This window comes from Narcine bancroftii, chromosome 7 (assembly GCF_036971445.1).
Source record: "Narcine bancroftii isolate sNarBan1 chromosome 7, sNarBan1.hap1, whole genome shotgun sequence".
NCBI classification, from domain to species: domain Eukaryota; kingdom Metazoa; phylum Chordata; class Chondrichthyes; order Torpediniformes; family Narcinidae; genus Narcine; species Narcine bancroftii.
The window spans coordinates 75,984,462-76,442,368 of record NC_091475.1 but is presented as its reverse complement, the minus strand read 5'-3'; the positions used below and the strand labels follow the sequence as shown (position 1 = coordinate 76,442,368).

The 457,907-nt window shown below is 41.0% G+C and overlaps 3 protein-coding genes, 1 long non-coding RNA gene and 1 pseudogene across 20 annotated transcripts; 2 read left to right on the top strand and 3 right to left on the bottom strand.

The window, feature by feature from the left end:
- Window positions 1-21,946: 21,946 nt before the first annotated feature.
- Window positions 21,947-102,072, bottom strand: dnajc3a (DnaJ (Hsp40) homolog, subfamily C, member 3a). Of its 2 annotated transcripts, none has more exons than XM_069890371.1 (12): window positions 101,789-102,072; window positions 97,474-97,584; window positions 86,091-86,215; window positions 85,879-85,953; window positions 51,356-51,508; window positions 48,230-48,411; window positions 45,811-45,930; window positions 45,513-45,618; window positions 37,261-37,381; window positions 33,253-33,385; window positions 32,376-32,524; window positions 21,947-23,521 (listed from the first exon to the last, which is right to left on the bottom strand). In XM_069890371.1, the coding sequence occupies exons 1-12, from the start codon at window positions 101,868-101,870 to the stop codon at window positions 23,364-23,366; spliced, it is 1,515 nt and encodes a 504-aa protein (XP_069746472.1). In that variant the 5' UTR covers window positions 101,871-102,072; the 3' UTR covers window positions 21,947-23,363. The 2 variants fall into 2 exon arrangements, with proteins under 2 accessions (XP_069746472.1, XP_069746471.1); XM_069890370.1 differs by having other exon boundaries at window positions 101,781-101,801.
- Window positions 102,073-156,230: 54,158 nt separating this feature from the next.
- Window positions 156,231-361,609, top strand: LOC138739018 (cilium assembly protein DZIP1L-like). Of its 16 annotated transcripts, XM_069890361.1 has the most exons (13): window positions 156,231-156,423; window positions 170,484-170,567; window positions 201,222-201,374; window positions 210,170-210,249; window positions 217,862-217,989; window positions 261,570-261,712; window positions 282,520-282,688; window positions 291,399-291,522; window positions 327,371-327,540; window positions 340,362-340,462; window positions 342,657-342,815; window positions 348,942-349,003; window positions 356,549-357,962. In XM_069890361.1, the coding sequence occupies exons 5-12, from the start codon at window positions 217,911-217,913 to the stop codon at window positions 348,948-348,950; spliced, it is 954 nt and encodes a 317-aa protein (XP_069746462.1). In that variant the 5' UTR covers window positions 156,231-156,423; window positions 170,484-170,567; window positions 201,222-201,374; window positions 210,170-210,249; window positions 217,862-217,910; the 3' UTR covers window positions 348,951-349,003; window positions 356,549-357,962. The 16 variants fall into 16 exon arrangements, with proteins under 16 accessions (XP_069746462.1, XP_069746468.1, XP_069746459.1 ...); XM_069890363.1 differs by lacking the exons at window positions 156,231-156,423; window positions 170,484-170,567 and adding an exon at window positions 177,264-177,577 and having other exon boundaries at window positions 201,228-201,374; XM_069890356.1 differs by lacking the exons at window positions 156,231-156,423; window positions 170,484-170,567 and adding an exon at window positions 177,264-177,577.
- LOC138740014 (cilium assembly protein DZIP1-like) lies at window positions 159,262-159,891 on the top strand (annotated as a pseudogene).
- LOC138739020 (uncharacterized) lies at window positions 160,257-239,192 on the bottom strand. Its single transcript, XR_011341956.1, has 3 exons — window positions 238,858-239,192; window positions 237,939-238,020; window positions 160,257-161,064 (listed from the first exon to the last, which is right to left on the bottom strand). It is a non-coding gene; the product is annotated as an uncharacterized lncRNA (long non-coding RNA).
- On the bottom strand, window positions 356,496-436,450 carry cldn10a (claudin 10a). The gene is made up of 5 exons (XM_069892465.1): window positions 436,040-436,450; window positions 387,408-387,569; window positions 373,669-373,750; window positions 371,475-371,582; window positions 356,496-356,631 (listed from the first exon to the last, which is right to left on the bottom strand). Exons 1-5 carry the CDS (start codon window positions 436,257-436,259, stop codon window positions 356,496-356,498), a joined length of 708 nt encoding a protein of 235 aa, XP_069748566.1. The 5' UTR covers window positions 436,260-436,450.
- Window positions 436,451-457,907: the final 21,457 nt, after the last annotated feature.

Here is a 457,907-nt window from a genome sequence, read left to right as displayed (position 1 = left end):
CTTCACACTCATTCTCAAAAAAACCGAGATTGAAAGTCTCCACAAAACACCTTCAACACTGCTGGATAGCGAAAAGTAGACTTATAACCTTTACGCCACAAAACTTCTTTAACTGGATTAAATCGACGCCGACGCTGAATAACCTCTTGACTCAAATCAGGATAGAAAAAAACTCTACTATTCTGAATCATTAACAAAGCTTGTCGTTGTCTCGCGTTTTGCACTGCTAGACGAAGTATCGTTTCTCTGTCCAAATAATTCAAGCATCGGATTATCACGGGTCTTGGTGGTTGACCAGGCAGAGGTCTTCTTCTTAAGGCTCTATGAGCTCTTTCCAATACCAGACCTCCAGAGAAAAATTCCTGCCCCAGTATTTGTGGAATCCATTCGGTAAAAAAACGAAGAGGATCTTGTTCTTCCATACCTTCTGGCAAACCAACAATCTTCACATTATTCCTTCTACTTTGATTCTCCAAATAATCTACTTTCCTCTCTAACTCCCTCTCACGTTCTCGCAATTCTTTAACGGATTCTTCCACCTCCAACACTTTTTCTGTATTAGAAGCCACTTGTTGACATTTCAAAAAAGCAGCCTGAAATTGTTTAAAATCCTCACAAGATGCTTCCACACGTATTTAACTGTATCCAGTTCCAAACTGAGCCTCTGAGACATTTCATTCAGCATAGGCTGAATAAGGCTTAGCTGTTTACACTTTAATTCAGAAAAGCTCAGCCCTGCTTTTTCTTGCATAGTGTCAGAACCAGGTAACTGCAGCTCCTGCTGCATCTCAACAACAGGCAGTTTAACAGTTTTACTACGGGTCTGGACTCCCAGCGACGGCACCCCGACTTCCTCAGGGGGTCGATACTGGTCTCCCCCGCAACCCGTTGTTGTTACAAAAAGTCACGGAAGAGATCAAGATATTCAGATTGGAGTACTTCCTGAGACATTTCAAGCAATGGAGTCGTCTTCTTGCGTGCCCCCTCCGTTAAAGTCGGCAGGCTGCCAGAATCAGGATCCACATCGGGGGCACACACACCTTCCTCCTGAGAACGGGTAATTCCAGCGATGTCCTTCTCCTGGTGAGTAGTAGTCATTTTTTCAGCTCCCACAGGCAATCTCTGTGATTTAGGCTTGAAAGAAACCAAACCTGAAGTTGTAGCTGACTATTTAGGCCCTAATTCTTCAACACTGAAAATGTAGTTTCTTCTGTACTTGAGGTTTAATCTTTTTTACCATTAATAGCCATAACAATTCCTTGATATTTTAAACTAAGTTTTAAAAAATTTAAACCTGAAAACAAAGAGTTAAAAACAGGTTCTTAAAAGTCTGGCCAGAGAGGTCGAGATTACACATCTAGACTCTACGCCATCTTGCCACGCACCCTCTCCTTTTCCTTTTAGCAATTATTTCCCTCCCATGCAGAAATCTATATAACTGTGTCTTAAATATATTTAATGAGGCAGCTTCTACCACTTCCTAGGCCAGAGAATTCCAAGATTCACTATTCTCTGGCAGAAGCAATTACTCCTCATCTCTGTTCTAAATCTTCTCCAGCGAATCTTGAGGCTATTCCCGCTAGTTCAGTCCCTAATGATCTTCACTAGCCTATAATTTCTAGTTTGTCCCTGTTGCCCTTTGTAGAAGCATCTGGCCTACATCAATCACAACTAATTTGCTGGATATTCTAACTAAATTTAACAGACATATATAATTAGTAGCCAATGGACCTTCTTGTTACTGACACCTTTATTAATGTGATAAATATCAATAATCAGCCATTATTTTGTCAATAATTGCAATTGACAGTCAATCTTTTTCTAATATTTCTCTTTATTCTTCCCTCTGGGATATTCTTTACTTGCTCTCTTCCCTCTCTATTTTAAAACTGCTGACCACCCAAATTTACTTAGAATGATAGAAAAGTTACAATGATTTGGTTCATTCCAATCAATAACTGTCCAAACCATGGAGAGAGGAAGGAGAGAGAGAAAGAAAACAGCTTTTTAGCCTATTAAGTCGATGCCAACTATTTTCAAGGTTCCTTTGATTGTGATGTAATAATACAAAAAAGTAATATACATGATACACGTCAACTTTTGCCACTATCAATCACCCAGTTACACTGATCCCCAATCTCACTTTATTCTCCCCTCATTCTCAGAGTCAGAATGTTGGCTGGCACTTCAAATACCTTCCCAGATCAGCATTTCAGAAACTATACAATACTACTTGGATCATGAGCTCTGGAAACACCCACCCCCCAAAAAAATCTTTCCATTTCAAATACTTTCATTTAGACATTTAAAAAAAAATAATCGCAATCACCCAAACTTTTCATTACTACTCTTGAAATGTTGGTCTCACATCAAGATTTTCCAGATTATACTTAAGTGAAACACTTTACTATATTTTCCTGTATGAAACAGACTCTTTTTACCAAATATTTAGGTGCTATTCGCCTGAAGTGAGGGTCAATTTTTAAAATAAAGCTGAATCATTTTCTAAAACCTTGTGTTTAACTCAAGATGCCATCATGTTGAAGGAGTTCAAATCTGCTCTGAGAATAGCCATGCCTCAGAGATGAATGTCACTTACTACAAAAGACGGTGCGCTATTTGCACTACCATTTAGTGATAATTCTACTGCACCCATAGGAAAAAGGAATCCCAGGGTTTTATGTGATGTCATGTATGTACTTTGACAATAAATCTGTCCAGTAATTTCTCTACCACTAATGCCTGTAATTTCTTTGTTTGTTTGGAAGCGACAACATCAGAAAGAGAACCAGGCATCGAACATCTGGCCCATCGAGTCTCCTCTGCCTTGCAACATGATCCTGGCTGATCTGTACAGATCCCTGTGCCACCCCACTGGTCATCGCCTGCCACTTACTACATCAGATAGCAAGAAGTGGCTGATAACCTTTTAAATAACCCAAGTACTGTGCATGATGGCGCTGTTAAAATTTCACTTCACATGAATGAACTACAACATTTGATCATCAGAGGTTAACTGGTACAATTCATTAAGAAGTTTCCAAATGTGCATTATGCAGGGATTTATATAATTTGCTCCATCCATTGGACTGACATATGTGTCCACAGGAAATTTTGCTATTATATCTCATTATGAAAGCTTCTGTCATGAAAACCCTGACCACATGATAGAATTTCCCATTCAATATCTTAGGATGGTTCTGTCAAAGAAATGTTGGTGAATTATTGCAGTGTCTTCAGAGACTAGATGTTTAAAACTGCTTGGTTTATTTATCATGTTGATTGTTCTAACTTGGATGGCATCGAACCTGCTGAACTTTGAAGGTCCTACAAAAAAAATTTTGCAAATTTTTTCTTGTAAATGCACCAGGAATTCCAGGAAGATTTATGATGTATCCAGTTCCAGCAATTGACTACTTTGATGCACAGCTCCAAAACCAAAAATCCCATGATTCAATAATCATAATGTTAGGCCTCAGAGTTCAAAGAAACTAGAAACATAGAAGATAGGAGCAGGAGTAGGTCATTCGGCCCTTCGAGCCTGCTCTGCCATTCGATGAGATCATGGCTGATCTTAAAGTTCAGTACCCTGTCCCTGCCTTCTCTCCATAACCCCTAATTCCCTTATACTGAAGAAATATATCTAATTCCCTCTTAAATATATTCAATGAACCTGCCTCTACTGCTCTCTGTGGCAATGAATTCCACAGATTCACCACCCTCTGGGTAAAGAAATTCCTCCTCATCTCGGTTCTAAATGGTTTGCCTATTATCCTTGAACCATGACCCCGGGTTCTGGACTCCCCCACCATTGGAAACATCCCTTCCGCATCCATTCTGTCCAGTCCTGCCAGAATTTTATATGTCTTTATCAGATCCTCTCTCAATCTTCTAAACTCCAGCGAGTACAATCCCAAATTGCACAATCTTTCCTCAAAAGTTATTCCTGCCATTCCAGATATCAGCCTGGTGAATCGCCTTTGCACTCCCTCCATTGCAAGAACATCCTTCCTCAAATAAGGTGACCAAAACTGCACACAATACTCCAGATGTGGTCTCACCAAGGCTCTGTACAGCTGCAGTAAGGTATCCTTATTTCTATACTCAAAACCTCTTGATATGAAGGCCAACATACCATTTGCCTTTTTAACTGCCTGCTGTACCTGCATGCTCACCTTCAGTGACTGGTGCACAAGAACCCCTAGGTCTTTCTGCACTTCCCCATCTCCCAATCTACTGCCATTCAAATAGTAATCTGCCCTCCGGTTTGTATTACCAAAGTGGATAACCTCACATTTATCCACATTGTAGTGCATTTGCCATGTATCTGCCCAGTCCCCCAATTTATCCAAATCACACTGGATATTACATCCAATCCCCTCATCTAGATCATTAATGTAAATTGTGAATAGCTGGGGTCCCAGTACAGATCCCTGTGGCACCCCACTGGTCACCGCCTGCCACTCAGAAAATGAGCCATTTATCCCAACTCTCTGTCTTCTACCTGCCAGCCAGTTCTCAAACCACATCAATACCTTGCTGCCAATCCCATGAGCCTTGATTTTGTATGCCAGTCATTTATGTGGGACCTTATTGAAGGCCTTTTGGAAATCCAGGTACACCACATCCACTGGCTCTCCCCCATCTATTTTACTTGTCACCATCTCAAAGAATTCCAATAGATTTGTCAAGCACGATTTACCTTTTGTAAATCCATGCTGACTCTGTCCGATCCCTTCTCTGCTAGACATATGCTCCACTATTACATCCTTAATAATGGATTCCACCATTTTGCCCACTATTGATGTAAGGCTCACCGGCCTATAATTCCCCGCTTTTTCTCTACCCCCATTTTTAGATAGTGGGGTAACATTAGCTACCCTCCAATCCATGGGTACTGATCCTGAGTCTATCGAGTTCTGGAAAATAATTCTTAAAGCATCTGCTATCTGAATGTCCACTTCTTTAAGTACCCTAGGATTATCAGGCCCTTGGGATTTATCGGTCTTCAGTCCCTTCAATTTCCCCAAGACCATGTCCTTGGAGATACTGATTTCTTTCAGCTCCTCCCTTGCATTAGTCTCTATGTTTCCCAACATCCTTGGGAGGTTATTTGTATCCTCTCTTGTGGAAACAGAACTAAAGTAAGAATTTAATTGGTCTGCCATTTCCTTATTCCCCATTATATATTCCCCTGATTCTGACTGCAAGGGACCTACTCTGGATTTCACCAATCTTTTCCTCTTAACATGTCTATAAAAGCTTTTGCAGTTGGTTTTTATGTTTGCTGCAAGCTTACTTTCGTAATTTATTTTTGCCCTCTTGATTAATCCCTTTGTCCTCCTTTGCTGCATCTTGAACTGTTCCGAGTCTTCGGATTTGATACTTTTTTTGGCCAATTGATAAGCTCTCTCTTTGGACCTAATGCTGTCTCTAATTTCCCTTGTTATCCACGGTTGAGTCACCTTTTTTGGGTTATTTTTATGGCAATGATTTCTGCAATTCTTCCATTAGATCTTTGAATGCTTTCCATTGTCTATCCACCGTCATCCCCCCCCCATAAACACCACCAAATAAATCTTGCTCAACTCCCGTCTCATACCATCATAATTCCCTTTATTTAAATTCAGGACCTTAGTCTCGGTTTTAATTTCATCACTCTCCATGTCGAGTGAGAATTCGATCATATTGTGATCGCTCCTACCCAAAGGGCCTCGTACAACAAGATTGTTGATTAGCCCCTTATCATTGCATAATACCCAATCTAAAATGGCCTGCTCCCGAGTTGGTTCCTCGACATATTGGTCTAGATAACCATCTCGTAAACATTCAAGGAATTCCTCCTCCTCAGTATTTTTACTAATTTGGATAGTCCAATCTATATGTAAGTTAAAGTCTCCCATGATGACAGCTGTTCCCTTATTGCAAGCTTCTTTAATTTCTCTTTTTATGCCTTCCCTCACCTCTACATTACTATTTGGAGGCCAAAATACCACCCCCACTAACGTTTTCTGCCCCTTACTATTCCTCAGTTCTACCCATATAGATTCTGCATCTTCCGAGTTAATATCCTTCCTGTTAATCGTGTCGGTCTCTTCTCTCACCATCAATGCTACCCCACCCCCTTTTCTTTCTTGCCGATCCCTCCTAAATATTGTATACCCCAGGATGTTAAGTTCCCAGGCTTGCCCACCTTGCAGCCATGTTTCTGTAATCCTAATCAAATCATATTTGTTTGTCTCAATTTCCACAGCCAATTCATCTACCTTGTTCCGAATGCTTCTTGCATTAAGATATAAAGCCTTCAGATTTGCTTTTTTCACCCTCCTTGCTCTTTCTGATTTTTTACTTTTGCTGTCTAACCTAACTTTTCCTATTTTATCTTTCCTGTCCTTTGCCCTATCTTACAGGTTTCCATCCCCCTGCCAAATTAGTTTAAACCGCATCCGATGGCTGTACCGAACCTAGCTGTCAGTATATTGACCCCTTTTGGGTTTAGGTGTAACCTATCCTTCTTGTAAAGGTCATGCCTTCCCCAAAAGAGATCCCAATGATCCAAGAAGCCAAAACCCTGTCTTTTACACCAGCCCCTCAGCCACACATTCATTTGTCTTAACCTTCCATTTTTGTCCTCAGTTGCACATGGCACAGGTGGCGATCCATAGATCACCACCCTGGCAGTCCTGTTTCTTAGCTTCTGTCCTAGCTCGGTGTAATCCTTTTTCAGTACCTCCTCCCTCTTTTTATCTATGTCATTGGTACCCATATGTACCAAGACATCAGGCTGCTCGCCCTCTCCTTTCAGAATACTCTAGACCCGATTTGAGATATCCTGTACCCTTGCACCAAGGAGGCAGCACATCATGTGGGCATACCTAACAAACAAATATCCTGCCCCTAATATTCATGATCAAGTGACCTACATTCTGATTCTCCCAGAACTGCTACTTGTGGAAGCAAAAAAAAATTGATGGAGGAACTTACCAGCATTCAGGGATAGAAATGGTCAGTCAATATTTCTCATCGGGACCCACCAGCAGCTCTTTGTTTGCACAAGATTCCAGCATTTGCAAGTTTTCTGTTTCCCTTGAGGGTCTGACAAGAAAATCCCGAGTTTGAAGATCTGTATATACATTGCCCACACAATAATTTATAACTTTCCAGCTGATTTATGGAGAAGGTTTTTGATCATGACAGATTGGTGATGACAATTCATCCATGGATATAATATGCATGGAAAATAAAAGTGATTAAAGTGCTCAGAATCAGAACAAAAACAAACAAGAATGGAAAAATGCAGCGAAAACGCCATTTTGAATCCCACGCTGACTTTAAGGAGTTTGTATGTCTGCTTGGGTTTTCCCCGGAGGCTCCGATTCTTGGGCACGAACTCATGGGCTTAAGTGGCCTGTTACCGAGCTGTATATCTACATTTAAAAAAAAATATATAAGCTGATTTTTTTTAAAAGGGACAGTAAAAGTTTGATAATCCTGTAATGTGGGAAATGTGTGAAAGAAAGCAAAAATAATTTTAAAAAGGAGGAAGGTACATTTATTAAAAGTCATGCAACTAATAAACAAATGTCAAAAATAATTTAAAAACATACATAAAAGGATTTGAAAATTGCTCCAGGTGTGAGAGATTCAAGAGTAAATAGGAGAAAGTGAGACCGTTACAGATTTTGATTCCATAAAAATCATATTTGAAACAAAAACTGAATTAGATTGAAATAGGGGAACAGCAGCACAAAACTTTTTCCAGAAGAGTTGAAGAATAGGTCATATTTATAGAGATAAAATTCTTGTATACGTTGCAACAATGATGCTTGAACAAGTTACTTTCATATTGCTTCATCTTCCATTGTTTAACATTCTGACCATTGACATCAGCAAAAGTAACAGGAATTGAGCGGTGGGCAAAAGCAAGCAGATTAAGATAACGTGGCCTGATTAGCAAAGGTCACGGTCTGCTTTAATGATTCAATTATATATTACGCATGACCAGCTCTATTAAATAAAAGCACATTGCTTGATCATGACATAATGTCTTTGTTCAAAATCCTTTTACATTCACAGACCCACGTATGGCTGAGCCTGTTGCCTCTTACTATACCAACAACCCATATTTAAATGAAGATACAGCTCTGCAGCCCTTTGTAAAAATTGATCCAATTGTCAATCATGCAGTTTTGGACTTTGGGAAATCCCTAAAGCTACATTCAAAGATCAGGCTGAGAATAGTCACAAAGGAATTTGCATTTTTATAAAATATACAACAGAGAATAAAACGTGTGCAAACACGACTAAGATTTAAAAAAAATTAAAGAAAGGTCTTTTTCAACATTTGGAAAAATAAGGAGAGAATAGGAATTTGTTCTTTGACAATGCAAGGCTTAAATTTAAAATTAAAATGCAACCTGCTGAAAATATTTAGCTGTCAGGGAGCATCATTGGAGAGAGGAGTGCAGGTACAATGTCTGTGCAAACCGCGATGCCAATATAAAGCAAACCCATCTGCCTACACAAGTACCTCATCCTTATACATCCTGATGGTTCATGTATCTATCTAAATTTTTCTTAAATGTTGCTATGGGTGGGGGGTGTGGCAAGATGGCGTAGAGTCTAGATGTGTAATCTCGACCTCTCTGGTCAGACTTTTAAGTATCTGTTTTTTAACCCTTTGTTTTCAAGTTTAAACTTTTAAAATTTTAGTTTAAAGTATTAAGGAACTATTATGGCCATTAATGGTAAAAAGATTGAACCTCAAGTGCAGAAGAAGTTACATTTTCGAAGTGTTGAAGATTTGGGGCCTAGACGACTTGATACAGCCTCAGGCTTAATTTCTTCAGTGTCTAAACCTCAAAGATTGCCTGTGGGGGATGAAAAAAAAATGTCTATTACTCACCAAGTGAAGGATGGCACTGGAATTACCCGTTCTCTTGAAGAAGGTGCATGTTCCCAAGAAGTGGATCCCGATTTGGAAAGCCTTTCGATTTCAACGGAAGGAGCTCGCAGGAAGACGACTCCATTGTTGGAAATGCATCAGGAAGCATTTCAACCTGAAGATATTGCTTTCCTTCGTGATTTTGTGAAAAAACAACGAGATGCGGGGATAGACCAGTGGCGACCCCCTGAGGAAGTCGGGGTGCTGTCACTGGGAGTCCAGACCCACAGTAAAACTTTTAAAATGCCTTCTGTTGAGTTGCAGCAGGAGCTGCAGTTAGAGAGAGCAGGGCTGAGCTTTTCTGATCCACAGTGTATGCAACTAAATGCAGTTATTCAGCCTCTAATGAATGAGATGATTCAAATGATAAGTTCAGAATTGAATATAGTTAAATCACGTGTGGATGCATCTTATGAAGAATTAAAAAAATTTCAGACTGCTTTTTCGAACTGTAAACAACAAGTGGCTTCTAACACAGAAAAAGTGTTGAAGGTTGAAAAATCAGTCATAGAATTGGGAGAATGCGAGAAGGAGTTAGAGAGTAAAATAGACTACTTGGAGAATCAAAGCAGAAGGAATAATGTGAAAATCGTTGGTTTGCCAGAAGGTATAGAAGGACAAGATCCTCTTCGTTTCTTTAAAGACTGGAACCCACAAGTATTAGGCCAAGAATTTTTTTCTGGAGGATTGGTACTGGAAAGAGCCCATAGAGCTCTAAGAAGAACACCCTCAGCTGATCAACCACCGAGACCGGTAATAATTTGATGTTTGAATTATTTGGACAGAGAAGCAATACATCGACTAGCATGCAAAATGCGAGTCAACGACAAACTCTGTTATTGATTCAGAATAGCAGAGGTTTTTTTAAAATCCTGATTTGAGTCAAGAGGTCATTCAACGTCGATGTCGATTTAATCCAGTTAAAGAAGTTTTGTGGCGTAAAGGTTATAAGTCTACTTTTCGCTACCCGGCAGTGTTGAAGGTGTTTTATGGAGACTATCAATTTCGGTTTTTTGAGAATGATTGTGAAGCAATGATTTTTACTGATTCATAAGAGGACAAAGATGTAGTCCACCATTGTCTACTAAAGAAAAATCTGGTTGTTCTGGAAACAGAAGAAATGGCAGAAATGGGAAAAATGGGAATGGAAAGAATCCAACTTCTTCTGAAATGGGATCTTTGAGATTGGAATCTCTTGGATGAAAAGAATAATTTTCTTACTCTTTTTTGTTATTATGATATTTTGATGCTATTCATTGTTTGGCTGGGGAGGGAGAGATTTGCTCTAAGTTCTCTACTAGTCATCAGCCACTAGTGGGTGACCCACACCCAATTTTTGTTTAGGGATTACTACCTTTTGGTAGATTTTTTTGGGGGGGAGATTTTCTTTTTTTTCTTTGTTACTTTTTTATTTTCATTTTAGTTAGCTTTTAATTTATGATTTTTGTTTCCTATTGGAGGGCCTACATACGTTGATTTGAGTTTTCATATAAAGATATTATTGGTATTTAGTAATAATAATAGATACGTCGAAGTTGAGGTTTGCTACTTTTAATGTTTGAGGATTAAACAGTCTGATTAAGTGTAAGCGAGTCTTGGCGTATATTAAGAAAATGAAAATTGGTATTGCTTTTCTACAAGAAACACATTGAATGTGAAGGAAAGAATGAAATGAAAGAGGGACTGGGTTGGGCATGTATATTCTTCCTCATTTAATTCTAGGGCTAAAGGCATAGCAATCTTGATACATAAAAAAATTATCTTTTGAATTACAATCCATGGAGGAAAAGGCAGGATGTATTCTTAAATTGAATTGTAAGATTTTTAGTGAATTTTGGACTTTACTTAATATTTATGCCCCAAATGCAGATGATGAAATATTTATTTCAGATGAATTTTTATGTTTGGATCAGGCTAATGATAATATTCTAGTTGGTGGTGATTTTAATTGTGTTTTTGTACCTTTATTAGATAAATCTCCTAAGAAAGTTAAGAAATCTAAGATGGCAGTTCAGGTTCAAGCGTTGATGGAAGATCTTAATTTAGTAGATATTTGGAGATGTCTTAATCTGACAGAGAAAGATTTCTCCTTTTATTCATCTAGACATGAATCATTTTCAAGGATTGACTTCTTTTTAGTATCGGCACAGTTACAAGGGAAAATACAACAAGCGGAATATAAAAGTAGGGTGATTTCAGATCATTCTTTGTTATATTTTATATATGCAACTTCTGAGAAAATCCAAGTGGCCTATCATTGGAGATTTAATACAATGTTGTTAAGAAATATGGAATTTATTGATTTTTTAAAAAACATATTAATTTTTTTGAAAGAAAATTCAAATTCTGTACAAAGTAACTTTGTATTATGGGATACAAGCTTATTTGAAAGGACAAATAATTAGTTATACTTCTAAAATAAAAAAAGAATCAATTAAATCAGAGTCTTGAATTGGAGAAACAGATTGATGAGTTAGAAAAGGAATTTCAGAAAGATGCTACAGAAGATCAGAAAATAGAATTATCGAGATTGAAATTTGAATATAATACTTTGCAATCTTATCAATTTGAATGTGTGATTAATAGGACTAAACAACGGTATTATGAATGGGGAGAGAAAGCACATAAGGTGTTGGCATGGCAATTAAAGAAAGAACGGATTTCGAGGACTATTAATGCTGTTAGACGGAATTCTCTTATTACTTATAAACCTCGTAAGATTAATGATGAATTTTGTTCATTTTATAAAAAGTTATATACATCTGAAGGAAAACAAGAAACTGGATCGATTGATTTTTTAAAATCACAGTTGAATTTACCGATATTAGAGGATGGAGATATACAGGAGTTAGAAGAACCATTTACTGATTCAGAAATTAAAATGGCTAAGATAGAAATCACCTGGTGATGATTGATTTTCGGTTGAATTTTATAAAATCTTTTATGATGATTTATCTACAGTGTTTGGGGATGTATTACGTCAAGTTGGAGAACATTATGGATTACCTGAGTCTTGTTCTAGTGCTTTAATTACAGTAATCCCAAAAAAAAGAGATCCTTTGAAAGTATCTTCATATAGATCAATTTAGTTGTTAAATGTAGATTATAAAATAATAGCTAAAATATTAGCGAATAGATTGGCTAAATTTTTACCTAAGTTGATTTATATGGATCAAACAGATTTTATAAAGAATAGATATGCTTCAGATAATATTTTGTGCATGATTAGTTTGATTAATAGATTTTGACAATCTTCAGATCACCCGATGGTGATATCTTTAGATGCAGAAAAAGCATTTGATAGAGTTGAATGGAATTTTTTGTTTAAAGTTTTGGAGAAATTTAAGATTGGTCCTTTCTTTATTGGTTGGATTAGGGCTCTATATAGTAAACCGGTAGCTAGTGTATTGGCAAATGGTTTGATTTCGGAACCTTTTAAATTGACTCGATCAACTCGTCAAGGTTGTCCTTTATCACCAGCTTTGTTGGCATTAGCGATTGAACCTTTAGCACAACTGATAAGACAAAATACACAGATACAAGGTATGAAAGTTTTAGACGAGGAATATAAAATTAATTTATTTGCTGATGATGTATTGGTGCATTTAATAAACCCAGCTCAGTCACTTTTGCACTTGAAGGAATGGGTTTAATACAATATGGATGTCTTTCTGGATATAAAGTTAATTGGGAAAAAAGTGAAATATTACTGGTAAGTGAAAGAGATTATTCAATTTATAAGAATATTATTAATTTGAAATGGACTGATCGAATTAAATATTTGAGTATAATTTTGAATGTTAATTATCAATCTTTATATAAATTAAATTATGTTCCGTTAATAAAAAAAATTAAAACTGATTTGATTAAATGGAAAGATTTACCTATTAATTTATTGGGTAGGATAAATACAATGAAGATGAATATCTTTCCGCGTATAGAATATTTGTTTCAATCTATTCCGTATTTACTTGATAATGTTTTTTTTTGAGACCCGAATAAAATGGTTAGGGAGTTTTTATGGAGAGGTAAATTTTCAACAGTAGCTTTGAATAAATTAACTTGGAAATATGAGTTAGGGGAATTATGTTTACCACATTTTCAAAATCATCATGAAGCAGCCCAACTTAAATTTATTAGTTCATTGATGGATTTGGTACAGTTTGGGCCAAAATCGAGATGGCAAATATTTCTGAATTTGAAATACATCAATTTTTGTTTAGATGGAATATAAATTTGTTACAACAATATAATGTGCCTATACAAAAACATTTAATGAAGTTATGGATAAAGAAAAATAAAATGATAGGCTCTAGGGGTAAATTATCAGCTTTGACTCCATTGTATAATAATCAACTTATTTCTTCTTGAATACATAATCGAAGTTTATTGCATTGGAGATTTAAAGGTGTGAAAAATTTGGGAGATTGTTTTAAAGAGGGTAAATCTTTATCTTTTAATCAGATGAGGGACAGTTTTGGTATTGATAAGAACTCTTTGTTTCTCCTATGATCAAATTCGATCTTTGGTAAAACGTATGTTTGGTTGAGATATGATTTTACCTGAAATGACTAAATTTGAGACTTTTCTTATGAAGGTACCAGAGAAGGGTTATATTTCATCTATGTATCAAAAATTACAGCATGGTATGGATAAAAAGGGTTGGGATAGATCTAAAAGTAAATGGGAAGCGGATACTGGTTTTATTTTTTCTGAGGATGATTGGTTAAATATCTGTTATGATAGTGTAACTAGATTGATAAATGCACATTATGCAATGATTAACTATAATTTTTTACATCAATTATATTTAATACCTGAAAAATTTAAAAAGTATGGTTTTCATGAATCAGATTTGTGTTTTAGATGTGATAATACAGTTGGAACTTTTTTCATGCTGGTTGGTCATGTATACATATTCAAACTTTTTGGACGAAAATTCAATTGTTTTTAGAATACCTGTATAAGATTAAAATACTTTTAGATCTGACAGTATTTTTATTGGGTAGTTTGCAACCTCTGAAAGGCTTGGGATTAGATAAGTTTCAGCTTGCTTTTGTATATTTAGCTTTATCTGTAGTGAAAAAAATGTATTGCTAGTACATGGAAAGATACAAATATGATTGATATTAATAAATGGCATAATGAGATGAGATATTGTTTAATAATGAAAAAAAATGTATGTTTCACGTGATAATTAATTTTTTAAATTATTAAGTGGTTGTTATATTCAGAATATTTACATTTCAATTTACATTGATTAGATCTTAATATGTATATTTCTTTTTTCTTTCTTTATGGCTTTCCTAAGGAGAGTTGGCTGAAGGTGGGGGGGGGGGTTCTTTTCTTTTCTTTTTTTTTCTATAAAAGAAAACATTCATGTTTATGGTTAATTGTTGTATATGTCATATACTATTTGTTTTTTGAATGAATAAATTAAGTTTAAAAAAAAACATTGCCATCGTGTTTGCTTTTACCACTTCCCTGGCAAAGTGTTCAGGGTACCTACCACCCTCTCTGTAAGGAAATTTGTCTTATAAATCGCCTTTAAACTCTCCCCCCCCCCCTCACCTTAAATCCACACACTCTTATATGGACATTTCAATTCTGGGAAGAAGGATCTTCCTACAATCTGACCATAGCTGCAATACTCCAAATATAGCCTAATAATTTTTATACAGTTGCAATATGATTTGCAAATGTTTATACAATGCCTCAGGGAGCTCTGGTTTGCATCTCAAGATCCCTCTGTACATCCAAGGAACCAGTTTTTTTTAACCATATATTTTAATCCTGCATTTGAATCCTAAACTGCAGGATAAAAGTATATGATGAATGGTGGTTCCTCGGGAACACATCAAACTTATTCAAATGAAATCCCATTTCTCTGCCCAAATTTCTAACTTCTCCATATATCATTTATTGTCATTTGAATGTACAAGTACAACTCAACAAAACAGCGTTCTCCAATCCTCAGTGCAAAATATGCAGACATATAACCAGGCATAACCCACATATGCAGCAAAAGTATTTATTTTTACAAATAAAATAATTAATAAATAAATTAATATCTTTGCCCAAATAGGAGAGTCTCAGATGGTCACTGTGAGCAGTCCTTTGGCCGTTCAGTGTACTCACTGCCTGTGGGAAGTAGCTGTTCCTTAGCCTGGTGGTGCTGGGATACTGAAAGCAGTAGCTGAAAGATGCTGTGTGCAGAGTACAAGGGGTCCTCAGTGCTTTGCATTCTCTTCAGACAATGATCCTAGTGGATCAGATTAATGGGATGGTGGGGGGAAGAGGGAGATCCTCTCTACCTCTCTTATGGTCCTGTGGATTTACCTCCAATCCATTTCTCTACAGCAACCGTACCCGCACTGTGATGCAGCCGGCCAGGACGGTCTTGATAGAGCTCCTGTAGAAGGTTGACGTAATGGTGGTCGGTCGCCTTTCCGGCTTCAGTCTTCTCAGGAAGTGCAGTCGCTGTGGCACCTTCCTGACAGGTGATGAGATATTGAGTGCCCACAATAGGTGACCTGTTAAGTGAAGTCCAAGGAAATTGGTGCTCTCCACTCTTCCTACTAGAGTTGCTGATGTGTCCTGATCCTTTGATAACCTTCCTTATTATCTGCCTTTCATCAAAGCTTTTGTTGGCTCTAATTTACTGATTAGACCACCTATCTTTTTGTCCAAATCATATCTATAGATATATATCTATATCTATAGATAGATATATCTATATCTATAGATAGATATATCTATATCTATAGATATCTATATAGATATAGATATCTATATCTATAGATATAGATGTATATATATATCTATAGATATATATATAGATATATATATATATCTATATATATATTTATAACCAGAGGCTTCAGCACTTCTAGTGCCAATACAATTTTGAATTCAAGCTACCACATCAGTGTTACCTAATCTTTTGGTTTAGCCAACCATGATAGATCTTATTGAATTCTTTACTGAAGTCCACGCATCACAACATGCACTGATTTGGATGTTAATCTATGGGGATTGATTAATATAGTTGCTGAAAGTACAAAAATTAGAGCAGGAGCCAAAAAGAAAGGTTATGAAAGGATAGAGTCATGGAACTATACAGGGTAACTGGCCCATTGGCCAAACCAATCCATGCTGTCCAAGTTTCCCCTCTACCTTAATCCCACTCAGGCCTTGGCCCATTTCCCTCCACAACTGTAACCATCTCTATCTATTCCTCAGGCACCTCATTCCATACACACTTACTACTGCTGCTGCATGCTGAACTGTACAAAATAGTCCAACTTCAAATGTACACACTTTTCTTGATCAAAGCTTTGTGTGCATGCAAAGTAACTTCCCAGAACAATAATGCTCAGTGGTTCAGCCTTTCGAAAGCAAGCATGCCAAATTCCTTCTTCACTACCCAACCAATTTTTGTCACTATTTTCAGGAAGTCATGAATTTTACCTCAAGGTCCATCTCTATATAAACAGTCTTGAGGTCCCTAATGTTTACTGCATGTCTTCTGTTGGTATTTGATGAAGTGCCATACTTCACACTTGCAATGGATCTCCCCTACAGAATGGAGGGCTTCACTTTTAAGGTGAGATTGGTTAGGCTGGGTTTATTCTTACTGGTATGTTGGAGGCTGAGAGGTGACTTTATTGAAGAATATAAATTATGAGGGGTATAGAGACATTTTTCTAATGTGGCAGAGTCTAAAACTAGAAGGAATAAGGTTAAAGTGAGATTTAAATGAGATCTGAGTGGCAATTCTTTTTTACACAAATGACGGATGATATGTGGAACAATTTGCTAGAGGAAGTGTCAACAGCATAGACATTTGTGCCATTTAAAAGCATCACAGTTTGCATTACAGAATCAAGAAGGCAGCCAACATTATAAAGGACCCCCATCACCCTGGTCAAGGAGAAGGTCCAGAAGCCTGAAGTTCAGGTCCTTGCTTCCTGTAAACATGACCTCATCCCACTTCCATTGGACCATGGCCACTGGCTGGCTATCCCCAACCTTCCATACTTCCTGATCCTGGAAACTTGGAGTCTTGCTTTAAGACTGCAGGTCTGTGAGAGATAAATAATTTGAGAATATAAAGCAGCATGGCGGAAAGGTCTTTGGAGAAGATGGTAAAAAGCTATCACTAGCTGTCATAGAGTCACAGAGTTGTACATCAAAGAAAAACAAACACTGACTTATTAACTTTTGTCATTAACACTAATTCCATTGAAAATGAACAATGGGCATCACTAAAAGTGTACCATACAACCGCTGCAGCCATAGACAGAGAGCAAATATGTAAAAATAAGTAAGGAGGAAGTGATTACTGAAAGATGAGGGATAGATTTGTAAGGCAGTGAAAGAAGAGGTTCCATTCATGAATTAATTATGGTAAGTGTGAGGTTATCCACTTTGGCAAGAAAAAATAAAAGAGCTGAATATTATTTAAAGGGTGAAAAACTACATCATGCTGTTGAGCAGAGGGACTTGGGAGTGCTTGTGCATGAATCACAAAAAGTTAGGTTGCAGGTGCAGCAGGTTATTAAGAAGGCAAATGGAATGTTGGCCTTCATTGCTAGATGAATTGAATTCAGGAGTAGGGAGGTAATGTTGCAACTGTATAAGGTACTAGTGAGACCGCACCTGGAGTACTGTGTCCAGTTCTGGTCTCCATATTTGAGGAAGGATATACTAGCTTTGGAGACGGTCCAGAGGAGGTTTACTAGGTTGATCCCTGGGATGAAGGGGTTGACTTATGATGAAAGATTAAATCGTCTAGGATTGTATTCGCTCGGGTTCAGAAAAATTAGAGATCTTATAGAAACATATAGGATTATGAAAAGTATGGATAGGATAGATGTAGGAAGGTTTTTTTGAGCTGGCCGGGGAAATTAAAACGAGAGGACACAGTCTCAAGATTCGGGGGAGTAGATTTAGGACAGAGATGAGGAAAAATAGTTTGTCCCAGAGAGTAGTGCATGTTTGGAATTCTCTAACCAGGGAAGTGGTTGAGGCTGCTTCATTAAACATATTTAAAATTCGGTTAGATAAATTTTTACATGATAGAGGAATTAGGGGATATGGGGTGAAGGCAGGTAGGTGGAGTTAGGTCATAAATTAGATCAGCCATGATCTTATTGAATGGCGGAGCAGGCTCGATGGGCCATTTTTGGCCTACTCCTGTTTCTCCTTCATACGTAACTGCTAGAGTCTAGGAGATAAACATAATGACCTGAAGGCTCAAATGAAAAAAGAGAGGATCAGAGATAGTCTTGGGCGGGGGGGGGGGGGGGGTTGGCCACATCGCGTGATGACATTGGGTTAGGATACAAAAATCCTCTCTTCAAATTCAGTTAAAAAGGTGTTGAAAATGTAATGTACTAGTTAAACAAACTCCATTAAACAGCCTCTGAACTAATCTATATACTCATGAATATGGGGAAAAAGATTTAAACCACTGCTGATTTACCGTTTTTGCCCAAAGAATAACAAAACCTGACGGAAGGGCCTGCGACGACTCTGGAGCCAGGCACTGGCACTTTTCCTGTCCCCGAGATGAGTTGGCAGCCTTCACTGTGGCAGCAATGTGCACCGCACCCAGTCGAATGGGAATGTTGGTGCTGAAAGAGGAACTGGAAGTCACAGGGACAAGTCCAAGTTGGTGTCGGAGGCAGAGGTTTCATCTTCAGGCAGCAAACAGGGCAATGAAGATGATGCACAAAAGGTACTAGTCGAGCCACTAATTTCCCAATTTAAGTGAGTAATTAAATTAGAAGTATGAGAAACAATACGAAAGATGAAATGAAAATATAAATAACAGAAGCCATGAATAGGTTGAAGAAACATATGGATGAAATAAATCAAGAAGATAAAACAGTAAAAGAGGATGTGGAACAAGTTAGAGTATCTCAGATAGAAATCAATGAGACTGGTTTGACCATGATAAACCAAAAATTTTATCAAAAAGTGGATACCATGGAAAATTATAGCAGAAGAAATAATATTAAAATAGTGGGTCTGAAAGAGGTGGTGGAACAAGATATGCCTATTTTTTTTTACAAAAATGGATTCCAGAAGTATGGGACAGGAGAACTTTGTGGGAGATATTGAAAAGGCTCACAGAGCCCTCAGAAGAAAACGAGCCTCGGGACAGAACCCACATTCAGTTCTGATAAAATTCCTGCATTATCAGAATAGAGAAAAACCTTTGAGAATTGCTGTTCAAAAAAACTCGACAGAGACTTGGCCCACTTGAAGGTGAAGGAGGCAAAATTTTATTTTATCCTGACAGAAGTGAAGATTAAAAATAAATTAATCCTGTGAAAAATATCTCATGGGAGAAAGGATACTGGTAGTTTTTACAGCACCCTGCAACCTTGAAAATCTCCATGCCGAATGGTCAAAACAAATTCTTTGTGAGCTGTCTGGAACCAGAGGAATTTGATCGGGGCTTGCCAAGATTACAAAATTGATGAAGTCCTTGAAGTCTGATTATGGAATTTAACTTTCAGAATGGAATTTTTAAACTGGAATATGGAGTTAATTTGTTTCAGACATTTCTGATTTAAAATAAAATGTGATATCTTTGGATTGTCAGGAGGGTTGCAATGGAGCACGATGGATGATGAGTAGTGGAGGCAAGCAGAGGAGTTTCATAGGGGAAGGTGATGGAAGTAGTGACAAAATACATTAAGATGAGTAAAATGATATTTAAAATTTTTTAATATAAATGGATTAATGCAACAATAAAGCGAAAGAAAATTCTTGCATACATTAAAAGTGGGAGTAGATATAGCTTTATTTTTACAAGAAACACACTTAATAGAAAAACAACATTTGAAATTGAAGAGATTGGATAGGTCATGTTGTTTCCTCATTTAATTCAAAATCAAAGGAAGTAGCAATATGGATCAATAAAAATCCTCCAATATATTGAAACAGATCCAGCAGGTAGGTTCGTAATCATACTGTCAAATATTTTCTGAATTATGGACTCTTTTAAATGAATGTGCTTCAAATGCTCATAACCTTCCTTAATTTGTATCGGCAGGAAATCACCAATTTTAAGGGACAATGATGAGTCTGAATTTTGGCTCATTTTCAGGCTTTCTTGAAAGTTTGTATGAAACTGTGAAAGCCACCCATTGGTCTACTGAAACTAATTGGTGAGGGAATGCGGACAGGCACATTCCAGGCTGTAAATACATGCTGATGGATGCGCACAGGCTTGACACAGCCAGTGCAAAGGCCCTGCGGGGAAGGACCAGTCTCGAGTCCTTCCATTACTGGGGAGTGAAGGGCTGAGACAGAGGGGAAAATCTCTCATACTACAGGGGGAGGTGCCTTAGTGGTGGCAATGTAACAATGTAACATTGATACATGGTATCAATGTAGATGGTTGGCAAAGTCACACATATGATTGGAAAAATAAAAGTTTTATGAGGTTAAGATTCTAAGGAAGATGGCTGGAATTTGGTACAGTGTGTGGTGGAGGTAGGGATCTCAACATGCAAGGGATATGTAGAGAAGTGCTTGTGTAAACAAGGCATTAAAGGCTAATGACAAGTGGTAGTTAGTAGGATTAGTACATTATGTATCAATTGGCCTATTTCTGAATATAATTAGGAGTCAATCTTTCATCTCAAGCCATTCTAGTTTCTCTCCACCCCCCTGCCAAATGCCCTTGTGGAAGCAGCGTGTTCAGATAAGTTACATGGTTCCAGACCTTGAACAGACTTTGCAACTATTGAGACAATTAGACTGCAAAAAAAAAAATCAATGATTACCTTTTCCTTCTGAAAAGTAAAAAAAAACATGCAATTTTTAAAGTAGTATTGGGCACATACAAAATTGGCAGTAAAAAATTGTAAACACTATTTAAATTTTCAGTATGCAACCTCAGAATTATTCATACTGAGCATAGATTCAGAAAATGGCCTCAGCTTTCATCGTCCACAAAATGCAACCAATATTTCAACTATGCATTTCCAGCAATTGAAGTTTTGAACAAATTCACTTCAATTGATTTCTGTATAGAATTCTGACACCATGAATATTGTCCCCAAATTTCAGAGCACACTGCAACAAAATCACATTTCAATACAGAAGTGCAAAATCACATTTTATTTTTTACTGTGATTCTATTTTAAATTCCTCACCTATACACCAATATTATTTCCTGAACATTTTCTTTAATGCACCTTTGCAAAATCTTTTAAATTTATTTACATACGCAAGTCTGTCGAATATTGCTCAATTCCTTTTGGAAGTTGGTTGAAACCCATCTTAATTATCAAAAGGAAATAAAAATGTAGGCAACAATTTTATAATATGAATGAAAAACCATCAATACCATCTTGTTATGACACAAAATGTCAATTACTTAAATACATCTTGACATCAAATAAAGATACAGGTTACAACATAAATTTGCAGTGCAGATTTTATCATTTCCAAATCTGTTTCCTCCACTCCTTCATCCCTTCATGAAGCCAAACACAATCACCAGAGGTTCAGATTCCAGTATCTACAGTCTCCTGTGTGTCCTTTCAATATGAAACTGCTATTTGGTATTCAAGTTTATATCCCATGTGTGCCAATGTGGGTATTTAAAATTCAGCAATTTACATTAACAATTTTTGTTAAATAACCACATAGACACATCATGAAAAATTAAAATAATACATCAATTTTTAATCAAACTTTTCAATGAGGTTTTTTTTTTACATAACCATCGTATGCATTGGCAATGAGTAAAACTCAATCAACACCACCATAAACTAAGTCAATCCATCATAATTTTTAAAAATTATGACAGCATCCAAAGATGTCAAAATCCAGAATGAACTGGGAAGAGAAAATAATCACTTACAAAGTAAACTCTATAAGTAAAATTTATGTTTTTGTTCCAATAAGTTCCTTCTATGTGATCTTGAAATTTGTCTTGTATCTGATGCAAAGTGTCAAAATAAGCTGAAAAGGCAGTTTCAAACTAGATAGGAACCAAAAAAATGCCCACATTTATTTGTGCAGCATGTAAAGAATACATGGATTTTATTTTTCAGGCACTAGGAGTTGAAGATGTTATAAATGTTCAAGGTATCTCAGGAGACACTTTACAGACACAATGCATACAAGATTTTGATAGTATAGATTTCGTCCCAAATAATGCAAGGGATATCCTTCTTGCGTGTTTGGTTCAGAGTCTAGCATGAAATATATTCTCAGTACAAAAATGCATTGTAATATTTTCCAAATTCAAAATTGTAGTGTAATCAAAAGTACACATCTGTAATTTCAAAATTGAAGTTTTCTTAAAATGTGATGATAGAAAATCCACAATACACCATTCAGAAAGATTATTTACCATTAACTCACAGAACTAAAAAAAAATCAAACTTTCAAATTGAGTTCTTCTGTTCTGCATATGTTGAAAACATAGGTGATTGGTTTAAAGAGAAATCTAATTCCATCAAACAGGAAAAGGGAGCTTGTGTAAAGAATTCAACAGTCATAATTAAGGCACACAAATAACATACCAGCCTAGCTGGAACCTCAAACTTTTGTAGTTAGGATAGCATCCAAAACAAGTTCAGTTTGAATTTAAACATTATGTTGTTTTGATTAATTTGCAGATGACTATATTTAAACAACATTAGACAATTTTAAACCAATATACGTTTACATCACAAACACTTCAAATATTAAAATTGCCAGATGTCTACTAAAATTGTGAAGAGGATCTGACCAAACATTTACGCATGGTAAATAATCCTTATTTTTACCTCACAGGAGTGAAAATATCCCAATAACCCCACTTAAGTGGATCAATTAGATCAAATAATGAATGAAAAAAAAAACTTAAATGCATGCAAAACATCTTTAGCTCTTTAAATAGAATGAATGCTATTTTGATTTAAAAAGTGCAAGTTCTACTGTGAATTTTAAGGATTTCAACAGTATGAAAAGTAACAAGCTCAAACATGTAACAGTGCAAGTCACTAGCCATAATCATCCTATCAAAACAGACATTCTTCATCTAGTCCTTGGTCCAGTTGTAGAGATACAATGAAAGTACTACTGCTGTGTAATCATGGATGATTTATTCAAGAAACAGAGAATTTTCATATCACCTAAGAAAATATTCATGAGAATAAAATTATTTTCAATGGGATCAGATTTATAAGGCATAATCTTTATTAAATGTGTACACTGCTTTTCATTATTTTTCAGGAAAATATTTCAAAACTCTCTTGCACATAAGTAAAATACTATATATTGGACATTTTTGCTGAACAGAAAGATTACACGGTTTAAACTTGAAGAGTGAGTTTCTGGTATCACATTCAACATTTCTTTTCTTCTGAAGTCTTTCTAGAAATGAGCAGCCAATATTTAAGACTTAATTAAAATGGAATTTGAAATTAAAAGGTCCTCCTGAGCCAAAAGGATTGAATCCTTGCCACTGATTCCACGATCTATGAAAATGATGACCACCTCCACCCTGTTGATTTTCTGGATCCAGAGGATCCTCCCCAGAATCAAACTTCTTCCTCATCTCTGGAATGGAGAAACAAAAAAGATAACTGCTACCATTTATGAAGTCATGTATATCTATAAATAAATTTGACTTTATGTTTTGAATATATTCAGAATTCAAAATTACAAAAATATGCAAGGACCCTAATTTCATGCTTCTTCCTTCTTTTGATGTAACAGGTAGAATATTAAGCAACAAACTATGATCTATCTAATAGTAATTAAATTCTATCGAAGGTGATGTGATCATGTGCTGAATTTTTTGGAGAGCAGTTAAAACTATCAACTTTGGACTCCAATAACAAAAGTGAAACAAAACCAAGTCCCAACAAAATAGCTAAAATCCAATATAGCTAGTTCAGCAGTGTACAACTCTAAAAAATAAATGGAGGACAGGACAAATGAGAAAGCATAAAATATGCCAGGAAAACTCAAGTAGTTAAATTGCAAGGAGAGCTCTTTTTTAAAAAAAATCGAACATTTTATATCCATTTCTCAATTGTAAGACAGAAAAGAAATGCTTAAATCTGTAGAATCTTTAAAATGATACAAAGCAGAAATGTACAAGTTGTAAATTTGAAAGTTTACAATTTGCTGCTTGACGCATTGCACAATTCCTCAAAGCTTCCAGACATTTACAGGAAGAACTCAACAGGTGTGTTTTATGGAGAGAAATGCTTCAGGTTAATGACCTTTTGTTGGATAAAATTACAACTAAATATATTTTAAGATACCAAGAATGATGGGGGAAAAAAGGAAACAAACCACGGCATGGGTAGTGTAATGGTTAACACACTATGACAGTATTTGTGACCTGGGTTCAAATCCAGTGTTGTCTGTAAAGAGTTTGTATAGTCTCTCTATGCCTAGATGGGTTTCCTCCCATCCTCCAAAATAATGTACAGGGATTGTAGCTGAATTGGTGTATTAACTGGTGCATAAACACGGTCAATGACCATGTTGTATCTCTTTAAAAAGAAACAAGGATTGATGACAAAATGGAAGGAAGGTGAAATCAAATAGTCTTTAAAAAGTGATTTATATCAAGTGAAAGGTGGCATTGGGATAAGAAACCGGAGGGAGGGAATGACCATGTGGCTTCTTGAGCCAATTCCACCATTCATTATCATCTTGCTGTAGACTCCAGTTTCCAATAACTCTCAATTTCCCTACTTTTCAAAAAATGTATCTGCCTGAAATACATATAATGATGCAGCCTCCACCGTGTCAAAGGCGAGAATTTCACAGAATCAGTATGCAGTAGTAGTTCTTCCTTATCTTCTTAAAACTACTGCTCTAAATCTTGAGCTAGCCTGCTAGTCATCATTTCATTTGCCAGTGGACACATCCTCCTTACTTCTATCACTTCATAATTTTGTAGGTTTCTGTAAGATTTCTCCTCAAATTTTTAAACCCCAACAAGTAGACAAGAAACAAAAAAGGTAAATGTAGTGTAAGTATGAATGGACTAAACTAGAATCATTATTTAAAATTACCACAGTAAAATTCAGGAAATATTCAGTAAAACTGCAAGGAATTTAAAATTTGGAACTTCACATTGAACCTAATATTCAGAAGGTGAAGTGCAATTCTTCAAACTTCGAGATTAATTTGAAAACTGCAAGAGAGACCATGGACAGAAAGGTCAGAGTGTGAGTGGGAAAGAAAATGATAGGTTATTGGAAGCATGGAGTGATGGTTTGTGGACTAAATGGAGGTGTTGGACAAAGTGGATACCATTTGCATTTGGTCTCAGCAACAGACTCATATTCATGAAACAATATTTATTTATATCTACAAAACATGCCCTGCATATGTATCATTTGTATGTATGTTATGTCTTAGGTTGTGGATCTGCTTGTTTTGTACCGAGGACTGGAGAACGCTGTTTCATCAGGTTGTGCTTGTGCAATCACATGACAATAAGCTTGACTTGAACTCAGAGGCAGTTGTGAGCTCAGACTCACATAAAAAGGGTAAAAAGAGAAGGGTCAAGTAACATAAAGGATATTGGGCCAATGAAGGCAAGGGAAGCACCTTTAGGCATATCACAATAACATTTGGTCAACACGCATCATTCAACCAATAAATAAATCAAAGAATAATCAAACAATGCTGGAGATACTTAGCAAATCATGCAATTCCTGCAGAGAAAAAAAGTTAATATTTCAGTTCAATGACCTATTAATTTCATCAAGCCATGATGAATAGTGGGTCTTTGCTGTATCCAAACTGGCTGCTTATGTTCATGACATCTTCAATGTACTTCATTGGCTTATTTCAAGCACTTTATAACATACAAGGTATCCCAGGATAAGGTCTTCTATGCCAGATCAGAGATGATCTCCTTCAAACAACATGGCTTTTCCACTACCACCATCAACTCACCCCTCACCCGCATATCCTCTATTACTCACACATCTGCCCTTGCCCCTTCTGCCCCAGGTGAAACAAGGACAGGATTCCCATTGTCCTCACCTACCAGCCCACTAGCCACCAGATCCAACATACCATCTTCCGCCATTTCCACCACCTGCTACATGATTCCACACATATTCCGCTCTCCAACTTCCGCAGGGACCACTCCCTTTGTGACTTTCTTGTTCACGCTTCCCTCCCTACCAATTGTCCCCTTGGCACCTACCTTGTGATCACAGGAGATGCTCCACCTGCATCACACCTCCTCCCTCACCACCATTTATGGCTCGAAACAGTCCAAGTGAAGCAAAATTTCACTTGTGAATCTACTGCTCCCATTGTGGTCTCTCTGCATTGGAGACTGGAAGCAGACTGGGAGATCACTTTGTTGAGCACCTTGGTTCTATCCACCGTAATAGAATGGTTCTCCCAGTAACCACCCATTTCAATTCCCTGGCTGACATTTCTGCCCATGGTCTTGTGCACTGCCAAACTGAAACCATTCACAAATGGGAGAAACATCTTATCTTTTATCTGGACACCCTTCAACTGGATGACATTAACAAAGACTTCTCTAGATTTCTGTTAAACCCCACGCCCCTTCTTCCCCGTTGCCTTTCCTCTGAGTGTCTCTCTCTTCTCTTTCGTCTGTCTTTTTTCACAGAGCCAAACTGAATTCCCTCTTATGATATCCAATTAACATCTTTTGTTGGTTTGGATTCCTCCCTCTGGAGTCTATGCCTTTATTCTGACATCTTCCTGCTCTTGAAGGGCTTAGGTATGAAATATTGTAACATACCTTTACCTCTTATGGACCCTGCGAGACCAGATGAGTTCCTGCAGCATATTTGTGTGTTTTTACAATCACAGCATCTACAGACTATTGTGCTTCATTCTTCATGACAATAATACAAGCAAGCCATAATTAATGGAAAATGGAAGGGTAAAAGAACAAATTGAGAGCAAAAAGGAATGTACAGTGCCCTCCATAATGTTTGAGACAAAGACACACACCCCCCTTTTTTTTGGCCCTGTGCTCCAGTTTTAGATTTGTAATCAAACAATTCACATGCAATTAGAGTGCACATTGCAGATTTTATTCAAAGTTATTTATATACATTTTGGTTGGACCATGTAGAAATTACAGCACTTTTTATACATAGTCCCCTCATTCAAGGGCACATTTGAGACATTTGGTTTGGCAGGTGTTTGTGAGTGCAGTAAAATCCCCATCATCTGGCACCTTCGAGGATCACAGATGCCAGAAATGTGTATTTTCTAGTTGACCAAGACTTACTCTTAAAATGTCAAACAAATATACCTGTATTAAGAATACAACATTTAAAAGGCAAAATACAGTGCAAAATGTAAACTAATACGAAAAAAAAATCAGTATTGTAGTCTTTAATTATGTAAAGTTCATTTTAATCAAGTAACTTACAAGATTTAAATTCAAACCTCAGTCACTGGCGTCTAACAGTGTTGCACTAGCCACTACACTAACTGTGCCACCATCATAATTAACCGCACCTCCCCCAAGTTTACAGATAAAGCGTTACCAAAATACTTAATACTAGGCATGGATAGGACACACTTTGGGAGAGTCTTCCCAGGGTGCTCGCTTCATCCTGGTGTCCCGTTCAGGCCCTGGGCGCAACCCAACTCACCTCCACGCCAATGTCCTGGCCAGGCCCTGGACACAACCTGCCTGACGTCCATGCCAATGTCCTGGTCAGGCCCCCAGTGCACCTTCCTTTAAATTCCCCATTCGTAAGCGCTGTAGCCACGTTGTGCTCGCCACTAGGCTATCCATGCCGTGATCATAATTACCACCCTTTTTCTTAAGTTTACAGATATAGCCTTGCTAAAGTACTTAATTATATACTAATAAAGACTCTTACCAGGCAGGGATAGGGACACACTTTGGGAGTTGCCCCAGCGGCAAGACGTACCAACCAGCTCTTCATCTTGGCTGCCACCATTTTATTAAATACAACTTTATTGAAACTTTATTCAAACAGCTGATGCAGACAGGGCACTCCGCTGACTGAATGTTTGCTCCCAAGGGGTTGTATGTTGCTTCGGAGAACACTTACTTTTACAATTTTGAACTTTTATTTAAAACTTTATTCTTGTTTATCTTAAAGATTATCTATCTATCTATCTATTTATTTATTTATTTATTCCTTCTTTTCCTGGTTGAATTTCTGGTTGATTGAATACAGGATAATGGGAGTTTAACTGTACTTGGGTAATTGGTGCAGGTATAAGAGAGCTAGGCTTGCCTCTAATCTTTTGAACAGCTTTGAAGTCTAGTTGCTATTTTGCATCTCGAGGACCAGAGTTGTGGCAATGAAAGTCAAGAAACAATTATGAGGCTGAAAATCAAGAATAAAACAGTAAACGGCATCACCCAAAACTTTGGATTACCAAAACAGTTCGAACAGCATTAAAAAGAGTGGACAGTGAGCTCAGTAATTGCAGAGGGACTGGAATTCCAAGGAAGACCTCTACTGCTGGTTACAGAAGAATCCTCAGCATAATGAAGAAAAATCCCCTAGCATGTCCAACAGATCAGAGACACTCCTCAGGAGGAAGGGGTGGATATATCCATGACTACAAACATTTCATTGTAATCTAGGCATCCTTTCTGTGGCTAACTAGTGGCTTGCATATTGCAGTGTAGCCTTTGTATTTCCACACCAGCCTTCTGAAGAGTGTTTCTGATCTGTCTGATAGACATTTGGGAATTTTTCTTCATTACGATGAGAATTCTTCTGTCATCAGCAGTGGAGGTATTCTTGACCTACTAGCCCCATTGCAATTACGGAGTTCACCAGGACACTCCTTCATGATGTTCCAAACTGTTGATTTTGGTAACCTAAGCTTTGGACGATATCTCCTACCATTTTATTCTTGTTTATCAGCCTCAATGACTTCTTTGGCTTTCATTGGCACAACTCTGGTCCTCACGTTGAAAAATGGTAATTACAGATTCCAAAGTCATCAAAAGCTTAGAAGCAAGCCTAGCTCTCTCATACTGCATCAATGAAGCAATTAAACATACCTGGTTACTCTCAAACATTTGTGAAGCCAAATGTCTCAAACATTATGGTGCCCTGAAAAGTGGGGCCTATGGATTAAAAAGTATTGTAATTTCTACATTGTCAAACCAAAATGTATAAAAATAACCTTGCATAAAATCTGGAATGTACACTTTAATTACATGAAAATTGTTTGATTACAAATTTAAAACTGTGGAGCACAGGGGCAATTAAAGGAAAAAAAAGTGTCTTTGTCCCAAACATTACTGAAGGAACTGTAGGTCAGATTGTTGGCAATCTCATCTGGAATTGTGAGAGCAGAATTGTAATGAGAGGAGAGGCATTTAAAAAACAGCGGGAGAGGTAGGTGCTTGTTTAAATTTCTCCATTAGCCAACAAAAGGAAAGCAAAGTCAAGCAAAGCTGCTGTTGCTCTAGTGGTCCAATGTAGGAGTGGGACTTCAAGGCTTTGGTTCAAGAGGCTTCAGTGAGCAAAGGGTGAATTGGAGGTCCAAGAGTTAAGGCAAGATAAGGACAGGTTTTTTAACTCTTTGCACTTTAACAAGCAGTGCAAATGCCAACCACGAAGGGGCATGTTCCTCTTGCAGAATGTGATACTCCGGGAAGCCAACAGTATCCCTGATGACTTTATCTACGAGAAGAGGATCCAACTGCAGCTCTTCACAGGCTGTGTTAGATGAACTCCGGATCATTTGGGAGTCTTGGTGGGGGGGGGGGAAGGGGGGCCAGGTGATAGACAAGAGTTACAGTGATGCACCAAGGAGGCATGAGGGGTGGTGAAGACCAAAATGAAGAGGCAGAGGCAGTAGATGCACAAGGGACAGCTGCTAGGTAGTTTATGTGGAAAGACAGGCAGATAGGGCAAAATTGCAGCCAGTGTGATGAGTTTCCATGCAACAGGGACACACAGTCAAAACAAATAAATGACTAAAAGTTTTGTATTGAAATGCATGCAGCATAAGAAATAAAGTTAATGACCTTGTGGTACTGCTACACATTGGCAGGTATTATGTGGCCATTATGGAGTTGTTCTAAAGGATGGATGTCATTGGGAGTATCAAGTTGGAATAAAATTATCATATTCTATTTGGCTGCCTGTTGCTAGTGATTTTCCACAGGGGTCAATGTTGGAGCCACTTATTTTTGTGTTGTATATCAATGATTTGGATTATGGAATGAATGGCTGTGTGACTAGGTTTGCAGATGAGAAGATAGGTGGAGGAGCAGATAGAGTTGAGAAACAGGGAGGCTGCAGAAGGACTTAGATTAGGAGAATGGGCAGAGAAAGTGGCAAATGAAATACAATGTCAGAAAGTTTATGGTCATGCACTTTGGTAGAAAAAAATAAACAGGCAGACTATTTTTTTTAATGGAAAAATAAATTGAAAATACCCAGATGCAAAGGGACTTGGTAGTCTTTTTGCAGGTAAACATGCATGTTGAGTCAGTGGTGAAAAAGGCAAATGCAATGCTGACATTCATTTCACGATGAATAGAATACAAGAGGGAACTGATATTGTGCTGACATTAGAGAGAGTTCTGAGGAGGGTTACAAGGATGATTCCAGGAATGAAAGAGTTATCATATGATGAGTATTTGACAGCTCTTGGCCTATACTCATTGGAATTTAGAAGGATGGGGGGGGGGGGGAATGAGGAGAGGGGTGAATCTAATTGAAACATTTCAAGTGTTGAAAGGCATGGAGGTGGAAAGGTGATGTCGAAAGGTTGTTTCTCATAGTGGCACAACTTCAGGATTGAAGGACATCCACTTAGAACAGAAATGCAGGGGAACTTCAGCCAGAGGGTAGTGAATCTGTGGAATTTGCTGCCACATGCAGTTGTGGATGGCAAGTCATTCATTGGGTGTATTTAAGGCAGAGATTGGTAGGCTCTTGATTAGCCAGGGCATCAAAGGTTATGGGGAGCAGTGGGGCTGAGTGGGGAAAAAAGGATTAAATGGCAGGCAGAATTGATGGGCTGAACAGCCCATTTCTGTTTGTATGTATTATGTTCAGCATGTACAGGTCCTATTACAGGGCTAATTCTAAATACAAAAGACAATGATATAAATGTTGCCACCAAGGTAGAAGAAATATTGGAAACAATGAGCAGTGTTTGCATCTCTGAACCAGGTTTAAATGAAATATACCCTAAGTTCTTATAAACTCCACAAAAGAAAATAGTCCATCTTCTTTGAAAGGGTATATCATTAGGCCTTGATAAGTCAAATGATCATCCAGATGCTTCTTAAAGGTTCTGAGAAACCAACTTCCACCTTTTCAGGCAGCGCGTTCCAAAAAGCAGCCCTCTAGATGAAAAAAAGATCTTTCTTGCATTCCCTCTTCACCTTGTATGTATGCTCTCTGATCCTAGATACCTGTCATGGGGAAAAGTTTCTCACTATTCACCTTTTCTTACCCCCCCCCCCCAATAATTTTAATTTACCTCAAATCCCACTCAATCTCTTCTGCTCTAAATAAAACAAACAGAGTAACATCTCTCTCAGAATAGAAACGTTTTAATCTCTCCTCATAACTGAAACATTCCACTTCAGGCAAAATGCTGATGAATCTCCTTTGTAGAATCTCGAGTGCATCCATGCCCTTCCTTTAAAACTGCACACAATATTCAGCTGTGGCCTAAGCAACACTGTTTAAAGTGGTATCAAGATCTCCCTGCTCCAATATACTATGTCCCATCAAATGAATGCAAGCATCTTAAGAATGTCTTCTTCACCATATACCAAGATCCCTTGGAGCTCTTGAGGTTTATGTCCTACATTCTCTTGACCCTCAAACTGCAATATCACACACTATCACTATCAATTTCACCCACCACTGCCCAGCCCAATCCACCCACAGACCCATGTCACTGACATGGCAGTTAAGTGCCTGATAGGACAGGCCAGTGAGTAGTTTGTCAGCTGATGTGCTCCATTCACCTCATTTTGTAGGGCTTCTGTGGTCCCAATGTGTTGACTTAATTTCATAAACCCATCTCAAATGCTCCCTCTCCACTTTGAGTATCGAGTCAATGTACATGTTCAATGTGAAAGTCAAAAAACTGCAAATACTCAAAATTTGAAGTAAAAACAAAAAATGTTGGAAACACTCAGGTCAGGAAGCATCCTCGGAAAGAAACAGATCAGATTTCTATGTGTCTTATTTACCTTGTTCACCTTCAATCCCCAACTTCTCTACAATTTGTTTTCTCACTTTTCCAGATCCAATCTTAACTGCTTTTCACCTCAGATGTTTATTTATTTTCTACTTTTATTTTACATTCTCTATTGTCTTAAGCAGATTACATGTTCAGAACTTGATTCTTATTGTCAATAGACAAGGGAAAAACTTGAGAAAGGGGGATGGTTTAATAAAAAGCCATTCCATACCGGGATCAGTGAGTACTTCTTTAGCTGCAGCTATGTCTATAAATTTTTTTTCAGCTTGCTTCTTCTCGTTCTCTTCCTGGAAGTTATCTGGATGCCACTGCATTGCTAACTTTCTGTATGCTTTTATTATCTCCCGTTTTTTTGCATTTCTATGAAGTGAAAAATTCAAAGAAAAAACTGTGTACAACCATTACTCTGTTTAGTCAATTATATTGCACAAGTAGCACACACTTTCAGTGAAAACATTCACAAGATCTATTGCAACATCATACAGTCTTTTGTAAATAATTTAAAATAATAAGGGATAAAGGCATTAGATACTTGTTAATCTTTCAATTTCAAGTAAAAATATTACTTTGAATTATTTTGAGAAACCATAGTGATAGGTCATAAGCTCACTATAGCACAGAACAGTACAGCACTTGAACAGGCCTTTGTCTGTACTAAACAGGATGTCCAAATAAAATTAAAACTCTACTGGTTGCAAATGATATACAGTATATCCCTCTATCCTCTTCATTTTCACATCTATTTAGAAGTCTCTTAAATGCTATTATTTTATCTCCTTCCACCATTACTTTTGACAGCCTGTTTGTCACCCATCACTGTGTGCAAACAAAAACATTGCCACACACAGCTTCTTTAACTATTTATTCCCACCCATGTAAGACAAACGTCCTCTAGCCAACACTTTTACCCTAGGGAACTAGCCACATTATTATAGCCTCTCATGATTTTATAATTTATAAAATGTAAACTACATGTACTATAATTGCACAAAATCAACTAAATATTAAACTATATTTGTCAACACTTCAGTCCCTCATGATAGCCTAGTTCCTGGTTACTCTACTTAGATATTAACATTCAGATGTACCTTTTCACGCCAAGTATTTTATAGTAGTCTTTTCTTTGCGACTGCTTTAGAAGTTTCTGTGCCCTTTCCAATCCTTCTTTTATTCCTTGATCACTGTCACTGTGATCTCTTGCAACTTCATAGTCTTTGATTGCTGTAAAAAAAAAAGCACCAAAACATAACCACTTCTTTCTTCATAGTTAGACGTCTAACTATGATCATGTTCTAGCAATTAAGGATCCCAACTCATTTAGTCATTAACAAGGCATCAATGAACACACGTATATTGGTAATTCGCAGATAGCAAAGGCAGCTGTCTCAGGCTGCTGGATGATGCAGATCAGCTACAAAGTTTGGTTGAACAAAAGGAAATGGAATGTAATCCGACAGATGTGAGGTAATGCATTTTGGGGAAGCAAACATGAGTAGGACATACACACTAAATGGCAAGGTCATTAGGAGTGATGATGAAAGAGAAACCTTGGGTTCAAGTCCAGATTCTCAAAAGTGGATGGTTGTCTCCATAGGCCATGACATAGAATCTGGAACATCATGTTATAACTTTATGAAACGTTACTTAGACCACACTTGGAGCATTGTTTGTTTGCCACAACGCAAGGACTTGGGAAGGGAGAAGGAATGGAGATGTGGTCTTTCACAGAGTCTTACTCCAATCTATCCCCTTGTAGGCTCAAGTTGCCCTGTAGAACAGGGATGGCAGAGCTTTGTTTTTAAAACACCTAAAATTCAGAGTCTGGTCCCAACAGTCGCCACTTGCAGCAGTATAGACCTTGAGGGTTTTGGTCTTCATGGAAGTAACAGACCAGCTCAGGGCAGAGCATAAGAACCCACCCTGCCAGAAAGCCTAGGAGAGGACCATGTAGAATAGAAAACTCCAGCAGCAGACAAGTGCAGGGCTAAGCAAACAGCCTCACATCAGGCAGCAGGTTGCTGGAGTCCAGATAGTGGGAAGCAGGTATCATAACAGGGATCCATGATGATGCCGATGACAAGCAGGACTCCTGAAAGGAGTTAGGTCTTAACAGTTTCTTTATTGCTATTTTGTGTAGATGACAATAGTTTAAATTTATTTGTCACAAATAAATAATGCTAACAGGTTACTTCTAACATTAGACACCCACGTAAAGAGCACAATTTCTAAACATAGGATTCCAGTGAAAAGATAATTAGGACGGGGTCAGGCAGCATGATAACATTGTTGTGGGGTTCATTCAGGATCCTGATGATTACAAGGAAAAAATGTCTTTAAGCTTGTTGGTGCATGTTTTCTTACTCTTAACCTTTATCCCTGGTGGGAGATTGGAGAAGAGAGCATGTCTGGGTGTGATGTGTTCTTCTGTATGTTACATGCCTTTCCTATGCAGTGGGAGATGTAGATGGAGACCATGAAAAGGAGGGAAGATTTGATCATGTTCTGAGCTGCATTCATTGTTTCTGCTACTTCTAAATAGAATTTTGAGACATCTAAGAAAAGAGGACAAAGGTTTAAAGAGAGAGGTAGAAGAAATGGTCAACAATTTCAGCCAGAACCCTTGTCCAGTCTTGAAGTTTTCCATTCCAAGATATTGACCAGTCATTTTCTCCCATTGATGTTACTCAACCCTTTGCCCCTCCAGTAGACTGTTTTTTGTTCTAGATTTCAGCATTTGCAATCTCCTGCGTGTTCCCAATCTGTCAGAGGAACTGAGTGCATCAACCAGGATGGGAAAGAGCCGAAATAGCTCGGTTGGGAGAGCGTTAGACTGAACCAGGATTGGCGAGGGGAAAAATAGTCAACATTTCAAAACATCAACAATTATCTCCTTCACTGGTGTAGCTTGATCCACTGAATTCATTAAATTAAATTTAAATTTAGACATGCAGCACAGTAACAGGCCATTTCAGCCTAAAAGTTCATGCCACTCAATTTACACCCAATTAACCTACACTGCCAGTATGTTTTTAAAATGGTGGAAGGAAAGAGGAACCCCTGGAGAAAACCCATGCAGACATGGGGCGAATGTACAAACTCCTTACAGACAGTGCTGGACTCAAACCCTGGACTGGTTCCAATCACTAGCGCTGTAAAGGTGTTGCGCTAACCGCTACATATTGCTCCAGATTCTAGCATTGTGCAGTCTGTGTCTGCAGGTAAACTGGACTTGTGTACTTGTTTACAATGGGCTACATAGACATCATGGGCCAAAGGATCAGTTTCTGAGCTGTAAGGCTAATAGTGGTAGAATTAGACCACTTGGTTGCGAAGACCTGTCCAATCATTTGATGTGATTAAGGCTGATCTGCCCTAGGCCTCAGTTCCCTTTCTGTGCTTGTTTAGCTCTCAATTACATGATTTTTCTAAATACATATCAACTTTTTAAGATGAAATTTCTTTGATCAAGAAGATTGATGAAAACAGGGCAGTAGATGTCTGAATGTTTTGATAAAGGTAGACAGGGTTGTGAAGGCATTTGTAACATTTGCCTCCACTGGTAAGGGCACCAGGTACAGAAGTTGAGATGTCACGTTACATCCGCACAAGATGTTGGGATGGCCACATATGAAATACTTCATGCAGTTCTAGTTGCCTTGCTATGGGAAGGACCTTATAACAACAATGCAAGAGGGACTGAAGGGCCTGAGATACAAGAGGAGGGATTGGCTAGGACTTATTTCACTGTTACATAGAGTGTGAACAGTAACAATCTTCTCCCCATAGTAGCATCTAAAGGGCATAGGTTTAAACTGAAGGTGTAGAAGGATGGATTAGGGATAGGGAAGGATTGAGAAGGGGACGAGGCATTCTCCCACCACTCCCCACCATGCACACAAATTATGGATATAAGCAAAGAGCTGGAAGAGAAAGTGGTAGTTACAGTTCTGATTCTTACAGAAATTTGAAGCTGTACATAGGTTGGAAAGGTGGAGAGAGATATGGGACAAGCACAGTCAAAAAGGGACTATGTTACTGAGCAACTAAGTCAGCATGGACGAGTTGGGATGAATGGCTTGGTTCCATGTTGTACAAATCTAAATACCTCCAGCAATCTGACTTCCAAAATCTCCTGAGAATTCCAGAAATTTACCACCCTCTACGATGATAAATTTAGAAGAATCCTGCCTCCTAATCAATGTGCAGGAGCACTCAGGTAATCAATGTGCAATGTTTGATTCTCCCTTTCTACCCTTTTGGAGGTTGAGAGGGAGTTTCAAATGCTCCAAATAAAGGCATAGCTGACAAACAATGAATCACCTGGGGGGAGGGGTATTCTTGGAAAAAAAACCTTGTAGCTGATCATTTTAAAATGTACCACAAGATAGAGCTCATCATTGCATTCCTTCACCAACTCCCTCTCCCAGTCCACCACATGGTTGAACTGCATTATTGTTCCACACCTACTCCCCAACACCAGAGTCCTAGACCAAACCAGAGTCCCTTGATCCTTCCCAAAGTTTCAATCATACTGAGGCTTTTGCAACTAGGATCTACTGTACTGAAAAGTTCTGGCTAAGCCTCCTGCAATCATATTGACCTGGAGATTCAGCACCAGCCAGGTGGCAATAGCCCGAGCTGCCAGAAGAAAGTAGCCTCCAAGGTTAATGATGTTGATGGACTCAGCCCACCTTGCAAAGTTAAATGAACCACCTTGCATTGGTTTTTCACATAATTGGCAGTTCCAGGTTGGATGATCCATTCCATTATTAACCATTTCTACTTTAAGTTTTCATTGTTGCTGCCAACAACTCAATTAGCAAATGGAGTGAGTAGAAGCATTTATCTTGACCAGCCATTCTCAATTGAGGCATATGCTCCCCCTACCCCACTCCACCCGAGTGGGCCAATTAAAAAAAATATGTTTTTTACTTTGTTGGTAGGAGAGAAATATGGAAGAAACCAACTGAAGGTGACTGCTTCACAGGGAAGGGGGCCCAAAAACTTTGAGCAGAATCCTAAACAGGGCATAGCCAAAAAAAGTTGAGAATGGCGGATCTAGACATTCACAAGAGTATAACACTAGTAGACCATACCTTCTTCATACAATTCCTCTAAAATATAAGCTTCTGCCCTGTCTTTCAACGCATTGATATTGCTTGCATCTTGTTCCAATACTTGTGTGCAAGTTCTGATGGCTTCATTTGCTTGTTGGTTCTATCAAAGATATTGCAATAGGAAAAAAAAACTTGAATGAACACTTCATTCAAGAATTATTCACCAGTCTTCTGGAAAAAACACCCACTCTCTATCTCAACCATCAAAATGCTATGACCAGTTTTAACCATATCTCTCTGACCCAAAACATTAATTATTTATCTTTCTATATATGCTGTCTAACCAACATTTACTCCCAACCATTGGGCGAAAAAAGTACTGAGCAAAATTCTGATCACCCTATCCATCTGGCAGATTGATAAATAATCAAAGGTGCATCAGCAATCAGCAGTTGAATTTTTTGGAGAGGATGGAAAAAGAGGTAAATCAGTGGATCAGTGGACAGCACAGTTGGCGCAATACCTTTACAGTTCCAGTGATCAAGACTGGGGTTTGAATCCTGCCATGTCCATAAGGAGTTGTACGTTTTCCCAGAGAGCTCCAGTGGGTTTCCTTCCACTGTTCAAAACGTACCGGGTTGTAGGGAAATTTGGTGTAAATTGGACGGCATAGACTCATGGAGCAAAATGTGACAGAATATGTTATGTATTATATTGTATATACATATGTTTTGGGGAGATAAATTGGGGCAGGTTTTTTAGTGTAGGCACATACAAACATTTCAAAACAGATTTCATTTAAAATGCTGGAGCTCTTCTCAAGCCAGACAGTCAGGCTTCGAGAGGCTTTGCAAAATCTTTGAAGAGTGCCCAAGGGACTTCTCTAATAACCATATAACCATTTACGAAGCGGAAACAGGCCATGGATTGTTGTTTTGAAAAGCAACAGATTAAAGAACCCGGAGGATCAGGTTCAGAGCCGCAGTCTGTCTGAGTGATGGTTGCTGTTCTAAGGGGGTTATGTGGTCTTGCAAGCAGAGAGAGTCAAACAGGCTTTTCTCTGAGTGTGAAAGAGAGAGAGAGAGGTAGGGAGAGAATTCAGTTCAACAGCAGCAGCTGAGCTGGAAAAGGACAAGCTGGCAATCTTGTGGAAAAAAAAACATTTTGAAGACAGGTTGTGAGTGCTTAGTTCAGCCTGGTCAAAGCCCTTGTGATCCATACAAGAGGAGAGGACTGGATGCCTAATGTTTCACTTGAAATAAGGGAAACAAAAAGGAACTCTGTGGTGACCTACAAGAAAGAGGTTATCTGGAAAACCCTGCTGGGCCCAGTTTCTTCAGCAAGACAATGACGTGGCTGATTAAAAAGAATCAGTTTGTGTCCAGCGAACAACAAATCTCTTTCAGAAAACCAGCAAGAACCTTACTGAGTGGTAACCATTTACCCTTCAAACACCAAAGCCTGGTGAAATTCATAAATGTTAAATTCTCTGCATAGTATAAGAATTGCCTGCAATTAGTGAACATGGAGAAGTGAGATTGGACTGTGAATCGAAGAACTTTTCTAAACTTATACATACATGTACACTTAGAATTTGAAGGGGGTTACGTTAAGTTAAGAGTAATAAGAAAGTTTGATCCGGTTTGCATGTTTAAAGATAATTACAAGCAATTTTTGTTTAAGTAACCATTTGTCTTGGTGAATTTCTATTGCTGCTGGGTTTTGGGGTCCTCTGGGCTCGAAACAACTGTTACTGTGATTAAAAGGATAGAAAATACAAAAATGAATTATCTGAAAAGCATCAGATCTGATACTGTAGAAGTACTGCACTACCTTGCAATGGTAATACACCAGAAACCAACCAACATTTGCACAGGAATAAAATACTGTCATGCATCTCTCAAAATCAAATATCCATCTATGTTTGCTCAATTACAATTGATGAGAAAATGAAGATGATGAAGCGCAGGGTAATAGCAAATGGTATGCAAGTATATCAACGTAGTAATAGTGTACTTGATAGTTAATGAGCTCCTCTATAACTGTGGGAAGCATTTTTTTTTAAATGACAGTGGAAGCTCTTGAGGTTTAAGGAGTACAGATATTAAATAAGCAAAATTTATGAGCCAGTTTTACCCCAGATAAATAGGCCCTTTACCCAAACATGTCGACCCCAAGACAGCTTCATTTGCTACCATTCAGCACGTAATCAATCCTCCAAATGCTTCCTGTCCACGTTTCCACATCTGGGTAAGGAGAACTCAGCACAATAATTAGAGTATTGTCTCACCAAAGTCTGTATTGTTGTATCATACATCCCTGTTCCTGAATGAAGGCAAACAGCCAAACACATTCTTGACCATCTGCTTGTCATCTCCAGTGTCCCATACTTCCCTGGGGAAGTTCTACCACTTCTTTGTATACTTTCCTAATATTTCTGGATCCTATTGTAATCTATTAACTGCCCACTATACCATCTGCAAACTTACTTACCATACTAAATAAATGGTCATTCAAGTCATTAATATACATGACAAACAAAAGTGGACCCAACGCTAAACCTGTGATACACCATTAGACACAGGCGTCCAATTTGAGAAACAACCTTTTATAACCACCCAATCTCTCCTATCACCAAGTCAATTCTCTCAACTCAAAGATTCCATGTGATCTTGCAAACCAGACAACAATGCAGGACTTTGCAAAGGCCTTACTCAACATCTACCATCCTACCCTCAATCTTCTTCGTCACCTCTTCAAGAAACTCAATCAATTCTGTGAGACACGATTTCCCATGCAAAAAACCATTCCGACTATCCCAAATCAGTGTCTCTTAGAATTCCCTTCAATTTTTTTTTAAACCAAAATTGACAGTAAGCTCACCCAACTGCTTTTCTCTGGCTCGTCCTTACTGTCAGTTTCTTAAATAAAAGCAAAATCTTAGACATCCAGTCTTCTGACACTTCAGCTGTGCCTAATGATAATGCAAATATCTCTGTCAAAGATCTTGAAATTTATTTCCTAGCTCCCCACAATGTCCTTGGATTCACTGGATCAAGCCTCAGGATTTATCTTTCTTTATGCATTTTAAAGACCTCTAATAGATCTGCTTCTGCAACATTGACATTCTTCAGGACATTACCATTTACTTTCCCAAGTTCCCTAATATCCATACCTTTCTCGGTGGTAAATGCAAGTAAAAAATACTTAGGACTTCACCAATCTCCCATTGATCTTAAAGGGGCCCTAGTTACTCTTAATAAATTTGTAGAATCTCTCAGATTAATTTTATCTGCTGAAACATCTCATACTCCCTCTCTGCCATCCAGATGGACTCCTCCATTCTCTGCACTGCTCAAAGGATTCATCTGATCTTGCCTGTCCATAACTGACAATATGCTGCCTTTTCCTTGACCAGAGGCTCAGTATCTCCAGAGTTCCTCAATCTGCTCAGTCCTGTCCATCACTCCAACAGGAACATGCCCTTAAAGGTTAAAATGTATCTATCATCTCTGATTCATCGTTCTTTTTCTGATGTACACTGGGATCTCCTTCAACATCAATGTCAGAGATTAGTAATGTTCAAATGCAACAACTGATCAAAATGGTGCAACCTGATGGTTTTAAAATGATCTTCCATTCCAGACCATAATTTAAAAAAAATTTCTGCAGTTTATGACTTAAAAGATGGGAGAATTTGAAGTGAAGAAATAACACATGTTCAGATTGTTAATTTCTGCTTGGTGTATAAATCTAATGAGCCACGGGACAAATCAGAATTGTAGACCACATATTCTGTGCCACTTGAACATTTCAGGATATTGCCATGTTATGGACAACTGTGGATGCAAGGGCCTAACCTCTGGATTTTGGAACTAGGGGAACCACTGTCTTTGCTGTGTCCCCTGGGGGAGCCAGAATTTGATTTCCAGGTAGTTTTCCTATAAGTCCGATAAAAGTTGTGGGTTTATAAGTAACTTGGTGACATTACGCAGAGCCAATGCCAATCATCAAGGGTCCATTGTGTGGATAAGATTTGGTATTAGAGAGGGAAAGAGGAAACTGTCAATTCATAAAGAGGAGAAAATGTGAAAATAAAAGGCACGAAATGAGCAAGAAAATTTGGAAAGAGGAAATACTGAACCATTGTGGTCATTCTGGTTCCAATATTATTAAAGAGGATGTTCCAGGACTTGAACCCAGTGAAGATGAAGGAATGGTGAAAAATTTCCAAATTAGGATGCTACTCTATTTGGTAGAGAACCTATAGATTAGTGCTCCCATGATAGTAAAGGTCACAGATCTAAATGTAGCATTGAAGAAGCTGTTATGTTGCCTTTGTGCATTTGTACTGAAGGAAATGAATATTTCCACTGATGGTTTCCACTGATCAATTTCCAACACTTTTTTTCTTTAGATTTGATTTTTCTATTTTTTGGATGAAATGTGTAATTGGTCTGTTAAAAGAAGCATATGAGGAAATTCCAGAGGCTCTGGCCACAAATGTTCAATTACACAAAAAATAGGATGAGTAGACCAGATGGCTTATTGACCTGTTCCACTATTCAATAAGATCATGGCTGATCTGATTGTGGACTCAACATCACCTATCTCTCTGTTCCCCAAAACCTTTAGTCAATGTGTCTTAAATACATTAAATGCAACAACCCCTTCTGCTTTCTTGCACTGAGAATTCCATAGATTCACTACTCTATGGGAGAAGCAGTTTCTCCTTATTGGTCTTATAACTGCTGAGTATTGAGGATATACAGTGCCCTCCAGAATATATGGGACAAAACACATTTTTCCTTTATTTGCCCCTGTGCTCCAGTTTTACATTTGTAATCAAACAATTCACATGTGATTGAAGTACACATTCCATATTTTATTCAGCACTTTTTATACATTGGTCCTTCATTACAGAGAACCATAATATTTGAGTCCATAATATTGAGAAATGATATGTATTTTAAAGTAGTCATGTTTAGTTCTTTATTGCATATCCCTTGCAATGACTGCTTGAAGTCAGTGATTCACAGACATCACCAGGTGTTGAGTATCTTCTCTGGTGATACTCTGCCAGACCTCTGCTGTAGCCATCTTCAGCTCCTGCTTGTTTCGGGGGTTTGTAGCCTTCAGTTTTCCCTTCAGCATATGGAAGGCATACTTAATTGGATTTAGATCAGATGACTGAAGACTTGGCTATTCAAGACTTTTTTCAGTTTTTAGCTTTGAAAAACTCATTTCCTGCTTTAGTAGCATGTTTGGGATCATTGTCTTTCTGCAGGATGAAAAAAAGATAAAAAGTTGCTGTCCAATGAGTTTGAAGGCATTTGCTCGAACTTGGGATTAATTTTGCTACTACCATCAGCAGTAACATCATCAATGAGTGCATCAGTAGCTACAACAGCTACACAGACCCAGGCCATAATACCCCTTGCCACTATGTTTTTCAGAAGAGGTGATCTTGGGTAGTTCCTTTATGTCCACACATTTTGCTCCTACCATCACTCTGATACAGGTTCATCTTGCTCTCATCTGTCCACAAGACCATTTTCCAAAACTCTGAAGGCTGTTAAATATTTCTTGCATCTTCCAGTGCAGCCTCTGTATTTCTGTTCATGACATCTTCTGTGGACAGTAATTATCAACACATCCGTACCTGGCTCCTGAAGAGTGTTTCTGATCTGTCGGGTAGGCTTTTGGGGATTTTTCTTCATTTTAGAGAATTCTTCTGACATAAGCAGCAGATGTCTTCTTTGGCCTATCAGCCAGTTTGCAATTACTGAGCTCACCAGTATGCTCTTTCTTCTTAATGATGCTCCAAACAGTTGATTTTAGTAATCCTGTCTTTTACTGTTTTATTCTTGTTTTTAGCCTCATAATGGCTCATTTGACTTTCAAGAGCACAACTCAGGTGTGCATGTTGAAAAATGGCAACTAGACTCCAAATGTGATCAAAAGTTTAAAAGCATGCCTAGCTCTCTTATACCTACACCAATGAAGCAATTCAACATACTTGCGTAATCCAAACAAATGTCCCAAACATCATGGTGCCCTGAAATGGGAAACTATGTATAAAAAAGTGCTGTAATTTCTACATTGTCCAACCAAAATGTATACAAATAACTGTGACTACAAACTGTGAAGCACAGGAGCAAATAAAGGAAAAAAAAGTATCTTTGAGCCAAACATTATGGAGCGTACTGTATCCCCTAGTTCTACTATTATCTGCTAGTGGAAACAATCTCCCTGCTTCTATCTCATCATTCCTTTGATAATTTTTTAGAATTCTATAACATTCTTCACCCTCCCCCTTCATCTTTCTCTCAACTCCAGTGAGTATAGTCCCAAGGCTTCTCTATCTCTCTTCACAAGTCAACCCCCTAATTTCTGGAATCAATCTGGTGAACCATCACTGAACCACCTCTAAAGCCAGCATGCTCTCAAGCAAGTACTTCAATACATTTCCAACAGAACCTCCTTGCTCTAAAATTCAATCCCTCCAGTAATTAAGACCAACATCACATTTTCCTTTTTGATTACCTGCAACTTTTTGAAATTCCTTTACAAGTATTTCCAATTCTCTGACTAAAGGTGTAGTCCTAGAGAATTGGTTGACTATTTATATTGCTTAAATAAGGTGAAGAAAGAAATTAACTAATTACAGGCAAATTGTTAATTTCAGCAATGTACAAATTATTGGAAGCCTTCATTCTGTAAGAATCAGATTAATCAGGGATAGTTCACATGGATTTGTTACAAAGAGGCTGTGTCTGACTAATTTGCTTGAAAATTTCTGAGGAGGCAAAAAGGAGATTCTGATATAATCTACCTTGATATTAAAAATAAACTTTGACAGAGTCTAACAAGCCAAGATGGTCTAAAAATTAAAAGCATTGGGAATCCAAGAGTGACAAATTGAATCTATGATTAGCACAATGGTGGAAGGGTAAGAATAAAATAGATGACTAACTGCCATTTGTATTATAGAGTATAAAGATATGTTTTGGGGAGATAAATTGGGAAAGATTTGTTAGAGTAGGTCACATACAAACACTTTAAAACAGATGAGAGAGAGCGGAAGAGAGGGAGGGAGGGAAGGGGAGAGAGAGAGAGAGAGAGAGAGAGAGAGAGAGAGAGAGAGAGAGAGAAATGGTTCATGCAAGAGACGACGACTGGCTGTCTAATGTTTCACTTACAATAAGAGAAACAAAAAGGAACTCTGTGGTGACCTGAAAAAAAAAGCTTTTCATCTGGAGAACCCTGAAGGGGCAAGTTTCGTCAGCAAGACACTGGAGTGGCTGATGGAAGTACATCAGTTGTGGATGCCTTGGAACAACACATCTCTCTCTCAAAACCAACAAGAACCTTCCTGAGTGGTAACAATTTACCTTTCAAGCACCAAAGCCTGGTGAACTTTATAAATGTTAAATTCTGTGCACAGTATAAGAATTGCCTGCATCCAGAGAACTTGGAGGAATGAGAAGTGAGATTGGACTGTGAATCAAAGAACTTTTCTGAACTTACACACACATTACATACACGTGCGCTTAGAATTAGAAGTTAGGGTAAGTGAGTCAATAGAGATAAGTTAAAGTTTGATTCTATTTTCATGTTTAAAGATAATTAAAAGCAACTTTTGTTTAAGTACCATTTGTCTTGGTGAATATCTATTGCTGGTGGATTTTGGGGTCCTCTGGGCTTGTAACAACAGGAATACTTTCAGCACTAGAATTGCACAGTGAATACTTGTTCACCTGCTCTTTATTTTATTTAAAAGATTCCAGCATCTGTAGTTTTTAATGTTTCACATCAAGATGAATAATTAATTTTGGACTGCCATTTACCCTAAGGGTGATTGGCATCTTTTTGCATTGGAGATTTGATGATTCTTAGAGTGTTTCGGCAGTCCTAGGGCTACAAAAAAATTTGTTTAAATTACATCATAGATAACAATGTTAAAATTGTAAAAGTAAAGCCTTGCGTTTAATGCAAAACAGTTGTAATAAATAATAAAAATGGCTGTTGTTCAGGAATTCATGTTTTTTTAAATGCAAACTAGTTTCTGCCTTTCTGTTTTGCAGATTATCACTTCCACTTGAAACAAATCTTCTCTAGTCCCTCCCAGAGGGATCCCCCTTCATCCCCAAATCTTTCCACAAATTACACCAAATCCATGCTCCCTGGTTATTCAGCTCTGCAGTGATCCTAATCACCAACTTGATTTTTATATGAAAATATTGATATTAATCAAATATCAAACTGTAAACAACTCTTACTAAACTTACCTTTGACAAACAATGGCAAATTCTTTCCTTTGCATACAAAGTATATTGAAAAATATTTGGCTCAGTTTTCATGGCAGATTCATATTTATTAATAGCATCAGTGTATCTATAATCAGAAGAAAATAATTGCAACACATTGTAAGATGTATTTGTATAATAAACAGTGGCTCAATTTGTGGCATTAAACAGCATCACCACAAGGTTAAAGTGAGCAATGATTAAAATCTTAGGTATCCACTGAACATATTAGAATATCAAATGAATGATCAAAATTGCCATAATTTTAAGGTATACTTACTTTTCTTGTCTTATGAGATCTTCTCCTGTTGTCAACTGTTTGTTAAGTTTTTTCACTTGCTTGTAATGGGCAAAACAAAGTTTATGATCTGGGTCCAATTTGAGGCATTCCCGAATTTCACTGTGTGAAAATTATAGCAACATTTTACATACTGTTACAGATTATATTTTATATATTTTAAAAGGAGATAAATTGTGGCAGGTGTTTTAGTGGAGGGTGGAGGTCAAATACAAACACTTCAAAACAGATCTCATTTAAAATGCCAGAGCTCTGCTCAAGCCAGACGATCCAGGTTTTAGGTGCCTTTGCAGGAACTTTAAAGAATGCCTATGATAACTTCACAAGTAGGTGTAAATTGGACATGCTGTCGAGTAATGGATTATTGTCTTGGAAAGCAACAGATGAACAAACTCAGAAGCTTGGGTCCAGTGACGCAGTCTGAGTGCAGTTTGCTGTTCTTAGAGGGACATGTGGTTTTCTCTGTGAGTGTGAGAGAGAGAGAGAGAGAGAGCTACAGTTCAGCAGCAGCAGCTGGGATTGGAACATGGAAAGCTTGTGGAAAAACCCCATTTTGAAGATGGGTTGTATGCTCTCAGTTCAGCCTGGTCAAATCCCTTGTAGTCCATACAAGAGGAGAAAGCTGGCTATATAATGTTTCACTTGAAATAAAGGAAACATAAAAAACCTCTGTGGTGGCCTGAACGAAAGAGGTTATCATCTGGAAAACCTTGATGGGGCAAGTTTCTTTGGCAAGACACTGATGTGGCTGATTGGAAGGTATCAATTTGTGTCCAGCGAACAACAAATCTCTAAAAAACGACAAGAACATTCCTGAGCGGAAACCATTTACCTTTCAAGCACTAAAGCCTGAAAAAACTAATAAATGTTAAATTCTGGGCACAGTATTGAATTTCCTGCAACCAATGAACTTGGAGGAGTGAGAAGTGAGATTGGACTGTGAACCATTCTAAACTTACACACACATGCGCTTAGAATTAGAAGGGGGTTAAGTTTAGTTAATAGTAATAAGTTAATGTTTGATCCTATTTTCATGTTTAAAGATAATTAAAAGCAACTTTTGTTCAAGTAACCACTTGTCTTGGTAAATTTCTATTGCTGCTGGGTTTTAGGGTCCTCTGGGCTCATAACATTATAATGTCAAAATTCATGGGGGTTTTGTCCATGTTTCCGGTGTTTGCCAATGTAAATTGGTGTTTCTGCCGGTTCTGTTTAATAAACAAGAAAACTTTCAACTTTATGATCAAGATCTTTTGGAAGTTTCTTTGCAATTTTTGTTTTTTGTTGTAATACCAGATTTTTCCTATTTACGAAACTCAAAATCTTTACTGAGGACTGGATATGACTTTGCCCTCTGCAGTGCAAATGTTCTTATTTTATTTCTGGTGTATGTAGCAATCTACCTTTTTTTACAACGTGATTTTCCAACTCTGGCTAATGAGTGATTCCTTTTTTCAACGAACATTGCCTTTTTGGTATTTTTCTTAAAGTCTCTTCTTTCTTCCTCCAATCTCTTACGAATTTTCTCATATGCATCAAATTTTCTTGCAGCAGCCCAGTTGTTGGTTTTCATGACCATTTCTATCACTTTCAATTTAAAACTCACTTCATACTTTCATCGCTAGTTGTGTGGTTTCGATAGACCCTCCATCTCCAGCCAATGCACAGCAGATCAATCCACGTGATCTTTGGGAGTTGATATATATGCCGGTCAATGGCCCATCTCAGGTATCGCAATCTTTGGGGGTCAACTTATGAGCCGGTCAGCGGGCCAAATCAGGCATCCAGAAAATTGGGGTTGACTTGTACGCCGGATATACCATAAAACCCTTAAAATTAGGCTGAAAAATATTTCAGTGATTTGTACGCTGAAATATAGGGTACCCTCTGAGTGGACAAAGTTGCCTCTCAGGTCCCTCTTAAATCTCACCCCTCCTCTCACCTTAAATCCAAGTCCTTAGTTCTAGAATCATATAACTTGAATGTATACAATGAGAATTCACTTTATCCATGTCCCTCATGTTTTTGTAAATTTCAATAAGGTTTGTAATAAGATTTTGGCAAATATTCCCTGCACCCCTTCCAATTACTAGATATTCTTCCTGCATCTGGGTGAACAGAACTGAACACAGTACTCCAACTGTGGTCTCATCAACCCCTTAGAGTTTTATCATGAGGTCCCAACATTTACAGTATACTCAATACCCTTTCCTATGAAGGTCAGTGTGTCAAACACCTTCACCACCCCAGCCACTCAACAGAAACTAAAATTTTCATGGATATGAATTCATCCACAATCCTTTACTTCAATAAGCCTCTAGCAAAAATGAAATTGTTCACAAAATAGATCAAACTGAACAAATTATAACAAAAGTACAATTTGAAAAATGAGGATACTCACCCAAGAGACATTTCATGATCTCCAAGCTGATAATAAATTGTACTAATTTTGTAGAATGCTTCTGTATTGTCATATTTAAGTTTTGATGCTGCTTTCAAATCACTTATTGCTTTTCCACTTTCATCAATCTGTATGTAGCATTCTGCACGGAGTTCTCTTAATTCAGAATCCCAAACACATGTCTGACGCAGAAAACAAAATAAAATTTAAGAAACAAATAGAAAACTTATGACTTCTAAGTATCCCCAACTGTGTAATCTCGGAGAGATGATATACACAAGAAACAAGAATTGCAGGAACTGGAAGTTGGATATTGGAATAATGGATTGAAATAAACAGGAAAAGCTTTGAAAGGATATATTCTCAAGGATCAGAATTTGGAACTTTGGGAAAGTAAATGTTGGCAAGTTCATAGGGATTGGATTGTTAGATTAGAAGGGCTGAAAATGTTGCAAATGTATCTTGGTACTGACAGACACAAATATAGAGGTTAACTTGTACATTAAAGTGACCAAATTCAATACATAGGATATGAAGAGGAAAGTAAAAGAACATTGGAAGTCTTTTGAAGCAAGAATCCTGAGAGGCAAGGTGGATGAACTCATGGCATGGATTAGTCTATCGGATTTTGATATTATAGGCATAATTAGAAACATGGCTGAGTGAATGGCAGCTCAATGTTTGAGGGAATATACTACAGGAAAGAGAGAGGAGGAGGTTAGAGGGAAGATGGTCTTGTGTTTTGATGAGAGAAAAAACATGATAGTAAATACGATATTCTTTGGTGTTCACCCAGTGAGCCTACATGGGTGAAACTTAAGAAAGGAATGATCATTCTGATATTTTAGGCATGAGAGACAAATGTTATGGGAGTTCAATCAGCAATATAATTAATAGGGTATTAATAGTAGATGATTTCAACTCTCTTCTCTAAGTTTAGGTAACTTTCCATCCCCACCACAATCCAATTCCATCAATTCTGTCTGTCCTCTACCTGCTTCTGTTCTACTTTTCTCAAAACTAACCCTTCGTCAGCCATCTGTTCCTCTACTTGTCTCTCCACCTCTCCCACCTTCATTTCCACGCTATCTGATCATCTCTTGGCACCTCCCCATATATACTTGCCACCTACAATCCCCACTTTAGTCTTGGCAAAGGATCCCAATCTGAAATGTTGACTGACCATTTCTCTCTAAGCATGCTGCTCGTCTGAGTCCCTCCAGCCTCTCTTCACTCAAAATGACAGTATCTGCAACTTCCAACCTATTGAATGGAATGCTCAGAGCACAATGGGGAGAACATATCAAACATGTCTCAGAAAATTTTCTCAAACAATATGCAATATTGGATCTCCTCTTGGGAAACAAGGCAAGCCAAGTGCCTGAGGTGTCAATAGGAGAGCACCTGTACAAGTGTGTTCTAAATGGTGATTATACCTGCCTGCACTACCTCTTGTGGCAACTGACCATCATGGGATAGAAGTGAGGTAAGAAAGGTGGAGGGTACTGCATTTTTCTTAATTAGGGAGAATATCAGAGCAGTGCCACTCTACACAGAGGATACTCTTGGGGATCATCCAGCAAAGCAATATGGGTGGTCTTGGAAACAAGGGATCACATTGATGAGGCTGTATTACAAATCCCCCAATAGTCAGTAGGAATTAAAAGGAACAAATATGTTGTGGGATCACAGACAGCTGTAGGAATAACAGGGTTGTAACTTTCCTTATATTGACTGGGACTCTTACAGTGCAAAGGGCTTGGATGGGGCTGATTTTACGTCCAAGAGAATTTACTCAAACAATAGGTTGAGTAGAAAGGGTGCAACTCTGCACTCCTGCTTGAGAAACAAAGCAGGGCAAGTGACTGAAGTGTCTGTAGGACAGCACTTTCAAACCAGTCACCACAACTCCATGAGCTTTAAAATAGTTATGGAGAAATATAGGACTGATCTATAAATAATTAATTGGGCAAGGCTATTACGAACTAACAAATTTTGTTATGAATTAATAAAGTTCAAAATAATAGTTTTTTTATTAAATATCAACATATGTCTTACTTATCTCTAAACATAGCTCTTAACTTAATTCCCACTATGTGCAAGTGCAGATGTCAAAATCCAAACCATTAGTTTAACCTCGAGTCTAACAAGTCAATTTTAAACTTCACCATCAAACATCTTGTGTTGCTTGAACATTTTAAAATCCCATTTCAGAAGTAATTATTAAGCACTTTTAAACATCATATCTTCAGATCTCTTTAAGTTCATGAATCCTTTGATGAGTTGTCTTTCAGAGATATTCTTCATAAAAGTGTTTTCACAAGTTTCCCCCATCTTGTTAGGGTTACAGAACCGTGATCTTCACAATTATTTTTCTCTTAATCAGGAGCGAAGTGGTCTTACTTAATTTAAAGTCACTTACTTTGAGTAACTCCCATAAAAAGGATAATGCAATACTCTCTCTCTCTCTCCACAGACTAGGGAAGTAAGAGGCTTTTTAAAAATATAGAGAGTGCTCAGGGGAAGAATGTTCCTTTTGAGGTGAAGGGCAAAGTTGGCAAGATTAAGAAATGCTGGATAACCAGAAATATTGAGGAAATGGTCCAGAAATTAGGGGCATATATCAATTATACACAGTTGGAATGCAGCAAAACCCTTGAGCAATAGACGATGTAGGAATTCATGAGGAAAAAGGCAAGGTGGGGGAATGCGATAAGGTATGGAAAAATCCTTAGATTCTACATGAAAATTATAAACAAAACCAACAAGGGAAAGAACAAGACCCTTTAAAGATCAACAAGGTCAACTATGTTTGGAACCACAAGAAATGGAACATGTCCTTCATGAACATTTCTCATCTGTGCTATGTATGTACAAACAGATTAAGTGCAGTGTTGTACACTTAGAGTAAATGACAGTTTATTGGGGAAAATAGTTTTTGTCTAAATAAGCCTCAACTTTGAACTAAAAAAAACAAACAGCTTTTCTATCTCTAATCAATAACCAGCCACCAATCTTGAGAATATACATTCCTGCACATGCATTTAAAATAAGTTCAAAACAGTAAGAGATTTTTCACATTAAAATTGCCATGGTTCCCTGTGAAAAGTTACAGCTAAGACTTGCCTCAATAAGAATATCCAATAATTCAATTGCAGTTGTGTAATCCCTTTGTTCAAAAGCAGCTCGTGACTGTACAATTATCCTTTGCAATTCATCTGCTTTAGTCAATTGGGATTTGGCTTCATTTTCCTCCTTCTCGCTGGGGTTAGATTGTATCTGAAAAATAAATGGCAATTCATTAACTCTAAGGCAAGGATGACTTCTGAAACATAAGTTATTATGAACAAAGTTTTACAGAAATGTAGCAGGTTAAAAAAAAACATTTAATAAATCACAAGTCAAAACAGGATTATGAAGTATTAATTGAAAAACAAAATCTGCTGATGTTGAAAATTAAAAAAAACATCTAAAAAGTTCAGTTTTTCACACCACAGATGATGGCATTTCTGAATATTTCCAACATTTTAAGGATTTAGTAAGGAAATACTGAACAATTCAGTATTTAAAACACAATGAAAGTGATCAGCCCAGCTGGATGATCCTCATAATACCCAATTGTTCATTCCAGTAAAAACTGCACTGCTGAAAAGAGTTTTTGAAAGTATGGGCTACATCAACTATGGTCAAAAGAGCTGTGAAATTAAATCAAACTAATGCTGATATTAATACAGTATGTTTCTGATTATCCAAAGTGCTTGGGTCTGGATAAATGAAAAATGATCTAAGCAGTCCAGTAGCATCAGCAGAATATTTGTATCAGTTGTCACCGATCCCTGACTCTTCCCCACCACTGTCACTGAACTTGCCCGGGAGCCCAAGTTGCCCACTTGAATCCCCAACACCTCCCCACCGCTGTCATTGAAACTGCCTGGGAGCCCAAGGTGTCCATTCGGATCCCCAACACCTCCCCACCGCTGTCGCCTGAATTGCCCAGGAGCCCGAGGTCCTGACTTGGATCCCCGATACCTCCCCACTGCCATCGCCGAACCTGCCCAGGACCCAGAGGTCACTGATCCGATCCTCCCCCCACCCCTCAGGGTTCACCCTAATGCCCTGATTAGATCTGTCCTGACAGCAACTCTGGGCACAATGGAGAACCAAGTATAATGGAGGGTAAAGAAGAAATGAAAAGAGAGGGGGAAGGAGTGACCTGAAATTAGGACAATCTCCTCATTTGTTGCCTGACCCGCCGACTTCCTCCAGTCACTCACTGATGTTACCAAACTGGCACTAACAGTGCATCAGAGACCCACACGAGCACACCAAGTACAAACATTTTTTCAACTTGTGACGTCACGTTGCCGCTGAAATTTTGTTTCAGATAACTGAGAATTTTGGTTAAGTAGTTTTGGATAATCAGAAATGTACTATAAAAGCTGATCAATATGGACAGGCTAAGTAAGTGGGCAAGGAACTGGCAGATGGATTACAATGTTGGTAAATGAGACTTCATCTACTTTAGAAGAAAAAGTAGAAGATCAGGTTAGTATTTAAATGGTAAAAGATTGTAGCATGCTGTTATTTAGGGACTCTTGGGAGTGCACAAATTGCAAAAGATTAGTTTGCAGGTGAAAAGGGTAATCAAGATGGCAAACAGAACATTGGCCTCCAATGGTTCTCTAGGATGATTACAGAGATGAGATGGTTCGTCTTATGAGAGCAAGTCGCCTGAGACTATACTCATTAGAATGCAGAAGAATAAGAGAGGATGTTATAGAAACTTACAAAATTATAGAAAGGATAGACAAGTCAGAGGCAGGAAAATTATTTCCACTGGTAGGTGGGACATAGCCCCAAGATATGCATAAACAGATTTTTCAGCAGTAGAGTGGAGGAAGAAGTGCTTTTCTCAAAGAGTAGAGAATCTGAGGAATTCACTTCCAAGTAAGCAGTAGAAACTACATCTTTAAATATATTGAAGACAGATATATTTTTGCATAGTAGGGTGATTAAGGGCTATAGGGAAAAGACTGGTTGGCAGAGCGGAATCTACAGCCAGATCAGTCATGTGTGTAAAAACCCTTGGTATCTGGCACCTATAGATTGGGTAGATGCCAGAAAGCAAGATTTCCAGTTGCTCGACAATGTTGCATGAATAGAGAACAACCGGAATGGAGCACTAATTTTAAGTTTCTTTATTGTATACCCATTTATTTTCTGCAAATTATTTTTGCTAAAATTCAGGATTTTATGATAGAGCAAGGTTGAAAGATCAGATTGTAGTGGCCCACAGCCACCGCTACACCATTCGAATCGGGAGGGCTGCATGAGGTGTCAGCAGCCCATTCCCATAGCCCACTACAAAACGGGCTCTGCCAGCTAATCACTGGCGACAGATCGCAAAAAGGTCAATTGGAGCCCAGGGCGGCACAAACCACACCCGTCTACGATGCTGCAGCAAAACGGGCTGATCCCACCAGAACCTGAAAGGGCAAGGGTAATTCCAAACAGTCACATGGCAGCCAGGGTCTACCTGACCAGATAAAAGAGAGCAGCCAGTTCATTAAAATCAGTGTCAATTGCACTCCTTGTTGTGCATGTCTTATTTCTGAGCTAGAACCACGAGACACGCCACAGTGGTGACCCCAACTGATCCAAACGGTGTTTTTGGACCCAACACAGGATATCAAGATGGAGAACTGTTGTTTTTTTTTTAAAAAAAATCAACACTGGGGTTCAGGGGCCCGTCGAAACCAAAATTTAGCTGTCGTTGATGTCTGCCACAGCTGGGATACTGCAAAACCTGCTTCATATACGAGACTCCTTGTCGGGCTGCCAGTTCCTGGTCAATGCTGGGGCTGATGTCAGTGTCCTTCCCCCTCCAACGCCCGCAACCGAAGGATGGGCTGAGAACTGAGGGCTGCCAATAACTCAAACATACCTTTGGCACCCATACCATTCCTCTACGTTTAGGTAACTGCTATTTTACCTGGAAGTTCACTTTGGCATCCATTCGACAGCCACTCCTGGGGGCCGACTTCCTCCATGCCAACTCCCTACTGGTGGGCATTAAGGGGCGGAGGCTAGAACCCTCAAAGACTTTCCAGTCCCTTTCACTCAGTGGCATTAGGCTGATGACCCCACACCTACATTCTGTGACTACTGCTGACAATGCGTTTGCACGCATTATTATTGAGTTTCCTTCCATTACAACTCGTCATTTCATCTCTACAACATGATATCCCCAAGACTGCTATTATCACCCATGTAATGGAAGATTTAAACCATGTTTCTTACTTTTGCAGCCTTTGCTTTTGCAAGGCTGAGAACCTGCTTGTTGTTTTTAGAATCAGCAGACATAATCTAATTTACACCATGAGGCTGCTCAAACTACAGGGGAATCACGTTGCTCTCCATTGCAGGCAAAATCTTCGCTAGGATTCTACTAAATAGAATAATACCTAGTGTCGCCGAGAATATTCAACCAGAATCACAGTGCGGCTTTCGCGCAAACAGAGGAACTACTGACATGGTCTTTGCCCTCAGACAGCTCCAAGAAAAGTGCAGAGAACAAAACAAAGGACTCTACATCACCTTTGTTGACCTCACCAAAGCCTTCGACACCGTGAGCAGGAAAGGGCTTTGGCAAATACTAGAGCGCATCGGATGTCCCCCAAAGTTCCTCAACATGATTATCCAACTGCACGAAAACCAACAAGGTCGGGTCAGATACAGCAATGAGCTCTCTGAACCCTTCTCCATTAACAATGGCGTGAACCAAGGCTGTGTTCTCGCACCAACCCTCTTTTCAATCTTCTTCAGCATGATGCTGAACCAAGCCATGAAAGACCCCAACAATGAAGACGCTGTTTACATCCGGTACCGCACGGATGGCAGTCTCTTCAATCTGAGGCGCCTGCAAGCTCACACCAAGACACAAGAGAAACTTGTCCGTGAACTACTCTTTGCAGACGATGCCGCTTTAGTTGCCCATTCAGAGCCAGCTCTTCAGCGTTTGACGTCCTGCTTTGCGGAAACTGCCAAAATGTTTGGCCTGGAAGTCAGCCTGAAGAAAACTGAGGTCCTCCATCAGCCAGCTCCCCACCATGACTACCAGCCCCCCCACATCTCCATCGAGCACATAAAACTCAAAACGGTCAACCAGTTTACCTATCTCGGCTGCACCATTTCATCAGATGCAAGGATCGACAATGAGATAGACAACAGACTCGCCAAGGCAAATAGCGCCTTTGGAAGACTACACAAAAGAGTCTGGAAAAACAACCAACTGAAAAACCTCACAAAGATAAGCGTATACAGAGCCGTTGTCATACCCACACTCCTGTTCGGCTCCGAATCATGGGTCCTCTACCGGCATCACCTACGGCTTCTAGAACGCTTCCACCAGCGTTGTCTCCGCTCCATCCTCAACATCCATTGGAGCGCTTTCATCCCTAACGTCGAAGTACTCGAGATGGCAGAGGTCGACAGCATCGAGTCCACGCTGCTGAAGATCCAGCTGCGCTGGATGGGTCACGTCTCCAGAATGGAGGACCATCGCCTTCCCAAGATCGTGTTATATGGCGAGCTCTCCACTGGCCACCGTGACAGAGGTGCACCAAAGAAAAGGTACAAGGACTGCCTAAAGAAATCTCTTGGTGCCTGCCACATTGACCACCGCCAGTGGGCTGATATCGCCTCAAACCGTGCATCTTGGCGCCTCACAGTTTGGCGGGCAGCAACCTCCTTTGAAGAAGACAGCAGAGCCCACCTCACTGACAAAAGGCAAAGGAGGAAAAACCCAACACCCAACCCCAACCAACCAATTTTCCCCTGCAGCCGCTGCAACCGTGTCTGCCTGTCCCACATCGGACTTGTCAGCTACAAACGAGCCTGCAGCTGACGTGGACTTTTACCCCCTCCATAAATCTTCGTCCGCGAAGCCAAGCCAAAGAAAGAAGAATGGAAGATTTAAACCATGTTTCTTACTTTTGCAGCCTTTGCTTTTGCAAGGCTGAGAACCTGCTTGTTGTTTTTAGAATCAGCAGACATAATCTAATTTACACCATGAGGCCCAGGATGCATATTTAGTAGACAACCTAAATTCCACCCTGGGGCCCAAGGATGCAGTTCAGAAGACATTATCTAATTTACACTATGGGGCCCAGGGATATCGTCCTTTATATAAGGTTACCCAAAAGAAAACAGACTTTGTATGGGGTGACGATCAGGAAAGGGCGTTCCAGTCAGCCAAGCAGGGTATTCTTCAGGCCCTGCCCATTGCTCGCCGCATCCCAGATACCCCCTACGAACTACCGGTCTCTGTTACTGATGATGTGGCATCCTGGAGCCTCTGCCAGAAACAAGAGGGCCGCCGAGTCCCACTGGGATTCTGGTCACGTACCATGCCCGAGGCTGCCACTCATTATTCTGCTTTGAACAACAGTTACTAGCCTGTTACTGGGCCCTGCTGGAAACTGAAAGAATGACAGGCAATGCAGATGTTCAATTGCGACCTGCACTTCCAATAATGAACTGGGTCCTGGCTAATGACGCTAATCTAAAGATCGGGCGGGCTCAGCAGTGTTCTCTTATTAAATGGAAGTGGTATATTCAGAGTCATGCAACCAGAGGGCCTGAAGGGGTGGGCCGCATACACGAACAGGTGGCTGATCTTCCGTCTCGTCATGAGGACATTAAACTCGCCTTGCCCCCTCCCTTACCCCCTTCACCAGTTCAGTGGGGTAAACCATATGTTTCGCTCACTCCAGCAGAACAAGAGGATGCCTGGTTTACTGATGGTAGCAGCCGGTGGGTGCAAGGAGAGTAGAGGTGGAAGGCAGTGGCTTACCATCCCAGGTCAGGAACTCACTTATTGGAGGAGAGGGATGGTGGCTCCAGTCAGTATGCTGAGTTGAAGGCAGTCACTTTACCACTAGACCCCCATGATCACCCTCTTCGCCTGTTTACTGATTTTTGGGCTGTGGCTAATGGACTAGTGGTATGGATGCCTGATTGGCAAAAGAACGACTGGCTGATACATGACCGCCCAGTATGGGGCAAACAGTTGTGGCAGCTATTGTGGGATGCTTCCCATCATCGTGAGATAACCGTATATCACGTTGATGCCCATACCAATGCGACGACGAACATGGCACAATATAATGCAGTAGCAGATCAGCTTGCCACCATCAGCCATGCCGATACTGTCCCACTGGCTTGATGGGCACACGAACAGAGTGGCCATTTGGGGGAGAAAGGATCAGCTATGTGGGCTCGTACACATGCCTTACCCGTCCATCAGGACAATGTCCGCATGGTCGTGTGTACATGCCCAGCTTGCCAGCATGTGAAGTCCCGCACCGTTCCTCCTGGTCCGCATGGCCAAATAAGACGGGGAGCTCGCTCAGCTGCGGTCTGGCAAATTGATTACATAGGCCCCATGCCTGACTGTATGGGTAAACGTTACGTCCTAGTAATGGTTGACACCTTTTCGGGCCTGGTTTTTGCTTTTCCACCAAGACGGCTGACCAAGCTAGCACTATCCAAGGACTAAACCATTTAATTTCTTGTTATGATGTAGCAGAAGAAATTCAGTCTGATAATGGCTTGCACTTCTCTGGGAAGGCAATCTGTGATTGGACGACAGTATCTTATGGGTCCACCATATTCCTTATTACCCACAGGTTGCCGGGTTAGTTGAACGAATGAATGGCTTACTGAAGGAACAAATTTGTTTGTTAACACCACTGGGGACCCTGAAGGGATGGTGCCATGTGCTGCAGCAGGCAATCGACAATTTGAATCATCGCCTTTTGAAGGGAGGTACACCTTTCCACCATCTTCTTCACTACAGCCTATTCCAGAGGAAAAACAGTCATTGCCCCCCATTCCCGAGTCAGAGAACGCCGGACAAAAGGTATGGGTGGCACCAACAGGTAGTGGCCCTCCTGTAAAAGGGGAAATAGTGACACCTGCCCAGGGTAACACTCGGTGGGTAGCTATTGAGGGACAGGATGGTTTAGTTTGTTTACGGCATCGTGAGCGACATATGTCAGGCTTCTTTGTTCCAGGTCCTCCATCTTGTGCTCCTGCTGATCTGGCTTAACCGCTGCTTTGATGCCAGCAATTGGATTTGTAATGTCGAGGACATTCCGAGGGAGTTGCCCGTGGGGGACACGGCCCGATGTATCCATTAATATATCTGATATTGTCAAGCATGTTTCAAAATCTGTTTGTGAGCTTCAGTGTCTGGGTATTGTGGCCCACTAGGATAGTTTGAATCCTTTTTCATGGTTAAATGGTACATTTGGGGGATTGGACCACAATATTCTCCGTTGGTTGCTTGCATTATTGCTTATTTTTGTGCTTATTATAGTTTTAGTTTCTCTTTTTCGCTCCTTCTGTACTCTTATGCTTGTTAAGTCTCGTGTCTGACAGCCTGTGACCAAGGGATGGAATGTATTGGAAGATTTAAACCATGTTTCTTACTTTTGCAGCCTTTGCTTTTGCAAGGCTGAGGTTGTTTTTAGAATCAACAGACATAATCTAATTTACACTATGGGGCCCAGGGATACATATGAATCAGTAGACATTATCCAACTTCCACCATGAGGCCCAGAAATGCAGTTGTCTTTTGTTGGTTGCAGACTGTCAGGAGACCTTGAAGATAATTAAATCATTTGTTCAAAGAGATAAGATTTGAAGTAAACAATTTTGGGTAATATAAGCTATGGTCCCACTGCTGAAGTTTGAGACTCTCCAAGAGGTGGCAACATCTCTCAGCAAGAAGAAGAACTTCAAGAGTCCTGCTAACATCCCGGTTGAGGGAGGTGGAGAAGCTGCTACCGGCGCCCCAACAACAAGTGTGCAGTCGTTGCCTCGCTTTGGCATTTGGGACCAGTCCAGGCATTGATAAGTATAATTGGGAAGGGCTTGCATATTGTAGTGTGAATTCAGCTTTAGATTTAGTAATAAAGACTTGTATAAACTGAACTGCTCTCGGTGTGTGTGTGTCTATTTTCTTTCGGTAGCTCAAACACTGACCAATCTAAAACGAACAAAATGAGAGGTATAAGTTTACCCAAGACAACCAACCCACTTTGGATTTTTTGAGTTCCTCCAGATACCTTTCGGATTAAAAAAAATTCAGCTCAAACCTTCCCGAGGTTAATGGGATCTCAAATTTGTTTTCATCTATCTCAATGATATTTTGATAACTAGCCATGACCACACTAAGTACACTACTCAAGACTTTTGTGCACTCGCCAGAGTAATGGTTGACCATTACCCAACAGAATGCCAGTTCGGCCATGAGATTATTCACTTCTTGGGGCACCGGAAGTAGAGCCTGAGAAGGTAAACATCATTGTCATTTGCTACACCAAATACAGCCAAGGGCCTACAAGAATTTGCCGGTATGATTAATTTTTACCACCGATTCATAATGGCAGCGGTGCAAATCATGAGGCCATTATTCCACTTCATTTCCAGTCATAAGAAAGACATTATATGGATGAATGAGGTAGTTGAGGCTTTCCAATCTGCTATGGATGCTCTGGTCAACGCAACACTACTGATGCACCCTAGGCCTGATGCCCCGATGGCCCTCACAGTAGATGCCTCCAATACAGGACAATGGCAGCCACTAGCCTTTTTTAGCAAGCACCTCTGGCATTTGCATGCAAATACAAGGTGTTGTCTTCAAACTGTTGCCTATGTACCTGGCAGTAATGCATTTCCAATTATTTCCGAGAGGGCAGGAAATTCCAGATCTTCACTGACCATAAACCACTTATCTTTGTTTTTAGCAAAGCTTCAGATCCATGGTCAGCCAAGCAACAGTGACATCTTTCTTATATTTCAGAATTCTCCACCGATATTAGTTGCATCATGGGAAAATCCAATGTGGTGGCTGACGCATTGTCCCAACCCGGCATTTCTGCCAATACATGCCCCCACCCTAGGTACGTGGCCACTACGTGGCCCTGGCAAAAGCATAATAAGCGGATCCTGACATCCCCGCTTATCGGACTGCAGTAATCTGCCTGCGGTTGGAAGATGTCTCAATCGGTCCAGGTGAAATGACTCTTTTGCGTGACATAGCTACCGGTAAGCCACGCCCAATCATCCCAGCCAATTGGAAAAGACAAATTTTTGACATGGGCCACAATCTGGAACACCCCTCTATTAGGTCCACTGTCAGAATGGTAGCTGACTGATTCATCTGGCATGGCCTCCGAAAAGACTTGAACACAATGTCAGTCTGCTAAGATCCAGACACACATTTACCTCCCTCTCCAGACTTTTGAACCACTATGGTGAAGGTTCAGCCACATACATGTGGACATTGTTGGACCACTACTGGTGTCACAGGGTGCCCGATACCTGCTTGCTATTGTAGACCATTTGACCAGTTGGCCCGAAGCAGCCCCATTACCTGAGGTATCCACCAAGACATGAGCTAGGGCCCTGCTAAACAATTGGATGGCATGTTTTGTGGTCCCAGAACATCTCACTTCTGATAGGGGAGCCCAAATGACCCTCCAGTGTGGGGACAGGCTTGGCCAATGCCCTGGTAATCCAACTCCACCAGACAACAGGATATCATCCGTAAGCCAATGGATTGGTAGAGAGGTTCCATAGGCACCTCAAATCAGCCTTCGTGGCCACACTTTTAGGGCCCAACTGACAGATGAATTGCCATGGGTCCTCCTGGGCATCTGAACTGCACCCAAGGAGGATTTCAATACATCCGCAGCCAAGATGGTGTACGGTGCACCCTTAGTCATCCCAGGCGAATTGCGGAAGACTCACCAGACGCCACCCTAGCCAGACTACGTGAACGCTTGGGAATGCTTACCCCAACACTCCCAAAGCGCATGGCCATCCCTGATCCATAGTCCCCAAAGACCTCAAGTACAGTAAATATGTTTTCGTGAGGCAAGGAGCTCACCAGCCACCTTTCCGAAGACCATACGAGGGGCCATATCACATCCTCTGACACAATGGGTCCACCTTTGTTCTGGACATCGGTGGCAGGGAAGAGACTTTCACAATTGACTGACTCAAGCCAGCACATTTGGACAGCAGTCAACGAATTACACTCCCAATCCTTCACCGTAGGGACAAGCCTTCCAAAGATACAAATACCTCTCCGATTGCTGGTTCTGGTGGGGGGGGGGAAACACAGAAGATGCCATTTGAAAACGGCAATCAACTGGGCTGCATGAGCCATCAGCAACCCATTCCCATAAGCCGCTGCAAAATGGGTTCTGCCTGTCAATCATTGGCGACAGATTGCAAAAGGACCAATTGGTGCCCAGGGTGGCACAAACCACACCTGTCGACAATGCTGCAGCAAAACGGGCCAATCCCACCAGAGCCTGAAGGGGCACAGGTTATGCCCCTCACATGGCAACCTGGGTCTGCCTGACCATATAAAAGAGAGCAGCCAGTTCATTAAAATCAGCGTCAACTGCACTCCTTGCTGTGTGTGTCTTATTTCAAAGTTAGAACCTTGAGACACGTCATGAAAGGAACTCCTCCTGGTCTTGTTTCTTATGTTCTCATCTGTATTAATTTCTCTATTTTTCAATTACACCACAGATGTATAATGGAAATGAAGACCATCTAAGATTACAATAGGATTGAGATGAACTGATCAGAGCCCTTCAGCACAGAAACAAGCCCATCGTGTCCATGCCAAACAACACACCTTTCTGCTTTAGTTTCACTTGGAAGTTAGGAATGTAAAGGGTTTCAGACATTAAGCACTGATGACAGAAGGCACATTTTATAACTTGGATGTAAAGAAGTTGTGTCATCTGCAAACTTGGCAATGCAGTCATGGGTCAGTAGTGTGAACAGGAGCGGGCTGAGGTAGAGGTGTACATATCCAAGAAGATAGTACTTTTCTCCATATCCAAAATTCTATTAACCGAGCTTTTTTCCTTGACACAGACATGATGTCACAGTGCATTTTATATAGCCAAGATAAAGATGAAGGGCATAAACTCAAAATATTGATTATGCATCTTTATCTTGGCTATACAAAGTACACTGTTTGACCAGCTGAGTTTCTCCAGCTTTGTGTTTTTACTTTGGGGCACATCAACTTGCTTTAGCTTATTAACTACTGAAAACCCAGCTTGCACCATGCTGTGTTATTGGCAACTCCCAGATAATCCCAACTAGTCTGCTCTCAAGGGTTTTACCAACTGGTCTCCACCTATTTGGACTTAGTTCACCTTCTCCACTTGATAAGGAGTCCGGGCCGGTTCACTACTAGAGATGTGTGCCGCCACACAACACCCCCCAGAACTGGCTTGCATGTCTTGCCACTTGGGCGGTCAACCCCATTGTTTGGGTCGGACTGTCAGTACTGGCTGGCTAAGGTCCGAGTGTGCCACCTTGAGTCTATCAACCATGAATACCTCCTTTCTGCCCCCAATGTCCAAGATGAATGTCTTGCCTGAGTGTTTCAGAATTTTGTAGGGGCGCTACAGGGGTGTGGGGTGTGGGCCTCGCCGGACGAAAATGAAGTCTGTCGTGGGCAGTTCCTTGGGGGTGCACGACAGGCTGGCGTGGTGGGGACACGAGTGAGGCAAGCTTGTCCCCCAAATCTGCCAATAGGGACTGATTCTCGGTCGCGTAACCAGTGCTTGGGCAGAAGAACTCCCTGGGTAGCGACAACAGTTCACCGTAGACAAGCTCCACAGTCAATACTTGTAGGTCTTCCTTCAGGGACGTTCTGATGCAGAGCATCTAGGAGACCATTGGCCTCGGGATGGTATGCGGTGTATGATGGAGCTTGATACCCAAGAGGCTCACCAGCTGTGACCAGAAGGCGGATGTGAACTGGGCGCCCTTGTTGCTCGTCATGTGTGCCGGAACACCAAACCTAGCAATCCAGTGGGCGAGCAGAATTCTGACGCAGGACTCTGCAGAAGTGTCTTTCAGCGGGATGGCTTCCGGCCACTTCGTCATGCAGTTGACCAGTCAACAAGTAGCAGGCGTCCATGGTCACTGGTAGGGGGCCCACAACGTCGATCTGCTTGAACCTCTTAGTTGGGGGGTCAAGTTGTTGCACCAGAGCCTAACATGGCACTGGACTTTAGAGGCCTGGCACTGTGTGCAGTTTCTCACCATCTGGGCTACTTGTTTCTTGAGGCCGTGCTACACGAAACATTCCACTACTATGCGCACCGAGGCCTTGACCAAAGGGTGAGCCAAATTGTGGACCATGCTGAAAGCCTGCGGCCTCCATTGCAGTGGGACTACCGGGTGTGGTAAGTCAGTGGAGGCGTTGCAGAGGAGTGCGTCGGGGCTGCCTGGTAGTTTAAGGTCCTCGAGGTAGAGCCCTGTGATGGCGGTGTGGAAGGCTTGTGTTTCCTCGTCCCCCTTCTGTGCCTGCACTAGCTGGGCGTAGTCCAGGCCGGGGTGATCCAGAGCTGAGTGGAGAGCCAGTGATATTGCATCTGCTGTGGAACGATTGTGACAATAGGTGAATTGCAGTGGGTCCAGACCTTTGCTTAGGTACTTCTGGCCATGACCAACCTCTCAAAGCATTTAATATTAGATGTTAGAGGTAATGAGTGATATTCCTTTCACCACTACCCTCTATCTATGGCCAAGGTAATTCTGAATCCAAATCTGAATTCACCATAGTTCAATTGTATCAGACACTGTCAAAAGATTTACAAAATTCAATGTAGGCAACCTTTAGTGCCCTACCCTCATCAACCACCATCAGCTCCTTAAAAACCTCAATGCCTCCCTCAGAGCAGATAACACTCAATTTTTCTGTTATAAATGTCCTTATTGTATCTGCTTCCATGTTAACCCCAGCAATGCTTTTCATCCTCAACATCTCACCTAAACTTTCCTCCACTCATCTTAAATGGATGTACTCTGTTATTGACCATTGTCTTCCTGGGAAAAATGTGCCTCTCTATGCCTCTCAATCTAGTACATTAAATCACACCTCATTCTCCATCACCTCCAAAGACAAAATCCCTTGCTGACTCAACCTTTCCTCAGAAGACATGCTCTTTAATCCAGGCAACATTCTGGTAAATCTCTCTGAGGCTTCCTTTGAGGCAATCAGACCAAACTTAATTCTCCAAGTGTAGTCTACCAAGAGCTTTCTCGAGCTGCAACAATAACTCACAGCTCTTGAACTCAATCCCCCAGCCAGCTTTTACAACCTCCAAATCAACTTGCAGAGCAGTTTTAAGGGATCTGTGGACTAGAACCCCAAAATACTTGGTACTCTACACCAAGAATACTGCGATTAACATTGTACTGTCTTCAAGTTAAATCTTTCAAAGCCCATCTCTTCCCACTTCTGGATTGAACACCAGCTGCCAGTTCACCCCACTCTGCATCCTAGTTATATCTGATTGTAACTGTCAACATTCTTCTACATTTCATTCTGTCATCTGAAAACTTATTAACCAACCCTTCCACTTCTTCATCTAAGTCATTTATAAAAATAACAAAACAGCATAACCCACTCCCCCTCCCCCAGAACTGATCCCTGCAGATGTCACTAATCACTGGACTCTAGGCAGAATACACTTCATCCATTACCATCCTCTGCCTTCTGTGGGCAAACCAATTCCAAATCCACAAAGCCATGTTTCCATGGATACCATGCCATTCTCGATGGTCCCACTAATGGTGTCCCTGGATTATTTCCATTTACTTTTTTGGAAAACCTGTACATTGCCCACTTGTCCAGCCAAATAGAAAATACCCCATCAAACATACAGAGATCAGAGAATGCAGTGGGATACAGGAAAGGGACATTGAATGACAGATGCTGTGGCACCAACGTTGATTGCAACAGACCTGTTTGGAGAATAGTGCAATGGAGGGATGCAGGACAAGGAGGGATAAAAAAAGAAAACTTTGTTAGAAGTGCAAGACTGCTTTTAGTGAAAATAAAGTACTGCTGGAACAGTGAGCTGTAGTGAGGGTAAATGTTGCTAGGAATGTGAGATGCAAAACAATTGCTGGCATTGTGAAATTTAATGTTTCTCTGCAATTCGGATGAGGTGAAGCATCACAGTTCAATACAATAACTATAAAAATAGCTACATATCGTGTTCAAAAGATCACTTGGTAAGAACAGTTGCACAAATGCAAAAAAATTATGGACGCTGCTTCAGGTCTATAATAATTTTCTTAGGAAAAGTATGCTGCATCACCAGAGATATCTCTATTGATTTTGATTCAAATATTACCATTTGTAAACTATTTACAATGGACTCTTCGATACAGCCTTTTCAGTATGTGTAGCAGATGGCGCTAATACTTTGCAATTTCAGCCAGCCAAATTTGATCCAGACCTCTGGTCTTATCCATTTGACCTGTGGTTTCTTCTAGTCCTTTAGTTTCCTCTCAATTCTGAAGATCCACTGCTGATAGATTAATTGGGTTAAAAAACATATAATCTGACTACCTGGACCACAAGGCACCTACACTAGCTTGTCATTTATCGACAGCAACTGGGAGCTTATCATACGAGCAAATCCTTGATGAGAAAATCCCAATCAGAGCAGAGTGGCAATATTTCCTCCTCTCTTACCATCAACAGCGGGACACTTCAAGGCTGCAACAGCGTGGCCAAGATCACCTCCAGTGCAATCTATAAATCTGCTGACAACACCACTGTTGTTGACTGAATAACAAGTTGTAATAACTCAGAATAAAAGATGGATATTGAGAATCTGGTTGTGTTGTGCCACAACAATCTTGCTCTCGACATCAGCAAGACAAAGGATCTTACTGTGAACTTTATGAAGCAGTAGCTGAGGAAGCATGGACCTATCTTCAGTGGCAAGACAGCAGTGAAGAGGGTTACTACCTTCAAGTTCCTGGGAGTCCACATGTCAGAGGAAATCTGGCATATTGTCAAATACCATCAAACCTCTATAGGTGTTCATTCAGTGCTTTACCATTCAGCATGGGTGATCATGTCTCTCCATCCATCAGTCTCTGACCCTCTAAATTGTAGTTGTTGCCTCCCATTTCTAACCATGATGTTAATCCATCTATCATTTTCATTCTGTCTGCTTCTGGTTCTTTTTCCTTCCAGCTTTCCAATTGTAACTCAATGTTCTAATGTATCTCTTCACATGACGTATCCAAAGAATTTCGATTGCTGCTTTGATTTTTTTTTAAGTAATGTTCGTTTTGTTTTTGTTCTTTGTAGAACTTCATTGTTTGTTACCCTATCTGTATTCTTATGAGAAATGCCATCTCTTCTGCATTGATTCTTTTTCCCCATTGTATTTGTGATGGCCCAAGACTCACACCCATACAGCAATATAGGAATAATGCAGCAGCTGAGAATTCTAATGTCAATTGCTATTTCCTTGTTCGTTAGGATGTTTCTCATTTCTATAAGTGCTGTTCTGGCCATTGTTATTCTTGCTTTTATGTCTATTTCACATTTGCCATCCGATGTTACTCATGATCCAAGGTAGAAGGTGTGAACTTGTTTCAGGTTTTAATTTCCCAATATGATCCTACAATTTGGAATATCAGATTCCTTTGATATTACCATCACTTCAGGTTTTATTTTTGTTTAAATTTAGGCCAAGTATTTCACTCTCTGTGTTGATGGTAGATACCAATTTCTGTAAATTTACTTCACTGCTTGCTATCAGTACTGCGTAGCAGAGTTTCTTGATATTGTGTCCACCTATGCTTATTCCAGGTAGGTCTTGTATGGTTCTCATGATGTTTTCACTGTACAGGGAGAATTAGGTCTGTTGATAGAACACCACCCTGTCTGGCTCCTCGCTTTATTGGCTGATATTCACCAATCTTGTTATTTATCCATGTGGCTGAACTTTGTTGCCAGTTTAATTATCCTGATTATTCTTAGATCTTTTCCTTTGATATTAATATCTTTCAGCATTTTCATCATGACTTGGTGTTTCACTGTGTCAAAGGTGTATTGTGGAAAATATACTGACTGGCTGCATCACAACCTGACTTGGAAACTCGTGTGGCCAGGAAGCAAAATGCTATAAATCAGGTACATTGATTTACTGTTCATTGAAGACATCCATGTGATGTCCATTTGGCACCTCCAAAGTTTAAGACTTTCCTGTACTATCCTACCAGAAACTAATCAAAAGATCTGCACTACTGGAACTAATTTTGTTTTGCACTAAGAGCAACTGTTAATATTTATCTTGCAGCATGCATGCTCATCGAAGACTGGTTTATTGCACTGGCAGCTCTGCTTATATGGGCCCCTGCTGGTGTCATTAGGGTCCCGTGTCATCGGAGAACTGGCCTCGGGTTGGCCAATGTTCCCCGTCTTCCTGTCGTACGGAGGTCACCTGGGACGACAGCCGGTGTCACCCTCCCCCTAAGTCTGCGCAGTCACCGGCCATTTTGCAGGCCAGTTGTGTCTCCATGTGTGAGCTGCCACAATCTATCATTTTATCAATCGCTTTTCTGTTTCATGAATGAATTTATAGTTACTGTTGGTGCATCTTATACAACCATGTAATAGCTGCAAATCAGATTTTATGTGCATCTGCATGATATTTATATACATAACTCAAAAAATGTACATATACATACTGCAAATTACCTTAGTACACAAGGTGGCAGGAGAATTGGGTCGAGTTAATTAATGGGCACGCAAGAGAAAATAAGTTCAGAAAACAAGTGGTGGATACAGGAGTGTTGGGATTATTTGAAGATCTGTCCAGACATTGGATAAAATATGAAAATTCCAAGGAACAATAAGTCTCCAAGGCAACTTGGATGGAGGTATAGTCCTGATGGCAGAGAACAAGCAATTTGGTCCAACTCACCAATGACAACCAAGTGGGCATTCTGGCCTAGTCCTATTTGTCTGCATATGGTGATCATGTATCCTTTCAAGCCCATGCAATTTTTAAATATTGTACTTGTACCCTTTCAATACCTTTCTCTGGCAGCACATTCCAGATACTGACTACACTTAGTGAAAAATGATCTCTCACTTAAATCTTGCCACCATCACCTGATACATATGCTCTCTAGTTCTAGAATCATCTACACTGGGGAAAGACCAGATTCACACTATTGATCCCCCTATAAATATCATTCCTCAGCCTTAAGTTATAAAGATCTAGCCTATCCAATTACTCCCCACAACTCAAGCCCTCAGTACTCCAACATGGTCTCATCAATGCCTTGCACAGCTGTATCAAAAGGTCCCAACTTTTGTACAATACCTCACACAAGGAATGCCAAATGCCTTTATCACCAGTGTATTTCTACCCTCACCCCAAGAGTCACCACATCCATGGAAATGCAGCCCTGTCAATCCATTCAACCACACTTCCAGAGTCCTGCCATTTACTGTGCAAGTTCTACCGAAGTGTAACAATTCATACATCAGAGTTTCAGCTTCCTTCCTAACTGATCCAGGACATGTTATAAACTGAGATACCCTTCCTTGCTGCCCACACCACCACCAATTTTGGTGAAATCTGTGAATTTAATAATGTTTACAACATCTCCATCTCAATCATTAATACAGCTAACAAGCAAAGGTGGACCCACTACTGATCCATGTAGCAGACCTCCAGAGAGAAAAGCAACCCTCCAGCCTATCTGTTGACTCCCTCCTCCAAGCCACTTTTAGAATATACAAGGTAGAAGCAAAATTAGGCCATTCAACCTGTTAAGTCTTCTCTGCCATTCAAATCAATGTTGAAGTATTTTCCTCACATCCCTATTCTTCTGGTTAGGACCATATTACAGCACAGAAATAGGCCCCTTTAGCTCTTCTCATTTTTCTTGCCTAGTCCCAATGACCTGCACCCCAATCCATCACCCTACATACCTCTCCCATCTGTGTACCTGTCCAAATTCTTCTTCAATGTTAAAATTGAGCCTGCATTCTCCACTTCAGCTGGCAGTTCATTCCACACTCCCACCACTCTCTGTGTGAAGTTTCCCCCTCATGTTCCCCTTAAACCTTCCCCCTTTCACTCTTAACCCATGTGCTCTGGTTTGTATCCCACCTACCCTCAGCAGAAAAAGCCTGCTTACATTTACTCTCTATTCCCCTCTTAATTTTAAATACCTCTAGTAAATCTCCTTTCACTCTTAAAAGTTCCAGGGAATAAGGTACTAACCTGTTTAAACTTTTCCTGTAACTCAGCTGACTGATAGCATTCTGGACACAGCACGACAGCCAGAGGGCTTTATCTTTTACCACATAGACCAGGCACTAGTGTCAGGTAAAGTCAGAGGCAGCAGCGTTTATTTCATCATCATTTCATTGTGCGCTGAAACATGACAGATATGTTCTAGCCCTTTTCTAGCCCTGGAACATCTGGCAATTAAGTGTCAAAAATTCCATCTGCTGAGGGAGTTCTCTGCCATCATCCTGGTTGCTATGTACATTCTGCCCCAGGCAATATCAGGCAAGCACTGATAGGGGTTGAACATTGTAATCAGGAACCATGAGATAGCACACTCTGATGTCTTCCTGATCATTGTAGGGGACTTTAACCAGACTAACCTGAAGAAGTCTCAGACAAACTATCACCATCATTACCTGCACAACCAGAGGAGCTAACATACTGGACCACGACTACACCATGTGACAGAGTATTTAGAAGTGGTTTGGGATGAATTGTTAGAGCAGCTTGCACATATACATTTTAAAACACAGAATATTTGTAGGACTTTTACAGAATGCTTTTTGCAGGAGGCAACAAAGTATGGACAGCAGCTTGCCTGGGAGAAAATGTGATCTTTGCAGGCAGAGGAGAACAGTTTTGCTCTCAGAAAGGGAGGGTGTGACACAGAGAGAGAGAGGAGACAGAAATCAGTTCCAGAAGGACAAGCTGACAAACTTTGGAAGGCTGCCTGGTCAAAGGAGGAGATTGGCGGTCTGAAAGGTGACCTGAAAGAAAGAGGATAATTTAAAGAACGTTAAAGGTGGCAAGTTTCGTCAGCAAGACTGATTGAGAAGGAATCAGTTGCGGATGTCCTGGAAAAGGAATCTCTCTCTGAAAACCAGCAAGAACTCTCCTGAGTGGTGACCATTTGCCTGTTAAGGACCAAAGACTGGTGAACTTTGTTAATGCTAACTTCTGTGCACAGTACAAGAATTGCCTGTAACCAGTGAGATTGGACTGTGAACCAAATAACTTTTCTAATCTTAAATATACGTTACACACACCTGCGCTTAGTATTAGAGGGGGGGGGGGGGGGAATTAAATAGTTAGGTAGGTTAAGTAAGTAGGTTAAGTAATAAGTTAGAGTTTAATTGTTTTCTTGTTCAAATATAATTTAAAACTTTTGTTTAAGTAACCCTGTGTTGTGGTCTCCTGGACTCCATAACAACCACCATCAAGAATGTCTACAGAGTCATCTCACATCCTCACTTGGGTAAGTCTGATCATCTGGCTGTACTTCTACCCCTGGCGTTCAAGCATAGACTGAGGACTACAGCACCAGTGGTGAAGACAGTGAAATTATGGTCCAGGGAGGCAGAGGTGCACCTGCAAGACTGCTTTGAATCAGTGGACTGGACCATATTCGAGGATTCATCCTTAGACTTGAATGAATATGCCACAGCTGTCCCTAACTTCATCTGGACTTGCGTGGATAAGTGCAAGCCCACATGCACATACTATGAGTATTACAACCAAATGCAGTGGATTTGCAACCTGCTGAGGGCAAAGTTGATGGCTTTTACAACTGGTGATACAAATTTCTACAGGAAGTCCAGGTATGACCAACGGAAGGCCATCTTAACAGTAAAGAGCCAATACTGAGTGAAGCTAGAAACAGAATTAGATACTCACCAGCTATGGCAGGACTTCCAGGCAATTACATCCTACAAAATGATCTGAACACCGTTTATGTTTACTTTGATAAGGAGATGTCAAATGAGCTATGGATTGAGTGCAGGTCAGTGGGACTGTGCAGAAGCTAGTAACTCTGTGATATCAGTCTCTGAGATCTTTCAAGAGGGTGAATCCTTGCACGGCATCAGGCCCTTTTGGCGTTCCTGACAGCGTCCTGAAAATCCGTGCCAACCAACAAGCTGGAGTGTTCACAGACATCAATCTCTCACTGCTACAGTCAAATGTTCCCAGAAAAAGACATCATGCCAGTGCCCAAGAAGAGCAGTGTGATCTGCTTCAATAATCATCATCCAGTAGCACTCACATCCACTGGGATGAAATGCTTTGAGAGGTTGGTCCTGGCCAGAATCAACTTGGACCCAAGTAAAGATCTGTGGTGTCACCTACCACCACAATCACTCCACAGCTGATGCAATCTCCCTGGCTCTGGATTCAGCCCTGGATCACCTAGACAACAGCAACATATACATTAGGCTGCTATTAATAGATTACAGCTGAGCTTTCAATACTATCATCCCTCAGCACTAGGCAGCAAGCTTCAAAACCTAGTCCTCTGCATCTCCTTCTACAACTTCAGAAGACTACAATCAGTACGAATCAGTAACAACGTCTCCTCTTCACTATCAAAATAAGCGCAGCTCAAGGATGCGTGCTTAGCTGCCTGCTCTACTCTTGACAGTGTGGCTAGGCACAATTCAAATGCCATCTACAAATTAGATGATGACACCATGGTTGTCAGCAGAATCAAGATGAGGAAGTGTACAGGAATGAGATCAGCTAGTGGAGTGGTGAACAATATGTGAGAGTTCTGTTTTGTGTAATGGTCTATGTATTGTGTGGTTTTGTGTTGAAAAGTGACAGTTTGCCTTAGAGAGCCAAGGTGAAGGAGGACTGCTGAGAGAGTGGGAGACAGACTGAGCATGTGCAGAAAATGATCTAAAAATTTCTGGACTTGGACGATAAACCACTACTGGGTGGTGCTGTGGAGTGGAAGGATGCCCAGAGCAGGAATCATGGTCTGGAGGACAGTTTAGAATGTTGGGATTTCAAAAAGGATGAACATTCCAAAGTCAGCCAGAAGGATCCGGACCAAGCCAGTGGTTCCTCTCTTTGCAAGCAACACAAGACATCTTTGAATTTTGTGCTCTTTCTCTCTCAAAGATCTGTTGGCTTCAGTTTACCAAACAAACTGAATTTTGTTTATGATCTTTGCTTTGGTTGAAATCAAAGTTTTGTGAGTCTTGTGTGTTTTGTGTCTAAGTTTTTTCTGTGCACTGGTTGGAAGTGTAGCTTAGACTTTGATTTCATATGTTATATTTAGGCTGGGGAATTTATTAGTTTTACACTGTCATAGAAAATTGCATAGTAACCAGTGGGCATTATTATAAAAGGGGGGAATTTTGAATTAAAGTTTGAAGGTGAATTTTTGTTAATAAAGTAATTGTTCATCTTTACCCCAGTGGTTCTTTGTGGTTGCTGGTTTGATCTTGCAACATAATTTGGGGAAATCGTCCAGGATCAAACCAATTTGGAAGCTTTAGGGGCGATTGGCTTGTGCTAAGGTATCAGTCGTCTGAGTTTGACTCAACCTCCAGCTTGAAATTAAAAATAAACGGTGAGTGTATAAATCACCAGCAGAAAAACCAGCAACTATGAATATGGACCAGTTCATAGCGAACCCTTCAGTGGTTAATTTAAAAATAGCTAAAAAGTCAGAACTGATGGATATAGTTGGCAAGTTAAAACGTCTAACAGTAAGAACTGGGATTTTAAAAAAAAGAAATTGCCTGACAGATTGTAGGAAAGGGGGTATTTGAAGAAGCTGCATTAGAACAGTTTGCAAAGGAGAAAACTTCAGAGGAAGTAAAGTGGCTTTGAGAAAATTAGTTAGAGGAAAAAAGAGAGGCAGAAAGGAAACCTAATGGGAAGCAGTAAGGAAGACAGAAACGGAGAAGAGAGAGAAAGAACAGAAGCATGAGCTAGAACTAGCTAAATTGAGGCAGACCCTAACCCAAGGAGAGGGAGAAGCCCAAAACCCACGTGCTGGTCAGGAGGAGAGGTTTCTAGTCAGTAGGGAAGTGAGGTTAGTTCCTCCATTTGAGGAAGCTGAAATAGACCAGTATTTTCAGCATTTTGAGAAAGTAGCTGTAAATTTAAAATGGCCACCAGACCAGTGGTCACTCCTGCTACAAAGTGTTCTTAACTGTACAACAAGCAGCTGATTACAAATTTGTAAATCAGGCTATATTCCGATCTTATGAACTAGTCCCAGAGGCTTATAGACAAAGGTTCGGGAGATTAAAAAAAGCAGCAACCCAATTTTACGTGGATTTTGCTGATAGCAAGGTTTTGTGTTTTGATCGGTGGTGTGCCGCAATGAAAGTAGAAAATAACTTTGATTTACTGAGGGAAATCATTCTGATTGAGGAGATTAAAAATTGTGTGCCTGATGATATTCAAGTGTACTTGGCAGAGAAAAATATAAAAACTTGGCAAGATTTGGCTAAATTCACAGAGGAATATGTTTTAACCCACAAGCCTAAGTGGACACCAGGGAAAACCATTGAAAGGAATACTGCTGATAATTCGAGTAGAAAGAAAATCTAGAAGTGAGGTTAAAGGAAGAGGGGATGAGAAATGGGTGAAGGAAAATTTTTCGAGTGTTATTTACCACTATTGTAAGAAGCCAGGGCACATAATAGTAAATTGCCCTGTACTGACAAGAAAGAAAGAGAAAGGGGTGGTACCAACTGCCTGTGTTCAGAGTGATAAAGTTAGGGATATTTTTAAACCATTCATGACTGAAGGTTTCATTTCAGTTAAAGAAGGATCCAATCAAGTGCCAGTTAAAGTTCTGTGGGATACTGGAGCAGCCTAATCGCTTGTATTAAGCAATGTTTTGAATTTTGGTGAGGAGACTGATACTGGAGATGTGAATTTAAAAGCATTGGTGGTGAAGCAAAACCTATACCTTTGCATAGAATAGTGAAGAAATCAGACTTAGTTAATGGCTCGGTTATGATAGTAAGACAAGTCTGCCGGTGGATGGAGTTTCTCTTTTGTTAGGGAATGATTTAGCAGAGGGTAAAGTCATACCGGTGGTGAAACTCACAAGTAAGCCATTGGTTTATGAGTCCAAAAAGCATTTGGAAATCTACTCTGTGTGCCATTACTAGAGCCAAGTCTAGACAAAAGAGGTAGAGAACTTCTGTGATGATCCTGTAGTGGAGGCAAGCATTGAGGACAACAGCTTTGCTGTTGTCAAGAGAAGAATTAATAGCTAGACAAAAGCATGATCCTGATCTTGTTGGGACAAGAGATAAGATTCTGTCTAACCAGGAAATTGAAACTGTGCCAGTAGGTTACTTTGTTCAAAATGGAATATTGATGAGAAAGTGGAGACCACAAATGATACCTGCCAGTGAAAACTGGGCAGTAGTAAGGCAAATTGTAATTCCCAAAACTTAGAGAATTAAATATTAAAGTTGGCTCATAGTACACCTTTAGGAGGTCATCTTGGAGTGAAAAAATTAAGATGGTAGAAAAGATAAGTAAACAGTTTTATTGGCCAAAATTAAGAAAGGATGTTGTGAACTTTTGTATAAACTGTCACACTTGTCAACTGGTGGGCAAGCCTAATCAAGGACCACCAGTGGCACCTTTACTGCTTTTGGCGAGCCCTTCTCAAAAGTGATAGTGGATTGTGTTGGCCCATTGGCAAAAACCAAAGCGAGAAATGAATATTTGTTAACACTCATGTGCACAGCTTCAATAGGCTCTGGAGCCTATTCCCCTGAGAAACATTAAAGCAAAGACTTTAATGTCTATAAGGCTATGCTAAAATTTTTCACACTGTTTGCCCTACCAAGGAAATTCAATCAGACCAAGGGAGTAATTTTATGTCTGGAATATCTCAACAGGTGGTGCTTGAATTGGGAGCCCATCAAATTGTGTCGTCTGTCTCTCATCCTGGAAGTCAAGGGGCCTTGGAAAGGTTCCATTTAACTATGAAAAATATGATGAGGGCTTATTGCGTCAAAAATAATAAGGATTGGGATGGAATCCATTTGTTATTGTTTGCTGTTAGAGAGGCAACTCAGGAGACTCTTGGCTTTAGTCCATTTGAGTTGGTGTTTGGTCATGAAGTCAGGGGTCTATTACTATTGTTGAAGGAACAGTGGATACATAATGATATACAATCAAATCTGTTGGATTATGTTTTCAAATTTAAAAACAGATTATATCAGGCTTGCGAGATGGCAAAGAAAAATTTTAAAACTGCTCAGGGAAAAATGAAAATTTGGTATGATCACAAAGCAAAAATTAGGGACATTAAACCTGGCGACAAAGTATTGGTTTTGTTTCCAATGCAGTCAAACCCTTTGAGAGCTCAGTTTTCAGGACCATATAAGGTGAAATCAAAAATGAACCAGGTCACCTATGTCATTGAGACACCTGATCATCTAAGAGACACAGGTCCGTCACATGAACATACTTAAACCTTACTTTAAGAAAATGACTGAGGAGACTAGGATTCCAACCAAGGTGAAAGTTATAGAGGAAAGTAAGGAGGAGATAAGTTTTGTGGAAGGTCATGGAGCACAGAAAGTGATAAGCCGCAGGCTGGAAAATTCCATAGTTTTGCAAAACTTAGACACCAAGTTAATGCATTTGACTAAATCAGAAAGGGAAGAAATGAAGACATTACTTATGAAATTTAAGGATATATTCCCAGATGTTCCAAGAAGAACTACTGTGGCTTGTCATGATGTGGAGGTCAGTGATGCTAAGCCTATTAAGCACCATCCTTACCATCGAGTTAATCAGGAAAAGAGCAAATTGTTGGATCAAGAGGTGGATTATATGCTCAAAAATTACTTAATCTGAAAATTGTTCAAATTGGAGATAACCCTGTTTTGGTGCCTAAGCCAGATGGCTCAATTAGGTTTTGTACAGATTATTGAAAAGTAAACATGGTGACAAAGGCTGATGTGTTCCCTATTCCCATAATAGATGATTGTATAGATAAGATGGGGAAGGCTAAGTTTCTTACAAAGATTGATCTCTTAAAAGGATACTGGTGTGTTCCTTTGACAGAGAAAGACAGGGAAATTTCTGCATTTGCTACACCTTCGGGATTGTACGAGCATAATGTTATGTCTTTTGGGAAGAAAAATGCACCTGGCACATTTCAGAGAATGATTAATGCAGTAACTCAGTGTTTAGAGCACACAGGAGCCTATATCGATGATTTAGTAATTAGTACGGATACATGGGAAGAACACATGCTTGAATTAGAGCAGTTATTTCAGAGACCTGTGGAAGCACACCTCACAGTGAATTTTCACAAGAATGAGTTTGGAAATGCCACTGTAATTTATCTGGGTTATGTGGTAGGACAGGGACAGGTGGCACAGGTTGGAGTAAAAGTATTGGCTATCACTGTGTTCCCTATCCCCGGAAATAAGAAAACTCCGGAGATTCCTAGGTATGATTGGCTACTATTGTAGTTGTAAAAACTTTGCAGAAATTTCACTCCCATTAACAAAACTACTTGGAAAGAAAGAAAAATTTATCTGGTCAGATGTATGCCAGGAAGCATTTCTGAAGTTAAAAGTCATTTTATGCCATCAGCCTGTACTTTTGTCCCCTAACTTTGAAAAGCCATTGTTTTTAGCTCTGGACGCCAGTGACGAAGCAGTTGGTGCTGCACTGTTACAGAAGAGGATCGTGAGGGTGAACATCCTATTCTGTACTTCTCGAAAAAGTTTGACAACCATCAACAAAATTATTCGATCATTGAGAAAGAGTTATTAGCACTTGTTTTAGCATTGCAACATTTTGATGTGTATAGTTGTACTGCTCAAAAACAGTTAATAATATATACTGATCATAATCCATTAGTTTTTCTGTCTAAAATTAAAAATAAGAACAGACGGTTATTGAATTGGAGCTTACTATTACAAGAGTATGATTTAATTATTATACACAAAGGGGATGAATAATGTAATAGCTGATTGTCAAATGTTAATCTGGGTAGATATGAATCTAATCACATACTTATTGTAAAAAAAAATGGAGCGTTTATTTTATTTTATTTATGTAATACTTCAATTGTTAAAAATTTGTTCTTGTTGTCCAAATATTTTTTTTTAGCAGGGGACGTGTTAGAGTTCTGTGTTGTGTATTGGCCTATGCGTTGTGTGGCTTTATGTTTAAAAAGTGACAGTTTGCCTTTAAGTGCTAAGGTGAAGGTGGACTGCTGAGAGAGTGGGAGACGGACTGAGCATGAGCAGAAAATGATCTAAAAATTTCTGGACTTGGATGATAAACCACCACTGGGGGGGGGGGGGGGGTGCTGTGGAGAGGAAGAAGGCCCAGAGCATGAGTCATGATCTGGAGGACAGTTTAGAATGGTGGGATTTCAAAAAGGATGAACATTCCGGGGGCGTGGCAAGATGGCGTAGGGAACAGACATGCTTTCCAGACCTCTCCTGGCTCTGATTTATTGTTTTGTCTTTAAGTGCCCGTTAAAGTTCTTTTAAAAGTACATTTTTTGTGAAAAATCTCTGAAAGTCTTCCACTGTTCCACAACTAGCCATCATAGAGCCTATGTTCCCAATCTACGAAAGCCAAATCCTCCCTCATCCTGTTGTCGTCCCCCTTGTTTAGATATAATGCACTGGTTTTCGATTAAACTATTGCACCCTCCATTTTTAGGAGAAATTCAATCATATTGTGATCACTCTTTCAAAGAAGATCCCCAACTACAAGATAGTTAAGTATGTAGACAAAAGTGATTGATGAGGTTAGGCAAGTGGATGTTGTTAATATGGATTTTAGTAATGCATTTGATAAAGTCTTTCATCGGCTGATCCATAAAGTGAAGATGCATAGGATCCACAATGGATTAATAGCTTGGATACAGAATTGGCTAGCGATCAAAAATAAAAGGGTAGTGGTGGAAAGGTGTTACTCAGGTTAGGGGGCCCGTGACCAGATGTGTTCCACAGGAATCAATGTTTGTGATATACATGATGAATGAAAAAAATAGGTGGCCGGATTAGTAACTGCAGATAAAAAGATTGGAGAATTTGTGGAAAACACAGAGGCCGAACAAAGAATACAAAACACAGATCAGTTACAGATATTGGCAGAGAAATGTCAAATGGGAGTTTAATCTGGAAAAGTGCAAAGTCCTGCACTTCTGAAGGTCAAATACAAGGGGAATGACAGAACACTCAAAAACATTAATGTGCAGAGAGATCTGTGGATCCATGATAATAGCTCATTGAAAGCAAACATATGAGCAAATAGGGTGGGAAAGGAAGCACATGTTATGCTTACCTTCATTAGATAGGGCATGAAGGAAAACAAAAAGGAAGTTTGTTTTATAGTTGGTAGGGCCACACATGGAATATATATTATGTAATCCTGTTACAGGAAAGATGTGGAGGCTTTGGAAAGGGTAGAGAAGATGTTTACCAGGATGCTAGAGGGTAGGAGTTATACTGAAAGATTGGATAAGCTTGGATAGTTTTCTCTGCAACGTTGGAGGCTGAGGGATGACTTGATTGAAGTCCATACACTCTCTAGATGAATTGATTGAGTCCAGACAGAATCTTTCCCCAGGGTAAAATGGTCACACACAAAAGAACATGCAATTAAGGTGAGGGGTTGGGGTAGGGGTGGTGGAGAGCAAATTTAAGGGAGATCTGCAGCAAAATATTTTAGAGTGATGTGTCTGGAACAGTTTGGAGTGAAGCACGAAAGTCTGCAGATGTTGTGATTATTGTAAAAACACAGAAATACTGGAGGAACTTAGCAGTCTTGCAGCATCCATATGAAGTATTAGCCACAGTTTGAGCCTAGCCCTTCCTCAAGGTATGAGCAAAATACAGACAGGTGTCTGTATTAAAAGATTGGAGAAAAGGAAAGAATGGCAGGGGAAGGAGTACAGATCAATAGACAAAAGATGTTAATTGGATACAAGAGGAAAGACAAAAAGTGAGAAGTGATTGGAGGAGGGCTTTTGGCTGTGAAAGGAGGGAAAGGGTCTTCCCTCACAGAGCTAGAGGAAATGAGACAAAGATAAGGTGGGAGGCTAATGAAAACTGGCAAAGTCGATGTTCATGCCATCTAGTGGGAGGGTGTTGCTCCTCCAGTTTGCAGGCGATCTCAGTCTGGCCATGAATGAAACCATGAACAGATGTGTAAGCAAGGGAATGAGGCAGAGAATTGAAATAGATAGCCACTGGGAGATCACACTATTGCGGTAAATAACAAAGATATTACATCAGATTATATCATCACTTCAACAGCATCAAAGAAACTCATTCATGAAGTCCATATTCATGGACTCAGCACTCACCCCTTTTTAATTTTTTTTAATTGAATCCATCACTGCCAATCTGCAGGCTGCAGCGAAGATTGGTGCAGCACCTTCTTCACAATTACTGTTTACACCAGGGCCCTGCAAGGATGTGTACTCAAATCCTTTATTTATACTCCCTATGGCCAAACACTAACTACAGCTCACTCCCAAGTCTGCATCAAAAGTTAATCTTCTTGACGGTCTCCACCTCAGCATGTGTGGAATCACACACACCACTTCATTCAAGGGCAGTTTCTTACTGTCAGACTCCTGAATAATCTTCACAAAAGTAGTATTTTGTTGCCTTTGCTCCAGATAAAATGATCTGTCATTCTGAATTTCTGTAATTTTACTTGCTATAATGTCGGATATCCAACTGGACAGGTCAAAACAAACATTCTCTCTACACTTTGGTACGTGGCAATAAACTCTAACTTACATTCTATCTGCCAAAGGTCTGCTCAATTTGCCCAACTGATCTATATCCTATTGCAGATAGAAACACTTTGCCATCCATAGTACCATCAATTTCCATGTCATCCACATGCTAAATCATCCCTTCCACATTCACATCCAAGTTAATCCATCGCAGCAAGAGTCCAGCACTGATCCTTGCTGCGCACGACTAGCAGGCTTTCCAATCAGAAAAGCAAAAAGTAAATCGACTTCCTACTACCAAATCAATTTTGGATCCAATTAACCATCTGGCTTTCCAATCAGAAAAGCAAAAAGAAAATACACTTCCTACTATCAAATCAATTTTGGATCCAATTAACCATCTCACCTTGGAACCTGTATGTCTGAACCTTCTGGACCAGACCACCACTTGGTATCTTGTCAAATGAAGTGCACAGACATGGTCTTCTTTCCTGCCTTCATTGATCTGAATTACCTCCTTAAACAAAGTCAATCAAATTAGTGAGACAATTTCCCCAAACTTACGCTGACCATCCCTGATCTGCCATTCCTTCCCAAGTGTACACAAATCACACCTCTTCGAATTTTCTGCTGTAATTTCCCCTTCTACTAACACAATACCCACTGGTTTTTATTTACCTAGCTTAACTATGCTGCACTTGTTAAACAAAGCATCAATAATGGCTATCCTCTGGTACCTCACCAATGGTAAATGAAGAAGTAGCCTCAACAACCCTTTCCTTGTTTCCTGTAGCACCCTGGGATAGACATCATCAAGCCCAACGGATTTTTCTACACTTATTAATTTCAAGACATCCAACACAAATGTCTTTTTATTACCGACATTTTTTTGACTATCAACGTATCCATCTCTGAACACCATTTTTCAAACCCTCACGAGAAGTATTTATTTTAGACCTTTCCCACACCCTCTCGCTCCTTATATGATGGGTCCTTCAGGGGACCCACTTTTTCTCTAGCCATCCTTTTATGATATACACAGAATACCTTGGGATTCTCTTTAATCTTACTTGATAATGATATTTCACGGCCCCTTTGTGAACTCTGATGTCTTTCTTTTCTATTTTCAATAGATTCTTCAGGAGACTCCCATGATTGCATTGCATACATCCTTCATGCTTTTTTTTTTGCCCCATCAATCCTTTGTCATCCAAGAAGCGACATAGGATTTAAAAAGAGTGGCAGTCGAAGATAATGGCCAGTTAGGTTATAGCAGAAGAGTGAGTAAAAGGTAGGCAGGCTCCAGGTAGCGGCCTTTTCAGAGTGGCTGTTCTTGGAGTGGCTGTTCTTTGAGTGGCTGTGATTGAAACAAATTCTAAAGAGGAGGCTAAGTGCTGAGGATTGAGCTCAAGAAGCATCAGGAAGAAGGAAGAGCAGAGATGTGGTTGAAGATTGCAAGGTCTTTTTAATTGTTAACCTTTTGACAGGGTGAACAGAGTGGCAGTGAAGGTATACTCCTGTTACAGGAGGAGTATCAGGAGTCTTGCAATACACCCAGCTGCTGCTCTTGACTGTGTCAAGGATCACAGATAAGAAGATCATAGCCAAGATGCAGTCTGCAGGTAGCTGGGTCAGCACCAGAAAAAGTAAAGGGAGTATGCAGACAGGCCCTCTCTGGCCATTCTCAGTGATGGGTATACCTCCCCACAGTACTCAAAGGGGATGACCTTTCAGAGGACAGCAGCATTAGTGGCACCATGACAGACTCCAAGGCTCAGCAAGAGAGGGTGAAGTTAGGCAGAGCAAAGTGATAGGGGATTTCAGTCGAGGCACAGACACCATTTCCATGTCAGCAACTGAGATTTCAGCATGGTGCTGCCTCCCTTGTGCCAGGGTAAATGGTTTAATCAGCAGGCACAGGAGAGGTTGAACAGCAAGAGATGATGTCCTGCAAAATGACTGTGGGGAAATAGGTATTATGTTAAATAGCATGGCTATTAGATTTTGAAGCAAGCAAATCAAGCATATGGGACAGGCAGAAGCAAATTAGAACATGCAAGATCCAACAGATTTAACTGCATTTATTTTAATGCAGGGAGTCAGACAAGAAATATGAACTCAGGGCATGGATGGATACACCAGATGGATATTATAGCCTTTATTGAAAAGTGGCTATGAGGAGGCCAGGACTAGCAGTTCAAATATTTTAGGTAGAGATGGTACAGATGAGAAAGGTTGAGGACATGTTGCATTTTTTGATCAGGGAGAAGAACATCGCAGCAGCACTTAGGGAGGATATTAGTTGAGGATTATCTATTGAAGTCATATGGGTCGCACTTGAGAAATAAGGGGATGATCATTTTGATGATGCTGTATTATAACCCCTCCCCCTGCCCCCCAAAAGTCAGCAGGAATTAGAGGAACAAATGCAATTGGAAGCTGTACCGCCCCCAACCTGCAATGGCTGAAGCTAGAGTACTATATTACTTACCATAACCATATAACCGTTTATGGAGCGGAAACAGGCCATGTCAGCCCTTCAAGTCCACACCGGTTCAACAGAAGAACTCCACTAGCTCAACCCTCCTGTTCTCCGTCCATAACCCTCTAACCCCCTCACCTCCATGTACACATCCAACCTTCTCTTAAATGACAGAAGGGACTCTGCCGCAATTATCTCATTCGGAAGATCATTCCATTCTGCCACCACTCGCTGAGTAAAAAAGACACCTCTAATATTTCTACTAAAGTTTTTCCCCCTTACCCTTAACTCATGCCCTCTTGTTCCAACCTCCCGTACCCTCAGGGGAAAGAGTCTATTTATGTCTAGTTTATCTATTCCTTTCATAATTTTAAATACATCTATCAAGTCCCCTCTCAGTCGTCTATGTTCCAATGAATAAAGTCCCTGTAATCCAGATGCTGTAACCCAGGCAACATCCTTGTAAACCTTCTCTCCACCCTCTCCACCTTATCTATATCCTTTCTTAATTTGGAGACCAGAACTGAGCACAGTACTCCAAACCAGGCCTCACCAATGCCTTAAACAGCCACAGCATCACCTCCCAGCTCCTATACTCTATACTATGATCAAGTTGTGATGTCTGAACTCAGCATGCCAATGTATATTACTTGGTCCACAATGTGTCCCTTTTTAGACTGCAGTATTCCATAATGTGAAACTCCAAACTGGGATAGCTGGCTATGAAACAAAGGTGGACACATGGCCCAGAGGCAGCACTGGAAAAACAGATCACTTAAAAGAGTTCTCCGGCAGGGTGGGGATAGGGTGGAGTTGTCAACTCACTTAATGTGGTTAACATCTCTATCTCAACACTCTATAATTCTTCAAACTCCTGAACCAGCTTTGTGCTATTTAAACAGTTATCCACTTCTGGTGGAAAACTATCAGTCCCCAGGGGTAAAGCTGTATTCCAGGACAAAGGTTCATGGGTAATCTCTAACTATCCATGTAGTTCTTCTTGCAGACATTACAGCAGAGCTCAAACTGGCTCAGCTCAAGTCTGTAAAAGCAAGAATCTGCACCGGATGGTATTTCTATTTTCATGCTGCTCATTGCTGGATCTTACATTGACGTACACTTCCAAAGTAGAAGAGTTTCTTCATAAAAGTGGCATCACCTTAATTCTGGACTGGCAGCTTGACAACAAGCTGGCTGCTTCAGTGTGCATCTGCATCATCTTTCTCACAAACGTCTGCCTATTGCAGTTTTTAATGAATGTCATCTAAGGAAGCAGTGATGTGAACTACTCCTCTAGTGAACCAGAAATGACATCACAATTGAGGTTCACAAATAAGTTGTGTGCATGGCACATCTGTAAGAATGGACCAGTACACATGCAGACTTCAAAGTGGGATGAATTAAAGTGAGAGGACTTAAGAGCTTACCATGGAGATTTACTGCCTCCTTGGCTCTGGTCTTAGTTTGGGCATGAGGAGGACCTACTCCTCCAGTCTTGAGGCAGTGAGCATGAGGAACCTTTCTGACATCCTCTTGACTACTGCCCAATTATTTGTCACCCATGCCTGAAACACAGAGAGAAAACATTTTCTTCCCCAGGTTAGTGAAACCAAATTACAACTGCACAAGGGTTTCTGAATGTTTCTGACTTCAAGTTGGGATGTGCGAGTGTGTCAACCAGAGATAATATACTTGGAGTTTTAAGAGCAGTAGGTCTCACTTTATAGTATATTTACAAGTTTATAGTTCTCTTATCTACATTTTTGTTTGTTTGGGTGTCATTCCTGGAGGTCAGCATGTCTTTCAGAGAATAATACAGCACAGAAAACGCCCTCTGGCCCAACTTGTCTATGCCAACAAAGATGGCATTCTAGACTGGTATTTTTTGTCTGCATGTGGGACAGATCCTTCCCAATCCTCCCTATTCATATATCTGTCCAGATACCTTTGAACATGAAAATTGTGCCCACTTCCAATGTCCTTTGGCAGTTCGTTCCAGATGCAAACCACCTTCTTGATTTCACCCTTCTCACTTTAAACCTATCCCTTCCAGTTCTAGAATCACCCATCTTGAGAAAAAGATCAAGCATTTACTTTTTACATGTCCCTCACAATTTTATAAACATCCAAAATCACCCCTTAGCCTTCTACACCCAAGGGAAAAGTCCCAACCTATCTCTTTGTTAATCTCATTATTGTCTTCTTCAGGTCACTGTAAGAAAGGCCTCATTGATCTCACCTTCCCCATTGCCGTTTCTCCCTCTTCCCCGCAACCCCTCCACCTCCCTCCCCCCACCACCTTCATGGTACACCACTCTTAATGTTGATTTCATAAACTAAAATTTCTGAATTTTCATGAGAAACAGGAGACTTATTATTTTCCAACTCCCTCCACTCCAATTCCACCGTTATCTTGCTAAGGACCAAAGCCCTGCCGTTACTGCCATGAAGTTAATTACTGGAAATTCAACAAGCTAATAGAATAGTACATAAGGAGCTAAAGGCAACATGTGATACGCTTGCTTTCATTGGATAGGGCATCAAGTACAAAAGAAAGTAATCTTGCAGTGAAATAACACTTTGTCTAGGCTGCATGAAGCAATGTGTAGAACTTTGATCATTTCATCACAGAAGGATGTGAAGACTTTGGAAGAAATACAGAAAAAAATGACTGGGATGTTGCCTAGATAAGTGGGTGTGAGCTCTGGAAAGAGATTGGACAAACTTGGGCTGTTATCTCTGGAGCGGAGACAGAAGAGAGACCTGATAGACATTCATAAAATTACAAGAGGCAAAATAAACCCCCCCCCCGAATAAAAGTGCCAATACGAGTGGACATCCATTCAGCAGGAGATGGGAAAGAGAGAGAAAGGAATTTTAAAGATGTGGAGGACATATGGTTTTCATATAAATAAAGTGATGGGTGGCAGAAATGAGCTGCCAGGGACAGTGATGGGAGCAGATTCAAAAGTAGCAATTAAAAGGCTGTGGGAGATAGGGGGATGTGCATTATGTGCAAGTAGCAGAGTTTTAGTTTAATTTGGGCACTGTTTGGCACAGATATGTGGGCCAAAGGGCCATTCTTATCCCGTACTGTATTATGTTCAGACATTGTGACATTATTTGAAAGGAAAAAATGCATTAGTAAAATGCATGTACAATCATTTTGATCCAAGATTGTACACATTATTAATTAAGTCAGTTTATTACGAAGAAAGTGTTCACACATTTTCAATGCTTCAAACAAGCAATTGAGAAAAGCAATTGCTACACAGGCAAAATTAATCCTTAAGGTAGTGAAAAATAGTCTGATCTCAGGGGCATCTTCATTTTTCCATTTCTGATAGATTGACTATTACTTAAAATAGTCTGTAAAGTCAAATTCTTAGAATAGCTAAAATGATACATTTTGTACAAGAAGTTTTCAATCGAAAGAAACAGCCAAAATGAAACAAAAGCAATATAGATTCCATAATTATCAAAGCCATAATGTACCAAACTCATTTACCACTTTCTTAAAGTCTTCCTCTGCTTGATCCAACTTCCCTTGTTTAAGTAGCAAGTTTCCTCTCTGTAACCTAGCCTGAAAATAAATTTATAACCAATTACACATCAAAAATTGAAATAAAATTACATTCAGTCATTGACAAAATCCTGTGCAAGTCTTCCTTACAACTTAACCAAAAAAAAATACAAAAAAATAAAAACCATAATACTTACTGATGTAAAGTCTGGTTTCAGTTCAATGACCTTACTTAGATCTGGGAGAGCAGATTTTGATTTGCCCATAGCTAGATAGACTGTGGCACGTCTATAATACGCAATATAGTTATCAGAATCTCCATCTGTAAATGCAGGATATATTAGTCAATCTTTTAGAAATAGCAAAGATAAAAGGTAATGTTCAATCATAAGAAAATACATGATTTAAAATTATAATTTAATTTAATTTGACCATTACACTAGAGTATTCATCACCAGAGGTGCTAAATGATCTGGTTGACATCTACCTGGACCATCAAACGACATTTGACTGAAGGCTAAAGGATTAAATGAACAATTAAAAAAATGATTACAGAATTGACTAAGCAGCAGAGAACAATGGTGAGATTTTTTTCTAAATTGGAAGGTATAAAAGTTGTTCATTAATTGTTATTAAAATCCAACGTTGTGAATGTACAAAAAATGAACAGTCTGAACTTGGATATCCAAGAAATAATTTTGAAAGCAGCAAAACACTTAAAAACATGAAATAAATAGAAACTTCAGGAGGGCAGCCTAATAAATTGGTTGATAGTTTAATGCAGACAAATTAGCTTTTCATTTTAGTTAAAAAAAAGAATAACAAGAACTAAAATGTTTCATTCAGATGTAATGCACAAAAAGAAAACCAAGCTTTCAAGAAATGATCAAGATAGATTCAGCTAATTTATATAATCAGACATATCCTTTTTTTTCTACCAAATACTTCCTAAATATTCTACAAGAAACAATAAGCATAGGAACGAAGGCTGTGTCCCCAACTTCCTTGCCAATATCTTGGTCTGCAGGAAATATACACGCAACTTTAACTTTTTCTCTCATGAGATAGCAAAAGGAAAATATCAGGCCCTTATCTCCTGATTCAACTCCTCTGCACTTGCAAATTCTTGCACCGAATTAAACCAAACTCATTTGTAAAGAGCAGAGACAATGATAATGGGCAAAATGAAACTAATTTGTTAAACAGAACTGGAGCTGCAATGCCCATCGATCTCCTAAGATACAGGCTCTTCTCAAAGAACCGGCATCACCTCCTTGATCTAATTAGTATTCTCCAAATTGCTCTCAGCCTCCTCCACACCCTTCTCTTTAGTGAATATTGATGCAAATTATTAATTTAGTACCTTATCCACTTTCTCTGACTTCAAGTGGAAATGTACTCCTTAATGCATCATCCCTTGTTTTAAAAATGCAAGTAAAAAAAAAATGCTTTGGAATTGATTCCTTTTAATCCTGCTCACCCAGGACATTGCTCAGTCTCTTTTGTCTTCCTAATGCCTTCTTCGAGCTCTTTCCTGCATTCCATCAGGTCATTGTGTTACTGTAGCTTACTTAACCTCGTTTTCTTTCATTTTTGACCAAATTCATGACCTCTTTCATCATTCAATGTTCTCTTACCCTGCCATCCCTCTCCTTCCTCCTTACTAGACAATGCCAATTCTGGACTCTGATTAGTTGGTCTTTGAACAACTCTTGCGTCAGATGTGGAATTATCTAATAATTGGAGCAGTTGTTACTCCACCCAGCTACTGTCTAATAATAACACATTTGCCCTCCCCCAATTTATTATTTACCTGCAAGGTGTTTTTTATAAGTATCTTAAAATTTATGGAGCTGTGATCATTATTCTCAAAATGAAAAAACACACGAATGCTAGAGAAACTCAGCAAGTCAAACAGTCCCTTTATGTAGCAAAGGTGAAGATATATCACCAACGTTTCGGGCTTGAGCCCTTCAACTTGATGACATAAAGGTATTGTTTGACCTGCTGAGTTTCTCCAGCATTTGTGTGTTTTTTCACATCCACGGTGTCAAAAGAATCCTGTGCTTTACCCCCCATTATTCCCAAAATGCTCTTCCACTAAAATACTGATTACCTGGCTAGGCTCATTTCTCAGTACATAGTCCAATATTGTTCCCTTCATGGTTGGACTTTCTTCAACCTATTTCAAGAAACCTCCCTGAATGCACTTATAAATTCCACCACAAAAGTAGTCTCAGTCAAAATGAATGAAATAAAGGTCATTCACTATGACAATCCTATTGCTTTTAGACCTTTCCATATTCAAGATTTACATCCATTATAATCTCTCAGGATTATACTAATGGCCTCCCAATAGTCACCAGATTGACTGCACCTTTTATATTTAAACTCTGCTCTTATTGCCTCAGATATCAAGTCCTCAAGAACAGCTGTGATATTCTCACTAGAGTCCTTCACACCACAGGCGAGTGGTGACCCTACTTGGACCTAGTGAAATTCATGAGAATCCAGGAATTCCTGGGCCTTTCAGATCGCAATCCAAATTCCCATGAATCTGCCCTCCCTGGCCGATGACGTGTTACACACTGAAAGGAGTACCCCCCCCATCTGGTTGCTTGCCCACTCCCTCTCCCCACTGTCTGTTGTCTACCACCTCCGGTGCTTCAGGGCTGCTTTGGCACATTGCAACAGTAGAACAATGCAGGATGAATGGCCAATTTCATTTCCCATAATCCCTCACACATCTGGAAGTGCTCTGGGAAATACAAAGCGGTTCCATCTGTGAGGGAATATTGTTAATGTGGACAGCCATTCTTCCTGCATTGTGCTACTGTCGTGACGTGCCAAAGTGGCTAGCTGTTGCCAGGAGATAGAAATCTTTTAATTGCCTATGCGACACAGAATGCAAGTGCTGACATCACGAGACTTCCCCTGCTTGACCATTTGCCTTTTCACATCGTAGAGAGAGGGTAATCTGGGGAAAATACCCAGGTCCGAAGCCCTACCTTTCAAGTAGGACCGCGGTCCGGTTTAAATTTCCCAGGCTAACCTTTTCACATTGCAGGTTCATGGGAGGGTGCCCAGGAAAATTTCCTGGAAATTTTCATTTTACACTGCGGTGTGAAAAAGCCTACTGATTATAGTGCAACCCCTCCACTATAGCCCATTTCACACCATCTATGTTGGTTAACTGGCTAATTTAGCAGGTCAGTTCCCGGTAATCGCGCGATGTGAAACATCCCAAACTGGCAGGGTGAGTTAAATTCCTGTTAAATTCAATCTGGATCTGACACTTAGTGGGGGCAAGTGTCAGATTCTGGCCGAGTTAACTCACTAATCGCCTTCTGGCAGTGCTCTTGCATTGTTACTGCTGGAGGCAGCCCCCATCCCCCTCAAATACCAGGTTACCGATTAACCAGGTAAATCATTGTGCGGAAAGGCTCCCAAGGGCAGCATGCTCAGCAAGTTTTCCTGCCTCCATGGAGGGTTAGCAATAGACAATAGGAGCTGGAGTAGGCCCTTCGGCCCATCGAGCCAGCACCGCCATTTTACAGATCATGGCTGATCACTACTATCAGTACCCCTTTCCAGCCTTATCCCCATAACCCTCAACTCCTTTGCCCACTAGAGTCTTATCTAACTCTCTTTTGAACATAATCAGCGAATCTGCCTCTACCACCCTCTGTGGCAGAGCATTCCACAGATTCACACTTCTCTGGGTAAAAAAATGTTTTCTCTTCTCCGTCCTAAAGGGCCTACCCTGAATTCTTAAACTATGCCCTCTAGTCCTCGTCTCCCCCATCATTGGGAACAAGTAATCCGACTTCACCCTGTCTATCCCCCTGATAATTTTGTATACCTCAATCATGTCCCCCTTCATCCTTCTAAACTCCATCGGATACAAGTCCAGTTTTTCTAGCCTTTCAGCATATGTCAACCCTGCCATCCCTGGAACTAACCTTGTAAATCTGCGCTACACACCCTCTAAAGCTAGTATGTCCTTCCTCAAAATTGGAGACCAGAACTGGACGCAATACTCCAGGTGGGGTCTCACCAGGGCCCTGCAGGGTGAAATGGACTAGGGTCTCAAGCATCAAACTCCAGAAATGATGAACTGTCTGTACCAAGCAAAAAAAAAAATGATGGCCAAGGACCTCCCAGTAGCTAACCATTTTAATTCCACACACCATTTCCAGAGACATGTCTATCCATGGCCTCCTGCACTGCCAAACCAAAGCTAACCTTATCCCTAACCCTTATCAATTATCAGCTTTTTTCTCTTCTACCCTCCCACCTTTATATGACCTCTGATCTTCTAGTCTGTGCTCCTGCACTCCCTTTTCCTCCCTCCAATCCCCAGCTTTTATTCAGACACCTGCTGGTTTCTGCTTATTCCTGATGAAGGGCCCAGCCTAAAATATTGGTTACCCTTTACTTCCTATGCTGCATGATGAAAGAGGTGAAGTTGAACAATGTGCTGATAAAGCTCTGTCTCACTAGAATATCTGTTTGCAGTCCTGGATGGAGTTGAAAGGGGAATGTAAGGGCAAATTTTGCACTTGCTGCAATTCTAGCAGGAAGCGTGGACCATGGAGCTTGATCCCTGAGAAAAGCAAATGGGATGAGGAAGCAAGATGTTGCTGGTAGCAGAATTACGCTGTTGTTAGAAGTGTTAGAGTATAACACATCACATGTATGGTATGGTGGAAAGTGAAGACCAAAGAGACATTGTCATTGCTCTGCCTGGGGAAGGTAGGGCAAGGGCAGTAGTATGAGATATGGAGATGATACAGTGGTATGAGATATGGAAATGATGCAGTAAGGGCTTTACCAATGAGAGCTGAGGAAATCAGGGTTTACTATAAAGAAAATGACATGTTGGATATATTGGAATGGAAGCCCTCATCCAGAGAAAATATGTGGCAGAGGAATTGCAAGAAAGTGCAAGGTACTGTAAGTGGTTATAGTTATCTGTAGATTGTTGGTCTTCAGAGTTGGGGACAGGAGATAGGCATCAGAAACAGGTAAACCAGGTAAATTTAAAAGTAAGTTGGTCATGAAGTTAATTAAATTGAGTTCTGCATAGGTACAAGAGGAAGCAGTTATTGATGTAGTAAAGGAAACATTGGGGCAGAGTAGAACTGGAAAACAGACTGTTCAAAATACTTGGTCAGAAAGCTGATCACTGGCCTCTGAATGTATCCAGTAGGTGACGTCTGGCCTCTGCAATGAAGACATCAGTACACCACAAATACACCTCCCTTGTCTGTGTTGAATAGTAAAGTTGGGTTTGGTCCAGAATGAGTGAGAACAATTAATTGAGGGGGTGGGATGGAGAAGTGCAGGAGATTAATGTCTCATCTAATACACAAGCAAAAAACTTGCTGGAGGTGCATCAGAGGGGACAAGAAATGTTTGAAGACAGGTAAAAACATTACTGGCATGGAGGTTGGGGGAAAAGAATTAAACATGATTATGTTAGCTAATCTTGATGGGAATGTAGACATGGGTCACCCCTACCCCACACCCCTAATAATAAGTTTGAGAAGAGATGCAAGAGAACCACAGAACCATAGAACACTCACCTACTGCACAGAAACAGGCCCATTTGGCCCTTCCTGTCTGTGCCAAACCTATTTTTGCCTAATCTCACTGACCTGCACCCACACAGCAGCCCTCCATACCCCTCTCATTTATGTACCTGTCCAAATTCTTAATTGTTAAAATTAAGCCTGCATTCACCTCAGCTGGCAGCTCATTCCACACTCTCACCACACTCTGGGTGGAGAAGTTCCCCCACTAGTCACAGGCCTCCAGTCTGAGAAGCAATAATCCACCACTATACTCTGGCTTCTCTCGTCCAGCCATTGTTGAATCCCGTTCACTACTTCTCCATGAATACCTAGCATCTGAACCTTCCTGACTAAACTCCCATGTTGCACCTTCACAAAGGCCTTACTAAAGTCTTTGTAGACAACATCCACAGCCTTTCATGTGTCAACTTTCCTGGTAACCCCTTTGAAAAACTAAGATTGGTTAAACACGACTTACCATGCACAAAGTGTGTTGATTAACCCTCATCAGTTTCTGGCTATCCAAATAATTGTATATCTGATCTCTTACAACACTTTCCAATAATTTACCTACCTCTAACATCAGGCTCACTAGCCTATAATTTCCAGTATTACTTTTGGAGATTTTTTTTAAAAAACAACAAAACAATCTGAGCTGCCCTCCAATCCTTTGACACCACACTCATGGCTAAGGACATTTTAAATATTTCTTCCAAAGCCTCAATATTCAGTGGAGTTCTTGAAGTTTGGGTTTATACCTGCTGTACATGAGGAACGTGCACCATTTTGCCTATTATGCTAACAGACTTTGACAAATGAATCAATGAAAGCAGGTAATCTTGAAGTTCATTTGAGGGTAAAGCATCCTAACTATGTCAATTCGAAATTGGAAAATTTTTAAATCACTGAAAGAGAAGTAATAAAATAGGTAAAAAAAAAAAATCACTTCATTATTTGCTGCGCAAACTACAGCCCTTAATCATACCCTTGAAGCTGGGTATGAAATTTCTTTGCTGATAGCAAAACATGAGAAGAATCGTACAATTGGGGAGGAACTGATTAAACTTGGAAATATCATTGTTTCTCAAAAGAGTTGCAAAAGGATGACAAAGATGTCCGAGCAATGGCATTAAATAATAGTACTGTCTGCAACAGAAAAGATAACATGGGTCAAGATGTTGAAAAACTTTTAATTGAGAAGTTGAAATCACACAAGTTCTCAATACAAATGAATGAAACTACCATACGGGACAGGGAGACTCTGTTATTGGCATACGTGAGATATAGTGATCATGAAGAGTTTCAAGAAGAAGAGATGTTGCTTTGTGAATCCTTAGAAACAATCACTACTGCAGTTGATATCTACAGCAAACTCAAAAATTAATTGGATGAAAATGAAATACAAAAAATAAACATTGCATCTTGTGCTGCAGATGGTGCACCTGCGATAATGGGTAAAAAAACAGGATGTTTAAAATGAATGAAGGTTGAAAATTCATACATGTTGGTTGTGAATTGTGTTATCCACCAAGAAAACTTATTTGCCAAGAAAGTATCCTGTTCTACATGAGATACTGTATTCTGAGATTAAGTGTATCAATGCCAAAAAAGCTATTGCCAAATGTGAACGTTTGTTTAAATAGTTTTGTGTCAAATAAAAATGCAGAACCTGTGAGATTATTGCTTCACACCGAAGTAAGGTGGTTATCAAAAGGAAAATGCTTTAAAAGGTTTATGGAACTGTTTGATCTCCTCTGGGTTCTTGAAGGACAAACCTGAATTAAAGCTCTTGCTAACAACAGATGGCAACGCTTATGTGAGTGACTTGACGGACATTTTTGAGAAACTAAGAACATTGAACAAGCAACTCCAAGTAGCAAATATGATGCTCCTTGATACAAAAACAAAGATATTTGGATACATGACACTTCTTGAATTATGCCAAAGGAATATTTCTGCAAGAAATTTTAGTCAATTCTATTGGTTGAATAAGTGTGAGGTAACTAATGCTGCTACAAACGTCATTGATGACTAATTGAAAATGTTGATTACCGACTTCAATGATAAGATTTTGTGATTTAAAGGCAATGAATTTTCCCTCTTGGTTAACTCAGCCATTGCTGGTGGTCTTATCTGAAGTTCCAGTGCAATACCAAGAGGAGTTATCTGAGTTGAAACATGATGAATCTGTGAAAACTCTGTTAAAAGTGAAAGGAACCATGATGTGGCTGTCTAATGAGATCAAAAAGAAACACCCAAACTCAACTACTTTAGCAAGGGAACTATTGATACATTTTTCATCATCTTCTTTAGTAGCATGTGGCTTCAGTGCTGTTAGTGATTTGCTACAAGCTATGATAAATTTAAGGTTGAAACTAACAAAATAGTCCCTCAAATCAAAAAAATCTGGAGCTAGTGTTGGTGGCAAGGTTCCCACTGAAGTGACAACAATTGTTGAATGTGTTTGAGATGGTTGACATATTGAAGTAATAGTTGAATATGAAATATGTGTTCCAGTGTATTCCCGACCTTAATCGCATTGAAATACACCTGCAGTAAATGGTTTAATTAAAACTTCTTTTGAATATATAACTTTTCCATTAATGGTGGGGTGTATGTTTTTTTTTAAATTAAAGTGGGGCCTAGGGCAATAAAAGGTTGAGAACCACTGATCTACAGTTTCTCTCCCCATATCTGTAATTGAGCATTATACTGTCTCCCACTCCAATAATTTTTGTCATCTTATGAATTCAACATCTATTTTTTCCAAAGTGATTCATATATCATAAAAAGTGGTCCAATGGGCTGGACACAAACTCCAGCCCAAGCAAAACCTTTCCACCACTACCCTTTTGTTGACTGGTAATGAACATAGAAATCTACAGCACAGTATAGATCATTCAGTCCAGTGTTGTTCCGACCTAATAACCAACTCTACCAACTGACGATAATTTCCTTTCTGTTTAACCCTCAGTTTTCCTTAGTTCCATGTACCTATCTAATTGTCTCTCAAAAGATCCTATTGTCCCTGCACCACCGCTGCCAGCAGCGCATTCCATGCACCCACTACTCTGTGTGAAGAACTTCCCTTTTGCATGTCCCCTGTACTTACTCCCAAGAACCTTAAATCTTTTGTCAACCATTTCAGGCCTGGGGAAAAAAAGCCTCTGGCCATCCATATCTTGCCTTCAAATTTGACCAATCAAAATGAGTCACATTACACTTTTCTAGGTTAAACTCCATCTGCCATGCCAATTTCAAATCCACTGTTGATCCCATGCATCTGCACCTTCCAGATCAGCCTACCATGAGGGTTCTTGCCAAGTGTCTTGAAATTTATGTTCATAACACCTACTGCCCTACGCTCAACTACCTGTAACCTCCTCCAAAAACTCAATTGCAAGAAATGATTAATCCCACACAAAGCCATAATAACTATCCCTAATCCTTTCCAAATTATATAAATTGTATTTCCAAATATCCTTTCCATTTAATTCACCTGCAGAATTTCAATTCCACTTGCCATCCTTAGTTGAATACCTTTCAACTACTGCGGAAGAGGGCACCTCGTGGCTACATAGCCCTCTCCTGGCATACTTGTTTCAGACAGGTAGCCTGTAAAGGCGCAATCCCAGCTTCCTGATTTGTGACAATGTACCAGCTACAACCTGAATGAAATTGGTTTGGGTGCACTTTTAATAGGGCTCTCAATGAACTGCAGTTAAGGTTTTTCATTCAAAAAAGGAAAATTAATGCTTTAAGTGCAGATGGAGAAGAAAGTTTGGAAAGAAAATTCAGTAAGAGGCTGAAGAAAAAGCACCTGCTTCTTCAATTCAACCAACAGCTACATGTTGCTTGACTTGATCACACTTGGATGAAGTATTTGAAACAATCATTTGGTTCTCATCAATTTCTCACAACTTGCCTAAACAAATTAGATGTCCAGAAATAAAATCAGATAATGCTGAACATCTGTGGATATAGACCCTTCATCAGAAATGAATGAAAGCAAGTAAGCTCATGCAGCAGAGAAGGAAAGTTAAAGAACAAAGAAAATGTCTCTAATAGATTGAAATGCTGCAGCCATTGAATACAAATTTAATGCCCTCTGTGCAATGTGTTGCTTATGATACAAACTCTGGCCTATTAGCACATATTGAACAAGCCAGAATATACGCAAAAGAGGAAAAAGGAATGGCAGGCACAAATGGTCAGACCTGATAAGAGCAGAAAAAGCAATTTATGAGGTGAAGAATTCATGATTGAATCCTGCTGTTGTACCACACCCAGAAGAAAAAGGAGGTGGAATTGCCCCTCAGACCTCTTGTTAGAACTCCAGAAAGCCACAGAGAAGTCAGTCATCCCTTCCCATTAACCAACATCTTGGTACCTGCCCCGTGACCATAAGAAATGCTGCATTTGATCCCACACCTCCTCCCTTTTTGCCATTCGGACCCCAAACAATCCAAATGAAGCAACATTTCATTTGCAAATCTGCATGGGCCATCTACTGCATACAGTGCTCCTGTTGTGGTCTCCTCTATATCGGAGAGACTAGGCGTAGACTGGGAGATCGATTTGTTGAGCACCTCTGCTCTGCCACTGCAATAGTATGGATCTCCTAGTGGCCACTCACTTCAATTCCACATGTCATTCCCTAGCTGAAATGCCTGTCCATGGTCTCATGCATTGTTAGAATGAGACCACCCGCAAATTGGAAGATCAACACTTCATCTTCCATCTGGGCACTCTCCAACCGAATGGCATTGACATCAACCTCCATTTTCCACTAAGCATCACCCCCTCCCCACCATCACCTTTCCCCGAGCTCAGTTTCTCTCTCTTTCACCTGTCTCTTTCAAAGAGGCAAAAATCAATTCTCACATTCCCATTTATCTTAACAAATCTTTCGGCTTTACCTTTCGGAGGTACTCCTCCCCCCCCCATTCTTTCCCTCTCCAGTCTTTATCCAGAAGCATTTCTATTTATTTGCTTATTCCTTGAAGAAAGGCTCAAGGCTGAAACACTGGTAATATCTTTAGGCCATTTCATTTCAGGCCTCCGCCTTGAAACCGGCTACAGAGCAGATGGAAAAATGGGAACTTCCCTAAAAGGCTGCTCCAGCATCCCTAAAAGGCTGCTCAGGCACCTCGTAGTGCCCTCCGGATCCGATGGAGGCTGGGCGACTGGTTCCGTAGCATCACCCATCACAAAAACATGGCAGAGTAATGGCTGTCTTCCCTACCCATAATCTCCCAGGCAACTGGAACCACTCTGTACTTCCCAGAACACTTCCAGCTGTGTGGGGGATTATGGATAGGGAAGACGGCTATTGATCTGCTGCGTTTTGAACCACAGATAGCTCCGAAGTGGCCTGGTGTGACTGTCCCAGCCCCCACTGGCTCCCCCCTGATGGCTCCTGCTGCCCCCCCCACCCCCACTGACCACTCCTTCCACCCCTGATTTGGAGGGAGAGGGGTGAGTGGGGGGATGGGTCGCAGGCTGACGGCATAATCAGCTCTCCCCTAAACAGCCACTTAGAGCGGCTGTATATTCAGATCGATCGGTAGAGGGCTGCAAAGTGAAGATTATCCCTCACGGAAAGGGGTCAGAATATGCAGCTCGGAGAGTGCCTCCGCTCATTCAGAAAGGTAGGAGATTCTGCATTTTGGCTGAATTTTTCCGCCTTTCCATCCAGACTTTTGGGCTATCTGAAATGGCCTTTTACCTCCTCTCGATGCTGCAATACCAGCTGAGTTCCTCTAGCATTTCTGTATATTTTTTTTAAACTGTATTTTAAAAAAAACAAGTGTAAGGACAAGGACTGTCACCTTACTTCAGACAAATCCATTTGATCCTTGCTCAGTACACAAATCTTTTTTGAATTCTTCTTAAATAATACTATGGTAATAAAATGTTCGTAATTTGCTAAGTGCTAACCATTAAACATTGATTTGATCCTTAGCACTCAGGTACAGCTTTAAAAAGTTAACAACACACTTACCTACAGCAGCATGAAAATGAGACAATGCATCAGCTAACTGTCCTGCAGCCAAAAGTTTCTTCCCCATTTCAAGGTGTTTCTCAACTTCAGCATTTATGCCACCTTCTATTCCTGCAAAAGTGTCAAAACATTTAAAGAGTAAACTATAACATTATGCATTTACTATTATAGCTGTTCTACGTCAAAGTAGAGATGGGGTTGAAGAAATGAATTGCACAACTTAACAGACTTGCATTTTAAAAATCTCAAATGAAGGATAAAGATAGTCAGGGTCAACATATTGCATTCATCCTTCATGCTCAAGACAATGCAGAATCATTTCAGGTTTAAAAATTCATAGTAAATGTACATGGTGAAAAAGTGACAAGATTAATCTATGGTCAAACAGGTTTCTAGTATTTTAACATAACGGGCACATTAGATTCATTCTTAGTGGCTTCCTGTCACTCCAGGAGCCTCTTGGTCATCTGCAGGGGGGTAATCTTGCAAAAACTATTGTTCCATGCCATCAGTCATAGTCCAAGTTGGGCCTCCAAAGCCACAGTGACTGTCCTTGCTCCAGTACCACCAAAGTAGCTGTCATGATCTGCCTAGTCGTGCTCCTCCATTGCCATAAAAACTCATTTCATTAACCTAATAACTGCTGCTTCTTCAGCGGCGGAATGGCCAATTAACCCAAAAGCAAGTATTTTTTAAACAAGTGGGAGTCAACTGTGCCCTGGGGAAAGGAGGAATTTTGTTTGTGAAGTCAGGAATTTATCTCCACAAGAGCTATAAAACTGTCACATTAATACCCTCATATGTAAATTAATCCACAACAGATAGATTGGGGATAAACCTACATCTCATTTCCAATGTTAGTTCGCTTTGCTCACTGATCCTACGTGGCAGTTACATTCTTCACACCACAACCTGCCTGCATAGTAGCAGTGCTACCAAGCTACTCAATGGATACTGAAGTCCCCAGCCAGGGAACATTCTTTTTCAAATGTTGCTTGACATGCAGACCAAAATTCATCAGGTAAGGGACCATGGTAAATTACATCAGGAGGAAGCTTGACATTTCAAATAGGGGCCCTGATTAGAGCTGAACTGAGAAAAGACCAAATTTGGTGAGAAAATTGGCAAAGAAGTCAAAAGGAGAATAGTGGGATATTCACAGAACTTCCATTGAAGAGGTGAAAAACTTCAAAGTCATAATTCAAAGAGTGTTGTAGTAAAATGAAAAGTGACTGCAGCAGATGAAATCTGAAACAAAAAACTGCTGGAAGAACCCCAGTGGGTCAAGCAGTATCCGTGGATGCTTAGGAATGTTTGAAATTTCAGGTTAGTTCCTTGTTTCAGTCCTTCATGCTGGGTTCTGTCCCAAGGGGTTGACCTAATTTTTTTTTTTTAAATAGTGGTCTGAAATGGTCAAAAATACCAATGTTGTATTAAAAAGTGCTATGCCGAGTGAGAAAAAAAGTTAACTGGACACATATTGAACTAGGCACTATTTGCGTTAATCATTCTCCACACAATCATCTAAGGTGTGCAGTCCAAATTTGGAGAGTGCTCATAGAAATGTAGAAAGTTTACAACACTGTTGAACCCTTTCTATCTGCCACTGAGTCAATTTTGGACTATTTCCTAAATACTACAAGATCTCATGGATTTTCAGTTTTTTTCTAACCAATTTGCCATGTGGACTTTGTCAAATAGGTTTGTTAAAATATATGTTCACTACATCCAATGTATTGTCCTTATTGAACCTCTATCTTCTTTGGCTTGGCTTCGCGGACGAAGATTTATGGAGGGGGTAAAAGTCCACGTCAGCTGCTGGCTCGTTTGTGGCTGACAAGTCCGATGCGGGACAGGCAGACACGGTTGCAGCGGCTGCAGGGGAAAAATGGTTGGTTGGGGTTGGGTGTTGGGTTTTTCCTCCTTTGCCTTTTGTCAGTGAGGTGGGCTCTGTGGTCTTCTTCAAAGGAGGTTGCTGCCCGCCAAACTGTGAGGCGCCAAGATGCACAGTTTGAGGCGATATCAGCCCACTGGCGGTGGTCAATGTGGCAGGCACCAAGAGATTTCTTTAGGCAGTCCTTGTACCTTTTCTTTGGTGCACCTCTGTCATGGTGGCCAGTGGAGAGCTCGCCATATAGCACGATCTTGGGAAGGCGATGGTCCTCCATTCTGGAGACGTGACCCACCCAGCGCAGCTGGATATTCAGCAGCGTGGACTCGATGCTGTCGACCTCTGCCATCTCGAGTACTTCGACGTTAGGGATGAAAGCGCTCCAATGGATGTTGAGGATGGAGCGGAGACAACGCTGGTGGAAGCGTTCTAGGAGCCGTAGGTGATGCCGGTAGAGGACCCATGATTCGGAGCCGAACAGGAGTGTGGGTATGACAACGGCTCTGTATACGCTTATCTTTGTGAGGTTTTTCACCTTGAAGAATTTTTGTCAGACATTATCTTCTAATTTCAAATCCATGATGACTGGTCTTGATTAATCACTGCCTTGCTCAATGGGTTTATACCATTCCTTATAATGGATTCTAGTCATTTGCCCACAACCAAAACCCAACTAACTGACCTGCAATTAACCAACTTCCTTCTCTATTTTTAAGTAACTTTATAATGTTGGCATTCAAATCAATTATCTGGCACCTTCCTCGTCACCAGAGAAAATTAGCATGTACAGGTATAGCTGAAACAATTTCTCAATAAAGAATTCATTCGCCAGACCTGATATTTCATTCATTTTAAAAACTGATAAAAATAACACTGTACTTCCTCTCATTATGTTTATCTATCCAATATTTCACAGGTCCTTAATAATATCATCCTCAATCTCATTTTTTGCCTTCCTGATTTCTTGAGGTGTTTTCTTGCACTTTTTATACTTTTCAATTATCTCATTTGCTCTGTTGCCTATACCTGCTATACATTTCTCTTCTTCTGAATTAAATCCCCAATACCCCTCAAAAACCAAGGTTCCTTATGCCTGCTCATCTTGCCTTTCAATCCTGACAAGAACATATAAACTCAGTACTCTCAAAATTTCACCTTTGAAGGTCCTCCACTGACCTTGCACATCCTTGCCTGAAAACAATCACACATTCTTGATCCTTTCTCATTTCCTCAATGTTAATTTTTCTCCAATTTAGAATCTCAACCCAAGGCCCAGACCTATCATTCTCCATGATGAACTTAAAACTAATGGAATTATGATCACTGGACTCAAAATGTTACCAAACCTGTCCTGTCTCAAAGATCTAGTGTTGCATTCTCCCGAGTTGATACCTCTATATATTATTTAGAAAACTTTCTTGAACACTCTTGACAAACTCCAAGCCATCCATCCCTTGTACAGTATGTGGAAATTTTAAAATTCCTTACTATCACAACCTTATATTTCCTGCATCTGTCTACTATCTCTTAACAGATTTGCTCTTCCAATCCTTGTTGATGATTGGGTGGTCCTTAATACAACCCAGTGAGTGTGGTTATACCTTTTCCATTCCTTAGCTCCACCCATATAGCCTCAGTATAGGAGCCTTCTGGTCTGTCCTACCTGAGCACAGCTGTGATATTTTCCCTGACGAGCAATGCCATTCCTCCTTTCATTTTCATCCTGTTCTATCGTGTCTAAAGCAACAGAGGCCCAAAACATTGAGCTGCCCCTCTTGCAACCAAGTTTCACTAATGGCCACAATGTCATAATTTAATGTGCCAATCCCTCCTCTAAGTTGCCTGCCTTTCTTACAATACTCCGTACATTGAAATAGATGCACTTTAGAAAATTACCACCACGTACAACCCATTCACTTCCAACAGTGCTTGTAATTTTCACATCTTTTCCCTCCTCCACTCCTCTATCTGCTCTGGCACTCTGATTCCCACCCCACTACAAATCTAGTTTAAACCCATCGGAAACATAACACTAGCAAACCTTCCCACAAGTATATTTACCCTCCCCCAGTTCAGTTGCAAACTGTCCCATCAGAACAGGTTCCACCTTCCTTGGAATGATCCTAAAACCTGAAGCCCTCCTTCCTGCACCACACCTTTAGCTATGTCTTAAGCTACATTATTGTTCTATTTCTCACTTCACTTACATTGAAGACAAGTTTATTCGGGACATACTCGTCTCCACGATGAGACAAGAATACTGTACATTGGCGTTTGCACCCCCCCCCCCCCTTCCCCCTTCCCCCTTCCCCTTGCCGGACACCGTCCAGCACAGGGCCACAGGCCTTCAGCGTTCCCAGCATCAGTTCAGTCTGAAATAAATGCCCCCATAAGCGACACTTTCAAGCCCACCCACCTCTTTACCTTCGCACTGAAGATCGATGAGAACGAGCAGGAAGGGGAGGTAGGACAACACTCTGGCCAAACACGCTCGCGGTGCCACCATCCCGGCCGACGGTGACGGGCAGGGGCAACGGCCAACAGCGCGCTTGAGTCGCGCGAGCCCCGCTTCTCGCGGCGCCCCGGGTCTCCCCGCTTGCCGTCGTTGTCCGCGAGGAAGGTCCGGTGGCTCGCGGCGACCCGCTTCCCGGGAGGGAGGGAGGGAGGGAGAGGGAGGGCGGCAGAGCGGACGGCCGGAACTTCGACGCGGAATTCCGCTGTTCGATCGTGGTTGGCTGTGATTGGTCCACCGGCGAGCGCGCTCCACCCCCCCTCTCTGGTTTCATTGGACGGAGGATCCCAGCCGCACTTGACACCGTTCGGGACGTGGAGCGCTGGGAGTCGTGGGCCCATCCTCATCGTAGCCACTGCGTCTCCAAATGAGGGAGGTTCCGGGGTGGGGGGGGAGGAGGAGGAAACGGGTGCGCAGGACAGGCTCGAGGTATGTTCCGATCTCCGCTGCGTTTGGTGGCAGCAGACCTTTTTCATTCATTTGTACTTCATTCCTCCAGGGTTGAGTAAGATTAGATCCTCCCCCCCCCCCCCAACTTTATTAAACCCTAGACACAACAGTCCGATTAGAATTGTTAAATATTATGCACAAACTCTTTTCGTCACGTTGAAGGCCCAGAAAAGGAATATTAAAAAAAAGTCAAATGCAAGAAATACATCAAGGAACATCTTTGAGGGGATCTCGCAAATTTGCTCAGCGAGTCCTAAAAAAAAAACGTGACATACCCTGGCCTGTCATACTCAGCCCTGGCCCACGTCTCTGATTCCCACATCCTCCACCCCTGGACGCAATAGGATTCCCTACTTTGGCTGCTGGCCCCACCACGTTATGTCTCTGGAGTTCCTTGGGAGGCTTCTTAAATAACTTAGAGATGGAAGATTCAAATAACAAAAAGAGGCACTTTCAAGTGGCCAAAATACCTCGATGTAAAGCTGCATGTTCTACCCCTACGCAGCTGTCAGGAGGCCACTCTCCTGTAGGTATAATCTCCGGCTCCGAGAATCCCCCGTTGCACCTGAAAGCAGCATTGGGACTACAGCCACAGTCCACAGGAGCCGGTGTTCGCTCGGACGTGGCTCTCCTTCAGCTGGCATGTTCAGGTGACAGAAAGGCATCTTCTCCACAGCCACCTGAATGTCCCAGCTGCACTCCCCCAGCGCATTATCTGCGTCCGAGCACCTGAAAGCGGCTTTTACTGACTGATGCCTTCCACCATCTCAGGAAACTGTTCACATATACATATGCCCCACAGTGGTACAGTACAGTTACTTCAGTGAGAAGGGTGTATTCTTAAATGGTTACAAAATAGTTTACTAACTATATAACACCATCGGTCTCTGGATCCAACATATTATCTATGCTCTGCAATTTCCGCCACCTACAACTTGATCCCACACCCAAACACATCTTTGCCTTCTGCAGGAACCTCTCCCTCTATTACTCCCTTATTTACTCATCCCTTTGTACTAATTGACCCCTTGGTACCTACCCCTGTGACTGCAGGAAGTGCTCCAATTGTGCCCATACCTCCTTCTCAACACCATCCAGGGCCCCAATCAGTCCTTCCAAGTGAAGCAACACATGTGAATCTGTAGGAGTCCTGTACTTCCCATTATGGTGCTCCCATTATGGTTTTTCTACATCGGAGAGACTGGGCATGTGTTAATAAATCAAATATAAAGTGTATGACAACTAATGCAAGTACAACATAATTTTATTAGCTTTGCAAAGTGGGTACTGTTACATGAGAAGGCCTGTGTAGCTGACAACTGGGTCTTTCTGCAAGAAAATCCATACACAGATGGGAAGAAGCCTTATTATTATTTAGCTTACTATTCTACAGCCTGTTCATGACTATTTACATGACCTATAATCTGCAGACTTCACCAAAACATCTAGCATAAAATTTGAGAAAAACATAGCCTTGGTTCTCATGTCTTGCAGCTGATCTACTAAAAGAAAACACTTTCTTTAACAGACTCCACTATTTTCCCATTAAAATATTATTTTTATGCCTTTTCTTGTTGCTGAAATTTATAGAAAGGAAAGAAACAAATGAAACAAATCTATATAATCTATCACACGGACTGGTTCATCATTTTGTTGAGCACCTTTGCACTGTCTACTTCAATAGTGGGGACCTCCCAGTAGCCAACCAATTCAATTTCACACCCCATTCCCACACTGACATGTCTGTCCCTGGCCTCATGCACTCCCAAACCAAGCCCACCCTCAAATTGGAGGAACAACACCTAATATCCCATCTTGGCAATCTCCAATAAGATGACATTAATATCAACTTCTCCAGTTTCTGCTAGGCCCCTCCACTATTACTCCCTCTCTTTCCCTATCCTTGACTCCTCTCCAGCCCCCTTTCCTCCATTCAGAGAGCTACTCCCTCCCCATCATTTCCTAGTTTTTTTTTCTCTTCTGCCTTCCCATCTATATCCACCTTTATCCTCCTGCCTGTGGGCTTTTTTCCTCCTTTCCATTTTATTTGAGTGCCTCCCTGTTTTTTGCTCATACTTTGAAAAAGGGTTTTGGCCTAAAAAGTTGGTTCCGTATCTTTGCTACATAAGGAGACTGTGGACTTGCTGAGTTTCTCCAGCACTTTTGTGTATTGAATCCCAAATCTGCTCAACAGCCAGAAGATTAGTGGGGGATAACTTAACAATCTTTGGCTTGGCTTCGTGGACGAAGATTTATGGAGGGGTATGTCCACGTCTGCTGCAGGCTCGTTGGTGACCGACAAGTCCGATGCGGGACAGGCAGGCACAGTTGCAGCGGTTGCAAGGGAAAATTGGTTGCTTGGGGTTAACAATGATACTACATTAAAGACCTTCATGGAGTTCAACAAATGACGATTATGGTGGCCATTTAGTTTGTATTGTGTAAATCTGATGAACTACTGTGGCCCATTGTAAATGGCAGGGAACAAATAACCAAAACCCCTTTCCTTCCCTCTCTTAGAGAGCAACCCTCTCCCCCATTACTTCTCAACTTTTTTCTATTCTACCTTACAACCTTTATTCACCTATGACCTCTTACCTGTCTGCCTGTGCTCCTTCCTTTACCCTTTCTTTCCGCCTCTCCTCCACCCACCTTTTTATTCTGGCAACTGTCTTTTTTTTTGCCCATACATTGATGAAGGGCGCAGGTCAGAAATGTTGTTTACCCTTTTTACTTGTGTGTCCTGCAGAGGTCCTCCAGTACATTTGTATATTGCACTCGACCTTGACCCCAGCAACTGCACATGTTCTCTAATCAGATATGCGGGGGTGGGGTGGGGGGGTGGGGGGGGTGGGGGGGTGGGGGGGGTGGGGGGGTGGCCTCTCAGTGTAAGATTGCAAAGCACTGGAAAAGGCAATGCAGTTCAAGGACAGGCAACTTGAGATCTTAGTCATCTACCCTAATGATTAATGTAATAGCCTTTCATAATATCTGAAAATATAGACAAAAAATGACAGTTTATTGTCATACACATAAGCACAATGTAATCTGTACCGTGCGGTACCTGATGTAAACAGCGTCTTCATTGTTGAGGTCTTTCATGGCTTGTTTCAGCATCATGCTGAAGAAGATAGTAAAGAGGGTTGGTGCGAGGACGCAGCCTTGCTTCACGCCGTTGTCAATGGAGAAGGGTTCGGAGAGCTCATTGCTGTATCTGACCCGACCTTGTTGGTTTTCGTGCAGTTGGATAACCATGTTGAAGAACTTGGGGGGGGTGGGGGGCATCCGAGGCACTCTAGTATTTGCCAAAGCCCTTTCCTGCTCACGGTGTCGAAGGCTTTGGTGAGGTCAACAAAAGTGATGTAGAGTCCTTTGTTTTGTTCTCTGCACTTTTCTTGGAGCTGTCTGAGGGCAAAGACCATGTCAGTAGTTCCTCTGTTTGCGCGAAAGCCACACTGTGATTCTGGGAGGACATTTTCGGCGACACTAGGTATTAGTCTATTAAGGAGAATACTAGTGAAGATTTTGCCTGCAATGGAGAGCAGCGTGATTCCCCTGTAGTTTGAGCAGTCTAATTTATCGCCTTTGTTTTTGTACAGGGTGATGATGATTCCTTGGTCCCAGCAGAGCATGAAAAACTCATGCAGTTTGGTATGCAGAGTTTTGCCGCCAGCCTTCCAGACCTCTGGGAGGATTCCATCCATACCTGCTGCTTTGCCACTTTTCAGTTGTTCAATTGCCTTATATGTCTCTTCCCGGGTGAGGACCTCATCCAGCTCTAGCCTTAAGGGCTGTTGAGGAAGCTGGAGCAGGGCGGATTCTTGGACTGAGCGGTTGGCACTGAAAAGAGATTGAAAGTGTTCTGACCATCGATTGAGGATGGAGATCTTGTCACTGAGGAGGACTTCGCCGTCTGAGCTGCGCCAAGGGCTTTGGACTTGGGGTGAGGGGGCATACACAGCCTTTAGTGTCTTGTAAAAACCCCTGAAGTCGCCAATGTTGGCGCTAAGCTGGGTTCGTTTGGCGAGGCTAGTCCACCACTCATTTTGGATCTCCCGGAGTTTGCGCTGAAGATGGCTGCATGCAAGACGGAAGGCTCGTTTTTTCTCTGGCCAGGAAGGCTTTGCAAGGTGAGCCTGGTGGGCAGATCACTTCTTTGCCAACAGCTCCTGATTTCCTGGTTGTTTTCGTCAAACCAGTTTTTCCTGGAGGAGAAGCCCAGTACCTCTTCAGAGGATTGCAGTATGGCAGTCTTCAGCTGATCCCAGAGGGTTTCAGGGGGCGAGTCCGTGAGGCGGATTGCATCCTCGAGCTTTGCTTGGAGGTTTGCCTGGAAGTTTCCTCTCACTTCATCTGACTGCAAGTTTCCAACATTGAACCTCTTTCTGGATGCTCCACTGTTCTTGAACTTTGGCTTGAAGTGAAGGTTGAGCTTGCAGCGAACAAGCCGGTGGTTAGTGTGGCATTCTGCGCTGGGCATGACCCTGGTGTGGAGCATATCTCATTTGTCTCTTCCTCGCACCAGAACATAGTCTAGGAGGTGCCAGTGTTTGGATTGGGGATGCATCCAAGTAGTCTTCAGGCTGTGTCTCTGCTGGAAAAGGGTGTTAGTAATGACAAGCTGCTGTTCTGCGCAGAGCTCCAACAGGAGGCGCCCGTTGTCATTGCACTTGCCGACACCATGCTTGCCAAGGATTCCTGGCCAGGTTTCTGAGTCTTTGCCGACGCGAGCGTTGAAGTCGCCAAGGATGACTACCTTGTCGGCTGTAAGGGTGCGTTGGATGAGGTTGTGCAGATCACTGTAGAACTTGTCCTTTTCTGCTGGTTCCGCCTGAAGGGTTGGAGCATAGACACTGAAGAGAGTGATGCGTCGCTTGTTTTGAAGGGGGAGTCGCATGGATGTGATCCGGTCAGAGTGGCAGTCTCTTCAATCTGAGGCGCCTGCAAGCTCACACCAAGACACAAGAGCAACATGTTTGTGAACTACTAGATGATGCCGCTTTAGTTGTCCATTCAGAGTCAGTTCTCCAGCTGTTTTGCGGAAACTGCCAAAATGTTTGGCCTGGAAGTCAGCCTGAAGGAAACTGAGGTCCTCCATCAGCCAGCTCCCCACCATGACTACCAGCCCCCCCACATCTCCATCGGGCATACAGAACTCAAAACGGTCAACCAGTTTACCTACCTCAGCTGCACCATTTCATCTGATGCAAGGATCGACAACGAGATAGACAGCAGACTCGCCAAGGCAAATAGCGCCTTTGGAAGACTACACAAAAGAGTCTGGAAAAACAACCACCTGAAGAAACACACAAAGATCAGCATGTACAGAGCCGTTGTCATACCCATGTCCTGTTCGGCTCCAAATCATGGGTCCTCTACCGGCATCACCTTCGGCTCCTAGAATGGTTCCATCAGTGCTCTCTCCGCTCCATCCTCAACATTCATTGGAGTGACTTCATCACCAACATCGAAGTACTCAAGCTGGCAGATGCTGCAAGCATCGAATTCACGCTGCTGAAGACCCAACTGCGCTGGGTGGGTCACGTCTCCAGAATGGAGGACCATCGCCTTCCCAAGATCGTGCTATATGGCGAGCTTTCCACTGGCCACCGAGACAGAGGTGCACCAAAGAAGAGGTACAAGAACTGTTTAAAGAAATATCTTGGTGCCTGTCACATTGACCACCGCCAGTGGGCAGATATCGCCTCCAAGTGTGCATCTTGGTGCCTCACAGTTCGGCGGGCAGCAACCTCCTTTGAAGAAGACCACAGAGCCCACCTCACTGACAAAAGACAAAGGAGGAAAAACCCAACACCTAGCCCCAACCAACCAATTTTCCCTTGCAACCGCTGCAACCGTGTCTGCCTGTCCCGCATCGGACTTGTCAGTCACCAACAAGCCTGCAGCAGACGTGGACGTACCCCTCCATAAATCTTCGTCCGCGAAGCCAAGCCAAAGAAGAAGAATCTGTTCCAATATTCTTACTTGCTGCAGTCAAACAAGTACTTTTTAAAAATTACAATAGAAATAGTATGGAAAGATAACTATTCACAGATAGTGCAAGAAAAAAAAAAGTGGTGTTTCATTGATACACCACTTTGTGGTGTTTGTGTTGTTTTGTGGTGTTGGAGTAGTTTAGGTAGAAATGAGAGGTTGGATAGCCATTGATATCATCTGTACTTTCCTCCTGAAGGTAGCAGCGAGCAGAGGTTGTAATCAGGGTGGTGATAATGATCATGAGCTCAAAATTCTTTCTTGCTTCTGCTTAATAGGTACTTTGTAACAAAAATCTCAATTGTTTACACTAAATTTCCATACAAAATGATATACTCACAATTACAGAAGTCCAATTGAAAAAACCATTTCAATAATGTAACATGTTGTTTTGTGGTTTGGGTTAAGTTTACAATTAGAATACCAAGGGGAGGTTCAAGACCCTGTCAGTTGTTGGGGGAAAAAATGTTCTTGAATCTAATGGTACTGAACTTTAGCCCTCTATACCTCCTTCTCAAAGGTGGCAGTGACTACAGGTTGTGACCAGGGTGATGGGGACTTTTATGAATTTGCCTGCCATCTTGAGGCAACACCTCACATACATACTACTGTATGTATTATGAGAGGTCAGATTTAATTTGGCTATGTTTTGCAACATTGTGCAGCCTTCTGCATTCTTGGGCACTCGAAGGACCAAACCTGACTGTTTCACAATCAGTCAGTATTTTTCCCACAGCATACCTGTAAAAATTTGATATAGTGTATTTGACAACATGCCAAATCTCCTCAGACTTCTTAAAAAGAAGAGATGTTGTTGTAACTTCTCTGTTGCCTTGATGTGCTGGTTTCAGAACAGGTCTTCCATCATGTGGACTCCCAGGAACTTGAAGGTACTAACCCTTTCTATCACCATTCCATCAACACAACAGACAGGTTCGTGGTCTTTCGGCCTCCTCTTCCTAAATTCCACAATAAGTTCCTTGGTCTTTTCAACATTGAAAGCAATATATGCATTCCAGCACCACACAACCAGATTCTTGATCTCCGCCCTGTATTCTGACTCATCCACGAATTTATTGATTGTGATGGAACCAAACCTAGTCATGCAATTATCAGTGTAATGGGAATAGAGCAGAAAACTAAGCACAGATGCCCGGTTGATGGTCAGCGAGGAGTTGGTGACGTTACCAGTCTGCACTGATTGGGGTCTGCTGATGAGGAAGTTAAGTATCCACTTGCATAGAGATGAACAGAGACCCAGATCCCTTAGTTTGGCTTATTTTATATGTTCTGATTGACAGAAAACAATTGGATAGGCGAATTAAAGAACAGGAGGAAGGATGTGTGGGGAATTGTTAAAATGAATGATTGTGCAAGGTAAAGAGAGTCAATCTGGAGGAGATATAATTGTAGAATAATGATGTAAAATTTTCGAAGAAATGTTAAGTGAATTTGGTTGAAACCCAGAACTAAAACAGATGATCTGATGTTGTTGAATACAGAAGGCTATAGTGTGCTGGCCTGGACTGATTCTAAACTTTATTTGACAGTGAGACGAAACAGACATTTCAGCTACATTTATGCCATGTTGTAAATCCAAATATGTCACAAGCTCAGAAATCCTCGATGTGAACATCAACAGATGAACTCACTTTCTCAAGATAAGGGTTTCTTGGAGCTATGAGGTGCCTGAAATTTCCACTTGTGCAAAAAGTGCTCATCTCTGAAAAGGTTCAATATCTGATCCCAAAATCAAATTGATGGTAAAACATTGGAAGGTGTTATTTCTTTTAGATAAGCATGATGTTCTTTTTAAAAATGCGTGTTATAGAGACATATGCTGAGCGCCCCACAGGTTGGCAACGTCAGTCCACAGGCTGGAGGTAAATTGTGTGCTTCTGTCAGAGGTTATATGGCATGGCAGCCTAAACCTTGCTACCCAGGATGAGACGAGTGCCTTGGGCTGTACCAGATGAAATGGTCGACCACTGTGAACAGGTAGCGGAAACCCTGTGAGACTGGTAAGGGTCCCACTATGTCCATGTAAATGTGGTTAAACCTTTGTTTCGTTGGCTTGAAAGGCTGCGGGGAGTCTTTGGTGTGCTGTTTGGCACTGCATGCACATCTTGGCCCACCCACTGACTTGTTTTCACAACCCATGCCACGTGTACTTGCTGGCCACCCACCGGACTGTGGTCCTGATTGATGGATGTGCCAGCCCATGGATGGAGTCAAAAGCTCATCACCTCCATGCCGTTTGGATGATAGGTCAAACCTGTCCAGTGGCCACGCCACACAGGAAGGTAGTGTTACCTGTACCGACTGGGATGTCCTGATACTGCAGCCCTGTGACGACGGTCCTGTACTAAGGTACCTCGTTGTCCTGCTACTATGCCTCCACCAGTGCCACAAAATCCAGTCTCTTAGCCAGAGAGTGGATGCTCTATCATGACAAGGTGTCCAAGACCACGATGTCTTTTTCCGAGATGTGCCTTACATTGGTGGTGTACTCCGAAACATAAGACAAATGTCTCTGCTGGCGGGCTGACCAGGGCTCAGAGAACTTGGCAAGGGCGAACGATAGTGGATTGTGGTCAGTGAAAGCCCTTCCCTTTAGGAAGTACCGGAAGTGGCAGATGGCTAAGTACAGCATCAGTACCTCTCTGTCAAAAGCACTGTACTTTAGCTCAAGGGGCCGCAGATTTTTGCTGAAGAAAGCTAGCCCGGACGCCAACTTCCATCTATCTGCTGCTCCAGAACTTCACCAATCACCGTTCCTGAGGCATCGCCCTTGAGGGCTGTGGGTATGTCTGACCTGGGGTGGACCAGAAGTGCAGCATTAGCCAGGGCTTCCTTCACATCTGTTATGAGCACCGAGGACCTCAAAACCCAGCAGCAATAGATATTCACCAAGACAAATGGTTACTTAAACAAAAGTTGCTTTTAATTATCTTTAAACATGAAAACAGAATGACACTTTAACTTATTACTATTAATTTGCTTAACCTAACTTAACCCCCTTCTAATTCTTAGCACACATTTATGTAATGTGTAAGTAGGTTCAGAAAAGTTCTTTGATTCACGGCCCAATCTCACTAGAGGCTCCAAGTTCACTGGTTGCTGACAATTCTTATACTGTGCACAGAATTTAACCTTTATGAAGTTCACCAGACTTTGGTGCTTGAAAGGTAAATGGTTACCGCTCAGGAAGGTTCTTGTTGGTTTTCAGAGAGAGATTTGTTGTTCCAGGATACCCACAACTGATTTACTTCCATCAGCCACTTCAGTGTCTTGTCAAAGAAACTTGCACCCTCAGGGTCCTCCAGATGAAAAGCTCTTTCTTTCAGGTCACCAGAGTGCCTTTTTGTTTCTCTTTTTCCAAGTGAAATATTAGACAGCCAGTCCTCTCCTCTTGGATGAACCACAAGGGCTTTAACCAGGCTGAAGTAAGCACTCACAACCTGTCTTCCAAATGGGCTTTTCCACAAGCTTGCTAGCTTGTCCTGTTCCAGTCCCAGTTGCTGCTGCTGACTGTAAAACTGTAGAGCTGATATCTCTCTCTCTCTCTCTCTCAGAGAGAAAGCCTGTTTAACTCTCTCTGCTTGCAAAACCACATGACCCTCTTAGAACAGCAAGTTCCACTCCAGACAAAATGCGGCTCCAACAAGCTCTTTCATCTGTTGCCTTTTGTAAACAACAATCCATTAGTGAAGTCTCTTGTGTACTCTCCAAAGCTTCTGCAAAGACTGTTAATCCCGCAATGTCTAGCATGGGGCAGAACTCCAGTATTTTAAATAAGATCTGTTTTAAAGTGTTTGTATGTGAACTACACTAAAACCTTCCCCAACTTATCTCCCCAAAACATATCTAAATACTGTCACACTTCCACGAATGCTTGTGCAGATTCATCGCCCCAGGACGCTCTTCGCCAGGGTGAAGAGTTGATACATGGTTCGAGCCGCTGCAGGGATGAATCTGTGATAAAAGTTGGCCATCCTCACAAACTCTTGTAGTCCTTTGGTCGTACTAGGTCTCGGGAAGTTGCGGATAGCCTCCACCTTGCTGGGTAGTGGTGTGGCCCCATATTTGGTAATCCTGTGGCCCAGGAAGTCAATCATGCTCAGCCCGAATTAGCATTTAGCCAGGTTGATAGTAAGGCCAAACTCACGTAGGCAACTGTAAAGGCTTCAGAGGTGTTGTAGGTGTTCCTGCCGGGTTTTGCTTGGCACCAGGATATCATCAAAGCAGACAAAGGTGCCGTCCAGGTCTTGGCCCACCATGTCCATCAGTCACTGGAAGATCTTTGCCATGTTTTTGAGCCCAAATGGCATCCTCGGGAACTCGAATGGAGTGATGATGGCCATCTTGGGGATGTCATCAGGGTGCACCGCGATGTGGTGGTAACCTTGCACCAAGTCCACTTTAGAGAAGATTATCGCTCTATGCAGGTTTGCTGCAATGCTTTGAATATGTGGCACGGTGTAACGATCTGGAGTGGTGGCCTTGTTAGGCTGACGGTAGTCGCCGCAAGGTCTCCAACCCCTAGATGCTTTAGGTACCATGTACACGGGAGAAGCCCATGGACTATCCGACCACTGAACGATGCCTAACTCATCAAGCTTATGGAACTCCTCCTTGGCCAGTTGGAGGTTCTCCATGGGAAGTCGTCTTGCCCTTGCATGGAGACATGGACCCTTGATAAGGATGAGATGCCTGACGCCATGTCAGGGCACCTCCACCATGAACTGAGCGGAAAGGATTGCCGGGAATTTGGCCAGCACCTTGGAGAACTCATCGTCTGATCTGTGGACAGAGTTCAGGTGCAGTGCTGGGAGCCCAGCTCCCCTCAGTGCGAAAGTTTGGAACGTCTCAGCGTGCACAAATCTCTTGCCCTTGAGGTCTACTAGGAGGCTGTGGGCCCTCAAGAAGTCCGCTACAAGGAGTGGATGTTCCACTGCGGCCAGCGTGAACTCCCACGACAAGTGACTGCCTCCAAACTGCAGCTCAGCCATATGGGTTCCATAGGTCAGTATGCTGCTGCTATTGGCAGCCCTCAACATGGGGCCCACGTCTGCATCTAGTGTCCAAACCTGTTGGGGGTATCACACTGACCTCCACTCCTGTATCCACCAAGAATCGTCTACTGTAAAGGCAATCCCATGAGGCTCTCAATGGCCAGCCACTGTGGCCATCAGTTTCCCTGGAATTTGCAGGGTGACTGGCATTGGTGAGCCTCAGAGCCCCATCTTTGGTGGTAGAAGCACCATCTCTCCTTGGATTTGTCCCTGCTGTTCCTTTCCAGTGCCTGCCTAGGTCTGGTTGTGAGACTGTGATGAGCCCCACGGTAGCCGAGCACTTCTGTTTCTGCTTGCACAGAATATCTGCCTGTGCTGTGACTTTCTTGGGGTTGCTGAAATCCGTATCAGACAGGAGCAGTTGGATGTCCTCGGGCAGCTGCTCCAAGAACGCCTACTCGAACATGATGCAGGGCTTATGGTCTCCCAGGAGGGCCAGCATCTCATTTGTGAGTGGTGACGGGGATCAGTACCCTAGCCCATCCAGGTGGAGCAGCCGTGCCCCTCTCTCTCTCTTGCCACGAGAGCTCAAAGGTCTTGGTTACTAGCTCTTTGAAGGCAGTGTAAGTTCCTTCCGATGGTGAACTGTGGATGAAGTTGGCCACTCTGTCTGCAGTCTATGGATCTAGGGAGCTGACCACGTGGTAATACTGTATGGACTCAGATATGAAGCCCCGAATCTGAAACTGAGCCTCAGCCTTGTCAAACCACATACTGGGTCGAACTGGGAAGAAGGTTGGGAGCTTGAAGCTGACTGCACCGATTGTTGCTTTGCTATCCATCGCTGGATCCGTCAGTGTGGGAGGTTAAGCTCTGAGATTTATTGTGGCTAAAAAGCCTCATTTTATACAGTTGGAGTTCCCGCTGTTTGTTTGATTGGCTGACATCAGCCGTATGAATAACAGTAGCGGGCGGGAACATTCTTGCACGTGAATAGCCTTCTTTCACAGCTTGTTATTGATCTGTTAGCTGGGCACCTTGGCCAGTGCCATTTTAGGGCTGCTGGTCTTGTACTGATCCAACTTCCAACCGCACCAGTTCACTGTGTAAGGGACTGTTACAGTGTGTTATGCTGCTATTTACTACTGCGTGAAGTAGCGGGCCACTTCAAAACAATGATTCAACAAAAACAGTAGCACCTATGTTTATGATGTTGCCTTGCATCGTTTGGCAATTCAATGACACTGGACTTTGCGGGACTCCATGATTCTTTATAATGCCAAAAAATAAAGAAAAATCATGATGACCGGGCATGTCCCAATATCCATCCATTTCAGGTATTAAACCTCACTCAAATGTTATTAAGTATGGCATGAAGTCTGGGAGGACAAGTTCATTGTCAGTCTCTGATCCTGCTGCATTTTACAGAGTGTGAATGTGAGTGTAATTCTGATTGTGCTCTGTTGGACAGGAAGTCAAGAATCCAGTTGCAGATGAGGGCACTGTGGCCTCGATCCTGAAGCTTGAGTATGAGTTTGCCAGGGACTATGATATTGAAGGTGGAGATGTAATTGATAAATAGTAGTCTGACATAGGTATTCTCAGTGCCCAGATGCTTCAGGGCCAAATGGCCAGGGAGATGGCATTTGTCAAGTTTGGGCTGGCTGAGAGGCTAAAGTTGGTAAGTACAACCTCTGAGAACTTCATAATGGTGGGTCTCAGAGCCACCTCCTGGTTGTCATTAGGCCCTTTATTGTGCTTTTCTTCTCAAATGTTATGATTGTGGCTTTCTTGAAACAAGTGAAAGATGTGGCCTGCTGCAGTTCATCTACACCAGCTCTGAGGACTTGTCCCAGAGCTTCATCAGTTGCGTTCTGCAGGTTAACCCTCTGCAATGCCTTCTTAACTGAAGCAGCAGGGACCATGGGTCCAGGAGTGCACATGGTAGTTGATGTGAATGTTGATTCCTCACTGGCTCCTTACTAGAATCTTGCATAGAACACATTTAGCTCACTGGGGAGCATACTAGCACCAAAACAAAGAATAAAAATAGTGGTGCTGCTTCAATGGCAGTGCTGCTGCTGGTACAGATCCGTGGAGAGCGGGGAGGGGATACCAGTGCTCCACCGCAAGGTTCTACCTCTACCTCCAACTACCAAACGGCTCTGTACAAGCATTAAACAGGCTGTTAAAGGAGCCAACTGTGTTTAATTTTAAAATTCTCTGACCGCAGGGTCTGGGCCCAAAATGGCAGTTACTGTTTTCAGCAATGGCCTCGATGGGTTACAGATTCCAGGGAAGCAGGGATCTGGTGTAGAGACCATCACCTGTTTGAGAAGGAGAAGCAGAGGAGATTACTCTACGGGACAGTGGCAGACCAGTGCAGGACTTGGTGACTGAAGAACACACAGGTGTTGAGCTGTTAGTGACTTAAGGCAAGGATCCACTCAGGATGCTGGCAACTTGTGGTCAGAAGGACTCGTACTAGGCTGCAGACTGCTGGAGTCTGGTTCGAGACTGGTTGCAAGAGGATGCCGTGGGGCCTCAGGTGCTGAAGGCTTCCTGATCATGTCGGAGCTTTGGATCTGGACAAAACAGACACATTTGTTTCTGTTCAACATCTTCGACATCTCTGTTCTTGTTTGGATCCGCAGAGTAGGGAAGTGTGGTGCATCGTCTATGTCCCATCAGAAGCGCAGTGGGTGACATGCCATGTTCAAGTAGTGAAGCTCTGTAACTCAATAGAGCTAGATACGGATCTGAGCCACTGTCTAGTGCTTTCTTAAGCAACTTTTTTACTATGTGACCTCGTTTCTCTGCTTTACCATTTGACTATGGATGCAGAGGGCTTGAAACCAATGTCAAAAATCATACCCTTCTGCAAAGTTCTAGAATTCTTTAGTAGCATCGTCCATTGTCATTGTAGACAATTTGAAGAAAATAGGGAGATCTTGGGGGGGGGGGGGGGTTAATTTATGTAGTTTAATGATGTAGTATTCTAATTTTTATTATCTTATTTTTTATTATTTCTTTAAATGTAATTTTTATTTTATTCATGTCATAAAATTTTAAATAAAGTTTAAAAAAAAAGAAAATAGGGAGATCACCCCCCCCCCCCCCCATTTTAGAAGGAGAAGCAGAGGAGATGACACTATGGGATGGTGGCCATGGCGGCAGACCAGGGCGGGACTTGGTGACTGAAGAACACACAGGTGGTGAGCTGTTAGCGACAAGGCGAGGAACCCACGCAGGCTGCAGGATGCTGGCAACTTGCAGACAGAAGGACTCACACTAGGCCGCAGACTGCTCGAGACAGGATGCCAGAGGGAGCCCAGGGGCCTCGGGCGCTGAAGGCTTCCTGATCATTTTGGAGGTTTGGATTTGGATCTTGGGTTGCTGATAATTTGGATTAAAGTCTGTGTGGCTGCAGAGGCTACAGGAACACTGAATGTGAATCCACGGACAGTGGCTCTGAAGGGATTCTCTTTTGCTTCTCTTTCTCTGACTTTTAAGGGAGCTGGGTAATTTATGCTGATGGCAAATCTTTGTCCACCTTACAGCAGACTAAATGCAATTTTGTGTAATTTTACTTCTGTTTGTTATGTGAAAAATTTTGAGTCTAATTCATTTTGCTCTATCTTAACCCACCAACTTCCCCAAAAGATCTTATTAAATGCCTTCTTTAAAGGCAAATGTATCATGTCCATTGTTTCCCATCCACTGATGACACCCTCTTAGAACTTGAGTAGATTACCCAAATAGGATTTCATATTCAAAGAATAAAACATTAAAATTTGTGACTATTAATATAAATGGATTGAATGTTCATATCAAAAGAACAAGAGCTTTGGCATACCTCAAAAAATAGATAAAGCATTCGTACAGGAAACACATCTCACTAAGTATGAGCATACCAAACTAAAAAGTGATTGGGTGGGACAAATAATATCATCTTCGTATAATTCCAAGGCAAGGGGGGGTAGCCATTTTAATAAATAAAATGTTCTGGAAGTGGTGAAAGAGGTAATAGCGGATCCGACTGGACAATATACAATAGCACACTGTCAGATATAGTCAAAGGCTTGGTCACTTATGAACCTTTATGTACCAAGCACAGACAATGAACTATTTATACAAAGGGTCTTTCTTAAAATAATGTAGCTGGACGGAAAAACAATGTTTTAATTGGAGGAGATTAAAATTTTTGTTTAGATCCAATATTGGATAAATCCATATTGACAGTGACAAAAACTAAGACATATATGAAGGATCTAAACCTAATACATGCCTGGACGGTTACACCCCCAAGCTAGAGACTACTCCTTTTACTCAAAACCCCATGATTCTTTCACCAGAATTTACTATTTCCTCATGTTTGCATAGTTGGAATGCAGGATATTTGCATTGGAGTATTTAGCCAGATTATTATTGGACGACGTGGGTAAGATGGCCATTATCACCCTTTTCGGACTCTTTGAGTTCCTGTGTATGCCCTTCGGCCTAAAGAACATAGCTCAAACGTTCCAGCGCCTCATGGACACGGTAGGGAGGGATTTGGACTTTGTGTTCATTTACCTGGATGATATACTCATTGCCTGTCGCAGCCACGACAAACACAAGGCCCACCTCTGCACCCTCTTTGCTCGCCTGGCGGATTTCGGCCTCATGGTCAACACGGCCAAATGCTAGTTCAGCAAGGAGACCCTTCAGTTCTTGGGGCCGCACCAGCGCCGGAGAAGGTGGCAGCCATCCAATGTTTCCCCAAACCCCCCCCCCCACCCTAAAAGGCCTTCAGGAGTTCATGGGGATGGTGAATGTTTACCATTGTTTCATCCCCAGAGCTGCTTGCAACATGCGCCCATTGTTCGCCCTGATGACCACCAAAGAAAAGACTCTATCCTGGCCGGAAGAGGTGAATAAGGCTTTTGTTGCAAAGAAGGAGGCCCTAGCCAATGCAACACAACTAATGCATCCATGGCCATAGGCCAATCCACCTTCTCAAAGAACTTGATTCGACTCAGTTAGTTTTCGTGCGAAGAGGGCCCCAAGGCGCACCACTGCAGCGACCATACAAGGGGCCATACGAAGTCTTGCACCGGACCGGAGGAACCTTCACCCTAGACATTGGAGGGAGGGAGAAACATTTTTACGATGGACCGCCTGAATGCGGCCCATCTGGACTTATCACAACCGGTGTAGATGGCCACGCCCAAGCGCCGGGGCTGGCTGCCAAAGCGACAGGACGCGTATCCATTTCTGGGGGTGGGTTGTGTGGCGGTACACATCCTCATGGCAAACCGGCCCTGCTTGTATCGCCACGTGACAGGGCAGCCATGGGGAAATGGCGTCGTCAGAGGCTTCTCTCTGACTCCAGCATCCCGTCCAGCAGGCACTCTGGGCAGCGATTATCACGTCACAATGCACCAGGTGACTGAGCTCATGCTGCCCTTAAAGGGGCGCGCTGAATTTGAATAAAAACAGTCGTTAATGACCCTCAACGTGGTGGTTATGTCTCTCTCACTGCTCACACCGGCACAATACCACCCATGATGGGTGTGGTTAATCAAGCAGTAGAGGCAAAGGCTCTCCCGGACACCTTTTCAACAGCAATAATTATGATAATTACTGAAGAAGAATAAAGATCCATTAAAACCTGCGCCTTACAGACACATCTCGCTATTAAATACTGATTACAAGATAATAGCCAAAACACTGGCTGAGAGATTGAGCCAATATCTCCAAAAATTAATAAATCAGGACCAAGTAGGTTTTATAAAAAAGAGACATTCTGCTGACAATTTGGGAATATTATTAAATATAATTCATCTGGCACAATCAAGAGAAGATCCCAGTGTAGCAGTATCTCTGGATATAGAAAAGATCTTTGGTAGATTGGAATGGCCATATCTATTTAAAGAAATGGAAAAATTTGGGCTGGGACAAACATATATTGATTGGGTAAAAACATTATATTCTAAAACATAAGCAAAGTTCATAACAAGTGGCCAAATTTTGTCAACATTCCCGTTATGTAGGTCTAGCAGACAGGGTTGTTCACTGCCTCCAGGGCTGTTAGTATATTCTGCTAATAATTCAATAGCTAATACAATGAAGGACCCACACATAAAGGGTTTCAAGGTGCGCGAAGCCGAACATACAATAAACCAATTCGCAGACAATGTGCTATTATACTTGATGGAACCAGCTGAGTCATTTCCCAAATTGCATGCCACCCTGAAATTATAGCATAATCTCTGGATATGAGGTAAATTTGGAAAAAAGGGTTATGCCCCTAACTGATTTGCACTATGAAAGATATAAACGGGGGGGGGGGGGCATTTCAAATGGCAATCAGGTAGTTCTAAATACTTAGTGATAACAAATGATAGAGATTTGGGAAACTTATACAAACTCAACTATACCCCTATCTTTGAAAAAACCAGACAATTTAAACAGATGGAGAAACCTGTCCATGACTTTGATGAGCAGGGTAAACTGTATCAAAATGAAGGCATTGCCAAGATTACAATATTTCTTTCAATCCATTCCTATTTATCTACCACAAAAAATATTTAAAATATCAAATAGCAGTAGAAGAACTTTCCTGTGGAATGGTAAAATCCAGGATCTCCATGGAAAAATTGATGTGGGATTATAAATTGGTGGGGGGGAGGAGCTATGATTACCTGATTTTAGGAAATATTACTCGGCAACCAGCCCAGCATCTTTATTTGAAGAAGGTGAACCACCAAAATGCATTAACAAAGAACTACATAGTAAAAGATTTAATTTACAAAACAAATATCAAAGTAATAAAAAACGAATAGGCATAACCCCAACCTAAAACTTCTGGTAAAAGTCTGGAAGTAAATTAATGACTATCAGTAAAGAGATTGTAATATCACCAAAAGCACCTTTAAACTTATGCCTATGAATTTAGGTAACAAAGTTCTGGATATTTGGCACCAAAAGGGGATCCAAACTATTGAGGTCTGCTATAAGAATAAACAGTTCATGTCCTTCGAACAACTGAAGGATAAATATGATTTGCCTAATGGAACCTTTTACTACTTTGTACAGTTAAGATCCTTCCTGAGGGAAAGATGGGTCCCTACCATGACCCCACCCAAAAGGAACGAGGTGGAAAGTCTACTTTGCTTGGGAGGAGCTCCCAAATTTATATCCAAAATGTACTTTGTACTTCAAAATGAAAGCCCAAAACCGGGCATGCAAAGATTGAGGGAGAAGAGGAAGTAGGCCTTGGGAATAATTATCAATGAAGAGTGTTGGTCAGATTTATGTAGGGAAAGTGTAATATCGGTGATCAATGCCAGACTAAGATTGGTACAATATAATTTCTACACCAATTATATCTCACACCACAAAAATTACATGAAGGAAAATCGGAGATATCGGTAATGTGATTTAGATGAGGGTTAGAAATTGGTACCTTTATAGACGCCACATGGACCTGAGTGAAGGTGAGATCCTTTTGGTTGAAATTGTCCAATAATATTAATTAGGATTATGGGAACAGACTTCCCACTGAATCCGGAGCTGTGTTTATTGGGAAATCGAGAGGATGTTAACAGAACATTAACTCAATTCCAAATTAAATTTGTAGAAATTGCCCTGTCAGTAGCAAAAAAATGTATTCCGACCACCCGGAAGTCCAAACCCACCTGCTCATTACTCGATGGATAATAGAGAAGCACAACTGCGTGCCCATGGAGAAAATCATATATAATTTAAGAAATAAATATGATACTTTTGCCAAGATATGGCAACCTTATCTAGCACATTGGTGTGCAGCTATAACAGCCCACAGTTCTAAAAAGCTAACAAAATGCATAAAGTGAACAGCAATGAAGCACCTCAAAGAGTGGAAGTTGTTTAGAAAGACTGGCGGTACACTAAATTTTTCTTTTTACCATTTTTCTGTTTGTCATTTTAATTGCTTTATTGTTTAATTTTCAAAATTTTGGGGGAAGGAAGGAAATTGTAAGTAAGCTGACAGTGTTTGTATCTGAGAAGTGAATTACACTAAATACAATTTTTAAAAATTGTATTTTCAGATGTAATATGTTTTTTGGAAAATTTGAAAAATAAAATAAATCAACACTGCGATCTTCAATCAATCCTCTTCTATACTCACTCTACACCCATGACTGAACAACTAAATACCATTTTAACTCCAAATTTGCTGAGACACCACAGTTGTGCCTGTGTATCAAATAATGATGAAATGGAACACAGAAAGGAAATTAAAAATGTAGTGGTCTGGTGCTAAAATAACAACTTCTTTCTCAATACCAATAAGATGAAGGAGATTATCAAATACCTGGAGATTCGGTCGAGTCCAGACTCAACAGTAATGATGTAGAAGAGTAGATAGCAGGTGTACCATCAAAAGCTAACTTGCTGGATGTACCACAGTGTGAAATGGGAGGTGGTCTGCTGGAGATTGGAGGAAGCTCCAGAAGGTGCTGAGTGTAGCTCAGAACATCTTTCCTTCCCTCCATTAATTCCATCTACATCTCTTGCTATCTAGGAAAAGCAGCCATCATACAGAAGGACCCATCACAACCCAAGCACTCATTTTCCTTCTCCCATCTGGGGGAGAAGGCTGAAGAGTGTGAAAACATGGACAAACAGACTTAAAGATAGTTTCCTCCTCACAGCCATCAGGCCCCTGAATGTATCCCACAACAGTAATGATAATTTGTAGTGGCAGCCACACTGCTACTGAAAGAACACACAACCAGACGGTTGAGCTCAGTGAGCAGAAATGATTTATTGCAGACTGCTGGGCTGAACTTATACTCCCAGCCCAGACCTAGCTGAGAACTGCGGTGGGGGGCACTGACGTCACCCGGGTGTCACGTGGTCCCCCAGCGCGGGCTTCTGACCCCTGTGCTGAGAAGAAGGGGAAACCCCTGAAGGCGCCATTTTGGCCAGCTGCCCCGCCACGTGGGTTACAAGCGGGGCCGGTTCACCTGCCTAGTGGTGTACCACCACATAGCCTCCCCCTCACCCCCAAACGGTCGCCAATGTCCTTTTTAGCTGGGCGACCTCACTTCTTGGGCTGGGCCACAATCACTGGTTCAGTGGGATCGAGGTGCGCTGGCTTCAGCATGTCCACCTGCTGCTGATGTCCAGCTTGAACGTAGACCCTGAATGCTGGACAACCCTGTACGGCCCCTCGAAAGGTCTCTGCAGAGGTGCCGCGTGTGTGCCCCGCCGAATAAAAACGTACTCTGTGGAGTGCAGCTCGCAGGGGATGTGAGATGGCCATGTGCCATGTCTGGGTGGCGGTGGGGGTGCAAAGGATTCCAAGTGGGCCCAGAGGTGGGGAAGCAGCTCATGCGCGACCGCTGGGAGTTGTGAGGCGCATTGATGAACTCACCAGGAAGTGCCAGCAGTGTGCCGTAGACCCGCTCAGCTGATGACGCCTGTAGATCCTCTTTTGGAGTTGAGCGGATGCCCAGGAGCACCCAAAGCAGTTCATCCACCCAGTTGGGACCGGTGAGGCGAGCCATAAGTGCCGACTTATGGTGGAGGTGCAGACACTCGACCAGCCCATTGGCTGCGGGTGATAGGCTGTGGTGCGGTGTAGCTCGATCCCTAACCTGTTGGCGAGCTGTGCCCAGAGCACAGAGGTGAACTGGGTGACCCGATCGCTGGTGAGGTGATTCGGAATACCGAACCAGGTGACCCAACCGTGCAACAGCACTCGGGAGCAAGAGTCCATGGAGGTGTCTGGCATCGGGATCGCCTGGACCAATCAGTGGTGTGGTCCACTACCGTAAACAGGTAACGGTTGCCCCGGGAAACGGGTAAGGGCCCGACTATGTCCACGTAAAAGTGGCTGAACTGTTCCCAGACTTGCTTGAACTCTTGCATGGGAGCCCTGGTATGCCTATGTACCTTGGACATCTGGCAATGGGTGCATGTTCTGGCCCAGCCCATGATCTGCTTCCACAGCCCATTCAGACCGTGGACCTGATGGATGGGTGCGAAAGGTCGTGGATGTGATGGAAGTCTTGCCTGCACCACTGCTAGGGAATCACTGGCTGCAGGGTGCCCATGGAAACATCACACAGGACCGTGTTTCCGCCGCTCGGAGTCGGGAGGTCTTCTAACCGCAGGCCCGTGATGGCAGTCCTGAAGGCTGGCATCTCCTCGTCGGACTCTGGTCCGAGGCGAGCTTGTCGGAGTCGAGGCTGGGCGTCAGTGCACAGATGGCCAGTCGTGAGAGTGCATCGGTGACCACATTGTCCCTACCCACCTTGTGCCAAATGTCAGTGGTAAACTCTGACACAAAGGAGAGGTGACACTGCTGGCGGGCTGACCAGGGGTCCTTTGCCATCGCGAGTGCCTTGGTGAGGGGTTTGTGGTCAGTGAAGATGGTAAAAGTCCTCCCCTCCAAGACATAGCAGGAATGCTGCACTGCCAGGTACATGCCCAGTAATTCACGGTCAAAAGCGCTATACTTGCGCTTTGGTGGGCAGAGAAGCCGGCTGAAGAATGCCAGTGGCTTCCATTGTCCGTTCACCTGCTGCTCCAGGACGGCGCTGATGACTGTGGCAGAGGAATCAATGGAGTGCGCCATATGCAGGTCGGTATGTGGGTTGGTAAGCATGGTAGCCTTCGCGAGGGCGTCCTTGGAGGCCTCGAATGCATTGCAGGCCTCTGGGGTCCAGGTGAGCGTTTTGTGCTTGGCTGCGATGAGGGCTAATAGCGGCTGCATGATGCGTGCAGCTCCCAAGATGAATCGATTGTAGAAGTTGACCATACCCACGATCTCCTGCAGCCTCTTGAGATTCTCTGGACATGGGAACTCCTTGATAGCGCGACCTTCGTAGCGGCGGATGAGGCTCCCTCGGCCGTGATGGTATAGCCCAGGAACTGCATGGACTCTATCCCAAACTGGCACTTGGCTGGGTTGATGGTGAGCCCGAAGTTGGCTAGCCAGGAGAAAAGGGTGCGCAGATTGGTCTTGTGTTGCGCCTGATCCCTGCTGGCAACAAGGATGTCGTCCAAGTAAATGAAGACGAAATCCAGGTCCCTGCCCACTGAGTCCATGAGACGCTGGAAGGTCTGAGCAGCGTTCTTGAGCCCAGATGACATGCGAAGAAATTCGAACAAGCTGAAGGGGATGATGATCGTCTTGGGTATGTCCTCAGGGTGCACTGGGATTTGGTGATATTCGCACACCATGTCAACCTTGGAGAAAACCCTCGCACCATGCAGGTTGGCCATAAAGTCCTGGATGTGAGGGATGGGGTAACGGTCAGGACCTGTCGCCTCGTTGAGCAGGGGCACCAGCTGTGGAGGCTTTCGGGTCCAGGTGGAGCGGCGAGTCCCAAGGGCTGTCGGACCGTCGAATGATCCCCAGCTCCATCAGATGTGAAAACTCTTCTTTCGCCACCTGGAGTTTGTCAGATGGGAGCTGGCGTGCCTTGGCGTAAACCGCTGGGCTCTGGGTGGGGATGTGGTTGAACACTCCGTGGTACAGTGAGTTTCTGGGCATGCTGATCATGGCCATCTGCGGCTGCTCTGTGCAGGAAGCATCGAGGCGAACGGCCTGTAAAGTACGGGCATCCACCAGGCACCTACCCGAATGTCCACCAAAAGCCGGTAGGCGAGGAGGAAGTCAGCACCCAGGATGGCAGTCGGAAGGGATGAGGTGAACTTCCACGAGAACTTTCGTCGGCCGATCTGCAAGTGGACTGTCTTGTCTCCATACCTCCGGTCTCTATTGCATTGGCTGCACGGAGGGGAGGTCCTCGAGGTCAGTTTCTGGGCTCGATGACCATGGCTGGGTTGACGCTGATCTAGGTCCCAGTGTCAATGAGGAACCACTGGCCGCTGACTGAGTCCCGCAGGTAGAGGAGGCTGCGTCCTTGGCCAGCCACCGCAGCCATTAACAGCGAATGGCTTGCTCGTTTCCCTGGAACGAGCAGGGCTGACGACACTTCCGAGCCTTGGCTCCCCAGCACTGGTGGTAGAAGTGGAGACCTGGAGCAGATGCCGTGCCCCTGGTTATGCTCTTGGGGGCCCCTGCAGGGGTCAGATGCTCTACTGCAGCACTAGGGGCGGGCTTAGCGTGGTCATGCCCATTCCTCATGACCTGCTGGACTGCCGAGCCCTCCGGGAGTCACTCAAGCCATAGCTCTTGGGCCTTCTGAGCGACCTTCCTTGGGTCAGTAAAGCTCTCTTGGGCCAGTAACGGCTGGATGTCCTCGGGCAGATGGTCGAGGAAATTGCACTCAAAATGTGGGCAGTTGGTGTGATCACCCATGAGCGCGAGCATCTCGTCCATTAGGAACCTGTCCCCCAAGACGTCGAGGTGCAACATCCAAGTGGCACGCTGGCACCTGATAGTCCGAGGGATCCGATGAGCACTCGCTTGATGGTCTCATATTTGTCTTTGGCGGGTGGGTGCTGAACGAGGTACAGCACATGTTTGACGGTGGCCTGGTCCAGGGCGGCAACCACATGGTAGAATTTGGTCGTGTCGGATGAAATCTGGTGGAAGTGAAACTGAGCCTACGTGTGCCTGAACCAGGTCTCCGTCTCCTGAACCCAGAAGTCAGGCAGCTTGACGGCTATAACATTGATCCCAGGTTCTCTCATGATGGGTTCAAAGATGTTTGAACCAGTCAGGGTCACCAATTGTAGTGGCAGCTACACTGCTACTGAAAGAACACACAACCAGACGGGTTGAGCTCAGTGAGCAGAACTGATTTATTGCAGGCTTCTGGGCTGGATATAATCCCAGCCCGGACCTGGCTGAGAATTGCGCTGGGGGGCACTGACGTCACCCGGGCATCACGTGGTCCCCAGAGTGGGCTTCTGAGCCCTGTGCTGAGAAGAAGGGGAAACCCCCGACGGCGCCATTTTGGCCAGCTGCCCCACTGCAGATAGCCTGCCAAGTGGTGTGCCACCACAAATTGATCTATTTTTTCCATTACTCTTCATACAATGTAATTGTGCTCTTGCCATTCAACATTATGCAGAAATATGTATGCTCGAGTTGACCAGTTAGACTATTTGAGAAAGAAAGCTTCGCATTATATCAGGAGTAATGTAACAAATAAACTTACACTTAAATAAACATAAAATAGTTAAAAGACAGAAAATAGAAAGCTAGAATTAAAGATCTCAGGATGGCAGTTTGTGACTGATTGGTGTATTGACACCAACTATCATAATCTATGTCAAATATTTGGTCGTGGGTATCAATGTGACATTTCCAAAATGAAATTCTGGAAATAATCAGCAGTACTAGTGGCATCTGTGGAAAGAGAAATGTTGTTAATGTTTGGGTGGAAGAGGCTTCATCAAAACATTTTCAAGTTTGCTGATAACACAAAACTAAGTGGGAATGTGAGTTGTAGTGAACATGCAAAACAAGCTATGTGAACGGGCAGTAACATTGCACAGAATGTACAATATTGAAAACACCGAATGTGGTTATCCACTTTGGAAAAAAAACACAAATGCTTATTAGTGTAGATTGGGATGTGTTTACATATATATGATTTTATGGATTGGGTGTCAGTGAAAGCTAACATGCAGATCCAGCAGGTAATTAGGAAAGCAAATTATATATTGTCTTTTATTTCTAGAGAAGAATAACAATAATGTTTCACTACAATTATCTAGGAGCTTTATGAGATCACATTTGGAACATTATGAACAATTTTGGTTCCCTGGTCTAAAAATGAGTACAAAATTTTACCAGGCAGGTTGCTGGAATGGAAAATTGTTCATAGAGTCTGAGAGCATGGAACAGGACCTTTAGCCAAACATGCCTATTCTGGGTTAATTCTATTTCCATGCATCTGGTTCACATCCTCTAAACCCTTCCTGTCCATATATCTCTTCTGATTTTGTGATTGTACCTGTCGACTATCGACCAGTGGCACTCACATCAACAATGATGAAATGTTTCGAAAGACTGATGTTAAAGCATATTAGCACCTATCTGAACGGCACCATGGATCCATTCCTGGATCCAATTCACCTATCATAGCCACAGGTCTACAGTGGATACCATCTCACTGGCTCTACACAAAGCCCTGGAATACCTGGGAACACCTGGAACACTCTTTATTGACTACAGTTTGGTATTTAACACCATAGTTTCCTCAAAATTGATCAGCAAACTCCAAGACATGAAACTCAACACCACACTGTGAAATTGGATCCTGGATTTCCTCATCTCCAGATCACAATCAGTGAGGGTTGGTAAGAATATCCCCTCCACAATCTCCATCAGTTCTAGAGCACCACAGGGCTAAGTTATTAGCCCCCTGCTCTACTCACTTTACACCTGTGACGAGCCCAAAGGACCCCAAAACCCAGCAGCAATAGACATTCACCAAGACAAATGGTTACTTAAACAAAAGTTGCTTTTAAATAGAAACAAACTTTAACTTATCACTATTAACTTACTTTACCTAACTTAACCTCCTTCTAATTCTAAGCGCACTTGTGTGTAATGTATGTATAAGTTCAGAAAAGTTCTTTGGTTCACAGTCCAATCTCACTTCTCATTCCTCCAGGTTCACTGGTTGCAGGCAATTCTTATACCGTACACAGAATTTAACATTTATAAAGTTCACCAGGCTCTGATGCTCAAAAGGTAAATGGTTACCGCTCAGGAAGGTTCTTGTAGGTTGTCAGAAAGAGATGTGTCGTTCCAGGACATCCACAACTGAGGTACTTCCCTCAATCATTTCAGTGTCTTGCTGACAAAACTTGACCCATCATGGTGATAACCTCTTTGTTTCAGGTCACCACAGAGTTCCTTTCTGTTTCTCTTATTTCAAGTGAAACATTAGACAGCTAGTCCTCTCCCCTTCCATGAACCACAAGGGCTGAGTAGGCCATCTTCCACACTGGAGCATCTTGCCAGCCTTTCCTATTTCAGTTGGCTGACACCTCTATCTCTCTCTCTCTCACACACACACACACACACACACACACACACACACACACACACACACACACACACACACACACACACACACACACACACACACACACACCAAGACTGAGACAGTTTGACTCATTCTGCTTGCAAAACCACATGATCCTCTTACAATAGCAAGTCTTCTGTAGACAATAGGGCACCAGCCTGCTCTTTCATTTCTTGCTTTTGGGTAAACAAGAACCCATCAGTGACCTCTCTGAGGACTTTTCATAGCTCTTGCAAAAAGATGTGAGAAGCCACTATGTCTCCAGTATTTCAAATAAGATCTGTTTTAAAGTGTTTGCATGTGACCTACTCTAACAAACCTTTCCCAATTTATCTCCCAAAACCATTTCTATATACTCTGTCACAACACCTATGACTGTGTGGCTCAGGATGACAATAACACTATCTACAAATTCGCAGATGATACCACAGTAGTGGGTTGTATAAAAAGAGGCAACGAGTCAGCGTACAGGAGGGAGGTTGGAAATTTGGCTGAATGGTACACCAACAACAACCTCAAACTCAACGTCACCAAACCGAGGAGCTGATTGTTGAGTTCAGGAATGGAAAATCAGAGGTATTGGGGGATCAGAGCAAATTTAAGTTCTTGCGAGTCACTATCTTGGAGGATCTTTCCTAGACCCAACAAATCAATGGCATCGTGAAGAAAGCACGTCAGCACCTCTACTTTCTCAGGAGTTTGTGGAGGTTTGACATGACATTGGAAACACTGGCAAATTTCTACAAATCAGTGGTCGTAAGTATGCGGACCAGCTGCATCACGGTCTGGTATGGGGATAGCAATGCCTCTGAGTGTAAAGTCATGAAAAACGTAGTAGACACAGCCCAGGATATCTCAGGCAAATCTCTCCTTATCATCAAGAACATCCACAAGGGTACGCTGCCATCGGGAAAGTAGCAACAATTATCAAGGATCCCAGCACACACTTTGTTCATGCTGCTGCCATCAGGAAAGAGGTGTAGAAGCCATAAGACTTGCATCACCAGCTTCAGATACAGCTGCTACCCCTCCACCATAACAATCCTCAACAACAAACTCAATCAGGAACTTAATTAAGGACTCATGCATTTTATTGATCTTTTTTTCTTTCTCTCTGCATTGCAAAGTCAGTTTGTGTATATGGAGTCAGATTTTTTTTTGCACTACCAATAAGTGTCATTCTGACTCACCTGCAGGATAAAGAATCACAAGGTTATATGTGATCTCATGTATGTACTCTGACAATCAATCTGAATCTATATTTTTCTCTGGCAGCTTGATCCAGATACAAACTATTCTCTAAAGGAAAAGCTTGTCCCTCAGGTCCCTCTTAACACCATAGTTTCCTCAAAATTGATCAGCAAACTCCAAGTTCTGAGATTCAACATCCCACTGTGTAATTGGATCTTGGATTTCCTCATCTCCAGACCACAATGAGGATTGGTAAGAACATCTCTTCCACAATCTTCATCAGTACTGGAGCACCACAGGGCTCCAGCTCACCTTAAAGCTATGTCCTCCAGTTCTAGAAACATCTGTTCTGGAAAGCATTCACTTTCTGCATGACTCCCATGATTTTATAATAAATTCAGTATTGCACACACCAGGGAATTAAGACCCAGCCTCTCCAACCTTTCCCTGTAACTTAAGTCCTCCAGTCATAGCCTGGTGAATCACTTCTTCACCCCCTCCAAAGTACTGATATCCTTCTTATAGCTGGCTGACCGGAACTACATACTATACTCCTAGTGTGTACTGAATAACCCTTCTAAAGTTGATTCCATCCTTTGCACTCAATACCCCACTCCAAGAGAAACTGAGAAGACCAGGCCTCTAACCACTTTTGGAATAATACAATTGCACTGAAGATGTTGCAGAAAAGAATTCACAAAAATGTTGCCTGGAATTGAACATTTCATTTATTAGCAGTATTGGATTGGCTTGCATTACAGGAACAGGCCCTTCAGCCCATGATGTCTCTGCTCACCATGATGTCAAATTAAGCGAATCCTATGTGTCTGCACATGATCCACATCTTTCCAATCAGTGCATGTTCATTTTTTTTTATAGAGTTACAGCACAGTAACAGGCCCTACAGGCCAATGAGTCTGTGCCACCCAAATACCATCTATGAGAAAACCCACACAATCAAGGGGGGTATGTACAAATTCCTTACAGACAATGTTGGATGTGAACCCGGGTATAATAGGATTATAGCAATACACTAACCATGCCACTTCATGCGCCTTACTCCCTCTTAACTGACCATCATGTCTGCTTCCACCTCGAGTGGCATGTTTCATGCACCTACCACTCTCTGTGTAAAATCTTAGTTTGTCCATCTTCTTTAAACTCTCACCCTCTCACCTTAAAGCCATGTCCTTTAGGAGTTAACATCCCATTAAAAAGACTGATTTTTTAACCCATGAATGCCATATGATTTTATAAACATCTCACAAGTGTCCCCTCAGCCTCCAAAGCTCCAGAGAAAGCAGTTCAAATTTGTCTGACCTCTCCTCATAATGAATATCCTCTAATCCAGCAACCACCTATTGAACCACTTTTGCACCCTCTCCTAAGTCTCCACATCCTTCCTTTAATTTTGCAAAAAGAACTGCACACAATATTCCAGGTGTGGCTTAACCAAAGTTTACCACAGCAGCAACATGACTCATCAATGACTGACTAAAGAATGCATACTTGTTGTTGCCTTCTTCATTGTCCAATATACTTGAGTTGCCTCTTTCAGTGAGCTATGGACTTGTACATTAGATCGCTCTGTTCATCCGTTCTCTGAAGGGTCCTGCCAGTTAGTGCAACACCTCACACAACCAGATTAAATCCCATCTACCAATTCTCCACCCATATCTGGAACTGATCTATATCTTACGATATCCTTTGACAACTTTCTTTGCCGTTGATGACTCCAACAAATTTCTGTGTCACCTGAAAGCTTTGTAATTTGTTTTAGCTTGTTTTTAGTTTGTTTTCCTTGGAATGGAGGAGGTACCTGATAGAGGAATATTAGATTATGAGGTGCAAAGAGGAGGTGGACAGTTGGAATTTTTTTCCCTCCAAGGTGGAGATGTCTAAAGCAAGACAACACAGATAATGGGAAATAAGGTCTATGGAAATCTGAAGGGGAACTTTTTCAACCAGCAGTTAGTATGGAACTCATAACCTGAGAGGTTGGTAGAGGCAGAGAATCCGCAACATTTAAGTAATACCTTGGCCAGCAATTTGAATCATCGTGGCATATATTTTATGAACCAAGTGATGCCAGATGTTTTTATAATTCTATGACAATGAGTTTAGAAACATAAGAGGTGACAAGGCTCAGCAGGGATAGAACAAGTGGAATGATAGTAGTCAGTTTCAAAGTAAGGGGTAATCATTAAAAGCTAAAATGAGGGGAAAATTCTTATTTTGACATGTTAAATCTTTGAAATTTTCTACTGTTGTTCAGTCATTAAAACAGAAATCAAAATGGTCTATGGAATTGGGGCAATGGGACAGAGTAGGAAAATAGATTTTTTTTAAAAATTATTTAATTTCACATATGCAGGAGGGTTGTGACTAGCAGCTAAATATTCTGTGATTTCACTGTTTTTGGTGTAATAGAATTGGAGAGGTAAGGGGGTGGTGCAGCTTTGCTTGTCAGGGAAAACATTACAATGGTGCTGATGTGAGATAGATTGGAGGGCTCATTAAGGGAGACAGTATGGGTAGAATTACAAATTGGAAAAGGAGAGGTTACAATTATAGGAGTGTATTATAGACCACCTAGTGGGCAGCGAGAAATAGAGGAGCAAATGTGTAAGGAAATAGCTGAGATTTGTAATAAGCACAAGGTTGTGTTAGTGGGGGATTTTAATTTTCCTAATATAGATTGGGAAACACATTCTGTGAAGGGACTGGATGGATTAGAATTTGTAAAATGTGTGCCGGATAGTTTTTTGCAGCAATATATTGAGGTAGAGAAGGGGCAGTGGTGGATCTACTGTTGGGGAATGAGATAGGACAGGTGACTGAGGTGTGTGTTGGGGAGCACTTCAGATCCAGTGATCATAGTACCATTAGTTTCAATATAATTATGGAAAAGGATGGGTCTGGTCCCAAGATTAAGGTTTTTGAGTGGGGAAAAGTCAGATTTGAAGAGATGTGAAGGGATTTGCAGGGAATGGTTTGGGATGATTTGTTTTACGGGAAGGAGGTAGAGGAGATTTGGAGGGCATTTAAAGGTAAGATTTTGAGGGTGCAGAATCTTTATGTTCCTGTTAGGATAAAAGGCAGGGTCAAAAGTTTGAGAGAGCTGTGGTTTTCAAGGGAGATTAGAAATTTGGTTCAAATTAAAAGGGAGGCCTACATTAAATACAAAAAAAAAGGTATAAATGAGATGCTTGGAAAATACATGATTGTAAAAAGAAGCTTAAGAAAGAAATTAGGAAAGCGAAAAGAAGATACGAGGTGGCTATATCGAAAAGGGTGAAAGTAAATCCGAAGGGTTTTTACAAAATGTGAATAGCAAAAGGAGAGTGAAGGAAACAATTGGTCCCTTAGAGAATCAGAGCGGACAAATGTGTGCAGAGCCAAATGAAATGGGGGAGATATTAAATAAGTTCTTCTCATCAGTATTCAATAGGGAAAAGGATATGAAATTGTGTAGGATAAGAGAAGCAAAAGAGGTAATTATGGAAAATATAGGGATTAGGAAAGAGAGGGTGTGGGAACTTTTGAGGCATATAAAGGTGGATGTCTTCTGGGTCCCAAAGGGACTTTCCTCAGGAGTTTGAGGAAAGTCAAGGAGGAAATAGCGGAGGCTCTGACACTGATTTTTCAAAAGTCACTAGAGGGGGGTGTCTTGGGTAAACTTATACCTCTCATTTTGTTCGTTTTAGATTGGTCACATTGTTTGAGCTACCAAAAGAAAATAGACACACACACCGAGAGCATTTTAGTTTATACAAATGTTTATTACAAATTCAAAAACTAATTTCACACTACAATATGCAAGCCCTTACCAACTATACTTATCAACGCTTGGACTGGTCCCAACTGCCGAAGCGAGGCAACGACTGCACACTTGTAGTTGGTTGTCATGGCGCCGGCAGCAACTTCTCCACCTCCCCTGACCGGGATGTTGGCTGGACTCCAGAAGTTCTTCTTCTTGCTGAGAGATGTTGCCACCTCTCGGAGAGTCTCAAACTTCAGCAGCGGGACATGGCTTATATTACCCAAAAACTACTTACCCAAGCACCTATTCCTAGCGCAGCAAGAAAGATAAGCAAGCAAGCTAGCATGCTAGGCTTCTAATGAATAACATAATTTTCAGCTTATCACTTTGAATACAATGGTTTATTTTGCATCAAGGCTAGGCCTCTGACAGTCTGTGACCAAAACAAGCAGGAAGATTAAATGTTCTTAGTACACAGATGTCCTTTCGTCAGATAACAGCATCTCAGGCCCCTTGGTGGAATTTAGCTTATGTCTGCTGATTCTAAAACACAAGCAGGTTCTCAGCCTTGCAGAACCCAGAGCTGCAAGTTTAAAAAAAAACAGGTTAGAATCTTCCATTACAGGGGGGCATGGTGCCACAGGATTGGCATATCGCAAACATGGTTCCTCTGTTTAAAATGGGCTCCAGGTATAGACCTAGCAATTATAGGCCTGTAAGTTTGACATCCGTGGTCGGTAAACTAATAGAAAGTATTATGTATAAGTATCTAGAGAAGCAGGGACTGATCAGGAACACTCAACATGGGTTTGTGTGGGGAAAGTCACGTTTGACAAATCTTGTTGAATTTTTTGAGGAGGTGACTAGGAAGGTTGATGAGTGTAGAGCAGTAGATGTGGTCTATATGGATTTCAGTAAGGCCTTCAATAAGGTTCCACATGGAAGGTTGTTAAGGAAGGTTCAGGAGCATGGTATTAATGTTGAGATAGTCAAATGGGTTCAACAGTGGCTAGAAGGTAGATGCCAGAGAGTCATGGTGGATAACTATGTCAGGATGGAGGCCGATGACAAGTGGTGTGCCTCAGGGATCAGTGTTGGGTCCCTTCTTGTTTGTCATTTACACTAATGATTTGGATGATAGAGTGGTAAATTGGGTTAGTAAATATACAGATGATACAAAAATAGGGGGAATAGTGGATAGTGAAGATGGGTTTTGGAGACTGCAAAAGGATTTGGATTGCTTAGAAGATTGGGCTGAATGATGGCAGATGTAGTTTAAAGTGCTTCATTTTGGGAAGAAAATCAAAACGACATATGCAGTGAAGGAGAGGGCATTGAGGAATGCAGAGGAACAGAGAAATCTAGGACTAATGGCTCATCATTCTTTCAAAGTGGCTTTTGATATGTTGGTCTTTATATATCAAAGCATAGAATATAGGAGTTGGGAAGTGATGCTGCGACTATTTAAGGCATTGTTGAGGCCAAATTTGGAATGCTGTGTGCAGTTCTGGTCCCCAAATTATAGGAAGGATATCAATAAGGAAGAGAGGGTGCAGAGATTTTCTAAAATGTTGCCTGGGTTGCAGTATCTAGAATACAAAAAAAGATTGAGTAGACTGGGTCTTTATTCATTCGAGCATAGAAGGTTGAGGGGGGATTTAATAGAGGTGTTTAAAATTATGAGGGGGATAGATAAAGTAGATGTGAATAGGTTCTTCCCCTTGAGAGAAGGTGAGATTGAAACGAGAGGTCATGAGTTAAGGGTTAGGAGGAAAACGTTTAAAAGTAACATGAAAGGGAACTTTTTCACTCAGAGAGTTGTGACTGTGTGGAATTACCTTCCGGAAGAGGTGGTTGAAGTAAGGTCAATTTTGCCATTTAAGGAAAAGTTGGATAGGTGTATGGATGTGAGAGATTTGGAGGGTAATAGACAGAATGCAGGTAAGTGGGATTGGAGAAGATCACTTAAATCGATACGAACTAGAGGGGCCAAGATGTCCTGTTTCCATACTGTAATAGTTATATGGTTATATATGGTTATAAATTTCTCATTCAATAATTAATACATAGTGAATTTTTAATAAACTCCCTCCCATCCTCCCACAAGAACCCAATAGAAAAAGAAGAAAACATTTGGATAGTGTTTAAAAAAAATTACTAAAACTATCAAATAAAATCTATCATATCTTAATAATCTTTATTTTAGAAGTCGGAGGTTCAGGTTGGGCGATTACAACTTAATTCCTACAATTTGTAAATATGGTTCCCAAATTTTTTTCCAAAATTTCAAATTTGTTATGTAAATTATATGTAATCTTTTCAAGTGGTATACAACTACCTATTTCAGTCTGCCATTCCTAAATAAACATCTGATTTCCAAGTTACTGCCACACATTTCCTAGCTATCACTAGGGCTTTTTAAACAAATTCTTTTTGATGCTTAATTAATTCCAATTTCAATTCTATGTCAAAAATATTTCCAAGTAAAAAAAATTCGGATTTTGAGGAAACCTAACTTTTGTAACTTTTTCCAAAAAAAACCCCAATTCTGTCCATAACGGCCTTAATTTTGAACATTCCAATGTAGAGTGCAAAAAAAGTACCTATTTCTTTATTGCATCTAAAACATTTATCTGAAAAATTAGAACTTATCTATTTAATTTCTGCAGAGTAAGATATAGTTGATGTAAAAAAATTTATATTGTACCATTCTATACGGATATTAATTGTGTTAGTCATACTATCCTGACAAAGTTCTAACCAGGTTTCCTCTTGAAATTTATTTTTAAATATTTCTCCCATCTTCTCTTGACTTATGAACTCCTGGTTTATTCATTCCTTTTTGCAAAACTGTATGGATAATTGAAATAAACTTTTTCGTATTTATATCTATGAATAATTGTTCCAAATAAATTTGTTCAGATAATATCAAATCTAGACAGAAATTTTCTCTTAAATATGCCTTTAACTTATAACAAGTGAATATTGTATTGTTTTGTATTCCATACCTACTTTTCAACTGCTCAAATATCATTAAAGTTGAACCTTGAAAACAAACTTTTATTGTCTTAATTCCTTTGTTAAACCAAATATTAAAAAGTTTATTATTTATTGTAAATAAATAAGTGACTCAATGTCATTCCTGGTGTCTGAAAATGTATTTTTAAAAAAATCTTTATTTAAAACTTTTAAAAACAACATAATAGTAATAATTTCTTATTCCCATTTCTAAATGTATTTTATTCCATATTTTAGAGAGATGTTTTAACAAAGAAATATCTCGATTTCCAATAAAAAGCTTATCATTCCATTTATATATAAAATTCTCTGACTTCTATATTATTAATTTCTATATAAATCCATGCTGGCTTCTCAGGAAAATACTTTTGATCTGATGATTGGGAAGTAGGCTTAATGGGTTAAAATGCTTACTTCTCTTGCTATTGAGAGGAATACTTAATCTGTGACTGGCTATCACAATGAACAATTTTTAAAAATATTTATTTTTCAATTTGAAGTCATTTCTGGAAATGGCAGTATTTATTGTCCATTCCAAATTTCCACATAACAGATTATGATAAGCAATTTTTTGAACAGCTGTAGTCTCATTGTAAGGTTCCTTGGCTCAAAAGAGAGGTCCGGACTTAAAACAATAATTTGGAATGGCACTCAAATCAAGGTGGTGTATTACTCAGAGATGAACATGTTGGTCATGGTGCCATCTAGATAAGGGATGGAGATTGGAGGTTTAGGAGGTGTTGTTGGAGTGCTCTAGGGAAGTATCTGTAGTTCATTTTATAAATGACACACAATATTGCCATTGCAGAGGGAGGAGGAGGTGGAATCAGACCTGCCGTGGCCTACCCTGACCATCCCACCCCTCAGACCAAGTGGGGGGGGGCAGAGACGGTCACGGAGCTAAGCAGTCCAGTAACTGAGACAAGCAGCCAGGAGGGCAGCGAAGACAGATAGTCACCGCCGACTCAACTGCCGACCCGACTATCTACAGGTCCCGAACAAAGACCGGCACAGCAAACCACGCTGAGGCGGTCCAAAAGGGAAAGAAGACCACCGGAATGCTTTAAGGACTATGTGCCCTGATTATTATTAAATACTTTCCCTTTTACAATTATAATTACTCATGAGATGTATTCTAATTCTCACTTGTAGTCCTGGGCCTGATGTAATCTTATTAGTGCGAAGGTGCCCAGTCAGCATTTACTGCACGGGTGGTGGGGGAAGAGAGTTGGGTATAAGCCCACCCTCTGCTGGACATCATGACGTCCAAATCATGATGTCACCCTTCCATAAATATAACCCTGTGTGTCAGAAGCCAGGTCAGTCTAATAGAAGTAAAGCATGAGAAAGCATCTCGTCTCTAAATCTTAATTGTGTGAGTGCTGTTACAGAGTTCTGTGTTGTGTATTGACATATGTGTTGTGTGGTTTTATGTTAAAAAGTGACAGTTTGCCTTAGAGAGCCAAGGTGAAGGTGGACTGTTGAGAGAGTGGGAGACGGACTGGACACATGCAGAAAATGATCTAAAACTGGACTTGGAAGACAAATCACCATTGGGTGGTGCTGTGGAGAGGAAGAAGGCCCAGAGCAGGAGTCATGGTCTGAAGGACAGTTTAGAATGTTGGGCTTTCAAAAAGGATGAACATTCCGAAGGCAGCCAGAAGGATCCGGACCAAGCCAGTGGTTCCTCCTTCCACAAGCAACGCAAGAAGACAACTTCGAATTTTGTACTCTCTCTCTCTCTCTCTCTCTCTCTCTCTCTCTCTCTCTCTCTCTCTCTCTCTCTCTCTCTCTCTCTCTCTCTGAAGCCAAAAGATCTTTTGTTTACCAAACAAACTGAATTTTGTTTATGATCTTTGCTTTGGTTGAGATCAAAGTTTTGTGACTCTTGTGTGTTTTGTTTGTTTTTTTCTAAGTTTTTTCTGTGGGCTGGTTGGAAATATAACTTAGACTTTAATTGTGTCAGAAATAAAACTTCTCACACATGAGTCTCTTTAAAACTGATGACACGACAAGCTTTATTTACAAGTCTGCAGAGTTGGGCCCAACTGGCTTCTCACCAGTTAAGCCCCGATACATACAGTGCATTGATTTTTATACCCTTATTGTTTGCCCTTCCCCTTCTTATTAATACTGTTTTAATTGGTTAGTATTGCAAAAGCATTCTAAGTATAACTGCATTTTTAATTATCACGTTCGTTACGTACGCTGCGAACTCTACATACACTAAATTCTGTTTCTCACCCTTCTTATCAATCTTTTGTCTCCTGCATGTCTCTCACTATGACCATGAAAAGATATGTTTAAAAAAACATATCCAGCTGAACTTTTTGTCCTTGGCTGCTAGTAAGCTCCCTGTCCGTTCTGGCTTCCCTTTTTATGATTAATCATCACATTTTAACTTAAGTCATTTTAACCTAAATTCTCTATATAACAATCCACCCCTTTCTCTCTTTAAAATGTGTGTAATATATATATAGATATGAATGGGGATTTTAACCTGGGGAAGAGAAACGTTTCATGATACATTAATCTCGTGCTGAAGTAAAATTCTAACAGGGTCTCCCAGTCCCCCTGGTTGCATAGCCTGTTGGACCATGGAAATCACCAGGCTGCGTAGACAGGGAATAATACAGGGCAAAATAAGTAGGAGGAATAAAATACCTCCGATGACCCACAAGAAGGTACGCCACCAGGTTCCCCCAAACCACTTGTCCATCCAATTTAATTTTGCAAAAGGATGCCAGGTTTGAACCGGTACATGGGACAAAGTACGAATATTATCAGCGATTTTTCGAATGGCTTGGCCATTATCATCAATCTGTAAGCAGCAGTTAGTCAAATTAAGCTTTCCACATACACCTCCTTCCGTGGCTAGGAGATAGTCTAGGGCCAGACGGTTCTGATATATAGCAGAGCGCATTTGACCTTGCTGGGATACAAGTAATTGCAGGGCTAGAGCTGTTTGATTTGTAACAATTTCAAGGACTGCTTGTAAGCGAATAATGCGATTTAACATATAAATAGGAGTACGATAACCCCAGGATCTATCCTGAGCCCATGTAGCGGGACCATAATATTGAATTATGCGTTCTGGAGGCCAATCATCTCCCCATTGTCCCAAATGTACCGTGCTAGAGCGGGGCTGACGGTGTAATGTATCAAAAACCTTCACGCCTAATTTATGACCGTGATTGTGGGGTAGGAGGAAAAATTCTGGGCGGATTATTCCTAGGAAACAAGTTCCACTCCACTGTGAGGGAAGACGAGTATAAGCTTTATTACCACATACCCAGAATAATCCATTTGGGGATACTCCATACCCCCTTTCCCAAACTCTTTTAAGAACGGGGTTTGATTGGTATGGTCCTGTGATGGTGGAACTGGTACAATTCCAAAACTGAATACTGCTATTAGACAGGGGTAGGCAATTAGTTTTAAAAACAGTGGATAAGAACCAAGTCAGGGGTTTAGGAAACCAAGTGAAAATACCAGGCGAAATGCAAATCCATACAGCCTTGCAGGGACTTTTTCCTACTGGGTATTTGCCGGTTCATGAGAGACAATAAAAACCAGAGGGGACGTTAGAGAGAGACCAAGTTTCTCTTGATCTCGTTCGGTTAGCTGTCCAAATTCGGGAAACCATGGTCAATGAATTGAGGGGCTCCCCCCACCAAGGCCATTGCTCTGACATCCGTGGACCCCCGCAGACCCAACAATTGGTTACATTAAAAGTTCCTGCAATTTAGTTGCAAGATCTACAAAAAGGTTATCTCCCCCAACTGCATTACCGAAACTTTCATGGTTATTTGGATGGACTCGAACTAAGTCCGGCTGTCTTAAAGGGGCAGGCACTTTCGAGTGTGGAGTGGAACTTTTCATTGGAACAGTACGCTGGTGTATGCAAAACCAGAGTCCATCAGGGCATGGTGGGCCTGAGTCACCCTTCCAACCGTTAAGAGGGAAAGGAGTGGTATTAGGAATCTGTATATAATGACCCATATTATTTCCTTCTTTTTCCACACAAGGGGTATATGGATGTTGGGTGGTATTTTCTGCCCAGCATTTCTCAGGAACTGAGGTATGGGAAATGAAATTACCTTCCTTTCTTCCCCAAATGTGGTCCTGAAACAGGACCACTGTGTCTCTGCATTTCTTACATTTCACACCTGATAAAGACATAGGCAAACTAAGAAAAATCAAAGAACATAACAATAACATTGTGAATCAAGTCTTTCTGTGAAATCGTAAGGTAAGAGGTTTTTCTCCAGGAACACAAGTCCAATCTGAGTTCGTATCAGGGTCCTGAGGCGCCTCTACAGGTCCCTTAAATCTGGATGCGTGCGTCCACCCCTTCTCTCTTGTTCGTGCTGCAGCCTCTGTAGTTAAGAGAACTTGGTATGGACCTTCCCACTGGGGCTGGAGTTTTTCAGTTTTCCAGGTCTTGATGAGAATCCAGTCTCCTGGTTCCACTTTGTGTAAAGAAAAGTCTAAAGGCGGTGTTTGTGCCAATAGTCCTCTCTTTCGTAAATCTGCAAGAGAGCGTGACAGTGCCTGTAAATAGTTCCTAACAAATATATCCCCTTCCCCCAAGGTGGGACACCCCTCAACTGTACTCCAGAAGGGAAGCCCAAACATCATTTCATAAGGGGACAACCCTACATCTTTTCGTGGGGCTGTACGAATTCTCAATAAAGCCAGGGGCAGACACTTTATCCAAGGCATTTTAGTTTCCACCATTAATTTTGTCAATTGTATTTTTAGGGTTCCATTCATACGTTCAACCCTCCCTGAGCTTTGTGGATGCCAAGGGGTATGTAATTTCCAAGAGACCTGTAATGCATTACAAATCAATTGCTGGATTTTTGAAGAAAAATGTGGACCCCTGTCTGAGTCTATAGAATCCATTATACCATATCTGGGGATTATCTGCTCTAGGAGGAGGCGAGCTACTGTAGAGGCTGTAGTATTTACTGTTGGGAAGGCTTCCACCCATCTGGTAAAGTGATCTATTATCACCAACAGATATTTCCATCTTTGGACTTGAGGTAACTCTGTGAAGTCGATCTGGATACGTTGAAAAGGGCGTATGGCTAATGGTTGACCTCCCATGGTCCCTGTCCTCATTACCTTCTTATTAATTTTTGTGCATAGGTGACAATTCTGCACCTCCTGTTGGGCCAAGGTGTAGATTCCCTTACACACATATTCTCGAAGCACTGTGTCACTCACATAAGGCTTGGGTGCCCCAGTGCCTCTGATGATGCAGGTGTTTTAAAATATTGCGAGTTATTTCTTTATTTAGAACCATTCTTCCATCTGGTGTCTTCCATGTTCCATCAGGCAGCTGGCTTGCGCCCAGCTGAGCCATGTCCTTTTCTTCCTTAGCAGTGAAAATGGGAGCCTTCTTTATGCCTTGTCTTATTGGGATTAAGGTCAGCAAACGGACTTCTTGTTGCATGGCTGCCCTTTTGGCTTCTTCATCAGCCAGTCTGTTTCCAATTGCTGTCGGGGTATCTCCCCTCTGATGGCTTGGTATGTAGACCACTGCTATTTCCTGGGGTAATGTCAAGGCTTCTAAAGTTAGAGTAATCATCTGTTCGTGTGCCAATTCCTTTCCTCTTGATGTAATTAGACCACGCTCCTTCCAGATCTTACCAAAGGTATGCACTACCCCGTATGCGTATTTGGAATCAGTGTAAATCGTTCCAGTTTTCTCTGCCAGTATTCTGAGGGCTCTCTGCAAGGCATATAGTTCACAGGACTGTGCTGACCAGCTTCCGGGTAGTCTCGTGGATTCTACTACTTTACAAGTATTTCCTTCTATTTTAGCATACCCACTTCTTCTCATTCCGTCAACACATCTGGTGGAGCCGTCAATGTAGAATTCATATCCTTCTCCCAGAGGAGTATCGCAAAGGTCTTCTCGGGTCTTGGTCTGAAGATCCGTCAACTCGACACAGTCGTGCTCCACCTCTCTCTCTGTTTCACTGCCGTATAAAAACTGAGCTGGGTTGCAGCTATTAATCTTTGCAAACTGTAGGTCTTCTCCGACCATTAAAATGGTTTCATACTTTAATGTGCGAGAATCAGTCAGCCATCGATGGGCAGTTTGTGTTAATAAAACACTCACAGAATGGGAGGTGTACACAGTCATCTTTCCTCCAAAAGTAAGTTTACGTGCTTCCTCTACCAGCAGCCGCTACTCCCTGGATACACGTCGGCCATCCGCGAGACACTGGGTCCATCATTTTGGAAAGGAAAGCCACTGGGTGTCGCAGACCGCCTTTTTCCTGTGTTAAAACTCCCACAGCTGTTCCTTGGTTATGAGTGACAAATAGCTGGAAGGGCTGTTTTAAAGAGGACAGAGTGAGTACCGGGGCTCGTGTCAGGCAATGCTTCAAGTCCTCAAACCATCCCTCCTCCTCCTGGGTCCATTTCAATGGATATTCATTTTCATTTGTCAGCTTTTCATACATAAACTTCACCAACGCTGAGTAGTCCTCTATCCATAACCTACAGTAACCTAAGAGTCCCAGGAATTGTCTTATTTCCTTCTTATTACGGGGTAACGGCATTCTAGTGATTCCCGCAATCCGTTCAGGGGTAATCCGTTTCTGTCCTTTACTTATCTGGTGTCCCAGATATACCACAGTTCTCTCAACGAACTGTAACTTGTTCCTGGACACCCGTAGACCCTTTTTCCCCAGATAATTCAAGAGTCTAATTGTATCTCCCCTCATTTCTTGTTCCTTGGGTCCTGATAATAGTAAATCGTCCACATACTGCATTAGTTGGGAATCATCAGATTGTGGATAGTCCGCCAGGATTTGTTCTAGCATTTGTCCAAATAGGTTCGGAGATTCAGTGAACCCTTGGGGCAATACAGTCCACCGAAGCTGTCTCCGTCTACCTGTCCATGGATTTTCCCATTCAAACGCAAACATATCTCTACTTTCCTCTTCTAATGGACACGTCCAGAAGGCATCCTTCAAGTCGATAACACTAAACCACTCATGGTCTGGGGGAATCTGACTCATAATAGTATAGGGATTAGGCACCACTGGGTGGCGGGTCTGAACAATAGCATTCAAACTTCTTAGATCCTGAACTAGGCGATACGATCCATCTGACTTTTTCACTGGGAGTATAGGGGTGTTATAAGGTGACATGCATTCTTCTAATAGTCCGTCTCGTATTAGAGTTTCAATTACCGGCTGTAGCCCTTTTCTCCCTTCCAAAGAAATAGGATACTGACGTTTCCTTACCGGCTGATGACCTGGTATTAATGTGACATGTAAAGGTGGGATGTCCAGACCTCCTCGATTTCCCTCCTTATACCAGACTCTCTCGTCAATCTGCCATTCATCCTCTTCCTTTAAAGCACAGAGGTGGACTCGCACTTCTCCGTCCACAGGGAGAGCACCCAAACCTAGGAGAGCCTGTAAGTCCCTTCCTAGGAGGTTAAATCCAGCCGACGGTAACAACAAGAGGTCTTGTACCCCTTCTCTTTCTTCCAGTTTCACTGTTACTTGGGGAATTATTGATACCATTCTGGGAGCCCCTTCTATCCCAGAAATTGTCAAATTACTTTTTACAGGCTCAGTTCCGATTGGCACAGTTATTACACTACTTCGTTCCGCTCCTGTGTCCACCATAAACACTACCTCTTCTCCCTTGGGACCAATTTTTAGTTTTACCAGGGGTTCCCTCTTATACTTGGTCCCTAACATTTGGAACCCCTGACCCCCCTAATCTTCTTCCATAAGTTCGAGGGCACGCAACTCCCTCTTGTATCGGGGGCATTCCCTCTTAAAGTGTCCTTCCTCATTGCAGTAATAGCACTTAACGAACCTCCGGGGTCTTCCCTCTCTTGGATATCTTGGATTGTTTAGAGGAAGGTTTTGTTTTCTTTCCCCTCTGGATTCGGCATTCATCTGTCGGATAGTCTGTACCATAACCTTTGTCGCCCTCTTTTGATCTTCTTCTTCTCTCTGCACATATACTTTTTGCGCCTTTTTTAACAGGTCGCTTAGGGGTTTTTCGCTCCAGTCCTCCTCCTTTTCTAATTTCTTTCTAATGTCCTGCCATGATTTGGAAACAAATTCAATTCGAATAAGCTGTTCACCCATTGGTGTACTAGGGTCCACGCCAGCATACTGTTGGACATTCTTTCTCACCCTCTCCAAAAAATCAGTAGGGGACTCGTCTTTCCCTTGGTGGTTCCCAAATGCCTTGGTGAAATTGTGACCCTTTGGCACAGCCTCCCGTATCCCTTTAATTGTCCACTCTCTATATTGTCTCATACTTGCCAATCCCTCGGGTGTTCGTTTGTCCCACCTGGGTTCATTTAAGGGATAGCTTTGTTCATGGGGTCTGGGGTCCCCAGGTTGTTCATATTCCCACATGAGGAGGGCAGCCCGTCGAATCATCTGCCTCTCCTGGGGTGAGAATAATGTTCCCATTATTGCCTGCATCTCTTCCCACGTATATGTGTTTGGTCCCAGGAATTGGTCGAGCTGTTCAGCCAGTCCTATAGGATCTTCCAATAACTTTTTCATTTCTTTCTTAAATCCCCGCACCTCTGTACTAGTTAGGGGAACATTCACATATCCCGTTCCCCCTCCCGGTCCTCCCATAGGAACTTCCCTCAGGGGATTTAGGCTTATTGAAAACTTGATGGTCCTAGACCAGTCTGGGATCTTGTCCAGGGTCAGTTTACCGGTGGAAGTTTAGGGTCCGACTCCCTTAATTCATTCTTTTTTTCCCGGCCCCTTTCGGGGCAATCAGATTCATCACCTTTCCCCTCCGGTAATGAGCTTTCCTCGGGCGCAGTAGGCACCGGGGGAATGTAAGGAGGGGGAAGGTTGTCCAGAGGTTCCCACTTCTTTTCTCCCGCTACCCTCAATTTAAAACATTTTGTTAAGGATCCTGGCCAGGGAACCCAACAAAATGCAAACGCTGACTCTTCTTGATTCACCTTTGGTCTCGAGTTTACATATATGTTTAATGCTTGTCTAACCCAATCCTCATCAGATCCAAATTTCGGCCACCAGACCGAGGAACCTTTAATAGGTTGTTTCGACCAAAGGAGACAATATTGAACCATCTTTTTCTTGTTTTTGTCTCGATATCTTTTACTATCCCAATTTTCAAACATTCTCCCCAAAGGGCTGTCAAGGGGAACTCCCAGGAATTGTCCTGAATTTTCAGACGAGCCCTTAGATTTTGATCCTCCCATTTTCCCACCTAGATCTGTTTATCGTTGCTGAGGACCCTCTCGTTCTGGACCCTACTCCCTTCTTCTCAGACGCCTCGTCGGAGGTACTGTCCCTCCTTCGGTTACCGCTGAGGTTTCCCTGGGGTTGACCCCTCTCTTCTCGGCACTTCGTCGGAGGTGCTGTCCCTCCTTCGGTTACCGCCGAGGTTTCCCTGGGGTCTATCCTAGAGTCCCACGACAGGGTCCTCACGCCACGACAAAAGCTCTATACCTGATCTATTACGTTAGGTTTTTTTTTATCCAAACAGGTGTATCCCGTTACACCTGTTACCCAATCCCCACACCACAATCGTAAGTCGTCACTTACCGGTGTCTTCCCGGGGATTGAACCATCACCCTTCTCCTCTCCGTCTTGTCGTGTCACCTTGTCCGGATACCACTCGCTCAAGCCGCCCGAAGCGACGAGCAAGGGACTAGGAGCCGCTGAACTCAGCGGGGTGCACCACCTCCGATGTCCCTCTTCTCGCCTCCCCTCACGGCCGGAGTGTAGATCCCGGACGAGCCCCCATTTGTCAGAAATAAAACTTCTCACACATGAGTCTCTTTAAAACTGATGACACGACAAGCTTTATTTACAAGTCTGCAGAGTTGGGCCCAACTGGCTTCTCACCAGTTAAGCCCCGATACATACAGTGCATTGATTTTTATACCCTTATTGTTTGCCCTTCCCCTTCTTATTAATACTGTTTTAATTGGTTAGTATTGCAAAAGCATTCTAAGTATAACTGCATTTTTAATTATCACGTTCGTTACGTACGCTGCGAACTCTACATACACTAAATTCTGTTTCTCACCCTTCTTATCAATCTTTTGTCTCCTGCATGTCTCTCACTATGACCATGAAAAGATATGTTTAAAAAAACATATCCAGCTGAACTTTTTGTCCTTGGCTGCTAGTAAGCTCCCTGTCCGTTCTGGCTTCCCTTTTTATGATTAATCATCACATTTTAACTTAAGTCATTTTAACCTAAATTCTCTATATAACAAATTGCATATGTTATATTTAGGCTGGGGAATTTATTAGTTTTACACTGTTATAGAGATTTGCATAGTAACCAGTGGGCATTGTTATAAAAGGGGGAATTTTGAATTAAAGCTTTGTTAATAAAATTATTTTTATTCTTTACCCTGTGTGATATCCCTTCTTTGTGGTTGCTGGTTTGATCTTGTAACAGTGTATACACAACAAGGATAATGAATAGGTTGCCAGTCAAACAGGTTTCTTAGTTCTGGATGATGTTGAGTATTATTGAAACAACATTCAAGAGGTGAGTGTTCTAACACATACTCGACTTGCACCTTGGAATAGCTTTGTGTAGTCAGGAGGTGCAGACTCACTGCTTTTGTGGCCAGTCCGATGATTAATGGTAACCTCCAAGATGTTGTGAAGGATGATTCAATTACATTTTATATCAATGAGTATCAAGGTTATATGGTTAGATTTTCCCTGTTGGAAATAGTCATTTCCTGGAACTTTTATTTTGTTCTTCTAACTTTACAAGGTCTTTCTATAACCATTGCCATCCTCACACCTTTTCTATAGAGTGTGAGAGGATTGATATTTGCTTTTGCTTTCTAACATGTGGTACTTAAGCTGCTATCTAATATTGGCCATCATAGTGAGCTCCATGCCAGACACTGACAGATACACCCCTTAACAATGGAGACTTCAATTTCTTGGAATCCTTACTCTGGCTCTTCACATGACATATCTTCCATCAACCATGAACTCTATCCTGCAGTAAAAATCAAGTGAATATCTTCCTGTGACTCTTATAAGAGGTCTGACCAACCACTAGCAGAGTAAATCAGTCATATAAATTGGCTAAGTCTGAGTTTTCCTTGGATTCTTGAGCAATAACGTACTCAGGATGGTAACCTTAATCATTTTTACAATCTGCTGATATTTGGTGCAGAGTTGTAGATGGACAAAATTAAGGCATTTTTATTTTACTCGAACTAATTGATTTTGGGGTCAGACTAGCTGTCAGGTGCTAATGGTTAGGTACAATAATAAACCTTATCCACACAGATTCTTGTGTAACTTCTTAACTCAGAAAATAAAGGTACTGCTTCTTGTTTTCGTTGAGCGTTGTTCCACCAACTAGATCAAAAAGCACTATGTCGCTTCCTTGTAATCTACCACATAAGACATACTGGAGGTGTAGGTTAATTGGGCGGCATGGGCTCGTGGGCTGAAATGGCCTGTTACCACATTGTATGGCTAAATTTAAAAAAAAGAGATCACTGCTGCAAACCATTAAGATTTATTTCATATGCTACATTGTTTTTATATTTTTGATACATTATAGTGAGCTTTTTTCCTCACCTGAATGCTTTGTTGCCATCATATCTTAATAGCTCATTTTTGGGTTCAAATTCTAGAAACTGACCAATTTGAACTATTTTAGAGTAATTAGATCCTTCAGGCCTATAAGCCCCGAATGCCCAAATATACCCATGTAACCAATTAACCTACTATCCTTGTACATCTTTAAAACATGGAAAGAGAGGATTCCAATCCAGACACAAGAACATACTGCTAACCTCAACATTAAAAATGAACTGTAACCCAGTAGGTATGTGATACCAAAGAAGAGAGGAAAATAGTTGTCTCAAATATATAATCTGAGATCGCAAAAAAGGAAAATGTGACTGCCATTCCACTGAAACCTTATTTCAGCCTTTTTATTGCCAAAATATTTTTTTTTCCTGTAAGACCCACTGTGATTGCACTGTTCAACAGGCTTTATTTGGCTAAAAGTCTCTGCTACAGTCGTGGCTGTGATGGTGCTCCCGAGTGACTGGCTTGGGAGAGGCTGGCTTGGGACTATATCCCGGTTGGATGATTGACAGCTGGCTGGGTGGAGTTAGCCCCCTAGGGGTCAATTCAGGTCAGCTGAATGACAGCCGGCCGGGTGTACTCTGTCCTCCGGTGGTCTTCCTACAGGTACAGAGATCAACCCCTGCAGTAGGCTAGTGATGTATCACCACATTCACCCCCTTCTTTAAAATTGTCCTGGGGAGGGGGGGGTTTGAATAATAATCCCAGGTGGTGTTTACATATTACAGATTAGATGGTCTGGCGGCCGTCGGGGTCTCTGTGACCGTTACAGGGTAGGCTCCTGGTGAAAGGTCGGAGAGGATGTGCTGGGTGCCCGAGAGCCAGTCAGGGTGGTTGGGGCGGGCGCCGGAGTGGTTGGCATGGCATAGCGTGGAGGGGCTGGGTCGGCCTGGATTGGAAAGAGGGGAAGGCGCTGGAGGGGCAGGGGAGATAGGTCGACCCCCGAGTCGTGGACAGGCCACAGATATCCAAGATAGGAAGGATACATTGCGTCAGCGTGGTGGGTTGGAGGCTGTGCTGGTGTTGGTGCCCCTGCTGGATCCACCTGGCAACTAGGGTACCTGATGTAGGCGTAGTTCTGATTGGCATGGAGGAGGAATACCTGCTCGACCAGGGGGTCAGCCTTGTGGGCCTGTGCGTGTTTACGCAGGAGCACTGGTCCTGAAGATGTGAGCCATGCTGCGAGGGACATTCCAGTCGGTGATTTCCTGGGGAATGAAAATAGACATTTGTGAGGGGTCTTGTTTGTTGCCATGTACAGGAGCGACCTGATGGCATGGAGCGCCTTGGGGAGGGCGACTTGCCAGTAGTCCATGGACCAGCCTTTGAATCTGAGGACCAGGTGGACTGCCTTCCAGATCACCCCGTTTTCGTATTCCACCTGCCCATTGCCCCTTGGGTTACAACTAGTCATGTGACTAGTTGCAATGCCCCATGCTACCAGGTACTGGCGCAGCTCCTCACTCATGAAACTTGACCCCCGTCACTGGATGAACGTGGGATAGCTGAACAAAGTGAAGATCGGTGTCAGTGCCCTGATGATGGTGGCTGTGGAGGTGTCTGGGTAAGGGATGGCGAAGAGAAAATGGGAGTAATCGTCTATCACTGCGAGGAAGTAGACACTTCTGTTTGTTGAAGGCAGGGGGCCCTTAAAGTCAATGCTTTCAAAGGGTGTTCGAAGGGCCGGGTGGCCTTTTCGACATGGGCCTGGGGTGTGCGCAAGAAACGGGCTTGCATTCCGCGCAGACCTGGCATGCCTCAGTCATGGTCCAGACTTCCTCGATGGAATACGGGAAAGCCTGTTGTACAGTCTTTGAGTTTGTGTCTGCTTACTACTGCTGCAGTGCATCACAATTTATTTGGCTGAACATCTCTGCTACAGTAGGAGCTGTGATGGTGGCTCCCGAGTGACTGGCTCGGGAGAGGCTGGCTTAGGACTATATCCCAGTCGGGTGATTGACAGTCGGCCAGGTGTAGTCTGTCCTCTGGTGGTCTTCCTACAGATACAGAGATCGCCCCCTGCAGTGGGTTAATGCTGTATCACCACACCCACCATATAGTGTGAAACAAGAAAGTCTGCAGACACTCTGATTGTATCTGGATTGGGATGTGTGGGAAGGAGATAAATTATGGGGGCTGGAGAGGAAAGAACAGAAGAGAGAGTGAACATGTAACCAGAAATTGGAAAATTCAATATTTTTCCCTATTAGGCGTTCATACCATTCGGGCTGCAGTTTTGCTGCAAGTTGGGTGAATGGATTCCACCAGATGCAATTCATGGATTAGGCACAGTGAAAATATCATGAAACACGAAAATCTGCAGATGTGATTGCAGTAAAAAAAACAAAAGTGCTGGAGAAGGTCATGCAGTGGCCATAGGAGACTAAAAGATATAACTAACATTTTGGGCCTGAGCTTCTCATCAAGGTAATAGCCTCGCATCCTACTGGTCCTGAGAGGTTTCAAATTCAAGTGTAACCTTGTGGATGTGAATTGAATGAGTTCATATGAAATGCTGGTTTGTTTTATTGATGTCAGACCTGCCAACGTAAACAAAGCTGGGCTCATTCACTGTGGTGATATGTTTCCTCCATTGTAATATAGTCATTATTGACTACTGTATATATGAAGCTGGGCTGCCCACTGATGACTCATACCCAATGACTCCTCCCCTGTGGTCTTGGGCCATAAAGGTCAAGCCACCTCTCTCCTCCATTCCTATACCTGGATCTGGGCCAGCAAGGTTCTTCTGTATATTAAAGCCTCTCATTCCCTCAGTCTAGTCTCTGTGGTTACTGGTAGTGCCTATCAATTTAATATATAGAAATCATCTCTCTGGTAATGGAGAAGCTGCTGCGCCCCAATCAGTTAGAAGTGGACCCCCAATCCCCTGGAGCATCTGAACATTACGAGCAGTGGATCTGCCGCTTCAGCAACTTCCTCGAGGCCGCTGCCAACCTGGTGGATTCTGATGAAAAGAAACTCAAAGTTCTGCAAGCAAAAGTCGGCCAGAGAGCTTTCAAAGCAATCAGGAGATGTGCTTCTTATGCCGAGGCGATGGCTGAGCTTCGGGCCCTCTACAAACCGAAGATCAACAACGTGTACTTGCATTACCTCCTGGCTTCCTGAAAACAGCAGCCTGGTGAGTCGGCAGAAGAGTTCATTCGTACCCTGCTTGTGCTGGGGAGAGACTGTTGCCAGTCTCCTGTGCCGGTGGCCCAGTGTGTCGAAGACCTGGTCCAGGATGCCTGTGTGTTGGGGTTGAGGTCTGACTACATCAGACAGCGCCTGCTCGAAAAAGACCAGTTGCCACTGAAGCGGGCCATACTGCTGATAAGGACACTAGACTTGGCCCAGTGCCATGCAGAATCGATCGCGGGCAAAAGTGGGCCTGCCATGTGTGTGGCAAAAGTGCCACCATCTTGGGAGATGGCATCGGGGACAGGCAACCCGACCATAGCAGCTGTGGTGACCGAACATCCAAAGTGCTATTTCTGCGGGCAGATGAAGCACCCGTAACGACTCTGCCCCGCAAATGGCACTAGCTGCTCAGGCTGCAGAAAGTAAGGGACATTATCTGCAGGTATGTAAAGCCAGGATCTCCGCACGAAGCAGCATGGTGTGTACAACTGACAAGTGAGCCCTGCCTACACTTCTGGTGCCGACTGTGTGCGCGGTGAGAGGAGCGCCATCTTACCTGCTTCCCCCTCCATCCTCTGTGTGGACTGCACAGTTGCAGCCTGCTTCACTGATGCCAGTTCCACCTTCTTCCTCGACCTCGGCAACCATGACCGTGTTGTCAACATGGAGGCCGTCATCTTGTGCATCAGGCCTCTCCGCCACCAATGAAGATGACAATCCAATTCTGGCATTGATTACGTTGAACCAGGCCAGCCCTCATCCAATTGCCCACTCCGTGATGCAGATCGAGGTGAATGGACATAAGATGAACTGCCTCTTCAATAGTGTCAGTACAGAGAGCTTCATCCACTCTGACGTGGTCCGCAGGCTCTCGCTTCCAGTCTGGTCAATGAGCAGTTCCGTATCATTGGCAGCTAAAGACCATCGGACTGATATTAGTGGGCACTGTGTGGGGTCTCTGATGGTGGGGGATGAACATCATGATAACTTTTCCTTACTGGTCATGCCCCAGCTCCGTGCGCACCGATCCTCCTGGACCTCGACTTCCAGAGTCAGTTTAGGAGAGTGACGATGGTGTTCGGAGGCCTTCAACTGCCCCTCACAGTGAGCAACCCGCAATTCATGGACCCCTCTCCCTGCCCCCAGCACTGGCCTGCAGCCTCACCACCCTTCAGGTGTCCCCTCCGTCACTATTTGTGAACCTGGCCCCGGATTGCCGCCCCATAGCCACCAAGAGCAAGCGCTACAGTGCAAAGGATATGGCGTTTATCCATGCTAAGGTTCAAGTGCCTCCTGTCAGAGGAGATCATTGCCCCTAGCTCCAGTCCCTGGAGAGCCCAGGTCTTGGTGGTCAAGGGTGGGAGCAAGCCCTGGATGGTAATTGCCTATAGTCAAACCATCAACCACTTCACCCAGCTGGACACATACCCCCTTCCCCGGATAGCCAACATGGTTAATAAGGTTGCACAATACAGAGTATTCTCAACCATTGACCTCAAGTCGGCCTATCACTAGCTTCCCCTCCGCCCGAGTGACCGTATCTACGTTTTCACTTCCTTTGGGTCCCCTTTGGCATCACCAACGGCGTCTCCGCGTTCAAGTGGGTGAGGGATCGGATGGTGGAGGAGCATAACCTGGCAATGACGTTTCCCTTTTTAGATAATCACACCATCTGTGGCCATGATCAGCAGGACCAGGACACTAACTTTGCTAAATTTCTGCGGATGGCAAAGACCCTTAACCTCACATACAATAAAGACAAGTGTGTCTTTAATACCAATCGCCTGGCTCTTCTTGGATGTGTCGTGGCATATGGTGTCATTGCCCCAGACCCCAACCGCATGTGACCCCTGATGGAGTTCCCAGTCCCAAACACCCTGAAGGCACTGAAGAGGTGCCTGGGGCTGTTCTCCTACTATGCACAATGGGTGCTCAACTACACCGATAAGTCCTACCCCCTCATTAGGTCCACAACTTTCCCATTATTGGCAGAAGCCCAGGTTGCATTCCATCAAATCCGAGGAGACATCGCAAAGGCCACGATGCATGCCGTGGACGAGTCCATCCCCTTCCAGGTGGAGAGTGATGCCTCCGACTTCACGCTGGCTGCCACACTCAACCAGGCAAACAGGCCAGTAGCATTTTTTTCATGTAGCCTTCACGGTCCTGAGACACGGCATTCCTCAGTCAAGAAGGCGGCACAAGCAATTGTTGAGGCAGTGCACCATTGGCGCCACTATTTGGCTGGTAAAAGGTTTACCCTGCTGAAGGACCAGTGTGCTGTTGCCTTCATGTTTAACACGAAGCAGCGGGGTAAAATTAAAAATGACAAGATCCTCAGGTGGAGAATCGAGCTCTCCACCTACAACTATGATATCTTGTTCCGGCCAAGTAAATTCAATGATCTGCCTGATGCCCTATCCAGGGGATCGTGTCCCAGCATGCATTTTGACCGTCTCCAAGCCCTACACAATGCCCTTTACCGCCCTGGAGTTATGAGACTGTTCCACTTCATCAAGACCCGGAAACTCCCATACTCCATCAGGATGTCAGGTCCATGACCAGACACTGTCGGGTTTGCACTGCATGCAAGCCGCAGTTCTACAGACCCAACAAGGCACACCTCATAAAGGCCACTCGCCCGTTTGAATGACTAAGTGTCGATTTCAAGGGCCCCCTTCCCTTATCTAACAGGAACATTTATTTCCTGAACGTGATCGACGAGTACTCCAGGTTCCCCTTTGCCATTCCCTGTCTGGAAATGTCCTCAGCCACTGTGATTAAGGCACCATGCAGTATCTTCACTCTGTTCAGGTACCCCAATTACATCCACACCAATCGGGGGTCCTCACTCATGAGTGAGGAAATGCAGCAGTACTTTCTAGCCAGAGGCATAGCCACCAGTAGGACCACCAGTTATAACCCCAGTGTAATGGCCAGGTGGAAAGGGAGAATGCCACCATTTGGAAGGCTGTGCTCCTGGCCCTGAAGTCCAAAGACCTGCCAGTGTCTCGCTGGCAAGACGTCCTGCCAGAGGCATTACATGCCATCCGATCACTCCTGTGCACCGCTACAAACACCACGTTTGCCTTCCCCAGGAAGTCGGTGAATGGGTCCTCGATGCTCCCCTGGTTGGCGATGTCAGGCCCGGTCCTGCTCTGGAGACACGTGAGGGGCCATAAGACTGACCTGTTGGTCAAAGAGGTGTACCTCATTCATGCCAACCCTCAGTATGCCTGACGGCCATGAGAACACAGTACCCATCAGGGATCTGGTGCATGCCGGAGAGCCCGGAACCACCCCATACACCCCGTGTTTCACACCACCCCACAATGGGACTCACTATTAGGGGTAGACTCGCTTGGGACACCACCCCCCACAGACCTCACTTCAACAGGACTGGTCCTATCAGGGCACTGATCCCCCTTCCCTCCCATACCATTTCCGACACCACCCCGACACAGACAGCACCCTCTCCACATAGTCAGACAGTGACCCCCCCTCAAGACACTCGGCCAACGGAACAGCAGACCACCCCCATCCCTGCTCCCCGCAGGTCCCGTAGACAAAGAAGGTCACCGGTGCGACTGAATCTTTAGTCTTGGCAGTTTTTTTTGTTCAAAGACTGAGGGGAGTTCTGTTTTAAAAGGAGGGGTGAATGTGGTGATATGTTTCCTCCACTGTATATAATTATTGTTGGCTACAGTATATATGGAGCTGGCCTGCCCACTGATGACTCATACCCAATGATCCTGGGCCATAAGGTCGAGCCACCTCTCCCTTCCCTCCATTCCTACACCTGGATCTGGGCCAGCAAGGTTCTTCTGTATATTAAAGCCTATTTAGTCACTGTGGTTACTGGTTATGACTATCTCTCCTTCCCTCCTCAAACCAAATTTAGAGCTGGGCTCGGGGACTCCGCAGTCTATTTGGTTCCACATCTTCAAAGATTGTGAACACACGGCGACATTCAATGTGATCAATGACAGCATCATGGGACGAGTAAAGCGATATTCAGTTCATTGAATAATGTCTGCATAACAAATCCAGAGAATGCTGATGGTTGATTTGGATTGAAATATAAACCCTTTTTAAAAAAAAATGATGCATTTGTTGTGCTCATTTATCAATTAGTAAAAAAGAAAGTTCCATTGTTAAACAATGGAAAATCCATACATCCAGTGTTTTGTGAATGCTTCATCTGTACTAAGATGCGAGCTGTCTTCCCTACCTTCCCCTTCTTCCCCTTCCTCCTCTTCCTTCCCTCCCTCTTCTTCCCCATCCCCTCCCCTCCCCTCTCCTCCTCCTCTTCTTCCCCCCTTCCTCCTCTTCCCTCCCTCCCTCTTCTTCCCTGTCCCCCTCTCCTACTCCCCCTCTTCTTCCCCTTCCCCTCCCCTCCCTCCTCCCCTCTTCTTCACCTCCCCTCCCCTCCCTTTCCCCCTCCTTCCTCCCTCCCTTCTTCCCCCCTCTCCCCTCCTTACCCCTCCCTCCTTCCCCCCTCCCCTCCCCTCCTTCCCTTGCCTACTCCACCCTCTCCCCTCTCCTACTCCCCTCCTTCCCCCTCCCCCCTCTCCCTCCCCACCTCCCCCTCCCTCCCCTCCTCCTCCCCCCTCTCTCCCCCTCCCCCTCCTCCCCTCCCCTCCTCCCCTTCTCCCCTCCTTCCCCCTCCCCTCTCTCCTCCTCCACTCCCCCTTCTCCCCTCCCCTCTCCACCTCCCCACCCTCTCCCCTCCTTCCCCCTCCCCCTCCTCCTCCCCTCCCCACCCTCTCCCTAACCCTCCTCCCCTTCCCTCCTCCCCTCTCCTACTCCACCCTCTCCCCTCCTTCTTCCTCCCTCCCCTCTCCACCCTCTCCCCTCATTCCCCCCTCCTCCTCTACCCTCTCCCCTCCCTCCTCCTCCCTATCCCCTCGTCCCCCCTCCCCTCCCTCCTCCTCCCTATCCCCTCCTCCCCCCTCCCCTCCCTCCCCACTGCCCTCTCACCCCTGAAGTCTTTGTCCTGCCTTCTGCAGCCTCAAAAAAGTGAGCTGTCACACAATTATTGACCATTCGAGTTCCTCCAGTCGAGTGCATTTTATTATCTGGTTAAATCTTCGCCTTGCAGCCATTATGTTCAAAGTGTGAGTTTAATTACATTTGACTTCTGCCCGTTCAACTCTACTTCGTTTCAGGATACCGTTGGTGTCATTATTTGAGTGGAGCGAATCCCCTTCATGAACGCGAGAATCCCCTTAATAATCGACGCGAGAGCCGGAAATAATGAGTCGGCCGTGAATATGTGTTCTTAATTATATAAAAAACAAGTGCAGGACATCTCCCGGTGACCCATCCTGGCAGGAGTCGATTTTAAACAACTGCTTGCAGGTAAGAACGAGGCGCAGAAGGAACTGACGAGTTTAGTGCGAACATGTTCCCATCTGGGTGAGAGGTGGGGATTGTCAAGGCAAGGAATCCTGCACATGTTGAGATATGGAGTTCTGGATTTAAAAAGAACATTGGCAAGTCTGGTATTAAGTCTTGTTTAAGTTCAGAAAAAAATTACCGTAGAAGATTCGAATACTAATTTCCTAAAGACGTGGGGCCCTTTTATGGACCATTCGTACAATTTAACGCTTTAGGGTTGTTAAAAGCTTCGTCACTTGATACCCACGTTAGTTTTTTTCCCCCCAACCTTATATAGTGATCCGGGTTTTGAATTAATGGTTTGTAATGCACGTCGAAAGAACCAAAGACTTGTTGATCCAAACCAAAGCTTTTATTAACTAAAAGACTGGAGCATATCACAAGTAGGTCGACCAGTCCAGAATGACCTGGTCTGGCTAGAAGCAATCCTTTAAGACCTGCCAGTAGGTGTGGTGACACTCTCAGCCAATGACAGTCATCCTACATTACCATCTGTACATTACCATCACACATTGGTGAAAGAATCTGTACTATCACATCTCCCTTGTAATTTGTATTTCAATATATAATTGTTTTATTTTTTGTAATATTGCAAACTTCACTAAAAGTATCTCAAAGAAAAGCCGAGTATAGAGAACTAAATGAGGGAGGACAGAAAATACTGTGTTTTGGAATCATAGAAACTGTACTGGGGGGTGGGGGGAACTCTTGGGCGCATCAAATCTATACTGATCAATTGTTAATTTATACCAATTTACCATTAATCCCATTTTAACCCCCTCCCCCATTTTCTCTTCAATTTTCCAAGGTTCTGTGCTCAGCTATATACTAGAGACAATATATAGAGGCCATATAATCTACATGTTCACAAATCACTTCACATCCATTGAAGTGCAGATTAAACCTTAATTATTAAATTATTGTAAATTTTCCCTCTATGTCCTCAATGAACATTTGAGAGGGATGTTTTCTCTACTATCAATAATTTCTCTGACGGTTTTATAAAGAACCACATCAAAATTTGATAATTAAATATTTCTGTTTTCAACTGTGTTCTATCTGTATCATCTTCAATGGTCCATCTGTGGAATCTGATGGTTTACGTTTTCTTCACAATTAGGCTGACAGAGTTAGGGGTGCCAAATTACATAGGTGTGCTGCTATATTAACTAACTACATTTTTACATCTCCCCAGCCGAGCATAAGTAAATACTTCATAAATTGTACTTCTACACACATTACAGCAGGCTGCATTCAAGATTCCTCCTCACTTGATTTTAATTTCCAACAATAGCATCAGCAATTTTCCTCTAGATGTGATCTTTTGAAATTTTAGAAGAGCATTGAGGGGACAATATACTGACCATAATTTCTAGATACTGCATCCTTTTGGCTCCTGTTGTAGCCTCCTCTGTATCCAGAGACTAGATGCAGACTGAGAGATCGCTCTATCTGCTGCAATAGCGGGCAACCCATTTCAACTCCCTGCTCCATTCCAATGCTGACATATCTCATGCACTCATGGTCTTATGCACTGCCAGATTGAGACCACCCACAAATTGGTTGGATACTTCCTATTCCCTCCAACAAGATGGCATTAACATCGACTTGTTTGGTTTCTCTTAGCCCTATCCCCATCCCCCCCCCCCCGCCTTAACATCTCTGTTCTTCCAGCTGCCTTTCTCTCTTTCCCTCTGTTTCCTTCCTCCAGCTCTGCATTTGTAGAGCCTCCCCTGATCAATTCTCACCTTTCTTCCTGTCCTCTCATCCATGTCCACTTATGGCTGGTTGGCCTGTGCTCATGTGCCTGCCCTTTATTCCACCACCCCCCCCCCCCCACCTCCTTCAGCCTTTATATTCAGGCACCTGCCTGCTTTTTGCTCATATCTTGCCCGAAACATTGGTTCTATATCTTTACCTCCTCTGGATGTTGAATGACATGCTGAGTTTCTCCAGCATTTTTGTGTTTTTACTACAATCAGAGCATCTGCAGATTTTCATATTTAGCATAATATTTTCACTGGGTCTAATCCATGAATTGCATCTAATGGAATCCATTCACCTAACTTGCAGCAAAGCTCCAGTATGAATGCCTGGGCAGACTAAAGCTCATTGTGTATGAATGTTGAATTTTCCAATTTCTGGTTATGTTTACTCTCTCTTCTGTTCTTCCCTCCCTGCCACTCCCCCACCCCCATCCCCATAATTTATCTCCTTCATTCGCACCCCTATCTCATCATCTCTCTCACCCTTCTAAATCCATCCTCTTCATGCACATTTTACCTACAATATTTCCCCCTTACCTCATGAATCCATTTGGCATGACTTGTCCTTCCCTACTTCCCAGAGATCCTGCATTATATCACCATTATCACCTTTTCTACTTGTTAGTTTTCAGCCTTTGTGTCCATTTATCACCCTCATCACGCTGCCTCCTACCCTACCCTGTGCAGCTCATACTTCTCCACCTGACCCCATTTTTTCTTTCCCGTTGACTGTTTTTCCCTTCAGCAGATTATTTGCTCCAGATTCAGGATCTGCAATCTCATGTGTGTGTGCACGTGAGGCTTTGGAGAGGGTATAAACAAGGTTCACCAGGATTTTACTTGGATTGGAATGTATTTTAAGAAGTTGGACAAACTTGGACTTATACATCTCTTTCCAATCAGTTGAACCCACCCCCTACTATTAGTTCAAAGCCCTATTCGTACAATTAATACAAATTCAGTAACAAAATGGAAAAATTAGTTTCTAGCTTTGAGCTTTCATAACTCTAATCATTCTCTCTTTTCAGATTCTATGATGTGGTTGAATGGGATACTGGCGGTACATTATTTTCACAGTTTTCTCTCCAACAGTTCCACATGTCAGTCAGCTTCAACAGCAGATGCAGGCAGCGCTTACCTTCTTCTCTTTAAATTTAAAAGTTGTTATAAAGTCTGGATTGGAGGCAAATTAATGCCATTGATGTTGAAAGAGTAGCCAATGAACTGTATTTTATTACTTTGCAGGAAAATATAATGAATATTACCTTTTGCACCATGGATGCTGAAAAATGGCTTATTGTCAAAACCCATTGGATCCCTGCCCTGCTGAAAACCTTCAGATTGGCACAGCTCACCATTGAATATCTTCTGCATTCTCAAAACTATCTAGCATGTAAATTACAAGCATCAGAATTTAGATAAGAACATATTAAGCAGGAGCTTTGCAAGTTAACTGATAGATGAAATCTCGGAAACAGAAACGTAAACGCAGCTAATTCCTACCTCACAAATGATGTTACGGTCCGGTGCTAATAATTACCATCAGGTACAGAACTGTCTTCAGTTCATTAAAGGAGAGATTTTCATTGTGACGGTGTTGGGATATCGAACAGTACAGCAGAAGAACAGGCCCTTTAGCCCACCACATCTGTGTCCACTATGATAACAATCAAATTAATCCTATCGGCCTGTTTATAGTACATATGCCACTGGGCCATGCCTGTTCACTTATCCATCTAAAGGCCTCTTAAACATTGATGTTGTATCCACCTCCCTTACTAGTCCATACTTTTTTCTTCTTTGGCTTGGCTTCGCGGACGAAGATTTATGGAGGGGTATGTCCACGTCTGCTGCAGGCTCGTTGGTGACTGACAAGTCCGATGCGGGACAGGCAGGCACGGTTGCAGCGGTTGCAAGGGAAAATTAGTTGGTTGGGGTTGGGTGTTGGATTTTTCCTCCTTTGTCTTTTGTCAGTGAGGTGGGCTCTGTGGTCTTCTTCAAAGGAGGTTGCTGCCCGCCGAACTGTGAGGCACCAAGATGCACAGTTGGAGGCGATATCAGCCCACTGGTGGTGGTCAGGCAACAAGAGATTTCTTTAAACAGTCCTTGTACCTCTTCTTTGGTGTACCTCTGTCTCGGTGGCCAGTGGAGAGCACGCCATATAACACGATCTTGGGAAGGCGATGGTCCTCCATTCTGGAGACGTAACCCACCCAGCACAGTTGGGTCTTCAGCAGCGTGAATTAGATGCTTGCAGACTCTGCCAGCTCGAGTACTTCGATGTTGGTGATGAAGTCACTCCAATGAATGTTGAGGATGGAGCGGAGACAGCGCTGATGGAACCATTCTAGGAGCCGAAGTTGATGCCGGTAGAGGACCCATATATTTCAATGGTGAAATATTTCACAGTTCTAAGTGTTCATCATACTCAATGACTTTATCAAGAACTTTTTCAAAAGATGGGACAGAAAAAAAGAGAGGAGCTATTTTGTTGTTTTCCCCTTCCATTTCTTCTTCTTTGGCTTGGCTTCGCAGACGAAGATTTATGGAGGGGTAATGTCCACGTCAGCTGCAGGCTCGTTTGTGGCTGACAAGTCCGATGCGGGACAGGCAGACACGGTTGCAGCGGTTGCAAGGGAAAATTGGTTGGTTGGGGTTGGGTGTTGGGTTTTTCCTCCTTTGTCTTGAGGTGTCCATACTAATACATGATAAATTGCACAAAGACTGAAGTTGCCAAAACTGAAGGCTTTATTTGCAATAGATGGTCAGCATCCCTTGTGTTGGTATCTCACATTGATCTGGACTCAAACTGGGGGCAGGCTTGTGGCTTGACAACCTTTATGGGAAAGAAAGGGGAGGAGTCATGAGCCAGCCAGTGAGAGCAGGGTCAACCAGGAAAGGTCATGTAATTTACATATGAGAAATATGTACAATAGTGATTTCACACATAAACCAGGGACCTACCATTCTCTGAATATATAAAAAAATTGCCTTGTAAATCTCTTTTAAATGTTTCTCTCTCACTTTAAAATATTCCCCTCTAATATTTGACATTTCCACCCTGGGTAAAAGACCATCTACCCCATCTATAGCTCATAATTTTAAATACTTCTATCAAGCATTTCCCCTTCTTTCTCCCCCCCCCCCCCCACCCCCACATCTTGAGAATCTCTGGCACTCAGGAGTAAACCCTCCACATTTGAAGATCAATAGAGTTCTCTATAACTGAAACTGTTTGGACTAATTTGCACACTAAGTGCTAGTACCATTTGCTTGCATTTGGCCATGTCCCTCTAAATCAGTGGTTCTCAACCTTATACTCACTGCTCCAGACCCAATTGTTACTGAAATATTTTGCTGGAGTTATGATACCATGCATATAACGAGTCAATTAGGTATGATTAAAACAGTGATTTTCAAACTTTTTCTTTCCACTCTCTTACCATCTTAAGCAATCCCTTATTAATCACAGAGTACCTATGGCATAGGGAATACTTAAAGTGGTATGTGAGTGGAAACCACTACTCCAAATCTTTCCTTCCTGTGTACTTGTTTAAATGTCTTCTCAACAGTATAATTGCCCCTGCCTCTATTTCTACAGGCCATCTATTCCATATACCCACCATCCTCTCAGTGAAGAAAATGTCTTTGGGTCCTCTCTCACTCTTAATGTGTGTCCTTTAGTTTTAGAGTTCCCTTCTCTGAGAAAAAGATGGCAATAATTTATCTTATCTGTGACCATGATTTTATAAACCTCTTTAAGGTATTCCCCCCCCACTCCACCCCTCCCAATCTTAGCCGCCTACAGTCCAAGGAGAAAAGTTCTAGCTTCTCCTTGTTATTTGAAGCCTGCCAGTCCTGGTGACATTCTTGTGAGATTTTTCTGAGCCTTTCAAAATTAATATCTTCCCTGTAGCTGGGTGACCAGAACTATGTACAATACAAATGCAGTTTCACAGTTGTAATCGATCATCTCTGCTACTGTGCTCAAGAAGGTAAGTATGCCAAATGCTTTCCACCTTGTCTACCTGTGACACTTCATTCATCTAACTATGTACTTCCAAGTCTCTCTGTTTTACAACACTCTTCAGGATTCTACTATTCACCATGCAAGTCCTGCCCTACAACACTGCACACTTGACTGTTAAATTCTATGTTCTATCCCTTAGCCCACCTTCCCAATTCATCCCAGTACTGTTGTATATAACCTTAATCACTTTCCACTATGCTATCAATTTTGGTGCAATCCGCAAACTTACTAATCATGCTTGCGGTGCTGTCATCCAAGTTGGTATAAATGACCAACAGAGAGGGGGCGTGCCACGTGATGACGTGGGGTTAGTCTGATAAGCCCTGCTCTCCTCAAAAAAGCTGAGAAAAAGTGACAAAAAAGGCTATAAAAGTTACAGAAAATATAAGAAAGAGGATACATAGCAGACATCAACAATGCCAGCAAAGAAGGATAAAGGCCTTACTGCTGTACAAGAAACTGAGCAAGAAAAGAAAGAGAGGCCTACCTTAAGAAAGGAGAGAGGCCAGAAGCCGGGGAAACCTTGGACACTGCTGCACAAGGTCTCCCCGACAATGGCCACCGACATCGGGAGAAGAAGTGACTCTGCGCATGTGCGACTCCTCACACATGCGCAAAGCACAAAAAAGAAGGAAATTTAAGAAAAGATTTCAGACACTTTCAGCTCCAGTGATCAAGAAGAAGACTTAGAAAAATGAAGGAAAGAACAAAAATGACCTACAATCAAGAAAAAGGTGCAGAAGCTTTTTATCTCAGTGAATTAAAGCAAATGTTAGATCTTTTTCGACAATCCCTGAAAGTGTTAACTGATGAAGCAAGGAAGAATGGTGATGAGATGGAAAGATTAATACAACAGGTTGACACTAGATTTGAAATAGTGGATGGAAAAATTAAAAGAAATGAGTTCGAGATTCAAAATCTCAAAGATCAAATGAAGAAGGGACAAGCAGAAGCAGCTGCTAAGCATGATCAGTTAATGCAAAAAATAGATGATTTGGAAAATTTTAGTAGACAGAACAATATCAAGATTGTTGGACTTAAAGAAGGGGACGAGGGACAAGACTTGAAAAAATTTCTGCAATGATGGATACCGGAATCTTTGGGTCAAGCTGCATTTCAGGGTGACTTAGAGATGGAATGAGCCCAGAGAGAACTGAGACCTAAACCTCAGCCTGACCCAATGTCCTGACCAATACTTGTCAGATTTCTTTGATATGAAGTAAGAGAGAAGATTTTGGAGCTAGCAGCAAAACAAGCTAAAGAAAGACATTACCTTTCATTTATAATGGAAATAAGATTTTCTTTTATCAAGTTAGAAGTTTTGACGTGTTGAAAAAGAGAAAGGAGTTTAATCTGGTTAAAGATATATTGTGGAAAAAAGGCTATACCTTTGTTTTGAGATATCCAGCTGTTTTGAAAGTATTCATCCCGGGAAGGCGGAATAGATTTTTTACTGAGCCTAATGAAGCAAAGGTATATGCTGATTCATTGCCTGTTAAAGATCAACAGATGGTTGTAGACACTTGAATTCATTATATAACTGAGAGGTTTTGCTGTAACTGAAAATACATTGAGTTTCGAGAGAGTTGAAAGGGGGACGACGGTTTAACCTATATTATGTGTGATCTAATATACTGGATAAGATTAACAGATTAAAAGGTCTATTGATAAGCTGATGGTATGATGTTTCGAGTGAGTTAATGGGGAATGTGATGAAGACCACTACACTATCATGGCCATTAATGAGACTAGTTTTGCATCCTGTACAGATCAGGGTAATAGAGATGCTTTAACATCACGCGCCTCTGCTGTTTTTCCTTATAATTTTTCTTTTTTCTTCCTTATTTTTTTTGGTTCTTAGTCTGGACTGTTTATAGATGTAAGATATTTAGGAAGGGTTGGGTTGGATGGGAAGATGAAGGGGGACGCTGGATGGATATAGGTTTTAATTTTGATGTTTAATGGCAGAGAAATTGTTATTTATTAGTATTAATATTAATAGAATTCAGAATCTGATAAAAAGGATATTGAATTATATGAAAAAAATTAAAGTAGATGTGGCTTTTATACAAGAAACTCATTTAAGGGAAATAGAACATATAAAATTAAAGAGAGATTGGGTAGGAAGGATATTCTCTTTATTCTAAAGCTGGAGGAGTAGCGATATTAATAAAAGTTTACCAATTGAAATATTGGATGTAATGACTGTTAAAGTGGGGAGGTATGTGATGATAAATTTCAAAATATATTCTGAATGTTGGATCTTGATGAAGATATGCAGTGAATGTAGATGACGGAAAATTTATACAAGATGTTTTTATGAAGTTAGCTAATGCAAAAGGAAAAATAATTATGGGAGGAGACTTTAATTTTACCTTTGATTCCAAGTTGGATAGATCAGGAGGAATGATGGTTAAAAAATAAGGTAACAAAAGATGTGAAAAATGTTATGAATGAAATTAAACTTGTTGATAGTTAGAGGAAGATGCATCCTGATATTAGAGATTATTCATTTTATTCTTAAAGGCATAAGACATATTCCTGTATAGAAATATTTTTAATCGCCTCTCCACTCTAGACAAGAGCTCATCGAATTGAATAATGGGCAAGGATATTGTCTGATCATTCACCTTTAGTTATGTTGGTTTTAATGGAGGAGAAGCTAAATATAGGTTATAGATGGTTTAATGCAGCATTGCTGAAAAGGAAAGATTTTTGTGACTTTAAGGCAACAGATAAAACTTTTATGAACCTGAATGAACATTCTGTAACTAATATGTTTGTGGTATGGGGTTCTTTGAAGGCTTATTTAAGAGGACATGGTTAAAAAAGAATACACGTCCAAAGTTAATTCTTTGGAAAAGTAAATTATAAAGAGGAGAAAAAGAATTGTAAAATCAAGGGAATGATGAACAAAATGATAGAAAATTTAAAGAAATTGAAGCTTAATATGATACAAACAGAAAGAATAGAGAAGGATATAAGACGAACCTGTCAAAAGTATTACTAATTGGGAGATAGAGCTCATAAAGTTTTAGCAAGGCAATTTAATACTGAACAAGTGTCGAGAACAATTGTCACTGCAAAAGAAGATTCGGGTCATCTTACTTATGAAACACAAGGTATTAATGATGTCTTTATGAAATTTTATAGAAGTTATACAAATTAAAATCTTTGAAAGATGGGGATAAAATTGATCCATATTTATCCCAAATTACTTTATCACATTTAAGCACAGAAGAGAAGACAGAATTAACAAACCGATTTAGTGTCAGAATTATATGATATATTGATGTCTTTACCAAACAATAAGGCTCCAGGGGAGGATGGTTTCTCTCTGGAGTTTTATGGGGTTGTTGGATCAAATGGAAAAGCTTTTGGACTTACCTGAGTCATTTAAAACTGTGTTAAAACAGTTATTTTAAAAAAATGAAGGACCCTTGCTTCAGTTGTTACGAAGTCCAGAGGACCTCGAAAACCATCAGCAATAGATATGCACTATAACACAGGGTTACTTAAACAAAAGTAATTTTTAATTATAATTGAACAAGAAAACAGAATTAAACTTTAACTTATTACTTAACCGACCTAACCTACTTAATCCCCCTCTAATACTAAGTGCAGGTGTGTGTGTAATGTATATTTAAGATTAGAAAAGTTCTTTGGATCACAGTCTAATCTCACTGGTTGCAGACAATTCTTGTACTATGCACAGAAGTTAGCATTAACAAAGTTCACTGGTCTTTGGTGTTTAACAGACAAATGGTTACCACCCAGGAGGGTTCTTGCTGGTTTTCAGAGAGAGATTCCTTTTGTTCCAGGACATCCGTACCTGATTCCTTTCCAATCAATCTTGCTGACAAAACTTGCCTCCTTCAGGGTTCTCCAGATGATCCTCTTTGTTTCAGGTCACCTTTCAGATCACCAGTCTTCTCCTTTGATCAGACAGCCTTCCAAAATTTTGCCAGCTTTGTCCTTCTGGAACTGATTTCTGTGTCTCTCCTCTCTATTTCACTCCCTCCCTCTCTGAGAGCAAAACTGTTTTCTCCCTGCCTGCAAAAATCACATGCTCTCCCAGACAAGCTGTATTCTGCAATTTTGTTGATCTTTCTGCAAAAAGAATTCTGCAAAAGTCCTGCAAAAATTGTGTTTTGAAATGTGTGTGTGTGTGTAAGCTGTTCTAGCAATTCCTCCCAAGCCACCTCAAAATACTCTATCACATCATCTTCATATAGACCACTTTCACTATTGAATACTAATTATAAAATTTTGTCCAAACTAATAACTAATAGATCAGCTAAATGTTTACCTAAATTGATTAATTTGGACCAAACAGTTTTATTAAAAATAGATTAGAAGGTAACATTGTTAGATTTTTAAGTTCAATAGATATGGCTGAGAAAAGAAAAATACCATCAGTGGCTTAGCTATAGATGCAGAAAAGGCATTTGATAGATTACAATGGGATTATTTATTTAAAGTACTGAAGGTTTTTTGGAATTCTGACAAATTTTATAAATTGGATAAGAGCATTATATCTCCAAAGGCTAAAGGGATTACAAATAGGCAAATATCAAAATCTTTTTTGTTGGAAAGATCATCTAGATAAGGATGCCCACTATCTCCCTTTTTTTTTGCCTTAGCTATAGAACCTTTAGCCAAGGTGGTTAGGTGATAATGAGATTGAGGGCTTTAACATTAATGATAAAGAACATAAAATTAGACTTTTTGCAGATGATGTAATACTATATCTTACAAACACTGAAAACTCATTTAAAAAAAAGTAAATGAGTATGGGTTAGTATCAGGTTACAGAGTAAATATTGATAAAAGTGAAGTGATGCCAATGATAGTGACAGACTATGTTCAAGTCAAGAAAAGGACAAAATATCAATGGGAGATTGGTGCAATTAAATATTTAGGAATTAATGTTGATAAGAATTTAAATAATTTATTTAAATAAAAAATTAAATTAAAAAATACCTTTATTGAGGAAAATTAAAGAGGATTTAATATGATGGAAAGATTTGCCAATTTCTTTAATAAGACTGATTAATTGTGTGATGACAACTATCTTTCTGAGTATACAATACCTTTTATAATCTTTACCAACTTTTGCATCAATAATGTTTCTTCAGGATTTAAATAAAAGTGTAAGAAAATTTATTTGGAGGGATAAAATGCCTCAGACAGCATTGGAAAAATTATTATTGTTCAACTGAGATTTTTGTTGTCTTGTTATCAGACCAATGAAAAGATTGCATGGGTGCAAATTGAAATGAGTAAAATAGGAGAAAGTCATTCTGAAAATGTTTTATATAAATGGCATGAGGGATTATTAAAAGGAAAATCAGATCCACCAATTTTGAAGCATATACTTAAAGTATAGAATGGAGAACATGTAGAAAGAGGAGTGAAGAATTAACAGTTGGCTAAAATATTAAATCAAAATCCTTTAATTCATTTTACAGTTAATAAATCTTATTTTGATGTTTGGTATAATTGTGCAATAAAAAAGATAAGGTATTTTTGGGGATTTTAAAAAAACTTTTAACCAATTGAATGATAAGTATAACACAATTTTTTCTTATCAATTTAAATCATATTTAAAAAGAAAATTAGGGAGGAATTTCAATTTTCAGAACAGAGTCTATTTGAATATCTAATAACAGATATGTTTATTGAAAGATTTATTACTAATATGTTTATCAAATTACAAGAGACTATTCAGAGAAAGGATTTATTTAAATCTAAATCCAGATGGGAAAAAGTTTTAAATATACAGATTCAAGAAGTATGGTCAAAATTATGAAAGTGTAACTAATACAATTGATATTAGACATCAAATGGTACAATTTAATTTTCTACATCATTTATATTATACTCCATACAAATTACATGCATTTCATTTGAATTGTTCTGATCAATGATTTAGATGTAATAAAGAAGTAGGATCTTTCCTGCATACAGTCTGGCAATGTGAAGGATATAAGTGTTTTATTAGGACAAGTTTTGAAAAAGCAAATTTTGAAGTATCCCAGAGTATTTTTATTGGGAGATGTTTCCCAATTTAAGTTAGATATTTATCAAAAGAAGTTTAAACGTGTAGCAATCTATAGCTGTAACATGGAAATCTGGTGATATTGTGGGGTTGAATAGATGGCGAATAACATATAATTTATGAAATCAATCTGAAAAATTTGATTTGAAAACCTAAAATGGATTTTATTGCTATGACTTTACCTGCAGTGTCCACCACGCCCCCATCCAACTCATCTAATTGGTTATGGTTTAAGATTATTATGTAAACTGCAATTAATTAATTAAAATATATAATTTTATTAGATACACTTTTTTCTTTTTTCCTACTTTTTTGGGGAGGGAGGGGTGGATGGGGTGGGGGGAGAAATATATAAAAACTATTCTTTTTGTGTCGTAGTTTTTATTATTATATTATGGTTAAGTACTGTATATGTTTTGATGTAAATGAAAAATAAATTTTAAAAAATGACAAACATTGGGCCCAGGCCTTCAAGCAGTGAAGCAACCTTCTATTACCACTCCTTCCACAAAGCCAGTTTTGAATACAATGGTATCAATGTGATTTAACCTTCAGTATGTCTACTGCCCTGCTCTCATTAATATTCTTGGTCACTGCTTCATATTTTCCATGCACCAAGCCATTAACTATCCCCATTCAATCTTTGTCTTTTCAAATGCATGTCGATCCAATCCCCCAGACTCATCAATCTTCAAAAAAACTTTTAATCAAATTCCTGAAACATAGTTTGAAACACAATTCTCACTTTTAGTCCATTTCATTCTATGCCTATCTATGTAAATGTCTCTGAAACAGTGTTTGTATCTGACTTCACCACATTATAATGTTTCCTTCTAATCTCCTTTAAAAGTCCTTTCTCTCATCTTAAATCTATGAGTATTTTAATACCCCTGTAATGGGAAAAATATTCTGATAATCTACCCTATAAATGCCTTCATAATTTTATATACTTCTATCAGGCCACCCCTTAGCTGTCTCACTCTGGGAACAATCCAGCCTAACGAATCAGTATAGCTTTTTCCAGTGCATGGAACTTTTGTGTTTCTCATCCCGGTCAATCTCAACCCCAGTACAATTTCTTTCCGGTGGTTTACTGACCACAACTGCATGCAATTCCCCAAAAGTTGCCTCAGTAGTGTTTTGTAAAGTTCCAACAGAATGCCTGTCTTTGCCCTTAATTGTACTTCATGAATTGTTTTTGGATATTTTTTTTCTAAGTTAGATGCAGTCTACCAATGGCATTTATCATTTCCTTTGAAAATTCTCCTTTTAATAAATTACATTACAATAGAATGTATAATGAGAGGTAGGAAAATGTTGATTGCTTTCTCCAGAAAAGGCAACCTGAATGAAGTACAGTGCATGATATTAAGAGAACAGATAGGATGGGTAGGTTGTGTCATTTTTTCTGGGTGGGAAAATGCCAAATACAAGAAGGCAGGAATTTAAGGTGAAAGGGGGAAAAGTTTAAGGATATTTGAAGGGCACTATTGGAAGTGTTGCAAAAAGATACAGTAGCATTGTTTAACAGACAAGAACAGGTAGGGGAATGGAGGGATCTGGAGCAGATCTTAAATTGGCATCAGGAGAGGCATGGGAGGCTGAAGGATTTGTTTCTGTGGTGCACTTGGATAATTTACCTGCAATCTTCTTTGAGGGTTAAATTAACTGGTGTTCTGCAATCTGTTTGTGATTATTAGTGAACATCCTTTGAAGCCATAACAGTGTACATTATGCTATTATTTTCTTTTGGTGTCCAGTATTTTGGTGAATCTCATCACTTGAGTGCAACCATGTCTTTCCGATAGTGCAGTGGCTGGAACTGCACACAGTAGTCCAAGGGTGGTCTAACTGTTGTGTAAAATTATGGCAGATTGACCTTGTTCTTCCAGTTACTGTTTTGATTATCCTTTATTAAATGCTTTTCAATGTTTATTTACAAAGCATATACTGCCAAGATTATAGAACATGGAACAGCACACCACAGAAACAAACCTTCTGATCTACCTTGTCTGTTATCCATGATGTCAAATGATGTCAATGTTTTGTTTTCAACCAGCAATATGCTTAACTAAAGTTATTGCTCCTGGATGAGAAAGAAAATCTGTTTGATTTGTAATTTCTTTTTTTCCAGTGAAGTGTTTTGTTTTGTCTTTATTTACAGTGTCAATATTGTGAAAAAATTTGAATGAACTATTATTTTATACAAAGACGCTTTGACGTTGACATCTGGATCAAATTGATGTTGGTGAGTATTGATGATCATCTTGAATTTAGATGAGATTCTACCTTCAAAATTTATATACATATGTCCCTGCTACAATGGGAATGGTGGAAATTACTAGAATAAGATCCAGAGAGAAGAAATGGAACCAGATTAAGATCATTTAATTAAGTAAAGGGATTTGGAAAATAAAGCTGCTATTACTCATGGTGATAACTTTGCATCTTTTATATGCAAATCACAGGTGTATTTGCTGATCTTATCATTGAGTAAATTCAAAATTGGCTTGTTCATGGGAAGCAGCAGGTCCTGGTAGAGGATGCTGAGACTTGTTTTTGATGTCTTTCTTCTTCTTTGGCTTGGCTTCGCGGACGAAGATTTATGGAGGGGGTAAAAAGTCCACGCCAGCTGCAGGCTCGTTTGTGGCTGACAAGTCCGATGCGGGACAGGCAGACACGATTGCAGCGGTTGCAGGGGAAAATTGGTTGGTTGGGGTTGGGTGTTGGGTTTTTCCTCCTTTGCCTTTTGTCAGTGAGGTGGGCTCTGCGGTCTTCTTCAAAGGAGGTTGGTTTTTGATGTATGTATTTGAGTATGACATTTGGGATGTCACATAGCAACTGTACAAACAATGGTTTGACTGCATTTGAAGATTGAAGATAATTTTATTGTCATGTAATTAAAAATGTAATATTACATGAAATTGCAATTAGTCTGTGTAAGGCAGACAAAGATTTGCCATCAGAGGCAATTGCCCCAGGCTAACATCAGGCTGGCACTGGAGGGACTGAGCACTATGATTAGCAGCCATGACACACCACATCCTGATGCCTTCCTGATCATTGTGATGGACTTCAATCAGGCCAACCTGAAGAAGACTCGAACAAACTACCCATCAACATGTCACATGAGAGATCAGAGGAGCCAACACACTCTACCACTGCTACACCACCATGAAGAACGCCTACCAAGCCATACCTCGACCACTGTTCGGCAAGTCTGATCATCTGGCTGTACTTCTACTCCTGTGTACAAGCAGAGAGTGAAGACCACAGCACCAGTGGTGAAGACAGTATGGCTGAGGGAGGTAGAGGAGCATCTGCAGGACTACTTTGAATAGGTGGATTGGACAATATTCAAAAATTTATCCTTAGACTTGAACGAATTGCAGTGTGTCACTGATTTCATCAAGACCTGCATGGACAAGTGTGTGCCCACGCACACATGGTGGGTGTTCCCTAACCAGAAGCCTTGGATAATTTAGACTATTTGCAACCAGCTGAGAGTGAGATCAAGGGTGTTTAAGGCCCGATATCCAGATCTCTGTAAGAAGTCCTGGTACAACCTGTGGAAGACTATCTCTGAAACAAAATGGCAATTCTAGAGGAAGCTAGAGACAGATACACGCCAGCTATGGCATGGCGTGCAGGCCATTACAGCCTACAAAGTGAGCGCTGTGATGTTTCATTACCTGACGAGCTGAACACCTTCTATACCTGCTTTGTGAAGGAGAACCCAACAATGCCTTGTAAAAGCTGAGAGCTCTGTCTCTGAGGCCGACATCAGAACATCATTCAAGAAGGTGAACTCTTGCAAGACTTTAGGCCATGATGGCCAATGTGGCAGGGTTCTGAAAATCTGTGCCAACTACCCAGAGTGTTCATGGACATTTTCAACTTCTCATTGCTGCAGTCAGAGCTTCCCACCTATTTCAAAAGGGTATCAATCATCCTGGTGCCCAAGAAGAGTAGTGTGAGCTGCCTCAATGACTATTGCCCTTTAGTATTAACTTCGATTGTGATGAAATGCTTTGAGAGGTTGGCCAAGGCCAGGATTAACATGTACCCAAGCAAAGACTGGATCCATTGCAATTGGCTTATCGTCACAATCGCTGCACAGCAGAAACAACATTACTGGTTCTCCATTCAGCTGTGAATAACCTCAAAAACAGCAACTCATACATAAGGCTGCTTTTCATTGACCACAGCTCCGCCTTCAACACCATTATTCCCTCAGTGCTGATCAAGAAGCTCCAAATCCTAGGCCTCAACAGCTGGATCCTTGACTTCCTTATCGGAAGATCACAGTCAGTATGAATTGGAAACAATGTCTCTTCCTTATTGACTGTCTGCACAGGTGCAACTCAAGAATGTGTGCTTAGCCCACTCACTATATACATAGGAACATAGGAACATAGGAAGTAGGAACAGGAGTAGGCCTAAAATGGCCCATCGAGCCTGCTCCGCCATTTAATACGATCATGGCTGATCTAATTTATGACCTAACTCCACCTACCTACCTTCTCCCCTAATTCCTCTATCATGTAAAAATTTATCTAACCGAATTTTAAATATGTTTAATGAGGCAGCCTCAACCACTTCCCTAGTTAGAGAATTCCAAACATTCACTACTCTCTGGGAAAAACTATTTTTCCTCATCTCTGTCCTAAATCTACTCCCCCGAATCTTGAGACTGTGTCCTCTCATTTTAGTTTCCCCAACCAGCTCAAAAAACCTTCCTACATCTATCCTATCCATACCCTTCATAATCCTATATGTTTCTATAAGATCTCCTCTCATTCTTCTGAACTCGAGCGAATACAATGCTAGATGATTTAGTCTTTCATCATAAGCCAACCCCTTCATCCCAGGGATCAACCTAGTAAACCTCCTCTGGACCGTCTCCAAAGCCAGGATATCCTTCCTCAAATATGGAGACCAGAATTGGACACAGTACTCCAGGTGCGGTCTCACCAGTACCTTATACAGTTGCAACATTACCTCCCTACTCTTGAATTCAATTCCTCTAGCGATGAAGGCCAACATTCCATTTGCCTTCTTAATAACCTGCTGCACCAGCAACCTAACTTTTTGCGATTCATGACTATGTGGCCAGGCTTACATACAATTCTACCTACAAATTTTCTGATGACACCACAGTTTATGGCAGAATCACAAACAGAAATAAGGAAGCTTACAGGAGGAAGATAGATCAGCTTGTTGAATGGTGTCACATGAACAACCTTGCACTCAACATTAGCAAGGGCAAGGAGATGATTGAGAACTTCAGGAGGAAGTCAGGACAGTGATGGTTTGAAAACCACTGCTTGACTCTAGGCTGAGCTTTAGTAAGGCCCCCACCCTTCCTACCCTTTAAATAGAATAAAGTAAAATTGTTTCATTTATTAGCCTTTGGGTGTGAAGCCCTCACATATTCTAAATTTATCCTCTGGGTATATGCTGGGATGGAATCAAACATTTTGGTGCTTGTATTTTGGTAATGGACATTTTGGCAAAAAAGTCTTGTAGCCCTTCAGACATCTTGACACCAACAGTTTGGTGCTGGACATTTTGGCTTGGCTTCCTGCCCCACTGGCCAAGGTCCCACCGCACTGCCTGGTGTGGCAACACTGCCTGACCCCCCTAGCATTGCAACACTGCCTGAACCCCTGGTGTTTCAGAAGGACCCTTCCCCAGGAAATCACTCCCATGCAAACAAGGGCTTTACATAGCTTTTAATATTTAAACTATTAAAAGCAATTGGGGTACAATCAGAAACAAGGGCCTTTGGTCATTCTGCATCTGTGGGGAAAGGAAAACAATATTTTGGTCCACCATGATTTCTTTTTACAGTCGAATAATCACCTGACCTTTCATCCCATATCCCTCTTGAGGAACAACTGATGGCATCTGAGAATGTCACCACCTCGGGAAGAGAGGGGGTTACATTGGAAATGATGGCTCCTGAGGGGCGAGAGCTCCCGGCTTGCTTTGCATGAACTGCTGCTTGTCTGAATTTGAGGCAGGGCAGCATGAGCTGCCTTCCCTCACACTTTGGGCTCTGCATCTCCAGATGTTGATCCCAGACCACACTGGGCTGGTGGAGGGAGACAAGGAAAATATCTCCCCACCAGTGTGCCTTTAGCCTTGGTTCAAATTAGTGATGAGTGAGACAGGGAGATCCTGTACTCACTGAATAAGGAGGAGCAGCCACAAAGAGTGGAGGAGCACCTCAGCCTCAAAGCCCCACTAATCCAGGAACAGATACTGGTATGTCGGGCTTCCTAACATGTCTCACTGACTCCTACCCAAGGTGCAGTGGTGGCCCACAATCTCTGGTATCAGCTTCTGAACAGAGCTCGTTTCAGAAACACAGCAGTACACTGGACATAGTCTGTGTATCAGTGTCTATGCACAGGACACCGATTGGAAATGTCAGTGTTTGGACTCTTAACACGGTTTGTGTACATTGTGCATGGCTTGTGTATCATCTTGTCTAAGCTGGGCATGGAGTGCAGCAATGCGATGAGATGGAGTTGGCCAATAGATGGTGAATGTGGCAGGTGGGTCAAAATGTCCAGCACCAAATTGTAGTCATCAAACTGAGGGACAAAATGTCTGGTGCCAAAATGTCCTAAACCTGTGTTGGGAATACACCAGTTGGTGTTTGGTTGAAGGAGGGGAGGAAATTTTTTAAATTAAAATCAAACAAAACTTTACAGAAGCTGTCCGCTAGCCCTGAATAATTTGAAAAGTCTATTAGTTACAAAAGGATAAATACAATCAGTTCTTTTTTAAAAAAAGTCTAGAATAAAATAACACAGGAGAAGGGAGAGTCTTTTTTAAAAAAAAGTGAACCTCCCTTGAGCAATGCTGCATGACTGAGCTGAACTCTGCTGCAGGAGGCAAACCTCAGACTTGTGTGTGCGCATACAAATGCGAGCATTGATTGACGTGTAGTATTGGGACCAACGGAGCCTGAATTAAGAGATGGGACTGAGACCTTGTTGCTGATTAACAGGTGAACACGGTACCTCTGCGAGCTTTGATTGACGGGTGGACCCAGGACTAATAGGAGCCCATATTGACGTGAATGTGACAGGCCCCCATACCTTCTGGGCCCCTAGACTTCAGCCTACTCGGCATGATGGTTAATCCGCCACTGTCAGGAGAACACGATCCAGTCCTCATTGAGGGCTCAGTAGTGGTGAAAGTCAAGAACTTCAGATACCTGGGTGTTAACATCGCTGAGGATCTGTCCTGGAGACATGATGTCAATGCAATCATGAAGAAGGCTCACCAACGGCTTTGTGAGGTGTTTGAGGAGATATGGTATGTCACTGAACACTCAAAACCTTCTACAGGTGTACTGTGGAGAGCATTCTGGTTGGTTGCATCACTGTGATGCAACCAGGACAACAACAAAAGGTTATTAACTCAGCCTGCAACATCACAGGCACCAGACTTTACTCTATTCAGGACATTTCCAAGAGGTGGTGTCTTAATAAAGCAGCTTCTATCCTCAAGGACCCAACAGCCATCAGGGTAAAAATTACAAGGAGCCTAAAGATGAACATTCATTGGCCCAAGAACGGCTTCTTCCCCACTGCCATCAAATTCCTGAATGATCAATGAACCAAAGACATTGCCTTACTTTGACTTTTCGTCCACTATTTATTGTTGTAAGGTGGTTTATATGAATGTTTGGACTGTGAAGCTGCCGCAAAACAACAAATTTTGTGACTTGTTCCCGACAATAAATTCTGAATCTGATTCTGACTCTGATATGCTGAGCTCAGATGGGTCTGGTCAGCATGGACGAATTGAGCCGAAGGTCCCATTCGTGTGCTGTTATGACCATGTTCACATGTTAGGATGGCAGAGCATAATTTATGAAACTGAATAAAAATGAAGAAAAACTGCAGAAACTGATCATTTAAAATAACAGCAAATTATGCTGGAAACACACTGCAGCTCAATCTGCATCAGTGCTAAGCAAAGCAAGCAAAGTCTGACTTCTGACAAGCTGTTAGTGACCTGAAACATTAATTTTTTTTCCTCTTCCCACAGAGTGACCTAACCTGATGAGTATATGCAGTTCATATGTAGATTGCACTTGTGTATGTAAAAATAAGCTCATTGTAATTTATAGCATTTCTGTTTTTGTAATGCAATTGAATACTGGTTCAATTTTACTGTGTGTGCAGTCCTGTGTTACAGCCTTATCATCTCATTTTTAGATATGTGTAGTTGTGCTACTAGCAAGTCTCTTTGTACTCTTTTTAATTTTTTTTAGATATACAGCACGATAACAGGTCATTTCAGCTCACGAGTCTGTGCCACCCAATTTACACTCAATTAACCTACACCCCCATTATGTTTTGAATAATAGAAGGAAACTGGAGCTCCCGGGAGGGGGGGAAAACCATGCAGACATGGGGAGAACATAAAAAGTCCTTACAGACAGCGTGGGATTCGAACCCCAGACCTAATCACTGGTGCTGTAAAGGCGCTATGTTAACTGCTACGCTAACATTGCCATGATTTTGTAAGTCTCTAACATTGAAGTGAAAATATTGTTACTTCCTTGGGCCTCTGTACATCTGATGATTGATCATTGAAAAACGGAATAACAAAAGGAAAATATTGACTGTGGACCAAGCTATTCATGAAGTTTAACAAGGGTGAACCAAACAGAAGTTGGGTTGCAGTCATGATTCATACAGTGGAAACCATTGTACTGTGGTGCATTGGGTTTAAATCAGGCATTTTATTGGAAGGCCATTCAAGAAGAATGGCCATCAAATTCCTTTTACACCCAAAGGGAAAGATGGCTGTTGAAATCAACCAACTGAATTAGTGCCAGATGATCTCCCTGTTGCCTTTACTCACTTGCAAAAGTTGGCATCGTGAAAATTTCCATCTTTATGACATCACAGTAGGTTGATTACATAGATGTTAACAGTAGTGTTACTTGCACATCATGGAACAAGAAGAAAGTCAAATGTTGTGTGACTCCGAAGATTAAAGCAAGCAATCAAACATTTTTTAACCATCTGCTTTGAAGTGGATGTCAATATTGTAATTAACATTAATTAAATTGGATCAAAGAAGCAATGACTTATCCATATTGCTGTAAGCTAAGGGGCCAGGTTTCATGTTAGTTTTTGAATGTGAACTTGGTTCACAAAAAATAATCCTTTAATATTCAACCTGGAAATATAGGAAAGACGACGTGATTGCTGGTCCGTTGCCTATGTAAGTAATGTCCTATTTGAGTTTGGATTCTTAACAGTCGCATTCGGGTCATTGATGCGTCTTTTTGCAGATTTGTAGTCATGTCTGTAATGTGAAGTTTAGGTAAATTACAATCATATATAAAAATAATAAATATTGTAATAAATAGTTGAAACGGAGGGTAATATGAGCAGTTCCGTCAGTCATTCAGCAGTCTCACTGCCCATGGGAAGAAACGGTTCCTCAGCCTGCAGGTTCTAGCTCTGATAGTCTTGCATCCCTTTCCCAACAAGAGTAGCTGAAAGATAGTGGTCCTCAATTATTTTTATGTGCTCCTCAAACAACTACTTTGTTGATCATGTAGATGGGGGAGGGAAAGGAGGGAGACCCTAGTGATCCTCTCTGCCACTTTTATGGTCCTGTGGATTGACCTCTGATCCACTTCTCTACAGCAACCATACCACACTGTTACCCTCTCACTAGAGCTCTTGTAAACAGTTAACAGGATGGTGGCCAGTAGTCTTGTCCACCTCTATCTTCTCAGGAAGTTCCTGGTCTTCCTGAAGTTCAATTATCTCCTTTGTCTTGCCAATATTCCTTAAACCTCATGTATTTGTACAAACTTGAGAAAACAGTTCTGAGTGAATCCTGGAGAGGAGGCCGAGGGATGTAGATGATATCAATAGTCATAGTCTTTTTTCCAGGAAAGTGGAGTTTAAAACTAGAGAACCAAGATTTCAGGTGAGAGGAGAAAGGTTTAAAAGGGACTTGAATGGCACTCTTTTCCACACCAAGGGTGGTGGATAATTGGAATGAGCTTTCAGAGGAAGTGGTAGAGGCAGGTACAACTGCAAATGATATTTAGACAAGTACACAGATTAGTTTAGAAGGATATAGACCAAACATCAGAAGGTGGATAACTTGGTTGGTGTGGATAAGTTGGGATGAAGGGCCTCTGATGTAAAGCTCTATGACCCTAGTTCAAAAAATTGAACTTGGAGTATACAGGTGATAGAGACCTGTGATCTTCAAGAGAAAAAGTCCGGTATGTAGATGGTTTAGAGAGTAGACGTCAAGTTACAGTCACATAGAACCTCAGGGCCAAATGAGGGGAGGATATACACCACAAATGGTAAACACAGGATAGTACAGAGGAATATTAATATATGTTTCAAAATCCCTGAAGGTGGCAGCACAGGTAGATAAGAATGCTTGTCCTCAATACCTGGGAATTACCGTATTAGAGCAGGAAGATCCTTGTAACACAGAAGTTAAACCACTGGTGGAATATTGCGTGCATATATCACTGCGCTGTGGGAAGAGCACAGGAGAAATAAAACCATAATATTTAAGGTTGTCCGGGGGAATAAAGATTTCTTCATTTGAGGTCATCATCACACTCCTACCACCTTGATCTGGTACCACCATTTTCTTCTTTCTCTCAAATCTTCCCTCCCAACCCCGCAGGTGGTCTTTCCCTCTTTCTGTCTCTGTAGCTCCCATGTTCTGTTCAATACCCATAAGATACAGGAGCAGCAGTGGTCCACAGCCCATTGAGTCCATTGCCATTCCATCATAAGATGATCCATTCTTCCACTCAGCCCCACTCCCTGATTTCTCTCATATCACTTGAATATTCAGATACCTATTGATCTCTGCCTTAAATACACCCAATAACGTGGCCTCCACAGCTGCTGTGGTAGCAAATTTCAGAGGTTCACCACTCTCTGGCTAAAGAAATTCCTCCTTTTATAATGGGCTCACTTCAGTCCTGAAGTTGTGCCCTCTTTTCCTAGACTTCCCCACAATGGGAAATGTTTACTATATTTACTCTGTCCAGGCTTTTCAACATTCAAAATGTTTCTATGAGGCACTCCCTCTTGTTCTGAACTCCAAGGAATACAGTCCAAGAACCACCAGAAGTTCCTCCAATACCAACTCATCCTTCCTTTTCAAACATGAGCCTAAAACTGAACCCAGCACTCCAACTGAGGCCTCACCAGTGCCTTATAAAGCTCAATATCACATTCATGATCCTGTATCCTATTCTTCTAGATTTGAATGCCAGCATTGCAATCACCGCCTTCACCACCAACTCAACCTAGAGGTTGACCTTTAGGGCATCCTGCATGAGGACTCCCAAGTCCCTTCGCACTTACGAATTTTCTCTCCATCCAAATAATAGCCTGCCCTTTTATTCTTTCAAGTTCATGACCATCTTCTTGCCAACATTGTATGTCATTTGCCATTTCTTTGCCCATTCTCTTAATCTATCAAATTCTCTCTGCAGTCTTTAGTTTCCTTATCACCATCTTCCCCTACACCCATCTTTGTATCATCTGCAAACTTAGCCACCAAGCCTTTTATTCCACAATCCAAATCATTAGCACGCAATATAAAAAGAAGTGGCCCCAACACTGACTCCTGCAGAACACCACTGGTACCTGGTAGCCAACCAGAATAGGATTCCTTTATTCACACTCTCTGTTTCCTGATGTTCATCCAATGTTCTATCCATGTTAGTATCTAGCCTGTAATTTCTGGGATCTCATCATGTAAAGCAGCCTCATGTGGCTTGCCAAAGACCTTTTGAAAATCCAAATATACAACATCCACTGCATTTACTTTGTCTAACCTGTTTGAGATTTCCTCAGAAAATTGAAGCAGATTTGTCAGGCAAGATTTTCCCTTAAGGAAAACATGCTGACTTTGGCCTATCTTGTCCTGCACATCCACAAGCTCTGTAACCTCCTCCTTGATGATCGACTCCAACAACTTGCCAACCTCTAATGTCAGGATAACAGGACTATAATTTCCTTTCTGCTGCCTCCCTTTCTGTTTAAATAGTGAAGTGACCTTCACAAAATTCCATTCCTCTGGAACCATTCCAGAATCTAATGATTCTTGGAATATCATTACTAATGTCTCCATAATCTCTATAGCAATGGCTTTCAGAACATGAGGGTGCATTCAATCTGGTCTGTGAGACTTATCTACCCTTAGGTAATTCAGTTTCCCAAGCACCTTCTGGTAATCGTGACTGCACTCGCCTCTCTTCCTACACATCTGCTAATGTCTTTCACACTGAAGACTCATTCAGTTCCTCTTACATCTCCTTGTCTCCCATTACAATTTATTCAGCATCATTTTCTATATTCTTCCCTCTTTTTTACTCTTAATTTACTTTAAAAAGCTTTCTTTATGTTTGTTACTTTCCTTTCAAAGTTCAACTTTTCCTAATGACTTTCTAAGTTCCCTTCTGAAAGCTATTAAGTTTCCCACTTCTCTGTCTTACCACTTTTTTTCTTCCTTCTTCTCTTTTTCTTTTATTTTGGCTTTGACTTTTCTTGTCAGTCACTGTTGTCATTTTTCCATTCAAATATTTCTTTCTGTCTAACACCTTCCTTATTTCTCACAGGAACTCCAGCTATTGCTACTTTGCTGTCCTCCCTCTCATACATCTCTAATCCCCTTTATTACACTGGGATACTGACACCTCTGATTTTAGTGTCTCCCTCTAATCTATAGGGTGCCTCCTAAGGGCTCCCTTACCAACACTGGTTCATTGCACGATACCAAATCCAGAATTGCCATTTCACTGGTCAGCTCAGTCACAAACTATTCTAAGAAGCCATTCTCTACATTCCTGCTCTTGTGATCCAGCACCAATCTAATTTTTCTCAATCAACCTGCATATTGAAATCCCAATTTCTATTGTAATATTTCCCTTTTAGCGTGCCCTCTCTACCTCCCTCTGTAGTTTGCACACTACATCCTGACTACTATTTAGAGGTCTGTTTACATCTCTCATTAGGGTCTTTTTATGCACAGAGATTCTATTTTTCTGATCCAATATCTCCTCTCTCCAAAGATTTCATTCCATTTTTAACCAGCAGAACCTCCCCACCCCTTCTGCCTACCTTCCTGTCCTTCTGATACATCAAGTATCCATGGATATTTAGGTCCCAACTGTTGTCTTCTTTCAGCCACAGCTCAGTGATGGTCACATTGTCATACCTGCCAACTTCCAGCTGTGCTAAAAGATCATCAACTTTCTTTCTTATTCAGAGGACTTTTAAATACAAGACCTTCAGTGCTGTATTCATGACCTTTTTCAATTTTGTTCCAAAGTATTCCAATTTAAATCCTTAAATCTTACAATTTTGTCCTACTGACTACCTATCATGGACATGTTCAATCTCTCATTACTGGAGAACGAGGTTTCCACCTGCCTCAAAAGGGCAACAATCGTGTCCGAGAAAAACAGAGAAGTGTCTCAATGACTACCTCCTAGTAGCCCTATCACCTGTCTCCTGTAATGAAATGCTTTGAGAGGTCTGTCATGGCAAGAATGAAATTGTACTTAAGTAAAGTCCTGAACCCACTGCAATTTGCCAATGACCGCAATCGCTGCACAGGAGATGCAATCTCACTGGATCTCCATTCAGGTCTGGATCAGCTCAACAACACCTATATGAGGCTGATTTTCATCAACTATAGCTTAGTTTTCAACAACACCATACCCTCAGCAACCTTCAAAACCTGAACACCTGTACCTCCCTCTGCAACTGGATGCTTGACTTCTTCATCAGAAGACCACAGTCATTGTGAATCATAAACAACGTCTCCTCCGCACTGACAATCAACACAGGTGCACCTCAAGGATGTGTGCTTAGCCTACTGTTCTACTCTCTCTGCACCCATGATTGTGTGGCTAGGCACAATTCAAATGCCATGTACAGATTTTCCAATGGCACCACAGTTGTCAGCAGAATCATAGATGGCAATGAAGAAATGTACAGGAGTGAGATAGATCAGCTGGTTGAGTGGTGTCACAACAACAATTTTGTACTCAATGTAAGCAAAACTAAGGAATTGATTGTGGACTTTGTGTATGTACTCACACAATTAAGACTTGGAGACGTGATGCTTTCTCATCCTTTATTAGACTAATGTGGCTATTGACACACAGGGTTATATTTATAAAGGGTGACATCAAGATGTAGGCATCTTGATGTCCAGCAGAGGGCGGGCTTATACCCAACTCTCTTCCCCCACCAGTAAGTGCTGACTGGGCCCCTCCGAATTAATAAGATTACATTAGGCCCAGGACTACAAGTAAGAATTAGAATACATCTCAAGAGTTATTATTATAAAAGGGAAAGTATTTAATAATAATCAGGGCACATAGTCCTTAAAGCAGTCATGTGATCTTCTTTCTCTTTTGGACTGCCTCAGCATGGTTTGCTGTGCCAGTCTTTGCTCTGGACCTGTAGATAGTTGAGTCGGCGGTGACTGCCTATCTTCGCTGTCCTCCTGGCTGTGTGTCTCAGTTTCTGGACTCCTCACTGGACTGCTCGATTCAGCGACTGTCTCTGCCCCCCCCCCTCACTCGGCCTGAGAGGTGGGAGGGTCAGGGCAGGCCATGGAAGATCTGGTTCCACCTCCTCCAGTTCATGAGGCAGTTCATGGATCTTTTTCCCCACTAGAACAGAGTATGAGCAGGGGCTCAATTTTTGAAATATAACTCCTACGAACCATAGGTCTTTATATTCTCTATAATCTTGTACCACGTCTGTGGCAATGCTGTTTTTTTTGCAATTGGAGACCCAGATCAGGATTAACTGTGGACAACTTGGACCATAGGTGCAGCCAAACGTTAGTTCTTCTGGTGTGCGTTTTGTGGTAGAATGCGGCGTGTTTCTGAACCCCAATAGGAAATCTGCGATTTTTGTGTGTCCAGGAGGCATTTAGAAGTTTCATGGTTTTCATTGCTTTTTTGAAATTTTGTACAAAACGTTCCCTGTCCCCACTAGTACTTGGGTGAAAGGGTGCAGACAAAATATGTCTGATATTGTTGTCGTGCATAAATTTTAGAAAATGTTCTGATGTAAATTGAGGCCATTGTCCATAACTAATTCATGAGGCAATCCATAAGTGGCAAAGATAGCTTGTAGACAGTCAATTGTGGGATCTGCTTTGGTATTTTTCAGTTGTGAAACTACCTGCCATTTGGAGTGTGCATCCACAGCTATTAGGAAAGCCTCACCCATAAATGATCCAGTGAAGTCTACATGATTTGGATGGCCATTTCCATGGGTTAGCTTCGGCTTGCGGAATTTTTGGCTGCATTGAAGTACTTTGCATTCTGTTACTGTTGTTTCAATATCTCTGTTTATGAAGGGCCACCAGACATGCATCTGGGCCAGTGCCTTCATTCGTACCATTCCTGGATGGTTGTGCTGCAGTTCTGATGACATGGTAGTTTGCCATTTAGCTGGAATAATTGTACAGGTACCCCATAGTAAACATTCTTCTTTGACTGATAGTTCATGGTGGTGTGTGTGGTAAGGTTTTAGATCTTCTGGGATGACTTCAGATTCAGGCCACCCATTAAGGGTGAAGTATAGGATCTTGCATAATGTTGCTTCTTTTCAGGTTTTCTTTGTGATCATCTGGGCTGTAATAGTGTAAGGCCTTACCAGTAATCACAAAGACTAGGTTGAGGAAACGATAGGCCTTAATACACAGAAGAACCTTGCTGGCCTGGATCCCACAATGGAATGGTGGCAAGGGAGAGGTTGCTCGACCTTTATGGCCACGGGGGAGGAGTCATAGGGTATGAGTCATCTGTGGCGGGCCAGCTCCACATATACAACAGGGAATGACAACTATATACAATGGAGGAAACATATCACCACATTCACCCCTCCTTTTAGAACAGAACCCCCCCCCCCCGACCTGGAACAGAAAAACTACCAAGACTAAAGATTCAGTCTCACCGGTGACCTCCTCTGTCTACGGGACCTGCGGGAGCTGTTCTGCCTGCTAGGTGTCCACAGGCGGTGTTACCAATGGACTAGACTGAGAGGGTACTGTCTGGTTTGGGGCTATGTCAGTCACAGAACTGAAGGGAGGCAGGGTCAGTGCCTTAAGGGGAGCCTATCCCCTTGGAGTGTGGTCTGCGAGGGGTGGTATCCCAGGCAAGTCTGCGCCTAACCATGAGTCCCATTGCAGAGTAGTGTGAAATGTAGTATGAACAGGGGTGTAACGAGTGGTTCCAGGCTCTCCAGCATGCGCCAGATCCCGGATGGGTACAGTGTCCTCGTGGCCGTTGGGGTATACTGAGGGTTCACATGAATGAGGCGCACCTTCTCGACCAATGGGTTAGTCTTATGGCCCCTCATGTGCCTCCTGAGCAGGACTGGACCTAGTGTCGCCAACCATGCGGGGATTTTGCGACTTCCTAGGGAAGGCAAGCATGCATTTGTTAAGGGTGGTGTTCATGACAGTATAAAGGAGTACAAAGGAGTGAGCAACAGTGGCAGGTCTCTGGACTTCAGAGTCAGGAGCACAGCCTTCCAAACAATGGTGTTCTACCTGTCCATTATCCCTGATGGTCCTACTGGTGGCTATACCTCTGGTGAGAAAGTATTGCTGCAGCTCCTCACTCATGAACGAGGATCCCCAATTACTGTGGATGTAATCGAGGTACAGGAACAGGGTGAAGATACTGCGTAGTGCCTTAATCACTGTGGCCGAGGTCATATCTGGACAGGGGATGGCAAAAAAGAACCAGGAGTATGCATCAATAACATTCAGGAGATGAATGTTCCTATTTGACGAGGGAACAGGGCCCTTGAAATCGACACTCAGTCATTTGAATGGGCATGTGTCCTTAATGAGGCGTGTCTTGTCAGGTCTGTAGGACTGCGGCTTGCAATCTATGCAGACCCGACAGCGTCTGGTCATGGACCTGACATCCTCGATGGAGTACGGAAGTTTCCTAGTTTTGATATATTGGGACACTCTCGTAACTCCTGGGTGGCAGAGGGAATTATGTAGGGCTTGGAGACGGTTAAAATTTGTGCTGCCGGGATAGGGCATCAGGTGAATTGTTGAGTTTGCCTGGCCGGTACAAGATATCATAATTATAGGTGGAGAGCTCAATTCTCCACCTGAGGATCCTATCATTCTTGATTTTACCCCACTGCTGCATGTTAAACATGGAAGCAATGGCCCGTTGGTCCGTCAGCAGGATAAATTGTTTCCCGGCCAGGTAGTGGCTCCAGTCGCCCACTGCCTCAACAATTGCCTGCACCTCCTTGACTGAGGAGTCTCAGGGCTGTGGAGGGTATGGGGAAAAAAGGCTATTGGCCTGCCTGCCTGGCTTAGTGTGGCGGCCAGTGCGCAGTCGGAAGCATCGCTCTCCACCTGAAAAGGGATGGTTTAATCCATGGCATGCAATGTGGCCTTTGCACTGTCCTCTCGGATCTGCTGAAAAGCAGCTTGGGCCTCCACCAATAATGGGAACGTTGAGGATCTAATAAGAGGATGGGCTTCAAAACCAGTAAAAATTTGATCACTGGAGTGGAGGGGAAGCTGTTGATAGGTCAACTTAAGGTCAATGGTTGAGAATACACAATATTGCATGACCTTGTTGACCATGTCAGCTATCCGGGGAAGCAGCTAAGCATCCTGCTGGGTGATGAGATTGGAAGTTTAATCACCAGTTGTGGCTTGCTCTCAACCCTGACCACTAGAACCTGGGCTATCCAGGAGGTGATCCTTGGGGCAACGATCCCCTCCGCCAGAAGTCGCTGAACCTCAGCCCGGATAAACGCCATGTCCTTGGCGCTGTAGCACTTGCTTTTAGCAGCGATGGGTTGACAATCCAGGGTGAGGTTCGCGAATAGCAACTGAGTGGATACCCAAACGGTGGTGAGGCCGGAGCTGAGGTCTGGGGAAGGGGGGGAGGGGGAGGGGTCCGTGAGTTGTTAGTTGTTCACTGTGAGGGGCATCTGGGGGCCTCTGAATGCCATTGTCATGCTCTTGAACTGGCTTTGAAAGTCCAAGACCAAGAGAATTGGTGTGCAGAGTTGAGGCATAACGAGTAGTGAGAAATTATCATAACACTCATTTCCCCCCCCCCCCACCCCATCAGAATTGCAACACAATACACCCTGATGTCAGTTTGGTGGTCTTTGACAACCAGTGATATTGAGCCGCTAATCAGTCGGACTGGAAGCGAGAGTCTGCAGGCAACATCTGGGTGAATAAAACTCTGTGCTGCCGCTGTCAAAAAGGCAGTTCATTTTCTTCCCTTCTACCTCAATCTGCATCATTGAGTGGGCAATCAGATGAGAGCTGGGTTGGTTCAACATTGAGGATGCCAGGATCAGTGCATCGTCTTCATCATCGGAGTGGAGGCCCAATACACAAGATGGCAGCCTCTCTGTCATGGCTACCGAGGTTGGGGAAAAAGACGGAAGTTGCGTTGGAGGAGTGGGCTGCACTTGTGAAGGTCGGTGAGATGGTGCCCCTCACTGCACGCACGCGGTCTGCACGGGAAGAAGGGGCGGGATCCACCCATCGGCCGTACACACCGCGCTGCTTCGAACGTAGGTCTTTGCCTGACATACCCGCTGATAATGTCCCTGCTTTCTGCAGCCTGTGCAAGTTGCACCCTTCGCAGGACACAGTCGTCATGGGTGCTTCCCCTGACTGCAGAACAAGCACTTTGTGCGTTCGGTCACTACCGCTGCCGTCGTAGGGTCAGTTTCCCCCGATGTCATCTCCCAAGATGGTGGCATTTTTGTCACACATATGGAGGGTCCGTCTTTGCCCGCGATCGATTCTGTGTGGTGCTGGGCTGAGTCTAAAGTTCTGATTAACTGTATGGCTTGCTTCAGCAGCAACTGGTCTTCTTCAAGGAGACGTTGCTGAATGTAGTCTGACCTCAATTCTGACATGCAGGTGTCCCGGACGAGGTCCTCGATGCACTGGGTCACCGGTACAGGAGCCATTGCACTCCCCCCCACAGTCTTTCCCCAGCGTGAGCAGGGCATGAATGAATTCTTTGGCTGACTCACCAGGTTTCTGCTTTCAGGAAGCCAGGAGATAACGTGAGTAGACGTCATTGATCCTCGGTTTATAGAGGGCCCGGACCTCAGCCATCGCCTCGGTGTATGTGGCACAGCCCCTGATTGCCTGGAGCATTTGCTGGCTGACTCTTACTTGCAGTACCTTGAACTTCTTTTCATCAGAGTCCACCAGGTCGGCAGCGGCCTCGAGGAAATTACCAAAGCAGCTTATCCCCTGCTCATAGAGTTCAGACTCCCCTGGGAGTTGGAGGTCCACTTTCAGTCATTTGGGTGCACCAGTTTCTCCATTATCGGAGAGATAATTTCTGTGTATTAAATTGTAAGGCACTACCAGTAACCACAAAGACTAGGTTGAGGAAATGATAGCTTTGATACACAGAAGAGCCTTGCTAACCTGGATCTTAGGATAGGAATGGTGGCAAAGGAGAAGTGGCTCAACCTTTATGACCCCGGACCTCAGGGGAGGAGTCATAGGGTATGAGTCATCTGTGGTGGGCCAGCTCCACATATACAACAGGCAATGATAACTATGTACAATGGAGGAAACATATCACCACAAATAGTATGTTGTTGAAGTTGTTCTTGGTTGATGGCTGATGCCTCTGCCGTCCATTTAATAATTTCTTCTCGCTGTTCTGTCTCTGGTAGCGGCATGCGTGATAAGGCATCTGCATGGCTGTTGAGTGTTCATGGTTCATGTTTTATATCATATTATACACCGCTAGTAGCATAGCCCGTCTTTGTATTCTGGCCGCAGCTAATACTGGTGTGGCCCCAGGATTAAACTAAGAGGCTTGTTGTCTGAGGTCAGGGTGAATTTTTTTTCTGTGAAGATATTAGTGAAATTCTTTTACACCAAAAATTATTGCCAATCCTTCTTTTTCTAGTTGGGTTTAATTGCTTTCGCTTGTGGTTAATGGTTGCTCACCTTTTTCGGTGATTTGGGATAGTACCGCTCCTAGTCACACTGGTGAAGCATTCACGGCTAGTGTAACTTCTTTACTAGGGTCATAGTGGATCAGCACCTTATTTGTTGACGTTAGTATTTCTTTAGTTGATCGACTGTGTTTTTGGTTTCTGTGTTCCAATATCGCATTTGATCTTTCTGAGTAATTGGTTCAGTGGGCTGCATAGTGTAGACGTGTTAGGGATATGTTTTCAGTAGTGATTAACAAGTTCTAGGAAGGACTGTAATTCCAATTTGTTGGTTGGGTGTGGGGGCCTTGCGAACGGCTTCTGTTCCTGCTGGATTCATTCATAGCCCCTCGTTGTCAATTATAAACCCAAGTTAAGTTACTGAGGGGCGCATGAAGACACATTTGTCCTTTGGTAATTGTAAAAGCCTGTGGTAGTCTGGCTAAAACCTTTTCAAGGTCTTGTAAGTGTTCACTGTCGTTTTGGCCCGTGATGATGATATCATCCAGGTAACATCCAAGTGAGGGTCCATATAGTAATTTGTCCAATGTTGCTTGAAGAATCGCAGGTGTTGCTGAAATTCGTATGGCAGGTGTGTAGATGAATAGTCCCAGATGGGGATTGATTGTCACATATTCCCTCGATTTAAAAAAAAATCCAATTCTATCTGTTAATATGCTTGTGACAAATCTAGTTTTGTGATTTTTGCCCCCCGTTTAGTGCTTGGAACAATTCTGCTGCCTTGGGTGTTGGGTGTTTAGATATTTTGAGTGATGGGTTGATGGTGATTTTGTAATTGCCGCAAATGCGAATGTCACCGTTTGCTTTTCGTGCGGGTATGATGGGCGCTGCCCAATTGCTATATTTTATTGGTTCTACTATGCCTTCATACTTTAGTCTTTAATTCAGCCTCAATTTTCCCTTTCATACCAAATGGGACTGTTCTGGCTTTGAAGAATTTTGGTTCTGCATTATCTTTTAATTGCAGTTTGGCTTGAACACCTTTGATTTTCCCCAATTCTTGTTGGAATACCACTGCGTGATTGTTGAGGATTTTGTTGAGTTCTGGCTGGGAGGTGTCCATGTGGTTTACATTTAGTATTGAACCAATTTCCAGCCAGTCTAGGGGAACGTGTTGTAGCCAGTTTCTTCCGAAGAGTGCTGGTCCATGCGTATCTATGATGTAGAGAGAGTGTTTTTGGTTGTTGTTTATATTGTACTTGGACCCTACATTTCCAAAACACTTTGATTCTGTCTCCTGTAACAGATCTTAGAGTTATTTCAGTTGTTTTCTACCAGGGGGTGTGGTAGCAAGCTTTCCTTTACATATAATGGCATTAGGGACACCTCTGCCCCTGTGTCTAACTCCATCTTCAGGGGGTGTCTATTTATTTTTTGCTGTATAAAGATTGCTGTGTTTCCTCCATTTATTCCTTGGATGTGTAATATCTCAGGAGCTGAAATTTCAGGTACTTGAAGGTCAGCCATTGGGCTGTTTTCATCTTTGCTAGTGTGACAGAGTAAATAGATATGTTTTTGGGAGATAAATTGGGAAAGGTTTGTTGGAGTAGGTCACATACAAACACTTTAATAGATCTTATTTAAAATACTGGAGCACTTCCCCATGCTAGACATGTCAGGGCTAACAGTCTTTGCAAGAGCTTTGGAGAGTGCCCAAGAGACTTCACTAATGGATTGTTGTTTACAAAAAGGCAACAGATGAAAGATCTTGTTGGAGCCACAGATTGTCTGGAGCTGTTCTAAGAGGGTCATATAGTTTTGCAAGCAGAGAGAGTCAAACAGGCTTTCTCTCAGAGAGACACACACACACAGATCACTTCTACAGTGTTACAGCCAGCAACAGCAGCTGGGACTGGAACAGGACAAGCTGGCAAGCTTGTGGAAGGTGGGTTGTAGGTGCTTGATTCAGCCTTGTCAAAGCCCTTTTGGCTCATTCAAGAGAGGACTTGCTGTCTAATGTTTCAATTGGAATAAGAGAAACAAAAAAAACACTCTGGTGGCCTGAAAGAAAGAAGTTATCATCTGGAGAAACCTGAAGGGGGCAAGTTTCATCAGCAATACACTGAAGTGGCTGGGTGTCCAGCGTATAGCAAATCTCTCTCTGAAAACCGACAAGAACCTTCCTGAGTGGTAACTATTTACCTTTCAAGCATCAAAGCCTGATGAACTTTATAAATGTTAAATTTTGTGCACAGTGTAAGAATTGCCTGCAACCAGTGACTTGGAAGAATGAGAAGTGAAATTGGACTATGAACCAAAGAACATTTTTGAACTTGCGCACATATTACATACACATGTGCTTAGAATTAGAAGGGGGTTAAGTTAGGTTAGTTAAGTCAATAGTGATAAATTAAAATGTGATTCTATTTTCATGTTTAAAGATAATTAAAAGCAACTTTTGTTTAAATAACCATTTGTCTTGGTGAATAGCTATTGCTGCTGAGTTTTGGGGCCCTCTGGGCTCTTAACATTTTATGGGGGTTTGTCCTTTCGGATTGAAAATTGGAGTTTTTGTGATTTATTAGTTAATTGGTTTTTTTTCAAGCTAATTGAAAGCTTGTGTGTGGGGAAAAATAGCAGTAATGGATTTTGATACATTTTTGTCACAACCATCATCTGCGGAGCTGTAGAGCAAGAGAAAGGAAGAACTGATGGTTATTTCTAAGGCATTAAAGCTGATTGAAGTCGAGCATTGGATGAAGAAAATACAAATACAGAGGATTATAGTGAAATATTATATAGGTGAGGGAAAATTTGTTGAGAAAGAACATTTTGCAGAGCACAGATCTGTTGAGTTGGAATTTGAATTGGAGAAATTGAGGTTGGATGAAATATGAGTTAGATGAAGCTGAAAAACAAGGAAAATAGGACTTGGAAAAGATTGAAAAGGACAGACAGTTTCAATTAGAGAAGTTAAAAATTGAGATGGAGGGAAGTAAGAAAATTGAGGCTGTAACTCTTGGGGTGTTTGGGTAGTAGACAGGTAAATCTAGTTCCTCCTTTTGATGAGGGAGATATAGATACATATTTTCAGCTTTTTGAAAAGGTTGCTGAGAGCTTTAGGAGTTTGGTGAAAACATGGAATCAATCTTGTATGGATTTTGCTCTGGGAAAATCTGTATGTTTTGACCGTTGGTGTGTCTCAAAAGGAATAAATAATGATTTTCACAGATTGAAAGAATTGATGTTAATTGAGGAAATTAAAAGGTGTGTTCCATATGAGATTAAATTATACCTGGATGAGAGAGACATGGGGACGTGGTGGCAAATGGCTAGATTAGCGGACAAATTTGTTCTAATTCACAAAAATTTCAGAATAGTAGGTATTTTCAGAGAGTTAATGTGGAATAGACAAGTAAACCTGAAATTAAGTCTGGAGAGAATGTTCAGACAAAAGATGAAGGTAAGGTGGGAAAGGACAGAATTTCTGGATTTGTATGTCATTTTTGTAAGAAACCTGGTCATGTTATTGATAAATGTCTAGTATTGAAAAAGAGATAGAAAGGAGGTTTTACCAGAAGCATGTATTCAAATATTTGAATTTAAGGAGAGCAGATGTTCCAAATCTTGTAAGGGTGTCATGGATGTTTTCAAACTTTTGGTGTCAGAGGGCTTGGTTTCATTAAAGTAGGGAGAATCACAGGTTCCAGTTAAAATTCTTAGAGACACTTGGGCTGCTCAGTCACTGTTGTTGGAGAGGATTTTAACTCTTGATCAAAGGAGTGACACAGGGGAGCCAACTTTGATTAAAAGTGTTGGAGGTGAAGTATGGTCAATATCTCTTCACAATATAGTGCTGAATTCAGAATTAGTTTAAGGACCTGTTGTAGTAGGAGTAATGTCAAAGTTACCCATGCTGGGAGTCTCATTTTTATTAGGGAATGATTTGGCAGAGGATAAAGTTGGGTCAGTTTTGAGATTAACAAATCAGCCTAGTAAGGATTGTGAGATATATCCTGCATGTGCTGTTACAAGGTCTTTGACTAAAAAAATGATGAGAGCTGAAGAAGATCCAGATGATAGAGACTTTGCCCAGTGCTTCTGAAATAGTTTTGAAAGAGCAGGTTAATTGTGAGAGTCAGGATTTCTCTTTGTAAAGGAAAGAGTTAATTAAGCAACAGAAAACAGATACAAATCTTATTGACTTAAAGGACAAAGCAGTAAGTGAACAGGAGATTAAAGAAATGGCTTGTGGATATTACTTTAAGGGTGAATTGTGGATGAGAAAATGGAGACCTCTTGATATTCCTGCTAATGAAGAGTGTGTGTGGGGTGGGGGGGGGGGGGGGGGGTTGTTCCTAGAAATTACCGGAATGAAATTTAAAATCTAGCCCACAGGACTATCTTGGCATAAAGAAAACCATGAATAAGATTTTGAGACAATTTTTTCTGACCTGGTTTGAGGAAGGTTGTTGTAAATTGGTGTTAGACATGTCACTTTTGTCAGGTTGTGGGGAAAGCTAACCAGGGTCCTCCAGTAGCTCCATTACAACCTATTCCTGTTGTTGGGGAACCTTTCACTAGGGTTATTGTGGATTGTGTAGGTCCCCTGCCTAAAACTAAGTCTGGGAATCAGTACTTATTAACAATTATGTGTACAGCATTGAGATTTCCAGAGGCAATACCATTATGGAAAATTAAAGCCAAAATGGTGGTAAAGGCTCTGGAAAGATTTTTCAGTTTTTGGATTACCTAAAGAGATTCAGAGTGATCAAGGATCTAACTTTATGTCTGGGTTGTTTCAGCAGATGATTTATGAGCTGGGAATAAAACAGATCACTTCATCTGCATACCATCCTGAAACTCAGGGAGCTTTGCAAAGATTTCATTCTATTCTTAAAAATATGATGAGGATTGATTGTCTGGAGAATGGGAAAGATTGGGAGGAAGATATTAATTTATTGTTATTTGCAGCAAGGGTTTCAGCCCTTTTAAAATTGTGTTTGGACATCAGGTTAGAGGGCCTTTATTGTTGATAAAAGAACAGTGGGTTAATGAGGATGTGCAGTTGGACTTGCTGAATTACGTTTATAAATTTAAAGATAGGTTAGAAAAAGTGTGGACTTTGACTCAAGAGAATTTAGAAATGGCTCAGGGTAAAATGAAGCATTTATTTGACAGGAAAGCTCAAGTGAGGAATTTTAAGACAGAAAGTAAAGGTTTAATTTTGTTTCCAACACATGACAATCCTTTGAAAGCTAGATTTTCTGGACCGTACGTAGTTAAATCAAAACTGAATGATGTTAGCTATGTTGTTAACACTCCAGATCGAATTATTAAAACTTAGGTTAGTCTCATAAATATGTTGAAACCTTATGAGGATAAGGGTAGTGGAGAACAATCTGTATCTGAGGTGTTAGTTGTTGACAGGGTTGAGGAAGTTATGGAAACAGAATCTTGTGAGGGTAACCTTAAAGAAACCATGGTTCCTGTGTGCTCTGCAATTGTTTTGACTTTAGCTGCCTGCAGGACATCTGTGCTTTAGAAGGGACATTTACTTCTGTTTTGCAATGGTTGCATTTAGAATTTTTAAAGAAACACTTTTCTGGTCAGTGGTTGTATTTCCCACAATGGAAGCATTGTTGGCAGGAAGACCTCCTGACCAGTAGGTCTGGTTGACCCACATCCAAGTTTTTATCTGCCATTTCAGAGCTGCAGGCAGCCCTGTATATAATCTGTAGTGTAATGTCTTAATCCTTTGGTAATAATTTTTGCCTTACTTGGTGATTTGCCAGCTCCATCACTAATCTGTCTCACAGTGACTGATTTAGAAACTGCTCAAAATTACGGTGCTCCACCAGTTTGCACAATGATGCCAGGTATTCACTTACTGTTTCTCCTGGTCCTTGACTCCTTTCATAGAATTGTTGTCTTTCTGCCATAACTGGTGGTTTGGGGCTTAAATGGTTCCTTAGAGCTGTGCATAATTCATTAAATGTCTTCGTCCCTGCATCCTTCTGGGCCAGCAAGGTCTTAAGGAGGTAGAATGTTTTGCTGCCCATTATACTGAGGAAGAGGGCACGTTAACAGTTTACTGGACCTTCCACAATATTGTGGGCTGCGCAGTAGTAGTTAAACCATTCTACTTTCTTCTACTTTGTTGAATTCTCGTAACTTTCCCTCCACCATCTTGGCAGAAATTTGTTGGGGTTTGCAGGTAGGCATTTTCTACCTTTCTTCTGTGTTTTCCTTCTCACGGTTGGTGCATGGAGTATGTGTTAGGTTTGTTTTGTTCTTCATCGCCACTGTTGTGTATGCACTAACACAATTAAGACTCTGAGACTAGATGCTTTCTCATCCTTTACTTCTATTAGATTAACCTGGTGACTGACACACAGGGTTCTATATATGGAAGGGTGACGCCATGATGTCCAGCAGAGGATGGGCTTATATCCAACAGACTTCAGGAAGGGGAAATCAGGAGACCATAAACCAGTTGTCATTGAGGGGTCAGCAGTGGAAAGATTTAAGGAATTCCTGTGTGCCAACATTTCTGAAGATTTATCCTGGGGCCTCTATGTTGATGCATTCATGAAGAAGGCTCACCAGCAGTTATACTTTTGGTATGTCACAAAAGACTCTTGCAAATTTCTGCAGGTGTACTGTGGAGAGCGTTCTGACCTGTTGCATCACTGTCTGGTATGGAGGTGCCACTGCACAAGACAGGAAAATGGCACAGAGAGTTGTGAACTCAGCCAGCTCCATCATGGGCATTAGTTTTCAGTCCTTTAAAGACATATTTAAGAGGCGGTGTCTGAAGAAAGCAGCCTCTATGATCAAGGACCCTCACCCCAAAGCCATGGCTTCTTCTCATTGATAGCATCAGGAAGGAGGTGCAGGAGCATGAAGATGAACACCCAGCGCCACACAAACTGTTTCTCCCATCCGATTTCTGAATGGTCAATGAATCACAGACACTACCTTGCTTTTCTCCTCTTTTGCATTAATTTATTTAGTTTTAAAAGAAATGTAATTTATATCAATTTTGAACCTTTAATGCTGCTACAAAACATTGAATTTTATAACACATTCATAGCAATAAATTCTGATTCTGATCCTTCTTGACAATCTCATTACACATTGCATTTACTTCTGTTCCTTCTGCATTGTTTACTGCCCTCTCATTCTCATTCCCATCACCTTGACAAACTAGTTTAAACCCTCCCCAACAGTTCTAGAAAACCTGCCTGCAAGGATATTGGTCCCCCTCCCATTCAATTGCAAACACCCTTTATGTATAGGTCATACCTTCCCCAGAAGAGATCCAGTGACCCATGAATCTGAACCCCCTGCATCAACTGTTCAACCATACATTCAGCCATGCGTCCCTGGTAGATCATGCTGTTCAACTGTATTCTTACTGTTTTTTAAAATATTTTATTTATATTTTCACACAAGCTTGTGCAGCCATATGCAGTGTCATGCCAACGACGGCAGTTCACATTTAAATATACATATCTTCATTCTCTTTCTGACTATGTGTATGTGTGTGTGTGTGTATATATACACACACAAGCCCGTGTCTCTACCAACCCCTCTTCCCCCACGTATAAAACAAGATGACTCACTCAAACTTTGACCAACAACAACAAAAATTTAACACCAAGAAAATAAATAATAAGTAAGGGATTGGGATCTTCGCAGCTCAACGGACAGCCTCTGGTCCGATATTAATTCCTGTCTTTCCTTGATCAGAATCAATACGAGGGAGAGGAAAATGCAGCAAGGAATAGGGAAACCAATCATTGCCATGCACCTATGTAGTGTATGTATGGCTGCCAGATCTTACGAAAGATGCTGTATTTGTTTCTCAGGTTATGTTATTTACTCCAGGGGAACACAGCTCTGCATTTCGTTCTTCCATCATTCGATACTAAAACTAAAGTCGGACTTCCAAGTTGCCGCAATGCATTTCCTGGCCACTGCCAATACGATTAACACAAATTAGATTTGAAATTTGGACAGCTTCATTGTAAGCCTTATGTCCATTATATTTCCCAGCAGGAACAACTCTGGGTCCTGTGGGAATCGCTTGCCTATAATTTTCTCTAGGACTTGGCCTAGATCTACCCAAAAGGGCCTCACTTGGTGCATGCACAAGCATCCTGGTTGCAATGCCACAACTGAAGAATTGGGCCGAGAGTTCTGGTTTTGATCTGTTTATTTTCTGCGCCGTTATATATAACTGGTGCAAAAAATTATACTAGACCAGCCTGTACCTTACATTGATGACCATGGTCATGCTCTCCTGGACCAGCATCTCTCATCAATTGCAATGCCCAAGTCTGACTTGCATCTTTCTCTCGACCTATGAAGGCCCGGTTTGGGTCCCTCTGACTGGAACAGGCAATACATTATTGAAATAAATTTCTTACTGCTCCCCCTTTGAATCAGGGATTCTATGTTACTGCATCAAGGTAGGGCCATACTTGGACCCAATATGTCCCATAGAAAAGATATTATTTGAAGATAGCAGTCTGATTTAGCAAAGCATTTTTTTTTTAGCTGCTCAAACGACATTAATTGCCCCTGCTCATAACAGTCCTTTATGCACCTGATGCATACAGCACCAAACATCTAGGATCTTGTTACCTTCCGTTAATGGTATTAATTTATTCGGAGTCCATGGTGTTTTTGTTTATAGCTCCACTTTAGCATTCAGATACTGGTTAATTTTGATCCAGATACTAATCACTTGTTTTAGTATGGGACTGCCCTTCTTCCCTGACAGCAATTTGGTGTCCCATTTGTAGATAAAATCCTCTGCTATCTTCTTGCCCACCAAGTACAGATCAACTTGTGCCCAGGATGGTGCACCTCCTCCCTGAAAGAGAGAGGTGATGTATCTCGACTGAGCTGCCCAATAATATTTTTTGAGGTCTGGCATCCTCAATCCACCTAGACTAATTTTTTCCATAGAGACCTTACCCATCCAAATAAACCTTCTAACCTTATGCAACAGCTGTTTAAAGAAACCCCAGTCCAATGGCACAGGAAATGTTTTAAAAAGATACTGGAATCTTGGCAACACATTCATTTTGATGCAGTTAACCCTGCCCACCAATGTTATAGGCAGGTACATCCATTTCTTTAAGTCCTCCTCCACTCTCTCCAGCAAGGGGATGTAGTTTAACTTGTATAGATTTTTCAAGTTACCATCAATATTATCTCCTAGGTATTTGATCCCCTCTGTGGCCACTTTAAATGATTATTTTCTTTAAATTGACTATAATTACCCTCGGTGAGTGGCATCACCTTGCTCTTTTTCCAATTGATCTTGAACCCAGAAAGCTTCCCATAGTCCTCTAGTACCACGTGCAGTCGAGGCAGAGAATTCGCAGGGTTTGTCAGATATATCAGTATGTCATCAGCGAATAAGTTAATTTTGTGCTCCTCCTGGCCTACTCTATAACCTTTAGTGTCTGGATCTGGATGAACGGCCTCCGCCAGAGGTTCCATTTCCAGCACAAAGTGAGCTGGTGACACCGGAAACCCTTGTCTACTAGATCTGGTAAGTGGGAAGGCTGAAGTGACCTGCCCATTAGTTACTACTTTCGCCTTGGGTGCATGGTATAGAGTCCTGATCCAATTTTGAAAAGTTGGTCCCAACCCCGCCTTCTCCAGCACCTTAAATAAAAATTCCCACTCCAGTCTGTCAAAAGCTTTCTCTGCCTCCAAGAAAATGACCAATCTCTTCTCATTTCTAGATTGTGCCAGATGCATGACACTCAGCAGTCTGCCAATATTGTCCACTGCTTGCCTCTCCTGCACAAAACCTGCCAGGTCTTTGTTTATCAATTTTGACAAATGCAACACCAATCTGTTTGCCAGGGCTTTGGCTAGGATCTTGTAATCAGTATTCAGAAGGAAAATTGGCCTATAAGAAGAGGGCATGAATGATCTTTACCCTTCTTCAAATTCGTCATAATAATCGCCATTGTGAAAGATTCTGAGAGGGACCGTGTTTCCCTAGCCTGGTCTATTACCTCCATATTCAGAGGCATTAATGTCCTTAAATTCTTGACAAAACTCGGACAGGAATCCATCCTCCCCCAGAGACTTGCCTGCTTGTAGCTCACTCAATGCTTTACTCAGCTCTTCCTCTGTAAAAGGAAGATCAAATCCTGCCTGTTCCTCTGGATTCAGGTGTGGGAGATCTAATCTGGTCAGGAACATGTCCATTTGATTGGGATTCCCAGTCAATTCTGATTTATACAATCCTTCGTAGAATTCCCTGAAGGTCTCATTAATTTCCTTTGGTTTATACGAGACCTGGCCATTCCCAGTTTGTCTTGCGTTAATTGTTCTCGAGGCTTGTTCTTCTCTCAAATGCCAAGCGAGGACCTTGTGAGCTCTCTTCCACCAACTCATAATACTTCTGTCTCAACCTCATATTGGCCTTCTCCATACTATACATCTGAAGCATATTATCTTCCAATTTCTTGTTTGTGAGAGCTCTATAATGGTCCTTCAAGCCTGATTCTTGGAAATCCTTCTCTAATTGGATAATGTCTTTTCCCAGTTCCTTCACTTCCCTCAAATAATTTTTCTTGACTGTCTTTATATACCCAATTATCTGGCCCCTCAAGTACACCTTCAGGGTGTCCTATTGATGAAATTTATCTGGAGTAGAGGGGCAGTTGTCCTCACAGAATTGGGCTCCTTGAGTTCTTATAAAACTACAAAACTCTGGCCAACATCAAAGTGTTAAGACACCACCTGTATGCTGTGCCTTGCTTATCTTGCATATCTATAGACAAAGCCAAGGGGGAATGGTCAGAGAGAAGCCTTTCTCTACCCTCCAAATGGGCTGAAACCAGAAAAAAATCTATTCTAGAGGAGGACTCATGTTGCTTCGAGTAAAACAAGTAATCCCTCTCTCTTGGATGCTTTTTCTGCCATGCATGTATCAAATTGAGCTCCCTCATGCAGTCATTGGTGGCTTTGGCCGCTCTGGTCTTAATTATTCATTTTGTGGATTTATCCAGCACAGGATTAAAGTCACCCCATGAAAATATTTTTATTCCACTCTGCCAATCATAGGAAAATATCCTGTATAAATTTTTCATCATCATAGTTGGGGCATATTTATATATATATCTATAAAATTAGGCGACGCGGGCTCATGGGCCGTAAAGGCCTGTTACCGTGCAGTATGTCTAAATTTAATCTAAAATTTAATGAGTTTTTTGCATCAGTATTCAACAAGGTGAGGACCTGGAGGATAGTGAGAACAATTAAGTGTATTGTAATATTCTGGAGCTCCTGCAGCACTGTTGCTTGTTTGGACTTGGGAGAGTAGGGAACAGAGATAGCTGCTCCACAGAGTCCTACTTCCTGGCCATGATTCTTTGGCTTCATACAGGCTTTAAATAACCTATTAGAGAGGCCAACAGTGTTTATTTCAATCCTGCCACCATGGAGGTCTGTGCCTAAGATGATGGCTCCTTGTGTTGGGTAGAGTACCATGGTGGGTTGTGGACTTCAAGGGAGGAGCGAACCCACACAGGGCACCTGAAACAGAGTGAATCCCCCACCACCATTTAGAAGTAGCCTGGGATGTAACCAGATAGGTAACTATGGCAATGAAACAGTGAGGGGCTCAGCAATTGAAGGACCAACACAAGATGCGGGTTGTTGGCAACTTGAGGTTGAAGGACTCGCACCAGGGTTGCTGGCTCCTGGAGGCCATGAGAACCAGATATCAGAAGTAGGATTCGAGAGGACGTTGAGGGTAAAAGGGCTCCCAAAAAGTCTTGCACTGAAGGCTTCCTGATCATTTTGGATGTAGATCTCAGGTTGGCACTGGTAGAAACTGTGGGTGGGCTGGAGGCAAATCCACAGACACCGAGAGCTTCCCTTTCTCTTTCATTAGGGGCACTGGGCATTGCTCACGGCAACTATTTGCTTTCCAGCAAATAAAGGTAAAAGTAGATAACGTATAATACATTTTAAATGCATTATTACTTGACAGAAAAAAAGCTGAACCTTGACATCAATAAGGAATTTTTGGATATATTGCAGAACATTAAGGTTAATAAAAAGGGGTAAACAAGAGAATCTGAAAATGTAGGGTGTACTGCAGTACACATAAGTGCTGGAGAATCTCAGCAGGTTACACAGCATCTATAGAAAGTAAAAGGCAATTGACCTTTTGTCCCTGAGCCATCATCAGGAGTACTAAATATAAGGCAGATATCTGAATAAGAAGGTGAAGGGGATGGGGGTGGAGGAGAAAGGTGGAAATACAGGATAACTGGTAAGAAGTAATAGGGTAGGAGAGAAAAATCTGAGAAGAGATATAGGGAGAAGAAAGCTAAGAAAGATGGTTCTCTGATGGAAGGGAGGGGGGTTACGAGCTGGAGGAAGGGAAATAGAAGAATGAGGAGAAAATAGAGGGCGGGGAGGATCGGCATTAACTAAAATTGGAGAAGTTGATACTGATGCTGTCTGATTGGAGGCTGCAAAGTCGGAAAACAAGGTGTTGTTCCTCCAATTTGCAGATGGGCTCAACTTGCCATGAATAGGCATGTCAGTGTGACAATGATGTGTGAAATTAAAGTGGTTGGCTACTAGGAGGTGTTTGCTGTTGCAGCAGATAGATCAAAGGTGCTAAACAAAACAGTCTCCCTGTCTGCATTGTCTCCTGATGTTGAGGAGGCCCCATCAGGATACAATAAATGTCCCCTACAGATTCACAAGTGAAGTTCACTTTAATGTTCTTCAATTTACCTGATAGGTCTATTGAAGAACAATAAGAGTTTGATGGATCTATCCAGGATTATTGAAAGAGGCAAGGGAGGAGACTTCTTTGGGCCCTGACGGAGATTTTGAATTCTCTCTAGCCACAGGTATGATCCCACAACTTGATCTAAGAGAAGATTTCTGATGGCAAGAATCTACAAGTGAAAGAAAAGTGTAAGGACAGTGCTTGGTAGAAGGTCAACCTACTGAGAAAACCTTGACGGATGCTCCATGCAAATCACAAGGGCTTGATGGTATAGCATTTAAAAATATCCTTCTTGACTGGTCAAAGGATCATGTTTGAACAAAAATCCCTTGAAGGAAGTAAATTATAATTGGCATTTTAATTGACCACCTCATTTCCTCCGCATGGAAAGAGTTTAAATCAACCTTGGGTATTCAGAAAAATGATGTAAGTGATAGGATCTGAAATGTTTCTGTTTTTTTATTATTAACCAACTAACAACATGTATATTGGAACTTTTAAAATTCACACTGTTCAAATGTTAAAGCATCTTTTGGAAGCATTCTCCAACAATGGTAATTGTTTGGGCATTTTCACTCCAGAATGAGATAGAAAACTTGTCCTCATTTACAAAAAAAATCAGAAGGCAAATTCTTGTTACTACAAGAAAAAGATCTGAAAACTACATCAAAGATTGCACGATGATCAGCAATTGACAACTCACTTGAAGAAGGAGGTGAGATACATTGGTGGGAGGGTGTGACAAGATGGCGTAGAATAAAGATGTGTATTTCACCTTTCCCCAGTTGGATTACTAAATACACAGTTTTTAAAAGCATAACAGTGGTTAAAAATAATATTTACAGTTGTTTAAATAACAGTGATTTATCATGGCAACTAATGTGAAAAAATCTAAAACTCAACTTCAGAAGAAATTTCCATATAAAAGTGTAGAAGAACTGAGGCCTACCTGCATAGCTGAATCGTCGTTGGGAGCCTCCAAGCCTCAGAGGACTCCAGCCCGTTCGAGTCCGACTTTGGCGCCGATCCTGCCTCCACAAGATGGCGCCGACACCTTGGTGAGTTCGGCTGTTGACGACCCGCGTACATGTGAAGCCATGTGCGTGGGCAACATGACCGACAAGGGGACCCACGAAGCCACAACTTTGCTGGGTAGCCCGGGGATGCACAGCATAGTGTCGGAGGACGCTCCTGCATGTCCGGCGGCTTTGCCTAGCTTGCGTGGGGCATCCCAGGTCTGAGAGATGCTGGATAAAATGTGGGCTGTGGGGGAGCACAGGTCGGGATGCCGACGTTGGGTGTCCAAACCTGCAGCCGCTCAGTCAAAGGACTCACGATGACTGAGAAAGAAGAGGAACTTACCTTATTTGGAACTTGCCCAGGAGGAGAAACCTGTAGTTAAAGAAGGTAGACCTCAAAAAGTAGTGGTGGAATCTGGAATGGATTCAGTGTTCACAGTTTTGGAATGGATTGCTTGCCAAATGGACAATATGTCAAAACAAATATCAATTCAAGGATTTATGGAGATGAAAATAAAAATGAATACTTTGTGTGATGACATGTCAACTATGAAACAGGAAATGACTGTAGTTAAGGGTGAAAAACCCAACACCCAACCCCAACCAACCAATTTTCCCCTGCAACCGCTGCAACTGTGTCTGCCTGTCCCGCATCGGACTTGTCAGCCACAAACGAGCCTGCAGCTGACGTGGACATTTACCCCCTCCATAAATCTTCGTCCGCGAAGCCAAGCCAAAGAAAGAAGAAAGAACAGATGTATAAAATCAGTTGATACTGTGCAAGATAATTTTAAGAAAATTGAAACAGCCTTTTCTGAGTGTCAAAATCAGGTGGAACATAATTGAGAAAAAATGGAAAAAGTGGAAGGTTCTTTTGTAGATTGGGGATTCAAAAAAGAGACTCATTGAAGAAGATTGATTCATTGGAAAATCAAAGCCGAAGGAATAATGTAAAAATAGTCGGTCTTCCAGAAGACATTGAAGGTTCCGGATCCTATAAAATTTTTTAAGCATTGGATCCCAGAGGTGCTGAGGAGCTTTTTCCTGAAGGCTTGGAATTGGATTGGGCTTATAGAGTTTTGAGGAGAAAACCACTCCCAGGACAAACACCGAGGGCAATTTTGGTTCGTTGTTTAAAATACCAAGACAGAGAAATGATTTTATGTATGGCAGTACAGAAAGCATGGCAGAATCACTCTCCATTAATGACTCAAAATAACAGTGTTTTTTTTATACCGACTTGAACCAAGAGGTTATTAGAAGAGTACGAGAATTTAATACTGCTAAAGATGTTTTGTGGTGAAAGGGCTACAAGTTTGCTTTTCGTTATCCTTCAATTTTGAAGGTTTTTAATGGAAACTTTCAATCTCAATTTTTTTGAGGATGATCATGATGCTTTGGTTTTCGCTAATGCTTTGCCCAAACTGTGAAGAAATGTGTGTTCTCCACCATTGTCTCCTTAGAGGAAGGTAAATGGAAATGGGTATGGAAAGAATGGAAAGTATGGAAAGAAAGAAGAGTTGACACAAAGTCTTCTTGATATTGAAGACCCGGAGCAGTCGTTAGGTTTGGAATCATTGGGTTGAATATGATTGTGCGTAATTACATAATCAATATGTATCTGGCTGGGGGGGGGGAGTGGATGATACTGAAAACTTTGATAGTCATCTGCCACTAGTGGGTTCACCACACCCAGATTTTTAGGGTCTTACAACCTCTGGGTGGTTTTTTAAAATGTTTTTGTGTTTTTTTTTGAGAGGGGTGACTTTTTTTTGAAGAATTATAAGGGGGAGCATTATTTTATAGAGTGTAAATATATTAGTAGTTTAAAAAGATGTCTAAATTGAATTTTGCAACTTTTAATGTTCAGGGATTAAATAATCCAATTAAGAGAAAGAGAGGCTTATATAAAAAAAATGAAAATTGACATCGCTTTTTTTTACAAGAAACACATCTGACTGACAAAGAACATTTGAAATTGAAAAGAGATTGGGTTGGTCATGTTTTTTCTTTTATTTCTAAGGCAAGAGGAGTAGCGATTTTGATTCATCAAAACTTATCATTTGAATTGGAATCTTCAGAGGTGTACGCTGGCAGAGTTTTAAGAGCGAACTGTAAAATTTTTGCTGAATCTTGGACTTTGCTGAATCTTTATGCAGCTAATGTCGATGATGAGTGGTTTATTTCAGAAGTTTTTTTACTGTTAACTCAAGCTAATTAAAATATTTTAGTTGGTGGTGGACAGAAATCCAAAGAGTATAAGGAAATCAAAGATGGCAATACAAATAAATGCATTAATGAAAGATTTAAATTTGGTAGATATTTGGAAAAAAGTTAATCCTACAGAGAAAGATTTTTCCTTTTACTCTTCATGACATGATTTGTTTTCTAGAATTGATTTATCTTTAGTATCAGCACATTTACAAGGTAGAATATTACAAGCTGAATATAAAAGTAGAGTTATATCAGATCATTCATTATTAGTTTTCTCTGTGAAAGAGCGGAGTTAGTACGTCCATCGTATAGATTGAGGTTTAACGCAATGTTACTGAAAAAACCAGGGTTTGTTACTTTTGTAAAAGAGCAGATTTCTTTATTTTTGACTGAGAATGGTAATTCTGTGGATAGTCATTTTGTAGTATGGGATGCTTTAAAAGCTTATTTGAGTGGGCAGATTATTAGTTATTCTACGAAAGTTAAGAAACAATATATTGCAGAAAGTTTAATGTTAGAAAATCAGATTGCTGACTTCAAGAAAGATTTTCAGAAAGATGTAACAGAAGATAAAAAATCCACATTAGAGAAGTTGAAATTACGTTATAATACTTTACAAATTTATCAGTTTGAGCGCTTAATTAATCAATCTAAACAATGTTATTATGAGTTGGGGAGAGAGCTCATAAGGTACTTGCTTGGCAATTGAAAGCTGAACAGGCATCTCGGACTATTAATGCTGTTAGGAAGAATTCAATAATTACTTATAAGCCTCAGGAAATTAATGATCAGTTTTATTCATTTTATCAAAAATTATATACTTCTGAGAGGAAGCAGGATAATGGTTCTATTGATTCTTACTTATCTAAATTAAAGTTACTGGTACTAGAAGGGAAAGATGTTCAGGTACTGGAATCTCCATTTATGGATTTTGAAATTAATAAGCTATTCAGGAAATGCCTAATGGAAAGTCCCCAGGGGATGATGGATTCCCTGTGGAATTTTATAAACTTTTTTTAATGATGATTTCTCTAATGTATTTGGAGAAGTGTTGAATCAATTTACTGAAAATCAGAAATTACCAGAACCATGTTCAAGTGCCTTAATAACAGTTATCCCAAAAAAGATAGAGATCCATTAAAAGTGTCTTCATATAGACCTATTTCTTTATTAAATGTAGATTATAAAGTCATAGTGAAAGTATTAGCTAATTACCCAAATTGGTACATATTGATCAAAAAGGTTTTATTAAGAATTAAAATGCATTAGACAATATATTTTGATTCATTACCTTGGTCAACACATATGGAAAGGAACCTAACCTAATGGTTGCATTAGATGCAGAAAAAAGCTTTTGATAGGGTTGAGTGGGATTTTTTATTTAAAGTGTTAGAGAAATTTAAATTTGGCCCTTTTTTTTATTGGTTGGGTTAAGGCTTTATATACGAACCCAATTGCAAAGGTGGTGACAAATGGACAGATTTCTTTACCATTTAAATTGACTCGTTCAACTCGGCAGGACTGCCCATTGTCACAAGCCTTATTTGCGTTAGCTATTGAACCGTTAGCTCAGGCTATTAGACAAAATGAACAAATTAGAGGGTTAAGAACGAAGAATATAAAATTTATTTATTTGCGGATGATGTGTTGATATATTTGACGGAACCAGAACGATCGTTTAAACAATTGCCAGAGTGTTTTCAAAATTTGGAGAATTATTGGGATATAAAGTTAATTGGGATAAAAATGAAATTTTACCAGTTGGAGTAGGAGATTACTCTGAATTTAAAACTATTACAAAATTAAGGTGGACATGTAAAATTAAATATTTAGGTGTGTTTGTAGATGTTAATTATCAATAATTATATCAATTAAATTATGTGTCTATATTAAGACGGATTAAAGCAGATTTGATTAAGTGGAAAGATCTTCCATTAACTTTGATTGGTCGGGTTAATGGTATTAAAATGAATATTTTTCCTCGAATTCAATATTTATTTCAGTCAATACCTTGTTTACTTTCAAAGGGATTTTTTCAAGATTTGTGAGAGTTTTTATGAAAAGGTAAACTAGCTCGAGTGGCGTTACATAGACTTACATGGAAGTATGACTTGGGCGGACTACAGTTACCACATTTTCAAAACTATTATGAAGTGGCCCAGTTGAAGTTTGTTAGTAGATTGATGGATTTAGATCAGCCTCCAAGCTGGGCTAAATTGGAGATGGCATGTATTTCTAGGGTTGAGATACATGAATTTATATTTTGTTGGAAGTTGATTTTATTACAGGAATATGATATGTGGATATTGAAACATTTGTTAAAGATTTAGATTTTAAAAAAAAACAGGGTGTTAGAGTCCAAAGATAAACTACCAATTTTAACTCCATTGTATATTCCTTTTTCAATGTTTAATAATCATTTAAAGATTTGGGACTCTAAAGGTATAAAGACAATACAGCATTGTTTTGAAGAGCGACAATTTCTTTCCTTTAATCAATTGAGAGAAAGATTTGATATACCTGTAAATTCTTTCTTTGTGTACTATCAACTTAGAGCTTTGATAAAAGATAATTACGGTAGAGAGATGTCTCTAACTACTTTGTCGAGATTTGAACCTTTGATTTCCTCTATACCGAAAAAGGGTTATATTTCAGTGATGTATAATTTGTTACAAAATGGTATGGATAAGTCGGATTGGGAGAAATCTAAACTTAAATGGGAGAGTGACTTAGTATTTACTTTTCCTGAAGATGATTGGCTGACTATGTGTGAGGATAATGTAATTTAATTGACTAATGTAAGATATGGAATGGAAAACCATAAAATTATGAAGGAGCATGTTAACTTGGTATAATTGGAAACCCATTCAAGGATACAATGACCAGCATTTAAAGAAATAATATATAAAATAATATATAATATAAAATAATAAGAAATGATTTGCAAAGCCAAACATACATCTTTTGGAAAAATAACTTTCTTCCAGAATTCAAGCTGAAATGTTGTGTCTCAATGGCTGACAGAAAAACTTTGAGAAGGTATTAAACCAAAGGAAAAGCAGGAAGCCTGAGAACTGGCATCATTAGAGAGCTCAATAAAAGAGGATCCAGAGAGGTCACATGATGTGGGGAGAGTAGGAGGCGATGGAATGCTAGAGCTCCCAGGCTTGTAAGAAAATAAACTAAGAAAAAAAACTTCAAAGAAATTGTCAAAATACCTGTAAGGGACGCGGGAAGACATCTGGAACAGAATAATGACCAACAAAAGCAAACTCATAATCAAAAACGCAGAGGAATCAGCATTGAAACTGTAAACCCAACTTGAGGTACCTCGTGGTGAGGGAAATGGCAGGGCCGCATTGAGGCCGGCTTCAGGAGTTGACACTCCAACTGAACAACCTGTCCAGCAAGAGAGATGTTACTCCAGACCAGCAAGTAGAGGCTGAAAGCTTTGCAGAAAGCCTCAGGGAGAGTGAGAAATTTGCCCCCCCCCCCACCCCACCGCAATGAGAACGCCTGGTCGGGCGACCTCGTGTCATCTGTGATGTCTGCGGTGACACTGACAAGTTCAGCAGTTGTGGGGTGGAGAGGCTAGGGAGCAAGGAGATGAGGCTGGGCCAGGAGGAATTGGCGTCGAGTCTAACGTCGGATTGCATAGTGTGGCATACCTCAGCTCCAACGATGCGACAAGCATCAGATCAAGTAGCATGGCCGGCTACAAAGGAGTAGTCGGCATCAGGTCGGTCGCAGCAACGAGCTCCAGTGGTGGGTCCGGTGCTGGATCAGGAGAAGCAGTGAGCACCAACAGTGGGAATGACGATACTGAGGGCCATGATGAGGATACAGACAGTGACGGAGGCAATGAAGGAAGGCTCCATAGGGCCACGAGGCTCAGAAAAAAAACTAATGAGTAAAGCATGTAGGGGGGCCCAGAGCCCTCCCTGCAAGATGTGATGGAAGCATTGGCCCTCATGGAGGACAGGCTCTTCCAGGCAATGGATAAAAGAGCATGGGAGATAGGGAATGGGGGAATTGGATAAAATGCAGCATGCTCTCTTGGGTCAGATGGGAAGGATGTCAGAGGTAGAGGAAAGAATGGGGGCAAGCAAAGACAATATGCATGATGTAGGAAATAAATTAGACACATTGATGAAGGAAAAGGACCATGTATGGGGGAAGTTAGATGCCCTCGAAAATTACAGTAGGAGACACAATATTAAAATAGTGGGCTAAAAGAGGGTACTGAAGGACAGAACCCTGTGAGCTATTTCCAAAGCTGGATCCCCAAGGTACTGGGCAAAGGCACGTTAGGGGAGAGGGTAGAAATAGAGCACACTGATCCTCCTCCCAAAACTGGGACTCGGGCAGAAACCACATTCTGTCCTGGTAAAACTATTATGTTACCAGGACAGGGAAAAAAAAATATTGGGGGCAGTGGCAGCTGGTGCAAAAAGAAGGGGGTGTCCTATGGCAATAGAGAGGAACAAGGTTTTCTTTAACACTGACATTAGTGCTGCACTCCTAAAGCCCAGGAAGGTGCTTGAGCCAGCCAAAAGGCTGAATACACAGAAAGGTTACGACTGCATGTTGAGACACCGAACCACCCTGAAAGTGGTGGTACTGGAGGGAGGTGGTTTAGTGGGGGAGAGAAGTTTATTACTGATCCGGGGAAGCCTTGGCAATTTGCCAAAGATTTACCTACGCTTGGGGGTAAAAAGAAGAATTAAAGCCAAAATGGGGATTAACCCTGTGAAAGAGTGTTTAGAGGTGGTTTGGGAGAAATTGCTAGAGTAGCTTGCACACAAACATTTTAAAATGCAGAATCTTTGTAGGACTTTTGCAGAATGTTTTTTTGCAGAAAGCAACAAAGTTGTAGAATACAGCTTGCCTGGGAGAACATGTGATTTTTGCAGGCAGATTGAGAACAATTTTGCTCTCAGAGAGGGAGGGAGGGAAACAGAGAGGAGAGACACAGAAATCAGTTCCAGAAGGACAAAGCTGGCAAACTTTGGAAAGCTGCCTGGTCAAAGGAGAAGGCTGGCAGTCCGAAAGGTGACCTGAAAGAAAGAAGATCATCTGGAGAACTCTGAAGGGTGCAAGTTTCATCAGCAAGACTGATTGAGAAGGAATAAGTTGTGGATGTCCTTGAAAAGGAATCTCTCTCTGAAACCAGCAAGAAGCCTCCTGAGTGGTAACCATTTGCCTGTTAAACACCAAAGCCTGGTGATAACTTCTCTGCACAGTACAAGAATTGCCTGCAACTAGTGAGATTGGACTGTGAACCAAAGAACTTTTCTAATCTTAAATATACATTACACACACACCTGCACTTAGTATTGGGGTGGGGGGTGGGTTAGATAGGTTAAGTAAGTAGGTTAAGTAATAAGTTAAAGTTCAATTCTGTTTTCTTGTTCAATTATAATTAAAACAAATTTTGTTTAAGTAACCCTGTGTTGTGGTGCATATCTATTGCTGCTGGTTTTTGGGGTCTTCTGGACTCCGTAACAACTCACAATGACGTATATATTTATTGTGTATTGTAAAGTATATTGGCATGAAAAGATGTAAATATTGTGTTCAGAAATGATGTGTTAAGTGTAATTTTTCTGGGAGTCCATAGGAAACAGATGGAGGAGAAGATGGGTGCGAGGCACACAACCTATTATAATGGGAGGGGTGGTGATGAGCGAAAGGATGTAGTCACCAAGAGGGTGAGAACTGCGATGGGAGAATTGTTTGGGGCTAACTAACTTTGTTACCTTAATTTGTATTTGTGTTCTTTTTCATTTTCCTTTGGCTAGTTATTTTAGTTTTTGTCTTTTTTCCCCAGGGTCTGGCATGATTTAGGTGGTCAGGAGTGAATGGCTGAAGACAAAGGGCTGCATGAGGAAGGGACCTAGGGAAGTGGAGGTACAGAAGAAATAGAATTTTATGCTAAGAGCATAAAATTTGCAAGTTTCAATGTCAATGGCTTGAATGGAAAAGTCAAGAGGAAAGAAGTCTTGACACACATAAAGAAAAGGGGAGTGGACCTGGTGTCAAAAGTTAAAAATAGGATGGGTGGGCCAGGTAATAGCCTCCTTGTTTGGTTCAAAGGCAAGGGGGTGGCAATTTTGATTGGAAAGAGTGTTCCGGTGAGAGTCCAGGGTGTGACTGCAGATAAAGTAGGTAGATTTATAATGGTGCACTGTCAAATATACTTGGAATCCTGGACCCTAATGAATTTATATGCCCCTAATATAGTCGATGAAAAATTTACACAAGACATCTTCCTGAGATTGGCAGAAGGAAAGCAAAATATTCTAATTGGGGGAGATTTTAATTTTTGTCTGTACCCCGTTTTGGACAAGTCACCAAAGAAAATAGCAAAAGCAAGGCAGCACATGCCATGATTAACAGTTTGAAGGAGCTGAATTTGATAGAGATATGGAGGTGGAAGCATCCAAGGGATAGGGATTATTCATTCTACTCAAGGCAACATGACTCCAAATCTAGCATAGATGTTTTTCCTTAGCTTCAGCCCATGAAGAGAGTAGGATCATGAAGGCTGAGTGCACAGTGAGATTTCTCTCAGACCATTTTCCCCTAGTAGTTAGGATTGAGATGCTGAATAAGCAGGAGACAATATACGGATGGTGTCTTAATGTGTTGGTGTTAAAGAAGCTAGAGTTTTGTAGTTTCATAATAATGCAGATAGACATGTTTTGAGGCCAACTGTACCTCTACTCCAAATATTCCCTCTATGGGCCACCCTCAAAGCATATACTAAATGAGTAAAGAAAGAATACGAGAGGGAAGTGGGTGGATTAGAACAAGAGATTGCTTGCTGAGAAAAGAACTTTCAAAAGTTGGGCTCAGAGTCAATATAGGGTTTTAACAAACAAGAAACTGAAATATAACATGCTTCAAATGTACAGCATGGAAAAGGCTATATTATGGTCAAAGCTAAAATACTATGAATTGGGGGAATGAGCCCACAAGGTCCTTGCAGTTGAGAGCAGAGCAGGCCTCAAGAGCGATAAATGTGATACAAACTGGGGATGGCAGGATCTCTTACAAACCAAAGGAAATTAATGACACCTTCTGGAAATTCTATGAAGGTTTATATAAATCAAAATTGGTACAGAGGTCAGATAAAATTGGTGAGTTTCTGTCTAAGTTAGAGTTGCCAAATTTAGATTTGGTGGGGAGGTAGCTTTCGACTGTCCCTTCACAGAAGAAGAGATAGTGAGTGCATTGAATTTGCTGCAAACTAACAAGTCTCCAGGGGAGGATGGATTTCACAAGGAGTTCAAAGATCTATTGATACCTCTTTATATGAAGGTGATAGATCAGACAATGAAGACCCATGAACCTCTGGAATCTTTTTCAACAGCAATTATTATGAGAGTTTTGAAGAAAGATAAGGACCCATTAACGCAGTCTTCTTAAAGACCGATTTCACTATTAAACATGGACAATAAGATAATGGCCAAAGCCCTGGCAAATAGATTGGTGAAGCATTTGCCAGAAATAATTAAAGATCAAGTGGGCTTTGTACAAAAAAAATTCAGACGGCAGAAAATGTTGGTAGACTACCAAGAATAATACATTTGGCACAAATTAGAAATGAGAGGGGTCTTGCTGTGGCCCTCGATGCAGAAAAGGCATTCGATAGAGTGGGACTTTTTATTCAAAGTGGTGGGAAAAAGTAGGGTTAGGGCCAACTTTTATTAATTGGATGAGGGCGCTATGTCAGGCGAAAGTTGTGACTTTCTTCAGTTGCGAATTTCTTCAGCCTTCCCACTCACAAGATCAAGTAGACAGGGATTCCTACTATCTTCAGCTCTATTTGTACTGGCTATGGAACTGTTGGCAGAGGCCATTTGCCAGGATCCAGACATCAAAAGGTTTAAATAGGCCAGAAAGAACACAAGCTCATCTTCTTTGCTGATGATACGCTGATATATTTGACGGACCCAGTAAACTTGCTGTACAATCTGTGCTCTACTTTGGAAGACGATGGGGAGTTCTCCATGTACAAAATAAATTGGGACAAGAGTGAAATTATGCCACTTACTGGGAAAGACTATAGCCAATGTCAAGAGAATAGTTACCTAAAGTGGCCACAAAATAGGATTAAGTATGTAGGAGTCAAAATAGACAATAACCTAAGCAATTTGTACAAATTAAATTACACTCCCTTGCTGGGAAAAATTGAGGAGGACCTGAACAGGTGGATGTCCATGCCTATAACACTGATGGCCAGGGTCAGCTGTGTGAAAATGAATGTGTTGACAAGACTCCAATATCTCTTTCAGACATTGCCCATGACATTGCTCAGGGTTTTTTAAAAACCCACACCCTGCTCTCACTATGGAATGGGAAGGTAGCCAGGGTCTACATGGAGAAATTGACCTGGGATTACAGTCTGGGTAGATTGCAGATGCAATCAATATTATTGGACAGCCCAGTCGAAATACTCACTCTTTTTAGGGGTGAGAGGTACCACCCTGGGCACAAATCAATCTGCATTTTGTGGGCAAGATGGTGGCAGAGGACTTTATTTATAAATGGGATGCCAAATTGTTATCTAGAAAACCAGACAGCCCTCTACCAAAACAAATGATTTGTATTTGGAACAATGTTAATCAAAATATAGGAATAAAAATGGGACTGTATCCAAAAATGCCCCTGACTCCAAACTGATTAATACCCTTCAAGGTAGATAACAAGATCCTGGACACCTGGTGTTGAAATGGCATCAGGTGCATAGAGCAGGGTCAGTGAAAGTCATTTGAACAATTTAGGCAGAAGTATGATTTATCAAATAAGACATTCCACTGCTACCTTCAGATAAGATCTTTTCTACAGGACAAACTAGGTCCAACTATAGTCCTACTAAAGGGCAGTAAAATAGAGACCATAATTCGAAGGGGGAAACACATGGAAATTAATTTCGGCAATGCACTTTCTGCTCCAAGCGGAAGGACCTAAATGAGGCCTTCATAAATCAAGATGGAGGTGGGAGTTGGACTTGGGAATAACAATTAATGAGTGGTGCTGGTCCAACCTGGGCCGGCATGACTGTGGTCATCAATGCAAGGCAAAGGCTGGTGCATTACAATTTCTTGCACCAGCTGTACCTGACACCGCAAAAGATAAATAGGTTGAAGTCGGAACTATCAGATCAGTGTTTTAGATATGGCATCGAGACAGGAACTTTGTGCACGCGACCTGGACATGTACCAAGGTGAGGCCCTTCTGGGTAGAACTAGGTGAATTATAGGTAAGGAGTTCCCACAGGACCCAGAGTTGTTCCTGTTGGGTAGCATTATGGACATAAGACTTAAAGTGAAGCTGTCCAAATTCCAAATTCAATTTGTAATGATTGTATTGGTGATGGCCAGGAAGTGCATAGTGGTTACCTGGAAGTCTGACTCTTGTCTGAGTATTGTGCAGTGGAGCAAGGAACTGCATGCCTGTGTTCCCTTTGAGAAAACTACCTATAACTTAAGGGGAAGGTATGGCACTTTCCAAAAAGTTTGGCAACTATACCTGAACTATATAGGAGCATGGTTGTGAAGAGGACAATTTTGCCTCATAGCCCAGGCTGTCCTGATTCCTCCTCAAATCTGGGGGAGAAGGCAGAAGGGAGAAGGGTCCATCTCATTCCAGCCTGGAAAAATCAGGGAGAAAGAAAAAATCGACGTGATCCTGGGCCATTGATCTATGCCAGACCTATAACTCCCCGATATGATTTACTCGTTTGTGGTAAGTGTTTTTCTTTGATTGAGTGTCAAGTGTTAGATGTCAAGAGAATGGGGTGTGGGGGGTGGTGGTGAAGCGAGAGATGTTAGGTTTGGATTCGTCAGAGGAACTTGTATAGAATGAGTAAGGATAAGTTGTAATTGGTATAGATCTGAAATCATCGATAATTGACAATGCTGTAAACTGAGTTCAAATCTGAAAACTATAAATAAAATATTCAAAAAAAAAAGAGGATCCAGAAAGGGAGGAGGGTGTAGTAGCAAGAACCCTAAAAATTAACTAAGATTTTCTATAGATGACAAGGAAATGAAATTAATATTTTGTGGTTCTTTAAAACGATAATGCAAAACACCTGTATGAGAGATCCAAAAGTCCAGCGAGAAACAGGAACTGGGGAACATTAGTACTGATTGAGAAAATACTACCCAGAAGTTGTGAAATTAAAATGCAATACATCTCAAGAATCCATTGATGTGTAGTGCAGAGTTGTGAAAAAGATCATTTCAATTGTTGTCATTTTTCAAATTGTTATTGAAAATGGTTCCTGCAGATTGGAGAGTGACAAATGTGATTTAATGTTTAAGAATGGAGGGAGGAAGAAAGCTGTTATTCTAACACCAGTAAGTAGGGAAAGTATTGGAATCTATTATGAAGGATATGACAGATGAACACCAGAAATAAGATTCCAGAGTGAGCATGGATTAATAAAAGGACAATTACAGTTAATATTTTCTTTGTATTTTGGGCATTTATTTCTCATCTCCAGTTCCCTTGAAGAAATGGTGGTGAGCATCATTCAAGAAATGCTGCTGCCCAGCTGATGAAAACTCAGGGCTGTCCAATAAAGAGCTCCAGAATGTCGCCCCACTGGGTGAACGACTGGATATGCTTTTCCAAATCAGCATTGAGTGTAACATAGAGAGGAACCTGTGCCGGTTGAAATGTCCTTCAAGTATTAGAGATCATGAGGTTGAATGTGGATCACAGAAGCCCAGCATAACTGCAGTATTTTTTTATATAGATGGCACATACTGCTACTACAGAGTACTGGTTGTGGATGGTTGATGGGATTCCATTCCATATAGTTGCTTAGTTTTGAATTTGAGTTCTTTGAGGATGTGACTGGTGGAATGGATATATTATGAGGAAATAATTTGGTCCTTCATATTTCTCTGCCATTTGTTACGAGCCCAGAGGACCCCAAATCCCGGCAGCAATAGATATTCATCAAGACTTAAACAAAGTCTTAACATTACTTAAACAAAGGTTGCTTTTAATAATCTTTAAACATGAAAACAGGATCACACTTTAACTTAATTAACCTATCTTAACCCCCCTTCTAATTCTAAGTGCACAAGCATGTCTTGTGCACGTAAGTTCAGAAAAGTTCTTTGATTCACAGTCCCATCTCACTTCTCATTTCCTCCAAGTTCACTGGTTGCAGGCAATTCTCATACTGTGCACAGAATTTAACATTTATGAAGTTCACCAGGCTTTGGTGAAGATAAATGGTTACTGCTCAGGAAGGTTCTGGTAGGTTTTCAGAGAGAGAGAGATTTGTTGTTCACTAAACACCCAGAACTGATTCCTTGTAACCAGCTACTTCATTATCTTGCCGAAGAAACTTGCCCCATCAGGGTTTTCCAGATGATAGCCTCTTTCTTTCAGGACCCCACAGAGTTCCTTTTTGTTTCCCTTATTTCAAGTGTAACATTAGGCAGCCAGTCCTCTCCTCTTGCATGAACCACAGGGCTTTGAACAGGCTGAACTAAGCACTTACAACTTGTCACCCAAATGGGGTTTTTCCACAAGCTTGCCAGCTTGTCCTGTTCCAATCCCAGCTGCTGCTGCTGAATGTAGCACTGCAGAACTGAATTCTCTCTGCCCCTCCCTCTCAGAGAGAGAGCCTATTTTTCTCTCTCTGCTTGAAAAACCACATGACCCTCTTAGAACAGCAAGTTACACTCCAGACAGCCTGCGGCTCTGATGAGTTCTTTCATCTGTTGTCTTTTTGTAAACAACAATCCATTAGTGACATATCTTGCGCACTCTCCAAAGCTTTTGCAAAGGCTCTTGGCACTGGCCTGTCTTGCATGAGCAGAACTCCAGTATTTTAAATCAGATAAAAACCCTGCCCCAATTTATCTCCCAAAAACATATCTATAATATGTCACACATTCAATAAGGTCACACTGATCTTTTAGCTCAGCTTCATTAACCCCATGTTCCTTGATTCAATTAATGTCTGAATATCAATCAATCTCAATCTCTGTATATACTCAATGAGTAAAACTTGAAACTTCTCTTAGGTGCAGATCTTAAAAAAAACCTCAATAGAAGTTGCTTATTTTGAGACTATGATCTTTGATTCTAGATATTCCAGCCAAGGAAACATCAACTCCACATCAACTTTGTCAAACCCTTTAACAATTTTGATATGGTTATCTCTCATTCTTTTGAACTTGAGACTATAGGCCCATCTACTTAATATTTCCTTGTACAATAATCCCAAGAATCAGGCTGATGCATTCTACTCACCACCGGCACTGATAATTTGCCGTGCATCATCAGCAAATATGAACCTATTATATTTGGACCCACATTTCTTCCCTCTGTTTTTGATTCATTAAGCCTCCCTCAGACCATGCCAATGCTGTGTGTTATAATATTTTTTATAACCTCTTGTATGGCAACATCAAAGTTCACCTGAAAGCTCTAATTTACCACAACGGTGAGATCACTTTTATCTATGCTGCTAGTTACCAGCTTAAATAATTTCAACATTTCCAAATGATTTTCTTTTCATTTCTCCATTTTGAACTTGCCCAATTTTATCATAATTATTATAATTTTCAAACTTCCCTAATAATAGATTCCAGTCTTTTCCCAATGACTGATGTCAGGCTAACCAGTTTTTAAATTCTCTCTCTCTCTCTCTCTTATCTCCATTGCCACCTCCTTCAAAACCCTATATTGTAGGTCTTCTGATCATGAAAAATTAGTGTTTTTACATCCCAGTAATTTGTAATCTCTATTCAAGTAATTTTTTTTGAGCTCATCATTTACTCTAGAACTGTAATCCTTCATTATTTTGGTAGGCTTTCCACACCTTCCTTGAAGACAAACATAAAATTTTTAGTTTCTTAATCTCCAATATTATTCCTGCTTTAGCTCTGAGACCACTATAAAAATTGCAAAAGCCTTTCTACATCTCTGCAGAAACATTTTAAGATCTGTATTGACAATTCTCATTAGATTACTCTCATTTACTTTATATTTCCTTATCAGTTTCATGAATGTCCTTTGCATTATAAAAAATTGTTCTTTTTACCAAAATTAAATCTTTTCTTTTGATCTAATACCATCTTCAACTTATATTGTTAACCACAGCTGGACCAGTTTCTGTAGTGTTTTCTATCTTTTTTAATAAGAATTTTATTTTTCACATGATGAACCATATTAACCACATACACACAAATATTTCCCTCTTGAATATACACAGTGTCATTTTCTCCCCTTTCCCCCTCCCTTCCCTCCCTCCTTCCCACCCCCTCCAAACCCATTAAACGTTCAACATATACAATACAATAAACCCATTAAACAATGTTATCACACAATGAGTGTTTTCTATCTAAAAGAGACATTTTTTACTTGTAAACTATGTTTTAATTCTGTAAATGTTAATCATGCTGTTTAGCCCTTAATATCGTTTCAGTCTACCATAACCAATTCATGCCTCAGATCTTTATTGTTTGCTTTGCTTACATTTAAGATCCAGGTTTCAGATTGAACTAAATCACTTTCAACCTATCGATTATATTATGAGAACTGTTTCCCAAAGAGCCCTTAACTACCAGATCAAAATCATCAATGGAATCAAACAGCAGCAAAGTACAACAGGTAACTTATTCTCTTGAACAAATATATCATTATTGGTCAATGACAGATATTTACCTCTTAATTTAAAAAATTAGAATTTAGCCATTGTTGGTACAGCCACCATTTATTGATCATTTGTAATTACCATTAGTATTGATGGTAATGAGCCACCTTCTTGAGCAGTTGAAGTCTTTCTAGTGAAACTATTTCCACAATGGTTCAGGATTCAGAGCCAAAGAGGAAATTTTATCAGTATTTTCAGGTCGGGATGGTTGTGATTCAGAGCGAAACCTGTCAATGTTGATGATTCTATTTGTCTGCTGCACTTGGAAAAGAAGTTAAGAATTTTGAATTTTAACTTGGAAATTTGAATTAGGTGGTTTACAATTTCCACATTTTCAGAATTATAGCTGCACTATTGAAATTTATTAATGCTATGTTTGATTGAAATAAACCTTTAATATGGGCAAGTATAGAGTTAGATAAAATTGATGAGAAATGTATGTCAAAATTTATTTATAAATGGAATTCAAAATTGTCAATTGGTAGAGACCCATCAATATTGAAACATTTAATTGAAATATGGAATAAAATTGATTATGAGCGGTGGAAAAGGAAAGATTTCAGCAAAAACTCCTTTATTTCAAAATAAACTTTTTCCTTTTACTGTCAATAATCATTTTTTGAAGATATGAAATCAATTGGGGATTTTAAAAGTTGAAGATTGTTTTCAGGCAGAGAAGTATGTATCTTTTAATTGGATGAAGGAAAAAATTCAAGTTTCTAGTAATACTTTTTTGGTATTATCAGTAAAAAACCTTTTTATTGGAAAAATTAGGTCATAGTTTAAAATTACCTAGACAATTTACTTTGGAATTATTACTTACTAAAGAAGAAACAAATAAGTTTATTTCTGTAATGTATTAGTTTTTATAAAATAAAATGTCTAAATTAAATATTCAGAAATCATGATTAAAATGGGTATCTGACTTAAACAGGAAGATAGATGAAAATGTTTGGAGAAATTTATGTAAGTATAGTGTGACTAAGGTTTTAAATGTAAGATTATAGATTAGTACAATATAATTTTTTGCATCAATTATATTTAACCCCTCAAAAGTTAAAGATAGTTAATTTAATTTCCTTGGATTTGTGTTTTAGATGTGGATAAGAGATAGGTACTTTTTTCATTTGATTTGGACCTGTTCCAAAGTTAAGACTTTTTGGGTACAGGTTAAATTATTTTGGAAGAAAGTATTAAAAGTTGATTTTCTCTTTGATCAATGTTGTTTTTATTGGGGATATTAAGTTGTTTGCCACAGGATTAAGATTGACTATGTATCAAATTGAATGTTTACATTTAGCTTTGGCCATTTCTAAAAAAAACATTTGGCCATTACTTGGAAATCTGATTTAGTTTGAGGAATGCAAAGATGGCAGACTGAACTGAAATCCTGAATTCCTTTAGAAAAAATTACATATAATTTGAGGGATAAATATCATTTTTTTTGTGGAAGTATAGAGCCCATACCTAAAAATTCTTGGTTTGAAGATTTAATCTCTCGATCCATTCCAGTGTGGTGTCTCTGTTTCCACAGCTAAGTAGTTGAATGTTTCTTAAGTGATGGCCTCCTTTCTTCTTTCTTAGTGGGTAGAAGAGGGAGGAGGGTGGGTGTTATTGGGGAGGATGAGGGAGGTTGGGAGGTTTTTTTATTCAATTATATACTTTCTGTATGAATATATTATAATTGATATATGATTTAAAAATTATAGATAAAATATTAAAAAAATAATTTTGAATGGCTCCAATAGTATAATTATATTTCAAAGATGGCAAATTTTATGTATGGTTGGGTTAATTGAATGTATAAAATGGTGGTTGGTGCCATTCAATTGATGTCAAACTTCGTGAACATAATTGGAGTTGCATGCAACTATACAACCTGTGTCTTATTAAATGTTAAAAAAATCCCTGTGGAGATGGGAGGTATTTTTGAGAGCTGATAACATTTTCCATTTTAGTGTGGAGTTGATGGTTGATGTAGATTTGATGGACCAATGAGTCTGTTTCCATGAACTGATTAATTTCAGTTCAGCAGAGAAAATTCTTTCTTGAAATGTTGCATTCATAAAGAGAGAAAATCAATTTGTCAAGAATAGGAATTTTTATCTTGAATTTCCTCCCCTTAACATCATTTCTCCCCTTAACATCATTTCTCCCCTTAACATCTGCACACTTCATTGTCCATTTAGGTAATATTACAAATGCATGATATCCATAACTTGTGTTCAGAATTGGCTGGCCCAGAAAGAACAGAGGATGGTGGTAAATTGGAGGCCTCTGACTGGAGGTGTTGCCCATGGATCAGTGTTGGAACCTCTATTGTTTGTTTGCAGATGACACAAAGATTGGTGCAGCTGTGGACAGTGTGGAGGGCTACCAAAGACTTTGGAAGATGAAATATAAGGAAATTCTTTATATTAATGGCAGGACTCTTAAAGACATTGATGTGCAGTGTTGGGGGGGGGGGGGTGTTGGAGAGTTCAGGTCCATAAATTTTTGAAAGTAGCCTCGCAAGTAGCTAAGGAGGTAAAGAAGGTAAATGGTATATTTTCTTTTTTGAGCAAGGTATTGAGTATAAAAGTTAAGAAATCACGTTGCAGCTATATAAAATTGGAAGAAGGTTGACCATCTAGTTACATGGTGCCAAAATAACAAGATTTCTGGAAATGTTAATTAGTTGAAGGCGATGGCCATTGATTTCAGGAGAGGGGCAGAGTCTCACACCCCTGTCCACATAAAATGGTGCTGAAGTCAAAAGATTAGAGAGCTTCAATTTCTCAGAAACAAACAACAATGACTTGACTTGGGCCAAGCATGCTGATGCAATGATCAAGGAGTTTGACCAATTCCACTATTTTCTCAACACTATTCAAGTTTGGCTTGTCCTCCTTGTCTCTCCACAACTTCTACAGGTGCACCGTTGGAAGCATACTTGCTAGATGCATCACAATGTGGTACGGGAGCTTTTCTGTTCAAGATTTGAAGTTATGGAAGGCAGTTTCCTACATCTCCTGCTGCCTAGAAAAGGCAGCCAATATACTGAAGGAGCCATCACACCCTGGCACACTCTCTTCTTCCTCCTATTGTGCGAGGGCTTAAGAGGGTGAAAGTGTGCATGAAAAGGCTTAAAGTCAGTTTTGTCACTCCAGCCATCCGCTCTTAAATGAACCTCATAAAAGAATTTTCATGCTGCTCTTGCTTGATCTTAATTGATGGTTCTTTCCATTGCAATCCTACACTTTGTAATCTTGCTCTTTAGACAGCTGTATGAATATTAGAGAAACTGTCAGTCTGCTCACAGAATAACTCTCCTCACTGTACTGGGAAATTTGTGATTTAAAAATAAACTTGAGCTGCACTTGGAATATTGCATGTGTTACAGAGTTCTGTGTTGTGTATTGGCCTATATGTTGTGTGGTTTTATGATAAAAACTGACAGTTTGCCTTAGAGAGCCAAGGTGAAGGTGGACTGCTGAGAGAGTGGGAGACAGACTGAGCATGTGCAGAAAATGATCTAAAGATTTCTGGACTTGGACGATAAACCACCACTGGGTGGTTCTGTGGAGAGGAAGAAGGCCCAGAGCATGAGTGTTGGTCTGGAGGACAGTTTAGAATGTTGGAATTTCAAAAAGGATGAACATTCCGAAGGCAGCCAGAAGGATCCGGACCAAGCCATTGTTCCTCTGAGGGCTTAAGAGGGTGAAAGTGTGCATGAAAAGGCTTAAAGTCAGTTTTGTCACTCCAGCCATCCGCTCTTAAATGAACCTCATAAAAGAATTTTCATGCTGCTCTTGCTTGATCTTAATTGATGGTTCTTTCCATTGCAATCCTACACTTTGTAATCTTGCTCTTTAGACAGCTGTATGAATATTAGAGAAACTGTCAGTCTGCTCACAGAATAACTCTCCTCACTGTACTGGGAAATTTGTGATTTAAAAATAAACTTGAGCTGCACTTGGAATATTGCATGTGTTACAGAGTTCTGTGTTGTGTATTGGCCTATATGTTGTGTGGTTTTATGATAAAAACTGACAGTTTGCCTTAGAGAGCCAAGGTGAAGGTGGACTGCTGAGAGAGTGGGAGACAGACTGAGCATGTGCAGAAAATGATCTAAAGATTTCTGGACTTGGACGATAAACCACCACTGGGTGGTTCTGTGGAGAGGAAGAAGGCCCAGAGCATGAGTGTTGGTCTGGAGGACAGTTTAGAATGTTGGAATTTCAAAAAGGATGAACATTCCGAAGGCAGCCAGAAGGATCCGGACCAAGCCATTGTTCCTCTCTCTGCAAGCAACACAAGAAGACAACTTTGAATTTTGTTCAATTTTGGCAAGTTAAAACTTCTTAAAGTAAGAACTGGGATTGAAAAAAAAGGAAATAGCCTGAAAGATTGTTAAGCCCTATGTAGGAAAGGGGTTATTTGAAGAAGCTGCATTAGAATAGTTTCCAAAGGAGAAAACTTCAGAGGAAGTAAAGTTGGCTTTGAGAAAATTAGAGTTAGAGGAAAAAAGAGAGGAAGAAAGGAAAGCTGAATGGGAAGCAGTAAGGCAGTCAGAAATGGAGGAGAGAGAGAAAGAATGGAAGTATGAGCTAGAACTAGCTAAATTAAAGCTGACCATAACACAAGGAGAGGAAGAAGCCCAAAACCCACATGGTGGTCAGGAGGAGAGGTTTCTGGTCAGTAGGGAAGTGAGGTTAGATCCTCCATTTGAGGAAGCTGAAATAGACCAGTATTTTCAGCATTTTGAGAAAGTAGCTGTAAATTTAAAATGGCCACCAGACCAGTGGTCACTCCTGCTACAAAATGTTCTTAAAGGGAAAGTCCAACAGTGGTACTCATGTCTCATTGTACAACAAGCAGCTGATTATGAATTTGTAAAGCAGGCTATACTCTGATCTTATGAACTAGTCCCAGAGGCTTATAGATAAAAGTTCAGGAATTTAAAAAAGGCAGCAACCCAATCTTAACTGGATTTTGCTTATAGGAAGGTTGTGTGTTTTGATCAGTGGTGTGCCACAATGAAAGTAGAAAATAATGTTGATTTATTGAGGGAAATCATTCTGATTGAGGAGATTAAAAATTGTGTTCCTGACGATATTCAAGTGTACTTGGCAGAGAAAAATATTAAAACTTGGCAAGAATTGGCTAAATTCGCAGAGGAATATGCTTTAACCCACAAGTCTAAGTGGACACCAGGGAAAACCTTTCAAAGGAATACTGCTGATAATCCAGGTAGAGTAGAAAGAAAATCTAGAAGTGAGGTTAAAGGAAAAGACGAAGAGAAATGGGTGAAGGAAAAATTTTTGAATGTTATTTGCCTCTATTGTAAGAAGCCAGGGCACATAATAGCAAATTGTCCTGTACTGAAAAGGAAGAAAGAGAAAGGGGTGGTACCAACTGCCTGTGTTCAGAGTGAGAAAGTTTAGGATATTTTTAAACCATTCATGACTGAAGGTTTCATTTCAGTTAAAGAAGGATCCAATCAAGTGCCAGTTAAAATCCTGCAGGATACTGGAGCAGTTCAATCGCTTGTATTAAGCAACGTTTTGAATTTTGGTGAGGAGACCGATACTGGAGATGTGAATTTAATTAAAGGCATTGGTGGTGAAGCAGAGCCTATACCTTTGCATAGAATAGTGATGAAATCAGACTTAGTTAACGGCCCAGTTACGATAGGGATAAGATCAAGTCTGCCGATGGATGGAGTTTCTCTTTTGATAGGAAATGATTTAGCAGAGGGTAAAGTCATACCTGCGGTGAAACTCACAAGTAAGCCATTGGTTTATGAGTCCAAAAAGAATTTGGAAATCTACTCTGCAAGTGCCATTACTAGAGCCAAGTCTAGAAAAAAGGTAGAGGTAGAGAAAGTCTGTGATGATCCTGTAGTGGAGGCAAGCATTGAGGACAAACCGAAGGATCCAGCTTTGCTGTTGTCAAGAGAAGAATTAATAGCTGGACAAAAGCATGATCCTGATTTTGCTGGGATAAGAGATAAGATTCTGTCTTACCAGGAAATTGAAACTGTGCCAGTAGGTTACTTTGTTCAAGATGAAATATTGATGAGAAAGTGGAGACCACAAATGATACCTGCCAGTGAAAACTGGGTGGTAATAAGGCAAGTTATAATTCCAAAAATTTACAGGAATGAAATATTGTATTTGGCTCATAGAATACCTTTGAGAGGTCATCTTGGAGTGAAGAAGACAGTAGAAAAGATAAGTAAACAGTTTTATTGGCTGAAATTAAGAAAGGATGTTGTGAACTTTTATAGAACCTGTCACACTTGTCAACTGGTGGGAAAGCCTAATCAAGGACCACCAGTGGCACCTTTACAACCCATCCCTGCTTTCAGGGAGCTCTTCTCAAAAGTGATAGTGGATTGTGTTGGCCCATTGCCAAAACCAAAGCAGGAAATGAATATTTGTTAACACTCATGTGCACAGCTTCAAGGTTTCCAGAGCCTATTCCCCTGAGAAACATTAAAGCAAAGACAATTGTGAAGGCTATGCTAACATTTTTCACACTCTTTGGCCTACCAAGGGAATTCAGTCGGACCAAAGGAGTAATTTTATGTGTGGAATATTTCAACAGGTGGTGTATGAATTGGGAGCCCATCAAATTGTGTCATCTGCCTATCATCCTGAAAGTCAAGGAGCCTTGGAAAGATTCCATTTAACTATGAAAAATATGATGAGGGCTTATTGTGTGGAAAATAATAAGGATTCAGATGAAGGAATCCATTTGTTATTGTTTGCTGTTAGAGAGGCAACTCAGGAGTCTCTTGGCTTTAGTCCATTTGAGTTGGTGTTTGGTCATGAACTCAGGGGTCCATTACTATTGTTGAAGGAACAGTGGATATATAATGATGTACAATCAAATCGGTTGGATTATGTTTTCAAATTTAAAAACAGATTACATCAGGCTTGTGAGATGGCAAGGAAAAATTTAAAAACTGCACAGGGAAAAATGAAAATTCGGTATGATCAAAAAGTAAAAATTAGGGACATTAAACCTGGCGACAAAGTATTGGTTTTGTTTCCAATGCAGTCAAACCTTTTGAGAGCTCAGTTTTCAGGACCATATAAGGTGAAATCAAAAATTAACCAGGTCACCTATGTCATTGAAATGCTTGATCATCGAAGAGAGACACAGGTCTGTCAAGTGAACATGCTTAAACCTTACTTTGAGAAAATGACTGAGGAGGAGACTAGGATTCCAACCAAGGTGATAGTTATAGAGGAAAGTAAGGAGGAGATAAGTTTTGTGGAAGGTCATGGAGCACAGAAAGTGATAAGCTGCAGGCTGGAAAATTCCATAGTTTTGCAAAACTTAGACACCAAGTTAATTCATTTGACTAAATCAGAAAGGGAAGAAATTAAGTTCAAATTGGAGTATACCCTGTGTTCTGGTGCCTAAGCCAGATGGCTCAATTAGGTTTTGTACAGATTATCGAAAGGTAAACATGGTGACAAAGACTGATGCGTTCCCTATTCCCAGAATAGGGAATGTATAGATTAGGTGGGGAAGGCTAAGTTTCTTACAAAGATTGATCTCTTAAAAGGATACTGGTGTGTTCCTTTGACAGAGAAAGACAGGGAAATTTCTGCATTTGCTACACCTTCGGGATTGTACGAGTATAATGTTATGTCTTTTGGGATGAAAAATGCACCTGGCACATTTCAGAGAATGATTAATGCAGTAACTCAGGGTTTAGAGCACACAGGAGCCTATATTGATGATTTAATAATTAGTACGGATACATGGGAAGAACACATGCTTGAATTAGAGCAGTTATTTCAGAGACCTGTGGAAGCACACCTCACAGTGAATTTTCACAAGAGTGAGTTTGGAAATGCCACTGTAATTTATCTGGGTTATGTGGTAGGACAGGGACAGGTGGCACAGGTTGGAGCAAAAGTATTGGCTATCACTGTGTTCCCTATCCCCGGAAATAAGAAAACTCCGGAGATTCCTAGGTATGATTGACTACTATTGTAGTTGTAAAAACTTTGCAGAAATTTCACTCCCATTAACAAAACTACTTGGAAAGAAAGAAAAATTTATCTGGTCAGATGTATGCCAGGAAGCATTTCTGAAGTTAAAAGTCATTTTATGCCATCAGCCTGTACTTTTGTCCCCTAATTTTGAAAAGCCATTGTTTTTAGCTCTGGAGGCCAGTGATGAAGTGGTTGGTGCAGTACTGTTACAGAAGAAGGATGGTGATGGAGTAGAACATCCTATTTTGTACTTATCAAAAAATTGTAATGACCATCAATTAAATTACTCGACCATTGAGAAGGAGTTATTAACGCTTGTTTTAGCGTTGCAACATTTTGATGTGTATATTTGTACTGTTCAAAAACCATTAATATATACTGATCATAATCCATTAGCTTTTCTATCTAAAAAGAAAAATAAGAACAGACGGTTGTTGAATTGGAGCATACTGTTACAAGAATGTGATTTAATTATTACACAAATAAAGGGGACAGATAAGGTAATAGCAGATGTTATTCTGGGTAGATATGAATCTAATAGCATACTTATTTTTTTAAATGGAGTGTTTATTTTATTTATGTAATACTTCCATTAATTGTTAAAAATTTGTTCTTGTGGACCAATTTTTTTTTAAGCAGGGGAGGTGTTACAGAGTTCTGTGTTGCGTATTGACCTATATGTTGTGTGGTTTTATGTTAAAAAGTGACCATTTTCCTTTAAGAGCCAAAGTGAAGGTACTGAGAGAGTGGAAGACGGACTGAGCCTGTGCAGAAAATGATCTAAAAATTTCTGGACTTGGATGATAAACCACCACTGGGGGGTGCTGTGGAGTGGAAGAAGACCCAGAGCATGAGTCATGGTCTGGAGGACAGTTTATAATGTTGGGATTTCAAAAAGGATGAACATTCTGAAGGCAGCCAGAAGGATCCGGACCAAGCCAGTGTTCCTCTCTCTGCAAGCAACACAAGACAACTTCGAATGTTGTGTTCTCTCTCTCTCTCAAAGATCTTTTGGCTTCAGTTTTCCAAACAAACTGAATTTTGTTTATGATCTTTGCTTCAGTTGAAATCGAAGTTTTGTGAGTCTTGTGTGTTTTGTGTCTAAGTTTTTCTGTGGGCTGGTTGGAAATATAACTTAGACTTTGATTACGTATGTTATATTTAGGCTGGGGAATTTATTAGTTTTAGACTGTTATAGAGATTTGCATAGTAACCAGTGGGCATTGTGCAAGCAGAAGAATTTTAGTTTAAGTTGGAAGTCATGGTTGGCAAATGTGTGTGGGCAGAAGGGCCAGTTCCTATACTCTATTGTCTATGTTCTAACAATATTTAGGGTTCATGAAGACAAAACAAACCTTAAGTGGTCTTTTATGGCTTGCAGGATGTGGAAATTCCAAAATGTTCCTTGGATAACTCCATCTGCAGGAGGTGCCTCCAGTTTGGCCACTTGAGGGGCAGGTTTTGAAAATTGAGCACTGATTGGGAACACTATAGTAAATCTGCAAAGTTTAAATATTTGTGGAAGGCCACAAGGCAGAAAAACATCAGAGTGCATCTCAAACCAAAATCATTACTCAAACACGTTAATCAAAGAATGGTGGTAAATGTATATCTAAGAAGTCTAGAGAGAGCTAAGCTGATGGAACCAAGGATGGCTTTACACAAGGTAGAAAAAAGTGAAATCCCAAGAGCAATGAAAATAGGATACTTTGAACAGGGAAGAATAGACAGGCACCCCTGTGGCTGTAGATGTGAATCAAGGTTGGTGTGTTGCTTTCCTGAGGCAGGGGTTCAAGATGCCACATAATAGTTGCAGAACATTCTAAAGAGAGAGGTGAAGTAGTCAATGGTCATGGTCATACCAACACATCAATAGAAAGAGGGGTAAGGTCCTGCAATGTAAATTTAAGGAGACAGATCACAAATTAAGGTTGCAATCTCTGTATTACTTCCCGTGCCACATGCTGGTGGGTATAGGAATAGGAAGATTTGCAGGAGGGAGTATGTGAGATTTCTTGATTCATCAAGGCTGTTTCTGGGGAAGATGGAATGCATACAACCTTAATCAAAAGGAGAATGATTCCAACATCCATGCAGAGTTATTTTCCAGTGCCATTGAAAAAGTATTAAATTAATTTGGTATAGGATTAGGACAGAGAAGACATGGAGAGTTCAGTTGCAAGAAGGCAAATGGCAGGAATTCAAAGCTAAATTGTATTTATTTAAAAGGTGTCTGAATGTTAAGGCAGATGAATTTGTGGTGTTAATCAGTTCATGGGATAATGATGTTGTTGCAGAGACATGATGGAAAGCAGGGCAGAATTAGAATCAGGTTTTTATTGACATGAACAAGTCAAGAAATTTGGTGTTTTGTGGCTGGATGATAGTGTAAAGATACATATTATAACTATTTTATGACATTACTATAAAAATAAAATAAAATAATAATAATGCATGAAAAGTAGAGCAGTGTCTGGTTCATTGATTATCCAAGAATCTGATGGCAGTGGGGAAGAAGTTGTCCCTGTGCCACTGAGCATCTTTAGGCTCCTGTACCTTTTCCCCGATGGTAGCAAAGTGAAGGGGGCATGGCCTGGGTGGTGGGGGGTCTTTGAGGATAGAGGCTGCTTTTTTAAGACACCACCTCATGTAAATGTCCTTGATGGAGTGAAGTCTGGTGCCTGTGATGTCGCAGGCCGAAATAATAACCCTCTGGAATTTATTCTTGTCCTGAGAGTTGGCACAAGGCAGCGATGCAACCAGCTAGAATGTTTTCCACAATGCACTTGTAGACATACCGAACCTCCTAAGACACCTCACAAAGTACAGCCGCTGATGAGCCTTCTTTATGATTGCATCAACATGGAGGCTCCAGGACAGACCCTCGGAGATGTTGACACCCAGAAATTTGAAGTTCTTCACCCTCTCCACTATTGAGCCCTCGATGAGGACTGGGCTGCATTCCTCTGATTTCCTTCTGAAGTCCACAATTATCTCCTTGGTTTTGCTGACATTGAGCACAAGGTTGTTATCATTGACGCCACTCAATGAGCTGATCTATCTCCTTCCTGTTCGCTTCTTCATTGCCATTTGTGATTCTGCTGACAGCTGTGGTGTCATCAGCAAACTTGTAGATGGCACTGGAATTGTGCCTGGCCACACTGCCTTGGTATATAACGAGTAGAGCAGTGGGCTAAGCATGCATCCTTGGGGTTGGGGTTGACAGGATTGGCAACACAGCATTCCAAGGTATGGAAGGGAAGAGGTGTGTCAAAGAGGAGATGACATTACAATATTGATTAATCCATTACCATAGCAATCAGCAAGATTAATTGAGAAGAGGCTTCCAGTCAGAATTCCAGGTTGAATTTATAGTGCTGTAGTAATGGGGAACTTCAACTTCTCAGGATTAACTGGGATTGTTTTAATGTAACAAGTGTGAAAGTATTGGATTTTTTAGAGTTCATCCAGGAGAGCTTTTAGAGCCAGAGAGTAGATTATTTTCTGAGGGAAGAGGCATCTTGTGACTGATCTAGGTAATGCTCCCATGCAAGTGCATCATGTAAGTAAAAGAGTATCAATGGAGCTCCTGATTGTTGTGAGGATAATCAGCTACTCAATGATGTTAATCACTTGGTAAGATGGGCAGATAGAATCAAATTCTGGTAAGTGTGAGATGATACACTGCAAGGACTAAGCAGGATGGAGTATACACAAAGAATGATAGGCCCTCCCAATTCAGAAAGCTAAAACATGGTGGAGCAAGAGGCAGGGTGGGAAATAAGGTGGTGGGAGTACAGCAGAGCATAATCGATTGAACAAGGAAGTTGGTGGGTTCAGATGCAAAGAAGTTGATTCTGAGGAAGGAGGAAGAGAGCGAGCATAACTGTTAGGAAATTGAATGGACAGAGTTCAGGGCACTGATCATTTAGTTTGTTCGGCATCATTAGTTGGGGATAAAAGTGGACATATTGTATGTTCATTGGAAGCACTAATAATTGAAATGTGCCAAGGAATGTACTCCTTTCAAGTAGCAGGAAGAGAGAAAGGAAATCAAAGTAGCCATTGGAGTTAATTGGCTGAAATAGCAATATTTTAAATTTAGGAATATGGGCACTTTTAGGTTGATCTAAATTTCTTTATGAAAAAAGCTTGAAGTAAAAAGTTACTAGTTGGTGTAGAGTCATGCATCATGGAAACAGGACTTCATGTCCATGGCAACCATCAATACTAATTTCCTTTACCAGCATTTGTTCCATAGACTATTGTGCCTTGGCTGTTCAAGTGGGCATTTTGTGCTTCTAATATGTTTTGAGAATGCCTCAGGTAGTAATAAAATCTTTCTTAGATTTTCTAAACCTCTTAAACCTCACATTAAACCTATCCCCCCTCAGGAAACTGAGGGTTACAGGTAGATAGTTCCAAGGAAGAGGTGCCATAGGTAGACTGAGTGGTGAAGTAGGTGTGGGAAGCTTGTCTTTATCAAAAGGCTGAGCACCTTTTCTTTGTCTGAATCAATGACAGGGATCTCCCAGTAGCCAACCATATCAATTCTGCTCCACACTCCCACGTTGACATGTCTATCCTTGGCCTCATGTACTGTCAAACCAAGATCATCCTGAAAATAGAGGAGCAACACCTAATAATTGTCTGGACACTCTCCAACTAGATGGCATTAACGTCGACTTCTCCAGTTCTGCTAACCCACTCCCCATTCTTCCTCCCTCTTATTTCCTCCACCTCTCCATCCCTTTTCCTCTCCATTAACAGAGCATCCCCCCCCCCCACTCCCCCTGTATGCTGGTGTGCCCTTTCCTTATCCACCTATTAGCTCCTGCATGTGGGTCTGTTCTCCTCCCCTTGCCCATCCCTTCTGGGTCCCTGCCTACATTTTGCTCCTACCTTGATGAAAGGCTCGTCCAAAATATTGGTTATGACTCTTTATCTTTGCTACACAAAGTATACTGTTTGACCTGCTTAGTTTCCCCAGCTTTTCTGTATTTACTTCAATCACGGTGCCTGCAGACTTTTGTGTTTTACCATGGAGTACAGGAGCAGGGCTTGAATTCCAAGGACAGCCTGGATAGTGTAAGGTAAAACATCATGAGATGGGAATGTGTAGGGAGTTACCCTGTACAGGGCAGTAACAAGAAGGGGAGGTGTCCTTGTACTCCTGTTAGGTAAAACATCATGAGATGGGAATGTACGGGGCAGTAACAAGATGTGAATGCATCCTTGTACTTACCAGATAAGAGAGACATTGATGGATTGAGAGGCAGGAAGCTAGCAGGGAAAGGATAGCAACAGTTTTAGTCATTGGACAAGTAATGATATGATGATGTTCTAAGCATGTATCCAAGGGTATAAAAAATCACCATTTTGCTGATAACGGCAGAATGCATTCTCCGACTAACATGGTTGGTCGCAAGTGTTACAATCCGGTAATAAAGAACAAAAAACCCTGATTTCGACTCAGCCTGGTGTTTGTCTCACTCATTCATGAACAAAGCAGACCTAACAATAGGCAGGGACTTTTCTCCACATGGCAACCTCTCATGTGGTAGAATGGTCAGAATGTTTGATTGCATGTTATCCAAGATTAGCTGGCCAATTGCATACAGAACTTGCTTGATGGTAGGAGACAGAGCCTGGAACTGGAGAGTTGTTATTTAGTTTGGAGGACTAGCGGTGTGCACTTGGGATTGAGGCTGGCTCCACTGTTGTTTGTCCTTTATATTCATGATTTGGAGGACAACAAAGTTGGCATGATTAGTGATATGTGGATGATCCAAAAATTGGTGGTCTAGTGGACAATGAAGAAGGTTATCTATGATCAGCGGGATCACGATGAATTGGGTCAGCGGGGCCAAGGAATGGCAAATGGAATTTAATTCTGACAAGTGTGAGCTGTTGCACTTTAGTAAGTTAAACCAGGCAATAAATGGAAGGGCCCTGAGTAATGTAGATTAGAGAGACTTAGGGACACAAGTACATGATTCCATGAAAGTAGCAAAACCGATAAAGTGATATTGGAAACTTGCCAACATTATTCAAAGCACAGAGTACAGTAATTCAGGATTCATATTACAACTGTACCAGATGTTGGTGAGAATTCTTGAAGTATTCTGCACAACTACGATCACTCAGCTGTAGGAAAAATAACATCAAGCTGAAAGGGGTGGGGGGGGGGGTAGGAAAATTCACAAGAAAGTTACTGGGAGGGGATAGGCTTGTCTTTTTTCCCTGGAACACAGCTGAGGGGGGACTTTATAGAAGTTTATCAAATCATGAAGAGCATGGATCATGTCATAAAATCATAGTGAGCTGTCAGAGGAAGTGATGGAGGTGGGTACAACGGTCACTTGAATGACATTTAGGTGCACGGAAAGAAAAGGTTTGGAGGGATTTGTGACAAACACAGGCAAATGGGACTAGTTTGAGCCACACAACTTGTTTGAAATGGTTAAGTTGGACCAAAAACCTGCTTCTGTGCTGTATGATTTGACTTCATTATTAACAACATCATTATGTATTTTTTCTGTTGTCTCCCACGTTGGCACCTAATTATGCAGTAAATACAAGATCCCAATGGTACACTGCTGGTCACAGACAGCCAATCTCAATAACAATCACCTCACCTCTGACTCCTATTACCAAGCCAATGTTGCATTTAATTTACCATTCGCAGGGCTCCATGGTTTCCATTTGTAACAAAGCCTTACATCAGTCCATGTACATTAACCATTCTAACTCTTTGAAAATTAGTCACAACAGATATTCCACTCATAAATCCATGTTGATAATTACTGAAAATTCTTTCCTTTCCAAGTATAGATTATTCCTCTTTATCAGAATTATTACCAGTAATTTCCTGATAGATATATATAAAATATTAGGTTTAGAGGCTTCTAACTATCTGCCTTACTCTGGCTGACCAGTTACGTCATGCCTCACCTGTGGCCAGTGAAGATTTATTACTTACAGCAGACCCCTATCAGGTCAGCCCTCAGCCTTTGATGCTCCAGAGAAAACTCATTTTCTATTTTTTCCCTGTACTTCATACCCTCTCATCCAAGTGACATCCTGGTAAATCTCTTCTGCATCCTTTCCAAAGCCTCTATATGCTTCGTGTAATGGGGTGAACAAAATTGCACACAATTCTCCAAATATGGCCTATCCAAAGATTTGTATAATTGCAACATGACTTCCCAATATTGTATCCACTTTCACGAAGTTGTGGACTTGGACCACCTGATCCCTCATTACATCAGTGCTTTTAAGTGCATCACTTCACACTCACACTTGCTCAGATTAAATTCCATCTGCCATTTTTATACCCAGATCGGTAACAACTCTATATCCTGTTGTAACCTTTGATATTCCTCTACAGTGTCCACAGCTCCAGCAATCTTAGTATATCTGCAAACTTACTACCCTTTCCATACTTATTCATCCATCTTTCTTTGGCTTGGCTTCGCGGACGAAGATTTATGGAGGGGGTAAAAAGTCCACGTCATCTGCAGGCTCGTTTGTGGCTGACAAGTCCGATGCGGGACAGGCAGACACGATTGCAGCGGTTGCAGGGGAAAATTGGTTGGTTGGGGTTGGGTGTTGGGTTTTTCCTCCTTTGCCTTTTGTCAGTGAGGTGGGCTCTGCGGTCTTCTTCAAAGGAGGTTGCTGCCCGCCAAACTGTGAGGCGCCAAGATGCACGGTTTGAGGCGTTATCAGCCCACTGGCGGTGGTCAATGTGGCAGGCACCAAGAGATTTATTCATCCATATATACATCACAAATGACAAGGATTCCAACACTGATCCATGCAGAATACCATTGCTGGTGAATCTTCAAGCAGAATAACATCATCTTCTGTCTTCTATGAGCCAGTCAATTCACCATGGACTTTTTGGATCAGCCTACCATGAGGGATCTTATCAAATGTTGTACAATATCCACTTCCCTACCCTTATCAAGCACCTTCATCATTTCCTCAAAAATCTCAGTCAACTTTGTAAGACATGACCTGACTGCATAAAGCCATGCTGACTGGCCCTACTTTTCCCATGCCTTTCCAAATGCATGTCATTGCTATACCTCTCCAATAATCACTAATGTGAGGTTGGCTTACCGTTCTATAAATTCCTAGATTATCCCTATTTCCTTCTTCGAACAAAGGAACAACACTGCCTACTGGGACTTTACCCTTTGTTGTGAGAATACAAAGTTCTTCAACAAGACCCAGGATTCTCCTCACTTGCAGACTAATCCACTTTAATGCTTTTTAAAAAACAGCCCACCCACTCTAAATGCTCTCCATTCTGCTCTCACTATTCACCATCCTTTTTGGTGAATATTACTTTCTCTACTTCTTACTCCAAGGACAAATTCCTTCCTTTGTCCTTGAGTGGTCCTACCCTCTATTTATCTTCTTGCTTTTAATGTATAAAGTGTCTTGGGATTCTCTTTAATCCTATTCCCTTTTTTGCCTTCCTCTTAATCCCCTCCTTGAGTTCGTCCCTGCAACATTTATATTTCTCAAAACGCCCAGTCTGATTTTAGATTCTTAAACCTGACACATGCTTTCTTTATTCTTTATCGCATTGGTTCTCAACCATTTTCTTTCCACTTACATACCATTTTAAGTAATCCCTATGCCATTGGTGCTCTGTGATTAGTAAGGGATTGCTTAAGATGGGATGTTAGTGGGAAGGGAAGATTGAGAATCACTGCTCTAGACCTAATTGTTACTGAAATATTTTGCTTGAGAAAAATGGTCATTGGCCCATTTCCTTTGGAGTCATGAAACCTTGCACATAATGAGTCAATTAGGTTTGATTAAAACAATGGTTTTCAACCTTTTTCTTTCCACCCACATCCCACTTTAAGCAATCCCTCCCTAATTACAGAGCATTTATGGCATAGGGATTGCTTAAAGTGGGATGTGAGTGGAAAGAAAAAGGTTGAGAACCACTGCTTTATCTTTTTGATGAAATTCACATCCTCTCAACACTGAAGGTTATCTTCCTCCTTCCTGGAACATGCAAGTCCTGGACTTTTATCAGCTGGTCCTTAAGCAACTCCCACATGTTAGTTGTGATAAACAGCAACTTCCACATGTTAGTTGTGATAAACAGCTGGTCTCAATTAACTTCCCCAATCTAATACCAGCAACTGCAATCTCTTGACTATACTCTCTCAGTTCCTGTCTATTTTAAAAAATGTAGACATGCAGCACTGTAACAGGCCCTTGCGACCCATGAGCTACCCAAAAACACCCAATTAACCTACTAGCCATGAAACAGGACCACCTTGAGGAAATCCACATGGACACGGAGAGACCATACAGCCTCCTTACAGAGAGTGCCATATTCGAACCCAGGTCATTGCCATTGTAATAGCATTGCCCTAACCACTATGTTAACCATGCCACTATGTTGTAACATTGTGGTTTTCCTTCCCCAAATTTAGAACATTCCCCTGAGGTCCAGACTTCTCCATAACTATCTTAATATTTAAAGAGCTGTGATCATTGTTCCTAATATGCTCTCCCATTGAAACCCCAATCACCTGGCCTGGCTCATTTTCAAACTAAATAATTGAAGTATTAGGCCTTCCCTAATTGAACGACCTACATAATGTGTCAAGAAACCCTGCTGGATGCACCCATGAAGGAAGTCTTGGTCAAAATTAGGGAAAATAAAGTCACCCTTAACAGCAACCCTATCATTTGTAGCATGTTGCAGCAAATCTTCACATCAGGAAATCACTAGCCTTCAATACTTATAATTTTCAAATATTGTACATCATTGCACATAATTTGAAATTTGTCATGATAACATTTGTAGTACATTGAACATAACAGTAACCTCAATCCTGCAGTACCATCACTCACTTAATTTGGTATTGCAGGATTAAGGTTACTGTTATGCATTTAATTTGGGAACCCTCACTTCGAGGGAGTGTACATTGTTCAAATTATTTCCCAAATGAAAATTCTTACTTGTGCTTATTTTACAGCTCAAAGCTCGTCCTGTCAACTCACCAAAGAAGAGCATTGAACCTCAATGTAAGATCTGTTTACACAGTATTTCAATAAATTTTTATCTCACTGTACCTTGAACCTGATCATGTTTTCCTCCCAGTAGCTCAGTCTTTCAAACATCTTTCAGCTCAATTTCTGGTCCCCTGTTCAAAACCAACCTACTTCCCTTTCCTGATTATTTTCCTTTAATCTCCCAAGTTACTCTCCCTGATTATCTTTTCTCCTGCCTAATATCTCTTTTGACTGATCATCCCCTCTCCCTGAATACCCAGTCACTTTCCCCACCATCTCCACGCTATGCCATAATACATGATCACAGAATTTATTTTTTTTTAAATTTAAATTACATCTTCAGGGCTAAATCTGTCTTGCATTATACTTAGGACATTTGGTTCAGCAGAATATGGAAAACTCAGGCCCTACCATAACACATGCCCACAAAGTTCAAGGATTTCTACCTGCAAAAATGTCTTAGTTTCCCCAACTCTGGCAAATTTTGTTAATCTTATCTAAAAAAAAATGAATAATGTTAAATTTTATTTTTTTTAAATTCACTGCCTGATCTCATCTTGTAAATTTATCCTTTTTCTGCTGAGATGTTCTTCACTTTTGGGGTTTGCAGCTTGGAAAATTTAATAAATTTTAAATTAAAATCAAAACCTGAAAATCTGAAAAAATAGCAGAAAGCATTGGTAAAACTCTACAAAGTCAAACTGTATTTGGAAAAAGGGAAGATCTGCACTTCCTGCTTCTCCCAAGCTCGACAACCATCTACTTACCCTGACTCCATTTAACACCTTTTGTCTGTTGGACTGTACTCATCCCGCTGCCATTCTTTCCTTTCCACCAGTCTTTTAATACAGACAGCTATCTTCTTTTTACTTATATTTTGAAGAAGGGCTCAGGCCCCAAATGCTGGTAATACATCTTTACCTCCTACGGATGCTGCAAGACCTACTGAATCCCTCTAGCATTTCAGTGTGTTTTTACTACAATCACAGCGACTGAAGACTTTTGTGTTTCACTCCATTTGGTTGCTCACTGTGAAATCTCTTGAAGCAGTTCTCCTTTTTTCTTGAAGGGAGTTCTGTGAGAGTCTCTCTCACTGCTCCCCCTTCTGTACCCCCTGCTGCTCTTAAGCTCTACTATCGTACTCATCCTTCCAATTAACACTTTTTTGTCTATTGGTCCGCACTCCTCTCCCTGTGATTCTTTCCTTTTCTCCAGTTTTTTAATATAGATGCGAATCTGTTTTTTACTCATACCTTGAGGAAGGGCTCAGGCCTGAAACTGCGAGACCTGCAGTATTACAACGTTGCTCCAAAGTTCCTCCAGCATTTCTGAGTTTTTGCTAGTAGAATTAACAGTTCAGGTTAGAGAGCCTTGATATTAGAAATATTAAATTCTCTGGAGTACAACTGAAATTTTACAGAATCTAAGAAGGCTTTAATGTGCAGTTCATGATTTAACACCAACTTAACCAAGTTTCTTCTTAGTAATTACACATGGGTTTTGAAAGTGATTTTGGAGTAATCTAGGCCAAGTAAATCTATGGCTACTGTGCACCAATGGTGTGTGAATGAATGATTATGGGAGTTGTGAATAAAATTGAACAATGAACACCTCCACATATCCTTGATGGCTTGTCTAAATTCATCTGGTTTTTTTTCCATCCAGGTTAAAGCTTCTGAAATCTTTGTCACCACTGCAGTTAAATGCACATATTTACTTCTTTTGACAAACAAGGAAGTGACTTTGGCTGTTCAGTCCCTTGGCACCACTCATATTCAAAGAGAATTGAATACAGTCTCCTCTTATTCTTCCTCCAATCCATCCCTTCTAACCTTAACTGCAGCCAATTTTTCTAGTACCTCCATGCAATGATTTTTTAACATCTTGGGTATCAGCATTCTCTTCCTTTGTGATGAAGGGGGTGATTCAGGAGTCTGATAACTGTGGGGGAAAAATAGACATTGAATTTGGTCATGCGTGATCTCATCATAAAAATACTTTTATATTTGTTCCTTGTTCTTTCTGACTTAGCAGCAAGAGATTTTTGCAAGCAAAGGTACACTGTAAGTGTAATTAGTTAAAGAAAAACTACTTGATTGTGATTTCATATTGGATATAGAAAAGCTATTCATTCAATACGTAAATGAAATTAAAAAATATATACTTCTGGCCATTCAGAATCAATGATGGGAACCAGGGAGCTCGCTCGCTCGCTCTCTCGCTCTCTCTCTCTCTCTCTCTCTCTCACAATTATCATGATTTCATACTTTGTTTACACTCACAAAATTCCTTTTTTTTTATTTTATGGTGCCAGATTGTAGTTGTTTATCACCCATTAGTTTTAGCATAGAAGCAAAACTGAAAGAGAGACCTAACACCTGGAAAATAATTTGTTCAACCTTGAGATTCAGCATATTCTCAAAGCTTTACAGCATCCTAAACTGAACAAGTATTTTTATGTCTTATAGCCACCATTTTATGTCACACACTTTTGTGTATACCAAGGAGAAATCAAATGGTGCTTGCCATGTGATGGCATGGATTAGATTGTGAATCCCAGGGGAGGTGTGGCAAGATGGCGTAGAAGAAAGATGTGTGTTCCACCTTTCCCCAGCTGGATTATTAAATACCCAATTTAAAAAATTTTAAGAGTGGTTAAAAATAATATTTACAGATTTTTGAACAACAATGATTCACCATGGCTACTAATGTGAAGAAATCTAAAACTCAACTTCAGAAAAAATTACCATATAAAAGTGTAGAAGAATTGAGACCTACCTGTACAGCTGAATCCACGGAGCCTCCAAGCTTCAGAGGACTCCTGCACATTCAAGCTCGACCTCGGCGCCGATCCTGCAGTCACAAGATGGCGCCGCCATTCTGCTGAGTTCGGTTGTTGACGACCTGCGTGCACGTGAAGCTGTGTGTATGGGCGGCCCGACCGACAAAGGGCCCTGTGGCCTGGGAACACGCATTGTAGTGTCAGAGGATGCTCCTGCGTGTCCGATGGTTCTGCCGGGCATGCACGGGACATCCCAGGTCCATGACTTTTTGGAGAAAGTGTGGGCTGTGGGGGAGTCCGAGTGCTGGGTGTCCAAACCCGCAGCCGGACAGTCAAGGGACCTATGGTGACTGAAGAAGAAGAGGAACTTACCTTATTGGAATTTGCCCAGGAGGAGGAGCCTGCAGTTAAAGAAGGTAGACCTCAAAATGTGGTGGTGGAATCTGGATTGGAGTCAGTGTTCACTGTTTTGGAAGGGATTGCTTGTCAAATGGATAATATGTCAAAACAAATGTCAACTCCAATGACCCAAGGATTTATGGAGGTGAAAACAAAAATGAATACTTTGTGTGATGAAATGTCAACTATGAAACAAGAAATGACAGTAGTTAAGAGTGACATTAATAGATGTATAAAATCTGTGGATATTGTATAAGATAATTTTTTAAAAATTGAAACAGCCTCTTCTGAATGTCAAAATCAGGTGGAACGCAATAGAGAAAAAATGGAAAAAGTGGAAGGTCTTTTGTAGATTGGGGGATTCAAAAAAGGGATTTATTGAATAAGATTGATTCATTGGAAAATCAAAGCTGGAGAAATAATGTGAAAATAGTAGGTCTTCCAGAGGACACTGAAGGTTCCAATCCAATAAAAATTTTTAAGTATTGGATCCCAGAGGCACTGGGTAAAGAGCTTTTTTCTGAAGGTTTGGAATTGGATCGGGCCCATAGAGCGTTGAGGAAAAACCATTTCCAAAACAAACACCGAGGGTGGTCTTGAGTCGCTGTTTGAAATATCAAGATAGAGAAATTATTTTACCAATGGCGGAACAGAAAGTGCAGCAGAGTCGATCCCCATTGATGGTTCAAAATAACTTTTTTTAATGCCGATTTGAGTCAAGAGGTTATTAGAAGACGATGGGAATTTAATTAAGCTAAAGATGTCTTATGGTGAAAGGGCTACAAGTTTGCTTTTTGTTATCCTGCAATTTTGAAGGTTTTTTACGGAAAATTTCAATCTCAGTTTTTTGAGAATGATCACGATGCCTTAGTTTTTGCTAATGCATTGCCAGAATTGTGAAGAAATGGGCAGTCTTCACCATCATCTCCTAAGAGAGGGTAAACGGAAATAGGAATGGAAATGGGTATGGAAAGAATGGAAAGAAAGAAGAGTTGACACGAAGTCTTCTTGACGTTGAAGATCCGGAACAATCATAGGCTTGGAATCATTGGGTTGAATATATTTACTATATTTGATTGTTCTTAATTATATAATGAATATGTATCTGGCTGGGGGGGGGGTGGGTGGATGACACTGAAGGCTTTGACTATCATCTACCACTAGTGGGCTTACCACACCCATATTTTTAGGGTGTTACTACCCCTGGGTGTTTTTTTTTTAATTTTTGGGTTTTTTTTGTTTATTGAGGGGTGGGGTTTTTTTTTGCTTTTGAAGAATTATTAAGGGGAGCATTATTTTATAGAGTGTAAATGTATTAGTAGTTAGTAAAAATGTCTACTTTGAATTTTACAACTTTTAATGTTCAGGGATTAAATAATCCAATTAAGCAAAAGAGAGTATTGGCTTATATAAAAAAAATGAAAAATGATAGTGGCTTTTTGACCGAAATGGAACATTTGAAATTGAAAAGAGATTGGGTTGGACATGTGTTTTCTTCTTCTTTTAATTCTATCTGGTGTAGGCTTCATGGTCAAGAGCTTCATTGCCTCCAAACTCGAAAACCTTCCGACAGGCCTCTCGGACCGAATCATGTCCATGCGACTCCCACTTCAAAACAAGCGTCACATCACCCTCATCAGTGTCTATGCTCCAACCCTCCAGGCGGAACCAGCAGAAAAGAACAAGTTCTACACCGACCTGCGCAACCTCATCCAACGTACCCCTACAGCCGACAAGGTTGTCATCCTGGGCGACTTCAACGCTCGTGTCGGCAAAGACTCAGAAACCTGGCCAGGAATCCTGGGCAAGCATGGCGTCGGCAAGTGCAACGACAATGGGCGCCTCCTGTTGGAGCTCTGCGCAGAACAGCGGCTTGTCATTACAAACACCCTTTTTCAGCAGAGGGACAGCCTTAAGACCACCTGGATGCATCCCCGATCCAAACACTGGCACCTCCTGGACTACATCCTGGTGCGAGAAAGTGACAAACGAGATGTGCTCCACACCAGGGTCATGCCTAGCGCGGAATGCCACACTGACCACCGGCTGGTTCGCTGCAAGCTCAACCTTCACTTCAAGCCAAAGCCCAGGAACAATAAAGCCCCCAGAAAGAGGTTCAATGTTGGAAAACTGCAGTCAGACGAAGCGAGAGGAAACTTCCAGGCAAACCTCAAAGCAAAGCTCGACGTTGCAACCCGCCTCACGGACCCGTCCCCTGAAACCCTCTGGGATCAGTTGAAGGCTACCATACTGCAATCCACTGAAGAGGTACTGGGCTTCTCCTCCAGGAAAAACAAGGACTGGTTTGACGAAAACAGCCAGGAAATCCAGGAGCTGCTGGCAAAGAAGCGAGCTGCCCACCAGGCTCACCTTACAAAGCCGTCCTGTCCAGAGAAGAAACAAGCCTTCCGTCGCGCATGCAGCCATCTTCAGCGCAAACTCCGGGAGATCCAAAATGAGTGGTGGACTAGCCTCGCCAAACGAACACAGCTCAGCGCGGACATTGGCGACTTCAGGGGTTTCTACGAGGCTCTAAAGGCTGTGTACGGCCCCTCACCCCAAGTCCAAAGCCCGCTGCGCAGCTCAGACGGCAAAGTCCTCCTCAGCGACAAGATCTCCATCCTCAACCGATGGTCAGAACACTTCCAATCTCTTTTCAGTACCAACCGCTCAGTCCAAGATTCCGCCCTGCTCCAGCTCCCTCAACAGCCCCTAAGGCTAGAGCTGGATGAGGTTCCCACCCTGGATGAGACATATAAGGCAATCGAACAACTGAAAAGTGGCAAAGCAGCAGGTATGGATGGAATCCCCCCAGAAGTCTGGAAGGCTGGCGGCAAAACTCTGCATGCCAAACTGCATGAGTTTTTCAAGCTTTGTTGGGACCAAGGTAAACTGCCTCAGGATCTTCGTGATGCCACCATCATCACCCTGTACAAAAACAAAGGCGAGAAATCAGACTGCTGAAACTACAGGGGAATCACGTTGCTCTCCATTGCAGGCAAAATCTTCGCTAGGATTCTACTAAATAGAATAATACCTAGTGTCGCTGAGAATATTCTCCCAGAATCACAGTGCGGCTTTCGCGCAAACAGAGGAACCACTGACATGGTCTTTGCCCTCAGACAGCTCCAAGAAAAGTGCAGAGAACAAAACAAAGGACTCTACATCACCTTTGTTGACCTCACCAAAGCCTTCGACACCGTGAGCAGGAAAGGGCTTTGGCAAATACTAGAGCGCATCGGATGTCCCCCAAAGTTCCTCAACATGATTATCCAACTGCACGAAAACCAACAAGGTCGGGTCAGATACAGCAATGAGCTCTCTGAACCCTTCTCCATTAACAATGGCGTGAAGCAAGGCTGTGTTCTCGCACCAACCCTCTTTTCAATCTTCTTCAGCATGATGCTGAACCAAGCCATGAAAGACCCCAACAATGAAGACGCTGTTTACATCCGGTACCGCACGGATGGCAGTCTCTTCAATCTGAGGCGCCTGCAAGCTCACACCAAGACACAAGAGAAACTTGTCCGTGAACTACTCTTTGCAGATGATGCCGCTTTAGTTGCCCATTCAGAGCCAGCTCTTCAGCGCTTGACGTCCTGCTTTGCGGAAACTGCCAAAATGTTTGGCCTGGAAGTCAGCCTGAAGAAAACTGAGGTCCTCCATCAGCCAGCTCCCCACCATGACTACCAGCCCCCCCACATCTCCATCGGGCACACAAAACTCAAAACGGTCAACCAGTTTACCTATCTCGGCTGCACCATTTCATCAGATGCAAGGATCGACAATGAGATAGACAACAGACTCGCCAAGGCAAATAGCGCCTTTGGAAGACTACACAAAAGAGTCTGGAAAAACAACCAACTGAAAAACCTCACAAAGATAAGCGTATACAGAGCCGTTGTCATAACCACACTCCTGTTCGGCTCCGAATCATGGGTCCTCTACCGGCACCACCTACGGCTCCTAGAACGCTTCCACCAGCGTTGTCTCCGCTCCATCCTCAACATCCATTGGAGCGCTCACACCCCTAACGTCGAGGTACTCGAGATGGCAGAGGTCGACAGCATCGAGTCCACGCTGCTGAAGATCCAGCTGCGCTGGATGGGTCACGTCTCCAGAATGGAGGACCATCGCCTTCCCAAGATCGTATTATATGGCGAGCTCTCCACTGGCCACCGTGACAGAGGTGCACCAAAGAAAAGGTACAAGGACTGCCTAAAGAAATCTCTTGGTGCCTGCCACATTGACCACCGCCAGTGGGCTGATAACGCCTCAAACCGTGCATCTTGGCGCCTCACAGTTTGGCGGGCAGCAGCCTCCTTTGAAGAAGACCGCAGAGCCCACCTCACTGACAAAAGGCAAAGGAGGAAAAACCCAACACCCAACCCCAACCAACCAATTTTCCCTTGCAACCGCTGCAATCGTGTCTGCCTGTCCCGCATCGGACTGGTCAGCCACAAACGAGCCTGCAGCTGACGTGGACTTTTTTTACCCCCTCCATAAATCTTCGTCCGCGAAGCCAAGCCAAAGAATTCTAAGGCAAGAGAGGTGGTGATTTTGATTCATAAAAATGTACTATTTGAATTGAAATCTTCAGAGGGAATTGTTGGTAGAGTTTTACAAGTGAACTGTAAAATTTTTGCTGAATCTTGGACTTTGCTTAATCACTATGTGCCTAATATAGATGATGAACAGTTTATTTCAGAAGTTTTTTCACTGTTAGCTCAAGGTAATGAAAATATTTTAGTTGGAGGAGATTTTAATTGTGTTTTGGAAACTTTATTGCACAGAAACCCGAAGAGTATAAGGAAATCAAAGATGGCAATACAGATCAATGCGTTGATGAAAGATATAAATCTGGTAGATATTTGGAGAAAAGTTAATCCTACAGTGAAAGATATTTATTTTTATTCATCACGATATGATTCGTTTTCTAGGATTGATTTTTTTTGGTATCAGCACACCTACAGGGTAGAGCTCTGCAAGCTGAATATAAAAGTAGAATTCTATCAGACCATTCATTATTACTTTTTCCCTGTGAAAGTTCAGAAGTCTGTCGTAGAGATGGAGGTTTAATGCAATGTTACTGAAAAAACCAGAGTTTGTTACTTTTGTTAAAGAGCATATCTCTTTATTTTTGACTGAGAATATTAATTCTGTGGATTGTCATTTTGTAGTATGGGATGTGTTAAAAGCTTATTTGAGGGGACAGGTTATTAGTTATTCTATGAAAGTTAAGAAACAATATATGGCAGAAAGTTTAATGTTGGAAAATCAGATTGCTGAGTAAGATTTTCAGAAAGATGTGACAACAGACAAAAAACCTGCTTTAGCGAAATTGAAATTATGCTATAATACTTTACAAACCTATCAATTTGAGTGTTTAATTAATCGATCTAAACAATGTTATTATGAGTTGGGAGAAACAGCTCACAAGATACTTGCTTGGCAATTGAAAGCTGAACAGGCATTGCGGACTATTAATGCCGTTAAAAAGAATTCAATAATTACCTATAAGCCTCAGGAAATTAATGATCAGTTTTATTCATTCTATCAAAAATTATATGCTTCTGAGGGGAATCAGGATAATGGTTCTATTGAATCTTATTTATCTAAATTAAGGATACCAATATTAGATGAGAAAGATATTCAGGAATTGGTATCTCCATTTACAGATTTTGAAATCAAGGAAGCTACACAGAAAATGCCAAATGGAAAGTCCCCAGGAGACGATGGATTTCCTGTGGAATTTTATAAATTTTTTAATGATGATTTATCTAATGTATTTGGAGATGTGTTAAAACAAGTTACTGAAGAACAGAAGTTGCCGGAATCTTGTTCAAGTGCTTTAATAACTGTTATTCCAAAAAAAGATAAGGATCCATTAAAGGTGTCTTCATATAGACCTATTTCTTTATTAAATGTAGATTATAAAATTATAGCCAAAGTATTAGTTAATACATATTGTTAATATGTATTAATACATATTAGTATGTATTAGTTGATACACATTGATCAAACAGGTTTTATTAAGAGCAGAAATGCATCAGATAACATTCTTCGATTAATTATTTTGGTCAAAGCATATTGAAAGCAGCCTAACCATCCTATGGTTGCACTAGATGCAGAAAAGGCTTTTGATAGGGTTGAGTGGTATTTTTTTATTTAAGGTGTTAGAAAAGTTTAAATTTGGCCCTTTTTTAATGGTTGGGTTAAAGCTTTATATACGAACCTGATGGCTAGGGTGGTGACAAATGGTCAGATTTCTTTACCATTTAGGTTGACTCGCTCAACTCGGCAAGGCTGTCCATTGTCACCAGCCTTATTTGTGTTGGCTATTCAACCGTTAGCTCAGACTATTAGACAAAATTATGAAATTAGAGGGATGAAGGTTATGAATGAAGAATATAAGATTAATTTATTTGCAGATGATGTATTGATATATTTGACGGAACCAGAAAGGTTGAAGCAGTTACAAGAGTGTTTGTCGAAGTTTGGAGAATTGTCAGGATATAAAGTTAATTGAGATAAAAGTGAAGTTTTACCAGTTGGAATAGGAAATTATTCTGAATTTAAAACTACTACAAAATTAAGGTGGACAAATAAAATTAAATATTTAAGTGTGTTTGTACGCACTAATTATCAGTCATTGTATCAGTTAAATTACGTGCCTATATTAAAATGGATTAAAGCAGATTTGATTAAGTGGAAAGATCTTCCATTAACTTTGATTGGTCGGGTCAATTGTATCAAAATGAATATTTTTCCCTGAATTCAATATTTATTTCAGTCAATACCTTGTTTACTTTTAAAGGGTTTTTTTCAGGATTTAAATAAGGCAGTATGGGATTTTTTATGGAAAGGTAAATTAGCTCGAGTGGCATTGTATAAACTTACAAGGAAATATGCGTTAGGTGGACTTCAGTTACCACATTTTAAAAATTATTATGAGGTGGCCAGTTGAAGTTTATTAGCAGGTTGATGGATCTAAATCAACCTCCTAGCTGGGCTAAGGTGGAAATGGCGTGTATTGCTGAGGTCGAGGTACATGAATTCATATTTTGTTGGAACTTGAATTTGTTACAGGAATATAATATGCTGGTATTGAAACATTTGTTAAAGATTTGGATTTAAAAAAATAGGGTTCTGGGATCAAAAGATAAATTATCAATTTTAACTCCATTGTATAATAATCAGCTTATTTCTTTTTCAGTGTTTAATAATTATTTAAAGAGTTGGGATTCTAAGGGTATAAAGACAATACAGGATTGTTTTGAAGATGGACAATTTCTTTTAATCATTTGAGAGAGAGATTCGATATATCTGCAAATTCTTTGTTTGTGTATTACCAACTTAGAGCCTTGGTATAAGATCATTATGGTAGAGAGATGAATCTACCTACTTTGACAAGATTTGAATCTTTGATTTCCTCTGTACCAAAGGAGGGTTTATATTTTGGTTATGTACAATTTGTTACAAGATAATATGCATAAGCCGGATTGGGAAAAATCTAAACTTAAATGGGAGAGTGATTTAGTGTTTATTTTCCCTGAAGATGATTGGGCAGATAAGTGTCAGGATAATGTAATCAAACTGACTAATGTAAGATACGGAATGGTTAATTATAATTTTTTACATCAATTATATTTGACTCCGTAGAAATTGAAAAAATATGGGTTGAGTAATTCAGATTTTTGTTTTAGATGTGGTGCATGTATTGGAACGTTTTTACATGCTGTTTGGACTTGTGTTAAAGTTCAACCATTTTGGCAAGGAATTAAAGTAGTTTTGGAAAAATTGTATAATTTTATATTACCACTAGATCCAACAATTTTTTTGCTGGGTAATATGGTTTTGTTGAGGGAAATGGGTTTGGATAAAATTCAAATTGCTTTTGTATTTTTGTTATTATCAGTAGTATGTACATGTGTTGCTAGTACTTGGAAAGATAATACAGAGATTAATATAGTATGCTGGCATAATGAGCTGAAAGCTTGTACTGTTATGGAAAAAAATTACTTACAATTTACATGATAATTATTCTTTTTTTGTTAGTAAATGGTCTCCATATTTGGAATATATGCATTTAGACATTTTGAATTGTTATTAACATCTATAATATTCTTTTTTATATATAATTCATATTTTTGGCTCCCCTTAAGGGAGCTGGCTGAAAGGGTGTGTGGGGGGGGGGGTTTATCCTTGAGTTTTTTTTTGTTTGTATATATATATAGATATATATATCTATAGATATATATATATATCTATATATATATAGATATATATATCTATATATATATAGATATATGTATATCTATATATATATACATATATATCTGTAAAATCAATCTTTGATTATTATTAGACTGTATGTTATGTTTCTATTATCTTTTAAATAACGTTTGAAAAAAAATTTAAAAAAGGCTGTGAATCCCTTCTCTCTCTGAATAAGTTTAAAAAAAGAGTTAATATTGGTTGAAGTAATTTTAAAAAAGAGGGAAAAGTTGTTGGAAGATCTAATAAACAGTACAAGATGTCACCAAAGAAAGACAAAGCAGCTGTAACTTCACAAGAAATTGAACAAGAAAAAGAGACAGATAAGGAAGTGAGGCCTACCTTGAAGAAGGATCCTGGAGCTGTCCAGAAGGTAGGAGTCTGTGGAATAAACCTAGAGCTGGGGAGACCTGGACGTTGCTATACAAGGTCTCCTCCAACAACGGACATCTGCTATGGGAGAAGTGACAGAGCACAGAAGAAAATGGTGGCAATTTTAAAAAAAGCCCATGAAGCCTCCAGCTCCAGTAATCAAGAAAAGAGCAAAGAAATGGGAATTACATTAGGGACTAGGAGCTATGGCTAAAAAGATGGAAAAAATGAAAGAGATATGAAGAACTATATGGAAAATTTTAAACAATTAGCAGCGGAAGTTAAGAAGTGTAGTGAGAGTATGGAGGAAAATAACAATTTTACGAAGAAGGTGGATAGAATGATGCAGCAAGTAGTTAAGAAATTTGAAGTTGTGGAAGAAAATATTAAAGGAAATGAATTTGAGATTAAAAATATCAAAGAACAGATGAAAAAACTCAAGCTGAAGCAGCTGCAACAAAAGATCAACTAACTCAAAAAACTGACATTTTAGAAAATTGTTGGAGTTCAAGAAGACGATGAAGGTCAAAATGTGAAGAAGTTTTTGCATCAATGAATTCTGCAATCTTTGGGGGTAATTGAATTTCAAGGAGATATTGAGATTGAAAGAGCCCATAGAATGTTACAACCGAAGCCACAAACAGACCAAAGTCCACATCCAATCTTGGTTAAATTGCATCGTTATGAAGTGAGAGAAAAGGTCTTGGAACTGGCGGCGAAACAATCGAAAGAAAGACGATCACCATTCATTTGCAATGGAAATGAGATCTTTTACCCTGATATAAGTTATGATTTGTTGAAAAAAAAAGTATTCAATGCTGTTTTAAAAAAAAGTGTGTTGTGGAAGAAAGATTATGCTTTTATCCTAAGGTATCTGGTAGTATTTTGTTCCAAAGATGTTCGCAGATTCATTGCCTGAGTAAGAGAGACAAGTAGTGAGAGATAATACTGAATGATTATAGCTGATAATCTTTGGCTTGGCTTAGCGGACGAAGATTTATGGAGGGATAATGTCCACGTCAGCTGCAGGCTCCTTTGTGGCTGACAAGTCTGATGCGGGACAGGCAGACACAGTTGCAGCGGTTGCAAGGGAAAATTGGTTGGTTGGGGTGGGGTGTTGGGTTTTTCCTCCTTTGTCTTTTGTCAGTGAGATGGGCTCTGCGGTCTTCTTCAAAGGAAGTTGCTGCCCGCCGAACTGTGAGGTGCCAAGATGTATGGTTTGAGGCGATATCAGCCCACTGGTGATGGTCAATGTGGCAGGCACCAAGAGCTTTCTTTAGGCAGTCCTTGTACCTCTTCTTTGGTGCACCTCTGTCTCGGTGGCCAGTGGAGAGTTCGCCATATAGCACGATCTTGGGAAGGCGATGGTCCTCCATTCTGGAGAAGTGACCTACCCAGCGCAGTTTGATCTTCACCAGCGTGGATTTGATGCTGTCGGCCTCTGCCAACTCGAGTACTTCGATGTTGGAGATGAAGTCGCTCCAATGAATGTTGAGGATGGAGCGGAAACAACGCTGGTGGAAGCATTCTAGGAGCCATAGGTGATGCCGGTAAAGGACCCATGATTTGGAGCCGAACAGGAGTGTGGGTATGACAACGGCTCTGTATACGCTAATCTTTGTGATGTTTTTCAGTTGGTTGTTTTTCCAGACTCTTTTATGTAGTCTTCCAAAGGTGCTATTTGCCTTGGCGAGTCTGTTGTCTATTTTGTTGTCGATCCTTGCATCCGATGAAATGGTGCAGCCGAGATAGGTAAACTGGTTGACCGTTTTGAGTTTTGTGTGCCCGATGGAGATGTGGGGTGGCTGGTAGTCATGGTAGGGAGCTGGCTGATGGAGGACCTCAGTTTTCTTCAGGCTGACTTCCAGGCCAAACATTTTGGCAGTTTCCGCAAAACAGGATGTCAAGCGCTGAAGAGCTGGCTCTGAATGGGCAACTAAAGCGGCATCGTCTGCAAAGAGTAGTTCACGAACAAGTTGCTCTTGTGTCTTGGTGTGAGCTTGCAGGCGCCTCAGATTGAAGAGACTGCCATCCGTGCGGTACCGGATGTAAACAGCGTCTTCATTGTTGAGGTCTTTCATGGCTTGTTTCAGCATCATGCTGAAGAAGATTGAAAAGAGGGTTGGTGCGAGAACGCAGCCTTGCTTCATGTCATTGTTAATGGAGAAGGGTTCAGAGAACTCATTGCTGTATCTGACCCGACCTTGTTGGTTTTGGTGCAGTTGGATAACCATGTTGAGGAACTCTGGGGGGCATCCGAGGGATTCTAGTATTTGCCAAAGCCCTTTCCTACTCACGGTGTCGAAGACTTTGGTGAGGTCAACAAAGGTGATGTAGAGTCCTTTGTTTTGTTCTCTGCACTTTTCTTGGAGCTGTCTGAGGGCATAGACCATGTCAGTAGTTCCTCTGTTTGCGCGAAAGCCGCACTGTGATTCTGGGAGAACATTTTTGGCGACACTAGGTATTATTCTATTTAGGAGAATCCTAGCGAAGATTTTGCTTGCAATGGAGAGCAGCGTGATTCCCGTGTAGTTTGAGCAGTCTGATTTCTCGCCTTTGTTTTTGTCCAGGGTGATGATGATGGCATCACGAAGGTCCTGAAAACCATATATTTAAAAAGAAAAAAAATTGAGAGAGAGAATATTAGGGAGGAAAGTTTTAACCCGAAGCATCTATAAATAAGTAAAAATTTGTAAACAGTAAAGACTATATAGATCTAATGCAACAAAGGATAGTACAGTAATTCAAGAGTTAGTTTGGAGTGAAGGACTAACCTACAGAATCATGAGTGCTGATGTGGTTTTGACTGCAAATCGTATAGATCAGGATTTTAAGGACATTAATAATGTATACTCTGTGGGGGTGTGGGGGTTCTATCTTTTTCTTCTTTTTCTTAATACACCTAAATATATTTAAAAAAAATTAAAAATATAATATTAGTATTTTAAAAATGAGAGGGATGGGAGTGGAAAGATGGATGGTTAGTAGATTTAGTAAAGTGATCTGATGGCTGGAAAATTTAATTTTATTAGTATTAATATTAATGAGATAAAAAATCAAAGCTGAAAAAATTATTAGTTTATATGTAAAAGGCAAAAGTAGATGTTGCTTTTTTACAAGAACCACATTTGACAGAAAAAGAACATGATGTGGCGGCGCACATCCTCATGGTGAATCGGCCCCGCTTGTATCGCCATGTGGTGGGGCAGCCATGGGGAAATGGCGTCTCAGAGGTTTCTCTCTGACTCCAGCATCCCTTCCAGCGCCCACCCTGGGCAGCGATTATGACGTCACAATGCAAGGTGACTGACCTCATGCTGCCTTTGAAGGGGCGCATTGAATTTTGAATAAAAACAGTCGTTAACGATCTTCGGTGTGGCAGCAGTGATTTATTTCAGCTCCTGCAAGTGCCACGGTGGTGACCCTGATGGGCCCAGATGACTATCTGGACCCAATGAACGATGGATGCAGCTGAGGTGAATTCAGTAGCCATCAAACTCCCCCCCCCCTTCTGGCCCCATCGCCCACGGATGTGGTTCGGACAGGCAGAGGCACAATTCCACTTCCGCAACATCTCAGCCGATGCCGCCACAAAATTTTACCACATCGTGGGCACGCTGGACCAGGACACAGCGTCGAGAGTGGACGACATCATTCACTGGCCACCAGCAGTGAGCAAGTATACCACCCTCAAAAATCTACTGAGGAAGTTTAGCCTCACTCCCTAGCAACATGCTTCCAGGCTCTTACACCTGGATGGGTTGGAGGATCGCAGCCCCTCAGCTTTTATGGACGAAATGCTTGCGTTTCCTCTTTTGCCAGATATTCTTTTAATAGATGCCAGAAGATATCCGGCTCCATCTGTCCGAAGAGGACTTTTCCAATCCCCGCAAGGCTGCAGCCCGGGCAGATGCCCTCTGGCGCACAAAACAGGAGAACGAGGCAGCCCTCAGCCAAGTATCCAAGCCAGGGCCCCGCCATCCACAGGATACCCCCAAGCACAAGCCGGTGGAAACCCAGTCAACATGGGAAGTGAAAGCCCACAAGTGCCGCTAGCCCTGCGACTTCCAGGGAAACAGTTAGGCCAACCGCCGTTGATGGCTGCAACGGTAGACCACGTGAACAGCCTCCTCTACATTACTGACAAGTCCACAGGCTACCAGTTCCTGGTGGACACAGGGGCAGAACTGAGCACCCTCCCCCCTACAGCACTGGAAACTTGCACCCAGACCCCCGGTCCAACTCTGTGGGCTGCCAATGGTTCCCATAGGGCACAGACACAGATAAGTTCACTTGGAGATTCGTCCTGTCCTCGGTGGGCACTGCGCTGTTAGGTGTTGATTTCTTAAAGGCTCACGGTCTGTTGGTGGACGTGAGGGACAGGAAGCTGCTCAACACCTGCTCCTTTCGCTCAGTGCGCCTGGGCATGGCGGATAAAGGCAGACCCAAAATCGCCACAGTAGCCACCATCATAGATGAGTTCGTTGAGATCCTCAGTGAGTTCCCTGCCATCCTGCAGCCACGCTTTGACGTCGCCTCCTCCCACCATGGAGTTTTCCATCACATCTCCATGAAAGGCCCCCTGCTGCATGCCAGAGCTAGGCGGCTGCCACTGGAGAAGCTAAACAAGCAAAGGAGGAACTCTCCAGGCTCCAGGAGCTGGGCATCGTTCGGTGGTCGGACAGCGCTTGGGCGGCACCACTGCACATGGTCCCAAAATCATCAGGGCCCTGCTGAGACTACATATGGCTAAACGACGCCACGACCCCAGACATGTACCCGGTCCCCCATATCCAGGACTTCGTGGCCAATCTTCAAGGCGTGCGGTTCTTTTCAAAAGTCTATCTGGTGCGCGGATACCACCAGATCCTGGTACACCCCAATGACTTAGGAAAGACCGCCATTATCACTCCTTTCGGCTTATTCGAATTCCTCCGGATGCCATTCGGGTTGAAGAATGTGGCCCAGACATTCCAGCGTCTCATGGACACAGTAGGTAGGGATTTGGACTTTGTCTTTATCTACCTAGATGACATCATGGTAGCCAGCCGCAACTGCGCAGAGCACAAGGCCCATTTTCATTCTCTGTTTGCCTGGCTGGCAGAATTCGGCCTCACGGTCAACGAGGCCAAATGCCAGTTTGGGAAACAGACATTGCAGTTCCTGGGACACACCATCTCAGCCTCTAGGGCAGCTCCGGCACCGTAGAAAGTGGCAGCCGTCCAGCATTTTCCCCAACCCTCCTCCTTCAAGGGCCTGCAGGAATTCGTGGGAATCGTAATTTTTTTTATCAGAGATTCATCCCCAACGCCACCCGCATCATGTGCTCTCTTTTTGCACTGATTGTGATGAAAGAGAAGACCCTGGCCTGGTTGGAGGAGGTGGATGAGGACTTCACTGCAATAAAACAGGCCCTTGTAGAGGCGACTTTGTTGGTGCACCCGCTCCCAGCAGTGCACATGGTGCTCTTGGTCGACGCTTCCGCCACGGTGGTTGGGGGTGTACTGGAACAGTGGCTGGATGGGCAGTGGCACCCGCTGGCCTTTTTCAGTAAGCAGTTGTGGCCGCCGGAGTTTAAATACAATGCATTTGACTGGGAGCTCCTGGCGCTGTACCTGGCCATTCGCGACTTCTGATACTTCTTGGAGGGCAGAACATTCACTGTTTTTACTGATCATAAGCCCCTCACCCAAGCACTGGCTATGGCCAAGGACCCGTCGTCGGCCAGGCAACAGCGCTACCTGTCCTATGTGTCTGAATTCACAACAGACATCTGGCACAAGGCAGGCAAGGACAATGTGGTCGCAGATGCGCTCTCCCACCTGGCCATCAGCACACTACGCACGACTAGCGCAGGCCCAGCAGCACGATGCCAAAACTCAAGCTCTCCGGAACTCCAGCTCGAGGAATATCCAGCTTCCTGACTCCACCCAGCCGCTGCTCTGCAACACCTCCACCGGCAAACCACGCCCATTATTCCACAGGAGTGGAGGGCAAGAGTCGTCAGCTCTATCCACGATCTCACCCACCTCTCAGTGAAAACTACCATGCGTATGGTGGCACAGTGATTCGTCTGGCATGGCCTCAAGAAGGAAATGGCAGCGCTAACCCCGCAACTGCGTCAGGTGCCAGACATCTAAAAGTCCACAGGCACATGCAGGCCTCTGTTCAACATTTCGACTCAGCAATGCACGTGGATGTTGTGGACCCCTTGCCCGTGTCCAGGGAGTTGTGGTACATGTTTACCATAGTGGACAGAGCAACCAGGTGGCTGGAAGCCATCCCGGTCCATAAGGCATCAGCGGAGACGTGTGCTAGAGCCCTGGTCAACGTGTCAGTGCACATCTCAAGTGACAGATGTGCCCAATTTACCTCCACACTATGGTCACAACTGGCAAAGCTTTTAGGGGTAACACTGCACCACATCACAGCCTACCACCCACAATCTAACGGGTTGGTAGAGAGGTTCCACCGACACCTAAATGGCAAGACTTTCCGGCTCCAACTGGGTGGATGAGTTGCCATGGGTTCTCCTTGGGATTAGGATGGCACCCAAGGAGTACCTGCAAGCCTCATCAGCAGAAATAGTTTACGGCGTGCCACTCTCCCTGCCAGGCAAATTCTTCGGCCCGGAGGCTGACACAATGCACAATGAAGGTGAGCGGCTCGCAGACGTCCGTGAATGACTGGGCAACCTAACCCCGCCACCCTCATCGCACCATGGCACCTGACCATCCCATCAACCCAAAGATCTGGATGTAGCAAAATTTGTGTTCGTTTGGAGAGGACCACAGAGGGCCCCGCTGCAGCGCCCATATGAAGGGCCCTACAAGGTTCTCCGGCAGTTGAGTGGGACTTTTACTTTAGATGTGGGGGGCAGGGAACTGTTTAGTGTGGACCGTTTAAAAGCTGCTCATTTAGACATCACAGCTGGTGCAGACGGCTGCGCCAAAGCGCTGGGTCCGGCCGCCAAAGCGACAGGATGCACAGTTGGTTCTGGGGTGGTGGTGCACATCCTCATGGTGAACCAGCCCAGCTTGTACCGCCATGTGGCGGGGAAGCCATGGGGAAATGGCATTGTCAGTGGTTTCTCTCTGACTCCAGCATCCCTTCCAGCGCGTACCCAGGGCAGCGATTATGATGTCACAATGCACCAGGTGACTGAGCTCATGCTGCCCTTAAAGGGGCGCGCTGAATCTGAATAAAAACACTCATTAATGACCTTCGGTGTGGCAGCAGTGATTTCTTTCAACTCCTTCAAGTGCCACAATGAAAAATTAAAAATAGATTGGGTAGGACCTGTAGTAGCATCTTAATTTAATTCAAAAGCTAGAGGTTGAGTAATATTGATAAATAAAAATTTACCAGTGAAAATACTGGACACAATTGTAGATGTATCAGGAAAATACGTCATAGTAAATTGTCAGATTTATTCAGAACAATGAATGTATATGCACCCAATGTAGATGATTGAAAATTTGTTCAAGATATCTTTATGCAATTATCAAATGCTAAGGTAAAAATCATATTGGGGAGATTTTAATTTTACTTTGGACTCTAAACTGGATAGGCCAGGAGATAAAATGATGAAAAATAAAGTAGCTAAAAGGTTAATGGATATATGGAGAAGAATTCATCCAAGTGAAAGAGATTATTCGTTTTACCATTTTCAACATAAAACATATTCACAAATGGATATGTTTTTATTTTCTGCACAATTTCAATTTAGAGTGGAAAAAGTTTATCAAGCGCGAATTCAATCAGATCATTCAGCTTTAATTTTGTCAATTTTGTTGGACGAAGAACAAAAGATAGGTTATTGGTGGAGATTCAATACAACGTTGCTGAAGAAAAAATTTTTGTGACTGAGGCAACAGATAAATTTTTTTCTTGAAACGAACAATGATTCAGTAATGAGTCAGTTTACGATATGGGATTCTTTGAAGGGATATTTCAGAGGTCAAATAATAAATTACACTTCAAAAGTAAAGAAAGAATATATGAAGGAGGTGGATCAGTTGGAAAAAGAAATACTGAAATTAGAGAAGAAAATACAAGTTCAAAAAATGAGGAGAAAAGAATATTGTTAAAATCCAAAAAATTAAGATTTAAAATAATACAAACTTACAGAATGGAGAGAAATATGATGAGGTCGCGACAAAAATATTATAAATTAGGTGAATGAGCTCATAAAGTACTAGCATGGCAATTAAAAGCAGAGCAAGTTTCTGGAACAATTGCCACTAAGTACTGGTCAAAATATTTATAAAAAGTAGAAAATAAATGATAATTTTAAGGAGTTTTATGCCAAACTTTATCAATCAGAATCTTTAAAAGTGATAATAAAATAGAAGAATATTTGTGACAAGTTAAATTACCTATGTTAGATGAAGATGAAAAATTAGAATTGTCTAATACTTTTTCTGAAATAGAAGTTTATGAGACCTTGATGTCATATAGAATAATAAAACACCAGGTAAAGATGGTTTTTCCACCAAGTTTCATAAAGAATTTAAGAAATGATTAGTACCTGTATTAATGGGGGTATTAAACCAAATGAAAGAGGTACATAACCTACTAGAATCTTTTAAAACAGCGTTAATAACAGTAATTCCAAAGAAAGGGAAGGATTGTTTACAATCTTCTTCATATAGACCCATATTGTTACTGAATAAGAATTATAAAATTATATCAAAATTATTAGCTAATCAGTTAGTTAAATTTTTACCAAAATTAATAAATATGAATCAAACAGGTTTTATTAAAAATAGAAGAGTGGCAGATAATATAGTTAATTTTTTTAATTTGATAAATGTAGCACAAAATAGAAAGATACCAGCAGTAGCAGTTGCATTGGATGTTGAGAAAGCATTTGATAGGTTGGAATGGGATTTTTTGTTGAAATCACTTAATGCATTTGGGATTCCAAATTCTTTTGTAAATTGGATAAAAGTGTTGTATGATCAGCCGAAAGCAAAAGTGGTTATGTATAGACAAATATCAAAACCTTTTTTGTTAGAAAGGTCCTGTATACAAGGTTGTCCATTCTCACCTTTTTTATTTGAATTAGCAGAAATCATTAGAAGTGATAAAGAAATTAAGGGATTTGAGATAGGTAATAAAGAGCAAAAAATTAGTTTGTTTGTGGGTGATGTTATAGAATATTTAACAAGATGAGAAATATTGTTGAATAATTTGAATATAAGATTAATAGAATATGGATTAGTATTGGGTTATAAAGATAATGTTGATAAAAGTGAGGTGATGCCGATGGTTGATATGGATTATTCACAATGTAAGAGATTGACAAAATTTAAGTGGCAAAATTAAGCAATTAAATATTTAGGAATGAATATTGATAGAAATATAAATAATTTATTTAATTTAAATTATTCACCATTATTAAAAAAACTCTGAGAAGATGTAAAAATTGATCAATAATGTTAATTGGACAGGTGAATTGTATTAAGATGAATATTTTTCCAAGAATAGAATATTTATTTCAATCATTACCCATTCATGTGCCAGATATATTTTTTTTACAGAATTTGAATAAAATTAGACAATAATTTATTTGGAAAGGTAAAATATCAAGATTTGGTTTTGAAAAATTAAATTGGAAATTTGATCAAATTTTAAAAATTTTTATAAAGCACCTCAATTTAAGATTTTTGCCCTCCTATTATCAAATGGGTGAGAAAACAGCTTGGGTTCAGATTGAAATGAATAAAATTTGAGAAACTATTCCAGAACAAATTTTGTATCAATGGAGTATTGAATTGTTTAAAGTTAAAATGGAAGTTCCAATTTTGAAACATATATTGAAAATTATGGAATGGGATTCACATGGAGAGAGGGATTAAAATTATCAATTTCCTAAAATGTAGTTAAAACAAAATCAGCTTATTCCTTACACTTTGAATAAATCTTGATAGTTGGTACAGTAAAAGTGTACAGAGGATAAAAGATAGTTTTTTGGGGAATTTTAAAAAAAAACATTTGAGCAATTAAAAGACATATAATATACAAAATTATACAATTTTTGCATATTACCAATTAAAATCATGTTTAAAAAATAAATTAGGAACAGATTCGAGACTTCCAGAAGAAAGTCAATTTGAAGGTTTAATAGCAGATATATTTATTATCAAGAAATTTATTACTAATATGTATATAAAATTACAATAAATTAAAAAAAAAGATTTATATAAATCAAAATTACAATGGGAGAAAGATTTAAATGTACAAATCCAAGAGGAAATATGGTCAAAATTATGTCAAGAGAGTGTTACTCCTACATGTAATGCTAGATATTAAATGGTTCAATATAATTTTCTTCATCAATTATATTATACTCCAATAAATTAAATGGGCTTAATTCTAATTATCCTGATATGTGTTTTTGATGTAACAAGGAAATAGGAACTTTTTTACATCCTGTATGGTCCAATGAGAAAGTGGAGCAATTTTGGAATGGTTTGAGTGCATTGATCAGACAAACTATGAAAGATAAAGATACAAAAAGATCAAAGAATATTTTTACTTGGGAATATATATGAAAAAGATATAAAACTGAAATTGGGTAAATACCAAGAAAATTTTTTAAATATAGCAATAGCGACTGCAAATAAGTGTATAGCAGTCATGTGGAAAACTGAGAGTGTAGTACAATTAAACAGATGGCATATTGAAATGGAAGATTGTATACCTTTAGAAAAAATTACATATAAGACTTTTATAAAATTTGGGAACCATATATGGATTTTATGAATAAAACTCCATCCACATCTTCTACCTTGCCCACCCATCTCAGTTAGAAATTATAAAAGATAGTCAATGAATATTATATATATGTTCTTTTGCTTTATTTTTTGGGGGGGGAGGGGGTTGGGGAGAAAATTAAAAAAATAGAATTATTTTGTACGACTTATTAAGTTTACTGTATTATTGAATTTATACTTTGTATTGATTCAAATGATGAATATAATTTTCAAAAGAAAAATAAGGAGAAAACAAATAGATGTTTCATAACATCTCACACTTGTGAATCTTCTTCCTAACAGGAGGGGTAAAGAGAGTATGTCTAGAGTGGGATGTCCTTAAGCTTGTCGGCTGCTTTTCCAAGGCAGTGGGAGTTATAGATGGAGTTGATAGAGGGGACCAGAATCTGTGATGGCGTGAGCCACACTCTCAACTTCTGCAGCCTGAGATGGAATAGTTCTGTACCACACAGTAATACACCCTGATAGGATGATTTTAATTTCTCTCAGTACAGCTAGACGCTGCTTTACAAAACTAGAGCATTCCTACTGAACCTTTCATAAGCTGAAATGACGTAAAGCAAAGAGGCGATTACCATTGATTTCTATGGGAAAAATTTTTTGAGCGTTCCCAGACCCCAAAAAAACTACCAAATCATGCCAAATAACACATAAATCCTAAAATAACACTAAAATCTATTAAAAGCAGGAATGATAATGATAAATACATAGCCTATGAAGTAGATATGTGCTCTTTGAACCTTCTAATGCGCTCCAGAGTCCCCAAACCCTCATTCCCACCACTCAGTGCCACTGCTGCCACCCCAGACGTATAAGGAACATACATCTGTCTCTCTATGCTCGGTACATTCTTACACTCAGTCCATGGAGGGGTGGTGTTTACTGCATTGGGTGACACCAACCCTAGTGACACCAATGGGTGGAAGTACAGGAGTCTGGGATGTAGAAGAGAGAGGAAGAGGTCATTTATCTATTGACATCTCATCATAGTTCCCGAGGAAGAAGCTGCTTGGGGTGTGCTACAATGGCTCACTGCTTTCGTAAAAGCAAAAATCTTTTCATAAAATCAAATTTGCATAAAGCTGTACTTAGAAAATCTTAACCTCTGGAGGCATGGCTTTCCAAACCTTATTATTGGTTCCTGTTTATCCTGGAGAGATAAGATATAGTATTTGTTCTCGAGTCCTGCAGCTTCAACATAAAGCACCATTTCAGAAACTACCATTTAAAAGAGGCATTAACTGTGATAAGGTCATTGAACCTCACCCAAAGTTACTGAGGTCATTTGGAGTAGAGATGAAAATCACCAATCAGCTGGCAAAGTCTTCTCCAGTTGACTGCAGACTTGGGGCAAGAGGTGTGAATGGAGCTCTAAATTTTACTATTCACAAAATTGCAGGACCTTGTCCATAATGAGCTGCGTTCCTCCAGTACTTTTGTGTATTATTCTCAATCTCCAGTATCTGCAGACTCTTTGATTACCTCTAAATAGTGCTGTGGTATGAATACATACTTCTACTGTGATTTGCAAATGACAGTTCTGTTTAGAACAAAATGTCCCAATTATCACTGCTCATACATCCTTATGACACAGAGTTTATGCCGTATTCAGAGCAATCCCATTAATACTATTTCCCCACACATCTCCCCTTGTAACCTATTCTCCCTCTGTTACATGCTGCTCAATTTCACCCTGATTCTCCTAGTGCTCACCCACATCCAGGAAAGTTTAGGATCATCAGTAAACCAATCAAGAAGCATTTGGATAAACTCACAGCAGTCAATGCAAATTCCACACGAGCAGCACTGGAGCTTGGAATCCAACCCAGTTTGCTGGAGCAGTTAAGCAGCAGCCTTGTGCCATTTCTCCAAGCAGTGTTCTAACCTACTATTTCTCAGGCTGTGGTCCACAATCCATGGGTTTGTTATAGGAGGCCTGTGGTAATATGGCAAAGACAAATACAAAGTACATAAAGCAAGTTTGTAAATTTGGGTCTGTTATGGGTGGTCCTTGGAAGGTAGAGGAATATTTAAGGCAGACTATTGGTGAAAAGAGGTTGAAAACCTTTCTTCTGAACAATTGACATCATCCCACAGTCATCCTAAATGTGATTACTGTGCCAGCAGGCTTCCCAATCCTGAAAAAGTGTGCAAGTTTGCACTGCACTGTTCGGCAACAGAGAAATGCAAGTGTGTTATGGCATTAGTGCTGGTGTAAGGACTGTAGATCTTGCCATGTTGTTTGGATGTTAGATTTTAAACACCAAGAGTTGCATTGTATGTTTGGATCCATGTCCACCTAACTTCACAATAATATGACAGCATGAAACCATTCTTCCTTGTATTTCAGCTGACCCTGTTTACTTGATTTCTCAATTTTTGTATGTTTTCTTATTTCTTTACATACTCAAAAGTTAAAACTTAATGATGAAAATGATAAATCTTAAGTCTTGAAAAGATAGCCAAGATATATTGTAGATCATTAATCACTAAATAAGTGTGTGTGTGTGTATGTGTGTGTGCATTTGGAACTGCAAAGGCAGGATAGACCTTGTTTCTAGAAAGTGGAAATGCAAGACCAATGGGGAGAAAAATGGAATAGTCAAGTGGATCTGACAAAGAGATGCATGAGGGATTTTTTGGTCAATATATTGGGGCAGGGGTGAAAACAGGTGGTCTTTGCAATGAAATCTGTGTGAATATAAAACCAAACTAAATATGCAATATTTAAATATCAGAATGGTTAAGCCAGTTGTATTCCCTCCGCACCATCAGCAGCAAAATCCATCTGCTTTGCCTGTTTAAAATTTCCTTTATAGTCTTAATCTATCAGAGTGTAAGCTAGAAGAGAAACAATTGTAAAATATTTTCTTTTGCAGACTCTAAACATTTACCAGAAATATCAACCTGCAATGAAGACCTTCGGAAAGTTTTGCAAAAAAATCCAACTATAGTTAAGAAATTACGTAAAATTGTTGAGCAAAGTTTGGCTGAAAAACTAGAAAATCTTGGCATAACATCTGTAAGTTACAATGCCTTTTAGTGAGCATTAAAATGATGCTTTATCTCAATCTTGCAAAATTATTAATAACTGTTATTAAAATATCTGCTTAAATTTAGCACTTCACACCACCCCCATCCTCTATTCTCCCACATTCCCAAGTTTCCAGACACATGACTGTAAATTCACTTTGTGAAGAAGGTATTTTACATGAACAAGTTGACATTTCTTGTTTCATTATTTTTTTAAGCTCATTCCAGAAAAATGTGAATTTCTAGAAAATTGTGTGTTCCAGAAACTTAGCATTAAATGAAAAATGACAGTGAAAGTGCAGTAGTGTACTTTGTAGATGGCATAACTCTGCACCACTAGTAAATGGAAGGTATGTTTAGAGTGGCTGCTGAAGCACTGACCAGGCAGTCTACTTGGTCCTGATGGTGTTGTTGATGCTGCGCTCTCCCAGGCACTATGATCCTGTTTTGGGTCTTGTGGATGGTGTCAAGAAGTATGTCACTTGCAATGGGATACCCCCAGCTTCTAACCTGGTCTTGTAACAATGTGGGCCAAGTAGCATCAGTGGGAGAAAAAAAATGGTTGACATTTCGAGTCTAAACACTTGATCAAGACTGTAAAATTTGGTATTGTCTTGATAAAGGGCTTCTACTTGAAACGCTAGCCTTTTTTGGTGGTCAACCCTACCCCCTCCCAAGTTCCATCAGCAGACAGTGTTTAGCTTTGTATGTCAGCATCTGCAGTTTCCTGTATGTCTCTTATCTCTGAGTGTTGACCCACCTTCCCAAGGTATTGATGGTTGGTAATGTCATTGAATTGTCAAAGGCAGGTGTTTAAACTATCTCTTGTTGGAGATGGCAGACACTTCTTTTGACAAAAAAAAATTTAATTGCCTCTGATTCAGCCAGTATTAATGAGGCAGTCTCTACTGCTCAAGGTAGTATCTCTCCATCATCCTTCACCCTGACTTGGTTCACCAAACCCCTACTGACCCCTGTCCAATCCCTCTCACCCTGTCTTCATTAGATGGGCTATCTGCCTCTGCACTGACAGTCTTGATGAAGGGATCTGACCCAAAACAATGACCACTTGGAGCAGGGATGGTGCTTGGCCCAGAAAGTTCCTCCAGCAGATTGTATTTTGATCCTTAAAAAGTATATTTGTATTTTCCACCTAATCAGTTTACTGCAATTTTCTTTGCTCTGATGCTCAAAACAAAATGAGACTATAGGTCTTTGTTTCTCATTCTTGTAACAGCATGAGTTGAAGAATACATTGGAAAATTTCCATTTAAGTACACCCATCAGTATTTTCTGTTTCTCATAGCTGAGGAGGTCACACTACCTCATATAAAAATAGCCTCATGACTCTGAACAATTTTCTTGGTTGCATTTTCTATGGTTGCATTTCCAAGTGAACTCAGTGGAGTTCTGTCTCATCAAGGCAGTAATAATTAAACTGGTGGAAATGTTAGATGATAATGAACTGCACAATTTTAAGTGTTATTATTATGTAGGATATGAAAATGTAAGGCAACATTTGCAGCAAGTGTTTTCATCAGCCTTGGAAGCCATTAAGTATACTTATAGCCTTTCTTTTCTTTTCCAATCTTTTTATTATTATTATAATTTATAAACACATACAGTTCAAAGAGATACGAAAAATACATAGTAAATAACGAATTAATACAGAGATATTAAACAATAATATTGCAGAATAAAAATATATCATAAAAAAAATTTAGATCAGTTTAGAGTATGAACTATCTCTAAAAAAAAATGATATAATTAATAAAAATATATTTAAAAAAAAAGAGAGAGAAAAAAAACCCAAAAAGGAAGAAAAAACAAATCTGGATTAAAAACTTTTAAAAAAAACCTACCGATATAGCTAAATCACGCCGATCACTCCGATCTCATCTAACAGCCCAATTATCATACATAATCATAAAAAGAAAACAGAGCCAGATCAACTCACCACAAATGAAAATATTGAATAAATGGTCGCCAGGTTAACTCAAACATAGACAGAGTTTCTAATTTTCTCTAAATTTAAACATAGTATAGTTTGGGTAAACCTTTGGAAAACAGTGGGAGGATTAACCTCTTTCCAATTCAATAGTATAGATCTTCTAGCCATTAGTGTAAGAAAAGCAATCATACGATCCGCAGGAAGAGATAAATAAGTCAAATCTATCATAGGTAATCCAAAAATTGCAGTAATGGGATGTGGTTGTAAATCAATATTCAAAACGGTAGATATAATGGAAAAAATTTCCTTCCAATAATTCTGTAAAGAGGGACAGGACCAAAACATATGTGTAAGGGAAGCTATTTCCAATTGACATTTATCACATATAGGATCGATATGAAAATAAAAACGATGGAGTTTATCTTTAGACATATGAGCTCTATGAACAACTTTAAACTGTATCAGTGAATGTTTTGCACATAGAGAAGAGGAATTTACCAGTCGCAGAATTTTATTCCAATTTTCATTGGAAATATGAAGGTTGAGTTCTCTTTCCCAATCATTTTTAAACTTTCCAAAAGTCCCAGAATTTATTTTTGTAATTATATTTCTTTCTTTGGCTTGGCTTCGCGGACGAAGATTTATGGAGGGGGTAAAAAGTCCACGTCAGCTGCAGGCTCGTTTGTGGCTGACAAGTCCGATGCGGGACAGGCAGACACGATTGCAGCGGTTGCAGGGGAAAATTGGTTGGTTGGGGTTGGGTGTTGGGTTTTTCCTCCTTTGCCTTTTGTCAGTGAGGTAGGCTCTGCGGTCTTCTTCAAAGGAGGTTGCTGCATAATTATATTATATAATTTAGATATCACACCTTTTGGAGGGAATTTTGAATATAGTATATCCTCTAAAACAGTCGTAGTCTCCCGATTGGGAAAAGAGGGTAAAGTTGAAACTAAGAAACTCCTAATCTGCAAATATCGAAAGAAATGAGATCTAGGTAAATCATATTTCATGGATAATTGTTCAAATGACATGAAAGAGTTATCCAAGAATAAATCCGAAAAGCATGTTATACCTTTAACTTTCCAGAGTAAATAAGCATGATCAATTAGAGAGGGATGAAAAAAGAAATTTAGTACAATAGGGGTTTCCAAGATAAAATGACTTAGGCCAAAAAATCTCCGGAATTGAAACCATATACGTAGTGTATGTTTAGCCATTGGATTATCAATTAGTTTATATAGTTTAGTAAGAGTAAAAGGGAGAGCAGCTCCCAAAATAGAACTAATTGAGAAATTTTGTACCAGTTTAATTTCTAAATTTACCCAATGGGGATTTAGAGATAATTCTGAATAATTCAACCAATACCTTAAGTAACTAATATTAATTGCCCAATAATAAATTCTAAAGTTGGGTAATGCCAATCCTCCCTCCAGTTTAGATTTCTGTAAATATTTTTTTCCCAAATCTAGGATTCTTGTTTTGCCAGATATATGAAGACAATTTAGAATCGACCTTATCAAAAAAAGATTTAGGAACAAAAATAGGTATAGCTTGGAATATATATAAAAATTTAGGTAAGATCATCATCTTAATAGCATTAATTCGGCCTATCATAGATAGGGATAACGGTGACCAATTGGTAAGTAAACTACCAATCAGGTCCAATAGAGGGAAAAAATTAGTCCTAAACAAATCTTTATGTTTTTTAGTAATCTTAATCCCTAAATATATAAAATAGTCTCTAGCTATTTTAAAAGGCAAACTATCATAAATAGGAACCCATCCATTAAAAGGGAATAATTCACTTTTATTTAAGTTCAGTTTATATCCTGAGAAATTACTAAATTGAGCTAATAAAGATAAAACTGCAGGAATAGAATTTTCAGGATTGGAAATATATAGCAATAAATCATCTGCATATAGTGATACTTTATGAATATCCCTGCAACGAATAATACCAGTAATATTGGGTGCTTCTCTGATAGCAATTGCCAAAGGTTCTAAAGCTAAGTTAAATAATAAAGGGCTAAGGGGGCACCCTTGCCTGGTGCCCCGAAATAATCAAAAATATGGCGATCTTTGGGTATTAGTAAAAACCGAGGCAACTGGGGAATTATAAAGAAGTTTAATCCAAGATATAAATATTGGACTAAAATTAAAATTTTCAAGAACTGTAAATAAATAAGGCCATTCTACTCTATCGAAGGCCTTCTCAGCATCTAATGAAATAACACATTCTGAGGACTTATGTGAAGGGGTGTAAATAATATTCATCAATCTTCTAATATTAAAGGAGGAATAATGATTTTTAATGAATCCAGTCTGGTCTTCAGAGATAATATATGGTAATATCTTCTCTAGCCTTGTCGCTAGAATTTTAGAGAAGATCTTAGAATCAACATTCAACAAAGAAATTGGTCTATAAGAAGAACATTCGGTCGGGTCTTTATTTTTTTTCAAGATTAGAGAAATCGTAGCTCTGTAAAATGATTGTGGTAGTTTACCCAATGTGATAGATTCATCAAACATCTTAATAAGCCAGGGAGAGAGAGTAGAAGAAAAAGCTTTATAAAATTCCACAGAATATCCATCAGGACCTGGTGCTTTCCCCGAGTTCAGTGAGGAAATAGTATTATTGATCTCAGAATCTGTAATGGGTTTACTTAATTCTAAGTTATCTTGAAGTAATACTTTTGGGAGTTTCAAATGTTCTAAAAAAAATTAAACATAATACTAAGGTCTTGAGGGAATTCTGAACTATATAAGGATGTATAAAAATTTTGGAAAGATTGATTTATCTCTTCCTGGTTAACAGTCAGTTCTCCATTCTGTTTGCGAATCTCCACAATTTGGCATCTAACTGAAATATTCTTCAGTTGATTAGCCAACAGTTTACCCGATTTCTCACTATGCACATAAAAATCAGATTTAGATCTAATTAACTGGTTTTCAATCGAAGATGTAAGTAACAAATTATATTCCATCTGCAGTTCAATTCTTTGTTTGTAAAGTTCTTCAGTAGGATCAGTCACATATTTCTTGTCAATGTCTTTAATCTTCTCAGCCAATAGATGAGTCTTGTTTTTGATGCATTTCTTCAAAGCTACTGAGTAAAAAATAATTTGACCACAAATATAAGCCTTGAATGTATCCCACAATATTCCATAAGAAATTTCCGTAATGTAATTTGTTGAAAAAAAAAGTTAATTTGTTCTTTCATAAATTTAACAAAGTCTAAATCTTGCAATAATGTAACATCAAAATGCCAGTGCTTAATAGTAGAAACAGAGTCATTGAATTTAAGAGAGAGTTGTAATGGAGAGTGATCCGAAATGGCTATAATGTCATACTTACAAGCAGTTACAAGTGAAATAAAATGTAAATCAATAAAAAAGTGATCAATTCTCGAGTATGAGTGGTATACATGAGAAAAAAAGGTAAACTCTTTCTCTGTCGGGTGAAGAAATCTCCAAATATCAACAGCTCCGGAGTTAGTAAGGAAAGAGTTAATATATGTAGCCGATTTATTCGGTAGGAACTGTGAAGGTTTCGACCTATCTAGCAGGGGATTCAAACAACAGTTAAAATCCCCACCCATTATTAAATGATATTCATTTAGATTGGGTAAAATAGTAAACAAAGATCTAAAAAACTCAGGGTGATCTACATTCGGGGCATAAACATTAACCATGACAACCTTAATATTGAATAATAACCCAGTAACCAATAAAAATCTGCCATTAGGGTCTACAGTGATGTCATGTTGAACAAATGTAATAGAGGGATCAATAAAAATAGATACACCTCGAGTCTTAGAGCATGAGTTGGCATGAAATTGTGGGCCTTTCCAAGATTTAAAAAAATGCAGATTATCCTCCTTCCTCACATGAGTCTCCTGTAAAAAATAATCTGTGCTTTCAGTCTCTGGAATACTTTAAAGACCTTCCTCCTTTTAAACAGGTGGTTTAAACCATTAGCATTCCAAGAGACAAAATTAATGTTTTGATCCATTACTTAGGTCAACCCTCCAGTATATAAAGGGTTAACCAAAGCAGGGACCCATGCGCCCGGAAGAAGAATTAAGATATAAGGAAGGACCGGAAATGACGACCTGTCAGCCATATCTGTAGTTCTAAAAAAAATCAAGAAAAAATGAAAGAAAATGAAACATAAAAACCCCTGAAAGAAAAACAAAACACACCCCCCACCCAAAAAGCCCCTCATCTGACCAGAGAGCGATCAGAGAAAAAAGAAGAAATAACACTAAACCTACCCCCATGTCTTCAGACGGCAGCTCCTAATATTAAGGTAAGATCCACCACCTATATTATAAGAAGTACTTTATGGAGAAAAACAAAGAGAAAATGGCGAATGTAAAAAAAAAACCGCGAAAAGTTTTAATAAACAAAAAATAAAAAATCGCCATTTTCAGTAACTCAAAAATAAAATAGTAAAGAATATAATCATATTATTAGTATAGATTAATATAAAATTAAACATACACTTATATTTAAAAAAAAATTTCTCACAGAGGAGAAAAAAATATATAAAAATGTGTTAGAAATGAACAGGATAATTAGAGCTACAATGATCTATTACTTTTCGAATGGTCAGAAATCAGAGTCTGACTATTAACCTGAAAAAGACCAATATCTACCGCATTTTTTATCAGTCACTCGGGCTGAGAGGTTGCACTAGACGGGAAATTAGCTGACAGGTAGTTCCGTGCTGCAGACACGGAGTCGAATATTTGACGAGCTTGGTTCTCCGGAGAAATTCTGAGACTCGCAGGATACAGGAGCGCAGGTTTCAGTTTCTTCTCAAAACATTCAGACATCAGATCTTTAAACAGTCTTCGAGCCCGTACTACCTCCAGACTAAAATCTTCATAAGCTCTTAGACTAAAGCCACGAACAGTCACATTTCCAAGTCTTCTGGCTGTACGAATCGATCTATCCTTTGTACTCACGTAGTGCATACAGACCATCACCACTCTGGGTTTAGAAGCTTCAGCATTTCAGTTCCAGATACGATGTACTCTATCGAGTAGCGGTGGATCAGCAGGGAATTCGGATGGGTATGCTTCTTTTAATAGCTCAGCAAAAAACGTCAGGAGATCTCCTTTCTCAATGCCTTCAGGAATTTCAACCAAACGAATATTTTGTCTTCTGGAACGGTTCTCTGAATCAATGCTTTTCAGCTGGAGCGCTTCTAGCTGTTTAATTGCTTTGGAAAGTTTCTGTTCGACCTCAGCCAGTCTAATCTCTTTTTGTTGTACTTCAGTCTGAAGAGCTGCAATTAAGATATGTTGTTTTTTGGTTTCAGCTTCTGAGGCAATTAAAGCTGTACGAAGTTCAGCTAGGTCTTTTTTGCGACAAACGTCTTTGAATTCATCACGAAAAAATTTCAAAAAGTCATTGAAGGTCATCTCACATAGTTTAATGTCTGGTTGTTTCTTCTCTCGGCCGTCACCTTCTTCTGCCCGGGTTTTAGCTCGTGTAGCTTTTCCTTCAGTCATTTCTTCAAAATTTTCAGACTCAAGTATAAATAGAGAAATAATAAAGATCTTTCTGACTTCTGTGAAGTTAGTTCAAAGGTGGATACAGGTTAAAAATAGTATATTTTATGGAGCAAAAACCAAAACGTGTTCACTCCATGAGCGCCACCTGGAGACTCCCTACTTATAGCCTTTTATCGACATAGAAATAGACTCTTCTGCCGTAGGCTCCATGCCAGCTTCCACTGGAGTAATCCCATCTGAATGTGGCATTGGTTTCCTGGATCTTATCCTCTCTCACATGTGCCCATCATCTCCCCTTTTAATTCTTTTCACATTAATGTATGCTAAAGAGTACTTTACAGCAGTAATCAACTTTGAAGTGAAGGAGGGAAATGGAGAATTTGGATGATATAAAAAATGTGCTAATTCCACACAAGCAGCAGCAGAACCTGTTCTGTGGACCTCTGAAGCAGTAACACTAACAGCTATCTGGCCTCATTTTACAGGTATTACACTAGCTTGAATGGAATATGCTCCAAAGCCAGTCTTTATATAGATGAGAATGTCTGCATTTTTAATCCCTTCAGAATTTATTTCAGGTCACCTCCCATATCAATAAAATGGTTGGCTAAACTGCTAATCTACACCCCCTTGTACACTTTTTTGAAGGGTGGGAGGAAACTGGAGACCCTGAGGAAAAACCCATGCAAACACGGGGAGAATATACAAGCTCTTGACAGACAGCACGGGATTCGAACATCAGACCCGATCATTAGCACTAACCACAATGCCAACCATGCCTCCATACATAAAATACTGGAAAAACTCAGTAGAACAGGCAGTATCTGTGGACTGTTTCAGGCTAAGAACCTTCATCAGAATGGAGAAATAGAAAACAAACATCAGTCAAGGTAGCAGAGAAGGTGGGAGAGAATGGATGAAATCAATTCATTATTAACTGGGCACTTAAGTTCCTTTGACTGTGTAATGTGTTGATAAAGTTGTGATCTCCTAAGTAGTGTGGTATCATCTGACCTACTGGGAATATCATACAAGTGAAAGAAAAAAAGAAGAGAGAATGGCAAATAAAAATAGCCAGTTCTTATACAAGCAGATAGAAGGATCAAGTTATTTATTCTAATGTCATAGAATTTAATGATGTTGAGGCCCTAAAGCTTGCAACTTGCACATTGTGTCATCGAATCATGCATTTTTACAGAAATAGGCCCTTCGTCCCAACTTGTTTGTGCCGCACATGTTGTCGACCCAAGTTTTTTTAACTTTTGGGCCATATCTCTCTTTTCCTATGTGTGTACCTGTTAAAATGTCTTTCAAACATTACAATTGTACATGCCTTTACTATTGCTGGCAGCTTTTCAATACACCCACCACCCTTTGTGTGAAAAAGATGCTCTTAGGTCCCTTCTATACCTTTCTGGTCTCACTTTACATATGTACCCTCTAGTTATAACTCCACCCTGGGAAAAAAGATCATGACCATTAGCCTTATTTATCGCCCTCATGATGGGATAAACCTCTATAAGATCCCCCATCAACTACAAGGAGAAAAGTTCCAGTTTATCCAACCTAATTTATAAAGGAACTTTGTACGCTCTTCACCATTTTGACTTTTTCCAATTCCCTGGTCCTTAATGGTTCATCTTTACCATGGATGTATAAAACCTTAGCACCCCATCCCATATCTGAATATCCAAGCCTCTTCCACAGCAGAGGCTGAACCAGATCTCTCCATGCATACTCCTGGCTAAACTTGACCTTGCATTGTGTAACACAACTGATTGCACTCAGAGTCAAGTGAGGAGTGCAAACAAGTTTTGAATAGCTTATAATCAATGGCTGCTAGATACAATAGTCCTCAGGTGAATCTGAGGTAAGGTGGGAAAACCAGGGTTTATATGGGGGTAGGTGAGCATGGAGCCAAGGGAAGAGCCAGCCATCAGAACAACACACAGACAGTGAATTCCATTTCACTGCATTCACCCCTTCTTTCAGAATAGAGCCTGTGGGTGAAAAATAGAGACCATGCATTTAAAAAAAACCTAATAGTTTACAAATATTTACAAGTTAAGTCTGTCGGGGGTCTAGTTATTCTGGTTGAGTGCCTCAGTACTGGAGGACTTTGGGCTTCCTGGACCCCCTGCGGTACAGGGTTACTGAGTTTTGAGAGCTTCAGCTCTGGTTGCGGAGTGGATTAGACCACTTCCCAAGCAGAATCATCCGGAACCCACGTGGTGTACCTGGTAATTCCTGGCTCGTTTAAGGCATCAGATCCTCAGTTCTGGTGGGTGCCAGGTCTCTGATCGAGACTGTGTCCTCTCTGCCATCAGGATATGCCACATGGCCATACGTTGGGTTGGCATGCAGCAGGTGCACCTTCTATCCTCACGTGCTTTCTCAGCAGGACTGGCCCCCGTACCATTAGCCAAGTGGGGAGAGTGGTCCTGGATGTGGATTTCCTCTGGAAAGTGAACATGAGCTCGTGAGGAGTTGCTTTGGTCACAGTGCAGAGGAGTGACTTTTTGGAGTGGAGTGCCATGGGTAGGACTTCTTGCCAGTGTGAGTCTGGAAGGCCTTTGGGCTGGAGGGCCAATTTTCCGGCCTTCCATACTGTCGTATTCTCTTTTTCAACTTGTCCATTCTCCCGGGGATTGTAGCTAGTCGTCTTAGGCAATGCCTCTTATGAGCAGATACTGGCATAGCTCTTCGCTCATAAATGATGAGCCCTGATCATTATGGATATAGCTGAGATACCCAAACAGGGCGAAAATAGAGTGTAAGGCCCTGATGACTGTGGTGGTGATCATGTCTGGAGAGGGGATGGCGAACAGAAAACGTGAATACTAGTCGATGAGACTGATAAAGTACATGTTTCTGTTGGTGGAAGGGAGGGGACCCTTGAAATCGACACTGAGTCGTTCGAAGGGGCGGGATGCCTTTATCAGGTGGCAGGACCTGGTCATTTCTTTGATATCCTCAATAGTGTAGGGCAGGTTGTATGCCTTAACGAAATGAGCCATGCGGGTGATGCCCGGGTGGCAAAGCTCATTGGGCAGTGACCGCAACCGGCTGGTGTGTGCATAGGCACAGTTTCCTCTTGTCAGGGCATCTGGAGGTTCATTGAGAGTACCTGGCCTGTATGTTATGCCATAATTGGAGGTGGAGAGTTCAAACCTTATCTTATCATTCTTTATTTTGCCCCTTTTTGCATTATTAAACACGAATACCACCAATCTGTTTGGTGAATAGTGTAAATTTTCTGCTGACCAGATAATGCCTCCAGTGCCTGATGACCTCTACAGTGGCTTGGGTTTCTTTCTCCACTGATGGGTTCTGAAGCTTGTGGCCTTGTAGGGTGTGGGGGAATAAAGCAACTAGCCTGCCTGTCTGGTAATTGTAGCAGCCAGAGAAACATCAGAGACATCGCTTTCCACCTGGAATCGTGCATTCTCATCCATAGCAGGCTGTGATGTAACTCAAAATGTAGTCAAAAGCTGCCAGGGATTCAGCCAATAATGGAAAGGAGATGGATTTTAAGAGGGGGAAAACTTTATCCGTATAGTGAGGGACCAACTGGGCATAGTAAGAAAAGAAGCCCAGTCACCACCTTAAGGCCTTCATGGTCTTCAGGATCAGGAGATCTAAAAAGGGGTGTATTCGATTGAGATCAGGACCAATGATGCCATTCTCCACCACATAGCCCAGAATCACCAGACTTTTAGTCCCAAACACACACTTACTGGAGTTGTACGTGAGATTCGGGGCCTTGGCCATGTGGAAAAACTTCTGAAGGTTGGTGTCATGGTTTTCCAGAGAGTGTACACAAATGGTGAAGTTGTCAGGATAAGAGAAGGTGGCCTTCAACCCATATTTGTCGACCATTTTGTCCATTTGCTTCTGGAAGATTGAGACCCCTTTAGTGATACCAAAAAAGACCCTCCAGAACAGATAAAACCATCCGTCTGCCTCAAATGCTGTGTAGGGGTGGTCCTCGGAATGGTTTGGTAATTGATGGTATGCAGTTTTCAGGTCAATGGTCAATCGCTTACCTTTTCCAAGATTCAAGGGAGGAGGTATGCATCCAGGAGTGTGAAATATTTAATTGTTTGGCTATAATCAATCACTGGCCTGGACTTTTCTTCCCCTTTTATGACTATCACCTGGGCTCTTCATGGGCTGTTGATAATTTTCTTTGAGCAGCTGCTGCATCAGCTCTGATAAATTCCCATTCCCCTGCACTGTATCTCCTTTCCTTTGTGGCTATAGGTTTGCAATCGGGAGTCAGGTTCGGAAAAAGTGGGGGAAGGGGTTCAATATTTAGGGTGGAGAGAGTGCATGTGGTGTCCAGCTTTTGGGACCTTTCGTTCCACACCGTGATTGGGGGGAGTCGGCCAGAATACTCCATAGCCACACTTTTAAGATGACACAGGAAGTCCAGGCCCAGCAACACAGAAGCACACAAATCCTTTAGTACATACAATCGGAACTTACAAAATCCCCCCCCCCACCACCTTTTACAGTTAGATGTATTATACAATACCCCTGGATCATCACAGAGTGTGAGTGTGATGCTAGGAAAATACGCTTGTCCATCAGGTACACTCATAAGTTGTACCGCAGAGCAGTCGCAGAGTTGATAAAGCTCTCAGTGGAGCCAGTGTCTACCAAGCAATCAGTAAAGTATCTGTTTACCCTCACCTCTGTCGTCGAATTATTCTATTAGTGAGGTATTGCCTGATCCAGGACGACCAATGCCAGTGCTCCAGAAACCCCATCGCTCCCCATGTCGACTCTCTCCCTGGAATACCTGGAGAGTAAAGATGCATATATCAGGATGCTCTTTATCGACCACAGTTTGGCATTTAATACCATCATCTCCTCAAAATTGATCAGCAAAATCCAAGACCTGGGGCTCAACACCCCACTGTGTAATTAGATCCTGGATTTCTTCACCTCCAGACCACAATCAGTGAGGATTGGCAAGAACATCTCTACTATCTCCATCAGTACTGGAGTACCACAGGGCTGCATTCTTTGGCCCCTGCTCTACTCACTATGTGTGGCTTGGTTCGACAGTAACACCATCTACAAATTTGCTGATAATACCATGGTAGTGAGTTGTATATAAAGGGGCGATGAGTCAACATACAGAGGGAAATTGACAACTTGGCTGAATGGTGCACCAACAACAACCTCACTCTCAATGTCAACAAAACCAAGGAGCTGATTGTTGACTTCAGGAAGGGAAAACCAGAGGTATATGATCCAGTGATCAGAGGTAGAGAGGGTAAACAAATTTAAGTTCTTGGGAGTCACTATCTCCGAGGATCTTTCCTGGGCCCAACACACTAATGGTATTGTGAAGAAAGCACATCAGTGTCTCTATTTCTTCAGGAATTTGCAGAGATTTGGTATGACATCGGAAACCCTGGTAAATTTCTACAGATGTGTGGTGAAAGAGTGTTGACTGGCTGCATCATGGTCGAGTATGGGAACACCAAAAGCCCCAAGCATAAAGTCCTGAAAATGGTAGTAAACACAACCCAGGACATCAAAGCAAAACCCTCCCCATTATTGAGAACATCTATAGGGAAGGCTGCCATTGGAGAGCAGCAGCAATCGTTCAAGGATCCACACCACAGAGCACACACCCTATTCTCGCTGCTACCATCAGGAAAGAGGTATAGGTGCCACAAGACTGCACCACCGGGTTAGGATCAGCTGCTCAACAACAAACTCAATCAGGGACAAATTTAAGGACTTGTACTGTTGCATTTTATTGTTAATTTCTTCTCTCTCTGTATTGCACAGTGAGTTTGTTGATATTTTTCTTTGTTTGCACGTGTACGTTGAGTCAGTTTTTTTTGCACTGCTAATAAGTGGTAATTCTGCCTTGCCACAGAAAAAATATTCTCAGGGCTGTATGTGATATCATGTACTCTGACAATAAATCTGCAGTCTGAATCTTAGGCAGATCTCAAAAATGTCAATACTTTGGCAGTCAATTTCTGCTCTGGTCTTTCTTTCACCTGGTCCTGATTTCTAAGTCTACATCTCAAGGAATAAACCAGCCACTAATAAATCCACAGATTCCTACCTTTATTGTACTTATTCCCACCCTGCCTCTTGTAAGTATAGGCATTCAATTCTGTTCTCTTAGTTCTTCCATCTCTGTTACATTTTTTCTAATGATGGGACATGCTGAAAAGTGCCTCTGGAAAGTCTTCATTCTTCCTTAACTATAGCTTTCCCTCTACAATAGTGGACAGACCCCTTGACCACATCTCATTCCCCACATCCCTGCTTAAGGTCTTCTGAGGAACAAAGCCCTCCTTTTCCATCCTCCCAACTTCCTCAATCAAAAGATCATTCTTCATAATCCCATCAGCTCCAACAAACATTCCACCATCAAACATATCCATACCATCATTTTGAAGAAATTGTTCCTTTTTTAAATATTTGATCCACTCTGCCAGTCTGCCTATCACTTTCTATCCAAGTGCAACCATGAGAGATGCAATGCTCTCCTTTCCCCTCTTTGCTTCCCTCGTGAAGGAACATTGAACATAGAACATTGCATCTATTCAGCCCAAGATGATGTGCTGACCTATGTAAACCTATTCCACAACAATCTGATTTTTCCCCACATCACTCTATTTTCCATTACCTATCTAAGAGCCTTTTGAATATCAATATTGCACCAGTCTCCACCACCACCCTCAGCAGTGCATTCCAGGCACACACCACTCTGCATTTTTAAAAAAACCCAACTTAATTGTGATATCTCCCCTGAACTTGCCTTTCTTTTTAAAATATTTTTAATGAGTTTAACAAAAACCCTTTACACAAGCAATATTAATGATAACATAAATCAAATCATATGTAGAAACCTAACCATAATTATTAAATTAATGTATTTCATTCAGGACATCAAATTCTATAATCCATAACTTGTATGATGTCCAAAATCAATACTGAATACAAAAAATTATACAAATAATATACATAAGATTTCCTACATAAGATATTTTATACTTCTCTGATGTGATCATGTTGTTCTGTGATATAATCCGTAATATGTAGTTAACCCCCCCCACCCCGTTAGTCATAATAATGAAAAGGAAAATAATCTCGCTACTAATCTACCTCCTCCCTCTAAACAAGGTTATCTGTATATATTGTAAATATGAATTGAATAACGGCCCCCAGACACCAGGTAGGGAATCCCTGGATCATCCACATCACTTAAATCCTCAGATTATGATAATAATCCATGAATGGGCCCCACATCTTATCAACTTCAAACTTTGCATCTTTAATATATCAAATTTTTTCCAAACTTAAGAAAGTTATGAGATCGTGTATCCGTTGAGTCTGAGTGGGTGAAACAATGTCTTTCAACTTCATCAAAATTACTCATCTAGCTATCAACGAAGCAAAAGATGAGTTTCTCTTCAGGGTTGAGGATAGAGATGTATCCTCTTCTAGAGAAATAAATAAATAAAGGAATCAAAGGACAAGGTTTTACTTTAGTCTTAAGAATCTTTGATAAAGTTTGAAAATCTCTTTCCAAAAATATTCTAATTTCAGACTCTCCCAAAACATATGAATCAACGAGGCTTCACAAATTTTACACTTATCACATAATGGATCCACATCAGGATACAAACAAGATAATTTAACATTAGACATGTGTATTCTGTGCACCACCTTAAATTGCAACAAACAATGTCATGCACAAAATGAAGACTCATTGATCAAATTAAGAATCCCAATCCTCGTCCGAGAATGCACTATTCAAATCACACTGCCAATCGTTCTTAATCCATGTAATTGAGGCCATTCTTAAATTCATTAAGTTATTATAAATATTTGATATTAATCCTCCATGGGAAAATTGCAAACCAAAGAAGAATATTCGCTTCAGCGATTTGAGGAAAATCAGAAAGTTTGGCTGAACAAAATACCTAATTTGTAACTATCTAAAAAAGTGCCTTTTAGAAAGATTCAATTTTGCTGATAGTTATTCAAAAGAAGCAAAATCACCTTGAATAAAAAGATCTTTAAAACTTTTAATGCCTAATCCTTAAAACCTGTATCTAACAAAGGGTTGGAAAAAATGATTCACTACAATAGAAGTGGCAAGAGAAAAACTACCATAACCAATAGATTTCTTAAATTGTGTCCATATCCTTAATCTGTGCTTCATTATTAGGTTTTGAGTCAATTTAGTGAAAAGCTAAAAGGTAAAAATAGACCTAAAATACCCAACATAGATGTCTTTATAGAAAAATTCAATTCCATTTCTACCCATGAAGGGTGGACAGCTAGCTTATCAAAATGTAACAATAAGAGTAAATTATGTATGTTGGCTCCCCAATAATAAAATCTAAAGTTTGGTAGTGATAATCCCCCCATTCCTTTTAGCCTTTTGGAGGTGAGCCTTGTTTATACAAGGTAGTTTTCCTTGCCACACTGTACACCAAGATAATCTAATCCAATGAATCAAAAAAGGATTTAGGATTAAAAATTGGTAAAGATTGAAAATATAAAAATATTTTGGTAAAATATTCATCTTAACCGAATTGATGCATTCAATCTTTGTAATAGATAAAGGTTATCATCCTGATAATAATAATTTAATATGATTAAGTAATACCAAACATTTTCTTTTAATAAATTTTTGTAATTATAATCCCCAAATATTGGTATTTCATTATCTTGAAAGGAAAATTAGAGAATCTTGAAAATGACCCCTTTAGGAGTAATATGCTCTTTTGCAAATTTAATTTATAGCCAAAAAACTGACTAAATTGAGCAAATAAAGTTAACATAAGTAGGTTTAGAAGCTTCATGATGTGAAATAAAGAGTAAAAGGTCATGTGCATATAGAGAAATTTATGCTCTACTCCAATCCTATTTATCCCTGTAAAATCTCTACTCTCACAAAGAACAACTGCCAAAGGTTTTAAAACCAAGTCAAAGAGCAAAGGGCTTTAAAGGGTAAACTTGCTAAGTTCCTCTGTAAAGCCTAAAAGACCTTGATTGTTGTGAATTTGTGCAAATAGAGGCCATAGGATTTAGGTATAATAGTTTAATCCATTTTAATGAAATTTGGACTGAAATTGATTTTTCTTAAAATAGTGTATAAATATTCCCATTCTACCTGATCAAATGCCTTCTCAGGATCTAATGAAAGAACACATCCAGTCACTGGAGTAGAAATAAATATAAAATATTTAATAATCCATCTATGTTATAATAAAAGTAGTATTTTTTTTACAATAAAACCAGTTTGGTCAGAATCAATAATTAATGGTAATATTTTCACATCCAAAAGGGCAATACTTAGAGGAAATCTTTGAATCTACATTGAGTAATGAAATGGGACTGTAAGATGCACATTCAGTTGGGTCCATTTCTTTTTTCAAAACAAAGGATATACTAGCCTCATTTAAATAAGATTAAAGTTTTGCTTCATTAAATTAATCATCCATCACAGAATTTAAATGTGGATCAAGCCATTTAAAAAAAACTGTAAAATTCAATAGGATATCCATCTGGTCCTGAAGATTTACCAGATTGTAATGAGGAAATAGCTGGAAGTATTTCCTCCTCAGTTATAGGTGCCTCCAGACTGATACATCTATCCAACTTTAGGGCAGGCAAATTTAGACAATCAAAGAAATCAGACATTGAAGTAAGATCATTGTTAAATTCAGAAGAAGAAAGATAAGAATAAAATTCTCTAAATATCTCATTTATTTTAACATAATCTGTAATCATAGTACTATCTCTAGTCTAAAATTTATTACTTTTTTTTTAGCAGCCATTCCTTTTAATTTCCCCATGAATATAAAAATGACTCTTACTTCTCAAAAGTTGCTGTTCAATGCATAGTTAGAGAGAAGGTCAAATTTGGTTTTAAGTTCCACTCTTTTAGATAAATCTGGATTTTTATTTTGAGTGAATTGTAAATTAATTTATTTAATTAAATACAGCTTTTCCTTGCTCGTTTTCTTAACATTAGCTGTATAAGAAATAATTTGCTCTTTCAAATTCAACATAGTTGGGAAAGAATTAATAGAAAAAAACTTTGCTTTCCCATAAAATTTAAAATTTCTTTATCTGTAAGTAGTGTTAAATGTGCATTGCCTTTTTCTATACAGAATATCATAAAAATTCAATGACAAAATAACAGAAGCATGATAAGATATAAATATCCCATGGTATTCACATGATTTGGTTAATGAAATCAATTGATTGTCAATTATAAATAAATACATTCTGGAATATAAGTGATGTATATTTGAAAAAAAATATATTATTTTGGTATTTAAAAAATGCCATACATCAGAAACTCCCAAAATTTGATTAAAAAAATAAAGAATTACAACTGTGGATTTAGAAAGAGTAACTAGTCTAGAAGAATGATCTAAAGCCATATCTCAAGCACAATTAAAATTATCCCCCAAAATCAATGAATATTGATTTGAGTCAGTTAAAGCAGAAAAAAATTTAAAAAAACACTGGCTCACTGATATTCAAGGTGTAAACATTAGCCAATATCACCAGTTTATTGTATAATTTCCCTGTAAGAGTAATAAAATTACTTGTTTGTCTAAAATACTATTATGAAATACAAATGGGATATTTTAATTGTAATGGAATATTTGGGAGATAAATTGGTAAATTTAGAGTATAACAGGTCTTATTGAAATACTGAAGAATTCATATTCAGTGAATTTACAGAAACTATGGAGAATGCTGTGCACATTTCACAAGTAGGTGCTAATTGAAATGATGTCATTAAATCAACAAACAGGAGTTGCTCTGGCTGTTAAAAGCTTTTTTCAAGGGTTTTGACAGTGCACAGAAAGGTCACTTCTGGGGTTTTGTTTACCTAAAGACAACAGCTTGACCAAGAAGACCAAGTCTTATTGTTTGCTGGAGAAGGTCAGGGGCTTTGCAAGTGAGAGAGTCACATGGGCTTTCTGGCAGTTGGAGAGAGAGAGACAGACAGACAGACAGACAGACAGCTGAAACAAGCAGGAGAAGCTGGTTGGAACTGAAACAAACTCCAGAGCAGCAGATGGCTGGAAGTGCTATCTGTCTGATGTTTCTCTTGGAATAAGCGGAACTGAAAGGAACTCTGTGATATGTCAAAGAAAGAGTTATCATCTGGAGAACCCCGATGGGGCAATTTTCGTCAGCAAGACATTGAAGTGACTAATGGTGGTACCTCAGTTGTGGAAATCCTGGAACAACAAATCTCTCTCTCTGCAAAACCCCTGACCTGGAGAAGGTCAGGGGTTTTGCAAGTGAGAGAGCAGGTCACATGGGCTTTCTGGCAGTTTGCAGAGAGAGAGAGAGATTTGTTGTTTCAGGATTTCAACAACTGAGGTACCTCCTGCTTTTGCCAACACCCCCTTTTCCCCCCTATCTTCAAATACCTGCCAACATTCTCTCATACCTTGATGAAAGACTCAAGCCTGAAATGTTGGTTATGTATTTTTACCTCACAAAGATAAGCGTATACAGAGCCGTTGTCATACCCACACTCCTGTTCGGCTCCGAATCATGGGTCCTCTACCGGCACCACCTACGGCTCCTAGAACGCTTCCACCAGCGTTGTCTCCGCTCCATCCTCAACATCCATTGGAGCGCTTACACCCCTAACGTCGAAGTACTCGAGATGGCAGAGGTCGACAGCATCGAGTCCATGCTGCTGAAGATCCAGCTGCGCTGGATGGGTCACGTCTCCAGAATGGAGGACCATCGCCTTCCCAAGATCGTGTTATATGGCGAGCTCTCCACTGGCCACCGTGACAGAGGTGCACCAAAGAAAAGGTACAAGGACTGCCTAAAGAAATCTCTTGGTGCCTGCCACATTGACCACCGCCAGTGGGCTGATAACGCCTCAAACCGTGCATCTTGGCGCCTCACAGTTTGGTGGGCAGCAACCTCCTTTGAAGAAGACCGCAGAGCCCACCTCACTGACAAAAGGCAAAGGAGGAAAAACCCAACACCCAACCCCAACCAACCAATTTTCCTTGCAACCGCTGCAATCATGTCTGCCTGTCCCGCATCGTACTTGTCAGCCACAAACGAGCCTGCAGCTGACGTGGACTTTTTACCCCCTCCATAAATCTTCGTCCGCGAAGCCAAGCCAAAGAAAAAAGAAGATATAAAGGGCACTGTTTGACCAGCTGAGTTTCTCCAGCATTTCGTGTTTTTACTTCAACCACAGTGTGTACAGATTTTCATTATTTACTTCTGTCCTCTGGTATTGCCGCCCCCAGAGAAAGGTGTTGGCTGTCCATTCTATCTAGGCCCCTCACAATCCTGTATACCTCTTATCCTTCATGCTGAGAAGTATGTTCCATGGACTCAAGCATTCTTTCCAGGGACCCAAATATCCTTTCAGAGTAATGCAAGGATTTACTTGCACTGTCTGGAATCTAGTATACTATATTTGGTGCCCATAATGTGTCCTCCTCTACAGTTGAGAAACTAAAACACATTGTGGAATACCTGCATTCAGCCCACAGGTATAACCCTAAGCTCTTAGTTGATGCCACTCCCACTCTGACCTCTTTGAGTGTGGTGTCCTACACTATTGTGAGGCTCATGCAAGCTTGACAAATAATGCCTCAGTTTTACCTGAGCGTATTGCAGTCTGCTGGACTCCATATTGAATTCTCCAGTTTCAGTTAACTTGTTCCTTCTTTCTATTTTTATCAGGCCTTGCCATTTTTGCTTGTGATTCATCTCTTTTTTATCTTGTATATCTTGCCTGAAGACTTCAACCAGTGGTCCAGACTACAACACAGTCTAGTGTTCACAACATGAAGAAAACAGACAAAAGAACTTAACTTCCTGTTTAATGGCTAACTTATTTTATCCTATCACAGAAATTATGTTTTCTTCCTGTCTTCTCTGCTAGCTAAGCTAACTTGTTTTCTGTCTTCTTCGGTTCTCATCAGAGAGCTTCAGTATAAATTTGACTGTTTCCCTTTTCTCAGATGTAGCGTTTTCTTTTTTTAATTTCAGATTTCCAGTATGCGTCTTTTATTTTATTTTTGGGTTTCAGATTAATGTCAGCAGTTCTGTATATCTGTTTTTTTTTAAAAAGCCAAAGATTCCAACATTTATTTGAGGAAAATTGATATAACTCAGACCCTCTTTTAACGACACCTTCACCCTATACTACATTTGTTAAATTACCAGGTTGGAACATTTCTCACTTTTGCAATGAGACAAATGAAAAATGTTAAGAAATGTTCACTAATTTTTTTCATTTATAATGTAGAATATGTTCATTTTCTAGGATGTTCAAGGCATTTCTGAAGGACATCTTACAAGAATTCTGGATACAGTTGATATTATCAGAGAAGTAAAATCAAAAGTATTGCCGAACTTTTATCATTTTCGTGAAAGTTTATCAAGGAAGGTTGAAGATAGAATTAAAGGAAAAGACAGCCTTTGTTACTTGAAAAGTAAGACTCTAAGAATCTTTTAATTTGCTGTTGATCTGCTTACAATGCGTTGTGCCCGCATTGTACCATTGGAGGTTTTAATAAACACTAAGAAGACTTGCAAATTTAACAGCACAAATATTTACTCACATTAGGTTACTGGTTAGGCATTGACTGTTGCACTGAGCATGCTCACCACTCAAATGTCATGTGGCTCTGACAATGTGTTTCACTGAGCATGCTCACCACTCAAGTGTGATGTGGCTCTTACAGTCTTGCAGTGTTCATGCTCCAGCATAAAATAGTCCCAAGGTTTCTCTGTATAATAGGTGTGAAACATTGTGCTGCCTGTCCAATAAGTCACTGCTTCACTTGGGTGGATGTTCAAGCAGCATCTTCTGCAACAAAACCAGTCTGGTTATTGATGCTACATAAAGTGCAGGATCATCTTGTTATAAACAGCATTGTGATTTATGAAAAACAAGCCCACAGAAATGTTGAAAATAATTGTCTATTTGTTAAGCCACCCATGCGACATGATTAACCTTCAGAAACAAAAGACAAATATTTCAAGTCAAATAAAAAAAACTTTTGAAAAATACAGCTGATAAAGATGTCCAGCCAGAAGCGCCAAGTGGACGATCATTTGAGCTTCCTCCTGAGTTTCTCGCCCATCAGGGCAACCAGCCGTTTAGCTTCATTCCCATTATTGAGAGTTCTGGTTGTGGCAGAGGCAGAGCTCCTCGGCAAAAATCTTGCATGTAGCATGATCCAAATAAGATGTTCCAATAAATGGCCATAGATGTTTCTGAAAGAGAAGGGTAGACAACCAGATAGAATAATCCTGAGATTACTATGTGGTAATAAGTACAGAAAAGGAGGACAGAATAAATTACTATGTTACAGGAGAGTCATTTACATATCTCACAAACAACAGGGGCCACAACACCACTCCTCTTGAGTTCCACCATAATGCTGTCTTCTCTGGCTTGTCAATTCTGAATCCAAGCTATCAATTTCAAGTGTATTGTAATCTGTTTGTACATATACCAATGAAACAGTGCATCGCCAGACTATTGTGTACACACAGACACACTGTACACCCCTACTCACATGACATGCAGTATATACATAGAGATCCAAAATAAATAAATAAAGGGCAGGTAAATAAATAAATAAATAAATTGATTGATTTATAGTCTCAGTACCTGAAGGAAGAACCTAGCAGTCTGGTTTTTATGCTTCTGTACCTCTTCCTTGAATGTAGTATCTCAAGGATACTGTGGGCTGGATGATAACGGTGTACAGTGATTCTCTTTAGCCCTCTTTAAGCACCACTCTTTGTAGATTTTGTTGATAGAGAGAAAGACCCCAGTGATTGTCTCAGCAGTTTTAATCATGCTCTGTACTGACCTCTGAATTGACGCTTTGCAGCTACCATACTACACTGTAATGAAGCCAGCCAGGACACAGTCTACTGTGCTCCTGTAGAAATTAGGATGGTGGCCAGTAGCCTTGCCCTCCTCAACCCCCTTAGGAAGTATAGGTACTGATGTGCCTTCCTGACTAATGAGGTGGTGTGGATACAGATTAGGTCATTATTCAAGGAACTTTGTGCTCCCCATTCTCTCTAAGATGGAGCTATTGATATGTCTTGGGGAGTGGTCCTTTTTCCTCCTGAAGTCCACAATCCTCTCCTTTGTCCTGTCCACACTGAAACTCAGATTGTTGTTCTTGCACCACTGTACATGCCTTTCAACCTCCTCTCTTGTAAGCTGACTCTTCATTGTTACCGATGAAGCCAACTACCTTTGGATATCTGCACACTTGATGATTCTGTTGAAGCTGAACTTGGCAGTAGTGTCATGAGTTAGCAGCATGAACAGTAGCGAGCTGAGCATGCAGCCCTGAGGGGCGCCAGTGCTCAGTGTGATGGGAGTTATGGTTTTGCAGCCAACCAAGACAGACTGTGGTCTTTCAGTCAAGGTGCCGGATCCAGTTGCAAAGAGAAGTACTGAGTCCCAGTGAGGAGATTTTCTCCACCAGCCTCTGGATATGATTGTGTTGACAGCCGAGCTGAAGTCAATGAGTAAAAGCCTGGTGTCTGTGTTCTCTAGCTGGATCCCTTGTCTCTGTGCTTTCTGGGTCAGCCTACCATGATGGACCTTGTCAAATATCCAACTAAAGTCCACATTGGAAAAAGAGCAAACTGGACTGTTGCCACATTCCCTTATCTGTATCCAACACCATGTATATTGAGAAGGGAATAATTCCTTCACTACCTGACTATCCTGTTACACAACGTGTAACATGCTACGTGCAGAGAAACCAGCTCAGTTAATGTTTTATTTACCTCATTCTCCACATCCTGCATGCTCCACGGGATCTTCTGGATGGTCATATAACTAAAATCTCCCATCCTAAGAATCATTTTAAGAATGATCCTGTCTAAGGCTCCCTTTCATCCTTCCTAAAATATGGCATGGAGCTCTAACAAAATTGTCCAAATGTAGGTAAATAAATGTTTGATAGAGGGATAGGGTTCATCTTGTTTCTCTCTATAAAGCCCAAAACCTTTTTGCATTTTATCAATTGTCCCTATTAAGCTTAATGAGCTGTGTACATATACCTCCAGATGTTTATGTTCTTATACCATGGAGAAGTTTTACCTCGTTTACATTTGCCTCTTGTCTCATCCTGCCGAAAACTAACATCACACATTTCTCAGAATTAAATTTCATCCACCACCTCCCTTATAGCATTTTCAGAAAAAAAACTTGAAGTTTGTCACAAAGTACCTAGTGCAGTGAGAATAGGATTACAGAGAAAGGGAGGGTCTATTTGCACCAAGCATCACGAGAGGACTGCTGTGGGGTTGAATCAAGAGTCTGAATTAATTTTTAACTTTGCTTGACTGCAATGGTACAAGTGAAGGAGTTCAGAGCTGGCGTCAGAACAAATCTAATTGGGGGCATTAGCGTAACTGCGGGGGTAGGGGGCCACCAACTGACATTCGTGTGGCAGTTTCACATGTTGTTCATGTTCAGGTGGGGAGGACACAATAACTCATTGGGAAGGGGTGTGGTCCAGAAATGCCCCTCCTCCCCATGATGCCGACCCTGAAGGAGGAGGAACAACTTTTTTTTGCAGAGACGAATGGGTTGTTGATGCAAGACAGTGTGTCCCTGCTCCAGGTGCACTACTTACATCTGGATGTTCTACTGAGGAATATAGTTGTGTATTCTTGGATGCGCAAAAGCTGCAAGAATTTTACTATCATAAGCAAAAGACTGAAGGTGGAAAAATAGGAGTCAAAGCAGTCAAAGGTCAAGCAGCAAATTGTGGTGAGAGAAATCAAGTTAACATTTCATGACACAGTGACCTTTCATCAAAACCAGACTTCATCCTAATTGTGAAACAACTTTAATAAATGCATCTGGGCACAAATTATTATTAGACTCCCTGGTCAGAAGACTTTTAACGATATGGTAAGTCAACTGGCAGCAGTTGATTCAGGGTGATGAAAAGATGATTACGAAAGGATCGCCAGAGATTGAGCTGGCCTGAAACGCACATCCATAATGGTTGTCTGAACTGTCCATCTCCACTGCAAGAAAGCAAGACGCAAAAATTAAAGCGACTTTTGACAAATGCCGTTCACTGATGTAAACGTGAAAGGCAGAATCACCTGTACTTTATAGTTTAGTCATGATTGTCTTTGCTTCAGTGGAACAATTAAGTTTTCTGAGTGGAAGAAAAGATCTGTGACCTCGCTGAGTCAGCAGAGTTGCATTGTTTAGTCACCGCACATCCCATTACCAGATGCGTTCTCTTTACCCTTCCTCTTTCAGCATTACAATGGAAGTGTTCCTTGGGGACTTCTTGTTCAATTTATATTGTGGCGCTGTGGCAGAACCTTTCACACAATCAAAAATTGGTTCCAATAAGGCTATAAAACTGGCAATACTGAAAATATGGAAAATTTTTGCAGTGTCTAAGATATCTTAATTATCATGTAGTTGACTTTGTTCACCGGTAATAGGACACAAATAGCACCACCAGTTCATAATCCCTGCCAAGAAGGGAAAAAGAAGCAAATGAGAGCTCCATCATAGGTATGGTGTGCATGGATCCCACCACTTCCTCATATTGCCTCCTGTACCTCTGTAATCTCCATGGCTTCACAGGCTTCCGTCTGTCCCAGTGATGAATCATGGGTTTTCAAGATGGCACCTTATAGTGGCAACTCTGTGTGCAGCTCTGATGGGAATAATCAAATATTCCCATTTGGAACGATTAAAATTCAACCCCAGAACTACAGAATCAAACTTACCCATGAATAAGAATATCCTAAGATCGCTAACAGACTTCACAATGGGAGTTTGCGTCAGACCACGGCACCTTTAAACAGCCTGTGCACCCGCTAGTTAAACACCGGGTGACTTTCAAGCAGCCAGCAAACAGGCCATTTAAACCTTGCAGGAGCTGCAAGCAGCAGGCGCTCAGTCCATTTAGACATCGCAGAAGATTTAGAGACATTGCACGGAACATTTCAACACCACAGGAGTAACTAGCAGCTGACCCCCAATCCATTTAAAGGATACAACCACATGGACACAGAGTGGGGCTATGAGGCTTCTGCTGCCTACCATCCTCCTGGCCAATGTACAATCATTGGACAAATTCTGGACATGGCACTATAGCATGTGGGCTACACCCTCCATTGCACTGACTGGACAGGAAAGATCAGGGGAGGTGGTGTTTGTGCATCATCAGTTCATTATGGTGTACAGACTTGATGGTCGTGTCCCAGTCCTGCTCCCCCAACCTGGAATAGCTGGCAATCAAGTGCTGCCCTTTCTACCTGCCAAAGGAATTCACTGCCATCATCTTGGTCTCTGTGTACATTCTGCCCCAGGCTAACATCAGGCTGGCACTGGAGGGACTGAGCACTGTGATTAGCAGCCATGACACACCACATCCTGATGCCTTCCTGATCATTGTGGGGGACTTCAATCAGGCCAACCCGAAGAAGACTCGAACAAACTACCCATCAACATGTCACATGAGAGATCAGAGGAGCCAACACACTCTACCACTGCTACACCACCATGAAGAATGCCTACCAAGCCATACCATGACCACACTTCAGCAAGTCTGATCATCTGGCTGTACTTCTACTCCCTGTGTACAAGCAGAGACTGAGGACCGCAGCACCAGTGGTTAAGATGGTAAAAGTATGGTCAAGGGGGGCAGAGGTGCATCTTAGGACTGCTTTGAATAGGTGGACTGGAACATATTCAAGAACTCATCCTTAGATTTGAATGAATATGCAATGTGTCACTATGTCACTGACTTCATCAAGACCTGCATGGACGAGTGTGTGCCCATGCACACATACTGGGTGTTCCCCAACCAGAAACTTGGATAAATCAGGATTCGCAACCTGCTGAGGGTGAGATCAAGGGTGTTTAAGGCTGGGGATCCAGATCCTTACAAGAAGTCCATGTACAACCTACGGAAGACTATCTCTGAAACAAAATGGCAATTCTGGAGGAAGCTGGAGACAGAGACAGATATATGCCAGCTATGACAGGGATTACATGCATTACAATCGACAATGTGAGGGCAAACACCATAGATGGCTGTGATTTTTTCATTACCTAATCAGCTGAACACCATCTATGCTTGTTTTGAGAAGGAGAACCCAACAGTGCCTACTAGAATCCCTGCAAGGCTGAGGACCCTGTGATATCTGTTTCTGAAGCTGACTTCAGAATCCTCACAAGGCGCCAGCTCCTGACTGCTTACCTGGCAGGATAGTGAAAATCTGTGCCAACTAGCCAGAGTGTTCATGGGCATTTAGGGCATCAGTCATCCTGCTGCCCAAGAAGAACAGTGTGAGCTGCCTCAATGACTACAGCCCAGTAGCACTCACATCTACTGTGATGAAATGCTTTGAGAGGTTGGTCATGGCCAGAATTGGCTCATACTTAAGCAACAGTCTGGACCCGCTGCAATTCACCTATCGTCATAAATGCTCCATAGTAGACACAATATTGCTAGCTCTCCACTCAGCTCTGGCTCACCTCAAAAACAGCAGCTCATACATACGGCTGCCCTTCATAGACTACAGCTTAACTTTCAACACTATTATCCCTCAGCGCTGGTCAAGAAGCTCCAAAACCTGGCCTCTGCACCCCCCTCTACAACTGGATCCTTGATTTCCTTGTCGGAAGACCACAGCACAAATCCGAAACAATATCTCTTCGTCACTGACTGGCTATCAACACAGGCGCACATCAAGGATGCATACTTAGACAACTCACTATAGACCCATGACTGTGTGGCCAGGTACAATTCCAATGTTATCTACAAATTTGCCAAAGACAGCACATTTTTTGGCAGAATCACAAACGGCAATGAGGACGCATTCAGGAGGAAGATAGATCAGCTCGTTGAGTGGTGTCACTCAATGTTAGGAAAACCAAGGAGATAATTATAGACTTCAGGAGGAAGTCAGGACAACACGATCCAATCCTCAACAAGGACTCAGTAGAGAAGAGGGTCAAGAACTTCAAATTCCTGGTTGTCAACATCTCCAATGATCTGTCCTGGAGCCTCCATGTTGATGTAATTATGAAGAAGACTTGTCAGTGGCTATACTTTGTGAGGTGTCTGAGAAGATTCAGTATGTCACTAAAGTCTCTCAAAAACCTCTGCAGGTGTACTGTGGAGAGCATTCTGGCTGGTTGCATCACTGTCTAGTATGGAGGTGCCAACACACAGGACAAGAAAAAAGCTCCAGAGGATTATTAACTCTGCCAGCAACATCACACCACCAGACTGCTGTCCATCAAGGACATCAGCAAAAAAGAGGCGGTGTCTTAAGAAAGCAGCCTCTATCCTCAAGGACCCCCACCACCCAGGCCATGCCCTCTTTATTCTACTACCATCGGGAACAAGGTACAGGAGCCTAAAGACAAGCACTCAGTGGCACAACAACGCCTTCTTCCCTGGTGCTGTCAAATTCGTGAATGATCAATAAACCAAAGACACTGCCTTACTTTGAGTTTTCTTGTACTATTTTAATTTTATTGTTGCAAGGTGGATTATGTGAATGTTTGCATTGTGAAGCTGCCATAATACAATGAATTTTGTGACAATAAAATCTGATTCTGATTCTGGTATGCCCTACTAATAATGCCCCTAAGTCTATCCTAAATAATCTGTAAACGCAGCAATCAATTTGGAGGAGAGGAGGATTTTGTGGTAGAGAGAGTGAGGATCTGCTTATATCTGTGGATGGAGGCAAGGGTGGTCCTAAGAATTTGGCAAGAGAAGCAAAGAGAGCAATCTCTCTAATAGTTTTCCTCCCTTCTATTGTCTTGTTTGAAGTCTGATGTTTAAATAAAGTTCAATTCCATTCAAAATTCTTCTAAACTAAATCCGCGTGCAACAAGATGTAAGGCATCTTTGGACCTTGGCTGAAAAGAGTCAATCAATTTTAGTATCAATTGCCTTCCAAAAAGAGAGTATCTTAATGCCTATCCTTGATACTCAACAATTAGCCATATAAATACAGTCAGAACAGAGGTTGGGAATGGTGTAATGACTTGTCTCTTGAATCCCCAAATATATGAATGATCAGCAAGTCATGAATCTGATGGAATACTCTCTACTTGTCTGCATGAGTAAAGTCAATAACAGTCGAGAGGTTTGGCATCATCCACAGTCAAAGCAGTGATCTTGATTGGCAAACATTGTGTCAAATGTAAGCTGCTACTACTCATACATCATGGATATTGTGTTTGTGTGTGTGCATGCTCCATCTATAAAATGCACTGTAGTCAGTTGTCAAACAATGAGCTGCTGGAGGAACTCAGTGGGTCACATAGCATCCATGGGTAGAAATGACAGTATAAAGGGGATGACATTACATAAAAGGAAGCTGGAATAAAAGGAATAAGTAATAGGGAATTGGACAGAAGATGGGAGAAGTGAAGAGACAGATTGAATATGAGAGCACTGGGAAGAGGTGGGAGTGCAGGGGAAAAGGTAAAAAGAAAACTAGATAGAGGTAGTTTGTTGCCAAGAATGCTTCATCATCCCTAAACAGGGAGTTTAGATGGCTGGGAATTCCATGAACTCTACACTTTTCAATCTCATGGTATTATTGTTCCTATATTGTCTTGTAGCAGACATCCAACAGGGATTTCATCTGAAGGCTGCACTTGGCAATTGGAGTCAGGTGACTCAGTCAGTTGGATTTGAAGGCTCAGATCAGAAAGAAGCTGATTGGGCAATACCGATCAAGTGATCCAGGAACTTGTAATACAGGGTGGTGTTAATTCACTTCAACTCATCAGTCTAGAGAGATGGTACTATTGAGTGGAGTTTCACACAATACATGCAGCAGTGAGTAGGAAATTTACAGCTAATTCGTTTTTTTTACAGTTTCTATTACCAAACAGCACTGTGCAAGTGACTTCATGATTAAAAAAAAACATTGGTTAAAGAAGATGGCTTGCCAGAATTCCTCAAAGGGGACTGGGGGAATGAAAAATGTCTTTCTAATCCAGTCGAATCCATTAAAACTAATTTTAAATATCATTTCTTGCTCAATGTCAGCATTACCACTTTTAATTCAGAAAGTTGCAGATTCCATTCTGCTCCAGGAAAATGAATAATATTGCTTCATAATGATGATTTTTTTTTCTAATATTCACAGGTAAAATAAAAATAAATACAAGTGGAAAATTGAGCAAGAACTTGAACAATACACAACCTTCATGTTCCAAGATTTGTAAAAATATAAAAGTTCCTTCTCCAGACCTATCATCAACAACACTGAGGTATGTTGAAACTTTGCCTGTAGTTTAATATTCAGGTAATATTTAATATTTTAATTGTACCTGCATAACATCTTATTAATTTCTTCCATTGCATGGAAATCCACACAACAAAAACATGGCTGATCACCAGTCCAATGGTGTCAGAACTATGAGAATGATTAAACTGTTGAAATTAAATGTTGTGATATGGCAGAATTAACTATTTTGTTTAAATGGATTAAGGTTTATATTCATGTTTCAGCAGAAAGTGGTATAATTGACAAGGGCTGGAATATATTTACAAAGAATATTCTGCACTGAAAACAAGTCATTTTTTTGGTTGCAAGAATTTTCCAATGAAAATAATTTAAGGTGAGTTATTAGCAGTGCCCATAAATGTCTTTATGTTGTGTTACGGAGTCCAGAGGACCCCAAAAACCAGCAGCAATAGATATGCACCACAACTCAGGGTTACTTAAACAAAAGTAGTTTTTAATTATATTTGAACAAGAAAACAGAATTAAACTTTAACTTATTACTTAACCTACTTACTTAACCTACCTAACCTACTTAATTCCCCCCCCCCCCTATAATACTAAGCACAGGTGTGTGTGTAATGCATATTTAAGATTAGAAAAGATCTTTGGATCACAGTCCAATCTCACTGGTTGCAGGCAATTCTTGTACTGTGCACAGAAGTTAGCATTAACAAAGTTCACCAGTCTTTGGTGCTTAACAGACAAATGGTTACTACTCAGCGGGGTTTTTGCTGGTTTTCAGAGAGAGATCCCTTTTCCAGGACATCCGCAACTGATTCCTTTCCAATCAGCCTTGCTGATGAAACTTGCCCCTTTCTGGGTTCTCCAGATGATCCTCCTTCTTTCAGATCACCTTTCAGACAGCCAGCCTTCTCCTTTGACCAGACAGTCTTCTACAAGTTTGCCAGCTTTGTCCTTCTGGAACTGATTTCTGTCTCCTCTCTCTCTCTCTCTCTCTCTGTTTTATACCCTCCCTCTCTGAGAGCAAAACTGCTCTGTCCCTTCCTGCAACAATCACCTGCTCTCCCAAGCAAGCTGTGTTCTGCAACTTTGTGGCTCTTTCTGCAAAAAAACCACCCTGCAAAAGTCCTGCAAATATTCTGTGTTTGAAATGTGTATGTGCAACCTGCTCTAGCAATTCCTCCCAAACCACCTCAAAATAGTCTGTCACAGGTGAAGATGGCTTTAATTGAGTAGCAGAGGAAATTATGTGAATCTAAGACAAAGTCTATTCTGATCTACTGAATGCTTGAAAGAATGGTGAATGATGAATCATCAATGGTATCTACTAGATCAGATAAAACAATATATTTATGGACTGAGAAAGATGGAAAAAAAATGCCTGGTATAATTAAATGATTTGGCACCTTTGGATCCTCTCAGGGTGTATGCTTGAATTCTGGTGAGGAGAAGGGAGCATCAAAAGGATGTGTATGTTAATATTAACTGTATTTTGAAACACTCATCTGTACTTTGTAAGTGTTGGAAAGTATCTGATTCTACAACTCACTCAAGCAGTGAATTCTAGATTGCAACCAGTTTCAGAGTGAAGAAATTATCCTTTTAAACACCTTTTTATTAACCATTAGCCTAAGTTTTTTGCTCTCTTGTTGTAGACATCTGCTGTGCAGAAACGTTTCCGATTATCTTGTCTATTTATGTCCCTCATAGTTTTGTGTAGATCTGCCAGGTCCTTCACCCCATTTCTGCTCGTAACTGAAATAGTCCATCAAAATTCAACATTTTGGTGAATCCCTTCTGAACCTTCTATGGTGCAATCATGTACTTTGCATGGTGTAGGGACCAGAACTGCAAACTGTATCCCAATGGTGATGTAAACAATGTTTACAACATTATACATAATTTCATTGCCCTGGTCAATGAAAGTAAAAGCTCCTTATGCTTGTTTACCTATGATGCCATCTTTGGAGAAATTTGGACTTGCATGTCTCTCTGTTGCTCAATACTCCCTGGGATGTTACATTCATTGTTGATGTTTTACTCTTATGGGTCCTCCCAAAGGGCATCACTTCATTATTATCAAAATTAAATTCCATCTGACATTACTCTGCTCTCTCATTGGCTCTACCCAAACCCCTGGAGCACCTGGACAGAAAAGACACATACATCAGGATGCTCCTTATCAACTGCAGTTTGGCATTTAATGCCATCATCCCCTCAAAGCTAATCAGCAAACTCCAAGACCGGGACCTCAGCACCCCACTGTGTAATTTGATCCTGGACTCCTTCACTTCCAGACCAGAAGCAGTCAGGATTGGTAAGAACATCTCTACAATCTCCATCAGTCCCAAAGCCCATGGGGATGCATTCTTTGCACCCTGCTCTGCTTGTTTTACACCTATGTTTGTGTGGCTCAATATGACAATGATACCACCTACAAATATGCTGATGATACCATGGTAGTGGGTTGTATACAAAGGAGTGATGAGCAGCATGAAGGAGGGAGATTGAAAATTTGGCTGAATGGTGCACCAACAACAACCTCTCATTCAATGTCACCAGAACAAAGGAGCTGATTGTTGACTTTAGGAAGGGAAAACCAGAGGTGGACAATCCAGTGAACAGTGGATACTGTTACAAGCCCAGAGGACCCCAAAACCTAGCAGCAATAGATATTCACCGACAAATGGTTACTTAAACAAAAGTTGCTTTTAATTATCTTTAAACATGAAAACACAATCACACTTTAACTTAACTAACCTAACTTAACCCTCTTCTAATTCTAAGGGCACAGGTATGTAATGTGTGTGTAAATTCAGAAAAGTTCTTTGGTTCACAGTTCAATCTCACTTCTCATTCCTCCAAGTTCACTGGTTGCAGGCAATTCTTAGACTGTGCACAGAATTTAACATTTATAAAGTTCACCAGGCTTTGGTGCTTGAAGGTAAATGTTTACCACTCAGGAAGGTTCTTGTTGGTTTTCAGAGAGAGATTTGTTGTTCTTTTTTAATCAGCCACTTCAGTGTCTTGCTGACAAAACTTGCCCCTTCAGGGTTCTCAAGATGATAACCTCTTTCTTTCATGTCACCACAGAGTTCCTTTCTGTTTCTCTTATTCCAAGAGAAACATTCGACAGCCAGTCGTCTCCTCTTGCATGAACCACAAGGGCACTGACCAGGCTGTCTTGCAGCTTGGCTTTCCATAAGCTTGCCAGCTTGTCCTGTTCCAGTCCCAGCTATTTCTTCTGACTGTAACACTGTACAAGTGATATCTTGTGTGTCTCTCTGAGAGAAAACCAGTTTGACTCTCTCTGCTTGCAAAACCACATGACCCTCTCAGAACAGCAAGTTCTTTTCCAGACAAAGGCAGAACTGACATGCTCTTTCATCTGTTGCCTTTTGTAAAGAACAATCCATTAGTGAAGTCACTTGAGGACTCTTCAAAGCTCTTGCAAAAGCTCTGGAGCCGATATGTTTACTATGGGGTAGAGGTCCAGTATTTTAAATAAGATTTGTTTTAAAGTGTTTGTATGTGACCTCCTCTAATTTATCTGCCAAAAACATATATATATATATATATATATATATAATATGTGTGTGTGTGTGTGTGTGTGTGTGTGTGTGTGTGTGTGTGTGTGTGTGTGTGTGTGTGTGTGTGTGTTTATACACACTCTGACACATCAGTAAATATCACAATTAGTTCATGAGAAGTACCAAGATATACGTCAAAATTCTACAGAGCAAATATTATAGAAAGTTCTTTTTCAATAGTGGAATAGTTCCTTTGATGAACATTGAATTTTTTTGAAAAGTTGGCAACTGGATAGTCAATTTCATTATGTTTTAGCCATAAAACTGCATCTGCTGCTCCATCACTGGCATCCACTGCTAAAGAAAATGGTCTGTCAAATGCAATGGCATAGCATCACCTTTAAAATTTCTAAAGCTGTCTGATAAACTTTAGTCTACACAAATTTTTCCCCTTTCTTCAAAAGGTTGGTTCAAGGAAGACCAACCTCTGAAAAATTTCTGCAGAACTTCCTATAATATCCTGTCACTCCTAAAAACCTTCTCACTGCTTTCTTGCCATTAGGAATAGAAATTGCATTCACCTTAGCTTGAATAGGTGCAACTTTTCCATGGCCAACTACATAACCTAAGTATGTTACAGTGGCATTTCCAAATTGACTTTTTGCTAAATTAGCAGTTAAGTTCGCTTTGGATAATCTTGCAAACAATTTGTCCAATTCCCTTAGATATTCTTCCCATGTGTTACTTTTTGTGACCAAGTCATCAATATAAGCATCTGTATGTGTTAACCCTTGGATTACTGAATTAATCATCTTTTGCAATGTTGCAGGGGCATTTTTCATGCCAAAAGGTGACACATGGAGTTACAAAAGCCGAAATATTCTTTTCTCTCTCAGTTAAAGTCACACACCAGTAACCCTTCAACAAATCCAACTTAGTCAGAAATTTAGCTTTTCCAATTTTATCAATACAATCATCTATTCTCGGAATAGAATAAGAATCAGTTTTAGTTACTGAATTAACCTTCCTGTAATCTGTACAGAACCTAACAGTCCCATCTGGTTTCAGTAGCAGAATGCAAGAACTCTAATCTGAGTCTGAAGGTCTAATAATATCATTTCTCAACATATATTCCACCTCCTGATCCATGATTTTACTCTTCTGAATGTTTATTCCATATGGGTGTTATTTCATGGGATTTGCTTCTCCTACATCCACATCATGATAAATCAATGATGTCCTTTTTGGCACATCAGGGAACAAATCTGTATATTTCAAAATTAATTCTTTCAACTGCATCTGTTCTTATGACTTAAGATGGCCTAACTTTTCCTCTAAATTTTCCAAAATTGCTGAGTTAGACACGTGCACAGGAACCATGGTTTCTTTAAGGTTACTCTCACAAGATTCTGTTTCCATAATCTTTGCCTGTAGTTTAATATTCAGGTAATATTTAATATTTTAATTGTACCTGCATAACATCTTATTAATTTCTTCCATTGCATGGAAATCCACACAACAAAAACATGGCTGATCACCAGTCCAATGGTGTCAGAACTATGAGAATGATTAAACTGTTGAAATTAAATGTTGTGATATGGCAGAATTAACTATTTTGTTTAAATGGATTAAGGTTTATATTCATGTTTCAGCAGAAAGTGGTATAATTGACAAGGGCTGGAATATATTTACAAAGAATATTCTGCACTGAAAACAAGTCATTTTTTTGGTTGCAAGAATTTTCCAATGAAAATAATTTAAGGTGAGTTATTAGCAGTGCCCATAAATGTCTTTATGTTGTGTTACGGAGTCCAGAGGACCCCAAAAACCAGCAGCAATAGATATGCACCACAACTCAGGGTTACTTAAACAAAAGTAGTTTTTAATTATATTTGAACAAGAAAACAGAATTAAACTTTAACTTATTACTTAACCTACTTACTTAACCTACCTAACCTACTTAATTCCCCCCCCCCCTATAATACTAAGCACAGGTGTGTGTGTAATGCATATTTAAGATTAGAAAAGATCTTTGGATCACAGTCCAATCTCACTGGTTGCAGGCAATTCTTGTACTGTGCACAGAAGTTAGCATTAACAAAGTTCACCAGTCTTTGGTGCTTAACAGACAAATGGTTACTACTCAGCGGGGTTTTTGCTGGTTTTCAGAGAGAGATCCCTTTTCCAGGACATCCGCAACTGATTCCTTTCCAATCAGCCTTGCTGATGAAACTTGCCCCTTTCTGGGTTCTCCAGATGATCCTCCTTCTTTCAGATCACCTTTCAGACAGCCAGCCTTCTCCTTTGACCAGACAGTCTTCTACAAGTTTGCCAGCTTTGTCCTTCTGGAACTGATTTCTGTCTCCTCTCTCTCTCTCTCTCTCTCTCTGTTTTATACCCTCCCTCTCTGAGAGCAAAACTGCTCTGTCCCTTCCTGCAACAATCACCTGCTCTCCCAAGCAAGCTGTGTTCTGCAACTTTGTGGCTCTTTCTGCAAAAAAACCACCCTGCAAAAGTCCTGCAAATATTCTGTGTTTGAAATGTGTATGTGCAACCTGCTCTAGCAATTCCTCCCAAACCACCTCAAAATAGTCTGTCACAGGTGAAGATGGCTTTAATTGAGTAGCAGAGGAAATTATGTGAATCTAAGACAAAGTCTATTCTGATCTACTGAATGCTTGAAAGAATGGTGAATGATGAATCATCAATGGTATCTACTAGATCAGATAAAACAATATATTTATGGACTGAGAAAGATGGAAAAAAAATGCCTGGTATAATTAAATGATTTGGCACCTTTGGATCCTCTCAGGGTGTATGCTTGAATTCTGGTGAGGAGAAGGGAGCATCAAAAGGATGTGTATGTTAATATTAACTGTATTTTGAAACACTCATCTGTACTTTGTAAGTGTTGGAAAGTATCTGATTCTACAACTCACTCAAGCAGTGAATTCTAGATTGCAACCAGTTTCAGAGTGAAGAAATTATCCTTTTAAACACCTTTTTATTAACCATTAGCCTAAGTTTTTTGCTCTCTTGTTGTAGACATCTGCTGTGCAGAAACGTTTCCGATTATCTTGTCTATTTATGTCCCTCATAGTTTTGTGTAGATCTGCCAGGTCCTTCACCCCATTTCTGCTCGTAACTGAAATAGTCCATCAAAATTCAACATTTTGGTGAATCCCTTCTGAACCTTCTATGGTGCAATCATGTACTTTGCATGGTGTAGGGACCAGAACTGCAAACTGTATCCCAATGGTGATGTAAACAATGTTTACAACATTATACATAATTTCATTGCCCTGGTCAATGAAAGTAAAAGCTCCTTATGCTTGTTTACCTATGATGCCATCTTTGGAGAAATTTGGACTTGCATGTCTCTCTGTTGCTCAATACTCCCTGGGATGTTACATTCATTGTTGATGTTTTACTCTTATGGGTCCTCCCAAAGGGCATCACTTCATTATTATCAAAATTAAATTCCATCTGACATTACTCTGCTCTCTCATTGGCTCTACCCAAACCCCTGGAGCACCTGGACAGAAAAGACACATACATCAGGATGCTCCTTATCAACTGCAGTTTGGCATTTAATGCCATCATCCCCTCAAAGCTAATCAGCAAACTCCAAGACCGGGACCTCAGCACCCCACTGTGTAATTTGATCCTGGACTCCTTCACTTCCAGACCAGAAGCAGTCAGGATTGGTAAGAACATCTCTACAATCTCCATCAGTCCCAAAGCCCATGGGGATGCATTCTTTGCACCCTGCTCTGCTTGTTTTACACCTATGTTTGTGTGGCTCAATATGACAATGATACCACCTACAAATATGCTGATGATACCATGGTAGTGGGTTGTATACAAAGGAGTGATGAGCAGCATGAAGGAGGGAGATTGAAAATTTGGCTGAATGGTGCACCAACAACAACCTCTCATTCAATGTCACCAGAACAAAGGAGCTGATTGTTGACTTTAGGAAGGGAAAACCAGAGGTGGACAATCCAGTGAACAGTGGATACTGTTACAAGCCCAGAGGACCCCAAAACCTAGCAGCAATAGATATTCACCGACAAATGGTTACTTAAACAAAAGTTGCTTTTAATTATCTTTAAACATGAAAACACAATCACACTTTAACTTAACTAACCTAACTTAACCCTCTTCTAATTCTAAGGGCACAGGTATGTAATGTGTGTGTAAATTCAGAAAAGTTCTTTGGTTCACAGTTCAATCTCACTTCTCATTCCTCCAAGTTCACTGGTTGCAGGCAATTCTTAGACTGTGCACAGAATTTAACATTTATAAAGTTCACCAGGCTTTGGTGCTTGAAGGTAAATGTTTACCACTCAGGAAGGTTCTTGTTGGTTTTCAGAGAGAGATTTGTTGTTCTTTTTTAATCAGCCACTTCAGTGTCTTGCTGACAAAACTTGCCCCTTCAGGGTTCTCAAGATGATAACCTCTTTCTTTCATGTCACCACAGAGTTCCTTTCTGTTTCTCTTATTCCAAGAGAAACATTCGACAGCCAGTCGTCTCCTCTTGCATGAACCACAAGGGCACTGACCAGGCTGTCTTGCAGCTTGGCTTTCCATAAGCTTGCCAGCTTGTCCTGTTCCAGTCCCAGCTATTTCTTCTGACTGTAACACTGTACAAGTGATATCTTGTGTGTCTCTCTGAGAGAAAACCAGTTTGACTCTCTCTGCTTGCAAAACCACATGACCCTCTCAGAACAGCAAGTTCTTTTCCAGACAAAGGCAGAACTGACATGCTCTTTCATCTGTTGCCTTTTGTAAAGAACAATCCATTAGTGAAGTCACTTGAGGACTCTTCAAAGCTCTTGCAAAAGCTCTGGAGCCGATATGTTTACTATGGGGTAGAGGTCCAGTATTTTAAATAAGATTTGTTTTAAAGTGTTTGTATGTGACCTCCTCTAATTTATCTGCCAAAAACATATATATATATATATATATATATATATAATATGTGTGTGTGTGTGTGTGTGTGTGTGTGTGTGTGTGTGTGTGTGTGTGTGTGTGTGTGTGTGTGTGTTTATACACACTCTGACACATCAGTAAATATCACAATTAGTTCATGAGAAGTACCAAGATATACGTCAAAATTCTACAGAGCAAATATTATAGAAAGTTCTTTTTCAATAGTGGAATAGTTCCTTTGATGAACATTGAATTTTTTTGAAAAGTTGGCAACTGGATAGTCAATTTCATTATGTTTTAGCAATAAAACTGCATCTGCTGCTCCATCACTGGCATCCACTGCTAAAGAAAATGGTCTGTCAAATGCAATGGCATAGCATCACCTTTAAAATTTCTAAAGCTGTCTGATAAACTTTAGTCTACACAAATTTTTCCCCTTTCTTCAAAAGGTTGGTTCAAGGAAGACCAACCTCTGAAAAATTTCTGCAGAACTTCCTATAATATCCTGTCACTCCTAAAAACCTTCTCACTGCTTTCTTGCCATTAGGAATAGAAATTGCATTCACCTTAGCTTGAATAGGTGCAACTTTTCCATGGCCAACTACATAACCTAAGTATGTTACAGTGGCATTTCCAAATTGACTTTTTGCTAAATTAGCAGTTAAGTTCGCTTTGGATAATCTTGCAAACAATTTGTCCAATTCCCTTAGATATTCTTCCCATGTGTTACTTTTTGTGACCAAGTCATCAATATAAGCATCTGTATGTGTTAACCCTTGGATTACTGAATTAATCATCTTTTGCAATGTTGCAGGGGCATTTTTCATGCCAAAAGGTGACACATGGAGTTACAAAAGCCGAAATATTCTTTTCTCTCTCAGTTAAAGTCACACACCAGTAACCCTTCAACAAATCCAACTTAGTCAGAAATTTAGCTTTTCCAATTTTATCAATACAATCATCTATTCTCGGAATAGAATAAGAATCAGTTTTAGTTACTGAATTAACCTTCCTGTAATCTGTACAGAACCTAACAGTCCCATCTGGTTTCAGTAGCAGAATGCAAGAACTCTAATCTGAGTCTGAAGGTCTAATAATATCATTTCTCAACATATATTCCACCTCCTGATCCATGATTTTACTCTTCTGAATGTTTATTCCATATGGGTGTTATTTCATGGGATTTGCTTCTCCTACATCCACATCATGATAAATCAATGATGTCCTTTTTGGCACATCAGGGAACAAATCTGTATATTTCAAAATTAATTCTTTCAACTGCATCTGTTCTTATGACTTAAGATGGCCTAACTTTTCCTCTAAATTTTCCAAAATTGCTGAGTTAGACACGTGCACAGGAACCATGGTTTCTTTAAGGTTACTCTCACAAGATTCTGTTTCCATAATCTTTGCCTGTAGTTTAATATTCAGGTAATATTTAATATTTTAATTGTACCTGCATAACATCTTATTAATTTCTTCCATTGCATGGAAATCCACACAACAAAAACATGGCTGATCACCAGTCCAATGGTGTCAGAACTATGAGAATGATTAAACTGTTGAAATTAAATGTTGTGATATGGCAGAATTAACTATTTTGTTTAAATGGATTAAGGTTTATATTCATGTTTCAGCAGAAAGTGGTATAATTGACAAGGGCTGGAATATATTTACAAAGAATATTCTGCACTGAAAACAAGTCATTTTTTTGGTTGCAAGAATTTTCCAATGAAAATAATTTAAGGTGAGTTATTAGCAGTGCCCATAAATGTCTTTATGTTGTGTTACGGAGTCCAGAGGACCCCAAAAACCAGCAGCAATAGATATGCACCACAACTCAGGGTTACTTAAACAAAAGTAGTTTTTAATTATATTTGAACAAGAAAACAGAATTAAACTTTAACTTATTACTTAACCTACTTACTTAACCTACCTAACCTACTTAATTCCCCCCCCCCCTATAATACTAAGCACAGGTGTGTGTGTAATGCATATTTAAGATTAGAAAAGATCTTTGGATCACAGTCCAATCTCACTGGTTGCAGGCAATTCTTGTACTGTGCACAGAAGTTAGCATTAACAAAGTTCACCAGTCTTTGGTGCTTAACAGACAAATGGTTACTACTCAGCGGGGTTTTTGCTGGTTTTCAGAGAGAGATCCCTTTTCCAGGACATCCGCAACTGATTCCTTTCCAATCAGCCTTGCTGATGAAACTTGCCCCTTTCTGGGTTCTCCAGATGATCCTCCTTCTTTCAGATCACCTTTCAGACAGCCAGCCTTCTCCTTTGACCAGACAGTCTTCTACAAGTTTGCCAGCTTTGTCCTTCTGGAACTGATTTCTGTCTCCTCTCTCTCTCTCTCTCTCTCTCTGTTTTATACCCTCCCTCTCTGAGAGCAAAACTGCTCTGTCCCTTCCTGCAACAATCACCTGCTCTCCCAAGCAAGCTGTGTTCTGCAACTTTGTGGCTCTTTCTGCAAAAAAACCACCCTGCAAAAGTCCTGCAAATATTCTGTGTTTGAAATGTGTATGTGCAACCTGCTCTAGCAATTCCTCCCAAACCACCTCAAAATAGTCTGTCACAGGTGAAGATGGCTTTAATTGAGTAGCAGAGGAAATTATGTGAATCTAAGACAAAGTCTATTCTGATCTACTGAATGCTTGAAAGAATGGTGAATGATGAATCATCAATGGTATCTACTAGATCAGATAAAACAATATATTTATGGACTGAGAAAGATGGAAAAAAAATGCCTGGTATAATTAAATGATTTGGCACCTTTGGATCCTCTCAGGGTGTATGCTTGAATTCTGGTGAGGAGAAGGGAGCATCAAAAGGATGTGTATGTTAATATTAACTGTATTTTGAAACACTCATCTGTACTTTGTAAGTGTTGGAAAGTATCTGATTCTACAACTCACTCAAGCAGTGAATTCTAGATTGCAACCAGTTTCAGAGTGAAGAAATTATCCTTTTAAACACCTTTTTATTAACCATTAGCCTAAGTTTTTTGCTCTCTTGTTGTAGACATCTGCTGTGCAGAAACGTTTCCGATTATCTTGTCTATTTATGTCCCTCATAGTTTTGTGTAGATCTGCCAGGTCCTTCACCCCATTTCTGCTCGTAACTGAAATAGTCCATCAAAATTCAACATTTTGGTGAATCCCTTCTGAACCTTCTATGGTGCAATCATGTACTTTGCATGGTGTAGGGACCAGAACTGCAAACTGTATCCCAATGGTGATGTAAACAATGTTTACAACATTATACATAATTTCATTGCCCTGGTCAATGAAAGTAAAAGCTCCTTATGCTTGTTTACCTATGATGCCATCTTTGGAGAAATTTGGACTTGCATGTCTCTCTGTTGCTCAATACTCCCTGGGATGTTACATTCATTGTTGATGTTTTACTCTTATGGGTCCTCCCAAAGGGCATCACTTCATTATTATCAAAATTAAATTCCATCTGACATTACTCTGCTCTCTCATTGGCTCTACCCAAACCCCTGGAGCACCTGGACAGAAAAGACACATACATCAGGATGCTCCTTATCAACTGCAGTTTGGCATTTAATGCCATCATCCCCTCAAAGCTAATCAGCAAACTCCAAGACCGGGACCTCAGCACCCCACTGTGTAATTTGATCCTGGACTCCTTCACTTCCAGACCAGAAGCAGTCAGGATTGGTAAGAACATCTCTACAATCTCCATCAGTCCCAAAGCCCATGGGGATGCATTCTTTGCACCCTGCTCTGCTTGTTTTACACCTATGTTTGTGTGGCTCAATATGACAATGATACCACCTACAAATATGCTGATGATACCATGGTAGTGGGTTGTATACAAAGGAGTGATGAGCAGCATGAAGGAGGGAGATTGAAAATTTGGCTGAATGGTGCACCAACAACAACCTCTCATTCAATGTCACCAGAACAAAGGAGCTGATTGTTGACTTTAGGAAGGGAAAACCAGAGGTGGACAATCCAGTGAACAGTGGATACTGTTACAAGCCCAGAGGACCCCAAAACCTAGCAGCAATAGATATTCACCGACAAATGGTTACTTAAACAAAAGTTGCTTTTAATTATCTTTAAACATGAAAACACAATCACACTTTAACTTAACTAACCTAACTTAACCCTCTTCTAATTCTAAGGGCACAGGTATGTAATGTGTGTGTAAATTCAGAAAAGTTCTTTGGTTCACAGTTCAATCTCACTTCTCATTCCTCCAAGTTCACTGGTTGCAGGCAATTCTTAGACTGTGCACAGAATTTAACATTTATAAAGTTCACCAGGCTTTGGTGCTTGAAGGTAAATGTTTACCACTCAGGAAGGTTCTTGTTGGTTTTCAGAGAGAGATTTGTTGTTCTTTTTTAATCAGCCACTTCAGTGTCTTGCTGACAAAACTTGCCCCTTCAGGGTTCTCAAGATGATAACCTCTTTCTTTCATGTCACCACAGAGTTCCTTTCTGTTTCTCTTATTCCAAGAGAAACATTCGACAGCCAGTCGTCTCCTCTTGCATGAACCACAAGGGCACTGACCAGGCTGTCTTGCAGCTTGGCTTTCCATAAGCTTGCCAGCTTGTCCTGTTCCAGTCCCAGCTATTTCTTCTGACTGTAACACTGTACAAGTGATATCTTGTGTGTCTCTCTGAGAGAAAACCAGTTTGACTCTCTCTGCTTGCAAAACCACATGACCCTCTCAGAACAGCAAGTTCTTTTCCAGACAAAGGCAGAACTGACATGCTCTTTCATCTGTTGCCTTTTGTAAAGAACAATCCATTAGTGAAGTCACTTGAGGACTCTTCAAAGCTCTTGCAAAAGCTCTGGAGCCGATATGTTTACTATGGGGTAGAGGTCCAGTATTTTAAATAAGATTTGTTTTAAAGTGTTTGTATGTGACCTCCTCTAATTTATCTGCCAAAAACATATATATATATATATATATATATATATATAATATGTGTGTGTGTGTGTGTGTGTGTGTGTGTGTGTGTGTGTGTGTGTGTGTGTGTGTGTGTGTGTGTGTGTTTATACACACTCTGACACATCAGTAAATATCACAATTAGTTCATGAGAAGTACCAAGATATACGTCAAAATTCTACAGAGCAAATATTATAGAAAGTTCTTTTTCAATAGTGGAATAGTTCCTTTGATGAACATTGAATTTTTTTGAAAAGTTGGCAACTGGATAGTCAATTTCATTATGTTTTAGCAATAAAACTGCATCTGCTGCTCCATCACTGGCATCCACTGCTAAAGAAAATGGTCTGTCAAATGCAATGGCATAGCATCACCTTTAAAATTTCTAAAGCTGTCTGATAAACTTTAGTCTACACAAATTTTTCCCCTTTCTTCAAAAGGTTGGTTCAAGGAAGACCAACCTCTGAAAAATTTCTGCAGAACTTCCTATAATATCCTGTCACTCCTAAAAACCTTCTCACTGCTTTCTTGCCATTAGGAATAGAAATTGCATTCACCTTAGCTTGAATAGGTGCAACTTTTCCATGGCCAACTACATAACCTAAGTATGTTACAGTGGCATTTCCAAATTGACTTTTTGCTAAATTAGCAGTTAAGTTCGCTTTGGATAATCTTGCAAACAATTTGTCCAATTCCCTTAGATATTCTTCCCATGTGTTACTTTTTGTGACCAAGTCATCAATATAAGCATCTGTATGTGTTAACCCTTGGATTACTGAATTAATCATCTTTTGCAATGTTGCAGGGGCATTTTTCATGCCAAAAGGTGACACATGGAGTTACAAAAGCCGAAATATTCTTTTCTCTCTCAGTTAAAGTCACACACCAGTAACCCTTCAACAAATCCAACTTAGTCAGAAATTTAGCTTTTCCAATTTTATCAATACAATCATCTATTCTCGGAATAGAATAAGAATCAGTTTTAGTTACTGAATTAACCTTCCTGTAATCTGTACAGAACCTAACAGTCCCATCTGGTTTCAGTAGCAGAATGCAAGAACTCTAATCTGAGTCTGAAGGTCTAATAATATCATTTCTCAACATATATTCCACCTCCTGATCCATGATTTTACTCTTCTGAATGTTTATTCCATATGGGTGTTATTTCATGGGATTTGCTTCTCCTACATCCACATCATGATAAATCAATGATGTCCTTTTTGGCACATCAGGGAACAAATCTGTATATTTCAAAATTAATTCTTTCAACTGCATCTGTTCTTATGACTTAAGATGGCCTAACTTTTCCTCTAAATTTTCCAAAATTGCTGAGTTAGACACGTGCACAGGAACCATGGTTTCTTTAAGGTTACTCTCACAAGATTCTGTTTCCATAATCTTTGCCTGTAGTTTAATATTCAGGTAATATTTAATATTTTAATTGTACCTGCATAACATCTTATTAATTTCTTCCATTGCATGGAAATCCACACAACAAAAACATGGCTGATCACCAGTCCAATGGTGTCAGAACTATGAGAATGATTAAACTGTTGAAATTAAATGTTGTGATATGGCAGAATTAACTATTTTGTTTAAATGGATTAAGGTTTATATTCATGTTTCAGCAGAAAGTGGTATAATTGACAAGGGCTGGAATATATTTACAAAGAATATTCTGCACTGAAAACAAGTCATTTTTTTGGTTGCAAGAATTTTCCAATGAAAATAATTTAAGGTGAGTTATTAGCAGTGCCCATAAATGTCTTTATGTTGTGTTACGGAGTCCAGAGGACCCCAAAAACCAGCAGCAATAGATATGCACCACAACTCAGGGTTACTTAAACAAAAGTAGTTTTTAATTATATTTGAACAAGAAAACAGAATTAAACTTTAACTTATTACTTAACCTACTTACTTAACCTACCTAACCTACTTAATTCCCCCCCCCCCTATAATACTAAGCACAGGTGTGTGTGTAATGCATATTTAAGATTAGAAAAGATCTTTGGATCACAGTCCAATCTCACTGGTTGCAGGCAATTCTTGTACTGTGCACAGAAGTTAGCATTAACAAAGTTCACCAGTCTTTGGTGCTTAACAGACAAATGGTTACTACTCAGCGGGGTTTTTGCTGGTTTTCAGAGAGAGATCCCTTTTCCAGGACATCCGCAACTGATTCCTTTCCAATCAGCCTTGCTGATGAAACTTGCCCCTTTCTGGGTTCTCCAGATGATCCTCCTTCTTTCAGATCACCTTTCAGACAGCCAGCCTTCTCCTTTGACCAGACAGTCTTCTACAAGTTTGCCAGCTTTGTCCTTCTGGAACTGATTTCTGTCTCCTCTCTCTCTCTCTCTCTCTCTCTCTGTTTTATACCCTCCCTCTCTGAGAGCAAAACTGCTCTGTCCCTTCCTGCAACAATCACCTGCTCTCCCAAGCAAGCTGTGTTCTGCAACTTTGTGGCTCTTTCTGCAAAAAAACCACCCTGCAAAAGTCCTGCAAATATTCTGTGTTTGAAATGTGTATGTGCAACCTGCTCTAGCAATTCCTCCCAAACCACCTCAAAATAGTCTGTCACAGGTGAAGATGGCTTTAATTGAGTAGCAGAGGAAATTATGTGAATCTAAGACAAAGTCTATTCTGATCTACTGAATGCTTGAAAGAATGGTGAATGATGAATCATCAATGGTATCTACTAGATCAGATAAAACAATATATTTATGGACTGAGAAAGATGGAAAAAAAATGCCTGGTATAATTAAATGATTTGGCACCTTTGGATCCTCTCAGGGTGTATGCTTGAATTCTGGTGAGGAGAAGGGAGCATCAAAAGGATGTGTATGTTAATATTAACTGTATTTTGAAACACTCATCTGTACTTTGTAAGTGTTGGAAAGTATCTGATTCTACAACTCACTCAAGCAGTGAATTCTAGATTGCAACCAGTTTCAGAGTGAAGAAATTATCCTTTTAAACACCTTTTTATTAACCATTAGCCTAAGTTTTTTGCTCTCTTGTTGTAGACATCTGCTGTGCAGAAACGTTTCCGATTATCTTGTCTATTTATGTCCCTCATAGTTTTGTGTAGATCTGCCAGGTCCTTCACCCCATTTCTGCTCGTAACTGAAATAGTCCATCAAAATTCAACATTTTGGTGAATCCCTTCTGAACCTTCTATGGTGCAATCATGTACTTTGCATGGTGTAGGGACCAGAACTGCAAACTGTATCCCAATGGTGATGTAAACAATGTTTACAACATTATACATAATTTCATTGCCCTGGTCAATGAAAGTAAAAGCTCCTTATGCTTGTTTACCTATGATGCCATCTTTGGAGAAATTTGGACTTGCATGTCTCTCTGTTGCTCAATACTCCCTGGGATGTTACATTCATTGTTGATGTTTTACTCTTATGGGTCCTCCCAAAGGGCATCACTTCATTATTATCAAAATTAAATTCCATCTGACATTACTCTGCTCTCTCATTGGCTCTACCCAAACCCCTGGAGCACCTGGACAGAAAAGACACATACATCAGGATGCTCCTTATCAACTGCAGTTTGGCATTTAATGCCATCATCCCCTCAAAGCTAATCAGCAAACTCCAAGACCGGGACCTCAGCACCCCACTGTGTAATTTGATCCTGGACTCCTTCACTTCCAGACCAGAAGCAGTCAGGATTGGTAAGAACATCTCTACAATCTCCATCAGTCCCAAAGCCCATGGGGATGCATTCTTTGCACCCTGCTCTGCTTGTTTTACACCTATGTTTGTGTGGCTCAATATGACAATGATACCACCTACAAATATGCTGATGATACCATGGTAGTGGGTTGTATACAAAGGAGTGATGAGCAGCATGAAGGAGGGAGATTGAAAATTTGGCTGAATGGTGCACCAACAACAACCTCTCATTCAATGTCACCAGAACAAAGGAGCTGATTGTTGACTTTAGGAAGGGAAAACCAGAGGTGGACAATCCAGTGAACAGTGGATACTGTTACAAGCCCAGAGGACCCCAAAACCTAGCAGCAATAGATATTCACCGACAAATGGTTACTTAAACAAAAGTTGCTTTTAATTATCTTTAAACATGAAAACACAATCACACTTTAACTTAACTAACCTAACTTAACCCTCTTCTAATTCTAAGGGCACAGGTATGTAATGTGTGTGTAAATTCAGAAAAGTTCTTTGGTTCACAGTTCAATCTCACTTCTCATTCCTCCAAGTTCACTGGTTGCAGGCAATTCTTAGACTGTGCACAGAATTTAACATTTATAAAGTTCACCAGGCTTTGGTGCTTGAAGGTAAATGTTTACCACTCAGGAAGGTTCTTGTTGGTTTTCAGAGAGAGATTTGTTGTTCTTTTTTAATCAGCCACTTCAGTGTCTTGCTGACAAAACTTGCCCCTTCAGGGTTCTCAAGATGATAACCTCTTTCTTTCATGTCACCACAGAGTTCCTTTCTGTTTCTCTTATTCCAAGAGAAACATTCGACAGCCAGTCGTCTCCTCTTGCATGAACCACAAGGGCACTGACCAGGCTGTCTTGCAGCTTGGCTTTCCATAAGCTTGCCAGCTTGTCCTGTTCCAGTCCCAGCTATTTCTTCTGACTGTAACACTGTACAAGTGATATCTTGTGTGTCTCTCTGAGAGAAAACCAGTTTGACTCTCTCTGCTTGCAAAACCACATGACCCTCTCAGAACAGCAAGTTCTTTTCCAGACAAAGGCAGAACTGACATGCTCTTTCATCTGTTGCCTTTTGTAAAGAACAATCCATTAGTGAAGTCACTTGAGGACTCTTCAAAGCTCTTGCAAAAGCTCTGGAGCCGATATGTTTACTATGGGGTAGAGGTCCAGTATTTTAAATAAGATTTGTTTTAAAGTGTTTGTATGTGACCTCCTCTAATTTATCTGCCAAAAACATATATATATATATATATATATATATATATAATATGTGTGTGTGTGTGTGTGTGTGTGTGTGTGTGTGTGTGTGTGTGTGTGTGTGTGTGTGTGTGTGTGTGTGTGTGTGTGTGTTTATACACACTCTGACACATCAGTAAATATCACAATTAGTTCATGAGAAGTACCAAGATATACGTCAAAATTCTACAGAGCAAATATTATAGAAAGTTCTTTTTCAATAGTGGAATAGTTCCTTTGATGAACATTGAATTTTTTTGAAAAGTTGGCAACTGGATAGTCAATTTCATTATGTTTTAGCAATAAAACTGCATCTGCTGCTCCATCACTGGCATCCACTGCTAAAGAAAATGGTCTGTCAAATGCAATGGCATAGCATCACCTTTAAAATTTCTAAAGCTGTCTGATAAACTTTAGTCTACACAAATTTTTCCCCTTTCTTCAAAAGGTTGGTTCAAGGAAGACCAACCTCTGAAAAATTTCTGCAGAACTTCCTATAATATCCTGTCACTCCTAAAAACCTTCTCACTGCTTTCTTGCCATTAGGAATAGAAATTGCATTCACCTTAGCTTGAATAGGTGCAACTTTTCCATGGCCAACTACATAACCTAAGTATGTTACAGTGGCATTTCCAAATTGACTTTTTGCTAAATTAGCAGTTAAGTTCGCTTTGGATAATCTTGCAAACAATTTGTCCAATTCCCTTAGATATTCTTCCCATGTGTTACTTTTTGTGACCAAGTCATCAATATAAGCATCTGTATGTGTTAACCCTTGGATTACTGAATTAATCATCTTTTGCAATGTTGCAGGGGCATTTTTCATGCCAAAAGGTGACACATGGAGTTACAAAAGCCGAAATATTCTTTTCTCTCTCAGTTAAAGTCACACACCAGTAACCCTTCAACAAATCCAACTTAGTCAGAAATTTAGCTTTTCCAATTTTATCAATACAATCATCTATTCTCGGAATAGAATAAGAATCAGTTTTAGTTACTGAATTAACCTTCCTGTAATCTGTACAGAACCTAACAGTCCCATCTGGTTTCAGTAGCAGAATGCAAGAACTCTAATCTGAGTCTGAAGGTCTAATAATATCATTTCTCAACATATATTCCACCTCCTGATCCATGATTTTACTCTTCTGAATGTTTATTCCATATGGGTGTTATTTCATGGGATTTGCTTCTCCTACATCCACATCATGATAAATCAATGATGTCCTTTTTGGCACATCAGGGAACAAATCTGTATATTTCAAAATTAATTCTTTCAACTGCATCTGTTCTTATGACTTAAGATGGCCTAACTTTTCCTCTAAATTTTCCAAAATTGCTGAGTTAGACACGTGCACAGGAACCATGGTTTCTTTAAGGTTACTCTCACAAGATTCTGTTTCCATAATCTTTGCCTGTAGTTTAATATTCAGGTAATATTTAATATTTTAATTGTACCTGCATAACATCTTATTAATTTCTTCCATTGCATGGAAATCCACACAACAAAAACATGGCTGATCACCAGTCCAATGGTGTCAGAACTATGAGAATGATTAAACTGTTGAAATTAAATGTTGTGATATGGCAGAATTAACTATTTTGTTTAAATGGATTAAGGTTTATATTCATGTTTCAGCAGAAAGTGGTATAATTGACAAGGGCTGGAATATATTTACAAAGAATATTCTGCACTGAAAACAAGTCATTTTTTTGGTTGCAAGAATTTTCCAATGAAAATAATTTAAGGTGAGTTATTAGCAGTGCCCATAAATGTCTTTATGTTGTGTTACGGAGTCCAGAGGACCCCAAAAACCAGCAGCAATAGATATGCACCACAACTCAGGGTTACTTAAACAAAAGTAGTTTTTAATTATATTTGAACAAGAAAACAGAATTAAACTTTAACTTATTACTTAACCTACTTACTTAACCTACCTAACCTACTTAATTCCCCCCCCCCCTATAATACTAAGCACAGGTGTGTGTGTAATGCATATTTAAGATTAGAAAAGATCTTTGGATCACAGTCCAATCTCACTGGTTGCAGGCAATTCTTGTACTGTGCACAGAAGTTAGCATTAACAAAGTTCACCAGTCTTTGGTGCTTAACAGACAAATGGTTACTACTCAGCGGGGTTTTTGCTGGTTTTCAGAGAGAGATCCCTTTTCCAGGACATCCGCAACTGATTCCTTTCCAATCAGCCTTGCTGATGAAACTTGCCCCTTTCTGGGTTCTCCAGATGATCCTCCTTCTTTCAGATCACCTTTCAGACAGCCAGCCTTCTCCTTTGACCAGACAGTCTTCTACAAGTTTGCCAGCTTTGTCCTTCTGGAACTGATTTCTGTCTCCTCTCTCTCTCTCTCTCTCTCTCTCTGTTTTATACCCTCCCTCTCTGAGAGCAAAACTGCTCTGTCCCTTCCTGCAACAATCACCTGCTCTCCCAAGCAAGCTGTGTTCTGCAACTTTGTGGCTCTTTCTGCAAAAAAACCACCCTGCAAAAGTCCTGCAAATATTCTGTGTTTGAAATGTGTATGTGCAACCTGCTCTAGCAATTCCTCCCAAACCACCTCAAAATAGTCTGTCACAGGTGAAGATGGCTTTAATTGAGTAGCAGAGGAAATTATGTGAATCTAAGACAAAGTCTATTCTGATCTACTGAATGCTTGAAAGAATGGTGAATGATGAATCATCAATGGTATCTACTAGATCAGATAAAACAATATATTTATGGACTGAGAAAGATGGAAAAAAAATGCCTGGTATAATTAAATGATTTGGCACCTTTGGATCCTCTCAGGGTGTATGCTTGAATTCTGGTGAGGAGAAGGGAGCATCAAAAGGATGTGTATGTTAATATTAACTGTATTTTGAAACACTCATCTGTACTTTGTAAGTGTTGGAAAGTATCTGATTCTACAACTCACTCAAGCAGTGAATTCTAGATTGCAACCAGTTTCAGAGTGAAGAAATTATCCTTTTAAACACCTTTTTATTAACCATTAGCCTAAGTTTTTTGCTCTCTTGTTGTAGACATCTGCTGTGCAGAAACGTTTCCGATTATCTTGTCTATTTATGTCCCTCATAGTTTTGTGTAGATCTGCCAGGTCCTTCACCCCATTTCTGCTCGTAACTGAAATAGTCCATCAAAATTCAACATTTTGGTGAATCCCTTCTGAACCTTCTATGGTGCAATCATGTACTTTGCATGGTGTAGGGACCAGAACTGCAAACTGTATCCCAATGGTGATGTAAACAATGTTTACAACATTATACATAATTTCATTGCCCTGGTCAATGAAAGTAAAAGCTCCTTATGCTTGTTTACCTATGATGCCATCTTTGGAGAAATTTGGACTTGCATGTCTCTCTGTTGCTCAATACTCCCTGGGATGTTACATTCATTGTTGATGTTTTACTCTTATGGGTCCTCCCAAAGGGCATCACTTCATTATTATCAAAATTAAATTCCATCTGACATTACTCTGCTCTCTCATTGGCTCTACCCAAACCCCTGGAGCACCTGGACAGAAAAGACACATACATCAGGATGCTCCTTATCAACTGCAGTTTGGCATTTAATGCCATCATCCCCTCAAAGCTAATCAGCAAACTCCAAGACCGGGACCTCAGCACCCCACTGTGTAATTTGATCCTGGACTCCTTCACTTCCAGACCAGAAGCAGTCAGGATTGGTAAGAACATCTCTACAATCTCCATCAGTCCCAAAGCCCATGGGGATGCATTCTTTGCACCCTGCTCTGCTTGTTTTACACCTATGTTTGTGTGGCTCAATATGACAATGATACCACCTACAAATATGCTGATGATACCATGGTAGTGGGTTGTATACAAAGGAGTGATGAGCAGCATGAAGGAGGGAGATTGAAAATTTGGCTGAATGGTGCACCAACAACAACCTCTCATTCAATGTCACCAGAACAAAGGAGCTGATTGTTGACTTTAGGAAGGGAAAACCAGAGGTGGACAATCCAGTGAACAGTGGATACTGTTACAAGCCCAGAGGACCCCAAAACCTAGCAGCAATAGATATTCACCGACAAATGGTTACTTAAACAAAAGTTGCTTTTAATTATCTTTAAACATGAAAACACAATCACACTTTAACTTAACTAACCTAACTTAACCCTCTTCTAATTCTAAGGGCACAGGTATGTAATGTGTGTGTAAATTCAGAAAAGTTCTTTGGTTCACAGTTCAATCTCACTTCTCATTCCTCCAAGTTCACTGGTTGCAGGCAATTCTTAGACTGTGCACAGAATTTAACATTTATAAAGTTCACCAGGCTTTGGTGCTTGAAGGTAAATGTTTACCACTCAGGAAGGTTCTTGTTGGTTTTCAGAGAGAGATTTGTTGTTCTTTTTTAATCAGCCACTTCAGTGTCTTGCTGACAAAACTTGCCCCTTCAGGGTTCTCAAGATGATAACCTCTTTCTTTCATGTCACCACAGAGTTCCTTTCTGTTTCTCTTATTCCAAGAGAAACATTCGACAGCCAGTCGTCTCCTCTTGCATGAACCACAAGGGCACTGACCAGGCTGTCTTGCAGCTTGGCTTTCCATAAGCTTGCCAGCTTGTCCTGTTCCAGTCCCAGCTATTTCTTCTGACTGTAACACTGTACAAGTGATATCTTGTGTGTCTCTCTGAGAGAAAACCAGTTTGACTCTCTCTGCTTGCAAAACCACATGACCCTCTCAGAACAGCAAGTTCTTTTCCAGACAAAGGCAGAACTGACATGCTCTTTCATCTGTTGCCTTTTGTAAAGAACAATCCATTAGTGAAGTCACTTGAGGACTCTTCAAAGCTCTTGCAAAAGCTCTGGAGCCGATATGTTTACTATGGGGTAGAGGTCCAGTATTTTAAATAAGATTTGTTTTAAAGTGTTTGTATGTGACCTCCTCTAATTTATCTGCCAAAAACATATATATATATATATATATATATATATATAATATGTGTGTGTGTGTGTGTGTGTGTGTGTGTGTGTGTGTGTGTGTGTGTGTGTGTGTGTGTGTGTGTGTGTGTGTGTGTTATACACACTCTGACACATCAGTAAATATCACAATTAGTTCATGAGAAGTACCAAGATATACGTCAAAATTCTACAGAGCAAATATTATAGAAAGTTCTTTTTCAATAGTGGAATAGTTCCTTTGATGAACATTGAATTTTTTTGAAAAGTTGGCAACTGGATAGTCAATTTCATTATGTTTTAGCAATAAAACTGCATCTGCTGCTCCATCACTGGCATCCACTGCTAAAGAAAATGGTCTGTCAAATGCAATGGCATAGCATCACCTTTAAAATTTCTAAAGCTGTCTGATAAACTTTAGTCTACACAAATTTTTCCCCTTTCTTCAAAAGGTTGGTTCAAGGAAGACCAACCTCTGAAAAATTTCTGCAGAACTTCCTATAATATCCTGTCACTCCTAAAAACCTTCTCACTGCTTTCTTGCCATTAGGAATAGAAATTGCATTCACCTTAGCTTGAATAGGTGCAACTTTTCCATGGCCAACTACATAACCTAAGTATGTTACAGTGGCATTTCCAAATTGACTTTTTGCTAAATTAGCAGTTAAGTTCGCTTTGGATAATCTTGCAAACAATTTGTCCAATTCCCTTAGATATTCTTCCCATGTGTTACTTTTTGTGACCAAGTCATCAATATAAGCATCTGTATGTGTTAACCCTTGGATTACTGAATTAATCATCTTTTGCAATGTTGCAGGGGCATTTTTCATGCCAAAAGGTGACACATGGAGTTACAAAAGCCGAAATATTCTTTTCTCTCTCAGTTAAAGTCACACACCAGTAACCCTTCAACAAATCCAACTTAGTCAGAAATTTAGCTTTTCCAATTTTATCAATACAATCATCTATTCTCGGAATAGAATAAGAATCAGTTTTAGTTACTGAATTAACCTTCCTGTAATCTGTACAGAACCTAACAGTCCCATCTGGTTTCAGTAGCAGAATGCAAGAACTCTAATCTGAGTCTGAAGGTCTAATAATATCATTTCTCAACATATATTCCACCTCCTGATCCATGATTTTACTCTTCTGAATGTTTATTCCATATGGGTGTTATTTCATGGGATTTGCTTCTCCTACATCCACATCATGATAAATCAATGATGTCCTTTTTGGCACATCAGGGAACAAATCTGTATATTTCAAAATTAATTCTTTCAACTGCATCTGTTCTTATGACTTAAGATGGCCTAACTTTTCCTCTAAATTTTCCAAAATTGCTGAGTTAGACACGTGCACAGGAACCATGGTTTCTTTAAGGTTACTCTCACAAGATTCTGTTTCCATAATCTTACGATCCATAACTTCCTCATCCCTGTCAACAACTAACACTTCTGATACAGATTGTTCTCTGCTACCCTTATCCTCATATTTATGTGACAAACCATGAGTTTAATTCCTTCGATCTGGAGTGTTAACAACATCAATCAGTTTTGATTTAACTATGTACGGTCCAGAAAATCTAGCTCTCAAAGGGTTGTCATGTGTTGGAAACAAAATTATAACTTTACTTCCTGTCTTAAAATTCCTCACGAGCCTTACTGTCAAATAAATGCTTCATTTTACCCTGAGCCATTTCTAAATTCTCTTGAGCCAAAGGCCACACTTTTTCTAACCTATCTTTAAATTTAGAAACATAATCAGGCAAGTTCAATTGCACATCCTCATTAACCCACTGTCCTTTTTTCAACATCAAAGGCCCTCTAACCAGATGTCCAAACAAAATTTCAAATGGGCTGAAACCCAATGAATCCTTCATAGCCTTGCTGCAAATAACAATAAATGAATATCTTCCTCCCAATGTTTTCCATTCTCCAGACAATTAATCCTCATCATATTTTTAAGAGTAGAATGAAATCTTTCCAAAACTCCCTGAGTTTCAGGATGGTATGCAGATGAAGTGATCTGTTTTATTCCCAACTCAAAAATCAATGGATGAAACAACCCAGACATAAAGTTAGATCCTTCATCACACTGGATCTCTTTAGGTAATCCAAAAACTGTGAAAAATCTTTCCAGACCCTTTACCACCATTTTGGTTTTAATATTCCTTAATGGTATTACACATAATTGTTAACAAGTACTGATTTCCAGACTTAGTTTTCGGCAGGGGACCTGCACAGTCCACAATAACCCTAGTGAAAGGTTCCCCAACGACAGGAATAGGTTGCAATGGAGCCACTGGTTAGGTTTCCCCACAACCTGACAAAAGTGACATGTCTGGCACCAATTTACAACATTTTTCCTCAAATTAGGCCAGAAAAATTATCTCAAAATTTTATTTATAGTATTCTTTACACCAAGATGACCACCCAAAGATGTACTGTGGTCTAGATTTAAAATTTCCTTCTGGTAATTTCTAGGAACAACCTCCTGATGAATCACCTCCACTTTTCATTAGCAGGAATATCAAGAGGTCTCCATTTCCTCATCAACAATTCACCCTTCAAGTAATATCCACAAGCCATTTCTTTAATTTCCTGTTCACTTACTGCTTTGTCCCTAAAGTCAATAAGATCTGTATCTGTCCTCTGTTGATGAATTAACTCTTTCCTTGACAAAGAGAAATCCTTACTCTCACAATTAACCTGCTCTTTCAAAACTATTTCAGAAGCACTGGGCAAGTCTCTATCAACTGGATCTTCTTCAGCTTTCATCATTTTCTTAGACAAAGACCTTGTAACAGCACATGCAGGATCTATCTCACAATCCTCTTCAACCTCATCCTTACTAGGCTGGTTTGTTAATCTCAAAACTGACCCAAATTTATCCTCTGCCAAATAATTCCCTAAGAAAAATTAGACACCCTGCATGGGTAACTTTGAAATTACTCCAATTCCTTTAATTCTGAATTCAGCACTACGTTGTGAAGAGATATTGTCTCTACCTTCACCTCCAACACCTTTAATGAAAGTTGTCTCCCCTGTGTCAGTCCTTTGATCAAGAGTTAAAAAAACATTTTCCAACAAGAGTGACTGAACAGCCCCAGTATCTCTAAGAATTTTAACTGGAACATGTGATTCTCCCTCCTTTACTGAAATCAAGCCCTCTGACACAAAAGGTTTGGAAACATCCAGGACCCCCTTACCAGGTTTGGAACATCTGCTTTTACCATACATGCTTCTGGTAAAACTTTCTTCTCTCATCTCTTTTTTAATACTAGGCAATTTGCAATAACATGACCAAGTTTCTCACAAAAATAACATACAAATCCAGAAGTTTTGTCCTTTCCCACCTTACCTTCATCTTTTCTCTGAACATTCTCTCCAGACTTAATTTTAGGCTTACTAGTCTGCTCTGAACAGGCTTACTAATCTATTCCACATTAACCCTCTGAACAGGCTTACTAATCTATTCCACATTAACCCTCTGAACAGGCTTACTAATCTATTCCACATTAACTCTCTGAAAATGCCTACTATTCTAAAATGTACCTTTGTGAATTAGGGCAAATTCGTCCGCTAATCTAGCCGTTTGCCGTCACGTCCCCATGTCTCTCTCATCCAAGTATAATTTAATCTCATTTGGAGCACACCTTTTAATCTAATCAATTAATATCAATTCTCTCAATCTTTCAAAATTGTTATTTATTCCTTTTGAGGCACACCAACAGTCAAAACATACAGATTTTCCCAGAGCAAAATCCAGATAAGGTTGGTTCCTTGTTTTCATCAAACTCCTAAATTTTTGTCTATATGCTTCTGGAATCAACTCATAAGCTTTCAATACTGCTTGCTTAACAGTATCATAATTTGTCACTTGCTCTGTAGTCAAACTAGAGTATACAATTGGTGCTTTTCCCTTCAATGCACTTTGGAGCATAAGAGGCCATTTTATTTTGGCCATCTTGAGCTCTCGGCAACTTTTTCAAAAAGCTGAAAATATGTATCTATATCTCCCTCATCAAAAGGAGAAACTAGATTTACCTCTCTACTAGCCAAAAACCTCTCCCAGGAATTACAGCCTCAATCCTCTTACTTCCCTCCATCTCAATTTTTATCTTCTCTAATTGAAACTGTCTGTCCCTTTCAATCTTTTCCAAATCATATTTTCTTTGTCTTTCATCATCCTCCCTCTGTTTTTCAGCCACCTCTAACTCATATTTCCTCCATTTTTCAGCTTCCTCGGCCTCATATTTCCTCTGTTTTTCAGCCTCTTTTTGTTTTTCATTTTGGTTTGCCTCATATTGTCTCTGTTTTTCTTCTTTCACCCTCCGTTTTTCTTCTTTCTTCCACCCTCAATTTCTCTCATTCCAATTGCAACTCAAAAGATCTATCCTCTGGAAAATTATCTGTCTTTCTCAACAAATCTTCCCTCATCTATATAATATTTCACTATAATCATCTGTATTTGTATTTTCCTCATCCAATGCTTGACTTCAGTTAGTTTTAATGCCTTAGAAATAACCAACAGTTCCTCTTTTCTCTTGCTCTACAGCTCTGCAGGTGATGGTTGTAACAAAAATGTATCAACATCCATTACTGCTTTCTTTCCACACACAAGCTTTAAATTAGCTTGAAAAAAAACCCAATTAACTAATAAATCACAAAAAAACTCAAATTTTCAATCCGAACAGACGATTCCCTCATAAAATGTTATGAGCCCAGACGACCCCAATATGTCTAGCATGGGCAGAGCTCCAGTATTTCAAATAAGATCTATTTTAAAGTGTATCTATGTAACCTACTCTAACAAATCTTTCCCAATTTATTTTCCAAAAACATATCTATATATTATGTCACAATCTATAAATTAAAACTAAACACAAAGCCAAATTTGAGAATAAACGTAATCCTTCACCAAATACGATGAGTGCTGAATTACTAACTTTTGCAATCTGCTGAATTCTCTCCATTTAAGGTGTATTCTGCAAGACCCCTCCATGACAATAGAAAGGGTGGCAGAACTTTAGGTAGACATCCTGTGATCTGGATGGGACACATCTCCTTGCTGTGTGTGCATTAAATAAGTGTTAGCCAAAGTCTTCCTGGAATGTGGTAGTGTCAGATTCTGTGAATTACACATGTTGCATCCTTAATCATTGAACAGTCACAGTGCAGCACAAGAACAGGCTCTTCTACCCACAATATGTGTCCTGTCCCTGATGCCAATTCAAACTAATCCCATCCCCCTACACATGAGCCATTTCCCAGCATTTCCACACGTTCATGTTCCTTTCTCAATGCCCTTAAACATCATTTTTTACTTCCTCACACCACACCATATACTGGTCACCTTCTTGTTTTTTTAAAAAAAGCGTATTTCCTCTAAATGTCCCCCAAGGAAGAGGCTGCTTCATTAAATATATTTAAGAGACAGTTAGAACTTTGGTAAGGGAATTAGGGGTTATGGAGGAAAAGGCAGGTAGGTGGAGCTGAGTCCATGGCCAGTTCAGCCATGATCTTATTGAATGGTGGATAAAGGTCAATGGCTGACTTCTGCTCCTATTTCTTATTCTCTAGTATTGGAAAAGATTTTAAAAATATCCAAAAATGATGCAAGAATGGGCTTGGCAACTAACCTCAGGGAAAGGAAAATTGATAGCATGGATAACCTGTAACAAAATTAATAGTCACCATCCAGATATGAAGAGACCAAATACATTCTTTACTTTGGAACAGAAGATGGCTAAGGGTGACCTAATCAAGGTCTACAATGTGATATTGACATTGATACAGCACAGTATATGCCCTTCAGCCCACAATGTTGTACTGACCTACATATACCTACTTTATAACAATTTAATTTTTCCCTACCGCGCCCCCATAATCCTCTATTTTTTTTTCATTCATGTGGCTATCCAAGAGTCTTTTGAATGTCCTGAAGGTACCAGCCTCCAGCACCATCCTTGACAATGCATTCCAGGCACCTCCCACTCTCTGAGTAAAAAAAAATAGCTCTTTTATCTCTCCTCAACTTTCCTCCACTCACCTTAAACAGATGTTCTTTGTTATTTGCTATTTTCACCCCAGGAAAATGGTGCTGGCTGTCCACCCTATCTAGGACCCTCATAATCTTGTATACCTATTGTTACCTCTCATCCTTTGTTACTCCAAAGATGAAAAGCTTGCTTCATATGGGATATTCTCCAATCCAGGCAACATCCTGGTAAATCACCTCTGCACCCTCTCCAAAGCATTCACACCCTTCCTTTTATGAGGCAATAGATGTAAGAATGATTTTCTATATTGTAGATGTAGCTGAGTCAGGTTTTAAAGTGATCTTTTTAGAGGGAATCCATGGAAAAAATGTTCACCTGGAGAGTGTTTAAAATGAAATAGACTGCCCGAGAAAGGCCACAATAGATCAGCAGCCTGTTTTTAAAAAAAGATGCAGTGCACTTACTCAACGATGTTTCTCTGATAGCATTCCCCAGACTTAAGAGTTAAAGAATAACAGATAATAGGTGCAGAAGTAGGCCATTCAGCCTTTTGAGCCTGAAATACCATTCAGGATGATCATGGCTGATCATGCAACTGTAGAACCCTATTTCTGATTTCTCCCCATTCCACTTGATCCCTTTGGTCAAAAGTGCCACATCCAATTCAATATCCAAAGAACCAGCCTCAATAACTCTTTGAAGATGTTTCTCCTCATCTCAGTCCTGAATAGCTTCCCCTTTATCCTTCACCTGTAACCCTTTGTTTTAGACTTCCCCAACATCAGTGACACTCTTCCTTCATCTAACCTGTCCAGTCCTGTCAGAATTTTTCTACATTTCAAAAGAAATCCCCTCCCTTTGTTCTAAATCCAACTGAGTATAACCCTGGTCTATCCAGTCTTCCTTCATATGTCAGTTCTGCCATCCCAGGTATCAGTCTGGTGAATCTTTGCTGTAGCCCCTCAAAAGCAAGATTCCTCAGATTAGGAGACCAAAACTCTAGGGAATACTCAAGATGTGGCTCCACCAAAGCCCTCTACAACTGCTCCATGACTTCCCTGCTTTTACATTTAAAGCCTCTCACTATAAAGGCCACATATCGTTTACTTTCTTCACTGTCTGCTGCACCTGCACTCTACCCTTCAATGACAGATGCACCATGATATCCAGTTCTCATTACACCTCCCCTTCTCCTAATGCCTCACCATTCAGTTGATAAATTTTCCTGCCTGTTACTGCTAGCAAAGTGGTCACCTCACATATATTTACATCATATTGCATTTGCAATGCATTTGTCCATTTTCTTAAATTGTCCAAGTTGCCCTGCAGCATTTTAGATCTTCCTCACAGCTCAAACTACTGCTCAATTTAGTATAATCTGAAAATTTAAAGGTAATACAGAACATTTGTTCATCTCAGACATAAACATATATTGCAAATAACTCCAACTCATGTCACCAAGATAGACAAGGGGAATTAGTGCATTGGAACATCAACACCTGCAGATTTCTTCTAAGTTGCGCATTGTTGAGGATTGGGGACCTAATGTGAGGGAGGGTATAAAGGAAATAATTGTAAGTTGAGAGGTTGTAATAGTTAAATTGCAGGGATTAAAGGCGGATAAATCCCTAGGGCCAGATGGTCTGCATCCAAGGGTGCTGAAGGAAGTAGCCCAGGAAATAGTGGATGCATTAGTGATAATTTTTCAAACCTCTTTAGATACTGGATTAGTTCCTGAAGATTGGAGGATGGCCAACGTAACCCCACTCTTTAAGAAGGGAGGGAGAGAGAAACTGGGAAACTATAGACCAGTTAGCCTGACATTGGTTGTAGGGAAGGTGCTAGAATCAGTTGTTAAAGATGCAATCGCAATATATTTGGAGAGTAGTGGTATCATTGGATGGAGTTAGCATGGTTTTGTGAAGGGAAAATCATGTCTGACGAATCTAATAGAGTTTTGTGATGATGTAACCAGTAGAGTGGATAGGTGAGAATCAGTGGATGTTGTAATCCGGACTTTAGTAAGGGATTTAATAAGGTTCCGCACAGAAGACTAGCGTACAAACTTAAAAAGCATGGTATAGGAGGTATGGTATTAAGGTGAATAGAGAATTGGTTAATGGACAGGAAGCAAAGAGTAGGTATAAATGGGTTCTTTATGGAATGGCAGTCAGTGACTAGTGTGGAACTGCAGGGCTCCATCTGGGGCCATAGTTGTTTACAATATATATCAATGACTTAGATGTAGGAATAGATAGCAATATCTCAAAATTTGCAGACGACATGAAGATGGGTAGTGGGGTTGGCTGTGTTGAGGATGCTAGGAGGGTGCAGAGTGATTAGGACAAGTTAGGCAAGTGGGCCAAAATGTGGCAGATGCAATATAATGTGGATAAATGCGAGGTTATCCACTTTGGAGGTAAGAACAAGAAAGAGGATTCTTATCTAAATGGTATGTGTTTAGGAAAAGGGAAGATGCAGGGAGACTTGGGTGTCGCTGTGCATCAGTTATTGAAAATGGGCGTACAGGTGCAGCAGGCGGTGAGGAAGGTGAATGCTATGTTGGTGTTCATAATGAGAGGATTTGAGTACAGGAGTACAAAGATCCTGGTACAGCTGTACAGAGCCTTGATGCAGTTTTGGTTCCTTTATCTAAGGAAGGACATCCTCACCATGGAGGGGGGTGCAGAGAAGATTCACCAGACTGATACCAGGGATGGAAGGACTTGCATATGAAGAAAGGTTGGATAGACTAGGCTTGTATTCTCTGGAATTTAGAAGATTGAGGGGGGATCTTATAGAAACATATAAAATTCTTAAGGGTTGAGACAGACTAGATGCAGGTAGGTTGTTTCCAATGCTGGGGCAAACCAGAACCAGGGGTCACAGTTTAAGGATAAGGGGGAAGTTTCTTAGGACTGAGATGCGGAATAATTTCTTCTCTGAGAGTGGTGGATCTGTGGAATTCTTTACCACAGGAAGTAGTTGAGGCCGATTCCTTGTCAATATTTAAGAGTAGGTTCGATTTGGCCCTTGTGGCTAAGGGGGATCAAGGTGTATGGGGAGAAGGCAGGAACCGGGTACTGATCAGCCATGATCATATTGAATAGTGGTGAAGGCTTGAAGGGCCAAATGGCCTACTTCGGCACCTTTTTTTTTATGTTTCTATTATTCTGATTTGAAAATGTATCACTGTTCTTTGATTGATATTGAATCTAAATTCTGGAATAAACTTCATTGCTGGACCCTGGAACATCTGGACAGAAAAGACATATCAAGATGCTCTTTATCAACAACATTTCAGCATTCAACACCATCATCCCCTCAAAATTGATCAGCAAATTCCAAGACCTAGGCCTTAATACTCCATTATGTAATTGGATCTTGGATTTCTTCACCTACTGTCCCATTTAGTGGGGATTGGCAAGAACATCTCCTCCACAATCTCCATCAACACCAGAGAACCATAGGGCAGCATTCTTGGCCCCCTTTTCTTGCTATATATCTATAACTGTGTGGGTCTGTACGACAATAACATCATCTACAAATTCACTGATGATATCACAGTAGTGGGCTGTATAAAAAGAGGAGATGAGTCAGCGTACAGGAGGAAGACTGAAAACTTGATTGAATGGTGCAGTAACAACAACCTCGCACTCAATGTCACTAAAACCAAGGAGCTGATTTTGGACATTAGGAAGGGAAAACTAGAGGTGTGCGATCAAGTGACTGGGGGATCACAGATGGAGAGGGTGACAAATTTACATTCTTGGGAGTCCCTATCTCGGAGCACCTTTCTTCAACCCAACATGTTCATGTCATTGTGAAGAAAGCGTATCAGCGCCTCTACTTCCTTATGAGTTTGCGAAGCTTCGGTATGACATCAGAGAGCCAGGCAAACATCTACAGATGTATCACAGCTTGGGATAGAGACACCAATAACTCTGAGGAAAAGCACTGTAAAATGTAGCGGACTCATCACAGGCAAAACTCCTCCGAGAAAATCTACATGGAACTTTGTCATTGGAGAGCAGCAGCAATCATCAAGGATCCACATCACTGCAGCCATCAGGAAAGAGGTTTAGGTGCCACAAGACTCGCACCAACAAGTACTACCCCTCCACCATCAGACCCCTTTAAAAAACTAGATCAGAGACTTGTATAGGGACCCTTGTTTTGTACATTATTTATTACTGATCTTTTTTCTGTATTGCAATTTGTTTCCAGTTCTTTCTTTATTTACATTTCTCTCTTTTGTATATGTATTTTTCTTGAGTACAAGGTACAGCTACCAATGAGCAGAAATTCTGCTGGGGCCGTAGGAAAAAGAATCTCATGGTTGTATGTGATGTCATTATTGTACTCTAACAATAAATCTGAACTTTTGAATTTTGCCAGCTCACCAATCTATCAACATCGATTGTGAATAGGCAATAAATGCATCGCCCAGATTCCAATAAATGAATAACACAACAAATAGACAAACCTTTCCTGTAAAGTGGTGAGCAAACCCCACAGTACTAACTGGTCTAACTAATATGCATTGTTCTGGTATAAACTTTCTTTTATATTTTGTATCTTAGCTAATAAAGAAAAACATCTTAATTAGCCTTTTAGCAACCTTGTTGATTTATGGATACAAACAAAAGATCTCTTTGTTCTATCATCATCTCGGTATCCTCCCTGTGTACTTCCTTTGGCTCCACAAATGACTTGTGCGACTCTGAATTAAATACCATTGCCACTTTGCTGCCAAAATAACTCTGCCATCTATATCTTCCAGCATTCTGGAGCATTCTTCCTCACTATTAACCACGGAGACCTTTTTGCAGAATCTAGATATTTCTTTTTGAAATATCATTGACATACAGTATGGAACAAAGGGCAGAGCAATGAGCCCTGTACAATCCCAATGGGGGGGGCAACAAAAACCTTCCAGCGATAAACATCTATCAACAGTTGCTCCTTATATCTTGTCAGTGATGCCAAATTTGGCATTCTCTCTGGAACTCAGGGGCTTTTTTTATGTTAATTTGTCAATTCCTTGCTACTGCATTTGGGTGATCAGCCAAATCGTATGGAATGGCAGAAACTGGACTTCTGCTCCTCCTATTTCCTATATTTCTGTTTCAGATTGATCTCCTTGCTGGCACATAACACTCTCCATTCTGCAGAAATAAGTGACACTAGTGTAGCACTTAACTACGGACATTCTTGCATACTTTGTGGTGCCTCACCTGATAAGTTAGGCAAGGTCATACAATTCAGGTCAGTGTGCTTGAGGTCATTGTGATTTTCTAAGAAAATAAGGGAGACTTTTCAAATGAAAATAAAAGCACATGTTTGCGAAACCATTTGATGGCAAGCCTGGACATGTTGTCCTTAACAGTGAATGACGTGGCTTCCATTGTGAATTTGGTTCCCATCTCAGCATTTTTCTCTCCTCCTTTGTCAGCTCTTCCAATACTGAGTGAAGGACTCCAATGAAGAACTGTATAATATGTTCAAGCTTGCAAAGTTTTTGCTTTTGCTTAATCTCTACGAGTCCTGCTTTTTGCAGGATGAAGGAATTGGGAATAAATGAGAGAACATTCATCAAACCTGAGTTTCTGCAGGAGAGCTTCAATCTCCAGTGAGCCTGTCCAACTATTCTGAAGAAAGAGAAACCTCCAGCATTGAAGCTTCATAAGTTCTTCCCTGTTGTTTACCTTACAAGGTCCATGACTTTAGTTTACCTACATTTTGTGTTATATGAGAGATATTATAGTGCTGTATAAACTTGGACTTCATCGGCTTGAAATGTTAAACCTGTAGTACTTTTCCTAACCCATTACATGCCAAGTGGCTTAATATACTGTGATATTGTGACTTGTTTCCTTTCTAATCACTTGGACAGTATGGAGATTCCATTGTTTTGATTCATTAAATGAAAAGTCCATTCTGATGTTGGTAGAGTTTTTCAGTGTTTATTCGAACTTTATGCAATAAGAACTATGTTAAAACAGTTAAAACTTTACTTAAAATGGACAATAAAATGTTAATACATTAATACATACTAAAGAACAGTTGAAAGAATTATCTGGACTGTCTCTATGCTCCCCTGGTTCTAAAACAGTACAAAAGCAAACTCAGAGTGAATGTTTATTTTAAACATGCAAAGCTAGCTAACCTTGAAATTAGCTGTTACTAGGAAACACTTATGGAATTCATAAAAAAATATTCACTGGTTAGTTTGCAAGAATATGTATGCAAGTCGTTTTTAACCTATACATGTGATGTGTATGCATTTCTGCCAACAGCACAAGTTGCAATGGTGACTATTCACTAACAATACTTAAAATCATGATAAAACTTTCAACCCTTTGACCATGAAGGAATATCTTGTGCCAGGTCAAATATTTTTGAGAGTTCCATTTTTGGAAAATGCACTATTTGTGACACTAGATCAGGATTTTTTTTCATTGATACATTAGATGTTGTACTTAAAAACAGCACCACACAATCTATTTTCATGGCAAATTTGTGCTATTTAAGAAAGCTCCAGTGGGACAATGTATGTGTGTGCATGCTCAAAATCTACAAACAGTAAAACTCAACTTTGTTTTGATATAGCACCTCATCAACCAGTACTGGAGAATTTGTAGGCAGTCTAACTTCAAGCAGTACATCAACTGAAAGCAGTGGAAATGAATTGTCTGAAACCTGTGAATTAGAAGAAATTTGTATCCTTGGGGAAGAGAAAGCAGCAAAAACCGATGACACTGGACCTCAGCCGAATGGAAGTATGCCAGCAATTCTAATAGTATAACATGCCATTTATTTTTAATTTTAAAATATGTTGACCAATTGCTTAGATAGGTTTGGCAAGATCTTTTGTCCTTTCTGAAATTGAATGTTGTGCAGAATCTAGAAATCTGAAATGAATCAAAATGTTGAAATTATTTAGTAAGTCAGCGGGGTCTGTCGAAAGGAGAAAGAGAATAAACATTATCAGAACTGAGTAAATGAGAATTGAAATAATTTTTACATGGCAGAGAAAATGGTTGGAGGCTGGGTGAAGCAAGGAGAACCAAAGGACATTGTCACAGGACAATAGTGCAGTCAGTGACGGCTGTGTCAGGTGAAAGAAGGCTGAAGACCAGTGGGATGGGGGATGTGTAAGAGGAAGGAGACAAATAGAGACAAATATTTGCAACAAGAAGACAGGAACGTGTTGATTGCAGAGAAGCTGCAGTGAATGTGAAGGTTAATGGAGTGGAAAGGCAATCCTCATTTTAACAGCCCCTCTGAAAAATTCCACAGTCACATGGAGAATGAACAAGCATTGCACAGATAGCCACTGGAATGTTCGAGAAAGTATTGGACCTTGGCTGCTGGACCACCTTCCAATCATCAATATCATTAACATTATACATAGGTGCTGAAATTCTTACTTGCTTCAGCCAAACATGTATCTCAATTTAAAAAAGCTATGGGCTCTTTTCTCCAAGCTGTTGGAGTCAATTCCTGCTGGATACAATGGATCCATTCTGACGAGTGAAGATTAATTCAAAATTATTTCATAGATTTCATGTATTCATTTTTATGGCAAAGATTTGGGTTATGCATTGTTCTTATTCCTTCCAATAGTTCCATATTTCATATTCATAAAATATTGGAGGCTATTCAGCAATTGACTATGCCATCTTTCCAAACAATTCCTTTTCTCCAGTTATTTCCCTTTCATTTATTCTTCCATTGTTTTTCTCTGCCCTTTACTCAAAATTCTCCAATCAACCCTTATGTTTGGGGCAATTTGCATTTACAAAAAATAAATTTATCTTCCAACAAGCCTGAGGAAGGGTGGAGGAAGCTGAGCACCTAGAAAAATTCCACAGTCACATGGAGAATGAACAAGCATTGCACAGATAGCCACTGGAATGTTCGAGAAAGTATTGGACCTTGGCTGCTGGACCACCTTCCAATCATCAAAAATTTGTCTTAGTAGGACTGTCTCACTTGATACATTTGTCCTCTGATGGCAACACTGCCGGAGCCGCTGTAGTGGCAGCTGGTGCAGACCCATGGGAAGCAAGAGTTGCAGCCCTCCCATGGGGTCCAGCCACCCAATCAACTGCCATCAGCTCTGCGCAGGCTTAGAATGGCCCATTGAGGGAGCCAACAATGGTTTTATTTGAGGTCCCATGACCTTAGGATCTGTGCTCAATATGGTGGCACCTATTAATCGGCAACAGCCACGAGCGGCTGCAGAGTCAGGGAAATGGGGGACTGGAGCAGGGCACCACAGGTTGGGAAGACCATCTGCCCCCCCCCCCCCCCCCGTCTGAGAAGAAGCAGTAGATGACCCATGTGACTGTGACCACAGAGATAGACCAGTGAGGAGGCTCTGCGGCTGAGGAACTAGTGCAAGCGGTGGGCAGCTGGCAACGAGCTGAGAAACCCACAGAAGCTGCGGACTGCTGGAGACTGCTGTCAGGAGACGTCCACTGAGCTGTGGACTACTGGAGACTGGCTTGAACTGGCCAGAGGAGTACCAGGTATTGGAACTGGGATGTGGGAGGTGCCGAGGACGCTGAAAGGTTCCTGACCATGTCAGAGGTTCAGTTCTGGAGCTCGGGTCACCAATGGTTTGGACTGGACTCTGGGTGATTGTGGAGGCTGCAGAAGCACTGGAGGTGAATCTATGGACACTCAGCGACTCGGGGGGGGGTGGTGGGGGAGACTCTCTTTTGCTTCTTTCTCTGTCTGCAAGTCTGGCTGTAAGAAATGTAAGAGGCACTTAGGCAATTTCTGTCGGTGGTGAATCTGTCTGCGTTGCACCAGGCAAAAAGGAATTTCATGTTATAGGATACTGTTTTATTACTATGAAAATAAATTGAATCTTGAGATGGTAGCTTATTCTTTCCATTTAACCCTGATTTTTGAGAGGCAGATAGTGGACAGTGAGCAAGGCTGTCAAAGGATACAGCAAAATATAGACACATTAGAATGACGGGCTGAGAACTGGATAATGCAGCTTAATACAGACAAGGTTAAGGGATTGCACTTTGGAAAAGCATACTGTGAATAGCAGGATACTGTCAAGTCCATCAAACCCTAAAAATGGCAACCTAAGTAAATACTTGGTTTCGTAGGTCAGAGTGCTGACTACAAAGATAAGGAAGACGTTGCAGTTGTATAAAACTTTGGTTAGGCTATATTTGAAATGATCTGCACAGTTCTGGTTATTGTAGTACAGTAAGGAGCTGAAGGCTCTGGAGAAGTGCAGAAAAGGAAGGTAAATAAGGCTGCTTCCTAAACATTTAATAAAATAGAACTTTTATTATAATTCTACACAGGCTTATACAACTGAAAAAATAATTGAGCAAACGAAACCAAAGTATTATGAATTGGGGAAAAGAGCGCACAAAGTTTTGGCTTGGCAATTGAAGACAATAACAATTAATGCTATTAAAAAGAATTCTAAGAAGATTATTTATAAACCTCAAGAAATAAATAATTCTTTTAAAGATTATTATTTTAATTTGTATAGATCTCAGTTTGATACTGATGAAGTTAAAATCGATAATTTTTTGTTTAAGATTAGTTTACCTGTTTCGGATTGTCAGGATTGGAAAGGTTTAGATGGTCTATTTACATTAAGAGAAATTGTTGAGGTTCTTAATTCTTTGCAAAGTGATAAGTCACCAGGAGAGGATGTTTTCCCACCTGAATTTTACACGAAATTTAAAGATTTATTAATACCTCCTTTTATGGGGGTATTGAAACAGGAAATGGAAACTCATTCTCTATCGAAATCTTTTTCAAATGCAATTATGACTGTGATACCTAAAAGGTATCAAGACCTAAAAGACATGACCTAAAAGGACATGTCCACGTCCTCCCCCTCCAAGTCCTCCCCCTCAAAAGATGCTCACAAACTCAAGCTAGCATGCTGGAACATCAGAACCATGCTAGTCAAGGCTGACAGCCACCGACCTGAACGTCGGTCTGCCCTCATCGCACATGAACTCCTCAGACTTGACATCGACATAGCCGCTCTCAGTGAAGTCCGCCTTGCAGATATAGGCAGCCTCCAAGAACATGGCGCGGGCTACACACTCTACTGGTCTGGCAAGCCTATGGATGAACGACGCCTCTCTGGTGTAGGCTTCATGGTCAAGAACTCCATTGCCTCCAAACTCGAAAACCTCCCGACAGGCCACTCGGACCGGATCATGTCCATGCGACTCCCCCTTCAAAACAAGCGTCGCATCACCCTCATCAGTGTCTATGCTCCAACCCTCCAGGCAGAACAAGCAGAAAAGGACAAGATCTACACTGATCTGCGCAACCTCATTCAACGCACCCCTACAGCCGACAAGGTTGTCATCCTTGGCGACTTCAACGCTCACGTCGGTAAAGACTCAGAAACCTGGCCAGAAATCCTGGGCAAGCATGGTGTCAGCAAGTGCAAACTCTGGGAGATCCAAAATGAGTGGTGGACTAGCCTCGCCAAACGAACCCAGTTCAGCGCGGACATTGGCGACTTCAGGGGTTTTTACAAGGCTCTAAAGGCTGTGTACGGCCCCTCACTCCAAGTCCAAAGCCCACTGCACAGCTCAGACGGCAAAGTCCTCCTCAGCGACAAGATCTCCATCCTCAACCGTGGTCAGAACACTTCCAATCTCTTTTCTAAGCCAACTGCTCAGTCCAAGAATCCGCCCTGCTCCAGCACCCTCAACAGCCCTTAAGGCCAGAGATGGAAAAGGTCCTCACCTGGGAAGAGACATATAAGGAAATTGAACAACTGAAAAGTGGCAAAGCAGCAGGTATGAATGGAATCCCCCCAGAGGTTTGGAAGGCTGGCGGCAAAACTCTGCATACCAAGGAAATTGAACAACTGAAAAGTGGCAAAGCAGCAGGTATGAATGGAATCCCCCCAGAGGTTTGGAAGGCTGGCGGCAAAACTCTGCATACCAAACTGCATGAATTTTTCATGCTCTGCTGGGACCAAGGAAAGCTGCCTCAGGACCTTCGTGATGCCATCATCATCACCCTGGACAAAAACAAAGGCGAGAAATCAGACTGCTCAAACTACAGGGGAATCACGCTGCTCTCCATTGCAGGCAAAATCTTTGCTAGGATTCTCCTAAATAGAATAATACCTAGTGTCATCGAAAATGTTCTCCCAGTATCACAGTGCAGCTTTCGCGCAAACAGAGGAACTACTGACATGGTCTTTGCCCTCAGACAGCTCCAAGAAAAGTGCAGAGAACAAAACAAAGGACTCTACATCACCTTTGTTGACTTCACCAAAGCCTTCGACACCGTGAGTAGTAAAGGGCTTTGGCAAATACTAGAGCGCCTCGGATGCCCCCCCCCCCCCCCCCAAGTTCCTCAACATGGTTATCCAACTGCACAAAAACCAACAAGGTCGGGTCAGATACAGCAATGAGCTCTCTGAACCCTTCTCCATTAACAATGGCGTGAAGCAAGGCTGCGTTCTGCATCAACCCTCTTTTCAATCTTCTTCAGCATGATGCTGAAACAAACCATGAAAGACCTCAACAATGTTTACATCCGGTACCGCACGGATGGCAGTCTCTTCAATCTGAGGCGCCTGCAAGCTCACACCAAGACGCAAGAGCAACTTGTCCGTGAACTACTCTTTGCAGACGATGCCGCTTTAGTTGCCCATTCAGAGCCAGCTCTTCAGCGCTTGACGTCCTGTTTTGCGGAAACTGCCAAAATGTTTGGCCTGGAAGTCAGCCTGAAGAAAACTGAGGTCCTCCATCAGCCAGCTCCCCACCATGACTACTAGCTACCCCACATCTCCATTGGGCACACAAAACTCAAAACGGTTAACCAGTTTACCTATCTCGGCTGCATCATTTCATCAGATGCAAGGATCGACAACGAGATAGACAACAGACTCGCCAAGGCAAATAGCGCCTTTGGAAGACTACACAAAAGAGTCTGGAAAAACAACCAACTGAAAAACCTCACAAAGATTAGCGTATACAGAGCCATTGTCATACCCACACTCCTGTTCTGGAGCCAAACAGGGGTGTGCAACTGCGCATGCATGAGGAATCGTGCATGCGCGATGTGCCCGACAAGGAGAATACCGACGGGAGCAGGGACCAGCTGTGGAGTGAAACTCCACAGCACCAACAGCTGAGAGAGACCCAACAGCTGGGCTCCCAGCTGGAAGATAAAGAAAGCCACAGGAACGGGAGGGGTGAGAAAGAAAAAAGGAAGCCAGAGACACAACAGATAACCAGCCCAGAAGAAGAAGACCAACATCAAGAAACCATGGAACAAAAACCCCAACAAACTGAGACAACCAGCTCAACAAGAAAGTCAGAAGAGACACAGATACAAGGAAGGAAATAGAAGACACAAGCCCACGAGCAGACACAGAAGAAGAAGAAGAAGAACACCAAGCTCTGCACAGAAAAATAGGAGGTAAAATGAATGGACAGTACATAGATAAAAAAAATTTTCAAGAACAAATGAAAGCATTAAAAGAATGGTTGACACTAGAATTTAGTGAAATAAAAGAAAAATGAAAAGTACAGAAGAAAAAGTGAGTAGAATAGAGCTGGTCATAACAGATGTAGAGAAAAGATTAGAAAATGTGGAAGAACGTGTAATGATGATAGAAATGGAAGTGAACGACTTAAAAAGAAAATTGGAGAAAGTGACAAAAAAGTTAAAGAAACACAGGAGCTGTTAGGTCAGAAGATGGATATAATGGAAAACTATAATAGGAGAAACAATATGAAGATAATGGGCCTTAAGGAAGATGAAAAAGGCAAAGATATGAAAGAATTTATAAAAGAATGGATCCCAAAAGTCCTGGGAATTCCAGAAATGCAGGAAGGAATGGAAATAGAAAGGGAACACAATCACAACAAAAACCAAGATCCATTTTAGTAAAATTTCTGAGATCCATGACAACAAAAAATATATTGGAGAAGGCAATGAATAAAATTAGAGAAGACAAAAAACCACTGGAATACAAAGGTCAAAATTTTTTTTCTACCCAGACATAAGTTTTGAGCTCCTAAAGAAGAGGAAGAAGTTTAACGCAGCAAAATCGATTCTCTGGAAGAAAGGCTATAAATTTATGTTAAGATATCCAGCGGTGCTTAAAATAGTTATCCCGGGGCAGAAAAACAGACTGTTCTCGGATCCGGAGAAAGCACGAGAATTTGCAGAATGCCTGCAAGACAGAAAGAGAGATTAAGAGATGTAACAAGAACAAAGAATGACAACAAACTACATATAAAGAAGTAAAAATAATGTATAAGAACTAAAGGAGGGAAGAAAAGGGAAGTAAGGGAGAAGGGGGAAAAAAAGAGGAGGGGTTAAAAAAATAAAACATAAAAAGAAAAAGAGAAGAAATGAGGGGGAGCATTGTTGTAATGTGAAGATAAAAAGTCTTTTCTGGGGGGGTTGGGTGGGAGAGAATAACAGTCATTGCGAAATCAGTTGACACTTGCGAATGGGTTAACAGTCCAAATGGAGAAGGGAGTTGTGGTTGCCCGGCAAGGGACAAGGGGCGACTCGAAGAGGGGGAACACTTAGGGTTAAGGGAATTTTAGATGTGGGAATGGTTGAAATATTTTATGTTTTAGAAGTGTTGTCATACAGTGCGTTTAAAAAAAGAAAACTGAGCAATGGAAATGGGGAAAAGGGGAGAAAAGTTGGTGGTGAGGAAGCGGAAATGAGATATAAAGAAAGTATGAGATGGCCATGTTGAACTATATGACTATAAATATTAATGGAATACATAACCAAATCAAAAGGAAGAGGCTATTAAATTGACAGGAACAAGAAAAAATAGATATAGCATTCGTGCAGGAAATGCATCTAACTGAAGTGGAACACAAGAAATTAAGGAGAGACTGGGTAGGGCACGTATTGGCAGCATCATATATCTCAAAAGCCAGAGGTATAGCTATATTAATCAATAAAAATGTACCAATCAAAATAGAGGAGGAAATAATAGATCCAGCAGGGAGATATGTAATGTTAAAGTGTCAGATATTTCAGAACTCTGGAATTTGGTCAATATATATGCACCTAATGAAGAGAATCAAAAGTTTATGCAAGATATCTTTTTGAAGATTGTAGATACGCAGGGGAATAAAAGGGGACTTAAACCTTAATTTGGATTCAAAGATGGATAAAACTGGACAAAAGACTAGCAGAAAGAACAAAGTAGCCCAATTTATGGTTAAATCAATGCAGGAAATGCAACTTTTGGATATATGGAGGGGACAACACCCAAAGGAAAAGGAATACTCATATTATTCGAGTAGACATAAAACATACTAAAGGATTGACCTGTTCCTGTTGTCACCCCATATCCAAGGGAGAGTTAGGAAAATGGAATATAAAGCTAGATTGTTATCTGATCACTCACCCTTGTTATTAGCACTAGAACTGGAGGACATCCCACCAAGAACATATAGATGGAGATTAAACTCCATGCTACTTAAAAGACAGGATTTTAGAGAATTTATTGAGCGCCAAATTAAAATGTACTTTGAAATAAATACAGAATCAGTGAAAGACAAATTTATATTTGCAATGAATTTATATATGCAATGAAAGCCTTCATCAGAGGGCAGTTAATAAGTTATGTAACTAAGATGAAAAAGGACTACAATCGGGAAATAGAACAGAGGGAAAGGGAAATAATAAGTACAGAAAAAGAACTATCAACAAGGGAAGATAGAACAAAAAGAAGAGAATTGGTGGACAAAAAAATAAAATACGAAACACTACAAACGTATAAGGTGGAGAAGATCATAATGAAAATAAAGCAGAAGTATTATGAGCTAGGAGAAAAAACACACAAAATACTGGCTTGGCAGCTTAAAACAGAACAAGCTAAAAGAACGGTATTGGCTTCAAGGAAAAAGGACAAACAAATTACATATAACTCAACAGAGATCAATGAAAACTTCAAGGAATTCTACGAGCAATTATATCTAACTGAGAATGAAGAGAAAGAAGACAAAATAGATGAGTTAGCTAAAATTTAACTACCAAAATTGCAAGAAGACGAGCAAAACAAATTGATAAAACCATTTGAAATAGAGGAAATACAAGATATATTAAAAAAAGCTACCGAACAATAAAACACCTGGGGAAGACGGACTCCCAATAGAATTCTATAAAACATTTAAAGAGTTACTAATTCCTCCTCTCCTGGAAGTAATGAACCAGATAGAAGAAACACAAAACATGCCAGATTCATGTAAAACAGCAATAATTACAGTAATACCAAAGATGGGGAAGGATCCACTAACACCAGCATCGTACAGACCAATATCTCTACCTAACTCAGATTATAAGATAATAGCAAAACTATTAGCAAACAGATTGGTCGACTGTGAACCAAAAATAGTAAAACCAGATCAAACTGGATTTATTACGAAAAGATGAACAACGGACAATGTTTGTAAGTTCATTAACTTAATACATGCAGTACAAGGAAATAAGATGCCAACAGTGGCTGTTGCTTTAGACGCAGAGAAAGCTTTTGACATGGTAGAATGGAATATTTATTCAAAGTATTACAAGGTTCAACCTACCAGAGAAATATATTAATTGGATTAAAGCATTATATAAGGTTCCAAAGGCAAAGGTGACAGTAAATGGATATATATCGAACCAATTTAAATTAAGCAGGTCAACTAGGCAGGGATGTCCATTATCTCCCTCACTTTTCACTTTAGCAATAGAACCATTGGCAGAACTGATAAGAACAGAAAATAAAATAAGAGGGATAAAAATAAAAGAAAGGGAATATAAAATCAGCCTATTTGCAGATGACATCATAGTATACTTAACAGAACCAGAATTATCAATAAAAGAATTACATAAGAAATTGAAGGAATAGGGAGAAATATCGGGGTACAAGATCAATGCAAATAAGAGTGAAGTGATGCCAATGAATAATGCGGATTTCACAGAGAGTTTAAAAAAGAATCACCATTCAAATGGCAAACACAAGCAATCCAATACCTAGGTATTAGACTACATAATAACCTAGGCCATCCATACAAATTAAATTATCAGCCATTAATGAAGAAATTACAAGATGACTTAGAACATTGGAAAGATTTACCACTAACACTGATAAGAAGGGTAAATTGCATTAAAATGAATATCTTCCCAAGGATGCAATACCTATTTCAATCGTTACCCTAAAAAGAGAAATTCTTCAATGAGCTAAAGAAAATAATAAGGAAATTCTTATGGAAAGGGGGGGAAACTGAGGATAGTGCTAGATAAATTAACAGAATGGTACAAACAAGGTGGTTTGCAGCTACCAAACTTTAAGAATTATTATAGAGCAGCACAATTAAGATATCTTATCAGATTTTTATCAAACAAGGGAAAACCAGATTGGTCCAGGATAGAGCTAGATAAAATAGGGGAGAAGGTACCAGAACATATAATTTATAAGTGGGATGAAAAACTGGTGCAATATAGCTCAACATTTAGAAGAAGATTCATGTAGAAAGGAAAGAAAACAAATTACCAGCTACCAAAATTATTATTGACGCAAAATCAACGAATCCCTCTCACAATAGATAACCTTTTCTTTAGAGAATGGGAGAGAAAGGGGATTAAAAGAATAGAAAATTGTTTTTTGGAAATAATTTATTATCATTTGAACAAATGAAGTATAAATATGGAATAACTCATGGTACAATGTTTGCAGACCACCAACTGAAAACCTACTTAAAGGACAAATTGGGAAGCAGGCAGAAGTTACCAGAAGGAAGCAGCTTTGAATATGTGATTACAGACACAATGATAATTAAAAGATTTATAACAAACATGTACATCAAGCTGCAAGAGAAAGAAAATGATCAAATAAGCTATAAACTCAAACAAAAATGGAAACAAGATCTAAACATAAAGATAAAAAATGAAATATGGGAAAAGCTATTCTCTGGAACTATGAGAAATATAATAAACACGAGGTTACGCATGATACAATATAATTGGTTACACAGCCTATATATCATGCCCCAAAAGTTAAATAAATGGTATCTAACAGTGTCAGACAGATGTTTTCGCTGTAAGAAGGATCACTATTTCACTGTTGCATGCTGTAATAGTACATGCAATTTGGGCATGTGAGAAAGTGGAAAATTTTGGGAAGATCTAAATCAGGTATTAAATAAAATCACGAAAAGTAACATACCAAAAAATCCAGAGATCTTTCTTCTAAGTAATATAAGAAGTAAAGAATTAGGCCTCAAACTGGATGAAGCACAAAAAAGATTTATTATGATAGCCTTAACTGCTGCAAAAAAATGTTTAATGACAACTTGGAAATCAGAAGAGAGCCTGCGAGTACAGCAATGGTACATGGAAAAAATAACATATATTTTAAGAAATAAAGTCACATTATTTGAACAAATTTGGGAACCGTACATGGAACACAACAGAGAGGGCTTGCCTCGGACCTCCACCCCCTAAAATGATAGAATGAGAAGAAGATGAAATGAACTGACCCAGTGTGTAAAAGTAGATGACACAATTTTCTTGTTTATTTTCATTGTGTGATGACATTGTTTAATGGATTTATTGTATTGTATATGTTGAACATTTAATGGGTTTGGAGGGGGTGGGAAGGAGGGAGGGAAGGGAGGGGGAAAAGGGGAGAAAATGACACTGTGTATATTCAAGAGGGAAATGTTTGTGTATATTTTGGTTAATATGGTTCATAGTGTGAAAAATAAAAGCTTTTTCAAAAATGGCATCATGAAGAAAGCGCATCAACACCTCTACTTCCTCAGGAGTTTGCGGAAGTATGATACCAGAAATTCTGGCAAATTTCTACAGAGTGGTGACTGGGTGCATCATGGTCTGGCATGGGGATGCCAATACCCCTGAGTGTAAAGCCCTCCAAAAGTAGTGGACACAGCCTGGGACATCACAGGCAAAACCCTTCCCATTATTGAGTACATCTACAGGAAACATTGCTGTTAGAGAGCAGCAGTAATTATCAAAGACCTACACCATCCATCTCTTTGTTCTCGCTGCCACAAGACTCTCATTGCTAGGTTCAGGAACAGCTGCTACCCCTCCACCATTAGACTTTTTAATGACATACTCAGTCAAAGATTCATTTAAGGACTCTTGTGCACTTTATTGATTTTCTTTTTGTTCTCTCTGTATTGCACAGTCAGTTTGTTTACATTTGTTATCTGTTCACAGTTCTTTTATTTGTTTACATGTTTTACACTGTGTACATTTTACTTTTTTAGCTACCAATTAGGCATAATACTGCCCTGCCCACAGGAAAAAGGAATCTCAGGGTTGTATGTGGTGTCATATATGTACTCTAACAACAAATCTGAAATCAGCATTATCCATTCAGGCAGTGAATTTCATATTTCAGTCACCCTCAGTTCTCTTCTAAACCTCATGCCCCTGGCCTTAAGCCGATGTCACTAGAATTGAATGTTCTGCTCCATCTGTGGCCTAACTAATGCTTTCTATACATGGTTGATAACCTCCTTGATCTTGTATTCCATGTTTCAGCTCATGAAAGCACTATCTTCCTTCACATTAAAGTGGCCCCATGTTATTTGGTATGCTTGCTTTCATAAGCCAGGGGTACTGAATATAAGTTGGGACAATGTGTTGCTGCTGTACAAAATATTTGTTTGACTGCATTTGGAATATTGTGTATCATTGTGGTCTTGGAAAGATGCAATGGAAACAGAGGGCAGAAGAGATTCATTGGCATGTTGATTGGAATGAAATACTCAAGTTATATGTTAGGGTGGTGTGACAGATTATGTTGTGTTTGTATTGCATATTGATATGTTTTGGGGAGATAAATTGGGGCAGGTGTTTTAGTGTAGGTCACATACAAACATTTTAAAACAGATCTTATTTAAAATGCTGGAGATCTGCTCATACTAGACATATCAGCCCTAGAGCCTTTGCAAAAGCTTTGGAAAATGCCCAAGAGACTTCACTAATGGATTGTTGTTTACAAAAAGGCAACATATGAAAGAACTTGTCGGAGATGCAGACTGTCTGAAGTGGAACTTGCTGTTCTGAGAGGGACATGTGGTTTTGCAAGCAGAGAGAGTAAAATAGGCTTTCTGTCAGAGAGAGAGAGAATTCAGTTCTGCAGATTTACAGTCAGCAGCAGCAGCTGGGACTGGAACAGGATAAGCTGGCAAGCTTGTGGAAAACCCCATTTGGAAGATGGGTTGTGAGTGCTTGGTTCATCCAAAAGGGGAGGACTGGCTGTCTAATGTTTCACTTCTTGGAATAAGAGGAACAAAAAGGAACTCTGTGGTGACCTGAAAGAAAGGTTATCATCTGGAGAACCCTGAGGGGGAAAATTTCTTTGGCAAGACACTGAAGTGGCTGATTATAAAGGAATCAGTTGTGGGTGTCCAGCTAGCAACAAATCTCTCTCTGAAAACTGACAAGAACCTTCCTGAGCAGTAACTATTTATCTTTCAAGTACCAAAGCCTGATGAACTTTATAAATGTTAAATTTTTCTTTGATTACATTTCTATTGACACAGTATATATTTTGGGCTATCTGCTCATTTCATAGGCTTGACTCAAATCATAGAAGGCGAACTTAGTCGGCATATAAAAGCCAGAGCTGCTCAGTTTCAAATTCCACATAAGAAGAATGTTGCTGGAGAACTGAAGGTATTACTGTACATTAAATCTGAAAAAAGAATGCATTTTGAATGTAATTTTAAATTATCCAGTTTGTTGGTATTTTCAATAATATCAAGGTGCAATTTGTATTGCTTTTCGAGTAGAACAATTATTTGAATAGAGCAAATCAAAAATTTAGCTATTATTCCAAGAAGTTAAGTTAGAGGATCAATAATTTGAAATAATTTCCTGTAAACATTCCAGAGGGATGTAGTATCCCTGTTCTTGGGTGACATTTGATTAACTTTAATGTTTAATTCTTTTATTTTTAGTGTAAAATTTTTTTTAGATATACAGCACAGTGCTACCCAATTCACCTACAACCCCTCATACATTTTTGAAGGATGGGAGGAAACTGGAGCCCTTGGAGAAAACCCACACAGACGTGGGGAGAATGTACAAACTCCTTACAGACGTTGTGGGATTTGAACCAAAGTCCTGATTGCTGGCGCTGTAACTACTACACCATGTGCCGACCCATGGTTGGTGTTTTATAAATTATCCGGAAATTGCAAGAACCAGGATTAAATTTTGGTCAGGGCTTCAGGGGAATTTCTCTTTTCTTTCAAGTGGAGCTGTGATCTCAGATGTTCAACTGGGAGAATTACAGGGGCTCCTTTAAGCACCTAGTCTGAAGATAGCTTCTCTGCAACTGTTACTCTGGAGTGCAAGTTAAAAAAACATCTGTTAAACAAGAAAGTCTGCAAATGCTGGGGTCAAGCACAATACACAAATGTGTTGGAGATACTCAGCAGGCCATGCAGTATCCATAGGATTCAAGGGTAACAAATGTTTTGGGTCTGAACTCTCCATCAGGTATAAGAAAAAATAAGCAGCCAGGTGTGGGAGAAGGAGGAAGAGGAGAAGAGGAGAACAGGCTAACAGGTAATACATAGGGAAGGTAGAAGAGAAAACAACTATTCACTTGTCCATCTCTGGAAACATTCTACCCTATCAATTTCTCTGTCTCCATCTCAGGAGACTAACTATAACTAGACATCTCTATAAACCCATTAAATTCCTGTCTCCTGTAAGAATTCTATTCCTTTTTTTCAATTTCTTCCCCTCCATGGCATCTATTCCCAGGATGAGGACTTCCATTCCAGAACACCTGTGATGCTTTCAGCATATGTGGCTTCCTCTCCACTGTCATTAACTCAGCCCTCACCCATGTCTCCTCTATTTCGTACAAATCTGCCCTGGCTTCTTCCACCCTAAGACAGATCAAGGACAGGATCTCCCTTGTCCTCACCTACCACCCCACCATCCACAACATCCAACATATTATCTTAACAATTTCCGTTTCCTTCTATGGGATCCTCCCTCCAAATATGTCTTAACCTCCCCTCACCTCTCAGCTTTCCACAGGGATCACTCTGAAACTCCCTTGTCTACTCAACCCTTCTCATGAATCGCACCCTTGGTACCTAACCCTGTGATTGCAAGAAATACCATGGGCCTCCTCCCTCAGGGCCCAAAAAGTTCTTCCAAGTGAAGCAACACTTATAAATTTGCACCAGTAATCTACTGTAACCATTGCTCCCAATGTGGCCTCCTCTATATTGGAGGGGCTGAACTCTGACTGACGATCATTTCATTGAACAGCAAGGATCACCCAATGGCAAACCACTTGAATTCCACACATCATTGCCATACCAAGATCTCTGTTCATGGCCTCATTTACTACCAAATCAAGTCCACCTTCAAATTGGAAGAACACCACCGTGTATTCCATTTTTGCAGTCTCCAACCATGTCGGGCAGCATGGATAGCATAGCGATTAGCGCAACTCCTTTACAGCACGAGCAATTGGGACCAGACCTGGGTTTGAATACTAGGCTGCCTGTAAAGAGTTTGTACATTTTCCCCGTGTCTGAATGGGTTTTCTCCGGGGTCTCTGGTTTCCTCCCATCCTTCAAAATGTAGTGTGGGGTAGATTAATGAGGTGTAAATTGAGCGGCAAGGATTAGTAGGGCCAAATTGGCCTGTTTCTGTACTGTATGTCCAAATTTTAAAAATATATATTAATTAATAAAACTCACTGTTTTAAAAAAAAATGTGGCCTGGTATGAACAATGTCAGCATATTCCACCTGCCAGCATTTCATCCAACATTTAATTGTGATGGTGATTGCTGACATGTTTCTGCTGCTTTTTAGTGTTGAAGTAAAATCTGTTTATAGTTCATCCCAAATGGAAAAGATGATACCCGGAAGATTCCTTCTCCTCGAGATGACCAATATCCACTTGGGAAGACTGAAAAGGGGAGAAACAGTTCTGCCTTTGTTAAAAGTGGCTACCAAAATCAGCGCATGCTATCAAAGAAAAATCCAAAAAATAAGGTTAGTGTTGCTCCAACTTATTTGGTTTGCTTTCCATATGCAATGCAGAATATTTTCTATTGGACAATAGTGCTGCAGATTATGTTCCTGCCATGCAGATCCAGCAATCCAAGAGCATTTGGTACATTGCGCACATACTTTGTCTCCTTATTTAAAAAAGAATAGTGTTAAAGGGGACACAATGAAAATTCATTCGGTTGGTTCCTGGGATGTGGTGCACTGACCTCTGAAGAATTAAAATTCAGACTATGCCTTGAATTTCAAAGGAGAGTTGGTTTCTTTGAAATACATTCTTATGTGACTTGACTGAATAGGAAATGGTACCTTTGACATCTAAAACTAAGAAGTACTGACTTTAAAAATACCTTCGCATTAAAACTGAGAGCATTGTATTTTTTTGGAATTCTTTACAGAATGAAAGTAGCAGTGATGTAATCATGTCTTATTTAATGACATATGTGGCTAAATAGCTTATTCCAGCTTCTATTTCTTATGTTCCAGTAAGTGCTCATTAGCTCCACTGTTCAAAAATGTTAACTAAAACCATAATGGAAAAAGTAAAAAAGCAACCGATTTTCTAAATGTATCTCTTCATAACCTTCGTGGTTTGACTTGGCAATGAGGGCAATGTCATTTATGTACATTCAATAGCAGTGCAAGATCCTCTCTGAAGTCACATCCTAGCATACAGATACAGCCTAGATAATTTAATGATTGATCTGTATAGTGGGTGTGTAGCGTAGACAAAAACTTACATTCGACTGGAAGGAGTAGGAATGCTTTTATTAGCTTACAACACAGGTAGGGTTCATGAACAGGCTTCAGAAGGGTTCAAGGTTTAGGCGGGAATCCAGGGTTATATACGGGCTCCTGGGGAAGGAGCCAGGAGATGGGGCCAGTCGTCAGTATAGGACACTTCTAGTGAATCCCAGTTCACTACATTCACCCCCCTTCTTTCAGAATTAAGGATCTGTGGATGAAGAGAACAAGGATCAGAAGTAATAGACACAGAAGAGAAATATTTACAATACTATTTACAGATTCAGGTGGTCTGGAGATCTTGGTGGAGCACCATAGCACTGTGGGGCCTCGGGCTCCTTGAGTCTCCTGGTCCACCTGTGATGGAAGGGTAGTGGGCTGTAGCTCTAGTTCAACGATAGGGAGTTCACTCTCCTCCTGAACTGGACCCCCTGAGGCCCTGAGCGGGGTTGGGGAAAAAAGCTTGGTAGCTCGTGGGGCACCTGAGGCAACGGATCCTTGGTTCCAGTGAATGCCAGATCCCTGATGGAGACAGTGTCCTCCCTGCCATCCGGTTATTCCATATAGGCGTATGTGGGGTTGGCATGAAGCAATTTCACCCTTTCCACCAGGGGGTCGGTCTTGCTTCTCCTCACATACTTCTTGAGAAAGTCCAGACCAGGACTAGTGAGCCAGGTTAGGAGTGTAGTCCCTGATGCCAACCTTCTATTGAATGTAAATATGAGCTCATGAGGAGTAGCATTGGTCGCAGTGCAGAGTCGCGATCGAATTGAGTGGAGTGCGATGGGGAGGACATCCTGCCAGCGCGAGTCTGGAAGGCCTTTTTGTTTCAGGGCAAGTTTGACAGCCTTCCAGATCGTGGCATTCTCTTTTTCAACCGGCCCATTCCTCTGGGGGTTATAACTGGTAGTCCTACTGGATGCGATGCCCCTCACCAGCAGGTACTGCCGCAGCTCGTCTCTCACAAAGGTTGAGCCCCAGTTGCTATGAATATAGCCGGGATACCCAAGTAGGGTGAAAATAGAGTCTAGGGCCTTCATAACAGATGAAGTGGATGTGTCTGGACATGGGATGGTGAACAGGAAGTGGGAGTATTCATTGATGACCGAGAGAACGTAGGTGTTCCCGTTCATGGAGCGGAGAGGTCCCTTAAAATCGACGCTGAACTGTTTAAAGGGCCCGGATGATTTAATCAGGTGCACTTTCACAGGACAAAAAAAAGTGCAGCTTGCACTCAGCGCAGACCTGGCATGACCTGGTCATTTCCTTGATGTCTATTGAGTAGGGCAAATTGCGGGTCTTGACAAAATGAGCCATGTGGGTGACCCCTGGATGGCAGAGTTCATTGTGTATGATCCACAGTTGACCAGTGTGTGTGGAGGCACAACATCCCCTGGACAAAGCATCTGGAGGTTCGCTGAGGGCCCCTGGCCGGTAGGCAATATCAAATCTCCAGGTAGAGAGTTTGATACTCCACCTAGCAATTTTGTCATTCTTGATTTTGCCCCTCTTGGTATTGCTGAACATGAATATGACAGAGCGCTGGTCCATGAGGAGCGTGAATCTTCTACCAGCCAGGTAGTGTCTCCAGTACCTTACAGCTTCTACAATGGCCTGAGCCTCCTGTTCCACAGATGGATTCTGGAGCTCGTGGCCTTGAAGCGTCCATGAGAAAAAGGCAACCGGCCTGCCTGCCTGATTGAGAGTGGCGACCAGGACTACGTCTGAAGTGTCACTTTCCACTTGCAAAGGCACATTCTCATCTACAACGTTACATGGTGGCTTTCACAATGTAACTTTGGAGGTAATGAAAAGCCATCTTGGCTTCGGCCGAAAGGGGGAAAGTGGCCTTTAAGAGGGGACGAACCTTGTCGGCATATTGAGGGACCCACTGGGCGTAATATTTGAAAAACCCCAGGCATCTCCTCAAAGCTTTTGTGGTTCTGAAGAGGAGAAGCTCTAACAGGGGGCGCATCCTATCAGGGTTGGGGCCAATGACTCCATTCTCAACCACGTAGCCAAGGATAGCTAGTCATGTAGTCCTGAATACACATTTGTCAGTAGGTGAGATTCAGGGCTCTTGCCGCATGGAGAAAGATCTGGAGATTGGCATCATGGTCTTCCACGGTGTGGCCACAGATGGTGACATTGTCGAGGTAGGGGAAGATAGCCTTCAACCCGTACTCGTCCACCATCCTGTCCATCTGCCGCTGGAAAATAGAGACCCCATTGGTAATACCAAAAGGTACCCTCAGGAACTATGGAATCTACCGTTAGCCTCAAATGTTGTGTACGGGCAGTCCTCAGAATGGATTGACAGCTGGTGATAGGCAGCTTTCAGGTCGATGATTGAATAGACCCAATGTTGTTTACCATATCTGAAATGCAAGGGAGGGGGTATGCATCCAGGAGTGTGTATTTATTAATTGTTTAGCTATAGTCAATCACTAACCTGGACTTGTTTTCCCCCTTCACTACCACAACTTGTGTTCTCCATGGGCTAGTGCTAGGTTCGATGATCCCCTCCTCCAGCAGGCACTGGGTCTCCGTTTTTATGAACTCCCTGTCCGTCGTGCTATACCTCCTGCTCTTGGTGGTGATGGGCTTACAGTTGGCAGACAGGTTTGGGAACAGGGGCGGGGGGAGGTCGATGTTCAGCGTAGAGAGGCTGCAAGTGGGTTCTGGTTTTAAGGGCCCTCCATTCCGAACAGTTACCAGGGGAAGGGGACCAGAAAACTCCAAGGTGTTTTAAGGTGACACAGGAAGTCCAGACCCAACAATACTGGGGCACACAATTCATTTACAATGCACATGCAAAACTTACAAAAATCCTCCCCTCAAATGACAGATGAACTATACAATGTTTTTGAGACTGGGACGCTAGGAATATTTGGTAATTAGATGGGTACAATTTGAAGTTATATTTTTGCCCAGTCCGTCAGACTATGAAACTTACGTGGAGCCCATGTCAGTCATGCACTGGGTCGAATGTCCATTTACCTTCACCGTCACCATCGAGTTGCTGAGCTGGTGAGGTCTGTTCTGGTCGAGGACCAGTGATGCCAGGTTGCTGGAGATGCTGTGCTCTTCCCTCAAGTGGCTTCCTCCATCCTGAGTCAACCTGTGCAGGCAAGATGGTGCCGACCTTGTGGCAAGATGGCCGCCCTCCTTCCTCCTCTGATGCTGATGATCGCGCTGAATTGAAAATCAGGCTGCTGCAAGATGGCCAACAAGCCTTTTCACTCAATTCCCGTAGGTGGTGGGTTGCACAGCAGGCGATCTCAGGCGAGTCTGGAGCAGATGATTTGTGGCTGGAATCTGATCCAGGAGCAGTACAGGCCATGGACTTTCCCGGCCCCTCTCTTTGCGTGGCAGACCCTCACCCAATGTCCATTCTTTCCACAGCTGGCCTGGCAGCGTGCATGGGGTTGCTGTCCCTTGTGGCAGAAAAAGCACTCCCGGGCTCAAGAGGCAGCAGCCATTAGAGCGGGGGCTGCCGTAGTGGGAGCAGCTGTTCCTTGGAGGTGCTCACCCGAGAGCGTGAGTTCGGTGGCCTCCAAATCATTGTTCTTGAGACTGGCGCGTTCCAGTGATTTGGCCAGCTCGATGTGGCTAGCGAGGTCCTTCCTTCCCGACTCAAGCAGTCGATGCCTCACATACCTCGAGCGGATCTCCTGCGACCAGGGTGTCCCCAGATCTTTTCATTTTCCCGGATGCAACCTGAAGCGGCCTCATACCTGCACTTCTTAGCCAGCGTCCGCAGATCCAGCAGGTAGTTGTCAATTGACTTTTCAGGCCGTTGGCAGCATATGGCAAGCTGATGCCTCTCTAGGACCTCATTCGGGACCTTCATGTAGCAGGCCTTCAGTGCCTCGATGGCGGCCTCGTATGCCAGGCAATCTTGCATACTCCTTTGTCCCTACCCTTCAGATGAGCGCCGACTTCCGGAGCTCGTCTGTATGGAAGACGTCCCTAGTCACATACAGATAAGCCTGGAAGCAGTCCAGCCAATATGTGAATTCCTCAGCTGTGTCGGGGGGACTGAGGGTCTATCAACAGCATACCAGGCTTGAGCAACACCTACATCCTTGTTTGTAAGCTAATAAAATTGTAGCATAGATAAAAGCTCACATTCGACTAGAGGGAGAACTAACACTTTTATTAGCGTACAACACAGGTAAAGTTTATGACAGGCTTCAGAGTGGTTCAGGGTTTAGGCGGGAAACCAGGATTATATACGGGTCCCCAGGGGAGGGACCGGGAGGTGGGACCAATTGTCAGTTCAGGGCACTTCTAGTGAATCCCAGTTCACTATAGGGAGACAATCACATTCTTCTGTCTTTCAGAATTAGTTTTTTTTTTCAAACATTATTCATTTATGTGGGGTATTCATGGAAAGGTCAGTGTTGGAACTAAGGGTGGGGGAGACAGGGATCTGGATTCAAGGATGGTGGAGACAGCTAGAATAGAGGGTGGTTGAGGTAGAAACACTAATCACATAATTAAAGTAAACATCAAGGTCTGTGGATCTCTGGAGCTGGATGGGGGGATTAGACTTTAGGCCACTTCATGTCAGGCCTCCACTTGGAGGCTGGCTACAAGAGCGGATCAAAAACTTACCTTTCAGACAGCAGCCCTCAAAGGCTGCTCCAGCACTGCATTCATATTGAGTGGCGCTTCATAGCGCCCTCCAGATCCGATGGAGGCGGGGTGACTGGTGCTCTGTTTCTCAGAACAGTTCCAGCTGCATGGGGGATTATGGCTATGGCAGATGGCCATTGCTCTGCTGCGTTTTGAGCCACAAAGAGTGGCCCTGAAGGCCGAACTGGCAGCTGTCACAGCCCCCACTGCCCCGACAGCTTGCGCCTGCCGCCCTGCTTTGAGAGGGGTCATGGAGGGAGAGGGGTGAGTGAAGGAGAGGGGTGAGTGGGGAAATGGGTCGCAGGCTGACGGTGTCATCAGCCCGCCCCTAACCAGCCACTTTCAGCGGCTGTACATTCAGGAGCACAGTGCTTCGCCAATCATTCTTCCCCAAGAAGGGTTGGAGTCAGTGCTTTGAAGCCAGCTATGGTGCATTCAGAGCAGTACATCTTTAGGCGTAAGGGCGAAGAACCTCTGCCTTTACAGAAGGGCATTTTCCTTGCTTGAAAGGTCCTTTTGTCACCTGTTGAGCAGTACACAGACATGCTGGAGAAACTCAGCAGGTCACGCTGTATCCATAGGATCCACTGCTTGACCAGCTAAGCTTTGTTGGGGATCATGAACATTATTTGAATCATTCTATATTTTTCTGATCTGTGTATTGATCTAATAATTCATTTTTTTTCTCAATGATTGAGTTAATGTGATTCCTTTTGTGGCCAATAGGATCGTTAAAACACTGGACAACTTGGCTGAAGGCAGAAACCTAGAATTAGTAAAACAGAAAGGTAATCGATCAACTGCTTCCAGACATCTTGTTCTTTTCTTTTGCTTCTGCCTCTAATTGTTCTTTTTTTTAAAAGAAGCAGTACTTTGTGTTTCTAGATTTGGTTTGCAATTTCCAGGTTAAGAAAATCTTAGTGATTTCTGAATTTTTAGAAACCCCTGGGAAAAATATGTGCATGGAAGTCAAATCTCTAAAACATTATTAAAGCTTCTTTCCAATCATTCATAATAGTGTGCAGGATATGATTTAGTCTACTTTGTTTGTAAATAAGTGTTTGGTGTTGCCCTTTCATATCCTGAATGATTGAACAAGATGTGGAGATGAATCAATCTCTCAGGTTCAACTTTGTTGACTATGAAAGAATGCACATTATACTTTTCCAGATCCAAGATGTTGAAATGATAATAAACGTATTGTCTTATATATTGTACAATGTACATATGCACCCAAATTCTTATTTGCTGCAGCTAAACAGGTACTTCATAAGTTAAACAATTACAATAGTATATATTGAATTAAATTGAAAAGAGATCATGAATAAAACATTCATAGTTACCCTAATGCAAGAAAAGTAGTGGTGTTGCAATAATGTAGACAGTTGTGGTGTCAGTTGTGGTTCGGGTGCTAACGGGAGGTTCACAGCTGTCGGAAAGAAACTGTTCTTGAACCCTGAGATGCTGGTCTTCAGGTTTTTGTTCCTTCTACCCTAATGTTCTGAATAATGTCAGAAATCCAATGCCAACTGATGAGTGACAAAATGCTGGAGGTACTTAGTGGGCCAAGCAGCATTTGTGTAGGTAAAGAGATCATTGACATTTCATCATTAAATAAAGAACAAATAGAAAGTGAGAGAAGATGGATATTTCCAGGGCCTGATGGAATCTATACCAGGTTATTGATAGAGGAAAGACAGGAGATTTCTGGGGCCATAGCAGAGAACTTCCAATCCTCTTTAACTACAGGCAAGTTCCCAGATGACAGAAAAATATCCATTGTTGTTCCTCTGTTTAAAAAGGGCAATAAAGAAAAACTAAAAAAGTGTAGGTTAGTGAGCCTTCCATCTGGGATAGGAAAATTACTAGAGGAGATTCTGAGGGATCTACTCACATCTGGAAAAGTATCGACATTAAGGATAGCAGCATGGCTTTGTGTGGAGAAATCATGCCTAACAAATCTGCATGAATTTCTTGAAATGGTAACAAAGATGATTGACGAAAGTCAGGCAGCAAAAGTTTTCAGCAAGGTCCCTTGTGAATGGCTGATTCAGAAGACAAATAGAATCTTGTTCGATTTGCTTCAAAATTGGCTTGGCCATAGAAGGCAGGGGTTTGTGGTGATGGAGCATGACCAGTGGCATTCTGCAAGGATCAGTGCTGGGGCCTCTATTATTTGTTACATATATAAAACAGGTTGGCTAACAAGTTGCAGATGACCTGAAAATTGATATTGTGGATAATGAGGATGTAGATCAGTTGGAAATTCAGGTGGAGAAATGGCAGATGGAGTTTTATCCTGACAAATGCAAGAGATGCATTTTGGGAGGTTAAATTAAAGAGGAGAGTATCCAGTGAATAGCAGGACCCCTATGAGAGAGAATTTGGGGTGCATCCAAGATCCCTGAAAGTTGTAGCAAAGGCAGATAGAGTGGTTATGAGCATGTTTTTCTTCATCGGTTCAGGCAGAGAGTGTTAAAGATGGGAAATTGTGCTGCTACTATTTGGTAAAGCCACATTTGGAGTATTGCATTCACTTCTGATTGCCACACCATAGGTAAGATGTGAAGAGCAAGTAGATGATCAGTGACTTTTTCATGGGTGGAAATGTCATATATTTGAAGGCACAAGTTTTGGTGAGAGTGCAAAATTTTAAAGGAGATTTGTGAGGTCTGTGTTTAATGCAGAGAGTGCTAGGAGCTTATAGGTAGTAGAAGCAGATATGATGGGCAAGCACAAGAACGAGTAGGGATAGAGGAATAAGACCTACGTGCAGGCAGATGCGAGTAGTTTAGATGGGCATCCTGGTTGGTGCAGACTTTGTGAGTGGAGGGCCTTTTCCTCTGTTGCATTGAACTATGTTCAATGTTCCAATATGCATTCTTCGCTTTAAATTTTTATTTTTAAAATTTAAACATACAGCATGGTAACAGGCCATTTTGGCCCATGAATTTGTGCCGCCAATTTACCTACACATCCGTTATGTTTTGAAATGGTGGGAGAAAACTGGAGCCCCTGTGGAAAAGCACACTCAGACACAGAGAGAAAGTACAAACTCATTACAGACGGCACGGGATTTGAACCCAAGTACGGTCCCGATTGCTGGCACTAACTACTATGCCAACCGTGCCACTCACACTTTCTTACCTGTGCTGCCAGCTTCTGGAATCTTTGGATCAAGGTTCTTTTGCTTCTCAGTATTCCCCAGGGCCCTACCACTCATGGTATGCCCTACCCTTATTTGACGGCCATTAGCATTACTTCACATTTATCAGGATTAGATTCCACGTGCTCTGTCCTATTTATCTACCAATCAAACCATTTTGTAGCCTGAAGCTATCTTTCCCACTTTCAGTAACACCAACAATTTGTGTGTCATCTCAAAAATTACTAATCATACCTTTATCATCAACATCCAATTCATTAATGCATAGAATAAGCAGCAAGGGTCCCATTCCTTGAATTGGTAGTGAAAACAATAAACTGTACACAGTGTAAAACATGTAAACAAAGAACTGTAAACAAATAGCAAATGTAAAAAAAATGCAGTACAGAGAGTACAAAAATAAAACCAATAAAGTGGACAAGTACGAGTCCTTACATGATTGAGTTTGTTGTTGATGAGTCTGATGGTGGAGGGGGAGCAGCTGTTCCTGAACCTGGTGGTGTGAGTCTTGTGGCACCAAGACCGCTTTCCTGATGGCAGCAGTGAGCAGCAGCTGGGTGGTCCTTGATGATTACTGCTGCTCTCCGGTGGTGGCATTCCCTGTAATGTTCTCGATAGTCGGGAAGGCTTTGCCTGTGATGTCCTGGGCTGTGTCCATTACCTTTTGGAGGGCTTTACTCTCAAGACTATTGATGATCAGCTGGAAAGTTGGAAAGAACAGTGGCAGACAGAGTAGTGGGACATTTTTAGGTCAAACAAGGGTAGGACATACACAGTGATTGGTTGGGTCCCAAAGTGTGTTGATGGACAGTGACCTTGGGGTATAAATCCATAGATACCTGAAAGAGGGAGCATAGGCAGATAGGGTGGTGAAAACAGAACTTAGGATGAGGGTAGTGCGGATAGATACCAGAAATGAGAAAGGCACAATCACTCTGATAAAGTTATAGTATAGACCTCCTGCTAGCTTCTTGTGATAGAGAGGAGCAAATATGTAGATTATGGAGAGTTGACGAAGCAGCAGGGTTGTCATAATGGAGACTTAATTTCCCCCATGTTGACTGGGATGTCCTTAGTGTTGGAGATGATGCAGAATTCATTGCGCATTCAGAAGAGTTTCTTAAAGTGGCAATGCGATCATTCAACAGGCAAGAGGACAGTATGAGACCTGGCCTGATGAGGAGATTGGAATTTCAGTGGCAGAACATTTTGGGAATAGTGATCACAGCTCCTTAAGTTATAAGATAGTTATGAAAAAGGATAAGTGTAGACCTTATGAGAAATGTTATGGGAAACCATAAGACAAACAGCTTATCTAAGTGCAGTAAAATCCCTGTTATCCAGAATTCAAGCAACTGGCAAAAAAATTGTGGAAAATAAATAGGTAAAAAAATACAAAAGTTTAAAATTGGTGCCCCCTAGCAGTTAGTTCACCAACTATGCAACACACAATCTTAGCGACCGGCAAATATACTTACCAGCATTTACCAATCCCCATTGGTGCCAGATACCAGGGGTTTTACTGTATCTGTTTCTGCTGGTTCTCGTCATCACTTTAGCAACTGTTCTGGAGTTGTCATTAGTTTAGATTTGTATCCTTTACTAATCTGGTACACGGTATTTCAAAACTAATTTCTACCTCATTGTCAAGGATATTAGGTAAAAATATTTGCATCACTTCAAAGTCATCACTTGGAAAATTGCCACACCTACCTCCCCACACCGACACTAACCAAATGTCCAAATATCATCCTGACTTCACATCTGCTTCATACTAACCAAGTCTTTTTTTGTTGATTCTTCTATTGAACGCTTTATTCGCTCATCAATTGTCTACACAGCCCATGCATATTTGTAATAAATCCTAGGCAACGTTTATGAATGACTCTACCCTACAACTTGCTCAATAGCCTCCTCTACACTAGTGAAATCAAATGCAGATTGGGTAGTCACCTGGCATACCAATTAAACTCATCCACAGAAGCTCCCTCGTTCATCAAAAGGAGCTTTCTCATTCATCCACAGCTTCTTTATTCCCTCCTTTAATTCTCTCTCCCACTCTCATTTTAAGCGTGGCTTCCTCCACTGTTACAAGACCCAACATGCGTTTAAGGGAAAAGGTTTTGGGACATGCCTTTGGGATACAATATCAAATTCTCGTTTGATCACTTTCTGTCTGCAGCACACCAGCCATTGCTGCTTGTCTTAGTTCAGTTCGTCCTATTTTCAGCAACCTGACACCAAGAAACTCTTTGTTTCATCTGATCTTAACTGCCATGTTAAATCATCCAATCTCAACCTTTCAAAGATATTCCCTTGGTTTATGCCAAAAAATATTTTTTCTCTTTAAAACTGTGATGAAAGATGGACATTTTTACTGTTTCTCTTTTTCTGGGTGTTGGCTGACCAACAGTTGTAATATTTTCTATTTTTATTTTGGATTTCCATCAGTTCAGGTGGCACAGTTAGTTCAGTAGTTAGTGCGACGCTGCTATAGAGCCAGCAATCAGAACCTGGGTTTGAATCCCATGCTGTCTGTAAGGAGTTTGTACGTTCTGCTCATGCTTGCATGGGTTTTCCCTGGGAGCTCCAGTTTCCTCACACTCTTCAAAAACATCTAGGGTGTAGGTCAATTGGGTGTCATTGTCAATGGGCGGCACAGGGCCTGTAAGTCTAAAATTCAAAATCTCGTTTTTCAATTTTCTGCTTTCCCAGCATGTATTATTGGCCATCACATCATCAACCCCAGATTTAGATTTATAGGATTCCCACAAAATCACTACAGGAATATCTTCCTAGGTAAGCATCGGTAATTCAAGAAGATGGCTCCCAATTTTCAGGAGTGAAGCTGGTGTGAAGATACCACGAGGTCAGCAGATCCACTGTCAAATTTTTAAAAAGGTGGATAGGTTACAAAGTAGCTCTCTTAATATTCAAAGAGTTAGGGTAATAGGTGCTTTTCTGGTTTGATGGTAGGATCTCTGTTTGTAAAATAACTTGGATACAGATGTAAGTAGTGTGATTTGTAAGTTTGCAAATTACATGAAGTGATGGAATTGTGGATTAGCAAGTACATCATCTGAGGACATAGGATCTGCTGGAAAACTGGAAGGAGCAGTTGTGGATGGAATTTAATCCAGACGTCAAATTCTGGTAGGACCTTTAGTATAAATGCCAGGGAACTTACTGTAGGAGCATCGATATAGAGAGGGACCTCGGAATGCAAGTCAGTATCTCATTAAATGTAGTGACATGGGTCGTCGTCGTGGCTATCCCTTGTAGTCAAGGATGATGCTTGTGCTTGTATTTGTATTTCTTTAATGTGTACTTAATGTTGCACTCCAAGAAGCACATGACAATTCACAAATCAACCAACTCATTCCAATGGCATGGAACACATGATAGCTGTACCTGATGAATTTGTTGGAGCCTTCATCCACCTTCACAGCCATTGAGTTCAGAGTAACTTTCTCCACCTACTCCACTGTTGAGGACTTGGTTGGATTGTTCTTTATTAGGGACCTCACTCTCAACTGCCATGGGTGACCCTGGAGCATAGCTCCAGATAGCATCGCTATCGGGATCTCAGGAGCACACAAGCTTCTCCACCCTGATAAGGCAACAATCCACGGAAAAGATATGGGTGGGGCAGAGTTGGGAAGAGAGCATTTGGTGGGCTTGTCTTCACAGGTGCAGCCATTAGTACGAATTTGGACACCATTTTGCAGCTGAACAAACCATTATAGACTGTGCATGGAGGTTTGTTTACAATTCTGCTTGCCACACTGAAGAATGGATAGGCCAGTTTTAGAGAGAGTGCACAGGATGATGCCTGGAATAGATGGCTGTAGTTGTGAGGAGTGATTTGGAAGTTCATCCTTTCTGAAACATAAACAGTGGAGTTGTGACTTTATAAAAGTTCATAGATAGGATTGGTTTCCAGAGAGTCAATAACTAGAGGGCACAGATTGATTAATGGTGAGATTAGAGTCATAGCACGGTAACAGCCCTTTATGGCCCAAACACGCTAATTAACCTACAAACACCATACTTTTTTTGGAGGGTGGGAAGAAACAGGAACACCTGGAGGAAGCCCACGCAGACATGGGGAGAACATGCAAGTTCCTTACGGACAGCACCGGATTCGAACACAGGATGTTGGTGCTGTCATAATGTTGTGCTCCCACTACATTGACTGTGCCACCCCATGATATTAACCAAGGAGGTGTATCTGAGGAGTAAGTCTATCATGTAGATGTTAGTGGGTATCTGGAATAGGAGGCAGCACAAATACAACATTTAAAGGGCATTTAAACAAGTACATAGATAAGAAAAATATAGAGGGATTCAGGCCAAGGGTTAGCATGGATCGGCATCACGATCACAGGGCTGTACGGCTCTGTGATTCAATGATTTCGTATTCAATATCATCAATAATAGTGATAACATTCCAAAAGAAGAGAAGCTTTTCCCCCCATGATACAATATGCAAATGCTCACAGGGCAGAATAAAGGGATTATTTTCAATCTCCCTGATGACAGCTAGGGTAAAATTTATTATAATCAACTGAGAGCTACAATTAATATTTGGATTCAAAATCTTCCTGTACCCTTCCAGGTTAACACAGCACGTGATAAAAGTACAATATCAGGGAGTCAGGTTTTGTTAGGTTTTTAATGGATCAATGCAGAGAACATGATTCTTTGTCTTGAGCACATTTAATCCATTGTTAAACATGCGACAACAACCTCATTTACTTTTTAGCTATCAGTTATGTATCTTCAAAAATAGGATTAATTTTCACCTGTTAACCATCTGAAATTTACATAGAATTCAATTATATTTTGCTACTAGTGATTCAGTCATCATTGCTGCACTCAACTTAGTGTTGCTTTATCATATTGACCACTAAAAAATCAAAATGAAATAAATGTACAAGAAAATCAGTCCACAGACAAAAATCATCTTCAAAAATCTTTTCTTGACCTTTAAAAAAAAGGAGCAATGTCTAAAGCTTGTATTTTTTGTAAAAAGCAACTGCAAATATCTTTTAAGAAATGAAAGTATTTTTAGATTGGATTTAAAGTACTTGATCTTTACCAGTGTCTTTTCATTAAACATATGCACTCTTATCAAATTGCTTTGGTGACATCCATACGGTCCCAGCTGATCTCATCTCTTCTGCCACCAAATGTGTCTTCACCGGAGAAGATTGGCAGGAGGTTGCAGCGCCGTGGTGACGACACACTCTGAAAGAAAAAGTTGGTACCTTCAGCAATTGACTTGACTCCGCATTAAAGCTCAGAAATAATTCCATCTACAAATGTCTTGAGAGCTTCATGCTTGGAAATTTCTCTTAAAATTGCCAGTGATACTATACAGTGTTCCCTCTTTACCTCTGCTAATTACCTTTGAAGTACCAAGTAAGTCCAAATAATGTTGGAATTTCCTAGGTCTCAAGCATTTACATGTATTCAAGCCTGAACAACCACATATGTCTGTGGTACATAATATCGAAGTTTCACAAACCTCTAATGTAAAAGCAATTTCATCATTCTTCTCCTACAATTATACGTTACTGACAATATGACCCCTTCTAGAATTTCCAGCCAGGGAAATAAACCTCTCACCTTGCCTCTCTGAAGCTTTTATGACACAAAGGGATGCAACAGGTCAGACAGCCTTCGAAATGGTGAGTCAATCTTTTTAGGTCAGGACCCTTTATCAAGACTAAAATAAAAAGGATGAAATAATGCATAGAAAGGGGGAAATAAGCTGGAGGAGAAGGTTTTCATGATTGGACTGCCTCAATGTTGCAGACGTGAACAAAGTAAAAATATGTGGTGATAGGATCCAGGGCAAGGCTTTCTTCATTAGGTATTGTCCAAAACTGTGGTCTCACCAAAGTCCCAGACAATCATAGCACAACTTCGTGACTTATACTCAGATCCTCAGATGGTGCTGGGAAGTAGCAACGTGCTGTCAGGTGCAGAGCAGGGAAACTTAAAGCTAAATAAATCGGTGCACAATATCACTCTAACAGACAGGCTTTAAAACCATTTCAATGGATGAGCCATCTTGTGATCGCCCATTGAAATCAACAAACCTGTCCCTTTGGCAAGTAAGGTCAGTAGTAGCATCACAGAAGCTGACAAGCTTTCAACTGTTTGGATATATCAAGCAAGTTTAGAAAAACCTTGCAAAAGCTGAGAAGCTTTTAAGCTGTTTAAATGAATTTGTGATCCTATCTCCTCTACCTGCCTATACCTTTCATACCTTCTGTCCTATACTCTGTCACTTCTGGGTCCCTTCCCAACTTCTATCATCCTTTATACATAAATGTAATTTTACCCCCTTTCTTTAGTCTTGATAAAGATTATAGGCTCAAAATGTTGACTGACCATCTCTACCCATGGAAGCTGTGTGACCTGCTGAGTTCTTCCAGCAATTCTTTGCTCAAGATTCCCGCATCTGCAGCTTTTGTGTTTCTCTGTTTATTCTACTGCCTAACATACTGAATAAAACCATGTGAGATTTATTTAATGCGAATATATTTTGTCTGAAACTTCAATGGAAATAGTAAATCCATAGATTTCTCTTGTCTACCTCCTAAGTTCAAAGCATCCTGTTAACATTATTCATAATGAATTTCAGAATTTTCCCAGCCTAACAGTGCTAGAGATACAAGTTCAACCCTAACAACTAGAAAGGCCTTTGACAAGTTACCAATGGTAGGCTGGTCCAGAAGGAGAGAAAACATGCCAAGCCAAGTCCATTCAAAATTGGCTGGGTGTTAGGAGGCAGAGCGTGGTTGTGGAGGTTTTTATTCAATAGGATGCCTGTGACCTGTGGTGTGCCACAGGGATCAGTAATAAGTCCACTGTTGTTTGTCATCTATGTTAATAATTTGGATAACAATGTAGGCAGCATGGTTGGTAAGTTTGGAGAGTTTGCTGGTAGAGTAAAGAATGTCATCAAAACTACATTGGATCTTGATCAACTGGGTGTTGGGTAAGGAATGATCGATAGAATTTAATCAGATAAGGGTGAGGTGTTGTATTTTAGTAAGTTTCAACCAAGAAAGGACATGCATAGTAAATGGTGTGGCTCTGGAGAGTGTTGTAGATCAGAGACACCTGGAGTTACATAGTACCCTGAAAGTACTGACACAGGTATACAGGATGCTGAAAAAGGTGTTTGGCACAACCACCTTCATCAGTCAGGGTACTGAGTATAGGAGTTAGAACATCATGTTACAGCTGTTGCATAAGATATTGGCAAGGCCACAGTTTTGTAGTATTGGGTTCAGCTCTGGTTGCCCAGCTGCAGAGGTGGGTAAATTATGACATTTAAAAGACTTGAACATGTATGTAAATAAAGAAGGTTTAAGACATGGTAATGGGCCAAATATAGCCAAATGGGACAAGCTCAGCAAGGCGGTTTGATCAACATGGATGAGCTGGGCCAAAGTGCCCATTTCCTTCTATACCTCCATGATCCTGTGGTCTTGGGTATTGTTTGTGAGAGTTTGCACATTCTCTCTCTGCCATGTTGCTTACCATGGGGTGATTCAATGTCCTTCCATATCCCAAGAACATGCAATCTTGTAGGTCAATTGGTACTGTGGATCAGTTGTTGAATCTGGAATGGGGGAATGGATGAATAACTATCAGATTATCATAAATGGGTGGTTGATGGCCAGAATGATTCAACATGTGGACAGGCTTGTTTTCATGCTATCTCTGGCCTATAGTTTCCTATCTTGTCTTTCTACTTTCTCAAATAGTGGTGAAATGTTTGTTACCTTCCAACCCATGGGGCAATCCGAAATCCAGGAAATTTGAGGAAATCCTCATTAATGCATTCTCTATTGGAAACCACCTGTTTTAAAAGTTGTCGATGTGAACAACCACATTTGTTTACTTTTTTTCTACTCAGCCTTTTTTTCTCCACCATTTGTAGTAATTTATCTTGCTTTCTTTTTTAGACATACAGCACGGTAATAGACCATTTCGGCCCATGTGTCTGTGCTGCTCAATTTACACCCAATTAACCTACACCCCAGTACATTTTAAACAATGGGAGGAAACTGGAGACCCTGGAAAAAAAAACTCACACAGATGTGGAGAGAATGTACAAACCCCTTACAGTCAGCACAAGATTTGAACCCCAATCCTGACCGCTGACACTGTATAGACTTTGCACTAACCACTACACCAACCAAGCATCTCCTTTTTACAAGGAGACAAACAGGACATTTCTTTATTATCCTTTGCTGCTTCCCTAAAACACTCTCAATCCTCTTTTTATTCATTATGGAATTGTATAGATGGAAACACATCATTCAGTCATACCCTTTAGTGGATCAGTGGACACCCGTCATCCCATCATTTACCACTTGGTCCCAAGCTCTGCATGCCTATTAAGTGCTCATTTTGATACTTCATCCACTCATTCCAGGTGCAATCTGCATTTTGAGGAAGAAGAACTTCCATATATCCCTCTTGAATTTCTACCCACCTCAACCTTCCCTCCTTACCCCATACCATTTCCTCTAGTTTTATCTAGCATTGATGTGGGAAAAAGTTTTCTTCAGTTTACAGAGTTTTTACATGCCTTAATCACATCCACTCTTAACTTCCAGCACAGGGAGAAAAGACTCATTTTCTTCAGTCTGTCCTCATAACTGAAATGCTTGACCCCGACAACATCTTGGTATGGAATCAGACATTTTGGCATCCATAGTTTGGCGACAGATATTTTGGCACTCGCATTTGGCGACGGATATGGCATTTAATTTATTAATATATAAAATTATTAATTCAATTTGTTTATTGAAAAAATTGTGATGATCACGTGACAAATCACATGAACGAACCTGTGATTATTTGTATAATAAGTGATTACCTGTATAATCCCAGTCTAAAATAGATAAGATAAAATAAATCCCAAAATATTGTTTTCCTCTCCTGACAGATGCAGACTGACCTGCTGATTGATTCCAGCATCTGTGTAAGCCTCCCAACTTCATGCCTCCTCTCCCCAGGGGAGGGATAGTGTTACCCAGAGGAGGGTAATTTACCGGAGGCTCATAATCTCGGTGGAAGGAGGAAATGCTACCAAAAGCCCTTGTTTGCCAGGAAGGGAGTTTCTGCAATGCTGGTGGTTCGGTCTCCCACAGGCAGTGTGGCAGGAAGGAGTCGACTAGCAGACAGTGATTGGGGTTGGCAGGAAGCTGGGCCTGGGTACAGTCTGTGCAGGGAGTCCATCCTTTTGCTAACTACTACCTAACTGTTAGTGCCAAAGTGTCCATCTCCAAACTGTGGAGGCCAAAATGTCTGGTGCCAAAATGCCCTAGACCTGGTTGGGAAGGCCATATGAGATGCAGGCCTTCATTAGTTGATCCACTGAATACAGAAGTAGGGAAGTTATGCATCAACTTTATAAGGCTTGTAATTTTGGCCACCACACTATAGGAAGGATGTGACAGTGCTGGTCTGGCTACAAAGGAAACTCACCAGGATGGCTCTAGGACATTTTGTTAGCAGTAGTAGCAGATTATACCACCTCTAGGATGCACTGTAGCTACTTATCAGGGCCACATCCCAAACCCATGATCTCTACCACGTAGAATGATGAGGATGGAAAAAGCATGGAGACACCTCCACCTTGAAGTTGCCCTCCATGCCATACCCCATCCTGACTTGTAACTACATCAGTGTTCCTTCACTGCCACTGAGCCAAAATCCAGGAATTCTCTCCCTAACAGTACTTCTACACCACATGGATTGATAAAGGAAGCTGCTCACCACTGTCTTCTGATGGGCAATTAAATCCTGGCTCAGGCTATGAAGCCTATGACCTTGTATGAATAACAAAAAAATAAGCAACCAAACATCTGGGACCTAATCCTGTGTTTGCTTGGTTTACAGGTTGAAGCAAAAGGGTGTTTGAAGATCAGAATCTCCACACCTGTGACAAAATGTTGCTTCTTATATCCAATACCTACAATAGATATCTTAATGCACTAGTTAAATGCAACTAGGGTGGATTTTACACAATTATTCAAATTCATTGCAATGGTGAACAAACCAAAGTCAGCACGGCCCAGTACTCAAGCCCTGGTTACTTTCCATTAGCTATGAGGGACAGGCCATACATGACGTCAAATTACCTAAACCAGTGGTTCTCAATCTTTTTCTTTCCACTCACATTCCACTTTAAATATTCCCTATGCCATAGGTGCTCTGTGATTAGGAAGAGATTGCTTAAGGTGGGATGTGGATGAAAAGAAAAAGTTTGAAACCACTGTTTTAATCGTACCTAATTGACTTGTTATGTGCACGGTTTCATAACAATTTTTCTCAAGAAAAATATTTCAGTAACAATTGGGTCTAGAGTAGTGATTCTCAACCTTCCCTTCCCACTCACATACCACCCTAAGCAATCCCTTACTAATCACAGAGCACCAATGGCATAGGAAATACTTAAAGTGGGATGTGAGTGGAAAGAAAAAGGTTGAGAACCACTGACCTAACCGAACACTCCATTCTCATTTCTGACAAAAGTTTTTCTTCCAATTTCAAACATTTGATGAAGTCAAGATTCACATAATATGGTGAGGAATACTGAAAGCATTCATTATGGCAGAATATTTGCACCTGACACTCCACTTGCCCCTTCGCCCTTCAACATGTTTCTGATTCATCGGCTGCAGATGGGACAAGCAAATGCTGTTTATTATACTTGACCCTCTTATCATCAAGGCCCTGTTTAGAATGTATACTCTGACTGAAACCATATAATCTCAGCAATGAGTTAACCTGCAAGAGGGAATTAATAATAGAAAGAGGAATCAGGATGTTGTCTTATTTTAGCATAAAATTGTTAAAACTATCTGTTATCATTTCAGACTTAAATGTACCTGTTACAGGATTAACAGGAGTAAATTAAAAGTATTAAAGCAGTAATAGACTAGTTTTAAATTGCAAAAGCAGAATTACTGGACAGAAATCCTGGGACAGAGGTCTGGAAAAAAAAGGATAGGATTGGTCTAGGGGTGACGGATAGGGAATCGTCTAATATGTAAATTACATTCTTTATAAAAGACAACACACAAAAGGTCAGTCTTTCAGACTTTAATGGACTGTAGACAATAGGGAACTCAAGGATATCACATTTTTGCATGTATGAAACTGAGCTTGTGAATGCAGAATATTACTGCTTTAAAAGGAAAGCTATGTGGCTGGCAGAACATTACCAAACAGAAACATAGGTTGGATTCAGCACAAAAGGTCATTCAGCCATTGTGTTTGTATCCGCTCCTGAGCAAAGCTGATCTTGTATCTTGCCTTTCACCTATTTAATACACCTACCACCATTCACCCCACCAGTCGCCACATCTAACGTATTATCCTTCGTAATATCCATCACCTCCAATGGGATCCCATCGCCAGATACATCTTGTCCTAGTGTGGGCATTGAGGCTTTGGCTCAAGGGGGTTTCAGAGAGAAGAGGCGAAGACTAAGGTAAGACTCTGGTGAGAGATTATTCTTTGTTCTAAGACATGTGCTGAGGGACAGTAGTTAGAATGGCAATGGGGTCAGTGGAATCTTCGTCATGTGAGATGTGTGAACTCTGGGAGACTTGCCATCTCCCTGATATCTATATCTGCACAAAGTGCATCGAGATGTAGCTCCTTACTGGAGCTGAAGCTCAATGACCTTTAGCTCGAACGGACAAACAAGAGGTTTATAGACAGGAGCTACAGGGCAACAGACATGCCACAGCTGTAGGAGGGAGGAAGCTGAGTGACTGTCAGGAGAGGGAAAGGAAAAGCCAGCAGGCAAGTAGTGCAGGGCACCCCTGTGGCCATTCCCCTCAATAATAAGTATACTGCTTAGGATACTGTTGGGGGTCAACAGTGACCGGGTCTCTGCCTCTGATCCTGGCCCTAATGCTTAGAAGGGGAGCAGTAGTGATAGGGGATTCTATAGTTAGAGGGATAGAGATTCTATGGACATGAAAGAAACACATCGATGGTTTGTTGCTCCCCCTCCCCCCCTCCCCACCGTGCCAGGGCGAGGGACATCTTGGATTAGGTCTATGGCATCCTGAAAAGAGAGGCTGAGCAGCCAGAAGTTGTGGTCCATTTTGGTATGAATGGCATAGATAGGAAAAGAAATGACATTCTGAAGAGAGAATACAGGGAGCTAGATAGGAAGCTGTAAGGCCTTAAGGCCTTGTCTTAAGGCCTCAAGGGTAGTAATCTCAGGATTGCTGCCTGTGCCATGAGCCAGTGTTGGAATAAATAAGATGATATGATGAATGAATGCATGGCTGAAGAATTGGTATAGGGGACAGGGGTTCAAATTTCTGGCTCATTGGGATCTCTTCTGGGGAAGGTATGATCTGTAAAAAAAGGATGGGTTACACCTCAACTGAAAGGCTACCAATCTCCTGGCAAAGAGGATTGCTAGAGCTGTTGGGGAGGGTTTAAACTAGTTTGGCAAGGGATGGGAACCAGATGAAAGGACAGAGAATAGAATGCTAGAAGTATTAGGAATTAGAGATAAGAATTTAGAGCATGGATCAGTATGTGGAAATACGATGTTGTGGCTGTTGCATAGACTTGGCTGACATGAGGACAGGATTAGTTGATGCAGGTACCTGGATTTAGATGTTTCAAAAGGGATAGGATGTAGGTAAAAATACGGTGGAGGAGTAACATGACAAATCAGGGATAATATCATTGCTGCAGAAAGAGAACATTATGGAGGAATTTTCTACTATGGGTGGAAGTCAGAAGGAGAACATTGTGGAGGGATTGTCTACTGACTCAGTATGGGTGGAAGTCAGAAGCAGGAAGGAAGCAATCACTCTATTGGGAGTAGTCTAAAGGGTCCCAAACAGCTCTTGGGACATTGAGGAGCAGATAAGCATGTGGATTGTGGAATGGTGCAAAAATAACAGGGTTGTTGATATGGGAGACTTCAACTTCCCTAATATTGACTGGGACCTCCTTACTGCAAGAGGGATAGATGGTACAGAATTTGTCAGAAGTACCCAAGAAAGATTATTGACATAGCACATGGACAAGCCACTTAGAATATTGTCTCCAGCTCTGATCACCTTATTACAGAAGGATGGGGAATCTTTAGAGAGGGTGCAGAAAAGATTTACCAGGATGTTGCCTGGATAGGAAAATGAGTCTTATGAGGAAAGGTTAACAGCTAGGGCTTTTCTCTTTGGAGTGAAGAAGGATGAGAGGTGACTTTATAGAGGTGACTTCTATAGAGGCAAAAATAGGATGGACAGCCAGCACCTTTCTCCCAGGGCAACAGTTGCAAATACCAAAGGACATCTGTATAAAGTGAAGGGAGGAAAGTTTAATGGAGACATTAGGGGTAAGCTGGTTTTTTAAAACACATAGTAGTGGGTGCCTGGAATGCATTGTCAGGGGTGGTGATGGAGGCTGGTAAAATAGGGACACTTTAAAGACTCTTGGACAGGCACATGGATGCGAGAAAAATAGAGGGTTATAGATGTGAAATAGCTAAGGTTTAAATTGTTGAGTGGGTTTATACAGGTCAGTACACACTGTGGGCTGAAGGGATTGAGCTATGCTGCAATGTTCTGTGATTCCTGGCCTTATCTCTTCAGCATCACCTCCATTTGGGACCACAAACAGTCCTTCTGTTGAGGCTGCAATGAGATGAAGAAGAGTGAATCTCAGGAATGACATGTATCCAAGTTTCCCATCATCACATTAGATCACCTGGACCACGAGAACACCTGATGATGGGCCCAGTCCCTAAACATTGGTTACCTTTTACTTCTTATGGATTCTGTATGACCTGCTGAGATTCTCCAGCACATTTGTACCTTCCACCTATTATCCACCTATTACCTCTGTCTGACCTGTACATCTTGTTATATCGAGGGTCATCTGACCTCTCCGGCAGGAACCTGGTCGCATGTCACCTCACGTGCCAATCAAGGATCGAACCACCCACAAGTGAGGCTATATCTTAACTGGTTCTCCTTGAAACCTTAAATCAAATGGGCACACCTGATACCACCCCCCCCACCTGCCCCCCCCAATCCCAAAGTAGGCTGCAGAATAAGGCCTACCATGTGGAGTAACTCTCTCTCTTTCACCTTGGAATTCGAGCTCCACTCTACGATCCGAACCTTAGATGACACTAAAGAACCAATTGTAAGGTGTGTGCCGATAAAGGGTGGGGCTGGGGGGGGTGGTGGCTGTTGTGGCACTTACCCAAGTAAGGCTAAACCGTCTCACTTGATGTTGATCATAGATATTGTATCTCAGAACTACTAAATATAAGGAAGAAAAGATACGTCTTTCAGTTAGCCCCATTTTAAAATGGTCTTCTCAGTCTTCTCATCTGGTGCCTTTTATCTTTTCATAATTTTTTTTAAAATTCTTCCACTTCTTGAAAATTTGACAATTACCTTCTGAGACATCCACCCACACCACGCTGGGCAAGTCATTGAATAGTTAAAGTTTTTAGATCGCTGTTGTCTCTTTACTTCATCAAATTCCTTTCTTTGTTTGACCAAGGTAGGGCTAAAGTCCTGAAAAACGTTACTTTTGCATTGTCCACCACGAGTGGGCCATTGTTATTTTTTTGAATATTCGTATGCTGCCCCCAAGATCACATCCCTCTCCCAGTAACTTAAAAGACTTACCAGGACTAGTCGTGGTCACTGTTCACCAGTTATTCTGGGCCAAAAGCCCTTTCAATTTGTAACTTTGCATTTAACTTCTTTTGTCCCAGCATTTGTGGAATCCATGTTTCATAGAAGGTCACCAGGTCTTTCCCTCGATTCATTCTCTCAGTTCTTACATTGTTCCATCTGCTGAAATTTTCCAATTGTCTATCAATCCTTTTCCATCTGCATCCCCAGTTTTTGCTTTTTCTTCTCAAGCTTTTAGCCTTTTGTTTTGTCCAGCTTGGCCTCCACTTGAGTCATTCACTCTGTTAAATTTTCCATGATTTCCTTAATTTCCGATATCTTTTCCCATTTGTCTCTTATTGCGGATCCAACATTCGTGAAATGAGAGCACAAAGTTTCCATCTTGTTCAGGAGGGTCATTCCCCCCCCCCCAGCATTAACTGTTTCTCGCATTCAGACATACTGCCAAACCGAGTGAATTTTTTAAAGCACAGAATTACAGACTCATTCAGTGTGGAAATAGGCGTGTGTTTGGTCCATATCCCTCAAAACACATGCTATTCATGTATCGGCCAAATGTTTTCTTAAACATTACAATTGTACCTGCCTCAGCCACCTCCTCCACACACCAATTCCATACACCCACCATCTTCTGTGTAAAAAGTTTAATTTTTTAAAAAATTAGGCATACAGTACAGTAACAGGCCCTTCCGGCCCATGAGCTCGTGCTGCTCAATTACACCCAACTAACCTACAACTGCCATACATTTTGAAGGGTGGGAGGAAACCAGAGCACTCGGAAGAATCCCACGCAGATACAAGGAGAACATATAAAATCCTTGCAGAGAGCGCCAGATTCAAACCTGGATTATTGGTGCCGTGAATGCTTTGCACTAACCGCTACATTAACTGTGCTGCCCTACACTAACCATGTCACCCAGATCCCATTAAATCTCTCCCCTCATCTCAAACCTATGTTCTCTGCTAACTGATTCCCCAACTCTGGGTAAAAGACTCTCTGTATTCTTCTCACCAGTTTTCATTTTCAAATTTATTTCAAATTTCCAGCATCTTTAAGGAATAAATATGGAATAACCCCAAATATACTTTTTTGCTATTTTCAATTGAGAGGATATCTTTGGGAAAAGTTAGGACCAACAATGTTTTTTACTGGCTTGTAGTGAGTTGGAAATTCTTATCAGGAGAGGTAATACCAAGAAATGTATCTCTGTAATGTTCCTTTGATTACAAGCAGGCACTATTAAACTGGGAATCCATAAATCTAGACAGAAATGGGAGGCTGATCTAAATATTACGATTGATGAGAAAAGGAGGTCAGATCTTTGTCGAGATGTTATGACAAATATAAATGCAAGGCATAGATTAGTTCAATGTAATTATCTGCATCAAATATATTTAACACCATAAAAATTGAATAAAGTGAAATCAGACTTATGAGATAAATGTTTTAGATGTGGTGAACATTCGACTTGGTCATGTTCTAAAGTAAGGTCTTTTTGGGTGAAAGGGAAATTTTTAGAACAAATTACTGATATTGTATTTCTGCAAAATTCAGACTTATTTTTATTAGGAAATATAGAACGCACAAGACCTAAGTTAAAATGATCATTTTATCGTGAAATTTATTATTTAAGAAATAAATATTCTATCTTTTTACAAATTCGGAGTCCATATATGCAAAATTTATGGGTAAATATATAAAATGTACTTCCTGCCTCTAAAGACCTGTAATAATCTTCTTCCCTAAAATGATTGTATAAACACTGTAGGGTCCCAGTGTGCGAAATGAACCTTCATGCAATCCAGGAAACTTTGTCTATATTTTATGTAACTAAATATCATACTTATTTTTTCTTTCTGTATAATTTCTGAGTGGGAGGGGGGTTTAAGGAGGAAGGGATGGGAGGCTAAGGGTGGGATAAAACTAGCGTATAATCATTGTAATTTTAAATTTAATCAATATTTATCCATTTGAAAGTTTATTAATTACATTTATGGAAAATTTTTAAATAAAATATTCAAAAGAATTTTCCAGTATCTTCAGTGTTTCGTTTCACAAAACAATTCCAAGATTAACTGCAGAAAAGACAACAAAATTTGCCTCCTTACTACAATCAGTCAACATTGTTCTCTTGATGTGTTTTACCAACACATCTACAAGTCATCAAGAGTTGCCTTAAATTTTACGAGGAAGTTTCGCTTATTACTAACTGCCAAAATTGTGATAATACAGTCTTGCACCTTTTAACAATCTGTGGATTGTTATTTCTCTAATTTGCCAGTACGAGATTAAATCAACGTTGCAGGATGATTGCTATCACCACTGCCTCCCAGATGATTTTATACAGTTCCATTTTCTGAGGAACTTTGACCTTAAATCATGAACAAACTCAAAACCTGTCTGGCACAGTTAAAAATCAAACTGCCAGAGGACTCACCTGGTCAATGCACTGACTCATGAACTTGCATGAGGACTGGAATAGGTAATGGAAAAATGGAGCTCAAATTTCACTGAGTAATGAGTAACCAGAGTTTACTGTCATATACTAAAGTACAATGTGCAGATGCACCATCATTCTTATTTTCTGCAGCCAACCAACGACAATACACACATTAAATTTCCACAGTTTGCCAAGGCAGAAAAAGAGATTTTAAAAAATATAAAGGGTAAGATAAATAAATATTCACAGTTGCAGTTAGTGCGAGTGACATCTCAATGGTGCAATTAGACCTTCTGGTTGTCCCAAACTAGAGTGTGGTTAGGGTTAGGTTCAAAACCTGAAAGTTGATGAATATAAACTTCTTGATTCATAAATGATGGAGCTGAGGCTTTTATACTTTCTGTCTGATGGGAGCAGCAAGAAGAGGTTGTGACCAGGGTGATGAGGATCCTTAATAATGTAGGCTGCCTTCTTGAGACAGAGGCACATGTAGATGTCTTCAGTGGATACGAGTTTCAGAGCCTGTGATGGACTTAGGTAGGTTTGCCACTTTCTGCAGCTTTCTGCATTCTTGGGCACTTGTTTTAAAAAAAACCTGAGGAAGTATGATAGGGTATTAAACACACCAAATCTCTTCAGACTTCTAAGGAAGTGGAGGTATCATGTGCCTTTTTCATGGTTGCCTCAATATGCTGGCTTCAGGAGAGGACTTCTAATAGGTGGACTCCCAAGTACTTACCCTATCCACCTCCATCTCAACAATAAAGACAGATGTGTGGTCCTTCATCCAGCCTTTCCTAAAATCTACCATGAGGTTGTTAGTCTTGCTGATGTTGAGCAAGATCATTGTACTGGCACCACAGAGCTAGTTTGTTGATTTCCAGTCTATATTTGGACACATCAAATCCTGTAATTTGGCCAACACATTGAAAACAAGAATCCAACTTATTAAGACCAATTTTTTAAAATTTCTCCAGTGTTAAATATAGCTGATGAATAAAATTATAATTAATCATCGCTAGTCTAGCATTAATTAATTTCCGAATACTATTCTGACAAATTTCCATCCAAGCTTCTTCAGCTATTTTATGTCCTAAATCTTTTTCCCATTTCAACTTATCTTTATCCCAGTCTTTTTTACTATCAATTTCTTATAAAATACAATACAAATCAGATATATATCCCTTTTTTGGTATTGAAAGTACATATTCTTCAAAACTAGATTCAGGCAATAAAATCATATGTCGACCACATAACTGTTTTACAAAAGATCTTAATTGATAATATACAAATATAGAATTTGCACTAATACCATATTTCCTTTGTAATTCGTCAAAGGAACAAAAACAACCCTCAGAAAAACAATATGATAAATTTTTTATTCCCTTCTTTTCCCATTTTTTCAAAGTGGCATTGGAGACCGTAAAAGGAACAAGTTGATTATTATATAATGGCAATCTTCCAGAATATATATTTTTAAGTCCCCATTTTTTAAGTTTACTTGTCCATAAATTCAATAAATGTTTCAATATTGGTACATCATAAGTTCGTAATAAATTTTTATTCCATCGAAACAAAAACTCATGAGGAAATTTTACCCAACTAGGTGGGTCATCCATATTCATTAATGCACTAAGAAATTTGAATTGAGCTACTTCATAATAATGCCGAAAATTCAGTAATCTTAAACCTCCAAATTGAAAATCCCACATCAATTTTCTCATTGCTACTCTTGGAAATTTTCCCTTCCATAAGAATTCTCTAATCGCTTTATATAAGTCCTTAAAAAAACTTTAAAAAAAAAAATAAGGAATTGATTGAAACAAATATTGTATTCTAGGAAAAATATTCATTTTTATGGTATTAATCCTCCCTAGAAAACCCAAAGGTAGATCCCAATACTTTTTTGCATACTGTTTGGCTTTGTGATCGATTGCAAGAGTTTTGGAAAGGTATTCAATCTATTTTTAACAGTTTATATAATATTCATCTTGTATTAGATCCCGATATATTTTTATTAGGGAACATGCAATCATTAATTGATTTAGGTTTAGAGGATTATCAGATTTCATTTATCTATTTAGCTTTAGTCGTGGCTAAGAAATGTATAGCACTTACTTGGAAAGATAGAAATATACTAACTTTAGATAAGTGGTATTTGGAAATGAAATTTTGTTTGACTATGGAAAGGATATCTTTTTCAATTCAGGATAAGATGTCTTTTTATAAGTTAAAGTGGACTCCGTTTGCTAATTATATGCATTTAAGTTTGATTTAAATATATGTTTAAGCGTGATATTTTAGTATTGATAATTTTTTTTATTGTTAGAATTTTTTTTAGGTTAAGTTTTATCTCTTTTATTTTTTTCCATATAATATTGTTAATTTTATTAACTCTTCACTCTTTATTTTGGGGGGGAGGGTTGGACTAATTTTAAGTTAGACTATTAATATTGTGTTACAATTAACGGGGGGGGGGGGTTATTTTGTGTAGTTTTCTGATGTAATATTGTAATCATACTATTTTAATTTTTTTTCTTTAAATCTAATTCTCTATTGTATTCATGTTATAAAATTTTAAATAAAGTCTTCAAAAAAAAGATTACTTTGGAGTTGAATTTTGCTGCACAATCATGGATATATAAAGAATAGAACAGGGGACTAAGCACTAAACACCCTCACTGATTGAGATTTCCATGATGAGGAAATCAAGGATCCAGTTACAAAGGGATGAATAGAATCCCAGCTCCCTGAGTTTGATGCTAAGTTTGGCTGGTGTGATGGTGTAAAATTCTGAGCTGTGGTCCAGGTGTTCTAACTGTCCACATTTATCATAACAATTGCGAGTGGCTGCCGAGACATTTCATCAGTGTTGGATCAGTGTGGCTTGTCACACTGTACAATATCCTAATTGTCTATTTTATCTTACCTCGAAGAGTCTTCACCATCAGATAAGGAGAAACAAAATATCGTGCCTCCCAATAAAGAGAGTGAAGAACCAGCCCAGCCAATAAAGAGGGCCACTCCCAGTTCATATCTGCAGAAGCAAAGTAAATATCTTTAATGTTTCCCCTGACGGGGAGTCCACACATTTCAATCAGCAATGTTCTTACAGGGACAGTTGTAGTAAATAGCATTCCCAATTTGGTAGAAGGAGTTAAAACAGAAATGCATAGTAAGAAGGTCAGCAAGTTATTAAAACATGAATTCTGCCAAATGACCTATTTTATTTGAACCACAATTAAAATTAAAAAGTGTAAAATGTTAATGCATTAAAAAAGCAAACAGGTAGAGATGAGAAGATATAAAAGCTACAAAGATTGTTATCAATAGATTAAAAGTACGACAATTGTTAATGCCTAATTGATTTGTAGGATCCAATAATAATCAGAATTTGCCTCCATTCCCATTGGATTAGGGGTTACGTTGATTTTATAAATAAAAAGCTGATTTTTTTTTTGGACATTCAACTTTAATTTGGATCTGAAAGTTAAAACTGAGTTACAAGATTTCTTTATCCACTCAATTTTGAATTTTTGGAATAGATTTCAATGTAAATGATGATTAGGAGAAAAAATAGTGCAGTATTTTAGATGTAATTCTGCAGCATTCAAGGTATGCAGTTAAACGTCAGGGTTGTACCCGGGTTGCTCTTAGTGTGTTGCTTGGTGCCCAGTTATATTCTTGACTTTTTTGTCCTTGCACTTCAGTAATTTTCATTTACAGATTCCACTTTAGTTCCAATCTTTACAATTCCTAAATTGGTGGAAACAGTAAGAGGGAATATTGGTGTTTCGACGTCTTCGCTGTTCTCTGCCTGCCAAGTTTCTTGTTTCTGGATATCTAATATGGACAAGGAAGAGGTTTGAGTTATGGTGAGTAAAGAGGTAAAGGTATGTATTGTAGCATGTGTGGCTGGTAAATCAGAAGTGATTAGGATAAGCGGAGCAGGAAAAAGAATTATTAGGTATGTAGAGATCTTCGCAGTCTGTCACTGGGTTCAACTAATGACCACAGCTGTGCAAAGGTCAATTCCCAACATAGTCATCCAAATTGTGATTGCTGTCTACTGATAGACATCACTTACTCCTTCCGGGATTGATCTTATTGTTATGATGGATTATCTGCCAGTATGTGTGAGCTCTAAACTCCAGGTACAAGTAGTTAGTGGCATTTGAGGACAGAATGTATTTTATAATGTGTATTTAATCTTTAAACATCTTTCTGCAAGTCCTTGAAGCTTTATTTCTCCCACTGTCTCTTGGTCATGATAGAAGAGCCTCATGAGTAGATAGGGGATATCTCCTGCTCGCCACCTTCAGTGCATCATCAGAAGGCCTTGGTATATGTTCTCTTCCATTTTCAGCCATTCTTTAATATATTTGAGCACATATTCAGATCATAATGGTTTCTCACAGCACCAGTATCTACAATATCAGATACTCTCCTGCAGACAGAAGTGAACTGGGCTTCATGTAGAAATTATGTTTCTCAGTGGGAACTACAAATTAAATGTACTTCCTGAAACCAATGAATGAGCATGGGCTACTTACCTATTTTTGCAGTTATCTAATTAAACCTTATGGAGTGAAAAGCTCACAAGCCATTCTAAACACACAGTTTTATGCACTGCATGGTGGGCTACTCTTAATTTTAAAAAAATACTGTGCTATAAGATCAAGAGAATACTTTCATGGGCAACACACAAAGAACAGAAGAGGGCAAAAGTTGAGAGGGATGTCTTTCTCGAAATTGTCGAGACTAATGGAGCAAGTGATTTAACTTTTATTTTATGATGACTCAGCAAAGAAGCAAATTTTTCAATTCTTCCATTTCTGATGACACCCCTTCCTTTATCCTTTATCCTTGTGCAAGTTTATATTGGTTTGTGTGATTATCATTCCAGAAAAGAATGTTCCAAATTATATTGCAAAATATAACCAATTATATTGCAAAAAAATCTATAAATGAACTTCAATAAAGAATGCAATTACTGCGTTTTTTTGCTGATAAGATTATTTTATATTGATCAGTTTATTTGATGATAATCATACTGTGAAATTCACTCCATTTGGCTCTGATTAAATGTAAATGTTTCAAAGAAAATTAAATTGTTATCTTACTTTTGTTCTACTATCATGGGATCAAAGAATTGTGCAGTAATTCGATTTGCATACCACGAAAAAGCAATTACAGATGATAAACCTGTAGGGAATAAGATTCCATTAGTCCAGCTTAATAATGAATTACAATAATATAAATACCTGGTAAATAGGTTAAATCTAATTCAGAGGTAACTCGTTGTCATAATAGATTTCAGTGCTACACATTGTTATTTTACAAAAGGTTAGGTAGCTAATTTAAATCGCATCTGAGGGGCATTCACATGAAGCATGCTTTATTTTAACTATATCAAACACTGACATATTTTATCACGGACATCGACACAAACACTAGAATTCCTAAAGGGTCAGCTTTCTGTTCAGATTGCGGCTGATGAAAAACGGCCAGCAGTGATTTCATTAATGCTAATGCAGGGATTGTGACTGGTGTTCACATGTGTTTTTGTTTAAGATTGTTTGGTTGAAATGACTTTAAAGACCTTTTCTGTGCTGAAAGATCAAGAAGTTCTAGGTATTAATATATTAATTATTAAAACAAAACCAATCTACCAATTTGTGTTATAAAATTACAAGCCACAGTACAAAGGTGTATTGTTTTTCACCCCAGAGCTTCACAGTAAGAATCTAAAACCATACATAGTCAGTTGAACTCCTGAAACTCTACTCTCATTCCATCATGTATTACCAATAAAATTAGAACAGGAAGCTACCAAACCTGCACTACTGAAGCATCATTTTTTTTGCACTAATTTGCATATTTATTTATCTATACTTATTATCTTTTTTTTTCTGCTTTGACATTGTGGCAATTTAATTTATACTGTTGTAGTCGGTGTATCTTATGTACCCGTGTGGTTGCAGCAAGTAAGAATTTCAGTTCACCTCAGGCCAATATACTCTTGTCTAACCTCAGGCCTCATCACTGGTACAAATTCCCCCATCATCGTGCTTCAACCAAATGATTTTGTCTTTGTTTGCTGGTTGTCCACTGTTCATTGATGTTTCAGTGTCAGATTGCACCATAGAGACACAAAATGCAAACGCTGAAATCTTGAGAATTAGGAGGGCTCTGAGGGGTCAGACAGCAGAATGGAGAGAAACAGAGTGTCAGTGGTTTGGGCCAAGGCCCTTTTTGAGGTGGGAAGGGAAGATGGCAAGCATAAAAGGTGATGGGAGAGGCAAGGAAGTAATTGGTGGTGGGAGAGGAGTTAAAGTGGGGGGGGGCTAAGGACGGAACGGTTGGGTGGAAATCAAGTACTGGATTGGGCCAGGAGAATGAGATTAGGTTCACAACAGATGGAAACAATGGAATTAGAATGGGGTGGAGGTTATTAAACTTGGAAAATGCCATGTTCATATTGTTGGTTGTAGGCAACCCAGGCAGAATATGATAAGCTGTTTTTCAAATTTACTTTAGAACTCACCTGGTACCGATTCAGATTTCAGATTTATTGTCAGAGTACATGCATGACATTACATAAAATCCTAAGATTCTTTTTACTGCAGGCGAGGCAGAATTGCCACTTATTGGCAGGTTAAAAAAAACTACACAGCGTATACATGTAAGCAAAGACCTGTAACAGGTAACAAATGTAAACAAACTGACTGTGCAATCCAGAGAGAATTTAAAAAATCAGTAAGGTGTACAAGTAAGAGTCCTTAAATGAGTCCCTGATTGAGTTTGTTGTTGAGGATTCTGACGGTGGAGGGGGAGCAGCTGTTCCTGAACCTGCTGGTGCAAGTCTTATGGCACCTCTACCTTTTTCTTGATGGTAGCAATGAGAACAGAGTGTGTGCTGGGTGGTGTAGATCCTTGATGATTGGTACAGCTCTTCAATGGCAGTGTTCTTGATGGTGCAGAAGGCTTTTCCTGTGATGTCCTGGGCTGTGTCCACTACCTTTGGAGGGCTTTGCAATCAGGGGTATTGGTGTCCCCACACCAGACTGTAATGTAGCCAGTCAGCACATGTTTCACCACACATCTCTAGATGTCATACCAAACCTCCACAAACTCCTGAGGAATTATAGGCACTGATGTGCCTGGGGGAATGGAGAGAGAAATTAAACTCGCTGGAGCTTCAGCTTGCACATGAGGAGGGAGTGCAGGTGCTTGACAAAGCAGTTGTCCAATTTGCATTTGGTCTTACTGATGCACAGGAGGTCTCATCAAGAGTGCCACATGCAGTAGAATAGGTGGGAGAAGATATGTGTGAAGTTCTCACCTGGAAAATTTGTTTATGGTTCTGGATGGAGGTTAGGGAGAGCTACAAGTCTTTTACCTACTGCTGCTACAGCAAGACTCCCTGGGAGGGTGAGGGAATATGGGAGGTGGGAAGGGAAGAAGAACCAAGAAGTGACAGAGAGAGTAGAACCAGGGGAAAAAAAATGTTGGCAGGTCAAAATTGGACTAGTAATTGATCACATTATAGTTGGCCAAAGTATGATGTGCTGGATACAGAGGATGGTGTGGTGAAAAGTAAGGACCAAGGGAACACTAACTCTGTTCTATCTTTGGGAAGGAGGGGTGAGAAATTAAGAATGTGAAATGGAAGTGGAGGTAAGAACTTTATCAATGACAGCAAAGGGGAAGCCACGTCGTGTGTAGAAGAAGGACATTTCAGATGTCCTGGAGTAGAAGGCTTCCACCCTGCAATGCAGCGGAGAAAGAAAGACTGGGAGACATCCTGACAAATGATAAGTTAGGAAGATATCTGTGGAATTCAATAGATCTAATAAATGTCAGTCTATCAAGGAGACAGCGAGATCAAAAAACGGGAGGGGGTTGTCACAGTTGACTAAGTAAAATTTGGAGGTGGGTTCTGCATGGGTACAAGAGGCAGCACAATGGTCAATGCAGCGAAGGAAGAGTTGGGGAGGAATACTGGAGTAGGTTCGGACCAAGGTCTGTTCCACGAGGAGCTGAAGTCCATGTGTCCCACTCATTGATGCACCCTGGATTTGAAGGAAGTGAGAGGAATCAAAAGAGAAGTTGTGTAGTGGACATGGATGTTAGTAGAATGCTCATAGATATGGATTGCACATCCATGATAAAGATGAGGCAGTGAGGGAATTGGAAGTAGGTAAAATGCTGAAGAGCATGTGAGATTTCCCGGATGGAAGTGGGAAGGGATTTAACAAAGTAGACAAGATAGGTGAAGGCATGAGGAGATAAGTTGATTTGAGCTTATCAGTTAGGACCACCTCATTAAGTTTCAAATAGGATGCAGGATCGTGAACCACAATAAAATATACAGCGTGAAGCCCTTTTTTTATAACAGTAACATCCATTGGAGCGCTCACACCCCTAACGTCGAGGTACTCGAGATGGCAGAGGTCGACAGCATCGAGTCCACGCTGCTGAAGATCCAGCTGCGCTGGATGGGTCACGTCTCCAGAATGGAGGACCATCGCCTTCCCAAGATCGTATTATATGGCGAGCTCTCCACTGGCCACCGTGACAGAGGTGCACCAAAGAAAAGGTACAAGGACTGCCTAAAGAAATCTCTTGGTGCCTGCCACATTGACCACCGCCAGTGGGCTGATAACGCCTCAAACCGTGCATCTTGGCGCCTCACAGTTTGGCGGGCAGCAGCCTCCTTTGAAGAAGACCGCAGAGCCCACCTCACTGACAAAAGGCAAAGGAGGAAAAACCCAACACCCAACCCCAACCAACCAATTTTCCCTTGCAACCGCTGCAATCGTGTCTGCCTGTCCCGCATCGGACTGGTCAGCCACAAACGAGCCTGCAGCTGACGTGGACTTTTTACCCCCTCCATAAATCTTCGTCCGCGAAGCCAAGCCAAAGAAAAGGAACTTACAAAGGATGGAAAGTTACATGGCCACCGATTGGTCTATATTGTATACAAATAAGGGAATGTATTATTACGTAGTGGGTGATATATCAGAAAAGCTTTTGTCTAATTCTCAAATTAATAGCTTGGGAGACTCATCAGAATGAGAAAACCAAGTGGAAAAGAAACAGGATTGTCAGGGTTTGGAGATGAAGTCATTCTCCCGGTAGCGATGTTACTATTCAGTATGTTGCTCATCATTTAAAGTTTAAATGGATTTGGAATTACTTTATTCTAACACAAGTAATTTTGTAAAATGTTGTTACAGTTGATAATTTCTGCTTTAAATACACATTATGAATTCTTTAGTTGGTTAACAGTAACAAAATATCAGCCAATATTTTTGTAGTCAGCTCTTCTGACCCTTTAACAAATCAACAGACTTTCTGCCTCCTTTTAGGAGTAAATATTTTTATCATATTTGCAGCGATTTGAAAGTTGAAACATTTGCAGGAAAATGGAAAGCAATGGCTTATTTACACTGAGGAAATTGGATTGCAGTCACTAGGTGTTGGGTGTTTTGGTTGATTAGGAAACAATTATGGATTGGCAGATTGGTAAGATGCTGTCAAAGCCTTGTAGGCTATGGTCACTTGCCCTCATTTCTAAACAGATATGAACTAAGGTCGTGTTGTTCCGAGGCTAGTTGTCTGAACCCTGAACAAATAATCAAGAGAATGTGTATGCTCATCCTATCACAGTTGTTTCAAAAGTTGCAATCAGTTTTTAGATGCTTGATTTTTTTTTAAAAACTTGGTGCCATTGAAAGTTACAATGAATGTTTTCTTTTGCCAAAAATTTCCAAATGTGATACTTTGCACATTACCCCAGTGACAGTTGTAGCAGTGGTGAGACTTGAAGTGACAGCAGGAGCCTTTCAAAGCAGTGGTAAAGGTAGGTGCTTTGTGTGAAATTGGTTAATTATCCATAGCCAATAAAAGGAAAGGGGGGGGGGGGTCAAGTGGAGTGGCCATTGTGGGATGGCTATTGTGTGCATGCCCATTGTAAGAGAGGTTTCGGCGAGCAGAGGCTGAAGAAGATACCACAGTAGTGGGCTGTAGAAAAAGGCGTCAGCATACAGGAGGGAGATCAAAAACTTGGCTGAATGGTGTACTAACAACAACCTCACACTCTTTGTCATCAAAACCAAGGAGTTGATTGCAGACTTTAGGAAGGGAAAAGCAGGGATACACGATCCAGTGATCAATGGGGCATCAGAAATGGAGAAGGAGAGCAAATTTAAGTTGTTGGGAGTCACTATCTTGGAGGATCTTTCCTGGATCCAACACACTAATGGCATTGTGAAGAAAGCACGGCAGCGCCTCTACTTCCTTAGGAGTTTGTGTAAATTTGATATGACATTGGAAACCTTGGCAAACCTCTACCAATGTATAGCAGCAAATGTGCTGACCAGCTGCATAAGAGCCTGGTCTGAGGGCACTAATGCCTCTGAGCAGTAAACCCTGCAAAAGGTATTGGACATCACAGTATATCAAAGGCAAACCCCCACCATTGAGAAATGGAGCACTGCCATTGCAGAGCAGCAGAGCAAGGATCCACATCACCCAGGACATACAGGTACATGATCCTTTATCCAGACATCTAAAATCTGGAAAGCATGAGTCAGGTGGGTGAGAGACCGGCAGCGTGAGTCAGGCGGGCGAGGGGGGGAGATCAGCAGCGCAAGTTGGGTGGGCGAGAGACTGGCAGCATGAGTTGGATGGCCGAGAGACTGGCACCGCGAGTCGGTCAGCCGAGAGACCGGCAGCATGAGTCGGGCAGGCAAGGAGGTTGGGGGGAGATGGCAGGGGGACTGGAAGGGGGTGGTGGTGGATACAGCAGCACAATTTGGGTGGGCTTAAATCTGGCTTTCCAAAATCCGGAAAAATCCAAAATTCGGAACACACCGTCCCCCAAGGGTTCGGATAAAGGATCGTATTCCTGTACTGGTGCCAACAGGTATTGGTGCCACAAGCCTCATACCACTATGTTTAGGAACAGTTACTACCCCTCCACCACAAGATTCCTAAACAACAAACTCAATCAGAGGCTTATTTAAAGACTCTTACATTATAAATACTGAATATTTATTGTTTCTGTATTTTCAGTTTGTTGACATCTCTTTCTTTATTTATATCTCTCTTATTTCTATACATATCTATTTCTTGAGTAGTTTACAGTTACCCATAAGTAGAAATTTTGCCTGGCCTGCAGGAAAAAGAATTTCAGGGTTGCATGTGATGTTGTGTATGTAGTCTAACAATAAACTTGAATTTGAACTTTGAATTTTGAACATTGATTAAGAATTAAAGGGATGGGTCAGTAAGTTTGTGGATGATACCAAAGTTGAAGGTTGTAGTAGGTGTCAACAGGAAGTAGACAGGATGGAGAGTTGGGCAGAAAAGTGGCAGATTGAGTTAATTCCAGATAAGTGTGAGGTGATCCATTTTGGAAGGTCAAACTTGAAGGCTGAGTACATGGTTAATGGTAGGATACTTAACAGTGTGGAAGAACAGAGGGTCCAAATCCAACACCTTTTGTTGGTCTAGACTCCTGCCCCGGCGGTCTTTAGTCTATTCTGACACATTTCTGTTCTTTGCTTATAACTTGAAGAAAGGCTCAGGTCTGAAATATTGGTTATAAATATTTACCTTCTATGGATGCTGTAAGACTGGCTGAGTTCCCCCAGCATTTCTGTCTGCTTTTAGTCTAAATCCATAGATCGCTCAAGGTTACTGCACAGGTTGATAGGATAGTTAAGAGCGCCTATGGTTTGCTGGGCTTCATCGGTCAGGGATTGAGTTCAGGAGTCGTGAGGTAATGTTGCAGTTCTATAAATTTCTGGTGAGACCACACTTGGAATATTGTGTTCAGTTTGGTCACATTATTACAGGAAGGATGTGGAAGCCATGGAGAGGGTACAGAGATTTACCAGGTTGAATTGGAAAATATGTCTTATGAGGCAAGGTTAACAGAAGTAGGGTTTTTCTCTTTGGAGTGAAGAAGGATGAGAGGTGGCTTAATAGAGGTCTACAAAATTATGAAAAGCATAGTTAATGTAGACAACCAGCATTTTTTCCAGGGTGGGAGTAGCAAACACCAGAGGACATTTGTGGAAAGTGAAGGGATGAAAGTTGAAGGGAATCAGAGGTAAGTTTTTTTTATGCCGAGTTGTGGGTCTCTGGATTGTATTGCCAAGGATGGTGGTGGAGGCTGGAACAATTGGGCATTTAAAAGACTCTTAGATGGGCACATGGATGAAAGAAAAATAGAGGGATATGAGGGAGGGGGGGGTTTCATTTTTTTGGGTAGGTGCAGTTGGCACAACATCGTTGTCTGAAGGGTCTGTACTGTGCTGAAACGTTTTGTGTTCTCAGTTGGCAGTGATAGCTGGCCTCTTGGGAAAAAAAAAGATTCAACAAAAAGGCACAGATAAAGGCTGGTGAGGTCTTTTCCTTATTTCACAGGGAGAGCAGTGGGAATGTCAGCTAGGGCATGATATGCTCTCGCAGACTGTGGATAATCAGGGAAGCTACAAGTGTCCCTGGTGATTTCATGTGTGAGAAATACACCCAGCTGCAGCTCCTTAGGGAACTGGAGCTGGATGAACTCCAGATCATTTGGGAGGCTAAGGGGGTGATAGGAGTGACACCTTGGAGGAAGGTAGCTGGTGATGGTCAGGAGAGGAAAAATGAGCAGGGCTTCCCTGTGGCCATTTCCCTCAATAATGTGAATACAGTTTTGGATACTGTTGAGGGGTATGACCTACCAGGGACAAGCCATAGTGGTCAGGACTGGCATAGAGAATGGCCCTGTGGCTCAGTAGGGAAGGGAGGAGAAGAGATGAGTAGTAGTGATAGAGGATCATTAAGGCAAGTGGTTGTGTGGATGAGATTGAGACCCAGATAGTATGTGGTCTCCCAGGTGCCAGGGTCTGAAATGTCTCATATCAAGTCCATGGCATTCTCAAGAGAGAGGATGAGCAGCCAGATGCTGTGGCCTATGCAGGGACCAATGATGTGGCCAGGAAGGGAGATGAGGTCCTACAAAGTAAGTTCAGGAATTGAGTGCTAAGTTAAAAGACAGGATCTCTTGGTTTGTGTTCCCAGGAATGCTATTTATGCCACATGGTCGTGAGGTTAAAATAGGAAGATAATGAAATTTAATATGTGGGTAAAGAGATTGTGCAGGAAGGCTTCAAATTTCTGGATCATTGGGACCTGTATTGGCAGGTCAATTTGGTTCTGAACTGGAGGGGGAATTAATCTCCTTCTGGGAAGGTTTGTGTGGTGCACCGTTAGCCAGAATCAGACACACACAAGGTAAAGACTGTACAACAGGCTTTAATACACAAAGACTTCCACAGAGCCAGGCTGGCTATGGCTGCAGCAACTCTGAGTGAGGCCTCAGGAGGCCAGCGCAGGCTTATATCCCGGAGGGTGATTGACACCCGACCAGGTGGGGCTTGATCTATTTAGGCCAACTGATTGACAGCCAGCCATGTGTTGTCCTGTCCCCTTACACTCCTGCAGGTACAGAAGATGCCCCCTGGAGTAGGCCGGTGGTGTACCACCACAGTTTGATAGTGCTGCTGTGGGGGGGGGGGGGGGGTGGTGGGGTTGACACGAGATTTGCAGGGGGATGGGAACCAGAGTGCCAGAGCAGATAGTGGAGCGATTGTGGAAAAAGATGTTGTTAAGCCTGCATACAAAGATAGGAATCTAAACGTCATGCCTGGTGGGATTAATGATCTGGGTAGCATCTATTTCAATGCAAGGAGTTTTGTCAGAAAGGCAGGTGATCTTAAAGCATTGATTTGTGTATGGAATTATGACATTGTGGCCATTAGTGAAACTTGGTTGTAGAACCGGCATCTCAATATTCTGGGATTCTATTGTTTCAAATGCAACAGAGGGGGATGAATGAAAGGGAGAGGGGTGGCATTGCTACTCATGGAAAATGTCACAGCAGTGCTCAGACAGGACAGATTTGAGGGCTTGTCTACTGGGGATATATGGGTGGAAATAAGGAAAAGGAAAGAGATGACCAGAGTTATGGGATTATGTTATAGACCATTCAATAGTTAGCAGAAATTGGAGAAGTAAATCTGCAGAAAATTCGCAAAGAGTTGCAGGAAATATCAAGTTGAGTCAGAAGGTGATTTTAACTTTCCACATATTGTCTGGGACCCCTATTGTGTAAAAGGCCTGGATAGATTAGAATTTGGCAAATATGTTCAGGAAAGTTTCTAAAATCAAAATATAGGAGTATCGACTAGAAAGGATCCAATACTGCTTCATCCTATTAGGGACAAGACAGGATAGATGACAGAAGTGGATATAGGGGAACATTTTGGATCCAATTATCATATTGCCATTAGTTTCAAGATAATAATGGAAAAGGATAAGTCTGGTTATTGGGCTGATATTCTAAATTGGAGAAAGATCAATTTTGAGGCAGTGGATTGGGACAGGTTGTTTCCTGGCAATAGTGTGCTTGGGAAGTGGGAGGCCTTCAAGGATGAAATTATGAGAGTTTGTTCGTTCCTGTCAGAATTAAAGGCAAAGTTAACAAGCATAAGGAATTTGGTTTGCAAGGGATATTGAGGATCTGGTTAAGAAGAAAGAGGTGTAAACAGGTACAGGCAAGAAAGAGCAAAAGTGGTATTTGAGGAATCTAAAAATGCATGATAAAACAAGAAGGAAATCAAGAGAATGAAAAGAAAGCATGAGGTTGATTTGTTAGACAAGATGACCGAAATTCTAAAATGCTTTCACCAATATATTAAGAGCAAAATTGGTCCTTTCTAAGATCAGAATGGTCAGCTATACAGCCAAAAGAAACTGGAGAGATCTTAAGTGTGTTTTCTTAAGTCTTTACTTAGGAAATGGACACAGATTCTATAGAAGTGAGGCAAATGAAAATGAGGTCGTGGAATTTATATCAATTAAAGGGGAGGAGGTGCTTGCTGTCCTGAGGCAAATAAGGGTGGATAAATCCTCAGGGCCTGAGAAGATATTTCTTTGACCTTAAGGGAGACGAGTACAGAAATTGCAGGGCCCTGGCAGAGATGATTAAAATCTCCTGAGCCACAGGTGAGGTGCAAGAGGATTGGAGGATAGCTAATGTTTTGTTGTTTCAAAAAAAGCTCCAAGGATAATTTGGGAATTTCTCAAACTGCGAGCTTGACATTAGTAGTAAGTAATTTATTGAAAGGTATTCTAAGAGATCGAATGTACAAGTATTTGGATAGACAGGAACTGATTATGTTTATGTTATGATTGTGTTTAACCAATCTTATTAGGATTTTCAATGAGATTACCAGTAAATTTGATGAAGGAAAGGCTGTGGATGTTGTCGACATGAACTTTAATAAAGCCTTTGACGATATCACAGATGGGAGGTTGGTCAGGAAGGTTCAATTGCTTGGTATTCATGATGAAGTAGTACATTGGCTTTGTGGGAGAAGCCAGAGAGGGTTACTTGATGATTGCCTCTTTGACTGGAGGCCTGTGATTGATTGTGTGTCTCAGGATCGATCTGGCTCCATAGTTGTTTGTCATCCAAACTGTTAATATAGATGATGATGCGGTAAATTGGATCAGCAACTTTCTAGATGACGCAAAGATTGGAGGGTGTAGTGGACAATGAAGAAGTTTGCAGCAGGGATATGGACCAGATGGAAAAATGGGCTGCAAAATGTCAAATGGAATTGAATTTGGACAAGTGTGAAGTGTTAAACTTCAGAAGGATAAACCAAGGTAAGGATAGAGGCAATAAACTGTAGGGCACTGAGGAGTGGGATCTGTGAATACAGATACTGTACATAATTCCCTGAAAGAAGTATCACAGGTAGATAGGATTGTAAAGAGAACTTTTGGCATATTAGTCTCCATATATCAAAGTTTTGGGTATAGGAGTTAGGGTGTTATGATAAAATTGTGCAAGACATTGGTGAGGCCAAATTTGCAGAATTGTGTGCAGTTTTGGTCATCTAATCAGGATAGATATTAAAAAGACTTGAAAGAGTGCAGAGAAGGTTTACAAGGATGTTGCCAAGACTTGAGGAACTGAGTTACGGTGACTTTATTCCCTGGAGTATCAGAGAATGAAGGGAGGTTCAAAACATGCAGGGTTGTAGGTTAATTGAGGTATTTGAGCACCACAGGCTCATGGGTGGAAGGACCTGTTACTGTTCTGTATGTCTAAATTTAAAATTTGATATACTGGTAGGTAACAAAATTTTGGATTTCATAATTTATTTCTTTCAAGTCTAATTTTATTCAATCACCTTTTTCCAACCAGGTTTTCAAGATTTTGCTTTTCAATTCTGGCATAGAAAGGGTATTGAGTGTTTCAGAGATCTTTCATTTGATAATAATTTTGCATCATTTCAACAACTCTGTGAGAAGTACAATTTACTGAATACTCATTTTTTAGATATTTACAAATCAGGCATTTTCTTCAATTTCAAATGCCTGGTTTTCCTAGGGCATCAGATGTGAATGTCATGGATATGTTTTTTTAGTTTTCAACCTTTGTGTAAATGTTTAATATCCTTTTTTTATAATGAAATGGCTGACCTAATGTATGTCCCGATACTTAAAATTAAAAATGCTTGGGAACAGGATTTAAATTTGTCCATATCAGAAGAGATCTGGGATTCAATTTTTGGGTTAGTCAATATTATCTTGTTAAGTGCCCGCCATTGTTTATTACAACTTAAGGTCAAGGGGCTCATATTTCCAAACCTAAATTATCTTGTATTTATCCAGAGATAAACTCAATGTTGTGATAAAAGCAAAAGAGATTAGGCCTCTTTAATTCACGTTTTGGTCCTGTCCTGGTCTTGAAAAGTACTTGAAGGAGGTTTTATAAACTTTAATCTTGGATATAAAGTTAGAAACAATTCCTTTGGTAGCACTTTTTGGTGCACGGGGGAAGATGATGTTCTGTGGATCCCAAATAAATATCGTATCTTGTTTTTCACTTCTCTTATGGCTAAACGTGCTGAATTACTCAAGTGGAAGGACATTGCCTCACCTATTCATGCTCAGTGGCTGAAAGATAATATGTTTTGTTTTGTTTTAGAAAAGATTCGATATTCAATTTATAATTCTACCATGATTCCAAATGTTGTGGGGGCGATTTTTGAATTATTATCACAATCTTTAGATATATTTAATAATCTGAGTTTTGTTTGCTTTTTCTCATTCACTTTTAGAAGTGAAGTTTATTGTTGTTTCTTGCTGCCAATGCAATGTTAGGGGAATGGGGTTTTGATTAACTTTTGATTTTGCTGTGTTATTACGGATACGATGCAATATGTTGATTTGTGCAATTTCCTACTTAAATTTTGCATTCCATATAAACTATGTACTGGCTTAGTGTTTTAATGTTTAAAATCAATAGAAATATTTTTTAAAAGAAAAAGGTATATAAAATTAAGAGCAGTTGAGATTAGTAAATGAGAGCAGGCTTTTTCACTGAGGCTAGATTAGACAGCGCAGTTTGATCTTCAGCAAGGTGGATTCGATGCTGTTGGCCTCTGCCATCTCGAGTACTTCGATGTTGGAGATGAAGTCGCTCCAATGAATGTTGAGGATGGAGCAGAGACAACGCTGGTGGAAGGGTTCTAGGAGCCGTAGGTGATGCCGGACCCATGATTCGGAGCCGAACAGGAGTGTGGGTATAACAACGGCTCTGTATACGCTAATCTTTGTGAGGTTTTTCAGTTGGTTGTTTTTCCAGACTCTTTTGTGTAGTCTTCCAAAGGCGCTTATTTGCCTTGGTGAGTCTGTTGTCTATCTCGTTGTCAATCCTTGCATCCGATGAAATGGTGCAGCCGAGATAGGTAAACTGGTTGACCGTTTTGAGTTTTGTGTGCCCGATGGAGATGTGGGGGGGCTGGTAGTCATGGTGGGGAGCTGGCTGATGGAGGACCTCAGTTTTCTTCAGGCTGACTTCCAGGCCAAACATTTTGGCAGTTTCCCCAAAACAGGACATATCGAAGTACTCGAGATGGCAGAGGCCGACAGCATCGAATCCACGCTGCTGAAGATCAAACTGCGTTGGGTAGGTCACGTCTCCAGAATGGAGGACCATCACCTTCCCAAGATCATGTTATATGGCGAGCTCTCCACTGGCCACCGTGACTGAGGTGCACCAAAGAAGAGGTACAAGGACTGCCTAAAGAAATCTCTTGGTGCCTGCCACATTGACCACCGCCAGTGGGCTGATATCGCCTCAAACCGTACATCTTGGCGCCTCACAGCTCGGCGGGCAGCAACCTCCTTTGAAGAAGACCGCAGAGCCCACCTCACTGACAAAAGACAAAGGAGGAAAAACCCAACACCCAACCCCAACCAACCAATTTTCCCATGCAACCGCTGCAACCGTGTCTGCCTGTCCCGCATCGGACTTGTCAGCCACAAGCGAGCCTGCAGCTGACGTGGACATTACCCCTCCATAAATCTTCGTCCGTGAAGCCAAGCCAAAGAAAAAAAAAAGATAAGACAAGAATTAGAGGTCATGGATTAAGGGAGAAAGTAAAGTAGTTAAAGGGAACATGGAGGTATTTCTTCACGCAGAGAGTGGTGAGAGGGTGGGATGAGCTGAAAACTGAGGTGGTAAATGTGGACTCAATTTTGAGGTTAAAGAAAAATTTTGAGAATTGCATAAATGGGAAGGGGGCTAGTGTCTGAGTGCAGGTCAATGGAGTTTGGCACAGACTCGATGGGCTGAAAGGCCTGTTTCTGTGCTGTGGTGTTCTATGGTTTTATGCAACCCAAGGCATAGAGGGCAACAGACATGGAAAATAGGATAAGTGTAAATTCAATGTAATTGATAATCACATGGGCATGGTGCACCAAAAGCCTCGTGACTTACCGGAAAGAATAAATAGCATTCCTGCAAAGAAGGTAATTTTTCCTTTAATATTTTCTGAGCCTCCAACTCTTGTGCATTTCATCCCCACCAGTGAGAATATGAAAGCAAAAAAACCCAGACAAACAGCAGCAATCGTGAGACCTCTGCAGACCTGGATATATGCTGGATGAGAATGAAAATCAAATATTAGTGTAATTAGAATATTCGGTAATGCATTTATACATTAGCAACTAAAGGTTATGACAATTTTTAATTGCGTACAATAGCATTTCATATTTTTATTGTGGTAATTGAGTGGTCCCAAAGCCTTCAATTAAAGACAGCAGAATGGTTGAACACATCAAGGGAAAATAAATCAATAAGGAAATAAAGATCACATAATACTGACCAGACCATAAAAGCCTGTAGATAATAAAATCAAGAATTGAAAATTTATGTCCTTTAAGGTATCAGAGTCAGATCTAATTCATTCATTTAAATCCCATTTTGTTCTTCCTACATTCCCATCAAATCTCTCCAGACTTTTCCCCTCAGCCACACTATATTCAACCCACCAACCTGCACATCTTTGGAATTTGGGAGGAAACTCACCACCCCAGGCAAATCCTATAGTCACAGAGAGAATGGACAAAATGCTCACAGACAACACCAGTCATGATCACTCCTAGTTCACAAGAAGCAACATAGAACATTCCAGCACAGGAAACAGGCACTGCCCTTCTAATACGAGTCACAACTATTATTCAGCCTAGTCCCATTCATCTGCATCCAGTCCATATGCCCCCATAATCCTCCAATCCATGTACCTATCCACATTGCTTTTAAATGTTAAAATTGAGCCTGCATTCACCATTTAAGCTTGCAGCTTGTTCCATACTCCCACCACTCTCTATGTGAAGAGACTCCCCAACTTCTCCCCTTTCACCCTTAACCCATCTCACTCCAGCAGAAAAAGCCAACTTACATTGACTCTATCTATATCCATCATAATCTTGCATATCTCTATCAAATGTCCCCTCATTCTTTTACACTCGAGGGGAAAAAGTCATAACTTGTTTAAACTTTCCCTGTAACTCAGTTCCTCAAGTCCTGGCCACATCCTATTAAATCTTCTCTGCACTCCTTCAATTTTACTGATATCTTTCTTGTAGTTAGTTGGATGAAGCTGCACACAATGCTACAAATGTGGCCTCCCCAATGTCTTGCACAACTTTACCATAACCTCCCAACTCCTATACTCAATAGAGTAAAATCCCCATTATTCAGCACCTATGGCAATTGCAGGAGTCAGATATGAAAATTTTCTGGTTGACTGAGACTCACTCTTACAATGCCTAACTAATACACCAGCATTAAAAATACATAGTTTAAAAGACAAAAGACATTGCAAAATGTCAAGGAATATTACTCCTTCTGCTTTCAACCCTCCCACATCAGAAGCCCTGAGCATTGAGCTGCCAGTCCTGCATCCAAGTTTCACTAATGGGCACAGTATCATAATTCCACATGCCAATCCACGCTCTCAGCTTATCTCCCTTACCTAGAGTACAACATGCACAGCCCCTTCATTGGTGTCTTTCTATGTAGTCTTAACATCATCTTTTTCCTCCTCCACTATCTGCTTGGGCACTGTTAGGTCTGCTTTGTTCATGAATGAGTGAGACAAACACCAGGCTGAGTCGAAATCAGGGTTCTTTGTTCTTTATTACCGGATTGTAACACTTGCGACTAAACATGTTAGTCGGAGAATGCATTCTGCCGTTATCAGCAAAATGGTGATTTTTTATACCCTTGGATACATGCTTAGAACATCATCATATCATTACTTGTCCAATGACTAAAACTGTTGCTATCCTTTCCCTGCTAGCTTCCTGCCTCTCAATCCATCAATGTCTCTCTTATCTTGTAAGTACAAGGATGCATTTACATCTTGTTACAGCCCTGTACATTCCCATCTCATGATGTTTTACCTAACAGGAGTACAAGGACACCTCCCCTTCTTGTTACTGCCCTGTACAGGGTAACTCCCTACACATTCCCATCTCATGATGTTTTACCTTACAGCACTCTGGTTCCCATCCCCCTACAAATCTAGTTCAAACTCCCTGGAACAGCAAGAGTAAACCATTTTTTAAAAATATTTTATTTAAGTATTTTAAAACCACATCCATGTGTGTGTGTGTGTGTGTGTATATATATGAAAATAATGGTGCTGGGGGTTACCAACAGGATTGGATTTCAGAGAGTCCTTCAAATTTTCAAGCCAACGCATTGTAAGTATGGGCTCCATATTTATAAAAAAAATTGATACTTATTATGTAAATTATAGGTTATTTTCTCAAGTGGAATACAAGTACGTGATTCAGCATGCCATCTCTCCATCCATAAATCTGTATCTGATTTCCAAATAATGGCTATACATTTCCTAGAAGCAGCTAAAGCTGGTCATAAAAATTAAATTTGATACATAGTTAACCTTAATATAAGTCTAACCACTTTAATATTACCCAACAAAAATAACATCGAATCCTGTGGGAGTTTAACTCCTAATATTTTCTCCAAAAAATTCCAACCTCTAACCAAAAAGGTTTCACTCTAGGACACTTCCAAGTAGAATACAAAAATGAACTAACTTCCTGACCACATCTAAAACATAAATCTGATAAGACTGGATTCAATTAAAATTTTTTTTGAGGAGTTAAGTATAATCAATGCAAAAAATTATACCTAACATTAATAATTTTTGTCATATTTTCTTTACATAATTGCATCTAATCATTTTCATCTACTTGTCTATTTAAATCAACATCGAATGTTAATCTTGATTTATGAATTCCTAACGTAGGAACTTATTTTTAAAGTAATGTATACATCCCCAAAATTAACTTATTCAAGCTGACCTTACATATCAATAATTCCAATTCATTCTGTATAGGTAGCATCAAATTAGGACCTAACTTATCAACCAAGAAACCCCTAACCTGATAATAACAGAAAAAAATATTATTTGGGACATTTATTCAAAAGTAATAAATTTACCAGCTTCAAAAGAGTTTTCTAATTTCTTAATCCCCATTCAACTCCAAATCTTCAAAAATTGATTATTTACAGACAAAGGAAGAAGTCTATTTTGATATAAAGGCATTTTTTTGAGAAATCAAACCTTTTCCTCCTATTTCATAATCTATTTTATTCCATAATTCAATCAAATGTTTCAAAATAGGTTTATCTCTACCTCCTATTAACAATTTTGAATTCCTTTTATAAATAAAATCCTGCATACTCTTTTCTCCTACTTTACTCAATTCTATTTTAACCCAAGCTGGAGATAAATCCCAGTAATAAATTTAAATTGAGCTCCCTTATAATAATTCTTAAAATGGGGAAATTGCAAACCTAATTCAAACTTCCAGATCAATTTTTCCAAAGACACTCGAGCCATCTTTCCTTTCCATAAAAACTTCCTAATACTCAAACACTAATTCTTTAAAAATGTTGGTGAAATCCAGCAGGGAATTGACTGAAAAAGATATTGAACCCTTGGAAAAATATTTATCTTTATACAATTCACTCTACCTACGAGGGTTATAAGCAAATTATTCCACCTGTTCAAATCTTCTTTAATTTTATTAAGTAAAGGTAAATAATTCAATTTCTTTAAATATTTAATTCATTATCAACCTTAATCCCCAAATATTTAATTCCATCCTCTGACCACTTAACTTGAGCAAATTCTTAACATTGAGTATAATCATCTTTAACCAAGAGCATAATTGCACTTTTGTCCCAATTCATCTTATAACCTGATATTTCAACATATTCTTCCAGTCTTATATATATGAATGATGCAAGGAATTTTAGGATGTGTCATATAAACCGAAACATCATCAGCAAATAAATTAATCGTGTTCCTCTTGACTAACCTTTATACCCTTAATATTAGAATCTTGTCTTATTAACTCTGCTAAAGGTTCAATTGCTAAAACAAAATAAGCTGGAGAGAAAGGATATCCTTGTCTACTTGATCTAGACAATGGAAAAGCAAAAGAAATTTGTCCATTAGTCACAACTTTAGCAGAGGTATTTTTATATAAAGTTTTAACCCAAATGATAAATGTAGATCCAAAAAAACATTTTTATAGTACCTTAAATAAATTATTCCATTCTAATCTATCAAAGGCCTTCTCAGCATCTAAAGTTACTGTCACTGATAAATCACCCTTCTTTTGAGATAAATGTAATAAACTGATCAATCTAGCAACATTATCGGCTGATGGGTGTTTTTTTTTACTAAAATCAGTTTGATCCATATGAATTAAATTCAGTAGATATCTAGCCACTCTGTTTTCCAAAATCTTAGCAAAAATTTTATAATCAATATTAATAAAGATATTGGCCTGTAAGATTCAGTTTTTTTAAACAAATCTCTATCTTTCTTATGTATCACAGTATTAATTACATTTGAAAAAAAAGATTCTGGTAGAGAATAGGTTTCTGTTGCCTCCATAAAAGGAGGTATTAATAAATCTTTAAATTTCTTACAAAACTCAGGTGGAAAACGATTCTCCCCTGGTAACTTATCACTTTTCAAAGAGCTAAGAACTTCACTAATTTCTCTTGCCATTAGTGGAGCATGTAAATCTTTTTGATTTTGACAATTCAAGGTAGATAAATTAATTTGAGGGAAAAAAATATCAATTTTAACCTCATCACAATTAAACTGGGATCTATATAAATTAAATTAAAAATCCTTAAATTAATCATTTATTTTTTGAGGTTTATAAGTAATCTTCTTATAATTCTTTTTAATAGCATTAATTGTTCTGGAGGTTTATTCAGCCTTCAATTGCCAAGCTAAAACTTTATGAGCTCTTTCTCCCAGTTCATAACACTTTTGTTTAGTTCTCTAAATTAATTTTTCAGTTCTATAAGTCTGAATCATATTATAATAAAATTTCTTCTTTATTAAACTTTTCCTTTTTTGTCAGAAGCCTTTCCTGCAAATCTTTTTCAACCTCTCTATCTCATTTTCCAATTGATCATGTTCTTTAGTATAATCCTTCTTAATTTTAACTGAATAACATTATCTGAACTCTTAAATATGCTTTCAAAGTATCCCATAAAATAAATTTATTATCCACTGAATTAACATTAATTTCTAAAAATTCTTGAATTTGTTTTCTTATAAAATTGCAAAAATCTACCCTTTTCAAGTATGTAGAATTAAATCTCCACCTATAAAATGATTTTTCCTTTTCAGAAACTAAACATGATATCAAAAGTCATGAATGATCAGATAAAATCCTAGCTTTGTACTCTGCATACATAACTCTTGTAACTGTACTGACATTAAAAATATATCTATTCTTGAATAAGAGTCATGCCTATAAGAATAAAGAGAATAATCCTTTTCCTTTGGATTTAACCTTTGCCAAATATCTATCAAATTCAAATCCTTCATCAAAGTCAAAATTCTCTTCACAGTTTTAGTCCTAGTAACTCATTTCTATGATTTATCCAAAATTGGATCAAGACAACAATTAAAATCTCTTCCAATTAAAACCTTTTCATGAGCTTCAGCAAGATGCATAAAAGAATCATGAATAAATTTTTCATCATCAACATTAGGTACATATATACTTATAAGTTTCCACATCTCTGAATATATTTCACAATGTACCAAAAACAGCGGGATCTGTGACACCAGATTGAATCTTAGCAGGTAAATACTTATTCATCAAAATAGTCAACACTTCTTGCTTTAGAGAATTAAACAATTAAGCTACCACTTGGCCTATCCAATCTCTTTTTGATTTTTGATGCTCGTTCTCAGTTAAATGTGTTTCTTGTAAAAAACCAATATCAATTTTCATTTTTTAATATAAGCTAAAACTTTTTCTCTTAATTTTTATTATTAAGCCCATTTATATTAAAACATAAAATTTAATACATTTCTAAGCGCCATTTCTTAAACTTTTACAAGTTCTTAAAGAACTCTCGCCATCCACCCCATTGGACCCCCGCTCCATAAAAACCAATTACATTTGACATCTCCAAGCAGAAATAAATAAAAAGAAAGAAACCAAAAAAACCTGATAAAATGCCTAGAAAAAAATAAGTACTAATAAAAAGATTCAGTATTACTTCCCTCTATTGTGGGGGAGGTGTCCTTCACCACAAAATGGCACGTGGCTAGGGAAGGAGAAGATAAAAAGTCTGCCTCCCCAACAGAAAATACATTACTTTAATTAAACAGTTCATTTATAAGTATAAAAAGCTTCTTTGAGATCTTTATTCACTTGCTCATCATCAATCTCAACCAATTCTTGCTGCTTCAACACCTGTTCTGCAACTTGCTTCTTCTCAGGTCCGTCTGCCAAAACTTGCTGACTAACTAGATTCTGCGCATCCATTCTTTAATCTTGTTTAATATTCGGAAGAGAATTCAGAAACTCCAAAGCTGCTTACTCCTTTGTAAAAAACCATGATTGATTTTCTGCAGAAACACTACAAGTTTAGCTACCAGAAAGAAAATTTATTTCCTTTTTTCAAGAATACTGATTTCGCAGGATTAACCTCCTTTCTTCTTTTCACAGTTGACATACTTAAATCTGCATAGAAAAATACCTTATTATTTGCCACTGTTAATGGACCTTGGTATTTTTTAGCATTTTTTTTGTGCAGCCACTCTTAATATCGTTTCTTTATCTTGATAACGTAAACATCTAATCAAAACCGAGCGTGGCACTTGTCATGGGAATGGCTTCTTTCTATTTAGCCAAATGCTCTATCCAGTTCAAGTCCATTTGGAAAATTCTCAGGACCCAGAACTTCTGGAATGCATTTTTGAAAAAATTGTAGCGGATTAGAGCCTTCAAAATCTTCAAACAACCCAACAATCTTCACATTATTCCTGCGACTGTGATTTTCCATAATATCAATCTTTTGTAAAAGTTCTTTCCTTTGTACATCCCATCTCATGACAGAATCTTCCATTTTATTAACTGTATCTTTACATTGTTCCACTTCATAACAATAATCTTGAATATCATCTTCAATTTCTGGACTTGAATTTTAACTTTATTAACAGCTTTAGTATATTTTGCCATTTTTAAAATATTTTCATTTCACCCTTAACATTAATATCACTTCTCACTAAATTGAAAATCCATATGCTTACACACATCAACTGCATTTGGTCGATATTTATAAAGGTTTGTTCTTGATCTTCTATACCTTGGGTTCTGGCTTCAGGGTATCTGAATTGTACAGCTTCAATCCCTTGTATCAGTAGGGCTTCATCTTTTTGATTTTCTGCTCCTGCTCCTTCCAATTCGACATGTCTTTTCTTCCTTCTCTTTATCTTGATCTTCATGCTTTTGTCCCTCTGAATCACTTACAGATTATCCTGATTCAATATCTAATTGAATCATTGGCTGTGTCTGACTAGCAACGCTGCTGACAACAGCGTTAATCGGTTCAGCTGTTCCCCACAGCTTGTTCCATTGTGAACATGACTGAACCCTCATGCATGCACAGTTGTTCCTGTTACGTCTGTAGTTCACTAGTCTCCTTCTGGACTCCAGTGCCATCTTCCCCAGCTCCCCAGAGAGATGGCACTGGAGTCATGGGGATCCTTGTCATCACAGCGTGAGTCGCTCTTGTAGGAGAAGGAACTTGAGTCCGAGGCTCAAGTTAAGGTAGACCCAACTTCTTCAGTATTAACCTCTTTAGCAACTGATTTCTTAATCGTTTGAATCTTTCCTTGAAGTCATAGTATAGCAATTTATGAATAAATACCAAAGTTTTTAAGTTTAAGAAAAGTTGTAAAAAGTTACTTTTCGTCAATTTTTGATTAATTCTGCCAGGAGAGGTGTATTTTCACATCTCCAACCTACGCCATCTCACTATGCCCTGAGCAAACTTTCCTTCAAGGATATTATTCCCCCTTCAGTTTAGATGCAAAATGTCCTGTCGGAACACGTTCCCTGGAAGAGAACTCAATGATCCAGAAACCTGAAGCCCTCCCTATTCCACCATGTCTTTAAACACATGTTAAGCTGTATTATTCTCTGATTTCTAACCTCACTCGTATGTGGCACGGGTAGTAATCCTGAGATCACAACCTTGGAGGTCCTGTCTTTCACATCTAACCTTGAACTCTGCAGAACCTCATCATCATTCCTTTCTGTGTCATTGGTCCCTACATGAACTAAGACATCTGGCTGTTCACCTTTCCCCTTGAAAATGCCGTGTCTTCCAGATATCTCAGGCTTTAGCACCTGGAAGGCAACATACCATCCAGGATTCATGGTCTCTTCCACAAAATCTGTAATCAGTTCCCTCACTATTGAATCACCAATAACTATAGCTCGCCTCTTCTCTTTCCCTTTCTTAGCCACAGATCCAGACACTGTGCCAGAGCTGTGACCACTGTGGTTAGCAGGTCACCCCACCTCAACAGTATCAAAAATGGGATATGTGTTATTGAGGCGAACAGTCACAGGAGTACCTTGCACTGCCTGCTTGTTCTCTTTCCCTCTCCTGACTGCCACCCAGCTACCTTCCTTCTGCATCCTAGTGTGATTGCATCCCTGTAACTCCTATCTACCCCCTTAACCCCCCCCCCCAAATAGAACATAGAACACTACAGCACAGTACAGGCCCTTCAACCCTTAATATTGTGCCAACCCATAAATTCCTCCAATAATAATGTACTAAACCCTCCCTATCCCATAACCCTCTATTTTTCTTTCATCCATGTATCTCTCCAAGAGTCTCTTAAATGCCCCTAATATTTCAGCCTCCACCACCATCCCTGGCAAGGTATTCCAGGCACCCTCAACTCTCTGTGTAAAAAAAAAAACTTACCCCTGAACTTCCCTCCCTTCATTTTGTGCATATATTCTCTGGTGTTTGCTGATCTTGACAGATATCTATGTCTCTCATAATCTTGAAGACCTCTATCAAGCCTCCTCTCATCGTTCTAGGCTCCAAAGAGAAAAGTCCCAGCTTTGCTAACCTTGCCTCATAAACATGTTTTCCAATCCAGGAAACATCCTGGTAAATCTCCTCTGCACCCTCTCTGTAGCTTCCACATCCTTCCTATAATGAGGTGACCAGAAGTGAACACAATTCTCTAAGTGTGGTCTTAACAGAGATTTGTAGAGTTGCAACATGACCTCTATTAATGAATTCCAGCATCCCATAAGACTTCTTAACTATCATGTCAACCTGCGTGGCAATCTTGAGGGATGTATGGATTTGAACCCCAAGGCCCCTCTGTTCATCTACACTTTTAAATAACCAACTATTAACCCTGTACTCAGCCTTCTGGATAGTCCTTCCAAAATGCATCACCTCCCACTTATCCATATTGAAATCCATCTGCCACTTTTCTGCCCAGCTCTGCATCTTGTCTATATCCTCTTGTAACCTTCAGCTCCATCCATAACTCCTCCACCCTTCATTTCATCCACAAATGTACTGACCCATCCTGCTGCCTTTTCATCCAGGTCATTTATAAAATCACAAAGAGCAGGGGTTCCAGAAAAGATCCTTGTGGCACTTCACTAGTCACCGACCTCCAGGCAGAATACTTTCCTTCCACTACTACTCTCTGCTTTCTTTCTCCAAGCCAATTTTTTATCCACACAGCCAAGGTTCCACTGATCCCATGCCTTGTGACTTTTTGGATGAGTCTCTCATGGGGACCTTGCCAAATACCTTGCTAAAATCCATGTAGGTCACATCTATTGCCCCACCCTCATCAATTCCCTTTGTTACTCCTTCAAAAAACTCAATCAGACTCATGAGGCACAACCTTCCCTTCACAAAGCCATGCTGACTGTTCTTGAGTAGACTCTACTTCTTCAAATGTTCACAGATCCTATCCTTAAGAATCTTCTCCATGAGTTTGCACACCACTGACGTAAGACTCACCGGTCCATAATTCCCAGGATTCTTCCTATTACCTTTTTTAAACAAGGGGAATTACATTTGCCATTCCCTAATCCTCTGGCACCTTCCCTGTGGCCAAAGAGGATTCAAAGATCATTGCTACTCCCCCAGCTATCTCTTCTCTCACTTCCCACAGCAGCCTGAGTTATATCTCATTCAGCCCCAGGGACATCAATCTTAATGTTTTTAGAAGATCTAATACTTTCACTTCCTTAATTTCCACATTGTTCAGCACACAGGCCTGGTCAATTTTGACCTCACCATAATCAAAGTCCTTTTCTGTTGTGAATACTGAAGCAACGTATTCATTTAGGGCCACCTCAACCTCCTCTGCCTCCAGGGACATGTTGCTTCCCTTATCCTTTAGGGGCCCCACCTTTATTTTTGTCATCCTTCTGTTCTTCGTATTGTTTGGAACACCATAGGGTTCTCCTTAATTCTACATGTCAAGGCCTTCTCGTGCCCTCTTCAAGCTTTCCTAAGTTCTTTTTTCAGCTCCTTCTTGGCTACAATATACTTTTCATGAGCCCTTCCTGTTTTCTGATTCCTATATCTAATGTATGTTTCATTCTTTTTGACTAGTTGCATGGCCTATTTTGTCATCCACGGTTCCATTTTCCAACCTATCTTAAACCCTGCTAAAGTTGTCTCTAAACTTCCTCCACATAATTTCTGTGCTTTCACCCTTAAACATCTGTTTCCAATTTATTCTTGCTAGTCCTGCCTCATCCCTTCATAATCAGCCCTTCCCTAGTTAAGCACTTTCCCAATGTGCAGTGTGACTGTTTTTATCCTTTTCCATAGCTATGTTGTGGTCATTCTCGCCATATTGCTCCCCCACCTAGAGGTCTGCCACCTGACCGGGTTCATTCCCCAGAACCAGATCTAGTGTGGGTTCTCCTCTAATTAGTCGACCCACATAATGTGTCAGGGATCCTTTTTGTACACATCTGACAAATTCAGCACCTTCTACCTCTCTTGCAGTCGGTAGGTGCCAGTCAATATTAAGGACGATGAAATCTCCTATAACTACAACCCTGCATTTCCTGCACCATTCCAAAATCTGCCTGCTTATCTGCTCCTTGGTATTCCAAGGGCTATTTGGGGCCAATAGACCTCCCAGTACAGTGATAACTCCCTTCCTGTTTCTGACTTCCACCCACACTGACTCAATGGGCACTTCTCCTGCAGTGTCCTCCCTTTCTATATCCATGATGCTATTCCTGACCAGTAATGCTAAACCCCATTTCCACCCCCCACCTCCATCTTTTCTACTTCCCATGCTATTATTTTTAAAACATCTAACTTCAGAACCTGCATCAGCCAATCTTGCCCTTCTTCCAGCCAAGTTTCAGTAACAGCCACAACATTGTAGTTCCACATACTTATCCATGCTCTAAGTTCATTGCCTTTATTCTTAATACTCCAGACACATTTCAACCCCCCTAACTGGCTACCTTTATTGTCTCCTGCCTGTCCTTCTTCACCAATTCAGAGCACATAGCACCTTGCTTTTGTCCTTCTACCCTAATCTCTGCCCTCACATTCTGATTCCCACCTCCTCTGCCAAACTAGTTTAAACCCTCCCCAACAACTTTAGCAATCCTCCCCGCTGGATATTGGTTCCCCTCCAGTTCAGGTGCAGCCCGTCCTTTTTGTACAGGTCAGACCTTCTCCAGAAGAGATCCCTATGATCCATAAATCTAAACCCCTGCCCCCTGCACCAACTCTTCAGCCATGCATTCATCAGCCACAACTTCCTTTTCCTACCCCCTCTGGCACACGGCAAAGCAGTAATCCTGTTATTACCGCCTTGAGCTCCTGTTTTTTAACTTCTTTCCTAATTGGCCTCTTCAGGACCTCATCCCTATCCCTGCCTTGGCTGTCATTCCCACTGTCTTATGAAAGAGAAATGTTAGAAAAACCTATCCTTTTCTGTGCCTCCTTGCTGAATCCTTCTGTTCCTCAACAGGGTCTTCTTTACCTTACCTCAACTCCTGCACCATCACTGAGCCTCTGCTTGGCAAAGCCTCTTGAACCAAAGTCTCTAACTCATTGCTCCTACACTCAGCCACTCACACACTCCAACAATGGTCACTCCGCTTGAGCTTCCCTTCTTTTTATTTGCTACTGGTTGATACAGATGTATCACAGATTCCAACCAATTGCTGAAGTTGTCACTCTGCTTCTATTGAAACTCACCTGAAACAAAGCACAGCTCCTGACACTCACCAGTAATGTAACGAATGCAGCTCAAAACATGCCATAAACTTCCCTCCACTCCATGGACTCCACACACACCTCTGATGCACGATCAATTACACAAAGACTGAAGTTATTGGAACTGAAGGCTTTTATTAGAAAGAGATGGACAGCATCCTTTGTGTTGCTGGCTCTCCCTGACTCAGACTCGAACTGGGGGCAGGCTTGTGACCTGACACCCTTTAATGGGGGAGAAAGGGGAGGAGTCACAAACCAGCCAGTGAGAATAGGGTCAACCGGAAAAGGTCATGTCATTTACATATACAATAGTGGTTTCACCACATTCATCCCCTCTTTTTAAAAAGAAGTCCTGGGGGAGGGAGGGGAAGGGTGCGTGGTACGGTCAGGTAACCTTAAAAGTTCAGTCTGTCCAGCAGCCTCCTTTGGCATTGTGACTGTTGTGTCTCCATTGGCTTTGGCTGCTCCATCTCAGATGGCCGGGCCAGGGAACTTGGTTGAGTCAGGAGGGTGGGTGGGTGTGTGTGTGTAGTTGTCGGGTTGGCAAGGATGGTGGGGTTAGGGAACTGAGGCCCTGGAGAGCTTGGGGGGGGGGGCGTACCTGTTGGTTGATTGAGGGGGTGGTCCAGATGCTCCCATGTGTACCAGGTCCCTGACAGACACTGTGTCCTCGCATCTGGGAATGCCACACAGGTGTACTGTGAGTTAGTGTGGAGCAGCTGGACCCTCTCAACCAGAGGGTTGGACTTCTGGGTCCTCACATGCTTGGGAAGTAGGACGGGCTTGGGAAACATCACCCAAGTAGATAAGGTGGTTCCCGACACCGATCTCCTGGGAAATGTAATGAGTTTCTTGTGAGGTGTCTCATTGGTGGCAGTACACAGGAGGGATCGGTTAACATGGAGGGCTACTAGGAGGCCTTCTTGCCAGTGGGAAATGGGGAGGCCTTTGGAATTAGGGCCAGCAGTACTACCTTCCAGACCGTGCCTTTCAGGTCACCTTTCAGACCATCAGTCTTTTCCTTTGACCAGGCAGCCTTCCAAAGTTTGCCAGCTTGTCCTTCTGGAACTGATTTCTGCTACTCCTCTCTCTGTTTCAAACCATCCCTCTCTGAGAGCAAAACTGTTCCCCTCTCCCTGCAACAATCACCTGCTCTCCCGGCCAAGCTGGATTATTTTTGTTGCTTCTTTCTGCAAAAGTCCTGCAAAAATTCTGTTTTACAATGTATTTGTGCGCCAGCTGCTCTAGCAATTCCTCCCAAGCCCCCTCAAAATACGAGTTTTTTAAATGTCCCTTTTGCACCAGCCTCCACTTCTGACAATGCATTTCAGGCACCCACTACACCAGTCACTGACCTACAGGCGAAATACATTCCATCTACTACTACCCTCTGCTTTCTGCCAGCAAGCAAATTCTGAATCGACTCAGACGGGGTTCTGTGGATTCCATGCCTCATGATTTTCTGAATGAGTCTACCATGGTGGACCTTGTCAAATGCCTTAATAATTCATATACTGTACACCACATCTACCCCCCTACCTTCATCAATTTATTTTATAATTTCCTCAAAAGACGTAATTAGGCTCATGAGGTACAATCTGGCTCTCACAAAACCGCGCTGACTTTCCATGAGAAGACAATGCTTTTCTAAATGTTCATACGTCCTGTCCCAAAGATTCCTCTCCAATATTTACCTCATCACTGACATAAGACTCACTGATCTATAATTCCCGTGATTCTCCCTGATACTTTTTTTAAACAAGGGGACCACATTTGTCATTATCCATTTATCCAGTACTTCCTCTGTCGTCAGGGAAGATGCAAGGATCATTGTGAATCTCTCCCTTCGCTTCCGGTGGTAACTTGGGATATTTCTCGTCTGGCTCTGGAGACTTATCAATCCTAATATTTATAAGAAGATCCAGCACACCCTATTTCTGTCACATTTGTGGCCCGAAATGTGAAGTTAATAAAACATTAAACACAAGTTTTATCAGGTAAACTTCTGAGTGTCTTTATTCTCCCATTTCCTTTGTTCTCCTGCTTGTGTTCTTATCTCTCTCTCATACGACGTGAGTTCCGGTACATCTCTTACATATTCATTATCATGACATCCCTCCTTTAATCAGAAATAAACTTTACCTTCACTTTCCAATATCCCTCGGAAACATACAAACATCGTAACTAATGGTAATACTATAACTCAACTACATAAAGTTTACTTCCTACAGCACTCATACATGCACTTTATGATATAAGATTAAAATACTGTCCCAAAGTTCTTATTAAAACTATGGCACAAAGTCTTCGTATCGTTTGGGCAATTTCCAGTTTCGTTTCGGCCTGCCTGCGATATTGTCGTCGCTTCTCGGTTGTTCACTCTCAGCGTCGGAAATACTGCTCGCCACGGCTTCGGGTGTTTCTGGCGCTCTAGTCACTTCATCAGGAGTGCTGGTAACTGCCTCTGGAACATCATCAGGTCTCTCAGTTTCAGCATCTCGTATTGGCTTTTCAACCTCTTCGCTTGATGTATCTTTGGACTGGTACCTTTTTACACTTGATTCATTTCTCTTATACAGGACTCCAGTCGGAGACTTGACTGTCACCATACTGCCACTTCTGGATACCACAGTATAGGGTTGATGGTAATAAGGTGTGTCTAGCTTACCACCAGTTTCATGCCTCACTAGAACATTATCTCCTGGCATGATGTCTGAGTACTTGGCTCCACGTTTCGAATCTGTGTACAGCTTTGCTGCACCTTTCTTTTCAGCATTGTGGTCCCTCATCTCCTGGTCATCTCGGATTTACTTTATTTCTGGCATTTTTGTGCGGATTTTTCTCCCAAAAAATGCTTCTGCAGGACTTTTTCCAGTGGTTGCATGAGGCGTTGCTCGATAGACAGCCACATAAGATAGCAATGCTTCTCGCCAATTTTGTCCTTCAGCGTGTGCAATCCTCAATCGTTTTTCAATGGACTGATTTTGTCTCTCTACTTCTCCGTTGGCTTGCGGCCATTTCGGAGTTACTTTTTGATGGTGGATACCTGTGGTCTTCATGTATTCCGCAAATGTCTCTGAAATGAATTGTGGACCATTGTCAGAGTATAATGTAACAGGTAATCCATATCTTGCGAATATCTCTGCTAACGCTTGTATTGTTTTTTCAGTGGTTGTGGACTTCAACACCACGTACTCATAGTATCTGCTGTAGTAATCTATCACTACCATAATTGATTCACCCGTCGGTAAAGGTCCAAGAAAATCAACAGCTACGTCGATCCATGGTCCTGTCGGAAGTTGCGTACTCCGGATCGGTTCTGGCGGATTACTCCTACTTGTGATTTGACATCCGTGACAAGTTTTAACAAATCTCTCTGCGTCTTTATCACAACCTGGCCACCATACCTTGGTCCTGAGGTTTTGCTTGGTACCAACAATACCTAGGTGTCCTTCATGCGCTAAGGATACGATCTTCGGTCTCAATCTTTTCGTTATCACCCATCTGCAACCTCTTAATACACACTGTCCGATGCAACAAAGTTCGTCTCTAATGGGAATGTAAGCCTTGTGAGTACACTTGTCCCATTGTCCACTCTGTATGCATTCTCTTACTTCCATGAGTTCTGGATCACGTTCGGATTCTCTCTCGACTTCCTTCGTAGTCACAGCTTTCGGTGTCGACTGAATAGCTACGAAGCGTACAAAGCTCTCTGTTTCTGTTCCCAATTCTGACTTGGATTGTGGACATCCATCCTTCACCAATCTGGACAGCGGATCTGCAATGTTTGTTTTCCCTGCAATGTAGATTACTTTATATTTGTAGGGTTGTAGTCTGAGTACCCATCTCTCTATTCTGGCACATGGTTTGGATCTAGGTGCATAGATCACCTCTAATGGCTTATGATCTGTGATGAGTTCAAATTCAATGCCGTATAAATATGCATGGAACCTCTTACAGGCCCATACAAGTCCGAGTGCTTCTTTCTCTGTCTGAGAGTATCTTCTTTCCACATCTGATAATGATCTGCTGGCATAGGCAATGATTCTTGGTCCTCCATCATGCATCTGGACCAACACGGCTCCTAAACCAACTGGGCTGGCATCCGCAATGACTTTGGTTGATGCCGCCGGATCGTAATATCCAAGAGTTTTTGCATCTGTCAGGCTTTGCTTCAGCACTGTGAACGCTTTCTTCTGCTCAGATCCAAAATGAAAAGGTACACCTTTCCTGGTTAGTTTCCTTAGTGGTTCTGCCACTGTAGCGAAATTAGGAATGAACTTTGCACAAAAATTGACCAATCCCAGGAAACTCCTCACCTCTGTTGCATTCTGAGGTGCACGTGCCTCTGCAATAGCTTTCACCTTGGCCTCTGCAGGGTTTAGTCCTTCCCGTGTAAGTCTGTGTCCCATGAAGTCCATTTCTGACACACCAAACTGGCACTTGTTTCCATTCACGGTAAGGCCTGCCTCCTGTAGCCTAGATAGTACACACCTCAACCGTTTGTCATGCTCTTCCTTCGTTGATGCATGGACTATGATGTCGTCAGAAATGTTGGCAACTCCAGGAATGCCTTGAATCACTCGTTGGATTTCATACTGGTAGATCTCCGAAGCTGCATTAATTCCAAATGATAGTCTCTTGTAACGATACAATCCACAGTGAGTCACAAATGTTGTCACATCTCGGGAACCTGGATCCAGCTCTAATTGATGATAGCCCCATTTCAGATCAATTTTTGAGAATACCTTGCTGGTAGTTAGTTCTTGAAATATTTCTTCCACTGTTGGTATAGGGTGTCGTTCTCTAATTATAGCTTCATTGGCCATTCTCATGTCAACACATAGTCTTATGTCACCCTTTGGTTTGGGCACAATCACTACTGGACTGACCCATTGTGTCGAATGTTCCACCGGTTCAATAATGTCTTGTTCCATCAATTCTTTAATTTTGGCTTCGACTTTCCCACGAAGTCCAAACGGAGTTCGGCGCATTGGTTGTGCCTTGGGTTTGACCGTTTCATCTAGCGCTAGCTTCAATTGTCGACCTTTCAGCTTTCCTACTCCTTGGAAGACTGCGGGGAATTCTTGCTTCATATCCTCGTATGACTGAATTGAATTGACACAAGCTCCAATATGAAGTATTGCCAGGTCTTGCGCTGTGCTTCTACTCAGCAATGGTTCTCCCCTCTCTTCTATGACCATAAACTCTGCTTCAGTGTACTTATCTCCAGCTTCAACAGTTGCAGTAAAACATCCAATGGTCTGCAATGGCTTGGTTGCTGTGTATGGATACAGTTTCTTGGAACACTTCTTTGAGGTACAGATGATCATTTTCCTTTTCAACTTCTCCCATAAATGTCGATCAATCACATTACTGTCACTGCCTGAGTCTACAATGACCTGCACTGTCACTCCACCAATGATCACTGGGACCTTCTCATGATGTACTTCATTCAACGTAAATTGGTAACAACTCTGTTCCTCCTAGGTATCATCATCATCACCGTCTATCTGGCGAATGGTATCTTTCTTTCCAGGATACTTTCCTTTCCCCCAGGCTTTGCTTTTGGAAGTTGTACTCTTCCTCTTCTGGTCTGCATTGGACTTGCTTTTGCACTTCTTTGCAAAGTGGTCCTTACCTCCACACTTTCTGCAAACTTTGCCTTTGGCCGGGCAATATGGGTCTTTTCCAAAGTGACCTCGTTTTCCACATCGATAACACTCCACATCCTGTGTCGACGTATATCTTGGCTGATTATGGCGATGTGAGAGCCTCTTAATTTGCTGGCTTGAGTTGTCTTTCAGGGTCATGGTATGAAATTGCCCTTCAACAGCCTCTAATGCAGCAGCAATGGTTAAAGCATCGGTGAGTTCCAACTCACTCCCTCTTTCCAGTAGACGTCTTCTGAGTTTATCTGATCTGCAGTGCTGTACGACTTGATCCAATAATTGGTTGTCCAAATCAGCTGGCATGTAATTGCATCCAACAGCTAGCTGGCGTAGTCTCGTCACGTACTGAGCAATTGTCTGGCCATCTTCTTGTCTCGTTCTCCGAAACAAATGGCGTTGAAATGTAGCATTTGGTGTCACTACATAGTGTGCATTTAATGCATCTACCGCTTTCCGGTACTCATCCTTTCTTCCAGTATTCAAAAGTGTCTTAAATGTTTCCCGAACTGAGGGTCCTGCAGTGAAAAGAAGTAACGCCCTCCTCTGCACTTTTTGTTCAATTGTACCGGTATCTAGAAATAGGCCACGACTGTCGGCGTAGGATTCAAATTCTTCCAGCCATGCCTTTCACTTCACACTTACAGTACTTGCATCACCCGTTGGGTCAAAATGAGCAATTCCACTATGTGTTAGAAAGTCACTGACTGCACCAGCCATGAGGAAATATTCCAGCCCCAAAAGTACTGAGACAAAGAGAAAATTCTTATCACCTTGAATTTGTCTGTAATCCTCTGTAATCTTGTTTAGTCTTTAATTTTCTTCAAGCTTCTTTCATCCTCGTCGCCAATGTCACATTTGTGGCCCGAAATGTGAAGTTAATAAAACATTAAACACAAGTTTTATCAGGTAAACTTCTGAGTGTCTTTATTCTCCCATTTCCTTTGTTCTCCTGCTTGTGTTCTTATCTCTCTCTCATACCACGTGACTTCCGGTACATCTCATACATATTCATTATCATGACATCTTTCTTTAACTTCCCCTGCCTCTCTTAAATAGACCTACCCTCAATTTAGTCATCCTTTTGTTCTTCATGTATGCATAGAATGTATTGGGGTTTTCTTGAATTCCTCTTGCCAAGGACTTCCCCTGACTCTCTTAAATAGACCTACCCTCAGTTTAGTCATCCTTTTGTTCTTCACGTATGCATAGAATGTATTGGGGTTTTCTTGAATTCCTCTTGCCAAGTACTTCTCAAGCCCCCTTCTAGCTGAGGTTCCTTCCTGACTACCATATAATTCTCATGATCCCTTCTTGACTTTTGCTTCCTTCTTCCTTTTAGCTGTCTCACCTCTTTTGCTCACATCTTTTCCCTGTCTCAGTGGGACAAACCCATCCAGAACCCCGCATAAGTGGTCCACAAACATCCATTAGTTCTGTGCTTTTCCCCAATTTACATCTGTTCTCCATTGACTCTCTCCAGTTCCTGCCTAATCCCATAATAATCAGCCCTTCCCAAATTAAACACTTTATCTTTTTGTCTCCTCCTTCTCCATAGCAATGGTGAAGGTCATGGAATTGTGGTCACTGTTACCAAAATGCTCACCTAGCAAGAGGTCTGTCACCTGACCAGGTTCATTACCCAGTACTAGATACAATATGGCCTTTCTGGTAGTCATCTAGTCCACGTACTGTGTCAAGAATCCTCTTGGACATACCTGACAAATTCTGCCACATCTACTCCTCTTGCAGTAAGGAGGCCAGTCATAACAAGCCTGTTATTTCTGCACCATTCTAAAATCTGCCTACTTACCTGCTCCTGAGTCTCCTGAGGCCTGTAAACTACTCCCAATAGAGTAATCGTCCCCTTCCTGTTTCCAACTTCCGCCCACACTTACTCAATGGACAATTTCTCCACAAAGTCCTCCCTTTCTGCAGATGTGATACTATCCTGATTAGTGACGCTACTCCCCCTCCACCTCTTTTACTCTTTTACCTCTCATCCTATCCCTTTGGAAACATCTAAACCCCAGTACTTGCATCGGCCAATCCTGACCTTGTGTCACAACATCATAATTCCACAGACTGATCCTTGCTCTATGTTCATCTTCCTTATTTCTATTGCTCTTGTATGGAAGTAAACTCATTTCAATCCTTCCAACTGACTACCGTTAAGCTCCCTCCACTGGCTTCCTCATAATCTCTCTTCACATTCAACCTTTCCACCATCTGCTCTATTCTCTGCTCTTTGACATAGTCCCCATCCCCCTGCCAAAGTAGTTAAGACCCTCCCAAAAAGCTCCTACAAACCTCCCCACCAGGATATTGCCCCCTTCCTCACGTAACCAATCCTTTTTGTACAGATCATACCTTCCTCAGAATTGACTCCAATGGACCAGAAACCTGAAACCCTACACCCTGCACCAATTATACAGCCATGTATTCCTGCTGTATCATCCAATTCTTACCTTCATTGGTGCATGCCACAGGCAGTGATCCTTAGATTACTACTCTTGCGGTCCTGTCTTCCAGTTTCCTGCCAAGCTCCCTGTTTTCTCTCTTCAGGATCTCATCCTTTTACCAACCTGTGTGTTTGATGCCATTATGTTCCACAGCATCTGGCTGCTCACCCTCCCTTTTCAGGATATCACAGATCTGCTCTTAGACATCCCTGCCCTTGGGACGTAGAAGGCACAGACCATCCAGGTATCTCTTTCATGTTCTTAGAATCATCTCTCTGCTTATCTAACTGTTGAATCGTCTATCACCACTACCCTCCTTTTTTCTCCCTCCTTCCCTTTCGAGCCTCAGGGCAAGGTTCAGTGCCAGAGACCTGCAGCTTTGCCCTGGTTGATTGTCTCCCCCTAACCCCCCACCCACCCCACAGTATCCTAAGCAGTATACTTATTAGTGAGGGGAACAGTCACAGGGTACCCTGCGCTACCTGCCTGCTTGCTTTTGCTTTCCCTCTTCTCACAGTCACCCAGCTTCCTGCCTCCCTGCAGCTCTTATCTATGAATTCCTCATGCTTCCGTACAAGCTGAAGGCTATCGAACTGCAGCTCTAGTCTCTAAGGAGCTGCCACTCAATGCACCGCATTCAGATGTAGCTATCAGGGAGGTCGCAGGTCTCCCAGAATTGCGACATCTGACAGGATGAACACTCTACTAACTCTGTTGCCATTCTGACTCTTCTATCTTGGCATTAATTTCAGGTCAAAGAGTAAGTAGTTGTAGAATCTCACCAGAGTCTTACCTGAGTTTTTGCCTCTTCTCGCAAAAGCCTCTTGAGCCAAAGCCTCAACTCACCACTCTAACTCTGGCTCACTCACACAAAGGCCGCTCCACTAATACCTCACTCCTTCTTGAATTGTTCCACTCTCGCTCCAAATCCCATTTGCTGGAAAAGGCTTGAGTGCTCAAATGAGCAGCAAGTTTTGAAAGTTATTAAAACGGTCAGGATAATGCTGCTTAACGAAATGAATAATGCTCATGGATCAAGAAGCAGCCAAGAATGCACAAACACAAGTAGGCAGCTTATTCCATTTTGGAATCTTTTACCCAGGGTAAAATCCGTCACACATTGGAGGACGTGTGTTTAAGCTGAGGGGGAAGAAGTTTAAAGGAGATGTGAGAGGCAAATGTTTTACAAGGAATGGTAGGTGTCTGGTACAGACTGCCAAAAACACTGATGGAAGCAGATACAATAGTAGCATTTAAGAGGCTTCTGGATAGACATCTGAATATGAAGGGATGGAGTGATATCTATCAAGTGCAAACGGCAGAGTTCCAGTTAAACTTGGATATCATGTTCAGCACAGAAACCTGGGCCAAGGGGTGCACTGTTCTCTGTTCTATGTCATGTAAGTAGAGTAAAATCAGGAAAAGGACAAAATGCTCTTTATCTAAATTCATACAGCATTCTCAGCAAGACTGAGGAGCTGACAGCACACATGGTATGATCTGATTGGGAGACAAGAAGACCAGACCAGGGAAATAAATATTCTAATGCACTTGATATTTTGGGAGGATAAACAGAAAGGAATTGAATGTAGACGAGGTCTGTTAAAAAAGAATAAGTGTGGTACACTTCTGAAATATGATCAAGAATTCAAAGGAACTTGAGTGGAGATAAGAAATAGCAAGTGAATGAAGTCATTGTAGTCAGTTGGACCCATGGATAAGGGCTACATGACAGAGTATGAATTAAGAAACAATGAGAGCCTGAAGGAAAGGTCGTGCAATGATCTTGGGTGACTAACATCACACAGATTGGGCAAATCAAATTGGCAGAAGTAACCATGAGGACGTTTATAATCTGTTCGTTGGGTGGGGTATTCTGTAAGAGTGAAGTATTATGTTCCAGCTTCATAAAACTTTGGTTAGGCTGAACTTGGAGTTTTGTGTGAAATGCTGGTCACCCATTACAGGAAAAAATGTTGAGGATTTGATAAAGGGTACAGAGCTTTCCTAAGATTCTGCCTGGATTGAAGGATTTAAGTTAATGGAGACATTGGACAAACTTCGGTTGCAGTCAGTGTATTTTTCAAAATCCATTTTTTCCCAGGGTCAAAATGTCAAATGCTAGAGGACATTAAAGTGGGGGGTGGGGTGGGGGAAGTTTAAGGAAATGTGTGATGTAAGATTTTAAATAGTGTGATAGGTGCTGGAATGGGCTGTCAATGTGTGTGGCGCATACTGACACGATGGTAGTATTTAAGAGACTGTTAGAGGGATATGTGTATGTACAAGGAATAGTATCTGGTGCAAGTATAGAGATTTAGTTTAATTTGGCATCGTTCAGAGCAGACACTCAGGGGCTGATATTGTGCTATGCTATTAGACTATAAAGCTATAAGATATAGGAACAGAAGCAAGCCATTCAACCCATTGAGTCCACTCTGCCATTCCACCATGAGCTGATCCATTCACTCAGCCTGAATCCCCTGACTTCTCTCCATAACCTTTGATACCCTGACTAGTCAGATACCTATCAATCTATGCTTTAAACACACTCCGTGACTTGGCCTCTACAGCCACCTGTGATAAAATCTTCCAAAGGTTCACCACACTCTGGTGAAAAAAATTCCTCTGCATCTCTGTTTTAAATGGGCAACCTTCAATCCTGAAGTTGTTCCCTCTTGTCCTAGACTCCCATACCGTGGAAAACAATTTTGCCACATCTACTCTGTCCAGGCCTTTCAACATTCGAAATGTTTCTATGAGTGCCCCCCTCATGTTCTGAACTCCAAGGAATACACTCCAAGAGACGTCAGATGTTCCTCATATGCTAATTCCATCATCCAGAAATCATTCTTGTGAATCTTTTTTGAACCCTTTCCAATGCCAACACATCCTTTCTTAAATGAGCCCAAAATTGTACCGCGTACTCCTTGTGAGGCCTCACCAGTGTCTTATAAAGTCTCAACATCACATCCTGCTCTTATATCCTATTCCTCCATATGGATGCCAACACTGCATTTGTCTTCTTCACTACTGACTCAACCTGTAGATTAACTTTTCAGGTATTGTGACAGAATTGTGTTCTTATTATTCTTTAGGAAAATTATAAATATTTCTTAGGAAAGGCTTTGTGGGTGGACAAGGACACATGCAGACACCACAGACAGAAACCATTTTGAAAGTCAAAATGTCTGCTAAACCATTGTTGGCTGAAGCTGTGTAAACAGCCATAAAACCTGAAGTGATTGTCCATTGAAATGTTGAAGACAATGCTGTTTACTCAGAGAAGCACCTTTGTACACAAACCAGGCTTTTGCTTCAATGATCTGTGCACACACAAAACCATCTGCTTGTGACAACTCGGAAGCATTTGCTCCTTAACTTTTGGAAGAGAGGAACTTAAAACAAAATCAGCAGTGAGGTCATGTCATGTGATTAAAGACACTTCAAGGAGATATCTTTAATATTACATTAGTTTTCATCTGAGGTCAGAAACGCAGTAGCCTCTAGAAAGAGAGGTACTGTTCTTTGCATTTTCATTACCATGGGAGATACACAAAATCAGTGGTAAGGAAGAGCCATTTCAGCTGTCTCTTTGAAAAGGGGACTGTTCCATGATATCTACTTTTAAATGGCCACTTCATGTAACACACTTTGCTGGGTGTGTTGAAATCATTGTAAAGAGATCACAAGAACTGAAACCACCATGTAAGAGAGGGAAATCATTCATATGAAGAAACAATTCTTTGAAAACAACTCTACAAGAATTTTGTGAGTTTTGAGAAATCTGATGCCTCACACTACTCCATAATTACTTTCGAGCAACAATTTAATGAATCTGAGTTTCAACGCAAAACTGACTGAACTTGAAAAATTTATTCTTTTTACCATCATGCCTAAACTTTAATGGTCCGAGGTCGTAACAGGTATTCTGCATGAGGATGCCCAAATCCCTTTGCACCTAATAAATTGCTCTAACTGTCATCTCAGCTTTACCGGGATGTGCTTTGAGACAGAATTACCTAATGATTTCATTGTAAAGGATCCTGAAGGGAAGATAAACCATAACTGGACAGAACACCATAGCCTGGTAGTGTGGCACTGGAATCACAGTGGACATAATGAAATAACCACACAAGGCATTTCTAGAGTGAATCAAAAGGATTTATTCTTCATCACTCATGCAACCTTTTAAAAGCCAGAATCACATGCCCGACACGTGCAAAAGTCATCATGCACTGATGTCACATGGCCAGTTGTAGTGCTGCCATAGCACTGCTACACATCCCCCCCCCCCCCCCCCAGAAACAACAGAAAGATTTATCTATGTTTTAGGTTGTCAATCTCTGCGACGTACTGTTGGCTTTTTCAGTGGGGAAGACTTGTCCACATAAGCTGGTTTAAGCCTGTCAATAGTGAAAGACTGTGGCTTCCCTCCAATGTCCAAAATACAGGTCAACCTAGCTTGTCTGAGTATCCTATAAGGTCCTTCGTGGGGCATCTGTAAAGGTTGACCAAGTGTTCCCCTTCGGACGAAGACATATTCGCAGTTTTTGAGCTCTCCATGTGATGATGCTCCCTTAGTCTTCTCAACAGTTCCTTATGAAGATCACTGGAGTTGGAATGGTAGGAGACGAACTCCCCTGGAACCACCAACGGTGTGCCGTATATGAGTTCCACAGATGAAGCTTGGACATCCTCCTGTGGAGTTGTTCTAATGCGCAGTAATACCCAGGGCAGCTCATCAGCCCATTTTGGGCCCTCTAACTGAGCCATCAAGGCTGACTTGAGATGTCGATGAAATCTTTCCACCATTTCATTGGCCTGGGGATGATAGGCATCCAAATGATGAATTGTTGTACCAAGCAAGTGAGACAAGGCTGTCCACAGTGAGGAAGTAAATTGTGGTCCTCTGTCTGAAGCAACATGCATCAGTAAACCAAAACGGAACACCCAGGAACTGAGGAATGCCCAAGCACGTGTCTGTAGTAGCATCTACCATAGGCACGGCCTCAGGTCACCGCATAAACCTGTCTATTACTGTAAAAAGATAATGGTATCCTCTTGAAACAGGAATCGGACCAACGATGTCCACGTGGACATGAGCTAAACGACGAGTAACTGCTGGGAAGGACTGCAGTGTTGCCTTAGTATGCCACTGAACTTTTGTGTTTTGGCAGGCAATGCAGGACCTTGCTGTTTGTGTATCGTCTTTTTTTGAGACTGTGCCACACAAACTTGTACTAAGCCATAGGAACAGTCGATCTAATCAATGAATGTGAGAGACCATGCACAGAGTCGAGTATTGATGTTTCCATGATGCTGGAACTACTGGGCATGGGTGTCCCATTGATATATCACAGAGTAGTTTGCCATTAACTCCAAACTGGACATCTTTCAATTGCAGGTTCGTGATTGCAGTCCGGTAAGCATTCGTCTCATGGTCATGTTCTTGGACTGCAGCCAAAGCTGTGTAGTCAATTCCTTAATCTACAGACAAAACCTCGAGTGGAGCAGAGCGGGAAAGTGCATTAGCTCCTACATTGTCTTTTCTGGAAATATGTAGTATTTTTGTGGAGAATTCTGAAATGAATAATAATTACCATTGTTGTCGCGCTGACCAGGGCTCTGCAACCTTGGAAAACGCAAATGTTAAGGGCTTGTGGTCAGTGTACGTAGTAAAATCTCTGCCCTCCAAAAAATAACAGAAGTATTGAATAGACAAGTAAATGGCCAAAAGCTCCTTATCAAAAGCACTGGATTTCTTCTCTACTTCACCAAGATGGAGGCTGAAGAATGCTAACAATTTCCATTGTCCATTGACATATTAATGAAGTGCACCTCCCATGTCCAGACTGGGAAAGTCTGTAGAAAGGGCAATGGCTGCATTTAAAACTAGGTAGCTGAGCATTTGTGGTATAAGTCAGCAAATCTTTTGTCTTCAAGAAGGCGTTGTTTCCCTCTTCAGTCCAATGGATGGTTCTGGCTTTTCCGGACAATAAATTAAAAAGAGGCTTCAGTAAAAATTTACCATTCCCAAGAATTCCTGCAGGATTTTAACCATAGCAGGTCTTGAGTATTTGGTAATGGGCTCAACTTTGGATGGCAGCGGAGTCACACCTTCCTGAGTAATCCTATGCCCCAAGAAATCAATCATTTCTTGTCTAAAAACACATTTATCTGGATTGATGGTCAGTCCAAATTTTGAAGACAAATAAAAAGTGTACGAAGATGTTCCAAATGTTTTCCTTGGTCCTACTGGCCATTAAAATGTCGTCAAGGTAAATGAAGACATTGGTCATATCACGTCCTAAATCATCCATCACCTGTTGAAATGATTGAGCAGCATTCTTTAATCCGAATGGCATTCGTAAAAATTCGAACAACCCAAATGGGGTAATTTTCGCTGTTTTTGGAATGTCTTCTGGGTCTATTGGTACTTGGTGACAGCCACGCACCAAGTCTATTTTGGAGAAGATATTTATTCCATGCAAATTAGCTGAAAAATCCTGAATAAAATGTATGCTGGCATCGTTAAGCCGCCTGTAATCTCCACAAGGACACCATTGTGTTTCGGGACCATATGCAATGGAGATGCCCAGAGACTTTTGGACCTATGAATTATGCCTAGTGCCTCCATCTTGGCAGATTCTTCCTTAGCTAAGCACAGCTTCTCTGGAGGCAAACAACATGCTTTAGCATGGATAGGAGGGCCCTTAGAACAAGTGTGATGAGAACACTGTGCTTTGCAGTGGGGGCAGAAAATTGTAGAGTAGTAATCTCAGGGAAATCTTCCAACAGCTTGGAGAATTCATCCACTGGTTTATTTAAGGTTTGGAGGGACAGAACAGGGGCATCGGCATCTGCCAGAGGAATGGTCTGAGCAGTAATATCATCTATTAGCCAATGCCCTCTTAAATCAATGAGAAATGAATGAGCCTGAAGAAAATCTGCACCAAGCAAAGGTTGAGATACTGCTGCTATAATAAATCGCCAAGTGCAGAGATGATTATCGAACTTGACATTCATCTTCCTGCTGCTAAAGGTCAGAATGTTAGAACTGTTAATTACTCGTAGTTGCAGGCCTGGAGTAGGATGGCATGTGTCAAATCCGGTGGGTGGAAATACATCAACTTCTGAACCAGTGTCCACCAGAAATTTTCGCTGGGACATGTGGACCCATTCATACAGTAGGCTTGCAGGTTTATCGCCAACCACCACAGTCCTTACTGATGGTTGGCCTGGGCATTTCCCACAAATGGGAAAGATAGAAGGCACTTGCGAGCATTTACTCCCCAACACCTGTGGTAATAACACCAAGACGAGGTGTCCACAGGCTGATTGCTTGTCTTGAGGCATTGCCTGCTGGTAGGGAATGATGTGCCAAGAGCACTAGCTCTCTGAACCCTTCTCCATTAAAAATGGCGTGAAGCAAGGCTGTGTTCTCGCACCAACCCTCTTTTCAATCTTCTTCAGCATGATGCTGAACCAAGCCATGAAAGACCTCAACAATGAAGACGCTGTTTACATCCAGTACCGCACGGATGGCAGTCTCTTCAATCTGAGGCGCCTGCAAGCTCACACCAAGACACAAGAGAAACTTGTCCGTGAACTACTCTTTGCAGACGATGCCACTTTAGTTGCCCATTCAGAGCCAGCTCTTCAGCGCTTGACGTCCTGTTTTGCAGAAACTGCCAAAATGTTTGGCCTGGAAGTCAGCCTGAAGAAAACTGAGGTCCTCCATCAGCCAGCTCCCCACCATGACTACCAGCCCCCCCACATCTCCATCGGGCACACAAAACTCAAAACGGTCAACCAGTTTACCTATCTCGGCTGCACCATTTCATCAGATGCAAGGATCGACAACGAGATAGACAACAGACTCTTCAAGGCAAATAGCGCCTTTGGAAGACTACACAAAAGAGTTTGGAAAAACAACCAACTGAAAAACCTCACAAAGATAAGCGTATACAGAGCCGTTGTCATACCCACACTCCTGTTTGGCTCCAAATCATGGGTCCTCTACCGGCATCACCTACGGCTCCTAGAACGCTTCCACCAGCATTGTCTCCGCTCCATCCTCAACATTCATTGGAGCGCTTTCATCCCTAACGTCGAAGTACTCGAGATGGCAGAGGTCGACAGCATCGAGTCCACGCTGCTGAAGATCGAGCTGCGCTGGGTGGGTCACGTCTCCAGAATGGAGGACCATTGCCTTCCCAAGATCGTGTTATATGGCGAGCTCTCCACTGGCCACCGTGACTGAGGTGCACCAAAGAAAAGGTACAAGGACTGCCTAAAGAAATCTCTTGGTGCCTGCCACATTGACCACCGCCAGTGGGCTGATATCGCCTCAAACCATGCATCTTGGCGCCTCACAGTTTGGCAGGCAGCAACCTCCTTTGAAGAAGACCGCAGAGCCCACCTCACTGACAAAAGACAAAGGAGGAAAAACCCAACACCCAACCCCAACCAACCAATTTTCCCCTGCAACCGCTGTAACCGTGTCTGCCTGTCCCGCATCGGACTTGTCAGCCACAAACGAGCCTGCAGCTGACGTGGACATTTACCCCCTCCATAAATCTTCGTCCGCGAAGCCAAGCCAAAGAAGACTAGAGTGTGACACGGGGTCAATATCGGAGGGGTTGGTTGTGCAGACTTGTCTTTCCTTGCTGTGTTTTTCAGCCAGACACAGAATGTCTGCCTCTGCCGCTACAGCCCTTGGATCTTCAAATGAACACTTGGATAAACAAGAGCCTAATATCATCTGGCATTCACTCTAAAAAGAGCTCCTCAAATAACATATTGGGCCTTTTGCCAGCTGCCAGGAATAGCATTTCACTCATTGGTTCTGAAGGGGCGCAGTCTCCCAACCCCTCAAGATCTATTAGTTTGGCTGCCCTTTCCCTATGGGACATACCATACACACAAAATAAAAGTGCTTTTAAACTGTCATACTCGCTGGTATGTGGTAGATCCCATAGGAAGTCACCGACCCTCTTAGCAATGGCCTGGTCCAGGGCACTGACAAGATGGTAATAACGAGTGGTGTCGAATTGGACTTTGCGAAGGTGAAATCGTGCTTCAGCCTGTTGGAACTACAGTTCAGGCTCAGCTGTCCATAAATGTGGCAGCTTCACAGCGTCGGCTGCAGAGTCTCTGTTTGTCCAAAAATACGTTTTTGGACTCATCGGGGTCACCAATTGTGGCCACTGGAATCGCAGTGGACACAACGAAATAACCATACAAGGTGTTTCTAGAGTGAATCAAACAGATTTACTCTTCGTCACCCGTGCAACCTTTTAAAAGTCAGAATCACGCATTCAGCACCAGCTGATGTCATCATGCACTGATGTCACATGGTTGGTTCGATGCCTCCTGGGAATTGTAGTGCCACCATAGCGCCGCTACAGTAGAATATTATATTCAGCTTTGAGAGTGAAACACTTACATCTAAACTAAACTAAACTAAAGGTATGAAGACAGAAGCTCAAAAGCGGATTGAAGAAAAAAAATTTAAGACAGTAGTCAACAAAAAACAGATATTTCAGAAGATGCTTCATAATTCTCAACAATTGTATATTCCATGAAAATATTAAAAACCTGATAACCAAGGAAATTAAGGATCGTGTCAAATTAGGAAACAAAAGTAACGATTGTCAGAGGATTGAGAAACTTTAGAAAATAGGAAAGGGTAATGCGAAAAAAAATAAGTATATAGATTGTGAGAGGAATCAGATGGCAGAGAAAGAGAAATCATTATTATCTAAATGGAAAAAACTTGCACAGCACATGAGTGCCCAGGGATCTGGTGTTCGAGTGTATGAATGACCAAAGTTAGCAAGCAGGTGCAACAAATAGTTGAGAAGGTAGACAATACCGAACAGGATGTGGCATGTTAGCCTTTAATGCAAAGTGGCTGGAGATTAAGAATATGAAAGTTGTTCAGGGCTTTGGTGAGATTTTATCTCGAATACTGGATCTAACTTTTGTCCCATGGGCTAAAAATTGAAAAAAGCAGCATTGGGTGCAATCCAAAGAAGATTCACCAGCCCATTCCTGGGATGGAGAGGGTCGTCTTCTCTGGACAGTTTAGGTTTGCAGTCCTTGGAGTTTAAAAAAATGGGAAGTGGCCTTATTCAAACATATAAGATCCCAAGGGCACTTTAACAGGGCTAGGTGTTGAGATATTATCACCAGTGGGAGAATCACAAACAAGAGGGCAAAGCTGCTAAATAATGAGTCCATCATTTATAGTTGAAGTGAGTTCAAATTTATAGTGTATCTCTGTAAGATTTTTTTGCCTGCATATGGTGGAGACCAGATAATTGGCTACAGTTTAACTAATATAGAAATAGAAAAATATTCAGGTTGTCTAAGAATTTACATTTATGGGGAAATGGCACAGAAGGGAAGTTGATTGGCCATGCAGGCTTCAGCAGTAAAGTGTCCAATTACCACTCCTATCTTTATATTGTTGTGATCAGAATACCAAGGTAATATCATCCCTTGTGGAATAAGATTGAAGAATTAATGATTGGTAAGGAAATGGTAGAGTTCTTGAACAACTTTGATTTACTGCCTTCATGGAGGAAGACACTTAAAAACATCCTAATTCCAGCAGATCTAGGGTGAGGGAGGGTGTCAACAGGATTAAAAGAAATATACTAAAACCTCAGTTATCTGGAGTTCAAGCAAACTGCAGCCTCAAGCAACCAGTAAAAAAATTGAAGAAAATAAATAAAGACAAAATAGGCAAGTTTAAAATTGGTGCGCCTTGTCATTGGTGTGCCAATTGCACAACGCACCATCTCAAGCAACCGGGAAATTCACTTATCCGGCAACTACCTATCACCATAGGTGCTCGATACCATTGGATTTTATTGTAATCACTATAGGGAAGGTACTTGGCAAATAAATAGTAATAAAGTTCCCTTCCCCTGATGGCCTACATCTCAGGGTCTTGAAATAAGTGGCTGTGCATAGAAAATTCCCTTGTTCTGGAAAGGGAAGACAAGGTTTATGGGAACAGGCAGGAAAATGGAGCTGAAGGTAAAATCAGATCAGCCAAGATCTTAATGAATGGCAGAGCATGCCCATGGGGCCACATGGCCTCTTGCTGCTCCTATCCGTTAATGGGTTTCTGTTGTTGAAGTAGGCCAAACAATGAGTTCCAACTGATTCAACGGGAGGAATCGAGACTGTAAATTAAATGGATGCATTTTGCAGTTATTCTTGAAGAATAAAGTCTTTGTTGCTAGCTGAATACTTTATAGGTATCCCCTGCAGAGCCAGAAAGCCACTTTTTGTTTGAGACTTGGTGCAGATTACGAGTGATGTCACTTTTGAAGAGGGATGGTGTTTCTATAGAAACTTAATCTTTCAGTTATGCCCAATGTTATCTTTGTACAATGATATCAAATCGGCAAATGCTACCAAATGCTCTCAGGATTCACTGAAGACAATCATCTTTCTACTGCAGTGGACAACATAAGCAATGCCAACTGTATCCAGTTCCATGCTTTATTACAGAAGAGAAATCTCTGGGCTGAGAAGAGCCAAGCAGACAAGGAGAGGGGGGAGGTAGCTGCTTCCATCAAATAGAATGCTAAGTACCTATTTACATGTGGAACAAATGAAACTGTTTACTAGCAAAGCCTGCACAAACTATGCCAGTCAGTGTACAACCCTGAGCACTATATTTCAATACTGATGAAGCGCTCAGCGCAGACCACCAAGTACCAGCCCTTATAGGCCTTGTCTCAAGAGCCACACAGCAATATGACTACTGTTTTATTCTTGCAGGAAGGCCAAAGGAGGCTGGGAGCCATGGAGCTTCATAACACAGAAGTGCACAGCTGAGGTAAATGGCTTTCTTCGTGTGGAGCATGAACTGTGCATGTTCAGACTCCAGCACCAAGAATTCTATAACTAATCAGCATTTCGAGGGATAATACCAAATGGGATATCACTATACAGAATATTTTGTAAAATATGTCCATCTAATAAGTGTGATTAAACTATTGCATATGTCACTGCCTCAGCAATTAATACATATTAGCAGAAATAGTATGCTCCAAATTGGCCACTTTGTATCACCAGGAGATGCATCTCTTTATCAACTTCCTGAATGAACCCAAAATAATAAAACAATGTGCCTTTGCTCTGTCCAAACTGTGTGTAACTTTGCACACTTGTACTTTTGTACTATGTCTACTGGTCTGCTTGCAAAACAACCTCTTCCATCGCATTTCTGATACATGTGACAATAAACTTGAACTTGATCTGAGGCAGCAAAACTGAAAGTTTTAAACCTCTTCCCAATCTTTACTTATGTTATGCAGGCATCACAGGTTTGCTGGATCATAGATGAGTGTTTCTCATCAGTTAACTGTTGCGTCACACCGTGTCTCAGCTGGAACTTGCCCAATGTAAAAGCAGCACCCCAGAGGGCCACATTAGTGTCAATGATGCTCCACAGAATTCTTTGGCTTGGCTTCGAGGACGAAGATTTATGGAGGGGGTAAATGTCCACGTCAGCTGCAGGCTCGTTTGTGGCTGACAAATCCGATGCGGGACAGGCAGACACGGTTGCAGCGGTTGCAGGGGAAAATTGGTTGGTTGGGGTTGGGTGTTGGGTTTTTCCTCCTTTGTCTTTTGTCAGTGAGGTGGGCTCTGCGGTCTTCTTCAAAGGAGGTTGCTGCCCGCCGAACAGTGAGGCGCCAAGATGCACGGTTTGAGGCGATATCAGCCCACTGGTGGTGGTCAATGTGGCAGGCACCAAGAGATTTCTTTAGGCAGTCCTTGTACCTTTTCTTTGGTGCACCTCTGTCACGGTGGCCAGTGGAGAGCTCGCAATATAACACGATCTTGGGAAGGCGATGGTCCTCCATTCTGGAGACGTGACCCACCCAGCGCAGCTGGATCTTCAGCAGCGTGGACTCGATGCTGTGGGCCTCTGCCATCTCGAGTACTTCGATGTTAGGGATGAAAGCGCTCCAATGAATGTTGAGGATGGAGTGGAGACAACGCTGGTGGAAGCGTTCTAGGAGCCGTAGGTGATGCCGGTAGAGGACCCATGATTTGGAGCCGAACAGGAGTGTGGGTATGATAACGGCTCTGTTTACGCTTATCTTTGTGAGGTTTTTCAGTTGGTTGTTTTTCCAGACTCTTTTGTATAGTCTTCCAAAGGCGCTATTTGCCTTGGCGAGTCTGTTGTCTATCTCGTTGTCGATCCTTGCATCTGATGAAATGGTGCAGCCGAGATAGGTAAACTGGTTGACCGTTTTGAGTTTTGTGTGCCCGATGGAGATGTGGGGGGGCTGGTAGTCATGGTGGGGAGCTGGCTGATGGAGGACCTCAGTTTTCTTCAGGCTGACTTCCAGGCCAAACATTTTGGCAGTTTCCGCAAAACAGGACATCAAGCGCTGAAGAGCTGGCTCTGAATGGGCAACTAAAGCGGCATCATCTGCAAAGAGTAGTTCATGGACAAGTTTCTCTTGTGTCTTGGTGTGAGCTTGCAGGCACCTCAGATTGAAGAGACTGCCATCCGTGCGGTACTGGATGTAAACAGCGTCTTCATTGTTGAGGTCTTTCATGGCTTGGTTCAGCATCATGCTGAAGAAGATTGAAAAGAGGGTTGGTGCGAGAACACAGCCTTGCTTCACGCCATTGTTAATGGAGAAGGGTTCAGAGAGCTCATTGCTGTATCTGACCCGACCTTGTTGGTTTTCGTGCAGTTGGATAACCATGTTGAGGAACTTTGGGGGGCATCCGATGCGCTCTAGTATTTGCCAAAGCCCTTTCCTGCTCACGGTGTCGAAGGCTTTGGTGAGGTCAACAAAGGTGATGTAGAGTCCTTTGTTTTGTTCTCTGCACTTTTCTTGGAGCTGTCTGAGGGCAAAGACCATGTCAGTAGTTCCTCTGTTTGCGCGAAAGCCACACTGTGATTCTGGTTGAATATTCTCGGCGACACTAGGTATTATTCTATTTAGGAGAATCCTAGCGAAGATTTTGCCTGCAATGGAGAGCAGCGTGATTCCCTGGTCAGTATGGCATTACATCCTGGTGCGAGAAAGAGACAAACGATGCTCCATAGAATAATGATTGGCTAACACTACAATATAGAGAACCTGAACATGGAGACTCAATGGCAATTTAAATGTGTACAGGGTAGGAAACTAAGAATGTCATTTACAGTGTTTTCATTTGCATGTATTTTTATGATTAAATTATTTTTAAAATTAATACAGACATATTGATTTCAGCTTCAGATGGCTAGACCAGCCTTACATAATCAATCTGTGTGGTACAGTGCCCTCCATAATGTTAGGGACAAAGACACTTTTTTCCTTTATTTGTTCCTGTGCTCCAGTTTTAAATTTGTAATCAAACAATTTATGGAATAAAGTACATATTGAAGATTTTATTCAAGATCATACATTTTGGTTTGACCATGTAGAAATTACAGTCCATTTTATACATAGTCCCCTCATTTCAGGATACCATAATATCTGGGATGTATATTAAAGTAGCCATGTTTAGTACTTTGTCGCATATCCTTTGCATGAAATGACTGGTTGCTCCAGGCCTCTACTGCAGCCATTTTTAGCTTCTGCTTGTTTTGGGGGTTTGTCCCCTTAAGTTTTCTCTTTACCATATGGAAGGCATGCTCAACTGGATTTAGATCAGGTGACCAACTTGACCATTCAAGAATTTTCCAGTTTTTTTTTGCTTTGAAAAACTCCTTTGCTGTTTTAGCAGTGTGTTTGGAATTATTGTTTTGGTGAAGAATGAAGAGCTCTCCAATGAGTTTGGAGGCATTTGCTCAGACTTGAGCAGATAAGATGTTTCTATACATCTCAGAATTAATTTTGCTCCTCCCATCAGCAGTTACATCATCAATGAAGATAAGTGCACCAGAACCTGTGGTAGCCAGACATGCCCAGGCCATAACACCCCCACCATCATGTTTCATTGATGAGGTGGTATGCCTTGGATCATGGGCAGTTCCTTTACACCTCCACACTTTGCTCTTGCCATCATTCTGATACAGGTTACTTTTGGCCTCATCTGGCCACAAGACCTTTTGCAGGCTCTTTTAAATACTTGGCAAACTGTAACCTGGCCATCTTGTTTTTTTTGTGTCTAACTAGTCATTTGCATCCTGCAGTGTAGCCTCTGTATTTCTGTTCATGATGTCTTCTGTGGACCATAGCCATTGGCACATCCATCCCTGTTTCCTGAACAGTGTTGCTGACCTGTCACACAGATGTTTGGGGACTTTTTTTCATTATGATAAAAATTCCTCTATCATTATCAGTGGAGGTCTTCCTTGAAATACCAGTCGGTTTACGATAACTGCATTCACCAGTACGTTCTTTCTTCTTAATGATGTTCCAAACTGTTGATTTTGGTAATCCTAAGGTTTGGGCAATGTCCCTTAGAGTTTTATTTTTGTTTTTCAACCTCATAATGGCTTTTTTGACTCTCATTGGCTCAACTCTGGTCCTCATATTGAAAAATGGCAACTACAGACTCCAAAGGTGATCAAAAGCATAGAAACAAGCCTAACTCTCTTATATCTGCATCAATGAAGCAATTAAACATACCTTAGTAACCACAGACACCTGTGAAGCCAAATGTCCCAAACATTATGGTGGCCTAAAATGGGGGAGACTATGTATAAAAAGTTCTGTGATTTCTGCGTAGTCAAACTAACACGTATACAAATAACCCCGAATAAAATCTGGAATATGCACTTTAATCACGTGTATTGTTTGATTACAAATTTAAAACTATGAAGCACAGGGGCAAATAAAGGAAAAAAGTCTATTTGTCCATAACATTATGGAGGGCACTGTATGTTATCAGGGCCATAGAGCCATAGCAGTGTTTTCAACCATGTTTTTCACATGGCATCCTCAACATAGATGAGTGCTGATGCAGCTATGTGAAATGCTGCCTCAAGTAGGCAGCTGACAACATAAAGGATCCTCATTGCCCTGGCTATTCTCTCTTCTTGGTGCTACCTTCAGGCAGAAGATACAGAAGTCTAAAGTCCAGCACCTCCAAGTTCCTTAAATTAAATTTAGACACATAGCATGGTAACAAGCCCTTCTGGCTCACAAGCTTATGCCGCCCAAATCCCCCAATGAACCTACAACTGCAGTATGCTTTGGAGGGCGGGAAGAAACTGGAAATCCACTCAGACACAGGGAGAATGTACAAACTCCTTAAAGATGTTTTTTTTTCCCCAATTGTTATCAGACTTGAACCTTCCCTTACTACCCTAACCTGTACCATAAACTACTCCTCGACCACCAAAAGATCTGTCTGCATGACTGAAATGTCTTTTTTTTTCTTGCACTTACTTCAACTGTAAATATTTATTCAGCTGAGCTTTTATACTTATTATCATTTTTTTCTGTCTTTGTAAATTCTGGTCGTATATACGATTGTAGTTAGCTGCAGCAGGTAAGAACAGTCCATTGTATTCGTGTGCATGACAATAAATTCTCATCAGCATCATCATCCTCTTTGAAAAGGACCTGGTGCACTTTGGTCTTGGCAACTGGACAGGCAAGTCCGATGACTGTCCATAAGTTCTAGTACTCTCTGGAGATGAGCTAAAGCCACATGGCAGTGGCAATGAGAAGAGATGTCAAAAAGTTGGTGTTACTCCAAAATGCTGTGAGACACAGCTCTAGATCTTTAAGTATTCTGATTTCAGCCCAACATAGCAGATCTCATCCCTCATATTACATTCTGCACTCATTTCAATTTATTCACACATTTCAGATTGTAACTAATACAGTTAAACATCATTTGTGAAATACACTTCATTGCCTAATCAAATTTACTTTGTGACAAAAATTTAAATTGTTACCTATTAAAAAAACTTGATTTTGATGATTTAAAACACATCTTATAGAGTAAAGAAATCTAACAAAGGCTTAATATCTTTACTAAAATTATGTCCTAATCTGGCTTGTCCCTGCAGCCATTTTTAAATGAAGGAACCATCTTAAGCAGCCCCCAGTCATCTGGCACCTCACCCTAGTCCAACAATGAAATGGATATCGCTGTCAAGGCTCCTGAACTTTCTTCCCTAGTTTCCCACAAAGCCCTGGGCTCATGATCATGCCCTGTGGAAAAATCTTTTTTTCAGATGTTTAAAACCTCCAGTATCTTCACTTCTGTTATTATTACAGGTACACAATCCTTTATCTGGAACCCTTGGGGAACAGTGTGTTCTGAATTTTGGATTTTTCTGCATTTCAGAACAAAAGCCAGCTGCCCCAGATTTAAGCCCACCTGAATTGTGCTACCGTATCCACTCCCTTCCAGTCGCACTGGTGCCACCCCCCCCCCCCCCGCCCTCCCAAGTTGCGCTGCTCTCTCTCTCTCCCCCCACCCACCCAAGTTGCGCTGCCATCACTTTCCCTGCCCACTTGAGTCGCACTGCCAACTCTCTCCCCCCCTTGCCCACCTGAGTCATGCTGCCGTATCTCCCCCCACCCACCCAACCTAGTCGTGCTGCTCTCTCTCTCTCTCTCTCTCTCTCTCTCTCTCTCTCTCTCTCTCTCTCTCTCTCTCTCTCTCTCTCTCCCCCCCTCTGCTGTTCTGCTGTACCATCACCAGGAAAAAAATGCCAGTTTTTGGAGCTTTCCAGATTTTAGATGTCCGGATAAAGGATTGTGTACCTGTACACAACAAATTTAAAGTCAAAATTATAAGAGAATGGCTATTCTATTAATGCATTGATAAGAGGCTGCTTGTGTCATGAATTATGTATTCTTGCATCAGTCTGTCAAATTTGTTTGAAGATTTCAGAATACATGTGGTTGCTTAACATTCAGATTTTGGGATATTTGCTTGAAAGCCATTGTATATAATGTTAGTTTGCTGGAATTGTAATCATTCCATCAAAGACATTCAAAAATGAGCATCTCTTACAAAACAGGAAATTAATGTAAGCCATACAGAAAAGGTCACAGAAACTCACTGATAATTTCTAATTAAAATCCCTGGTCTTTTTCAACACATATCAAGTAGTTCAAGTGCAATTTTTGGTAAAATGATACATGGATTCTAAAGGTCAATGAAAATTCAACTCAATTTTTTTGTATATTTCTGATGACACAAGATCTGAACAGAAGCAAAAAAGTCTCTAGAATTATATCTTTGTTATTCAAACTTTTTAAAATGTTGCCTGTTTACAACAGAAACAATTCAGATCACTTTGACAAGGTCTGTGTGGCAAGTTAGTCGGGAAGGTTAATTAACATGGGATCCAACGTGAGCTGCCACATGGGACTCAAAATGGGCTTATTAGAAGGAAGCAAAGAATAGTATTAAAGGATGTTTTTCTGATTGGAAGCCTGTCCATTGGGTCCACTGCTATTTGTCATTTACATGAATGATTTGGATGTCAATATAGTGAACATAGTTAATAAAATTCAGGATAGATGAGGAAGGATGTCTACATTTACAACAGGATCTGCATTAGTTATGTAGGTGGGCCAAGGAGGGGCGAATGGAATTTAACTCTGATAAGTCTGAGCTGATGCACTTTGGTTAGTCAAACAAGGGTAGGACTTGCAAATTGAATGGAAGGGCTCTGGAGAGTGTTGTAAAACAGAGAGACCTAGGGCATAGGTGCATAATTCCTTTAAGTGGCAACTTAGGTGGATAAGGGGATGAAAAAGGTATTTAATACACTGGCCTTTTTTTAGTACTTTATTTAAAATTTTAAGCCACATTACATTCAAATATGTTCAAATATAATAATTCATAAAAAAACAATGTGGCATATACCAAATCCCTCCTCCCCCCACTCCCTCCCATTCACCCCAATACCCCTCCCTCCCTCTCCCTACCATCCCCAATCCCAAAGAAAGAAGAAAGAAAGAAAGGAGATTGACCCATCAATAACACAATTAAATGCCACAGATTAGGGTGACGCCACCACAACGTGCTGAAGAAAGTTCAAAACTTTAAACCCATTTCATCCAAATAAGGGCTCCACATTTTTCGATAAAAAAGATAATTATCTCGTAAATTATACATAATCTTTTCCAATGGAATGCATGATCTCAATTCCATATGCCATCATTGCAAACTTGAATCAATCTAATTTTTCCATATAATCGCTATACATTTTCTCACTATAGACAAGGCTAATCTCAAAAACACAATTTTATATCTAGTTTATCTCAATTTCAAACCCAACATTTTAACATTACCTAATAAAAATAATGTTGGTTCCATCAACAATTTAATAAAGAGTGCAATAAACGCAACGCAGGATAATAATCCCAGGCCTTTATGTAGTTCACGCCTTTATAGTTTACACTTTCCAATATATTTTGTGGTATATGGATAACCCTGATAATGGAGGTTAATGAAATACTATTGCCAGTAACCAAACCTCTTCTGTCCCACACCAGCCTTAAAAGATAAGAATTTAGGTTGCTGTCCAAGTTTTTAAATTGCATAAAGTTCTAGAATATTACATCACAATTGTAATACAAATTTGTGGCTGTGTATAAGATGCTTTTGCTTTTGAACTTTGCATTATATTGAATGTGTTTTTTATTAAATTTAAAAAAAAGAATGGGTGGTTCAGTGGTAGAATTCTCGCCTGCCACTGTCCTTCTTTGAACGTAGAAAATTTGGGTAATCATGATTCAGCTGTACAGGGTATTAGTGAGACCACACTTGGAATACTGTGGACAGTTCTGGTCACGCAGCTGTAGGAAGGACATCAATAAATTGGAAGGTGTGCACTGGGATGTTGCTTGGACTGGAGGTGTTGAGTTAGAGGGAGAGGTTGGAAAGGCTGAGTCTTTATTTCCTAGAAATAAGGAGGAAGAGGGACAACCTTATGAAGGTTTACAGAACCTACGCCCTTGAGTTTTAGACTCCCTTACACTAGGATAAAGATTGTAAACATCTATCTATCTATGCCTCAGAATTTTATATAATCCTCTATTAGGTCACTCCAAGGAAAATATTTTCAGCCATTCCAATCCCTACAAATAACTCAAGGCCTCCAGTCCCAGCAACAAAAACTCCAGCAAATATGGTAAAGGAGAATCCAAATAAATTCTTCAAATATATAAAAAGTGAAAGAATAATTGGGGAGATAATTTGACCCTTTAAGATAAACATCTTTGTGTGAAGCCACATGCAAGGTCCTCAACAAACATTTCTCATTTGTATTTACTGTGGAGAAATGCATGGAGACTGGGGAACTCAAGGAAATAAATAGTGATATCTAGAAGAGAATCCACATTCTAGAAGTGGAGGTGGTGGAAGTCTTAATATGTATGAAGGTAGGTAAGACCTGAAGCCCAATCAATTTTATCCTAGGCCATTATAGGAAGCTAGAGAAAAAGCATCTGTGGGAGCCTTGGCAAAAGTACTTGTATCATTAGTAAGGTGCTTGGTGACTTGGTGGGGTCAGCTAATGCTGTGCCTTCATTTAACAAAGGCTGCAATCAAAGCCAGGAACCACAACCCAGTGAGCTAAAATCAGTGCTGAGTAAGATATTGGGTAAGATCCTGAGATACAGGATCTATCAACGTTTGAAAAGGCAATGAGTAATTATGGATAGTGAGCATGGTTTTATGCATGGTAAATCATACCTTACAAGTGTTTTCAAGAGGCAACCAAGATATTTGATGAGGACAGATCGAGGTTGAATTAGCCAACTGGATACAAAGCTGGTCTGGAGGTAATAGGTAGAGGATATTTTTTTTCAGACAAGAGGCCTGTGATCAGTGGTGTGTTATAGGGACTGGTGCTGGGTCCACATTTGTTTGGCATTTATATAACGGATCTGGATGAGAATGTTGGCTAGTAAATTTTTGAATAACACTAAAATTGGTGATATGGTGGACTGAGAAGAAGGATTACTTGTATCCTAGGATTACAACAGGACTTAGATGAACTGGGAAAGTGGGCCAAGGAATGGCAGATGGAATTTAATTCAGATTGTTGTTATATTTTGGCATCAAAATATGCAGGACATATTGTAAATGTAGGGTCCTGGGAAATGTGGTGGATAGAGGTACATAGTTCCCTGAAAGTGGTGGCACATGCAGGCAGGGTGATAAAGAAGGTATTTGGCATGCTTACTCTAGTGTGACTGAGAGTACTCAAAACCAGAGAGAGTACAACATGTTTTTATTCAGTTGGAATAACACAATAGTCTTTGGACTGAACTGGGGTTTTGGCGGGAATTCAAGATTTATATTGGGATATGTGGGGCGGAATTGGGAGAGGAGGCAGTCCTTTGGACATCACATCAGTAGTGAATTCCCAGTTCACTACATTCACCCCTTCCTTTAGAATGAAGCCTGCAGGTGAAACAGAGAACATACTATAGTCATAGAATTTTTTTTTACAATATTTACAAATTCAACCTGTCAGGAGGTCTGGAGATGCAGGCAGATTGCCATTGTGCAGGCAGGCTCTGGACTTCCTGATCCTCCTATGGTTCTGGGACCTCAGGGCGTGGGTAATCCGGCTCTGGTTGAGGGATGGCTGGAACAACTTCCTGAATTGTCTCACCTGAGCCCCTTGGCATTCCCCAGGGAACCCTTGGTAGGTCCTGGCTCCCTTGAGGTGATGGTGCCAGGTCCCTGATCGAGACATTGTCCTCTCTGCCATCTGGGTATGCCATGTAGGTGTAAGTGAGGTTAGCGTTGAGTAGGTGTACTCTCAATCAGGGGGTCAGATTTGCTCCTCCTCACATGCTTTCAGAGCAGCACTGGACCTGGTGCTGTAAGCCAAGCCGGGAACGTTGTCCCTGATGTTGACTTTCTCTCAAAATAAAAAATCAGCTCATGAGGAGTCGCATTGGTCACAGTGCAGAGTAGCGACCTAATGGAGTGGTGGAGCCCCATGGGTAGGACATCCTGCCAGCATAAGTCTGGAAGTCCTTTGGACCAGAGGGCCAATTTTACGGCCTTCCAAACCGTAGTGTTCTCTTTCTCAACCTGTTCCTTCCGCCAGGGGTTGAGGCTGGTCGTCCTGCTGGATGCAATGCACCTTATCAGCAGGAACTGGCATAGCTCCTCGCTCATAAATGATGAGCCCCGGTCGCTATGGATGTAGCCGGGATAGCTGAACACGTCAAAAATAGAGTCGAGGGCCCTAATGACAGACAGTGTGGACGTGTCCAGGCAGTGAATGGCGAATGGAAAACGAGAGTACTCATCAATGACATTCTCGTTCGTGGAGGGGAGGGGTCCCTTGATATCGATACTGAGTAATTCAAATAGCCGGGATGCCTTTATCAAATGTGTTTTGCAGGGGCGGTAGAAGTGCGGCTTGCACTCAGCGCAGAACTGGCAGGACCTGGTCATTTCCCTGACATCCTCAATTGAGTAGGGTAAGTTGCCTGCCTTGACAAAGTGAGCCATTCACGTGATGCCTGGGTGGCAGAGTTCATTGTGCACTGAGGGACCCAGGTCGGTCGACTATATCATAGTCATATCGTATACCACCAATTGATTCTATCATTTTTAATTTTTCTCCATTTTATATTATTGAGCATGAATGCTACTGATCGCTACTCTGTGAGGAGTGTGAATTTTCTGCCCACAAGGTAGTGCCTCCAGTGCCTGATGGCCTCCACAATGGCTTGAGCCTCTTTCTCCACTGATGGATTCTGAAGTTTGTGACCTTGTAGGGCCCTGTAAAAAAAATGCAACCAGCCTACCCACCTGATTAAGGGTAGGTGCCAAGGCCATGCCTGAAGCATCACTTTCCACCTGGAAAGGTACATTCTCATCCACCACAGGTATGGTGACCTTCACAATGTGGCTTTGACATAGTTGAAAGCAATTAGAGCTTCAGCTGTCAGTGGAAAGGAAGTGGTTTTTAAGAGGGGATGAACCTTGTCGGCATATTGGGGCACCCACTGGGCATGATATGAGAAGAAGCCCAGGCACATCCTCAGAGCTTTTATGGATGCATCTGTCGGGGTTGGGCCAATGATGTCATTCTCCACCACGTAGCCTAAGATGTCTAAGCATTTAGCCTTGCACATGCACCTACTGGTGTCATAAGTGAGGTTCAGGGCCTCAGTTGCATGGAGAAAATTCTGGAGATTGGCTGCCTGATCCTCCATAGAGTGGCCACAAATGGTAACATTGTCGAGGTAGGGGAAGGTGGCCTTCAACTTAAATTTGTCCATTTATCCTGGAAGATTGAGACCCCATTTGTGATACCAAATGGAACCCTCCAGAACTGATAGTCTTCTGTTAGCCTCAAAAGCAGTGTAGGGACAGTCCTCAGAACGGATTGGCAACTGATGGTAAGCAGCTTTAAGGTCAATGGTCGAATAAACCGTAAGGTTCACCATGTCCGAAATGTGAGAAAGTGGGTATCCGTACAGGAGTGTAAAATGATTTATGGTTTGGCTATAGTCAATTACTAGCCTGGACTTTTCTTCCCCCTTTACCATGACCATCTGTGCTCTCCATGGGCTGGCACTGTGCTGGATAATGTTCTCATCGAGCAATCGCTGTGTCTCAACCTTGATGAAGGCCCATTCTCTGTGTGATAGCACCTGCTTTTTGTAGCAATTAGTCTGCAGTCAGTACTCAGATCGGGGAACAGAGGAGATGGATCTATGTTCAGTGTGGAAAGACAGCAAATGGCATCAGAATTTTGGGACCTTTCGTTCCGAACCGTAACAGGAGGGAGAGGACCAGAATACTCCAGGGTCACATTTTTAAAGTGACACAAGAAGTCAAGACCCAGCAAAACTGGAGCGCATAAATTCTTAGATACATACAGTTTGAACTTACAGAAATCCCCCTCCTGTAAAGATAAATGAACCATACAAAGTTCTTGAATATTTACAGACTGCATATGGGAAGCTAAAAAAAATGATAATTAGAAGGATACACTTTATGTGATAGTACGGAATATATCACCGATGTATATATGTATATATTTTAGTATAGGATGGCTGTGATTGGCTGAGAGTGTAGCCACGCCTACTGGCAGGTCTTAAATGGTTGCTCCTAGCCAGTCCCAGATCATTCTGGACAGGTCGACCTACATGTGATAAGCTCCAGTCTTTTGGTTAATAAAAGCCTTGGTTTGGATCAACAACCCTTTGATTCTTTCGACGTGCACTACACTTTAAGATTAAGTTTTTGGACTGTCTCTGCATCTATGAAGCTCTCAGTCAAGCCAGAGTCAATTAAGCATTTCAGTTTATGTTTGTTAACCTCCACCTTGATCGTGGAATTGTTCAGTTGATGTGGTATCTCCTGGTCCAACATTATCACTGCCAGGACTCCAGAGATACATTTGTTTCCCTCACTGGGGTCGCTCTCCCTTTGCAGATTGTCAGGCAGGCAAGATGGCGGGGTCACGAGGTGCAGTAAGATGGCCGCCCTCCTCCTTCTTCTTTTGTTGGTGCCAATTTTGAAAACCAGCAAGATGGCGGAGACCGCACGGTGCAGCAATATATCACTCCCCCTCCTCATCTGATGAGGATGGCGCCAGTTTTGAAATGTGGCAAGATGGCTGCTGGGGTTTCCCACGTCGCTGCTCCTGTCATGCAGAACCACAAGAAGGCCATAGTGCACAACAGTGGGATTGGAAGGTAGAGGGATTGAGCTTCGGACTCACCTCAGTCAGCCCGGCCGGGGTCGTGCATGCGTTGGACCTCTCAACACTCCTTCTCACCCTGCAGACCTTCACCCAGTGCCTCTTCTTACCACAGCAGAGCAGATGGAGTCTTTAGCAGGACATTGAGTTTTTAGGTGCTGTTGCAGACCACAGAAGAAGCATCCCTTAGTGCTGGAGGCTGCTGCCATCAGCTCCAATACTGTGTGTGGTGCCGCTCTGGAAACCAGATCATCCTGGAGGGTGCCTTCCAGGTTATCAGCTCCCAGTTGGACCATCTCTAGCGATTTGGCCAGTTGCATGTCATCAGACAGTGCCACACTGCCTTGCTCCAGCAACCACTGTTTGATGTACTTGGGCCTCACACCACCGACAAGAGCGTCCTGGATCTGCTTGTCTTCCCATTCGCAGGCCAAGCCTTTTTTGTACCCACAGTTCCTTGTGAATGCTCATAGCATGCTCATAGCATGCTTCCATTGCGAGAGCTGATGCCTCGCTAGGATGACATCATGTAGCGAGCCTTCAGACTTTCAATGGCCGACTCATAAGTAGTGCAATCTTTGATGATTGGGAATCCTTTAAGTCCTTTATCTTGCGTGAGAGGACCGCCGACCTCTTGAGTTCATCCATGGAGTAGACTATTTGTGTGGCTGCCAGGTACATTTAGAAGCACTCCAGCCAGTACATGAATTCCTCCAGGATCTCAGGGGACAGAAGGTCGATTAAGAGCATCGCTGGCTTCATCAGAGCTTCCATCCTCTTCTTTACTGAATAAATTTGTAGCGCAACTGAGAGCACTCAAGACCTGAGAGAGTGCAACATGCTTTTATTCAGTAAGAATAACACACAATAGACTTTGGACTGAACTGGGGTTTTGACGGGGATCCAGGGTTTATATCGGGATATGCAGGGGAGGAGTCGGGGGAGGAGCCAGTCCTTTGGCCATCACATCATTAGTGATATCCTGTTACAGCTGTACCAAATTATTGAGAGAACTATGCAAATTTCTAGTCATCAAGCTGTCAGAAGCATATCATTGAACTGGAAGTAGTGCAAAAAAGATTCACAATGATGTTACCAGGACTGGAGGGCTCCTAAGGAGAGAAGAGGCTGGGTAGGCGAGCACTTCTTTTCTCTGAAGTATAGAAGACTGATGGGTGACTTTACTGATATACACACATACACACACACACACACACACACACACACACACACACATATATATAAATATACACACAATATATGTACAGTATTTATATATATATGGCATATGTGTCAAATATAATATATGTACAATATTTTTATATTTATATGTGTGTGTGTACACACACACTGTAAAAACCCTGTAATTTGACACCTGTGGGAGATTGGTAGATGCCGGATAAGTGAATCTTCTGGTTGCTTGAGATTGTGTGTTGTGTGACTGGTGAACTAACTGCTAGGGGATGCCAATTTTAAACTTTAATCTTTTTTACCTATTTATTTTCCGCAAATTATTTTTGGCCAGTTGGTCGAGGCTGCCGGTGCAGCATGCAACATGCCTTCTTCCTTACCCTTCTTCTCTGTGTCCCCAATTTCAGGCAACTTGTACCCACCAGATCCTGCTGCTGTTCCATTTCACTCCCCAGGGTTATGCCTATCCACCACAGGAAACAATTCAACTTTCCATATGCTGCTGTCAATTTCAACTCTATTTCTATGTGAATTAAAGGGAAGGAAAGAAATGAACTATCTGCTGAGATTGCACCCTGTTGCAGTTTTATCTTGGACAATGTATGCTTCCATTTAGTTTGGAGATTAGAACAACCTAGGTATTGATGACAAAATTATTTTGTTTCAAAAGATAAAGCTTATTTATGTTCCACAAATTGCCCTACTTGGAAAGAGAATGTTATGCTGATAAGCAAGTCTCATATTCTTTTGGTTCCTTTCCCTTAAAATGAAAGCTGAACAACAGTCATGAAATGCAGCAAGAAAGATTAGGATAATAGTCGCCAAACCTGCAGGTTGACTGGTTGAACAGAATGGTATTGTCCACATGAAATACAAAACACTCAGATCCAAATAAATGAAAACTTGAAGCAAGAGATACCTCTCAGGAGGTGTGTGGAACTCAATCCTAATCATCTTTTCTCCTTTAATAGGATTTTTTTTTTGAATGAAACTACACATTGAGCTATTCATTACCATTCAGCTGTTCAGGAGGTTACTAACATAGAAAATAAAAGAGTTGTTTAAAAAGAAAACAGAGAAAAACATGTGGAGTCTTTGGAAAGGGTACAGAAGAGATTACAAGGATTTTGCCTAGTTTAGAGAGTATGAGTTATGGGGAGAGAGTGGACAGACTTGTGTTGTTTTCTCTGGAGCGTCAGAGGCTGAGGAGCGACCTGATAGAGGTGTATAAAATCGAGAGAGGCATTGATAGGGTGGACAATCAGAATCTTTTCCACAGGGTAAAGGTATCTTACACAAGAGGACATCTGATTAAGGTCAGGGGAAAGTCATTTAAGGGTGATGTGCAGACAAATATTTTACACAGGGAGTGGTGGATGTTTGGAATGGGCTGCAGGAGTCGTGATGGAAGCAGATACAACGCTAACATTGAAAAGGCTTCTAGATAGACACATGAATGTGAAGGGACGGAGGGATATCTGTCAAGTTCAAGCTGCCGAGTTTTAGTTTGTGGGCCAACGGGCTTGTTTCTGTGCAACGTAACTAGTGTTAATATAATTGTGCATTTTTGAGGAGTTACTTTTCTGATCCTATACTTGAGGGAAGAGCCACCATTAAAATCAATGATCACATGATTATAAGTCCGCAAAGTTTAGAAATTCAATCTTAAAAGGTTTATTTGAATGAAGATAATGAAAAGTCGCTGGAAAGTAAATGAAAAACAGACTGAAAATATGAAAAGTATGAAAAAGCTGAAGTGACAATGAAATAGCAATGAATGAGAATTAAAATACACATTTACTGGAAATCTGAAACAGAAAATGATGGAAATACACAGAATCTTCAGAGGGGGAGCAGTTAAACATTCCAAGTCAGAGTCCCTTCATCAGAACAGGATCATTGTTAATAAGCATGTAAAACCTAATTGCACAGAGCATTAATAAATGTATCGCATCATGATTTTGAAATCTGGAACTAAATACATTTGCAAACTAAAATCCCAGATTATGAAACTGTCAACGTTCATGCAATTTTTGTTACACCAAGTAGCTGCAATTTGTTTTCTATATCAAATGATAAATCATGATTTAGTATGTCAGTGTGAAAGTAATGGAAAACATGTTTTGGATAGCAGATTCCAAAAAAAAAAGAAGCGACTAATGTTAGGAGCGAAAGAATCTCAACCTAAATATCTTAGTTAACTTTATAATTCAGTCAGCAATGAATCCCTCTGTGTGTTTAGGATGTGTGGCGTTTAAAGATTAAATATTCCTGGGTTAAACAAGAATTGTGAGATATTGTCCATCTTCTTTAGAGAGCCCTGAATCAGGCTCTGAACGTTCTAATGATTCTATTGTAAATTCTAGACAAATAAATAAACAACACAGAGGAAAGGAAAGGAATGTGCCTGATACTTTATACTTGGACAGAGGGAAATCGCAGGGTTGGAAGTAGAACAGACGCTAGAAAGGATTCGTTAAGTCTACAAACCATCGAGTGCGAGCATGGATGGGAAGTCTCTGCAGTTGGAGATGCCAGTGGAATCAGTCACACAGGTCTTCCAGAGGTTGGCCCAAAACGTGGCAGTGGTGATAACCGTTCCGTCGATGGTAGACACTTTCCAATAGTCCGTGGGCAAAGTGGAAGATATCAGAATAAAGCCAGATATCGATATCACGAAGGCAATGATTTCAATAGACATCTTGGCCATTTTTGGAAGGATCACTTGGAGACAAGTTTAATTCTGCTTTATTTTCCTCTCCGTTTGATTACCTCCACGTGGATCACTCAATGTTAATCCGCTTCGGGGGGAAATGATGCCAATCTGTTGATTTTTTCCCTCATTGGGAGGTTGCGGTGGGAGACGCGGTGCTTTCGAACTGGGCTGAAAAGTTTGGTGAAGTTTACTGAAAAGTTGAAATGAGTGCCCTGGCCAGTTCGCTGACGTCAGAGGGACAGTCCACCCCCTTCAGCACCTGGAAAGGAGAGTGTTTCAACAGCGAGGAGGAGTCAACTTCGCCAAGGTTGGAAATGAAAGCGGGTCCGCAGCGTCAACCAAAAAGTCTCTCGCCGCAGCCAGAGATCGCAACCAAGGTGAAGCGACCAGAGGATGCGGTGCTGTGGTCCCCAAAGCTCGGGGCCGGTGAACCTTTTCAATCCCGGCGATGCTTTCAGGACATGATTTGCACTGGGTAAATGCAGACGAGCATTGTCAGATCTTCCCACGGCTGGTGGGAGCAGGGGAAGAAATGGCATCAGGCATCTCCTTGACAGAGACCCGATCGCAAAGGTTATGGAAGTGGAACAGCGAAAGGCAGAAAACGGCGAAGGCAGACGCGACTTGAAGCAGGCATTGTTCCCCACAGCTGACGAAAAGGTAGAGCTCGGGTGGGACCCATGTGTGTGCTCATGGCAACACCTTGGATCTGGAGGAAGTGGGTGGAGAACAAGTTCTGCCAAGCAAAGGAGAGCGGGTCGGACCAGAACTGCATTTAAGAAAGAAAGAGGGTACTGAAGTGATTCCACAAAGTGGGGGAAATCAATGATGTGGATACACTGAAGAAGCCGGAACAGAGGAGGTTGTGAAGGGGGAAACTTCTCATTGCCAGATCAGTTAAGAGTCGGGGAACATGGAATGAAGATGAAGCATATCCGGCTTGGTGATTGTTTGAGGTTACCTGTGTTCACCTTTCCATCCCCTCCTACTCTGCCCTCACTCCCTGTGGCCTCCTGCGCGCTCATGTGCAACCACCGTCAGCTTCACCTCCACCTCGTTTTCCATCTGGGATTCTCAAACTGTTGCAGCTTTCTGGACTCATCGCTGAATTCCAGAAGCTGAGCCCAAGCCTCTGGCGGAGCTCAGCGGACCGAGAATGAATGGCCTACGTTTCAAGCCCGGAACTATTCGTCAAGACCGAGGAAAGTTAGTCATTCTGCAACTTCTGGTAACTCCTTTCAACTGGCCTTTTTGACAGTTTTTATTCTTTCCATTTGCAAACATGGTGTGGTGATATGTTTCCTCCATTGTATATAGTCATTTTTGACTACTGTATATATGGAGCTGACCCGCCCATACCCTATGATTCCTCCCCCGTGGTCCAGGCCATAAAGTTCGAGCCACCTCTCCCTTCCCTCCATTCCTATACCTACCTGGATCCGGGCCAGCAAGGTTTTTCTTAATATTAAAGCCTAACGTTCCCTCTGTGGTTACTGGACTATCACGTGGGCTATTAGCTCTGTCTCACAACTCTGCAGTTAGCAATCCACAACAGTTATATTTCTCCATTTGTAATTTCTCTCTTTATCCTGCCTCACATCATTGCTTTTACATTCCTTTGTTCAGAGTCTATCTGTCTAGTTTCTAATTGCTCCCATTAACCCATTCCCAGATTATCTCATTTACAGTTTAACTCCATGGCAATGCTGGCATTTTAGAGATTCTCATCATAATGCTCTTTAATTACATGTCAATTGTTTGATTACAAATTTCAAACTGAGGAGGGCAGGAACAAATAAAGGAAAAAATGTGTCCCAAACATTATGGAGGGCACTGTATGTTGTCTGAACTACAAAATAGTACCAACATTTTCTGTTTTATTTCAGATTTCCAGCATCTGCAATTTTATTAAGTTGTCAAAGAATGAAGTGTTGCCTGGGTTTTTTCTCCTACTATGCCCAATGGGTTCCACACTATGCCAACAAGGCACGGCCACTCATCAAGACCACCTCCTTCGCCCTGTCAACCGAAGCCAGAGCAGCCTTCGACTACATCAAATCAGACATCGCTGCTGCCACGCTGCATGCCATCGATGAGTCCATCCCATTCCAAGTCGAGAGCGATGCGTCCAACTTTGCACTGGTAGCCACTTTGAACCAGGCCGGCCGGCCGGTAGCCTTCTTCTCCAGAACCCTCTAGGGTCCTGAGAGCCAACACTCCTCTGTTGAGAAGGAGGCCCAGGCCATAGTCGAAGCAGTAAGTCACTGGCAGGCGCATTACACTGCTGACCGACCAATGCGCGGTCTTCTTCATGTTTAGCAATACCCCGCGAGGTAAGATCAAGAATGACAAAATCGCCAGGTGGAGAATCGAGCTCTCCACCTTTAATTATGACATACTGTATTGGCCTGGTAAACTCAACGACCTGCCAGATGCACTCCCCAGGGGCACTTGGTCCAACATACAACTGGACAGGCTGCAGAGATTCCACGAGGTGCTCTGTCATCCAGGGGTCACTAGGTTTGTGCACTTTGTCAAAGCTCTCAACCTGCCCTACACGGTTGAGGAGATTCGCTCCATGACCCAAGCCTGCCTGGTGTGCGCTGAATGCAAGCCCCACTTCTTCTGTCCAGAGAACACCCATATCATCAAAGCCACCCGCCCCTTTGAGCATCTCAGCGTGGACTTCAAGGGGCCCCTATCATCGACCAACTGTAATACCTACATCCTACGGCTATCAATGAGTACTCCCGCTTCCCATTCGCTGTGCCCTGCTCAGACATGACTGCCTCCTCAGTCATAGAGGCCCTGCGTCGAAAGAACCAAAGATTTGTTGATCCAAACCAAGGCTTTTATTAACTAAAAGACTGGAGCATATCACATGTAGGTCGACCAGTCCAGAATGACCTGGTCTGGCTAGGAGCAATCTTTTAAGACCTGCCAGTAGGTGTGGCTACGCTCTCAGCCGATCACAGTAATCCTACACGACCCTCTGTACATATACACATTGGTGATAGAATCTGTACTATCACATTCACCCCTTCTTTGAGAACTGACCCTGGGGTGGATGGAGGGCTGTAAAAAAAAAAAGAAATGAAAAAAAAGAGCCCAGTGGAGGTTAGAGGCTGTACCGGTCAGGGGGTCTGAGGAGTGGAGAAGAACTAGTTTGGCCTTTGGAGATAATGAGTAATATCTATGATTCCATAGTGTAAAGTGGATGGATAGTGTCAGTTATGATGCAAAAAGTCATAGAGATGTAGACCAGTTAACTGAAAAGGTGAGGATATGACAGGTAGACTATAACAGGGGTGGTCAAACCACATGTGGCTCTTTGATTATGTGAGGCTTGTGGAAATATGTTGGTTGAGACGAATCATACAAGCTGGTGCTTGCAGTGGTAATTAGAGTGGTTGTGGCTTGCAATCGTGCGATTGTTATGTGTGCGGCTGTTGCAGGCAGTGAAATTAACTGAGTGTGTGATCCAGGCTGTCTGCCCTCTAGAGCTCACAATGTCTCGAAAGTGGACAACACCCAGCCGGCTGCCCATCTGAGCTCCCGATGCCCCAGCCGCCCTCACACTGTTCTCTGTAATGAAGTTTGTGAAGTCAAAGCATTGTGCATTCCTTACAAGTCAACACCTGACAGAGCTAATTTGTACATTCTTGACAACATATCAGCCAGATTTTCAATGACCTCACTCCCAAGAGGGAGACTGACAACAATGAGTCAGGATTTTGAAATATTTGGTATATATATGTGTACAGGTACCACCTGACTTACAACCTTATTGACTTATGTCTATCCGCACATATGACCAAATTTTTTTTTAAATATAAAATGTACATGAATTATGTCATATTTGACAAATTATAACAGGGATACAGGGCATGTAAAAGCAAAAATGTGTGTACTATCCTTGCTAGATGGTGTCACAAGGTCCATAGGCTGGGTAAGGCCATCTTGATTCATCTGTGCATGCGTGAGTCTTCAATTGGCACATGTGCAGTGGGTTTGCATTTTGGAGTTTGGTTGGCGCATGCGCGAGAGTTAAGGGCACAAATTCAACAATTCAACTCAAGAACTCAACAAAAATCTACGATGACAAAAAGACTTGATTAAAAAGTTTCCTTTAAAACTTTGGTACTCCATGCGCACGGGCAAAATCCCAATTTGCATCCATTCCGTGATACGACTGATCCTCCGGTCCCAATTACGGTCATAAGTCAGGGACTACTTTTACTTTTTGATTATTGAAACTAAAACAAATTAGCAGTAAATATTATGATGCACATGCACTTCTTAATGTTAAATGAATTTTTTGTAACAAAATGTGGATGTAAGAGTAAAAATGTGTATGTAATATTTTTTTCATGTCTTGCAGCTTTCAAGCATTTGAAATTTAGGGTATGTGGCTCTTTCATTAAGCAAGTTTGGCTACCCCTGGATTATAATATGAAAAATTAGGTTATCCACATTTGTAAAAGATAGGAAAACATACATTTGTAAATCTGAGATTGAGAGGTTGATGTTCAGAGTATTCATATCTGAAATGAGATGTGAAGAATCTTTTTCACTTGGAGGTTGCTGAATCTCTGGAATTCTCTGCACCCACGAGAATTACTGCCACACAACCATTGAGGATATTCAAGACAGAACTTGGTAGATTTTTGGATGGTGAAGGTCCAAGAGATGAGGGGGGATATGAGGTTATGGTGAGGTTAGTAGGTGTGAAGTAAGAGATCAGGTGGAGCTACTGCTGCTGTATTTCACAATCAAAATCAGAATTTATTGTCATGACCAAGTCATAAAATTTGTTGTTTAGCAGCAGCATTACAGCGCAAACGTTCATTTAAGTCACCTTACAAGAATACATTAAAATAGTGCACGAAAAGTCAAAGTAAGGCAGTGTCTTTGGTTCATTGATCATTCAGGAATCTGATGGTAGCGGGGGAGAAGCTGTCCTTGTACTGTGAGTGTTCATCTTTAGGCTCCTGTGCTTTTTTTTCTGATGGCAGCAGAGAAGAAGTTGTCCTTGTACTGTTGAGTGCTCATCTTCAGGCTCCTGTACCCTTTTCCCCGATGGTAGCAGAGTGAAGAGGACATGGCCTGGGTGATGGGGGTCCTTGAGGATAGAGGTTGCATTCTTAAGGCACCACCTCTTGTAGATGTGTTCTTATAAAGAAGCTGCAACCCCTAACATATCAACCTGGCTCAAGATTTGAATGAAGAGAAGGTATTATTTACAATAATCCTCCCATGATTAGTCAGGAAATTGAAAAGCATGAGGAGATCTCCTGTCACATTGCTTACAGTTTTTGAGCCTGCCATTTCATGAAATTTCCTTCCTCTGCTCCCCTTGCAAATTTGAATTAAACCCTCTTACCCAAGTCACAATTGAATCTGCAGTAACCACATTTCAAAAGCCATGCATTCAAAATCGTCACTGCCTATTGTATTTAAACGTTTTCCCTGACATGACTGCTGTGCTCAATCCTTTGATCATCATTTTAATATGTGTCCTTGGCTGCTCTTTCATCAAAATCCACACCTCTTCTCCAGTGCAAATATAGCGATGTGCAAGTGAGTTTGGAAATAGGAAGACTGGGCAGCTGAACATGTGGCTAAGGAGCTGGTAAAGCAAGAACTTGTATGATTAGCCGCTTTCAGGTGGATTCTCTGCCAATGTCAGGGCAGCAGGGGGGGGGGGGGGGGGCTGTCAGGCGCGGGGATTTGGGTCGATGGCTGATTGTCATCAGCCCGCCCCCTAGCAACTGCTTTCAGGCGGCTGCATTCAGGTGCCTTGGGGGACTGCTCAGATGCGGAGATCATACCTCTCGGAGGAGGGTTGGTGAGTGCTCCTCCGAGCCGCATCCTCTTTCAGGTGGCCCCCTCCTGACAGTTGCATTCGGGTAGAATATGCAGCTTTACATGGGGTATTCTGGCCATCTGAAGGAGGCTAGTGGCAACAATTAATTAGCTGTGGAGCTCAGTGGGTTGAACAGCATCAGCAGAAAATAAATAATTGTTGATGTTTTGGATCGGAAGTCTTAAGACTGAGAGTGTAGATGGGTGAGGGCTAGTATAATGTGAACAGGATGGGAGGGGTTGAATAGGGGTAGTGGGAGTTGTGAACCTGGGAGGGGTGAATGATGGACAATTAAATGGCAGTTGCTAAACAAAGATAAAGAGAGAAAGGCAAGAGGAAAAGGGGACAAGTGGAAGGAGAGTCATATGGCATGGAGCAGAGTGATAAGTAGAGACAAAGGATGCTGGTAAGAAGAGATTACAATAGGGTTATAAAGAGAGCAATTTGAGGACAGATGGGACCAAATTTACCCAAAGAAGGATGGGACGGAAGAAGCTGAACAAGGCAGGCTGTAGATGCTGGTGTTGAGTATTATACACAAACATGCTGTAAAAACTCAGCAGATCACACAGCATCCATAGGAAGTACAGGGGAAATCAACATTTTGAGCTTGGGCCCTTCATCATGTATTTGGTGTTACCTGACAAAGGCCCCAGGTTTCAAAATGTTGGTCACCCTTTATTTCCTGATGGAAAGAGTTCAGAGTCAACATGCAAGGGTAAAAAGCAAAGACAGCAAGATTAGGGAACCCACATTAACAAAGGAATTGAAGGCCAGGAAAAAGGAAGTGTATGTCAGGTGTTGGAAACTGGTATCAAATGAACCCTTTGTGCAGGATATATGATGGACGGTGCAGGATTTGTACCTGTCACTGGCACTGTAACAGCATTGCACTAGCCTCTATGCTAACTGTGCCACTCAAATTTACCCTCTATCCTGAGTGAAATTTTCCATTCTAATTCCAAACTCCCACTCCAAACTGTCCATCTTGGGTCTTCTCCACTGCCAGTGAGTCAAAATGTGACCTCAAGAAGCACCACCTCATACAGTCCACAGCCCAATGGCATTAAATATTTAAAATTTAGACATGCAGCACGTTAACAGGCCATTTTGGCCTGAGTCCATGCTGCCCAATTTACACCCAATGAATCTACACCCCTGGTATGTTTTGAATGGTGGGAATACACTGGATCCCCCAGGGAAAACCCATGCAGACATGGGGAGAACACACAAACTCCTGACAGACAGCATGGGATTAGAACCCTCATCAACATCACTGGCACTGTAAAGGCGTTGCACTAACCGCTACATCAACGATGCCGCTCCATAAACACTGAATCTTTCAATTTCAGCAAATGAGTTTTCTCCTATTCTAAGCATTTTCTATATGTTCTCCCTTTGTCCGCATGGGTTTCCTCTCAGCCCAAAACGTTCTGGGGTTTTAGGCTAATTGGGTGCAGGGTCTTGTGGCCAGAAGGGCCTTTTTCTGGGCTATATAGCTGAATTTTCTTTTTCAATATTTTTATTAACATTGAAATTTCACATCCAAAGGTACAGGGTCAAAAAAGTGCATTTGTGGCGGCTCACCACAAGGCAGGCGAACCGGCCCTGCTTGTAAGCCATGTGGTGGGGCAGCCACCCAAAATGGCACCGTTGGGGGTTTCCCTTGTCGCCAGCAAGGACTGGGCGCAACACAAGGCCCACCTACGTGCCCTTTTCTCCCGGATGGCCGACTTCGGCCTTACCATCAACCTGGCCAAGTGCCAGTTCAGGAAAGAGTCCATGCAGTTCCTGAGCCATAACATCACGGCCGAAGGAGACACACCCGCCGCTGCAAAGGTTGCCATTATCAGGGAGTTCCCACACCAGAACAGCCTTAAGGGGCTGCAGGAGTTTGTGGGTATGGTCAACTTTTACAACCGCTTCATCCCGGGAGCTGCAGGCATCATGCAGCCACTGTTCGCCCTCATCGCAGCCAAGCACAAGACGCTCGGTTGGAACCCAGAAGACTGCACCGCATTCGAGGCCACCAAAGACACCCTCGTGATGGCCTCCAGGCTTGCCCACCCACACACCGAACTGCATATGGCACTCTCTGTTGATGCCTCTGCCACAGCCATCAGTGCCGTCCTGGAGCACCAGGTGAATGGGTATTGGAAGCCGCTGGCATTCTTCTGCCGCCTGCTTCACCCACCGGAACGCGTATAGTGCCTTCGACCGTGAGTTATTGGGCATGTAGCTGGCGGTGCGGCAATTCTGCTATTTTTTGGAGGGGAGGACTTTTACCATCTTCACAGACCACAAACCCCTCATCCAGGCACTCGCGATGGCAAAGGATCTCTGGTCAGCCCGCTAGCAGCGTCACCTCTCCTTCATGTCGGAGTTTTCCACCAACATTTGGCACAAGGTGGGGAAGGACAATGTGGTTGCCGGTGGACTCATGCGACCAGCCATCTGCGCGCTGACACCTGGCCTCGACTTCGACCAGCTCGCCCAGGACCAGGAAGCTGATGAGGAGGCAAGGGCCTTCAACACTGCCATCACCGGCCTGCGGTTCTGAGTGGCGAAGGCACCACCCTGTGCGATATCTCCCTGGGCACCCCGCAGCCAGTGGTTCCACAGCAGTGGTGCAGGCAGGTCTTCCATCACATCCACGACCTTTCACATCAGGTCCACGGTCCAGATGGTGGCAGAACGGTTCATATGGCATGGGCTGCAGAAGCAGATCACGAGCTGGGCCAGAACATGCACCCACTGCCAGACACACCAGGGCGCCCATACAGGAGTTCAAGCACGTCCGGGAACGGTTCAGCCACATTCACGTGGACATCGTTGGGCTATTTCCTATTTCCAGGGGCAACCGTTACCTGTTTATGGTAGTGGACCCCACCACTCGCTGACCCGAGGTGATCCCGATGCCAGATGCCTCCACCAACTCCTGCTCCCGAGCCCTGTTGCAAGGTTGGGTTGCCGGTTCGGCATCCCGGCTCACCGCACCAGTGATCGAGGTGCCCAGTTCACATCTGTGCTCTGGGCACAACTTGCCAACAGGTTGGGGATCCAGTTACACTGCACCACGGCCTACCACCTGCAGGCGCCTTAAGTCGGCGCTTATGGCCCGCCTCACCAGTCCCGACTGGACGGATGAACTGCCTTTGGTGCACCTGGGCATCCGCTCAAGGAAGATCTCCAGGCATCATCAGTTGAGCTGGTCTACGGTGCCCCACTGGCCCTACCTGATGAGTTCATCAACACACCTCACAATCCCCAGCGGTCGCCACATGAACTACTTCCTCACCTCGGGGCACACTTGGACCCCTTCGAACCCCCACCGCCGCCCAGGCATAGCACTCACCAAATTCACGTTCCTGGTGAGCTGCTTTTCACAGAGTTTGTTTTTGTTTGGTGGGGCCTGACCATGGCACCTCTGCAGCAACCATACGAGGGGCCGTACAGGTTTATATAGTATTCTAGTTCGACGTTCACGCTGGACTTGGGCAGCAGGCATGAGCTGTTTACCATGGATAGGCTTAAGCCAGTGCACCTCGATCCCACCGTGCCTGTGGTCATTGCCCAGCCCAAGAAGCGAGGCCACTTGGCAAAAAGGACATTGGCCCCGGTTCTGTGGGGGGGGGGCTATGTGGCAGCTCATCACAAGGCAGGCGAACCGGTCCCGCTTGAAAGCCACGCGGTGGGGCAGCCGGAAAAAATGGCCTTCCAGCTTGGGGCTCAGAAATCCGCGCTTGGGGACCACATGATGCCCAGGTGATGTCAGCGCCCTCCAGCGCGGTTCTCAGCCAGTTCCGGGCTGGGAGTATAAGTGCAGCCCAGCAGCCTGCAATAAACCAGTCTGCTCACAGAGCTCAACCCGTCTGGTTGCGTGTTATTGAAGGAGCAGTGTAGCTGCCGCTACACATTACACTTAAATCATATAATTTCATTCAAGATATCCCGGTATTTTATTATTAAAAAAGGAAACTCTAAACCCACTACCAAGAAAGAAGTTGTTTGGCCAAAAATAGGAGAGAATTCCTATCAGAGTGATTAATTATCTCTTTAGTCAACAGTTCTATCTTTATACCAAAGCAAATATTATGAAAGTAATTCAAAAAGGGTTTGCACATTGTTTCAAATTGAAAATTGAGCATCTAATCTTCTCTACATTTAAAAATGACTTGATGTCATGTAGCCATTGAACATAATTAGGCAGGGTAACGTCTCTCCACCTGAGCAACAGCACTTCTCTAACCATAAGTGAAATAAAAACTAATACATGCAGCTCAGATGCCGTTAAAGTTATGTCATTCTCTCCAACAAAACCAAGTAACACAGATAAGGGAATAGGTTTAAAACTAACTTTAAAAAGTGTAGAAAAAGTATGAAATATTTTTTTCCAATATTTCTTAAGACTCTGACATATCCAGGGCATATGAATTAATGAAGCATTGTTACATTTATCACAATGAGAAGATACATCCACTTAAAAGTGAGATAGTTTGACTTTGTCTTTGGACATGTGAGTCCAATGGACTACTTTAAATTGTAGGAGAGAGTGGCGGGCACATAAAGAAGAGCTGTGAAGGAATTTAAAAATTACATTCCAGTATACTTAAGAAATTAACAACTATATGTCCTGCCCCCAGGGTTTTTAAAAAAATTTTTTTTTCCAATCTCAAAGTATAAACAAACAAAACAAAACAACCCCTACCCCCTCCCTTTTCACATTATAAATCACATTTATGTGACCATAAAAAATTCTCTATGGGGAAATCTCTTGCATTTATACTATATAAACATTTGTTATAATCCTTTTTATTATTATAGTTATAATTAAAATTGGGCCTCTATATGATCCAAATATGGCTGCCATGTCTTGATAAATATGTCATATTTGTTCTTTAAGTTGTATGTAATTTTTTCCATAGGTATGCAACTATTCATCTCAGTAGTCCATTTTGCTATATGTAGAGGGGAGTCAGATTTCTAATTAATTGCAATATATTTCTTAGCCACTGCTTTAATTTTTATTTTAACAAATGAAATTTGAAATTTAGTTAATTTATTGCTTATTTCAATAAAGTTGCCCAGAAGGTAAAGCTCCAGGTTGCATGTGGAGGCCACTCCTGTTATCCTTGTTAATATTTCAGCAATATTCTGCCAGAAAGGTCTCACCTTCACACGCGACCACATAGCATATAAAAACATTCCTATTTCTGTCCCACACATTTCCGATATTTCAGCTTTTGATTTACGCAACTTCTGTGGTGTGAGGTATATAATTGGTGTAGGAAATTATATTGCACTAATCCGCATCTTGCATTTATAATTAATGTCATACTATCCAAACACTAATCAGGCCAACATCTTTTCATTATTGCTGCACCTCGATCTGACTCCCCCCTCTCCCTCTCCCTCTCTCTCTCTCTCTCTCTCTCTCTCTCTCTCTCTCTCTCTCTCTCTCTCTTTTTCACTTTCATTCTGGAAAGCATAGTACATCGTAGTTATAAATTTAGGTGTAATCCCCAGCCAAATCATTCATTCCATTTCACTAATTTCAAGTGGGAAAACAGAAAGTATTTATTTCTTAATTGTTCAAAAGACATGGGAGATCCCTCCACACAAGAATCATCAATACATCATTCCTTTATCATACATTGAATTCAATATTTTGATACCCAGATTCAAAGGTAGCAATACATTTTTATATAATGGTGTTCTTAATGATATAGCTGTTTTTTTTCCAATACACTCATTTATTTCTTGCCATATTTTAATCATATATATTAATATAGGTTTCTCCATCTTTTTCGTTATTAACAGCATTCTACTTGTAAATAAAGTCCTTTGCTGTCTCTTTATTTTATTGAATTTAGTCCCATTTGGATCCAAGAAGGGAAACTGTCTCCTTCAAAAAGGAATGATAAAAATATTGCTTGTACTGTTAAATAGTATTTCTTATAGTCCAGAAGTCTAAGTCCTTCCAATTTATAGTCCAATGTTTAGCTTTTCCAATGAAATTCTTGGCACTTTGTTATCTTATGTAATTATTCAATAATTTAAAGAAAATTTTAGGTAGTGCAAAAGGCAATGATTGAAAAAGATACTACAATCTTGGCATCACCTTCATTTTAATACAATTTACTCTTCCCACTAGAGTATTCAGGACTGTAAACCTTTCTCTATTTTTTGTAAAAGAGGAGTGCAATTAAATGTATATGTTCTGTAAAGTATTATGTCATTATTCCTTAATATTTGATTCCATGTCTTCCATTCAAATCTACTGCCTTTTTCAGATCTTTCATAATCAAAAAATTCTAATGGCATTATCTCACTCTTGTCCATATTTCCTTTGTAACCTGATATTTTTCTTTTTTTAACTTTATTTAGTATTTTTTCAATAAAAATAAACAGACTTTTACAGAATAAGTAGTCATAATAAAACAAACCCATCCCCTCCCCCTCCCACAACATATCTCTAAAGGGAAGCATTAAAAATAAACAAAAACATTCAGTAATTTACAATATTACTAAATTCATATTCTTCATATATGGTATCCACATCTTAACAAAAAAAATCATAATTATTAAGTAAATTATATATTATTTTCTCCATATAGATACACGACTTCAACTCATTATGCCATTGAACTACATTTAACTCCGCTTCCTCTTTCCAAGACATAGCAATACATTAACCTGATATTTTTCTAATGTTGTTTGTAATTTTATCAAGGATTTAGCCTGGTTAGACATATATAATTACATACCTAGAGCAAATGAACTAATTTTATGTTCTTCTTAGTCTATTTGAAGAATGTCTTCCTTTGACAAATCCCACCTGATCTGTATGCATTAATTCTGTTAGTTATTGCCCCAATCTATTAGCTAATGCCTTTGCCAATATTTTGTAATCCACATTCAGGAGTGATATAGGACTATATGATGAAGTTTTTAATGGGTCTCTACTTTTCTTTGGTAGCACTGTAATTATAGCAGTTAAGAAGATTCCAGGAGGGTCTAGGTCTCCACCGCCTGATCCAATACATCCATCATAAGAGGCATCAATAAATCTTTAAATTGTAGAATTCAGGAGGAAACCTATCCTTGCCCGAAGATTTATTTAGCTTGTAAAATACCCAAAGCTTTATCGATTTTTTTCTCTTTTGAAAGGTGCATCTAAATCAATTTAATCTCTATCTTCTAATTTTGGAAGTTCAACATTTGTTAAAAATTCATCCATCTCATTTACATCTCCTAATAATTCTGATTTATATAGTTTCATATAATATTGTCAAAAATATTATTTATTTATTTTTGATTATATGTTATAATATCAGCCTCTTTTTATTGCATTTATCATTCTAGATGACTCCTCTGCCTTTAAATGCCAAGATAAAACTTTATTTCCCCCATTCTCTTAATTCATAATACTTTTGTTTAGTTTTTAATGTAGTTTTTTTCTGTTCTATAAGTTTGTAATATGTAATATATCAACTTTTAAATTCTCTAATAATCTGTATTTTTCTTGTAACCTTGTCTTCTGATTCTTTTCCAATTTTGTTATGTCTTTCTCTAAACCATCCAGCTCTGTAGCATATTCTCTCTTATGATTTTTTTTTGTATAAGAAATAATTTGTACTCTTAGATAAGCCTTAAGCTTCAAACCGTGCATCTTGGCGCCTCACAGTTTGGCGGGCAGCAGCCTCCTTTGAAGAAGACCGCAGAGCCCACCTCACTGACAAAAGGCAAAGGAGGAAAAACCCAACACCCAACCCCAACCAACCAATTTTCCCTTGCAACCGCTGCAGTCGTGTCTGCCTGTCCCGCATCGGACTGGTCAGCCACAAACGAGCCTGCAGCTGACGTGGACTTTTTACCCCCTCCATAAATCTTCGTCCGCGAAGCCAAGCCAAAGAAGAAGAAGCTTATCCCATATTAAAAAGCTATTATCAGCAGAAGGAAGATTAATTTAACAAAATAGTTCTATTTGACTCTTAATAAACTTACAAAAGTCCTTCCTTTTCAACAGTGTGGCATTGAGACATCACCTTTACTCACTTTCTTGTTTTTCCATTATTGCAATAGTTAAAGTTAATGGCGAATAATTTGATAAAAGTCTTACCAAATATTCTGTTTTTACCACTTCATTTTTTTAGCTGGGCAGACATTAAAAACAAATCAATCTTTGTTTGTGAATCATGTACACTTGAATAGAATGAATAATCTCTTTCTATCGGGTTAAACTGCCTCCATATTATCAATCAAATTTAATGAAAGTGTCATTTTTGCAGCTTTTGCCCTAGTTACTGTTCTGGCTGATTTATCCAAGTATGGATCTAGACAGAAACGGAAGTTTCCTTTGACCTCTGAAGTTTTTAAAAAGATAACCTTCATAAAAGCTTCATCATCATAATTTGGTGCATAGATATTCATAAAAGTCCATGATTCTGAATAAATTTTACAGGACCCTTATAAATATTCCAGCTTGATCAGTGTCTCTTCTATTATTATTGGTATATTTTTATTAATTAGAATCACTACTCCTCTTGCTGTTGAGCTAAATGAAGATAATATTACTCGTCCCACCTGTCCTCTTTTTTAATTTATCATGTATCAATTTGGTAAGATGTGTTTCTTGTAAAAAGACTATATCTGCCATTAATTTTTTTATGTGAGCCAAGACCCGCCTCTTTTCCCCATCACGTTTATCCCATTAACATTAAGACTAATAAATTTTAGAGGGTTGGTGCGAGAACACAGCCTTGCTTCACGCCATTGTTAATGGAGAAGGGTTCAGAGAGCTCATTGCTGTATCTGACCCGACCTTGTTGGTTTTCGTGCAGTTGGATAATCATGTTGAGGAACTTTGGGGGACATCCGATGCGCTCTAGTATTTGCCAAAGCCCTTTCCTGCTCACGGTGTCGAAGGCTTTGGTGAGGTCAACAAAGGTGATGTAGAGTCCTTTGTTTCCTTTGTTTCTCGCACCAACCCTCTTTTCAATCTTCTTCAGCATGATGCTGAACCAAGCCATGAAAGACCCCAACAATGAAGACGCTGTTTACATCCGGTACCGCACGGATGGCAGTCTCTTCAATCTGAGGCGCCTGCAAGCTCACACCAAGACACAAGAGAAACTTGTCCGTGAACTACTCTTTGCAGATGATGCCGCTTTAGTTGCCCATTCAGAGCCAGCTCTTCAGCGCTTGACGTCCTGCTTTGCGGAAACTGCCAAAATGTTTGGCCTGGAAGTCAGCCTGAAGAAAACTGAGGTCCTCCATCAGCCAGCTCCCCACCATGACTACCAGCCCACACACATCTCCATCGGGCACACAAAACTCAAAACGGTCAACCAGTTTACCTATCTCGGCTGCACCATTTCATCAGATGCAAGGATCGACAATGAGATAGACAACAGACTCGCCAAGGCAAATAGCGCCTTTGGAAGACTACACAAAAGAGTCTGGAAAAACAACCAACTGAAAAACCTCACAAAGATAAGCGTATACAGAGCCGTTGTCATACCCACACTCCTGTTCGGCTCCGAATCATGGGTCCTCTACCGGCACCACCTACGGCTCCTAGAACGCTTCCACCAGCGTTGTCTCCGCTCCATCCTCAACATCCATTGGAGCGCTCACACCCCTAACGTCGAGGTACTCGAGATGGCAGAGGTCGACAGCATCGAGTCCACGCTGCTGAAGATCCAGCTGCGCTGGATGGGTCACGTCTCCAGAATGGAGGACCATCGCCTTCCCAAGATCGTATTATATGGCGAGCTCTCCACTGGCCACCGTGACAGAGGTGCACCAAAGAAAAGGTACAAGGACTACCTAAAGAAATCTCTTGGTGCCTGCCACATTGACCACCGCCAGTGGGCTGATAACGCCTCAAACCGTGCATCTTGGCGCCTCACAGTTTGGCGGGCAGCAGCCTCCTTTGAAGAAGACCGCAGAGCCCACCTCACTGACAAAAGGCAAAGGAGGAAAAACCCAACACCCAACCCCAACCAACCAATTTTCCCTTGCAACCGCTGCAATCGTGTCTGCCTGTCCCGCATCGGACTGGTCAGCCACAAACGAGCCTGCAGCTGACGTGGACTTTTTACCCCCTCCATAAATCTTCGTCCGCGAAGCCAAGCCAAAGAAAGAAGAATAAATTTTAGCATTCTATCTGTATTGATTTTTTAAACAAGTATTGTATAATTGTTTTGATTCTTTAACTAATACAGTGATCATTCCCCTTTAAAAAAACATACTACCTCCCTGCCCTGATGGTGGTGTAAACAAGAAACCCCGAAAGCCTGTGAAAAAATCCCATGGAAACTCTTCAGCAAGAAAAACCACTCCCTTTTATAGATGCTCCTCTCTGGGTGCCATTCTCCCCCTTAGACATTTTTAAATTTTATCTGAGGGAGCCTCTCAGATCAGCATGCAAGAGTAAAAAGCAAAGATGGTAATATTAGGGAGCCTCCTTTAATAAAGGGAATTTAAGGCCACGAAAAGAAGGAAGTGTATGTCAGGCATTGGAAACTGTTATCAAATGAATTCTTTGTGCAGGATACATGAAAAAAAAAACTTTAAAAAGAAGTTGGACAGGCTAAAAGGGGATATGAAATGACTTGGCAAGTAGATCCCAAAACCATATACCTGTACATGTATATGAAAGAGGGTAGTCTGGAAAGTCAGAACAAATAAGGTCTTAAATAAATACTTCCCATTAGAATCCATCAGGGGGAAGGATGTGGAGGACGAAGAGGTAAGGGGGATATGTTGATCTGCTGTCTTATGGCTTCAGCATTCCAGATTCCATCTTGACCTCTCATGCTATCTGTCTGGAGTTTGAATCAGGCATATCTTGGATATGGCAGGTGTGGCACAGAACCAGGGAGCCACTTGCAGGGGGGCACCACTATCCTTGCTTTACCCACCAAATATCCAATTCCCTAGCCTAATAATGAATCTCCAACCCAGGGTGCAGTAATGTGCTGGTGGAGCTCACTTGAGCACCCTGGAGTACCACTGTGGCACCTTGCTCAATGTGGGATGAATGGGCAAAATGGTCATCTTCCTTACCCATAATCCTCCTCCTTACCCATAATCTTCCTTGCAGCTGGAACAGTTCTGCCATTGCCAGGGAAACACAGAGAGGTTCCAGCTGCAAGGAAGATTATGGGTAAGGAGGAGGATTATGGGTAAGGAAGATGACCATTTTGCCCATTCATCCCATATTGAGTGGAGCTGCAGAGAGCGGAAGTAATCCCAGCATGTGGGCAACGGATAGCAGAGATGGACACAGAGCTCTCCAAGGCATTGGTGAATGAGGTGAAGGCACCGCATGCAGCAGTGAAGAAGAAGGAGTGGAGGCTGGGAGGCACAAGAAGCTTGGTTGCACTTTGGCTGAGCAGAATGTGAAGGTAGTGGCCATGACTAAGGTAAGGAGCAGCGCGGGCTGTCAATGGCTGCCATGAAGAAGATCCTCATGACCAGCGGCTACAACCCTCCACAACCCACAGGTGAGCTTGGTGAGCTGAGGTTCACTGGTGCAGACAGCTGGCTGTGGGGCCTCAGGCTTGGCAGCCCACTGAACAGTGTGGTGCTAGAGGCTGAGCAGCCAGTGGAGCTGTCACAGCCCACCCTGGTCACACACAGACAGCTTTGCCAATCACCCTGCACCTTGCACATTGTTGCATAGCTTGCTTTTCCCTCTGAACAGTTGGTTTCTATGAGGATTGTTGCACAGAGGGAGCTGCTGAGAGATGGAAGTCACTGTTTTGGGGCTTGATGGGGGTGGCTGTTATCTATACTGGTCAGTTGATGAGGAAGGAGGTAGGGGAGGTCAAGGTGGCAGGTTGTTAATCTGATTGTTTGGGAAGGAAATAAATGGGACCACTAAAAGGAATCAGTTCTGGACAAGTAGCATGGTGGTGAAGGCTGGCCTTCTGTCCTGTGTCCCGCTCGCCAAACAAACTTCTGACAGACTTCCGTCATCGGGATGTGGGCTTCCAGTGATGAGGAGGAGGGAAGGTGTAAAGACAGATTGGCGTCTCACAACCTGTATCCGCAACCTCTGTGTGTTTGTGGTGACGGGAGTTTAAAATGGAGACTGTCACGCACCAGCTGCTTGGTTGGTGTGGCGGTTTTGGGTGTTTTTTTTAAAAACTGGGGGGGGGCACTGATGTCATTGGTGGCCCTAGAGCACCTCTTTACCAAGATATGCCATTGGTTTGCATTTCCTCTTGTGATTGCTTTGGCTTCTTCTGGATTTTCAGTTTCCTTCTTCATCCCAAAAATATGCAAATTCATTATTTAATTGCTCATATCTTATGTCTTGCCAAACTCAAACTATCATGTGAAAGAAAATCTTCCTCAGATCCCTTCCAAGCTTCATCATTTACCATAAATCTATGCCTTCTAGTTTTAGATGAATCTGCTGTTGGAAAAGTTTCTTATTTGCTACCATTTCTAAGCTTCTCACATTTTATGTACCTTCATCAGATAGCCTTTCAGCTTTCTCCACTTCAAGGAAAATAGGCCCATCTTATCCAGTCTCTTCTCATACTGAAAATTCCATTTTAAATTTTTGTTTAATTTAGCAATACATCATAACAGGCCTTTCAGGCCCATGACAACATGCTGCCTCAGTGCTGGTCAAGAAGCTACAAACTCTAGGCCTCTATATCCCTCCCTGCAACTGGATCTTGACTTTCTCATCAGAAGACCACAGTCAGTACAAATTGGAAACAACGTCTCCTCCTCAATGATTATCAACACAGGTGCACCCCAAGGATGTGTGCTTAGCCCACTGATCTACTCATTATACTCCCATGATTGCGTGGCCAGGCACAATTCCAATGGTATCTACAAGTTTGCCAATGACACCATAGTTGTCGGCAGAATCACAAACAGCAATGAGGAAGTGTACAGGAGGGAGATAGATCAGCTCGTTGAATGGCGTAACGACAACAACCTTGCACTCAACATCAGCAAAACCAAGGAGATGATTATGGACTTCAGGAGGAAGTCAGGGGAACACGACCCAGTCCTCATCAAGGGGTCAGTAGTGGAAAGGGTTAAGAACTTCAAATTCCCGTGTGTCAGCATCTCTGAGGATCTGTCCTGGACCCTCCTTATTGATGCAATCACAAAGAAGGCTCACCACCGGCTATACTTTGTGAGCTGTTTGAAGAGATTCAATATGTTACCAAAGACTCTCAAAAACCTCTATAGGTGTACCATAAAGAGCATTCTGGCTGGTTGTATCACTGGCTGGTATGGAGGCGCCAACTCTCAAGACAATCATAAACTCCAGAGGATTGTTAACTCGGCCTGCGACATCACAGGCACCAGAACACTCCATCGAGGACATCTGCACGAGGTGGTGTCTTGAAAAAAAGCAACCTCTATCCTCAAAGATCCCCCACCTCCCAGGCCATTCCCTCTTAACTCTGCTATCATCAGGGAAAAGGTACAGGAGTCTAAAGACAAGCACTCAATGGCACAAGGACAGCTTCTTCCCTGCTCCCATCAGATTCCTGAATAATCCATGAACCAAAGACACTGCCTTTTTGTGCACTATTTTTTTAATAGTAATTTCGTAAGATGGTTATAATATGAATGTTTGCATTATGATATTGCTGCAAAATACTGAATTTCATGACGTTCATGACAATAAATTCTGATTCTGAAATACATCTATTTGACCAATTAACTTACTAACCCCGTAAGTCTTTGTAATATGGGAAGAAACCTATGTGGTCAAGGGGAGAGCTATATGGTTCTCTCCTCTCCTTTCAACACCCCCCCCCCCCCCCCGCCACCTTGCATCAACATGATCTCCTGGAATCGTTGTCTGAAGAGGGCACGTAAAATCATTGAGGACCCCTTCCACAGCATCTTTCAACTGCTCCCATCGGGGAAGAGATACAAGAGTATCACCAGGCTGAGAAACAGTTTCTTCCAATGGGCAGTGAGAATGCTGAACAACCAAAGGAACTTCTCATACTAACCATCCCAGACTTTCATATTCATGAAACAATATTTATTTGAATAGATTAAATACTTATCCTCAAGTTCAGGAACAGCTGTCACCCCTCCACCAACAGAGTGTTCAACAACAAACTCAATCAGGGACTCATTTAAGGACTCTTACATTTGCACTTAGTGATTTTTTTTCCCCCTCTGTATTGCACAGTTCAGTTTGTTTATTTATATGTGTACCTCGTGTACAGATTTATTTGAACTACCATTAATTGTTAAAGTCTGCCTCACCCACAGGAAAAAGAATCTCAGGGTTTCTGTGATATCATTAATAGTGGTCTGATAATAAATCTGAAAACAAATTGCTGGAAGAACCTTGCGGATCAGTCAGCATCTGGGAGAACAAAGGAAATAGGAGCAGGGGTAGACCACCTAGCCTACTGTTTAATGAGATAATTGCTGATTTGATGATAGGCTCATCTCCACCTATCTCCCCATATCCATTAATTCCCCCTACTATCTAAAAATCTATCCAACCTTGTCATAAATATATCGACTGAGGTGCCTCCAATGCCTCAATAGGGAAAGAATTCTGTGGATTCATCTTCCTTTGGGCAAAATGGTCCCTCCTCTTCTTCGTCCTAAATCTACTACCCCGAACCCTGAGCAATGTCCCCTATTTCTAGTCACCCCCACCAATGGAAACAACTTGCATATTGTATATTCTCTTATCTATGCCTTTCATAATTTTATACGTTTCTATAAGATCCCCTATCATTCTACTTAATTCCAGTGAGAACAGCCCCTTATGATGCAATCGCTCCTCATAGGCTAACCCCTTCACCTCTGGAATCAACCTGGTGAACCTCTTCTGGACCGTCTCCAAAGCCAGTACATCCTTCCTCAGATAAGGAAACCAGAACTGCATGCAGTACTCCAGATGCAGTCTTACAAGTCCCTTGTACAGTTGCAGCATAAGCTCCCTGCTCCCAAACTCAATTCCTCTGGCAATGGCCAACATTCCATTTGCTTTTTTGATAGCCTGCTGCACTTGCAAACCAACCTTTTGTGATTCACCCATAAGCCCTCCCAAGTCCTTCTGCCCGGCAGCATGCTGAAATAATTTGCCATTTAAATAATTAGCTGATACTCCAGTTGCCCTTCCAAATTAGATAACCTCACATTTGCCAACATTGTACTCCATCTGTCAGACCCTTGCCCACTCACTTATCCTATCTATATCTCTCTACAGACTCTCCATATCCTCTGTACAATTTGCTTTTCTATTCAATGTCATGTCATCAGCAAACATAAATACATTATATCCTGTCCCCTCTTTCAGATCATTAATGTGTATTGTGAATAGTTACAGGCCCAGCACCGACCCCTGTGGTTCACTATTCATCATTGATTGCCATTAAGGAAAACACCATTGTGTCGCAACTCTCTGCTTTCTATTGCTTAACTAATCCTATATCCATGCTAATACATCACCCCCAACTCTATGCATCCTTATTTTATGTTTGTCTTTCATGCAGCACCTTATTGAATGCCTTCTGGAAATCCAAATAAAGAACATCCATCTTCTCCCCTCTATCTACTAGGTTCATTATGTCCTAAAAGAGGTCCAGTAAGTTCAGTAAACAGGACCTGCCTTTGCTGTATCCATGCTGTGTCTGCCTGATGGACCATTTTACTCCAGATGTCTCACTATTTCTTCTTTAATGACAGCTTCAACCATTTTTCCAACTACAGATGTTAAACTAATTGGCCGATAGTTTCCTACATTTTGCCTACAT

Excerpts from the sequence above, each read along its gene's own strand:
- dnajc3a (XM_069890371.1), bottom strand. The coding sequence starts at position 101,870 with ATGGTGGCACCGCGAGCGTGTTTGGCCAGAGTGTTGTCCTACCTCCCC. Across the intron at positions 97,585-101,788 it reads CATCGATCTTCAGTGCGAAG|GAATAGAAGGTGGCATAAAT; the intron begins GTAAAGAGGTGG and ends ACACTTTTGCAG. Across the intron at positions 37,382-45,512 it reads TTTGCCATTGTTTGTCAAAG|AACCAACAAGCAAATGAAGC; the intron begins GTAAGTTTAGTA and ends TATCTTTGATAG.
- LOC138739018 (XM_069890355.1), top strand. The coding sequence starts at position 254,392 with ATGGCAAGACTTTCCGGCTCCAACTGGGTGGATGAGTTGCCATGGGTT. Across the intron at positions 282,689-291,398 it reads CAGCCTTTGTTACTTGAAAA|GTAAAATAAAAATAAATACA; the intron begins GTAAGACTCTAA and ends TAATATTCACAG. Across the intron at positions 291,523-327,370 it reads CTATCATCAACAACACTGAG|CACCTCATCAACCAGTACTG; the intron begins GTATGTTGAAAC and ends GTTTTGATATAG.
- cldn10a (XM_069892465.1), bottom strand. The coding sequence starts at position 436,259 with ATGGCCAAGATGTCTATTGAAATCATTGCCTTCGTGATATCGATATCT. Across the intron at positions 387,570-436,039 it reads ATCCATGCTCGCACTCGATG|CATATATCCAGGTCTGCAGA; the intron begins GTTTGTAGACTT and ends ATTCTCATCCAG. Across the intron at positions 373,751-387,407 it reads AATGCTATTTATTCTTTCCG|GTTTATCATCTGTAATTGCT; the intron begins GTAAGTCACGAG and ends TATTCCCTACAG.